Genomic DNA, 468,780 nt, shown 5'->3' on the forward strand with positions numbered 1-468,780 from the left:
TATCCAAAAATATAAAGTTATATAAAACTATAGAAAACTGCATAAAACTATATAAAACTATATGAAACTATATAAAACTATATAAAACTATATAAAAGTATGTAAAAGTATATAAAACTATATAAAACTATATAAAAATATCCAAAAATATAAAGCTATATAAAACTATATAAACATATCCAAAAATATAAAGCTATATAAAACTATATAAAACTATTTAAAACTATATAAAACTATATTAAACTGTATAAAATTATATAAAACTGATAAAACTATAAAAAACTATATAAAACTATATAAAACTATATAAGACTATATAAAACTAATAAAACTATATGAAACTATATAGAACTATATAAAACTATATAAAACTAATAAAACTATATGAGACTATATAGAACTATATAAAACTATATAAATCTATATAAAACTATATAAAACTATATAAAACTATATAAAACTATATAAAACTATATAAAACTATATAAAACTATATAAAACTATATTAATCTATATAAAACTATATAAAACTATATTAAACTGTATAAAATTATATAAAACTGATAAAACTATAAAAAACTATATAAAACTATATAAAACTATATAAAACTACATCAGACTATATAAAACTGTATAAAACTATATTAATCTATATAAAACTATATCAAACTACATAAAACTATATAAAACTATATAAAACTATATAAAACTATATTAAACTGTATAAAATTATATAAAACTGATAAAACTATAAAAAACTATATAAAACTATATAAAACTGTATAAGACTATATAAAACTAATAAAACTATATGAAACTATATAGAACTATATAAAACTATATAAAACTAATAAAACTATATGAAACTATATAGAACTATATAAAACTATATAAAACTATATGAACGTAATAAAACTGTATAAAACTATTTAAAACTATATAAAACTATGTAAAACTCATAATACTATATAAAACTATATATATCTATATAAAACTAATAAAACTATATGAAACTATATAGAACTATATAAAACTATAGAAAACTAATAAAACTATATAAAACTGTATAAAACTAGGTAAAACTATATAATACTATATAAAGCTAATAAAACTATATAGCATTATATAAATCTATATAAAACTATATAAAAATATATAAAACTATATAAAAATATATAAAACTATATAAAACTATATAAAACTATATAAAACTATATAAAACTATATAAAACTATATTAATCTATATAAAACTATATAGAACTATATAAAACTATATAAAACTAATAAAACTGTACAAATCTATATAATACTATATAAAACTAATATAACTATGTAAAACTATATTAAACTGTATAAAACTATATAAAAATATATAAAACTATATGAATCTATATAAACCTATATAAAACTGTATAAGACTATATAAAACTATATAAAACTATATAAAACTATATAAAACTATATAAAACTATATAAAACTATATAAAACTATATAAAACTATATAAAACTATATAAAACTATATAAAACTATATAAAACTATATTAATCTATATAAAACTATATAAAACTATATTAAACTGTATAAAATTATATAAAACTGATAAAACTATAAAAAACTATATAAAACTATATAAAACTATATAAAACTACATCAGACTATATAAAACTCTATAAAACTATATTAATCTATATAAAACTATATCAAACTACATAAAACTATATAAAACTATATAAAACTATATAAAACTATATTAAACTGTATAAAATTATATAAAACTGATAAAACTATAAAAAACTATATAAAACTATATAAAACTGTATAAGACTATATAAAACTAATAAAACTATATGAAACTATATAGAACTATATAAAACTATATAAAACTAATAAAACTATATGAAACCATATAGAACTATATAAAACTATATAAAACTATATGAACCTAATAAAACTGTATAAAACTATTTAAAACTATATAAAACTATGTAAAACTCATAATACTATATAAAACTATATATATCTATATAAAACTAATAAAACTATATGAAACTATATAGAACTATATAAAACTATAGAAAACTAATAAAACTATATAAAACTGTATAAAACTAGGTAAAACTATATAATACTATATAAAGCTAATAAAACTATATAGCATTACATAAATCTATATAAAACTATATAAAAATATATAAAACTATATAAAACTATATAAAACTATATAAAACTATATAAAACTATATAAAACTATATAAAACTATATTAATCTATATAAAAACTATATAGAACTATATAAAACTATATAAAACTAATAAAACTGTACAAATCTATATAATACTATATAAAACTAATATAACTATGTAAAACTATATTAAACTGTATAAAACTATATAAAAATATATAAAACTATATGAATCTATATAAACCTATATAAAACTGTATAAGACTATATAAAACTATATAAAACTATATAAAACTATATAAAACTATATAAAACTAGATAAAACTATATAAAACTATATTAATCTATATAAAACTATATAGAACTATATAAAACTATATAAAACTAATAAAACTGTACAAATCTATATAATACTATATAAAACTAATATAACTATGTAAAACTATATGAAACTATATAAAACTATATAAAACTGTATAAAACTACATAAACATATCCAAAAATATAAAGCTATATAAAACTATATAAAACTATATAAACATATCCAAAAATATAAAACTATCCAAAACTATATAAAATAAATAAAACTATATAACACTATATAACACTATATAAAACTATATAAAACTATATAAAACTATATAAATCTATATAAAACTATATAAAACGATATAAAACTATATAAAACTATATAAAAGTATATAAAAGTATATAGAACTATATAAAACTATATAAACATATCCAAAAATATAAAGCTATATAAAACTATATAAAACTACATAAAACTATATAAAACTATATAAAACTATATAAAACTATATAAAACTATATAAAACTATATAAAACTATATCAAACTATATAAAACTATTTAAAACTATATAAACCTATCTAAAACTATATAAAACTAAATATAACTATATAACAATATATAAAAGTTATATAAAACTATATAAAAGTATATAAAAGTATATAAAACTATATAAAACTATATAAAACTTTATAAAACTATATAAAACTATATTAAACTATATAAGACTATATAAAACTATATAAAACTATATAAAACTATATAAAACTGTACAAAACTGTACAAAACTATATAATACTATATAAAACTAATATAACTATATAAAACTATATGAATCTATAAACGTATATTAAACTGTATAAAACTAATAAAACTATATAAAACTATATAAAACTATATAAAACTATTAAAACAATATGAAACTATATAGAACTATACAAAACTATATAAAACAAATAAAACTATATAAAACTATATGAATCTATATAAAACTATATAAAACTATATAAAACTATATGAAACTATATAAAAATATATAAAACTATATGAATCTATATAAACCTATATAAAACTGTATAAGAGTATATAAAACTAATAAAAGTATATAAAACTATGTAAAACTATATAATACTATATAAAACTATATAAAATTATATAAATCTACATAAAACTGTATAAAACTATATAAAAGTATATATAACTACATAAAATTATATAAAACTATATAAAACTATATAAAACTAATAAAACTATATAAAACTATATAAAACTATATAAAACTATATAAAAATATATAAAACTATATGAATATATATAAACCTATATAAAACTGTATAAGAGTATATAAAACTGTATAAGAGTATATAAAACTAATAAAACTAATAATACTATATAAAACTATATTTAACTATATAAAACTAATAAAACTATATGAAACTATATAGAACTATATAAAACTATATAAAACTATATAAAACTATATAAAACTATATAAAACTATATAAAACTATATAAAAATATATAAAACTGTATAAAACTATATAAAACTATATATAACTATATAAAACTAAATAAACCTATATAAAACTATATGAATCTATATAAACCTATATAAAACTATATAAACTATATAAAACTATATAAAACTATATTAATCATATAAAACTATATAAAACTATATTAAACTGTATAAAATTATATAAAACTGATAAAACTATAAAAAACTATATAAAACTATATAAACTATATAAAACTACATCAGACTATATAAAACTATATAAAACTATATTAATCTATATAAAACTATATCAAACTACATAAAACTATATAAAACTATATAAAACTATATAAAACTATATTAAACTGTATAAAATTATATAAAACTGATAAAACTATAAAAAACTATATAAAACTATATAAAACTGTATAAGACTATATAAAACTAATAAAACTATATGAAACTATATAGAACTATATAAAACTATATAAAACTAATAAAACTATATGAAACTATATAGAACTATATAAAACTATATAAAACTATATGACCTAATAAAACTGTATAAAACTATTTAAAACTATATAAAACTATGTAAAACTCATAATACTATATAAAACTATATATATCTATATAAAACTAATAAAACTATATGAAACTATATAGAACTATATAAAACTATAGAAAACTAATAAAACTATATAAAACTGTATAAAACTAGGTAAAACTATATAATACTATATAAAGCTAATAAAACTATATAGCATTATATAAATCTATATAAAACTATATAAAAATATATAAAACTATATAAAACTATATAAAACTATATAAAACGATATAAAACTATATAAAACTATATAAAAGTATATAAAAGTATATAGAACTATATAAAACTATATAAACATATCCAAAAATATAAAGCTATATAAAAACTATATAAAACTACATAAAACTATATAAAACTATATAAAACTATATAAAACTATATAAAACTATATAAAACTATATAAACTATATCAAACTATATAAAACTATTTAAAACTATATAAAACTATATAAACTAATAAAACTGTACAAATCTATATAATACGATATAAAACTAATATAACTATGTAAAACTATATGAAACTATATAAAACTATATAAAACTGTATAAAACTACATAAACATATCCAAAAATATAAAGCTATATAAAACTATATAAAACTATATAAACATATCCAAAAATATAAAACTATCCAAAACTATATAAAAATAAATAAAACTATATAACACTATATAACACTATATAAAACTATATAAAACTATATAAAACTATATAAATCTATATAAAACTATATAAAACTATATAAAACTATATAAAACTATATAAAACTATATAAAAGTATATAAAAGTATATAGAACTATATAAAAACTATATAAACATATCCAAAAATATAAAGCTATATAAAACTATATAAAACTACATAAAACTATATAAAACTATATAAAACTATATAAAACTATATAAAAGTATATAAAACTTTATAAAACTATATAAAACTATATAAAACTATATAAAACTATATAAAACAAACATAAAACTATATGAAACTATATAAAACTATATAAAACTATATAAAACTAATAATACTGTATAAAACTATATAATACTATATAAAACTATATAAAACTATATAAAACTGATAAAACTATATAATACTATATACACCTATATAAAACTATACGAATCAATATAAACCTATATAAAACTGTATAAAACTATTTAAAACTATATAAAACTAATAAAACTATATAAAACTATATAAAACTATATAAAACTATATAAAACTATATAAAACTACATAAAACTATATAAAAACTATAAAAAACTAAATAAAACTACATAAAACTATATAAAACTATGCAAAACTGTATAAAAATATATAAAAGTATATGAATCTATATAAAACTATATAAAACTGTACAAAACTATATAATACTATATAAAACTATATAAAACTAAAAAAATATATGAATCTATATAAAAGTATATAAAACTAAAAAAACTATATGAATCTATATAAAACTATATAAAACTAAAAAAACTATATGAATCTATATAAAACTATATAAAACTAAAAAAACTATATGAATCTATATAAAACTATATAAAACTGTACAAAACTGTACACATCTATATAATAATATATAAAACTAATATAAGTATGTAAAACTATATGAAACTATATAAAACTATATAAAACTGTATAAAACTGCATCAAACTATATAAAACTATATACAACTATATAAAACTATATAAACCTAATAAAACTGTATAAAACTATTTAAAACTATATAAAACTATATAAAACTAATAAAACTATATAAAACTATATAAAACTATATAAAACTATATAAAAGTACATCAGACTATATAAAACTATATATAAACTGTACAAATCTATATAATAATATATAAAACTAATATAACTATGTAAAACTATATGAAACTATATAAAACTATATAAAACTGTATAAAACTGCATAAAACAATATAAAACTATATAAAACTATATAAAACTATATAAAACTATATAAAACTATATAAAACTGATAACACTATATAAAACTATATAAAACTATACAAAACTATATAAAACTAATAAGAGTATATGAAACTATATAGAACTACATAAAAACTATATAAAACTATATAAAAACTATATAAAACTATATAAAACTGTACAAAACTTTACAAAACTATATAATACTATATAAAACTTATATAACTATATAAAACTATATGAATCTATATTAACCTATATTATACTGTATATAACTATATAAAACTATATAAAAACTATATAAAACTATATAATACTGTATAAACCTATATAAAACTATATGAATCTATATAAACGTATATAAAACTGTATAAAACTATATAAAACTAATAAGACTATATAAAACTGTATAAAACTATATAAAACTATTAAAACTATATGAAACAATATAGAACTATATAAAACTATATAAATCAAAATAAAACTATATAAAACTATATGAATCTATATAAAACTATTAAAACTATATAAAACTATATAAAACTATATAAAACTTTATAAACTATATAAAACTATATAAAACTATATGAATCTATATAAAACTATATAAAACTATATAAAACTATATAAAACTGTATAAAACTATATAAAATTACATAAAACTATATAAAACTACGTAAAACTATATAAAAATATGTAGAACTATATAAAACTATATAAAACTATATAAAACTATATAAAACTATATGAAACTATATAAAACTATATAAAATTATATAGAACTAATAAAACTGTATAAAACTATGTAATACTATATAAAACTATATGAAACTATATGAAACTAATAAAGCTAATAAAAACAATATAGTATTGTATGAAACTATATAAAACTACATGCAGCTATATAAAAACTAATTAAACTATATAAAACTATATAATACTATATAAAACTACATAAAACTATAAAAAACTATATAAAACTATATAAAACTATATAAAAGTATATAAAACTATATAAAACTATAAAAAACTAATAAAACTATATAAAACTATATAAAACTATATAAAACTATATAAAACTATATAAAACTATATAAAACTAAATAAAACTACATAAAACTACATAAAACTATGTAAAACGATTTGAAACTATATAAAAATTTATAAAACTAATAATACTATATGAATCTATATAAAACTATATAAAACTGTATAAAACTATATAAAACTAATAAAACTATATAAAACTATATAAAACTATATAAAACTATATAAAACTACATAAAACTATACATACCTAATAATACTATATAAAACTACATAAAACTATAAAAAACTATATAAAACTACATAAAACGATATAAAACTATATAAAACTATATAAAACTATATAAAACTATATAAAACTATATAAAACTACATAAAACAATATAAAACTATATAAAACTATATAAAACTACATAAAACAATATAAAACTATATAAAACTATACAAAACTATATAAAACTATATAAAACTATATAAAACTATATAAAACTATATAAAACTATATAAAACTATATAAAACTATATAATACTATATTAAACTATAAAAAACTATATAAAACTATATAAAACTATATAAAACTATATAAAACTATATAAAACTATATGACACTATATAAAACTATATAAAACTATATAAAACTATATAAAACTATATAAAACAACATAAAACAATATAAAACTATATAAAACTATATAAAACTATATAAATCTATACAAAACTATATAAAACTATACAAAACTATACAAAACTATACAAAACTATTCAAAACTGTGTAAAACTGTATAAAACTATATAAAACTATATGAAACTATATAAAACTATATAAAACTATATAAAACTATATAAAACTATATAATACTATATAAAACTATAAAAAACTATATAAAACTATATAAAACTATATAAAACTATATAAAACTATATAAAACTATATGAAACTATATAAAACTATATAAAACTATATAAAACTATATAAAACTATATAAATCCATACAAAACTATATAAAACTATACAAAACTATACAAAACTATGCAAAACTGTGTAAAACTGTATAAAACTATATAAAACTATATGAAACTATATAAACTATATAAAAGTATATAAAACTATATGAAACTATATAAAACTATATAAAACTATATAAAACTATATAAAACTATATAAAACTATATAAAACTATATAAACTATATAAAACTATATAAAACTATACAAAACTATATAAAACTATATAAAACTATATAAAACTGTACAAAACTATATGCAACTATATAAAACTATATAAAACTATATAACACTATATAAAACTATATAAAACTATATAAAACTATATAAAACGATATAATACTGTATAAAACTATATAAAACTATATAAAACTATATAAAACTATATAAAACTACATAAAGAAATATGAAACTATATAAAACTATATAAAACTATATAAAACTATATAAAACTATATAAATCTATACAAAACTATATAAAACTATACAAAACTATACAAAACTATACAAAACTTTCAAAATTGTGTAAAACTGTATAAAACTATATAAAACTATATGAAACTATATAAAACTATATAAAACTATATAAAACTACATAAAACAATATAAAACTATATAAAACTATATAAAACTTTTATAAAACTATATAAAACTATACAAAACTATATAAACTATATAAAAATGTATAAAACTATACAAAAATATATAAAACTATATAAAACTATATAACACTATATAGAAATATATAAAACTATATAAAACTGTATACCACAATATAAAAGTTTATAAAACTATATGCAACTATATAAAACTATATAAAACTATATAAAACTATATAAAACTATATAAAATTATATAACACTATATAAAACTATATAAAACTATATAAAACTATATAAAACTATATAAAACTATATAAAACTACATAAAGAAATATGAAACTATATAAAACTATATAAAACTATATAACATTATATAAAACTATATAAAACTATATAACACTATATAAACCTATATAAAACAATATAAAACTATATACATCTTTACAAAACTATATAAAACTATATAAAATTATATAAAACTACATAAAACAATATAAAACTATATATAAAACTATATAAAACTATATAAAACTATATAAAACTACATAAAACAATATAAAACTATATAAAACTATATAAAACTACATAAAACAATATAAAACTATATAAAACTATACAAAACTATATAAAACTATATAAAACTATATAAAACTATATAAAACTATATAAAACTAATAAAAACTATATAATACTATATTAAACTATAAAAAACTATATAAAACTATATAAAACTATATAAAACTATATAAAACTATATAAAACTATATGACACTATATAAAACTATATAAAACTATATAAAACTATATAAAACTATATAAAACAACATAAAACAATATAAAACTATATAAAACTATATAAAAGTATATAACACTATATAAAACTATATAAAACTATATAAAACTATATAACACTATATAAATCTATATAAAACGATATAAAACTATATAAATCTATACAAAACTATATAAAACTATATAAAACTATATAAAACTACATCAAACAATATAAAACTATATAAAACTATATAAAACTATATAAAACTATATAAAACTATATGAAACTATATAAAACTATATAAACTATATAAATCTATACAAAACTATATAAAACTATACAAAACTATACAAAACTATACAAAACTATTCAAAACTGTGTAAAACTGTATAAAACTATATAAAACTATATGAAACTATATAAAACTATATAAAACTATATAAAACTATATAAAACTATATAAAACTATATAACACTATATAAAACTATATAAAACTATTTACCACAATATAAAAGTATATAACATTATATAAAACTATATAAAACTATATAAAACTACATAAAACAATATAAAACTATATAAAACTATATAAAACTACATAAAACAATATAAAACTATATAAAACTATACAAAACTATATAAAACTATATAAAACTATATAAAACTATATAAAACTATATAAAACTATATAAACTATATAATACTATATTAACTATAAAAAACTATATAAAACTATATAAAACTATATAAAACTATATAAAACTATATAAAACTATATGACACTATATAAAACTATATAAAACTATATAAAACTATATAAAACTATATAAAACAACATAAAACAATATAAAACTATATAAAACTATATAAAAGTATATAACACTATATTAAAACTATATAAAACTATTTACCACAATATAAAAGTATATAACATTATATAAAACTATATAAAACTATATAAAACTATATAACACTATATAAACCTATATAAAACAATATAAAACTATATACATCTTTACAAAACTATATAAAACTATATAAAATTATATAAAACTACATAAAACAATATAAAACTATATAAAACTATATAAAACTATATAAAACTATATAAAACTACATAAAGGAATATAAAACTATATAAAACTATATAAAACTATATAACACTATATAAAACTATATAAAACTATTTACCACAATATAAAAGTATATAACATTATATAAAACTATATAGAACTATATAAAACTATATAACACTATATAAACCTATATAAAACAATATAAAACTATATACATCTTTACAAAACTATATAAAACTATATAAAATTATATAAAACTACATAAAACAATATAAAACTATATAAAACTATATAAAACTATATAAAACTATATAAAACTACATAAAACAATATAAAACTATATAAAACTATATAAAACTACATAAAACAATATAAAACTATATAAAACTATACAAAACTATATAAAACTATATAAAACTATATAAAACTATATAAGACTATATAAACTATATAAAACTATATAATACTATATTAAACTATAAAAAACTATATAAAACTATATAAAACTATAAAAACTATATAAAACTATATAAAACTATATGACACTATATAAAACTATATAAAACTATATAAAACTATATAAAACTATATAAAACAACATAAAACAATATAAAACTATATAAAACTATATAAAAGTATATAACACTATATAAAACTATATAAAACTATATAAAACTATATAACACTATATAAAACTATATAAAACGATATAAAACTATATAAATCTATACAAAACTATATAAAACTATATAAAACTATATAAAACTACATCAAACAATATAAAACTATATAAAACTATATAAAACTATATAAAACTATATAAAACTATATGAAACTATATAAAACTATATAAAACTATATAAATCTATACAAAACTATATAAAACTATACAAAACTATACAAAACTATACAAAACTATTCAAAACTGTGTAAAACTGTATAAAACTATATAAAACTATATGAAACTATATAAAACTATATAAAACTATATAAAACTATATAAAACTATATAATACTATATAAAACTATAAAAAACTATATAAAACTATATAAAACTATATAAAACTATATAAAACTATATAAAACTATATGAAACTATATAAAACTATATAAAACTATATAAAACTATATAAAACTATATAAATCCATACAAAACTATATAAAACTATACAAAACTATACAAACTATGCAAAACTGTGTAAAACTGTATAAAACTATATAAAACTATATGAAACTATATAAAACTATACAAAACTATATAAAACTATATAAACTACATAAAACAATATAAAACTATATAAAACTATATAAATCTATACAAAACTATATAAAACTACATAAAACAATATAAAACTATATAAAACTATATAAAACTACATAAAACAATATAAAACTATATAAAACTATATAAAACTATATGACACTATATAAAACTATATAAAACTATATAAAACTATATAAAACTATATAAAACAACATAAAACAATATAAACTATATATACCTATATAAAAGTATATAACATTATATAAAACAGTATAAAACTATACAAAACTATATAAAACTATATAAAACTATATAAATATGTACAAAACAATATAATACTATATAAAACTATAAAAAACTATATAAAACTATAAAAAACTATATAAAACTATATGAAACTGTGTGAAAATATATAAAACTATATAGAGCTGTATAAAACTGTATAAAACTACATAAAACAATATAAAACTATATAAAACTATATAAAATTATATAAAACTATATAAAACTATATAAAACTATATAAAACTATATAAAACTATATAAAACTATATAAAACTATATAAAACAATATAAAACTATATAAAACTATATAAATCTATACAAAACTATATAAAACTATATAAAACTATATGAAAATATATAAAACTATATAGAGCTGTATAAAACTGTATAAAACTACATAAAACAGTATAAAACTACATAAAACAATATAAAACTATATAAAACTATATAAAACTATATAAAACTATATAAAACTATATAAAACTACATAAAACAATATAAAACTATATAAACTATATAAAACTATATAAAACTATATAAAACTATACAAAACTATATAAAACTATATAAAACTGTATAAAACTATACAAAAATATATAAAACTATATAAAACTATATAACACTATATAGAAGTATATAAAACTATATAAAACTGTATACCACAATATAAAAGTTTATAAAACTATATGCAACTATATAAAACTATATAAAACTATATAAAACTATATAAAACTATATAAAATTATATAACACTATATAAAACTATATAAAACTATATAAAACTATATAAAACTATACAAAACTATATAAAACTATATAAAACTATATAAAACTGTACAAAACTATATGCAACTATATAAAACTATATAAAACTATATAACACTATATAAAACTATATAAAACTATATAAAACTATATAAAACTATATAATACTGTATAAAAACTATATAAAACTATATAAAACTATATAAAACTATATAAAAACTACATAAAGAAATATGAAACTATATAAAACTATATAAAACTATATAAAACTATATAAAACTATATAAATCTATACAAAACTATATAAACTATACTAACAAAACTATACAAAACTATACAAAACTTTTCAAAATTGTGTAAAACTGTATAAAACTATATAAAACTATATGAAACTATATAAAACTATATAAAACTATATAAAACTATATAAAACTACATAAAACAATATAAAACTATATAAAACTATATAAAACTATATAAAACTATATAAAACTATACAAAACTATATAAAACTATATAAAACTGTATAAAACTATACAAAAATATATAAAACTATATAAAACTATATAACACTATATAGAAGTATATAAAACTATATAAAACTGTATACCACAATATAAAAGTTTATAAAACTATATGCAACTATATAAAAACTATATAAAACTATATAAAACTATATAAAACTATATAAAATTATATAACACTATATAAAACTATATAAAACTATATAAAACTATATAAAACTATACAAAACTATATAAAACTATATAAAACTATATAAAACTGTACAAAACTATATGCAACTATATAAAACTATATAAAACTATATAACACTATATAAAACTATATAAAACTATATAAAACTATATAAAACTATATAATACTGTATAAAACTATATAAAACTATATAAAACTATATAAAACTATATAAAACTACATAAAGAAATATGAAACTATATAAAACTATATAAAACTATATAAAACTATATAAAACTATATAAATCTATACAAAACTATATAAAACTATACAAAACTATACAAAACTATACAAAACTTTTCAAAATTGTGTAAAACTGTATAAAACTATATAAAACTATATGAAACTATATAAAACTATATAAAACTATATAAAACTACATAAAACAATATAAAACTATATAAAACTATATAAAACTATATAAAACTATATAAAACTATACAAAACTATATAAAACTATATAAAACTGTATAAAACTATACAAAAATATATAAAACTATATAAAAACTATATAACACTATATAGAAGTATATAAAACTATATAAAACTGTATACCACAATATAAAACTGTATAAAACTATATAACACTATATAAAACTATATAAAACTATATAAAACTATATAAATATGTACAAAACAATATAATACTATATAAAACTATAAAAAACTATATAAAACTATATAAAACTATATGAAAATATATAAAACTATATAGAGCTGTATAAAACTGTATAAAACTACATCAAACAATATAAAACTATATAAAACTATATAAAACTATATAAAACTATATAAAACTATATAAAACTATATAAAACTATATAAAACTATATAAAACTATATAAAACTATATAAAACTATACAAAACTATACAAAACTATATGAAACTATATAAGACTATATAATACTATATAATACTATATATAACTATAAAAAACTATATAATACTATATGAAACTATGTGAAAATATATGAAACTATATAGAGCTGTATAAAACTGTATAAAACTACATAAAACAATATAAAACTATATAAAACTATATAAAACTATATAAAACTATATAAAACTTTATAAAACTATATGAAAATATATAAAACTATATAGAGCTGTATAAAACTGTATAAAACTACATAAAACAGTATAAAACTACATAAAACAATATAAAACTATATAAAACTATATAAAACTATATAAAACTATATAAAACTACATAAAACAATATAAAACTATATAAAACTATATAAAACTATATAAAACTATATAATACTATACAAAACTATATAAAACTATATAAAAATATATCAAACTATACAAAAATATATCAAACTATATAAAACTATATAACACTATATAGAAGTATATAAAACTATATAAAACTGTATACCACAATATAAAAGTATATAAACTATAAGCAAATATATAAAACTATATAAAACTATATAACACTATATAAAACTATATAAAGCTATATAAAACTATACATAAACTATGTAAAACTATATAAAACTATATAAAACTATATAAAACTATATAAAACTATATAATACTATATTAACCTATAAAAAACTATATAAAACTATATAAAACTATATAAAACTATATAAAACTATATAAAACTATATGACACTATATAAAACTATATAAAACTATATAAAACTATATAAAACTATATAAAACTATATGACACTATATAAAACTATATAAAACTATATAAAACTATATAAAACTATATAAAACAACATAAAAGAATATAAAACTATATAAAACTATATAAAAGTATATAACATTATATAAAACTATATAAAACTATATAAAACTATATAAAAACTATATAAAACTATATAAAACTATATAATACTATATAAAACTATAAAAAAACTATATAAAACTATATAAAACTATATAAAACTGTATAAAACTATATGAAACTATGTAAAGCTATATAAAACTATATAAATCTACACAAAACTATACAAAACTATACAAAACTATACAAAACTATACAAAACTTTTCAAAATTGTGTAAAACTGTATAAAACTATATAAAACTATATGAAACTATATAAAACTATATAAAACTATATAAAACTACATAAAACAATATAAAACTATATAAAACTATATAAAACTATATAAAACTATATAAAACTATACAAAACTATATAAAACTATATAAAACTGTATAAAACTATACAAAAATATATAAAACTATATAAAACTATATAACACTATATAGAAGTATATAAAACTATATAAAACTGTATACCACAATATAAAACTGTATAAACTAGATAACACTATATAAAACTATATAAAACTATATAAAACTATATAAATATGTACAAAACAATATAATACTATATAAAACTATAAAAAACTATATAAAACTATATAAAACTATATGAAAATATATAAAACTATATAGAGCTGTATAAAACTGTATAAAACTACATCAAACAATATAAAACTATATAAAACTATATAAAACTATATAAAACTATATAAACTATATAAAACTATATAAAAACTATATAAAACTATATAAAACTATAACAAAACTATACAAAACTATATGAAACTATATAAGACTATATAATACTATATAATACTATATATAACTATAAAAACTATATAATACTATATGAAACTATGTGAAAATATATGAAACTATATAGAGCTGTATAAAACTGTATAAAACTACATAAAACAATATAAAACTATATAAAACTATATAAAACTATATAAAACTATATAAAACTATATAAAACTATATAAAACTTTATAAAACTATATGAAAATATATAAAACTATATAGAGCTGTATAAAACTGTATAAAACTACATAAAACAGTATAAAACTACATAAAACAATATAAAACTATATAAAACTATATAAAACTATATAAAACTATATAAAACTACATAAAACAATATAAAACTATATAAAACTATATAAAACTATATAAAACTATATAATACTATACAAACCTATATAAAACTATATAAAAATATATCAAACTATACAAAAATATATCAAACTATATAAAACTATATAACACTATATAGAAGTATATAAAACTATATAAAACTGTATACCAATATAAAAGTATATAAAACTATAAGCAAATATATAAAACTATATAAAACTATATAACACTATATAAAACTATATAAAGCTATATAAAACTATACAAAACTATATAAAACTATATAAAACTATATAAAACTATATAAAACTATATAAAACTATATAATACTATATTAAACTATAAAAAACTATATAAAACTATATAAAACTATATAAAACTATATAAAACTATATAAAACTATATGACACTATATAAAACTATATAAAACTATATAAAACTATATAAAACTATATAAAACTATATGACACTATATAAAACTATATAAAACTATATAAAACTATATAAAACTATATAAAACAACATAAAAGAATATAAAACTATATAAAACTATATAAAAGTATATAACATTATATAAAACTATATAAAACTATATAGAACTATATAAAACTATATAAAACTATATAAAACTATATAATACTATATAAAACTATAAAAAACTATATAAAACTATATAAAACTATATAAAACTGTATAAAACTATATGAAACTATGTAAAGCTATATAAAACTATATAAATCTATGTAAAACTATATGAAACTATATAAAACTATATGAAACCATATAAATCTGTATAAAACTATACGAAACTGTACAAAACTAAATAAAATTTAAATAAACTATATAAAACTGTATAAAACTATATAAAGCTATATAAAACTATATAAAACTATATAAAACTATACGAAACTATATAAAAGTATATAAAACTATATAAAACTATATAAAACTATATAAAACTATATTAAACTATACAAAACTATATAAATCTATATAAAAATATATCAAACTATACAAAAATATATAAAACTATATAAAACTATATAACACTATATAAAACTATATAAAACTATATACCACAATATAAAAGTATATAACACTATATAAAACTATATAAAACTATATAAAACTATATAAAACTATATAAAACTATATAACACTATATAAAACTATATAAAACGATATAAAACTATATAAATCTATACAAAACTATATAAAACTATATAAAACTATATAAAACTATATAATACTATATTAAACTATAAAAAACTATATAAAACTATATAAAACTATATAAAACTATATAAAACTATATAAAACTATATGACACTATATAAAACTATATAAAACTATATAAAACTATATAAAACAACATAAAACAATATAAAACTATGTACAACTATATAAAAGTATATAACATTATATAAAACTGTATAAAACTATATAAAACTATATAAAACTATATAAAACTATATAAAACTATATAAAACTATATAAAACTATATAAAACTATATAAAACTATATAAAACTATATGAAACTATATAAAACTATATAAAACTATATAAAACTATATAAATCTATACAAAACTATATAAAACTATACAAAACTATACAAAACTATGCAAAACTGTGTAAAACTGTATAATACTATATAAAACTATATGAAACTATATAAAACTATACAAAACTATATAAAACTATATAAAACTACATAAAACAATATAAAACTATATAAAACTATATAAAACTATATAAAACTATATAAAACTACATAAAACAATATAAAACTATATAAAACTATATAAAACTATATAAAACTATATAAAACTATATAACATTATATAAAATTGTATAAAACTATACCAAACTATATAAAACTATATAAAACTATATAAAACTATATAAAACTATATAATACTATATAAAACTATAAAAAACTATATAAAACTATATAAAACTATATAAAACTATATAAAACTATATAAAACTATATGAAACTATATAAAACTATATAAAACTATATAAAACTATATAAAACTATATAAATCTATACAAAACTATATAAAACTATACAAAACTATACAAAACTATGCAAAACTGTGTAAAACTGTATAAAACTACATAAAACTATATGAAACTATATAAAACTATACAAAACTATATAAAACTATATAAAACTATATGAAACTATATAAAACTATACAAAACTATATAAAACTATATAAAACTACATAAAAAAATATAAAACTATATAAAACTATATAAACCTATATAAAACTATATAAAACTACATAAAACTATATGACACTATATAAAACTATATAAAACTATATAAAACTATATAAAACTATATAAACCTATATAAAACTATATAAAACTACATAAAACAATATAAAACTATATAAAACTATATAAAACTACATAAAACAATATAAAACTATATAAAACTATATAAAACTATATAAAACTATACAAAACTATATAAAACTATATAAAACTATATAAAACTATATAAAACTATATAGAGCTGTATAAAACTGTATAAAACTATATAAAGCTATAGAAAACTATATAAAACTATATAAAACTACATAAAACTATATAAAACAACATAAAACAATATAAAACTATATAACATTATATAAAACTGTATAAAACTATACAAAACTATATAAAACTATATAAAACTATATAAAACTATATAAAACTATATAATACTATATAAAACTATAAAAAACTATAAAAAACTATATAAAAGTATATAAAACTATATAAAACTATATAAAACTATATAAAACTATATAAAACTATATGAAACTATATAAAACTATATAAAACTGTATGAAACTATATAAAACTATATAAAACTATATAAAACTATAAAAAACTATATAAAACTATATAAAACTATATAAAACAATATGACACTATATAAAACTATATAAAACTATATAAAACTATATAAAACTATATAACATTATATAAAACTGTATAAAACTATACAAAACTATATAAAACTATATAAAACTACATAAAACAATATAAAACTATATAAAACTATATAAAACTATATAAAACTATATAAAACTACATAAAACTACATAAAACAATATAAAATTATATAAAACTATATAAAACTACATAAAACAATATAAAACTATATAAAACTATACAAAACTATATAAAACTATATAAAACTATATAAAACTATATAAAACTATATAAAACTATATAAAACTATATAATACTATATAAAACTATAAAAAACTATATAAAACTATATAAAACTATATAAAACTATATAAAACTATATAAAACTATATAAAACTATATGAAACTATATAAAACTATATAGAGCTCTATAAAACTGTATAAAACAATATAAAGCTATAGAAAACTATATAAAACTATATAAAACTACATAAAACAGTATAAAACTATATAAAACTATATAAAACTATATAACATTATATAAAACTATATAAAACTATATAAAACTATATAAAACTATATAGAACTATATAAAAGTATATAAAACTTTATAAAACTATATAAAACTATATAAAACTATATAAAACTATATAAAACAATATAAAACTATATGAAACTATATAAAACTATACAAAACTATATAAAACTATATAAAACTAATAATACTGTATAAAACTATATAATACTATATAAAACTATATAAAACTATATAAAACTGATAAAACTATATAATACTATATACACCTATATAAAACTATACGAATCAATATAAACCTATATAAAACCGTATAAAACTATTTAAAACTATATAAAACTAATAAAACTATACAAAACTATATAAAACTATATAAAACTATATAAAACTATATAAAACTACATAAAACTATATAAACCTAATAAAACTATATAAAACTATATTAATCTATATAAAACTATATAAAACTACATAAAACTATATAAAACTATATAAAACTATATAAAACTATGTAAAACTACATAAAACTATATAAAACTATATAAAACTATATAAAACTATATAAAACTATATAAAACTATATAAAACTATATAAAACTATTTAAAACTATATAAAACTATATAAAACTATATAAAACTATATAAAACTATATAAAACTGTATAAAACTATATGAAACTATGTAAAGCTATATAAAACTATATAAATCTACACAAAACTATACAAAACTATACAAAACTATACAAAACTATACAAAACTTTTCAAAATTGTGTAAAACTGTATAAAACTATATAAAACTATATGAAACTATATAAAACTATATAAAACTATATAAAACTACATAAAACAATATAAAACTATATAAAACTATATAAAACTATATAAAACTATATAAAACTATACAAAACTATATAAAACTATATAAAACTGTATAAAACTATACAAAAATATATAAAACTATATAAAACTATATAACACTATATAGAAGTATATAAAACTATATAAAACTGTATACCACAATATAAAACTGTATAAAACTATATAACACTATATAAAACTATATAAAACTATATAAAACTATATAAATATGTACAAAACAATATAATACTATATAAAACTATAAAAAACTATATAAAACTATATAAAACTATATGAAAATATATAAAACTATATAGAGCTGTATAAAACTGTATAAAACTACATCAAACAATATAAAACTATATAAAACTATATAAAACTATATAAAACTATATAAAACTATATAAAACTATATAAAACTATATAAAACTATATAAAACTATACAAAACTATACAAAACTATATGAAACTATATAAGACTATATAATACTATATAATACTATATATAACTATAAAAAACTATATAATACTATATGAAACTATGTGAAAATATATGAAACTATATAGAGCTGTATAAAACTGTATAAAACTACATAAAACAATATAAAACTATATAAAACTATATAAAACTATATAAAACTATATAAAACTATATAAAACTATATAAAACTTTATAAAACTATATGAAAATATATAAAACTATATAGAGCTGTATAAAACTGTATAAAACTACATAAAACAGTATAAAACTACATAAAACAATATAAAACTATATAAAACTATATAAAACTATATAAAACTATATAAAACTACATAAAACAATATAAAACTATATAAAACTATATAAAACTATATAAAACTATATAATACTATACAAACCTATATAAAACTATATAAAAATATATCAAACTATACAAAAATATATCAAACTATATAAAACTATATAACACTATATAGAAGTATATAAAACTATATAAAACTATATAAAACTATATAATACTATATAAAACTATAAAAAACTATATAAAACTATATAAAACTATATAAAACTGTATAAAACTATATGAAACTATGTAAAGCTATATAAAACTATATAAATCTATGTAAAACTATATGAAACTATATAAAACTATATGAAACCATATAAATCTGTATAAAACTATACGAAACTGTACAAAACTAAATAAAATTTAAATAAACTATATAAAACTGTATAAAACTATATAAAGCTATATAAAACTATATAAAACTATATAAAACTATACGAAACTATATAAAAGTATATAAAACTATATAAAACTATATAAAACTATATAAAACTATATTAAACTATACAAAACTATATAAATCTATATAAAAATATATCAAACTATACAAAAATATATAAAACTATATAAAACTATATAACACTATATAAAACTATATAAAACTATATACCACAATATAAAAGTATATAACACTATATAAAACTATATAAAACTATATAAAACTATATAAAACTATATAAAACTATATAACACTATATAAAACTATATAAAACGATATAAAACTATATAAATCTATACAAAACTATATAAAACTATATAAAACTATATAAAACTACATCAAACAATATAAAACTATATAAAACTATATAAAACTATATAAAACTATATAAAACTATATAAAACTATATAAAACTATATAAAACTATATAAAACTATATAATACTATATTAAACTATAAAAAACTATATAAAACTATATAAAACTATATAAAACTATATAAAACTATATAAAACTATATGACACTATATAAAACTATATAAAACTATATAAAACTATATAAAACAACATAAAACAATATAAAACTATGTACAACTATATAAAAGTATATAACATTATATAAAACTGTATAAAACTATATAAAACTATATAAAACTATATAAAACTATATAAAACTATATAAAACTATATAAAACTATATAAAACTATATAAAACTATATAAAACTATATGAAACTATATAAAACTATATAAAACTATATAAAACTATATAAATCTATACAAAACTATATAAAACTATACAAAACTATACAAAACTATGCAAAACTGTGTAAAACTGTATAATACTATATAAAACTATATGAAACTATATAAAACTATACAAAACTATATAAAACTATATAAAACTACATAAAACAATATAAAACTATATAAAACTATATAAAACTATATAAAACTATATAAAACTACATAAAACAATATAAAACTATATAAAACTATATAAAACTATATAAAACTATATAAAACTATATAACATTATATAAAATTGTATAAAACTATACCAAACTATATAAAACTATATAAAACTATATAAAACTATATAAAACTATATAATACTATATAAAACTATAAAAAACTATATAAAACTATATAAAACTATATAAAACTATATAAAACTATATAAAACTATATGAAACCATATAAAACTATATAAAACTATATAAAACTATATAAAACTATATAAATCTATACAAAACTATATAAAACTATACAAAACTATACAAAACTATGCAAAACTGTGTAAAACTGTATAAAACTACATAAAACTATATGAAACTATATAAAACTATACAAAACTATATAAAACTATATAAAACTATATGAAACTATATAAAACTATACAAAACTATATAAAACTATATAAAACTACATAAAAAAATATAAAACTATATAAAACTATATAAACCTATATAAAACTATATAAAACTACATAAAACTATATGACACTATATAAAACTATATAAAACTATATAAAACTATATAAAACTATATAAACCTATATAAAACTATATAAAACTACATAAAACAATATAAAACTATATAAAACTATATAAAACTACATAAAACAATATAAAACTATATAAAACTATATAAAACTATATAAAACTATACAAAACTATATAAAACTATATAAAACTATATAAAACTATATAAAACTATATAGAGCTGTATAAAACTGTATAAAACTATATAAAGCTATAGAAAACTATATAAAACTATATAAAACTACATAAAACTATATAAAACAACATAAAACAATATAAAACTATATAACATTATATAAAACTGTATAAAACTATACAAAACTATATAAAACTATATAAAACTATATAAAACTATATAAAACTATATAATACTATATAAAACTATAAAAAACTATAAAAAACTATATAAAAGTATATAAAACTATATAAAACTATATAAAACTATATAAAACTATATAAAACTATATGAAACTATATAAAACTATATAAAACTGTATGAAACTATATAAAACTATATAAAACTATATAAAACTATAAAAAACTATATAAAACTATATAAAACTATATAAAACTATATAAAACTATATAAAACAATATGACACTATATAAAACTATATAAAACTATATAAAACTATATAAAACTATATAAAACTATATAAAACTAATAAAACTATATAAAACTATATAAAACTATATAAAACTATATGACACTATATAAAACTATATAAAACTATATAAAACTATATAAAACAACATAAAACAATATAAAACTATGTACAACTATATAAAAGTATATAACATTATATAAAACTGTATAAAACTATATAAAACTATATAAAACTATATAAAACTATATAAAACTATATAAAACTATATAAAACTATATAAAACTATATAAAACTATATAAAACTATATGAAACTATATAAAACTATATAAAACTATATAAAACTATATAAATCTATACAAAACTATATAAAACTATACAAAACTATACAAAACTATGCAAAACTGTGTAAAACTGTATAATACTATATAAAACTATATGAAACTATATAAAACTATACAAAACTATATAAAACTATATAAAACTACATAAAACAATATAAAACTATATAAAACTATATAAAACTATATAAAACTATATAAAACTACATAAAACAATATAAAACTATATAAAACTATATAAAACTATATAAAACTATATAAAACTATATAACATTATATAAAATTGTATAAAACTATACCAAACTATATAAAACTATATAAAACTATATAAAACTATATAAAACTATATAATACTATATAAAACTATAAAAAACTATATAAAACTATATAAAACTATATAAAACTATATAAAACTATATAAAACTATATGAAACCATATAAAACTATATAAAACTATATAAAACTATATAAAACTATATAAATCTATACAAAACTATATAAAACTATACAAAACTATACAAAACTATGCAAAACTGTGTAAAACTGTATAAAACTACATAAAACTATATGAAACTATATAAAACTATACAAAACTATATAAAACTATATAAAACTATATGAAACTATATAAAACTATACAAAACTATATAAAACTATATAAAACTACATAAAAAAATATAAAACTATATAAAACTATATAAACCTATATAAAACTATATAAAACTACATAAAACTATATGACACTATATAAAACTATATAAAACTATATAAAACTATATAAAACTATATAAACCTATATAAAACTATATAAAACTACATAAAACAATATAAAACTATATAAAACTATATAAAACTACATAAAACAATATAAAACTATATAAAACTATATAAAACTATATAAAACTATACAAAACTATATAAAACTATATAAAACTATATAAAACTATATAAAACTATATAGAGCTGTATAAAACTGTATAAAACTATATAAAGCTATAGAAAACTATATAAAACTATATAAAACTACATAAAACTATATAAAACAACATAAAACAATATAAAACTATATAACATTATATAAAACTGTATAAAACTATACAAAACTATATAAAACTATATAAAACTATATAAAACTATATAAAACTATATAATACTATATAAAACTATAAAAAACTATAAAAAACTATATAAAAGTATATAAAACTATATAAAACTATATAAAACTATATAAAACTATATAAAACTATATGAAACTATATAAAACTATATAAAACTGTATGAAACTATATAAAACTATATAAAACTATATAAAACTATAAAAAACTATATAAAACTATATAAAACTATATAAAACTATATAAAACTATATAAAACAATATGACACTATATAAAACTATATAAAACTATATAAAACTATATAAAACTATATAACATTATATAAAACTGTATAAAACTATACAAAACTATATAAAACTATATAAAACTACATAAAACAATATAAAACTATATAAAACTATATAAAACTATATAAAACTATATAAAACTACATAAAACTACATAAAACAATATAAAATTATATAAAACTATATAAAACTACATAAAACAATATAAAACTATATAAAACTATACAAAACTATATAAAACTATATAAAACTATATAAAACTATATAAAACTATATAAAACTATATAAAACTATATAATACTATATAAAACTATAAAAAACTATATAAAACTATATAAAACTATATAAAACTATATAAAACTATATAAAACTATATAAAACTATATGAAACTATATAAAACTATATAGAGCTCTATAAAACTGTATAAAACAATATAAAGCTATAGAAAACTATATAAAACTATATAAAACTACATAAAACAGTATAAAACTATATAAAACTATATAAAACTATATAACATTATATAAAACTATATAAAACTATATAAAACTATATAAAACTATATAGAACTATATAAAAGTATATAAAACTTTATAAAACTATATAAAACTATATAAAACTATATAAAACTATATAAAACAATATAAAACTATATGAAACTATATAAAACTATACAAAACTATATAAAACTATATAAAACTAATAATACTGTATAAAACTATATAATACTATATAAAACTATATAAAACTATATAAAACTGATAAAACTATATAATACTATATACACCTATATAAAACTATACGAATCAATATAAACCTATATAAAACCGTATAAAACTATTTAAAACTATATAAAACTAATAAAACTATACAAAACTATATAAAACTATATAAAACTATATAAAACTATATAAAACTACATAAAACTATATAAACCTAATAAAACTATATAAAACTATATTAATCTATATAAAACTATATAAAACTACATAAAACTATATAAAACTATATAAAACTATATAAAACTATGTAAAACTACATAAAACTATATAAAACTATATAAAACTATATAAAACTATATAAAACTATATAAAACTATATAAAACTATTTAAAACTATATAAAACTATATAAAACTATATAAAACTATATAAAACTATATAAAACTATATAAAACTATATAAAACTATATAAAACTATTTAAATCTATATAAAACAATATAAAACTATTTAAAACTATATAAAACTATATAAAACTATATAAAACAATATAATACTATATAAAACTATATTAAACTGTATTAAATTATATAAAACTGATAAAACTGTAAGAAACTATATAAAACTATATAAAACTATATAAAACTACATAAAACTATATAAACCTAATAAAACTATATAAAACTATATTAATTTATATAAAACTATATAAAACTATATAAAACTATATAAAACTATATAAAACTATATAAAACTACATAAAACTATATAAAACTATATAAAACTATATAAAAAAAAAAACTATATGAATCTATATAAAACTATATAAAACTGTATAAAACTATATAAAACTAATAAAACTGTATAAAACTACATAAACTTATCCAAAAATATAAAGTTATATAAAACTATAGAAAACTGCATAAAACTATATAAAACTATATGAAACTATATAAAACTATATAAAACTATATAAAAGTATGTAAAAGTATATAAAACTATATAAAACTATATAAAAATATCCAAAAATATAAAGCTATATAAAACTATATAAACATATCCAAAAATATAAAGCTATATAAAACTATATAAAACTATTTAAAACTATATAAAACTATATTAAACTGTATAAAATTATATAAAACTGATAAAACTATAAAAAACTATATAAAACTATATAAAACTATATAAGACTATATAAAACTAATAAAACTATATGAAACTATATAGAACTATATAAAACTATATAAAACTAATAAAACTATATGAGACTATATAGAACTATATAAAACTATATAAATCTATATAAAACTATATAAAACTATATAAAACTATATAAAACTATATAAAACTATATAAAACTATATAAAACTATATAAAACTATATTAATCTATATAAAACTATATAAAACTATATTAAACTGTATAAAATTATATAAAACTGATAAAACTATAAAAAACTATATAAAACTATATAAAACTATATAAAACTACATCAGACTATATAAAACTGTATAAAACTATATTAATCTATATAAAACTATATCAAACTACATAAAACTATATAAAACTATATAAAACTATATAAAACTATATTAAACTGTATAAAATTATATAAAACTGATAAAACTATAAAAAACTATATAAAACTATATAAAACTGTATAAGACTATATAAAACTAATAAAACTATATGAAACTATATAGAACTATATAAAACTATATAAAACTAATAAAACTATATGAAACTATATAGAACTATATAAAACTATATAAAACTATATGAACGTAATAAAACTGTATAAAACTATTTAAAACTATATAAAACTATGTAAAACTCATAATACTATATAAAACTATATATATCTATATAAAACTAATAAAACTATATGAAACTATATAGAACTATATAAAACTATAGAAAACTAATAAAACTATATAAAACTGTATAAAACTAGGTAAAACTATATAATACTATATAAAGCTAATAAAACTATATAGCATTATATAAATCTATATAAAACTATATAAAAATATATAAAACTATATAAAAATATATAAAACTATATAAAACTATATAAAACTATATAAAACTATATAAAACTATATAAAACTATATTAATCTATATAAAACTATATAGAACTATATAAAACTATATAAAACTAATAAAACTGTACAAATCTATATAATACTATATAAAACTAATATAACTATGTAAAACTATATTAAACTGTATAAAACTATATAAAAATATATAAAACTATATGAATCTATATAAACCTATATAAAACTGTATAAGACTATATAAAACTATATAAAACTATATAAAACTATATAAAACTATATAAAACTATATAAAACTATATAAAACTATATAAAACTATATAAAACTATATAAAACTATATAAAACTATATAAAACTATATTAATCTATATAAAACTATATAAAACTATATTAAACTGTATAAAATTATATAAAACTGATAAAACTATAAAAAACTATATAAAACTATATAAAACTATATAAAACTACATCAGACTATATAAAACTCTATAAAACTATATTAATCTATATAAAACTATATCAAACTACATAAAACTATATAAAACTATATAAAACTATATAAAACTATATTAAACTGTATAAAATTATATAAAACTGATAAAACTATAAAAAACTATATAAAACTATATAAAACTGTATAAGACTATATAAAACTAATAAAACTATATGAAACTATATAGAACTATATAAAACTATATAAAACTAATAAAACTATATGAAACCATATAGAACTATATAAAACTATATAAAACTATATGAACCTAATAAAACTGTATAAAACTATTTAAAACTATATAAAACTATGTAAAACTCATAATACTATATAAAACTATATATATCTATATAAAACTAATAAAACTATATGAAACTATATAGAACTATATAAAACTATAGAAAACTAATAAAACTATATAAAACTGTATAAAACTAGGTAAAACTATATAATACTATATAAAGCTAATAAAACTATATAGCATTACATAAATCTATATAAAACTATATAAAAATATATAAAACTATATAAAACTATATAAAACTATATAAAACTATATAAAACTATATAAAACTATATAAAACTATATTAATCTATATAAAACTATATAGAACTATATAAAACTATATAAAACTAATAAAACTGTACAAATCTATATAATACTATATAAAACTAATATAACTATGTAAAACTATATTAAACTGTATAAAACTATATAAAAATATATAAAACTATATGAATCTATATAAACCTATATAAAACTGTATAAGACTATATAAAACTATATAAAACTATATAAAACTATATAAAACTATATAAAACTATATAAAACTATATAAAACTATATAAAACTATATTAATCTATATAAAACTATATAGAACTATATAAAACTATATAAAACTAATAAAACTGTACAAATCTATATAATACTATATAAAACTAATATAACTATGTAAAACTATATGAAACTATATAAAACTATATAAAACTGTATAAAACTACATAAACATATCCAAAAATATAAAGCTATATAAAACTATATAAAACTATATAAACATATCCAAAAATATAAAACTATCCAAAACTATATAAAAATAAATAAAACTATATAACACTATATAACACTATATAAAACTATATAAAACTATATAAAACTATATAAATCTATATAAAACTATATAAAACGATATAAAACTATATAAAACTATATAAAAGTATATAAAAGTATATAGAACTATATAAAACTATATAAACATATCCAAAAATATAAAGCTATATAAAACTATATAAAACTACATAAAACTATATAAAACTATATAAAACTATATAAAACTATATAAAACTATATAAAACTATATAAAACTATATCAAACTATATAAAACTATTTAAAACTATATAAACCTATCTAAAACTATATAAAACTAAATATAACTATATAACAATATATAAAAGTATATAAAACTATATAAAAGTATATAAAAGTATATAAAACTATATAAAACTATATAAAACTTTATAAAACTATATAAAACTATATTAAACTATATAAGACTATATAAAACTATATAAAACTATATAAAACTATATAAAACTGTACAAAACTGTACAAAACTATATAATACTATATAAAACTAATATAACTATATAAAACTATATGAATCTATATAAACGTATATTAAACTGTATAAAACTAATAAAACTATATAAAACTATATAAAACTATATAAAACTATTAAAACAATATGAAACTATATAGAACTATACAAAACTATATAAAACAAATAAAACTATATAAAACTATATGAATCTATATAAAACTATATAAAACTATATAAAACTATATGAAACTATATAAAAATATATAAAACTATATGAATCTATATAAACCTATATAAAACTGTATAAGAGTATATAAAACTAATAAAAGTATATAAAACTATGTAAAACTATATAATACTATATAAAACTATATAAAATTATATAAATCTACATAAAACTGTATAAAACTATATAAAAGTATATATAACTACATAAAATTATATAAAACTATATAAAACTATATAAAACTAATAAAACTATATAAAACTATATAAAACTATATAAAACTATATAAAAATATATAAAACTATATGAATATATATAAACCTATATAAAACTGTATAAGAGTATATAAAACTGTATAAGAGTATATAAAACTAATAAAACTAATAATACTATATAAAACTATATTTAACTATATAAAACTAATAAAACTATATGAAACTATATAGAACTATATAAAACTATATAAAACTATATAAAACTATATAAAACTATATAAAACTATATAAAACTATATAAAAATATATAAAACTGTATAAAACTATATAAAACTATATATAACTATATAAAACTAAATAAACCTATATAAAACTATATGAATCTATATAAACCTATATAAAACTATATAAAACTATATAAAACTATATAAAACTATATTAATCTATATAAAACTATATAAAACTATATTAAACTGTATAAAATTATATAAAACTGATAAAACTATAAAAAACTATATAAAACTATATAAAACTATATAAAACTACATCAGACTATATAAAACTATATAAAACTATATTAATCTATATAAAACTATATCAAACTACATAAAACTATATAAAACTATATAAAACTATATAAAACTATATTAAACTGTATAAAATTATATAAAACTGATAAAACTATAAAAAACTATATAAAACTATATAAAACTGTATAAGACTATATAAAACTAATAAAACTATATGAAACTATATAGAACTATATAAAACTATATAAAACTAATAAAACTATATGAAACTATATAGAACTATATAAAACTATATAAAACTATATGAACCTAATAAAACTGTATAAAACTATTTAAAACTATATAAAACTATGTAAAACTCATAATACTATATAAAACTATATATATCTATATAAAACTAATAAAACTATATGAAACTATATAGAACTATATAAAACTATAGAAAACTAATAAAACTATATAAAACTGTATAAAACTAGGTAAAACTATATAATACTATATAAAGCTAATAAAACTATATAGCATTATATAAATCTATATAAAACTATATAAAAATATATAAAACTATATAAAACTATATAAAACTATATAAAACTATATAAAACTATATAAAACTATATTAATCTATATAAAACTATATAGAACTATATAAAACTATATAAAACTAATAAAACTGTACAAATCTATATAATACTATATAAAACTAATATAACTATGTAAAACTATATTAAACTGTATAAAACTATATAAAAATATATAAAACTATATGAATCTATATAAACCTATATAAAACTGTATAAGACTATATAAAACTATATAAAACTATATAAAACTATATAAAACTATATAAAACTATATAAAACTATATAAAACTATATAAAACTATATAAAACTATATAAAACTATATAAAACTATATAAAACTATATTAATCTATATAAAACTATATAAAACTATATTAAACTGTATAAAATTATATAAAACTGATAAAACTATAAAAAACTATATAAAACTATATAAAACTATATAAAACTACATCAGACTATATAAAACTCTATAAAACTATATTAATCTATATAAAACTATATCAAACTACATAAAACTATATAAAACTATATAAAACTATATAAAACTATATTAAACTGTATAAAATTATATAAAACTGATAAAACTATAAAAAACTATATAAAACTATATAAAACTGTATAAGACTATATAAAACTAATAAAACTATATGAAACTATATAGAACTATATAAAACTATATAAAACTAATAAAACTATATGAAACCATATAGAACTATATAAAACTATATAAAACTATATGAACCTAATAAAACTGTATAAAACTATTTAAAACTATATAAAACTATGTAAAACTCATAATACTATATAAAACTATATATATCTATATAAAACTAATAAAACTATATGAAACTATATAGAACTATATAAAACTATAGAAAACTAATAAAACTATATAAAACTGTATAAAACTAGGTAAAACTATATAATACTATATAAAGCTAATAAAACTATATAGCATTATATAAATCTATATAAAACTATATAAAAATATATAAAACTATATAAAACTATATAAAACTATATAAAACTATATAAAACTATATAAAACTATATTAATCTATATAAAACTATATAGAACTATATAAAACTATATAAAACTAATAAAACTGTACAAATCTATATAATACTATATAAAACTAATATAACTATGTAAAACTATATTAAACTGTATAAAACTATATAAAAATATATAAAACTATATGAATCTATATAAACCTATATAAAACTGTATAAGACTATATAAAACTATATAAAACTATATAAAACTATATAAAACTATATAAAACTATATAAAACTATATAAAACTATATAAAACTATATAAAACTATATAAAACTATATAAAACTATATAAAACTATATTAATCTATATAAAACTATATAAAACTATATTAAACTGTATAAAATTATATAAAACTGATAAAACTATAAAAAACTATATAAAACTATATAAAACTATATAAAACTACATCAGACTATATAAAACTCTATAAAACTATATTAATCTATATAAAACTATATCAAACTACATAAAACTATATAAAACTATATAAAACTATATAAAACTATATTAAACTGTATAAAATTATATAAAACTGATAAAACTATAAAAAACTATATAAAACTATATAAAACTGTATAAGACTATATAAAACTAATAAAACTATATGAAACTATATAGAACTATATAAAACTATATAAAACTAATAAAACTATATGAAACCATATAGAACTATATAAAACTATATAAAACTATATGAACCTAATAAAACTGTATAAAACTATTTAAAACTATATAAAACTATGTAAAACTCATAATACTATATAAAACTATATATATCTATATAAAACTAATAAAACTATATGAAACTATATAGAACTATATAAAACTATAGAAAACTAATAAAACTATATAAAACTGTATAAAACTAGGTAAAACTATATAATACTATATAAAGCTAATAAAACTATATAGCATTATATAAATCTATATAAAACTATATAAAAATATATGAAACTATATAAAACTATATAAAACTATATAAAACTATATAAAACTATATAAAACTATATTAATCTATATAAAACTATATAGAACTATATAAAACTATATAAAACTAATAAAACTGTACAAATCTATATAATACTATATAAAACTAATATAACTATGTAAAACTATATTAAACTGTATAAAACTATATAAAAATATATAAAACTATATGAATCTATATAAACCTATATAAAACTGTATAAGACTATATAAAACTATATAAAACTATATAAAACTATATAAAACTATATAAAACTATATAAAACTATATAAAACTATATAAAACTATATTAATCTATATAAAACTATATAGAACTATATAAAACTATATAAAACTAATAAAACTGTACAAATCTATATAATACTATATAAAACTAATATAACTATGTAAAACTATATGAAACTATATAAAACTATATAAAACTGTATAAAACTACATATACATATCCAAAAATATAAAGCTATATAAAACTATATAAAACTATATAAACATATCCAAAAATATAAAACTATCCAAAACTATATAAAAATAAATAAAACTATATAACACTATATAACACTATATAAAACTATATAAAACTATATAAAACTATATAAATCTATATAAAACTATATAAAACGATATAAAACTATATAAAACTATATAAAAGTATATAAAAGTATATAGAACTATATAAAACTATATAAACATATCCAAAAATATAAAGCTATATAAAACTATATAAAACTACATAAAACTATATAAAACTATATAAAACTATATAAAACTATATAAAACTATATAAAACTATATAAAACTATATCAAACTATATAAAACTATTTAAAACTATATAAACCTATCTAAAACTATATAAAACTAAATATAACTATATAACAATATATAAAAGTATATAAAACTATATAAAAGTATATAAAAGTATATAAAACTATATAAAACTATATAAAACTTTATAAAACTATATAAAACTATATTAAACTATATAAGACTATATAAAACTATATAAAACTATATAAAACTATATAAAACTGTACAAAACTGTACAAAACTATATAATACTATATAAAACTAATATAACTATATAAAACTATATGAATCTATATAAACGTATATTAAACTGTATAAAACTAATAAAACTATATAAAACTATATAAAACTATATAAAACTATTAAAACTATATGAAACTATATAGAACTATACAAAACTATATAAAACAAATAAAACTATATAAAACTATATGAATCTATATAAAACTATATAAAACTATATAAAACTATATAAAACTATATAAAAATATATAAAACTATATGAATCTATATAAACCTATATAAAACTGTATAAGAGTATATAAAACTAATAAAAGTATATAAAACTATGTAAAACTATATAATACTATATAAAACTATATAAAATTATATAAATCTACATAAAACTGTATAAAACTATATAAAAGTATATATAACTACATAAAATTATATAAAACTATATAAAACTATATAAAACTAATAAAACTATATAAAACTATATAAAACTATATAAAACTATATAAAAATATATAAAACTATATGAATATATATAAACCTATATAAAACTGTATAAGAGTATATAAAACTAATAAAACTATATAAAACTGTATAAAACTAATAATACTATATAAAACTATATTTAACTATATAAAACTAATAAAACTATATGAAACTATATAGAACTATATAAAACTATATGAATCTATATAAACCTATATAAAACTGTATAAAACTATATAAAACTATATTAATCTATATAAAACTATATAAAACTACATAAAACTATATAAAACTATATAAAACTATATAAAAAAAAAACTATATGAATCTATATAAAACTATATAAAACTGTACAAAACTGTACAGATCTATATAATACTATATAAAACTAATTTAACTATGTAAAACTATATGAAACTATATAAAACTATATAAAACTGTATAAAACTGCATAAAACAATATACAACTATATAAAACTATATAAAACTATGTAAACCTAATAAAACTATATATAACTATATAAAACTATATAAAACAAATAAAACTATATCAAAACAAATAGAACTGTATAAAACTATATGAATCTATATATAACTATATAAAACTAATAAAATTATATAAAACCATATTAATCTATATAAAACTATCAAACTACATAAAACAATATAAAACTATATAAAATTATATAAAACTATATTAATCTATATAAAACTATATCAAACTACATAAAACTATATAAAACTATATAAAACTATATTAAACTGTATAAAATTATATAAAACTGATAAAACTATAAAAAACTATATAAAACTATATAAAACAATATAAGACTATATAAAACTAATAAAACTATATGAAACTATATAGAACTATATAAAACTATATAAAACTAATAAAACTATATGAAACTATATAAAACTATATAAAACTGTATAAAACTACATAAAACTGTATAAAACTATATAATACTATATAAAACTATATGAAACTATATAAAACTATATAAAACTGTATAAAACTGCCTAAAACAATATACAACTATATAAAACTATATAAAACTATGTAAACCTAATAAAACTATATATAACTATATAAAACTATATAAAACAAATAAAACTATATCAAAACAAATAGAACTGTATAAAACTATATGAATCTATATATAACTATATAAAACTAATAAAATTATATAAAACCATATTAATCTATATATAACTATCAAACTACATAAAACTATATAAAACTAATAAAACTATATTAAACTATATAAAACTATATAAAACTATATAAAACTATATAAAACTGATAAAACTATATAAAACTATATAAAACTATACAAAACTATATAAAACTAATAAGAGTATATGAAACTATATAGAACTACATAAAACTATATAAAACCATATAAAACTATATAAAACTATATAAAACAGTACAAAACTGAACAAAATTATATAACACTATATTAATCTATATAAAACTGTATCACACTACATAAAACTATATAAAACTATATAAAACTATATAAAACTGTATAAAACTAATAAAACTGTGTAAAACTATGTTATACTATATAAAACTATATAAAACTATATAATACTATATAAAACTGTATAAAAAAAAAACTATATGAATCTATATAAAACTATATAAAACTGTACAAAACTGTACAAATCTATATAATAATATATAAAACTAATATAACTATGTAAAACTATATGAAACTATATAAAACTATATAAAACTGTATAAAACTGCATAAAACAATATAAAACTATATAAAACTATATAAAACTATATAAAACTATATAAAACTATATAAAAATATATAAAACTATATGAATCTATATAAACCTATATAAAACTGTATAAGAGTATATAAAACTAATAAAACTATATAAAACTATATAAAACTATATAAATCTACATAAAACTGTATAAAACTATATAAAACTATATAAAACTATATAAAACTATATTAAACTCTATAAAACTATACAAAACTAACAAAACTATATAAAACTACATAAAACTATATAAAACTATATAAAACTATATTAAACTCTATAAAACCATACAAAACTAATAAAACTATACAAAACTATATAAAACTATATAAAACTATATAAAACTATATAAAACTTTATAAAACTATATAAAACTATATAAAACTATATAAAACAATATAAAACTATATAAAACCATATAAAACTAAAAAAACTATATGAATCCTTATAAAACTATATAAAATTAGAAAAACTATATGAATCCATATAATACTATATAAAGCTATATAAATCTACATAAAACTGTATAAAACTATATAATACTATATAAAACTATATGAAACTGTATAAAACTATATAAAAATATATAAAACTATATCAATCTAAATAAACCTATATAAAACTGTATAAGACTATATAAAACTATATAAAACTATATAAAACTATATAAAACTATATAAAACTATATAAAACTATATAAAACTATATTAATCTATATAAAACTATATCAAACTACATAAAAGTATATAAAACTATATAAAACTATATTAAACTATATTAAACTGTATAAAATTATATAAAACTGATAAAACTATAAAAAACTATATAAGACTATATAAAACTATATAAAAGTACATCAGACTATATAAAACTATATAAAACTATATTAACCTATATAAAACTATATCAAACTACATAAAACTATATAAAACTATATAAAACTATATAAGACTATATAAAACTAATAAAACTATATGAAACTATATAGAACTATATAAAACTATATAATACTATATAAAACTATATAAAAAAAAAACCATATGAACCTATATAAAACTATATAAAACTATATCGAAACTATATGAATCTATATAAAACTACATAAAACTATATAAAACCTTATGAAAATATATAAAACTATATGAAACTATATAAAACTATATAAAACTCTGTAGAACTATATAAAAACATGTAAAACTATATAAAACTACGTAAAACTATATAGAACTGCATGCAACTTATAAAACTATATAGAACAATGTAAAACTATATAAAACTGTATAAAACTATGCAAAATTATATAAAACTATATAAACCTATAAAATTCTATTAAAACAATATAAAACTATATAAAACTGTATAAAACTGCATAAAACTATATAAAACTATATGAAATTATATAAAACTATATGAACCTAATAAAACTGTATAAAACTATTTAAAACTATATAAAACTATGTAAAACTCATAATACTATATAAAACTATATATATCTATATAAAACTAATAAAACTATATGAAACTATATAGAACTATATAAAACTATAGAAAACTAATAAAACTATATAAAACTGTATAAAACTAGGTAAAACTATATAATACTATATAAAGCTAATAAAACTATATAGCATTATATAACACTATATAAAACTATATAAAAATATATAAAACTATATAAAACTATATAAAACTATATAAAACTATATAAAACTATACAAAACTATATTAATCTATATAAAACTATATAGAACTATATAAAACTATATAAAACTAATAAAACTGTACAAATCTATATAATACGATATAAAACTAATATAACTATGTAAAACTATATGAAACTATATAAAACTATATAAAACTGTATAAAACTACATAAACATATCCAAAAATATAAAGCTATATAAAACTATATAAAACTATATAAACATATCCAAAAATATAAAACTATCCAAAACTATATAAAAATAAATAAAACTATATAACACTATATAACACTATATAAAACTATATAAAACTATATAAAACTATATAAATCTATATAAAACTATATAAAACTATATAAAACTATATAAAACTATATAAAACTATATAAAAGTATATAAAAGTATATAGAACTATATAAAACTATATAAACATATCCAAAAATATAAAGCTATATAAAACTATATAAAACTACATAAAACTATATAAAACTATATAAAACTATATAAAACTATATAAAACTATATAAAAATGTATAAAACTATATGAATCTATATAAACCTATATAAAACTGTATAAGAGTATATAAAACTAATAAAACTATATAAAACTATATAAAACTATATAAAACTATATAAATCTACATAAAACTGTATAAAACTATATAATACTATATAAAACTATATGAAACTGTATAAAACTATATAAAAATATATAAAACTATATGAATCTATATAAACCTATATAAAACTGTATAAGACTATATAAAACTATATAAAACTATATAAAACTATATAAAACTATATAAAACTATAGGAAACCATATAAAACTATATAAAACTATATAAAAGAATTGAAAACCATGCAAAACTACATAAAACTATATAAAACTATATAAAACTATATAAAACTGTATAAAACTATATAAAACTATATAAAACTATATAAAACTATATAAACCTAATAAAACTATATAAAACTTTTAAAACTGTATAAAACTTATAAAACTATATCGAAACTATATATAGAGCTATATAAAACTATATAAAACTATATAAAACTAATAAAACTGTGTAAAACTATATAATACTATATAAAACAATATAAAAAAAAAACTATATGAATCTATATAAAACTATATAAAACTGCACAAAACTGTACAAATCTATATAATACTATATAAAACTAATATAACTATGTAAAACTATGTAAAACTATATAAAACTGTATAAAACTATATATAACTATATAAAACTAATAGAACTATATCAAAACTATATAGAACTATATAAAACTAAACAAAACCAATAAAACTGTATAATACTATATGAATCTATATAAAACTATATAAAACTATATAAAACAAATAAAACTATATAAAACTATATGAATCTATATAAAACTGTATAAAACTATATGAATCTATATAAAACTATATATAACTATATAAAACTATATAAACCTATATAGAACTATATAAAACTATATAAAACTATATAAAACTATATAAAACTATATAAAACTATATAAACCTAATATAACTGTATAAAACTATTTAAAACTATATAAAACTAATAATACTATATAAAACTATATATAACTATATAAAACTAATAAAACTATATGAAACTATATAGAACTATATAAAACTAGAGAAAACTAATAAAACTATATAAAACTGTATAAAACTATATAAAATTACATAAAACTATATAAAACTACGTAAAACTATATAAAAATATGTAGAACTATATAAAACTATATAAAACTATATAAAACTATATAAAACTATATGAAACTATATAAAACTATATAAAATTATATAGAACTAATAAAACTGTATAAAACTATGTAATACTATATAAAACTATATGAAACTATATGAAACTAATAAAGCTAATAAAACAATATAGTATTGTATGAAACTATATAAAACTACATGCAGCTATATAAAACTAATTAAACTATATAAAACTATATAATACTATATAAAACTACATAAAACTATAAAAAACTATATAAAACTATATAAAACTATATAAAAGTATATAAAACTATATAAAACTATAAAAAACTAATAAAACTATATAAAACTATATAAAACTATATAAAACTATATAAAACTATATAAAACTATATAAAACTAAATAAAACTACATAAAACTACATAAAACTATGTAAAACGATTTGAAACTATATAAAAATTTATAAAACTAATAATACTATATGAATCTATATAAAACTATATAAAACTGTATAAAACTATATAAAACTAATAAAACTATATAAAACTATATAAAACTATATAAAACTATATAAAACTACATAAAACTATACATACCTAATAAAACTATATAAAACTATATAAAACTATATAAAACTATATAAAACTAAATAAAACTACATAAAACTATATAAAACTATGTAAAGCTGTATAAAATTATACAAAACTAATGAAACTATATAAAACTATATAAAACTATATTAATCTATATAAAGCTATATAAAACTATATAAAGCAAATAAAACTATATAAAACTATATGCATCTATATAAAACCATATAGAACTGTTTAAAGCTATATAAAACGATATATAACTAAATGAAACTATATAAAACTGTATGAAACTATATATAACAATATAAAACAAATAGAACTATATAGAAATATATATAAGTATGCGAGATAATATAAAACTATATAAAACTATATAAAACTTTGGAAAACTATATAAAACTTTATGAAACTATCTAAAACTACATAAAACTATATAAAACTATAGAAAACTAAGGAAAACTATATAAAACTACATAAAACTTTATAAAGCTACATAAAACCAAAAGAACTATATAAAACTAATCAAAAGAAAATAAAGCTATATAAAACAATATAAATGTATATAAAACTATATAGAACCATACAAAATTAATTACAACCATTAATAAAATAAAATTATGTAAAGCTATTTAAAAACAATAATACTATGTAAAACTATTTAAAAACAATAATACTATGTAAAACTATATAAAACTATATAAAACTATAAAAAACTAAAAAAACTATATAATAATGTATACTACTATATAAAACTATATAAAATAATATAAAACCATATAAAACTATATAAAACTATATAAAACCATATAAAACTGTATAAAACTATATAAAACGATATATAACTAAATGAAACTATATAAAACAGTATGAAACTATATATAACAATATAAAACAAATAGAACTATATAGAAATATATATAAGTATGCGAGACAATATAAAACCATATAAAAGTATATAAAACTATATAAAACTATATAAACCTGTATAAAACTATATGGAACTGTATAAAACTATAAAAACTACATAAAACTATATACAACTATATAAAACTATATAAAACTATATAAAACTATATAAAACTATATAAAACTATATAAAACTAAGGAAAACTATATAAAACTACATAAAACTTTATAAAGCTACATAAAACCAAAAGAACTATATAGAACTAATCAAAAGAAAATAAAACTATATAAAACAATATAAATGTATATAAAACTATATAGAACTATACAAAATTAATTACTACCATTAATAAAATAAAATTATGTAAAACTATTTAAAAACAATAATACTATGTAAAACTATTTAAAAACAATAATACTATGTAAAACTATAGAAAACTATATAAAAGTTTATAAAACTATGTAAAACTGTATAAAACTACGAATAACTATATAAAATTATATAAAACTAATAAAACTACATAAAACTATATAAAACTATACAAAAATATTTATTACTATGTTAAACTATATAGAACTGTATAATGCAATATAAGAAGGTGTAAGACTATATGGAACCAGCTAGGGCGATAACTCAAAGCGCATTGTCTGCAGGAGGCCCTGGCGCATAAATGTTTGCATCTGCAACGATCTGGGATCACGAGGGACCGTGAAAATCGATGATTCACAGATCCGGACACCCATGGTTATGGTAAAATACAGTCTATACCCGGCGATATCTCGGCAACTATTAGAGCTACTGCGGTAAATCAAAGCGTATTGTATGCAGGAGGCGCTGTTGCATAACACTGTGGAACAAATTTTGACCTATGTTGGTTTTTGCAATAGCCGCTATGTAGTTCTTATAGAGTTCCTTACCCTAAATACGAATCCGCAAACCAAATTGCTGGGTCAGGTCCAGTTTTCGAAAAAGCTAGGTTTTTATAAAAACGGTCGTATTTTTCAGAAAACCAAGTGTTACGTGAAAACTAAAAACGATAGGGAGTTAAAATCTGTCGGAGAAAATACAGGAGACTCACCCGAGAATGTAGCTATAAAAATTTTGAATTTTCCTTATCATTAAATGTTTGTAAATGATGATCAAAGTGTAAAAAAAGGTAGATGCGAGTACTTTCTATATACTTCTGTTACATTTCTACAAAAAGCGGGTTGGCTAGCACGAATTTGCTATGCGCCATTGGATTCTGCACACATTTCTGAAGAGAACCCCCCCCCCCCCTGCAGGAAGTGTGAGAACGGTTTTTCTTTGGGACAGGTTAAGAAAATGTCCGTGAAGAGCGCGTGCACGGAAGTTTGTCGCCACACGGCCATCGCTCGCAGGCCACAGCTATTAAAGGCCGTGACTACGCGCTGTATAGACCTGGGCCCCGGTCACTTCTTATATGTATATATAATGTTTAATTGTTTTATAAATTTTCATCATAGTTGTGAGAAAGGGTCCAGGTCTATACAGCGCGTAGTCACGGCCCTGCATAGCTGTGGCCGGCGAGCGATGGGCGTATGGCGCGAAAGTTCCGTTCGCGGACATTTTCTTACCCTGTCCCAAAGAAAAACCGATGTCACGCTTCTCATGGGGGGGGGGGGGGTGTTCCTCTTCAGAAATGTCTGCAGAATCCAATGGTGCACAGCAAATTCGTGCTGGTCAACCGACTGTTCGTAGAAATGTAACAGAAGTGCATACAAAGTACGCGCATCTACCCGTTTTTAAACTTTGATCGCCGTTTACAAACATTTAATGATAAACAAAATTCAAAGTTTTTATAGCTACGTGATCAGACAAGTCTCCTTTATCTTTGCGACAAAGTTTAACTGCCTACCGGTTTTAGTTTTCACGTAACACTTGGTTCTCTGAAAAATTCGACCGTTTTTACAAAATCCCAGTTTTTTCGATAACTGAACCTGACCCAGTAATTTGGTTTTCGGATTCGTATTTAGGGTAAGGAACTCTATAAGAATTACATAGTGGCTATTGCAAAAACTAACATAGGTCAAAATTTGTTCCACAGTGTAAATGTGTGCAGCTGCAATAAGCTCGGAACACTAGGGGCCGAGAAAATCGAACATACACTGATCCGGACATCCGGGGTTAAGGAAAAATCCAGTATATACCCGACGATATCTCGGGAACTATTAGATCTAGGGCGATACACCTTGCAGACAATGCGCCTTGATGTATCGCCCTAGCCCTCATAGTTCCCGAGATATCACCGGATATAGACTGGATTTTTCGCTGACCCAAGGTATGCGGACCGGTAAATCATAGCTTTTCTCGGCCCCTAGTGGTCCGGGGACTTTTCAGCTGTTCATATTTATGTGCCTGGGCCTTTTGCGCACAATGCGCTTCGATTTATCGCCCTAGGTACAATAATTTCCGAGATACCACCGGATATAGAGTGGATTATTCCTTAACCCTGGGTGTCCGGGCCTGTAGATCTTCGATTTTCTCGGCCCCTAGTGACATGGGCACGTTGCAGCTGCAGGTATTTATTCGCCAGGGCCACCTGCAGACCATGCCCAGGCTCGTTCCAGCGGCACTCATTTATGCGCCAGGTACTCCTGCTGGACAATGCGCTTTGATTTATCACCCTAGCTCTAATGATTCCCGAGATTTGACCGGATATAGACTAGACTTTTCTCTGACCTATGGTGTCCGGACCCGTGAATCTTCGATTATCTCGCCCCTAGTGCTCCGCATTCGTTGCAGCTGCATACATCTATTCGTCAGGGCCTACTGCAGACAGTGCGTTTTGAGTTATCGCCCTAGCTCTAATAGTACCCGAGATATCGCCGAATATAGACTGTATTTATCTCGGACCCTGGGTGTCCGGACATGTGATTCATAAACTATCTCGGCCCCTAGTGCTGCAGCGGTGTTGCAGCAGCCGACATTTATGCGCCAGGACCTCATGTAGACAATGCGCTATGAGCTACCGCCCTAGCCGGTTTTATATAGTATTTCACTTTTTTATATAGACTTGTATAGTTTTATATAGTTTTATATAGTTTTTATATAGTTTGATATTTTTTTTTTTAACGTGGAGGAAATCTGCAAGCAGGGACCCCCGACCGCCCGGGGGAGCGGCCGGAGGTACTGTGGGACTTTTACCCACTAAAACCTCCACATCAACCTTCCTCGGGCCAGGAGGGGAAGCCACGGGAACTCTCGCAGGAAACAATCGCGACTCCCCCAGGCCCGGCCGGGCAGTTGCGATAACCTTAGGCCAGCACCGTCCCGGAGGGGGGTCTAGGCCACCCTCCTAAGTCCATATCACGCCCCGCACTGCAGCCGTCACGACGGCCGAATGACAGGACCCAGGGCCGCCGCCCCGAGTCCGCAGCCGTCCGGGGGAGACCACTCTGTCTCTCCCCCAACCCTGGAGCGGATTTGAAATCCTCTCCTGACGGGCGGCGGGACGGGCCACAGTTCCCTGTCCACTTACGCCGCCGCCCGCCTCCGTCAGGAAGTGGGGCTCGGGGGCGCTCTCCCACGGCCTCTCGGCCGCCGGCACCCCCGAAATGACCGAGCAGGATCGTGTCTCTCTCGATCCCGCTCGGCGGCCGCCTTCGCAAAAGGAGGCCACAGCATCCCAGGACCTCTTGCTTGCCAGCATAGCCCCTACTACCGCTGGCAGCGAGAGGTCACCCCCAATGACGTCCGTTAGGACTCGGTGCAGCGCTGAAAAGGCGGGGCACGCCTCCAGTGTGTGCTGCGCCGAGTCCTCCTCCTCGCCGCAATGGTGGCAAGCCGCCGTCCAGGTGTGGCAGAAGAGCCCGGACGACGCGTTTGTACGCATGGAGAGAAAACTCTCCACGCCATCTTCTGTGAACGCATCGCCAGGCCTGGAGTTCGGACGCTTCGACCGTCTCGGGCTCTGGCGGGACCCCTCGAACCCTGCCAACGGTGCGCGACCTATGATAAACATAGGCGCGCACCGCGGCCTGTATCTCAGAGGGTATCCCCCCCGCCAGAGTCAGCGCAGCCAGCGTGAACGTGGTGTGGTACTCCCTAATGGCCCTAACGTCCTCATCCCTGTAGCGGCCCAGATGGGAGATCCATATAGGGCCATCGACCGCACCACGCCCATATAAAGGCGGCGCAACCCTGTCTCCGGGTCCCCCGAGATTCGGTAGGAGATGGCCCAAAGAGGCAGCCGTCCGCTCCACTCGGGGGACCAGACGGTCAAGGTGCTTCTCGAAACTCCAGTGGCTGTCGAGGTGTATCCTCAGATATTTCATACTGGGGCCCACCTCGACGCAGGCTCCACCTGCTCGGATCCACGACCTTGTGAGAAGTCTTGACCGAGGCCGCCCGTTGAGACAGACGGCTTCGGTCTTGCAAGGGTCTATCCTCAGACCCAGGTCACGGAACCGCGCGACGACGGCTGCCACCGCGATTTCCGCTCGGCGGATGGTCCTCCCAAGCCACTTCCCGACGGTCACCACCAAAGTGTCATCTGCGTAATACACCAAGGTGGCGCCGTCGGGAAGCAAGGCCCGCAGTACCCTGTTATACCACAGGAGCGGTCCTAGGACCGACCCCTGCGGGACCCCATAGTCCATCTCTCTCCGCATCAACCGGTACCGGCCTTGATACCCAATCCCCCTGTCCTGCAAGTGGGACCCGATCAACGCCCTCAGATAGGTAGGCACTTGTATTTCACAACTTGTATTTCACAACGTGCATCCCTAATGTCGGTCCAGAGCAGGGTGTTGAAGGCGTTGACTGTATCCAAAGATATAGCCAAGCACATCCCGCCCCGTCTGACGGCCTCCTCCGAGAGGGCCCTCACTCGATCCACCGCTCTTATAGTGGATTGACCCTCTCGGAAATCATACTGGCAGTCCGCCAGATCGGGTCCGTACCGGGACAGGTGCCGGAGGAGGCGAGCCAGGTACCATTCTATAGCCAGGTATCCCCACCCACTCTCTATGAGAGTATAGGACGGGAACCCTGGCTTCCCGCACCAGTATGTGGCGACGGAGCCAACCAGGTCCCTGACCCAGTTCGGGTGTACAGGGACTCTGAACGGCTCCGCCACCACCGCCAGCCCAGCTCCCCGCGCGGCCAGGGTCTGCATCAGGATGTCCTGCGCCCTGGCGGAGTGGTTCAGATTCGCCTGAATAATTGGGCCCTCGGGCCCCATTATTTAGCAGAGCTCATCTCGATCTCCGGGCCCGAGGGCCTGGCTGGCGCCGCTGATGCGGGCTCTTTCATCTCCGCCGCGGAGGGTTCTTTAGCACCCCACGCTATCTTCGGGGCTGGGGCCGTCGTCTTTTCTCCAGCCCTACTAGCCCTCCGCTTTTGTCCCACTCCCTTTCTGCCATCCTTGGAGACGTTGGAAGTGGAGCAGGTCCGGCTGCCGAGGCGATGTGCCGCGGGTCTCACTGTGTCCGAGCATACCAGACATTTCAGGGAAGACCCGCAAGCACTAGCCTGTGATTGCTCGAGCGAAACCTCCATGGAGGTTTGAGCTGGCCTCTCCGTCTCCGTCACTTCCTCAGGAGGAGGAGGATGCGCCAAAGGGCCCCGGCTTCCCTCCACCTTCTGACGGAGGGTGGCAACCACCCTCCTGAGATCGGCCAGCTCCCCTCGGAGGAGATTATTCTCCTTCTCCAGTTTCCCAGCCGAGGTTGAGGAGGAACGCGCCGCCAGCTCCTCTATGGCCGTCCTTGTGTTGAGGGCAGCGATCCTCAATGCCCGGACCAGATTGGCCTTCAGGCCTTTTGAGACGCTCGCCACCCTCTCCACTTCCGCCTGGTACTTCAAGACGGAGGCGACAACGTCGGCCGTCGGCCTCTTCCTGTACTCCCTTGCCAGATCCGCCTCATCGGGTGCTGGCGTTCAAAATTGATTTCACCTCCAACACCTCCTCCTCAGACCTACAGGCCTCCACAAACTGTAGCTTGGCCGCGGCCAAACCGATGTAGTCGCCCCTTCCACGCTCCGGTCGACTGCGTCGAAATCGAAGATAAGGTGGAGCTATCAGACGTAGCCCCGTCATCCTCCTCGACGATTCAGCCGGAAGCGGAGGTATGCCACTTGCCGCTCCGGGTGAGCCGGATTACCTCCGCTGATCCGGCTCGCCCCCTCCCGCCAGCACTGGTCGAATGCAGGGAATCGTCCCGGCTGGATCTGGATCCAGATCTCGATCTGAAATCTTCCGGCCTGCTAAGGACGACGCTGAGTAAACCAGCATAACCTTCCACCACCTCGTTACCCCCCTATCCCATTGTTATTGGTTAAAGGTATCCATAGGAATCCCACGAGCGTGGTCGGAAAAGAGGTCACTCCGGACAGAGCCGCCATACCCGGAGAAGGCTTATACACCCAAGGGATCGCCAGGTACCCTGGGGTTGGCGCTAGCGACTGATGCATCCATCAGCCATGCCTGGGGCTTACTCCAGGCACGCCCTCCTCATCGCGTTCCACAGCTTGGGGCTACGGATTTTTTATAGAGGTTGTTCTTCTCGCAGGCCAGCCGCTTAAGGCAAGCCTCCCGGCCGACTGCCGCGCGTACCAATGGCGTGGATGGCTGTTACAACATCCACCACCGGTGGGTCGTTGCAACGACAGCCGGTTACGGTATAAGATGCTCGGGCACTCCAGGCGCGCAACCCCGTACCAGACCGCCACGCGGCCCGGCCCCTGGAGGAGACGAAGCCCGCCGACTTTGTCAAAATTCCCCACCCAGTCCAACGCTGAGGCGTCGTCTGGTTTAAGGGAACATTAGCGCCACCGTGGTTTTTGACCCGACACGGGGGTTTGTCAAAAAGGCATGGGGACTTCAATGACCTGCCCCGCAATCGGGAAAACGTACGTCCAATCTCGTGCTCTCCATATGGTTTTACACTGTTTTATATATATTTATGCCGTTTTATGTGGTTTTATATGGTTTTATATGGTTTTATATAGTTTTACTTAGCTTTATATTGCTTTATAGTTTTATATAGTTTTATATAGTTTTATATACGAGACCTAGGGCAATAATTCAAAGCACATTGTACGGAACAGGTCCTGGCGCGTAAATATGTACAGCTGCAACGAGCCCGGACCACGAGGAGCCGAGAAAATTGGAGATTCACTGGTCCGGTCACTCTGGGTCAGGCAAACCTACTACTGGGGCGGCGGCGATAATTCATAATTACACGTCTAGTGTAAATATTTAATGAATGATCCTCAATAAGTTGACAATTTTACTATATATGAGGACGTGAACCTCCTATTTTATTTTAATCTAATAAAATGTTCAATTCCACATCTACAAATTAATCTATAGTATACCACTGCTAAACCTTGTAGGAGTAAGAAGAAGCTTTGATTCGTTTGTTATTAAATATTTTGACGCGAGCCGTGAACCGACAAAAAAGGATGAATTCTATGACAGGCAATTGAGCTCAATTTGAAAGACCGCTGTGACACATTATCGAGCAAATCCGCGAGTCCGAGGTCTATTTAGAAAAGTACCGCATTCGTATCACTGAAAGACCACAAAAGTAATTTCTAATTTATATTCCGAACAATATTCTTATTAGACATGCAAAGAGGTTGCATATGTATATAGTAGGAGGAAAAAATATTCATACATTACAGATTGCTAATCTCAAATGTTAACATTGATACTAGTTTAACGTTACACAATGTCCTAGTAAGATACTTTGATATCCAATCAAAGAAGCAGCGGCATATAAATGTTTTCTTGCGTTAGTATAAGCATGAGTATCATGAGTATCAAGAACGGTTTATTAACTTCTTTCGTCCACTTCTTTCTTACATCCTCATTTAGAAAACAAGAACGGGTTAAAATAAGCACGGTAAAATCAACGAACGTAAAAGTAAGTGATTGGAAACTCACACCCAGGAGGCAATCCCTTTTTGACGGTAATTTTGTAGGGCTGATAGATAGCGCCTGGATCTACTTTCCTGTACATACGTCTATCCATCGCCATAGTTTTTCTGTTTGTTTTGATTTTTCAAAACTACGAATCCACTGCGCGATGCACGAATATATTACTATGCAGCAGTTTTACCGCGGCAATGTTTCTCTTTGTAGTCTATCACAAGCAACTCAGCTGTATAGACGATCAATAGGTGGCGGGGATGCACACACCAAATAGCCACTTGTTGAGAGCAGTTTGCGAATTTTACACATTACGAGCACGCGAGTGCTTTAATTCCTCGTATACCGATCTCCAACAAATTATTCTAAGAACCATTGTATCCACTGATTGATAACTTTTTGCCTAGAAGTCTCTGTGGCGGCCGAAAAGCTGCCTTACGCCACTGGATTTCCTCGCTATTCTTTTCCCGTTAACGCTGTCCTTCCGCGCGAGTCTGTTTCGTGTCATCGCACATTTGGCGACCAGACCCGCGCGGGCCCTCGAATTTTCCGAAGGTTTCCCAGGCCTCGCACGGAACTGCCCAGTTCGAGGGGCAGGCCCTTGCAGGTCTGGAAACTTTCACCGTTCTTACGACACTCTTGTTTACTTGTCCGTTCACCATCACCCTTCTTCTTCTTCTCTGTCTTTTGGATCTTTTCTCTCTTCCTCGTTTTTCTTCTCTGTCTTTTGAATCGTTTCTCTCTTTCTCGTTTTTCTCCTACTCTCCTATCTTTCTGTCCTTCTTTAGAGGAATATATATTTTCCGGGGAGAGTTTAGGGGCTCTCACTTTTTCTTCACCCGCGTTCGACGTCACCAGGAACCTCCGCGACACCGACCTCTGGCAAACTGTGTTGAGGGCCGTACTTCACCAATCGTCTTCGGTTTAACTTCTCCGAACCCTCCACATCTCTTTTGCCACGTCCCAATAAAGAAAATTGTATTTTACCTATGAAAGAGTACTTAAGGTCCGCAGTTTAAACGAACAGGGTTAATTTTTTCCTACACAGTCACTACCCCATCCCTTGACACTAGAATTACCAAGCAATCATAATACCTGATCGATACTTATAGAAATTGCACGAGCGTGGTTTTCAAGATTTCTCACGACTTGTACTGTGATGAAATTGGAAATTAGTTTGTTCCGAATAGTTTACTAATTCTAACGTTAACATACAACGAAACGATGAACGTGTGTACTATCAACTGTCCCGTGATGAACCGTGCTTGACCAAGGAAAAACGAGAAGTTCAAACGTGCAAGTATATTTCAGGCGCTCGCCCGCAATCGCACGCCGCCGAACCTTTCCCCGCAACGCCAAAAGCACGAGGGACAACGCTGCTGTAAATACACTAAAAATACATGGAGTCGTTGGCACATGACAACTCAGAAAACACTACTTCGCGATATTACATGGATTCTGAAGGCAGCCCTTCCGATTCAGGCTCTCATCTTCATGATAATCCTTAATCGTTTATCCGAGGAAGATAATACTTAACGTCATTCATACTTAACGATACATTCAACAGCTTTTCATTTTTCTATTCATTTATCTGAGTATTCTTTAATTACAGTGTATCGAAGTACTTGATTGCACTTGCATCAGTCAAGTAACATTTTATTCTCTATCATTTTTGTTTGTTTTTCGTTGTATTTATACCAACATCGAGGTTCGAAAAGTTATTTAATTAAGAAGGTACAGTGCCTTTTCAGCTTTTTTAATACCTCCGAATGACGTTAATTATATAATTAAAGGGTATTTAAATTAAACTTAAATTTTATGAAATATACAAATATATCTAATATGAATTCACTTCACTGAATTTATAGTTTTTCGACAAGTAACTAGTTTTACATGTGCGAAAGGATAACAGAACTTTAAAGAAATTCTCAATAACATGTTTATTTATATTTCATGTTATGTAGGATTCCGATGTTTGGTGAATATTTTTATTCGAACTAAACTTAGTACACGAAATCTTACAAGAGGCACTTAAGAATTATAATTTCTAGAGCTAGCGATTCTTCTTTTCTTTTCTATCGGTCAGCTTTTTGCTCGTCTCTGCCCTGGACAGTTTTGTATGCCCTTTTAAAGGCTCGGAAGTCTGACTTTGAAAGTAGTGGGGATGAGGATAAGGACCAGTAGGAATTTTGGATATTGCTAAGGTTCGGAGGGACAAGCGTATGATTCAGGATCGGTGAGTAAGGAAGTCAAGGGTCGTATGAGTAATTATATACAGAAGAATGAACGGTTAGGAAGGAAATCGAAAGTTAGCTTATCTTATTTACTAGCCTATGACGGTATCCAACACCTCCCTCCTTAAGATTGGAGCCTAGTCGACAATTAATCTTATATATAGGTAAACTATTCTATTATACAAAATTTTAAATTCCTAAACTCTACTAAAATATTCTTAAATACTACTATTATCCAATTTTCTAAATGTATTACAGAATCCTTAAATTATTATTAGACAATCAGTTTGCGGATATTTATTATAATGGGGTTGTACTTTTACGCACTCTTGATCTTGTCATATATCTAACGGGTTGCGGTGATTCTTCATCTTCAGTGACTGTTGGTGGAGTTTCTGCTGATGGTTGGTATCTCGAACCGATATTATAAGTTGCAGTTTCTCTTGGTGTTACTGATGAGTCAAAGTTGCAATTGACGAAATTTTTGATAATGGGCGGTAAGGTCTGTCCCGTAGTCGGATGCGTAGTGGAACAGCATAATCGTCGAATCCAGTAGAGACATCGAGAGCAGTTCTTGAGGATTATGAATATTAGGATTACACCAATTACTCCAAGAGCAATGGTGTACCATTTGGCATATGTCACGACAAAAGGTTGATTCATTTGTTTCGTAATGATGTCTTCGAATTCATTGAGTTTTTTGTTGGCGTATTTTAGATCAGAAAGATCCATGTTGGCCAGATGAATAGTCCTTAATTCCTGGGATTTTATTTTTTCTAGGTGTGGGTCATTTAGAATATTGATGTTTGGAACATAATAAGTGATGTTCTTGTTGGTCTTGTAATTTGTTTCAAGGGCGAAAAGATTCGTGTAACCCTTGCAGTTATTTTGTAGACGAATAATTCCGGTCTTCTCTAGTATGACGTCTTCCATATGATTTTCATTGCAGATCACCGTTAATGTTGTTGGGTTTTGTAGAACGTAAATCCATTCGTTGTTAGAGATGTATTTCCAGGTTTCGATTGTTGCTTTTACGGTCTTGGTTTCACAATCGTCTGGTATTTCCTTAATATGTGGAGGCAACATGTTGACTTCGCAGATTGGTTGAGTCGTCACTTGCGAAGTGTGGAGATCGTGGCAGATGTATAATTGATCTAAATACTCGATGCAGTCAGACAATTCCTTAAGGAAGGTAACTTGTGTTTTGGACTGTGATAAAAGGATATAGTTGTTTTGAGGGATGATGTAGGAATAGAAAGACGAATGGTTATGTTGAATTGGGAGTGGAATGAGTTCGTAAACGTCAAAAACCATTTTCTTAACTAAAGGAATGTTAAGAGCAAAAATAATTATATCTTTAGACGTGATCATTTGAAGTTGAATCAATTTATAAAGTGGTCGAATATTTTCTGGTTCTGGTTTCATGATTAAATTTAATTCACCTTTGTATCCTTTTAATTCTTCAAGTAAAATTTCGGGAGTTATAATCAATGGAGATATGATGTTATGTTCAGCCAAGTTTATTGCTTCAATATATTGATTATATTCGCGAGTAATACGACTTGTAAGAGCAAGGAGCGAGGTGATTTGTTGAGTAATCGTAGTTTCCATAGATAATCGCGTTATGTATGAGTTTGTTTGAATTGTGAATTCGTCTACCCTTTTTACATTTTCATTCATAGCTGCTTCTTGGTTTTTTAAAGAAGAAATAGAATTATTAAAGTTTTTGATCGTACTAGCTATCACTTGCACCTGCGACTTGAGGAGTGTGATCATTAGCGTCAGGTACGCCGAAGATCCATTTAAGTGCGTATGAAACACCGTTTATGAGTCCTCGCCGTTTCCTGATAGAAGATTGTTGACTTAATTGTTGCAGAATATTACGTTTTCTGTCTATTTCATCTAATTCATTTTCGATCAACTTAAGAGTTCGCTCACAGTGATAACTGATGTGATTATTTGGAGAAGGGTCTTTAACGGTTACTGTGCAAATGCCTTGCGTTTTTATAAGATATTCATGTAGTATACCATTAGCATCGTTCAGATAAGTGATATTGATGTGAGTTAATAGTGTCAATTTAGAGTTCATAATTTGGGCAATACCTTTTTTATTATAAAATATTCCACTTACATTCGTAAGTGGTCGGTTATGGTAATACTGACTCATTGTCGGGAGGGGTAATAGGAGGAGGAATGGAATCATCAGATTCATCTGGAAAGAACAAATTAAGGAGATTAGTATGATATTTCTTTTTCTTTTTGCCGATTTGGAGTTCCACTGTATTATTTGGAAAAACTTGGATGATTCGATAAGGTCCACTAGCTTTTTGACAAAGTTTCTTTGATAGTCCTACTTTTATTTGCATATTTTTAATTTTTACAAGATCATTTACTTTAAATTCTACAGGTTTAGAGTTACGATAGTAGTATTTTTTACTTGCTTTCTTTGACTCAATGATATTTTCGCGAGCGTGTTTAAACCCTGTATTTAATTTATATTGAAGAGATCGAATATAATCATCATAAGTATAGTGAAATTCGGGATCTCGTGTGATCGATGAAGGTAAATAAGCCTTTCTACCGTAGAGTATTTCATATGGTGAAAATTTGGTGGATTTGTGAATCGAAGTATTGTAACTAAACATTGCGAATGGTACAAATTCGTCCCAATTTTGTTGTTTACTATTAACGTAATGTGTAAGATAATCTTTGAGGGTCAAATGAAATCTTTCGAGAGCACCATTAGTTTGCGGATGATAGGGAGTACTAGACAGGTGTTTCGTTTGGAATAATTTGTTATATTCTTTGATTAAATTGGACATGAAGTCAGAACCTTGGTCAGATAAAAGTTTTTGAGGAATTCTAAAATTAAGGAATATTGGTAACAAAGACTCTGCTACAGTTTTAGCTTCGTGGTCTGGTACAGGAAATGCAAATGAAAATTTGGACAAATCGTCCTGCGCGGTGATGATAAAACGGTTCCCTTTTTCCGTCAGTGGAAGGGGACCTACCACGTCAATAGCAAGCCTTTCGAAGGGAGTCTCAGAAGTTGTTGTGATTTCCATCGGTTGTTTGGTTGGTTTGAAGTTTGTTTTATTTAATTGACACGAACGGCATTTCTTTATGTAGCTTCTAATATCTTGCTTCATTGCAGACCAATAGAAACGTTCCTTTACTTTAGAGTATGTTTTGTTGAAGCCAAAATGTCCTGCTAATTTGCTATCATGACATTCTTTTAGTATAGAATTTATTTCATCTTGGTTTTTTGGGACTAGTTTTGCGGTGTTAAGAATTTTTATTTTACTACAAGGAAAAATAAAAGTTATCATTTCGTTTAACATATGAGGCTTGATGCTATTTCCTTTTTCTGGAGGGATGAGAACGAATGATTTTTCTCCAATTAAATCTCTTAGTGTTGTTAAGCATTCAAAAATGTTTTTATATTCGATTCTATCATGATGGAAGCTTTTGGTGTATAGAATATACAAGGTTTGTTTTTCCTTTTTTAATTCGTTTAAACCATTTATACTTGGTTTTAATTCATCGATATTAAAGTTTGATTGAACGTAATCGGAATAAAGGTTACTTTCATCTAAGTCTTCAGACCAGAACATTACGATTGGATCGCTAATTGTATGTAGGGGCGTATTTTCTTGTTGAAATTCAAATATTTCTTGGTTAGTGTAATGGAATTTAACAAAATTTTGGTATGTTTTCTTTGGTTTAGAAATTACATTAACAGCTATTTCTTCGGTTTTTTCTGGGAGGAGACGTGACAAAACATCCGCGTTAGAATTCACTCTACCTGGTTTATATTTGATTGTATATTCATACTCATTTAAACGCAGTCGCCATCTAACGAGTCTAGAAGATGGATTTTTACAATTCATTAACCATTGGAGAGGTCTGTGGTCAGTGTATATTATGAAGTTTTGTCCGTATAGGTATGGTCGAAAATGATCGATGGTATCAACAATAGCAAGTAATTCCTTCTCGGTGGTAGAATAGTTTTGTTCGGCGTTGTTTAGCGTTCTCGAATAATATGCTATCGGTAAATCCTTTCCGTCTGTAATTTGCGATAATATACCACCGATTCCTACATTTGAAGCGTCACAAGTAATTATAAAAGGTTGAGAGAAATTAGGATACTGTAACAGTGGTTCTTGTATTAAGGCAGATTTAAGTTCTTGAAACGCATTTTCTTGTAATTCAGTCCAATTAAAATGAGTATCTTTTTTCAATAAAATTGTTAAAGGTTTAGCGATGGTTGAAAAATTGGGGATGAATTTACGGTAGTAACCTGTCATTCCCAAGAATATCTTTATACCTTTCTGATTTTGAGGACGTGGAAGTCTTTGGATTGATTGAATTTTAGATGGATTTGGTTTAACTCCTTCGTTTGAGATTACATGTCCTAAATATTGGCATGATTTTTGCATAAATTCACATTTATCAGGTTGAAGTTTCAAAGAATTTTCGCGTAGTCTTAAAAACACATTAGTCAATTTTCTATTATGGTCTTCTATATCTGATCCGTATATAACAAGGTCGTCAAGATAAACAAAGCATTGCTTGTTAGTTAATCCTGTCAAAACTACGTTCATCATTCTTTGGAAACACGCTGGACCATTTTTCAAACCAAATGGCATACGAGTAAATTCGTAATGCCCATCTGGCGTGGAGAAGGCTGTTTTAGGCGAATCTTCAGTATTCATAGGGATCTGATGAAACCCGTTTGCAAGATCTAATGTTGTAAAATAATGGGCGTGCCCTAATTGATCCAAAATGTCTTCAACGTTTGGCAGTGGATATGCATCACCAATAGTTTTGTCGTTTAATTTGCGATAGTCTATGACTATTCTCCATTTCTTTATTCCTGAAGCATCAGGTTTTTTGGGGACTACCCATAGTGGGCTAGACCATGGGCTAGTAGATGGTTTTATAATTCCTTGTGCTAACATTTTTTCTATTTGTTTCGAAACTTCATTTTTGTGGATTTCAGGATAGCGATATGATTTTACATGAATAGGTATGTTATCATGAGTAGGGATTCTATGTGTCATAGCAGTAGTTGTAGTTAAGGTATCATTAGGGAGAAAAAATATATCTTCAAATTCCTCACATAATTTTTGGACTGATACTTTTTCTTCTTCATTAAGGTGATTGAGACGAAGATTTTCATTTAGTAATTCGATGCGATTTGATTTATTATTTATGCTTTCCTCAAGTACTTTGAAAATTTGGACCTTTTGGGGTAAAGGTTCGATCATAATAGAAGGTTTAGGGAAGGATAGTTTTTCCACTGATCTATTCACGATTGTAATAAGAGCTTCATTGCCAGTCGTAACCTTGACTGTGGCATTCAGAATTAATAACGTTCTTTCTTTATCTAAAGTTGTAGCTTGAATGACTCCTTCTTTAAGATTACAAGGATTATGTATTTTAATTTTCGCAACCATTTCTGATCTTGATCCAATAGTAATGAATTCTTCCGATTTTTGAGCCGTATTAAAGTTCAAAGGAATAGAAAATGGAATGCAATCGATATTGATACAATTATTTTTATAAGATATCTCGGCATTTTTATTATTGAAAAAATCATTGCCTAATAAACCATCAAAGGGTATATTTGATTCATTGCTGTCATCAATTAATTGGAGATCAACTAAAAATTTGTTTCGATAAATTTCTAGCTCTAGTTGAATTTCACCAGAGGTTTGAATAGGTGCATTTTTCTTTATGCCCGTTAAAATTATAGTTTTGTCATTGATAATTCGATAATCACTGAGACTTTCCTTTTTTATCAAGGAGATGGAGGCTCCGGTGTCTATGAGAAATTTAAGAACCTTATCAGGAGAGTTTGCAGAATAACACTCGACTAATATATATGTCAAATCGTTATTACTGAAGTTGATATGTGCAAAATTGGAATTCGAGAATTCTCTTATGACGGACTGTTCTGTTCTTTTTACATCGTGTTGCGGTACAGAATGTAATGTAGAAAATTTCGAAGTTTGTCTGTGTAAATTTTGAATTGCGACATTGGCTTCAGACGTGTTAGGAGAATCAATATTAACATTGGGCGTTTGTGTTTCTATTTCATGAAAATTAATTGGTCGCCGGATGTGAAAATTGGAATTAGTTTGATCATTTCTATTTCTTTTAACGTTCGACAGGAATCTTTTAACGCATTCTTCAATCGAATGACCTGATTTTTTACAATAGTTGCACAAAATAGGCTGTCTGTTAAATTGTCTATCGGATGAGGGTGAGTTAGAATTGCGATTTTGTTCTGGACGCCTAGCGTGTGTATTTGAATTTGATGAGTACGAGGTTCTGGAATTGGATTGTCCTTGAGAAAAATGAATTGATCTAGAATAATTTATAGGTCTAGGATTATTAAAGCGATAGGTATTATTTGAGTAATTTTGTGGATTTTCATATCGTATTCTTAGGGCCTTTTCTTCAGCAGTTGCGGCAGTAAAAGCATGATTAATAGTTTTAAATTCTCTATAACGAAGCATTTGAGATATTTGTGGATGAGTGTGATAGATAAAACGATTTAATGTCATGTCAGCTATCATTGCAACGCGTCCCGCAAGTGTATTTTCTTCTAATTCAGATGCATGAATTACCGCTAATATTCTGGACGACAAATCTTCTAATCTTTGGAAAAATTGAGAGACATTCTCGGTTTTGCCCTGCCTCATTGAATTAAGGTCCTCGAGGAGCTGATCAAGTGATTTTTTATCTTGGTAGAGACTTAATAATAATTCTGAAATTTCTTCCCACGTTGTTAAATTACAATGTATATCGATTTGTTCCCCGGCTTTTCCCGTAATTTTACTTTTTACGTATAACAGTAAGAGAGGTTTTTGTGATTCATGAGCATTTTCAAAGACTGCATCTACTTGCTTGATAAAGCTTCGAATTTTAAATCGATCACCATCAAATGAATCAGGAATTAATTTGGTAAGAAATTCAAGACTGGCACGAAGTGCGTCTACGATTTGATTTCGGGCCATGATTAGGATAGAGAGAAATAATAATGGAAAGAAAGAATCGTCAAAACTAGCGAGTATCTAGAGAACTATATTACTCACGGCGGTACGAAATTCTTTTGCAATCGGTGCTGCAGTTGCTAATTGCAGTTTATGTTCTCCCAGGTTGCAGTGCCTTTCCGTATCGTTTGTCGTGGTTCTTCGTGCCTTTTTCTCCGTTGTCCAGTTTTGCAAAACTGCCACTTAGGTTCCAGGAGTGAATTTGCTAGTTTCACCTTTTATTCGCTGGTAATTAAAGTGCTGGACATCCCATCCTCGTCGCCAAAATTTATGTAGGATTCCGATGTTTGGTGAATATTTTTATTCGAACTAAACTTAGTACACGAAATCTTACAAGAGGCACTTAAGAATTATAATTTCTAGAGCTAGCGATTCTTCTTTTCTTTTCTATCGGTCAGCTTTTTGCTCGTCTCTGCCCTGGACAGTTTTGTATGCCCTTTTAAAGGCTCGGAAGTCTGACTTTGAAAGTAGTGGGGATGAGAATAAGGACCAGTAGGAATTTTGGATATTGCTTAAGGAAGTCAAGGATCGTATGAGTAATTATATACAGAAGAATGAACGGTTAGGAAGGAAATCGAAAGTTAGCTTATCTTATTTACTAGCCTATGACGGTATCCAACAGTTATTGTAACCTGATGTAAACTAAGTACCCTATGTACGAGAACGGAATAACTGAGAAACAAGAGAGACGGATGAGGATGCAACAATGATAAAATGGAGATGATTTCTTTAGGTTTTTATAATATTTTAACAGTGTATTTGAATTTTGTAACGGGATATAACACTGATTAATTTAACAAATAAAACACAGACGAACAAGATTACGAATTTATGATTAAAGGTTATAGAATATATTTACATTCTTAAATGGAAACTTAATAATGCTATGTAATTTCCTGGATGTAATTGTAAATATCATGCTATAAGGAAGCAAACATCTGTCAAATAATTTATCAATGTTCTACATAAAAAATTTTCAAGTTAAAACAGACAGAATAAAAGACAAAGGCTCGCTTTTTTTACTTTTTATGAACAATTTTATGGGAATAAGCATTAAAATAACATTTATACGAAACACTGTTAAAAGAAAAAAAATTATATAAATATATATTTACGTACATATGTAACGACACTCTGACAGTCTAAGATTCAAATTTGAGGTTAACTTAATATTAATACGTTCAATTTTAATATTATTCACCTAAATCATCCATACTTAATATACGTTGATTTTCTGTACACGAATTCACAAATTATATTCAAATTTTGATAATTTCGATGATTTATTGAGAAAAAATGCGTAAAAACTGAATTCTCAACCAACTCGTCAAAGTTTGGCAAACCAAACATCAGGTATGGAGAACCCGGTCCTTAATACACAATTCCCATTTATCTTGTCTACCCTTTAGAGAAAATAGTAACTTGGGATTTAATCTTGACATCCCCCTTCTCTTTCATTATATGTATTCACAACAATAGTAGAAACATATAAATAATACTTTATTTATGGTATCAGTTGAAATATACAATGATAAAATTAGATTACATCAGGAATCACAAATTTTAACGAATTTAAATTATTTTACCAAGACGAAAAATCATTAAATGAATTTGTCACAAGCTTCTTCTTCTTTGTCACAGATTCAATATTAAACTCTGTCTTTTCCATTCTATAAATAAAATAAAATAGTTAATAATGTCCTAGCATGTTGCAAACCTACATAAGTAGGTACACATTTAACTCTATATGTATTTTAATATTACTTTTCTTCATCTTTATCCATCTTGATGTACTTTCCTACACCCGACCGGTATATTTTCAACTCATTTTTTTCCTTTTTATTGAAAGATTTATTTTTTGCTGCTTCTTGAGCTAACCGCACTGCTTCAGCCGCACGTTCAGCGATCAACTGTTCATCTGCTTCTTGAAAAGGATCAACAAAAACTTGAGCCTTCTGAATAACTATATCCTCTATTGGTCTATCTTTGTTATCAACTTCTACTTTTTCAATAGCATTTAAGGTTTCCAGTCCACCCACTATTTTGCCAAACACAGTATGTTTTCGATCTAAATGTCTACATGATCGAAAAGTGATGAAACTGTAATTAAAATAAACGTAATTAAAAAGAATATTTATAAATATATAGAAATACATTATAGAATTTATACAATTGAGATCCATTTGTGTTGGGACCAGAATTTGCCATTGATAAAATTCCTCTTCCTTGATGAATCAAGTTTGGTTTAAATTCGTCTTCAAACTTTTTGCCCCAAATAGATGTTCCCCCATTACCAGTATTTGTAGGATCACCACTTTGTATCTAAATTTTATAATAATTTCTTTATTCTTCGCAATATCTATGTAACAAAATAATAAATTTACCATAAAATTTCGTATAGATCTATGAAATTTTGTTCCATCATAGTAACCATTCTGGCAATGTTTTATGAAGTTTTCACAAGTTTTTGGAACAAGATCACAATGAAGTTCCAAATTCAAAGCACCAAAATTTGTAAGTAGCCTCACATACCCTGAAAAAAATTACTACCCAGTTCAACAAGAACCACAGAAGAAATATTATATTCTTACCTTTCTTTTTAATCCTTTCATATCGTACTAAATCTTCTGCAATAATTGCTGCTTGATGTGCTGTTTCTGTTGGCATTACTGTTGATGTAAAACCAGCAGCAACAGCTCCAGTAGAGTAATGTGCCTATAAGTAAATATAATTATGTCTTTGCACATGATTAAACTTTACATTGAATAACATTAATATACAAACAGCATTAAATTTATCTGCTTTTGGTTTTGAAATTTTTAGTTTGGTTTCTGTTTGTTTGTAATCTCTGTCCAACTCAGCCAATATTTCCTTAGTTTCCATGGATACAGTCTTCAATTTTGCATTCGGATTATTTCGTTCCTTAGCAGTTTCTAAAAACTTATCATTAATTTTTCCATGTACAAATAAACATTTTCAAAAACATAAGATGTAAAACATTACCTTCATCTTCCATTTTTATATTATTTTTAATATGATGAAAAGTTGATAAATTAAATTTTGTTGCATCAGTTGGATCTTGAATTGTGATGATATCCTTTCTTACAAAAGGTTCATCACTTATTAAATCTCTCCAATTACGCGTTTTTATATTTAATTGTTCCACTGCCTAAAAAATATTAACAATGAATTAAGTACTTAAAAACAAATTTTATGTTAATACAAACCTCATATGAAAACACATTCCCCGTTGTTTTAATAGCAACAATATGAGAATGTTTAGTAAATAATTTGAAAAGAACTGGACAATGATATTGTCCTTCTGCATTTTTACAAAAGTTTAACTTTATTAAGGTCTTTGGATCTAAAGGTTTTCCTGTGACAGGATTATGTTTGAATCTTTTTATATATTCCAGTATTGCTTCTAATTCAAAGACATTCCCTTGAGAATCACAGTAAGGATGTTGAAAAGGTTGTAAGGATAAACAGCAATGATCATATGGTAAACGACGAAATGTTGTATCTTCACTTTCTTCAGATGTTCCTGCTTTTTTTCCACCATATAATGTGGACCATTCTGTATATGTTAAATACCTACAAGAATCAAAAAGATATGTTGATAATATAATATAAAAAAAGACAAAACATTTTTGATAGTTCACTATGAAATTTGTTCACATCTTACATTTTATCCTTTTGATGTTGACGTTTACCCATTTTGACTCTTTTATGTAATACTGCTTATTAATTTCTTTTGAATAAAATAATCACAGACACGAGAATCACGATTCGGATTTCAACGCTTTACTGATTATTGTACAGTGTGCACTGTACACAAAGGTAAACTCTTATTATCTTGCAATATTGTTGTTGCGTTGCGCCGTTCGCGGTTAGGGAAAATTTAGGGAAATTTACGTGGGTAAGGTGCCCGTGGAGTACTAAGGTACTCTGCTTGTGGCGCGTGAAATAAACCTTATACTTTTGGTTGTGGAAATTTTGACTTCTGTTTTATTTCTGAGTTTATAAGTAATTAAACATTCGAGGTTTGAAATCGTTCTGATTTTTGCGTTGTAAATCTCGTTCGTTGTCGGTTCGCATTCCCTCTTCCTTGGTCCTGTTTTCTCCTTCCGAGTCTCCTTGGCCCAATAGCAGAGGAAATCTGATTAATGCGCGAACGATTCCATGCGCACATGCTGAGAGAAACGCGGAACCCAGAAAAACACACAATGTTCTCGTAAAAGCGAATGCGTCGACAGATAACAATGTATCAAATTCGCCGAAGTGAGAACCGAATGTAACACGTGTCAACCTTTTGAAAAGAATTTATGGCCCCTTACAATGTATCGAATTTGCCGAAGTGAGAACCAAAGATGATTCTAGCTGAAAATAATAATTCTCTGGTTTCCAATTTCCTCTCAGCTCGGCCGTCAGCATTGAGTGTTTTACGATAATATATGTGTTTATAATGTTCTCGCTAAACCGTTCGTATTTCCCTCTCAATTTATGAGCTTCGACCACGAAACGCAGCTGTAACTATCTTCGCCCAGCGCTACCGTCGTACCGTGCCTATTCAATTCACGCAATAGCGTTACACTGTAAAAATCTAGGGTAATTATTATTTTCAATGATTAGCAGTGCAAAGAAACTAGATTTATTTTTCAATGTCGCCAACGTGAAGCAATGAAATGTACTATATTGTTTAATACGTAAACAAAAAGAGAAATTATTTTATAAAAGCTTACAAAAATGTCTAAAGTAATGAGAAAGGGATAAATGGCAAAGAAAGTATTGGCGAAAGTAAATCATTCTTCAAAATTGCGAGTGATTATTCCTGCAGGAATGGCATCCGCCAAACCACTTCTTGGATCACAACTTGGACAGGTTAAAAAAACCTTTATTTTTAAATAAAATGATATAAACTTCATGTGTCAAGAAATTTAATTTCTTGTATAATTAATAAATTAATATTTTCATTTACAGAGAAATATAAATATAGTAAACTTTTGTAAAGAGTTTAACCAAAGGACAGAAAACATTAAGCATATATATAATCATATAAAATATTCAATGGTATCAATTTGTTGGTGGGAACAAGGAACTGATCCATCCTTAGCATTAATGACTTTACAACAAATTTGTCAAATGCTTGTTGGTATAGTACGTACTTGTGGTATTGAAATTGTACATTCAATAGATTCTGTAGAACATGCAGAATTTATGAAACAACAACAAGAAGAATCTGAATTATTTAAAACAATTAAATTACTTAGGACAACAGCTTAATATATTAAACTAATAAAAATCTATTAAATCTCGGATTTGTGCGCTGGTGCATTATCGCGCAATTGGAACCAAGTCTGTTGCTTTTGGTATTGAAACCGAACTCAACGAATCCTGTTCCATGAGCGATTTAGAACATCGGCATAATATTCTGCATTTGCTGTTTATCCTTCAGGTATAAATCCCTTGTGGATAATTCCTTGCGAATTGAAGAAAACGATGAGCAATGTCTTGATGCGGCTCTTCTGAATGCGCACTTTATAACCATCTAAAAATGTTGGCACGATCTATGCAATCACTACCGTACACGCCTTTCATCATTTCGTACATTTTGCTTGCTGTTTTGCATAACTTAAAGCGAAAATTAATGTTTGCCCTCTGCTGCATACATGTAGTTTTTTCAACGTGCGCTACGAAGCATTGTCAAATGTAACCTCAATAACAAATGAAGTAGAGGTGCTAGCAAATTGAAGTTGTACGTGGACTTTGTTGACATGTCAAACTTCACAATGCATTTATTCATTACGAGATGGTGTTACAGAAAAAAAATTTAAAGGCTCTGTCGCACCAGGGTCTGGACAGATTGTGTAAAACTATATAAAACTATATAAAACTATATAAAACTATATAAAACTATATAAAACTATATAAAACTATGTAAAGCTATTAAAACTATTAAAACTATATAAACAGGTGTAATATTATATAAAACTATAAAAAACTATGTAAAACTATACAAAACTGGATAAAACTGGATAAAAATATGTAAAACTATATAAAACTATAAAATTGTATAAAACTATATGAAACTATACAAAACTATAAGGACTACGGGCGAATGAAAATGCGGCGTGAATAAAGGCATGGGAACGTTGAACTCGCATATAACTGAACGCAAAACGACAGAGAACAGAAATACATCTTGTGAAATTGCGCAGGTCTCCGTTACGGTTCTTATCGAGTATTCGTAACACGTTTTAGTTCGGTTGCACCCGACGGACTTCCTATTACGGCTGATTCTTCGTATTGCGCGTCAGATCGTTCAGAAATTTTGGACCGAGCTTCATCGCTATTCTGAGAAACGGAGAAGTGTCAAATTGAAACGGCAGTTTTGTTCACCGGCAATAATGAAACATTCCTATAAAAATTAACGATTGAGAGATCCTTGATTGATCTTTTAACCCCTTGACTTGCAATATCGTGTCAGACTCGCGACGAAAATTTTAAACTGAATTTGAGAAACCCAAGTATTATTTATTTTTTTAAAATATAAATTAAGTATTACTTTTCTATTATCAATCGTTAACTTTTGCAGTAAACGTAGACATAGAATAAATATCCAAAGTTTTTCTTTTCCTAATAAATTACACTGTGGAACAAATTTTAACCTATTTTGCTTTTTACAATAACCACTAGGTGATCCTTATAGAGTTCCTTACGCTAAATACAAATCCGAAAACCAAATTGCTGGGTCACGTCCAGTTTTCGAAAAAACAGGTTTTTTGTAAAAATGGTCGAATATTTCAGAGAATCAAGTGTTACGTGAAAAATAAACACGATAGGCAGTTAAAATTTGTCGTAGAAAATAGAGGAGACTTGTTCGAATATGTAGCTATAAAAATTTTGAATTTTGCTTATCATTAAATGTTTGTAAACGATGATCAAATTTTAAAAAGGGGTAGATGCGCGTACTTTGTATGCACTTCTGTTACATTTCTACGAAAAGTGGGTTGGCTAGTACGAATTTGCTGTGCACCGTTGGATTCTACAGACATTTCTGAAGAGGAACCCCCCCGCGGGAAGTGTGAGAACGGTTTTTCTTTCGGACAGGTCAAGAAAATGCCGTGAAGAGCGCGTGCACGCAACTTTGGCGCCACACAGTCATCGCTCACCGGCCACAGCTATGCAGGGCCGTGACCACGCGCTGTATAGACCTGGACCCCGGTCACTTCTTATATGTATATATAATGTTTAATTGTTTTATAAATTTTCATAATAGTTATGAGAAAGTTTTTCACGATCGTTCTGTTTTAAATAATTTGATGTTTAATATAATAATTTAATATAATATAATATAAAGGAAAAACATCATTGTAATCGGTTTTTTACATGGTACATCTAATGATATTCTGAATTCAAATAGAGTATTAAATTTGACGTAAAAAACTATTACACAAAATAGGATCTACAATGGATGTTTGCTGAAGTATTTTTAAGTTAACACTAAAACTACTGAGTATACCCGAATATTCATTACAGTTTCAGTAAACTTAATTCATTTTCAAAAACATTTCAGATATCTATTACCTCCAAGATATTAGTAATCGAAAGATAATACAATTTATACCGGCAATCTTGACTGATTCGATAGTTTTAGTGTTAATCATCGTAATAATATTACTCGTATATGTGTATTCACATATTAAACAGCGAATTATTTAAAACGGAACGATCGTGAAAAAATTTCTCATAACTATTATGAAAATTTATAAAACAATCACACATTATGTATACATATAAGAAGTGAGCGGGGTCACGCGCATCTACCCTTTTTTAAACATTGATCATCGTTTACAAACATTTAATGATACGCAAAATTCAAAATTTTTATAGCTACATATTCGAACAAGTCTCCTCTATTTTCTACGACAAATTTTAACTGCCTGTCATGTTTAGTTTTCACGTAACACTTGATTCTCTGAAATATTCGACTGTTTTTACAGAAACCCTGTTTTTTCGAAAACTGGACGTGACCCAGCAATTTGGTTTTCGGATTCGTATTTAGGGTAAGGAATTCTATAAAAATCATCTAGTGGTTATTGTAAAAAGCAAAATAGGTTAAAATTTATTCCACAGTGTTATTAACGATAAAATAGTTGTATCGATTATAGTTCAGAAATAAATCATAGGACAAGGGGTTAATGATGGTAACAATTATAATCGTGGACCAACGAGTCCTTTTGTAAAATGAGATATAATAATTTTCTGAGACGGCGATATAAAAGAAGATTGTATAAAAGGTTCCGTTAAAAATAACCGTTAAAAATAGTCTTCCAAGTATCCATAATCATTGTTACCATTTTTAACCCTTTGCACTCGGAAGTTCTTCACTAGAAATACTTGAACATTTTCTAATGAGATAAAGATGTTTTGTGAAATTAACTCGACGAGAAATCACATACATCGAGAAACAAAGTTATTTTATATAAATATTTCTCAAATTGATACATTATACAAAGTATAATATTAAATATCAAACTTTATAGTTTTATATAGAGTGCAAAGGGTTAATAAATAATTTATTTCGGTTGAGAGGAAAAATACTCTACCAAGAATACAATAGCTCGATTAGATAACTTGATAAAAGATCCAAGATAACGACATTTATGCTCGAAGAGATCGAATGATTCATTTCTAGCCAATACTCACGGTATGAGAGACAATCGTCGTTGACTCGACCGACGGCAACGACCTTTACCATCGGGTGAATACCCAGATCTGCACCTCTTTCGCATCAGTTTAGCCGAGTTTCCTTGGGAAGATAGTTCCGAGTGTTGCCCTCCACTGTTGTAGTATGGAAGCATGTTCCTAGTTTTCACGTTCTCGCTGATATTGTCGCCTGTTTTCTCCGTTGTCGACTCGTTAGACTTTTCACTGCCCATTGCTGACGTACTTTCAGTGGAGTTCAAAACCGGAGATACACTGGACAAGGATGACGTAGAATTCTGATCAGAATCGGCCAATTCCACAGTGTCAGGCTCGACTGTGGTGTCCGAAGACGGTGAACTTGTCTCCGAAGCCGGCGTAGGTTTGACCGGTACTTCACTGGGTTTTACCGTGAAATCGGGGTAATCATAAAAGTAGTCGTAGTCCTGTAATTCATTGACAAAATGATTACTAGTATTATATACGTACAAACATTCGAATATAAACATAGAAACTATGAAAGAGAAAATCAATGAAACTAAGAAAAATCTTCTATCTTCGAGAACTAACGGGATCGTTTATCGGACATCAACAGTTCAGAAGAATCTACATAAAACTACCACACCCACCATATTCTCCAGATCTGGTACTTTTAGATTACTTGTTCCAATCTCTACAAAATTGTTTAAACGACGCAAAACCTTAACTTCAAATGAGGACATAAAAAATAACTTGGATCAGTTTTACGCCAGCAAAGATCAGAAGTTTCATGAGCGTGAAATCATGCTGCCAGAAAGATGGCAAAAGGTATTAAACCAGAATGGAGAATATATAATTCAATGAAATATGTATACACTATAAGAAAATCGCGTTTCATGTTCAAAAGAAACGAAATTACTTTCCGAACAATCGATATTACGACCCATCGTTCCTGCCCTCCCCTTAACGGCAGCGACCCGAACGACACGGTCACTCGCGTGGTCTCGAGCAAGAAGAGAAAAGGGAATGCCAACGAATAGATTTCGTTATCGCGTTATCAGTTGTTATCGGAACGCTCCCCGGTCACGAGGTGCGTCGACGATGGGCAGTAATTACCGTGTAATCGTCAAGCAACTCCTTATCCAGCAGTGCAAGGACATGCACGTCTTTCAGGTGGACCTGGACGTTCAGATCGCCGGTCTGACGTTGATCGTAGGTCGCCGGCGCAGTGAGGCCAGCCGAGGTGTGATAAATCAGCACGAGAAAGCCATAAAGCGGTAGCATGATGACAGTCCGAACTCCTTCCTTGGAAAAATGTTTGAGGATTGTCGACAGGACACAGACTGACCGGCTAAGAGGTGGCGCGCCAACGATGATCTTCCTTGATATAGTGGTCAGTACGCCGGGAAACCGGTATTCTTTGTCGTTGAACGGTCATGAGAGCCTCAAGCTCGCGGCTGCCCGGACATTGGCCCCTTCGATATACATGAACGCGTGTACGCGTTCCGTAATGTTAACCGGTTCTGATTTCAATGGTGGAACTCCCGACCCTGACACGAGGATAATTCGGATGAACCCCGATAGATAAAGAATAAATTGTTCGACACCATTATCCTTGGTCTAACAGTATACGGAGAAGAATTAGGCGTGATTTCGTGAAGATGTAATTTTTATTTAACCCTTACGCGAATAACCGTATATCCATTTACAACTTGCGTTTAACCCTTTGCGAAAGAATGTCGGCGTTTTGCTGAGATCAGACTTCCATGTTTGGAATACCAAGTTGCGAACGAATGATTTAACACGTTGGATCCTATGGGAGTCACCGGTGACAACCAAATCGAATAACTATAATTTATTTGATTATAGGATGATTATTTGGAAACTTTTCTGTATTAGTAGTGATACTACTTAATGTAGTGATACTCAACAAGATAAACTTGCAATAATAATAACGCATTTCAATTATATAATTTGATATTAGATTATTTATTTTGTATATTTTTCTCAGCGAAATCGCGTGGCACTTGGTGTGATAAGTATTCGAACAACAAGAAATCAGTTTCCTTATTCTCTATTTAATTTAACAGAATCTGCAAAAGGTTTTGTATAGTTTCAACAATCTTCGAAAGATACAAAGCCTTCAACATATGAAGCTAAATTATATATCAATTGCTTAATTAAAAAGAAAACTACGTGCTGGTCTCTTGCTGTTCGACTAATTAGATCATTTCTCCACAACTTGGTTTTCCAAATTTGAATATTTCATCTCACCGAAATGCCGACATCCGTCCGCCAAAGGTTAAAAATGTTTTATACTACCGTAAAATAATCGTCGAACTACTTTGGATCGTTATTCTCTGAAGAATTTTACATCGATCTATATATAAATTTCAGAATGGATCAATCCTAAGAATCCGTGAAAAGTATTAATTGCTCATATTAGGTTTAAAAATTTAGGATCCCCTAAAATGTAGGTGTGTACTTTAACACTATTTCTACCGAAGGTGTGGAAGGACACCTTTTGAAATCTTAACTTAAAATTATTTCCTCAGTCTAATCAGTTTTCCTCAATTGAATTTTGGACATTTCCTATAGTCAATTTTATAATCGTTATTGGAAAAGTCGAAAAGACAATCCAGAATATACGACTAATCTTGGAAAATGATTTTAGGTTAAAATTTCAAAAGGTGGCTTTCGAGACCCTTTCGGTAGAAATACATAGTGTTAACACGTTGACTGCCACGGTGGTCACCGGTGACCGGCGCTTCCAAATTGCTTAAAAACAATTACAATAAGAAAATTGATATTGAATCAAAGTATTTAGTAACACGAGAAGCTAGATAGTAGTGTAATATGAATACTGTAATACCAAAACATTATTGATTATATTTAATATTTAATACTATTAATACAGTTATTATACTTAATACTATTTTCTTCTAAATATTATATTTAATAATATTTTATTAAATATTAATTATATTTAACACTATTTTCCTCTGTTATAAAGGAATAAATCTTACTGTAACGAAACGCTCGAAATTCTCATGGCAGTCAACGCGTTTATGTCACTAATGACATTAACCGTTCATAGCATACTGTATATGGAGCTACAAATATAACTGATATGAGTAAAGTGCCAAAAGGATTGCTATATATATTTTAGATTGATATTATTGACTGCTCAACTATTCCAATCTCCTCCTCTCCTGTCTCTTCTTAGACTCTCTGTCGTGGCATTATATTCATTATTTCATCATCAATTTGACAATTCAAATTATATATTTCAGTAACAAGGTACAAATATTTTTTTCAGTTTCGAATATACGTGTTACAAAATGATTTTATTTGTAGGATTTTTTCATATCACACTTTGATCCAAGATTTTTCAAAGAATTTTAACTTTAAGTAATGTGAAAAATCAAAAGGAAAATAAAGCAAATCTTTTCCGCCAAAAGGGTACACGCAGATAAATACGTCGTTCATTGGAGAAAGTCATGGAAAATCAAGATCGCGGTGAACGTGTTGAAGAGTGAAAATCACGGGAGTAACAACTAAACAGTTGTAATAGTAATGATGTGCAAAAACGAAATGCGCCGTGAAGATTTCTTCGAGATCGCCGTTACGAAACCGCTTAGAATAATTATGTTTGACCAGGACTGTTATGCTTTCCACGAACCATTGACATATCTATGATTTCAGCAAATAGAAATGATCGATTACGCAAATATGGTGTCTGAAATGTTTTGACGGAAGATTTTTTCTTCTGTGTTCTATCTTTCGAGAGGGGAAAAAAAAGAAAGAGGAACATCATTTGCGGAAGCGGCTGTATCCAACTATCGATGTAACGAATCCCCAAACAGAGCGACGATGACATTAACGATGGCTCGGTGAAATGTCATGTGCCGTGTATGCGCGCGACTAAGGAAGTTTACTGTGTCGTTTTCCTAATTCAGTGCTCGGTACTGTAGCCGAAACGTATCCGACGCATAATTTTCGTCCGTCGCAGAAAAGGTTTCGCGTTATTGCCTTTGAAATATCACCTCCAAGTACGATTGTTGCATCGCGTCGCTTATCATGTTTCCTTCTGGCGTAAACAATGTTTCCATTTTTTAAGAAGTCTGGTAAATATCTAATTCGCTTAGCCTTAATTCATTGTTATTTAACGTGAACGAAATTTCGTTTTGGTTGTGTCGGACCTAACCTGTATACGAAAATATTTATTTCTCTATTCTATCGGAAGTTCTGGACTTGGATTCTTTTTTCAAAATATTGAAATCATTAAATGGAAGGAAGATTTTTTAATGTTTCTGTACTCCGCTGATTTCTATCGCGGGATTAGTCTCATAGAATAGTTGTTTATTTCAGGGCAGAAAGATAGGCCCAGATCTTTGCAAACTTCTCCAACTAAACCAACAAGTTCTGGGAACTTATTTGGAGATGTATTTAACGGAGATTCATCTGTTCAAACACCAACAGGTGTATTGTGCAGCCTTGAGGAGGAAGAGGAAGACGAAATGTTCAATGGAGAAACAAGAGACATGTCATCCTTTAGCTCCCAACTTTCAAAGACGCTTCCACAAATCCTTGCGGACAAAGGTGCTCTTGGTTACTTCATTCAATTTATGGAGACAAAAAACTGTATAGAGCTTATTAAATTTTGGCTGGAAGTGGAATGCTTATGCAGTTCGTTTAATATATTAGAAACTCAGAAGAAAAATGTTCAACCATCGAATTGTACAGAGAATGCTAATAGACTATCTAATTCAATGGATAACAATAAGAATTTTCATTGTCAAGTGGCACAGAATAATGATAATGAAACCGATGATACATTGTTCAATGAATATGTAAATAATAATGGTAGGAAATCAAATTGTAACAACATGCCAAAGATTAGTCAAAATATAAACAGAAGTGGACAATCAAAACATAATTGCAAGAGACGTGACATGACAAGGCAAGATGCGTTAAGAATTTATAAGAAGTATATTGTTAAAGATACTCTGGGCATAAATCAAATTCCTGAAGATATTAAGACGGAGATGGAGAAAGCTCTGACTTGTGAAAATATTGAGTCTATGTTGTGGTGCCTATCAGCTGTTCAAGACATTGTATACAATATATTAGAAAATGAGTGAGTATAGAGTTAGAAGTGTATAAAAATTTTTGCTGAACGATCACGTAATTCAAATTTAAATATTCTCTCTTTCAGGCACATTAATGACTTTTTGAGAAGTGAATTTAACTGCAAACATCAGATTGATGTTCTTACAAGTGGCAACGTACAATTAACAGATATATTGTACAATGAAACTGCATTCTTTTATTTTATGGAGGTAGAGTTTCTATTGCACATTTCTTTATATTTTGTACTTTCATAATGGATCGAAATATATTTCAGTTCATGGAACTCGAAAATAAACGCGAGTTATTAGACTTTTGGATGTCTGCTATCAATTACAAACAAAACTTGTTGGAAAAAAAGGATGCAGCGAATCCTGAGGAAGCCCAAACTGATGCACTGATCATTTATGACAAGTATTTTAGTCTCCAAGCGACGATGTCGCTTGGTTTCAGTGATATAATTCGCTTTCAAGTAGAGCAAAATATTTGTCATGAAGATGGGGAGGGACCACGACCAGACTGTTTTGATAAGCCTTGTAAAATTGTATATAATCTTTTAAATAAGGTACAAGTAAATCCTGATATTACTCAAAACATTACAGTTCTTTTCTGATTGATATTAAAGACTAATAAAACACTGATAAAGCTTTAACAACTCAACATTGAGATAACATTGTACTTTTTCCAGCATTATCTACCTACCTTCTTATCATCGCAGCTATATTACAAATACTTGTCAGAGTTGATCAATACTATACAGAGTAGTTCATGCTCGAGTTTACACCCTAGAATAAAAAGAGCAGGTTTGCATGCCTTTACTATACAGTTTACTTATTTTTATTACATATAAAATGATGTAACATAATTATTTCTGATAATTTTAGGTTCAGATTGTAGTAGCGAAGTGAGTTCCATTAGTATTAATATGCAAGGTTCCCTGCAGGCAGGGAATGAAGGAAGATCGGGTAACAACAAAAAAAACATCAGCAGTGGTATGAACATCGACACTAGACAACTTTATGATCCTGATTCCTTATGGAAACGTAATAAATATAGGTAATTGGGATATTAAAATCTTTTTTAATGAACATTTTAATTGATATCTTATTCAACTTATAGTTTAAGCGTCGGTTATATCGATGCCTTAGGAAGGTTTATAACTGAAATAGAACCAGATCCTCAAAGAAAATGTGGTAAGTGGTTTTTGGAAATCATGTTGACAATTTAAGTCGAATGGAAATAGTAGTAATAGACGAAATAATTTTAGAATCACGATTAACACGTGCTGTGAAAAGGCTTGTAAATATGGAGCAAGACAAGGTGAGCTTCATAACACATTTATTCTATCGATCAAAAGTTTGAGATTATTTATAGCATTCAAATGTTTCTATATACAGATGTATACATAAACTACAATATATATTCAGAAATATAAGTTTCCTTTGCATGAAGTAGTCCCAAGCTTTTAAGCGATAATACATCTACAACATAAGTTCGAATCTTTTCTGAAGATTAAATAATTACTAATTAAAGTAATAATTTTAATAAAGAACCTATTTTGCAGAAGTACCATTAAATGCATGATTTAATTGAACGTTTTGAATACTTGCTTTGAAACTATAACGAATGAATATAATTAGGCTAAAGAAGAATTAGCATGGAAGATCGCCGAGATGATCGTTCGTGAAATAACATCATTGACCCTAGGAGCATCGAATTTTTCATCCTGATGGCAGACACTGCATTGGACATCGATTTCTTTCTTTGTATGATATACTTCACCCTTTAAATTCTTGAAGGTAAATACCTTGTTTAATATAATTTCTTAATTGCATATACTTTGCTAAAGTGCCAAATCGAACGAGATAAATAATATTTTATTACATTTAAGAAGAAAATTTAGGGAACATAATTACGTTCATGTTTGTCAATTTTCGCAATTTTTTATTGCCACTATATTTTGCGTATATTATATGGCGCAAACGATCCGTGCATTTAAAGTAGAATCTATTGTAAAATTATAATTATGATTAACATAGAATTAATAAGTAAAAAATATTGATTTTTTGCACTTAAAAAATTAATCCTTTGTTGCAAGATCATTGTGATATCGTTATCGGATCTTTTACACTCCTGCATAATAAATTATCAAATTTATCATCCTATTTTCCTTTTTAAACAAGTAAACTAGTTTATGAACTTGCTAATAGTAGTAAAAGAATGTTTAGTATTACTCTTGACATGCTCTTGAATTTATGAAAAATGTAGTGACGATTTGTAAAAACGAGGACGATAATTTTATACATATTTTTTACTTTCATGAGATTACTAAAATATCCATTTTTCTTGTAAGATATGCGCTGTTTTTTTGAATGATATTAAGATTATAGTAAGGTGGACAAAGCATGATGCTTTGTATTTAATCATTGTGCTAATTTTTTAAACAGTTGACTGCCAAGTATTGTTACAGTTTATTGAGTTCTATGCATATAGTGTTTTTCATTAAAATAAAAGAAAGACTAAGAATATGTGAATGACAAAATTTAGGATATATCGCTAAGAGATGTGATTGGAATGTAGTGTATATATGGTTGAAAATGTTATGAACAAAGTAGACTTTGGGTTATAAATGGAACAATTTAATTTATAATGGAACAGATTTCATAAATTATCAGTAACTGTAAGCCACAAATTTAAGCCCTCTATGTTCTGTATTGCAGTAGTAAAAAAGAATGATTACATTTTACTAACAAATGATTTGACCTTGAAAGTAAATTCTTCCAGGTAACCCTTATGTTAGACATCAACTTGGCAGTATTTACCCTAATTTACTGTATGTAGAGTATGTAAGCGATGTAAAAAGAAGCGTGAACATTCATTTCGTTATTATACAGTCACAGAATCTTTATATATTATTAGTCTTATAAAGTTAGTACTAATAGATCAAATAACTTAGCTTTACTCAAAGATTATTTTATTAAAATTCAATCTATTTTTAACACTGATATTAGAAGAAGAAAAAAAGTGGATGATAACATTTTAGAATAACGATTTAGATTTAAATGTGTAAGATATGAGACATAGTCCAAGATTAATGTTAAATTATTGGTCAATAATCTCCAATGGTGCACATTTTTTCTTTCGCGAAAACAAGCGAACGATAAAAGTATTGGGTTGAATTATAAATAATTTTTGTTTTTCTTTTTTTAGTTTATTCTAATCTAATACTCGCGATATAATGAATATTTATGTATTTTTATAATTATTTGAGAAATTTTCTTTGTATCTGTCAGAAGTTATTTATAACTCAGTTCAATAGTTTGATCTTCGTTATTTTCATTTAGCAGGTCTGCACAGTAATTGATTCATTTGTACAGATTAAAACCTTTTCTACACTGTGTATTTCTTTGTTACGCTTCGTATTCAGAATTAAATCATCGTCGTATTTACATAGAATTTTTGGTGCTAACACAGAAGAGATCACTGCTCGAAAAATTAGTTGACATTATTTGTAAAAACAAGATGTGTGATGTCGTGGGTAATGTGAAAATCTACGAACACTTGTTACTAGTAATGTACATAAAAACTTTTTTTATTAAAGTCAGAGATCTTGTACGAATAAAAGTCTGTTAATTAAAAAAAGAAAAAAACAAACAACAAAAAAAAACAAGAGAACAGATCGAGATATGTGTTTCAAGATTCTACATGCACTATTTTCTGAGATACACATATTTTTTAGAGGTGCTCCTTATTAACCATAACAAAGTGACTGTCGTAACGATAAATTTTTAAATTGTGATGTCCGTTATATTTATATATTATATATATTCATGCAAATCTGAGTGCTTCAAGTTGAATAGTTTGTAATTTATAAACAGCCTAAGAAACACTAGATGTACAAAACAAAAGAAAGCTAAATTGATTAAACAATAGTATTGTATATACTTGTTCTCCTTACATGTGTAGAAAATAAAGCCTCTTGTATATATAACAAGTAACAAATCTGCTTATCAAAGAAAAGTACTTTACATTACAAAAAAAAATATTTTTTCCAGTAAAGCTTTATATTGTACAATAATTCCTGAAGGAATCTATTCAGAGAATACTTTTCTGGGAAACTATTAATACTCCTTATGTTTATAAAATTACTTTTTAAAAAATTCATTGTGTTACACATACAATTCCTATATTTACAAATTTTCTATCCAGGTTATGCCACTATGTTTTATTAGTAAAAATAAGAAAATAGCGTTTCATATATTAATATCTTATTAATAAATATTCAGAAATATCAATAACCTTGATCTTAACATGATACAGGAGAAGAATAACTGGGCAATGATAATTTTATATGTGTGAATTAGTTTCATGTCGACGTTGATACATGTAACATTTGTTGTGTTTGAATTATTATTGATTCCTTATTTCAGTATTGTTTTCTTGTTTCTACTAATACAACATTTTGGCAAATCTTCATCAGAAAATCTCAAAATATTTTGTATATTTAGCGTTATCCTTGTCAAATTTCTTTATATTGCAAGATGACGATTGAGCATATTACAAACATATAACTCCGTTTAAAAATAATATATAAGGCACTCCGTAAATTCAATTTATCACAGTTTTCAAAACGAAGAAGAACCGTTTATGCTCGTGTGAGGAGGGCATCCGAATTTTGGATCCAGTAATGGTGAAGATTCAGTTAATCGTACACCAGTGTCTGTTTTTGTTATCTGACTTATATTAAAGCTGCCTAACTTTTGGCAGCATTCTAACCGAAACTTTTCTCTTTTGCCCCATCGCTTATATACGAGTGCGTTGAAAAACGCTTGTAAAGGATTTGTAACAGCCTGTAAATTAAAAGTTTCTTAATTAAATTTAAATATTAATACTGTAAGATATACATACCATTATATACCACAGAGTTATAATGGTTTTAATTGGCAATTGGAACCATAAAGTCCATAATAAGATACCATTGATCAAATTTGGCAACCAGCACACATAATATACTACATTAGTCAACGCAAACTTAAGCCTTATTGTTTGCACCAATTTTCTTTCCCTGCCTGTTATTTGAGCCAGACTGCAAGTAACTGCAGTTTGGAGATCTCGCGTCGACGCAAAATATAGTACAGGATTAACAATCATAACTACCGCTAATAATACATAGGTAGCGCAATAATTTGGTAATATACGTAGTATGGCAGTGGATAAAGAGGTCAGATTGTGGCAGCTAAAAAAATATATTAAAATTTATTATGTGGAAAAAGCATTGTAATATTTTTAATTGAACAGGTGGACTAACTTTGCATCTGGTATATATAAAATTGCCAAACCAAATGTTGTAAGAATTGCTGGACATATCCACGCAAATGCATGGTAACATGTTGGATGTCCGGATCTATCGCCAAGCAATAACTTCATATCTATGGCATAGCATAATGTCCAGATCCATGTTGCCATATAAAAATATTGTGTCCAAGCCTATAAATGCAATATAATAAATATAATGTAAAGATTAATTATAATAGGAAAGAAATTAATCTCTTAATAATAATGACCGATGAAAGTGCACAGAAAACGACACTGGAAGTATCATCCTCCATTGGCATTATAGATTTGAAGTTCATCCAAAGTGCTGATCTTATGAATACACCTAAAAAGAAATACAATCAATTTTATGATTTGGTAATTATTATTTATGAGTAATACATGAAACTGATTCTTCAAATATTGTAATGAATATTATTATTTTAATAACATTGAACTTCTCTTTTAAATTTATTTATTATGGTATAAGTATATGATTACAAGACGGAGATTATTATTACAAGAAGTAATGGGGACATACCTAACGAAGCTAAAAGGTCAGCAATCGCAAGCCATATAATAATCTCTCGTCCTCTGGAGGAAGAGAAATTTTGCCATCGGTGAGGCAGATTAGATTCTTCTTTTGGTATTATCTAGGACAGAACTGTCTTAGCCTATTGAAGGAAGAAAAGAACACTTTTTTCTTACCTGATATACTGCACCCAGGATTCCTACCATGGATGAGAGCATGCATACAGTATTGTATATATCCGTGTTGAATTCTTGCATAACTACAATAGCCATATCTGTTCTATTTGAGTGATGACAGCAGAACGTTTGTATTGTTGGATCAGCCATATTATGTTTAATTTTGATTTCTTGAACATTGATTCAAGGGATGATAAGAAAAAAAACTATCGGTGATAAGATAATTTAATACTTAATTCGTAGACTGTTTAATGTCGTAGGTTTAGGGCATGTAAATCGGAGACACGAATTCACCATCGACGGAATTGCATCTTTCTACGATTCTTGCAACATATTAATAAGGTCCCATTCATTTTTATCTCAAAGCGAAGCCGTATGCGGCTTCCGGCGCATCCGTCTTGACGCCATACCTAATTTTTCACTCTTTAATCTGTTTTCTTGTACTTATCTTTCATTGGTAATATAAACTTCTTACAACTGATTATCCAACTTTGAAGCTACTAATCAATTCATATTGAATACTTGCCCGTAGATGGCGCCACTAGTTACTGTGTCTGTCCTTTTTGCACATATATACACCTGTCCATATCTTACTCATTACGAGGTAGGGAAAACACTCGATTTTGCCTTATACCTCACTATCGCATTTACGGCTGCTTTCCCATACACATAATGCTGCTCCTTGCTATCTGCAACCGGTGTCACACAGATGTAAGTTCGCTCTTATTATTATGACAAAAATTTTAATTATATCAGAGTGTGTAAATAGTAGTTTCAACATTTATTATGACAAACATGTTATAAATTTGTATATATTACAAAAGATTAAAAATTGATTATGTTTTCAAATAACTCGTAACGAGTTATTAATTGACTAATTCTGGAGGTTTATTTTGTAATAGAAAGATAAATATGCAAAATCATGGTAGAGAAAAAGAAAAAACTAAGAAAGAAATCTTTTAATGGAAATATGAAATGTACACGTAATATTTACATTGTCGTGTACTATTTTATGATGAAACTTATCTTTTCATTAATTATAAAGCCAGTTACGATTTCAAAGCATAATTTAATGTACATACTAAATTGTCACTGAAAATGTATTTATATATTTATTATGACTTCGATGAACAGTTAATGCTTATATACATATATATCATATAGTCGTATACTATTCTTCTACTTCCCCTTTATTCAATTTATTTTTTAGAATATCTAGGTATCTTGGAGCTCTTGCTTCTGGGTATTTTTCGAAAAGGAAACTACGCAGTTCACCATATTCAGCTCTTAATCTAAGTCTCACGTCGTCTTGACCTCGTTGTCGTTCCGCCTTACGTAAATGACGTACGTAATTGGGATGATTTGAAAAAGGTGATGGGCGAGGTTTCTTCCTTAAAACTATCTTTCCATTCATTACGTATTGTTTGAAATCTATAATTTCGTTTTTTGTGAGCTCTGATTTCGTTCTTGGTTTTTCTGGTGAAGCAAGTATTTTAGGGTAATAACCATTCTCTCTTCTTAATTCAACTAAATGCAATCGTTTTTCGTCTGCCATTCGTTGGTACGGTTTCTAAACATATAATCATTTTTTAGACATTATCTTATTAATTAATAGTGGCAACAATATGGAATTACCTCTATAAATCCATACCTGTTTTAACAAACCTACGAGGAAAGCCTTTATTATATGTTGAGGATTTGTGCATCCCTCAACTTTAGCATACATATCCTTTATACCCAATGCTTCGCAAATTACTCTAATAATACGGTGAGATATAATTCCAGAGCCCTGAGGCATCTGTCTAACAAATATTTTTGTTCTCCCAAACTGTGTAAAAAAATCATTAAGCACTGAAACAAAGCAATAATTTAAATTTTACCTACTTTGTAACTAATAAGAATTAAAATAAAATATTATTTACCTGTATGATCATTATATCTTTGAAAATACATTAATTTTTGTGCAGCTCTGTTTTTAGCTCTTATAACGCACGGTTTAAAATTTTTTCCCTTTACTGTTGCAAATCCAATGAGTCCATTTCTATTTCCAGTCAAGACTGTAACTGTATGCTTCTTTACACGGCCAAAATTATTGGTCATAATGTTTACAACTTTAAATCTTAATATCCAACTTTCGAAGCCTTCGAAACTTTCTATAATAATAAAAGTACAATAGCATCAACACATTTTTAATTATTATAATTTATAAAAAAATGCAGTATTAATAAATGTTATTATTAACCATCATCAACAGGGTCTGGAGGTCCAATCTTTCTGCCTGCTAGGCTTGCACTAGTCCAACCTCGTTCTAATATAGATACTTTTCTATATCTTTTACTAGTAACTTTACTGTGTGGTGCAGAGGATTTAATTTCTAGGCTATCAAGAATTGGGTGTTTTTCTTGTACATTCAATTTATTGCCAGTTAGAAGCGCACTATTTAACCCAGGAAAAACCATTCCAACCTTTCCTATACCAACTTTTTGTCCTTTATTCAGGTCTTTCATTTGGGGTATACCTTTTGCTCTACCTCGCCTTCTTCCAGCATTACTAACACTAGTAACTGATTTCCATAATGCTGCGGCTGGTCCTAATTTAAAGAAAAATGATTAAATCAACAAAAATTAATCCTCGTTAGATTCATAATTTTAAAATTGAAACGAGCATACATACTTTTGTTAAAGAAATTGGTGGTGTTTCTGGTATTTTGCATTACTGGAATACTTGATTTTAATAGACCATGAGGAGACACTGAAAATAATTTCACACTCGGATAAAATACATAAACAGTAACGGTTAAGTATTGATACAATTTTAAGGTTATGCAAATGAAACATATAGTAATCAAATTAATTTGTATAAGTATAATTGTTTCGTCGTACCATTGTAGTTAGCGTAGCATGTTTTTGTACAATTTGTGATTATTCCACAAATACGAATTAAATGACTTGTCATTTTAACGAAATATAAATGTTTGTCAATGAAGTTTATATCACGCACATTCGATGACGTAACTATACAAACATATATTTAAAACGCGTTGAAAGTGCATGAAATAATTCTAAAAGTGACTTGAAAATTTAGGTTAGTTAAGAATTATCTTTTAGGGTGTCTTAGGAAATATACACAATTTATATTTAAAATCATGTATTAATAACTTTAAAGCGTTAATATATATACTATATGATATAAATTCATAAAATACTTCTATGTAGTTTCGCGCGGTGGGAGCACGGAGAGTGAACGGTCTCCCCTTGCTTCCCAATTAAATAACGTCTTTGCCGGTTCCAGATAGAAAGAGGCAAACTATATATTACCACATTTACTATTTAGTCAACTTCGATCATTTTGCTCGATGTAGTTTTCCTATTCACCATTTTCTAGGCGTAGAGGACAGAGCAAAACCTTTGATTTTTTAAACAGTCGGTAATTCAGAACATATGACATCAAGTCCCATAAGCTTGCAATATCTATCCTTATACCTCGTCTGTGCTTGTGTGTTATCAGTAGCAGTATACTGAATCAACTTGACTTGCTTATCAATAGGCGGTGTTCCAAAATTGAGAAAATATCAAAAATTGAGAAATAGTTAACTTACATTAAATCACTTTTTAAATGAGTAAATACAAGGTGAAGGTATGATCGTTTTCTTTAATGTAATTTGTGAAATCATGTTTTCGATTTATCGTATAAATGTGTTATATAGTTGAATCAAATTTTTAAATCTTAATTTTACATTTTGCATGTGATATGTGACGTAATTGTTCGAAAAGGAATAGTAACATATATTTCTATACACCATAAATCACTCGAACTCTTTACGCGTTTAACAGGTGGTTAATAATTCTCTTCGATTTGGAATATTTATTTATTCGTATAAGTTTATGGAGTTGCTGTTTATAGATTGGAATAATTGGCGGTTCTGGATTGGATGATCCCCAAAATCAAATCCTTAATTGCCGAACAGTGATTACTCGAGAAGATGCCAAAAATGATTTTGGATTGCCTTCTAGCGATCTTTATCAGGGAAATATTAACGGTGTTGACGTTGTGTTATTATCAAGGTAATATTCTTCTTGCAAAAAGTAATGAAATATATTCTAAAGCATCACTGACACAATTGATATTTTTGATATTATCATTTTTTATTTAAAAGTTATTTTTATGAAAATATTTGAATTTCTTTCTATAATAATAATGATGATGATGATGATGATGATGATGACGACGATGATGATGATCATAATAATAATAATAATAATAATAACATACAATGATTATAATAGACATGGACCAGGTCATAAAATAAGTCCCACTGCAGTAAATTACCGTGCAAATATTGAAGCTTTACGATTAGCTGGATGTACTCACATACTTGCATCTGCAGCATGTGGTTCTTTACAAGAGTGTATACATAAAGGGCAGTTAGTTGTGCCAGACAGTTTTATAGATAGAACAATAAAGAGACATGTAACTCTTTATGATGGCACCTCATCTAAGTATGCAGGTGATTTGTGTTTTCTAAATGTATATTTTCATTTATAAGTTACACATTAACAGAAGTTGTACAATGCTTAATTACAGGTGTATGCCATATGCCAATGGAGCCAGCCTTTAGTTCAGAAATGTCGAAAATATTATTTGAAGCTGGTAAAGAACTAGAATACGATATTAGAAATGGAGGAACAGTAGCAGTTATAGAAGGACCACGTTTCTCCTCAAAAGCTGAAAGTAATGCTCTGCGTCTCTGGGGTGGAGACTTAGTTGGTATGACTACATGTCCAGAGGTAGGTTTTCAAACGGCATAAACTTAGTATTTAAAATAAATTTAACAGAAATAAGTATAAATAACTTTGTTTACTAGACTCTTGTAACAACATGATTTATTACGTGACACAGTATATATTATTTAAAACAATCATTAACTTAGGTATACCTAGCTAAAGAAGCAGGACTTTTATATGCAATTATTGCAATGGCAACAGATTATGATTGTTGGAAAAGTTGTGAAGAAACTGTTCACGCAGCTGATGTAGTAACATTGTTTAAACAAAATGTCAATAAAGTAACAAATCTGCTTGTAAGAGCAATTAAAATTATTGGAGAAAAGAATTGGGATAAAGAAATTGATGATTTACAGGTAAGATTTATCTGATACTGAAACAGTGTTGAGATACACAATTATATTGAATTGTATTTATTCTTTCAGGAACTATGTAGAAGTAGTAATGTTTCTACTTAATTCTTTTTTTCTAATACTGTCTATAACAATTGTCCACAACTTACGGTTTTGATTAAAAATTATAACTGACAAATTGAATTTTTATACTTTTAAATTAAAGGTTTTGGGAATTATATATATTATTGCATTCAATAAATAAAATAGTGACAATGAAACTTTGCTTTATTATTTAATATCATTTATTTATACAATTAATAAAAGCAAGTTGGTATATAGCTGTCTTTTGAAGCACCGATTGTAGCTAATTAGTAAAAGGAGAATTCTAAATAGAGGAAATAATTTTTCATAAATGGCTGTTATAGTAATAATAATTTATCCTACCTGGAACCCATTCTACTTTTAAAACGTATGTACAGATAAAACCTGGAAGTGTTAATGTAAACAATACACTTCAATACATGTTCATTAATTAAGGTATCATTTCAAGAGAAACAAAGACAAATAATACTTAAAGTAATATTGCATAATATACTTTCTATACACAAAGCATTTACAATACAACTTGCTCAATTATCCAATATTTAATGAAGTAATTTCACGTTGTCTCACTTCGTTTTTGTGCTGCCTTCAACTAATATTTAATATTTCAATTTGGTTTGTTATAATTATGTTTATACAACATTAAATCATTATTTTTTGGATAAATATTTGGTCTACTCCTGGAAGTGAACCGATAACAATTACAGTTACATGAAAATCAAAATAATGAACTTTTAAACACGCAAATCATATTTCACACAATTAAAAAGGTATATTTTGTACACACCTGTAGTTAAGTACCTGGAGTTATAGAAGTATGTTATGTAAATGAAAAGAAAATATTTAAAATATAGAAGAATGCTCATCTTTGATAATTAATAAACCTTATTGTCGACCATGTTTACATCGATGTTATAATACACATAGGGAAAGTAGTTATTTTGGCCAAAACCTAATCCAGCTATTTCCATGCTCTGTTTGAACATATCAATAAAAAAGATATTAATTAGTTTAAAACGTGTTTATACTGAAACGGAACTGTATGTATAATAATGTCGTAGTGCAACATACATCTTGATTTGCTTGTGTAGCAGCAGACGCTGTAGCGGAGAAATCCAGATGAGCATAATGTTGATTAAGAATTTCGCGTAATCGCCTTGCACATCTTCTGTGTGGATGCAACAGGATTGCTTGGAAATTCACAGGTAACCCGTACCTGTTATATTATTATTGTATTCAATATGCATTTAATTGAAAATGAATATTATCAGGTATTAAACGGAACATTACCTCAGAACAGATTCTACAAATACACGCAATGCTTTGACATGTATCCACGCACAATAACATTCGCTAAAATTGACTTTTAGCCAACGCACAAGGGGACCAAATTGTTTCTTTTTATCAGTTACCAGTTTTGTAATTTCATTTTTCCCTATAATACACTTTGATTAATTTTAAGATAACGATATCTTATGTAAAATTTTCTATTACAAAATACAGAAGTATAAAGAAGTATCTAAATTACATTATCTAATTAAGAAAATAAGTATTTGTATGAAAATACCTGCAGCTAATTCTTCTTCATTATAGGTAAAATCTCGAACAATGAATTTTTTCTCACGTGCATGCAACTTAAATTCTTCAATAACTTTCTTGAATAGGGTGATAGTGAATAAACCATATTCGCTATCCTCAGTAATAAGTTGTGTACTACGTGGAACTATCATAGCTGTTAATTTTTCATACCCATTGTACCAATCATGAAAACTTGCTCTAAAATATAAATGTAATGCATATATAAAACGATATAAGTAAATGTTAACAGTCCATAGATATATATTGTACGAAATGTAAGTGGATATACCTTGGCACAATTACAAGTAACGTAGTTAGATATTCACTATCCAAGATGAAATGTTCCTTTTTAACTAAATCAGCCAAATTCCTTGTCAATAAACTTCCTCTGTACAATAGTAATTATAAAGTAAAATTAAAAGCAATAATATGATAACTTAAAGTAACAACAAAATTAGTTAACAATAATATAACATTGAATTTTTTCAATAAATATACACTTACGTTTGTTTCTTTTCAAGATTTTGTAAACTTCCTTTTAAATTATTATATGTTGTAGATTTCGTTTTGAGATCTGCATCAATCTGACCCACTTGTTTACTGATAATATCAGCGATATTCCTCAGCGATTGTTTAATAGGATATTTTGCCATGTCCCACTGGAATCGAGTTATATATGACGGTAGATCACCTAGTAAATTTAAAATGTTAGAGTAATTGTCCCGTGGAGCAACATTATTCATTTTCTATAAAATATTCAAACAGAGCTTGCAAAATTTCGAACGCATGGAATCGTAAGTAACATGCAATGTTTAAATCACATGTAATACTAAGTGCTTAAATTGTGCTCTTAAATGCAGTATTGAATATATTATTAATGATTCGAAGAAATTTAGAAGCTGAAAATGACAAAGCTCTGTTGAATTGTAAAATATGTTGTACAAATGCATTTACAAACAATTTTTACAATAATGAGCTTAACTTACTTTTTTTTATTAAAATATAATTTATATTTATTAAAATACATTTCAATTTTTATGCTAGCCAATTGATTTTAATTTAAAAATGTATCAATTGCAAGTTTACAATTCATTTACATGCACATGTACAATATATTTGAGCATATGAATATGTAGTCTAATTAAACTAATCTTAATTGGATTAAAATTAAAACAATTCTCAGATTGATTTTGTGATAAGGAGAGTATTTGATAACAGTGAGATAACAGAGAAAGACTGTTTCTACTAAACTTATTTCTCTTGATTCTAGTACGCTCCTTACTAATTATTAGCATTACAAAAAGAAGCGAGACATTAAAAAAATATAGCATGCAAACAGTGTATAGAAGCATTTTATGTTGTCAATGCATTGTTTTTTTATTATGAGAATCATTTCATATAAATAAGCCTGTCTGCTTAATGGATAACATTCTTTTGTAAAAATGTCTTTGAATCTAACTCCTTTAACTCATCTATATAATATATATCTATATATATATATATATATATATATATATATATATATATATAAGTGTGTGTGTATATATATATATAGAAAAAGATTACTCGTAAATAACGTTTGAATGAATTAATTATCAGTAATGTTCTAGCTAATTTCTTGAAATATAGTATTAACTATTATTACAAAAGAATTATTATTAATTTGAAAAATTAGTATTTTCCAAAATAAATTAAATTTCATTCAAACAAAATTTATGATAACTCTGTAACCATTACAGTATAAACTTTGAAATACTAAAATAATGAATTCTTCATAAAGCTGTTGATTTATAGCTCTGTATGAATAACCACCCACGCTCTCACACACTTTCACATGCACGTATACGCATGTACATTTGATTCATTAAAATTATGAATGTAAATGAATACCATAGAATATAATGACGATAGATACTGTGTAATATGAATATTCAGTTTATTTTAAAAAATTATTTTTATCTTGTATGTATTAGTGACTTAAATGATACATTGTAACACGAGCAATTATAACATAAACATAGAGTATGCAGCTAAGCCAAAATATCTAAGCATTTCATGCCAACTGTTTATGAAGTACTTTATTAAAGTTGATCGGTAGGATGTATTCTGTGAAATAGGTAACTTGTAGTGTTGAAGGGTATTGAGCACCATACTGTCTGCAAAATCTATATCTGATCATGCGAAATAGTATTTTTATAAGTCCATGTACCGATCGATAAGTGTTTGAAAATTTCATTTTGTTAATTGTGTCTCATCTGTAAACTGTACTAGCGTCCATAATACATATGTTGTACATGTATTATAGTTTGTGCAGTATTGTCCTTCTATGAAAAATTATAAAATGTTATGGTTAAAAAGCAATTTGAAAGCTAGGTATGGGAAAAATGCTAAAAAATATACTGAAACGAAATAAAATTAAGAAACATAATGTTGCTATTTTGAAATCTTACAATTGTTCTTAAACCATTCCGCGGATAATATTTTGTACATAGAACGAATGTAAATTTATATCCAAATACGTATATTGTTCAAATTCTATACTTCAATTTTATTAATACTTTATTGAAATCACAGAGATAAATGAAAATAATATCGAAATAATTATATTTTAGGAACATAATATGTTGAAATATATTAATTGTTTTAAAAATTTGGTCAATAATCTCTAATAGATTCAAAATTTGTTTAAACATGTATCTTTTGAAAATCATATGTTAAAAGAACTATATAAACAGGAAAATCAAAGCGGAGTATGGTATAAGAAAATATAAAGAAATTATAAAGAAAAGCTTTTAAAAAGTAAAAAGAGGGGATTGAAAATTATTATGGTAATACGCTATGTGTTCATTCATTCGTCCACAGCATCTGGAACAATTGATTGAACAATATCCAAAAGTTTTAATTGAATGTGATCCCTTTATCATCGTCACAAGTGAACTTTAAGAAAACTAAAATTCAAAGAATTCCTTAATGTAATTTGTAGAGAACTTGTGAAACATTTATTCACAATGAGGACGCAGGAGTAAAAAGAACTAGCTAAGAACTTAAAACATACTAGAGCATTTCCCGAAAAACCAAATTTTCAGAATGTACGCACATTTGCTGCAATTAAAATGTGCTAGAAAGACGGGCAGCTGTCTTTGTTATCTTCCAATATTTTAATTCCTGCGTGCACAAGAAATTAAATGTTGCTGTAACATCATCGAGGAAATTATTGCGATACAACGTAAAAATATTTGATGTACTAGGGTACTTTATCTTTAATCGCAAGCTCAATAAACCAAGCCAAGTATCTTTTCTTTTGGTACTGTTTCACTTTGTGTACGCTGTAAGCATTGGAGAGAGATTGTCATGACTTTTGTAAAGTGTTCTCTTTTCTTTTCAATACATCATGAAAAAATATATATATATCTATATATCTATACATAGATATAGATATACATAAAGTATTTACAGATATATAAGATGTATACTTAGTCACTGATACAAAACAAGTTGTGTCTTTCAAACACTGCAAATTTAATCACAAAAGAGTGTGAAGAAGTTACTTACAGTGACGAAATGAAAAATAATATGTATAATAAGCAATGCTTTCTTATTTGACATAGCACATTAACATTGAAAGAAGACCTCAAATAATCTATTACATCAGAGGCAAGATTTGGCAGAAAATATTTCAGCGTTACAAACATTGCGTATGTAGTGCAGCTGTGCAAAATTGACACTGAAGGAAATGCGCACTAGGATCATAAAGATACTGTCATTAATACGATAACCGAATAGAATTGAATCACAAGTGATATGAGTTTGGAATCATATATTCTTTTTTCCTTTTCCTTGTTTTTTTCCCTAAGCAAAAAAGCTGCATGCGAAGATCCATTATTTTAGAAACTCAAATACCATGAAATGACAACCTCTCTCTCTTTCTTTCTCTCCTATATCTACCTCCAAAGGAGATAAGACAAGACAAGAATCGGTCGCTAAACGGGCGAGTCACGAGGTGCACAGGAGAAATGGGTAAGAACAAGTCTCGCAGCTATGTTCGGGGAAAAAGGTTCGACGGGTTGACCTGGCGGTGGTAGGACGGGTACCTGGATTGGGCAAACTGCCGCTATGGTCTTGGTCTTGGTCTTGGTCGCTGTTTTGGTCCGCATCGTCTTCGTCGTCGTCATAGCCGAGTGATTTGCGATTAGAGGTACATCGATCTGCTTTCTCAGTAGTCCGATGACGCGTCGTCGACTTCCATCTGGTCTCTCCTTCACTGCTACAGTTTGATGAAAGGGAGAGACTTGGACTTGTTGGGGTAGGACTAGGGATTGGTGTGGAAGAGGTTGAAGCGGCGCACCAATGCGCATGATAGCATGAATATACTGATAAAGGATCGTTCGATGGTCGGACATCACAGTTGCCTTGGGGACTGTGTGACGATGATTTCTTGTCGAAATCGGAAGGATGATTATGATGTTTATGACTATGATGATGCTCATGATGGTGATGACGCTGGTGATGATGCTGACCTAAACAGGCGGCTGGTTCTGGTTCGCATTTCTCCAATTCCTTCCACTGCTTATGGTGCTCCTTTGAAGTCTTGTGTGATGGGGTGACGGGGGTGTTTGGCGGGGTGTCCGGACCCCCTTCGGGGCTCGAGCTCTCCCCATCCATTGACGTTTGACCTATCCATTACAGCCCAGTCCCAATCTCCGCGCGACTTTTCTTACGTCTCGTTCAACTATTATTGCGTCCTACGCAAATGCCTAACGACAATGCTGTCGAAACTCAATCAAACTAACTCAAAGAAAAAGAAAAAGAAAAGAGAACATGGAGTATTTAGCGTATAAAAACGTCTACACCCTAACAAAGATTCGTTAATGCAGTGCGATAATTCGAAATTTGTTATACTCTCAGTGGAAATGATTCTTGTAATCCAACTCTAACGTTGCCGCCGATATTATTTCTAGAACTGTTTTCATTGTAGATAAGAAGTATATCAAAGTATTGGATCCTTTGTAGAAGACGATTAAGTTATACTTGAATGATTATAATAGTGAACATTATATATCTTATGAACTTGTTATTAAAGTATCCAGCTATAGTATTAATATTTGTACTGTGATATAAATTTTTCGTTAAATACTCCGATATAGCTAAAGCAAAAAGAAAATAAAACAGAATATCAGGAAAATAATATTAAAAAAATATAGAATTAAAAGGAACAGGAAGAAACTGAAAACTGTACGAGCAAATGATATGCAGAAATTGAAACTTAAATTGCAAATGATCGATAATGCCAAAAGGGAAAATAGTACATAATCAAACTAAACAGAAAAGAAAAGAATCCTTGTAACGGCTAATTGGAGCTTGGTGACCACAGTAACCCAAGCAACTCCTTGCGTCCTTTGTAAATTTCTGATATGACAAGTGTGGTCTGTACCTTCAGATTTCCATGTATAAGACTACTGAAATTTTTCTTCTATCTTAGCACGCAATACTGCATGTTTGTGTTTAAAACTTTTTTTGTAGCATTATACAATATCTTTGATGGTGCACATGTATGAGCATTTGTTAATAAAATAATAAGTAAGGTAGGGAAACAGGGTTAATGTGGTCCAAATTAAACAAAGCAAGCCAAGCAACACCACAAATATGAAAAATTATTCATAGTAAGTAATAAATGATATGACTTCTAAACCAATTAGAATAATAAGCATTCTACAGATATATAAATCATATGGCAGAATATGATGTGTACCATCATTTTATTGAATTTTCAAGTTTCCAATGTCTAAGCTACAAAAAAAAAAATTACTATATGAATTATTATAATCAAAATATTTACTGCAACTTATTTCTGTTTAAAATAATTAACAAGTGAATATTCTAATGCAACAAATTGTAAGTTTATAAAACTTATAAATTTTGTTACACCTTGAGTACATGTAATGACAGAAGAGGTTGAATTCAATTATTTCTAATGCTACATTCTATGTGCAAGTTGTCTCTTGTTTATAAAATTATGGTGCACATCATATTTATGAACGTTAGTTACTATGTGCTATAGCCACAAGTATTTTGCCTGTATATTATCCTTGGTCAAAAGATAAACAAAATACATCTGTTTAGACATTCTTGTAAAAAAAAAACAATGCTATTTCTATGTTATATTCAACATACACAGACAAAATTTTGTTTACATCTAACTGATCTATTAATGTAGGGTATTCAGGAGAATAAGGATCAAAGACTCTAAAATTGTGCTATTGTTATTTTCAATGAATAAATGAAAAATCTTAATAAATCAATTGATACATGTTTAAAAGATCATCATTAAAGAAAAAATTTTAAACAGTGTGTATGTTTTGTGTTGTGTATAGTATTCATTGATGTCTGCCAACCGATATTATGTTTCGTTATAACATCATACACAAAAAATCGATCGATACCTGTCTGCAAGGGTCCAAAAAAGTGATTCCTTTATTGATTAATTTATGAAATTTATATTTAGTACTTGCATTCAATAAAATATAATATATTTAATAAAAAAGATACAAAATAGTTTTGGACCCCTGAATATTTAAAAAATCTATCCTCTTTTACCAGAGAACAGATGTAAATATAAATTAAAGAGCAAATTCTAAAGTTACAAGCGCAACATTGTTGTACTCACTATTATTGGCCATTAGATTCTCTCGGAGTTTATATCTTTCACCTTCCAAGACCTCTCCCAAATATGTTGCAACTTTGCGGGTTACTTGTTCAACGTAGATATCAAGTTTCCCCAGATCATCAGACAAACCCACCAATTGATCCAACGTTCCAACTTTCAAATTTGGGATATGGAATTTATAGTTAATCGATAAAGAGTGTTGTTTGGATGTCAAATTGTTTAAAGTTTCCCATGTCTCGTGACATGTTTTGTCTCCCGGTGCGGATATCAACCAATATTCTGTCATTTTGAGGTAAATATCCTACAATTTCTGCAATAGAAGATTTTATAAAATAAAATACATTTCCCATCACAAATTATAATACATCAAATCTTTACCAATCAATTTCATAATTGTCTACATTTTCAATAACCATCTCCTTATACTATTATATTTGTTGCAACTTCAACAACTATTAACTAGTTGTTCTTATACAAAGGTATTGACAATTTATCCTCTACAGTACTAACTACAGTAAAACTTTACATATTCGCTTTAATTAAAATTGTCTATTACCATTACAAAGTGTCTTAAGCCGGCTGATAATAATTTTTAAGAGAAAAATTATCTCAGAATAATTCAAATTGAAGTTTTATCGACAACCACCTGTTTCATCCTTTCGATCCATGTTCGTCTATCGGTTTGACGTACAAACGTATGATCTGAGGCGCATTGTTCATTGAACCATTAGACGAACGTGTATAATGTATAGGATAGCATAAAATTCAGGTCCGAATGATTGCTCGAAAGCCTCTTAACTTGTAAAATGTTAAATAAAAGAAGGGGGTGTGGCACAGTGTGTTTCTTCGACAATGATATTATGTAATTAGGCGCGCTTTCCACGTGACATATAGTTAGTGCAAGAATGGCGCGCTGAGCTTGTATAGTGATCAATATAGGAAAGTGACAAGTGTACCACGAAATTGCATACGGAAACGGATGCCCTTGAATTGTCGTTGGCCATACCAGAACATTGCTACGATATCAGGCTTATTATCGAAACGATTTAATGGCGTCCGTTAATAAACTGCTGGTAAAATCAATAGCATGGCCCTCCTCCTTTGAAATGCGTCACACATTCGCCTCCGAATTAAAAGGAAGCTTGGGTGTCACGCGTCGCGTTAAATGTCGATGAAATAATATATGTCCGAAAAGTTTGACAGAAACTTTTTGACACCTTCTGATGGCAAGACACGAATCAATGGTTCTTTATCGTTTGATAAAAAAAAAAGAGAAAATTTCGCCTTAAACATCGATTCGTCTATTATAGAGAAACGAGCGGTTTTCACTCACCAGATATCCCGTATTGCACCTGTACTCGGAGAAGACAGCAGATGCTTGAATTTCTCAAGAAATTCAAAACATTCGCTGTTCCAAATCACTCTTCGTCGAAACCATCAGAAACCATTGTGACCTCACGTGATGACAATTGTGTGCTGCTGCCTTACGACCCGCCCGGCAACTAAAACAAACTGAAACGGAGCATCATCAGCTGACTTGTGATCTGCTACAACGATCGTGTATTGTTACCACTACACTCGATACTTTCGTATTCAGCTTCCGATCAAATGTTAAATTAGATTTTCGTTTATTCGTTGCTTGTTTCGTTTGGATCTATAAAAATTAATGGTAAATCACGGCGTATACGTTTTTCTTAAGTATTCAGTATGAATTATGTTTATTATGGAAATAATTTAATTACGAGAGAGAAGTTGGTAATACTGATTTTCATTTCCTTGGACTGACTCGATACTATTAAATACTATACAAGGGTTCTCAATCCTTTTTTATCGGCATTCCAAAATTGGATTTATTTTACATGAATATAGAATAATCCGTGGATTAATATGAAAAAACTGACGGAATAATTATAATTGGTTAATGTTGTGATATGTAATAATAAGAGTATCGTTTTTTCTTGAAGAAAGCGATTTATGGCGTTTGAACAAATATATTACTTGTTAGAGGTCACTAATGACCAGGTTGAGAACGCCTGTTACAATCCATAATAGTGTTTGACGTAGATTTTGTTAGACTCTGATACGTTTCAATTGTTGATTTTACTTATCGTTCGTTATGGGTTGTGATGGTGGAACTATTCCTCGTAGAAATGAGTTGGTCAGAGTTAAAAAGAAACCAGAACAGGTAACTTTTATGTTTTGTGCTGTGTACGAAGTATAAATTTTTACATTGTATGTAAAATCTTTTGTGAGCATTGTATAAATTTTCATCGTATTTAAGAATTTTGTATATTGTTGGAATTACAATTTTATAATATATTTTGCAACACATTTATTTATTGATTACTTTTAGAAAGATAAAGAGGCAGAATTGGCATTTAAATGGAGACATTGTACAATAAAACAATTGCCTTTGCAACCACCAGTGGTTGGATGTGCTTTAGGTCGTTTGTATAGCAAGGAATCTGTTTTGGAAGGTCTCCTTGATAGAAGCATACTACCAGAATCAACACAGCATATTAAAACCTTAAAGGATGTGAAAAATTTGAATTTAACTGCGAATTCAGCATTTGAAGCTAATAAAGCTGAAAAAGGAGATTGTTATACAGATGGAGGCAAAAGCCCATACATTTGTCCAGTTATTGGATTAGAAATGAATGGAAAATATAAATTTTGCTTTCTATGGTCTTGTGGTTGTGTGATGAGCGAACGCGCACTTAAAGTAATCAAGAGCAATGTAAGTAATAACGTTAAAAGTATTAAAATGATTATGAATTATAGATAAATTATTTGTATGGTAAAATGGTTGTAATGTTTTTGTTCTTCAGATATGTCACCAATGTCAGCAACCATACAATGAGACAGATATTGTTATTATAAATGCGGAAGGAGATGACCTTAAAAAAATGGAGGAAAATATGACAAATAGGAAGGCTGTTCAAAAGAAATCAAAAAAACACAAATGTGAAAGTATTGAAACTGAAGTTGCAAAGCAAGATGAAGCACCAAAGAAGAAAATTAAGAAAGAAGATAAAGTTGGTAGCATTAAAATCAATAGTAATAGAAGCGAAGCAGAAGACCCAGCATATAAAAAAGTTAAAGACAATTATAGTGTCGCTAAGGATCCCAAAGCATCAGAAGTTTTTAAAAGTATTTTCACCAGTCATAAGTCTGCAGCAGAACAAGATAGGGCTCATTGGGTTACATACAATCCATTCTATAATTAAAGTATTAATTTCAATGTAAAAATCTTGAGATATGTACAATATAGCTGAACACACAAATAACATTATATACAGATAAAATTAAAATATATTACAGAAAGTGAAATGTTTCTACATGGCTAAATAAATAGTTTTATATGTAAAAGGAATGGTCTTATTATTTCTATTATTTTTTCAACTATTCTTATTATCTATCTTATCAAATATTAACTAAAAATGAATAACTGTATTATTACACATATGTTTGATAAAACATATTAATCGTATATCACAAGTTAATAAACACTGGAAGATGAACTTATATTACAATTTTTATGTATATGCTTGTTTGGTACGAGCAAGTATGTATTTCATAAATTTAACGATTAAAATACTCACTGAAATATACATATAAACATATAAAATACTATTAATGCTAATTCCAAAACTAATTCTTATAATTTATTGGAAGTATAAACTTATATTTATTTTATTTCAGTAATGTAGTTTTTATATATTCATTTACGGTGAATTTATATTTCGGCTTACTTTATTGAAGCGATTAAACAAAGAACTAATATAGCATTATAGGGATTTGTCATTATTGTACATGTATGTCGAACGGAAATACTAACATGTCCAGAATGAATTAGTAACATAAAATTTATCAAAATAAGTTATATAATTTGTTAATTTACGTTGAGTACTGTATGTTTAAAGGCACGTAACATAGTTTATTTTCTAAGCGTTTACCACAGATAATCGAACATTATCTTGCACCGGTTGAGGATTTCTCAAATACAAAATCACATTTGAGGCACTCTGCGCACAGAAATTGTTTGAATAACTCTGCGTAATCTACCGACTGCTCGTTTTCTTCGAGAATGCCTTTTTGATATTAAGCAATTCCATTGGTTTAATAAATACAGAGCAATACTTCCTACGATAATTATACCTGCCATGTAACTCCACTTACTTGTAAATAATTCACTATTATTTTCGTCACTTTGTTCTAATTCATCAATAATATTATTCCGTTCTGCATGGTGCAGTGTAGGAATGTTTGCACCGACTCGCCGTCTGAGCCATAAGGGACTTGTATCTTGTAACACTGGATTTACCGCGACTATCGTATTTCCTACAGACAGCAACTTCTGAGGCTTATAAAGATTTCTGAAATAAAATGAAACTTCTTGTACATGCGATCATTAATACAGCAATTGAATACAAATTTCACAAATTATATAACTACTTACATAGAAACAGACTCGTTTAATGGTTTTGGAATAGCAAGTGTAATGGTAGGGCAAGACGGAAGTGGTCGAATGTGACCAGTGTTAGTACTCTCAGGTAACAACACTTTACTATGACGTCTTAAATGACTTCCTTCCATACGCTGTGGCAGTTCATTGTTGTCTAAAGTCGTAGGTTTTTCCAAGATTCGTGCTTTGGTCTGACTTTCATCAGTGAAAACCGTAGCAACGTGACCCGTCGTTGTATACTCCAATATAGCGTCAAGCATCCAAAAACAAGCTAAAAGAGCGCGATGTTAATAAATTAAATACATTCATGAAGTTAATGATCATTTTTAAATCATACGTTTTTGTAAGTGGCTGTCATCGATACAGTTCGAGTCTCCATACACTACTATTCTTCCTGGTACTATCTGATCTTTTATATTAGTTCTATCTACATTTTCTTCATCCCCCACTAAATTCTTATCATTATCATTATATACTTTTTGAAGATCCTTATAACCACTTGTTTGGAAAAGTCCGAGAATTGGCATGGACATCGTAAATCTTGATTCTGATTCTATTAAAAGTTCTTGCCCTTGATCGTGCAGTTCTACATAAATAATGATTCCACCTTTTGGAAATCTAAACGGATTAAATAGGAATATATGAGTCTCACATAACAATCGTTTAACTGTTCTTTATGAGTAATTGTATCTTTAGTAACACCATACCGTGTGATTGTAGTACCAGATGCAAATGTTACAGGAGAATGTTGACCGAGAGTAAAGTGGCCATTACGTACTTGGTCTCCAAACGCTATGCCCCAATTAGGGTATAGTAAATCATTTAAAGCTGGTATATTTGCACCTCCTGTGTCTGGTATCCACCATTGTCGAGTATTTTCATCATAAAACTTTACTTTCCTCATAACGGTGACATTATACCAATCTGCGAAGACAATTACAGAAAGACCTTCTTCTTCTACATCCCTTTTTAATTTAGAGACCTGAAAGATGTGTATCATTGTTCATTAACGTAATGAAATACTATATAATAAACATTACTATACATGTTATACAATGCGAATACCTCTTCAGGGAAGAATTCTTCTTCCGTGTCCACGATGAGCAAAGTACCATAGTTTCTAGCATTAAAACAGGTGAACGGTGCACCAAGTACTTCTAAATAATAACCAGCGTTTCGTAGATGTTGATACATATCTTTAAAGTTAGTATGGATGTGGTCACCATTCCAATCTAGGGGATCATTCTTCGCGCGTAAGTCATCTCGCGGAAAATATCCGGGAGGATAACGTAAATTATGGTACTGATCCCATAAAATACGTTTACTAGTATATAAATATTATTTTGTTAATTCCGTTGAATATACATTTATATATCTTGTAACAATATCATGAAATTTTATATACTTACTGTCGAGGGGGTGTAGGAATAACTTTTGCTTTCAAGGGTAATTCTATTCTAGATTGTCTTGGTATTTCCTCTCCATCACTCGGTGGTGATTCAATTGTAACCGATATATGACCTGTATACACAATTAAATATTTTAAAAAATTGTTTTCTTTTCTTTAGTAAAAAAAAGGCAAGTAATTAAAATATTTTTAACCTTGAGCAATGCCTTGCCAATCGCGAGCAGAAGGTGGTACTGTTATTGCGACCGCTAACCAACCTGACCATGGCCAAAGAAGATCGCTATAAGTTACTGATACGTCGATTCGTTCTCCATTTCCATTACCATTGTATGGATGCCATACAAGATCTGCTACGTGACCAGATACTCCCAAGCCGTTTATTATAGTTATATTTACAATTGTAGGCATTCCAGTGTGATATACAGCTTGCGTACAATACGGCCACATATACTGACACTCGGTCAAATCTATATAACTAATGACATACTATATATTATTTTCTGGTATAATGGGTATCACAATATAATATAAAAGATGAATTACCTTGGACTTAGAGTAGCAACCGGTGTATAGGAACGGAGAAAATGAAATGCTCGTAACAGATCCAACTTACCCGCCCCTTGTTCAAACATTCCTACTCCAGGCAATCGACGCGCCGACCCAAGCAATGCTTGCTTCATGCTTGCAGGAGTAACCTTTTAAAACATAGATAAAAACATAGGTAAATGAATTAAATTTTCTATTAAAAATACGATTCTGAAATAATCGATATTTAGAAAAGTGTATTTAATATATAATTACCCTTTGTTTAATAGTTTGAGATCCATCTGTTTGGACAAATCCACTAGCTAGCAATGCAACAGCTCCTGCTACAACAGGACTGGCAACTGAAGTTCCAGATAATGTTCTGCAACCTGTTTGTAACGCAGATCCTCGTACTCCTGATCCATATGTAACTAAATCAGGTTTCACTCTTCCGTACCCAGATGGTAATTCCCATGTTGTCATTCCTCTTGATGAAAATCTTGCTATTTGATCTTCCCAATTGATTCCACCTACTCCGATGACATCCATTTGATCCGCAGGATTATTCAATGTTCTACATTGAATAAGAGTCAAATCATTTTAAAAGTATAATTTTGTAATAAAAAAAAATTAAACTTTATACTTACCCATATAAAGGTCCGTCATTACCAATAGCAGATACCATAATTACACCATTTGCCGTCAGTTCCCATACTTTATCAACAAATGGATGATCCATAAAATCTGGTCCTCCAATGCTCAGATTTAATACTGTGACTTTTGTAAGAATAGCATAATTGAATGCATCCAGGAACCATGAAGTATATGATACCTATAGATAGCAGGCATACTCTTAAATGTTAATGTTCAGGGAAATGCAAATATAAAAAGATAATAATAAGGATACCTGAGTGTTGGTAAAAACACGAAAAATATGAAGTTCTGCATCTGGTGCAAATCCAAGGCAATCCATGCAAGAAGATGCAATAACTCCAGCTACAAATGTTCCATGACCCAAACCATCTTCTAATGTCTTTTCATTAGTCCAGTTAGAACGTTCTTTAATCTTTTTAAAATGTGGATGACTAACTGCTAGTCCCGTATCAAATATTGCTACCTAATAAATATGATATATACAACAACCAGTCCTTGATTTCATTTTGACAAGAATCTTAAACTGTATTGTTCACCTTAACACCATTTCCAGTAACTCCCATTCCCCACAAAGCATCAGCTTGAAGTATGCTTGTAATCTGCCTTGGAATAGCTCTTAATAATCTACGTGATGTGTGACGATTGCTCGATTGCCAAAATTGGTTGTTCTAAAAGCCATATTAATTAACATATTTTCAAACAGATATACTCGTATGGAACAATATATAAGTAACTTGGAATTTTATATCTCACATAATTGTTGATTTTCCTTTTAAAGTTTTTATATTCTGGGAAATCAGCATCTTCTGATGCATTGACAAATTTTAAGCTTCTCTGAACAAGTCTCTGTGGAGTTACCCTTCTAATAAGAGGATGTTCAGTTAAAGCATCAAGGCCATTGTATTTATCTGTTTCTTCCAAAAGTACAACATCAAAATCACTAGGGAAATTACTGGCCAAATTATCACGAAATAAAATTTTCCACTTATAAATTCCGGATGAATTTAATGCGGCTCTTATATAATTTTCACGTGAATGTGGTTTATAATATCCCTTAAATGCAACAATATATTCATTCTTAACAATACTGCTCGCAAAATGAACTTTTACTTGTTCTGGATCATTGCCATGGCACGATAATTTGCTGACATTAGGTATTTCAGGACTGATAGAATTGTTATATTTATCTAAACAATTTACTTGATTGTGTAATATTTTAGTTCCAATACCAAGTAACAATAAAAGGATATATAGCCAGCATGTATGTGGCTTCATACTATTAATGTCAGCTGAAAAATATATATTAACGTTAACTCTAATTGTAATATATGACTATTAGTAAATAAGAAATAAGATTATCAAAACACCATTCAATTATATCTACATCTTTATAATACTTCTTTTTTATTGATTTTCATAATGACTAGTAGTTAATTCGAATTATATAAACATAATTGTCTATGCAGTTTTGTATGACTTACATGCAGTGGAAAGGCATAATTTATTAAACAGTATTATTCATTATCATGTTTCTTCCTAATATTTTAGTGAAACAAAGAGAAGTTTCATATCCTTTTGTTTAGTTAACTTTTATGAAAACTATAAACGATTCAGAGACGTTTCTTTTTTATTGTCAAAATTTTGTTTTTGATGTCATAACCTCAACGTTCTCAAAATAAAGTTTTGCTTCGATTGAAAAATTGGGTTGTTCCAAATATGCATTTTTTCCCAATATTTTCATCACATTCCTCACTTCTCTGCAGTGTAATGAATATACTTTATTGCGAATAAATTATGCTTGTGAACGACGAAAAAACAAATCATAATGCACTGCTTTATCACACTGTTTACAGAACTTCACATTGCCCAGTAGTGATGTTTAGTATCAGAAGCTTAAATGTTTGTATTATCTATTGACTGATATCAACAATTACGACAAATCAATTGTGTTTTATGTGTTATAAAGATTTATTGTACAAAAAAGTAGTTGTTTATGTGAAGATATATTGTGTAAATTCTTCGGGTGCAACTTATCAAGGTAAGCAATTTACGCAATAGTTTAACCTCTAATATAAATCCCCTTTTAATAAATATATATTTCATACGTGCATACAACTTAAAATTGATGAGTTTTCAGCGAAAATCAACTAAGTTTTCCATGATTTAAAATATATAATTGTAATATTATTTGTGTACGTCATGCTGTCAAATGTGTAATTCACATGACAGCTGATTATGAAATGTATATAATAATTATATGACTGTTTACATAGAATTTTTTGATACTGTGTTCTTTTCTTAAACAATTTTTATAAAAAAAATTATTTTTACGTTTATATTTTGCATTACTATTTTGCATTTGGTTTTTAATATATTATAGTGTTTTGTCTATATATCTTATAGTATTGTGAGCTATAAGCGTGTAATTCCATAATGGAATCTAATATTGATATGGATGAAGAAACTGAAATTGAAATTAATTTATCATCGCTGAGTCACAAAGATAATGCAACGGTCAATGAAGAAAATACAATAGCATCGGTAATCATAGAAGAACTGGATGAAAATGCTCTTAGTAATATGAATGTAGATATGACAGAGTTTGTTGAAGCTAAAGCTTTGGAGATTCAAGATATAACACAAGACATAATATCAGATACATATATCGAGCAAAATAATGCTGTTATGGATATTACAACAGATACAGAAGATCAAGATATTTTAATGACAGTAGATGAAGAAGATCAATTGACAAAGCAGTTTTTAAATGGAGAACTAACATTTTCTGAATATTCATCAAGAATGGATCAAGATATAGATTTAGAAACTGTAGAAGCTGACCTTTCTAGGTAGTACTCCAATAATTATGTTTATCTTTTTATATAAAGTATGTAGTAATTAATTGTCCTATGAATAGAAATGAAAATGAAACTGACGACATAGGAACAAATAAAATTATTCATCGAAGAGGACCAAGAGGACGTTATAAAAAGAAAAAAAGGACACTTCCCCCAGCTTTACAAGGTCTTATGGGTGAGGCAAATTTAAGATTTGCTAGAGGGGAAACAGAATTAGCTGCTCAAATATGTATGGAAATAATTAGGCAAGTGTTTAATACAAAATGAAAACTATCTGTTACTATATGATTATACCATGGAACAAGATAAATATTTGACTTTTCTTCAGGCAAGTGCCAAGTGCTCCAGAACCATTTCAAACATTGGCAATGATATATGAAACAGATCAACCAGAAAAGTCATTACAATTTGCCTTAATAGCAGCACATCTTAGTCCAAGAGATTCTGATCAATGGGTGAGATTAGCGAACATGTCAGTAGAAAGTGGAGACATTAAACAAGCAATAACATGTTATAATAAAGCAATTCAAGCAAGTCCAAAAGACATAAGTTTATACGAGTCCAGAGCAGAACTTTTCGAAAGGTATGGTGATAGAAAAGCTTATCTAAAAGGATATTCAAGATTAGTTCATCAGTTGGAGCCTGAAGATGGAGAAAATGTAATTAAGTATGCAAAAATGTTAGCCAAACGTTTTATGGAAGAAAATAACAATGAACAAGCATTAGAAGCTATGGAAAATATTTTTTCTAAATGTCCTAAGTTTATTACTTTAGAAGAAGTCAATATAATGACTGAAATACTAATAGCACTGAAAAAGTTTAAAAGGTGTCTAAACATTTTAACTACGTATACAACTATTTGGGTAAAATATAAAAACGTTAGTGATCAGAATTCTGCTACAGTAATTAAAAAATCTGTAAATGAAAAGAAAGATGAATCAGAAGATCAAATAATAGGCGAAATAGAATCTTGCGGAATGCCGAATGATGTTGCTGTAGATCTGAAAGCAAAGTTTCTTGTAACGCTTATTGAATTAGATCAAATACAATTAGCAGAAAAGCTTCTACTTAAATTCTATTTACAGGAAAACCCAGAAATTTCTGGAGACCTTTTCCTAGATATAGCAGAAACTTTAATGGGAAAAAGAGAATTCGAACGTGCTTTACTATTATTAGACCCATTAGTAAATAGTAGTAATTACAGTTTAGCTGCTGTTTGGTTACGACACGCAGAGTGCTGGGTTGGTTGTAAAGATTTAAAGAAAGCAATAGAATCATACGAGGTTGTAACAAAATTATCATCTCAACATTTAGGTGCAAGAATAGCATTAGCTAAACTGTACCAATTAAAAGGTCAATATAATAAAGCAATAGATATTCTTAATCAGGATCCTGAATCTGATACTTTAGATCCTCAAGTAGTTTACAGAAGAACGTTACTTCTTTGTAAGGTAAAGAGATACAATGAATTTTTTCAGTCTGGTATGCTACTTTTTTCTAGACATTGTGTCCATATAAGGAACAAAGTTGAGTTAAGTGCTATAACAAGACCTTATGGAGTACAGCGCCGTATAGATTCATTGAAACTTCATCGGTTATCGCGTGGAGAAAAATTTGAAGAGGAAAACGCCCCCATATTTCTCAGTTCTACAGAATTAAGTGAAAAAAGTGAATTCTTTTTGCTTTTGCAAATGTGCAAAATGGCTTGTAAATTAAAAAGATATGGTTTACTACAAAGGATTTGTTTGAGTGCTTTAACATCAAAAAAATTTGAAAAGAGGAATGCACATGTTATGTTTTTATGCTCTCTGGCCTGCATTTATAACAATGATTCTTATCATGGATATAATATTGTGCGACACTTACTACGGATTTGCCAAACTCCAAACTCTTGGAATTTATTAAATATCATTGTTCAGAAAGCACAAGATTCTAGACATAATAGATTTATAATGCGATTACTTGGAAGGGAAGATGTATTTTCTTATGTACACGTAATGCACGCAAATAATTGTCTCGTTTCAGCAACATATAAATACGCTCTTAATGATTACATTTCACTTTTTAAAGTAGCGCCTAGTGCGTTATTAGCATTACTTATTGGTATAACTTTATTTCAAATGGCATGCCAGAAATCATCTGCCAAAAAAAATCAACTTGTAATTCAAGGTAAGTATATTTCACGATAATTAAATCATTTAATATTATTATTTACTACACATATTTATGAAGACTTATATTGTATATTACAAATACTTTCTACATTACTTTATTTTAGGCATCGCTTTCCTAAAAAAATATTGTCAGTTGCGGGGTGAGGATGGTAGACAGGAAACGTATTACAACATGGGTCGTGCTTTTCATCAAATTGGTTTATTACCAGCAGCTGTACATTTTTATAAATTGGTGCTTAATGAGTACCCTGGAGATTTAGTTAAGAAAAACTCACATATTCTAGACTTAAATCAAGAAGCAGCCTTTAATCTACATCTGATTTACTTACAGTCAGAAAATTATTTATTAGCTAGAATGTATCTTGAAAATTACATTACAATTTAGTTTATTGTAATTGTTGTACGCCATTGTTTTTATATACATTTATATTATTATACAGTTTAGGTATATTGTAAAAATAAATTATAAAATTAATTATAAGATGGATTGTAATATTGTAAATAAATGTGCTAATACTTTTGTATAAAATTAAATATTTGGTCACGTTCCACTTGACTCCTACATTCTAAATTTATTTTACTTGGATAAGGTGGATATATTTAGTTTAATCAATTATTATTTTTTTTCCAGCTCAACAAATGTAATGAATACGACACTGGCAGAGAAAATTAAATTTAAAGAATTGTGCAATATATTGGAAGAAGTTTCCAAAGCACATACTACTAAAAAAGCTGAGATTTTAGAGAGGTTCATGCAGCGATGTCGTTTTATTAGCCAAGAATTGAAAATACAGTGTCCTGATGCGGTATAATTATGCACCTTATAATTAGATTTTATGAATAATAAATAATTGTTACTTATAGTCTTTTTTTAATTTTAGGACATCTCAATTTTCCCCCTATTAAGATTAATTTTACCTGATCTGGAACGAGAACGTGGGCCTAACAAATTAAAAGAGAAATCTCTTGCCGATCTTTACATTCGTGTATTTTGCTTGGGTAAAGGCCAAGAGGCAATTAAACTTATGCAATATAAGTAAGATTATTACTTCCTCTATTCTTCTTTTTAATGTTGTAAAGTAAAATTATTAGACAAACAAAACTATTTTAGAGTCCCAAGGATAGAAAAGAACCCGGGTCGTGATTTCGCAGAGAAAGCGAGCTGGATTCTGCGAAACCATTTGCGACGTGAAGCCTCAGGCATCACCATAAAGGAAATTAATTTATTTCTCGATGATATATCATCGAGAACTGAAAATAATCAACGAAAGGATGAAACATTTAAAATTTTATTAGGGAAAATAGATGCGTTAGAGTTTAAATGGATCACACGAATAATTCTTAAAGATTTAAAATGTGGTGTTAGAACAAAGAGGATACTGCAAGGTTCATTTTCTTATATTATAATTTATTTTTTGTACTGGTTTTATTGATATCTTCCCTGTTTTAGTTATTCATCCAGATGCAAATTCTTTATTTGATGTGTCATCAGATTTACGTCAAGTCTGTGATACATTATACCATCCTCATACAGGATATCATCCTCAATTGAGGCATCATCATGATATCAAAGTATTTTCTCATTTTAAACCTATGCTTCTGGAGAAATGTAAAATTGAGGATATTAAGAAACTTTTTGTCAGTGGTGAAAAGTATTTTGTGCAATGTAAATATGATGGTGAACGATCTCAAATGCATATGAAAAATGGCAGGTATAAATATTTCACGAGACAAGGATACGACATTACAAATAATCCTGGTTATGGTGAAAACAGTTCTTCAGGTATAGCTAAAAGATATTCAAAGTCTGCTGCAATTTATGTTTCTGGCAAGTTCTATTACTTTAGGTTTTATGAGCAGTGTATTTAGTCGACTTTTAAATCCATTATGTACATCAATAATCCTGGATGGTGAATTAATGGGTTGGCATAAAGAGAAGAAATTGATGGGTTCGAAAGGAATGAATTTTGACGTTAAAAAATTATCAAATAACAGTCATCATCAGCCATGTTTTATTGCATTTGATATCATTATGTACAATGATACTTTGGTTGTCAATGAACCATATGTAAAACGGCTGAAAATTTTAAAAGATGCAATTAAAGAAGAAGTGGGTTCTTTAATGTTATGTGAAATTAATGAAGTTTCTACAAGGTATGATTAAAACACAAAAGTCTTTTTTCTCAAATTACAATTTATGCACATAATTTAATTATTCTGTGAAAAGTGAAGATGTATGCCGATTGTTCAATACAAGTATGGAAAATAAAGAAGAAGGATTAGTCGTAAAAAAATGTGACAATAAATATAAACCAAATGTACGAGATGGTAGTGGTTGCTATAAAATAAAAGCAGAGGTAGTACTTTCTCTATAGGTATATGTATCCATTATCGTTGTTTCTTTATTTATACAATATAATATTGCAGTATTCGGATGGCCTGGTTAACGATGTAGACTTGATTATTCTTGGTGGATATTATGGAGAAGGAAAATTTATGAATTTAATAAAAAGTTTTCTGGTGGGAGTGGTTTCCCCACCAAATATACCAGGAGAAAATCCAACAAAATTTTTATCTGTTGTATCTGTAAGCAATGGTTTTTCCATGGAAACATTAAAGGATCTTTGGAAAAAATTTGAAAAAAAATGGAAAAAAAAATGTCCTGGGAATGTAATTCCACCCAGAGTAAGTTTATTTGGTAAAAATATTTTTAAATATAATTTTTAAAATATGTTTACTTAATATAAATACATATATGCCAACTGGTGACGATTTGTTCCTACTCTCTGTTATATGTGTACACGTGTACTTATATATATGAATCTGTGTGATTCATTGCTTCCAGATCTCACAATTTAATAATAATAGATATGTTTAAGTATGATACTTTTATTTTAATGTTTTTTTAGCGTGAACCACCAGATTTGTGGATTTGCCCTGAAGATTCAATAATTATTACAGTAAGGGCAACAGAGCTGACACGAAGTAATAATTATCAAACAGGATACAGTTTGAGGTTTCCTAAAGTCATAAAGATTAGATATGACAAACCATGGTATAGTACTTGCACAACTACAGAATTGTTATCCTTCGTTAAAGTATGTGCATTTTAATCAATGTTTCTCCAATTTCACAATACATTTGTACATATAGTGTATTTTATGTCTACTTAGGATTCCCGACCAATTCACAAGCTGACAAAGCGGAATGTAGACCATGATGATATAGAAGAAGTTCCCGAAGTAAAAATGCACAGACCAGCAAAACCACGTTTTCCAGTACTTGATAATAAGCCATCAAGACTTAATATTTATGAAAATCACCCAGTTTATTTAACACGACTTCTTGATGGTAGAAAGATCTGTGTGATAAATGGCGACAACGAATTGCCTAAAGAACACATTGAAAAAGTTCTTATGCAACACCGAGCGACACTTGTCAAAAACCCATTAAATGATAATTACTGTATTATCGTTGGTAACGTTAAAACGGTAAGAATGTTAATTTTTATTTTTCTTTTTCTTTGATAAAATTGTTACGTTAAGTTAATAAATTAAGAAATTGAGAACTTCAGGCACGGGCACAGAGCATTATACAAAGAGAAGAATATGATGTGGTAACATTAGAATGGTTCAAGCGTGTTGTCAAAGAAGAGAATTGGTCTTCGTTAGAAGATTTTTTTCCCTGGGAGATAATAAGTTGCCGTGAATCGACGAAATGTCGGCTGGCATGTTATTATGACGACTATTATGATAATTATTTTGCGGATGCAACCGAAGAAAGTTTGATACGTTCATTAGAAAAAGCGGGCGAAGAGGTATCATTTTACCTATTTAATTCTACAATATGAAGTATAAAATTGACAATAATAATATTAATATGTATAAATACCACTTTTTCAGGCAAAGACTATTGAACTCAGTCTTGGAGAAATGAAGAAGTTAGATCGCAAGTTATTCGACCACGGAATTTCACCTTATTCCATATTTAGAGAAATAGCGGGATACTTTGATAATCCATCAGATACATCCAAATATGCATTTCGTTTCATGGCAGGAATTGTTAAAGAAATCATCGACGATTCTGTGACACACGTATTCACCGACGGAAACTCTCTCAGTTCCGAATTAAAAAATTCAATGGACAATAAGTTACAGAGGCTTCCAACAATTGTCAAAAGTGAGTGGATTAGAGCATGTTTCATCCAAAACGAACTCATTCCAGTGAATGAATATCTGATCGAATAAAATATTAATATAAACTGGATGTTACATATGTCCTTAAGATGTAATATACGTGGGTACTGTTATATCATCCATTTTAAGTTAATGAATTTATTTGTAAAATAAATTTTGTAGAATCACTTTTCCTGTATATCAAATAATGTAAAATGGAAAATATAGTTTTGAAATCGTTTGCAAAGAGTGTTGTAGTGTTACGTTAAGTCTATTTGTAACATGGTCTCCGAAAATATATAGATTCATTTTGGCTGATATTTTCGTTAAGTGCTAAGAAACTGGGTACTACGCGGAGTGACAGTCGGACAGTTCGCTCATTTAACATCCCGTTTCAAAATATTTCTTCTCGGTTGAAGTCGACACCCTTACTAGTCTCGTTTTATTTCATCGGAATGCGTGCAAAATATGAGGCGAGAGGGACGCAGCTGCGACGTTTCCTTTACAAAGCCTGCCATTCAGAGAGATTCTCGAGCAGATTAAGATGAGAAGACAGAGGAAAAAGAAGATTTTGCTGTCGTGTAAACACCGACGCACCGTTCAACGTTTTTACCGTTACACGATTTTTCTATATAAACCAAGACCTAACGAACAAACTCGGAGTTACTTTTTACAACGATATATAACTTTCTTCGCCTATAAATTGCAATTTATTTACTAACTACTTTGACCATGAGATTAGATCACGGAAAATTAATTCCTAAGTTCTTTGTTTCAATACATTAATAAAAAGAGTCTTGTACAAAATTTCTACAGTTGATCTGCTACTTTCTAAATAAAATCAATTATCATAATATTGTCAAATGTATTGTTAATATTGTAACAGATTCAGTAAAAACAAATACGCATTACAATGTTAATGAGGTATATAGTTATCAAACAGGGTACACGTCCTATTAACCGAAACTGTTACCAGAACACAGGTACACGGCTAATCGAAAACAGAAAATCGCTTTTTCGTCGAGCAAATTGTAGCTGAAATTTTCATTGAAGATGTATACCGTGGCAACGCGTGATGTATGCATAGTGTTAACCATCGCGGATATCTCGTTAGCGTAAAGGAAGGTTTCGTCTACCGACTTGGAATATAATATATGAATATGACTGACGTCCGTGTCCGCTGAAGATTCTACTTATAGACTCTTCACCTACGGACACGACGCGTATTAATCGAGTTTCAGATTTTCCAACGCGCGTCCAACGGGACGCGTCACTCCTGCACGTCCAATTTATTCACGGCGTTTCACTGCTAACTCAGTACCTGCCAATTACGTCCACTCGTTACTGTTGTCCCTTGCGTTGCCATCGTTAAATTCACAATTAAACCGTCTTTGCTTCAATTCTATCTTTCCTAATGTCCGCGTATAACATTTCGATTACATTAGATCCTTATTAAGCAAGATCTAAATGGTCCTTAAACCATACCGTAGCAAATTCGTTTCTTCTATTCGAGCTTTTGAGAATTTTAAAGCAGATTTAGAACAAATTAGTTTCTATCTCGCCGAATTTTATCTTTCACCAGTTTTACCTTCACCTACTGTTTATCTTCTACAATAAAAAAGTCAAAGCAAGAATCGAGGAATGTCGAAGATATCCGTGAAGTCGTTTACGAGGATTCGTTTAGTCGAATTCGTAGTCCTACTCTCCGTTTTATCCTAAAGCGAACCACTCGCATAGAATCGCAGTAATTGGATCATACGATCTCTATCTCCGCGTCACCGACGAAGCTATTCGTTTTCTTCCTTCGATTAGATGGTCACTAATAAGCGCGCTCGAAGCCGCCCCACGTTATGTGACGTTCGTCCGCGTATGTCGTTCTGTTCTTCCCCCGTTCGTAGAGTCTCGGTAGCACCCTGTATGATCTATTTCTTAGTTCTCTGATGCTATTCGTCTCTTCTCTGAACATCCTATTACTATTTCTGAATAAGGCACGGGTGTTCCGATCGATGTTGCCTCCGTTGAAATCATAGCCTCGTCTAAAACTTAACGGGGACACCAAAGAAGTCGATGAAGTCGACGACGAGCTTGTCCGTCTTCGAGTTTTCCTTCTCCGCTTGTGACTGTTCGTGCAAGAAGAGGATGAGACCGATTCCCGTTTATGACAAACAGAGTGCTCGAACAATACCGTACAAGACGGACACCTTTTCCACGAGGGCAGACTCGATGGAGAAGAATGGTTGCAATTGTGTCGATTATTCGCTGTTGATTTGTAAGGACACCGGAAATCTACTTGACTATGATCAGAGCTCTCGATAAATTCCGAGGAAGTCGAGGAAGAATTCTCCACAGATTCCTCGAACTTTCGATCCTCCAGAGCCCTTGATCTTACAAATTTATCTCTGACTATGTTAGCGGACGGCTTCTTCTTATCCTGCAGAAGTGACGTCTCACATCTTATAAAATGCTTTTCATCAACTGCGGTGAGTTTCTGATTGAACATGGAATCGACAATCTTTTTCAACTTTGCGTTGTCACATAGAAAATTGCTCTTTTGCGGTTGCGAACTTTCATGGGGGATTTGACATTGTTGCTGCGGGGTTCCGTGGTTGAACTTCATTGAAGATTCTCTTTTAGAATTGCTCCACAGCGAACGACTGCGTCTTCTAGGAAGAAATTTCGAGATTAATGTACTATCTTCGAAAGTGAAGTATTTGTATTAATGCTATTAACTGACTTTGAGTCACAAGGACAATTTCTGGAGAGGCAATCGGATTGCTTTTTTTGGTTTATCGGAGCCGCAGGTTGTTTCATCGTGAATTGTTTTAAGCTGTATTTATCCTTTTCTTCTTCTGGAATGTTTTCAGTGTTAGATTCTTGTAATGACTTAATGTTAGTCGATTTGAGGTTCAATTTTGACTCGGCGCTTTTGCTAAATTTTAAGCGGTTCTTCGAAGACTTCTTTGAAATTTTAGGAGCACGTTTCCTTCTCAATTCCAGATACAGAATCGAATCCATGCAGGTATCTGTTATAATTGTTTCGGTGAAACTAGTTTCGCTTTGCGATTCTTTCCTGCTTGTCTTTGTAGAGTAATTGTATTTGTTTGAGTCGACGTTTTCAACCAATTCCTCGTTAGATACAGTTGGTTCGGATTTCGTGTTGTCTTCAAAAATGTTGTTCTTCATTTGTAAGTTTGAAATTTCACCGGTACAGACTTGCTCTGTCTCATTATCAGAATATTTCTGTTCCTTACAGGAAGCTTCAATATCTTTGGAAGACATCTCAGTCACATTGGCATTGACAAAATCGTACGAGCAATCGATTGACGTGTTCTGTTTTTTATCTGCTTCGTCTGTACATGATTTTGAAGCCACGTCATCCGTACATTTGGCGGTTTCTTGCAGAATATCTGTTTCCGTTTCAACGGATCTAACATTTTTACTTAATCTATTACAGTGACAACCATTTTGAATATTGTCTTTATGCGAGTCTCTGATTTTTGTATCTTCAATCTCCACATTTGTAACGTCTGTATGACATTTCGCTTTGTCAATATTATTTGCACGATTCTGCATTTCGTCGTTTTCATTCCCAATGCAAAATTTCCAGAAGTTATTCACATTATCCTGGGAAACACGCGTGCGGACAAAAGAATACTTCTTTCTTCTCTTCAGCAGCTTCTTGGCGCAAACGATCCCACTACAATGGCGGAAAAGACAACGTTGGCATAATCGCTTTCTTCTTATGTTAGTCATCGATTCTGTAAACTGATTTAATGTCAATTTTAGAATTACCTTCGACACATTGGTAACTGTGCAACAACTAAAAATGTACACCATTTCTTAACACGTTGAATGCCATAGGGGGTCACCGGTGACCCCCGCCCAAATTCAGTGACTGCAATTTCCTCAATTAAACGATGATTATTTGAAAACATTCTTATATTGTAATTAATACTACCTAATGTGGTGGCATGCAGCAAAACAAACCTGCGATAATAACAACGCAATTCAATTAAATAATTCAATATCGTATTTCTTTCATTTCGTATATTCTGCACCTTAAAATTATGCGGCATTCAACGTGTTAATTACGCGATAATATAGTTTATATGGTAAATATATTATAAAATAATTACGAACATTTGGAACACAGTATAGATCCTTGACTTTCGTATAATTGTATACTGATTTCGCGAAGAAATGATGGATTAATTACTAATACATCTAACGTTAGAGTACAGCTAGATTTTAGGTGGAATTAATTAAAACATACCTTGCTCTTTCGATTAAGCAGCGTTATATGACACGCACGATTTACGTTCGATATATCTGCAATCAAAGCAACCGTAGCGTGATCGATACGTGGCATAATTAACGCGATCCACGACGATAAGACTTACAGCAATTCGCTGGAGAAGTTGAAATTACCATTGTCATTGTTAAGAGGACCTTTCCCTAGCGCAGGTGCATTCTCCGAGATCGCTGGGTCGTTCTCGCGAAACCATTCCTTGATCCCAGCGTACCCTGAAAACCATCAACAATCAGTTATTAGGTGACAAGTATATTTGAACATTTACCGAAAACCTAATAACAGGCTTTTCAATAACTGTACCACATCAAAAATAAGTTTCACCATTTTCTTGTACATAATAATTTTAAGAAAAATCAAGGATAAGTAAATAATTGCCGGTAAATGAAGCGTTAATGAACTAATGCTAAAAACTAAATAAATCCTCTTTGAACATTAGACTTACATGTCCGTAGGTTTCTTGCAGCCACAAGTATAAACCTTGGCCTCCCTTCTGCGAGAAAACAATCAAACTTTCTAATTAATTTGCTCCTATTAACATCGAGCAACGTATGATTGCTTACCCTGCCTCACATTCGCATCTGCCTGGTCGCCTAAGATGCGGGGATTAGTACTGAGTATTAGAACTTTCGATTACGCTATGCGCATTATTTTGTTGGTCATACGATGCGCGACACTCTACAGGATTAGGTCGGAACGTTACAATTCAAATAAACGTCTAACACTAAAACCATCGAGCAACCGAATTGCCCTTTCCTAATTTCTTTATAGAAACGCTGAAAATGCATATACTGAGATTCCGACTGATTTGTAATTCCGTTCACGTATTACGATAACGATTTCTCCAATAATTCCTCAGAGAATAATTTGTTATTTCAATATTTAAGGGGACAGAAATCAGGAATCGATTATTTTGATCCGTCTGGCAGTTCTAGTGTTAATACGTTGAATGCCGCATGATTTCATACAGAAAAATGCCAAAATCGAGAAAATATAATATTAAATCTAATTGAATTGCATTGTTATTATTGCATGTTCATCTAGCTAAATGTCACCGCATTGGGAAGCATTATTTATAATATATAAATCTTTTCAAATAATCATAGTTTAACCGAGTAAACTATAGTAATCCGATTCGGTTGGGGGTTACCGGTCATACAACGTGTTAAAGGAATGAATGATAAAGATTTCAGTAAAAAAGGAGACGGAAATAAACGAATCCTCGGAGAAATCTCGCACGTATGACCGACGTGACTCACTTCTCCCCTCTGGAACGAATGAAGTCCCTCATTCTCGCTCTGCACAGGCAACTGTACTCTCTGCAACGCATTGAACGTTCATCTGAAATTCTCCCGCTTGTTTCGATCCCATTAAAATTATAAACAAAAACTCACTCCTCCTTCAAGAACACCATGTAGAAAAATAGCATGCCCGTGAAACCCGTGAAGAACTTCCCCAAGTACCATACGAAATTGCTTGTGCAGTGAGGCATCGCAAAGCGTTCGAATACTGGGGTTGGTCACCAGCTTAGCAGCGACATGTAAAACATAAAAACAAATATTAACTCCTTGCCCTACGATTTATTTCTCAACTATGATCAATACGACTACTTTGTTATTAATAATTTATTGAGAAACGGAAACAAATTCTAGATATACTTTATGTCCATGTCTCCCTAAAGTATAATAACTGATAACAGAAGAATAATATTTAATTTCAATTCAAAAGAATCAAGTAATATTTATATTTATTAAAAAATCTTTACCACGAGTCTGACACGTTATTATAAAACAAGGGGTTAACTTTTTCGATATACTGGTGACTATAGACGCTTGACGCCTTGTTTTAACTATTATATATCATTGTATTATATTTTATAATTATATGTAACACAACTAGAATAATTAACACTAGAATTATCGAACATTCGATAGATTGATATGTGATCGATTCGATATGATTAATATGTGATCCATATAAAAAAGTACCAATAGATTATTTCTAGTTTCATCTGAAATTCATTATAGTATTAAAGTGAAATTATTTATTTTCAAGATCGTTTCGAATATTCAATGCTTTTAAGGTGTCAATAATTGCGAAATAAGGAAACTGAAACCAGTCGTTTTAACCCATGTAGTAGTTCTAGTGTTAATAAATCGCAATACGCCACTTAAATTAACACGTTGACTGCCACGGTGGTCTCCGGTGAGCTTCGAAATAACTTGAAAACAATTATAATTCATAAGACAACTGACGTCGACTGAAAATATTCGATGACATAAACAATTAGATAATATTGTAACGTAAGAATTGTGGTAGCAATTAGTAACGTTCGTAAAGTCTGTTCGGTCGCGGTACAACTAGTGGGGACGTTGGGACTGTCCCGTGTGATAGCACATTCAATATGAAGAACAGTTAATAAGAAGAAATATAAAGTTACCATGAAACATTTGGAATTCGACTAAACGTCAGGTACGATCGAGTCGAACCGTGATGTTTATACCTCGTACGAACGAAGACAGTCGTGAACGAAGGATACTTCTCGCGTCCTCTTCCCCGTAGCGTTGAAAGATTGCATCACACACCGCGATAACTCGTGGAAATTGCTCCCTGAAATTCTGCCGGGGTCAGTCCTCGATGCTCCCGGTGCTCCCAATCGCGATGCCTTTCCTCCGTTTGATTTATCGTTTGAATCTCGTGTTATATAACATTTTTGCAACATCGAAGGTGACGTTCCTTCGATCCTCTTCGCTGGCTCGCATTTGCAGATGACGGGCGCGCGAACAACCCGATCACCGACGCGGCTTCCCGGGGCTGTCGAGACACGGATTTATTAATTCTCGTATGCTGTTGCGGTCCTGGCGACGCGAACGGTTTTTCGGCCGCGAACAAATGCAAAGTGCCGAACGATTTGCAAATGTCAGCGGCTGTCGGTCCGCCTACTGCGCGCCGGCCTGCTTCTGTTACCCGATCTCGGCTCGCTTCAGAAGAAAACCGCTCGCGCTTCGGGATCACGTTGCGCCCGTTAACAAACATTCGTTTATAGAACGGGCGCTATCCGTCAAGAACATTAAATTGTACATACAATTGACAAATGTTGGGCTACTTGCGAAAGTGGCACGGCGGCGAACGGGAACGCGCGCTAAGAAAATATGGCAACACACCACGAAACGGAAGAAACCGAGTTTCCATTGGGTTCGTGTAAATGGCACGAGTCGTTTTGGATGATTTAACAATTTTTGCGGGAACATCGTTGGACACGTTCACGCCGAGTCTTGCCATTTTAGCTTTCTCGCTGTTGGCGGTGATTATAGTCACCCGACGCCTGGCACTACTTGATTTGTACATTACATATTATTGTATTATATGTTATGATTATACGTATTGCAGCTAGTATAAGGAATTAATAAATTACAATACGCCACTGGTTATTAACACTAGAATTACCAAGCACTTAAACTGACTTTTCCAAATTTCTTTGTAAAACTTATAACTGTGTATTTATTAAGATTTCAATTGGTTTATATTTCAGTGTAGGTATTACTAAATCAGCTTCTTTAACCATTTTTCAGAGAAGCATCTGTACCTTCTCAGTAATTGTATAAAAAGAAATCAAGAATAGTTCATTCTGACCCATCTGGTAGTTCTAGTGTTAAAGTTACGCTCGTAAACAAGTGTCTCTCCACGTTGGGAGTGCACCATACTCTGATAGCACATTCGCGAGTAAGACTATCGTAGTGAAAGGGTTAATTGCCAGACGAACGCTCGCGCTTGATCTTTTGATTCTTACATGTAATCGTGTCTTATTATGAAGAATAATCGTTAACACCTGAGGAAGAACGTTTGATCCTTAAATGAGAATGCGGTAATCTGCGTTAACTGGAACCTTTCTTTTTAGCAATGATAAAGAATATGTTAAACTATATGCATTGTGATCTGCTAGGTCGAAAGTCGTCGCGACTACCGTTATTAATAATCGGCCAGTCATTTTTCTGGTAAAAGCTGGAGAGACCGGCCAATTTTAGCCACGGATATTCATCCGAGGTGCAACATCGGCCTGGTCACGCATCCTCAGCGAGTCTCGCAGCTGCCAGAAAGGCAGAAAGATGTTGAATGACCTGTCAACATATTTGCCGTAGTGACAACACCCTCGAGCGAAGCTGTCCCGAACGATGGGAGAAGGGGGAGGAAACGTCTACAATGACACCCCTTCGTTCCGCACTCATTAGGGCAAATTCCTCGGTGCGTTTCACGCGTGCCTACCAGCCGAATGTAAATTTAAACTTCCCCGATCGTTCTTTCTTTCGTCGCACACCGGAAAAAATCGTCGTCTGCCAGTTAACGTTTCCCGTGGAAAGAACGGAACATCCGATCGCGACCGTTAACGATGTTTCCATAAATCAACCGTGTTAACGCCATAATTAAGCCTGTTGGAGCCGGAACTAATTAACACCGTCGGTGGATGTTAAGTATCATGCTAAGTAGATTTTTAACTGGAAGAATAATACAATTGCCTATTCTCTCTGCTTTTCATTTCATTCCTCAACTATGTTGTCCATGGAGTTTTTTATGATCTTTGATATCGACTGACAAAACTGATGAGAAGGTATATTGGAATTAACACGTTGACTGCCACGAAGAACTCCAGCATCACTTATTTTTTCGTAGCACAATTAAACAGGAAAAATCAGTATTTGCATCGTAATTCTTATGTGACAGTATTACCTAGTTATTTACACTTTTGAACATTTACATTCGACGTTTGTTATCTTATAAATTAGAATTGTTTTCATTTCATTTAGAAGATTCCGGTCATCGATGACCACCGTGGCAGTCAACGTGTTAAGCTACATTGTTACCTTGTTGGAATGAATTCACCGTTATTTCTGTACGATATCTACTCAATGAAAATTCAAGATCCAAGTATTTGAGGATCGAGATCGGTGCCTGAACCCGTTCAACTAAAAATACAGTATATTATAGAAGTATCGATGCGCAATGCAATCTCTACACCCTTTCCCATTCTATTGCGTACTGCAAAAATAGAAGACAGAGTTTCGTTGGACTAACAACGGTACACACCGCCAGCTGCGGCCACATGGCATTCTTTCTGTGATCTTGCTCTAAGAGCTCGTTAATACGATCCGCTCGGATGTTGCCAACGCACAGTTAATATTAGTTTCGAGTATGTTTTCTTAACGTATGAGTGTTCTTTCAGAAGACCGGCTCTTAAGTGCCGCGGCCCGCCGTGCGTTATGTCCCACCCTTGTTTTGCCTGAAAATCTATATACTCGGAGCGGAAGCGTCCGGTTTATATTACTCTTTCACGGAACCGTCGAAGAAGATCTACCTTGGACCACCATCGTTATTTATTCACCGAGAACTCTGTTCGTCTCAAAGGTTTCAGCGTCGCGGCGAGTCGCACGGATCCTCTATCGAAGATTACAAATGGCCGCGAATGTTATAGCGGTTCCTCGATCCTCGAGAATTAATCAGATCAACGCAAAGAAACAACTAAAATTCTTCTACACGTGTACAATGATGAACAGTACAACGATTATAGAAATACAATAGCGTTGTAATTTCTGGTCTTAAAAATTCCTCGAACATAACAAGATCATTTTAACCGACGAATCAATGAATTCCGCATGGTCTCGCTGGCGCAAGTGCTTCGGTTTACCGTGAAGCATGAAGCACGATAAATCTCGTCCCCTTTCACGTCGAAACGACTACCAGCGCGTCGGATCCGCCTGCGGAAGATCGATACGTTTCCGTCACGGGGGCCGGTAATCAAAGAAATCGCTCGCTTAACGAAGATCTTCACCTTTTTTCACGAGGATGATACAACGCTATGAAAACAAGAAGATCAAGAGAGCTCTGGTTCTTCTCGATTGGCTTTCAGTCCACGAGGGTGGCGGCGTTTCTTCGGGTACGGAGCCAATCCCGGGCTGTTTCTTCTCTAAAAATACACTTTGAATCGGTAGGAGGAGATGAGGATGACACCTCCTTCACGCCAGGAAAAAGATTCCTCTAAGTATATAACTCATTCGACAGTGCACTCGCTGCAGCGGCCGCTTCGACGTGCGGAAAGCTGAACAGCAATTTCGGAGAGTGTTATCTTTGGCGAACCAGTAGGACTTACGTGCAGTATTCTACGCGTTGGTTTCACTGCGTATCTTCTTCAGAGAGATTTACAATTATCTACGCGTGGAATCAATGTTTCAACGGTGAAGTGACCAGTCAGTGCAAAGATGGAATACAGCACTATATTCTTTGTTACGTCAACTCCGATGAGTTTAACGAATTGAAGCAGCACCATTGACAACGGACGGACTACTCTAGGAGAATTGTAAAATTCAGGACGCCCGTAGTTCGTTGATAATTAACAAACAGTTCAAAGGATAATATTGCTCGAGGAATACTATAAGATGAAGACGGAGAACGGCGGTTCCGGTCAAATGAACTCCAATATGGAACAACGTCTAAGGAGTCCAAAGTGTGCTAGATGTCGAAACCACGGCGTGATTTCCGGTCTGAAAGGCCACAAACGGTCGTGCGCGTGGAAGGATTGCCGTTGCCCCTGTTGTTTGCTCGTGGTGGAAAGACAACGCGTGATGGCAGCGCAGGTCGCGCTGAGAAGACAACAGCAGGCCCAAGGGAATTATTTTGGTGAAAACGTCCCGGCGATGTGTCACACGCCCCTAGATGCTTCCGCTTCACCGTATCTATTGAAAACCGAGCAGAATCCTGTTTGCCGCAGAACAAAGAACTTTCAGCGTCATCATTTGCATTTCACGCAGACCAGCATTAGCGTGACACAAGGATTTTACGGATTAAAGGCGATTCACGGTTTACCTACGGCATGTTAGTATTCGTTTAAATTGTAAACAATAGAGAAGCTGATTGAAGATGTTCCGTTAGCAACCTTATACCTTTCATTATTCAGTTTCACCTTGAATTCAATTGAAGTTAACTACGCGTTGACCAGTAATCCCTTTGTTCTAATTTCTATCCTTTGTATTAATAAGGGACAGAATGTAAAGCACTCTTTTATACAAATTTATAGAAATTTATACAAATTTGCAGTCCAGAACGAATGGAAATGCTGAAAGATTGAAAAATATAATTTATACGGACGTTTAATAGTACTGTACTATTTTTGTGAAGTAGGAATAATTTATTATTTCAGTTACCGCAGACACGCCTTTGTTGAATGGTTTGTCCCATGATCAGCAGAACTCTGAAGCACCTAAGAAATTAAAATCTGTTCCAACCACATATTCTGCGATTCCGTGGTTCGAAAATGTTTCAGAGCCGCGGAAGATTAAGAAGAATTTTAATAACTTCACTTCCGCCGTCACGGATCTCAGCGATATCTCTACGGCCACCGCTGAATCTTGCCTGGAGAAGAAATCAACAATTTCGTTTAGCGTAGAATCTATCATCGGAACAAAGTGATATGAAACGACTGATTTATTTTTAGCTGAAGATCGCACGTCATTATTGTAAATAGAACTCACCTTTCTGATTTATCTAAGCTTAATTACTTATATAGAATAAACCAAAGCATGAACAATTTTTTAAGAGTTGTCTTTTTAAGTCTGCAGTGCTTCTATTATTGCATATCACGTTTAAGTTAGACAATTGCTAATGCATTACATATATTTAAAATACATTATTGTACATTAACATCGCGATAAACTTATTTACTGCATAATTGTGTAATATTGTATAAAAACTGAAGCATTATACGTTATTGTTATCGTTGAAAAATCTTTAAACGCATTAAACATATTTAAATAACAAATATACAGATACAACATACCCTGTAGTCAGTGTAAAAATAAACTAAATAAATGTGAACACATATTAAGGACTGTGTGTTATTACGTTATATATTTACACTACTTTAACCGAGAAAATGAAGTCTAACGGAGCATCATTTGTCACTTTCAAGTGTTTCGCTACAACGTTTCATGTACGCGTCCATTTCGGAAAAATCGTATAAAGTAGTGTGAATTATATCGCACAAAATACTTGGCCATTTATTTTCAAGTAACTGTAACTTCTGTATTGCATCTACAGTGAGATTAATTAAACTTAACAGATGCAATTTCCCTCTATGTCTCCAAATAAGATCTTCCTGAAATCAAAACAATGGATTCTTTGAGAAAACAATGTGAAAATTAGGTTTCCTGTTAACTTATTATAGAAAATTATATTGCTTTTCAGTACCTGTGTTACGCTTCCTTTTTTCCATTGTAACGCCTCTTTGGCGACAACGCTTCTAAGAGCTGGATCACTGTTGAGTAAAAATTGTTTGGCAGTAATTTGTTCTCCGTTTTGTCTTTGCACTTTCTCTAAACGAAGTCTCTGTAATAAAGGTTGCAATAGTGATTCTGGCAGTGAACGCATCACGATATCAACAAGACCAGCATATTCCTTATTTGCTAACTCAATTTCCTCATTTGTAATCTAAATGTAACATTTAAAAAAACTAGTAAATATTTTTAATAAATACTCTTCTACTTCATCTCTCATGAAGTAAAGAAATATTTACTTCTTTTCCATTAATAACTTTGAGTCCCCAATGTGCTAAACGAAATATAGCATACATTTTCCAGTCCTTTGATATAATTGGATTCCCGATTTCTATATGAATGCTTGTTAATCCCTGTACTTCAGCTAAAGCATTGAGTTGTCCAAGGTAACTGATGTTAGTTTCTTTAAACATAAAGTGTTCTATGTTTGGAAATCTATTTTTTACTTTACACAAAACTTTGGCCACATCATTGAACTGTACATAATTGAATTTAACTACATTAACATCTTGAGCTTTTGAACAATCCCATGGCTTGTCAATAAAACGTAATGCACCTTGACCATAAACATTTAAGCATCTGCCAACAATTTCTATTAAATAATCTCCTCCTATGAAATATTGATAAAATCTATTAATGGAATTATAATTAGTAATATATTGCTAAATATATACCTTGTTCTCTTTCTTTTGGTGGATTTTGCAACGGTGGCGGACTCGATGGTGTTAAAGCTCTATATTTAGCTCTAGCTGTTGCTGCTCTATTACTTTTGTAAGTTACTATTTTCTTTACCTGAGCACTCTTTATTCTTATCTTATCTTTTTCTGAATTTTTACACTTCAATAATATATTCTTAGCAGCAGATGATGTACTGGAATCACTCAGTACTGACTTACAACTATCTATGCTATTGGTTTTGGAACTTAATGAAAAATAGCCAGAGGAACCAACGCTTGATTTGGATTGACCATCATTTGTACCATGCTGATCATGAAGTTTTATATTTTGAGATAATTGTGTCAAATCTTCATCATTTAATACTTGGGTATCATTGATGGCAGTTGATGTAGTTGAAGAAATATTTATAGGATTAAATACTTTCTCAGTATTAAATTTACTAACATCTCGGGGAGAAATGTAATTGCTAGAATTTAAAAGATGAGATTTCAGGCAACTCTTTAAGTTTTCATGGCTCTCTAAACTTTCTGAGTCACTGTTTGACTCGCTTTCAGCATTAATCATAGTCTTTGGTTTTGTTGAGCTCTTACTATTTTTATCGGTTTTTTCATCAAATTTATTGTTAATTAAATTATCTACAATAGAACCTAAAATAGGAGGTAATTTAAATTCTAATGGATATGTTTTAGTTGTATCCTTTAGTCTAAATAAATTATCACTAGAGTTACTTCTTTTTCTAATATTTATTTTTGTAGCTTCTATATTTTCATTTATTGAAGTCAAACTTCCAAAGCCTTTTGACTTTGTTTTCTCTAGATTCTTAGGTTTTAATGTATTAAACTTATTTGATTTCTGAACTTGTACCAAACCAATATTATTGTTTCGAATATTGTTTCCATTATTATCTGTAGAGGATTTAGAATGACATCTGAGAAGTTCCCAATTTATTTTAGCATTTGATATAATCTCTTCTCTGCGAACATTCATACAGACTTGTGCACTGAGATTTAAAAAAGTAGAACTACTTTGTTCTTTAGTTGTTCTCCAGGCCATGGCAACTCTTCGAATTTGTTCGGTAACTGGCATAGTAGATAAGAATTGTAAATTTGATAAATATGACACAAGGAAAGAAATATAGTCTCCATTCAAAGTCACAGGGTTGCCATCTATTGTTATTTCTCTAAGTTGTAATGCCTTTGCTAGACATCCCATGTCCTCAATTCTAAAACAATATCGAATAAACAAAAAGTACTATATAATAGTTCCTTTAGATTACCCATGTAAGCACATGAATACTTACTTCTGAATATTATTATTACTTAAATATAACTTTTGTAATTGTGGTGTTTCACCAAAACCTAATAATCTCTTGATTTTGTTACGTCTGAGATTTAACTCTTTAAGTGATGTTAAACCTTGAAAATCATGGTAACCTATCGCTTTAATATTATTTCCAGCTAAGTTAAGTACTTTTAAGGATGCAAGATTTTCCAAGTCCGATACTTGTAGTATTTGATTTCCATGAAGGTCCAAAACTTCTAATTTAGAAAGCTGTTTTAAACCCTCAATTCTTTTTATCCTATTCTTTCCAATTAATAACACTCTTAGATTTTCTAACATGTCAAAATTACAAATTTTTTCAATTTGATTATCATATAAATCAAGAAATACTAATTTTATTAAGTGAGAAAAATTGCAGTTCTCAATCTTTGTAAGTAGATTATGCTGGAGAGACAATAAACGTAAACGTGGTTCTGCAACTATATTTGGAAATGTAGTAAGACCTCTTCTATCAAGGCATATCCTATCAGGACTTCTTTCTTTCTCTGCAACTGTTCTTGTTGCAACCATAGTCTTTCCTTCGCTTGTCCATTGCAGTGCGACTGTATTAGAACCTTCAACTTTAGCATTCTCTGTATTAAATGGAGAATCTGCTAGACTGCATATAAGATTTATAAAAGGGTTGTGTGATTTAGTAATTATACAATGTATTAATTTGCATATTTTACTTGTACCTAAATGAATTATAATACCGTTTAGATAGTTTTGGTGGAATAGGTGCTCCAGGTAAGATTGGTAAAGCAGGTGCTATAGTCAAGAATTGATTACCTTCTTGAACATTTGCCTTACAAGTAGATTCTGTTGATATACTTTTTATGCCTTTTATATCAAAGGCTACCGTTTTTATCTATAATACTCAACAGTACGTTCAGTTCAATGAATACCGAGTACGGGTTTGTATATTTTATAAAAATAGTTGAACTTACCCGCGTAGTTTTATCGTTGCTTATTGGCATTACATAACCGAAACATAAAAATATGATTAATATATTAGGCCACAAATTCCTAAATCTAATTTTAATCACTTAAATAATGCTGATACATTGTGGATCTTAAATTTTTGGTTAAACTTCGATTAATAAAGTTTAATATGGAACGTACTTTATTGTTTGTCACTGCGCATTTGCAGCTACGCCGTTGTCAACGTTTAAATCTACCGCGTTGAATGGGACGTTACATCACAGACTATGTTCTGTATTTGTGACAACAAATTCGTATATGAAAAGTAATTGTCATAATTAAGTGATACAATAACTAATATTATTTTGTGTTAAGAACACATATTTAATATTCTATAAAAATAGTACACATCTGTATTATATATAAAACATTTATGAGTTAAAAGTTATTTATTCCAGAACAATGTCTTTTCTTTCGACTTTGCGATTATTACAAATCAGAGAACGCTTTATAACTCCTGTACATTATGCGATACAAGTAAAACATTATGCAGGTAAAATATTTTTCATCAAATTATTTTGTTTCCACCAAATAGTATATTTCATTTTATCTACACAAAGGTTATGTTACACACTACTAAAAAGTAAAAATTACGACTATTAGATATTAACAAATATTTTACAAGGAAACGAATATCTAATGCAAAATGTTCTTATTTACTAGTTGTTGCACCCAAAAAACAAAAAAAGATGGTAAAAATTGAAAAGGTTGAACTACCGGTTGAAAAGGATGTTAATAAATTATTGACCTACGTATGTGGAACAAACATTTACAAGGAAGGAGAAGATGTAACACTGAAGCCTGATTCTGAATATCCTGATTGGTTATGGGAAATTAGAACTGAACCATACGAACTCTCAGAGTTGGATCCGAATACGAAAGTATATTGGAGATATGTGAGAAGAGCAGCTCTAAGAAGAAAGAATAGATACGCAGAGTACTATGGACTACATTAAATTTTAATTAGATATATTAAAAAGTTATAAACATATTGATTTTAGATTACACATATGTAGATACGTAATATTATATTTAACTATGGCCAATCTATTGATAAGGATATATTTTGTATATTCTGTATTTTAATTAATAATATATCTATAATGTTGCTCTTCTTTAACCAATGTTAATGTATTTTACTTATACTATTCAGGAATCATTTATTACCACACTTTATTATTTCCAATACACTTACCATAATTAATCTTCTTTTCCAATGAAAAGTAAGGAATGAAACATCTGTTTAGTATGTCAATATTGTATCAAATGATTCAATTATGATTGTTCAATGACACGAGACATAAAAAGGAAAAGGTCGCGAAAAACGTGGGATCTGTTTACAAAAAGTAACATTTGTTGCAAAGATAATTCGTAATTCGTTTATCAATTGTTATGTCTAATTCACAATTGCAATCAGAATAATCGCAACGATTCTGGAAACGATGTCAGACTTTTAATTATTCGTTAAGCGTTGTTTCTGCGTTGATTTCGTTACCTTCCTGCAATCAATGTCAGTTGGTTGTTATCAATGATGTGGTTACTTTGTCATGGGAAATTTCAATTTTGGGTGAAATGACGACGAATGCGGTCGTGTATCATCCGCTTTCATTATCTGTTCGTGCTGATAAAAGGGTTTGCGATAAATCGATATATTTTAGAGGTAAAATATAAAGAGTCGCCCAAGAGGATCGTGGTGCAGTACATCCGAGAAACTCTTTAACGAGGACGCATCGTTCGTGATTTCCTGTAAGTATAATACTTTCACGCTTTAATCTTTCCCTTCGCTCGCACCGGAGGAAACACTATGAAATGCACCTGTAACGATACAAAAATTTGAAGACTTATGGCGAAAAGTAAACGACACCGGTGCTATTCGTTAATTTCCATTGCGTGCATAATAAGATTCACGATTCTTGGGGAGGTCATTATTTCACCTTGATTCGTACGTCAAACGAATAAACGACGCCGGTCGATCTCTATCTTCATTACTGGGAACTTAATCGTTTACCGTGTAAGAGAAGCAATCCCCTATAATCTCTTCTTTTTTTCTTAGTAATCAAACAGCGGTTTATCGACCAGGTTGATTCAGCTATGTTAGACGAGGTGTGCGGTAATATTCGTAATGTTTCCACATGAGCACAAGTGTCATGGGCACTCGGTGTGTGTCTAAATAGTATCACTGATAAAATTCTTTCATTATCCGTTAAACATGATAACGGATTAATTTTCAACACACCTACAATTTTCGTGTCAATATAAGGGAGGCCGAATAATTTTCATCGTATTAGAATTACAACACGCGACGAGCATCGAAGTTGAGCAATCAAGGTGATAGTGTATTACTTTCAATCAAGAATCTTCAATCACTTTTTTTTTGGACACATCTCGACCTGTAACCGCGCTCATTTTCTTTCTCGATTGAAGTTCAAGTGTAAGACTAAGGTACAGTCATCTAAGTCACTTGATTTAATAATCCGCGTAGAAAATCGTATCAATTAAGATCCCATTGCCCCTATTGTATATTATAATACCGTCGATAGATAAGGCATTGAAAAATGTTAAATCCTTCGATTCCAGATGTTCAAGGTAGCGTTCTTGGTCGCTTGCATGGCGCTGGCCGCCACTAGTGTCCAAGCTGACAGTAAGTATTAGATCCTTATTATAACGATAATCCTAAGAAGAGCATTACGATCGCGTAATCTTATAATCGATGCTATCTACGCTCGGTCTTGATAACCATTGTTCCATTTGAAAAGAATCCGTACCGCGTGTCGCAGAATACTAACACTAGACCTTCGTTTTCTAGAGAAGATCGTCTGCTACTTCGGTAGCTGGGCGGTTTACCGGCCAGGCAATGGAAAGGTCGACGTCAACGACATCGATCCCCGCCTCTGCACGCACATGATTTACAGTTTCATTGGCATTAATACGGATGGCAGCATCAGGATAATAGATCCATGGGCCGATCTGTCAGACGGCGGTGGCAAGAACGGTTTCGGCAAGTTCGTCAGCCTCAGCAAGCAGAGCTCGAATACCAAAGCGATGGTCGCGATCGGAGGATGGAACGAAGGATCCAGCAAATTCTCCCAGGTGGTCGGCAACCCTGGCACGCGGTTTCGGTTCGTCCAGAACGCGGTGAATTTCTTGAGACAGTACAATTTCAATGGTCTGGACATCGACTGGGAGTACCCTAATCAGCGTGGCGGTCAGCCGGCCGATCGCCAGAACTTCGTGGCTCTGCTGAGGGAGCTTAAAGAGGCTTTCAGCAAATACGGTTATATTCTCAGCGTCGCTGTAGGCGCCACCGAGAAATCCGCTTCACTGTCTTATATCATTAACCAGGTGGTGAGCAACGTTGACTTCGTAAATCTGATGACGTACGACATGAACGGCGCGTGGAACAATTTCGCTGGATTTAACGCACCCTTGTACGCTTCGAGCCGCGAGCAAGGGGAGCAGGCTAAACTGAATGTGGTGAGTGGACGCGTTTCTTTAACCGTTAGAAAGACTTTTAATATTAATTATAAAACATGTTATTGATATTTCATTAGAAAATGAGGAATATATGAAACGTTTAGAGAGGCATTTAGTAGTAAATAGTGCACCCCTAATTTGCACTTGATATTATTGACATTTAATATAATGAGTCCTTTCTTCTTTAATTCTTTCTTTATACTCGTAGAATATATATCAAGTTCAATGTCTGTAGCTATCCCCCAGTTTATAAAAAACATACAAACATTTTAAAACAAAGGCTAAACATTTTCTGGAGCAACACTCCTACTAATTTCAGCTATGTGCCACCACTGATAACATCGCCATCCGAAGGTTAACCCCTTGGCGCACTATCTACTTCCGTTACTAAGCTCGTGTAATATTTTACTATCGACAATTTGGAAGAAATGCAACAAAATGTTCCATTCTACTTCAAGTGGAAATTTCATTTGAAGATGATACATTGATTATAGCAAAATAGTTGTTTGCTTCGATCCGTGGGTAATGAACAAACATTGACTGTCGTTAAATTAGTCTAGAAACCTTCATCACGAGTCCCACTCGTCATTGTATGGCAAAGGTTAAAACGAGTATTCTTGTGGTAAATCCCGACGCTGAACGTTCGTTTATAATTCCAGGACTCTTCCGTCCGCTATTGGCTTTCGCATGGTGCTCCAGCCGATAAGCTGATCCTTGGTATTCCTTCCTACGGGAGGGCCTTCACTCTGGCAAATCCCAATAACAACGACGTTGGCGCACCGACTACTGGTCCCGCAGCAGCTGGACCTTATACCGGAGAAGCGGGCATGCTCGGTTACAACGAGATCTGCGAGTATCTACGTCAAGGAGGCTGGAACGTTCGCAGGGAATCACAGCAACACGTGCCATACGCTGTTAAAGGCAACCAGTGGATTGGATACGATGATGTTCAGTAAGTGATAGTTTCTTTAGTAACAATGGAAAAGATGGAAACGGAAAATGAGAATACAGAAGATGAGTAAGAACAAATATAAATCTCTGTGGATGAGATGCAAACAATTGCAGTCTCGACTTTTCTGAATCGCTTTTGGCACACAAGTACCATACGGATCTCCATTTTAGCGGTTCAAAAGTTGCGAATATTATATTCAAGGTGTTACGACAATTATTTGCATGCTGATCTATTACGTTCAATTTCCAGATCTGTCCGCGAGAAATGTGAGTATGCCAACCGGATGGGTCTCGGAGGTGGCATGATGTGGAGCGTCGAAACAGACGATTTCCGTGGTACCTGCGGACAGAAATACCCTCTTCTGAACGTCATGAACAGCGTTTTGAGAGGCGGTGCACCAGCTCCTGGCCCAAACCCGCCACCGTCATGGAAACCAACCACACCCCCATCTGCACCACCAACAAGACCAACCCCACCGTCGACATCCATTTGTAATAAGGAAGGATACGTCCGAGATCCACAAGATTGCTCCACTTTTTACTATTGTCAAAATGTAAATGGGCAATACACAAAGTACACATACCACTGTCCGGCTGGTCTCGCCTTCGACCCCAAAATAAACGGCTGCAATTACAGAGAAAATGTCGCAGGCTGTTAAGATATGCACATACGTATCATGTAATTTGAACAATATCTTAATAAAAATATGATTATTGTATAAATTTTCAAGCTGTTTTATCATTACCAGATTTTAATCTTTAAGTTATTTCTTTGGAAACTCTGTTTCTATTAAATTAAGGTCGATTCTAAAGAGAAAGGGAATTTTTTATATTAGTTAGAGCGCAGGTATAATTAGTTAAAACGAGCCTAGACTTGCGTTTCACAGTATATTTCATTTTTAAGTATTCTGCAGACATTATTAGTATTGTAGGGATTGTTTTACTGTACATCGGTTAAGATAATGATAACCCCTTGTGTTTCCGATATAGGTGATTTTTATTTTTAAAAAATATGATAGAAATATGATTCTCTGGTTTCAATTCGCGGACTCTATAACTCTATTCTACTCGCTATTCTCTCTCTCTAAACTTGCTACCCCTCCCTCTCTCTCTCTCTCTCTCTCTCTCTCTCTCTAAATTTGTTAACTCTCTTTATAAACACACTAACTCCCTCTCTAAACTCTCTATGCACACACATACACAGAGAAACACGGATTCATACCCATACGGACTTCGCGGCTGTCGCACTTTGTCATAATTTGGGCTATTATCTCCTCCTCGGATCAGTCACCCGCCGGTTGTTTACTTATTGATCATTTTTTTCGCTCGTTTTAGGTCGCTCGCCTATCGTTTGTTGCTTCTTCGGTCATTGCCCTATTACTAAAAACCTAGAGCCCTATTTTTTTTACGCGGGCAAATGACCGCGGCAGCCTTCGCACGGTTCGTCACTCCTGATCTTATAGTTTCCATGATACGAAAAACGCTTGTCCCACGATATTCACGTCATTTGTTCATTATACTGTTACAAGAAAATAAATATTATGCTTATTGCGTCTTGCGTGCTGATTTTTTAATAGGACCTTCATACATCAGTCCAGCTCCGCTTTTACGTGTTAGGAACTTACCATGTTTAGAGAAGGTTTCAAAGGAAATTTTTAAATCGTACAATATCTTGTGCAAATATTATTAGAAGACTATTAAATCTACTGCTCACATTAGTATAAGTCAGCTGTTTCGACAGGTGTACTTTCGAACATTGTAAAAATACGTGTACGGGAAGGGGCGTGAAACATATATTAGCGTACATATTATGTAATCGTTTTAATAGAGCATTTGATTGTTTGAGTAAAACGAAATATAAGATCGTTTAATCGAATGAATAACAAATCGCTGTTGGGAAAGGGACAATATAACTTAATACTTTCTTACGAATGCTTTGTCTATGAAATTAGGACGCGTGACACTTTAGAGAATAGCAATAACCTGATTATTAATCAGCTAGGTATATATAATTTTTAATACACATACTGGCACCCCGCGGTTGTTCTGAAAAACAAAGTTTCACATCTGTTTAGTTAGGTAATTCTATTTGCTCAAAATAGCATCGCGATAAGAACGGCTTTAGTAACACTAATTTTATTTACTGTGCTGATACATTTAAATGGGGAAGAAACTACCTAATGTAGAATATAAATACGAGCAATTTAGTAAAAAGTTTCAGTGTCGTTTAACAGTTGATGCATTGTACGTCTTGATAAAATTCTTAATACTGAACAGTTCTTTTGCTTTCTAAACCTTTTTAAATTTTCATGCGCCCACATTAAAATTCCTTTTGCCACATTTTTCATAGAAATCTTCAATTTTTCCGCACTTAATAACTGCACTTATAGCGTCTATAAATTTTAGTAATAAGAAAGAAAAATGATATTCTTACAGATGCATACGAAGATAGTTGTTCTTGCCCTCTTCTTGGCTATCGCCACTTCGGCATACGCGCAGAGTAAGTATGCCAAGTTCATCAAGCCCAACAAATGCATCTAGAAAATTAACGACGAAGAATTTAACACAATACTTACACCGTTCATTATATTCGTAAAACAGTTTGAATAATTCAGAAAACGGTACAATACAATAAAAATTCAACACACTCGAATCCCTTTTTACCATTCGTGTACCATTCATTCCAGAGAAAATCGTCTGTTACTATGAGAGCTGGGCAAAGTACAATGATGGTACAGACAAATATCCAATCACCTCCATCCCAGCGCATCACTGCACGCACGTGATCTACGCGTTCATCGGCATCAACGAAGACGGTAGCATTAAGCTGCTCGACGACGAGTCTGATTTTAAGATTTTCAGCCAGCATGTGAAGGGTCGCGGCTCTAAGGCGATGGTCTCTGTCGGCGGTGCGTCCGAGAAATCAAGGAAGTTCTCCGACATGGTTGCAACCAGAGAGGTGCGCGAGACGTTCGTGAGACATGCAGTCGAGTTCCTGCAGAGGCACAACCTCGACGGGCTAGATGTTGATTGGGAGTACCCTAACCAACTGGGCGGTAACCCGGCCGACAAGGAGAACTTCGTTCGCTTGCTGAAAGAGCTAAAAGACGCGTTCTCGAGTCATGGATATCTCCTGAGCGCCGCCGTTGGCGCCGAGGAAGACTCTGCCTCCAGGTCTTATCTGATCCCAAAGATCTCGAAGTTGTTAGACTTCATCAACGTCATGACCTACGACTTCAACGGTTACGAGAACGGTCACACCGGTATGAACTCTCCCTTATACGCGTCCGTTAGGGACTCGAAGGATAGTTACACCCGACAACTCAACATTGTACGTATGAACCACCTTTTTTTAGTATAGAAGCTGATCTCAGTTTGAGAACGAGCTTGTCTCTTATAAAGGAACGATATTGTCTTGAAAATTCACTTTGCGGTCGTTAGGACCAATTCTTTATCGATTTCGTTGTAGCTGTATATTGAGAATTTTCGGTAATTTAATTGTTATTTTGGAAGAACGTGAAGATTCAAATGAATTTTGCTGAAGATACTTCTGTCCGTTTCAGAGAGCTAGTGTCCAATACTGGCTTGACCAAGGCGCTCCAGCTGAGAAGATTATCGTTGGTGTGCCATTCTACGGAATAACGTTTACTTTAAGAAATAACAACGAACATGGTGCTCATGCTCCTACCACTGGACCTGGAATAGATAGCGGCAACATCGGTTACAATGATCTGTGCGTACGTTTGAAGGAAGGTGGATGGACCATTGTCTGGACTAACAAGCAACGTGTACCGTACGCGTATAAGGGTAACCAATGGGTCAGCTACGATAATCCCCGGTACGTGTTCATATCTAATATTGAAATTTTGAACTTTTATTTGTATAGTTAATAGAATATATGAAAAAAATATATGTACAATACAATATATAAAAAACGATTACATGTAATATATATGTATTGGATTCAGAGAAATATAATTATTGATATTTAAATGTTCATATTGGAAATCTTTTACTTTTGTTTATAGGTCTATCAGAGAAAAGGCTGAATTCGTCAAATCCCACGGACTCGGTGGTGTGATGATTTGGAGCATCGATACCGACGACTTCCAAGGTAGATGCGGCCGAAAGAATCCACTTTTCCATGCCATCAATGAAATTTTGAGTAATTGTAAGCACTAAAAAACATTACGTCGAATGTGAAGTTAAATTGAGTTGAAACTTAGTGGCAGAATATGGCTAATAATTTCTGTTTGCAGAAATCGAATTGGACCACCTGGATGGATCGATGGTGACGTTCCTGCGTGATGTAATCAAACACAGATGGCTACAATTCTAATTTATTTACAACTGCTCTCCATTAACTATATTTGTGTTGTCCTGTTAATTTACTTCGTACACCAAAAAAGTGAATAAATGAATATACATGTGTATAAAACATATTTTTTTCTTTTGTGAAGTCCCACTTATTTAATCGGAGATATTAAAATAATATATATTAATTACTAAGTTATAAAGTTTGGAATGTAAATCAATTGAAATTCGTGGTTAATTTCCATACAATTAATATTGCGGTATATCTATATAATTTAATAGCATTATTAACGTAATAATATTGAATAAGAATATGCTAAAAAATAATATATATATAGCATAATATTTTCAAGGAGTCTAAGTACCGCATGAGAATTAGAAATTGCAAGGTTTAGAGTTCATTAATTTCAACCTTGCTAAAGGCAACCGTTCGTACATTACTGTGTAACGTCACTCTTCACGTGTTGATATATTATCTGTTATGTAAATATACAAGGAGTTCGGTTACACATTACGATGTTATATTTTTAGGTAGCAATTACATAGTAAAATGAAATGAAAATCAAAACTGTCGAAATTACAAGTTATTAACCCTTTTCACTCGAAAGGTTTTTACTAGAAATATTAAATATTTTCAGATGAGATACAGACGATGTTCTTTAAAACTACTTAATGAGAAAACATATATAAATTAAGAAGAAAAGTCACTTTATTTCAACATTCCATATATTGATGCATAATATAAAGCTTAATATTATATATAAAACTTTATAATTTTGCAAATCAAATCAAGTAGTAACTGAGAATCATCTCTTGAGTGCAAAGGATTAAGAATGAAATGTTTCAATCCTTATATCAAGTTATTTGAATATCTTGTAGCCCGAGTCACATTGTTATCTTTTTTGTTATAATATTATTCTAATATTCATATCATTTGTACATTGTATGACTATCATAAGGAATGTAAACACTACATAAAAATTATAAATTAGTGTCAAAATAACTTCTTCTTTTACTTGTAAAAATTGTACTAATAAGAATTTTTACAGTTATAATCAACCAAATGAAAATAGATTAATAATTTTTATTAATAAGTATTTAAAATCATTCTATACAAAGTTTTAGTTTGTACAAATATATCTACTGGTATTCTAATCTCTTTATTATATTGTACATTTTACGAATTCATATTTTCCGCCATTAGGCGGAAGTCGTTCGGGATCTACTAATGATTCTCGTAGTACTACTGCGAAAACATCGCGCCGCCTTCGTTCCGCTTCCTTTTCACGACGTGCTTTCCAAAATGCAGAAGGTGAGTTTTTCATGCAGCGACTCAATTGCATGACTCTTATTTTGCAAAAGAATTATATTAATAGAGAATAATAAACGACCGCTCGTGTTGCAGAAACAAAAGGAACCGATCCAGTCCGTGCAAGTCTTCGGACGCAAAGTGAGTGTAACTGCCAAGTAATAAGTAGGGTTATGTTTGCGCGTGTTTCTATTTAATCGGACACATTTGTATTTACAGAAAAGCGCAACTGCGGTTGCATATTGTAAACGAGGACGTGGGAACCTCCGCGTAAATGGACGTCCTTTGGAATTAGTCGAGCCGCGCGTTCTTCAGTATAAATTACAGGAACCCATTTTACTGCTTGGCAAAGTGAGTAGTGCTTTATAATGTGCTTATCCCTGTCAAGCTCGAAGCCACTTACTATTTTGTTTTTCAATTACATACGAATAATCCTTAATTTTTTTAACATTGATCCATGATGTTACTTTATTCCGAATATGATTGTTCCTGAATAAACAAAAGATTACTGAGAATTTGTATTATACGTTTCTATGTATAAAATATTTTTAGACAAAACTGTAGTTATCGAGACACTTTTTTTCGTATAGGAAAAATTTGCTGGAGTTGATATCAGGGTCAGAGTAAATGGCGGTGGACATGTTGCACAAATCTATGCTATCCGTCAAGCTATTTCCAAAGCTTTGGTTGCATATTACCAAAAGTGTAAGTATAGCCGAATAATTTCTAATAAATATGTTAGAATAATGCTAATAGTATTAACAATAATGTAAGTGTATTTAACAACTTATTATTTGGTTTTAGATGTTGATGAAGCTAGTAAAAAGGAAGTAAAAGATATTCTTATTCAGTATGACCGTACCCTCTTGGTAGCTGATCCAAGGCGATGCGAACCGAAGAAGTTTGGTGGTCCAGGTGCGAGAGCACGGTACCAGAAATCTTACCGTTAATTTCTGTACATTTCACACTACACTTTATTCATATTATTGAATAAAAAATTTGAAAACCGATTTTTAAAGCAATTTCTCTCAACTAAACTCCATATTGTTTTAATTTAATTTTATTGATTAAAGGATATTAACTGAATCTATTTCCTCTATCAATACATATAAAAAAACAATTGTATTTAAGTACTTTATGCTACGTTTCTTGTATATAATTAGTAGTAGTCAAAAGGTTTTATGCTGATATGTCACAATTGTTGAATGCAGATTTAAGTCCAATTAAAAAATTCAATGTTCATTTGAATATAACAATTAGTAATTACGAATTATATCTATAAAGAATACTTCAATGGATACTTGAATCTTACACAGTACACCTTTGGTTAGTATTTTATAATTAATTAAATGTTTAAATTGATTTTAAAGCGTGCACTTAATATACATTACACGTTATATTAAGGTCGTTCACCGACTATGCACAGCCTACAGGTACATACATATTTTAAGTTTGTAGATAATCTAAACTAGTTTCATTCAGTTTATGCTAGATGGCGTATCTACCCCAATCCATTTATTTGTCGGTAATACATGTTTACTAGTTTGAAATTTTCGGTACGGATGGCGCCACTAACTTAAAGTTCAAGGTGTAAAAATAATTCTTGCCAACATTTGCACTGCAAGTAAGAAGCGAAACGGCAAGATTCATCTACCTGTGCATAGAAATTCTTAACTTCATTGAAATCTCGTGTACATTTATGTATATATATATATATATATATATACGAGTAGAAACTGCATTGACTGTAAATGACATTATTGGAATGACATCTTTAAAAATTATTACTTTCGCTTCGTCGATTTCGCGGAGTCCAAATTACCGTTACATGGAATCGTAATCATGGAAAAAGGCTAGACGACACGATGAACCGAATAAAATGCAAACTGCGGTTGAAACAAATACAACGTCTGTCCTTAAAGCAGTTGAGTACATACTGGAATAAAACCAGGTTTCATATTAGGATTTCATATAGAATTTGGGACCGTGTTTCAATCCTGACCTAAATCCTCTAATATCAAAAAATTCAGCCGTCACAATCGAGATGCTCATTCTTCCCACGAAGTTCCATCGAGATCGCCGAGCAACCAATGTCTGATACAATACAAAAATTCCGTTTACCGTGTTCCTCACAAAAAACAATCGTGCCGCGCGCGATGTCCCAATGTCCCCACCCGCGCCCAAACTAGGGAGATCATGGTCACCGGCGTCACCGTTGCGTCGCGGGAGGAACGCGAGATCGGCGATCGGGAGGTCGACGTTGACGTGTTGCGATCTAAGATGGGGGTCTGGCAGAGGTGGTCGGGTAGTAGGTGGTGGCAGACGTGGGTGACTGCAGCGGGTCGGCAGGGCGCGTGTGTCAACGCGGAGGAAAGGCATGAACGTCGGTATACGCGAGACTCTTGCGGTCCGAAAGAGACGGGGTTACGAGCGGGCTTGGTGGGAGAATTCCACGGAGTGGAGAGAGAACGGTGGGTTGAACCAGGTACAGTGGCCATGAGACGCGCGGTCGGATTTCCCTCTTCGACGCAGGATAGGCGGACGCAGCCAATCGGGTACGAGTGCTCCGCCAACGACGTCGTGGCTCCGACCGAGAGGCGCCACCGATGGACCAGGGAGCTGGCGCTCCAAGCAGCGAATAAGCGCGCAGCCAGTCTGGTATTGGCTGGCTTCGTCCAATGGCAGATTGTTATGGGTAGACGGTGCCTGAGCGGAGGGGGTTGTGGCGCGTAGCCCCGCGAGCCCCCTCTAAGCTAGGCGTTCTCTCACACGCAAAAGGGGACATCTCATCACGACTCTTGGTAGCAGGCACTTCTCCGTAGTGGGCACTCCACTCATCGTGTCGTCGTACGGGTTCTCCGCGAGAGGCTGTGGGGCCCAAGCCCGAGCGAGCGAGCGCGAGCGACCGCTGGTCGAGTGGGTCTAAGCGGCCGTGAGGACCTCTCCAAGAGTACCCGACAGTCCTCCTTCTCTCTCCATTCATTCAGCCATCCATCCATCCATCCATCCATCTATCCATCCAGCCAACCGACCGACCGACCGACCAAACATCTATCCATCCATCCATCCATCTATCCAGCCAGCGCGGAGAGAGCGCAGCCAGAGAGGCCAGCCAGCCGAGCCAACCATCCATAGACACTCTCTTCTCTCCCACGGAGAGAGAAGTGTATCCTCGACGAAGGTGGAGGCGAACCCAGTGTAGTAGAGTGGTACATCTACCATCGTCTCTCTATCGGCAGAGTCCAAGGACTCGAAGACCCCCGCGGGTGATTCCAGTCGGCCGCCGGCCGGCTCTGGCCGGCCACTATCCTCGACCCACGTGTGTGCCAACTGCTACTATCGGTGTTCGGTTGTGTACGCGGTGTTCATTTGCTCTGTTACCGTCGTCATCGTCATCGTCGTCGTCACCGCCGCCGCCGTGGTCGCCGCCGCCGCCGCCGCCGCCGCCGCCGCCGCCGCCGCCGTCGTCGTCGTCGTCGTCGTCGTCGTCGTCGTCGTCGTCGTCGTCGTCGTCGTCGTCGTCGTCGTCGTCGTCGTCGTCGTCATCGTGGTCGTCGTTGTTGTCGACGTTGACGCAGGTGTCGTACCGGTGTGTCTCGGGCTGTGTTGCCGTGTCCTCGGTATCAACCGTTCGCGAGGAGAAGTGGCAGCAGAGTACCACCGCGTCGCCGAGTGTCCCGGATCGACGGTAAGCTCTTGTCCGTGCGGCGTCCATCTTTGTGTGTTGTCTCTACTCGGTGTCGGTGTCGGTGTCGTTGTTGTTGTCGGTACTTCCGTCCTCTGTCCTCCGGTCCGCCTCTTCACCGTGCCGGTTGTTGTCCTTGACCGTGGATCACAGCTACCCAGTGGATTTCAGTGTCGAGGTTGTCATCGCGAGGCCGAGTCGCGTTACCGTGTTTTTTCGTTCGCCAGCCGACCGACCGACCGACCGACCCGGTGCCCTGGCCCGGTGGTGACCGTCAAGCGAAAGAGACATGCGGCGGGTCGCACGGTGTCGTCGCTGGACGCGTCCAGCTGCAGCAACAACAACAACAGTCGTGCCTTTGGGCGCCGCGACGACGGACGCGTTTCGCGTGTTGATCTGTCGCGCAGCCTGTTGATCGTAAACCGCGGCCGGTTCCATACGTTTCACCGATCGATTCACTAGACTATACTTGGTTGGTGTACACCCGACCGATAAGGGATACTGTGCGGAGTTACTCGTAGAATTGATTCGAGCAGTGCCCGGCCCATATGAATGTAAACGAGCGTGATCGTGCATGAGACGACGACGATCATCATCCTTCGGCACCGGTGCACCGGTATCCAACCACCGGCTGCTACCCGCGCGCCGCGATGCCATAGATGAATCGTGAGGACGGTTCAACGACAGACTGTTCCCGTACCAAGGTGCAACCATTAAATCGTTCGAGCTAGGCGCCGGGGCAAGGAGCGGTATAGACGAGCTGCTCGTCGAGCTCTCCGAGGCAACGTCCGGCGGTGGTCCCCCCGGTTGTCCATCCGTGGTGGCAGGCCCATCATGTCGTTATCTCGCGGTTAGCGCCGGCCTCAGGATTCCGCGAAGCGCTAGCTTCAAATATTTCGACGGCGCTGGCCTCGCCGAGATGAGCGGTGGCAGCGGCGGCGGTGGCGGGAACAACGCCGGAAATCAGGGGAACGGAAATGCTACCGGTTACCATCAGCATCAACAGCAACAGCAACAGCAACAGCAACAGCAACAGCAACAACAACAACAACAACAGCAACAACAACAGCAACAACAGACACAGCTGGAGCAGGCTAGCTTGCTGCCAGATTTGAATGGGATTGACCTGGCGATGAGCTTGTCGCCTAAACAGCACTCGTCCCACGTACAAGCGGCCGGCGGCGCTCACACGACACCGTTCAGTGTCACCGACATCCTGTCCCCGATCGACGAGTCGTACCGGAAGCTGGAGCTGGCGATCGGCGTCGGCGTGGTTACGCATCCTCAAGTCTCACCTTACGGGAACGCGTGCGGCGGTCGGGTGGGTGGCAACACCGGTAGCTCGAGCGCGAGCAGCGGCAGTCCGCCGCTCCACGGAGGATCGACGCCCGGCGGCGGCACACCCGGACCGGTTTCCGGTGCGAACGACGCCGCCGCTGGAGGCAGCAGCGCCGCCGGCGCCGGCATGACCGCCATGGGCAATCCTTACGCCACCATGCAACTCACCTCGCAGTACCAGTACTGCGCGGCGGAATTGTCGCCGTATCACCACGCGGGACCCGCGGTCGCCGGCGGAGCGACCGCGACCGACCCCATGCGGTCCCATCACCCGTGGTACGCGCCGGCACCGCCGGCCACCAACGACCCACGGTTCGCCAGTGAGTATTGTGACATTCTTTGTTCCTATGGATTTCGTGCACTGATGCGAGCTCCGGGCTGATTAGAGCCGGATTCCATGTTCTTCGAAGATTCCGAAGGTATTTTTAGTGTTGCGGGTAAAGCGGGTGAAGCGGAGACGGGCGAGAGCTTCTGGCTGTCTCTGAAAAATATTTATCTGGTTAGCTCTTGGAGGACAGGGTTGCTTATAGGTGTTGTGGGGTGCAGAAGAAATATGTTTGCCATCGTTTGCCTGCGTATGTACGTGTTGGAGAAGTTACCTATAAAACGAAAATAAGGATGGAGAAACTGAATCTCTGCAGGCTAGGGAAATCTCTCTAGTTCATCTGCGGAGGACTGAATTTAGTTATCAGACAGTGAACTTTCTTGAGATTCTTATCTCAATGCACTGACATATTTATGAAATCCTGCGTCTCACTTCACAGCGGTTTATGGTTGAAGATGGAGTATGTGTCAAGATTGATCCGTTTTCATCGGTAGGACAACTTGTTCAGATCCGACGGTTTACGGTACTCCCCTAGAAGTAGTGGAATCCAAGGTCCACTTTATTGACGTATAGTTTCCTTATACAGTGGATGAAAAAATGAATAAAAGATCTGATTTTCGAAGAATGATTCTCCTCCACGTAGCGTGTAGTGTACGCTAAATGAAAATTGTAGAATAAAATAACTCGTGATATTAAAAGAATGTTACTCGGTTCGCAGTTCAATTTAGAAAGTGAATTTTAATTGTTCTTTTTGATGACTGATTTCTTAGTTTACCACGTAAGTGTTTCGAACCATTCAGAGTAAGAGACAGGCCTGTTTAAACGCGCGTCGAGGGAAAGTAACGCGACGACATGCCGAAGCAAACATGTCTCCTCGATAGATCATCCCCTTCGTCTTCGGCGGAGCACGTCTGTCACCCTTTTATCCGTCTCCCGTTGTCAAAGTCGCGGAATAGTCGTCGCTTAGGTCCATTTAGGTATCGATGAAGTGACGGAGTCGTGTTTCAAAGTCCACGACAGCCTGTTCTTTCGTGTCAGTGGTGCGCGACCCGAACTCGTGAATTGTTCCGTCGCCACATGGAAATGTGTTTCTATATTCTTCTACCCTTACATAAACATTCGAAATTACAAGTTTGATAATCTATTCGTGATCAGTTTTGTTCTGAGATTTTTTAATCTATAGATTCTAAACATATTTTGTATATTCCTTGGAACAATCTGATATTTCACTGACTTCATTTCAACAATCTTCGATCGCAAACATCGACAGATACAGAAAGTTCAATTCAACATTCATCAATTCTCAGGCTTCCCATTCGATAATAAATTACTCCAATCCCCAATTTTAGTTACTGACATATTAACCCTTAGTTCTCCTGATCGTAAAACAAAATACACTCCAAAAAGTTTACTTCAAGCCCCTTTCAACCCTCAACTGTTCTAATTATCAAATTAAACTAAAAAATGTGTGGTTTCACTAAAGCATTCACTAAAACCGTACTCCGAAACCAATCGATTTCTAAGTCCTCTCGAGAGGTCACGTAGAAATCTCCATAGATCGGATGTTTACTAAAAACTCCATTTAATATTCCCTCTTCCCAAGCCTCTTCTCCTCACAACGAATTTATTCCACTTCCCGACTCCAATAAAAAACGGGAGAAATAAAAATAAAACCGAAAATTCCCGATTCAACGTTCCTTTTTTCGATGATCGAAAGAAAGATCTGTCGTTCGCATAATTCGCGAATCGAAAGAACCGTCGAGGCGTACACGGCTACAGAGGATCCTGGCTGCCGAAAAACGATTGTTGGCCAACCGAGCCCTCGTCCTTGGGACTTGTGTCAACACCGTGCACGGTACTGTACGTATGTTTCCTTGGATTTTCTGTCGGCCGCACGCGCCACTCCGGTCACCGTCGAAGAGAGGAGACGTATCGATCCCCCGGACCGGCTGAGCTCAGGAGATGCGTGGCTACCGGACACTGCCGGAGATTTTAGTTAAACAAATAAGCCCGAAACCCTCCCCGTCGCTGGCAGCTTAACTTGGACCGTATTCAACCGTCGTTACCTTCACCGAAATTCAATTTTCATGGGGTGTCGCGGATCCGGGGGCAGAATCTTTTTCGATGAGAATTCGAACTCGCTCGTCGATATCTTTCTTTACAGTTCGAACAAAGACGGAACGGAACAGAAAAAGATCGTTCGTCGTTCCGCGAAATGGACAGAAGATAAAATAAAATGTAAATAGATTAGTTAAAATAAAGTATGAGCAAGCTAAAATGTAAACAGTATGTTGTTTTGAGAAATGGATGTAATATGAAGTGAAAGTACAGATCGTGTATCATAAAGTAGACAGAAGGCGAAAAACATACAAAATACAAGTAGTCTTTAAAATATATAGAGACCTGACGTTTGGAAAGATAGATGATAGGTGATAGTAGAAAAGAATCGCTTATCGTTTCAGAAGATGGATGTAGGGTAGTAAACGAAGATAGAAGAGGTCGTTTATCGTTTCGAAAAATAGACGGAAGACGAACGGGACGATGCAGTTCGCCTATCACTCGCGATACCGTGTAATTATCCGGTTGTCGAGGATTGGACGATCGTTCCTTCAACGCCGGTGGCCAGGTAGACGTCTTTTACGAATGTCAATTTCGTTAATGAGAGGCTCGTCCTCGTGTCCGCAGAAGTTACGTGGAAGTACCGGACCCGTCAGTCTTCTCGCCAACCCCCATTGTCCTGGGACCAGGTCCATGGATGGGAGGATCGAAACCTTTGGCTGAGGATAGATTTCATTGATGAGAGGACATGGTGGTTCGTGGATTTTAGTTCTCGTCATCCGATATGGTGCGTTGATTGAGATATTTGTTGGCAAGCAATTCCGAGACTGCTATCTTTCATGATAGTTGGAAAGTGTTGATTTGATAGGATAATGATACTCTTGGAATTTGAAGCATCGAATGGTCTCTTAATCTTCTGCTATCTTCTGAGATGAAAATTCTAAAGAATGGTGAATATTTGTTTTCATTTCTTGATCATATATTCAATTAGATCTACTACAGCCGTAAACACTGGTAGCAAAGAGGTATTGCTAGCCAATAGTTATTGTCCTGAAACTATTTAAAAACTTTGACTCGTCTCGAATCTACAAGCTTTCATTAGCAAACGGCTGATGATAGTTTGACTGTTCAGAATTTGATCTATCCGAGATCTGCAAATAGTTTTAGCAAAGAGCTACCGCTCGACTGTCCTAGATTTATTTAGACATCTTTCATCCACTTCAGAGCTGCGAACATTTTTTGCGGAGAGCTGCTGTTGCTCAACACTGTCCTAGAATTGTTTGAACACTTTGATCTACTTCAAAGCTACGAGAATTGTCAAATACCACGGAGTCATGCGTATGCTAAACAAACATCTAACAGGAATTTTAATACCTAAAATAGGAGAGTTATTATCTTGCAATTGTTGAAACCTACTTCGATTTACTCGAAACCTGTGGATATTCTTAGCAAAGATCTGCCGCTATACCAAGAATCATTGTCTTGAAATTATTGGAGCATCACCATTTACCTTAGACTTAGATTCTCAGCAAAGAATATCACATTCCACACTATCAAATTTTTCTATAGGCACTCTAAGGGACCAGTTACAGAGATTTCGATTGACTTGTGATTTAGTTTACATATTGGTAAACAAATTTCTTTAGTAATTTCTTAATCATGAAATACTTCAGTAGTTGTAAACGAAAAATTCAGAAATGGACCAATGCGGACCACTTGGTAGTTCCACTGTTAACAAACTCTCAAAGAAGCATCTGTGCTTCAGTAATCGTAAAAACGTACTACAAGAACTGGCCATGACAGTCATCTTGCGGTTACAATAACTTACAATAAATCAATTCAAGCGAATAAGGTTCTCCATTCCTCTTTCTCATTGTACACCATCAAAGATGCATTATTTTGAGTATCTACCTACTAAAACATTCTAAAAAAAACTAATTTATTATTCTCAACTAAAACCAATACGAAGAAATTAGGGATTGGCCATTTCGGCTCAGTTGGTGGTTCCAGTGTTAAAAACCCTTTTCTTCGAGTGCCTTATGGGTGGTCCCTGCCACCGAAACGTTCCACAGGATTCTTATCAATTTCTCGAGGAACGACCCGTAAACAAATTCTGTTTGCTCCCGAGTGGTGTCTCGAGTGGTGGTGTCCTCCTCGACGGGGCCCGCGGGCCGCGCCGCGCCGCGTTCTCACCGACGTCGTAATAACAATTCGAGACATCATCGTTGGACCTCCCGTGCTCTGGATGACACGGCAGGTTTCTCGCGAGGCTAAATCGCTCCTTTTGTCCGGGTCCGTCGGCGTCCGTTCTTGACAGCCCTTCGCCAACTGACAAGGAATGGACCGATGCCGGTGTCTGGGGTTTCAGTAGCTCGAATCCGGAGGCCCTCTTCCCGCTTTCCTCGCGCTGATGTTGCCACCTCGCCTGCCTGCACGATCGCCATTCCGCTTTTCTAGGTTCTCGTCATCCTTCCTTTCTCTCTTCCTCTTTTTTTTCTGTCCGCGCAACCAGAGAATCCTCTGGATTTCTTCGCGACTGGGTTCGTTGAATCTGTTTCACTATTAACCCTTCGCACTCGAAAGTTTATCGCCGGAAATAGTCTACACCGTCTAGTGAGATATAGACGACGACGCCATTTTTGTTTGCAGTTGGCTCTTGTTTATATAGTTTAGTACCTTGTGTATGTTTTCACGGTTTTGAATTTTGTGTTGAAAATGATTTATATCCTGCATTACGTTATGTATGATTGAGAATTTTTGGGAATCTGTGTAACCTTTATATTTATGTTTCCTAAGCGTATCGTAATGAAGACAAATACGCATTGCTATGGGAAATGACATTTGATACGAATTGCACAAATGGCACGATTTTAATAAGTCGAGTTAAGTAATGATCATCTCTTGCCTTCCATTTAGCGTTATCAGCCGGTTATCGTTATCAAAACTCGCGTGTCCCGAAATGATCATAGTAAGCAGATTCCTCTGTAACAGTAAATCCAGGATAGTCTGACCACCATAGGAAATTGGGTGCCGTTAACATTGTTAAATAAATAGAACCACAAGAAGACTCTGCAATCCAATTCATCTACAAAAAATGAATCAATCTATTATAAATCTCGCGCCGACAATCCTTGCAAAACTGTAACCGAGTCATAAGGTCAATTTTAACAAGTTTCCGGAAATGTGGTCAAGCTACCCCGGACTTACCCTATATTCGTGAAAAGAAAGAATGATACAGAGGGGGAGAGAGAGAGAGAGAGAGAGAGAGAGAGAGGGAGAGAGAGAGAGAGAGAGAGAGAGAGAGAGAGAGAAAGAAAGTACTAATTCTTCGGATCTGTCAAATATGTTTTGCAGTCTCGCGGCTAATGAGCGCCGCGGGAGCGGGCGCCGGGACCAACATGGCCGGCTGTTCGGTGGGCCAGTCAATGGGCGACGTAACGAAATCGTCGGGCATGGGAATGGGCGTCGGCGTCGGCGTCGGTGTCGGCATGGGCGTCGGCGCGATGCAATTCCCCCACCTTCCCCAGAGGCGAAAGCGACGCGTTCTGTTCAGCCAGCAGCAGGTTCACGAGCTCGAGAGGCGGTTCAAGCAGCAGAAATACCTGAGCGCGCCTGAACGCGAACACCTAGCCTCCCTGATAAACCTCACGCCCACTCAGGTACGTTTTTCTTCGAAACGGAATAAGAAAATGCGTCGCGCAGATTCGTTTTCTAGAGAAAATCTAATCATCGATTTGCGTGCATTTGTTATAGGGTAACTCCGGGTGAGATGGCCTGATTTCAGTTAGATTGTCTAATATCTAGGTTTTCGATTGTTTGTAGTGGTATATTGTATTTTGCGCAGAGCAAAAATATATATTAATGATATTTATAATGTGATAGTAGTTTTACAGAATGTAGACCATCTCCCGCTGACTTACTCTATGCGATTAAAGCATCTATTGCAAAATCTAAATGGGTCTAAACTATGCACTGACATATACTGGGTCCTTAGGTGATGAAGTTAAAGGACTAAGTGTTCATGAAGGTGAAATGAGACTTGTAGAGATGGGACCGAAAATTGTTATTTGTATACAAGTTACTTAAATCACAATATATGATCTGAAATGAGTGCGCAGGTAATAGGTTTACTAGTTCGAACAGTTCTAGTAAGTTACCTACAGGTTTTAAATCCAGGGTTCACATCTGAGCACTGATATCAGAGACTTCTAATTTCCACCCTACGATTCAGTAAGGAATTAGTTTTTGCGATCTCTAACTGCCACTAATTTCCACTTAAAGCAGCGAAGATCACGTCGAATCACATTCAATAATTACTAGTAGCAAATGTTAACCGAATGAAAGTTGCATTTCAATCGTTGGCCTTAATGCGCAATTAAGTTACATTTTACCAAGCACCGAAGCTATTGAAAGAATCGAGAAAAGATTCTCGTATGATCCGACTCGTTTTACAATTCTTCGTTTAATATTTCCAACGATGAAAGATCGAGTGAGGGGGTAGCTAATTACAAGGTAGCAGCCGGGTAATCCCCGTCGATCTCTGATCGTCCCGATCGGCCGTGGACCGTTCCAGCTACGAAGGAAGAACACCGGTGTGCTCGAGATACGGTAGACACTAACACAGTCAAGCAACCGAGTAACGTGCGATCGCGCGCGCGCTCGTACACGGGCCGTGCATGACGAGGATTAATTGCTGAGAGGAGATTAATTGCAGGGAGCAGGTGGTGGGTGAACGCGTGGGTGTATCTACGTCTCTCGGCCAATCGGATCGATCGACCTCAGGGGCGTTGGTTCCCTCGGAGAGTTGTTAGCCGGCGATGCCGACGCGTCCCACCTTTTCGATTATCGCTAGAAATTTGAAATCCCGGGACGCCAACCTTCCTCGATCGGCAAAGTCGAGAAGATAATTATTTGTCCCTCTATTCCGATTATATTGAGCTTGTACCGCGCGGATCAGTAGACTGCCAAAAAGATTAATTCTAACGAAAAGTGGGAAAACTTGAGGAAAGAGTAAACGTGGAAAGCAAAAATTATGGGAACAATTATTCCCTCTTCTATGCTAGTTACATTGAGCTTGTATCGCGAAAAACAATAAGCGTTCAATGGCCAAAGCGATTAATTCTATAGAAAAGCAAAAGAAAATCTGATGAAATGATAGACGGAAAGTTACAATATTTCGGCTGAAAGTTGAAAATATTCAAAAGTTGGAGTTAGAAGGTTTTATTTCGATTTGTGAACAATTCGAATAATACTTTGAAAATTCTCGTTGGTTCGCATTCAAGCTGTGCACTTAAAAAATTGAATTCCCGACAAATTTTGTTGGATATACGAGAGGCAAGAAGTGTAAGATCAATCGAGCCACGAGAAATCTTGACTGCTCAGTTTCCATTTCATTAAGGGAACTGTTTGTAAACGGTTATATAATCGGAATTTTGATGAACGCTATCCAGTGTTCCTGTCCCATACTCGATACGCGCGTTTCGATGGGAGAGTGCGCGTCTAAGTGTGATCATAGGCAATTTTTGGCAGCCACGCAATCCGACACGTCCTCGAAACAGCCTAGTGCCGAAAGTGTTAAGTAAATCGTGGACTACGATGTCCGTTGCGTTAGCAATAGCCCTCGAGAGAGGCTGTGTTTGCTCGAGACACGATAGACGGAATTCGACCAGGTAGACGTGCACGTCGAATCGTCGTCCCGAGCGACACGCAAATATTGTCTCAACCACCCGAAATTCTTCTGCCTTCCCCGATCGACGGCGATCGAGCGATCTGGCTATATTTAGTGGCGGCAAATTGGCTTAGCGCGCGCTGCTCGATTTTTTCATCATTATCTTTCCTATTTCTCGGTTTTGTTTCACGTTAATTGTAGAACAAAACAATCACGTTATCGGCGGATGCAAAGTTCGAATGTTCGAACCGCGTCCCGATGTTATGTATGTTATTTTTATTAGCATGTCGTATCATCCTTTCCGAAAATAGATGTTTCACGATTGTTACTGTTACTTTCAGTACAAACGATTTTTGTTGGCGTTTATCTCGATTATTCGAGGAACGATTTATTCGTTAAAGATAAGTGCTAAATTGCATAAAATGCATACAATACATAAAAATGTATAAAATATTTAAAGTGTAGTGCCGTTTATAGTTTTCATTAAGAAAAATTTTCCTCTGTTTTATCATATTCTTAAAAATTTGAATTTACCCAAGGATCCCCCGTTTGGTTATTGCTGTTTGTAACATTAACTTTCCATTATTTTCGTTATTCCTTGAAGTATAATAGCTGAATCGGAACCTGAGATTTGTTTAGCGATCTTCTTAGTCGATAATTCTATTTTTCATCTGTGAGAGAACGATAAGCGGCCATTTAAAACGGTCCGACCAGAATCAGATTTTAACGAGCAATCTTCATTGGGCAGACAGGTCTGTCGGCTGGGCTCTGGTGCAGTCTGGCAACAATAAATAATTGTTGCGCGGCTCATTGGTCGCATCCTGGTCGCTCCGTCCCCTCGTTCAGTCTGCCGTCCCGTCTGCAACGCGTCTCTCCGCTTAATCCGCTGGTCCGCTCGCAATATGCGTGGCTCGCGAATAACGCGTGCGGATTCGAATTCTCCGTTGTTAGGGACGTGATCGCGACGAACAAGACCACTCTTCACCTTGTTACACGTATTCTCATTCCCTCAGATATTTTATTGCTGTTTCCTCTTTTCGATTATCGTTATTATTAACCATTAACAATTCGTGGTTAACAACAATCATTGTTACTATATATGTATAACTGTATCAGGTTGTAATGATTGTTATTATGTGTGGGCCACAAGAAAAATTTTTCGCTATTTTATGCAATAGATAGGTAAAAATATGAAGTTTACAACTCGTAATAAAAAAATTCATCTCTAGCTTTCTGTTCTCGTTAGAAACAAATGAAACATGATCTTTTTCTCACTATTCGAAAGTTATTTTATGCATTACTTTCGTATTAAATCAACAATCACCTAGATTCCTTTCGCAAAAATATGATCGGTAGCTAAAGTGTTGATACGATCAGTGTTAAGACACCAATAATTACGAAACAAGCAAACTGAGAAACGCTATTTCGACGGGTCCACTAGTTCCAGTATTAACTGGTTAAGAACTCAGAAATAGAAGTTAGACCGCTATCATTCCTAACTCCTATTTCCACTTAGCCTACACACCGTACAATAGTCGTACTCGCAGCTTGGTCGGTTGGAGAAGCGGAAGGAGTCGCGCGCGCGCTCCCCAAACCGGAAGTCGTCGCTACCCCGTCGTCTCGGGGGCGTCGGAGCCGTGCGCGGAAGTTCGCAAAGAGGTCTGATTGCAATCAGCCGCGCGGATTTTAGCCGCGGCGCTCGCCGGCCCATCTCCCTCCCCTCGGAGGGGCACACATAAGTTTCGATAACGAGTTTCGGGCTCGATGGCACTCAGGAGCCGTGAATGCCGGCCACGAAGGCCGGGGCCAACCGCTGGAAGAAGCGAGACGCGGAAAAGAGAGGAGGTTTCGGGGGCGAGAAACGCTGCCAGAGGGAAACGGGGGGCAATGGAACACATACAGAATAACGTGGCTGCATGTATGTACGTGTATAAGCAGCGACGTGTGCGACCGCGGACTCTTCAACTTCTGGGGACAAATAGAGACCAAACGAGCTACCAGGCGAGCAGACAGGCACGATACGCACGCGTGTTTGTGTCTCTCCGCGTGTCTGTGCCAGTAGCTTCGTGCTCGCGAGCACACAGCCACCCCGCGGTACCATCCACTTACGGCCACTCGAAGTCTATGTACGAAGTCGTGCGCGCCTCTCTAGCTGGCCCCGCAAACGGGGAGACTAACGAATCATTATGCGAGCACCCCGGAGATATCGTGGATCTTAGCTGCCCCGGAAAACGATATTCTCTTTGCGACTGCATACCTGCGCGCGGAATGCGTTTCATGGGTCTTTCTGGAAAGCAGGAGTAGGTTATGTGCCTTTGGGGATGTTTGCTAATTAGTGTGATGTTGCTCGGTTTTGATGGTTGGAAGATTGTACTTTGTGATTGGTGGGCCTGGAATTTTGATTGTTGGAGATTGTATTCTGTGATAGGTGATTTCTGATGTAGGATTGTTGGGAGATTATATTCAATGACTTGTGATGTGGAATTGTTTGGAGGCTGTATTCTATGATTGGTGATTTTTAATATTTGAGAAATATCAACGTACTTACTAAGAAGTTCGATCGCTAAATTTTCGTTTGTCACAAGTTACTGACACGTTGACTGTCACGGTGGTCACCGATACCGGTGCTTTCAAATTACTCGAAAACAATTATAATTTGTAAGATAACTATCATCGAATAAAAATGTTGAACAGCGTACATACCTAGATAGTAGTGTAACATGAGAATTATGGTATTAAATAATTGATAATTCCTCCGTTTCATTTTTGCCATAAAAGAATAAGTAACACACGGAACCCTAAAGTTTTTCCTGGCAGTGAACGAAAACTCGGTGATCGAATTAGAGGGAATTTTGAAACTCTCCTTGTCTCTCAAAAACGCCCATATCCCGCGGGTTAACGGATACTCAACTAATAATCGGCTCGAGTTCAATAACAAAATGGTGGCTGGAGATGCTCGTCGTCCCCGCCGCTTCCTCTTAAATTCACCTCAAGAATTCTGTTTCCATTCTATTTCCTGGAATCGTCCGTTTTCCTCGCTCGCGATGTTGCTCATCCCGCGAGCAGGAAAATGGCCGCTGCTCGAACCTCTATCTTCCTCCATCCCTCAGTTAATTGATACACGCGAATCGATCAGCCGACGTCTCGAGGAAGGCCGGATATCGCGATCGTCCGCGGATTTCCGCGGAACGGAACGAATCGGATGGGATACCGATCGAGGGAGAACAGTCTCCATTAAACGGGATGGGGGAGGGGGGGGGGGAGGTAAAAGAAGGGTTTTTCGATCGCGGGAAAAGGCTGTTGCGGGCTTGACGGTTCTCGAGGGAAATTCTTCGATGGGTGGAGGGTGGTGACGGGGCTATGGGATGGATCGAGAATCGATACCGAATTAACGAGTTGGACGACGCAACGACAGTCAGTGGAAGAGAGAAGATACACCGATCGGCGCTCTCCAAGACACTCGAGCCTGGAGTTCGACGCGAGCGCACTTTGGAGGGCTTGTAAAGGATCGAGAGAGACTCCCTCCCGCCGAGAAAAAGGAAGGAAAATGGAGGGTGAGACGGAGACAGGAGGGGAGGGGGGACTGGAAGAAAAAAGAATCTCCCGTCTATCGTTTCGGCCGATCGGAATGAGGCAAAGTGGCCGCGTCATATCGACCGTTTCCGGGTGAGCGTCACGCAAAATCGACCCCGTTTCTGGTAACGAGACCTCTCCAGGCGGCGACGGCGGCGTCGAGCACCGATTTCTTTCTGGCTCGATGATGGATGACGCCATCATCCCCTCTCGCTGAAGCTACGATGAAAACATCGCGGCTACGCGGCCGATTTTACTGATTTTACTGATTCTACTCGGCGCGGCGACTGCCTGGGATTCATCGTGATGTAATACTAGCCCGATCCTGGTTTTTCCATCGCTTGATGGAAACCACGCGGCGGACGCGAGTGGTTCGAGAATCTCAATTACTCTGACGGTCGTTTAGAGGATTCAGACATTCGGGGAGATTCTTCGTACATCGCTGTTGATTCGGATGCTCTAGTTGTCGCGGTGCACTGGGTCGTTCGGTGACACTTATGATTTGATTACGGCGCTCGGTCCATCCGCCATTTTGGAGTTTTCTTCGCGAGAGATGTTTCGTTGGTGGTGTTTGTTGAATATTGAAATTACTTGATGGGTTTGTAGACACTTGTGATAATAACTATTTTACTCTAATTGTATAGTCTTATTCAGTTGTATTTTTACTTTTCGCGTTGTTAATGTTACACATTTCATTACCTTCCTATAATAACCTAAATATTATTCATACAATAATTTTCCAATAACAATGGGCCTTGTACAAATTTTTACTTACAAACACTGAAAGTCTATTATCCCTGGGACTGTTACTGATTTGGTAGGAAATTTCTATTCTTTTTATTTATTTTCACGCGAAAAATCAGCTCTACTTCGGTTTATAATATATCGTTCGTGCAACTCATAGAGAATGTTTCTGTCGAAGTTTAAGATCGATCCACTTTCAACGATGAATAGTAAATGCACAAACAAGCGCGCCAATCGACTTCCGTATCGACGAGAAACAATTTACACAAGGACAAGATAAAATCCCTTAAACGCGGTGGCGTTCCGCAAACAGTATTAAAGGCTCCTCTACCGCTCCCGACGAGCAAATTTGTAGCGAGCTTCGCTCGATGCCCGGGTCTCCACCCCTTTGAGCGTGCATATTGAACCACCTAATATTACTCTGACAGCGGCGTTGGTGGTGGTGGTCTAAGGGCCGAACGTAGAATGTTTGTGCAGGCTACTCGAAGATAAACGCATCGCCCGGCCAGTCGACCGGCTGGTATCGTGTAACGCAAAGAGCAAAGTTTGCAAAGAAGACTTCCCGGAAATATCTTGTTTTTTTTTCACCGGTGTTCGATTGTCGACGGTGCTGGGTGACGCGGAGGTCACTGGTGACCAGCGTCCGCGATACCATATAATTGCACAGAGTTTCTTAAGACGAATCCAGTAACTTTTTTAACCCTTTGCACTCCGAACCATTCTGGACGTTGGCTACCAGCTACTCAGCGCGCCTTTGCGGCAGAAACGTGCATTTACGGACCCGCATATTATTTAGTGTAGTTTTGGAACCAAGTAATGTATTATAATGATATTGGACTTATATGAATTGGTTGACATCTAGGAATGTATATTTGCAAAAAAATCAATATTTTATTTTTTATAATTGTGTACAGTGTAATAAACCGTTCTTCCGTATCACTTTCATCGCTATCGCTATCTTTGAAAATCTTTCCCTCCAGTTTTAAATTTCTTTATTTATATTTATAAATATAAATATTCTACAAACTCTCCTTATCGCTCTTTTCAATTGGCGCCGAGAAGTGCTCGGACCGTCGTGAACACGCTTCTCACGTTCTCTTCTGACACAAAACCTGCTGACATTTTTTTTATATATCTCAGTAATTTTACTATATTTTGATTTGATTTCTTGTGTCATTTCAAGAGAAAACTTCAGGGAAACATGCATGTCTCAAAAAGTTGCGCTGAAATAACTTAATTCCCCGTAATCACTAATAAACTTTAATGTCCCCTGAGAGGGGACATCCGAATGGTATGCTAGAATTACGATGTCCCCTGAGAGGGGACAGCGGAGTGCAAAGGGTTAATATTTCTTAAGCTTTTGTCTTACAAGGAGGAAAAGAATTTTTTTATAGGAAAATACTAGAATAAAACTAAATCAATGTATAATATTCAATAAAAAATTATTAAATTTTATCAAAGTTTCACCGAAGAAAGATGTTGTTATGAAAAATAATGTTGAATAGCAACGAGCCAGAAAAAAGGGTTAAAAATATTGAAAGTACTTGACTGGAAGCGATGTTCATTATTCTATTGATCGAGGACTCTGATTCGAGAATCGTTTCAAGAAATCTCTGTGCGGCGAAGGTGGTTTCCGCGGGGGAAGATTCCAAGGGGAGGGACATTTAACGCGAGGGCGAGGGTGAAAAGAAAGAAGGGGAAGTCGGAAGGAAACAGCGTGGAGTTAAAAACCCGCGTCCCGAGGTTCGGATGCGGGGGATGATCCCAATAATGGGTTTGCGTACCACCGGATCCACCCTCTCCGACCTCACACCGCGATGGAGCGGCAGAGGGCTGCTGAAAGGTGCCAGCGCAGGTCAATCCCGTGCAAATATGCATCCGTGGATCCCAAAGAACGCGATCAGACTCGATATGCTAAGAATCTTTGGACTTGTAACGCGATCTGGACGCTTAACTCATTGATCGACCCTTTTAAGGGCAGATGAAAGATGAAGTTGTGCTTTAACCCCTTAGGTTGCATGAATCTTATTTAGTTCGATTATACTACGGATCTTGAATAATTTTTTTAAAGATATTTGAGAATCAGAGACATTTTAATTATAGGATACATGATATGATTATGATATTATGAATAATTACAGTGTTGATTTAGATATAACAAATCGTAGGCTTTAGGAGAGTCTAAAATTTAGTGATAGTTGAATTTATAAAATAATCTTACAATTGAACAAATTAATATACTTCGATACCTTCTTTTATCGGTTCAATATGCATTTATCTATCACAGATATGACTTTGAAGGGGTTGAAAGATTACAATACGCGTATAACTGCGATCTTTGAACAGATAACACGATCCGTTCACCTGTTTCCACGTTTATGCTCTCTTGAAAAGGATCGCTACGCGAGAAATAAAAAGATAATCGCCAATCCTCGAAGAAAACACATCTGAGAAGTAAAAGAAGAATAATAGTCGCGCGATCCACGATAACCAGAGGACAGCATCGATTCAACGGCCCGTAACGATCGTAATCAGCCCTTCAGAAGGAAATGGAACGCGTAGATCCGTGTTTTACGCGAGCCACGATTAAATCACCGTCTGCATCCATAATTAATGATTCGCGCGGGGCGGAGGGGGCGGACGGGGACAGACGAATTAAACGAGCCATTCGAAGCTCGAAATCGATCGCAACAATTTAATCGACGAGAGAGACCGTCTCGCGGTAAATTATGCTCGGCGAATTACAACGCGTTCAAAGCTCGTTAAAAAGCTGGGAAAGGCCGGAGAGACTCGCGGCGTGCGCGACAGAGAAAGAGAGGGGTAATTAGAAGGAAGAGAGAGACAGGATCAGTATGACGGCGGGAAAAAGGAAGCAAAATAAAAACCGAGAGAAAGATAGAGAGAGAGAAAAAAAACATGGAAAATATATCAAGGGGAATTTAGAGACGGGTAGGAACGGGTGGGACCGGGGCTAGAGGGGTTGAGGCCGGGGTGGGAGACATTAATTAAAATGGAAACGCGGCGGACGGGCCTGATCAAAAGTTAAATAATTAATAGTAAAAAGCTCGCAAGGTTCAGGCGAGATCGCGATTAATGAAAAATCACCGAATTGCGGCGACTCCCCGCGGCGTCGGAGCGCGGGAAGAAACAACACGCCGCGCGGGTTGTTTCGGCATTGTTTTTCCGCTGGAACGATAACGATTCGTTCGCTCGAGCCATCTGGATCGTTGCTCGACATCCTTTCGATTCGATTTTCGAGCTCGTTGAACGTTCCGAGGTATTTTTATTTCGTGATTTATTTCTTACTTCGCTTCGTAAAGTTGGAACTGAATTTCGATGCGTTAATGTTGAAACGATGTGACAACTTTGACGAACTTCACGTCTCGTAGATCATATCAAGCTAATAATAGTTAGTTCATCAATCACCTCTGACTACAAATTTAAATTGACATCAGTGTTCTATACATTAATAACTTGTTCGCGGTAGAAAGTATAATTCAAAGTGTTGATCGCGAAATTAAGTCGCGAGATACCTCGTCTAATCTAAATTAAATCTATTTCCAACGTATATATACCGAAAGGAAATAAAAACGAGATGAACGTAAAAATTTAAAAAATCTCGTGATCTGTAGATGGACTGTCCGCGGTGGTTCCCGATGATTGGAGCTTCTAAATTGCTCGAAAACAATTATAATTCCTAAAAATCCAACGTCAAAGAAAATGTTCAAAAGCGTAAATAGCTTAGATCACAATGTAACCTAAGAACTATGGTACCAAATAATTCATAATCGTTCCTTCTTATCTTTGTCACAGAAGAATTAGAGATACAAAAAACATTAAAGTTTTTCGTGGTAGTCAACGTGTTAACCACATTCGACGAGGAACCGACGAAACCAGCTGATATCGTTTTTATTTGGGAAAGTTTTACGCTTTTCCACGCGAAGCGTTCCGCGTTGCCCTCCAGTGTCTCCCCGTGGCTCGTTGTCTCTCACCTCGACGCATCCCCCCACCACCGTCGGACCAGTGGTCCCTTCGGCACGGGACACACAGATGCGTCCCTCCATTTTGCGCTCGCATTGTTACTCCGAGTGCAGTCTCTCCCCATTGTTACAATGGCCGGCCACTCCTGGCATTGTTGCCGGTATTGTTATTATTATCGCTACTGTTACCGGTTGCGGCCGACCGGCGAATGGAGAAGAGGAGAGAGAGCCAGCTGCTCCGTCGAGTGCCGCATTAGAGGCAAATTACACTCCCTCTCTGGCCCGCCTCCTCTCCATCTCCCTCCCTCTCTCTCTCTCTCTCTCTCTCTCTCTCGATCTGGATATCTCGCTCACCCTGGATGTATCACCCTTTTTCCACGGTCTCAAAATTTCGAATGGTCGATCGGTGTATCGAGATTCGATGAGGATCGCGCCATCGAACCACCCCTTTCGGGTTGGTCGTAGGGATATCATTGTTCGACCTTTTTCCCATTGTGGAGTGGCCCGTACATTATGAAGTATGAGATATTCTATGCATGTAAATGTACTGTAATTAAATCACTGACAAAGGAACAAACGCGAAATTTAGTTAGATATTCAATAGAAATTATGTTAGTATTATAAATCAGTAATTAGAAAAACAAATTAACTCGTGTTTTCGAGAAGTTCATCGTGCGATAAATGTAAATTCGAATCTAGCGACTGTTAGTTGTCAAAAAATATCTAAAGTAGAATATATCTTAAGTATCGCTAGTTTTCTTTGTTTATGTGTATCTATCGAAACAAAATTACACGTCTGAAAATATCGGTTATGCAGGCGACAGAATCATACGAACGATACCACTAACATGAACTGACGTTTCTCGGGAACAACGACTCATTATTTACTCGTGGGGGAGCTTTTTGTGTATCAACCCGATGCACTGAACGAATTGCAATGAGATGACCAAGTTTCCCTCGGTTGGATCGAGGATCATCGGGGTACGTCGCGAAAGTCGCGGCGCGAAATTCCTCGGGTGTCGAAATGCGTGCGGTTAATTGGACGTCGTGGAACGCGTGCGCGTATCTCTCGAGTGCACTCACCGGCTCCCTCGCATAATAACGCACGCATGAATATGTCGACGGCTTTTGCGGTCGCCACCGCACCGCACCGCGCGCGCACACGGCAGTGTGTGGCCCACGTAATTGCGTTCCTCTTCTGTTTCCTCAGCTACGGGCAGCCGTCCGGCCACCGTCTCTACAGGTCATCGCAAAAACCGTTGGTTTCCTGCCTCTCCCTAGCGTTTCAAATCCTTTTCACTTCTTAACGTTTGTTTCCTGATCAAGCTATTCGATTGAAAACGCAATGAACTTCACGAAAGGAAAGGTATTTAAATTTGATAAAATTGTACAGGATTTGGATTCTTGTTCGTGGTTTGAACCGTGAAATGAATCTTTGAGAAAAACTGAAAAGAAAAACTAAAATTTACATGGAATGCTCAGTTTTTGAAAGAATTGAATTTTAAAACTAGCCGAATGTAGCTATGAACAGAATGTAAACAATATTCGTATATTTGAGGATCAGTAGATCAAGGAAAAAATTGAAGATATTTTATACTCCAAATCAAAAAGATATTTAAAATCTCCCTCGAAAACATTGACCTACGAATCTACGATGAAATATTGAATTATTTCATTTTGGAGCCAAAAGTGTTAATCTACTCTCCCATATAACGATTCTTATTTTTTGAGAATTAATCGTCGAAGATCGTGCGGCCCTCCCTGGATTAATGAATGGAAAGAAAAAAAAAAGAGAAACGATACAGGAGCACGGAGCACGCGGGTAGGCCGGCCGCGTTTTTCATTATGTTTGCGTCAATTATCACGACTCGAAGAGGCAGGTTACGAGTGTATTGTAAATACACTCGAACGGTGGCTGCCGCGTAATACGCCGCCCAATTTCTTTTTATGCTTCGCCCTGTAGAACCGAAGGCGGAGGCGTTCTTTGTGATCCCCGGTGGTGCACTTTCGGGGTGGGAGAGGAACGGGTCCCGTGAGCGAGGGTGCATACATTTCAACCGCAAACATTCCCAGGTCCCCTTCCCTCTATTGGATCATCCAGCGACGTGAAACGACGGAAAAATTAGAGGAGACGTAAAGTGCGATCAACGGGCCGTCGAGGGTGGCCGAGAGCTAGCCAGACAATACACTGTTCAAAAGTGTGACGCGAGACGAGAGAAAGATCCCGATCGAATGGAGGCTGCGATCATGAAACTTCTACCAAAGGAAGATCGTATTTTTCTCCGTCTGTAATGTTCAGAGTTTGACACGTGGTTTGTTATTTAGTAAAATGTTTGCGACAATTGAAGATACTTAACTTATAAGGGAAGTTATCGAACCTGGGAATTCAAACGTTATGAAACTTCGTGTGTAGGTAGAGTAACTCAAGCTCAGTACATTGCAATTTTTCTCGTGCTGAATTTCACGATTCGATTATCTAGGGAAGGGTAAGAAATAGCGGGAAGAAGTTTAAACAGCAAATACATTGTTCTTTCACGTCTATAAAATTGCGAAATGAAATGTTTCAAAAAGGGTTGGTGGTGGTTGAAAAATTTGAACTTTGTGAATAATTTTATCTTGCAGTTTTATAAACGCGGAAGAACAATGTACGTTTCGTTGGAACTTCTTTTCAAGTAGTGAAATTATCATCGTAATTATCATGGTTTTGTACTTTCTAGAGTTAAAGACAGCTACAGAAGATATTAAGAAGTGTGAATTATTAGGTTATGTTGACAGTTGTAACAGAGAAAGATGAAGGATGGAAGAATTGAAAGAATCCAGGATCTATTGAGGATTTGGGAAGTTGAATAATCATTCGATTGTTGGCAGAAAGAATCGCGAGGAGGCGTGAATCGCGGCGAAAGGGATTACATTTGCGAGGCGCAGATGTTTCGGTCGTAAAGTGCAGGGTTCCGAGCCTCTTCCGCGTACACCGGGATCAAGGCAACGTCAAATTATGATTAGGGCTGTTAATTGTCCCATGTTGACCCTCCTGAGTGGTGGCCCGTGGGCAAACACGATTCCCGCCTCCCTTTTGTTGTTTTAACTCAATACCATCGGGCTGGGGATGACTTACCGATTACCAGTCGGGACTGTCTGGAAACCCGGCGGATCCCGGGGCAAATAGAAATGACTTTCCAGTTTCACCCTAACGAGCTCGGCGAACCGATTCGTGCCTCATTTATAAAGACGTCCTCCCACCCGCCGCTCGGCGAGCAATTACACGGGGTCTAGTTTCCACGATCCTTCGATTTCCAATTCACGATTTTGTTCTATCATTATCGTCTATCCTCACGCGTTCATGGCACCTGTAATTTCGGAAAATCCAAACGAATCTTCTCATGTCAATGAACCTTTTCATAATGTTTCTATAAGCTTATTTATATATATTTCTATAAACTCATTATGAAACTTCTTCTTAACACAATATAATCATTGAAAAACCTCTTAAAAGGCTTTCGCTAGATAAAGTGTTAAAAAGTCTTCACATACAAAGGCGTAACACTAGATTTACAAACATCTACCGCGCCATTTACTCTATTACACTGAGAAAACGTAGCGTTCATTATTCAAATGTTGAAAATCACGTTCAAAAATAGGCAATTAGGATACACAACTATTAGTATAAGTCCATCAATCAAAAACTGTAAACACAATAGTTTCGTTTAACTGCAATATCTCAACAACTTAATTTACTTGCTATATAACTTGTGTACTAGCTTGGTGTACAGAGCTAACACTAGTTAATTAGTTAACTAGTCCTCAGCGGTCAACGTGTTAATCATTATATGATATCACATTTATATCCAAAATTATGCATTCGATCGCAATGTAGCCCGATAAGATCCCAAAGCCGGCCCTGTGGGCGTTTTCGGAGCGAATCGAGTGGCAATTCCCGTCGATTACACGCGTCTTTCTTTCGAGGGGCGGGTGTAGAGGCTCGATAGGTGGGCCGGAGGCAGCGCGCGGTTTCCGGCGGATAATCCTACGGGAAGTTGGTGTCGGATGAAATTGCCCAAGGAATCAAGCGTAGAACAGTCGCTGGCGCTCGGTGGCGGCGCGCCGGTGACGGTGGTGGTTTCACGTCAACCCCTCGAGGCTCACGGGGCCCCCGCGTAACGACGTTAACGTTAACTTGATCAATCGCCTACTCTAACCACCGCCTACCGGATGTACGAACCTCGGGCCTCTGTCGAACATAAGCCGAACAGGTACTCGATGCTACTACCCGATGTCCCGTGTCCGCTTTGATGGACCGACCCTCCACGGATTTATCGTTATTCGATACACTAATCAACATTGTCCTCGTGACGCGACGCGTGGAGCCATCACGGGGTTCGATAGATAACATGCGTGTATTACAAGTGAGAACGAGGAGATTCCTTGTGAACAAGAAAAAAATGTATGGAACTGTGGGAATAGATGTATTAACACTAGAACCACCGAACAGTCAAACTGATTTTTTGAAATTTTTCTATGGAAACACCAACAGTGCTACTATTGAGATTTCTATTGATTTATAATTCAGTTTGCCTAATGCTGAATCAATTTCTGTAGTAATTTTTCAGAGAATTATCTGTTATGTTTTTAATAACGATTAAAGAAGCAATCAGGAATGGGTCACTTTGACCTCTGCTAGTTCGAGTGTTTATGGACGAGTGTGCAATGGGTGAACGTACTGTGCGTGTATTTTGAATAGACGTTCAAGATAAACGCATAGGAATCATAAGAAATTTTATAGAGCAAATTCATTTTCTATAATATTGGTTTTTTATGTAATATTATTTTTGATAGGTAGGATAGACAAAAAAAGGAAATGTTGAATATCAATTCCTTAGAATTCAGAATATGTATGATCGAGTGCGATGACGAGGCCCATACGATCGAATTAGAAGATACGAGCGTTAAATGCGAATCGTTGACAGAAATAATCAGATTAAAAGTTCACGGTCCTAACCCGACGAACAGACAAGTGGTAGCCCTTTAGAATTCATCGATACGCCCAATGGAGAACGAATTTTCGTCGATGTTATCGCACCCCCAATAACCCTAGACACTTAACCCCTTCAAGAACGATCTTCTTCGAAATCGGCAGGGATGATTTTATGTTCTTCTTATTCGTATTTCAGTCAAATCAAATACAGTCAACATTGAATACGGTAAACTAGAAATTAAATAACTGACAACTGGACAAAATAAAAATTACGAATAATATGAGAGAATATTTCAATCGAGAGAAATATATTATTTCTGTATGAAACTAAGCTAAACGCCTAATTAAAATTAAATATAGATACGTGTTACCCGCGCCTTCGAGAACAGGTTGATCGGAAAAGCTCACCGATTAGCTGCCGAAGGAAGAGGGAAGAGTCTCGAAAGGCCGGTATGTTTATTTGCAAGGAAAATGGTAATCCGGGAGTCAATATTGCCGTGAAAATGGGCCTTAAATGGGCCGTGGAAGCTTGTTTCCGGCAATTAGCCCGTGTCGACAGGTCCTCCGAGGTTTCCTACGGAAGAAACGCGCGTGCACGAACAACGGGCGCACCGGGGGCGTTTCATTTACCTGGCTTAACCGCGTGTTAATCGGAAGTTAAAGCGAACCGCCCCGTTTCGCCCCGGTGTCGAGCAAACTCGAACTTGGACCCCTGCCGCGGGCCCCGTCGCTTTTCCGCATCATTCGTTCGTGACCGTGGAAGGTAAACAGGGCCCATCAGGGTACCTGAACCTTCCCAGTTCGAAAGATGCTCGAAGGGAGGAGCGCAAAGACCTTTGCTTCGATTCAGTTTACTAGATAGATAATGCTCGAGTTGTTCGCAGATCGGATTGATCAACTTGAAAACTAAAATTTGATCAACACTTAACACGTTGACTGCCACGAGAATTTAGAGCGTTTCGTAGAACATTACTTATCGTATCATAAACGCAAATGGTATTAAGATTAATTAAATGATTTAGTATCATAGCTCTTAAGTTGCACTATTATTTAGCTATCCATGTAATTAAATATTTCGACACATCAGTTTTCTGCTTGTAATTGCTTTAAATCATTTGAACGCTCAGGTCATAAAATGTGAGGTTTTGACACATTTGCTCTAGTTTGAGATATTAGATTGAAAGTCCTATCAACGTTTTCTCTGCAATTAGCCAATGTTCTGTTGTTTTATGGGTGAATTGAGGATTAGTAGAAGACTATCGGATGTTAAGGGTTAAATTACATGCACGTAAAGAATTATTCAAGCGTCTTGACACTGAAATTTGGAAATATTCAAACAGTGAATGAATAATTTATGAAAAATTATTCAAAAATTTAGCACTGAAATTTGGGGAGATTCAAAAGGAGTAGTCAACTTGTCCTGTGAATAACTTACTCATTTATCCAAAGATTGAGAAAAAGCCATCAGTTCCTTTTTTTATACTTATTTTCATGCGTGGACTCGATACCTAAGGTACGGACATGCGTTTAAGAATCACCATGTACATATATATCCCTATCTTGTTCAACTTTCTCTGTTTACACACCGCGTTGTTGCGGGAGCGACGGACGAGCAGAGTGACGGACAGACCGGGCCGGCCCGTTCTCTTGAAATAACAATTCCCTCCGACGATTCATCCCGGCTCCATCGAGTGCGCTGTTCCATCGCTCCCCAGTGATCCCGATGATTCAGGTATCGACGGAGAATCGTCTTTGTTCAGTGGAGACGGAAAGGCTCGCGGGAGTTGCTCGCAATATCGTTGCTCGCAACGAGATTCCTTTCGAATGGAGCAAGGGACATCGAATATTCGGTTATTTTGCATCTCGAATTTTGTTTTTTATCTTGTTAAAATTGTAATTTATATAAAAAGGAATTTTACGTAACAGTTCCTCGGTTTTTTTTGTGTAAAATGTAGCATTTTAAACTGGTACCAACTATGTATCCGCTAACTACTCCAAAACTAGGACGTATTCCTAATTTCGAATTTTCATCTTAAATAGTCCGACTTTATTAACCAAAACTCGGATCAAAAGTATCAAACCTTCTACGTGAAAATAGTCTCAACGTTCGATTTTATTCTAACAGCCACCTATTACATTATTCTTTGCCACAGTTGTAATACTATAATATAATCACATTGTCAAAGGCTCTCAAGCGAATCAGACAAAACGCAACATTAAACTACAGTTAAAGTTACAGATCACTGATGCAAATTCGCGAACGGAGAATCAAAAACACTTCGCACCGCGGAGCTCAACCACTTGAACTGAAATGACGAGTCTCACTCGCAGACGCTCTCAGTGCGAAATTGGATTTCGCCAATTATTTCCTAAATACGCTGGATCATAACCAAAATAATTTGCTTATCTTCGCAAATAAATTCAATTGAAGCTTGCAATACTTCAATTTTCTTTAACACTAAACGCACCGGCACTTTATAACATATGTCTACCGTAACCAATGAAATAACTGGTTGTGAAATAAAGGTAAATAAGATCTACGATTATTTTTCCTCAGTGGAAACATAAACGAATACAGAAATTGAAAACCCGATTAATCGGACAATATAAAAATTGATGTAAGATTAATGATTAAAAGAAAATGCAAAATTTTCATCAAACTTTAATACCGGTCAATTGACCATTCGCGATACGTTTAGTGTTAAAATAGTCGTGACCACGGGGTAGCGACAAAATTAAACAACATAAGCAGGAACGTTCAATTAACACGTTGATAGACATGACAGTCACCGATGACCTACACTCGACCGAATTGCTGGAAAATAATTATAATACAATTAATAATTTCCCCTATTTACCTTTGCTATGAAAGAATTAGTGTTACGTAAAACGCGCAAAACTTCCGCGGCGCTTAACGTGTTAAAAAGAAATCGTCAGGCGATCCGAAATATCAGATCGTAGATCGACACCTCGCCGGTTCAGGAGGTCCCGGTGTCGAAGACGAGAAACGAAACGAGTGACACGCGGAAAGCGGAGAAGAACGCGCGGCGGAGCCGAGCGCGCAGCCTGTTTGTAGACCTCTCGAAATCGCCGCACGCCCGAAACTCCGCCGGCTTCGACGAGTGGATTATCGGTGGAAAAGGAATTAACGAACGGGAGCGGCGAGAGAGTACTTCCCTCGTCTAGTGGCTCTTCGTGGCTTTTAGATAAGGTCTCTCAGCCCTACGCATCGGCCGCCGGCGCAGCCGCAGCCACCGCCGGCGCACAAAACACACGCGGAAGGCGCGCGCGCGAAGGGACTCCTCGATTCAAAGCGTTTCTTTTCTTCTCCTCTCCTCCCCCTGCCGCCCGTTTTTTCCTTTCGTTCTCCTTTATCGGCACCCCCGGCCCGGTGGTTACAACGCGAACGATCCGTCTTCCGGGGTCGTTGTTGATTCGCACCCACGCGCGTCGATTCCGTGAACCCCGGGAAATCCCTGAGCAGGAATCGTCCGACGAGACGTTCAGTCAAGTATTCACGAGCCGGTGTCGATGTTTATGCGAATCCCGTGTTTCGATCAAATGGCACGGAGGAATATGATCATCTAAGGCATTATGCAACTGATTGAATAATTGATTAAATAGAATGATGTTTTAGTAATACGAAGAATTACATAAGCAATGGTTAGCATTGGGTATACTTAATGACATAATTTTTTTTATCGTCTAACGAATACTCTGTCCTAGAATCTTCATTTAAGACTAGATTTATAGGTACTTATTGTACAGTTAATTGTATTGTTTCTAGGAGAATTGATGTTCCCTCGTTTAGGTGTTGGAAATTAGGAATTCAACACTAAGACTACTGAGGTCTTAAATCGATTTTACAAAATTGCTTTATAGAAACTAGAATCGTTGTTAAGACTTCAATTGATTTGTATTTTAGTCCGGGTATTACTAAATCAGCTTCTTTAATAGTTTCTCAGACAATCATCTGTACCTGCTTAGTCACTATAAAGGAAGAAGTCGAGAATGGGTTTTGACCAGTCTGGTACTTCTAACGTTAGCAACAGACAGGACGTAAAGTTTCACAAAATAATGTTTGTAAAATCCAATACACGTGAAATTAGCGCATTCCGTAAACCTGGTGTTGAAATCGCCTTATAAGTTAAGGGTAGATGTCGCCTCGTTAAAGAAGGGCAAGAAAGAAACAGGAAAAAGGAGATCGAGAGCGATTCCGCGGTAGGACAAAGAGTGAAATTAGAGGGATGCGTGAAATGGGGTACGAGATAAGCTCGATTTTTATCGCGAGGAATCAAAAGCACGCGGCCTGACCTGTATGTTGCCCGCTTGTAACCTCCTGCTCGAGTGGTCCGTAACCCGGCGCAGCACCGGTCCCCCTTGCATCCCTTAAAACCGTGGCCTCCATTGTCGGGGAGAGCTGCGCGGCGGCCGAGAATGCAACGAAAGCACTTTAAGGGGCCCCCGTGCAGCGGACCGTGCCTCAAGTGGCCGCCACCGTCTGTCTAATTTTTCGAATATTAGCGGGATGATCGGCCACCCTCAAAAAATTTCTTTTCACCCTTCGCACCCGCCGACCGAATGCCAATCGCCTCCTCCTTTCCTCGTTCCAACCGCGAAAGAATCTTCTGGCACATCTTTTTTAACCGTCTTCCGGTTCCTTTGGGAACCGTGAGGATTGAGGACTTCCTGTGTTATTGTTCTCTCACAGAACAGTTCTCTTTGTTTTTGTCATTTGAAATGAAGCTTGAAATAATCTTGACGTGTTTAGTTAGCAGTTGATTCTAGAGTCAGTTAATTGTAGAGTTTCTTTAATCTTGAGAGTTGTAAGGAAATTATCGGCAGATTAAAGAAAGAAGTTTTGACACCGAAAGCATTCTTGATATACTTTCAAAGATGTTCCAATTTTCACACGAAGTTCTTGCTTTCTTGTTTCTATTTCAGCAGTTTTTTTAGCAATACACAATACATATTACTTGAAAGGCTTTTCTTTCAATCGTTCAAAGATTCAATACGTTGCCAACTGAAATTGATAAAATAAGTGGAACGTGGTTGCTAAATCGCCCAAGGTTGGAGGGTTAAAGAAGACAGACGCCGTTCGAATCGAAAGAACTTTGTTTCTCTGTTGGCAAGTGTTATTAGCTACTCGAAACGGTGACGCTGGCAAACGCAGAAGATAACCCGACTGGCAAGCTTGCGTTATGCGCTAAATCGGACAGAACCGTGTGCCTATTGTCTTCCGCGGCGGGCGACAATGCGCCGCGATCAGGATTCGCGCCCCCGTGAACACCGTATTACGCACAATGCGGATTATGACGCGCTCCTGTCATAAGCAGATGACGATCTCTCGATCCCGTGCTTACGGACGGCTTCCCTAATCGCGTTCAATTGCCGTAAAAGCGGTCCCGAGCGTCGCTTTTCCTACCGACCTCCCCAGAGCCGCCGCGATTTCCTTTTTGCCACCCTGTAGAAAGGGGACCCGACCGTTTACCGATCGAACTTTTGAGTTTTGTAAAGATTCAATACAAAACGAAGCTTCATCAAACTGAAATCAGCGGTAAAATTACAAATTACAATAAAATGACCTACTTTCAACCACTTTTTTAACAAATTGTTATAGTTTCATTGCAGGCTGGCCTATTTTATTTTAAAATTATTCATTTATTTATTTAAAAATGATCTTATCATCCAACTATCGTTACCAAAGATTTTTAAAAAGAATTCTTTTCAATCCATCAATCTTCAAAGAAACAATATTACAACACAATTTAATCTAAATAAAAAATCGGTGAATTTTAACCTAGGATTCGATATAGGTTCTTATCTGAATGTTAAATAAGATTAGAGGATCATTTTCATCTTTAATCGATACAATTCGAGTCATGTTTCTCCGGCGATCTATTAATTCTAAAAAGCGCGTTCCGCCATCGCTTAACGTAGAATTCATCTACGATTTAGCTGGCGGGTCCTTTGAACAGAAGACATTAAGAATAATGATTACAACGCGGCTCCTTTTTAACAACAAAAGCGCTGGTTAACTTCTCCCGTTACAAAGCGGTGAATATAATATTTCTAGATTACAAAAAGCGTTCGCGGTGCTGCACCTTCAGCGGGCAGGTCTCTTTGTGACCCATTCTTCAGCGCGTGACGTTTATTCTCGCGAAGTAACGCTGCAAAAGTGTTACACACTCGCGGGTTTTTCTTCAACGATCTTGGGTCTCCTTTGCTTACACTCAGATCCCCGAGGATTTCTTCTCAAGAACCCACTCGGTCCGCCGGCGCAAACGTTTGTCGCTTGTTCTTGGGAATATTTGACGTTTTTCTTGACAAAATTAATCAAATACACCGCCAATCGGGAATTCAAGAAATACCGTTTGAAACGGTTTCCCAGCCTTTAGTTACCTTCCGCGCGAAGGAATTTTCGCGCTGTCACCCGAGAAGAATTACACCGCACTTTTTTTTCTACCAACGAAAAAGAGGAAAGCTAAGTGCTCTTCCTTTTATTGCTTTATTCCCGCGACAGGGTAATCTCGTTACTTCAAGAAACGTTAAGTATCAAGATCATGGATTACTGAACTGAAATTAGACGAAAAGGAATTGATACTCGTTTCATAATTCTTCAGTTATTTGATTAGTATTTCGACGTTTGATTCAAAAGGAGACTTCCAATTAGAAAGATCACCACGAAAATTGTTTTCAAAATTGCGAACTAGATTCTATTCGAGCAATCGCGTTAGGATCCAATAAAAATACGAAGCGCGAGCGAAGAATCAACAGGGTGGCACCGGGGAAAAAATCGCTTCGACCCAAGCGAGAGAGGGAAAAAAAAAGGAAAAATCGACCTACCGGCGTCCGAGCGGAACTGAGCGAGGCGTTAAATCCCTCTCGAAGAAATAACAGACTTATAATAACTGTGGATTATGGATTTAGGGGCCCCGTTGGATAGTTCCAGGTTGCTCGAAACGTATACACGCGACAAAAGGCTTGCGCTCTCGCCCCTCTTGGAAAAATATTTGAGTTCCTACCTGACAAGAGTTCGCGCGCACGAAAACGCCGGGGAGCGGGAGCGGGAGAGAGAGAGAGAGAGAGAGAGAGAGAGAGAGAGAGAGAGAGAGAGAGAGAGAGAGAGAGAGAGAGAGAGAGAGAGAGAGAGAGAGAGAGAGAGAGAGAGAGAGAGAGAGAGAGAGAGAGAGAGAGAGAGAGAGAGAGAGAGAGAGAGAGAGAGAGAGAGAGAGAGAGAGAAAGAGAGAGAGAGAGAGAGAGAGAGAAGAGAAATTCGATTGGACGACCCCGCGCAGCGTTCAATCTGAACGGCCGGTGAAATTTCACTGGGTCGAAAATCCCGCTAAAATTTCGATCGATGGAATTCCATTTATTGTTTAAACAATTGCTCGTCACTCTCGCCCGCGGGAAAGCGAGGATTGGATAACTGGATCACCGATGTTAACGAGCGTTTTAGCATTCCGATTTGCGCGATTGCTGAATTAAACGGATGTTTCGTGTCGCAGGTTTCGTTGATAAGTTCGAATTATAAATAAATAAAATTGTTCGACGAAAACATCGGAAAGCTATTAGAACAGTAAAAAGTAATAATAGAAAAGAGAAATGATAAGATTTTAGTATAGAGAAACATGAACGACATGTTGACTGTCATGAAAAGCAGCAGAGTTTCGTGTATCACTGACTTGTCTCGTGCAAACATAAAGAGAGACAATTCTTACGTTATAATATGATCTAGTTATCTACGCTACATTTTTATTCGATACTGATTATTTTATAAGTTACAATCGTTACCTTGTAATTTGAAACCTCCGGTCATCGATGACCACAGTGACAGTCAACGAGTTAATGAGCGAAAATAGAAAGATCGTTTAAGTTTCGACGCGAAAGATCGTGGTAAAAATATGAAAATTAAATACTTCGTCTAATTAAACCTAGAGAAATTTGTAATTGAATCGTTGAATCTCTAAGCAGAGTGTGTTTTGATTGCAGGTGAAGATATGGTTTCAAAATCACCGATACAAGTGCAAGAGGCAGGCGAAGGAGAAGGCAATGGCGGAACAGAACGCTCAGAATCAGGTAACTATCAAGAACAAACGGAAAATCGAGTAGAAAACGAGTAAAAAAAAGGAAAACAAAAAAAGACGATCAACGATATTCGGTAACAACGCGAACGGCACGAGAAGTTTCAATTAAATTCTTCTGTCGTTCATCCCCCGATCTTCTTCTCTCTTTCTCTCTTTCACGATAATATACGCGAGCCCGATAGATCGGATTTTTCCGGGGGATTTCGAAAAGGCACGAGACACGCACGACAAAATATCGAGCGTTTCGAAATGAAATGCTTTTAAATGAAAAATGTTCCGAGGCTCGTGATAGGGGATGGCGCGAGGGGGATGAACGGATGCACGCGCGCGCGCGCGGGCGCACGGATCGTTGCATCCACATCGTATTTCGTTTCGAGTGGGCCACTCAACCGGCTCGAAGCGATTCTGCATTCATTTCGTTATTCCATCCAAAATTTTTCCGGTGATAACGGTGCATGGACAACTGGTCTCTGCGCCCGCGTTAAACACGTAATTACCTGACGAGCTGCTTCTGTATCGCTTCCTATTTTCTCTTCTTCTTATTTTTCTCCTGTGCATTTTGTTATTTCATCTTGCCCTTTCCTCCTGTTCCTTGTATCCATGGAATTTTGTTTGAGTTTCGTCAACATTTAACGTCTTCAACGCTCGAGTGTTTGCCGCGCGAGAATCTCGAATATTCTTCATTTCCTTTTTGAATGTTTCTCTTTCATCTTCTGGAAGAGTTCCTCGTTAAATCAGAGACGAGGATATCACAGAAAAGTGTCCACAAAAACCGGGATACCGATAAATAGCGGATAGCAAGACGTTGTGCGGGCTGATAACGTTTTAACCTTTTGCTCTCCAGAGGCGCCTCTCGGTCGCCAATTGATTCGACACAGCAGAATTGTAAACTTTGATACTAAATATTCAACTTCCTATAATGCATTAATATGTGAAATACTGAAATGCAATAGTTTTCTTCCTGAATCTACGTGCGGTTTCTCGTCAAGTTAGTTTCAGAAAACGTCGTCTGTGTCTCGATAGGAACTGTTGAGTATTTTCAGTGAAACACTTCTGAAGTGCAAAGGGTTAAACGTGAAATTGAGTTTCTAGAATACCGTAGGACTATCGTGGAAATATCAGCAATCACTATTGAAATTATTTTATTCTATTTGACAGACAAACTTCGCTTGATATTAACGTTCCAAGAAGAATATTCCAATGCTTAGAAACGTGACATACATAGTAATTTGAAATGTCGTGTTATACTCGCCGCGAAAATCGGAATTCTTCCAGACAATCGGACCGTGTCTTTCACGAGATCCATCGGTGCGATGTGACGTCTTTAACAAATCCGAAGGAACCCCGAGACACAATGAAGAGAGGGTCTTCGAGACCGCGTGTCCGCTTCGATATCTCGCGGAAGCCGGCCATTAAATTTTAATATCAGACTTAACACGCTTCCATGGTGTACGATTGAATGTCTGATTAAAGAGTCACGAGTGAATTTTAACCGATGGTTCGTTGAAAAGGAATAAAGAGAAAGGAAAAATCGAGTCAAGTTTCACTTTGCAGAGTTCCCCCGATGGAAGTCCGGAACGCCGTCCCCCCACCCGTCCTTTCTCCTCTTTTCTTCCTTTCTCCTCTCGCGTTTCATCGATTCTAATAATGACACGCCAGATTCCCCGTAGCAGATATCGTAATTGCAAGTTCGAAACGTGCCCTGTCTCGATCTCGTCGCCACGCACTGGCGAATACGAATCGCTCATCCAGCCTCCAGCCGGCGCGGCCTCTCTTCCCTCTCCTTCTGGAAGAATAACATTCAAAAGAGACGTCAGAGGACCGACGATCGTCCCGATACACGCCGATTCTCTCCCCAAGCCCTCTCTTTTCTCTCTCTCTGAATAATATTACGGAACGCGGCAACAGTATGCGGGATCACGGACGTCTCTCGGCATGCATTAGCGGCAAATCGCTCGATTCGCGTCTGCCGCTACGGAAATCCCACTATGCTTCTGGCGGATCGCTGTTTCCATCTCTGCTAGTAGGTAAATTTGGAATTTAACGCTGGAACTAGCGAGTATTTGGGTATTAAAACTATCTGAAGGATATTGGGAATAACTTGGAGCATTGAAGTAAAAGTACAATTGTATTTTAATGCTGTAACTATCGTATAGTTAACATTAGAACTACCTGAAGTGTGTTAAAAGTAACTTGGAGTGTTAATGTAATACTAACATTGATCTTCAAAGTTGGAACTATTGAATAATTAACATTAGAAATACCCGAAGTGTATTAAAATTAACTTGGAATATTAGAAAACTGAAGAATTACAGCCCATCTAGTACATTTAAAGTAACCAGAGCATTTGAAATAATTTTTCAGTAACTCGTTAGAGAAATTGTAAGCATAGATACACTCTTCAATTTCTGCACATGATAGGATCGAAGACAATGTCGAATATGGATTCTGTTATCAAAAACGCCGATTATAGATTTTATCTAAAGCGATTCGCGGATAGATAAATGAATTTATCGACAATAAACGAAGCGTTCAATGAAAGAATCATTCTCATATCAATATCTGTCGACTATTTGCTCGGACGTCGGTTCCTCGCGGCAGAAACGATCGTTGGTCCGTCGCGTCGGTACACGATGCTTCTCGGAAATGTTTTTTCGAAATCCGGCCACTTCGTTATCGCTTTTCTCCCAGTGATCTTCCACGCGTTCTCTCTTTCTCCTCCCGTGTGTACATTTTTCGCTTGTCTCTCGCTTCCTCTTTCTACATTTTCCTCCGGTTGGCAATATTTTTTCGCGAAAAACACGAGCGACACTCGACTAGGATCCCGTCGCATTTTCCGATGCATAAGCGGATCCTCCTTCCCCTCGGGGGAGCGCGTTTTTCCGCGCGTGCCATCGAAATTCGATGAAAACGCCCGGCGCGCGCGTTTTTCACGGTTTTTCCCTGGCGAAGCCGGTTTCGCGGCTCGCTGATCCAAGTCATTCGCCGTCTTTCTCTGTTTTTCGAACGCTGGAACGATTTTCAATTCGCCGACGCATTAGACCTCATGACAAATTCCTTTCTCCCGCTGTTTTCCATCGACGCAAACAATTTGAAAGGAGACCCAGGGTGAATTATTTAACAGAGACCTTGGACGAAATTCTATGCGGAGAAGTGATAGATTAATTTTGGAAATTAGTCGATAAAGTGGAAGAAATGTTCATCGATGAAATCTAATATAAAGAAGAATAAGAAAGTGACCTTAACTCACAATTTTTAACAATCAGTTTGGCTATAGCAAAATTTATGCAGTATGAAATTAATAAATATCAACCTACGAATACAAATTAACAGTGTATTCCATAGCCTTAATAATCTTATTAAAACGAATATATTTTGTAACTTCGAAGTTACAATGACGTTGAACGTTTACGCCGTATAAAAGTTTAAGCTGATTAATTACTTAATCTCGTTCACCGTTTTGCGGCAGAAAATTGAATACGTTAATTTATCCCAGCATATTGACGTGTGACTTCAAAGTGACACAGGCCTATAGAGGGTTAACAAGAAAATCGTTATCAATGCATTCATCAATGAAGCTAAAAAGAGAATAACGAAACTGCGCTGAGAGTAAACAAAAATCGCTCCAATTTTAATTGCAAGTTCATCATACGTGAATGGCTCGAACGATACACTGTCCTTCCCCATGTCGGAGGAGTAGCTCTCGCAGGATCGCGATCGATCATCTCGGGGAATCTCGTCCCGCATTGTCGACGGAGGCAAGAGCGGCGTGGCGGCGGCTCGTAAACACCCATAGAACATTAATGGTGCTGAAAGTTATCCGGTGGCCCGATCTGTAAACCGTCCTCGCCCCTCGATTCGTCCACGCCAGGACGAGCAGCCGCCCCATAATTTACTCGTTAGTTTTTCGTGGCCCCTGCTGGACTCCTATTCAACCTCTCTCTCTTCCCTCTCTTTCTCTCGCTCCCTGTCCCCGTCTCTCTGCCTATTCTTCCTTCGTCTCCCTTCTCTGTCTTCCTTTAGAAACGAGATCACTGTCCTCCTTCCTCCCACGGTCTCGATTTCAATTCCGTGGCTTGTTTACCGTTCCTCCCCGTGGCAGGACTACCACTACCCAGTCCCCATTATCTCGATCCGGCTCGCCGATACGTGTAATTCGCGTGGCTCGCGTGCACGCACCGCAACAGAGGAATCGAGCGATCGCGGGCGTGGCAGGATCTTCTTTCTCTCTTCCTTTCGCAGAACGTCGCAGGATACAATGGTACAATGTGACAGGTCCTTCGGAACGGGAGCCACGCGGTAAATTCGGGATTCCGTACGGTTTTTATTGTCGACGTAAACTGAATCGCTTGTTAGGGTCTTCACGAGGAAGCTTGTTGGGTGTCGTGAACGCAGAAATTGGATGTAGTTTTGAATGGAAAATTGAGAAGAGACGTTTTTAGGATTGCAGTATCGCCTTAAAAGTGCAGTATCATCTTGGGAAATTAGGATATCATGTTAGGACCTACAGTGTTATTTCGAGAGCAGTGACGCCTTGAGAATTATAGTTGTTATCTTGGGAACTATGGGACTGTATTGGGTACTACAGTATCCCCTTAGAAACTATAGCACTGTTTTGAGAATTAGAGCACCACCTTAGAGACTATGGCATAGTCCTGAGAATTACCTTACCACCTATGAAACTATAGTAGTATCGTCTTACTAAGTCAAGAGTATTATAGTACTTATCCTCTAAAGTGCTACATATCACCTAGAGAACTATATCATAACCCAAAGAACTACATCTACTTCAAAACCATATTGAGCAACCAAAAAATAGTAGTCCGCTCACTTCAGCAACCACATTTCCCAACCACCCCAAAACGCGATAACCGCAGCCACAGCCAAATTTCTCCCGCCATTCCTCCGGCCGCCTTTAACAGTTTAGCGGTAATTAATCGTCCGCCGAGCGCGAAATCCCGAACGACCGAGCGACGGCGCAGCCGACCGCGTCGTCGACGTCGGCGACGGGTTCGCAGCCGGAGTTCCGATTTTTTTTCTCCCTTCTTTCCCTCTTTCCCCCGTTCTTTCGTTTTATTCCATTTCCTCCCCTCGCGGCGGTAAAAAATTTCAAGTGGTGGCGCGAGCGAGCGGGCGAGCGAGCGAACGCGGGAAAAGGACGGAGACGGAAGGAGGCTGGTAGGGTGAACTGGCGAGAAGGAGACACGGTGAGAGCAAGAGAGAGAGAGGGAGAGAGAAAGGGAGAGAGAGAGAGAGAGAGAGAGAGAGAGAGAGAGAGAGAGAGATGAGGCAGAAGGAGGGCGGTATCCTGCAGGGGAGCGCGGAAACGGGTGCTCTCGAGGACCGGTCGCCATCTTGCCGTGGGTACAGTCAGGCACAACACCTGGACGGGAATCCGGGTTACCGATACTCGTATTGATATCGATTAACCCGTCCCCCTCCACATCCCTCTCGAGAAGTTAGACGTCGATCCTTCGAATAAAACCACCCCCATGCCACCCTCTGGCCGCCAGCTTTTCAGAGGCTTCGTGACCGCGACATTGTCTTTCGCCAGTGCGAATCGGCCCGTGCGCGTCCAACCCGTGGCCACCATCTTGGAAGTTCAAGAGGCCTCGAAAAGTGTCGCGCGCGCGGCAGCGATACGGCAGACAAGCGACTTTGGGTTTACCACTGTGCGGTGTATTTCGCTTGTCCCTCCCCAACAAAAGAATTCCAAAGTTGATCGTTATGCGGCGTCCAACCCTTACGTTTATTTTTTTAATCGAAGACCGTTGAATGTTGGTCGTTCTTGGAATTTTCGTTACGACGTTAATCACCACCGTTGTCACCGATGACTGGAGTGTCCGAATTATTTGGAAATAATTACGAGGAGAATACTCATGTTGAATTGAAACGTTTTGTAACATGAGCAACTGAGTAATAGTATAACATAAGAATTATGATACCATTAATAACTAATTCTAATAGTATTTACCTTTGTTATGATGCGATAAGTAATGTTATACGAAACGCTGTAAATTCCAGTGGCGGTGAACGTGGTAATAGGAAGTTCGTGGATGCGACTCACGATGTCAGTCAAATCGAAATACGTATTCAGAAATCCGTCGTGACTGAACGACCAACCACGAAATTATATTTCAGTGCGCTATGCTAAGAGATTCTAAAGTATCTACATATTAACCTAATAATCGAGATGATCATTTTCTTCGTCTAACTTTTCTCCATTCTCGCTCGTTTCGTCAAGGAAAGCTTCGAATTTAATAATTAGTACACAGAAATTGTTACTTCATGTTCCTACAATAATATTTCGAATGCACAGACAAACCGAGTATTCCACGGTTGAATTCTAAAACCACCCCCGGTTTCTTTCGCTTCTCAAAAATATGATTCTCGTCGACTCTGCGAGCCAAGGACGAAAATATCATGCGTCGCGGAGGGAGCGGCCGAGGTTCGGGCACAAAAGTCACCGGGGATTACTCGATTGGCGCGGCGGCGAATAATTATACCGACCCGCATTACCCGAGGCAAAAGAACGTTCGGGAGACGGGTTCAAGTGGCAGACAGCTTTCGTCGGCGAATTTCTTCCGATCCACTATTCGAGGCCGGTGTGCCGCGCATTTAATTCCTTTAATATATCGCGCGGGCTCGCTCGCGAAAAATAAATTGTACTTGAGGCTTGCTCGCTCGCTCGCTCGCGGATCGGATATATCTAAATGCCGGGCGACGGGTTTCCGCGCAGTTGCATCGTCTCCCGCGGAAAAAAAAGAAGGAAAAAAGAAGGGAAGAAAGAGAAAAAAAAACACTCGTCGCCGGTGCAAGCCGGCCCGAGATTGATGTAATTAACTAAAAAGCTGGCCTTCCGGCTGCAGCCACGACCGTCGCCGCGGCCCACGGCCCCCGGGCGACGTCTCGTTTTCTTTGCGGAGTGCCTCGGGGGCCGAACAAAGACCGAGCGGGAGAGAGGAGATATTTAAAAGATTTCTGCCGGGACCTCTCGTTTCCGCGACGAATGGAATTCAATGGGCTACGGTAAACGAGGAAGTGGGTTTTTTTCAATCTAATAACCGATGTTTTCACCGCCGAGTGTAATTACATTAGGTGGCCCCCGCGAGCTTTATCTTTTCCCCCTTTCTTTCCCTCTGTCTTTCTTCCCGGCTTTCGATAATCGGCGAACGACTCGCGCGAGTCCTAAGGAAAGCAAATCGGACCGCTGATCGTCGCCGCTGTCCGATCTGTTTTTGTAGACTTCTTCCTTTAGAGTGATATCTAAGATTTGGAATTAAGATTATGGACAGAGAGCGAGATTCAAAGGTTTGCTGTAAAGTGTCTTCCATTCGTAATGCCATCTTAGAATTTTCATAAGATATGACTTTTTCTTTTAACGATTCCAGCTGTCATTCAAAATTTTTTAAAATATTTTCATCACATTATTTTCTTATTTCCTCCATTTCCTAATTATTTAAAGCGCTAAGCGCAACCAGAAATGTGCATGATTCGTTACCGGAAAGAGCTTGAAGTTTTGAACCGGTTGAACCCGGGTGCGGATCGTTTACCCGAATTTTCCCAAAACGGGTTCCAGCGTTTTCGAGGAAGAGAAAAACGATTGGAACCGGGGAAGAAAGGAGCGAGAAAAAAAAAGAACTTCGATCGGGGCCGAGTCCTCGACCCAAAAGCCCGGCCGTCCGTCTATTCAACAATGTTCTCTTCCAAGGAAAAATATGGCGGCATAATGAGCCCCGACCGAGGGGGAAAAAGCGACGGGGCTAACGTGTTTCCCGAGAATCCAATCACGGGCAGGCATTGAGCCTCATTACGCGTCGGTGGTCGGCCCGCTCATAAACACGTACTACTCCGTTCCTGAGCACGGCCATTTTCGCCGGAAATCGCTTAACGCGCGGCTCTGAAGTGGCTAAAGTGGCGTGACGCGTGACGCGCGCGCCGACCGTCATGCGTTTAGCGTAATCGTCACTTTGTCAGCGTGAAGTGCACGGCATGCCCTGCACTTATGTTCGCTGCCGCAGCACCGCCCCTGCTTGTCGACTTTTTCGTCCACCGGTCGCGAAAACCGGAGACATGCTTCTTCGAGGAACCAGGAAAGAATCGCGACCGATTCGAGACGAGAGTCGAGATAAAGGATAAATAGCGGATAACGGTATAGCAATGGCGAAGAGTAAGGTTGCAGAGTGGCTTAATTTCAGCAAGCTACTCTTTGCAGCATTACTTATCCTTGATAATAGTTAACACTAGAACTACGGAGCAGTGAATGTGATTTTTTGAAATATTTCTAGAGGAATTGTAAGACTGTAACTATTCAGATTTCGATTGACTCATGATTCAGTTTACGTGTTACTAAATCAATTTGTCTAGTAACGTCTCAGAGAAGCATCTCTCATTTGTTTAATAATTGGAAAAATGAAATTCAGGAATGGATCAATTTATACTTGGTAGTTCTAACGTTAAGAGCAATAGGTTATAGATGCTGGATAAAGTACATTCGGTCCGAAGTATCAACATCTTGCAATCCACTTGCCAACATCTCACTCTTGTCTTGTATCTGATTCTACTTCACATAGACTGCATCCTGCAATTTTCTTCACCCTAGACTCATTTAATCTACGTCAATTATTCTTGATCGTTTCTTGTCTTCAATATAATCTTCAAGATCTGAAGATTCCTTCTTGGTCCGACATATTGCCTACTAATATACTTCTCTTCCATCTGATTCTCCTTTTAGCAACCTGAATCTACTGTCTCCTAAACCTCCCTTATATCCTACATACTCTACCGATCAATACCACGACACACTCTTCACCATCTGCCTTTCTAACATTGCTCCTGTACTTCGCGAGTCTTCCTTGCTGTCAACCTTACTTCCCAGCTCCGTCTTTATCATTACAATTCGATATTCTATATTCTTCCTCTCTCGCCAATCCCTCTTCATCGCATCCTCCATCTTCCCAGCTCTAACTTCATTATTCCCAACGTCTCGTTCATGCCCCGAAGCACGCATGAACCAGCCGTTCCTCTTCATCGTCGCGGAGTCTTCCTCTTTTCTCGTCCATCCCACGCTCGATGACCGACGCGTCGTGGAATTAGAAAGTCGGAGCGATCGCGTAGCGGCACCGAGGCGTTATTCCCAAGCGCGATTATATTATTAAAGCCGTCGCTGCCGCGGAGATCGAAGAGGAATGTCGTGTACCGAATGTTGATACAGCTGAGTGGTCGTCCCGGCAGGTACTCGGCCGGCTCGCCTCGGCTTCTGTTTGGCATGCCGTGGGGTCCCGGCTCGCCTCGTACCGAATCTCTCGGCAAGGAAAACGAGACTCGCGAGCCGGGAACGAGGAGGGTGGACGCGGCGCGGCTCGATGTTGACGCGGCCGACAGAGCACCGGAACCCGGTCCACGGTAGCCGGCACTGTTTATTCGTAATGAGAGACTCCGACGGGCACGGAGAACGTAGAGACGAGGGGGGGACCGAGTCGGAGACAACCGTACGCTCGATCACGAGGTATCGCGCGGGTTAAGTACCTGTGCCCATCACCGTGCCCGCGTGTTTGCTCGGAACACAGAAGCCTCCTCCCCCGATGAAACCGTCCCCCCCGCGTCCCACGTCTTCGCTGACCGGTTTCACCGCGGCGCAACGCGTGCACATACGGAGGACACGATGTCGTTTGCATATGGCTGGACAGGACTGGCCCGGGAATCTTGCGGGTCAACGCTACGGTGGTTTCGCTGGGTGACGCTGAGAGCGTTTCACGGGGATGGTTTTTGAGACCGGTGTATTCCTTCTTGTACTCACCCTTCGCAGTGGAAAGTTTTTAGTATTCTACATTCCCTGGTGAGACGTAGACGACATTCTTCGAGAGACTTTATGGTTCTGCTGTATCGAGTCGTCGCTTCTCCGGTGTAGAAGGATAATCATCGATCAATTTAGAATATTTGGACCGAGCTTCCAATTACATTGTTTAGAGTTTAGAATTCTCGTGTAGTGTGTATAGGTGTGTTAAGAGACAAATTTGTTGATTTATTCTCAGTGACATTCTGAGAACCTTAATATTATCATCATAATTTCAATGAACGACTCAATATTTTGTTTCACAGTGTACCCAAGTGGTCGGTACCAAAAGCTACCCCCAAAATCACAAAGATTAATCCTCGAATCGATTCTTTTGTTTCAGAGTGCGAGTTCGCCGAGACGGGTGGCGGTCCCGGTGCTGGTGAAGGACGGCAAGCCTTGCGGCAGCGGCGGCGGCGGCGGCAACGAGGGCAGCCGCGGCGGGCCCAGCGCGGCCCTGGCCAGCCCGGCCCCGCACCTGACGGCCGCCTCGAGCCCGCACGGTTCCCATCACGCGGCCTCCTCGGTCTCGCATCACTCGGTGGTAGGCGTGAGCCACGTGATGTCCTCTAGCCAGAGCCTGCAGCATTGCTCGTACACGAGGACCGGTGCACAGCAGAGCATGCAGCAGCAACAGCAGCCGCAATGCGGAGGGTACCTGCCGTTCCAGAGTCGGGCTTGGTAGTACATGCCATCCGCGGCGGTGGCGAACCCATCGGCCGCAGGTCCAGCTGCCTGGTACCCGATCGAGGACAGCCCGTAGAGACGGCGCGCGCGCCTGTCCCCGTGTGATGTCAATTTCCACGGAACCAACCGACCGTCGGGTTCGCGGGTGCAGCGGGCGGCAGCTATGTTCCCCGCGAGGACACCTCTAGGACGACTTTCTTCAGAAGACACGTTCGGCGAATATTTCTCAGACGGAGTGTTGGAATTGTAGTTACCAGGGGCATCAGGGCAGGGACATCTTTGGACAAAGGCGCAGTGTCCTGCGTCAAACAGACTGTCGATCAAGTGACGATTTTCAGGGACTATGTGGGACGCGACGACCACGGGACGGTTAACCAGTGAAGCGTTCGAGCCTTCTGCTGCTTCATATTCTCCTCAAATAAACGTGATTTCCCAGTCGCTAGCGATGCCTTCGGGTGGTTTGAACACGGAAGGAGAAGCAGAGGTGGTTCTCGAGTGCCGCGGAAGTGTCCGGAACATTGGGACGTTGAACGACGATGGTACCGAAGTACTTATACACATCGTTCCCGTTTGGTCGGTCCTGGAGGATGGAAACGATACAAGTTCCCCTACACCCAGGGACTTTTTGGGTTCGGGGAACGTGACGAACTTCGCGTGGGTAATGTTCGAGGCTGTTCGAAGATGTTTGGATCACGAGCTCGCGATCAACGCGCGATTCGTTCTCGTCGCGGTCGCCAGGCAGGAGCTCGTGCCGGCTTCTGATTCGTCCTGGCGCCGATCGATCGCGTGTACCTCGAACAAGGAGTCCGCGTGGGAGACACCTTCAACTGCTGGACCGTTGTCTGTTCGCCGTCGTCCGCCGGCGAACGAAAGGAAGACTGGAGATCGTGAACGAAGCGATCGGGAACCTTGATTCGAGTGACCTCGGGAGGATCAGAGAAATATGTAATTATCGAAGTTAGAAGATGGTTCTTGGAAAAATGATTGATCGACTTTATTTATTCTTGTTGTATGATTTTAGATGAACGGATGATTCTTTTAACTATTGCACCGTTGGTGTTCGGTAGCTTCAGCGAAGATAGAAACGGAACGTGAGATTTTTGCTTACGAATATTCAATCTTTAGAGTCGGTGAATCGTGTTTTCCTTTTCCCTTAGAAAATCTGAATCACTCTCTTGTTAAGGAGAAATCGTGATTTAAAGGGGTTAATCTCTGAAAAATCAAATTCTTTTATAATAATTTTCATCGAAGTCACGTGAACGTCTTGCGACGTTTCACAGGTAAAATTTTGGAGCAAAAAGCGGGACGCGGCGAATTAGGGTCTCCGATCGTTCGAGGACAACGCGGAGCGTGAAAATGAGGGTCGCGGACTGTTTCACGAACAATCCTGTCCGGGACCACTCGAAACGTGCGCCGATTCCAATTGCGAGAAACCGTACACCGGCGTTTGATCGCCGTCATCGGAGACGAGCGAGCCGCGACAGTGTTGCGCAGTGCCGCGTTCCATGCAGGCTTGGTCGCTACACAGTGAAAAGGAGTCGGGTTTCGCGTGAACGAGCGGCCGCGAACTCGTTGGAGGCTTACTTTGCCCGATCCGGGCGGGAAATAAACGGACAATTCATTTAAAAAGTCCTGAGCTCGATTCTCTCTCGAGGATTCTTTCTTTTGAGAAAAGATTTATTAATTAATTGGTTTCCTAGGAAATTTTAAAATGAAACAGGAGGATATTAAAATTAATGTGTAATTTGCGTAATACATCTGATAGGAGTTTAAGAGATAATAAGGAACAAACGTGACATTAACAATAGGCATTGATTTTAGAAATATCTGATGCACCCAAGAAACACACGAAAAGTAATCAGAATAGTTTTGTTTTATTATTTCATTAAAATCTGATTACGTAGAAGTCTTCTTCCGAAACGGCGACGTCTAGATGCAGATCATTTAATAAATGTTATTTTTTTCATTCTCGTCATCTATATATGAATTTCTTGGGTTTCCTAGTTCTTCTAAGAAAATTGAGACACTCTTAAGCCAGCCTCCAACTTGTTACCGGCATCGGCCACCGAGACTCAAAGGGAAGATATTCAATTTGTGGAAACGGCGAAGTGCGGCGTCGGCCATTTTGAATGCATACCCATTATAGATTATACGAATTCGAAGAAGAATTCTCCTCGCGTTTGATACCTGATAGACCGCAATATTTTGTAAGATCAACGGGAAACGATCGAAAACAGTTGTTACCGAGAGGATTCGGTGATTGTTCAGATGCATGAGAATCGGAGGAACAAACAGTCCACGTTACGCTATTTAGCAAATTACACATAACCATAATCTATCGACGAGTCGATAGACACCGAACAGTTCCGAGAGTAGACGCGAGATATTCGATCTAATCAATTTCTTAAATATTCAGCGAGGCGAATGTTCATATCGGATCCGGTTCTCGGCCGACGATAGCGATGAACGTCCAGGTTTCCTTATTGCGCGACAGGCCAGACGGCGCATTAATTATTCCGTTGCATAAATCGATATAGGCAGCCAGTGTCTACGTTACTCTTCGAGTCTACTTCTCCGATTCTTCATGCACATCGGCAATTGACTGAAAACCTTGTCGAAAACCCACGGAAAATGTTCTCAACGATCACGCAGCCTATAATGTTCATTTTCTACGATACTGGAAATATCTATTGCTATCCCTTCAATTTACTTAGCGACTCATTTATCATGCAGGTTATTCAATCAAGTTGTACAAATTATCTGTTTCAACTGTCCCCCCAACTTGTTAATTTAATACCAAATCAGATACACGGGAAACGTAAATTTAAGGACATAAATTAAGTCGAACATTAGTTTCCTCAAACGATCTTGCACCTGGGAACATTCAAATTCGAGGGAAGCAATAAATATTTCCAATGTCACACACCAAAACTTATTTCACCGAGACACAACGATCTCCGCAAGAGATCCAACGCATCATTACGTTCGATCCATTTCACCACGAGCCGAAACACGTGGCGAAATCTTCGGCAACGTTAAGCAAAACTGCCACGATTATCGGCAACCTAGGTTCAACCCTTCCGCTGCGCAACTGGGCTCGACTTGAACTCGTAATCCGTTGGAATACGTTCACTAACTCGAGCCCCGTATGTTTTATCCCTCCGAAACCCCACATCTTCCTCCGAGAATGCACTAGAAAAATAATTCGAGCAGCATAAGGGTTGAGCAGAAATTCCAACGACAAGAGAGCGAAACACGACCAAAAACCCGCGACCAATTTCAATACTCGAGGCTCCACGGGGAGAGGGGACGTGCCAAAAAAAGAAAGAAGAATCCGCGAGGAACAACGGAGCCGAACCAGATTCTATCTGGGCCACGGGATCCGCGTTCGAAAGGAGAAAGAGAAAAGGGAAAGAAACGAATCGTCGAATCAGCCGTCGACGGGAGGGAGAGAGGCAACACAGCGACGAGCCGGCGGGAGTTGTGTTCCATCCCCTCCGGCGCGCAATTCTCGGTTGGAGAACGGGAAAGGGGAGTATAGCGAGGCGGTCGACGACGACGACGACGGCGACGCGGTGCAAAAAACCTGCGGAGGGCCAAGGGGGTGGCTCGCGAGGAGGAACAGTCGAAACAGATTAATCGGGCGTCGGAACTGGCTCGTTCCATAGAATCCTCTCGCGGAAATCGTGTCGCGGGCGCGCGTTTCAAGCTGTCGCCGCGACACGCGTGTGTACATAGCACTGAGGGGTTGAGGGCGCGGTGGTGAGCGCGGCTGGTGTACATATCGCGGACGTTTCGCTCGAAATTGTGACGCGCGCGAGAGAACGGAATCGATCCTCTTCTCTCTTCTTCTCTGCCCCCCGACTCCACGGAACGGGGCTGTGCACGGCGGGGCCGAGGTAGTGGCAGGGGTGGAGGGCTCGGTCGGAGAACCGAGGGAAAAAGGCTCGCGTATCTCCCTGGCGCGGCGATAACGAGGTCACAGCCGTGAATCCCGATGGTGTAAATAAGAATAATGTGTACACGGCGGTCTTTAGACGTTTCAAGCCCGAACAGGGAAATAAGGGGTTGCTCGACGCGGGAAAGGGGACGGGGCGAGCGAGCGAGCGCGCGCAAGTCAGGATAAAGACGGACGAACGAAAGAAACGCGCTGTTCAAAGAGGATCCTCTTCTTTCCTCGCTCGCGATGCCTGCCACCCGCCGGAGCAACCGGGTGTTCCCGTTCTACTGTAAACGATTTAGCGAAGAGGAACGAAACTCGAGCATTATCGACATTAATGTAACGCATCTGATTACACGTACGAGCACACGTAACACGCGCCCGTGCGCGCGCCAGCGTACAGATACACATTACACGATATACACACGACAGACACAGGTTTACACGATATACGAGCGTCAAGGTATAATTGATTGACGAATAGCGAGTAGCGTGTGACGGTGAAGAAATTTAGAGATTATTACAAAGTTTTGTAAATAACGACAGAGATATTAATAAAACGATACTTATTCGAAGGAGTCGATGTTGATGGTTTTATTTTCGTCCGATTCTTTCGTGTTGCTTTCGAACCTTTGTCCTTGTCCTTAAAGGTGTTCCTTCAACCTTTGTTCGTAGATGGTTACTACCATTGAAATAAAGATAATATCGAATACTTAGATTTGAAGATTCCAATTATAGTTAGAAAAATTACAAAAGACAACCTATCGAAACCTAAATTTTGCACTCGTGATTCTGTTATCTCAAGATCTCTCTAGTTGATCTGCATGCTGAAAAATCTCCAAAAGGATCACATTTGACCGTATCATTCGCCAAAAGAAAGATCGCGGAGCCCAACAGTAGAAAGGTTGGACATCGACCAGACGAGTTCCGAATTCACTGTCCCCGAGTCCACTCATCGTTCACAATCGAAAATAGGATACACCTTTCCGAAGAGGTTAAGAATGTTTCATTACATCTCCGACTGCCGGGTTTTTCATGCGTGACGAACGATCCTCCGCGGAGCACCATGGAAACACCCTCGCGCTCTGATCTGCGCCGCGTGTTCCTGGCCCTGTAACGTCCTAACCCCCTTAGCTGCACCTACGATTATTAAGGTAAGCCGATCTCCTCGATAGGTGAAGGTTAATGCCGCTCCAGCGCGCAGGTAAAGGACGAAGCCACCAGCCAGTGACTCGGCCTGTTTATTGGATATTTGCGGAGGGTCCGGAGCCCTGGGACTTAAACCCCCTCCTGCCCTCGTCGAAGGGGAGGTCAGGATTCCAACGATTTATCAAGAGCAGCGTGACTAATTGCTCCTGGAAGCGGGCGCAGGTACGACCGGCACGAGTCACGGGGAAAGATCGCAATTCGAGTCGAGGATCATCGGCAACGGAAAATCGCGTTGCAGACTTCCGCGCGGAAACGAGATTAATTAAATAGAGACGAAGTTGTGCCTTTTCGCTTGGCGATCCTCTTGGGGTCTCTTGCTCCAGCCGTTGGGAAATTTGTTGTGCTCCGCTACTGAAACTCGTCTAAAATCTAGTGAATCTAATTTCACATATAGACTCTTCCAAATTCTCATTCTCTTGAACTTAAATACAACTTTGTAGATCGTTCTGGACGATTTGCTTTGGACCTAGGTCCTTCTGGATTCTACTTATCTTCGAATATAGGTTCCTCCGGGTCATCGTTTTGAACTTGACTTGTTTCAATCCCTCTACGTTTATAATTAAGAGCCTTTCCTTTCCAATATCTCTCAATTCTTTTTTCAATTCCCTGAACGATCCTCTAAGTCAACGAAAGACTGCGATCACCTACAATCCTCCGAGTTTAAAATCCGTGGATGTAAGTCGAGTGCAGGTAAAAGTCGAGAAAGGAAAAATACTCGCACGAGTTTCATGCTGGTCTACGTTGGCGCGTGTCGAGCGGCCGCACTCGCGAGCGCAACCGTCTGTCCGCTAGTGTGTGCGTACGTCGCATGACATACGAGATGTCCTGACGGTGACAGGCCTCCGCTTCTGGTGGTCACTCTTATACACTGGTATCCCATATAGCACCCCACACACCCTTCTCTTTCTCTCGGCTCGCCCGCCATTATCATATTTATTAACTGCCGCTCGACGCTTATATCTACACCTATTCGCTGCCATTCCTATATAATATAATCTGTGCCAGTGACAGCAGCACGTGGCACCGTAGCTACCCGCTCCACCCCGTTCACCCTCGCTGGCTCGACGATACTCTCTCTTTCTCTTTACTTCCCGCCCGCCGCCCTTCCTGTCTACCGCCACCCTTCACACCCTTATTACATGGACAGAGGATTTGTTGCTGCCGTTTGATACGATTACTGGAACCGTCGCCGGTTTCCATGACGATTCCCAATTCGCATTGTCCACGGAATTTTACCTCTTTTCTTTGATCTCTCTCTCTCTCTCTCTCTCTCTCTCTCTCTCTGTCTGTCTCTCTCTCTCTCTCTCTCTCTCTCTCTCTCTCTCTCTCTCTCTCTCTCTCTCTCTCTCTCTCTCTCTCTCTCTCTCTCTCTCTCTCTCTCTCTCTCTCTCTCTCTCTCTCTCTCTCTCTCTCTCTCTCTCTCTCTCTCTCTCTCTCTCTCTCTCTCTTGTTGCAATAAATTGGTACCCCGTTTTCTTATTTCTCTTTATTTCATCATAAGTCTTCAGTAGGTAACTCGAAACCCAATTTACCCTTCTTATTTATTTTATAAGAGTGTACTTTGCTCTATTGTTCTTGCCGTCTGAAAGCAACCTTTAGCTTCAGTCCCGCTGTTCGCGAGCACGGTCAACGTGTTTACATGTCGCGTACAATTCTTCTTTTGTCGCAACGAGGACGACAGCGATGAAACGAATATTAACCCTCGGTACTTCTAAGCCCAGCTGTGCTACACAGGCACTTGGGTTATCGATGCAGAAGCTTAATTGCATAGGGCGCAAAAAAGTCCAGTTTCATGAACCTTACATTTCCTTGGTCGTTTTGAGAATTCATTGACGGTTTCAAGTTATAGTTATAAGCAAGACAGGGTGGTGATCAGTTTATAACACCTGAAACTTCCGCATCGGTTCCAAGCGTGTTTCGTTTTCTCTCACGCGAACCTCTCTCCCCGGCGGAATGGCACGCGCAGGCCCGCCACACGGCGATGCCTCCGGTCGATTGTAAATTCATGAAGGAAAAGGAAGGCGAAACGCCCCACTGCCAGGACCCCGTTCATGAATATACCGGAGCCGGCTGGAAAACATGGGGCTGTTTCGATCTAAGACGCGAGAACGCGGCGCGAGGGTGTCGTCGTCCTTGGTCGCGGGATGCTAATGTCGTCTTCCTGCGGTCTTCCCTTGGAAGCTGCCCTGGGATTCAAATGCATTGCAAAGGGTTGTCGGGGGAGTGTACCTGGCATTCGTCATTCATGACCCTGGAGCCTCAATCAACCCCTCCCGTCTGCTTACAAGCAGATGCATAAAGCGATACATGTGATTGTCTCCGGGAATGAAGGGAATGTGCGGCGACCAGAAGGAAAGAGCAACCATAGATGAAGACCATTTTGGTACAACCGGACTGATCGGTGAATCCTGTGTTACAAGTTCATCATTAGTCCAATCGTCCAGAACCTGAACCTCTGAACAATTTCCAGGCACTTGAAGAATTTTCGGTACCATTAACGAGATATCTAGACTGAAATATATCGGTCAAACGTGCGGAAACGATCGCGCGTTATTCCTGTAACGGTCATACAGCGAGTTTCGCCCAGGACTCGGGCGAGAACTTTTTCCGTGGTACACGTTCAATTCGCATCGACAATTGCCGGTAGCCTCCCCGTCCCCGCCGCCCATCCCCACGCCCACACGACGCGTTATTGAATTGGAAATTTCCGGGGCCGGGGACAAAGAGTCGATTTCATTTGAAATCATGCCGCGAGTCTCATAGACCTCCATTCAGATGGGTAGGGAAATGCAGATTGCCGGGCGACACAAAGCATTCCAGCCGGGATAACCGAACTGGATAACGGGTCCAGATATTGCTACTTGACTCCCTCGCCTTGCAGGTAATTGCTGCGCCAGGCCGGGGATGCCTTTGCCATTCATACCGTGACGGAATTCGCGATATTCGCTCGCACGCCATACGTAAGATACTCGTGCGCAGCTGTCTCGCGTCGAAACCGCTCTGTTCTGTCGATGCATTATCGAATTCCGATTAGAGGTTAAACGAGCTACGGACAGATCTCGATCGATCCATAGTGCACGGATTATCGTGACCATATTGCCCCCGAATTAACATTATAACCAAATCATCTACAGTTTCTTTCTACTTCTCCGTTACGATAGTGTTCGATCGTCCGGGTGATTATTTTGCACTGAATCATACGGCGACCTTTCTCTCGCTGGACCTTAAGATCTCCCATTCCCGGCAATCATCAGATTTCCGTATTTAATTGCCAACGAAAACCATGCAAATCGGAAGCAGCCAGATTCCACCTTGAAAAGCACACGTTTGGTTAAAATAAAGGAAACGAGTATACGTCACTTACAGTATTCCTAGGACAGATATCACTGGAGAATCTCGCTGATTGACCAACGTCACCGATTCGCTTCCCCACAGAAATAAGATTCAGAGGCTTGGACCGCGAGGCACTGGTTCAATGTCGCCGCATAAGAAATCGTTCAGTGGCCGTGATCGGCCGAAGAAAACCCAGACAGCAAAATCCTGCCATCTGCGAGCGGTGTCCGAGCTCGCGACGTCACGCCGCGACGCACACACGTCGCAACAGTCGCGTGTACGCGCAGCCGGCGACATGTGTGTGAGTTCCCGTGCGGGAGCGAAAATCGCTGGCTCGGCGGGGTAGGAGAAAGGCACGCCTCCAGCGATCCTACCGCGCGCCGACCACGCCCACAAGCCCGCCCATTCCGTCAGTTCGTTGCGTGGGCGAGTCTGACCTCCAGAAATAAATCGCTCGAAGACGATGGAAAATGCTTCCACGCGGCGGCACCTACTGACCGAGACTTTCTTTTTCGCGCTCCCCGCCCGTTCCCCTTTCGAATAATCCGTCCTCCGAGGCAAGTTTCGAGCGAAAATCGGTCGTCGTTCCGATTCGCTCGTTACCCGCCGGTTAATAATGCTACTTATCAACGATGGACGTGCTCGTGCACCGTTCACTGACGGATTTCTATGGGATTGATTGGAAAGCGGAGGAAGATTCATCGAACACGCTTTAATCGTCCGGGAGCATTTAGAAGCGAGAGACTCATGTATATTCCCAATCATTCTCTACGAATCGACGTGATTTCATAGTCCACACTGACGTGGAATTTCAAGTCCAATTATTTTCGACTCGTGACATTATCCGGCCCACTTGGGGCTAAGAGATTTTTACACTCCAATTCGTGCATTCTCACGCTTGATATCGAACTGCGTCTTTGCATTGCAGTTGGTATTAATTCCGCGCTTAAAGGGATAAAATTAATTAGGAGGCGAGTATTTAATTTCGCTTAGCGGGGCGACTCGCGCCTCCCCCGGGGTCGCTGATTGGGCGATTCTTTGCCCCGCTCGTTTCCCGCGCGACCATGTTCGCCGTTACCTATAGTCGTCGAGGCCCGATTGACGAAATCCGCGCGGCCGAATCCCGGAGAGTTAACACGTTTAACAGCATGGGGGTCACCGCTGACCCCCAACTAAAGCGAATTACTATGATTCATTCAATTAAACAGTGACTATTTGAAAACTTTTCTATATTATTAATAATATTAGTGCAGCGACATTCAGCAACGTAAACGTGCAATAACAATAACAGGATTCAATTCAATAATTCAATATTATACTTTTTTACAATTTGGCGTATGTTGCCCGGTGAAATCACCGGTGACTCCCAACCAAATCGAATTGCCATAATCCACTCCGTTAAACGATGATCATTTAAAAACTGTTCCATATTAGAAATAATGGAACCTAAGGCGATGAGGTTTACCAAAAATAATCGTGCAACAATAATACTGCAATTCTATCAGATACTTTGATATTATATTTTTTCCTACTCGTGTATGCTCCGTAAAATCATTCAACGTTCAACGAGTTAACCCGCGGGGCAAGCCGAGGGCCGTTATTAATTCCCTTCGCAGGGAACAACGGCTCGACGGCGCGTATGGGCCGCGGCGGACATACTTAACCGACGCCCGAAAAACAGTTGCTGCGACGGCCGCGCACAAAAGCTTAACGCGGCGCGCACGTAACGAGCACTTAAGCACTCGACGACACAACGGTCGAACACGAAAAATGTCATAAGATGGTTGGCCATTGTGCCGGGAGAAAAAAAGGAGTAGGCGAGGGGAGGGGCGGGTACTTGTAGATCCGTTGGCGCGTACACGATGGTATATTGTTTATCGAGCAGAAGGTAGACACGCACGGGGTGCACGCGGAGCGAAGCTTTTGTAAAGCACGATGGCCGCGCGAGCAAGCGAGCGAGCGAGCGAGCGAGCCAACCAGCCAACCAGCCAGCCAGCGTTTACACGGCGCACGGATGCTGCCTATAAGAACGCAATATGCCAGCCGGAGTCTCGATTCGATGAACTCTCGAGAGGTTACGTTCGGTGCTGCAACGAAGGAAAATCGCGAGATCGAAGGTTCCCACACACGGCGAGGCCACCAGGGGCGACTCATGCGGCCGGTTCTCGCGGCGACGTTGTTGCGGGGCCCCTGGGACACCAGGGTGACGAGTGCATGCCACCGGTGGCAAATGCCGCGCTGGCATTCCTGGTGATCCTTTTCTCTTTTTTCTTTCATCTCTTTCCCTCTACTGTTCTTTCGAAGCGAATGAGCATCGTTATTTCCGCGAGACCGGACAACCGAAGTCAAGGAGTCGACGTGTGCGCGGACGGGGGGTCCCCGATTCGCATGGGGGGCCAACCACGGGATCCTTGGCGAAGCTCAGACGATGCTCTAGTCGGTAACCGGCCGCGAGACATTATCGACGGGCGGGTGCCCCGCGCGGGAAACCTCGCGGGGGGCCGCATCTCGTCACCTTACTCCCTTTTGCTACCCGATTGCTCACTCACCTACTCGAATCCATGGATCTTTCGACTCGATCTGGTTTCTTAACCGTCGAACCTTGATCCGATGGGAGTACGCGACGGGCACTGTGACATTTATGTAGAATTTTTCCATAGGGGGTACGCACCGGTGATCGGAACACTTTTCTATCTCCAATTACCTACGCGACCGCCACTGACAATGGAGGCACTTTGCGTAGTATTGCAATGGTCATTGGTTCTCAGCATTCGGCTGGGTACGGAACGAAGAGAATTTTCACTGAAAGAATAGATACGATTTTCTGTTGTGAAGAACGCTGTTGTATGAACACAATTTTTGTAACTGTTTCTTAACACGTTCGCTACCAGTATCATATTTGTGACGACCGCAATCCTATAGTTTCTACAAGAAAATGAAATTAATCTTATAGATATAGCTAGTTAAAATTAAGCTACAAAATTACATTTAGGGATTCAATGACTCGTTTTAGCTTCGTCTGTTTCAATAGTTTAGATTTATTGATTTGAATAAAATATTCGAATTGAAAGGATCACTAAAACAAACGCTGGTAGCGAACGTGTTAATTGGTTATTATAAAACTGAAATCTAATTAGAGAAATAATGCGTAATGAAAAATAGCTGGCAAATAGGGCACGAAGTCCCATGAAATGTCGAGTGGCAACTAACCTATATTTTCGCTATGGTCGGAACACAGCTCCCCGGCAACTTATTGAGTCGTGACTTATCAACGGTAACAATGTTCCATCGTGAAAGTCCGCCGCTTTTGAGTCAGCCATTCGGCGGACCGACACGTCTGCCTCGTCAAAGATCACGGTCAAATTAAGCCCCCGTTTCCCTCGTCCATCCCTCTTCCTTCGTGCTTCGTCAAAGCAACGACGCCAGCGTCTTTATTGACGCGCACCGAGTAAAATTACGATCTCGTTTAGACACGAAAGACGTACGCGGCGACGGCGGCGGCGGCGGCGACGATGCAGGGCTGAAAGCGCACGCCGAGGGATCCGGGCATCGAGGGAGGGTAGCGATCGAGCACTTGAGCACGAGCTCGGAAGAAATGCGGGGAGAACAATAGTTAGAGGTAACCAGGAGCCGGTGCTGCGTCATCCCGGTGTCTGAGCCCGTCTCCACCGACGCGGTAACGAGGTGCATGTCAACCGAGGAGAGCTCACCTTCCCGCGACCCGCCACCGAAACCGACCACCCACCAATCCGAGGATGCCACGATATCGCGTTACGTCGCCGGGACTCCTATCCGTCGATCGTTCTCCTCCCAGATAATCTACAACACCGTTGCTTCTCGTTAATTGGCGATAAATATCGTGCCAGCAATTGAACACGCTCGGCGATCGCTACAGACTACCGCCACTTCCGCCGCGCTCTCATTGTTTCCGGGAGATTGGTAAAGTATACAGTTTCCGTGGATAGTCAGAGATGGCACTTTAACTAAAACCGCGTGACGTTATCGATCGGTTAAAAATTAGACGATGAAATGGCGGGAACTTCCTTAACCTACATATCAATGATCGAGATTCGTGATAAAGTTGAAGATCGAACTTTTAACCCTTTGCACTCGGGAACTTTGCAGTGGAAACATTCGACACTTTTCAATCAGATAGACGACACTATTTGAAATGAACTAGTGAGAAAATATGCGTAAATTAATACTTTGAGTGCCATGGGGTCACCGGCGATCCCCAACTAAATCGAATTACCATAATTCACTCAATGAAACGATGATTATTTGAAAACATTTCTATGTTATAAAAATAATGCTACCTAATACGGTGATATTCAGCTAGAAGAACGTGTAGTAATCATAATGCAATTCAATCAAACGAATTAGTATTATATTTTATCCATTGTATGTATTTTGCTCGATGAAATCGTGCGGCATTTGTGTTAAGAAACAAAGCTATTTTATAAAAATATTTCACATATTGATGCATTATACAAATCTTACTATTATATACGACACTTTGTAATTTTGTTATATCAAATCAAACGGTTACTGACCGTCATCTCTCGAGTACAAAGGGTTAACACTTTCGTGTACGATTCGCCTGAAGATTTCTACGTACATTTCTAATCTATGAAGTTAATTATTAGTTTCTCCAAAGTAAAAGTCATCGGTAAAGATTCAGGGAACAATTACCATAGCTAACGATACCAGGAAATTGTATTTATCCCGAGATGACGATTTTATTAGTAAAATTAGCAATACTTAATGAGAATGCACGAGAGGCACGTCCTGTTATTTTCTCCAGGCCAGGTATGCGTATCATCAGCGGAGCTGAAGGGAGCCATCCAATTAAGGGACACCCCGTGCACGACGAACTCGAGGATTCTTGGTCGAGCGACTTCCGTTCCGAAAATTCGTCGGCAGCTGCTTGATCTTTCCGCGTGGTTTCGCGCCGTACGAGCGACGGTAGACACTCGGCCAATGCGTACTTATCAAACGCAGGCAGCACAACCTCGAAATGAGGAAAGAGATGCGAGAGAGACGGAGACGAGGAGAGGTAAAACGCGGGAAACGAAGCGAGAAACGAGAACGGGAAAGAGAGAGAGAGAGAGAGAGAGAGAGAGTCGCGTACACTTGGCTACTTGGCATTTACATCCGCCATCCATTTTGCACGCCGGTACTTCAGTCCCTATTCTTTACCTTTAGGTGCCTGCACCCATGTACGGATACTCGCACGCGCGCTCGCTCGCGCCACTATCACAAGACTCCACACGAGAAACCGGTACAACTCCACATTTATGTGTATATATATATATGTACGTGTATATGTATGCATGTACATCTTAACACGAAGTTGCCGCATTTTTACGTGACAGAGCAATGCGTAGCTTCTGTGCCATGAGCGAGCGAATGCGTGAAAGAAGAGGCGAGTTGAAAGAAAACGAGGGAAGAAAAGAGAGAAGACGAAGAGAAGAAGACGAGAAGGAGAATCGCGGTGGAGAGCGGGGAAGACGGAGACGGGGAGACGAACGAAAGGGAGAAGAGGGAACTCGGATGTGCCGCGGAGCGGAGTCGTGTGAGGTGAGGGCGCACCTGGACCTTCATCTCCATGGGCGTACAAGGGCTCTCACTGCCTTCCACTCCACGATTCAACCACCCAACGGACTGCCTCCAGTTACCGTGCACCAAAGTTTCTTCTTTCTCTGTTTTCGGCCCTGTCCCTCTCTACCTCCCGTCGTTACCAGCGTCGTCTCTCTTTTTTCTTTGTCTTTTTTCTCTCCTCTTTTTTTTTTCTCGCTGCAGCCGCGCGCGTAGATCGCATGGAGTGCGTGCGTACGTGCTTGCGTGCGCGCCATTGGACCGTCTATGGACGCCGACGCCAGCACGTTTTACATCGGCTGAGAGCTTGTAAAATAAAAAAAAAAAAAGATATGGGAGAAACAAAAATACAAGGGAAAACAATGAAAAAATGCCTCGTTGTTCAGGCGTCACGCCGAAAACAACAGGGGAAAAAACCGACGGATCGAAACCCCGGGCGGATTTTTTTCTGTGTCACTGTTTTCGAGCATCCTTGATCCGAATTCGGAGATTACAGTGGACGGTCCGGAGCGACGGTCGAGCTGTTACAGAACGTTGAAACCTATTACCGGGCTGAACGCAAATACAGAACCGTTCCCGTGCTGAATGAAAATATCGACGATTTTTCGGCGGGTTGAATTTTACATTAATCTGTATGTAACTTACACCGAGTGCTCGTCGAGGTTCCATGTTTATCACCGAGCGCGATGTGTCCGGTAGCTGTGAACTTCCGTTTTCACTCTACATGACGATTTTAAACGTTTAACCGCTCGTAAAGCTGAGATGTAAGAGAAATCGTTAAACAAAGGTATAGACCAACAAATTTTGGACCAACAAATTGATTGAATTGATATTCACACCTTTTCTTATACCACCGAGTCCAGTTCCTGAGAAGTTCAAATCCAGGTCTGTATGCATACATGTATGAATTAACCTTTAGACTCACTTGAAGAAATTTCATTTCGGCTGGAAAAACGATTGTTATTTACCGAATACAAAGTGAAAACATCATCAGGGCTCTGATTGGATACTATAAGACAAGTTAACACGTTTAAGATGGAGCATCATTTGCTTTGCTTTGCTAAAACAATTTTTCTTTTTTCACAGTGCTTTAATGAAATTTACTGCAAAAGATGTAAAGGAATTTTCTAATACCATGTGATTTATAAAATATCGTTCTTGAAGTATGGTATTGTTGGTTCCTAAGGACCGACGTTGCGCTCAACGTGTTAATTGAATGCGTTCTCTCTTTCGTTGCGCAAAGTTTGAAAAAACAGCGGATCGTAGGTGTCTGGACCTGGAATCGAGTCTGCAGTAGGAAATGGTCGAAGGGGGAGGGAGCGCGTACCCGTATGGAAACCGGAGTGAACGCATTACACGCAAGCGACGACTCGTACTCGATGAAGATGTAAGGGCCGCATTGTGTCCTGCACCGTCGAAAGAACTCGAGGTCCAAAGGGAGCGAGAGAGCGAGACAGAGGGTGGGAAGGAGAAAGTATATACACACACAGATCGCCGTGTACATAGAACGGGAGCCGCAACTACCGTCGCTGGGGTAGATCTCGCCGCGGATAGTGCTTTATTTCATCAAAGGGACAACAAGGAAGCCGAGATAACGCCGCATGCTTCACAGAAAGGAGCACTTCGGCCTGGAGGAGTATGCGCGGCACGAACGCACGCACGCATGTACGCATATACCGTGCTTGATGATCCATAATCGTGTGCAGACGCAATAACCGTGCTCGAGAATGCACGCGAGTTCCTCAAAGAGTGGCTCGCCGGAAAAGAGCGTTGACGACTTCTTTGTAGCGCAAGGAAATCAGAGGACTCCAAGCGTTCCAAGTTTATACGGTGTTTTAAAGATGGCTTGAAGCGTTTCTTTGAGACTTGGTTTTCGGACTGAAAGGGATTTGGTCGGACAATAGTAATGGGCAAACGACTCCAAAATGTATTTTCATGACTAGACGGTGATTTTTAGAGATTTTTATTAGGCGACTCGCTAGCATGGCATAATTGAATTTTAAACGTTACATCCTTGACTACCGACTTCTATTTCTATAAATCTTAGATAAAAGTTAAAATTTGCATGATTCGTACAGAAATTTGAATTCATATAATTCAACACGCTAACTGCCACAATAATCGCTGCAATGAAGAGCAACTGATATCTAAGATGACCGATGTAGAATAAGAATGTTCAATAGTATAAGTAACTAGATAGTCTCAGAATTGTATACTAAATAATTAATAATTCCCTTTATGTATCATTGTTAGAAAGTAATAAGTGATATATGAACATAGGATTCTCACAGTAGCCACGCGTTAAAAAGAATCGACTAATCTGTGATTCATAAAAAAAGAAGAAGAAAAAATTCAATGAATTTAAATTCATTGGACCGTCACAGTAACGCACATCGGTTCTTATAAGAGCGTTAACAAAGTAGACGGTGTCGGCGAAGGGGCAAAGGGAGCAGCAGGAGCGGAAGGGTTGTTTACACTTACCCATGCGGGCTATCGGAAGTATCGGCTTGGATCGGTGAACGGGAAGACCGGACAATTCGATGCGGGCAATGCGAATTAAATGGGCCGCGTGGAACACGATGCGCGCCGATAAGCCACGTACAACATTTCCCTCGCTAGATTCTTCTTTCAAAAAAAATTCAAGTTTACTTCCTACGCAATTCGAACAGTCCCAAACTCCTTCTTTAGTTTGGATTGTAATACACGCGTGTATATATTTATACGATGCGCGCATGTATGAATAGTTTATAATTATTTTAAGAGGGCCACTACAGAGTTCGCTCGGCCAAAGGAAACCAGCGTCTCCCAGCGAACGGTTTTATAACGTAGGATCCAGATTTCAGGGTGACGATAGAGAGCCGAGGAGAGAAAGAGAGAGAAAGAGAGAACGAGGGGCAGAACAAGAGCGCTGCTCGCTATTGTTTTCTCGAGTGGTACTCGCTGGTTCAATGCTCGCCCGCTCTGGTAGACCGGTACCAGATGTACCCGACCGCCTGGTTTCAAACCGTGATACCGCGCCACGCCATTCGCGGCGATTACGCTTTCCAATTTCCCAAAATGTTCGTATTGTTCGCGATCGGAACAAAAGCGTGTTTCCAGTCGAAAAACTGAACTGCCCGGCTTCGTCTTGCCCAATCGCGAGACTTTCCCGAAGGATTTCCATTTCCGTTCCTGGATATTTGTCAATGATAATCTATAGAATTGTATATTATTTAGATTACGGAATTATAATTAGTTGAATTATTTGCAATGTTAAAATTGTTAATGGACAGGCTGTCTGTTAGTCGTCGATCCGTGCGCCGTGTTTGATGGGTGATTGAACCGATCGAGCGTAGAACCAATTCAATTATATTTGTCTCAAGTGCATACAATACAAAAATGGCCACGCGTGCCACGTGTGTCACTCGCAGGAATATAATCGTTACGGTATCCTGCGGTCAACCGTGCACCGACTATACTGTAAAAACATATAATTCGCACGACCGCGGCGTGATCGCGATCTCGAGTAAAACGTTGATCGCCGCGTTTCGCTAGTCGCAAAAATACTAATTCCTTGTTATGGAAGGAACGCGACGCTTCCGCGGGCCGCGGTCGTGCTTATTCGCGCCAATGATCATAGAGATATATTTCTTTCAACGGAACGGAAAATTACATGATTCTCGCGCGGAATGAGAAAATTCCCGCTATAGAAACGAACGTTACACGATGCTTGCACGACGCTAATAATCCGCGAGAAAGAGAGAAACGTCTCTCGCGTGGTCGAATGAAATTCGGAATTGATTGAGGAAAAGTGTCGTTCGCTGTCGGCAAAGAAAAACGAAATATCCACACGCGCGGGATAACGAAGACCGCGTTGATCACGATTTTAAAATCACCCGAAGAGACTGCCACCGTCTCCCGAGCACTGACTTCCTAGTAAACCGGAGCGAGATCGTCGGAATCCTCTCGGTCTGAGCCGCGTCAGGTACTCCGATTTACACGGTGCCTCCTACGAGGGACGATTACAACGCCTATCATCCATGATTAACGCCCGTGATTCAATCGAAAGGGAATATTATGCATTTCTCGTGGCTCCGAACAATCCTCGCTCCAGTTACCGGCTTTGAATTGTTAAAATTACACCCGTCTTTGACAGGTACGCTCTATTATTTCGCTGAACGGATTAGCCGATCTCCGAGAATCGGCTGCGCCGTTTGTCACGCTGTGCGTCCATTCGCGCGTCTTTTTTTTTATTCAAATTTTTCGCTAAGTTTTGAACTAGTATTTCAATAGTTGAGTCAGACAGTTTCGCTCGAAAACATCGTCCTCGCCGAATTTGCAGCCGATAATGAGTTGAAGAATGAATTCGGGAACGTATTGCACACGAATGTTTGGATTGCCTAAGTTCCTTAGGCAAAATGGCGGGTACGGTCATTTGTTGTTCGTAGCGAGACAATCTTATCCTGGTCCTAAGGTTAGGTTTTTTTTGTGATGATATTAATTCTGTTTCCCCGTGAAAATTGTCGATTCGGCGGATCGAGACTCTTGCCGATTGGAAGGACTTTGTCCTAGCGTTTACCGTCTCCAACCCCCTCCTCTGTTGCTGTTTCCGCTATTGTTGCCTTGATAATTGGACGAATAGTCCTGAAACAACCAGAAAACATCGGCAATGTTAATAGGAGATCTAATCCAGCGAATCTAGAAAATTGTCTTCAGAACTGTTTGAGTCTGTTCGCGAAGAACGAAAAACGAAAAATGTCGATTATTTTGAAGTTTCTAGGAGTACTTTAAGTTTCATTAATTAGCTAGTTTAACAATGCAAAGATGAACAGCTATGATTACGTTATTCACGATAAACAGCTACATTCCTTCGTCGGATCAACTAAAGATTTTCATGTTCCGTAAGGCAATGGTTTGAAATTCCTCTCATCGAAGGACAATCGACAAATAATTCGAATTTGCTATCTATCCTCTGGTTTCGGCGTCGAGTGTTCAAACGGCGTTCATTTGGCTAGCAAACGGGGACGATTCTCTGATTGCTACCATTGAACGCGAAGTATGAGAATCTTACCCGTTGCTGATGGTAGCTATTGTACTGCGAACCCTGGTAATTGTTTCGTCCGTACGGCTGAGTGCTGTAGTTATTCCATTGCTGGTATTCTTGATGCTGGTAACGCTGGTAGTTATGAGGCACCATGGAACCGGAGTTCCATGGCCTCGCGGACGGGGTGGCCTGCTGGTTTGATCTGGAACTCTCGTATCCCCTTGAGTCCCCTTGGTAGTATCCCCTCTGGTAGCCTGGAAAAGTCAGACGAACGATTCGTTCGTGTTAACACCTGCCATACGTATTACTAGAAATAAAGAGAGATCGTGACTACAGACGTCGAATTAAAGACAACAACGTTCAGCGTAATCAATCGACATACAAGACAAAAATTGTACATAAGCATGAATGTGTATTAGTTATATACGATTATGGTACGGTACATAATTTTCAATTATATTTTAAATTATAAAGTGGTATAATTTAAAATATAATATGCAATGATCCTGTCGTCTCCTTTCTATTAAAAACAAAGCTTCGTAAGTTTTCGATTGACGGAAAGATAAGATCCCATTATCAACCCTATGCACTCGAAAAGTTTTTCACTGGGAATATCCAAACTTTTCCTATGAAATATGGACGACATTCTTTGAATTTAACTAATGAGAAAACACAGGTAAACTAAGGAACCAAGCTGTCTTATTTCAATATTTCACGTACCGATGCATCGTACAAAGCTTAATAATCTACGTAAGACCTTTTAACTTTGTTATATCGAATCAAGTGGTGAATGAGAGTCACCTCTCGAGTGCAAGGGGTTAACAGCTCGAATAGACGAAAGATAAAGTGAAAACCAACATCAAATTCTAAATTTTCAAACGCTAAACAAAAAAGTTCTAACAGAAAGTTCTGAAACCTTCTATTCTTCAAACGCTGAAACATTCTCTCGATCCATTTCTGATTCCTCTCCGACAACCGTGCATGTATTTCCATAAATCCCCTCCAACCCTTCCAACCCCGAACCTGTCGAGCTCTCGAAACGGTTTAACGAAAATCAAACGAAGTCGTTCCACGGAATCACCGCTCGACAGGCCGAAGGACAGACAAAGACGCACTGCAATCCACGGTAGGACAGGAGGAAGACGTGATCGTAGGTGAATGGGCGGGAGCGTGGCGGCGCGTGTGCCCCCGTGCGCGCCCTCGAATAATATGTAAACGCGCGTGCGGCTCGGACGGAAGAACCGAGTGTTTGCCGGGAATCGCGAGACGTCATAATGGAGAGGAGGCCTCGATGCTAATAACGGATATTCGAAAGGCCGCGTGCGGCAATCACGCGCGAGAAACACAACAAAGCGAGAGGGAACGACGAATTAGGGGATGAAACGGAAGAAGAGGCAAGAAGTCGTTACGAACCCAATGGATCCCGCACGCCCACGCAAATACAACACGGGAATAGGCACGCGGGAGAGACGAGAGAAAAATTGAAGTCGGGTGGAGATGTAATGACGACGCTGACAAAAGAACAAAACTGGTTACGCCGAGGGGGCCGCCCCCCTGCCACCGTCTCGCGGGTCTGCAAGTCGCGCGCTCCTCTTTCACTACCGTTGAATATTTATAACTCGCGTTTCGAATCGCGCGGGATCATGCTTTTCACCCGGTGACACGCGAGGGGGTTGAATTTAGGAGCGAAAGGGGGTGGCAAACAGGCGAAGCATCGTGAACCGGAGGAACCCGCGTTGTTTGATGTGTCCTCGTTGGAGTGGAAATCAATCTTAATTGAATCGATCATAAGCTAACCGAGGAGGAACAGAGGAGCTGCCAGCGCGAGCTTCTTCGGATACGCGGTTCGCGGAAATCGTAACGAACCCTCGGATCTCGTATTCATGTATTCCGCGCGCGAGGCCTCTTCCGTTCCCTGTTCGTGCGTTCATCTTGCGAAGAGACCATCGATCCACTTCGGGGGATGAAAATCGTTCGAGACTGCGAATGTGTCTTACGCAGCTTCTTCGGGGCTAGTTTGACACGGGAATTACCGTATCACTGAAACTGATTTTAGCTTTCTGACTTGGCAATATCTTGAAAGTATCTATGAACCCTTTGCACTCGGGAGGTGACTGATATTTAATATTATACTACGTATAATGCATCAATTTGAGAAATATCGAAATAAAGTATTATAGCTTTGTTCCTCGATGTACATGCGATTTCTCTTCGAGTTAATTACACAAAATATCGTCTTTATCGCCTCATCAAAAGGTCAAATATTTCTAGTGAAAAACTGCCGAGTGCGAAGGGTTAAATATATGAAATGACTTAGGGAATGAATAGGTTTAGTTGAATACTATAACGGATATCTGAAAAAACTGCTTAATCGTTTGTTATGATATGTGTGGTAGTTCTTTGTTAAGGATATATGAGTGTCAATTGAAGTGGCGGTACTGAGATACGAATATCTTTTCGGCGTTGAATATTTCCATGCTGCCGCGTGAGCGTAAAGAAATTTAGCAGATTTTGTTTTGTTTCCAAAATTGGAGGAAGACTCTTTTACGAGAAATAACACTTCATCAGCTAAAAAGCTACTGAAAGGCTTAAATATACAAATATTATATAAGTTTCGAGGCTCTATTTATTTTGTGACTACTCGCTGCGCCATTTTATCAGTTACCGCTCTCCGTTCGCCTAATCCGGCGAATAAACTGTGCCGCTTCGCGATTTTCCATGGAAACGCGTGTCCCGTACTAGTTTGCACAGTCAGACGACTGAATTTTCTTTGAATATTCTAATGAAGAGATCCTACAGTTGTAGCACGTATCACGATACACGAAAGAGAGAAAGTGTTCTTTCTCAAACAGCAGACCTCTAGAATCGTGACGCGTATATAATCTTTCTTTCAATTCTACATTTAAAATTTTACTGTAGAAACTTGATGCACAATCTACATACATTATAACTATATTGTTAAAACATCGTCAATTATAAGTACCAAACTCCACAACCTTCAGATTAAACCTTGACTATTCGCTCAAATTATAATTTTACACCGCTTCCAGCAAACCCATTTTAAATCAATATTCCACACCCTATATTCCCCAAAATTGAATATCAAACACCAAACTTTTTAATTTTGCCATACCGAAAGCTACCAGGAGTCTCTCCTCAAGCACGAAGGATTAATTCCGAAGTATTTAATTGTGCACCCCTCAAAGAAGAATTCGTCTGAATCTCCTGATTCAAGGAACGATCGTTGAAGGGGTTCGAGGGACAGCATCCCCAAGATCCCCGGAACTCGGCAGTCGAGCGAGTAGAGAGACTATCAGTGACGCATGATAATCGTATAGTTCGGCTCAATCGAGCTCGTAATGGGAGGCGGCAAACACCGTCAATATTATCGAGGGTCGGAGGGGTGGGTCCCGTTGGACTGCGCTCTAACCAGCTATAAAGTCCTGCCGTGTCTGTCCGTGTCGTTGTGCAGTGGCGGCCGCTCCGTCCCGCTCTTCTGCGGCAACAATAACATCCCCCGTGGATTCCCAACCCCGGCACGGCTCCAAAAAGGGGGCGCCCCCACGGTAATCCTCACCCTCGCCGAAAAAAGGGCCCGCTAAGAGAGAGAGGGGGCGGACGGGCGGGTTTTAACAGTTTACACGTCGGATCATCTCTCGTTATTGTTGCATTTATGATAATAGCCGGCCGACCGGCACGCACCCCCGGCTGACCGCTTCAACCCCATCGCTGCGCGAGGGGTCGTGGATCGTTGCGCGCGATCAAGTATTTAATTAGACGGCCCCGCCTAATAACTAACGCCGCGATATTTCGATACCTGGTGTCGGGATGTAAGGTGTTATTGAATACTCGCGACAAATATGTTTACAAGTTATTTATTTATGTAGACGAGTGTTCGGAGGCAGAACGGGTAATCTGCTTCCTCGCGCCTTTCCGCTTTATTTATTTGCGTCTTCAGAAAGGCGTTACCCCTTGGAAACTTCGAGGGTGGAGCTAATTCCCTTCTCCAACGTCGCCTCGATTTTTGGCAGGGGAAAAATTGTGGATTTCTAATTCGGAATCTTTTTCCCGAGCCACGCTGACCGTGCGGCCGAAGAAGCCTTAACGGGACATGCCTGGCAGCGTTTATGGTAGGGTAGCCTATTCAGCTACGCACGTATAAAAAGTGTAAAATATTTTCGCCAACTTACAGACTTTAGAGTAGGCTTAATTGCCTATACCTAAACATCTGTAAGTGGTCAATGCTATTTCCTACCAACGCTGCGAGCCACGTACCGCTACACCTGGATTTTGCAGGTTTGATAGGTTCCAGGTTAGATTTGGAAAGGTTCCAAAAAATGTTTAAAACTGTTATACAGGGTGTTATGTTTAACGAGACGCATAGAGCGTACAACATCGGTACAAGAAACTTCGGAAACTGTTTGTTTTCATAGTGATATCGAGGTTACTTTGGGTTTTATAAATAGGAACACATAGTTTTTGTTTACCATATCATAGAGGACATGGAAATGAATGCAAAGTATAGTAAAGGATATTTTTACTAACGTATTACTTGATTTACAGTAATGGAAATGTGAAATATTTAGCTTTTCGTTGCATTTGACTTGAAGAGATTCCGACTGAAATAGTTGTGCACAATCGAAACAAACTAACAACTGATCTACATCGGTTCTACATTTCGATTCTGCATTTCCTTCAGAAATTAAAAAAATGCTTCTTCGAGAAACTGTAAAATAAATTCGCATATCTGCACTGGTGCACCAATAAGGGGTGCTTGAAATTTCAACAAACACATAGCTCTCATAAGAAACGATAAAGAAGTCACGGTATTAAATCATGTTAACCGAACGGTTTCCAAAGAGATACCAAAACACGGCGGTATGAAGAATCTTCATCAAAACCGGGAAGCTGGGGAATTATCGGCAATTGAGTTCTCGAGGCTTGCTGGAGCTGGACTTCTGTCGAGTGGTCCGCGAAAAATCTTCGGACCCTCGAAGACGGTCGAAAAAAAAAGAGGACTACAACGCGGAGGGAAAAATGGGGCCGGCCATTGGTGTGAGGCGTCGAGGGGGTGAGAGGAGGCCGACGGGGGACGGGAAAGTGTAATTTCAGTTTGAAACAGGAACGGGAGAGGCCGACCCACATCGAGGCTTCGAGTGTTTGTATTGCTGACGCGGCGATCCAATCCAATCCAATACCCGTGGCGAATAGGCAACACACAGCTCATATACTACCTACATATGAACGAATCTCTTTCTCTCTCTTTCTTTCGCCCCGTTATCCCGCCGCCGCTTTCCCTTCGCCTTTTTCCAATACAATTTCGCGGGTTCGCGTCGGGCCGCTGGCTGCAGACGGAGCTTTCATTTTGTAATTAATTGTCCGCCATTTTAACATCGGGCAAATCATTTTTTTCTTTCGAGCCGGCGGCGAGTTTCCAATTAAACCCGTTTCCCCCGCGGTTGTTATCGAACCGCGCTCCCACGGCGGAAAATTCCGGTCTTAACAGTTTCGCGACGGGTATCGCGCGTTAACGCGGTTCTTTTTTTTTCTCCACCTTGTTTTCTCTTTTTTCACTTTTTCGTTGAAAGTCACGAGTGCAGCGCGTGATCGCTAGACCGCGAATCTTCGTCTCGAGTTCCGCCGGTGACTAATTGACGACAACGGGAATTAGAAGGGTTATCGTGTGAATAAATGGTCTTTTTTCTTGTTGGGAGTATTTTTAGTGGGAACGTATCGTTGTCTGCGTTCAGCTTTGTTGAAGTATTATATATGTTACATTAGTTCGAGAAATATATAAATAACCGTATCATACATCGTCTAGATGAATTTTAACTTTGCAGATCCGAACTGTTAATATATATCGATACAACTATTATATCCTTAATAGTTTATTAGGAAAAGAAATATTGATGTTTATTCTTTGTTTACATTTTCCCTAAAGGTTAACAATTGACAATTGAAAAGTAATATTTAATTAATATTTAAAAAGATATGAATAACGCGGAGATTTGACAAATTCAATTTAAAAGTTTCGTCACGACACAATATTGTAGGCTAAGTTAAACTCGCAAATACCAGAGAAGAAGTAAACTACACAGCGGTCTATCGTAATTAAAATAAATAAGTTACTCGGTAATTAAATTCCAAATCCGACAGTTCGATACCGTCAATACGTCGACGTTCAGTTCTGAAAGGGTTAATTGCTGCCACGACCCAAGGAAAATACTCCGAAGCTTCGTTAAGGCGTGTTTTCGAGTTCGAGGGATCGGCGTTTCTCGAGGAATAAAAACTTCTCCCCCGCCGCTCTCGGAAAGGCCGGGGAAAGAGACTTTCCCGGCGGTCGAGCGGCGGCGCACGAAAATCGAAACCCTTTGGCTCCGCTTTTCCTCGAGAAGCGAGACCAACCGACTAACTCGAATGAAAAGGCACCCGGTGCTGGTAAGAGACACTTCGTGCACGCTCCTGCTGCCATGTATCCGACCACGAAAAAAGGAAGCCGAAAGAGAAAGAGAGGGGGAGAGGGGGAGAACGCTTATTTAGCTTTCCTTTTACTTACACGCGCTGTACAATGTTTACCTACACCCACCTAAGCATGTAAGATTGGAGGGACCGCTCGAGAGGAATAATGTTTGCGCAAGAGGAACGGATAGGCGATTTCGATATTTAAAATGAGACACGACGGGGAAGGGATGTATCAAGGTTGACGCGAGTCCTCGACTTTCAAATGCGCGTGACGTCAACGGAATCTCTTCGGTTAAACAAAACGGGATTTTTGCGTTCGCGCGTTGAACTTGCACGCATCCGCGTTTCCACGTGTCAACTCTTAGACGATGCCTGATTCCAAGTTCCTCGCGGTTCTTCCAAACTCTTCTTCCTTTGTTATAAATATTACAAATAACCGATAATTACAATTCTTAAATGTTCCACAGCTAGTTCCAACTCTAGAAAATATGAAAATACTCGTCTTGTTCAGAAGTTCTTCCAAAAATTCACTCGAGAAGTGTCCACAAAAAGATTCCATTACACATCGTTCGGTAATTCCAGTGTGTTTCCAGAAGTCTAGTGAACTAGATTGAACATAAGAATCCGTTCTCCGAAAGGAGGATCGCAAGACGGGAACAGCAACTATGACGAATCCTAACAACGTTCGCCGCGGGCGAGCGTTATCGATATCCCAGGCGCGGCGCGAAAGACATCAGAGGAGTCGGAAAGCGGCGAAAAGGGGTTGTTCCGGCCAAAAATGTGGCGCAAGTACCTGACGAAAAGAACAATGAGTGTGCGTTCCCCATCGAGGAGGAGGAGGAGGAGGCTGCTTGCCTGCCCGCCGCAGCCCGTACAAGATGGCGCCAGTAAGCCGGAGTACCACTCGGGCGATTTCCGGTGGCTTTGTTCCGCGCGCCACTCGTGCACTCGGGGGTGTATTCGATGAAACTCGAGGCTTAAAGGCGCGTTTTTCAGCCGCCGCGGGTGGTAGAGGCCTCCTGCTCGCTCGCCCACCTTCCTGCCCGCCTGCCTTGCTCGCTTGCTCGCTCGCTCGCTTGCCTGCGCGAGCGCGAGCGCGAGATATAAAGAGGTTTTTCTTCTATGAAGCCAGTTAGCCAACGAACCGGTAATTCCTCCTCCACGAGCTCCCCGCCCCTTCAACGCGGCGCAGAGCTTTTTCGCGCTCTTCGGCTTCCGTCTTCTTCTTCTTCTTCTTCTTCTTCTTCTTCTTCTTCTTCTTCTTCTTCTTCTTCATCTTCATCTTCTTCTTCATCGTCTTCGTCGTTCTCTTTCTCCGACCCTTTCTTCCGCTGTTTTTCGCCAACCACCGAGCATTCATTCTCGCCTTTGCGCGGAGAAGAAGAAACGAGCCGGGCGCAGCTCAAGATTTTCAACCCCTTCTTCTAGGTCCCCGTTTCTGTCCCTCTCCCTCCCTGTCTGTCTTTCACTTTCTTTTTCTGTTTTTCCCCTTTTTCTCGGCGTTCTCGTGTTCCTCTTTTTAGTCGCCGGTAATGGAGGCCCTCGAAGCCGGCCCTTCTAGCGCCTCGACGAGCCAGCCGACGAAACGAAACGGAACGGAACGAAACGAAACGAAACGAAACGAAACGAAACGAAACGAAACGAAACGAGAGACGAGACACGTTTACCTCCGGCGACTTTTACTTTCTTCCTCCCTCTAGACCGCCGCGCTCTGTTTCCCGGCCCCCCGTTCTCCGACCCCTGATTCGCTCGAGAGGAAAATGCAGGCTCGCCGACGCGGTGCGCGAGGCCAGGCCGCAGCCGAGTAAATTTTTATTTCGAGCAATGGTTTAAGGTCGTTCCGTATTATCCGATCGAGCGCGGAACGGTTGCGCGGTTTTTCGAAGAAGAATATTCAGCGTTTACGTTCGGTCGATGCGCGAATTGTAACGTGTCATCGTTTTGTATCTAATGGAGGATGTAATTTGGTTTATATTTCCATACGACTGGGATGTCACGGGAATAGAGTTACTGTAAAACAGGACATGATGGTGAAATGATGGTACATGATCAACTATCATTAACCACTAGAGGTGCATCATCTAATAAACAGCGGTTACTTAACTCCTTGCCTTATGATTTCTTTCATAACTGCACTCGATAGAGCTATTTTATTGCTTCCGATTCACTAGAAGAAGGAAAGCAATTCATGCTCATTCTATGTCTGTCCTATAATAGAACGATAATATTTCATTTGAATTCAAAGGGATTCGGTGACATTATTATTTGTTAAATTCTATTTGAAATCTTCGTCAGGGGTCTCACTCGATTTTGTAGAGCAAGGCGTTCATTCTACAATAATCAGATGACAAAAGATCTGCAATTACAATAGCATAACACTAAACCACACATAACAGAACCAAGAAGATCGAACCATAGTCTCCTCGAAACTTTCAGCCCGAGATTTCGTTATTCCAAGTGTAGCGTTCAAACCTAACTCCATCGAAACGTATCGGATATTTTCACGGTGTCGGTCGCGAATTAATTTCCAGCTATTTCAAGCCAGACTCGTTCGAATAGCGCATCTGACCGGTTCGAAAGGACTCGACTCGGCGAATTAAACAGGCGTCGCCGGGCGACGAGAGGCGCGTTCTCATCGCGATATAAAGATCGACCATTCACGGCAGAATCGTTCATGCCCGGCTGTCAATTTTATTCGCGCACGATTTATTTAACAAAATTCTCGCCCGAAATATCATGCGCGGCCAAAATTTTATTCGAGCGACGTGCGGCTGCCCCTTAACATGAAACTTTTCATCCCCTTTGCCCTGCGACCTCTGCCACGCCGATAATTTATTTTAGAAAATCAACGGCCGTTCCGTCGTCCGTCGAAATGCGTGACGATAACGCATGTGCGTCGACCGGCCCACCGATCATTAACGAATTTCGGTTATCTCGCGAATGCGCAGTTATTATTGTAGTATCTGTCGGTATTTTCGTGGATGTAGCCTATGCAACGGGTTAGACGGGCGTTGTCGAATTTTCCGTGTAAAAGGAAATTATAGGAGGAATCGTTTATTAAATTCTTCATGGCAGGAAGGATAGCATTACCATATAAAATTGCTGTAAATTTTGCTGACCTCTGTAGAACAGGTTTTTCATGAGAGTTCATAATGTTTCTGTAGAGATTTACGAGGAATTAATTTGCGACGGTGCGAATTAGAGAGGAACATATTTAAAATATAGGAATAACTAATATTAGTTCGGTGGTCATCGATAGTGTCTCAACGTTAAAAAATTGAATGCCCCTTTTCATTATCCCTGCAACTGTGAGTACATCTTAAAAAATCCTATCCCCTAAACATAACAATACCAATCCAAATCGATGAACAGAATACTAGTTTTCTTTAGATAACAATTCAATCTATAGATTCTTCATACTCGAAGCCTAAACTCGACCAGAATTTAAAAATCGGTTATCAGCGTTATCCGTCTTCCCGTTAATCGCCACGGAGTTCGACGCATCAATCGCCGGCCACCAGTGGTCAACGCTCATCCAGCCACAACGAATCTAAACCATAAACACATGATCTCCGAAAATCGCCGAGGAGTGCTGCGCGCGATCGATCGACTCGAATTAACGATCGCCGTCGAAGTATAAAAATAAAATATCGGCAGGTCGCGCTCGCGAGCAGCTCTCCCGTTTCTCTCTGGTTCTCCGGCTGGTGTTTCCGAGGTTCGAGGGGTGGGACGGGGTGTCTAGCGGCAGGAGAGGTTGGTTAGGTGTACGCGCGGCAAGCTGGGACAGAGAAAGGAAGAGAGAAGCAGAGAGAAAGAGAGAGAGAAGGAGAGCTAGAAGAAAGAAAGAATGAGAAGGAGAAATAGAAAGTAAGAGAGAGGAGGAGAGAAGGAAAGAGAAAAAGTGAAACAGAGAAAGAAAAGGAGAAAGATAGAGAAGAGAGAAGGAGAGAGCGGTCGCCGCTGGAACCAGGGGGTTGACGAGGCTCGAAGGGGCAGAGAAGAGAGAGAGGCGGGTCGCAGGAATCGGAGAAGGAAAGGGGGATGACGCAGGGAGGAAGGATAGAGAAGGAAGGAGAAGCACTTGACCCTGCCTGGCTGGTTGCCGCACAGAGTCCGATGCTGTGCCAGCAAACCCCACCGTGCAACGTGCGTTAATAAACGCACACGGGGGTGTGTTGGTGGAGTTGTCCGTGTGCCCTCCTCCTCTTCCTCCTCCTCCTCCTCCTCCTCCTCCTCCTCTTTCTCCGCGCAAGCTCACCCTTTCTCCTTTCACCCCCGCTCCGTGATACGCTGTACCACCCTCGCCGGTCCTGTTCCCTCTCTCTTACTCTCGTGCCGCGGGCGTCGCACGCCCACCCGGAATCCATCCTCTCCGCGGAAGCGCGCGTGCGCCCGGGACAGCGACAAAACGGGGTGAAAATGTGTGGCGCCACGCGGAGAACACACTGTCAGATATATATTATATACGTGTTGTGCTGTATATGGAGAGAGAAAGGCAGAGAGACGAAGGAAGAAGGAAAGAGAGAGAGAAAGGCACAACAGTGACGCGCGTTGAAACGCGAGGGGTATATACAGAGGGGGTGAGTCAGGTCGCGCGGCCGAGCAACGTGTTGACTCTCGCGATCGTGCAGCTCCTAATTTATTTACAATTTCGCGAAGGGGAGCCGGATTGATTCGAGCCTTACCGACCGCCCCTGCCCTAACGCAACCCCTCGCGGAGCCCCCGGGATCCAATACCGGGCCCGCAGTAGCCCACGCCACGCTGTAATTCGCTAGGCGTTTAATTGCGCCCCCCTACCCGCCACGCGAGGCTAGACGACGCTGTTCGATGGTAATTAAGGAAACCGTTCGTTCCGTTACGGACGATCGTCTTTGCGAACGGGGTGAGTCGGATCGCGGTGTTGGATCCTGGTCGGAGTGTTCTGCGTTGATTCGGACCTGTCACTTGGGTGTCTTTGATATTCGATCGGATATTTAATTGATTAGGGTTGGAATCTGATGGTATGGATCTGTGCTTTGTTCAGTCGAAATGGGAGATTGTTCATTCGTGACAGTCAAGTTTCATTCTTAATGGTGGTCGCTTTTTACTCGTGAGATAAGCGGGATGCTCGTGATGCACAGCCTTTGGATTGTTAATCCGTTGTACTTGAGAGGAGAACCTAGCACTACTTGATTCGATATAGAAAGTCTTATACAAGGTGTCATGTAACTGGTGGTACAATCGGTTAGAGGTTGATCCTAGGTCGAAAAATGAAAAATATAGAATAAAAGTTTTTCATTTGAGACTTCGATCGTTCTTATTATCTTTACCTTATTTTAGATGAATTATGTAACGCGAGCATAATATAAAAGAAAGTGCTTACTATTAAGGAACTTTATTAAATTAAAAATTGTTGAAAATGATGTCCATGATTTCTCTATCTTTCAACTATCCCGAAGATAATGCAATGTTCGGCATGCACTGCAGCGAATCGAAAAAATTATGTTTCCCTAACGAACGAAAGCAACAGAAAGTACCAGTTCGCGACGGGATAGAGCGCCATAAGACGTCCGCGAAGAGAAAACGCAAACGCGGAAAGGGGGTGAATATGTATATATATATACACGTGAGACTGGGCTTAATTCGAAACGGCTGAGCAAGCGAGCGAGCGGACGAGTCACCGGAGCGCGGAGAGCAAGCTATGCAGAAATCCGCGCCGTTTTTCTTCTCTTTTCCGGCAGCCTCGGAGAACGTTTCACCCCTCCGCGCGCCCGTCGCTTCGGTTTAGCGAATTTCCGCCGATATTCCGTCTCCGTCTCCACGCGAGCGGGCCAGACAGCGAAAATATTGACTCTGTCAGCGGTGGACGCGCGGCAGCGGCGAAGTCCCAGCCAGCCAGTCAGCCAGTCAGCCGGCGATGCCGGCACAAATTAGGGGCGGATGTCGTATTGTTTCGGAACAATGTCAGAGGGATTAGCCAGTCCGCAAACAAGGCTCGAAAACGACGAGCTTCGGCCGCCCCCCTCGCGATTGAGACCGGGTACACGATTTATCCAAGAGAAATCATGGGTGTAATGAAAAGGACCTTCGCGGGATCGAACCAGTCCGCTCTCCTCTTTCCACTTCTCCGCCCTTGCGCCCTCCGTTCTCCGCGTTCTTCCTCGACGCGGGAGGGACGCGATCATCGGGGCGATCCCATCGTTATCGGCGATGAATAATTAATGGCCGTTAATGAATTAAAGATCGGCGGACGTTAAAGAAAGCCTCGAGAACGACCGGGCCACCCTCTCCCCCAGCTCGTTAAACATCGGCAAAGCGTCTTCGCCTGCATCCGAGACGTGCTATCGATTCCGACCGAGCACCGTGCATCATTTGCTGACCGAATATCGCGTCGCGGATATTATTATACCTCGGAAGATGAGCGGCGGTTGGCAAGTCGCGTTGGTTCTCGGCGAGATCTCTGTGAGCAAGGTTCAGGCGGATTTAGGAGTTGAATCGAAGTCCTGAGTAAGCGGAATGGTGAACCACAAGAATCTTGGATGATTCGCGGGATTTAGATTTAGATTTAGAGAGACTTTAACTACTTGGTGAAAGAGGATGATTAACGCAGATAATAAAGATAGAGGAGAGCTAGGAAAGTTTGGAAAGAAGTAAAATGTGGGAGGAGACTGGAGAAAGGTGCAATAGTATAGCCTAAAGAAGAGACAATAACATGAGTCTGATTACACAAAAGAAGAGCAGAATAAAGGAGTAAAAGGAGTTGAAAGAGAAAGGAAAAGAGAATCAACGAGTACATATTACAATAACTTGAATCACTGAAAGCAACTGAAATTAAGGAAACTCTTCGTGAAACAACTACCATTTCAAGGCTGTCAAAGTACAAACTTAATCTAATCTACCTTTCATCTGCTTTTCCTCTATCTTCCATCCCAAATTCTCGCACCATCTTTCAAATCTCCCACCAAAAAAAAACCTCAAACCAGGAAAGAGCTGCTAACGTCTACCATGTGTTAATACAGATCCTATATCCAGACGATCCGGTTAACAAAGAATATCCAAGAAGAGATAAAGCGCGGGCTTCCAAATCGCCAACGGTGGTCCTCTTGGAGCAAAGGCGTCAGATAAGGCACCATCGTTGATTGGATCACCGCGAGAAATCGATATCACCGCCTGCTATCCTCCATCGTCGCTCACCCCCTTTTCCTTCCTTCTTCGTTCTAGCCACCCCCCGTCCCTCTCCCTCCGTCGTTCTTCGAGGGTTACGCGCCAACTCCCTCCTCCTTGCCACCGTTCCTCCTCCCGGCGGCGGCCGCCGCCGTGGCTGCCTCCAATTTCCCCGTGACGGGCTCCTGGAGGATTCTCGAGTGCCCTCTCATCACCCTCTGGGCCATCCAACCGAGCTCTGTCCGGCAGTCTCCATGCCAACACCCGCTCGATAAATTTATTGGTCGCCTCTGACACGAGTGCTTCTGCATATTCCTTTCTTACTCCGTTTCTCCCTTTATCTCTGTCTTTCTTCCGCTTCCGTCTCCTTCCCTCTTCCCGCGTACCACCGAGCCCGCACTCATCGGACGTTCCCGGACCGTGTCCCCCTTGCTCCCCGATGATCGTTTCTTCGGTCGTGTTTTTTCGATGACACCTGGACAGTGGGCCAGGAATTTTCTTCCTTTCCTCTGTGGCACTTCGCTGTTCTGAGTGGACACTGGTTCTGAGAGAATTTGAAGACCGGAAGTTTGATGTGTCTAGAGATCGTTGAAGTTCGGCTTTAAATGTATTGAACGTTGTTCTCAAGGGATTTCGGAATGTGTTGAGATCGATGAATCCTTGATCGTTGAGGTACGTTCCGGAGTTAGGAGAGATCGCGAGGAACATTATCATGAATTGTTTTACAAGTAACAGTTAGATTATTCGCTAGCGATACAATGTTTGCCTCCGAGTTACACGGAACAAGAGATGAAGGGTTGATTTTGTGAAGATTCTAGCTATACTTCGAATGCTACAAACTGATTTCATTTTCCACCTATCGCGTCCGTTTCTCGAAACCGTCCCGCAGCTCGCGCGACGGAGGAAGTCGCAGTCAGTCGACTAAGGATTTAAACCAGCACAAGAAGAAGGAGTGGCCCCGAAGAATACGAGAGGAAACAAGACGGGGGTGGACGAGGAAACCAAGGGACGAGCCGCGTCGAGATGAAAGGTAACGAGGCGAACGAGTGTTCGAATCGCACTCGTCGGAACTTACGTCGGTTCAACTGGTTCCACGGTTGATTCGACGGAGCGAGAGGGGTGAGAAAAAAAGACAGAAACGGAGGAGACGGGGAGGGGCAGGAGGAGAGGGCACGTGGGGCAGAAGAGCGAAAGAGTAGTGCGCTCGGCGTTGTAGGACTCTCCGCGGTGGAGAGCCTCTCCCTCTCTCTCTTCTTTCTCTCTCTCGTTCGCTTAAAGCCCTATCCACTACTCATTTATCAAATAAATCAACACAGCTACTTGTGCACCTGTGAAGAGATTCAGCCCGCGGTCGGCCCGTGCCGTCCAAAAGCCCGTGGTAATCCGTAAATCGATTTCTCGAGTGTGGAGTCAAGATTGACGCCGGGACGCTGGAACCGGAGGGACGCCCAAAAAAGAGAGGAACGTAGAGCCGCGAAAATAGTTGAGACACCGAAAGTGAAACGTCCTTTAACGGGGTTCAGTTTCAAGGCTTGCGCTGCTAGAGGGATATGCTTTGTACCTATTATATATCTACTTTTGTTTCTGTTAATCACTTGTTTAATTATTATTAATTATTACTTACTAATCACTTGTACTTACTGGTTACTATAATAATTATTGAAGAAATTAATGGTACCTTTTAGTATGCTCTTCAGTTATAGATCTTGTCTCAGAATAATTTGAATACTGCGATTTCTGAATGAGTATATGCGTTCTGTTTCATAGAGGAGTTGAGCGCCAAATTGCTCGTAAATTTTTTGAGGGGATTGAAGTGAAAATTTTTGAATTTTTCGTTTTGTCTTGAGAATTGCGGAATAAGGGAGATTGTAGTATATGATGTAGTTAATCGTTACGCAAAGAACGGATGAAGCGATTAACGGGGCTAACAAGAGAGTCGGAAGGGATGTAGAAATATGAAAATCTAATAGGGAGGCAACTGCGGATGCCTCTCTTAGGATTCAAGGGGTTGAAAATCAAAAACATGATAATTGATACACCCTTTGCGGAGAAAGTCCTTCGGATCGTGAAATAAATATTCAAAGCGTCTGATTGAAGAATTATTGCATCGTTCGAGTGCACTCACCCCTTAAAGAACTCGACTGTCCATTACCGTCCAATGTATTTCGAATACTCGTTTTCCCATAAATGCTTTCCCAATAATTACAACATATTCTGTTCCGTTTAAAACTCCAAATATTAACACGTCACAAAATTACGATAAATTCTTTCGCAAGAATCTGAGCACACCATATTTCATCATGTACTCTATACATTATTGAATCCCATATATTATACATTCCAATATTAAAAATTACAATGAACTCTTTGTAAAAAAGTTTCAAGTGTACCGCGTACGCCCCATTTAAATACACTATGAACCACTTGACTTACAATAACGTGTCACACTTGTGAAGATTTTAAACAGGATTTAACAAGTTTAAACATTACTCAGTTCTTTCGAAGTCAAATTAAATATTATTCTTCTGTTATCAATTATTATGCTTTAAACCAAACGTAGACATAGAATACGCCTAGAATTTTTCTTCTTCTTAACAAATTGGTAATAACAAAGTAACTGTATGAATCACAGTTAAGAAATACGACACAGTGCAAGCTTTCTTAACAAAAAAAGAACACGGAGCAGAGAATAATCACTCCGTTCCTTAATACTAAGACCACCGAGCAGTTAAACTGACTTTTTGAAATTCCTCTATAGAAACTCTAAGAGTGCATCTATTCAGACTTTAATTCATTTAACACTATTTCTACCAAAAGTGTTAGAAGACACTTCTTGAAATTTTTACTTACAATTATTTTCCATGTTTAGTCGTATATTCTGAATCGACTTTTCTACTTTTCTAATAACGATTATTCAATTAAGTATAGGGAATGTCCAAAATTCCATTGAGGAAAATTGATTAGACTGAGAAAATAATTTTCTGCAAAATTCAGTTTGCGTATTGCTACATCGATTTCTCTAATAACTTCTCAGAGAAACATCTGTTATCTTTTTAATAAATGCAAAAAGAAGAAACCCGGAATAGGCCGTCTTGAGCCGTCCGGTAGTTTCAGTGTTAAAAAGGGAAGGAATTAACTATACAGTCATAGTTGAAAGCGAGAGTATCCGCAAATTAATTCAAGTAAATTCGACGACTGTTTACAGCGCCGAGCCGCGGTTCGCAAATCGTCCGCGGATCGGTCGCGGAGGAGGGAAATTGGGGAAAGACGACGGAAGAAAGGGATTAAGAGGTCGGCCGTTGAGGGATCCCGCGTGACGGGGCCGGGGAAAGAGAGAGAGAGGGTATAATCAAAGAGCTTCGAAAAATCAGGATGCACTTAGAAGCACGTACTCGGCCTATAGAGAGGCATTCAGTTATACCGGTGAGTTTGGAGTCAAAGCAAGGACCCTTGCCTCAGCCGGCGCATTACCTTCGGTGCTCGCGTCGTCGACGTCGACGTCGACGTCTATGCCCGCCGCGTTTACATCCCACGCGATCTTTTCTCCCCTCTTCCGGAAAGCTCGCGCCGCCTGTATATTTACGATCGACGGTTAACAGACGTAGATCGTTGTTGGGAAATCATATTTCAACTCGAAAATATTCATCGAGTACGCGCGGATGTTTATCATTTCGAGGCGAATTCCATTCGAGCCCCCAACGCTTCGACTGCATAAAGATTAAATACATAAAGCGTTCGATAATGAAGCGAATAGCTTCAACTATCAGCTCGATTAAATATTATTGGGTTCGAATGTAGTAGTGGATCCGATTGCACATTATCTTTCATAATCGTCGATTGTTACTAATCTGCAATTCAAACTGTGAAGATACAGCCGGCAATTAACGATTAACTAGTAATTCACAATCGAATCAAAAGTTGCGTTTCAATAATCTATTGTAACGTGTAATCAGTATACTGCAGATGATTATACAAGCTCAAATCTTTAAAATCGAGAAATCAAAAGTAGAATTACAATAGGAAAATGATTTTCCATAAACACTATAAACAACGCTTAAAATATTTTACATAGTTCCTGTCACAAAGATCCAGTCTAATAATTGTACTACATACCGCCCAATCTATTCTTACCCAACCCTAGGTGCGAACTGTCCATACAGTACACGATCCTCGCGACGGAAGAAGGCTGATCGTGGTGAGAGGGGGATGAAGGGAGCATTTCGTAAGCGAGGACAGGCAAGACAGAGACAAGAAGAGAGAACGTGGATCGCGAAAAGCGAGAGAAGAGCGGTAGAAAGGTGGCTACTCGGCTTTGTAACGGAGTTAAGAAGACGAAGAGGGGGGCCTAACGGGGGCCAGGGAGTCAGCGGATCGCGCATAACCGCGGAAATTCCGTCTGCGGACGCGAAGGAGTGGGAACAAAGCGAGAAAATGGTGCGCGGGAGGAGGAGAAGGTTGGTCGAGAGCGACGACACGCGAATCGCTAGGAAAAAGGAGGAGAGGAAGCTGGAGAAAAGAGTACGGGGCCAGAAAGAAGAGGAAGAGGAAGAGGATGGTCCTTGTGCGCCCGAGGACCCCAGGATACCCGGCAAGGAGTATCCTAGAACTGTCGAGGATCCTTCACTCCCATCGTCTTCCTCGTACCCCTATCTACAGCCTTCTCTATCATCCTCTGTCATCCTTTCTCTCCCACCTTCTTCGTTGTATCTCCTCTTTCGGCAGTCTCTCCTCTTTCCTCCTCGTAAATATGCCCACCCCCGCGTACACCGCGCGCCCCTTCATCCCAGCAAGCCTTCTTCTTCTTCTTCGCCGCGTGTCCCATCAGGATCTACCTCTCGCAAAGGGAACCGTCGTTCTCTTCTTCAAATGCTACACCGAGAGGGATGATGATACACCGTCGTCGTCGTCGTCGTCGTCGTCGTCGTCGTCGTCGTCCCTGCTAACCCCTGTTTTTTGCATCCCCTGTTTTTCCTCTTTCTTCATGTTACCTTTCTCTATCCCTCTGACGTTCGATGTCTTTTTCTCCTCTGTGGATGAACCTTCCTTTTTTCCTGGGTGTCCTTTTCTTTTCTGTCTTTCCCGTTCCTGGTCTCCGTTGCTCTCCCTCTTCCCGTCTCGGCTGAGGCTGTTTCCATCGCTGTGCTCGTTCCCGCCTACCCCCGAGAGCTCCACTCTGTCGCGTTCTGTGTGCCGCGGGACTTTCGTGCGGATTGCGAAATCAAGGGCTCTTCGAGGGCTCTGGAGTAGATGGACAGAGAAAGAAACGGAGCGAAGAGAGCGAGAAGGGCACGGCTCTACAACCGCGAGAATCTGCCTGCGACGACCCTAGCGATTCCTGGATTTGTGGATCTCTGACGCTTTCTTCGAGTAACTTCGATGCATCGAGCTGGGGATCGTTTTCTATTTATAGTAGATCTGCTTTCTTAGATATTTAAATGGAAGGCATTGAAACAATCGGTACATGAATGTATAAAAAGAATCTTGTAACGTTTAACCCTAGATCACTCTCGATGAAACAGCTATGTCATGTATTTTCCTGCTAAACTGATGTGATCAGGACATCATATCAATGAAAAAATAACTTTGTAACAGGAGTCGCACAAGAATATTCCGAGAAATACTTTTATCGCAAATATACAGCACCTACGACTGAATATCACAGAAAAATATCGCGTAATAGCGAGAATTTCGCATGAAAACGGATGACCGAGGGAAGAAGACAAACCCCGAAATTCGTTTCGACCACCCAAGAAAAGATCTCCTCGGTGTACCTCGGATCCCTGACGATCCAGGAAATGGATTCTAATCGAGCAAACAGGATTGGGCACGAACGATATCCAAATTTCCGGCTTGACCGCGAAATTCGAGCCAGGAGGGGCAGGACGAGTGGGCATTCCGCAGGAGTGAAGAGGATTCCGCCACGAGTCGGACTTCTCGTTGCCGGCCGTACTGGTCGCGGCCGAGTCCTCGAGACCAGTGAAATCGGATCCGGTGGAGTGCCGGTGGAAGATGTCGGTCAACAAGTCGTCACGGCCGAAAACGGGATCGTTTGGAGCGCGAGCCGTGGAACGGGCCCGAAACCCGATACGGTTCCGCGGGAATCGGAACGCGCCACGGATACCCGGGGGCCACTTAACCGCGGCAGACGTTTCGCACTTCCGATCGGGAATGAAAAGGATGAGGGGACACGCGCACTTGACCCACGACAAGTTTCGTTTCTTCTTCCGTCCTCTCGCCTCGCTGACCCCAACACGGACATCGAAGCAGCCGGTGGCGGGTACAGATTTTTGTCGAGAGATTTTGCAATTCTTTGAACTTTCTTTCGATCGATTTCACTGCGCTTGGGAGAAGCAGATATATGAAGTTTGCTTGATAATTAACTCTTGTGTTGTCTGTTGGTATAGCGATTATAGTATTCATTATAATATTACTTCACTTAATATCAGATTACATTATTTTGTTTCAAAAATTTATGAGCATTACCACGTTGCGCCAGTGGTCACCGATGACCAGAAAATTATTTGGAAACAATTACAAGAAGGAAACTGATGTATCAGAATATTTAGTTACGTGGGTACGTAACTAATGGTATAACTTAAGAGCTATGATACCGAATTGCTAATTCATTATACCATTTGAGTTTGTTATGAAACGAAAGGTAATGTTATATGAAAGATTCTTGTCGGTCAACGTGTTGATCTCAAGAGAGGTTTACCGTTTAAAAAATCTAAAATTATCATCGTCCTCGTCGAAATAAATCGCGAACGTATTACCCAACTTTCGTGTTCCGCAACTCCAATCATCCCTTAAAAGAGATCCATCTCGAAAATTCCACTAGAACCAATCGCTAACCCCGCCGTCAGGTAAACATTTCAGGGAAATCGCATCTCCAACGGAAAAGAAACCCAGTAAAACGGAATATTAGAAGCTGGCGAAGATCGTGGACCACCGAAAAAGAGTTCGCCCCGATCGCGGCCACTCGAGGAAGCCGCGGGACGCCAAAAATCAAAAGCTAAAGAAGAAGGAGAGGGAGAGGAGAAAAAAAGAATCAGACCAGGCGCCTGCTAAAATCCGATTCGACGGATGATCCTCGCCGGCCATTATGGGAGGGCACAATGGAGGAGAGATCGGCCAGAGAGGGTGGATGAACGAAGAGAACTCACCCCGCGGAAACATTCGCCCCCGAGGCCGCGCGCGGCGGCAATGAGCCGTGAAACCGCACCCTCTTCTCCTCTTTTCTTCGCGTTTTCCCCGTTTTTTGGTTAACGGACGTCGTACGGTGGTTTCCACGTGTTACGAGTGCGGAGCGGGTTCGCGGGTCAGTCGAGCGCGAAAAAATTCGTGCCAGGCCTGTAAGGACGAAAAAGAAGGGAAAAAACGGCCGCGTACACGTTCACGTGTATACAGAGAAGCCGGGGGAGAGGGAGTGAGCGAGAAAACGTAAGAGAAAACGAAAACAGAGCGGAAACTCGGGGTAAAAGCGAGGAGCTTGCTGTGCAGCGGGGAACGAGATCGGCGAACGAGAGGGTCGGAAACATTTTTATTCTCTAAGAATTTTTCGGAGACCGCGAAATTCACGTCTGGGAACAATCGGTTAATCGCGTGACCCAGAAAATGTGTAAATTACGAGCGAGAAAAGAGGGAAAAGGAAGAAAAACGCGCGCGCTCGCTCGCGCGGATCGGCGAATGATAAATAGAGATAATGGACGGCTCGAAAGCGGAACATTCGCGGGCTTGAGGATCTAGGCGACTGATAAACGGATCGGAGAAGGTTTTTCCGCGGCTCGAAAATGGAAGCCGTTTAGGCGGACAGAAAAGTTCCGTGGAAATATGTGACTGCGCCCGGGAGGAACGAGCAACGAGGCGACCCGAGTTTCGAGCACCCTTCCCGCTTTTTAAATGTCTTCCTCTTTCGGAGAATATTCACAACGCGGCTTTGCTACGCCGCCGTGTCCTAGGATGTTTCTTTAGTACGTCGCGTATCGAATGAAACGGGAAACGGTTTGCGCGATTCGCGGGCCACGGTTCCGAGGTCTGAGCGGAACGGAGGGTGCTTCAAAGTTTCGAGCGCGAATACGAGTTCAAGCCTGGATTCGATACACTCGAACCGGCGCGCGTTGTTCGGCTTAATTTCACCCGGGAAGATGCGTGCTTTCGTTTTGCCCGGTTTCGAGAGTTTCTTAAACGATTCTGTTCTTCGAGCGTTCCTATTTCCTTTGAGTTATTATCGGTTGATTCACTGCACTTAAGGGTGCTTTTTAACCAGTTAGCTGTTAACCTCTTTGAAAAGTGTGTACTTTATTCTGACATGTGTACGTGTTTATATCTGCGAATAATTTTTTCAAAACTTTTCATTCCAGTAACCTATAAAATTGGTCGTTTTGAAAATGAATATTCAACGCAAAACCTTGCCATTTCATCATGACGAGTATATTAGTCGGAAACAAGGAATTGGTTAAATAAGACGATTTTGTATTCGCTGCGAAATTACTGTTACCCTGGATACTAAGAACTTTCTAATTATCCGTGACTTAATACTTTTCAGCTTTCCCAATATGCTTACAATTTCATTACTTGGTTCAACGTCTACGATTCCTTCAAGGGTGACTCTTCTTAGCAATAAACAGCAACAATCACAACTTCCGTTTAACTGTTCTTCGCGCAATTGAAACGAACAACGGAACAGTAAATGCAAAACGAGGAACACGCCTAATCCTCGAGAGGTTAACTCGCAGAGAATTAATCTACTAGTTCTCAAAACAATTTGACGCCTCGCTCGCCGAAAAAAAAACGAACTTCACCACTTTTGTCCCGAAAGAAGCAAACGGACTCTTGAGCTTTTACATAGTCGAAGCTATTAACACCGCGAGAAAAGAAGCCTGGCAGGAGAAACTAAAGGGCGACAATCGCGAGGGAACTTAGGCCAGCGGCGGACCGTGCTGTTCCACTCGAAACCTCGAGGACATCGCGAGGCGATCGGATCATTTCGAAGCGGTGGCGCGCATGGTGACAGAATTTAGCCGCGTCTTCTCTCCTACGACCGCCATTATTCGGTCCCCCGGTTCACGGGGGCTAAATCTGGTTGGTTAATGTGACGGGGCTGAAGGAAACTCTCTTTCTCTCGTCACGGCGCGGCCGTGGGATTCTATCGGTGGTGCCCTCCGCGCTCCTTTTCTCCTTTCTTCGCTTTCGTTCCAATTAACCTTGAACCGGCGAGAGAAGCGAGCTCGCCGCAGGATGCGAGGCAGACCCGCGAAGCATAAAGGAGGCAGTCGAATGAGATTAATTCAGAAACGACGACGAGGCCCCCTCCTCCTTCTCTCTCTCTCTCTCTCTCTCTCTCTCTCTCTCTCTCTCTCTCTCTCTCTCTCTCTCTCTCTCTCTCTCTCTCTCTCTCTCTCTCTCTCTCTCTCTCTCTCTCTCTCTCTCTCTTTGGGATGTTCGTAAATAGGATAAACCGTGTGACAGTTGGGAAAATAAAGTACTTGAATGTTGAGAATAAAAGATGGAGAAGAATGTTTGGAACCTCGTTAGGGATAAAAATAAACGAAAAATAGTAAACTGGTAATGGTAACTAGTGAATTAGTAGACTAGTAGATGAGTAAACTGGTAGACTGATAAATTAGTAAATTACTAAACTAATAATCTAGTAATTAGTAGACTATTAACTAGTGAACTAGTAAGCTAGTAATTAAGCAACTAATCCAAATTTACTAGTCCCTCAAACGCGAACTCTCAAACTTTCCGCCCTCTAATTTCAGAAATAAATACCCGTAATGAAACATAACAATCACTCTACTTTTTGTACGCACCGCTACAGATTTTTCCTGTACGCGATGGTCGATCATTGAGCGTGACAGTGAACAGATGGAAGAAAACACGAAAACTGAATGACGAGAAGCTTCCGAGGAAAACGCGCGGAAAATTGCTGTCTACGCTTCGGAATACACATCGGGAGGACAAGGGGAAGAAAATTAGAGGCCGGCGCACAGGTGTATCGATACGCCCGACGAGAAAGAAAGCGGGATACTTGTGTCGGAGGGTCGGCCGTGGCTAGGATATGCGCACCATTTACTTTTATGCGGCGTTTAGGTGAAAGGGCCGCGGGGGTACGGCCAGTATTCAGGTGAGAGACCCCTGCAGAAAGCGAAATTTCGTTTGTAGGCGGTCCCCTGCTCGAATTGCGACCGATACGGTCCTTTTTAGTCTTCTTTGGCTAGCTCAGTGAAGACGTAATCGGAACAGACACGGTCCTCGACTCCTCGGCTAGCCCGGAAGTCATTGGGATCGAGTAACAAGAGTTTAAGATGCGACCTTAGAAGTCTAAAGGAAAACACTCGCATCTTTCTCATCTATGTAGAATCTATAGAGAGCAAAAATTTTTGTAAGAAACGTAGAACGTCGTCTCAGCTGCATACTCACATCTTCCTTCGCAACTTAAAATTACAAAATCATAATCTTTTTGGCTAAATAGTAGAAAATTCTAGCAACTTGGTCTACTGATCAGATACTAGTAGAGAAGATCACATATCCGTCAATCGCGAGAACTTCCTATGAATATAACACTCGGATCGTAAAAAGAAATGTAAAGTATTGATACTACATTTTAAAAAACTATTCGTTCCAAATAATGAAAATATATCAAAATCGATCTAAGTTTCCATTAAAAACTTACTTCGAGTTTCACCCCACGAAAAGAAGAAAGGGGATAAAAGGCCCGGCCACGAAAGTGTTAACAGCGTTCCTCGAGTAGTATCAGAGGCCACCTAGCCAGACATCAAGACTCCAATTAAAAAGGAGGGGGCGCGCGGGTGGTTCTGATGGGCCGATAATATCGATCCCCGGCGGTGAAGGGTCGAGAGGGTTGGTTTGGCTTTAAGTAAAAGTCCAAACGAACGAGCGTTTGGCTCCCTTCGAGTCCACGGTGGCCCGAGGGCAGGAGAGGGCTTTCTATTAGCCACTAGAAATCGCGCGAACCCTTCGCCGGGGACAAATCGGAACGGCACCGGCGCGGCTGCCCGCTTCTAATGGAGTTTCACGCTCACGAGCCGGGGGCCGATATGGTTCCCTCGCGAGCTGGTCAACCGAGGAATTGATAATCAAAGCAGCACCGTAATCCCTCGAGCAGCTACCTAGCCGCGACACCATCGGCGGGCAATATTGTTACGACTAGCTGTGAATGGTCCTGACATTGTTTATTATTTATTATTTGGTTTATTGTAATTATTCAGACTAAATAACCTTAGATTAAGTAACTAGATGAGCTTAAATAAGAATGAAAAAGGCAATAAATAGGCGTTGAAATAAGTTACAGGAATATCATTCCGAGTAGTGTTACTTCAGTCTCTGTTGCCAACCGTAAAATTACGAAGTATGAAACTGCAAGAAATTAGTCACAACGTTACCTTCTTTACGAAATGAAGCGTTCGGGGAAAGGTCAAGGAAGATTAACAATGAATTCCCCTAAGTTATTGAAAAGATCTTAACCCTTTGTACTCTAGAGTTGTTCATTAGAAATATTCAGTATTTTCTGGTGAGATATAAACGATTGTTTAAAAGCAATGAGCAAACGTACATAAATTATTAACCATCGATTCTACGATACACCTATGCTCTAACAACGATCTCCGTCCCTCTCATCCTTCATTCAGTGACGAGAATTACCCCGAAAAGCATCCCGCCGTAGCCTGGTGCTCGCAGGCGGGCACTCCTCGGGGAACTCTCGTTCGCCAGAAGAGGATTCCTCCTCATTGCTAATATTTTCTTTTTCCCATTCCGTACGAGCGGGAGGAGAGTCGCGCAAAGGCCACCCCTTCACCTCTCACTCTCTCTCTCTCCCTCTCTTTCTCTCTCTCTCGCTCTCTATCTGTTTTCCGAACGAAGCGAGCGAAAGACAGAGAAACGGAGACGGAAGAAAAGGGGTGTAGACACGAGAGACGCAGCACGTTGACGAAAAAAACAGAAAAAAGAGAGAGACGAGGAAAGAAAAATTCGTATATCTTTGACGTAGCCGAAGAAGAGTCGTCGTACGTGTCCTTAAGCGACTGCCAGGCTTCCACGCTAATGAGGCGCGGCGTAATTAGTGAGACTGTCTACCCGGCTGGACCCTTCAACCAGGAGGGCGGATCCCTCTCGACGTCGAGTCGCCCTCTCACCCTCGCCACTCCACGCATCCTCAACCCGTTTCACGATTTCTTACCGGCGCGCCGTGCGGAGAAGGAGCCGTGGCTGCGCCTCGCTGACACCTTGGCGAATTCACGACTTTCAGCGGGGTCGACCAAGAGAGTGAGAGTGAGAGTGAGAGTGAGAGTGAGAGTGAGAGTGAGAGTGAGAGAGGGAGAGGGAGAGGGAGAGGGAGAGAGGGAGAGAGAGAGAGAGAGAGAGAGAGAGAGAGAGAGAGAGAGAGAGAGAGAGAGAGAGAGAGAAAGACGGAAAAAATACCGCGATTAAATCTAGCACCACGCGAAAGAACCTTAATTCCCTTTCTTTCTCTTCGGCTTCTGATTCTACATATTTTATTTTCTCTTCTTTTTTTGGCGCTTGCTTGGAGCCCTCCGCGAGAAAGACACTTTCATCGAGTCATGCTGATGAAATTTTCACGGTTTCTTAGCTTCGCCGCCCTTCAGACCGCGCGTTGATTGTTGAATGTTATCTTGAAAAAGAGATTTCGTGTGTAGAGTGTCTTTGGAGAGATTCTTCTTCGACGGCACTGTAGGGGAAAGAGTGTTCTAATGTTAAGGGTTATTGTACAGTATTTTCATCGATGTAACTGCTTCTTAAAAGGATTAGTCTTCTGTTCTTTAAATGAATGATTGATGCTGGATTTCGGGTGATGTGTAATCCTGAAGCATTCGCGAATGGACAGAATTCGAAATTAGTTGAACGATAGGGGTCGTTTCGATCCTACGATCGAAGGACGAGAAAGATCTCGTGTTTTCTTCTGATTCGAATAAATAAGGAACTAAATAAAAGTGAAAAGTAAAGATCAAAATGAAGGTACAGAATAGTCCAAAGTGGTTGTGTCGATGAAAGAACTAAATCGAATGAAGAATAAAATTTCGATATAAAGACACAAACTGTTTGGAACTGATCGTAATAAGGGCACGATCTAAACCCAAAAATTTGTACACAGCTAGAATGCCCTGATCCCTAATTCGATTTGACAAATAATAAAACGCTGATAGATTAAGGGGTCAATCGAGCCAGGAGGAAGGGAGAGGGAGGCACCATCCGAGCAGAACCCGATATGCCCTACGGGCACGTTAAATGGGCTCCGAGCGGCGCGTACAGAGAGCGATCCGGTGTAGGTTGCCGGTTGCGGTTTCATGAAGGGGTGGGTTTCCGAAGGCGGGAAGGCCGATTTAGAGCACAATGCGGCTCAATGCCGAGGAAATTAGCCACGGCGCTGTCGGTGACGCCCGTCAGCCCCACACCATGGAAAACAGACCGTATCTAGCCATGGGAGGCTTTATCGTTTCGATTCGACCGCTAGCCGGCCCGTGTCCCCGTCAAATCAACCCCGAAACGTCGCCTGTTGTACTCGCGAAATCGAAAACGAAAATGCAAGACGTAATCCGTCGACCTCGAGCAGATCCCAATTTTCTTCGTTTGTCGATGATTCCCTGACAACTATTGACACTGTTCATATTTATCCAAGTATTACCGTTGGAACGATTGGAAACGAAAGTACTTTAATGCGAAACTTCAGGGGAGATAGCCATATCTTCACCGAAACGCATTTAAATGAAAAAGGGAGGAAAAGTTAGAACAGATTCGATTTCTATATAAACTTCAATCACATTCTTACGAAATAATCGACAAGAATTAAAACTACAAATAAAAAATATCAATTGTTCTTGCAATTCTATCAACTGTTTATGTGAGACTGCAAGAATTGCACTAAGTAAACCTTAAAGTATTTTAACTCCTTCCGACTTGATTTTCCTACAAAACTATATTCGTAAATCTAACAGTAATGGACCGCCAATCAGTGCACCATAACGACATTATTTCGAATGAAATAGTGGTAGATACTATGTTTTTGATAGAAATAGGCTCAAAGTAAAGTTGTATATGTGGTTGCCTGACATAGTTCCAATATTTTGCCAGATATTGAAGCAGTAGAACAGTGTGTACATTATAATGCGCGCCAGATCTTAAGGGGTTAAATCGTTATTATATTCTAGGTCATCGACGAGCGAGTAGTTCTACGGAAACGCCGATCCGAAAAACGGTCTCCCCCTCAACCCCTGAACGGGGGAAAAGAGCGCACGAAACGTGTCCGTTGAAAGCCCGCCGGGATCCGCCGTTGGAAATTACCTCTCGTCCCCCATCTCGGCATCCATCGTCACCGAGGTGTGCGCCTATTTACGCGGGGGTACTCTATACCCTCCCCCCTTTTCCTTCTTTAATTCCCCCCTTCTCACCCCGGCGTCCGTTTCCTTTTTCTTTTCTCCGCGGCCGTCCCACGCCGCCGCGGGAAATGCCAGCCGCTTTCACGAGATATTACCTGTAATGTCCGCAGCGCATCCATTACGGGTCATTATCCATCCATTAGTCGTTTTCCACGGGTCCGTGGACGCCTCGAAAGGAGGACGCTTACACGGTCTGGCACCGCGATGCGGGCGCGCGAAGACACCCTTTTTTTTCATCCACCTTCTCGCCGAGAGATGGGAACTTGGGGAACCTTCTACCATCCGACTACCACTTGATGGCTAGCAAGACGAGAGGCTTAGAAGAGTTTTGTTACGCCGTTTGTTTAAGTTTTATTGATTTTATTTTATTATTTGTTTTCGTTTTATTCGTATCGAGAGTGAAATGAGAACAGGGGAAAAGTGATCGTTTACTACATTCCTTTTGGCGTACATGTCCTGAGCAACAAAGAGTAAGTACTCACAACAGTTTTTTCCTATCTGTTTTCAGTTCTGATTGGTTATATGTAATCGTACTGATGAATAAGAGATTCTTATCGAAAACGAAATGAGAAAAGATGAAAACTGATCGATTAGCATTCCTTAGTCTAGCCATCAAGTAATAGTCAGACAATAGGTACTGGCAACGGAAGAAAGATTCATAAAAGTATTAAAGGTACTAAACACAAGCCTCATTAGATGTTCCTATTATTCACTGTCATACGAATTCGAGATATTTGAGTAGCAACAAAACTGCTGTTATGTATACTGTAATCATGACATTACGAATGATCATAATAAAAATTAATAAAACGTGTAACTATCGGAATAATTGAATGTCAAGCTAAACTCGACACACAAGCGTAGAGTGTTTCATTCTACTAAAGTCTACTACTGATAATCGGCGATCGACGATTCTACGAAAACCGTCCACGAGATCCGCGCACAAAGATCGCGAGTAATTACGCCCGCGAACAGGCAGGACACGTGTGTGTTTTTCCATGGAAAAACCTTCGATCCCGAAAACGAGCCGGTAACAAAGCCATCGCGGGGCAGGAGGGGAAAGACAGAGGAACGGACAGAGGATTCTCTTCTTTAAATGCTCGTTCACCCTCGCCTATTCATACCGCGTGTATGTCTACCTGCGATACACAGCCTCTGCTACCACCCTCTCCCCCTTCGCCGTTAATCTATAGGATCCATTCATCTTCGAGAGCGTAGGTGAGCCTGTCCTCGCGATCTCTTCAGGCACTCTCGATGGCCCACGGCGGATTCCTTTTCGTCCTGAAACTTCAAAGCGTCCACCAAACGGCCCCGGGGGTGAAAAAACTATTTTATTATCGCGACCCGCTTCTTCCTACCACTGGATCGTCTCTAGGATCCTTCACGGTCTCCTTGAAATCCTCTCTGGCGCGCGGTCACCTCGTTCACGAGGAATTCGTGCAGGATTCCCGCGAATGCGAGAGCGATTCCTTGCTTTGGAGAAATGAGAGATTCGAAATCGTCGCAATGCATTCCACGTATGCACGTAGCTTTACGGTTTAAGAATCTCGAAAGAATGATAGAAAGTTTCTTGTAGACGAATTCGGTCTTTACACTGAGCTTCAGCTAACTCCGAAGCTATACGCTTCTCTTTGTAGTTCAATTCTCTAAAAATACGCAGAACCGCTGCTAACGGGAAGTAGTCTACGAAAGTTCAGGCTTGTTTGCTTGACAATACGGAAACTTGGATTTTCGAACGGTTATAACAGTGGACCGATAGAAAATCTGTTCCAAATCTTTAGTGAAGATACATTGTTTGATACTTGGTTAGGAACACTGGTGTTTCGTGGACAAGGAGAAAGAAAATGCATTATAAACGGTTGAACGCATGAAGCTTTTGGGCCCGAAAGAAACGAGAATTCTCGCGTGGCTTTGATTCGCGACACCCGTGGGGGACAGAGTCTAGCCGGTTGTAGGAGATCTCGGTATCAACAGCACGGTAGCCGGGTTAGGTAGCGATTCGAGCAGCCTTCGTTCGTCTTGCGCCCGGTTTCTGCGCGATTCGAGCCTTCGTCGGCGTTGCTGCCGGTGCACGAGTGTTTGCAGTCCACTTGAAACCAGTCCCGAACGAGCTCGCGAGCACGAGGAAGAGGGAGACCCATCCCAGGAACAGAGACGGCCGGACAAAGCCGTGGATAGACGGACGGAGAGACATCGGCTGAGGCGGGAGGCCAGGAACGAAGCTTAATTTGTCTAACGAGGGGCCTCTGCACCTGTCATCTGGACGAAGATATGGACGGACGTAGGCTAAACCCTTTCTCTCTCTATCTATCTATATCTTTATCTCTCTCCTCTTTGGCCAGTCCTCCTGCTCCACCTCCTCCTCCTCAATTCAGCCCCCTTTGGCCCGAGGAACGTTTGCTTGCTTACTCTATGGCCGACAGGCCAGCTTTCCTCTACAACGTGTGTTTGACCCGTTCCCGAGGGATCCCCTCGACGAGGATCCCCATCCAATAGCAATCTTGGGATAGGTCCGGTTAGGCCCGAATATCGTTAATACACTCGTTTTTTCATTTTTTCTCTAACTGAAAGCCGATGGACCAAGATAAAGGAGCACCGAAGCTAGCTTCTTAATACAACCCCTGTTATACCAAGGTAAATATGAAAAATAATTTTGAACCTTGAACTATATTTCGAGAACCAAATATTCTTGAGAACTACCTTCTACAAAAGTTCCACCGGAAACAGCGAATACCCCGAGTACGTCAACTCCACTTAACACCTAACTGCTTACGTTCTCGATGAACCCAGACTCAGATTCAAGGAACATCGAATCCGTTCGATGATCGGTCTCTAAAGTATCCACCGAATAAAGTCTCGGCCAACGATAAAATCTAACGGAAGACCGCTGCCATAGAGATTAGAGTCGTCGGCCGCGATTCCTCCGTCGCTAGCCACGCTGTCCACGCGTGTGCTTGGCGTTTACGCCCCTCGGTAAATCAATCACACAGCAGGGTCCGCGCGGACGCTCCGTTTTTATGAGTGCAACGGGTCCGTCGGGCTTCTTGGCACGGGTCACGCCTCTAGCGTGGCCAGAGGTAGTTACAGTGTCAGGTCCGTCCAAGCCCGTAACTCATCCAAAGCAGGCCCCCTCTCGCCCTCTTTCGAAGAACGGCGACCGGCTCCGTTCGTGCTCCTCGCGGAACGAGACGCATCCCCGTGCACGGTCGTCGGCCCGCGTCGACGCGCCGCGGGAAAAACAACGGGGGCGACACACGACGCACGGTTGTAACGAGAATCGGCCGGCGCACAAAGGCGATAGAGCAGCGGCGCCGCACGCCTTTGTGATTCGAGCCCAGACACGCCGGAGGATCGCGCAGGGGTGAGACAGCAAGCCAGCCCGGCAGACAGACAGACAGACGGACGATACGTGAAAGGGCCGGGAGGTGGAACATCCGCTAATTGGATAATTACGGAGTGCGCCGCGTTTGTTTTATAATTGGGCGAAGGCCGCGGAACCGTTCCTAGCCTCGACGTGCCAAACAACGAAACGGCCGGAGTCACGCTCTACGTGACGAACTACCCTCGCAGCTAATCCGAGGACCGGAACCCCTCGGCTCTGCCAACTACCACCCTCCCGAACCCCTGTGCCAACCCCAATACCCGTTCCCCGACACGTCGCGGAGGTTCGTGGCCTCCCGTCACCGCCTCTGCCCCCCCCCCCCCCCGCGCGACCCTTTCCATCTTTCGCTTCAGTCGGACGGACAATGGTGGACCCGCGTACAAACGGAATCAATTTCTTTCGTACTAGAGAAAGTGTCGGTCGGGGGAGTTTATGTCAGTTCTGATTCCCACTGCAAGGAATTACGAAAATAATAGTTGTTTCACTGAGGATATTATAAAATTTGTTGCGACGGATTTGAAGTAATTTGTGACTCGGTAGAATCGGAGAGGCAGGGGTCGAAGACTTACGGGACAGATATCGTTGGATGGTAGCTGGATGTAATGAGAAGGACCGTATGTGTTGAACGTAATGGTTTTAACTCCTTGCCATACCATTTAACCGGGCAAAATCTGGGCCATAATTATGGTGACCGATATCTCACTCGTATTGTCACCTCGAGTCAGACTCGTGATATTTATGTTTGGTCCAAAATTTTTATTACAAGTCAAACTCGTTATAGTACGGCAAGGGGTTAAGGAAACGATACTTTAGTCCCGAAATTCTGTTCGTTGACGTGATGTAATAAATCTTTTTTTTGGGTATCATACTGTTCGATATAACTTTGCGATATTCTTAATTCAATATTTCACCTCTGTTAAACAACTTTCTTTTCAACATGTGTCACCTATAATCTTTCCTATGTTTATGCCTCGAGGACATTTACGTACGAAAAGGGGATGAGAAAGATGTAAGAATGGGTTGTAACGCGTGGAATCGATGAACTGGAGGGCTCTTCTAAGGCGCCTTCGGCTGATCGACGAACGAAATGCAAAACAAACACGCAAACGACGGAGTGGGTCGGTCGCGCGACTTCCACTAGGGTGGGAAAAACAAAGAACATCCCCTACGTGATTTTTCTTTTTGCGCCACTGGTAATACCGAAGAGTCGCGTGCGCTCTAATTTGACTCCCGTAAACCATGATATTGTTTGGAAGATCGAGGGTTCCAACACGAATTAAGAATAGGAATTTCTTTCCCTTTGAATCCAAGCTCCACCCCCTTTTCGTTTCCATATATTTTCAACAATAATCGTACATCTTCCTTGGATTTTCAAGAACGATCATGCAATAATTTAAACCAGTAAGCATGCATGGAATTACTCACCATGAGTAGATTCCGGATACAGACCTTGTGATGCTGACACAGCACTGAACGGGGGTGGCACTCTATTATGGTTTGTATAATGTCTACAAGCAAACAGATTTAGTAAATATTAATAAAAGCATATAAAGGAAGATGCGTAGATGTTTCAGTAGCGCAACTAAAAGAGTTAAAACAGCTTACCCAAGCATCCTGCGTCCTGCGTCGGTCAAGGATGCAACTTGGGTAGAAGGAGTGAAACCAATTTGTGGTTTCCAAGCATTGTCACTGTTACGGTTCATTTGTTCGAAGTCTTGTGGTTTTAAGACTCGCGGTGGGTCTCTGGCACCCTTCAATTTCTTCGCAGGGTAAATGAAATTCTGGCTGTATTTTGGATCTCTAAATCGAACACTGCAATATAAATAAAAAAATGTATACAATATAAAACAAGTCATATTGCAAGTACAGAGCTAAAGTAAAGATGTCTCCATACGTACCAATAAACTTTATTATTTCTGACTGGAAGTCCATTTATAGGAGAGGGTAAGGTGGCGCCATCTCCGACACAATCATCTGCTAGTAACACCGTACCACGCATTCCATCGATGCATATAGAAGTTTCAACATCAAATCCAACTTTATTCGTATATAATCCTTTAATAAAATTGTAACCACTGTTGCCTAGTCCAACGTAGAGACGGTCGTCGCCTCTAATGTTTCGTTTCTCTGAGAAACAATAATGATGAACAATTACACTTAAGCTGATGGCAACATGCATTCAAAAAATTCATGAAATTAACGTCATACTTTCTGCTTCTGTCAGGCATTCGTAATATGGTTCCAAAGCCTTGAATAATCTTTTTTCATCCACAAATGGCAGCAAAGCCACTCCCTGCCAAGCAAACTTTTTCCCATTCAAATCTATCTTAAAATCTTCTGGATAGAAATCTATTATCGTTGATTTCTGTAAATAATTAGATTAAAATTAACCAAATACAAACGATATATGTATACTTCCTTTGTAACATAACATTTTTTTAAACTTACTGGATCACTCATTAACTTAGCCCATGGAATAGGAACGTGTTTACTACTGGCTGCTGGAAATACTCCCATTAGCTGTTCCAATGGACGGAACTGCGACATTAATAATAAAAAAAATTAATCGTTTATTTCTCTGTGTACTAAACACAAAGACACGGTTTTATCTCAGCCTACCGGTATAGTTCCTTTCTCAAATTCGGTCGACAAGCCGCCAATATTAATGAAATCACTAGCGAATGGAGCATAATGATAAGGAAAGTACCATTTCCAAGACGCGCAACCTTGATAATAATACCGTAGAACCCAACACAAACCTCGCACGTATTGCAAGGCTACATTGTTTCTGTGTAAAAAATACAGAAGATATTATTATAATTTAACAATTACAATGCATTTGAGTTTAGTTACCTAAATTGCAAATTATCGGGAGCGACATCAAATTTTGATTCGTAATAGCGATCTTTAAAGCCATCTTCCCACAATCTCACTTCATCGTGCGCTTGGTCATCGTCTGAATCTTCAATATCTTCGGCTCTACGTTTGCGCTCTGTGTTTGATGTATTCTATTCAATGCGTAAGTATTGAGCAAAAGTAATGTAAAAGTAATTATTAATGAAAATTTAGATAGATTGTTATACCTCTGGACGTATCATGCTTTCTAGAGCTTCATTAGCATTTCCCCTAGCCTCACTAGAACTACTGTAGTTTCTACTTTGAATACGCATCTGATAAGCTTCATAACGAGCATTTTCCACTGGTTTAACTCGTTCACCCAACGGCTGTTATGAAACACAACATTGAAAATGATTATTACTATTGCAAAAAATAATAAAACATTAACACCAATAATTTTTAATAGTAAACAATACCATAGGAGCAAACTGTCCAGTAGGAATCCACTTCGGCTTGAAATTACTGATTGCTTGCATTCTAGCCTTTTTATCTTTCTCACGTTGCTTAAACGCTAATTCGTTTTGTTGTCTCTTCTTGAAAATTTCGTCTTCAACATCCCCGAGGTCGGACATTATCATTTGAACTCTGTCTAAATTTACGTCTCCACTATCTGTTAAAAATCCCTGTAATAAAAAATTACCACTGTCAATAGTGTCATTATTTAATAAATATTGTTCTTTAACGACATCATTGTGCCAGACAAGTAATACGCACTCCTGTTTTATATACTGTTTTTTTATATAAGTTAACGAGTCTATCGATTGCCCCCTCTCTAATTTCCAATGATGGGAGATGAGGTAGAAAATCATTTCCTACGAAAAAACACATGAACACCCAATCATCGATAGCTCGTTCGAAATCGTACTTAAATGGTAGATTAGGCATTTGCAACTCTCTCTCTAAGTATTCCCTGAGTACATTTAATCGCACAAATATGTACTGGCATTCGGATCCGAAAGCATTCTCTTCTTCTTTCTGATTTAGCTCAGAACCCGTACATTCTTTCATTTCGTGGCCCAACTGACCGCATATGTCGCATGGTCTTGGTTTATTTGGTTTGAATTCTTCACGAATAATTGTGAAATTCGGTTCATGTGTAGCAAGTCCCAACATAATTAAATCAGCATCTGCTCCGCACAGAACGTGTTGCGTGTTGGGATCATGATCAGGTTGTGCTGTTATATAGAAATGTTTAATACGTGTACAAAAACATATACAAAAAAAATGTTTAATAATGATATACAGAATTAGTTATTTATTTACCTCTTTGTTTACGTATAAAATCCATTATCTTGTGTTCTCCTTCACCCGGTACATTTGCATCACTCAAAATTACTTTTATATTCCTCCAACCGGGGTCATTGTTTAAACGTTCGTGTATGTAATAATGTAAACATTTTGATAACCTTGCCATAAAAGGTGTGCCCTGTAATTGATTCAATAATTGAAGATGCTGTCCCTTTTCAATATTATAATATAAAATAAACTTATGCTACAAACCGGTGTAATACAATTACTATCAAAATGATCTTCTTTTGGCTTTTCTGGCGGTAATGATGCACCCTTCAATGCTAGTTCAGAACGTATTCTTTTAATTTCATTAATTTTTTCAGTTGTCTCTTTTGATGCTCTGAATCTTCTTGATCTTTGTTGATTCATTTTGGCTCTAGGTGCCTATAAATAACAATCGTGTTATCAATATACAATTACTCATTTTTATCCCAGATGAAAAGAATACATACAACTCCATCAATGGCCATATAAAGTAACTTCCTAGGTCTCACTATGCGAAACAGGCGATCAATACATTCAAAGATAGCTTCCATCATTTCATCTTCATCTTTTGGTGCTGGTCTGCAATGACACAAATCATTATATAAAATGTTTTTAAATAGTTCACAACTTCAGATTGCTAATTAATTTGATAAATACTTACTTATCCTCTGGATGTGTACAAGGATGTATAATACCATTCATATCAAGATATAAATTGTCAAATTCCACTCCATTTGGATTTGGATCCTGTGAGTTCACAGGTACTCGTACGCCATTGGTAATTATAGACTATGAAAACAAGCATATTGTATTTGAAAAATTAGACATTTGATTGTGTTAGAATACATTTATTTTCAAGTGTAATACTGAATTATCTAATAATAATTCTTTATGTAATTGTCACATTTTTATCACGATACACTAGTATAAATTCAACTGTCATCAAACATGTTCAAATTAATAAAATACTTCACAAATATATCAAATTATTACATGATACAGGTAAAAATCATATAATACTGGCAAGAAATATAAACTTTGTCTGTTCAACTAGTATCTGTTGCAAAATAAATGAATTATTCATCGTCCAAACAAACAATCTAACCTACCTTCTGTTCGATGCATTCGACGATAACGGAAGGGTACTTTCTACTTAACCACCGAAAAAATGCTGGAACACCCATCTCTCACTCTTTACCGTCCTCTTTCTCTGCAGTTTTTTAGGTATTTCTTTTAATCGGTTCACAAAATGTTTATTTGTAAATTAAGCAATTACGAACTATTTTCACCGTTTACTCATATTTAATTTACAACATGTACTTAGATACAAACTCTGACTGGAATACCAAACTCGCTGTACAGTACTGCCACCTTCAGTTTTTACGTATCAACACATTAATACTTCAAATTTTTAAATAAAAAAACGATATAAATTATAATAATATGAAATAAATGCCTGAATAATATTTCTAATGAATTTTACAATAATATACTCTGCCTTAATACCTATGAAAGCAATGTTATCTATAATAACAGAATAAAAATATTTGTTACATACTTTATGAAATACTCCCTCTATTAATTTGCCGGTCTCTACGTGCAGAAAGCGAACGTGTATTATAACGTACCCATAATTAGTGATAAATTGACACGGTATGCTACTTTTGAAAGGATTAATTACTTATTTTATTTATTACTTAGAAGAAACAGAGTTATGTCTACATAAGTATACTGACAATTTTCGGAAAGTAAAAGGGAGTTAACTAAATTCAAGTGGGAGGAGCACAACTCGTTTTCATAATTAATAAATAGTTGTACAAAAATTCCTTCAATCATGAACTTAATACTAATAGTTTATTCTACAAGAAATAATTATTTATACTATGATATGTTTCAAAAATGGAAAATTGCGTTCTGTTTCAGTAAGCTGCATAATAAAATAGTTCCAAAATGCAACAGAAAAATATTGTGCATGGTCCAGCTGATTCTCTTCCTCAATTCAAAAATTTATCTATAGGACAATTACTTTTAAATCAGTTAAACATTCATAGATCTTGGGTAGCACAGGTAAACAATTGAAATATTTTCTTTATTGATTATATGTATAAAATACATTTGTTATTATCGAACAATAATAATTTTTTTAGATAAATGCTTACACAGGAAAAGAACAAACATTTAAAGATATTTTGGATGACAGTAGAAAACTAGCAATTGCTCTCGATAAGCAAGGATTAAAAAAAGATGATCGTATTGCTATATGCAGCGAAAACAATACAGAATTTTGTATACCAATGTGTGCTGCATTTTATTTAGGTGTTACTGTTTGTCCATTGAATCCACTCTATTCGGAAAGAGAATTGAAATATGCATTAAACATTACGAAACCAAAGTACATTTTTATATCAGACATTGCAATGATTAATATGCTCAAAGTTCATCCTCAGTTATATTGGTTGCCAAAGTTAATAATGTTAACAGAATCAAAAAATAATACAATTCCCAACATAAAGAATTTAACATTAGACATAATTATTGATAATAATTTCCACGCTTGTCCTATTGATGATGATCATGTAACGGTGATTCCCTACTCTAGTGGTACAACAGGATTGCCAAAGGGAGTGATGTTAACAAACAAAAACTTATTAGCTGTAATAAGAACTTTTGTAGTTTTAACACCTGAAATATTAAATACTAATGTAACAACATTAGCTTTACTACCATTTTTTCATGCATACTCTCTCTCTGTACTTCTTGTAAGACTTACATTTGGGAATAAGAGTGTCATTTTACCACGTTTTGAAGAAAATATGTTTCTACGAACCATAGAAAAATATAGAATTGAATATATAACTCTTGTACCACCTCTTATGGTATTTCTGGCAAAACATCCTATCGTGGATAAATATGATTTATCCAGTGTTAAGGATATTTGGTAACTCTCTACCTATGTTTCAATAAATTCTATCATTAAATTTCAATGATTAATAACTACTTTTGTTTGATAAGGTGTGGTGCAGCACATTTGTCAGAAAATATCACAAAAGTAGTTGCCAAAAGATTAAATATAAAAAATATAAAACAAGGCTTTGGGTTAACAGAAACCACTCTGGCTGTACTTATATCACCAAATAACAGTACGAAATATGGAAGTGTAGGGACACTGGTCCCAGGAATTTCAGGTAATTAAACCAAAATCCTGTTTTCATAATATATTCTTAATAACATTTTCCTTTTCTTTTCTTTTCTTTTCTATTTAGCAAAGGTAATACCAATAAACGGGGATGAATCAAATGAATCCCTAGGACCAAATAAGATTGGAGAATTATGTTTCAAAGGAGACTTGATAATGAAAGGATACTACAATAATGAGAAAGCTACAACAGCCACTATTGATAAAGATGGCTGGTTACATTCAGGAGATATAGGGTATTATGATGAACAGTATTATTTTTATGTAATAGATCGTTTAAAAGAACTTATTAAGTACAAAGGATTTCAAGTTCCACCAGCTGAACTGGAAGCATTGCTATTAACATATCATGGAGTTAAAGATGCAGCGGTTATTGGTATACCGCATGAAGAAGCAGGTGAATTACCTGCTGCTTTCATTGTTAAACAAGATGGATTTAATATAACAGCAGAAGACATTATTAAATTTGTAAATGGTGGGTATTGAACATCAGAGAAATTGATATTTATTCTTTATTCTTTACCAACGAAAACTGTTACAGAACGTGTATCAAGTCACAAACGACTTCGAGGTGGTGTCAAATTCGTGGACAGTATTCCCAAAACTGCATCAGGGAAAATACTGCATCGAGTTTTGCGCGATACGTTCAAATCAAAATTGTAGAGTTCTGATACTAAGAAGAAACATTATAAGTTTTAACTCTACAATTGTTTTATTTTTATATTTATTTGAAACCATTAACCAACACTATTTAATTTTTTTTAATAATACAGACCTTCAAATGCCTTAAAATGTAATACCAAAAGTTTCTTACTCTATTCCTATATTTAAAGTACTTTGTATTGCATACAAATGCATAAATGTACAGACTAAATTTTTTACACAGGGAAACAGATAATATGCGTTATTGTTTCAATTTTTGTTTTACTTCGTCTGGTATTTGATTTAAATACCACTGATGCGTTTCACCAGGAGCAGTAGCTAATATACCCCTTGCATTTGGAAATGATGTTGTTGCATTATATGAATAAAATTCTCCATAAAAGTCAGTTAGAGTACCACCAACAGCACAAAGAACAGCCTCAGGTGCACAAGTATCCCACCTTTTGCAGCCTTTACTAGCAAATACATAAGCATGAGCTTTTCCTTCCAACAAAAGTATTACCTAAAACCAAATACATTAAACTAACCACTCAGATAAATTTCAAGCCATTAATTGTGTATTATACCTTATATCCTGCGCCACCAACACGTAACACTTCATCGGGACATAAAGCATTTATAGCTGCTTGAACGTTACTATCTGAATGTGAACTAAAAGAGTATGTAATATTTGTTGTTACTAATTACAAACAATTGTAACTTTTATAATTCTATAACCAAAGCTTACCGCGTAGTAGTAATTATTCTTTTTCCATCTGGGACTGCAATTGGTAAGAATCCCCCAAAACCTACACCATTAATACCCCAAATTGTTCGCCCCAATACATCACTATTAGTACTTTTATAATATGGTTGATGTATTACACCTCCAATTGCTCTTTCTCCGATTGCTACTCCTATTAAAACTGTAACATGTTCTACAAGTCCTTGTGTATATTCAGATGTTCCTGAAATATAATTTTCTACTAATATATATGATACATAAAAAATGTATATATTTTATTCATATTAATCAAAACGCATGTATACCATCCAATGGATCTACCCAAACACATATATCTTTAGGATCAACATTTTCCAGGTGTGCTGGTAATTTTAATTGTAATACTTCTTGCTCTGCCTCTGTCACAATCCAATCAGATGGGACATCATAATTTGTTGATTCTTCTTCACCAATAATAGTAATGTTTGGAAATTGAAAACTTAATGAAGCAATAATACACCTTTGAGCACAACGGTCAGCTTCAGTTTGTAAATCATTCTTGCCCTTTTCTATTATATTTAAACCTCCATGACTCATAACGTCTCTTATAATTTTACCTGCTCTCACAGTAGCACATATAGAGGATGCCACTATGCGTGACACTAAGGAAGCTGTCTGAGCCATATCTCAAATTTTCTTGTGAATAGTAATAGATATTAACTCTATATTCTTGAGATTAGAGGAACTGTGTCTTTTATGAACAACACTTTCAATATGTTGGGCATACAATCATTCTGCTTCAAACTAGGAAAACATTGTAATAAAAAGAATTACTTTTCTCAAGGCTACATTGAGTAATACAAAGAAAAAGGTTACAGAATTTTGCAATAGACTTTCACAAAATTTTATTTAGTATCTCAATTATTCATTGTTATAAGAAATAAAAATCTTAAACTTTGATCACAAATATTATAAGTAATTTTAATTGATACAAAAACTGTTAGAAAGAATAATTTAAATGTCGTTTAAATTTCGTTTTCGTTCTTGGTTGCATACACAGCTATTTAAAAAAATATAAAATTCATACCTTTAATAATTGTATACGTAAAAGATTGCTAGATAAACCTCCGATCGATACATGTTTTTACATTTTTTTGGTTTCATATGAAACCATTAAAAATTTACAGTTAAATAATTTTTTAAAACGTATTTTTGTGACAGTAAAATACTATTGTTATGAAATGGCATTAACACATTTCCTTAATGTACATAATTATTCATAAAAATAGAATTTTGTTGTCAGATACTAGAAAATGACGTAAGAAAAACATAGAAGAGAAGATACTTACAAAGTACTAATGCTATCTTAATCAACATATCAAAATGTAATGTTATAATATTTTTGTTATAATAAAGTTCAATATATCTACATAATCCGTACAATGTACAAAACACTTTTACGTATAAGGAAATTTTAAAAAAATACAGAATCTATGTTTTGTATATTTGTTATGTATCGCAATATTTTTTATCACAGCTGGTACAATTTTGCGTACAAGATGCTGATAATACGCAGCCGTAACTAAATTATAAAAATGAAAACTTAATAACAATTCTTAAGTAATACCGTGAAATATAAAATATTTATTAAAAATAAATCAACTCCGGAATGTTAAATTATTTTCAAAACATGTTCAATAACCTAACCGTAAATTAACTTTTCAATATGTAAATTCTATATTTCTGACAAAAACAAACGATAAGTAAGAAAGAATTAGTATGATGCGGCAAAAGTTGTTATTATCAACATATAATTTCAAATTGTTATTTCAAAAATCTTGTAATAGTAACACTGATCATTTAATAAAGAAATCTGCTTTAGAAATAAGTTCAATACGATTACTATATTGTGTTCAAACAAAGCTACTTTCTGACAAAAATTTTATTCTGGACTACGTAAGAAATATTAATTTAGAACATGAACAAAATATTCCATCACAATATTTACTTTGTAATACAAGTGTGTGTGATTTATACCTCATAAATAAAACAGTAGCTAAACAATTTGTTTCGCTAATTCAAGACGACCTGTTAAAAAATGCATCGCATGTAATGGAAGTGAATTCAGGTTTAGGTTTCATAACAGAAACATTGCTTGATATTGGTGTTCCATTTATACACATGTATGAAAAGGATATGATATTTTTTAAATCATTAAAAAAGTTGTGTACTAAATTTCCTGAAAAAGTAAGTTTAACAAAAGCTGATCTTTTCAATTTATCAAAATTAATGTATACAGAGCACAATAATGCTCATGCATATGATTTATTAAAATTTGTACAACAAAAACAATGGAATGAAGAAAGTTGTATGCAAATAATTGGTACATTAAACAGATCAATGTTTCTGAGACATTTAATATTAAGTGCAGTCTTTAGAACATGTTTTATGATGTATGGACGATCAACATTTTACCTTGCCATACCACCATCGATATGGAATGTTAGTATAAGAGTATTTTTAATATTCTGTCAAAAATATATTATTTTATTCATATTGTTTACTTTTTAGAAATTTACAACAACTAATAATGCACTGGGTTATACCCAGATTATGTTTGAAACAATATTTGATTACCATGTTCTTGGAGAATTAGATAGAAAAGCATTTATACCATGGAACAAATATATTAGGAAACAAGTACAAATGAAAACTTCAACATTATATAAAGGGAAAGAGAAACATGTTAAAAATTTATCTATTCTTTATGTTGTCAAAATTGAACCAAAACGTGAAATACCTGTAATCTGTTTTGGTAAAGAAGATTTAATATATTTTTGGTATTTTATTCGACATTATTTTTACAAACCATCAGTGCGAGTGATACCTTCATTAGAGTAAGTAATTATATTACTACAATGCTATAGAAAGTAATATCCACACTATATAGCAATATGAAAGAAACACTATTAAAAATACAATTTATTGATATTTTCAGAAAATTGGTACCAGGTTGTGGTATACGATTGATAGAGAAGGATTTGAACGTGTTCACTCAGTTCAAGGATTTGAGTATTAAGGAAGTACACAATCTCTTTTTACAATTTCGAACCTGGCCAGAATTTGAAGGAAGCATTTTTACATTGAATGCAGCTGATGTTAAAAAATCATACATTAATTATGTACAGGCAGAACCAGAGGATCATGATGTTCACAACAACAGTGAATGGAGAGAACCTGAGAGTGAAACATACGAATTATGAATTATGTTTTATTCATAATATATCAGTCATGTTTGTAGTTATTGTAAACAAAATAAAAAATTCTAATTATATAGTAAAATTGATTGAAGTATAATATAAATGTTATGAAGAATATTTCACATTTTTTACTTATGTTACATATATTTCCTACATTTATCATACATTTATATTTATATATAGCAATAAATATAACAGTAGTGGGAGAAAATTACAGTTCACTACATATACTTGGTAGTGATTGGTTAGTGATTCTAATAGTCTTATTTTAATCAACTGTAGTTGACCTTGAAATCTCAGGATAAGGAAAGGTCACTTAAGGAAATAAGCATTAAATATTTTTAATAAATAGTGATAGTAGATGATTTAAATCAGTAGTCATTTATATTAAAACTTGAATAACCTACTTTGAACAAAAACGAATATCTGTGGTAATTTCTTATTTTAAGAGTTGATTATTTGCTATACATATACAATGAAGTGGATAGTGTTTTGTGTTACACTGATAATATGGAATTGTATGATGTTATGTCAAGATATTATATTTCCAAATGAAGAGGAAATACCTCCCATTAGTAACAAAGGACCAGTAATTATATTTAAATAATAATCTATATTACATTACATAATAATAAAATGTACTCAATAGGTGTACTTCTTTAGATAACAGAACGTGTTCCAATAGTTGCACCAGGACAGTGTCCTGAAAATATGTTGCTTTATCCTGGATATGGAAACAGAAGTACATGGATATGTGACTGTAAACCTAGATTTTTATATTTCCCTCTAAACAACAGTTGCCATGAAGCTTATAGACAAGGGCCTTGTCCACCACAGAATTATGTAGTGTTGTTTAAAAACGAGAGTGTGCCCAAATGTGTGGAAAATCCATGCATTGAAGACGGTTTGGTAAAGTACAATAATGTATGTTATCCTCTCAGAGCTATAGGAGGTCCATGTGGTTCTGATGTATTGAGTGTAAATGAAACTACTTTTGAGCTGGAATGTGAACCAGCAAATATTGTACCTTTTATAATAATTGATGCACCTAAGAGGCAATGTCCTACAGGGACTCGTAGGAACAGTCTTGGAATATGCAGAGATGTTATTTAAAGCGTTATTTACAGTTTCAGATTTTTTAATACAATAAACTTCTACATGTGTTTAGTTTACTCGCATATTATGAGAATATATTACATACATATTTACAAAATATATTTAAGTAATATTGCTCCTAACACAATATTCATACAGTTTATATACATTCATTAATACATACATATTTATAAAATGTATAATATCAGCTTCCTCTATTAAAGGTTATTAAACTAATTGCAATACTTAAACAATGTTATATATTTTCCCTACTCTTACAGCCTGTATATACAAATAATGAAGATTTTAATACAATAAAAATACTTTACATGTAACGGTCATTTTTTTACCTTAAAATGAAGAACGTTTGTTAAGATATTGAATGTAACGTTCTAAGAGTATACATTAATGCTAATTACAAAGCATGTAAATAGCAATTTTATCCAGTCTTGATATGTATGAAGCTTAAAAACTAAGCAACAACTCATTCTTTTAACAAAAAGTAATTCATTTTAATATATTATTTCTCATTTTAAAAAACTTACATTTAAGTTTTAAACTGTTCCATTCTTTCTCATAGGAAGCCATTTTCATTTAGAATGTATCAAATCATTTATATCAATTAAAAATTGTGCGTCAGCAAAATTAATTCCACAACGTACAAAGACTTTTAAAAGCAAGTTTCAATGAAATCAGAGTATTGGAATTTCTATACTTTTTATAACTCAAATACTTTATAATACCTTTATATTTTTAGTTGACTTCTTGGATCTCGTTACTTCTGGCAGCTTCTATCAATCTTTGTCTTTCTCTGTACATGGAAACTTTCATATTTTCCAGCTGATGATACCGTAACAATTTTAAGACTGCAAAAACTGACAGACCAACCCAAATGGACAAACTGGTCCAAGTTCCAAATTGAGCAGCACCTAATTCTATATGAAAACCAGATGTGTCTATTCCATCAGCTTTATCAATGTCATTTCCAGCTGCCAATTCACACGATGGAAATCTTTTTGTCATATTTTGACACCAAGTCATAAATCCAAGTGTAACAATAATTGCAGCAATTAAAGTAATCGTTGTAAGAAATATTGAACTAACAACATCTATGAATGCAGACAGAAAGGAGCTGTCTTCACCACGATACATCAACACGGATAATCTATAGATTTGTATAGCAGATGTAATGAACAACATTAAACCTACAAATATTGTATAATGACAATACGCATGTGAAGCCCAATTTACAACAAACTGTCCATCTGATTCTTGCCATGTTCCAGTTGAAAATAGTAGGCAATGCCCGCTGTAATAAAGTTACAATAACAATGTATCTTATATAAATTACCGTTATTAATTATTTTATTTAATGCTGTAGATACCTAAATTCATCCTGATGCAAACTCATAGGTATGATAATACAAAGTGACAGTATAAAAGCTACAATATATCCGGATATTTGGCTGAGAAGCAAAATATTGGTTAGAGCCATTTTGTCAGGTACTACAGAAAATTTTTCTTCGGAAACACGTTTGCACAAATAAAAATTTGTGTCTTAACAAACTTTTAGCGAATTATTGAATAATTTTTATAATCATTCACTCGGATCCAACGCATTGGAATTTATTAGTAAATGCGTAAGAAGAAACTGCCGTGAATGGTGGCGCGGCAGTCTGGTAAACCTTACAAAGAACTTCTATTTATCTTTTAAATAAATTTTCTTAATTATTAAACATCAAATATAATTACGTAAAAATAGTTTTACCAAATCTTGTAACAAATAGTAAAATAAATATATGGATAATAGATATACAGAAGACGTAAAAATCGATTATTGTAACAAAATATTTTTTTGCAATTTTCGGAGCAAATTGGTTTGCTCGCACTTAAAAAAAAATTATGATGCAAAGAATACAGTTCGTCGTATTGCATACGCACTTATCTTTTTATACAAAAATGAAATATATTTAAATAGGAAAGATATGTAATGTTTCGGTAAATGATGCAAATCATTTACGATTCTTTCTTTAATCAACTTGCATGTATATAGAACAAATATTACGAGTATGTAAATGCAATAACGAAACAGTATAAGTTTCTTTCAAAATTACAATAAAAATAATAACCAATGATAAGAGATACAGTCTGTATGAATTCGATTCATATGAGCTATGTTTCTGCGCTGTTTTGCGGAACACAGAAACAAAATGAATAATTCCTGTTGATGAATGGGAAAAAATAGATTCATAAGTGAACGTAACATAATTGCAGCATCATGCGCGATAGAAATGGTGAACATTATCGCATTAAGACTCTCGAAAGTCAGCTGATTTCAGTCAACGAGTGTTTCGTTTCACAGTGTTGTCTCTGATAGTCAAACCCGACTGTATCCGCGTGTGGACATGTGTGTGTGAATGTTTGTAGTGCATCCGAGGGAAAACATTACGCAGCTAGAACCCCCGTTACATCCGAATCGTCGTATTATGTTAAGGATCATTGTACTAAGTTGGACACGTGCTAGGATGATGGAATTCACACGGATAAATTGTTTTTCATGCACCGTGCCCGAATAACAGGCCTAACATAAAACGCATGACGGGAGACAGACCTTCGAAAATCCCGTCTTTCTTAGATTCAGACTGTCAAACACGAGGATAAAATGTCTTGGTTGGGATCTTTCCCCTGGTCACAGGGGATCAAAAAACGAGCCTGCAGATATCTCCTACAACGATATCTTGGTCAATTTCTGGAGGAAAAATTGACATTGGATCAACTCACTGTAGATCTTTATAATGGAACTGGTCGTGTAACCAATGTCAGCCTTGATGTACAGGTACTGTCATTTTCTTTGTTTCACTCTTCTTTGTTAGCGCATATTTGATAATGATAAAGATAAAGGAATAATAGGTGCAATTTATGTGTTTCATTCAATGCACATTACAATAATTCTTCCTTATTTAATATAATCTTTTGAGAGAGAGAAGTTTTTTATTTAGTTTTGTTTTTAATAGGCACTCAATGAAATGGGAGAACAACAAAATCTTCCCTTGGAATTCGTTGACGGTTTTATAGCAGAGATGTCCATGAGCGTACCTTGGTCGGCTTTGTTGAGTGAGGCCACGTATGTGGAAGTGACCAGTCTTAGATTAACTGTTCAACCTAGGCAAAGAACAGAAAGTGGAACATCAATGTTTGAGTCTATGTGGAGTTCCATGACATCCAGTATGCAACTTGCACAAGAATGCTTGCAAGAAGATGCCAGTAATGTTGGAAGTTGTCAGCCATTGGAAGGAGTAGAACTGTTTGCCCAAACTATAGATTCAAGTATGAATTTGGTATACAGTACTTAGAGTTTAATAATGAATGTATCGCATTACAAAAGATTACATTTGTTTCAGTACTATGTCGGGTAAAAGTGAGATTTATAGATACCATAATACGTTTGGAGCATGTGCCATTAGATTCTTCCACAGGAGTTGCAATAGAAATGTGTATAAAAAATCTAGGATATTCAGATGAAGCAGGCTTGGACCCAAGTAGCACTTCATTGGATCCTAGCCAATCAACAAAGAGTTATATTGTGTCAGCATTCACTACAAAACGATTTTGTCTTGAGGGTGTCACTTTTTACACAGATGAATTTCCATCTCGTGCAAGAACTTTTTCTAGAAGTTTAATAACAACGAGTAGAGGTTCGACGCCAGATTCAAAAGTAATATTTCTTATGAGAATTAATCAAAAATTGAGTAGAATTAAAAATTCAGAGAAAAATTTTGTGGAACATTTTTGCTACAGAATTCAGATGGTCAATTTTCTTCAGCACAAATATCTCCTGTTCAAAACAACCAAACTCCTCCAGAAGGGAACATTCTCAATAATTTAAGTGGATCGAATCCTATAATGTTCGCTAAATTGGCAGGCAGACAAGAAATAAGATTGAAGTTGAAACAAGGAGAAGGTGTTTCAGGTCCAAAGGTAAAGATTGAATGATTGAAATCGAACAATGAACATTTTATATGTTATTACTAGATTGTAATCCATGCGACACAAAGTAAAGGAGAACTGATTACTTTAGGTAGAATTAGAAGTAACTCTGGGATCTTTTACTTCATTTCTAAGTCCTCGGCAGATGCATGTTTTACTGGAACTAGGACACGGACTTGCGTCTCCAGACTTGGAAGACATTAGTAATGTTGCACCAAGAACATGTACTGAAAAACCTATGGCTGGTAGCGATTTTAACCGCGTGGAACGAGAACTTATTCATCAAATACATCCAACCCAAGGATTGCGTACTATGGTATTAATATAGAATACACATTACAAATATACAAGAAATATACCATAAATATGAAATTATAGGATCTGAGGCATACGCAGGGATGGTCTACAGCATCTTTAGATGAGTCAGACAATGAAGATGAGTTTCTACCAATGCGATTACCAGGATCTTCATCTATGAGTGATTCTATCACAAGCAATAATATTAACATGGATGGAAGTATATCCACTAGTAGTATTAGCTTAAAAAGTTCCGCTACAAATTTGTCAAAGCAACGTAAACACAGACATAGTATGGACAATGGTCCTTCTGCAGAGACGTCTCACTTTCACGTGAGAATATCTTCCATAGCTGTAATTCTATTGCACGAAGATATATTGACGACATGTGTAGATGGTGGTGGTCTAACATGTTCTAGTATACAACAAATGAAAAATTCCGCGGATGAATTTTTTAAGCAACTGGGATTGTTTGCAGTTGGTGGATATGGAAATAAAGATTTTGATAAAGCATCTAAATTACTCCTAGACGCTTGTCATTTGAGTCATATTAGGTGTGCACAAATAATAAACATGTAAACATTAAACTGGTGGAAAATGTTAATCAATTATTTCGGATTTATTACAGATTACTTGCTGCACCTTTAGTAATGGAAGGAAGGGAAAAAACTACTACATTGTCTTCTGTAATATCAGGAACGTTGACCTTAGCCAGTTTAGAAATTGTTGAATGTTTAATTGATTCAAACAATTCTAATGTAAATGGAACACCTCCAACAGAATATGTAGAATTACTTGCTTTTGTAAAAGAGAACTCAACAAACCACGGTTTTACTACTAAAACAGATTTTAAAATGAAATTTAAATACGTGGAAGATACTCACAGTACTAGACACGCTCAGTTAATGAAGTACGCACATCCTTGTACAGAAATTGAGTAAGTTGAGTAAGTTCTAATCTATATTGAAAAATAAATTTCAATAACTTCTATTAAACTTTTATTATTTGTTCAGCATTGAATTGGAGCCTTGTAAAAGCGAAGTGGATATAACTATTGTAGATAGGATATGTGCTTTACTTAATCCACAACCTATATGTGTTTGTAATCCTGTATCTAAAAACAAGAATATTGTAAGTTTTGCCACATTATTACGTAATGTTTCCTCCCGGTATAATTTAAACTATTATCTTATTATATATCTTCCAGAATCAACAAACTTTGTTTTACCAAGCTGTGGAAAGTCCAGCATTGTCAGACTTTGCAGCTGCTATAAATGTATCTTCGTCGCAATGTACAATAAAACTAAGGTAACATGCAAGTAAAAAACTAAAGACGTACGTGAAACATCACACATTTAAATGGTCAATAATTTAAAAATAGGTTTCCAATACCAGATTTAAGACCACTGCACGACATGAATCGAGCACCGTGGTGGAAAAGATCAGTAAGAACAGATTACATGATTTTGAAACTGACAGATGCACAAATACATTCTACCATGAAGACTCATCCTCACTCTGTAACAAAACACGAGATTCAGGTTCGAAAGATGCTGCTTTCGTACGTAGAAACAGATGTGGATAAGGCGATAAGCATAGGAAAAGTTACAACCGATGAAAAGAACAACGCATCTTGTCAGCAAGTCAATGAAGGCTTCGGCTGGGCTAGAGTGGTTATCACAATTTATCCACAGCGTTTGAGTGGCCAATTGGAGGATAGTTCTGACGGTGAGTCGGATTCAAGCTTGGACGAAACTTTAGGAAACGCGCCTAAGCATCAACCGTCACCGTTTAGCTCCAAACGCGTTATCCACGAATCTGATACACCCCACTCTAGCTCTAGACCTCATGGGCCGATTGATAGAGACGATTTAGAACAGAGGTCCGTCCAACAAAATATTTTAATGTTCATTTAAAGATAATATAAACTATATATCGTGTATCAAAATAATTTAATTTTATTCTTAATAGGGAGGGGGAAGAACTCATTATACCAGGCAGTCGAGAAGAAATGCTAGAGTTTATGGATGAAGGCATTCGTGGTTCTAGGATTCAATTGGAAATCAATTTTCCATGTGTATCTATCCAGATACCGTCTAAACATCTTTACGAGTTGTTGTTTAATAGGTTCAACACTGATCTCTTTCTATGGGAGCCATCAGCGCCAAGACCAAAGTACAGTACACACATGGAGAGCCACATTGGCCTTGATTTGGCGTCTACCTTGTTGCAAGAATCTTTCTATCCCAGGTAGCAGGCTGTAACAGATATAACATAGTTGTTTCACAATGCCATTAAAATGAGTTCATACATTTTAGATTCAGCACTTGCAAAAGCGGTATCCAATATGATTCCGACTCGGAATCAGATGAGAATGGCATATTTCATTCAACGGCGGATAAAAGTTACAGACAACACCAAAATAAGGTGTCAAGAAATGGTCAGAGCAAACTAGCATTAATTTTGAATATAGATCAAGGCCTCCTCTGCATGTTCACACCTGTTCGTGATTCGATGTACAATGTTATACCCGGACAACAAGGAGAACTGATTATAAGAGTGGAAGATGCAACGATATTTTCAGTGCCCACCTATAAAGCGAATTCGAATTTAGGTTACGTGTGTGCCATGATAAAAGAGATCTCCTTGGATCATTACGGATTAATGACCACTCCTTCGCGACCACCTCCACTGAGACCTATTAATAGCGTTACCCCGAAACATTGTCAAAAGGCTATATATAAAAGTGAGCCAGATGCAAACGTAATGGGAACAAGCAACAACGATAAAGATATGGTGATGCTTGCTATTCGAATACAAACTGCTCATCAGACTCACCGTATAAAGGTTTGTTTCACAAATGCAGCAGTCAACCATGATTAATTAAGTTTGTTGTATTATACAGCTTTCGTAACAGACTTTCAGAGTAGCAGTAGGTATATCGAATGCCACTCTTAGGCACAGAATGTGCACCACCGGTACCTCATGGTTCACACAGCTGACAGATTGCTTGGACGTAGCTGATCATCCAGTCGCTGGATATTCTCCTCCGGGGATATTGACTGAACTTCATTTACATCTGTGGAATTGTGCAGTTGACTATAGGTCTTTACTCTGATAAATCCAAAGGTTATTCGTGTACAGATGATCAGACGTTTCTCTGATTTTAGGCCGCTGTATCTGCCACTCAGATCAATGGTAACTCTGGGAAGTTTCAGCGTGTCTAGTAACATAGCTGCTCAGACAAACACCTCAACGTTACGTTTCATAGCAGAAGATATCGCGTTGTTCGTTTCCAATAAGTTGGGAAAATCTATTAACTTAAAAAGAGATTATGTGTGCGTGGTGGACGTAGGTTTGTTCGAACTCTCGTTGAGATTGAACGATAAGATGTGCGGTGGAGCACCCAGAGTGGATCTGAGAGCTAGCAACAACGTTCTTCATATACGAACGTGTTCAGATTCTGGTCGTGCTCTTATCCAATTGTTGACATACTTTGCCAGTGACGGGGACCTGGCGCCAAATACAGAGAGCATGGAAAGTACCACAGTACCGAGCTCTGGAGATGAGGAAAGTCTTCTTGGAGATGAAAGTATCAATACGTTGAGCAAAAGCCAAGAGGAGCGTGTAAATAGTCTAATGGAGGAAGCAATGAAGGAGGCTGTGACAGGTAAATTGAAATCCATGCATCGAAATTATAACATAAAAGGTTAAACTAAGTGTTTACGGATAATCATAATTGTTGTTGTCCAGAAACAGATGAAAACGAGGATGAGAAAACACTGATGACCGAAAATCGGGTGGAGGTGTTCTTCTTCCCCGACGAACCCCACCCACCTGCGCGAACAGTACCTGAATTATGCAAAAGCCCCGAGCAATGTGCCAAGCCGGAGTGCAATATAGAGGCGGATGACTCTAACGAAGATTTTTGTATATTAGGAGAAGAGGCTGGTACGGGGATTATGCCTAGACACGGAGTGCCAGAAGTCCGTTGGCTGTGCCAAGAGTCTTTAAGGATAATAGATAACCATTTCGCGATTCCTCTTGGTAAAACGGATTTGCTCAGAGCGCCTAGACACTTCCCTGTTCCCATCTTGAGATACACTCTTTGCGAAATGACACTAATTTGGCATATGTACGGAGGAAGAGATTTCGATGCAGCACCACCGATAAAAAAACAAGTTATTATTAACGATAATGTAGCTCGCCCTAATTCAAACCTAACCCCAGAACGGTACGTATAATAATTGTGCAACTTGAAAAACAGAGTATACATGATACTATTCTGACCGTGTGCGTAGATCTTCATGGTGTGACGGTGTGGCGTTCAATAAATCGAATCCTAACGAAGTGCATTTTGGAAGCGTGCCAAATTCACCACGGAAGAAGGTTAAAGAACCGACAGAATGGCAAGCATTGGGTGGGCCAGGTCGCCGTCACGATATTCTAATGGAACTTCAGTTGAACAAAGTTCGGTTTCAACATGAGGTTTATCCAGATAACACTATAGAAGCAGCGAGGCAAATATTGCTAATAAGCGAGATAGAGATTAGAGACAGGCTAGGGTCTTCGCATATCAACAAATTTCTGTATCAATACTGTAGCGAAGCGAAACCGAAACAATCGCACGCAAATATGTTTGCTATGAAGGCGGTCCACGTCAGGCCGGACCCAAAATTAAGTGCTCAAGAATGTTGCTTAAAACTTAGCCTACTGCCGTTGCGTCTAAATATAGACCAAGACAGCCTATTGTTCTTGATAGAGTTTTTCAACGAATTAGGTGACGGTACGAAGCAAACTACCGAGAATTCTAATACACCTAATAATCCTCAATCTTCCCCGGTTTCTAAGCAAGGGACACCGACGCATCATCTACCGGTTATGAGTGTGAACGATACTGCGCCTAATGCTCCGTCACCAACGAATTCCCTGGAGAACGATACTATAGATCCGAATTTATTAATACTCTTGGAAGACGAGCTAATGATTAAAGAATGCAAAACGAAAGCGAAAGCAACGCAAGATGTTCACGACGACTGTCAACCGATTTATTTTAGGTAAGGACGATAGAAATGGCACGTAGGATAAGATAAGATAGTAAGAGTCATCTTATCGTACGAAGAATATCAATGAATAGATTAAGATGTACTTCTTTCTTTTTACTTTGTTTGCACCAGGAGTGTGATATTTTCCCCCGAAGTCCTTGTTAGATTAGATTATCATGGAAAACGAGTAGATCTCACCCATGGACCATTAGCGGGCCTTCTGATGGGGTTGGCACAGCTGAATTGTTCTGAATTAAGACTGAAAAGATTGACGCATCGACATGGACTTCTTGGGTTCAATAAGCTCATCACGTTTTTACTCTCCGAGTGGTTGCAGGATATTAAAAAAAATCAGCTCCCGAGCTTGCTTGGCGGTATAGGTCCTATACACTCGTTGGTACAATTATGTGAGCATAAGTATATTAGCTTAGTTGTTATACTATATTTAGTGCGCGTATTATAAGCGAATATTTGAATTTCACGTTTGCCCTTCGATTATTAATAGTTCAAGGGATACGAGATCTGTTTTGGTTACCTATTGAACAGTACCAGAAAGATGGCAGGATCATCAGGGGCCTTCAACGAGGTGCGAACAGCTTTACAACGTCTACGGCAATGGCAACGTTAGAGTTAACTTCTAGACTGATACACGCTATACAAAGCACTGCTGAAACTGCTTATGACATGGTCAGTCCTGGTCCCAGTGTTAGGCATAAACCTAGAGGACAAAAGGGACGCCGGAAAAGATACAGTCAGCCATTGGACATACGAGAAGGAATGGCGAACGCTTATTTACTAGTGAAAGAGGTGAATCATTTAATACTCGGGGAGCCGTTACATTTAACTATTTGTACACTGACAAGTGCACCTACAAGTTTTTCTAGAAATGACATACTGATATTATCTAAATTGTCTACTTTGTTATTCAAAAATAATTCAAAGTATTATTTTGTGATAACTTTCGTTAATCACTGTAAGTGCTACAATTTAAAAGTGTACATTTGAAAACAACCATTAACGGCTGTTCGCGTAACTGTTTTATCAAAAGTTATATACATCTTGATAGGTTGTATAATCTACATAAAACTGTTATAGTCGCCTAATGTCAGAAGTATTCATTTCAGGGCTTGGGTGAAACTGCAAATCAGTTGGTTCGTGTAGCTAGCGAGGAACACGAACAAAAGGGAGTATCTGGTGCAGTTGGTGGTGTTTTACGGCAAATACCGCCCACGGTCGTGAAACCAATTATTTTGGCCACTGAAGCTACTAGTAACGTTTTAGGCGGTATGCAGTCACAGTTAGTACCCGATGCAAGACGCGAAGCGGCTCAGAAATGGCGGCAAGATTCGAACGAAGTGAATTGATATTGCTCTGTCGGTAACGGGGCATGTTGCTTCTCGATACGACCTCTCTGTAATATATGGAATCCATGACGCGAAATCACAAGGGAACGCGAGTGAATCTTCGAAACAAGAAACATACAATACGAGAAAGTCAATTTTCAGACAAGATGAAACGCGAACGTAACGAACCTTAGACCTAAATGCATAAATTTTGTTCAAAGCCTTTGTAAGATTATGCAAACAAGCGCTGCAACGTATTCGTGTAACTATGTTTCAGTTCCGTTGTTTTTTCTTTTTGTTACATATAATATGTATATATATATATATATATATAATATATATATATATATATATATATATATACTCACACACACGATATATATACGATTTGTTATATTTATAGTTTACGAATAAAAATATATACTATCGTGAAACATTATTCTCGCAGCTTGTATGTATTTTTGTTCCGACGATGCGTATGTTTTATACCAGTGGTATGTATCTGAAGATTTTTATTAATAAAATTGTAACGCTTATTATAATGTGCTTTCTTTTGTAAAATGAAAAAAAATGTTGCATCGGTCACTTGGCGAACGTCGAGTAATCGCAGAAACATTTTCAATTGAATGCAGAAACATATCTTTAGTTGTTAACTAATGCAATGTCTACAACTCGCATTTACGTCGAAAAGTGTCGCAACTGTAAATCCTAAATAGCATGCGCCATCTTAAATCGCCAAGTGAAGCTACAGGAAACACCTGATAGTGTTTTATCCACCGTTTCGTCGGGCAGCATCATTAAAATAGTATACACTATTTCTCAACCGGCATTGAGTTGTTATAAAATATTTGTAAAAATAACGGATCTGAAAGTCACAACCGATACAAGATCGTATCCGAAAGTTGCCCTCGGAGTACAATGAACTGAAAACTCGTAAAACACTGTCGACTTATTTGTCCGTTTCGTGGTGCCACCTAGCAAGTGTTCTGGATACTGAGTCGCTTTATCGAATTGCTATGGCAACAAACAATCATTTATCGAAGCACTTCGATTTAAATTCTTCGTATACCCTCGCGTAAACTTCGACAATTAACTGAACCGAACAAAGTTGTTTTCGAAAATCGGTAGTTTTCTCTCACCCGTTCAGAATTACTTCATGACTCATTACGTTAAACATGTCGAACAACGGTGACGGTGAATTCGAAAGTTACGATAGCCGAACAACCCTAACTGAGGTGGACGTCGAAGAAGCGTTAAGCAAATCGTTGAAAAATATGGACAGTTTCACCGGGATTACCAGCGAGCTTATAAAAGAAGCGCAACAAGAACTCGGCGTGATAAAACTATGCTGGCCGAAACATGACTTAAGAGAAGACGTTTCCCTAAGGACACTTCCGAACAGTTATTGTACCGTCAGCGGCAAGGAAAAGGTGCTCACGTGGTACGCCGAAAACTTTCGACGACAATTTCACATGAAATATCCGGATCGAAAGCCGCTTCTGCTTGTGTGCGAGAACGAGTGTGGCGTGCAGGTAAGTTGAACGCAAACTACCGTTGAACAACCAACGAATCCGCGCGGAAGTTCACCCGTAAACGGTCCGTTCCCTACATATTCCGTTTGCCCGCGATATTATCGATGATCGAATCGTTGCATGCACAGATGGAGTTACGTAATTAAATGGAAAACAAGATGTGGATGGTGGTGATGTATGAAAATGTCAGTTCAGTTTAAATAATACTTTTTATTTATTTCTGCGTTTCCTTCAAATTAAACTTTTAAATATTAAATTAGAGATATTAATCGAAAGACTCGGACAGTAGTTCGATTCATCGTTTCTTTTGCGTTCTACCTAGATTCACTAATCAACTTTACAGAGTCGCATTTTTCATTATTTCTTTCATTTAATATTTAACTTAAGACCCCGTTCTCGCGAAGTCGAATGGTTCTCGCTTCCTAAAGAAACGCATAGAGATTTTCGATTTTCTTAACAATCACGAACAGTTAAGTTCGAATCAGTTGCCACCAGATTTTTCCTCGCGCGCTGGTATCGCGCGAAGTACGTCACCTTTCTTCCAACGATTATTTTTTTTTTCTTAAATAGTTCATGATGGCGAACAAAAGTAACGCGGGAGAAACTGGTTCGCGCGTTTCTCGAACACGTTAGTAAAGTGTTTCACAACGGTTCAAGTGGCTCTCTCGGATTTTTGTACGTGACATTGGATATATATCCGTATTTACACACTTTTTCTGCACATTTTATAACACGAGTTTCCGCGTTTGTCCTTTCTGTCTAATACCGAAGGCGGGCAAAGGTAACCTTTACACAAACCAAACAACGGTCACTGAAATTCCTAATCAACTTGCAAAGAAACGATACGATTCACAATTCCATCCGTAATTCGATACCTCAAGCTTTTTTCTCTTCGTACGGTGCATTACTCGCGAAGATAACCACACTTCCATTTCTCGTTACGCCTCTGACTCTTGATTGTTCGTGTCGGTAAAAAGGATAAGTGTCAAGAAATATGCGAATACGTTCGTGTTTTATTATTTTTTCCTCGGTGTATTCTCTCGATAAATATCTTCTCGACTCATTGTACAAAGGCATATCATTCGTCTCTCATATAAAAATTAAAACGTGTTATAAATAAAATGATATCGATATTTATCGTTTAAAATTTTTCTGAGTCGTTTCTTTCGTTAAAGGTATGCGTGCACGTGTACATGTGTATGCGCGTATGTGTGTACTCTCACTCTCTCATTCTTTCTCTTTCTTTCTTTCTTTCTTTCTCTCTCTCTCTCTCTCTCTCTCTCTCTCTCTCTCTCTCTCTCTCTCTCTCTCTCTCTCTCTCTCTCTCTCTCTCTCTCTCTCTCATTTTAAAAGGTAACGAGGAATGTCGTCTTGCGAATAGATTCTAAGTTCTCTCTGTTGTCGTTCGTCGCCCTTTCTCTTCCCGTATTAATTCACAACTAACGGAAATATAACTTGCGTAATAGGAATCTTTCTAATACACTCGAATCGTTCTCCTCTACGATCTAAATAATAAAAATAAACTTCGCTATACATTTATTCGTACATGCTTCAAACATTCTACAATACATGGTATGCACTTCGCGTGCAAGTGCACGGTCACAGTCTTATTTACACGCGCTGTCAAACACTCGACAGCACTTTCTTCACTTTGGTTTTCTGTTGTGTATGCCGCGTGTATGTGGATGAGTAGTATGTGTCTGTATCTCTCTCTCCTTCTCTCTATGTGTGAATACGCGAGTGTGCCCTATCTGTGTCACTGTGTGTTCATTCATATAAATACGCTTTGCTACCGTTAAGATTAGGTGGTCTCCCTTTCAGAGTACAATTCGAATACGGTAGGAACGACGAGAGACACGTGAACCATTCTTTACACGCGGTCCAACGGTTTAAATATTTTATACGTATACATATACATACATACTTACATATACATAGAGACATGTACAACTACTACGAACAAAACGACGAAAAGGAAAACCGAAAACGAACAAAAATATCGGTAAATGCTTCGACGAGGTTCAAGGATCGATACGATCGACCGACAGTACCGTTCGCGCGTCGCGATGCTCGAACAATAAACTGATCCGTTTCGCAACGAAATACGGAACGTAAATACGAAGGAAAATAAATATGCGACGTAAGGGACGTTGTTACTCTTCACGGGATCAATCTTACGATAGTAAAGCATCGTGTTCAGACAGAACGAAAAAAAAAGAACGAATGTGAAAATGAGTCGCGAGATAAGAGACGATCTCTGTGTTATGTATGTATGTATGTATGTATGTATATGCGTGTGTGTGTGTGTAGGTGTGTTCATGTAAGTTTCTTTACAATCCCTAATAATCACTTTTGTGTGTGTGTGTGCATATGCGTGTACGTGTGTGCAGAAATTCGTGTCTACGACTATCAGACGAAGTACGCTGCCGTATCCGGAACTGTACACGTGGCAGGGGTGCGGAAAATTCGTCAGCGACTATATCGAGTACGTGCCGCTGGACAAGCCACTCAGTATGGTGAGTAGTCACGAACATGTTACTCGTTGAAACATTTTATTTCTTCGTAAAGCTAAGCGACGAAGGTCCTTAAATATTTATATAATATGTATAAATATAAACATATATACATATTATATATATATATTTATTTATATATGTATATATATATACACACACACACACACATATATATATATATATATACATATACATATATACACATACATAGTTTCTCATCGATATAACAAACATCGCGGTTTTATCGTTTCATCGGATTTTCTTTTGTTGTGTTCTTCTTTTTGGACCATTTAGTTTCGCGTGAGTCGCGTGTACATACATGCATATATATACACACACGTTCGACGCACACATAACCTTAATTTTTATTTACCGTAAGTAAATAACTCGCTAACAGAACACGAGAGGTAGAACTGTTTGGGAAAAGCGCAGTCCAGAATGAACATCGTCAAGCCATTCCTTCTTTTCATTAAATATATTTCTTTTACACATATATATATATGATATATGTTCGCGCGAATAATTAAACCTTGATCTATGCGTAACTAATAATCGAAAATAAAACGAGAAAAAGAAAATAGATGATGTTATCCCGTCCCCCCTTCTACTTTCCGACCGTGGATAATGTAGATATTTTTCGCGGAGTCTCGATTTCAACGTTATTCTTGCCGCGCGTCGATCTTTATACGACGTTCAAACGTTGTATTATATGTATTATATGTGCATACTCGTGTTTGTGTGTGTGTGTGTGTGTGTGTGTACAGTCTTCGAGACGAACGTTACCTAAAAAGAGAAAAAAGCCAGTTTCCATCGGTCGGACGCGATCCGCCGTGTCTCTGGATCTTCGCGAGGACACAATTTTCTCCCGCGCAACCTTACCGCTAACGAATGATAGAGTGATCAATAATTAATTTCGATCGATCATTAATTAATTACAGCTCCTACGGACACCTTAACTCCTTAATTCGTAATTACAACAGTCCATTCACGAATTTGGTATATCCTCTTATGTACAAATTTATCGATTAAGCAAAAAAAAAAAAAGAAAGATCATCGGTTACTGACCCCTCCTCTTCAAGTTTTCTCTCTGTTTAGTTCATTCGATCAACTTTCTCAGGATAACTCGTTCGAACGAAACACCGAGTACCGGGCAAGGGTAAAAATCGAAGCACAAGAAAACGAATGAAAACGGTTATCTTTCGAATCGTTAAAACTTAAGAGAGACAGGGGCTGGTTAGGTCATGAAACGATCGTTTATACATTCGTATTCTAGGTATCTCACTCTCCCTCTCTCACGCTCACTCTCCAGCACATGCATATAAATCGAAGAAGCACAAAGTGTGCGAGGTTTAGAACTAAAAAACGAGAAGAAAAACGGAGAGACAAACAAGGAAAAAAGTATCGTTCCGATGAATGAACGTTCAAGAAAAACAGGAGATCGTGACTGCATGTCGCGTTAGTACGAGAAGACGAGCCTCTGATTTACTGCCCACTGTTCTTTTCTTTCCCTTTCATACACACCCAATTACACACGCGCGCGCGCGCGCGTACACACACACACACACACACACACACACACAGAGAAACAATACGCACTCTACCTATCTCGTTTATGATCCCGCAGAGTCCTCGGCGCTCGCGTTCACGCGTGTCCGCGGCGCCCTAAAACCGCGCACACTCTTTTCCTTTAAAGATATATATTTAGCATCACAGGAGCTTCTGTCTCTATTTATCGCCTACTTTCTGCTCTGTTTCGAGCTGGACGACGACTTCTTCCTACACGCCTTCAGATTGTCCAATAGGTATTTGAACTGTATTATCTGGAGCCGCGTGACTGCCGGCTCGGAACATTTGTCCAACCACTTGAAGAACTTCTCGCCATGCTCGATCGCCTCCTCGGTGGTGCACGTCATCTCGCCAGCCGTCTCGATCTCGTCCTCGTCCGGTACCACCATGTCCATGTTCAAGCTCCGCTTCACGTTCTCGTTGTTGTTGTTGTTGCAGAGAACGTTGTCGAGCATCGCCCTCGCCTTGCTCGGCGACTTCTTGGCGACCGGGCTGGGCGCTAGCTGGGTCGGTGTCGACGTTATCAGCGGGAAGCTGCACTGTTTGTACCATTGCCAGAACCACGAGCCGTCCTGCTGATTGATGCTCGGATTGAAACTGGCCGACTGCTGCCCGAGCAGCTGTTGCTGCTGCGTCAGCCAGAGCCACAGCGCCTCGTCCACCTTTTTGTTGTTCCCGCTCACGTTCCCGTCCTTCTTCGGCTTCCCTGAGGACCGTTGCATGCCGGTGTTCTCGTTGGTCTTCCGCGGCGAGGCCGGGATCGGTGTCGACGGCGCTTCCGCCGCTTGCGGCAGGCTCTTTCTGGTGCACGACTTTGCTACCACCGAGTCCATTTGAGCCGGAGCGATTGCTGAGATGCTATGCCTCTTTCCGCTGCCGCCGTTCAGGGTATTCGTCGGATTCCCCAGACAGCTGACGTTACCAGTACTGCTCTTCGTGTACTGCAGCCCGTTCTCCACTAGTCCGACCGCGCTGCTGTGCGACAACGCTGGCGACATGCTCAACAGATTCTTGGCTAGGGTACCGGTAGCGCCGGACAGAAGGCCCAACTGCTGCAACAGCAGCGAACTGTTTTCGGGTCTCATGCCCGCCATGCTGGTCATCAGTCCCACGTAATCGATTTTCGGCTGTTTGCCATCGGATTTCACATCCGCGTCGCTACACACGTCCCCGACGAACGAGGTGCCCGCGCTGGTCACCACCGACGTTTGCTGGTCCAGCTTCGACTTCTTCGCGCAAGGACCCTCGTCCTCGCTGGATAAATTCGCCGATCCCACCAGATTCCCGGCTCCCGTCACGTTGGCACCGGAAGAGGAAGCGGGCGAATGCGCCTCGCTGTCCGGCGTCGACGAGTTCCTCGCCATCCCCCGTATCTTGTGTTCGGATTTGCACCAGCCGCGTAACGTCGACTCCGGGACTCCGATGTCCCTTGCCACCGATGCCTTGCTCTCACCCTCGTGCACCCTCTGTATAGCGTCCATCTTCTCCGACGCGGATAGCGCCCTTAAAGGCCGCTTGCCGGGTCGTGCCGATTCGCCCCTCATTCCGGCGAGGCGACTGTCCTTCACACCCTCCCGCAGACGATCCTCGTACGTGTCCTCCGTGGCGATCACGTCGTCGACCACCACCGCAGCCGCTGCCGCCGCCGCTGCTGCAGCCGCAGCAGCCGCTTTCGGATCTATTTTGGTTAGTTTGCGGTCCCTGGCCCGCGACTTGTCGCGACCGTCCAACAACCGATCAGGGTCGTCGACGTACACGTCCAGATTCGTCGTTCTTAGATCCAGGTTGAACGGTTTTCTGTCCTCGCTTCCTCGTGTATACGATCCTCGCCCCCTCGCGGTTTCCGTCGTTTCCACCGAGCTTCTTCGCCGTACTACCGTTCCTCTTCTTCGTTGACGCGAGAACGGTGACACGCCAACATGCACGCCGCTCGTTCGGTTGCCAAGCCTCTCGATCCGTTCGCGGTTCAGCCAGCCGTACGTCGCCGAGTCCTCGAACGGTCTGTTCGGTGACGCGCGCGAGATGGCGATCGATCGACGTTCACGTTCCAGATCGCGCCATCCGACTATATCGGGGGCCTGCGTGCGGACACGCGAGGAATTCCAATTGCTCCTCCGCGATCGAAAGGACGAGAGCCGCGCGACCGTCGCGTCTCGAAGGGGACGTTACGGAGGGAGGGCTGGGTCGCAGCACGCACCCGCCACTCTCTGGTGTTCGCCGTCAAAAAGAAAACTGTGCCGATCGACGTCCGATTCTTCTCCTCTTCTCTCCTTCTTGTTCGGCGAATCGACCAGTGTCCGGTTCCGTTGAATCGCTCGGTAAAGAAGCTGCGTCTGTTTCCCAATTAGGCTCGTCGACGGTGGCCGCGAACACACATCTATATATATACGTATATATACATGTATGCGCGCACACACACACACACACACACACACACTAGAAACACAAGCGTCGATACGTCAGGCGACCACACAACAGACGATGTACCGCGACGAGTGCTGGCCAACTGGACAACGATCACACCGAACGTAATTGGCGACCGGCTGAGAAAGAATGAAAAAGAAAACGCCACTGATCGTGCCACCAGGTACGCGGAGAGGTAGATCCGTACGCCGTACCGTTGCCACGGCGTGTGGCGGCGATTCGTATCTCGCGCAGTAGTAAATAATACCGTGTGTAAACGTGGTTACGCCGGTCGGGGGAGGTCCTCACTCCGTGGAATAGCACATGCGCTCACAGAGAGTAATAAAGAACTTTTTTATGAATGAAACAACTCGGTCGGGCGGTTCCCCTCCTCTTCTGCCGCCCACCCCCCTCTCTTCACCTATACGCTCCCTCTTTCTCTCTCTCGATCTCTATCCGTCTCTCTCCCACCGTCTGTCTGTCTGCCACAGTTTTGCCACTCTGGCGCACTACGCCTCTCGTTGTACTCTTCTCTCCGTCTGTACACGTCTTCCTGCCGTCTCGCTCCTGTTCACCAGTTACGTAGAACGCGCGTCGTCCTCCTCGATGGTTAGCGCGAGTAAAACGGGGCACGTTGCTTCGTTGCTCCGTTGCTCTTGGTCCGCAGGCACATCAGCCAATCCGCAGTCCGCGCGGGAAACGATATTATTGCCGTGCCACGAGGAATACCCGTCCGTCCATCCGTACGTCTCTCGAGACCTTCCGGGGGGGGCCGGGGTACAGAGAGATAGCGATCGCGCGGAACAAAGACGACGATAGAGGCGCGCATACACACACACACACGGAGCCACACGCGCGTTACGTTACGCGTTTGTATATCGTACAACACAACGGATGACAACACACGGAGGGGTCGCAACCGGCTTCAAATCGGCTCCCGACGTCGCGTTATTCGTCTCGTTCCCGCTTCAACAACGTCCCGCGTATCGCGACAACCGTCGTTACTCTTCCTCTTGTCCGCGATGCTCGCCAGTGAAACGGAGAGCAGAGTCCTGTACGAACGATCAAGCAGCGTGGTCGTGGGATCGTCGCCTTGGTCGCCGATCTTCTATCCGCATGAACCGTGCCAGTGTAGCAGTCGTACCCGGTGTGTCTCGCCGCTGCTGCTGCTGCTGGTCCTCTCTCGATGTTTAAAACCAGCGAATTGGAGTCCGTTGCCAGAACAACGAAGAAACGAATGGGGAAAAAAAGCACGACGCACGCACGCACACGGTCCGCGTCTCCGTCGCTCCGTCTCCTTCTTTCTTTCTCTGTCGACGAGCACACGCTCTCGGGCTCGACGAAAGGACGGCCGTCAAGGACAAACGCGACGAGCAGCCGCGCACACCGATTCCCGGGAAACGACGTCCAACCACGAATTTCTCGAATCTCTTCTGTCTTCGTTCTTCCTATTATTCGCGTTCTCGCCTCTGTCTCTCTCTCCGTCTCTCTTGCTCGCTCCGGTTCTTCCTCCTCGATGATCAAAGCGGACGAACACCGCCGCCGGTCTTCTCTCCCTCGGGTGATATACACACCACCAGCGACCGCCACCACCACCGACCACCGATCTATCTATCTATCTATCTATCTATCTATCTATCTATCTCTCTTCGAATCCCTCGGTCGCTCTCGCGCTCACCGTGTATCGGGTTCACGTGGGAAAAGGTTTCAGCGGATCGTCACGGCCCCGTGTCACCGTGGGGAACCAATGATCATCGATCGCGGTCGGTTCGCGAACCGCACAACGATATCACACTTATTAAACAGCTCCCCGTCACTTTTTCCTTCACACACCGCGTAACGCGCTTCGTCTTCGGCTTCCTTGCCCGATGACCGACCACCGGCGCGTGAACTCGTAACGTCTACGCGTGCGTTCATGCGACAACTTCCGATAAAGGCTTGAAACTCGCGTTCCAGTTGTAACTGAATTCGATCGGACAATATTCTTCTATATACACAGGGTATATCGCGTACGCGTATCGGCGATCAATCGCGCGGTTCAGCGGTACAACAGCAAGACACGTATTCAGGGTGTACGTTCGTTCGAGCGAAATCCCCGTGGCGACACCGGCGATCCTCACCTGACGGTGGATCGACCTCGACTGAACCGCCGGTGTGTGCGTCCGCCGCGTTTACTGGTTTCGGGGGCGCGCGTCGTTGTCGCCTCGCGTCGCGTCGCGTCGAGTCGCGTCGCCGCCGTCCCTCTCGCGCGCTAGCCGCCGCCGCTCTTCCCTTCTCGACCGTCGAACCTGATCGGCGATCACCGTCGTCGATCCGCCCGGTTCTACGCCTCGCAGCTAACTGTTCCGTTGTGTGGTGGTGCGCACACACGACGGTGTGTTCAACACGGCGGGGCGCGCCAACTACCAACGCACGATACTCTCGCGACGAATCGCGACGCTCAACTGCGGCGGTGGTCGCCGCCGGCTTTCCGCGGACTTGCGACGCCGTTTCCTCTTTCTCCCTCCTACGGTCGCTCTCCTTCTCCCTCTGCCCTTCTCTCTCTTCCCGGACGGTTCGCTCGCGGTCTCGCTCTCTCGCGCCGTTTCGCCCCTCCGTCGTTGTGGCACCCCGCGCTCCTCTCCACCCGGACTTCCCCTCGCCGTGCAGCGGCACCGCGCCATTCGTCCCTCCCCCCGTGTTCCCTCGCTGCCTGCTCAGCCCTCCGACCGCCCTCCTGTCCTCCCCCCGTCGTGCACTCCTAGCCTGATCCTCCGCCGCAGCTCAGCTTGCGCCTCGCCATGCCATGCCATGCCATGCCATGCCATGCCTTGGCTCGGCTTTGGCTTGCCATGCTTTGCCATGCCGCGCACCGTGCCGAAGCAGAGCCACGCCGCGCGCGTCTTGCTTTCGCCTCGTCCCCCGCGGCACCCCGGCCCCTCGACCATGCCGCTGCGTCGTCGTCTCTTCTACGCTACCTATCCGCGTCCCTCCCTGACCCAACATCCCCCGGACCCTTCGCGTTCCTCGTGCTCGGTCCCGCGGGTTCCCTGTTTCGTTCTCTCCTCTGCTCTCCTTCTTCCGTCGTTCCTGCCGTCCCTCGGTCTCTTCCTTCGTGCGCTGGCGAACCCGGCGTCACTACGTTCTTCGTTTCTTTACCCCTCTGCGCGGCCCTTATCCGCTAAAATCTCTCTTCAATCCGCGACCCTTTTCTCTCTCGCCCGACCGTCCTCGTTCGAGTCCTCGTTCGCGTCGACGGCAGCGACGGCGACGCCGAGATCCTCCTACTCGTCGCTAGACGATGACGTTGACGTCGCCCGCCGCACGTTACCCGTCTTCCTTCTTCGCGGCGACATCCAACCCCGACAACGAGATCCTTCCCAGTTCGCACAATGGGAGCTGGATTGTTGCTAGAGTGTTTGGATGGGCTAGCCAATCAGCTGTTCGGCTGTGTTCGTAGACGTTGCTTTGAGTTATCGTATGAATAACAGCGAAATTCGCCGTCCCTGTATATTTATATCCTATGAAGATTGAATTGTTGCTATCGATCAGCTGATCACCTGCAACCGTGCGTATGGAAAGTTCAGAAGGTCGGACTTTTCTGTTTACGTTACGGTTTCAATGAATCTGAAATGTTTCTTATTCCAACCTTCTATAATGGAACATAAATATTTGTGATTGTCGCTGATGTTGACCTGTATCGTACTACAGTCAGCGAATACATTACAACACCAGAGGATTATTGAAATCTCCCTGCTTGCACGGTAACTTCCACCAACCTGCTATTCAAACTTCTCCGGCCTTTCGCAATGAAACTTGAATAGTCGTAATCACTGTTAACGAGTTAACCGACACTATTCGATCGATTGAAAGAATCGGAAGTACACCTAAAGGGTTGAAACTATCTACTATTACAATTTCAGTGAAAATCGCGATCCATGATTCGCACCTCGATTTCTTAGCCAACCGTTTTCTTTAGTCCCGAACGATCATCCTAGCCACGTGTCACCGAATTGCGACAGACGTACACGCCCGCCGGTATCGGGACTCCTCCGCGCATAATATTCCCGGCCCGTAATACCCACGACTCGGCGCCGGGTTCTTCCTCACCGAAAACTTTCCGGGCCTCGGTTCGACGGTTTCTTTGTCCCCCTCCTGGCCGCGGGTTCCGAGAGACGCCTCGTGTCCGAGTTTCCGGTCCGCGACCGTGACGACGTGGAGAGCGACGGCCGATGATAGCGGTGAACAGGGTGGGGGGGGGGAGTGAGTGCGTGAGGGGGGGCAGGAAACGGTCTAAAAGAGAAAAGAAAGAGACGAGGAAAGAGGAAGAAAGAAAGACAGAGCGAGAGACGGGGGTGGAGGGAGAGATGGAGAGAGAGAAAGAGAGAGAGAGAGAGAGAGAGAGAGAGAGAGAGAGAGAGAGAGAGAGCGAGAGAGAGAGAGTGAGAGAGAGGGAGTCGGTCGTCGAAATTTACGAGCGACGCGATTTTTTCGCGCGTACCGACCGCTCGTTTAATTTCCCCGCGATTCCGGGATCTCTCTCCGGGGCTCGCCGTTTTTCCAACCTCTGCTATGTTCCTCTCTCTCTCTCTCTCTCTCTCCTCTCCTCTAAAATATAGAGGAGCCGTGCACAGCGGGTGGATGGATGGGGGTGGACCAAGCGGGTGGAACCGAGAAAGACAGCGGGAAAGAAAGAGAGACGGTGAGAGGACGAGTAGGGACGACGGCGAACCCGTGGCAAAACCCTTAAATCCGACCCTCCTACCCCCGGCAGCGTCGCGGAGCTCGCCACGGCCCCAAGGGGGAGAGCCGGATTTATGAGCGCGGCCTAAAATCCGTACGCGAACGCCGCCTCCGCCGCCGCCGCCGCCGCTGCCGTTGCCGTTGCTGCCGCGGTACGAAGTTGCGGGGTAAGGAACGCCGCGGTAATTCGCGGATAAATTTACCAGGCCGCTGGGCGGCGGCGGCGGCGGCAACGGCAACGGCAACGACGGCACCGGCGACCGAGCGTATTTACCGTCATAAATACACGCGGACACCGCCGCGACCTGCACCTATAACCGTCGATTTCTTTTTCGCGTTCGAGCAGGCCAGCGAGCGAGCGAGCGAGACAACAAGCGAACGAACGAGTCTCGCCCTACCCTGGCCCGATAATTATCGCTCGTTCGGTTGGTTGCTCGCGGCTCGGTCTCGCGCGAGCGCCAGCCTTTGGCCTTCTCCGAGTCCCACTTTACCGGGAACGACGACGACAACGATGACGACGACCACGACGGCGACGACGACACCGAGGAACGATGCCGGAGAAGTATCGCGGGACGAGGAGTTTCGTGCTACAACGGGAACGACCACGAGCACGACGTTATATTACCTGAGCACGGCCCACGAGACGCGAACGAATGCCACGAATGCTACGGATTTTTCAGTCGTTCCAGAAATAATCGTGCCCCGAAATATCGGGCTCTCCCGGTTTGTAACCGAACGTTAAAGGGGAACGAGCGAGCAAGCGCGTGAGCGTGCGAGCGGCACGGGAAAAAGCCGTTCGCGAAGTTTTATGTAACGCAGAGGACACGATGGACGCGTACCTAGTATGTACACGCCGCGCGTCCCGTCGAATCGATTCGCGTCGCGCGGCTCGGGGTTTCCGGTGATCGATCCGCGGCATCGATGTCGGGATTCGGAGAAAGGGAACCTATCGTCGTTGCGACTTTTCGTTGTTGTTGCCGTTATGTGGACGAATTAGTCATTCGTTTATCGAGAAGATTAACTACGGAACAAACGGAGAGTAGAAAGTATTCGACGAAAGTAGATACGCGAAGAAAGCCAATCGGTCGTTTCGCCGTTAAAATTTCGAAAGGCGGTCACTTTGATCTACAGTTCTACGCGCGTATCTCCGCGATCGTTCGGCAATGATCACTTTTATCTCGTGCGCGGCACGCATTATGTTCGCGGCGCATTATAACCGGGGGAATCCGTGTTGTTTATCGGTGAATCGGTACCGCGCGGCCCGATAAACGCGCGGGGCCGCGCGGGGGCGGACGGCCGTTAGTCGTCGCTCGGCGTTATCGAAGGGGGAAAGACGTTACGAAAATATTTCGAACGCGCAGGAGATCGAGAAGATAGCGGGGCGGAGGCGAGCGGCGGACGTCACCGGATACACCTTATCGATCTCGATATCGGTGCGGCTGCTGCCGTTGCCGTTGCCGTTGCCGTTGCCGTTGCTGCTGCCTCTCCGTCGCCTCTGCTGCCGCCGCTGCTGTTCGAGACGCGGTCGGACGTACGGCGGCCGATTAACGAACGGAGAGTCGCGCAAAGGGGAAAGGACGAAGGCGTGAAAGAGAAAGGAGAGACGGAGAGAGAGACCGAGGGGGGCAAGGGACGGCGGGATGGATGGTCGCTCGGGAGGAAGAAGGATGGAGTGGGTGATAGGGGGCCGGCGGGACGGGGGGGAGGCAAAATCGATCGACACGTCCTCCGGTACGCGCGGCGTGGCGCACTTTGCGCGGCGCGCACCGACAAGACCGAAGCCAGACCGTGTGCTCCTTCGCCACTCGAGCCGGTAACCCGTACAATTAATTTTCACCTGCTTCCCTCGCGGCGCAACTCGGCTCAGCCTTTCGCAGAAGGATGTGCGCGACCGAGCGAGCGCGACCCGCGAGCCACCGACGAAGACGGAGCGCGGACACACGCGCGACCGGAGCATCATGGATGTGGGCATGGCTGCGTGCGTCCGTGCGTCCGTGCGTGCGGGCGCGGGGCTACGTGACGCTCGCCGTCTCGGACTTAACGGTCGCCATCGTTCCGCGAAAAAGACACGCGTGTACCGGATGAGACCGGAGAAAACGGCTTGAACTAATTTCGCGACCGGAATCGACCGCCGCTCGCTGTGCCGCTTCGATCGATACCCCGATCGACCGTTTTCTTGTCTCGGTGTAGCGAGCTGACTAAAGTCGTTTCGGAATCTGGATATGAATTTCGCTTTTCCGTTTGTCGAGCTTGTATCGCTGCTTTGATCTACGACGAGGTTTTGAATGATAGGAACAGTTGAGATTAATGATTTAAGTATCTTGTCCGGAAATCTATTGGACATTAAAAGAGTTCGAGAACGAAACTATCGTTCCATGTAAAATGAATCTGTGTGCCATACGCGAATGTAATTTGGAGGGTGATCTTCACATTCTTAGTATCATCCCGTCAAACCTTATTCTCTGCGATCTTACAGACACAGTGTCATGTCTGGGAACATTTAAGCATCTCCCGAAGAGCCTGGCCGCGATGTAAACGCGGAAACTTGGCGAATTCGCAGGCCGCTTGCCGTTCAACGTTATGGAAAATCGATCGCCGTTGATTTCGATTCCGCGGCGCGATAATGGAGATGTAAAGGGCGCGTAAACTCGCGCGCGATTCCATCCGCGGCCGAGAATGGAGCAATAAATAGACTGGCCAGACGCTGGGAATATTAGCTGGGTCATTAATTGTAACGTCGGCGAGGATTAAGCCCCGTAATTGTCGGACAGTTCGACGAAACAGGGGGAGCGGAGGGTCGGTGAGCCTTTCAGGAACGGTCTTGTTTACCGGGCGGAATGGAATGACGAGTACCGTTCGCCGCAGTCTTAGCCCGCAGTTTTTCGAGGAAACGGCCGCGGGATTAGCTGGCCTTGGCCAGAGGAGAGGGGGATCGGCTATCGGTTTATCCGAGCACGGATTACCCAGCCCACCCTGTACCTTATTATCGAGCGCCGGGTTTTACGACGCTCCTTTCTGTCCCCTGGGCTAGGCTAAGTCACGTTAAAAGTAGTGCTGTCCCGTCGTTAAGCGTTCGGGAACCCCGGAAACACTTCTCAAATTTTCCACGGTTGTAAAATTCGTATACCTTACTCTCCTCTCACCGCTAATCCCGCCGAATCCCTTAAACCGGAGGCTGATTCCGATCCTAGCCATAAAAATTCACGGGGAAACGTTCTCGCGATTCTTCACTCGGGACCGTGAATCACTTTCCCGAGATTATAGTGTTGTCTCTTGACGGAATTTTCCGTTCGTCCCTCCGATGTGTACAAATACCTATTCCGGGAGACTAACGAGAACCTTTCTGTCTTGTTCCGGAAATGATTATTGCTTAACGATCGGTGGAATGAACTTGGCGGAATTTTGCGGTTCCACGAACCCTCACATTTTCGAGATCTACAATGTATAACTCGATGTATTATTTTTTCTCTTGAATCGCTTGTCATACAATATCGCGTCAGACTCGTGGTGAAGATCTCGAACTGAAACTAACGAAAATAATTGAATCTCAATTTTTTTAGTTGAAATTAAATATTGTATTTCAATTGTTACACTTCCAAGTAAACGTAGACATAGATGAATGTAAGATTTTCCTATGTATCTACTAAGTGATTAATTTCAGAGTAATTATTGCGGGCGCAGTAGTGAAATAAATCGTAGGTTAAGGGGTTAAGCTTCTGCTACGGATGATAACAAAATAACCGGTTCGACTTTCGCTACGAGTAACACTAACAGTTCCTCGATTAAAACCAACATCTCTGCTCTGTCTCCATTATCAACAAGACAAAGCATTAAAAATAGTTCTAATTCTAATTTTACGGAGTTGGAAAACTATAAATTGATCGAATTCGCAACGGTCAAACACTAATTTTTCGCAAAGCGATCTCCGAGGACCCAAATCCGCTGAACTGCGGCGTGAAATCGTTTCACCAGATCGTGTAGATGTAGCGATTTCGAGCCGTCGTTGTAATTAGTTAAATGGGATCAGCTGTACTATATCAAAGGTGGTTGTAACTGGAAGGGGTGAGGGGATGGCTGCGTTACTTGTTAACGGACCGGGAGCAGCGGCAGGGTTTACGCGCGTCCTCCGAAGCCCGTGGAAGTTGGCGCCAACTTCGCAATCGTCCCCCCGGTGCGAAACGTTCAACGATCCTGTCCGGACTCATTTGCGAGCGGCGAAACGGGGGCGGCGGCCGGGCGAACACGCCGCCTCCCAACCCGGTTTATTTACGACGTACGACGCGTTTCACGGATTTTGTGTCGCGGGTGGACTTTTCGAACGACAACGGGCCGATTCTACCGGCGACGCCGAGGCAGCATCGCAACCGCCCCCTCCTGCGAAAGGAGAAATTCTAACAAGTTCGATCCACGTAATTTCATTTCTGTCTGGAAATTTCAATTCGAAGCAAGTAAAAGCGAAGAATTTGGATGCGCGAAGAATAAAAATGAAAAGTTTCAATTTCTGAATATCCCCCGAGGCAAATATGATTTGACACATTGAGAATTCCGATTTATAAGAAGTTAAATGGGATATTTCCATTTTCGTTCATAAGGAAGTTAAACCCATTGCTGTCTTATGCTAAGCTAAACTGGTAGTAGGCAAATTTTTGCTACAATTGTTCGTAATATCATAATTACATCATATATAAATAGAATTCCATCTTCTCTAGCGTTGTCAAATAAACGATTAAAATGCTATATTAAGCTACGCTTGGATGAAGGAACTTCAACGCCAATTCCAATGCGAAAACCCAAAATATTTTTGGCGAGGATTAACACGCTAAGCGTCATGAAAATCTTAAGGGTTTTTCCGTAGAGCTTTTTTTTGTAGCAAAGAAAAGCAGGAACAATTATTAATTATTTGGCGTTACAATGTCTGCATTGCACTATTATCAACTTAGTTACGTTATTAAACATTTTCATTTTACATCGGTTATCTTGTATGTTACGCTTGTTTTCTAGTCATTCAGAAGCGTCAGTCATCAGTGACTGATATGGCGCCTAACGTCTTAATGATTGTATACCGTGTTCGACCGACATCAGAATTTCAATTTCCTTTGGTTAATTTTTTCGATTGAACTCGTTAAAGAGTATTTCCCATGCAACGTGATCTGAATATGTACCTGATGGTCCGATCAATAAACGTAGAAACGGTCCTCGTAATCGTTGGAATAAATTTGTTTGGTGATACGGTTAGGCGGCGTGATGGATCCGCCGGTTAAGAGGGTGAAAGACACCGACTGAAAAGCTAATAGGGCGTGTAATGGCGAGAACGAGAGAAAGAGAGAGTGGTGACGGGCAGGGGTGTGGGAGGCAGGGGGCGGGGGATGAGTTGAGTGCGGTGTTCCAATGGTGTACGATTACGCGGACGTTTTATAGCGTTTTGCGCTCGGCCCGGGTCCGGCTACAATTAATAATTCCGTAGAGCCCTTAAATCATTCGCCTCCGAGCACGATTCGTCCTTCTTTGTTTCGCTTTTACGATCGTAGAACAGTCGACAGAGTCCAATGGTACGCGCGTTGCCCGACGAAAGTACCGGATTAACTTGTCCGTTCGAACGAGAAACGCTGGCTGGCCCGCCGCCGGCGTGGCGACGCAACGAATGAAAGGCGTTTTTGACCTGGGCCAAGCCGGGCATAGAAGAAATTACAATGCGCCGTCCGGCAGAACCGAGTGCAGGGCTACCTTGCGCGGTAGTCACAGGTGTCCCCGGTCCTATTGTCGTAATCAGCGGTTCGTGCGACGAATGGAAATGAGGCGGCGTTATAACAACAGCGTCGAGAGGAAGAGGTACTCTCTCTCTGATCCCCGGCGAGCAAATAGGGTCGAAGGTTCGCGGTGCAGGCCCACGCTGCTTGCCGTATTCGATTATCCTCCCGGGCCCTCGCACGAACCTTTGCCCGTCATTGTTCAACCCTGCCAAATTCTTCGAGCGTTTGATACCTTCGATGCGTCGACCGATGAATTGCTCAACGTTTTGTACAATGAAAGTCTTCTCGATGAAACGGAAAGTTAATGTTTGAATTTCCTCTTAGGGTGTAGATTATTGCTCGTAGATTCTTAATGAAATGTGGGTTACGATATGTCATCGAGGTAACTGGTTTTCAAATTGATTGGTGACATTGTTTGATTTAGTCTATGGGATTCGAGGCAGTTTCTACTGCGCGAGTAATTTCTGAGGATTCGAATCGCGCACCCCTTATACTATTCAAGGAATTGCCAACAGGTTGCCGCGTCGGTTTTACACGGGTGACAGAGTTTTTAAATCTGTGTGTGGAATTACGAAATTAATTCGTATGGTAATGTATTCAGAAACTATTTTTAGAATCTACGAGATGGGAGAAGGATACATCGAGATCTTTCGATAGCGCGTGCCATTGTATCTTCAATTTCGATAAATTTATCGTTAACTTAGTTCTAGCCTGTTATCTCGTTTATCCTTTACTTCGTCGAGCAGCATCGCTCGATCGATGTTTCATCAGATTCCTATATCAAAATCTTTAAAATTATAACTCGATGTCGCTGGAAACAATCCTGTTACTCACAAATTATCTTTTAACAATATCATCGCAATACTTTTCATTCAACGATCTACACGTCCTTCGGTTCGAACGGCCAATTCCAAATTCTCGAGCACCGTTGCACAGCGGCAAGGTTCGATCACCCGGACAGGGGTTAACGAACAGAAACTCCATCGAATCGTGAAGCGATCGCGCCGATCGCGAACGGGATCAATTTCTGCGAACCCCTTTGCCGTAGGGGGAGACGGCGTTCCCCGCGGTCGGCTTCCGGTGGACAACAGAACAGAGGAGAAACCTAGGCGTGACTCATCCGAGCGTGACGCGGGTCGAAACCACCGTTCGACCGTTGGAAAATCGGTGGAAGAGGTCGCGGGGCGTAGCGGCGAGAGAACGCGGGGACCCCCAGCTTTGACGAAGACGAATGCGCCTCGTGTCTCGGCCAGTCGCGCGGCCAGACGCGTAGCACGAGCGTAATGGAACGAAGGAAGGGAACCAGGGAGAAAGGCTGAGAGGAGCAAAAAAAGCGAAAGGGAAGAGGGATAGCGAGAGAAGAGAGAAAGGAGGGGACGCGCAGAGCGAAGTTCATTCATAAAAAAGAAAATTATTACGGCCGCGAGAAGCAACTCGGCTCCCGCAAAGTGAATAATGTGCCGCGTTCTCCCTCCCCGGCGCGACGCGGCACGGTACGCAGCCGGCGACTTCTGAACGACGATTATCCGTCCCACCGCTCGACCGACCGACCGACCCGCCTGTCCCCCGCGCACAGTCGCCGACCATCTCCTTATCGTTGACGTTGCAACCGTAAAAGATCCGCCGTGATAAACTTCCACCCTCCCACGCGGTCAAGGGTCATCTTTCGGCCGCAGCGAAGGAGAAACAGGAATCGTACGGAAGGAAAGTTTGAGCCGGGGGAAAGTCGAGCCGAGTTCTTAACTCGCTCGTTTAATACGATCCCAGAGAAAGAGAGAGGGAAAGGTTTGATTGAGTGGAAGGGAAGGAAGGGGAGGATAAAAGGGAGGAAGAGGAGGGAAGGTTATTGCGGGGTCGCGTGGGCGGAAGTTTCGAAAGAGTGTCGATATATCGACGGCCTTGCTCGCGTTCACCCTCCGTGTATCGGTGGATGGAGCGAGCAAGGGGCGCGGGGAGAGCGGCGCGCGGACCGTCAGAGCGCATGTACAGGCCAATGGTAGAGAGAACTACCTAACAGTTCCCGACCCGTTGACCCCTAAAGTTTGCCGAGCGAGAATTCGCATTCCGTGAATGGGGCAATTCATAAATGTATCTCTCCTCGATGTCTCTCTTTCGTGCCGCCGTTTCTCTCGCACCAGAAACCGTACAGCGCTCGCGCCGCCGCCCGCCCGCCCGATCCTCCCCGACTTTCCCCACGTGGATGTTCGTTCCTGTTGTCACGAGTTTCCATTTACGGTTTTGCCCGGTTAAACGCGCCGGCGAAGGGTGCCGCAGGTTCACGAATCGGATGCTCGCGCGCGGGAACTGTTTCAAACTCGCCAGATCGCGCGTTTCGCGGAAAATCGTTGGGAAGATCGCTGCAGTTTGGAGAGAACGAGTGGTCGTTCAACCCCTTCCGCTAGTTCGAAAAGTCTCACTCGTGATCGTAATTTCAGAGCGATCGCGAGTGTCACGAGTGAGACTCGAGGTCACACTTTTAGGACAGGTGTAAATGAGATATCGGCCGTTAAAATTGTGGACCGGATTTTGTTTGCTTAAACGTCAGTGCGAGGGGTTGAGTGCGTGTTTGCAGTGGAGCTATTGTAGAAGCTAAGAGAGCTATGCGTTGATTAGGGATACGATAATATAATTTTCCGTTAGCAATGGAGCGACTGATGCTGAAGTTGAGGAAGAATTAATATCTACAACGCGAGATACATAAAAAAAGTACGCCGTAAATGTCCTGCGTTGTATTGCAATTACTAGTTGTACGCGTTGCTTTAAGGTAAACACTTCCATTATAAAACGAAAGCCTGCATTTCTGCTCTTCGCTGTCGTCGTTGCTTTTACTATCGCAGTACCGCTGCAAGCGTACCCTAATTTTCCGAGTTAAAAGAGGTTGTTCCCGAGTTCCGTTTACATCAGTCCGCTGCGGTATGGTGCAAGCGTCAAGGTTTCCTCGATTTTTCGCGCGACGACGCGCCTCCGGCTAGCCGGCGCTCTCGTCCTCTCGCCGTGGAAATCGTATTAATTACGAGTCCAGGGGTTCGGAGCGTTTTAATTGCGACCGGATTCCTCGAATCGGACGGGAAAGTAATCCCGCTGCGTCTTCCGTCTGATCCCCACCCTTCCCGGCAGCTTCCACCCTTCGGCCGCCACCCTTGTATCGCTGGGCCGCATACTTCCGCGAACTTTGTTCGCTGTTCTTGAAAACTTTGAATCGGTTTCGCGGCGCGCGCCGAGGCAACTCTAGCCCCAGCCAACGGGAAGATACATCGCTGCTGCCCTATTGCGGAGGGTCGCCGCACAGGAAAGGGCGAGTTTGCGCGCGGAATTAGCGGCCGCCGCGTTTCCGACGTTTGCGAGCCACGTTTTCGCCCTTTCGGAGCTCCGGCCGACGTATACCTGGGATTTCTTCCCTTTAGAAGCTGGACCCAGGCGACCGACGCGGTCCCTCAACTCCTTTGTCTCCGTGAAACGCGAGCCTTCGAAATTTCCGTTCGAAACGGAAAATCGATAGTTCGGAGAGAGAGAGAGAGAGAGAGAGAGAGAGAGAGAGAGAGAGAGAGAGAGAGAGAGAGAGAGAGAGAGAGAGAGAGAGAGACCGCGTGCTGGGAGGGGGGGAAAGAGAAAGCCACCCTTCTGGCGAACGCCTACGCGGCTATTGCCGCGTGCACTCCACCAGCGCGCGTATCTTTGCGATCTCACACCTACCTGGACACCCACGTAATCGCCAGCGAAGTGGAAATCCTGGTAGCGGCTGCCTCGAGGACACCCGCTGGAGAAGAAAGACGCCGCGCGGAGGAAAGGGGTGGCCGGGCGAATCAACGAACCGACGAGCGGGCGAACGAACGAACGAACGAACGATCGGGAAGCCTAAGAGGGAGAAACGAGCGGAGAAAAGACGAGGAGGAAGAAAAAGGCCGGACAGGGAAACGCGAAGATAGCTACCGGCGGCGGTGTTTCAACCCTGTATCGGCGCAAAAGAGGTGGAACACCGGCGTGGAGGTTAGACGAGGGTGAATCGAGACGGCAAAGACAAAGAAGCCGCGAAGGTGGAAGTGGGATAGTGGAACTGGGAGCGGTAGGAAGAGATATTAGAACGGACACAGGCGAGCGGGTAAGAGCCAAAGGTGCGGAGCAAGGTGGAGAGTGTGTAAGGACGACGAGGATGAGGACGATGAACGGTGAGGTAGGGGGCCAACGGGGAGGGTCTCCGTGGAAATTTACCGGAGCGCGAGTTACGGGAACTTGGCCGTAGCCGCCGCTGCTCGAAGCTACGAGGCGCGGTGTACGGGTATAGCAGCATCGCGTCTGGTTCGCTCGCTCGCTCGCTCGCTGGCTCGTTCGCCCCCCGGTATATATACACCGCGGCTTTCGCATCCGCGGCTAAGAGCAAAGGGGCGCCAAGGGTTCGGGTCCGTCGCCGGATGGCGGAGGTATCCTGGGGCAAGAGGGATGAGGCGCGACCGTGCAAGCGAGACCTCGCTAACACTGCTCGACCACGCTGGAGAAAGACGGAACATCAAGACCGCGGTTCGAACGAGATGCGACTGACAGAGACCCCGATACAACGAACCCGTGGCGCCGGCGGAGGGCGGAAGGGAAACGGCGGGTGGTGTGCGGTCGGTGGCAAGGGGCGAGAGAGCCGGATCGAATGAGAGAGAAGGACAGAGTGAAAGCCGCGCAGCGCGGTGTACGCGAGGGTCGCTCGAGGGATCGTGGCGAGAGAAGCTCAGCGGGCGAGGAAGAGGAGGAGCGTGGTAGTAGCGAAAGCGAGAAGGGAGTAGCGTGTACGAGGGTTCGCGGGTAGCGGCAGTTGCAGCGCGACGGGCGAAGAGGGGGCGCGAGTAGCGCGGCGACGGGTCGCGGGGAACGCGGCGAAGTAGGTCGGTCTCGCTCTCTCCCCCGTTTCGCCGTGCGATCGCCCCGTCTCCCTTTCCCGGTTCCCCGCTTTCTCTCGCACTCCGCTGTGTGTTCCGCGGTAAACGGCCAGGCCTGGTCGACGGACCCTCGCATGGCCTGCAGCTGTCTCCTAAACCCCTCTCCCCCATTCCTCTATCTCGCCATCCCTGTGCCGGTTCGTTCGTTCGTTGGTTCGTTCGTTCGGCTCGCTCGCTAGCACCGGCTCGAAGAGCGTGGTCCGCTTCTGCCGTGCCGCAGCGCAGCATGGCTCGGCATCGGGTTCGGATGTGTCCTCTCTCGCTCTTTCTCTCTTCTTGGACCGCTACCGATATTCTCCCTTCTCGCGTCCGCTCACCCTTCGCTGTTTCCCGTCATCCCTTCGCCGGGTTCCCATCGCGTTCTCCTTTCTCTCTCCGGAGAAAGGAGAGAGCCAGCATGCCGCGCGACCCGCAGAGAGAGACCACGTGCGTTGGGTACTGAGCGGGCTGAGAAGGAGAGGACACGAATCGCGTAAAGCGACGTGTTCGGGAAGGGCGAGAACCGCGACTCAAACGCGACGCGACTACTTTGGTCCTAGGAACGCCGAATAGGGCGAACGTGCCTAGTCAAGCGGACCAGCGGAAACCGAGCTAGCTGACCATCGGGGGGTAGCGAGCGTGTGTTCGTGCGTGTGTTGGAGAGAAAGGGGGATAGGGAATCTACCCTGGCCCGGTGTAAATACATAGCTGCACGACACGCCACGCCACGGCCGAACGACCGCGGGCTTCGGACGACCCCGAGGAGTTAACTCGCGCGATGGAGGAACCGGGATACCTACCTGCCTATCTACCTAGCTGTGCCGCTTAACCACCTACCTAGCGTCTATCTATCCATCCATCTATTTGTCCCTGTTGGAGCGACGAGGAGGAACGCGCAGCGACCGATCGCCGAGCACACCGGACCCGTTCGTTCGACCGGCCGACCCTTCGTCTCGATCGACCGTGTCCGGAACCGAGCGTGTCCGCGCCGTAGCCAGGCCCCAGCGTCCGTTTTGTTCTTGGACCGTGGCGGCTGCGGCGAGCGCGCGGCTTGCCGGAGGGTGAGAAGAGAAGACGATCCTCCTGGGCTGACGGCCAGGTGCACGGCGCGGGGCGCGCGGCGGCGACCGGCGAGAAGGGAGGAGAAAAACGGGCCGCGTGAAAAGGATCGCGACCCGTTCACGATCCCAGCCCGCAGGCCTTCCTTCCTTCCTATGCATCCATCCGGCCGAGGTAGATCGATAAAAGACGGGCAAAGGGGAGGAGAAGGGGGAGAGCGTGAGAGAGAAAGAGGAGGGGTTTGACCGGTAATTCTTCGCGGGGCGACGACGGGGACCGGCAGAGCGAAGCGAACCGTGACCGCGCCGATAGGGTGGAAACTTGTAAAAATATAATAAATCGCGGTTCAAGACCGACCGCGCGACCTTACTCCTCTACCCTTTTACCTGCCGCGCGCGCGGCTGTGTCCTCGCGATAGGGGCGAGGGCCCGTCGAAGCTGGGGCGGAGGGTGAACGGAGGAAAGAACGAAGAACTGGACGGACCGTGGGGATCACCGTGGGGGTTCGCGAACGGGTGTGGGAATAATTGCGAACGCCCGGGGTGAGGGACGGGGCGTTCTCCGATAAGGGGCGACTGCCGGCGAACGGCGGGGGTGAATTCTGGGGGAGATCCAGGCTGTAACGAGTAAGGGTCCGTTGACCGAGCCGGAGTTACGGGGGAGCCGAGAAATCGAAAGAAATACGGGAAGGACGCAGGGTAGAACCGTGAGAGGAAATGGGAAACTCGCCGGTGGAGGGTGGGCTCGGGGTTGGCGGACGGATTCGGCGTGTAGCCGGGCGAAAATCGCAAGACCCACGGACATTCCGGGCGATACACGACTTTCGGACTTGTTCTATCTCGCCGAGGTGGTCGGATAGGTTTCTCCGATGCGAGGTGGAGGAATCGATTTCTGTTCGGCCGTCGAACGGACCCGTGGCGTGATACGCGGCTGCAATTTACGCGCCGCCATCGAGCACACGTACCGCGGAGTATCGCCGCGCCGAAACGATAGCGACCGATGGAGATTGGGTTGGAACGCGCTGGAAGGTCCGCGATTTTCTTCCTTTCTGCGGTTTAATGGATCTCAGATGGATCTTAGCAGAAGGATCGTCAACGGAACGCGACATGTTAATACGATTAACATGAGACGTAAGTTGAAAGATCGGGGATGGCGTGGAGACGCTTCCGATTTCCCGAAATTTTCGTTATCAACTTTAATCTTTATTCCATCGCCATTCCACAGAGAACCCGGCGCTCTACTAAATTCAATAACACGTTCGCAGTTCGTTGCGCCGATCCGCCTTACGATCCTGAGAACTCGACGCACGGGGATCACCGCGGAAAATTCGGTATCAAGAAAACAATCACGAGGAAATCCCAGGCGCGAACTCCAACGCGTTTTATTCCCGTCGAGCGTGGTAATTAGGTTCGTCGCGATCGGCATTATGTAATCCTCCGCTTCGGAATTTCCGGGAAACAGTGTCGATCTGCCGGAGCGGCGAGTAACGATAATTGGCGAACGATTACCGACGAGAGATGCGCTCGAGCGGAGGGGCATACCTTGAACACGGCGGCGGTCCTTTCTAGAGATCCCTGCCCGTTAACCCTCCGCGCGGCACCTCCGCCGTTATCATAAATCCCTTTACGGATGCTTGGAGCGTGGCTCGGTGTGTACAGTCGTATATCAGAAAGCCGGGAGTTATAGAAGTGGGTCGTCGATCCTATCTTTCTCTGGTCTGGGGGGTGGGCGGACGGGTGGGGTAGGGTGCGACGACGACGCGGCGTTTGCAACAAGTGCGAGACGATGGCTACATTGAGATTCAGTCTGCTCGGGCTCGATTCCATTCATCGTCGAAACACAGTTTCCCCCGGGTAGCAGATGCTTTAACGATCGGCACTCAGCCGAAAACACAAATTATCGAGTTAACTCCGTGCTCGCTAAATAGACCGATGCTATCTCGGGGAACTATCGCCCGAGAGTAATTTTAATTAGATCGCGGGCGGGCGGCGTCGGGAGCGGCGTCGGCAGCGTTCGGCGGACGGTAACGAGCATCGCCGTGTGCATTTCGCTTTTATTATTCCCCCTCCGCCCGCTACGGTTTCGCTCCACCCCTACCGCTCCATTTAAACCGGACTCTCTCGTGGCCGTTTTTATGACGAACCGCTGCGAACGATTCCACCACCGTGTTTTCATCGTCTCTTTTCTCTTTCTCAGGCTCGTTCGTGTGCCCGGAGTCGGTCGACCGCTGCTCCGTCTTTCTCTTCTTCGTCCCTGTCTCGCGCTATCTCCCTTTCTCCGTGCGCGTACACGGACGAGTCTGTGCGGATCGTACCCCCTGTATGTATCTCCGTGTGCGCGCACGTGTGTACGTGTATATTATATACACACGTATACAATCAGTAAACGCAACAAGTTTCCTTTTTATACGGTGACCTACAGGTTATTCAAAAGGAAGCTTAAAGCAGAGAACGGTATTATTATCGTGGTAGGTCACGAGGGAAACTTATCGGACTTCTCCGCGCAAAAATCGTTCCACCCTCCCACCACCACCACCTCTCGCTCCCCTCCCACTCCGTCGCCCCCGTCGAGCTCCATTCTACTCGTCCGACCCGCCGCCCGTTCTCCGGCGTTCCATGATTTCTCTCTTTCTTCCGACGATTGCGTTTAAAGTTACCGTTTCAAGGGCCCCGTTTTTACTTTCACCGCGGCAAACAGAGACAGGAATTCTCCTCGTCCCGCCGCCCGCCGGTTCGTTCAACTTTTCAACCCCTCGCGAACTTGCGCCGCCGACTCGCTCACGACGAATCATTCTTGTTCCGATTATCTTTGATATTCGGAGATCGATGCCGGTGAAAATATTTCGGACAACGTGCCGCGCGTTAAATGGCTGCCTTGTTAATCTCTTGATCGGAGGATGATTTACCTTTTTTTAATTAATTCAATTTTTTCTTAGAAACATTCTTCATTCTCGGATGAAATATCGATGTGAATTTGTTCGAGTAACTTAAAGAGGGATTCTTGGTAAATTAGAGTATAGAACTATTTTACGCGAATGTTTCGCCCGTTAATGTGCTGTACGCGACTTACCGGTGAACATCGAATTTTCGATTTTTGTGAATATCGAACTGTAAGACTAAGTGGCGGCTGAGGATTGTCAAGTGTAAAAAACTAATCAGTGAAAAATTGAAAAATGTGTTTATTCTATATATAGGTTATGTCCATTATAAGCACCACAATAGTGCAAACGATTTATTGCACAATAAATTGTTAAAATTCCATTATTTCCATATGATGGAGTTTTATGTCTCACGCGACTAAAAGGTTAATCGAAAATCTCGTCTGTCAGGAGCGAATCAGAATCTTCATCCTCCTCCCACTGGAACGTGTAACTTTTAACTCTGTCGCAAAACCACCCTCGACGTTTCCAACGAATTATTTTCATTCGATAATCCCTAATATTCTCCGATCGATACCGACGAAAATATCCTCCGAGGAGCCAGGGACGAGCCTCGAGCGAATCGCGAGATGTACCGGGTGTACGCGATAGTTCAGTCAACCCTTTAACTATTTTTCCGCGATCTTTACATACTAAAACATCAACAATTTCTCCGTAACGAACCTTCAAATCAATTTACAGTATACATTAAATTAACCTTACTAAAATTTGATTTATATGAAATATAATATTGCTCAACGAAGATTCACAGAACCTCCGATACTCTAGCCGAGGGTTAATCGAAAATCCTTCCTCAGACCCGCGATCCCGAATCTTCCCGAGTTGCTCGTCCCCAGAAATTAAAGCTGTTCCACGGATGGCTCGTTCTGGTGCTCGTCGAAGTCCTTCCCTCAGCCGTTCCCGTGTTCCGACCCCCTTCGACTCCCTCAGGAGCCTTCGGGAAGCTGCGTGTCGCAGCGGGAGCAGGAATTCGCGTCACGTAGCCATGGCCTCCCCCGCTCTAGCCAGATAGAAACGGTCGATTTTTTGCCTGCGTCTTTGTGAAAGGGAGGCGACGACCGTACCGAGGGTAGCAATTAAAACGGTCGACCGGAGGCTGCGACGTGAAATCTCGGTGCCCTCCGGTCGGTCCGTCGCGCCGTTTAAAAGCTTGACAAATCGATGGGACGACGAGACGGCCGACAAGAAAGCTGGCCAGCGAGCACGGCCGCGCGGATCTTTGTTATGTACCTGCGCGTTTCACCACCTGAGGCTTCGCTTCGTCCAAAGGAAAAAGGGAACGGAAGGGACCGGCTCCGAGGGATCGTTCGCCGCGGCGAACAATAAACTTGCGACGCGCGGCCACGGCCGCGTCGCGTCCGGGAAATGTTCGCAGCGGAGGCAAAGGTCTTCTCGTTTCCGAGATTCTTTGGAATTCTGATAGAATTAGGATCGTCATGCACTGCCGATTGGGCAGCTGACGTTCGGTGGTCTACAAAGATGATTCAATAGAACGCGATACACGAATTGTGATAGCAGTCCTGTAATAAGGTGTCTATAAAATGTAACATGATAGGCTTGGTTCGATCCCGTGTAATGAATGTTTCCGTAACACTGATCGACTCAGTCGAGGGCACTCTTGCTGCTTGATTTCGATACAACGAATTAACTCATCGGTAAATTGATCATAGCGATAAATTCAGCGAGTTGAATCGAATGCAACCGTTCGTGTAGTAGGCAAGTTTCTGGCAGACCGAACGCGTAAAGAGGAAGTGAGTTTCTGGCAGGTTGGAGTTTGGTCGTCAATTTTTGGTCGGTCATATTTTGCTCACCTACTGATTAGTCGACAGTACGTAGAGCCTTTTAACACATTCGTGTTCAGAGTTTTTTTTAAAGACGAACGCCAAGAGTCGATACTCGAAGTCATTTTCACCATTGGTAATTAGTTTTTGTGATTCCTATGATCTTAATTGCAAAGGTAACTACCCTTTTCGGGGTTGTAGTTTGTGACCAATACCAGTTTGAATTTCCACTATTTCACTATTTCACTACTAAAATAAACTATTTTTCACTACTATTTGATAGTAGAAATTCATGATTATTATAAACGCGATGTGTGATTGGTCAGTTCGGTCAGCTGATCCAGTATACATCTGGTAATTCGTCTCGGACAGATTAAAGGAAAGGACTTTCCATAATTCGACTGGCCGGGATACCGTGCCTTCAACGCGGAAAAATCGTTTGGCTCCGCCGCATAAGGGAAAATGGTGTACAAAGAGGGTGAGACAGGGAGAGGGAGACAGAGAGAAGCACTCGCTCTCGTACCTGTGTTATCTGTCCACAGTGAAACCAAGTAGAACAAATCGAATCCCGGCAGCATCCGCATTCGCCGGTGCTGCCTGTTGCTCTTATTAGATCGTTATTACATCATGGCGAAACAGAGTTATCCGACGCACGGATTATTCGGCATTGTTCCGGGACTCTGTGTACCGGGTGGCCGCGTTCGTTTTAGCGCAACCCTGTGCTGTTCCGCAAGGCTTGTTTTTCGTTCAAAACATTGGATTCGGGACCGTGTTCGAGGATTAATCCTTTGGGAACGACGTTGATACCAAGCACTGACTCTGCAACAATTTTCAGTACCCCCATTCTCATTTTAATAATTCAATATTAATTTTCTCCTACTTAGGATAAGAATTAAAATAAAGAACATAGAAAAATCCAAATTATTAACTACTTATATAATAAATTACGGTAACATTTATCATGGAGAACGGAAAATTTAAAGAACAATTGAAGGAATTCAGGAATTGAGTGTCACACGGGAAGCAAACTGATATAATAAAAATATCGATCAATCGATGCATATTTATTACCTAAATCAACGAGAACAGTATTTACACGTATTAACAAGTAATTATCCTCGTAACAATAGAGCTTCAGTATAGTTTCTGCGGTATCACCGTGTATATTTTAAGTACTCCCGGTCGACCCGATGCTGCCAGTTCGTTTCGGATCACGCTGCCAGAAACATAAATCCTTATATCGCGGCCGAGCGGTCCGCCATCGTCGATCGGCCGGCTGTGCATCGCGCGTGCACTCAATTAGCCGGTCGTTTCAAAATGGCGGCCATCCCTTGTCCGTCACGTCGGATCAGGTGTTCTCGCTTCCGTTTCCCGGATCCGGTCCCGGCGTGTGTGCGGGCACGCTCGTTTCGCGAGCTACGTAGCCACCGATCGCGGAAAACGCTCGAGCGAACCCGACCAATACTGGAAACATTGAACACAGAGGAAACACGAGCCGTCGAAATATAAGAAGTACAAAATGGAAACACACCGACGCGAAAGTACTTCCGCCGACTCCATTCCTCGTCACTCTCGATTTCTAGATCACGCGCACCCCTTTTTCATTTCTCCCTTACCCCCGTTCACGCCCTCGAAAAGTCGCTCCATTATTCATTACTTTTTTCGCTGGAGGCGCTAATTCGCAGCAATCCTGCGAATCGTATGCCACGCAGAAGCGTATCGGGTTCGACGAGACCGTTATCGGCGGGCTGCAAACATTTTCGCTGTCGATTATCGTGAAAGTGAGGTAACAGAATTTTATTTGAGGGGTTAATCAGTTGGTGCGAACAAGTCTGCCGCGTTCGTTAGCAGTCTGTTTTAACTCGATAGGTTGTAATGAAATGTATTTATGAGATCTAGATTGAAATGTTTATTCATTGAATATGATTCGATATTATTCAATAAAGGAACTATACACGGAAAAACTAAACTCTTTCTAATCTGATTGTTCGAAATTCTCGTAATCGGTAAGCAAGCTTTCCTGTTTTCAAGAATCGTTTAATGCAAAATCCAACAAGACATTGCATTCGCCAATTCCACACAGAAATGAAGTAACCACTGATCATATTCAACTTATACAAGTTTCCCAGCGCTTCGCACGTCATCAACCGCGTAAACGAAGATCCACACTGCAGCCATCGATCCTGTAAAAACCCAGTCTAATCACCCAAAACTTCCCCGCGAGCAATCGACCCGTGAATTTTCCCTCCGCCGCGTCCCACCCCAATCCGAAATCACCCGGGGGTCGGACGGCGTTCCACGAATTTTCGCGACAAGCGAACGAGCGAGCACGCGCGGTGGGCATCGTCAGCCGTGAAATTATTCGGGCTGGCCGCGTATATACCCGAATCAGCCGTCGTTTTCGCAGGTTATTTAATTTACGAGCTCGCCGCCGCGTCCCTTCCGTCGAACCATTCGCGGCCTCCAGGAAATCCGGCCTCGTAAGTTGGTTTCGGGGCTGCTGGGGTGGCATCGAAGAAGAGGAAGAAGACGAAGGAAAAGAAGAACGGGAAGAAGATAAAGAACAAGCAGATAACGAAGATGAAGAAGAAGAAGAAGATAAAGAGCAAGCAGATAACGAAGATGAAGAAGAGGGAAGATCCGACGAAGTGGAAGGAAGACAGGGGAACAGGGTGGCGGAGGATGCCGAAGGGGGCAAGAGGAGGAAAGGGCACGACAACGCGGTGGCTTCTGTACCTGAGGGCGATTCGCGCTGGTATATGGCGGTTATATATCTTCGGCGGGCCACGTCGTGGAAGCACACCGACCGTTTCTAGGTAGTCAGGATCGGCCTTGCTCCTTCCCACCCGCTCCTGCCCTCGCGCTCGCCCTTCGCCCGCTCCGGTCTCGTCCATCCGTCCCTTCCTTCTTTCTGCCTTCCTCTCCCCCGGTCCCCCCGGCTTCGGCATTCCCTTCCTTCTCCCGTGGGTCCGTCGCTCGTTCCTTTTTCCTCGGTGGCTCTCTCGCCTCGGCTATCGCCTTCGCCGTTTCTCCATTCCTATCTCCCTCATCCCCCTCGGACGCGGGCATACCCTGTGTCCTCCTCCTCCTCCTCGCCCCGTCCCGCTCCCGTTGTTCCACCGTCGCTCCCCCGCGGTGTTCCCGTCTCGGTCGCTCCCGGTCCCGAGCGAACCGCGCGCGCCGCGCCGCGCCGCGCCGCGCTCCGCCTTCTTCCTCTCTTTCCACCGCGAGTCGTTGGGTTAATCTGCGAGACAGCTGTGCCGGGGATACACCCTCGCCTAGGTCTCTCCTTTATTGCCGCGTCTTCTCTTCTTTTTTACGTCATTATTAAAGGCACGCCCCAACGAGGACGCTTCGGGCCGAGGCTCTCTTTCCTTATCTCTCTCTCTCTTCCTCTCGCTCTCACCTCTTCTCTTCGGTTAGCTGCTCGCCGCGGAGACGCGATGGTCTTCGCTTTCTCTCCCTCTACGTCTTTCTCGTTTACTTCGCTAAAGGGCCGACGACGGGGATGCCCAGCCGAGGAAGGGGGCGGAGGGAGGTCGACCGAGGGCGGATAGAGGCGACCGCGCCGTACTATGTCGGCCCCCGCTCTCTTATTCTAAATTATCCGGATACCTGCGCCGAGGAAATGACGGTACGTGTTATCGGCGCGCGTCCTCCTGCAGAGACCGGCATTGTGTCCATGTACGTGCCGCGTCCTCTTCCCTTTCGCCCGCTTCCTCGCTCCTCTTCTTCCCTCCACCTTCCTCTCACCCTCACTCTGTCTCTCTTTTCCTCTCCCTCTCTCTCTGTTCCTCTTTGTTCCCGGTTAATCTGTCCCTCTCCCGCCCCCGGGTTTCGTGTACCTGGCCGGAGGTCCGCGTCCTGAAAACTCGCGGGACCATCGATCGCCGATACCCAGCGAGGCATTCCTCGCGAACGTTCCACGGATCCCCTCGACGAGGATTCTCCTCGCTAATTAGGGAAATCGATAATCGACGATCGACCGTCCAACCCCCTTGGCCGCTTCCCCCTCTTGTCCTGTTCGCGAGAAGGAAACGGCTGGGAACGAGCGAGGTTCGGGGAACAGGGTCGCTTAGCCGACCGGCCGTGTTCCGCGCTGAAATTCCTTCCACGGCCAACCCTCGACCCTAATATCCGACTTTCTAAATCATAGGGTCGGCACCGACGCGGCTCCAGTACCTTCGGCCGCTCGCCCGGTTTAACGGTGAAACCGATTAACCCCTTCCGACTCGCGTCTTTCCTTTGCTGACCGCTAACTCCCACCCCTCCGCTTGCGTTCCCGGTTTATAGGTCTGTGTCCGTTTGTCCCATTGCGATACCTGGACGTTTCTGAAATGCTCTGGCTTTGAGAGGCTACCAAAATCTCTGGGTTTATGATGTCTTCCGATGTCGACTGGGATGAAAAGTATGTTTGCTTTCGATTGGATTTGAAATTAGGTGGAGGAATACCACGAAAGTGCGAGGAAACTACCGGCTGATAGGTGTTTGGAACAACTGGTAAACTGGAAACCTTCAAACTTTATTCGCGCTTCTACGATTAGTCGTAACACGAATCTCGTCCATCCCCTAAAGGTATTTTCTCCCCTTTCCATCAACCTTCTTCCGGTAACCTCCATATCGGTAAACCAGTGCCTGAGTCGAGCAAAGATGGTCCATTTTATTGGAAAGAATTATCAACATTCATAATGAGATAGACTTTGATGCCTGATTGGGGAGATGAATGCACATCGATGATTTATAATAAACGAATCATTTGATAAGCCCACAAAATATATTTAACAAAACGAGATTACACATTATACGATCGACCATGCGATTACCCGACTACAAAAAGGAACGCGTACATAATAACTGAATAACGAAACAAACAACGCGGGAGCGAACGCGTCTCAGATGATATTCCTTTGTCCATCGCGTGCACATTGCCGCGGTTCATATGAACGTCTCAACAGTTTATTATGGCCACGTGATATTTTTGTAAGAGGAGTTTTCTAGAAGAACTGTTTTACTTCAACAAACATTATAGATATCATCGATACCCAAGAAACAAAAATATGTTCCTGGAAATAAGTACATATACGAAGAACTATTAAACAGATCTCTCTAAATCAGACCATCTAACCCGAAACGACCCTATTCACCAACTCCAGCAATATCCAACGATTCCGCGAAAATCCCAATCAAAGCTCAGCCCAAATCAACCGACAAACTTCACGCGTGCACAAATTTCCGACCAAGTCTATTCATCGTCAAAAATACTCCCACTGGGGAAAAGCCAGTTCCCTCGTCCATTCGCTCCGATCGCGAACCCGTCCAGCGTTCCCTTCGCGTCGTCCGTCGGGCGTGAATTAAATATTTCCCGTAACCGAACCGAAGCGAACCGAACCGAAGGGAACGGTAAAGGGAACGAGCGAGCGAGTCCGGGGTCTCTCGCGGGCGACCCGGGGCCGGGAATAAACGTCTGAGGCACGGTTTTAGCCCCGCGGCGACGAACGGGGGGACGACGAGCGCGGCGGTGATCCTCGTGGGGCTTACTCGTGTGTGTTTCCATGCGCGCGCTGTGTGTCTGTCGTGTGTGCGCGTTCCAGCGAAACCGGGGGTTCGGCCGCGCCAACGCTGCCGGTCGAAAATCCAAGTACCGGCGGCGCCATTTCCGTGAACGAGCCCGTAATAATCGCCGCGAGATCGCTCGTGCAAACAGAGTTAGAGCGAGAGAAAGAGTGAGAGTAGGTCTGCGCGACCGGTTGGCGGGGGTTGACCGGGCGCTTTCCAGCGAGGGACGCGCGGGGGTAGCCTTCAGCCGGTCGGCGCATATCCGTTAGCCTTTCCGCGTATATGCGAGTCCGTACCCTCGAGAAACGGCTGGCTGGTTGGCTGGCTCGGCACGGCTTTCGGCGAGGGTCGCGGCAGAGGAAAGCTGTGCCGTTGTCGAGGGGATCTGCGGGGCGAAACGAACAGAGAGGGATGATCGGTCTCCATCTTTATTGCTCCCTATACCTGTCCATCCAGCCCATCTCTGTCTCTCCTCCGTCCACGTCACAGTCTTTCCGCGGCAGTGTCGCTTCCATCGGTTTTCCCGTTACTTCGACCCAAAGTCGTAGCTAACTTATCTGCGCTTAAAGCCGCCCCTTTCGTCCGTCCCTTCGGGGCCACCCGCTGCGAGCACGAAAATGACGTCGCCGCGTCGCGACGGGATCATCGACGGACCACGGGTGACCCGCGTCCCACGCAGTCCCCCTTTGCCCCGCAGCCCTTACCCTCCGATTCCCGGAAAACTCGGGGACTCGCTGTTACCGCCAACCGGTCGACCCAGCGCGGATACGGCCACAGGAACAGTTGGCGAGCCTGTCATTTCTTCGGGGTGCCTTTCGGAGGGCGGCCGCCGCGGACTTCGAAGATCCGATCGATAACGAGATTAGAAACGGTGGTCCGTTTTCCAGAGACCCCGACAGTTCCTAAAGCTTGGTGTTTGGCATTTCAATTACTTTTGGATCGGTTTTGAGCGTGGGAGACTGGACTTTCGGTTTGCGAGATTTCAACTTTTGTTGTCAGGTGTAAGATCCGGGAAAATTAATCCCTTGTTCTACGATTTTTTTCTCAACTGTGATCGATTTAACTGCATTGTTATTAATAATTTATTGAAAGTAAGGAAATTCTGGGCATTCTATATGTCAATGTTTGCTCTAAAGTATATTTATTGATAACAGAGGAATAATAGTTTGAATTTAAACAAATTGAATAATATTCATGTTTCTTAAATTCTATCTGAAATCCTGAATTAAAAACCACGAGTCCGACACGTATTATCAGGCAATAGGTTAAACAGTCTATGTTACTGGCATTTCAAATGTAATAGATTCCATTAAATCCAAGTGATCGCGGTGAATCGTAATTAATAATTAGTAATAATTGGCGGAAAGGAACCAGAAGAAAAGAAAGCAGCAATGACGAATCCAATGATCGAACGCTAAAATGAAACCGCATCTAAGTCTGATAAACTTTCTCACTCGATTTATTCTCATGTTCAATAACAATTCGGTCTACAAACACGATACATTAACTTTTACCGCTCCAAAATTCCTCGAAGAAACCTAACCAGCAGCCTCGCTAAAAGGAGAGTCGGCGCGATTGTATGTTGTTCCCGCGTAGAATCCGCGTTGTTAATACGTGGCGCGCGTACATCATCGCGGAAACTAATCGGCACGATTATCCGCGGCGCGTCGGCACAGTATGCGCGGCATGCGTTCCCCGGCTGAATGAAGCTATAAAATCCGCCAGTCGCGGCGCGCAGTACAAATGGCCGGCCGCGACGCGGCGGTGGATGAAGCGGCGAGTACGTTCGCGCCCGTGGAAGATCAGAATTTCTGATATAATTGGTCGGAGCGCATAATGCGCCTTAACACTTGGCGATTCAGCTTAATCCAGCCGGTCGCTGGTGCAGTGTCGGTCGGTCGGTTGGTTGGTCGGCTGTCCGGCACGGTTCACGTTCGCTTTAATAAATGGCATTCGTCGACGGTATAATGGTAACGGTCACGGTGTGTAATCGCCGCGATTTTCTCGTCTGTGGTCCCGAGCGACGGTTATCCCGTGCACGGTGCAAGGGCGGAAGGCGTACAGGCAGCGGAGTAGCAGGCGGTAAGAGGGAGGCGGGCGCGAAAGAGGGCGGCGGAGGGTGGAGGGGAGAGGAGAGAACGTCGCGGTAACGGAATTGAATTAAAAGTTACCGGCGCGCTCCGGCACCCGTTTCCCTCCACGGTTGTAACGGCTTAACAGTACGTTGCGAGGCAATGATGCGTACCAAACTAAGAGATTACCTACACCGCGGGCTTGTTCGAAAATTCGCAAGCGATTATTAGATCCCGCCTCCTAATTGGAGATGCCGGGGAGCCGCCGACGATTTCCAGTATCGAATCCGTGTATCGCGAACGTTCGGTCGTACCTACGCGTTCTGGATATCTGGGAACAACGCGCGATTCGCCGGGGAAAATTCAACCCCCACGTACGCGATTTTAGTTGACAACCGTAGTAGCGATTGGATTTATCGCGTCGAGGTGTGAATTTTATTTTACGAGTTTTTTGTTGAAGGTATTACGCGGTGGTGGTAATTGAGAGTATGTTCATCGTTATTATGAAACGATTGTATTTAGATGTTGGATGATTCGAGGTCTTCGGTGTTCGTATATTGGAGAGTAACGCGAGGTTGAACTTGATGGTTGAAGTATCGATCGAAACTTTTTCGAAATTGTGTGTTTCAGGATAATTAGATTTCTCTTTGAGTATTTGATTATCTAAAATTCCCCGAGATTACATTTATCCGCTTCGAAATCGTTCCTGGCTGTAATGAACATCACGTTGATCGACGCGTTGATATCGGGCAGCGGATTTTAATTTCGGAGCCGCGTTCGCATTGAACCTCTAGAAATGGCATATCGCGGCTTCCCCGGGATAAATTTAAATGTTTCGAGATTAAGAATTTAAGCACAAAGACGAATATTCGCGATTGGTATGTTCGGGGTACTCCGAAAATATCAAGTAAGATAAAATAACAAATCGGAATAACAATTATGGGGCGAATATATTTTCCGTGGGACCATGTTAAATACAACATTCTTGACGAATAAACTCACATTTTATCCAACATGTATCGAATCTCATTACATTATCTCAATTCAACTGAAAAAAATGTAAAACACGATAACACGATTGACCCCTTATCGCATGATTTTCTTCGCAACTGTGCCAATTTTACTTTACGATTAATAATTTAGGTGCACGTTTATTGTGAAATTCAACTTTGAGAATAAGAAAATAATCTCTCGTTTCAACCGATATGCAATAAACATCATTGATTTCTGTCGAATGAAAGTAGAAATCTTCACCACGAGCAACACTGGTTAATAATGGGACCAGGTTGAGTTGTCGAATTGAAACAAAATTTCCCTCGCGGACGAATAACCCTAAACGGAGGATCTCCATAAATATCTACAGTGTTAATAACTTAACGCGTTGTATACCGATTATCACGAGACTCGGTAACGCACGGGACTGAACAGGCGTGACACGGCCCCGTGACCAAGGATTAAATCGTCTTTCCTCGTTCCCGGGGCTTCGAATGTGCTCGCCGCAATCGTCTCGTTCCTTTTGTCGCTGCCAATGAGTCGGCGCTTTACGACTCAACCGAATGGATTTTACAGCCGTAATACTGTCGGCAGGTGAGAGGTAGCTCGCGTGCGTGCGCGCGCGAGCGACCAGGCGAACGCTCACGCTCGCGGATACCAAAGGCGAGGGGACTCCACCACTCGTTACAGATCCGATCTTTTGCACCGCGATCCTTTGTCGCTGATGGAAAATAGAATTCTCTTAACCAGAAGTTCTCAAAGTACTTCTTGTACAAGTTAGAACTTAGTTAAGTTCTCCCGGATAATCATTCTCAACGCAGTCGCGTAAAATGCCTTCGAGAATAGCCTCGATAGTGTTGCCCATAACACTGGAACTACGGAACGCGTGAATTGACGCAATTACAGGAAAAGGCACACAAATTGTCTGCCTTCAAACCTCCAATCTTCAAGATTTACACGAACGAACGTCAATTTTCCCGGCAACAATAAAACGAACTGAACAATAAGTGCCCATAAACCTAATGTCAAATAAATGCGTACCTTTAACTGTTTCAAGAAGATCAATGGGATTAGGATACGAGTCCCTCGATCATTAATTCAGTTTGAATCAAGCCTTTTATTGCCTCGTGCTTAACAACTATTAATTTTCTAACGATAAACATTCTCGAACGCTCAACTTATGGCGGCTCGCTGTCGAAATTACCGTCATTTCAAATAGTTAGCTCCCAAGGAAACGTTTTGGAAATTGCGATTCTCAAGGTTTATGAAAGGAGAGGTGTAGAAGTGATATTGATGATGAACGAAACAGCTAGACGAAGAAGAAAGACGATGACCCGCGGATTTTTCGACTCGGGGGTAGGAAAAACGCGGCGAGTTTCGCGGGAGTTGAGTCCGAGCGGCTGTTATAAATCTGGAGCGTTGCCGGATGAAATTTCTCACCATATGGCGCATGGGCAAGGCCGCCATCTTCCCCGGAACTCACCCTGCGGTCGCAGCGCGCGGGTCTTTCCTCTCCTCCTCGGTCCTTTTTCTGTTCGGCGGCGTGTCGGCGAGCGCGAGTTCCCGGGGCCCCCGTAAGTCGGCCGAGATTACGGGCTCGCTTTTAAGGCCGCCTGCTGCGAATCCGAAAGAGGCCAACGCGATGAGCGGCGCGGCCGCGCCTCGAGATAAACGCGGAGAAACCGTCCCGGACGGATGCCAGCGGGATTTATCGTTCGGCAAAAAAATGAGAATGCGAGAGAGGCTGCCAATCACACGGCGCAGGTTTATTCGCAGCCCCCTTAAAACCGATCGGGGGGCCGGTCGTTATTATCCCTGGCTCCTGTCCCCCGGGAAGAAAAAGGAACCCGATCGTTGACCGGCCTGGAGCGCAGCGCACCCGCGAGATCCGCGATTCCTCCCGGTCCCCGCTAATTGCACCCCTTATTATCCCTCCAGTCCTCGAATAATATCCGTTCGGAGGGAGCCGGTCCCGACTGACCGTCGGGATAACCGGACTATCTTATTCTCCTCTTTCTTCTCTTTCATTTCTTCCTTTCTTCTTCTGTTCTTCATTTTTTTCTCCTCCTTTTCTTTGTAGAAATTAACCGAACGCATTACGAGACGCTTTCTGGGGTCAGCTTCAAAGGAACCACCGCCGCGCAAGGTATTTCTCTCCGTTGTTTCGCGGAAAGGAGATTCGGATCATTTGTAAGTGAAATTCATCGTTTCTGTATCAATATTGTATCGAGGATATTTGAATGTGTTTCTAATCGGAAGAAACTTCGATCGAAATTGTACTATTCCGCTCTATCGATGGGTCCGTGTTCGATTTCAGTTTCATTGAAATTTATCGAATTTTTCGAATACGTGATACCTGTCTCTCGTCTAATGCCTCTGCTGGAGTCCAACGGCGACAGGAAAAATAGGAAAGAGTAAAAGAGTAGAGGATAAAGGCGGCTAATAACGACGAGCCCCGGCGAGTCGATGCGCGCGGCGTTCACGCGGGAAATTTGAGCGGTCTTCCGTCTGGCCGCACGAGTTCGTCGTTACGGGGAGGCATATGGGGAACCAAAGGAGGCGGCTCTCGGGATGCGTGCACGCATGTGCGCGCCGTTACGTAGGTGCAACACGCGTGCAACTCGCACGCCGCGTTGTATGGGTGAGAGAGAGCCGGTGTACGTGTTCCGCGACGAGGAACTTTATACCAGGTGCCCTCCATGCGCCGCTATAAATTATCGGGTTACCCGTTACGCGCGCGCCTGTATCGAGAAAAACCTGTCGGGCGTTATCTTAAAAGTGGATTTTTATATGCTTTTCGTATCTGGCAAGCGCGGACGGCACGGAGAGGAGCGGGGAGACGTCTCGCCACGATAGCCAAGGGAACTTTCTTCGGGCTCGATCGAGCGTCCTACCGAAACGGTCGCCGTTCCTTTCTTCTTTCTCTTTCTCTTTTCGCATTATATCGTCTCCACCCAGAGCGTCGCGATCCTCCGCGAATTTTCGGCCGACCCTATCGTTACGTTTTTCTAAGTTTCGAGTATCTGTACCACGGATAGACGATTTCATATACGACTATCCTTTACGTTTTTTTCCGGTAAGCTTATGTTGAATTTACTTTAACATCGCTTTATACTTTAGTTTACTGGGAATGTAGGAATTTCGTTAGAATATTTCTAACGGAAAAGTTTCGTGCACAAAGGATTAGAATTTCTCCACCCTCGCGAGGAAATAAACGATCGTTTCGTGGAAGAAGCTTAGGACTCGCTGTAATCATTTTTAAAGACTTTAGACAAACACTTGTCTTACTACCTGCTTTCCGTTCTTACACTTCGATTTTCCAATCTCGACTAGATTCCCATTCCCTACGATGTGGATTTCGAAGCGGATTTCATTCGCGATACAAGCGAGGTGAGCAGTGGCATTCGTTCGGGGACTTTGCACAGGTGACGGCCAGCAATAATTATCCCCGATTAGGCCGTCTTTCGTCTGGCAGCTGATGGGAGCAGAACTGTTTGCTTTGTATTTAGGCCGTGGAGGACGGGCCGCGTTCCAGCGAGGGCTTCCGGTTGCGCCGGAAGTGCGGGTCCTCTCGACGCAGGCATTCGTTCGCCTGGCCGCCGCTTAAAGATTTCCTGTCGGAGCGCTCGGGTGTCGCAGTGTTCACTCCTCCCGAGAAATATTCATTGTTTTCGTCGAGTTTTCGCGCGCATTACCCCACCGGGACACGTTCCACTTTCCCTTCTTTCACTTGTCCTTCTTTCGAGGATCTTCGAGTACCGGTGAATTAACCCCTGTCGGTGGCCGGGTCCTCTCGAACCCGGGTTGTTGAATACTTTAGTACTTAATCTCTTAGCTTCGCGTACCTAAATTAATCCTTATGTTATCAATTAAAATGTTTACGATCATTCGAGCTTTAGTATCACTATATTGTTGCAGAAACTTTTGATTTCGAATGCATCAATTGTTTAGTACGTGTGATTGTAAATACGTCTAGAAGCAATGATACGCGTAAGAATTTGAATAGCCCTAGTTGCCTATAATGTCCTTGAAAGTGTCTGCTCCTCGAGGAGATTTCAGAAAATTGAAGGACTGTTTGTTCGTGCCAAAATCAAAATGCATATATAGTAAATTTTAATACTTCCTTACTTTTCAAAAAACATATCTGAAGAAGTACTCGAAAATATCAAAAGGCACGTGTCGAATGAGTCATTGGATTCGTTCCCACTCGAAGGCCTCGAATTATCGAAGCGTCCGGGAATGAAGACTTTTCGAGGATTCGTCGAAGATTTCTTTCATGCCTTCTGCATAGCAATTTACAGTCGAAATAAATCATCGTTACTGAACAGTCGTTTTTGCCGTGTTAAAGGATAATGGGGAATCAGGCAGTCGGTAAATATTTCTTACTGCACGCGTAAACGAGAATTTAATCCGGATACACCTGCCACTACTCCAAACGGATGGGACATGGCGTAATGTTATTTCCACATTTCTCTCCCTTTATTCGCATCGCAGCTACAAACAATTTCATCGATATCTTACATTTACACTCCGAATGGAAAAACAACTTTCAGCAATTAACCAGAAGTATACAGGTTCTATCCATCACAGCTCCATGCATCTTCTAACATGTTAACATTTCCAATTCCATTTCTCAATCCGCTCTCGATGAAATATTCTTCAATTGTTCATAACACACGTGTTCATACGACAATTTCCGGTTCGATTTCGCTCTATCTTTCGCAGCAGCATCCCTTAAAGCAACAGATCGCAAACAAGTAACCCACAAACGAAAGGGTTGAAGCCCAGCGCGCGGTTACAGCAGCAACATGTTCTTCCGCTGCTTCTTTAATAGTTCCCGTATTACATTTAACCGTATCAACCAACACCAAATCAACATCCCAAGCAAGACCAATCAGACCCACATTCCTTAGCGACCATTAAGCGCTCTTCCCACGTAACGAGCGATCCCATAAGAAAGAAGCTGCAAAGCCGAAATTCATAGAAGCCGAACAAACGAATTGACGGGAGGAAGCCGCGGATAGCGTTAACGGAGGGTACGGCGCGTGCACGCGCTCTATCATCTCGCAATCAGTCATACAAGCTGCCGGCCGGCAGGCCGAGCGCGGCGTGCATGCCCGGACCGTAATTTAGCATCGACAAACGACTCCGGCCGGGCTGTGCGGGACTCCGTGCTCCGGCCGGCTCCGCGCCGCTCGAATTCCGTCGTTTATAAGCGGCGTAGCGGGCGAGCGCGCGATATCTCGTCGATATCTTCGTGGACAAGGAAACACATCGCGAGCGCGCTGGTCTCGCTGCTGGTCGTCTCTAGAAAGAAACGGGCGGCGAGGGATCGACGGAGAGGGAGCCGAAGAGGAAGCGAGATGGAACGGGAGGAAGAGGGACGGAGTGAGCCGCTCTTTGTTCGTGAAGGGAACGGGCTCCGAGCGGCGTTCCTAATTGACGGCTCTCGCGATTTTTACCTCGCTCACCGTCCAGGCCAGAAGCTCGCAGCCTCTCCGGCCTCTTTTTCTCGATATCTTTTTCTCTCCGCTATATCACCGTCCCTCTCTCGCTCCCTTTTTCTCTCTTTTTCTCTCTCGTTCCCTCTCTGTCCCACCGCCGGTTCTCATCCCGCCCTCCGTCTCTCTTTCTCCCGAGCCGCGCGAGCCTGTCCCGCTCGCGTCTATCTCGTTCCGTCGCCCCGTTGGCGAAGAGATCTCTCGAAGGCCGCGCGAGGCGCATGCAAAAGAGAGGAAAAAAAAATAACGTGGGCCACGAGGGAAAGGGGGGCGGGGCGGGGAGGAGGAGGAGAACCGCGACGGGGGACGGGAAACCGCGGGGAGGGCCGCGAGACGCCCAAAGCCGCATTAACGCCGCGCCGCGCTTCGATCCGCTCGGCCCGCGATCAGAATCGCGGTCAGAACAACGCTGCATTTTTCTGAGGAGCCGCTCGATAACCGAATATTACGGGCTGCCTCTTTCTTTCGCCGTCGCTCGCTCGACTACTTCATAATGGGACTGGCGGATGGTTTGATCCTAGAGAGATTGGACGGTGTTGATGTTTTTTTTTTAAGGGAAACATCGATCTATTTTATGTCGATGGATTATTAACGGATATTCGTGATGTACTTTGTTCTATTGTTCCTGGGAAACTACAATTATATGCAGACGCATAATTCTGTTAATCTGCGAGGATTGTTGGTAAATATTGTTTATAAAATTCAATCTCGGTTGAATCGGTGGATTTCGTGATTCTAGGATTGTATGATAGGGGTTAATCAAGATATTATAGATTTCGCAGCAAATCATTGGAAAACCGTAAGTTGTAAGTCGCGTTTAGAACTTTGTGCAAATATGAACTCTAAGTTTACTATGCGACATCTCTTCGTGTAATCGTTACTTTTGGTCAGTATCTTTTCGTATCGTCTCGCGCTTTTACCTCCCCTTTTTATACACAACTTTCGGAACAGCGGGAAATTTTGAACTGAATTTTCGGCTCTATTATCTGGAGCGGTAATGTATCTTAGAATTTAGGGTATTTTCGAATGTTAAATTCCATTCCATTTAATATGTATAGTAGTTTTAGATTAAGTTTCATTCTTCTACCTCCGTTGTGCTAATTACGCATTTTGATGAACGTCTTTAAATTTGAAATCGATATTGCATCGAACACTACACAACTTTGTATAGTAACGTTCCTGCAAGATTTATATATCATATCTTTATAAGATACCACGGAATAATTAAAATCTACATATTGATTATAGTGCAGTGAACGCGTTAATGTTCAGCCTTACTTCGAACGATGCTTTTGTTTTAATTTTTTCCGTTACGGTAGGCCAGGTATATTCTCCCCGGGAAAATTTCAGTTCCTTTCTCCAACAAAGGACCGCCTTCGGAAACTATCCGACACTGGTCGCGCAACCTTTACGCTGGGAGATTCCCACTTCCTTCCCGCATGACGCACCGGCATCGCTATCCCCGGGGGCAATTAGTCGACGCGGACAAAACACTTTTTCTCCTCGAATAATTTCGAATATTTCGTGAGGAAGGAGCGCGAGAAAGAAAGAGAGAAAGATCCTTTCCTCCATCTCCCTTGTTCCCCTGGATTATTAATTCATCCTTGATCGGAGCAACCTGTATACCTACTCTTAATTAATTCCTTTCGGATCGGCGAGCGCTGGATGCCGGGTGCGGCGCGATCTTGTTCGATTCGACGTCGAAAAGGGGTTACATTAAAATCGACACGGGTTTTACCGTAATTGTTTCGACCAGCAAAAATTCATCGACAACGGTATTATAACATTCTTCAACTCTAACTGCAATGCACATAGCTGCTGACTGACCGCACATGCGAACATAAGCATGCAAGTATTCCGATGTGTGACTGTTTTAGCATCGATAAGGTAAACCAAAGATTAATAGAAAATTCCTACTTGTCTTTCACCAGTTGCTTTACATTTCCAAACCTCTCGCTAAGGCAAATAACTGAAACCGCGTTCTAGTGGCTAATTTTTAGGGGTGTCCTATATATACACAGCGATAAAAATAATCCACGTAAATTTGAAATCGACCTACATCGATCGAGATCAGTTAAAAATGGTTGCTCGTCGGAACAGCATCATCGAAGTGATGCCAGTGATTTCGATGTAACCTATCGAGAAGACCTTTTCAGAAGAGGCCGAGGTCCGCGAGGAAAAAAAAGAAAGGTCCGTCGGACGTCCAATCTCGCGCTTTTGCAACGAGGAACGGTTTTCCGTGTGGCTCGGCCAAGCTTCACCTCTGCCCTTTCGAGGATCCACCGTGGAAGCCGCCAGTGACGACGGCGAATGTGGTCACACGTCGCGGCGTTTCTCCGCCGCGTCTCTCTATCTCTCCTCTTGGCTCCCCACACCCCTCAGTCACCAACTCTGTCCGCCTCCCTGTGCGCTCGAATCGTCTGTCCTCCTCGCGCGTACGCTCCACCCTATCCGCGGCAGTCGCGATGCGTCTCTCTCCCGCTCTCGCCCAATCTCCTCGCGCCGTCCTCGTCACGCCCCCGTCTTCCGTCCCACTCACGCTCACCGTGCCACTATTTATGTAAGTAGCGTCGCGCGTGGACGTTTACGCGAGCCGGTGTGCGCGCGCGTTCGTGTGCGCGCGGTGCGCGACACTTCTCACATAAATAGCGGCCGCGGCATACACGGGGTGTCCCTTTACGAACCAGGCCTGTATCCTTCGCAGAGCTTCCCGTTTCTTATTTTCGAACGCGCGGCTCGGATTTCTTTTTAGGGGCGCGGGACAGCATGCCGCGGGTCTCGTTGCAGGCGATGAAATTTGTCTATTCTCGGAAAATATTCTCACTGTGTCCAGGCTCAATGGAACACTTTCGAACCAATTGATTTATTACATTATCATTCCTGTAAGTAATAATAGATCAGACAATTTTCCGGCGACCCGTAGATGATGCACACCCGGTACATGAATATTCATGGAAGACCGCGTGGGAAGCCGGTAGATGATTCACAAGCGATCCGACCCTGCGGAAGGTGTCGGCCAGATGGTAATTAAGAGTGATCGGCAACAGATGAATAAACAAAGAGACAGACCAAAGGCGCTGATTCGTTTCGCGAGCTTCGGGGTTGAACAAAGGAGCTAGGGCTAACGTATACCTCCACTACTTCGGGACTGTTAACCTTACAAAACACTCTCCACGACAAAATGAAAAAAAAACAAACTATTACAATATCCATAGAAAACTCGAAACTTCAAACTAACTACAAAGTAACTCATGTCTTCTACAAAAAATAAACCCCTTCAATTTCAAGAAACCCCTATCGAAAATTCAATAACCAATTATCAGTCTCATCTATCTAAACCGAAATGAAACAGAACCCTGCGAAAAAGTAACTTCAAAAGGACGCATCCTGTAGAAAAAATCTCAAGTTCCACGCGCGTTGTCGACGGCTAGGATGGGCCACCGTGTATAGCCGCGGACACGTGGTACGGCTCGGCTCGGCGCAGGCCGCCGCCGGGAACCTCCTCGGGCCTGGTGTTCTCCTGGTAGCGCGGCCGTCGTCGCCGCAGACTCGCCGGACGGACGGACGATAATCGAGTCAACGGCGAAGGTTTTCGGAAGGGAAAGCGTTTTCGAGAGACCCCGGACCAGTCCACTCGGCCTCCGTGTATTCACTGTCTGATTTAGTTTCGCCCGTATGTACTTTGCGCTACCAGAAAGCGGGCGGAGGGGTCGGGGGGGGGGGGCGAGAACGCGCGCGCTCGTTCTGTTCGTTCGTTCGTTGGTTCGTTCGGTTTATGCGCCGCCGACCAGGCTATTCCATTACGTACCGGAGAAAGAGTTTATGAATGAAGAGGATGCGAAAGTTAGTTTCCGGGAGCCGACCCCTTCGCTCCTGCCCCGGCCCCCCCCTCACGGCCGCTCCGTCTGTTGCCCGACGTGTACCGATTCCCCTCTTTCCCCTGCCGCCGCCGCACGGCCGGCACACAACGCTCGCGCAATAATCGTAGAATGGATCACCGCGGTGCGCTTTGTTGCGTAAAAAGCCGCTTGAACAGCCGTGCCGCGCGCATATATGAATATCAGGCTCCAGCGAGCGCGAGGAGGTTATCATCGTTCTCGTCTTAATGCCTGGAAATTAGGCTCCGCGGCGTTTCTCTTTCGCGGACTGATTTTTCGCGGGTTACATTTGGTTGTGTTTATGACTGGTGAGGTTCGTCAACGATGATTGATCGGGGGGTTGAAAATTGAGCATTTTGGAATCGCTTCATTTGGATCAATTTTAATGCTTGTGTGACGCTTTAGGTTCCGCGTTTGTGGATTAGGTGATTGGTTACATGGAAACGTGAGCAATTTTAAGTAGCCATTATCCTTAATTAATTTGTAGATTTTGATAGTGTCCGACGTGTTTCTCCATTGAGTATCAAATGATCGTTACGATGAACCAGTTTACAGAACGTCGAATGCGAACAGGTGGAAGATATATTCATATTCAACCATTTTAAACAAGATTGAAATTCACCGAATACACTAAAGTATTTCCTATATATATATATATATATATATATATATATATATATATATATATATATATATATATATATATCGGCATATTGGGACCCATTTACCTCTGGGCAATTAATACAAACGATTCCGGGAAACAATCAATACTCCAAACGGCCTGTTCGAAGGCCACCAGATTATCACAGGATATCCGACAGGCGTTAAAGCGATTCTTAATTACAAATTAGAAATCAACGACGCTCGTCTTAATCGGTGCACGATCTCGGCCAAACAGAAACAAACAACCGAACGGGAGAATGGCAAAAGGAAGAAAGGGAAGAGGAGAAAGGGGTAAAAGAACTCGAGAAAGCTCGGAACGGGAAGCGATCACGATTAATCGGATATCTCGGGAGCGGCTCGATTTCGGCGCGGAGTAAACGGTGAAGAAAGAGAGAGAGAGAGAGAGAGAGAGAGAGAGAGAGAGAGAGAGAGAGAGAGAGAGAGAGAGAGCGAGAGAGAGAGGGAGGGAGAGAGAGAGGGAGAGAGAGAGAGAGAGAGAGAGAGAGAGAGAGAGAGAGAGAGAGAGAGAGAGAGAGAGAGAGAGAGAGAGAGAGAGAGAGAGAGAGAGAGAGAGAGAGGGGGGGGGGGGCCGGTCTGTACTGCGAGCGATCGGGTTTTTACCCGTGTAACACGGTCGCCGGTGCGGGCCCGGGGCACGAGAGAGCAGGTGGTTCGCGGGCACGAGTTATTGCGGCAACCGATACCGAGAGCTTCCTCGAAGGAATTAGGTAGGACAATGGCTCGATTAAATTTCGTAAGAGGCCGGCCACGGGTGTCTTCCGCTCGGTTGTGTCGCGTGGAAAGGTTCCTCGCCTCCTCCCCACCTCACTATTCCCCGTGCACCGTCGCCCCGAACCGACGTTGAAACTCGTTCCAGCCGGGTGGAGGATCTTCATAAGCCTCCGAACTTTCGAGTTCCTCCTTCCGTCCGATCGTTATTCGTTTAATCTCGGCCCCGGACCGATAGCCTTGCCGGCGAACCACTCGACTTCTCCTCTTCCCTTATTTTCATCCGCTCTCGCGGGACGACCCGGTGTCCCGACCCCTTCTCGACGTCCGTGGAATATTAATAAATTAAACAGGAACTCGAACGTCTTTCTAGGTGACGAACGATCGGAGGAGAAACAAATAATTAAAGTTACGTCTGAGCTAGAGGTGGTCTTCTCGAGGAAGAACAGCGGAAAGTTGGGATTGGGGGTTGGAAATTGAAGAATCCTTTCTTCTAGATTCGGTTGCATTTATCGTGCCGCAAATGCCGATACGCAGTCGTGGCTCGTTCGACGTAGACATGATTAAGGGAAATGCCATTGGTTGAGTGAAAGGAATGAAAGCGGATGTGATATTTAGCTGATAAATCTCATGGAATATATGGTATTCAGAACTAGACTTGTTATCATGAATGATATGTATGCTGTTGGACGATCGATGGGCTAAGTACATTCGCGCGATCGTAGCATCATACATAAATGCAGATGGCAGGAGCTTAAGCATGAAAAATCAAAATTCTCTTCTAGAAAATACCAGCTGAAATGAATCTCGAATTTCCGTAATCCTCCGTCCAGTAGCTGCCTGTGTACGTAATTCTTACAGCTGTATAATAAAACCAACCGAGCTAAAAAACAATCGAATTACAATCATCCAATTTGCCGCTCGACCAGTCACACCTCAAAATAAACAACAAAAGAAATCAATTTCTACATAACTCCGACCCCGAAGGTTAGCATCTTAAAAGTACGAATTACCAGCGAGCCTACAAATTGCCTAGCTCCGACGATCACGAAAACTATCGACCGCCTAAAGCTCGTTTGGAACGCGGCAACAGTAACGTTGGGCCAAAGGGACCGTGTCGAAATCAGGGGTATGGTGTGGTCGTGTTTTTCCTCGCGATACCGGACGAGCAGTCGGCTGGCTTCAGGCTGGGTAGCTACGGGCGTGCGAGCGAGCTAGCGAGCGGAGCCGCTCAATTTCCGTGCAGGCTGTATCGGCATCGATCAACATCTTTCACGGCGGGACGCGCGGATCCTCTGTTTTCATTTATCCATCGGGGGTGACTTGTGTTTTCGTGAAAATTCTCCGGGGGTTTTCCCCATCGATTTTCGTCGAGGGTCCGCAACCGTGTCGGCGAGCAGCGGCGCAGCTACCTGCGAGACCTCGGAGGAAATTGGAGGGCGGCGAGAGAGCGACGAATTAAAATGGAGGAGCAACGAACCGAACCAACCCGATTCCCGGCAAACCTCGCAGCCTCTCTCCCTCCCTCTCCCTCTTCTACTTGCTCGTTCTCTCTCCCTTTCGGGATTCCTCCCTGTCCCTTCACCCTCGTTTGCCGTTCTCTCCCTCCGAAACCCACACAATTCCCGCGGAACCTTTTTCCACGCGACCGTAAGACGATCCTTGCCCGCCAGATGGTCGCGAGCCGAACACGCTCGGCCCGAAACGGAACGCCGCGCCGAACAAAGGAACCACCCATACACGAGAGAACGCCGAGACTTCCTCTCTCTCCCTGTAATTCCCCGCGAAACTTCCAACGAACGCCGGTTCTTTACGCGTTCCAGCTAACTGGGGGTAGCTTCCACCCTTTCGGCGACAGTCGCGGAAGGAGACTCGTCGTTTATAACTTCGCTCGGTGTTCCGGTACGTTGGTCTTGATTTAATTGATTAGTTAATCATTGTCGCTCTTCGACTCTTTGTTTTCTGAATTTCGTTCGTGTCGTTGTTATATACAGATTCTTCGAGAGTGCGATTCGTGAGCACTGTTTCCCCATAGAAGGGTTTAACCCCTTAAGCATCAAATTTTCTCGGTACGCTTCTTCTCGTGCTCCAAATCAAGTATTATTCTAGTTACCGTTTGCAATGAAGATGAAATTGGTGCTATTCGATTTCTAACAATAGGAGTTTTTCGTTTATATCGAAAAACCAAACCGCAGTCCCGAATTTAATGAAATTAATAAGGTTCACGGGATTAATCCGAGCACCGAGCGTCTCGAAAAACAACGAATAACGCGAGAGTCCGCGGAATTGCGTGAAAACTTTCGATCGCGACGAAAAAGGTAGTCGCACAGGTCGGAGGGGAAAGGGGGCCGGTGTTCCGTCCGGTGGCGAACACAATCGAGTCGGCCATTGTCGCGGTGGAGACGAAGCGCGAAAGAAAGCCGGTTTACTCCGCGGGGCCCACGGGCGAAACATCTGTTACCCGCGCGAGCGCGCTCATTGTCCCGGTTCGCGTTCGCCGCGGCTCGCGGTGCCGCATTCCTCCGCCTCTCCCGTCGTCGGCGTTCGATCCGCGGCCGTTATCTAACCCATTTTTTCCTTTTCCCTCGCGAATCGAGGCGAAACCCACGTGATCCGCGAGTACCTGCTCGAAGGAATTAAACAACGCGGTGTAGTTCGATTGTAAATCTACTCAAAATCCGAAATGAATAGAGCAATCGATTCTTATGTGAATTTCGTTGACCTACATCGGTATCTGAAAACGTGTATCATCATGAAGACCTTAGGGTCTATGGATTTTCAAGGTTCTAAGGATCTCGGACGTCGTCTAATCACGTTTAAAACGAGTCGCGTGTTCTAAGGTTTAATTAGTCTATAAGAAATATAACGAATTAGTCTATACAACTACGGTTATTCCAGCTCGACATTCTAGGGACACAGATTATATCCAAAAACTTAGAGTTCGCGCATCGCCAAACTTTGACCTCGAAACCCGGCATCGCCGCAACGAAGCCGCGCGTTTTAAACTCGGACTACGATTCAACCGGACGCACCCCGAAACAAATGAATCATCGAATTTCCCCGCGACTTCTAAACCAACGAAACAAGTTAGGACACCTATCTCTCGAAGCTTCCAGCAATCTCGGAAACCATCGACCGATCACGCTCCAGCCGCGGCGCGCGTTTTAAATGTCACTCCCCGAATAGCGCACGCAATCGGCGCGCTCTACGCGCCTAGCTCCCTCCTATCGATTATAGATAATCGACCGGTCCCTCCGCCAATCTCCGTTTCGTCGCTCGAGGGGGTTAGAACCCGTCGGCGATGGTTACCGCGACGGGGGAAAGGAACCGAGACGCCGACCGAAAGCGGGACGGGGATCGCGGGGCGGATGACGGGTCGGCGCGGTGCAGGGGGACACGAGGGGGAGACGAGCGTCGAACACGCCGGAGGAACCCGGGACAGACGGAGGGAAGAAGAAGAAGAGGACGCTGGCCGGGCTGCGGGATGGAGGGGAGGAAGCGACCGGAGAGAGATCGAGGGATCCGGCGATAGAGCGAGAGAGACGGGGATGGATTCTTTGGGTCCAGAGGGGTTGGGTCGGGGACAGACGGGGGATATATACCCACGGAACCAGGGCGCACGGCAGGGAGAGCGGGGCTAGAGGAGGAGGGCGATAGCTGAAAACGCGCGGCGTGAGTCGCGAGAACTCGAGGAGGGACTTAACGAACGAGCGGACCGAGAACCCGACCTCGGAGTCGGGAGTTAACGCTCGAGGGGTCGTTAATTTTCCGATCGTGCCCTTCCCGTCAGAGGCTGCAGCCTCTCACGAACACGCCGGGGAGGAGAGCCGGATAAAGTGGGAGCAAGCGAGATGGAGGTTATGTATACATATCCGCGTACATACGCGTTTTCCGTGTAACGTATATAGGTGGCACGTTCGTGTAATATGTACTACACGATACATATGTACCTATGCACCTATGTGCACATAGACACGTGTATATACGTAGCCGCGGAGATGGCCAGAAGGCATGCGCGCTGGAAACGGCGCGGCCACACGCCGCCGTCCCCCAGGTAACGCCGAAAGGACGCACGAAGAATTCGCGTGGTCACGATTAGGAATGTAAAGGTCACTCCGTAGAAAAAGAATTCGAGGCTGGCCCGGTTGGTCGGTCGGCTGGTCGGCGCGTTGGCAGGGGGCAGGCGGGGGGAATTATGCGGACCGGCGACTCGCGTCCGACGCCGTTAGACGCCGCTATCTCGCGCGAACGCCGATTTCCTGCGGGAACCACCGTCCGCCGTACCCTGGATGTGTCCTTGTGTCCTCGTGTCCTCGCCGCTTTCGATGCTTCTCTTTGTTCCTTTTCGTTTGTAGCGAATTCCGCGCGGGATTCCCTATTCCCGCCGCTTATTAGAATCCCGGATCAGCCGCGGGCGTCGTTTCGCCGTTCGATCGACGGAATCGTATTTTAATGTCGCGTCTTCGGTGTGACGCAACGCTTTTTTCGGTCTTTTTCCTGCTTCTTTTTACATGCTCGTCGGGTTCCCGCGGATCGTGCATCGATTGATCGAACCCTTGTTTCGTGATACCCTGTCCGTCTATCGAGGGACAACTTCGATTGAATAATGCAAGTCGAATAACACCGTTCGGTTTGCGTCTATTGAAAGGGAATTCATTGTATTCCGGCTTATTAGAATCATAGTTTCCCGACAGAATTTAATTAGTCGCGGAACAGGCGTTTATGTTTAGCAGCCTGTATATTCTGTCGAACACTCTGTTGGTTATCGATGATGATGTTATCCGATTAAAGTTGTTGGTTAGATGGAACTCATATTTTATGCTTGAGAAGAGAATTATGACCACGTCTGGCAAGGGGTTAAACTTGTCCTTCTATTTTTCTCGTTTTACTCGCCGAGGATTTCGGCGATAGGGGATTACGCGCCGAATGATCCTGGAGGTGCCGCGCGCGCGGTTACCTTGAGCATCATTTCGGAGAGGGGGCAGATGGATGGGTTTGCGCGACGCTTAGAGATGCTCCCCACTCTTATTATTTTTGTTTGCCCGAATCACCCTTGGGTGGCTGTGCTCACTTGGCCAAGCACACCCGGCGGACGGACAAGGGACCGGCCCTTCGATCGCCGATGCCGGATTAACTTGGTCACATAGTTGCTCCATTAGGCTGATCGTTCGTTTGTCTTTCGGTCTCTGTAATATAAACCCGATCACGGTCATTTCGTGATCACGACGGATCTCGCAGTGGTTCTCGTAACTATAAACTTTACGATCGATCATTTTCTTGTTGTTGTCACTGAGCTATGAACTTCACTGGGAAATTTGCATTTTCTATGTAAGTTTGATGTAATCCTCAGTTTTTCTCTACATTTGAGGTATCATTTAATGAGTAGAAGTGCATTGGCCAGTTACAATATTTTTGCACTATTGTCGAGTTCAAAAGCACCTCTAACAGAGTGAGAGGGGAAATATATATGTTGGAAAAAGTGAAACGCTGAGAAAATGAAAACGCGATTAAGTTAAATTCGATGAGAAATCGTCAGTCTTTGAATCGAAAGGAGTGCTAATAAAATTAACCTTTATCCGTGAAGAATTTAAGTCTTGTTCGTTTTTGAAAATATTTTATAATTTATAAATGCATACGATGTCATATTTACATTATTAATTATAATCCTGACGTGTATCGTGTCCAATGTGTACCGCAGTATACGAATACACGTTCGCAAGGAAGTCCCATTTAAAAAGCATCAGTCTTCGAACTTTCTTAAGAGTTCCTCAGATTATTCGATCAACGCTGCACGTAATTCCGCAACGTAACGATCGTTCGTTAAAACCGTTCGATAAGGCCCAAGCAAGAAGCAGTGACGAGTTTCCGACCTGCCTCAAAAACGAGACAAATTTCAATAAAATCGACAATTGAATCGGTGAAATGAATTGCTGGTTGCCTGAGGCGAAATGCCGTCTGCATTGCGCCGTATACTTCGGATAGTCCTCCGGAGTGTCCGCATTCTTCGAGCTGCTTCCATGGACGAATACGCAACGGTTTTCTCTCCTACACCGGTCAAGTGACCGTCCGAACGAAGACAAAGGAAAAAACTAAAGGCTAAGAAACCTTTTTCCCCAATCTAACTAATTATTAGATAGAAATCTGATAATTACCAGAAATCAAGGCTAAAAACGCATCCATCCACCATCGAGATCTGCGATTGACTCGTTTGATCACTAAGATAAAATTTAAATGGTACATTTTCATCAAACCCGAGAATTAATTTTCCTGATGATGCGTCGAACAAATTGAATTTCGTTAAGAAAGTTGTGTTTACGACACAACGTTCTCGTTTTCAGTTAGCTCGATAGAATTACTCCGATGTTGCGAGATTCCCAATACATCCAGTTCGGTAGTGAACGCGTCAAGCCATTTAACGAGGGCCGACGAATCTCGCGCGTCGTTCGGTTTTCACCCTTAAGTGTCACATCGTTCCGTCCTTTAATTGGCTCGAGATTCCTCCACTTTGTTGCGTAATAATATCTGCATTAATGCGAGGACTCGTTGTGTCGACGTCGATCGCGACGAAACGTCGACTATTATTAATTTTATACGCGGCTAGTTGCGCCTGCGGGAGCGTTTATGCCCGGTGAATCCGCTAGTTAGAGGGTTAACGAGGCGAACGCGGCTGCATAAAATCTCGCGTTATTTATTACTGGCTCGGATGAGAATAAAATCCGGCCGGTTCTCCTCCCACCGTCACTTTTTATTTCGATTATTGATAATTAAGTAACTATTTCTATCGGGCATCGACGGCATGCGATAGCAGAAGGCTCTCGCGCAGCTTTATCGAGAGAGTCCGTGCTCGCGCGAGTTTCCATTTAAAGAGCGTATAATTAAAGAGGCATGTGGCGTCGCTGCTTAGAGCGAATTATCAAAACGGCCCGAGCTGGGAGAGGCTCACAGCGTGGCAAACTAATGGCTCGCGCGGCGCTCGGTGCGTTAAAAAGAGACTCAGGGAATTTTAATTAACATAAAGATACGCTGTCCGCCTGTAACGGTTTCGAGAACCGGACCCCGATCCAAACAAACGATTTCCAACCCTCGCGCCGAACGATAAGAAGAACCACAGCAAAAAAGAGGAAGGCACTATTTGATTTTTTTATTCAAACTATAAGAAGCTACGATCATTTATTCTAATAGCACTGGGTTCGTTCAGATTTTAGATTTCAGATTTGAAATTTACATTTCATGGATAATTCTTGATCGAACAGTGCATTAGAGACTCGTGCTTGCGTCACACGCTGTGTACTAATTTACAATTCAATCGTTTTTACGATGTCGCGTTAAACTTCGATTCATTCCAGCCGTAACATACAAATTTTACAGACATAAATTTCAAATATAAACGATCCAGTCGCCCCAACTAGGCTCATCGTCTCCGACATCGATTCTCCGAGAACCCATCCCGCGCACTCTCTTCACGCTGCTCCGTCGGGACCACTAGCGGTCCCACGATCGCTCGCGACGCCTAGAGCCGCCGCGTCGCGTCGTCGTGATTACAATTCCACGGATCGTCGCTCGGCGGAGAACGGTACACGCGGCGTCCCCGGTACAACGCGTATTACATAATTCAAAACTTCTAAAATTAGGCGGCGCGCGTCGCGACGCGCCGCGAGCGCGCGCTGTCGACGGCGAAAAAACAGCGCCGGAGGATCCGCCGCGCTAGAGAGTCTGCCCCGGTTAAATATAACGTCCCTGGAGCGCGCGGAGAACACGACAGGTAGTTGCGTCGGGGTTGGAGGAGGGTGCAGGCGGAGGAAAACCGTGGAGGGGAGGAGGAGAGGGTGGCGGCCTTATGCAACGCGTATCCGCGTACTCGCGCGAGGCGAAAAGGAGTATAACGACACCCAGCCGCGGAGATCAAGGCAGAGAGAGAGAGAGAGAGAGAGAGAGAGAGAGAGAGAGAGAGAGAGAGAGCGAGTGAGCGGGCAGTGGAGAAACGAATAAAGAGAACATAGGACAAGCGGGGTCGCCTACTCCGTCTCTGCCTTCAGCCGCTAGCCGATTACGTAACGCCGCGTCGAGTGTCCTTCTCGATTTATATCGGGGTTCGTCCTTCTTCCCTCGCGAACGATCGTTACCGTCACCGCGTTCCTTGCTACAGACTTGTGTTTGATAATTGATTACGTTGGAGGATTTTAGAGGATGTGGTAGCTGGTGGAATTAACTGTTGCTTTGGATATCGAGACAGTTGGACTGTGTGTTTTTCGCGATTTATATTAATCGTTACTGACATTTTCTTGCGTTTGCCAATGAGAGATTTGTGATTATATTATAGTACTTAATATGCGAGTGTATCGTATCGGTTGCGGTTGAAAATGTCGTGAGACCTAGGGACTAAGGGTTGTTCTCTGCATTGGGTATTGAGTCAGGGTGTTTACCCTTGACAAATGCCGAATATTTGTTATGGCAATGTCATGATTCGTGATAATTAAATATTAGTTATACTGGGGATCATCCAAAACTAACATAACTAGAGAATTACCTCGACTAATAAAACACTGGGAAAAACTCAACTCTAGCAATCCGATTTCAGTGCCACCTTGTCGATGACCGTATCCCGATATCACGGGAACGTTTAACATCCACCGTGATTCCTCCGAACGATCAGTGTTCGGAACAAGGTGGCTCCAGCCGATTCGCAGCTCCGTAGGAGATTAGACGTGGGAGGACGCCGCGATTCCGAGACAAATCCTCTCATCTCCGCGATATTAAAAGACGAGCCGTTTGGAAGCTTCGAAGGGGTGAAGGGGAACGGTCGAAGTAGGAAGCAGGGCGAGAGGCGGGTCGGCGAGGGAAGAAGAATTTTTTCTTTTTTCCTTCGTCTTTGCGATTACGCTTCCGGGAGAGCCAGTGTTCATCGACCTTAAAGCGGGCAACCCCCGCCGGACGGAGGATTTCCAGCGTCTGAAAGGGAAGCGCGCGCCGGGCGGAAATACGGTCTCCAGGCGGGCGCGGGAGGGCACGTCTTCCTCCTCGTCTCCGCCGCCATCGTCGTCGTCGTCGTCGAAGGGAAGAAATTCGCGCCGAAACGAGAGCCCGGCAGCAGGTGCGGCCGTTAAGTCGACGACGAAGGGAACACAGTGTCGGTGGAAGAAGCGCGCGCGGACCGTCCGATGTTTCTTGGAAGGATCCAAACGGAGCGAGATGGAAAGCCGGAGGAAGAAAGAAAGAAGAAAACGAAGAGGGGAAGATAGACGAGCGAACAGAACGAAAAGAGACAGGGATAGAGAAGCAAGGACGAACAGGGAGGCTGAAGGAAGTCTGGTCCAGAGAGTGGACGGTCTAATACGGGCGCATCGCGGGCCTGGCTCCCTTCCGTCGGACCAGCTGGACCGGCGGAGTCGCCGTTAATTATTCGAGATTATAGGGAAACCGTTCGAAGAAGAGGGCTCGGAAAAAGTTGCTCTCGGGACGACGGTGTGGGCCGGCGACCCGCGGTGCAGCTTATCCCTCTCGCGGCGGCGAGACGTCGATGGCGGCAACGTTGGCCAGCCACCGACAAACAACCGCTTCCACACGGCTCGCGACTATGCGGGCACGGATCGATCGAGGGCCCAGTCCCTTCTCGCGCGAACACTACGGCCGAGAGGAGAGGCGACCGCCTTTAAATTTCACGCGAGAGAAACGCGCAACCCCGTACCCGGTCTCCACCGGGGCCACGTTCCTTCCGGCGGGGTTCTCTGCCCGGATCCCGGCGCTATTCGTCACCGAGACATTTTTGCCCCGAACGGAACCCTGAATTGGAGGAATCGCGGCTCGGGAGTATTCGAGCCTGTGAAATATTCAGCGGAGAGCCTCCGAGTTGGATGGAGTTTAAGGGCTGATGAGAATCTCGGCTGAAATCTTTGGGGACGGTTAACCCCTTGGCGGCCAATCCGGAATGAGGATTGTACTGTAGCGAATCGGGTTATACCTTGTAACGTTCTTTTTTTGTCTTTTAGTTGAAGATATAAGTGAAATGAACCCTTTGCGGACGAACGTGGATATTTTGACGGGATCAAACTTTCATGTTTGTAGTACCAAGTTGCGAACAAATGATTTAACTGGCCCAACAGCGAGAAAGTAATATGTAGTTTTCTGATTCTTTATTATTTAAGCATTTATTATCTAATTTGGCAGAATCTGCAGAAGGTTTTGTATACTTTGCGGAATCTTCGTCCGTAAAGGGTTAACGACTTTGGATGGAAAAGTTGTCCAAGTTCATGAAGATACAGATTCATTAAGACTTTTGAATAGATGATTTTGAAGGACAAATGGAAATTGATACTCACGACATATGGAAGGGTGTGTAGAAGATACCGAGGTCGATGTCAAGGGGTTAAGAATCCAGAAACTACCCTCTTTGCTGCGTTATTCGTAATTATCGTTGGCACGCGGTCTCTCGCGCTTCGATAAATCGGATACCGAGTCGCAGATGGTGTCCGTTGTCCGCACCGTTAATCCCCCTGCGGAGACGGGAGTCGAATCGCAGTCGGAACCCCCTCTCGAGGGTTAACCAGTTTCGCAGCGACGCGGATAAGTATTTCCACCGTAGTCGCGTCAGCTTTTCGTTCTCGGTTCTGAAGATACTTCCGCACCACTACAGTTATTGAACAATGGAATTAGAATGTTCAACCCCTAAAACCTACCCTTGACTTTTATTACCAGAATTATGGGGTAAGTGATCGGTGGTCTATATTTAAATTTCCTGAAAAAATTCCTAAAGATTAATTTAGTAAATTATATACCTATATGAGTTTTACCCAACATTTATCGAAATCTTCGCAACGTTTCAAAATCTCCTATCATCTCGCGAAAGTCCTCTGAAACTAACACGCGAATTCTCTCGCACCAATGTTACGTAAAAACTCTCCATACAGATAATTACATTACGCGAACGAATCGCAAGAATGAACAGTCAAGAGCCAACAATAACAAAAGAAAAACGAAAACGGAACACGAGAGACCATCCTCGCGAGATCGCCTCGCAGCGCAAGGGGTTGATCGCCGGAGAGCAGCTTGCTGGCGTTTCAATTTCTCCGCGCTTGTCTCCGAACTCCCCGAGCCAATATATTCATAAAGCACATTTTATAGGTCGATCCAGTGTTTCGGGGTTGGGTCGACGGGACGCGGAGAAGAGGAAGCTGCGGAGTGGGTAGCGAGGGGTTGAATTCTGGCAGGCCGCGCGAACTTCGATCCCTGTCGCCGGTTCTCGCCGGTTCTTCCGGCGTCCGGTCGCTCTCTCGCGCGCCTGCGCACGCCAATTACGCTCGACGGATGAGGGTTTCCTGGCGCGTCGTCGAGTTAATTAATTCGCATCGTCGGTGCGGTTTTTATTCCTGGGACGATAAGCGATATAGGCGGAGCGCGCGAGCGCGAGCGCATTGGTTGTACGCGAGGGCACGTAGCAGGCTAGATTAATTGGAATTCCAGAACGGTCCGAGAGGCGGCGTCGGGAGAGAGAGAGAGAGAGTGGCAACGAGAGAGAGAGTGGCAACGAGAGAGAGAGAGAGAGAGAGAGAGAGAGAGAGAGAGAGAGAGAGAGAGAGAGAGAGAGAGAGAGAGAGAGAGAGAGAGAGAGAGAGAGAGAGAGAGAGAGAGAGAGAGAGAGAGAGAGAGAGAGAGAGAGAGAGAGAGAGAGAGAGAGAGAGGGGGGGGGGGTACGTTCGCGGAAAGGTGATGATCGAGTCGTGGCGGCGTCCGCTCGGTTTCAAAACCGCGATCGGTCGCCGCGCGCGGGCCAGGCAAGGTCGTTGTTTACCGGGCGCGTGTGCGGCCCGCTTTCCGGCCGCGTGAATACCCGACGAATCGAGCCGCGTGGCGACCGAGAAGCCTGAAGCTTTCATAAACGCCGTCGAACAGAAACGGAACGCGATCGACGGAGATAGAAAGCGATATAAATTGTCGCGCAGAGAGAGAGAAGGAAGGTTGATGAGCGCGCATGTGTGTGGACGAGAGAGGAGGGCAGAAGGAGAGAGGTAGACCGCAGCCCCGTTCTCTCTCCTCCGTCGAAGGGCGCCAAATTTTATTGGCCCGCGGCTATTGTCGCGTCACGAATTCATTATTCCGGCTCCCGGTTCTTTTGCTCCTTTAATTAACCGGCGAACTCGAGAGCGGCGGCCGCCGCCGCGGAATATCGAGGCACGAACGCGCCCGGTTTCGCAATGGTCTTCGTGCGAGCTGCCCATCGGTCGAAGAAAAGCGCGCGGCCGCGACTTGCTGCTGCCGCTGCTACTGTTGCGGCCGGCGGCGACGTTGTCGTTCCAGTTTCACCGGGGCGAGAGGACGCGGCTTCGAAAACGAGTCCCCTTTCCCATCGATTTCGACGCGGAAGCGGAAGAGACGCTTCACTTACATACACGCGGCTCCACGAGAGAGATCGCGTTCCTCGAAGAGGCACCGACACCGCGGGCCCCGTTCCTTTTTCATGACTCGCTCGCCCGGGCCAGTTTGCTCGGGCTGTCCGTAAGGGGGGCGAGAGGAATGCGGGCGATCGCGTTCCGTGACGGGTCGATAAGCGAAATCGGCGGCGCGTAGGTCGACGGAGCTTAATTTAACCTTTGAAGAACCGACGCGTCGGTGCTGCTTTCGAGACGCTCCGTGAGTTTTCGAGTTTCGCGTGTTAACCGTTAACCCCGTGCGCTCAGGAAGTTTATAGCGAGGAGGATATAGCAAAATTGTAATGTCTTTATATTGTACTAAGCTTCGCGTCTTGCGCTCGATGTACGAAATATTGAAATAATAGCTTCGTTTCTGGGTTTCAATGTTTCTAGTGAACATTTTCGAGTGCGATGGGATAAAAAAATGTATCAGTAGTTTGGTTTCGGAGCTTGGATGATTCTCTAAAAGTTAGCTGAGCGGAATTTTTACGTTAAGTCTTTCGTATGCGAGGTGATTATGTTGGAGTACGAGTAGAACGGATTGTTTAACAGATTGGCAGTAGGAATCTTGATACTTCTATGCATTAGTAGCCTTCGATTCTCGTAGTTATCGAACTTTTCATAAGTGACTTCTCGGATTCGGAAAGGAGGACCCTTATATCTTGATCGCTTCATTCGAACGTCCTCCGAAACGATGCACGAGAGGACAGTGCGTATTCGATTGAAGCAGCTCACAGAATGCGGATAGGTGAGACAGATGAGAGAAAGGAACAGTCGGAAACCTGTCTTTTACTCAGGCTTTATCGGACGCTTCTAACGAGTGATTGTTATGTCAGAGAATTACATCGAAGAGCTGCATCTTCCGATGGATCATGGTTTATGACGTTAGCAGGGAAGTCTTGTCTGGTTCTACTCGACCTTCTGCCTACAGCGTCTCCACGTACACGGAAGACACGAATTAACGCTTCACACCTCAAAGTTTTTCACTACAAATATTCAACGTTTTCCTATAAGACATAGACGACATTCCTTGAAACTAACTGAAGAGAAAACAAACATGAATGCAGATACGAAGCTATACTGCCTTCACCAATACAGCCCACTATTAGATCCAAAACAAGAGACTACCATCTAATGCGTTCTCCTTCTTAACTCTTCTTTTATTTTTCGTTATCATCAACCACCAAAACATAACGAGCGCACGCATTGCCAAAAGAATAACATCTCATCTCCGAACCAATCTCTAAATCAGTCCTTCCTCGGGTCGTTCCCAACCATTTGTCGTCGTGTTTCCAAAGAAAGTGGGATACCCAGGTACCCGTGTCCCGTGACGCTTCGATAAGCAAGCGTAAATAACTCTCTCGCAAAAATTGATCCCGAAGTAATTAAGGCGGGCTACCCGGCGAGGTGCGTTGGGAGGAAGCGGGAACCAGGGTAGAGGACAGGTATAAAAGTGCCGCGAACGGGAGACGGGACCCGGCCTCGTACGCGATTCCACGGTCTCGACCGTTTAATGCCGTCTCGCGGGGAGAGGGAGGCAGAGAGGATGCAAGCGAGCGAGCGAAACGGAGCGTAGAGGAGAGAGAAAGAGAAGCAACGAACGGGGCACACAGGGAACACCTAGCCGCCGTTCGAAGCACGTCGAGCGAGCCGCGGGAGGAGGAGGGACAGGAAACGGGGTAGGAAACGCCAGGGGGGCACGCGGGGCAGGGAGTTTGAATGCGCGCGCCAACAGTTTTTCGGCGGAACGGAAATCCTTTGAAAATCTTTTGCGCGGAGAATGCGCTCGCGAGAGCGTCCGGTCGCGGGGACGCGAAAGGGACCGCACACGCTGCTGCGGCTTCGGGTGTAGGTGTGCGCGCGCGCGAGCGAGCCCGAGCGTGAGCGCGGTTGAGAGCAAATTAAAGCGGACCGGCCAGCGGAAAAATCCACGAAGGCCGTTTAATCGAATCGCATATACCGCGGCGGCCGCGCTAACAGGAAGAAGAAAGCTCGCCGCGCAGATAAACTCGGCGAGCTCCGTCGTCGTCGTCGTTGCGTATCTGCAATTCCTGGCCATCGTCTCTGCGACGACGGTCCGTTCTTCGTCCGTCCGGCGACAACGTGCACGCGTCGAGACAATTCCCTCCCTCCCGCCGGTCCTCTCCTCTTTTTCTTCGTTCAGCCGATAACCGGGGCGTCGACGAGCAGCGAGGCGCGACGTGGAGAGGCCCGACGAGTCGCGGTCGCGCGAGGAGCGAGCCGAGAGGCGCGAGGAATGTATCTAGATAAAAGGCAAGCGCGAGTTTATCTCTGCGGGCGCCGCCGCACGTTTAACGCTCGCACAACCCCGCCTGTGTGTATGGGTCCGGCGGCGCTGCGCTTGTAGAGGAAGCCCGCGTGCGCGCGAGCACCCGCGACGAGGCAGCCGGAGCGTGCACGCGATACGAGCGTACACAAAGGGGACAGCTGGGACGCGTAGCACCGTGGAGAAGAAAGAGGAAACGTCGACGGCTGTGGTGAAGGAGGAGAAGGATGAAGAGGAGAAAGAGAGGGCGGAGGAGGAAGGGAAAGAGTAAAAGAAGGGTAGAGAGCGCATCGTCGTCTGCCGTGAGTCCCGTTACGCGGGACGTGGTCTCGTTCCCTCTTTCTCTCTCGCCCTGTCGCCCGATCCGTCCGCCTCCCTCCCGCCCTTGCGCGCGGCACAATGGACCGAACGAGCCGGCTCCGAAGGCTTCTTAATTTTCTCCTTGGTGAGCCCGGTCCGCGCCGAGCCGCGCCGCGCCGCGTCGCGTCGCGAGACGAGCGAGCCGACCGAAGCGGCTGTCGGGCGGGCCGGGGGGGGGATGCGGCGAGGGGCCGAACAAACGGGAAGAGAGAAAACGGTCGAGAGCGCGAGCCCGCGGCCGCGTGAGTGGGACAGGAGAGAGGAGGAACGGGATCGACGTAGACGGAGCGGCGAATGAAAGGGAACGGGCGGGAGTGAGAACGAGGGAGTTGGGGCCGGTGGATAGAGCGAGAGACGATGACGCCTCTGTCGTCCCGGTCGGCGACGGGCATCGAGGCGGGCTTTAATTAGCACGGGATTTCGGCGAACGAACGGACGTACGGACGGACGGACGAACGAACGGACGGATGGACGGTCGAACGGACGTGCGGACCGTCGTACGGGAGGACGGGAGGGCGGATGGACGGAGAGAGCCAGAGAGTTCTGGTCGTGGACGAGCGAGCCCGAGGTTTTCCGTGGGTTATAACGCGGCGCGGCCGCCGCGGACGGACGGAGACGGGACGAGAAAAAGTGACCGCGTGGGACGCAGAGGGAAGAGGATCGTCGGCGGGCAGGGCGAGGGGGGCGAGGGAGAACAACCGTGTCGGGACAGGGACAGAGAGAGAAAAAGCGCGGGCATAGAGCGAGATGAAGCGGGTTAGGGTAGGAGGGAGTCAGGGCACCGTGAAGAGCCGTGAGTCGCCGCCGCGTGTCCCGATGAGACGAGGGCAACGCGAACAGAGACGAACAGAGCGAGGAACCGGCAGAGCGAGCGAGACGGAGCAAGAAAAAAAACGGGGAGATAGAACGGCCGAGGGCAAGAGGGAGAGAGGGAGGCGGTTAGAGAGAGCCGCGAGGGAAGGTGCGACTGCGAGAGGGTGCGAGAGAGACGGCGACGAAAAAAAAGAGGGTAGAAGTGAAAAAAGAGCCGAGAGGAAGCCAGAGGGAGAACGAGGAACGATCATCGGGTGAGACAAAGGGTGCGAGCGAGACCGTGGATGGTTGACGGCCGACGAGCGGTCGAGGGGTGTGGAAGGCGGGGGGCCAGAAGGGCGAAAACGAAGGGTGTGGGAGAGCCAGAGGTGGCTGTCGGATAGCAGGGTGAGTGTAGGTGGGTGTGCGGGGGTGAGGGTTGGTCGAGAGTCGGGCGTGAGCGATGAGGGGGCGGCGGAACAGCGGCGCTCGAGGGCGAGCGAAGGGCGGCGCGGCTGTGAGTTGGGTCGCGAAGGGACGCGCGCGCGGCCGGCTAAATAACGGCTTGCCCTATCCTCCTTCCTCCACCCACCCCCGGGGGTTCCCTCGCCGCGCCTCACCGCCCACCCTCGGCCACCCTCGTCTTCGACCTCACCCCGACCACCCTTCCGCCTTCGCCGCGCCGCACGGTGTGCCGAATGGCTGTTCTAGGTGGACAAAATCGTCAAAATTAATTTTTGAATCAACAAAAACTAAGTCCTACATTGTTCGCTGTAATAACCAAATATTAATATTCCTACGCGTTAACCCGTTGTCCTGCAATACCGTGACGGCCTCGCGAGGTGAATTTCAAACCGTATTCGACGAATCAAACTTTTACCTACTTGTTTTCGATATACATTAAATAGTAGTAATAACACCAAAGTGGTCTGGAATTTTAACTTTTCGAACGGTATAATTATTCTTTCTCGTAACATGATGCTACGAATAAAAGTTGAACAGTGATAGGTTTGCGGATCGTGCCCGGTCCAACAATGGTACCTCTGATTTAACAAATTTGTTACTGCTCGACTACAGTGCGACGTTGCCCCGTCTTGTCGAATGATCATATTTAATCGTATCGCATAAGGAACATTGTTCAAGAATTCCGACAATACGTTGCGCAACAAATGTAAATATGCTTCTGACGTTACACTATCAGGAAAGAAACAAAGTCCTATAATTTGGTCTCTTATTATGCCAGCCTAAATGTTCGTACTCCACCTCACTTGAAAATTACTTTGCAAAATAGTCGTTGGAAGGTTGTTCTATCTTGACTAATGAGATGGTGTTATTCTTGAAACATAATCTCGATTTGCAAGTTCTTGTGATTTACAAATGTATTAAGGGTGCAATTTATTCTCATACAGTATGCCACTAATAGTACTACTCGTGCTAGGGTCGCTCGTTATATCTTTCAGAATACCTCTTTTGATACCCGTATTAATTTGATGATTGCGAGCTCCGTATCGACGAAAAGATTTAAAAGAACAGTGTTCCACCGCAGTTCTTTCCGCTCTCTGAGTAACTCTCCTATCGGGATGTCCGCGGTCTGGATATCGGTGTTTGTAATACTTAGTTGCGGCTGATGTATTACCACCAGATGCACCTAACACAGGAATCATATCTGTATACTCCCGATTACTGTACGTAGTCATATCCATAGTTTCACAGAAACTAAGAAAATAGAAAAAATGTAACGGAAAAAATAACATCGACGGTGTTTACCAATATGACAGTGGTTTTCAATTGTAACGACAATCTACAGTGATACCCGTCGAGTTGAGACTTGGTCGAGAGTACGTGTATCGAGTAGATCTTGAAAGTCGATTTTTTCGAAAACGAAGTCTCCAATGAAAAACTTTTATTCCATATCTTCGACTTATTTTTTGACATAGAATTACCTATCCGGTTGTACCAGTTATAAGACACCCTGTATACGGTTACCACTAAACAGTGCAATGTATTACTCCATTTTTTTAACAGAATTATCAACATTCTTTTCATTCTAAATATCTTTAATAAAATCATAAACTGGGATACGAAATTTGTATTCTATTTCAAAAACTAGAACCCGATGGAAACGTATTACCGAGGAGAAATAATTTTGTTCACCTAGAACGGCCATCCGGCAAACTGCGCGCCGCTTCGCCAACCCCCTTTAGCGGACTTCCCTCGATCTACGCTCTACCTAGCGCCTCGGTGATGAGGGGTTCGCCGAGGATGCCGGGGGGTGGTGCGGAGGTGGTCGATGGTGACGGCGGGTCCGTACGTCGAGAGGGATGGGCGGCAAGGAGGGGGAGCGGGTAACGCGTCTCGCGCGGCGCGTTTTCGGGCTTACGACGCGTTACGTCTACGTTCCATGGCTAGAAGGCAGCGCAGAGAGGCGGAGGGAGGGGCCGCGGTTCGATCCCGCGATCTCCGTCTCGCTCCGCCCTTCGCACTGCCTACGTGTCCCTTCGTTTCGACCAAAGGATCTATCCTACGAGCACGTGTGCAGGTGTGCCCGTACACGCGACGTGGCCGCCCTACACACGAACGCGAGCGTGTCCTGTTCCACTAAGCTCGCCCGCGAACGTTTCCACTCCGCTCTATCGTCGCCCGTTACCCCCCGTCCTTCCTCGTCGCCCGGCGACAGCCTGCCTCGTTCGCCGCGTCGGTTATTAAACGAGAAAACGAGACCGCGGTTACGAGAGGAGAGACCTTCGTAGCTGGCGAAGCGCGATGCGTCGCGACGCCTCGCTCGCGGAGTCCTCCGCTCGCGGATTCCCTGGCACGGTTCGATATACCAGAGGTTATTTAGACCCGACGCCGCGCCGCTGCGAACACGGCCGACCGCTCCGCGAGCTAAGGTCGTGGCCGAGAGATCTCGCGAGCCATCGCGTGATCTCATCGCCCGGTTCTTTCTTCGTTTTCCTCTTTTTCCCCCCTTTATTTTTTCCACTTTGCCGCGCGCCTCTCGCGAATCTTCGCCCCGAGCCCGCCGAAACCTCACGAACAAGCCGGTCCGGTTTCTATGCGAGACGGGTCTGGTCGCCGGTAATCGAGAACGCGGACGCGAACCGGCGGTTATCACGCTGCGACGATAACGCCGAACCATCGTATCTCGAGATTGCCGGGCCACGTTCATGCGTCGCGGTCCCGCGGTATCGCGCGCTGATATTCCTCTCGCGGAATCGGCGGCTGGTATTTCCCCGCGCAAAACGCCGCGTACCACCGTTGGAACACGGGAAAAATCGACGTGGAGAGGGGAATGACGACACTATGGGAACGGGAGCGGGGCGAGGGACAGGGGGAGGACAGACCGCGGCCGCAGCCGCGCGCCTAGAGAGGCGCGAGGAGACTATAAATACAACGTTACGCTGTCCGGCGTCGGTTTATCTGCGTCAACAAGCGCCTAACGCCACCCGTGTTTTCAGGCTTACGTGCACGATATACGCGTTTATACGTGGGCGCGCATTTCCCGTCCCTCTTATCCCTCGGTATCGCGGCCGCCTAAGTCCCTTCCTTCCCGTTGCCCGTCCCCCACTGCCCCGCGGTCATTCTCTCCACCCCGCTCGCTGCCCCACGCCCTCCACCGTTGCTCGCGGTACGCGTCCACCAACTCGCGGAGCCGAACGACTCGTCGTTAAAGCGGAACACAGTGGTTACCCGACCGAACGGCTGTCGGAAATTCCTCGTCCGACCCTTCTTTCTCTCTGTTTCTTAACGTCCCGTCTCTTTTTCCTTTTCCGTTCGAACGAAATTCACCGGGCCCAAACTTTCTCCGTCCGCGCGCGCGCGCGAGCGAGCGAGCGAACGGACGAACGAGATTCTCCGGCGGCAGAAGCGCCTGTAGCTGCGGTGACCTTGCGAGACCTTCCGGCTGGTTCCTCGCGCGCCTGGTTCCACGACGCGTAGCGGTTGACATTGGAATCGTGGCGGGAAACGTTTCGATATATAATACACGTCGGCACGTGGGGAACCGTGGCGGGAGCGAGAGGGAAAGAGAGCGCGAGAGGAAACTTGTATATTCCTCTCTATGTGTGCACATCTCTGTGCACGGTGTGTATACAATGAGACACCGCCAGTAGAAATGCCAGTATAACAAACGAGACTGCTCCCCCCTGGTCGGAGAGCGTGCTTCAGTTTGTACATTCGTGTATGTCTTCCACTGGGCCGACTCACATTCTCTCTCTCTCTCTCTCTCTCTCTCTCTCTTTCCCACCCTCTTCATATCTCTTTCCTACCATATCGTCTCCCTCTCTTTTCCTCGTTACTCGTTTCCCACTCTTTCTCTTTCGCTCGTTTCCACCTTCACCTACGCGGTCCCATCCGTACACGTTGCACACGTGTGCAGACGTATCCCTCTTCTCCCTCTCCGTCTCGCCCTCTTTCGCTTTCTCTTTCCGTGTATGAGTATATCTATATCTATAGGTGCATATAGAGACAAGTATATACACATAACTAGGTATAACTCGGTCTCGAGTTCTCTTTGGTGTTTCTGTTTTACCTACCGCCGACTCGTAAACGCAGTTTAAGCGACTTCCAGCCGGCAGTCAGCGCCGCTCTCACATTACGGAAGCGAAGTTTTCAAGTTCCGCGACACTGACCCAGTTTATTCTCTTTCCCCTCCTCCCTCGCGCGCGCTCCCGCGCGCACGCTCTCGCGCGTTCGCGCTCGCTAGCGTACTCCCCCCGGTTGCCCGCCTTCTTCCTCTTTCTCTCTCGCTCTTTCTTCTCTTTCACCGACTCTCTCCCTCCTAATACTTCCAGTCCGACGGTAGTTACAGTTTCCTCCTACCCGCAGGTAGTAGGTACGCGTCTGAATGCACGGGGGCTTCCTCCATCCCCGTCGGAACGCTCTCGCTCTCGTCTCGCAGCGAGCCCGCGGGTTTTGCGCGCGGCGATCGATCGATTGGCGCGTCGCACGCGTTCGATTACAGCCGTTCGATCTTTAGGCCGGTCGGAACCGCATTTTCGGGAAAAATTCGATCGGTGACCGCGCCGACCCTTTTGTAATGCTGAATGAGTCAGCTTTACTTTTTTCCTTCCCTTTTTTCGAGTTTTCCGATCGCGGCGGCTTGTGAATCGGCCGGTGAGAATCGCGACAACGGAAGCTTGGAGACTCGGAATTGGGATAAGGTATTACTCTATTTTGGGCTGGCGTCTTTTCTTTTTTGGAATTCGACTTTTCATTGAAAGCAGAGTTTCATCGTTGATCCAGTTTTTAATATCTTGTTCGCCTCGTTTAATGGGGAAAATATTTTTGAACGTTGGAAACTATATTCTCGATTTAGTTGATATTTCGATTCGATTAAGATTTTCGTGTTTTGTAAACTTTTCGTATTTGGGTTCACAGATTTTGAATTATCGAGAAAGCATTTTCGTTTAGCCGTCGAGAAGCTTTCGTGAACTTTAATGAGGGACTATATTCACAGACACTGCCTTTTGTTTCCCATTTCTACGGTAGACGAAAGGCAGCCGGCATACCGGTCTGCGGACCGTCTGCGAACAGTCTAGGCAACTTCGCGGACAATCCGTGGACATTCACAGGCCTTGTACGCGACCACGTGTATGCGGACAATATCCGTAAGCGTGTCTAAGGCTTCAGGGCTAAGTTTATCTTCTCCCCGACGCAATACGAGAATCTACTATGCGTACCGTTTAGTTGTTCGTTCCGGCGACACGGTGACGCGGTTGAAATTCAAAATATCCTTCCCGCTTTTTATTCGAACTTTACGTTGGCGTAGGTCAATCCGCTACGATAATGCGACGATTTAATCGTTTCTATTCTGCAGAACCTGATATTATCTTTAACAATATAATAACCCCTTGCATTCGGTGCGTATTTCGCTAGAAATATTCAACATTTCCTAACTAGATAAAGACAATGTTTTCAAATGAACTGAAATCACAAGTAAATTGAGAAACAAAGCTTTTTTATCCCAATATTTCACATACCGATGCATTGTACATAGTTCAATATTGAATATCAAACTTTATACCTTTACTGCATCAAATCAAGGTGACTGATTCACCTCTCGAAGTCACCTCGCAAAGGGTTAGTAAGTTATAGTAAAAATTATTAGTACATATCGTAGTGAAAATAATGATAAAGTTACTGTGATCGTAGTAGAAATAATTGAAATAAATGAATATCAGAACAAAATCGGACGTTGAGAGTCCGCTTCGACGTAGAGTTCGCGAAGGGGTTAACGAAGTTGTTCGATCCCCGAGTTTCGGCGGTAAAAGTGTTCCGCGGTCTCACGGAACGTGTAATTGGTGGCGCAGACCTTCTTCTTCGACAGCATAACGCTCGCCGGCTCTCCCCGGCTGCGTGCCATTCAACGGGAACACGGACGCGGGTAATGTTACGGTTAAGGATAAACGTAATTTACGTAATTGCGTCGTTTACTCGCGGCTGAATACGCTTCATAAAGAAGCGTGTAACGTTTCGCCGCGCACGAGAGCCTATTCAACAACAAGGATTTAATTTGTAGCTCGACGGTTCTGTTCGTCCCAATACGGTAGCACCTCGATAGTTGTACTGGTATGGGGCCAATGAATACTTTTGCCACGATTCTAAAATGATTAAACCGTACTGCTCTTCAATTTGTTTACTTACAAAGCGAGTATCTCCGTTTCGCGGCTGCACCAAAGACGTACCACGGTCCGTTTGGGCCCTGGGCCCATTTCCGTATTCGGGGCAATTCCTCTTTTACTCGCTCCGAAATACCAGGAAACCCAACGATGTTCTCCTAAATTCGATCAATTACTAAATTACCGAATTCCATACATTCGCGTTAAATATAAATATTTAAAAGATAACCAAACATTAACTTCGATAATATCTAACATATTTTACCCCGTTCAAAATCCCTTCAAATTTTCCACCTTTCCATCTGTTTTGAACTATTCGTATTTCCGATATCTCGATAATTCTATCATACAAGATACCTACGTTTTCCAAAATTCCCCGCATAAAAATATCTTCGTTCCCAAATAATTGCCTGCAACTTGAATTTTCTGGGGCCCCGAAATCAGCAGGCTCTAGACCCAGTTGCCGTCTGTGGCTAACGGACCACACGTCCCTGGCTGACGGAATGCAACGACCGGCGGTGCTCGCCGGCAATTACCGAGGTTCCACCGTGCCGCGGTCTCTCAGCCTCTCCGCCGAACCGGCCAAAAAGAACGTTTCCCGTTCGCGGCGCGTGTTGGGTGTCGCGGGATCTCCTCTCTCTCCCTCCCGCCGTTTTCAGAATACGCCGGCCTCGTTTCCGAAAACGCGTACCTCCTCGCGCTCGTATAACCGCGCACACATTCTCGCACCGATACGCACACATAGGCGAACGGAGTGTAAGAGACGAGGCCGCGTACCGTCGACGCGGGATCCCGCGCCGCTCCGAGCCGCGGCGAGTCGTGTCGGGTCGTTTCCAGCCGATCGCAACGAAAGCCATAAAAGCCGTTGCCAAATCGTCGTCGCTCGCTCGACCGTCCGTTCCGTTCCGTCCCCCCCGCCTCCACCGGTGGCCCGCTCTCGACGTCCCTCCCCCGTCGATCCGTTGGTCCGCGTCCCCCGGTTCGTCGTCTCGTCACGTTCTCGCCTCGCTTCGTCTTTTTCTCGCCGCGTTTTCCTTCTAGTTCTGGCTCTCTCGCTCGACGAGCTCGCGGCGCGCGGATCCACCGTCTCTCTTTCTCTGCCGTATCCCTTTCTCTCTGTCGCTCCGCTGCTCGTCGAGCCCGGTGACCGTTCGTCTCCCTCGTCTCCGTCGCTCCCGTTCCCTTCATTGTCCGCGCCTATATCCCCTTCGGCACGTCTCACCTTTTTCGATCGTCGTCGGAACGCGAGGGGCCTCGGCTCCGCGATTGGAAAGCGCCGCCCCACCCTATTCTAACCTTCCTCCTCCCTCTCTATTCGACCACGCCGCGGTCTCGCTCGCTCCCGCGAACATCCGACCTCCCTCCGTCTCGCTCCCGAGCTTTTTCTCTCGCTCCGTTTAACTCGATTCCTCTCGTTCACCGTCTCCGTTCTCGGACACGCGGCTCTCGAGAGCCGCGGCGCGGCGTGGCGTTTCGCTCGACGCTCTCGTCTCTTTTGTTTTTTTTCTTTCCTTTTACCCTTCTTTCCGCCGACGTCTCGCTCGCTCGGCCGCTCGCTCGCGTCCATACGTACCCCGCGGCGAGACGATTCGATACCGCCGCGGAGCGTCGTCGCCCGCCGCCGCCGCCGCCGACGACCGACCGGTCGACCGACCGACCGACCGACCGACCAAACGACCGATCGACCGACCGTCGACGAAACCGGCACCGGCTGCGCGACGGTGGCCGGCTGGTCGCGGAGCGATGGAAAAAAAAGGCGGGGAGAAAAAAAAATCCGCCGCTCTCGTCGAGAACCGAGGTCTCGGGAGAGTAACAGGCCCCCGTGAGACGGTCGGCCGTAGGAATAAGCGTAAAAGAGGGGGACCGAAGGGGGACACGAAAGGGAGCGAGAGGGAACCGGCGCGGCGCGGCCGAGCCAGCGGCATGACGGAGGGTGGAGTGGGGGGAGGAGGTGGCGGTGGTGGCGGCGGCGCTGGGCGGGCGGAGCAGGCGGGAGGAGGGAGGACCGTCGGTGCACGCGGCTCGGCGGCACGAAGAGGCGACTGGCACATGTACGCGCGGGTAGAGCCGTGGGTAGGGCCCTGCCAACTCGACCGACAGACCAGCCAGCCGGCCAACCAACCCAGCCATCAGCCATCCTGTCATAGACAGGATGTGAGGGTCCGCGAGTCCGCCGGGGCCGAGTCGCGACGCGACGCGTCGCATCGCGTCGCGTACGCTAACTCCACGCGGTCTTCTTCCTCGTTCGCGATCGCGGCCTCTACTGTACGCGACGCCTGCTTGCGCATGCAAACGTGTAATACGTAATGCTGCCTTCTTGATTCTTCGTTGTCCTTTATTTCTCTCGGTCTGTACTTTCCGTTGCTCGTTATCGCAGTGGAACGGCGATGCTTCCTCTTCTTGAGAATGACGCGGTTGGGAGTACAGGGCTACGTCAAATAATTTGGGAAAAAGAATTTCGCGTTTGTTCCTCGGGCTACCTTACGCGACTACATAAATTGCTGGTTGTTTAGATTCAGTAGACGGTCGTTAAATGAAATTTGGAAACAGGAAGCTAAACGTAGCGACACTCGATTCTTCGTTCTAATTCTGCAACACCTGATCGTTAGATTGTAGGAAACCCGTAACGACTTCCCAGCAAATGCGTAACAATCAGTACCCACAGAAATCACAGAATAGGAGGTTAATTCCCGTGCACAATCTGGAAGCATACTCCGCCGCGGCTCCGCAAGGGTTAACAGAGAAGCTTAGCGTGTACTTAATAGCGTCGCGCGAGCCTGATCACCGTCTTCCCGTCAAAATAATCATGGATTTACCGGGTGCACGCCGGCGAGCGCTAATTTCCACATGTCGAACGGTCACGTACCTAGTAATCGATCCCGTAAAAACTGGTTTAAATCGAATTCATCGTACTCGTCCGGGGCCGGTGAGTACGTCGTCGTTATGCTCGACCGCTCGTTCGTCTTTTTCTCTTTTACTCTTCATCCTTTCCTCCTCCTTGACTCCCTCCATTCCTCTCCCCTCTCTCTCTCTCTCTCTTTCTCTGTCTTCTCCTGTGTTTTTCTTCCACCATCCCATCGCCGTTACGTTTTTTCCGTCGGCGCGTATGCAGAAGCACGCGTGCAAGATGCACGCAAGTGGCGCAAGCATCGGGAGAGACACACGCTCGGGGGAATTTAAAACGGTGAAGGGTGCAGAGGAGCGTGGCGGGAAGGGTGGGGGTAAAGGGGCCGGTTCGCGAGCGAGATCCCGCGGGCCCGTCCGCACCGCTCTCGGTAGCTGAAACCGCCGCGTACGCGCGCGCATCCCCGGTGCCGTGGAAAGATATTCGGAGCCGACGCGAACAGCGGACCCGGTGTCCGGTTTCGCTGGGAAAACCGTCGATACCGGAGATATCGATGCGACCCGCTCCTTTCCTGCATTCTTACCGGTTCCCGGGTACTCGACAGCGCTTGGTGACGAACCGGTGCGCTGTAATTTTTCACAGGCGAATCCGAAGGTGTTCAGCTCTTTGAGGTTCCTTATATCATCATTTTGTCGACGTCACGCTTTTATACCTGAAATTTGAAGTCGCGCATGACTGAATTATTCGACGGACAGATCGGTATAATATTTATAGGTGCGACGTGTGACTTGGGTTACCGAAGATTCTAAATATTGTAAGAAATCTTGAAAAGCTGCCCTTTCCTTCGTTTCAACCCTCGACCCCTTTCAACCCTCGTCGTGATCGCTGTGGGTCAGAGATCGCATTGAACGAAGGAGCAACACCGCAACGGGTTAATTAAGTAAAGAACTACTTTCAGCTCGGAACGCCGTCTACCGCGCGTGAAATCTCGATGCAGAAGTGAATCCGTTGTCTTCTACTCGTGTTTCTACCCTAAAACAAGCAAGAGGAACATCCTCCTTAACCAAGTTTCACGGGATCAAATAAACGCGCGCACCTCTGTCGCCGACGAAATTCCAAGCGAACCGTATCTCGTATCGAGTCGCCCCGTGATATCAAGTCGGCCTCGCGGTGAAGACCTCAAACTAAATTTAAAAACGCTAACGAGGTCGATGAGAGAGCGAAAGAACGCGGCGTGAACCCGCTACGAAATCTTCGACACCTATATCATTACCCCAGAAACATGAATCAACGTCTGCGAGACAATGCTACGTCAACTTCAGCACCCTGCTCGATGAAATAATGAACCTCCGCGTGAAGGGGGTGGGATCGAAAACAACCCCTCGAACCAGCGGCTCGAGTTCGTCCAACAAAACGCGTTGCCGGTGATCCAGCCGCAGATTGAACGGCACGGCACGGCACGGGTCCAAAAGGGAACGGGATCGCGCGGTCCGGCCGAGCCCAAGCGGACCGAGAATACCCGAAACGGTGCCTAAACGCGTGTGTCGCGTCGTCGCGGAACGCGATTCCGATGCTGGCGCTCGATACGCTTCTACGCGTCTAAACGGCGTCCAATTATATCCGCGTATCTCTCTTTCGAGCGCGCGGCACCGTACCGATCCGCTACCCCACCCCCTTCCGCCGCCCCCCGACTCGCTCGGCAGAGCTCTCGCATTTGCTCGCTCGCCTTGTCGCTCGCTCGCTTCTGCCATCAATAACCGCATGCGGCTAATAAGGATGTCCATCGTCTGGCGATCGCGGAACGCGGGTACCGCACCGATGCATAGGTACCGAGGCGCATAGCTACCGAGTTCCGAGCATAGCACGGAAACGCTCGCGCCCCGGCCTGTGCGGTGCCGTTTCGCAGCTATACGGTTCACGACGGGAGACAGAGAGCGAGAGAGAGACGGATAAAAAGAGAGTGACACGGTGTGCGAGAGAGAGAGGATGCGGGAGAGAGTGCGCCGGGTATATACCGAGGGGATAGAGGGTGGAGAGGAAAGGTAGGGTCGACGGGCACCCGGACCGTGGTGCTCGTAAATTCTCGAAAGGAACGGTCCGTAGCAGCGGCTCTCTGTTACCTTACCGCTCTTCCCGCGGTAATATTACTCGGCTTATATTGCCAAGGCTCGCTCGTGGGAAAAGGAGGGATACGGGAGCGGGAGGAAGACAGAGAGAAGGACCGGTGTATACGTAAGCAGGGCGCATCCGTGGCTCGCCGCGGCTGGCTGCCTGGCTGGCTGGCTGGCTGGCTGGCTGGCTCGCTCGCTCGTTCGTTCGCTCGCTCGCTCGCTCGTTCTGCCGTTGGCTCGGGTTCGCGTGTACGTGCGAGGAGAAGCGAACCCCGAGGGATCGGCATGGTCCAGGTACATGTGCACACCTATACGTGTGTATATATAGATGTACGTGTATATGTTTGACTTTTGTGTGCATGTGTATATATGTGATATATTTATATATAGGTATGTGTGTGTATATATAGAAGATTTTTGTAATTCGCACCGTTGATACGTTGGATGAGGAAAAATGGAAAGTTGATGTCCGTTGTGGCTTCGGAGATGACGGGTTATTGGAAGTTGTAGTAGGTATTTAGGAGTGGTGGTTAACGCGTTCACTGTCACGGTCACCGATGACTGGCCTCCCTGAATCGTTTGAATTAAACATTGCACTGTGCAAGATGATTTTTTATTTAATGGCGTTAGCAGTAGTTTCATGTGATTATTGGCAACTATCGCAACTGTTATACAGACTTTTTAGTTAAACGCGATCGGCTTGGAAGTCCTATAAGCTTTTCCATTCTGTTTTCATTGAGGTTGTGTGCAATGAACCCATTGAAAGATGATTGATACCGAATACAAATGTTTAAACAGCATGAATAACTACACAACAGTGTAATCTAAGACTTGCTGTGCCAAATAATTACTAGTTCGCTCTATTTATCTGCACCACGAAAAAATCAGCCATACGCAAAACGCTGACGATCTCGTGGTAGTACGTGTTACCCGCAAGTGTGTGCACACGTACATACACACATACACCATCACACCTATATATATATATATATATATATATATATATACATGCATACATAACATATATGTATCAACGTAAACAAACATACGTACATACACACATACATAACATATACACCACATATACACGCAAACGTAAGTGTACAAGGGGCACAAGTTAACCGTACCCAACGCACACACGAAACCGACTCCCCGAAGAAACGGTACGCGAATCGCGTACGCGCGCGAGGTTCGGCTCCTCCCGAAGCGGCGGCCACGCCGATAACCAATACCACGAAAGCGTCGCGGCGACGTTGCCGTCGCGGTTCGCGTCTGTGTCGGGCCCTTGCGACCGCGATCGTGTTCACGCACATGCACACGCACGCACGCGTACACGTACGCGGCCGCCGTGTATCCCCCTTTGTGCGAACCTCTCGGGTTCGCGCACGCATACCGCACGTCACGCGGAGAGTGAACCGAAGGGAAGAAAAAAAAAAGAAGGACGTGGTGTGAGGGTTAGAGGGAAGCGGATGGTCAGGGGCCGGAGGGGGGACGGAGGAAAAAGGGGGACGAGGGACACTATCGACGACGACGACGCCCCGCGCGATCTCCCGGTCCTTGGTACGACGGAGAGAAACGGAGAGGACAGGAGAGCGAAGCAGCTGGCGAGGCGCGCACTGCGTGCGACACTTCCACCTCTCGTGCTCGCTCCTCGCGGGACCCGCATGCCACGCCGATCGACGACGATCGTGCGGCCCGAGGGGCCCGTAAATACCCACACTATCTAGCTACAGCGCGCGCGCACGACACTACCTCCTGCCGCATGCTGCTGCTCCTGCTCGCTGCTAAGCGTGTCTAGTAGTAGTAGGAGAGCAGTAGTGGTAGTGGTAGCAACACTACTGTTGCGCCGCTCAACGTGTAGAAGCTAAGGTTTCGATGTGACGTTATGCGCCATTCATTTGGCAAAGGGATCAAGTTCACGAAACAAAGGTTGCGGTACAGATTAAAGTATTATTACCAATTAAACATTGTGACGTTCAGATTGGACGTAGATAAAGAAAGTAGTTAGCTTCAGCCTATGGATGCCTCATATCTACCATTTGCTAAAGTGATTAACCCCGAGAATGGGTGCTGGGAAAATTGGATATAATCGTATATGCAAACGAATGAAGCGTTTAACCTATGGAATTGGAAAATGTTCGGAGAGTGGAATCAGTCACTTTCAACCGTGAACGTCTCATATCAGTTTCTAATGTGACTGATTACAAAATGAAAGCTGGAACAATTTGATTAAATTCTACGCTTAATCATTTAATTGTTTCGATGTCTACTAAAATCTGTAAGCATCCGAGAAATGGAGTTAGCCGCTTTGACCTACGAACAACTGGCACACACTATACGCGAGGCGGAGAACCGCGGGCACAAAGCCCGTCGTTTACGCGCCGCGGCCACGCTCTTTTCCTTCGCCTCGCTCCGGATATGTCGCGGAGTGGCGCGAAGCGGAGCGGCGCAGACGGCTCGCCCATCCCGAACGACGCGACACCGTGGCTGCTTCGCGCTTTTGCTCGCTTTTGCTCGCTCGCTCGCTCGTTCGTTCGTTCGCTCGCTATCGCGGCCGCGGGACGGGAATCCAACGTTCCCCGAACCTCGACTGCGGAGCCCGGTCTGACCGGATACACTCGGTTCTCTCTCCGCGCCGCCGATTTCTTTGTTACATTCCGACGTTTTGCTATCGTCGCGCGACCGACTTCGATAAGATTTTCCGTCTTATCGGCCGGTCCGGCCCGACTTTGACGCTCGCGGCCCAAATGCTCGCGATCGGAGTCACCGCTTTCGACACCGGGTTTCGATTGAAACGTTCGAGTCAGCGTTTTTCCTTTTTTTCCCTATTTCTCGCGGATATCGACGTCGGTGGTGGTATTCTGCGTTTGGTGTATTATCGTTTCGAGGATGAAAATATGGGGTGATGATTGATGGGGTAAAAATGTTGAGTTGAGAATTTGTATCGCTTTTATTTTCTATTATTGGCGATGTTTTAAATGAGTTTTTCTGTTTAGACATTTTTGTTCTTTAATTAAGATAAATTACGGGACTCTTTCTTTTATCGTGTCATTAGTATCTACTTGTAGTTATTGCTGGAATAGTTATAAACAGTTGCACTCCAATTAAATAACATTTACCCTTTTCATTGCGATTTACGTTTGCCACTATTAATAGTACCGCAGTGGAAATGACATCATATTTTTGTTATCGAATCGTTATATCACACTGGACAGACACTTGGCCACTAGTAGTTCTAGTGTTAAAGTTATGATTTGCATAAAGGGTTTCGTATTGTCGATAAATCTGACGAGGATTTACGGAACAATACATAAAACGTTTCTCAGTTACGAAATCAACGCTGGAAGAACTGCATTCTCATTCGATCCGCGTCGTTACTCCGAGTGCTCGACGAAGAATAGGGTGAAGAGGAGACGAAAAGATCGACAGGGTAGTTAACCCTCTGCTACAATCGTGACTGTAGATTAATTTCAGGGTAACTTTTTTAAAAAAGAAAGCAGGTTGTAATATCAATTGGAAACTTTTGAATTGCTCTACATCGATCACCGTAGCTCCTTCGATTCGAACAACAGAATTCAATGGGATGTACTCCCGGTAGTCTCGTGCTGGCCATCGTTTCCAATGAAAGCGAATTTCCGCGGTATCGCAACTTTCGCAGCTTATCTCGCCACGATAGGACGATTCATACGAAAAGCAGTTGCAGGATATTCCAGGGAACAGTTAGCACTGTTCAGTTCTGCGACCGTTTCTCTAAGATTCAACCCTTCACGTCTTCAACGTACCTTAAAGTACCATTTCCTTTAAAATATCGATTTGGACTAAATTCAGATACTCCAACTGCCCTTAATAGTCTAATTCGACATGTTATTTTCGTCTATTCATACTAAGAACGTTTCACTCAATTACTTCATAATGTTCCACTCGGAATGTAAGAGCCCAGCTAGGCCCAATTCAGACCCAATAATCAAAGAAACAAAAATGATCGATTTCAAGATCAACAACAACAATTTAAACGTCGACAATCATCCTACCAACTGTGTTCGCCGAAATCATACTACTTACTCGATGAGTCACAAAATTAAGACCAACAACCAACGAATATAAATACACGACATCCAACCTCCATCGTCACGTTTTAATCATTTCCTACTCAAATATCTTATCTATAACAACCAAATCGGAGATCTTATCCGACCTCTGGATAACCCGACCAGGCCCGACTCAGGCCCAATACTCGACGAACGAAAAAAAACGAGTCACGGGATTGCTGATCGAGGGTCTCCGGCACAGGATGTATCGACGCGCCAACACAACGAACAGCCGCCGCGGACGTCGCGCGGCGTCACGCCGACAAACGTGCGTCGGCCGCGTGTGCGTGGTGCCCGGTCCGCTCGCACGCTCTCACACGCATTTACACGCGCCACGCCAGGGACACACACGGCCCCGGCTGGGTATAACCGTCATCGCGGTAACCGGCGCGCACGCAGTGACTAAGCGGTGCAAAAAATCCGCGTATTACGGGCCCAGAGCAGGGGATTCGCGATCGTTTAGGGGAGGTACGGGACGGGGAGGGGCAGGTGGAGGTTGGGGTGTTCGCACGCGCACGGGGAAAACGTATTTGTCGATAATCCCGGTTGGCTCGCTCCCCTTTCCCGATTGTTCCTTTCGGGTTTTCCGTTTTTCAGATGTTTTCGGTTCTCGAGAAATCGACGGAACTATTATTGTTATTAACCCTTTGCGCTCGAGAGGTGAGTCACCACTAGATTCGATATAGCAAAACTATCGTCTTACGTACAACCTTATCTTCTGTATAATGCGTTGATACGTAAAATGTTGAAACAAAATAGCTTCATTTCTTAATTTATATACGTTTTCTCATTACTCGTTTATATCTTACTGAAAAATGTTGCTTACTTCTAGGAAAGAACTCTCGAGTGCAAAGGGTTAAGAGAATTGAGATCACCTTTGCTCCGGGCCGGAGTCATTTGGAATTTCTCAACGCAAACTGTAAAATCGTTGTCGTCAAGTATATCGTAACGTTTGTATCTTGTAATCAATAACGGAAATGATAATGTATATCTATGAACTTTCCATTTTATGGGGATATTATTTACTTATTTATTTACGTGGCAGGATAAAAACCGGGTTTCTGTTTCAGTTCTATTTAAGTAATCCATTGATGAGGCATCGAGACTGACGATTAAAGTGCGATCGCGAGCGCACTTCCTGCGGCCGTTAATTAGGATTCACCGCGATCGCGTCGATTTTAATTGTACATTAGAAACGATTAACGACTGTAAAAAATAGTTTGTAATTAGATCAACTATTATGTTTTAATCGTCATCATTATCGAATCGCCTCGGGCGATTCGTTCGTCGTGAGGGTGATTAACCCCTTGCCACTTGCGATTTCCTTCGCAACAGCGCCGGACGGAATTATTTGATCGTTAATAATTTATCGAGAGAGAAAGGGATCCCGCTTTCGTCGTGAGTCGTGCGTTTACCGCGAAGATTGCGCAATAAGTCGTAGTTAGCCGTTTTCGGTTACGAATATTCAATAAAGCTCGCAGTAAACTTACCCCCATAACGAATGCGTAATACTCCCGTCCGCTGGAAAATAATTAAAATAATTCCGCTAATGACCAAAGCAATTTCAGCGAGCCCGATGAAAAAAAGAACGGGGAATCGTAAAACAAAGGATCAATTAAACTAATTAAACGGCATTAAACTTTATTAATACATTCTCGAATACATTTTACAATATATAACACATAACTGCAACAATACAAGAATTCCATAAAACTTCTATTACCGTTAACCATCGATTCACAACACTTTCTACTCGAATCAATTCACGATTCCTTATCAAATTAGCATATCGTCATCGTGCTTTCACCAATGTCACTGTAATTACTTAACCCATTTTACACCACGCTATTTCAAAACACAGATTCCAGGAGCCAACATTTTTCAGTTAACATTGAAAATTTCCAAAAAATATTTCCCCTTTGAAAGCACATTTCGAAGTCTCCGCTCAAAACGGATCATATATCCATATACCGATCCTTTTGTTTAACTACTGCATTACAAACCTCGCGCACGATTCATCTCAAACAGGTCGATCATATATATACATATATTCTTCTGTATCCAAAGCACCCTTACCCATGTCATAAACAAAATCAAACAAACAAATGAAATTAAATCCACCAAAAATCCACTGTTACACCCATCGACCGAAAAATCCGTTCCGCAGCGCGCGGAACGCGTCAAGTCCCCCCCCCCCCCCCCCCCCCCCCCATCCCAGTTATCAAGCGTATTTCGCAGCCGGTGGAGTGGGACCGTGGAATTTCAGACTCGGTTGGGTCACCCGTTCCGCGAAAGTACCGGCCGTCGAGATCGTTTTCTCCCGCGGGTCCGTCGATTTCGCGACGTTTCGCAACGATCTCGGACGCCGCCGTTCCTAAATGTCAGAGCTTCGCGCTCGTACGTTTGCTCGCTCGCCTGACGGTTTTACGTTGGTCTGGAGAGAAACGGCGACGTCGTCGTCGGCGACAGCGATGGCGGCGGCGCGACACACGCGGGGGCCCGTATAGATTCGCGTGGAAGAATTTCGCTCGCCGGAGAAGCCGGTGTCGGTCAGCGACTGCGCGCGACTGTGTGCGTACGTGGCCGCTATTAATCTCGCGCGGCGATACGTCATCCCGAAGCACCGCCTAACCGACTCTTATCGAATTCGAGCCACCCAGTCCTCATTATACATTCGGAGAGATCGGCGGGACGCATCGGTGTACAGGAGGCGTCGCCGCGGCCGATGATAAATAGGGACGCAACCGGCGGACCTCTTTTCTTTTTTCCTTCCTGCCCCTTCTTTTTTCATTCTTTTGCCCGGCTGGAAAACGAATTCCGGGAAACGAGAGCGTTTAATCCTTGATTTCTCGGGATTCCCTTCGCTACCGCTGCTGCGGATGATTTCTCTTTGTCGAGGATTCACCGATGTGGAGCTCTGGTTGATTTTGATTTGGGTAACGATGATCTGGTAATTGGGAGCGGTTGACGCGTGAATTAGGGTGTTGTTTTAGGATTGAAGGTGGTTCACGTTTCAGCCGATTAATATTAATTGTTTTAGACTACATTAATAACAACTTACAATGATGGAAGGTGAACTTTACGTGAATGATTGTTGTTTCCTATGGTATAGAGTTTCACGCGATTATCCTTGATATCCACGTCGCAACTCACCGTCAACGAAAGGAACGGAACTCCGATGATTCATTTCTCCGCGAAAAAACCACTGTTCGAGCCCATCGGCCAGTTCCCTCGTTATAAACAACGCCTAGAATAAGGAGAAAATCAAAAACAATTAAAAACCCCGCAAATTCCTGTTCGAAAAGCTCTCCGTCGAAAAAGAGCTCGACGAAATCGAAGAACAAAGAGGAGGAACGGAAAGGAAAAAAAGAATGGGAACCCAGTCGAGCGAGGAACCTCGACGAACCAGGACGTCGGATCCGCCGCATTAATCCGCAGGTCCGCGCGGCGCAAGCCGTGTGGAGCGGCGGGCCGCGCGCAATTAGCCGCATCTGCGACGTCTCCGGTCGCGCGAACGAAAAACTAGTTCGCCGTGGGGATCGATGCGCGGCCGCGACTATCGATTCACCGGGGGCCATCTCTTGACGTTTGGCCCGCGCGCTCGGCGGGGCGTTAAGCCGCGTCCCCACGAACCGTCGCGGCGTCCGCAGAGCAGTAAAACATCGGTTCGGTCGATCCGTCCGAAAAATACGGCTCGCGAGAGCTTCTTTTCGAACACGGCGTGGTCCGAGACACCGCGTCCTCTTTCTCCTTCGTCAGCCCTCTTTCTCCCTCTCCTGGGTATCTTTCAGCGAAACCCACCTACCGTTGGGACCCACTGCGGCTGCTGTTGCCGTTGCCGCTGTAGCTGCCGCTGCACGTTGCGCGGCGAGAAGAAGGTAGACAAAGAGAAGACGAGCGGGGACAACAAGGAGACCAGCCGGAGAACGCGCTAGCGGCGGGCGAGCGAGCGAGCGAGCGAGCGAGACGAACACCATCCTCTTTAGAAGACCCTTAACCCTGCGGGTGACGGTCGAACGGTCGGTCGGTCGGTCGGTCGGTTGGTCGGACGGATCGTCAGACAAAAGAGATCGGGGCCGGGAGCCTGGCCGATGGAACGGTACGAGGAACAACGCGCGGGGTGGGGACAGTGAGACGGGCAGGAACGAGGGGTTTGATGGAGGGCGAGCGGGGGGGCAGGGCAAGAGGATAACAGCGGCGCGCGAGACGCGAAACGAGGGGACCGTCGGTGGCGAGCGAGCGAGCGAACGGGCGGGCCGGCGAACACGGCGAGGGGTTGGGGGGAGACAGAGGCCTGGCAGCAGGAAGCTCGCGATGCGTGACTCACCGAACCGACCGAATGGTATAGAACCCGCGGGTTCGCGTTCTCGCGCGCCTCTTCTCTCTCTGTTCGTCCCTCGTTGTCTCTTTCTTTCTTTGCCCCTCGGTCCTGCCCCGTCCCTCGACCAGCCCCCTCGTACACGATTCCGCTTCGTCGCTCTAACCGGGTTCTAGCTCGCGCCGTCTCCCTTTTCCTCGCTGATTTCGTTCGCGTTCACGTGTTCTCGCGGCGCCGCACCGTGCCGCGCCGCGTTCGCTCTTCCCTCGTTTGGCCCCGACTCATCCTACCGATTTCCCCCTTCGTTTGCCACCCCGCCCCCCGCCACACCCGGCCTGCACGCCCGCCGATCGTCCTGGCCGCGCGCGTTCGCTGGCTGCCACTTCGGGGGAGAAGAAGCCCCCTCGACACGCTCTTTCTCTCTTTCTGCGTGCGGCGTTTGTTCCCCTTTTCTCCGTGCGACTACACTCTCTCTCTCTCACTCTCACTCTCTCTTTCTCGCTCTCTCTCTCTCTCTCTCTCTCTCTCTCTCCCTCTCTCTCTCTCTCTCTCTCTCTCTCGCTGTCTCTTGGTCTCTCTCCGCGGGTTGTTCGGTTCGGTTCGGACGAGAGAGCACCGGGGGCTCCTCGCTTGGTTCCTGCCCTAGCCCCTATGGTAGCCGCGCTTCGCTCGCTCGGTCGCTCGAATCGCGCGGAGCCTTTGTCCTCTTGCCATCGCTTCGCGTTATTTCACACTCTCTCGAGCGCCGTACACTTTTACGAGGGGACCTGTGCATGTGTGCGCTCTTGCACGGTTTCTCTCTCTTTTTCTCTCTTGCTCTGTGTGTCCTCTCGCTACCTTGCCTAAGCACGTCGCTCTGCACGACGTCGACGTCGGATCGCGACGCGCCGCGTCGCGTCGATCCGTGTCAGCCGGCTTCCACTCCGCGTGAGAAACAGAGACGCCGCGCGGCCGCATGTGTTTGTCGGTGCAGCGGTCGTTCGTCCGTCGGTGTGCACGAGCAGCAGGGACACTTGCGCACGTGTGCGAACGTACGACATGCACGGGTACGTAGATCATAGGTGCAGCATCGGGGCAAGCTCTTACAGCCGGACACCGCGTTTCCCGAACTGTAGCCTGCGCACCCGGTCGCCGGGGGTGGAAATACGACGAGTAATTAGAATGGCGGGTCTTAATATTTGTCGAGGTGGCGGAACGCTCAAGAATGCAAGTTTCATTAGACATTATGAATCACCGATTATATAACGCTAAGAAGAATTATTGCGATTAGTATCGGAGATTAGAGTTATTGTTTCATCAACCATCCATTTTGATCTTCACAATCAATCTCAAACGCGCTCGAACCAAATTAATTTCTACTGTACAACCACCCAATACCCTAGTACGGCCCTCGCGAACATCCCGAGCTGCCGCACGGGAGACTCGCAGCGACCCGCCTCCGCGGTCGTCTCGGTACCCATCGAATTAGCGAGTCGCGCTGCGAAGGAGGCTACCGTAGAGACCGTGGCTCGTTACGCGTCCGACCGAATTGCGAGCACCAGCTATATCGTAGTAGGTCCGGCCGCCATCTCTACGGGTGCATATATACCGAGTATGGCGTGGTGCGCGGCTGGGCAGTCAGGCAGGCAGGCAGGCAGGCAGGCAGGCAGGCAGGCAGGCAGGCAGGCAGGCAGGCAGGCAGGCAGGCAGGCCGGCAGGCAGGCAGGCAGGCAAGCAAGGCAGGCTGGCAGGCGATGGGCCAGGAATGGGTTCGAGGTTAATGCGCTCCCGCCGGGTCTAATGACCAAGGACCGACTTTAGGGTGGGCCGGCCCACCCGATGCCTCCGCTGAATTTGCGGCGGAACCACTCTCACCCTCTCTCTTCTACTCTCCTCACCGTCGCGCTCTCTCTTACTCTCTCTGTCTCTTTCTCTCTCTCTGTTTGCCCTGCTTCCTCTCGTCCCTTTACGTAATTGCTAATTAGTAATTGGTGGCCGGCCATGCCGCGTACATCCATGAAATTTTTAGCACGCGAGCCGATATCCTCGCCCGCCGCGCTACGATCATCTCTTCCGTTGGATAGCTCAGTCTCCAGGGATAAGTTGTTCTTAAGCCCCGGGACTACGTTATCTGGCCAGAGCCCCAGCGATATCGATAAATATTGTCTTTCGCTCTTGGCGAGTGGAATTTCTCGGATCCGGTGCGGACTTATTGAGCCACCTTGGCCGGAAATGTGGATGGTGGTTGGCGGGGCAGCGCGGAACGCCGCGTTTAACGTTTGTTTGGACGGTGTCGGGTTGTTTGTAATGTTCAGGACGTCTCGGTGGGCGGTATTTGCGGTGCACAGGTTGCAGTTTGCGTCCTGTTTTACGGAGAATTGAGCAGGTTTCGTTTGTTTTGATAATCTCGCGGCGGCCGCGGGAAATTTGTATTCTTTCCGCGAGGAAATTCGGAGATAAAAGTTGATGATCGCGGCTTAGAGTTTCAGTTCATGGGGGAGTTTATTTGAGGACTTGGTAACGGTAAATACGAGCCATTGTTTCGTGGCGGGGGAGATATAATTTCTGACAGCCATTAAGCTGTCGGATTATATGGGTCAGAATCTAGGAGTGAGTAGAACGGGAATGTAGGAAGCAATCGTGTCCTGAGAATAGAAAATATTTGTGTCCGACAATTTTTCGGTATAGATCTGCTGTAGAATATTGAAAATTATTGAACAGCGGATCTACTGAAGAAGTCTCGCCGATAATGGCTGTAATTTACATAGCAACAGTTCAACCACAGTCAGCTGAGCGATGCGGCGAAACTGTTTCGCGAATACTTGCCAACGGAATTTAAGCGTGTTAGTCCGGCTAAGCGTAGATTCGATGAGGAGCTTGTGAATCAATTAGGATCCAGAAGATCAGACGCGTGTACAGGAAAAGGATTCGATTGAGTATTCAAATACAGGTTTTGGTCTCATTGTCAAGTAAAACGACTGTGCCAAGAAAAACAGTTAATATTCGATGTATCCGTTTCACGCATTGACCCACGTCACTATTCAATATTTCGCGATTGAAACGGAGTAGTCCATTTAATTAATAATTAATATCGATTAACGATTACTTTCATATCAAACTCAATTACCCTTACTAATAACAAACCAGAAACAGCAATAATCTTTTTCCATTACACATATGATCATTCAAACAACTAATGGAAGAACAAACATTCACAGATCACATACAACAACAATCACATCGAAATCTCCGTTTCATTCATCAAATTTGCATTCACCGAATCGCTCTTTCTTTACCTACCAATTCTTGCCACAATTCTAACCGCGAAAGCTCGCAGTAACGCCCAAGTAAATTCGACTACCAAAGTCAGCCATAGAAAGGGTCACCGGAGAGAGTCGATATCTCGATGTTCCCGCGATCCGTGATCGAGGCGGCGAACGACGAAAAGAAAAAGAAGCAGCACTCGTTAGGATTCCCGTCGATGAAAATTGGCCGTAACAGGCTTTATTAGAGGCCGACAAATAGATCCCAGTCTCAACGTATTAATTGACATTAATTGGGACCGGGGGACATTAATAGCGCGCAGTTATCTTTATCCGCGCGTTTCCGTCGCGGCGTCACGAGCCACCTTCCACCGCCAGAGACATAGATAGATAGTCGCCGAGAGAGCGAACGGGACACGGCACGGACGGACGGACGGACGGACGTACGTACGTACGTACGTACGTACGTACTGTACGTAACGGACAAAGATAGATAGGGGCATGGACGGTCAGAAAGAAAGGGAAAGAACGCTTATACCGCGATTCCCTAGATTTCCCCGACTCGCAATCGTTCGATCATCCTATATTCCAACGTTCTCCTTTCCTCCGCTGGCATCGAGAAGATTTCCGCCGTGCGACCACGGAAAAAGAGCATATAAACTCCACCTTAGCGCGCGAGCACGCGAAAGCGTTAAGCAGCTTAGGCGCCAAGTAACCAAACAAGCGCGCGGCTAATTCCGTACCTCGGTACATTAACATAAAGCATTAATCGGCGAATTGAGGCCCTCGTGTCGTCGTTACCTCGTGGTCGTTACAATCCGAGTTTCTCTGTGTTTGTAGAAGCGTAATGTGTTGTACGGTAGGTCCTCGTTCGTTACACGTGACTGAGGTTACGTGAAAATTGATTGTTCCGATATACTATTTTCCTTTTCCGATTTATCGGTTCTGGGCTACGATTATTCGATCTTTACCAGAGGTTGTCGACTTATATTGAACGCAACAAACGCTTATCGGATTCTATGAAATCCTCTGGAACCCATTACAATTACAATGTGTACAAACTTGGAGTATTACACGACTCCCGTTTGCTAAATATTCTCATTGAACATCAATCTTCTTATATCACAATTATCTCCAACCGATTTGGAAGCTCCGATAATGAATGATCACCGCGACAAACGCAACGATTACAATTGGCTCGAAATCCGCCGGTATTCGTTGGCTTAGGATTAACCGCGGCGATCGCGCGCGCGCGAGCACGTTGCAGACAATGCGTGGCTCGCGAATAAATTTACGGCGCCGCGAGCGACGAAGAGAAATAGAAACGGTGATATGACTGACGAGGAAGGGGAGAGAAAGATAGAGAGAGAGAGAGGCGAGGCGAGGCGACGTGACGCGTGGCAAGCCGCAGCGCGAGAGGCCTCGAAATGGTGCGAGAAACTCGCGTCCTTTCTTGTATAAGGACAGGTAAGGCAGAGAGAGGCCAGCGTGACGCGATCTTTCGCGCCTTACGAAACCACGCCGCGGCCGATCGGTTTGCGCGGCGTTACACTCGTGACGTAATTGGCCGCGGTTACGTTTCCACCGGCGTACATATATCGCGCGGCCCTCTTCTGGATCGCCGTATCACCGCCGGAAGTCGGGACGCGCGGCGAACGGATCGTCGCGCCACACCGCACACCGCGCCGCGTCGGCGTCGTTTCTTCTAGGCGCGGCGCGTTTCTGTGCCGCGATCTCGGTACCAGGGCCAAGCACCCCGCTTCCTTGGCACCCGAACACCGCTCGACCGCCGCTTTTAGGATCGAATTCTGCCCGCTTCTGCACCGCGCGCTGCTACACACGGTGTCCTAGTAATTAGCTGATTGAAACTGCGACGATTCTTTTTTGGGGAGTTGCGATTGGAAACGGTCAGATAAGGGATTCTTAGGGATCTTCGAGCGGAAAGTTATGTAGGTTTGTCTTTAGAAGAGGATAGAAGGAGCTTCGGAAGATCTTGAAATCGTTCATTCGTGTAATATGTATAGATCGATTAGTGAGTACGTGGTATAGTTAATAGTAGGTGTGTATGGAATTTGTAAACGGAAATATGTATGCTTTTTGAAGTTTGTGCGCATAGAAGGTTCTAGTAGTGGATGAAAATGGTGGTTTTAGTGTGTTTCATTTAGTATTGTAGGATTTTCAGTGTGAGTACTGTGTAGGAAAGGTGTAATAAGCAATACTCTCCGGGTTTTAATACACTTTTAATACTTCTTGACTCTTTCAACGCTTGTTTCAGACTGCCCTTCCTCGTTGCCTTCACGCATCTTATTTCATTCCCTATTATTCTATCTTTCTCATGCACTCACCCTCTCACTCACAGAGTCTTTAACATTCAATCCCAAAACACTCTTCATTCGTACCTCGATCTGTTAAGCTCTGTCACTCGGTCCTAAACATTCTTCTCAGTCACCTGATCCCCATCGCTCGGTCATAAACACTTTTCATTTGGACCTTAGTCTCTCGCATACCCTACGGTATTTTTTTATTTTCGTTTTTAGCTAATTTAGGTGTTCGGTTGAGACTGTTGGAAGGTGCGCGTTGTTATCGCGGTATGATGTCTTCTTCCGAAAATGGAACATTGAGGTTAAGATTTATTTGATCAACGTAGAAATTGCATTCTGTTTGGGACTCCTTTAAAAGCTATAAACGCATACAGATCAGCGTTTATGACTAACAGGAATCGCAATTAATAAGAAGATAAAATAAAACACATGTTCGTTCTGTTTAAGGAATGCGCAATTAAAGAGACAAGGCGTATCTTTTTATAGGAAATTATTGAAACGTTCCGGGAGGAAAGGCGGCGTTTAACGTGTTAAATTAATTAATCAATTAACCGGCAGATTTTACGATCACAAACTCCATTCAATAAAACCAACAATTGTTGATCGAATAAACGAGAAATCGAAGACGTGGCTTGAATTGCGCAATCGGAGGCTAAAGATGCGTTAACTCGTGTTCCGTCGGTTAACAAATTAACTGTCTGCAACTTCGGTTCGACGACCTTGTCGCCTACCGCAGAAAAATCAAAAATTAACAAAACGAATCCATTCTATTCGAAGTGCTCTAGATTTTCAATTCGAAACTTCGCGGTCCGGCATCAATTATAACTTACACATTCCGAGAATATCTAATTAATATCAATCAACCGCTTCACGGTTTCATTATCAAAATTCTCCATATTCTCATATTCTGCCGATGTAATAATTAATCTGTAATTAATATAAATTATTAATAAACGAGCAATAAAATTAGGGCGCTTGAACGAAGAGAAAGCCATGGGGGTGGTTCTTCCGATCGGTCCGGTATCAAAGTAGAACTGCCTCGTTGCGGTCCGGACGTTCGACCCGCACACGGTCCACCACGAAATTCGGAGCCAAGGAAAAAGCAGTTCGAGGCCTTTTAGATACGATCATGAAATTATAATGACCCGGTAGATTCGGATAACCGGCAGGATTTCCAAGGTCTGTCGTGCGAAATACTACGCCGCCCGAGAGGGTCGCCGACCGCGCCGAAAATCCGTCGTGCCTCGTGACACGCGTACTCAGGTGAGGATATTTCGCGAGCGGAACGCGCCACGGGGAAAGGCTCGCTCGAAATCACGAGTTTCGCTGATTCGATCGGCGACGGTTCGCCAAAGACAGCCTTGACCGACAACGGCGGACCGTTCAGCGACAATAACGTGGACCGACGTACACGTGCTCCGAATATCCCGTATCCATCTCCTTAATCGATGAATGTATGTAAAGAATATGATGGAAAAGTGAGGGAATGATTTTCTTTAGAAATCATTGTTTCTTGTATTATTATTCCTATTAGTAATGTCTCTACTATTATCTTTTCTATTATTATTTCGATTATTAATGTCTTTATTATTATCTTTTCCATTATTATTTCTATTATTAATCTCTCTACTATTACCTTTTCTATTATTATCATTTACTTTTTTTACTCACTATTTCTTTCTCATTGGATCACATAAATCTGTGTACAATGGCGCAAAAGAATGTGAAAGAGTGGTTTTCTTTAAAAAAAGGAAACAGTTCTTTCGTTTAATTTCTTTAATTCGATTGGGCAAATTTGCAGGAAAATAGATTGATAAAGCATCGTTGGTTCTTAAATAAACTGTTAGCAATAACTCTCTTCGGCGGCCACGCATTTAATTCAACGTAAACCTCAGGACTCAATGTAACGTAAATCTTACAATTTGCCACTGGCTTTTCGCGTGGTCGTTCACCGAGTAATTAAAACATATTTACCGAAAGGCGCATTGAATCCATCATTTAAACTGTGTAATATTTCACGCAGCCAGACGTTAACAGAATTTGACGGTTCCGGAATTTTAAATATTCATTCAACATTTTCGACGTTAATCTGTATACCCCCAGCAAATCCATTTGTTTCATCCCCTTAAAGTACAAGCTACCTCTCGATCAAACTAATAGCAGTTCGTTCGCGACTTCACAACGGCGAGAACGAGATTCTGTATTCACGGTAACGCTAAATTTACAGTAAACGTTAAGCGTTCACGAACGGAATACGTTTCCCTTCGATTGACGTGAACCGAGTAATATTCGTGTTTACCGGGTCCAATGTAAAATTCTTTGCCACGAGACTCGACGTCGACAGTGAACGTGCTAATTAACGTTACGAGGGCGCACAATTACATAAATTTTAATCCCTCGGAAACCGTAATTGATTTCCAGGAATCCTATTAACCTATTCAATATCGGGTCCAACTATAAGAAAAACCATTTAGTTTTTGGTGTGATCGTATTTTCAAATACAGAGAAGTTCTGATTTATTATTATAGAAAGACAAATAAAGTCAATCAGTTAAAATTACTAGGAGACTCATGGAGTACATACAAAGTCAGGTAATTCGTCAAAACTACCGAACACTCAAATTTTGACTTTCCGAAATTGTTCTATAGAAACTCCGTCAGTATTATTGTAATTTTTATTGATTTACAATTCAGTCTGCCTATCGCTAAATCAATTTCTGCAGTCATTTCTCCGAGAATTATCTGTTACCTTTAATAATTGTATAAAAAGAAGGAATCGGGAATGGGTCATTTTGACCTCTCAGATAGTTCTAGTGTTAAAAGTTACACAGAAAATTTCTTCGCGGAGAAGTAAATTGCAAAGAAGGGGTTAACGGCGTGACGAAACGTCCGCGGAAATTGCTGTTCGTCGATGCAATCGTTAACGGGCGAGATCGAAACGCGCGAGCATCGTATAAATGTAACATCGTAGGGGAAGCGGCAGGATTTTACGCGGAATATTAAAGCGGCCCTCGAAACACTGGGCGGAAGCGCCACCATAAATCCGTCCTGTAATATCTTCAACACCACCCCTGCACCCCCAACCCCGCACCGCCGGCCGGGTGCAACGATAAATTCGCACTTGTTGCGTTTTCCAAAGAAACGGAAACGCACTGGCCCATGGTTTAACATGGATCTTCCATTATTGACGATTCCGTAATTTTTATTCTTGCGGGAGGGATGGAAATGGAATCGCGGGAACGGGAGAAAGAGACAGAGACTTATCTATTCGCGGATCGCGTGACTTTTAATTTATTAATTTAAAATAATGGGCTACTTAAACCTTGGGTTTTTAACAAAAATGGGCCTTTAACCTGATGACGCGTTCGCAGAAATGGATTTAAGAATGCCTTATCGCTGATAATCTGCTGCAAACATAAAAATCTGGGTTCACCGTAAGTTTACGTGCACTCTAAATATGACTATTCATTGATGCTAGGAAAGTAATATTCTATTCTAACAAAACTGGATATACCAGCATTTGTTAACATATGTACAATAGTTTGTTAGGAATCTGATAAGGCATCAAACTAGAGATCGACACGTTGACCACTATGGTCACCGATGAATGCTTCCAAATTACTCGGAAACGATTACGATACAATTGACGTCGAATGAAACCGTTTAATAAGACATAACTAAGACCACAGTGCAACATGAGGACTGTGATTAAGTAATTAACATTTGTCTCTCGCAGCATTCACTTTCGCCGACACAATAACTGACAAAGTGTTCAATACTCTCACACCAATGAACATCTACCTGACGAAGTCTTTGAAATCTTCGATCGATGTTGCCAAAGAAATCCCATAGCAAGGGGTTAAATCATCCCCTTCAGCTCGCCGAGACGTGCCCTAACACATTCATTTCAATTACCATACCATTATCATCTGTACCTTACCAAAGGCATTCTCTACAAACAAAACCCCGAAAGCATCGAACAAAAACACGCGGCCCGCGAGTGACGTCCCGGTCCGCCGATATTCGTCGACGGACCCGTCACGCGCGGCTCCTAGCCGAGGGAACGACGACGGTTCGGAAGTGGCAATCGTATTAATCCGATTCGTCCCCGTTGCGCTATCACGCCAAAATTGCGAGCGTCGCCCGGACGAAGATAAAAGATGTCCAATCACGAACACTTGCGACGTCGGTCGTTCGGTCGGTTGGTCGGTCGGTCGGTCGGTCGGTCGGTCGGTCGGTCGAACTGACGGACGAACGGACGGACGGACGGACGGAGGGACGGACGGACGGACGGGTTTCGCCCTTCGACGCGCGTGACGTCAGACCGGCGCAGTCGCCGACCGTGATTCGTCACGGTCTAGTTTCCCACCTCGCCGCGCTATATGCGAGAGGCTACACGCCACCCGGGTCGTCCGTCCGTCGATCCGTCGATCCGACGGACGGCGGTGTCTGTCCGCTCGGATTGCTCGCCGGTCCGTGTCGCTCTCGCCGTGCTAAGGCTGTGTGCACACGAGCGACGCGACGACGCTGCTGCGGTGACGCTGTGAGATCTTGGAGGAATAGAAAATAATTAAGACTACTGATACATTCTCACGATGCTTCCGATGTTATTCCCTGGTTAACTCTTTGTGAGAGGCGACTCCCAGTCGTATGCTTTGATACAGGAAAATTATAAACTTTGGTGTTTATCATTAACCTTTGTACACTGTATCAATGAAATATCGAAAGAAAATAGCTTTGCTTCTTAATTTGTGTGTGATTTCTTGATAAATTCATTTTAAAGAATCTTGTCTATATTTAATTAGAAGGTATAGAACATTTAAAGTGAAGAACTTTCGAGTGCGAAGGGTTAACAGTTCGACTGCCACGGTGGTTACCGATGACCGGAGCATCCAAGTTAATTGAGAACAATTGCAATAAGAAAATTCATGCCGAATTAAAATTTTAGTAACATAAGTAGGTGATAATGTAATATGAGTACTGTGATACAAATGATTAAGAATTATTTCTACCATTTTGCCTTTATTTTAAAAGAATAAGTATTACTATACAAAATGCTCGAAATCGTTAACACGTTGACTACCATGAGAATTTACAGTGTTTAGTGTCATTTTTTATCATACCAAACGCAAATGGTAGAATTAATTAGCAATGATTTGGTCAGCTCTTGAGTGACGCTATTATTTAGCTACTTGCGTAACTAAATATTCCGCACAGTTTTCTTCTTGTAATTGTGTTCAAATTATTTACACGCTCCGGCCACCGGTGACCACCGTAATCGACGTGTTAACATCCACTGTGACGAGAATTTGTAGCCTTTTGTATAACACCAATTAGGCAAAACGCACGCGAGTGATTTGCAGGAAAACGTAGCAGCCACAGTCGTTTTACTTCAGAAGAATAGATACGCAAAGATCTTTTATCCTTTTTAACCCTTTGCATTCAGAAGTTTCTCACTAGTAATATTTAACATTTTTTGACGAGGCAAAGACGATATTCCTTGAAACTAACTCAAAAGAAAATCACTCGTACAGTAAGGAACAAAACGATTTTATTCCAATATTGACGTATCAAGACATTATACAAAGTTCAACATAAAATATCATTCTATAGTTTCACCGCGTCAAATTGAATGGCGATTGAGACTCGCCTTCCGAGTGCAAAGGGTTAAGATCGTCTTGAAGGTTTCTTATCTTTCATTTTGCGAGACAGATGGACTCAGTTTCCTCGTTACTCTAAACCAATCGCAGCTGCTACATTTTCCCGGAAACAGCTCGTGTGAATTTCGCCTAACTTCTCGTCTCGCTGGCCCGCCTCGCTACGATCGGCGTCGTTCTTTCCCGCTGCACGCGCCTTTCGTCGAGTTTTGGCGCGCGCGGATGCAGGCGAGGCGCGGCGCGCTAGCAACGACGACGACGACGACAACGACGACGACGGGCAGACGGACGGACGGATGGAGAGAATGCCTTTCTCCTTTCGGCTCCGCTCACGAAGCTCGTTCAATCGAGACGCGTCCTGATTAACGAAATTAAACCTAACAGACCGGACTGGATATTCGAGCGGAATCGAAGATGAGTCTCCGGCCCCCGGTGAATCCGATCGTGTGCATCGGACACGAGCTAGGGATCGTGTATACTCGCGCGCGCACACGATTCCCGGATACGTGTTTTTCTATCCTTTTCCACCGATGTCCCTCCTTTTTTTCCCCTTGCCGCGGAGCTTCTCCTTTTACCGCTGGTTTTCTTTCTTCGTGCCGGCGTTCACCGTCGAGATTCATTTCCTTGCACCAGAGACACCGAGATCGTTAATTTGATAGCAGTTATCGCCGCGAGCGTTAGACTCGCCGACTACGCATCTTTGCTGAGTATTTTTTTCCCTTTTACCGTAGTTGTTTTCTTCTGGTTTGGTTTGCTTTGTATGATGGTTCCTTTGATGAGTCTATTTGGACCGTTTGGATGTTCTATTTTTAGGTTCCCTGAGGTTTTTAGGGATGGTTGTACGATCACAATATGGATGCTTTAAGAGTAGTGTTCCTTTGTTTTTGGTAATTTTCGTTTATGGCTCGGTGGATCGATTTGATGTTTCGAAGTTCGATGAAGTGTTGTTTCACGCGACTTCTTGTGACAGGTTCTCCGAATTTCTTGAGTGTTTGGTGTTATATTTTGGAATCGCCAACGTTGTTTCTGATAATTTATTAGAACAGAATATAGAAAATTCTGTATTCGTCGTAATACCACGTTTTGTCTGATGTTTCGAGATTGATAACAGTGACATTTGATTTGAAATCCAGAGAGAAAAGTAATCTTTGTGTTAGTGGAATTCTGTTTAAAGCGTGTGAGGGGTTAATCAAAATTGTCGTCGAAGAAATGCATATACAACATTGACTTTTACGACAGAGAATCAAAAGGGGAGGTACATAGATCGTTCGAGGATTACGAAAGTGTTAAACGCCAGTTTATAATCGCTTCGGCTCAATTTCAATCGGCACGTTTATCCGCATAATCCAATTACAACAATTATTTGCTGCGCCCGGTCACGCGCCACAACCAACCGGGAAACGATCCACTACAAAAACAATACTCGCATACCCCACGGACCCTCGACCGATAAGTGCCATTGCGCGGAACAATCGCTGCGCGAAAGGTTAAAAGCGGGGAGCAAAGATAACAGTCACCCCAAAAAAATCACCGAAACCATTTAAATTCGGTACGCCAACCAAAAAATCTGACAACAGACCACGTTTCAAATCTCAGAATCAAATTAACACGTTGCTACATTGTTCTCTTCAGGAAAACTAACTTCACTATCAAAAATTGGCAAGAAATGCGAAGAAACCTTTCATTTATCGTAAGTACACATTAATCCCTTACACTCGAAGATTTCATTACATATAAAATATCTCCTCAAAGGTGACAGTAGAGTCGAAATTACCTTCGAAGCTGAAACATTGAAAACACCAAAATAGCCCTTGCTTTCGATCCACGCGCGAGGAAGATCGATTTTTCTTAAATTAATCGGCGAACCTTCACCGCGAGTCTCACTCGTCATTGCGGGGCAACCCACTCCGGACTTTCGTCAGTAACCCGCGTCAAATACTAAAATTACCCAACGTTTTCCCATCATAACGAGGGGTCGGTGATAAAATTAGCTTAAAAAGGCACACGCGAGCGCGGAGGAAAACGCGAAGCAGAATAACGACAACAACAATGGGACGAAGAAGAAAAACGAAAGGAAGCCAAGAGCCAATCCCTCATCGAAGAACAAAGAATCTCCGTCGAGTGACCACCGTAAGCCTCGGTTTCTGAAATTCGTGAGACTCGCCCGATCCTCTCGCTCGTGCGTCCCCGGTGGGCGTTCACGTCCAGAGAGCGTAGAAAGGAAGCGAGCAAGCGAGCGGGCGAGCGAGCGAGCGGTTCGAGGACGGGCATCTCATCGCGGCCGAAGAAATTTTAATTCGAGCGACCGTGCTCGATAACGCGTATCGAAACTCCTCGTCTCGCGTCGAGTCTTTCGAACGATCCACAGCCGGCGTCCACCACCCCTCTCGTCCTCCAGCCGATCCAACCGTCTCTCTCGTTCCTCCGGCTGATCGTTAGCGTTCTCTCTTCCCCCCGTTCCCGCGGCGTCGCACCGCTCCTCTCCACTCCTCTCCGGGCCGCGTCGATCCCGGCCTTCGTCCCCCTCGCTCGACGTCCTCTTTCCATCGGCAGTTTTTATCGGGCAACGAAGGCACGGTGCTCGCCTCCATTATACCCACATCCATTCTACCGTGGCCCCGCTGGAAAAATCCGGCATCGAGCCTCGTCGACGGACGGAACCGTGGCCCTGTCCCCCCTCGTTCCCGCACGCCGTTCACCCTCGCGCGCGCGGCACACAGGCCGTGGCATCCCCTAACTCGTCCCTGTACCGCGGGGACCTCTTTCCCCGCCACTCTCCGTTCATCCCCCTCGCCCGGCGGTCTCTGTCCTCCTCGTTCCACCTTGATCCATCGGCTCCTTCCTCCGTCTTTTTCTTCCACCGCGCGGCTCTCGACCTTTTTCGAACCCTTTCACCCCGGCCAGCGTCCTCTCGGACGCCGCGGCGCGTCCTGCGCCGCTCGAGTGTCTTCCTCTGGTTCTCTCCGGCTTCCTTCTCTCCTCTCGTTCTCGATTTTCACTCTCCGCGGGTCCGAAGGAACGGAAGCCACGACTCTCGCCCTGCGAGGAACCGCTGGAAACCAGCGAGAGAGGCAGAAGGGGTGGATCGCGGGGGAAATGGGATTTATTGCGGCAGCGGGTACCTCCGAGAGGACCGCTGGTTCCTCGTTTCTTCTTTTTTTTCTCTGCTCGTTCTCCGTGCCTCTTTTCCCTTTTTTCGTTTCTTGCCTCCTCGGCTGCCTTTTCTTTTTCCCTCGGAGCGCGCGAGCAAAATACCGGCCCTCCGGTTTTTCCAGTGGGACGCGGCCGGGTCGAGTGGAAGCGAGAGGTCTGCGGGTCTGCTTGCTCGCTCTTCTCGCGGGAGAACGATATCGGGACTGTCCTCTAGCCGCGGCCAACGTGCAACGCCTGTAATCGATATACCTCTGTTTCCTCGGATCTGCAGGTACCCCTGGGGCTTTACGCCGAGCTTTTCAGAGTTTTCGAGTACCGCGGGAAGGACTGCCGCGGAGGTCAGTTGTGAACGCTGAGCAAGATTGTACTATATTAATAGTTCAGTGTTGAGGGGATTTTTATTATTTTGATTCTAGTGGACATTTGTTTAACTGTCGTTTGCTTAGTTTCGAAGTGTGTTGTAATTATTTATCTTACGGTTTGGAGTACTTGGAAATATCTTATTTGTGAAGATCCATGGCTATGAGGTATGGGCTGCTTGATACGTATAACGTTAGAACTACTGAGCGAATCTTTCCCATTCCTCATATAGAAATTTCCATGGAAAAATGGAGCACATTTATAGTTCCCCATATTTCAATTTAGATTCTTGTCAATCAAGATGTCTAATAATTTCTCGTAAGATATGTGTATTCCTTACATAACTCTAGAAGAAGAAACTAAAGATGCTTGAATTTCGATTCATCGGAGTTAGCTGGAGAGTTGAGGCTCACGATTAAACTGCAACTTTCCGATTTTAATCCCTAATAACTAGTCCGAAGGAGATTCCCTTAATAGTTCGATCCCTCCAGAGAAGTAAGGATTAACTGTTGAAAAGGAAGTCTCCACCAACAACTGCCGAATTCAGAAAAACCGAGCTACAGCGATTCTTCTGAATCATAATCGTCCGACGACGTCTACCCGAATTCGATTTCCTCACGGGAAAGTTTCTCGTCCCTCATTCTTTCTCGCTCTTCCTCTGTCTCCTCGTCTCGCCGACGTTACCTCTACCTACCCCGTCACCGTTTTTCCAGTTGGTCTTTTTTTCGGCTCCGGCCGCGGACACAGATAAGAGGAGGACCGGTTTGGTCGTTACTTAAATTTCCAGACGGAATTCATTCGCTACCCATCTCTCGGCGATCGGAAGCGTATTTAGGAATCCGTTGGATGTCACGCGGCACCGAGCGATAAACTTGTTTCGCCGAGCATCTCGCATTAGGTAATACATAACTGGAATGGCGCGAGCGAGCAAGAGAGAGCAACGCAGGAAGACGCAGAGAGAAGGAGTTGTAGATCGAGTTAAAGCCAGAGTGAGAAGAAGATGCAGCAGAAGAAGAAGAAGAAGAAGAAGAAGAAGAAGAAGAAGAAGAAGAAGAAGAAGAAGAAGTAGAAGAAGAAGAAGAAGAAGAGGGATTTTAACCTGTGACGCGGGGATCGAGAGAGGGAGGGAGGTGGAGGAGGAGGTGGAGGAGGAGGAGGAGGAGGAGGAGGAGGAGGAGGAGGAGGACGACGACGAAGCGGGCCGATACATAAGCAGGTACGGCCCGGCTCGGCCCGGCTCGGCCCGTTCATTGTCCCGGTCAGGTAATGGTGCTTCTTCGCGCATTCAACGTACTCGTAACGAGATAAACAATGCCCTCCTCAAAATCTGTTACAGCTGTTCTCAGCTGTACAAGTCGATTAACCCTTTACATGCTAAGGGTGACCATAGCCGGCTCGACACGTGTTGATCGCTCGTTGTATAGCGATCCTGGCTGCGACTGAAATTCTTCGTACGCGGGACTGTGTATCAGAAACCACACCAGTTTTCATTTCCAATTTGGAATAATGAATTCTTCTTTTTACCGTGGTTTCTTAAATGGAAGAGATAGTTTCGGAGGGAGAAATGAATGTTGCATGAGAACAATTTTACGGGAATAGCGGAACATAAGTGGCTAAAATGAATTAAGTAATAGTTTGAATTTTTCTGTTTTTATGAATTTGATTACTTTTGTAGGATATTTGTTTAGTGTACTACGCAATGTTAAGCACGAACTGAAAGGAAAGTTGATAACGAGTCGAGATGTCAAATGCGAGGTTTTACTATTTTACGATTTTACAATTTCATAATTTTAAAATTTCATAATTTTACAATTTCATAATTTTATAATTTTATAATTTTACCATTTTACCATTTTACCATTTTACCATTTTACCATTTTACCATTTTACCATTTTACCATTTTACCATTTTACCATTTTACCATTTTACCATTTTACCATTTTACCATTTTACCATTTTACCATTTTACCATTTTACCATTTTACCATTTTACCATTTTACCATTTTACCATTTTACCATTTTACCATTTTACCATTTTACCATTTTACCATTTTACCATTTTACCATTTTATAATTTTACTATTCTTCAATTTCACAATTTCCTTATGCTTTTAAAAATATCCACGATAACGCATGAACGTGACCAACTCGAAAGTGAGCGATCAAACGCGATGCGGAGAAAAACCGGAACGCGATCAGGTCGAAAACGAACCCCGAAGAATGCAGCGCGGCCGAAGACGATCCTGATAACGCGTAACGCACACGACTGAACCCAGCAGCCGCAGCTGACCCAAATGATTTCCCCGTCTATATTGTGCCCGCCGCCGCTCCGCGTTGTTAACCCATTTACGCCCGAGGACTCGGGGAAATTTCGACCAGGCCGCTCGCTCGGAAACCCATCGATATTCAAGGTTCTCGATCGAACGACGGCGCGCTACTCCTTTTTTTCTGCTTTTTTTCGGAACTGGTATAACCGTTGCGAGACCGCTTCTTTTTTTGTCCCCCCCCCCCCCCCCCCGCCCACTTCTTTTTTTCTTTTTCGGGGAACAGTTTCAGAATTTTTGTTATTAGTTCTGGCGGGACTGAGACACGTACTCGCTGACTTCTTCCCTTTTCTCTTTTTCCCGGGAAATTCGATAAGCGACGGGAATCGATCTTCACGGAACCGGATATCCATCGGTTGAAAATTCCGTGAAAAAGGATTTTCGGTTTAGCTTAAAAAGGCGTTTTATTTCGGCAAAAAGGAGAACGATTCGATTTTTTGAATTGAAAGTATCACGTCCCGGTGTAGGTCGATTTCGTGTTTGTTGGTTTTGTAATTCCTTTATCGTCGTCGTACAGCTTCATCAATTAAAACGTTAAGTGCTATGCCAAGCACTGATGACCGACACTTCTGAATTGCTTGAAAACAATTATAACATGGAGAATGACTGATGTTCAATAAAAATGTTCGATAATGTAAGTTGATGATAGTGTAATGCAAGGATACTGGTGACAAATAATTAATAATTGTTCCCAATTAGCTTTGCTGAGAACAAGCGTTACGTAAAACGCGCAAGATTTTCGTGGCACCCAACGTGTTAAGAGAGAGATTTTTGTCGAAAGTTTTTCGACGCGTTGAAACTGTAGCGAAGCAGTTTTCGGACGATAAGAGCGAGAGTAGAATTATAGGTAACTTCGTGACACTTTATACACCGTTCGCAGGATCTTCCGTTTGTATTTTTATTCCTCGAAGTTTCGAAATATTTCGACATTGAACTTCTGAAAATGTTGCTATAAGTTTCATTTCAGTTTCTTATGGTTTTCATTTATTTTTCACGTTTGGATGGGGTCAGATTCCGGAGAAAGTTCCCGCGGCAAGGTAGCGGAAACGAATTTTCGAACGTTTAATTATTCACAACGATCACGTAAATTTTATAACCCACGTTTTCTAATAACGTGTGATTTTATTAATGACAAAACTCCCGATATTTAATGACGGAGTAGATTCTAATGCTTACGGTTTATAATGGTATATAATTAGGTACGCAGACTACCGTTTAATCGAGTGGGCTGCCGAAATAAATGATTTCTGCTGAATAATCTGCTGGAAGTTGCCGGCAAAAAACAATAATGAGCGCCGGAGTCGGTCGGCAGCCGCGCGCACGTTTCTATTATGTTTCCGTCGCTTCCACGTGTTAGTTCTTGACCTCGGTTAAAGTGAAGTTTTGTGTACCATTCATGAACGGGTGTGCCACGTGCGCCATTTTGCGCTTCCCGGGAACCGAAGTAGTTGTACGTTGAATCGTGGATGGGGAAGACGCGAAATGGGGACTGTTTTGTCCTGTCAATTGTGAATTGCACGTGGAACGGTTCGAGCACTCGAAAGTAATACTATTTGTCGCCGAAGGACAACGTTTCGATATACGACCTTCGGAGTTGTAACTTTTTCTCGTTGCTCAGTTTCAAATTCCTTCATCGCTCGGCCAAAAATATTTCTCAGTCTCCAATTTATTCATTTCCGCAACATAGGAACCAATAAAATTCACAGTGTATATTTCTAGGAAGTAAATATTTCGCTCGAAGTCGCCTGCTTAAGAGAATTACACGAATATTCCAAATATCTCTCACCTTATCCCAAGTTAATAATTTATTAATACCCAAAGAATCATAATACCAAGTCTCAATTCATCTATGATTCTCTTAACGTCAGTTCGTAATAAATGTCATCAACGAATCATTACCATAAAAAAATAATGCATCTGTACCTGCACAGAAGAAAAACCTTTCTGAGTGCGAAGAGTTAATACTACCCTTTCCCTTTCTTGTTTTTTAATTAATTACATGCAATTTCTCCAAGTCTACGACTGAATACCACAAAGGACTGCTATTCAAACGCGTGACAATATAAGGAATACATGTTAGGATTGTGTTGTCAACACTTAGCTACTGTTTTCGAATGAATTGCATTTCTCTAAAGGAACTGAAGCTTCCGAAGCTCTACAAGCATTCTCCCGAAGAACCAGAAAACCGACGTAGTCCTGCATTACAAAACATCGAGGAACAACTTGGTCAATCCCGAATCTATCTGTTATTCCTAAAATAAATGCCGAAAACCGGTGGAAAATCGCGATTGTCGTAGACGCGATCAAGAATAGAAACTCGGAGCCGGCCGATCGCGAGTCGTCGGACCGCGGCGTCTAATTTTCTCTCCTCCTCGTTCGCGACCCGCGGGCGGCACACCGGGGCGGAGGGAATCGGGGAGGAGCCATCGTCCGCGTCCGACAGAATTTTTGTCGCTCCGATATATACCTCCGGTCGGCGAGGAGTGGCGCGGGGGCGGGCGGCGGGCGGGTTTCCGTGGTATTTAGGTTGTTCCGCTTTTCGCTTGTCGACCGTGGAGCGCGCTCCGGCTATTATCCGGGATAGCAGCCACGGAATCGATCGATCGATTCCTTGGTGTTCGTCCGTGGGTCCGAGAGACTTCCCACGAGAGAGCGAGGCGCGCTCGCGCGACAGAGAGAAAGGGAGGCGAGCCAGATACGCGGAGCGAGGGAGAAAGAGCTGGCCGGCTAAAGCGAGCGAGCCGACAGAGAAAGGGAGAGGCAGAGCGTGAAAGAGGAGGATAGGGAAAGAGAGAGAGAGAGAGAGAGAGAGAGAGAGAGAGAGGAACGTGCACAGAGGGAGGTAGAAGGAGAGGGACAGACGGGGAACGAGAGGGATAGATGGAAAGGCACCCTAACGCGCCAATATATCCCCTTGAAATTATTTCGTAATGGCCGAGGTATTAAAAGAACGGGCTCGCAGCTCTCGCGCTCCAACGTTTAATTACCATCCGTGAACCCATGGGAAAATTATCGGGGGCTAATGACGGAAAATCCGTTCGCGTAATTTCCCCCCCGTTACGTGTTCGGTGGGAGTGGTTGTTGGGAGGGAGGAAACAAATAAAAGCGACGTGGAAGAGCGGTAAGCCAGATAGGGGCGAGGGAAGAAGAAGAAGAAGATGAAGAAGAAGAAGAAGAGGAAGGAGAGGACGAGGACGAAGGGGAGAGATACGAGGCGAAAAAGTAAAACGCGCGAGCGCGACGTTCTCGCGAGGCGTAATGTAATCGGCTCACGGAGATAGAATTAGCATCGCGAACAAGGCGGCGATTAAGGGGAACACGGAGGGGTCGCGTCGCGTCTCGTCTCGTCTCGTCTCGTCTCGTCTCGTCTCGTCTCGTCTCGCCTCGCGTCTCCTCGCGTCTCGCGGCGGATACGAGTTGAGAACACGCGCATGACAATGGTGTAGCGCTAGCCAAGATACCGGCCTTCGCGAAACGATCAATTGGTTTCGCCTCTCTCGCTCGACGGAGAAAATAGTACGTACTCGGAGGCAGCGATCGCAATGCGAGCTGCGAATAAGGTGGAATCATCGAATCCGACTGGGTTGTTGGTTGCGAGATACTATTCCAATGTCTCGGGTTGTTGACGTTGTTGTATCTGAACTGGGATCTTCATAGAAATTTAAACTTCTAGGAATGTCATGAACTGAAATGATTTCCCTAACGAATGTTGTAAAAATCGCGTACATTCTGTGCAATTCTGCAGTTTCGAAAGTCCTGTAAATGTATAGAAATCCGTGTAGTTGTATCTGTTTTTGGATCAGAGTTAGGTACTTGGACGCTGCAAATGATGTTTCTGTGATAAACAGGGAAGTAATAAGGTAATCGGTTGACCTTCTGTATTCGAAGATTTCCTTCTTTCCTATTGACAGCAGCGCGAAGCGATTTCAATATAAAGAACATTCACATATAAACGATTGATAGGCGTGTAAAAAGAGAAATCGACAAAACTGTACACTTTCTAATGACACATTGTAATGACTCCGTTCCGGAAGGCCAGCGTGTAGAGGGTTAAACTATTTCTTCGTCGCATTGTGTACTTGCAATTCATTGAATTGGAGTCACTTTGGAACCTATAGTATATCACTTTAGAAACCTCAGTATCGTTTTAAGAACAGCAGTCGGAAGCTGCAATACAAAATTGAAATCACTCGCTGCAGCAACCAGTACGTCTCCACCGAAAGTGGCTCTACACAAAAATGCTAACAACTGCCTTCGACTACCTTCAACCTCAACTACCTCGCGAAATATCTAAGCAGCCAAGTACCCCAATACCCACGTACCCCTAAAAGTCAGTACTAGCAACAACCAGCCATAGAACTCGTCAATCGCAAGAGACAGGAACAGAAAAAGCGAGAGGCTAGAAGCGCGGGGGACAGTCGCTCTAGCGCCGCGATATATCCGCTCGATTTACTTTCCCGGCTCCCTTCTGTCTTCCTGTCCCTTCCCTTACCCTCTTCCTCGTCCGCACAAAAAGCCACCGGGCGACGGGGGCCGAAGAGAGCGCGAGAACGGGCGAGCGACAGAGAAAGAGGGGGACAAAGACAGAAAAAAAGACTCGTTCGTCCGTGCAAGCCGCGCGAATATGCACCGCGAGCGCAATTATACGACGAACACAGCCGTGAACCGCAGGTAGTTGGCGAACGCGAGCCGCGGGAAGGAACAGCACGGCCGGCGTGCGAGCAAGCGAGCGAGGAGCAACGAAAGAAGAAAAAAATACGTAGCGAACGTTCGCCTCCTTGCCATTTTATTGTTCTCCCCTTTCTTCCCTTTCTTCAAAGCGCGACGCGCTCCTCCGGCCGCCTCCTTCGCCCCGCCGAGCGTTGATTTCGACGTTCGTAACCGGGGCGACGCCGATGCCGGCGACCCGTATTACCTCGCGCGGCGTTCGCTTTCCTCCGTCTTTTTTTCTCCCTTCGTCCCGGCTCTCGCCGGTTCCATCTCTCTTTCTCGGCTGTTCGCTCTTTACCCTCTTCCTTTTTCCTGTCCCTCCGCCTCTCCACCAGGGAGGGAGTCCCGGTTTCGAAGACTGACGCGTGGAATTATTTAAAGATCGACGCGGGGACGCGCCGCGCGCGTACCGGGTGTCACCGTCGTCGACGGGTTTCCCTGTGGCCAACGGAAATTTGCGGGCCAGAGCTACGAGCTGCGCCTCTGCTCACGTGTCCTGCTCGGGGAATCGGTTCAAGGAGTGTGTAGCATGACAATTAGCGACAGCTTTTGTAATTGGAATGGAGCCGTTAAGACGAGTTTCATTGTATCTGAGTGTCTAAGATTGAGATCGGTGGATATGTTTTGAGTCACAGGTCAATCGAACTAACGGAACGATCGTCCTACTCAGAACAGTGATGGGCAGCTACTGTCCGAAGTTCAAGCTACTGTAACAAGTGTAATTTACGGCTATTGCATTACTTATAACTTTAATTTACACTCGATAAACCAATTGCTCTATAATTCCTTCCAGGAATCGATACGACCGTTCCACCCTTAATAACTGAAGAAACAGGAAGGATTTCCTGTTGCGTCCACGTTTGCTTAAAATTAACAATTGACAACAGAAACGTTTAATTCTGAGTAAGTCGAGGGAATATATAGCGATACACGTGTCCGATAATTTCGACTTGAAATTTTTATCGCCAACCGGACGCGATATTATAAGACTAGAGGTTAAAGGTACTAGCTTTAGCGTAGAATCAACACGGAAACTGAACAATCCAAGAGGGTGGACAGGGAGTGAGGCGGGGGGAAAGTGAAAGGGACGGAAGGAGAAGGACACCGGGGTGTCCTCTCCGCGAGAACCCGTCGCGCCGACGACATTCTTTCCCTTATAAACCATTTACGGGGGACGGACGGCGAGGCGACGGCCGCCACGTAATTACGTAACCGAACGCACCCCAAGACGCGCCGCCGGTAAATTACACGGGGATACGGCGCGCGGCGCTGCTCGGCGCTGCGCGGCGCGGCGGAAAAAGCGGGAAAGAAAGCCGAAGGGAAAGGACACGCGTCGCTGACCCAACCCCCCGTCAGCCGACCGACCGACCGACCCGAACCCCTCTCGCTCGTCCACCCCCTGCCCGCACGCCGTTGTTCCGACGAGTTTTCCCTCCTCGTCGTGCGCGTACGCCGGCCTTCGCTCGCGAAATTTGTCCGTTTGCAGCGCGAGTGAATTTAGGGGTGGCGCGCGGCCGACTAATAACAAAGGGGCTGCTGCCGCTGCCGCGCTGCACGGAAGAGAGGAGAATGGGGAGCGAAGCAGCGCGCTGCGCCGCGCGGACGCGGCGGCCGCCTCTCGCGTGTATCCTTTCTTCCCTTTTCTCTCGCGGCTCTGTTCTATTATTTCTGATTTTCGAATAGGCGATGCTGCGAATTGATGGAGGGATTTTTTAAATTCTTGGGTGTGTTTAGTTTGATGATGGTTTGAAAGTGGAACGAATGTGGAGGTGAAAGAAAGGTGGTTTGCGAGTTTTCGACGATTTGATCTGGAATCTGTTGAGAGTATGCAAACGGAAGTACTTGTTTCGTGGATGTGGAGGGGTGTAATTGCTGTTTTGAGAGATTAGTGATAAGGGGTTAAAAGGAGTGTCTAGGAAGTATCGTTTCGTGGCGTGTTTCGGTGAGACTGGTTTTGACATATTCGACAGTGGTGAATGTTTGTGTGTGTATGGAGGGAGCAAGTTGTGGTGAATGTTTCGTTTGACCTTCCCCTTATATGTTTATCGTTTTCCGATGTTTGCGCGAGCACTGCGACTCTGTTTATCGCCGAGTAATCGTACCGATTAATCCCTCGCCTCGTGATTTCATTGTCGAATGGACGGTTAATCTGTTCGCCGGGCAGGGGAGCCGACGTGTCAGTTATATTCGCATCCCGTGAGAATTTTACACTTCCCCGTTTATGTATCTATCTCTATTTGTCCCTCTCTGTATAACTCGTATGCGAGGGTTCCCAAATCACATTATGTCTGTATTTAATGATAAAGACCCGCAAATACATTCTCACATAATCAAATCACGAGGCAAAAGCGAGAAGGGCATTGTCCAAGAAGCCCTCTATCGACGATCGCAGAAAGTATCATTTCCTCACGTTCATCCGGCAGCTTCCTCCAGAAAGAACGAAGGAAAGAAATAACTTTTCAAACTAATTAAAAGCTACAGTTCGATGATAGCTTGATACCTAGCAGAAGCATAGAGTCAATTGTCTTTTGCGACTATCTTCTCCACAATCAGATCAGTTGATCATATCAACGAGTAGCGGTGATCAAAAGCATTAGACGTTCGCAAACAGAATCAACAGAAAATTGGTAGGGAAAATACGAAAACTCCCCAATGAGACCCGCATTTCTCCGCCTAGCCGTCAAGCGATCTCCCAGCATAGACTTAGAAAACCAGGGGCAAGAGGGACGGAAGGCTAGAGAACACAGGCGAGAAAAGGCGAGGAACAGAGAGAAAGAGAGAGAGAGAAAGGTGGACGAGGGAAGGCGGTGACCCGCGGTGCCTGTCTGCCGCGCTGGCCGCGTTTCAGAGCTCTCCCGTAGCGCGCGACGTTCTACCCTCACCCCACGCCCCTCTTCCTGACCCCTTCTCCGTGTTCGTAAACCGCGCGTGTGTCGCGTAGGGTGGCGGATGGAAACGGTGTCCGTGGGTCGTGAGTCCGTTTAACGCGAACACATCGAACGGTTCCATACACACACATACACACATGCGCGCCACGCTCCATACATATGTATACCCGCGAATCCCCACAGAGCATACGTTGCTCCGCGAGAGACCGATCACCGACGGTTCGGGTCGGTTCGGCGCGGCGCGTTTCGAACGCGGCCGAGCGCGGGAGAGCGCCGCGCGGCGGTGGTCGGCGACGAGGGGTGGCGCGCGGCGGCGCGACTCTCCCAGCGTCGACGTTGATCGCGGACGAGGCGACGGTGGCGGCGGCGGCGGGTCGAAGGACGCGGGGAGAGGCGCGGGTTTAGGAACGCTAGAGGAATGGCGAGCGACCAGTGGGTGGACGGGGGGGTGCCAGCGGGAACGACGAGCGGCACAGAGAGGTTGCTGGCGCGAGGGAGAGACCCAGCGGCACGGTGAAGCAGGGTGGCGACGGTGCCGGCGGAGGACGACGAGGGGGACGAGGAGGAGGAGGAAGAGGTGGAGGAGGAGGAAGAGGAGGCGGAGGCGGCAGTGGCCGATGAGGAGGTGTAGAGGAGAGTACGAGGAAGGCGTGGACAGAGAGAGAGAGAGAGAGAGAGACGGTCTACGTTGACTACCGCGAGGGGGTGAGCGAGAGCCGCACACCAGCGGCCGACTGCGGGCTCTGCGAGTAGAGAGCAAGCGACGAGGCGCGGCGGCACGGCACGGCACGGCACAGCGCGGCGCTGCCACGGGCGCAGAGGGAAACGTCGGGTGGCGGCAGTGGCGGGGAGAGAGGAGACACAGTGGGCCGTGGGGGCGGAAGGGGGATGAAGGACGGAGGGAGGACGGAGGTAATTTGAGCGTCACACGCCGAGCGAGCGGCAACGAACGAACGCCAGGCAACGTCTATGTGCTACATAAAGAGGGTCCCCCTATCCTCCCCCTTATGTATCCAACCCATCGCGAACCTACGATGCGACGCGACCCATGTACAACGCGTCCCAAAAGTCCCGTGTTGCCTGCCTGCCTGCCTGCCTGCCTGCCTGCCTGCCTGCCTGCCTGTTCGCTCGCCTGCCCGTTCGCCTGCCTGCCTGCATGCCTGCCTGTCTGCCTGACTGGCTCTCTTCGGCCTGGTGTAGCCTGGGCTGGCTACCCCGCTTCGTAACCGTGTCCCAGAGAGAACCGCGGGTTCTCTCTCTCTGCGGGGATATATAGCGTATATGAGAGACCACGGGCGCGCTGGGCAAGCACTAGCTGGGAAATGGCTTTAACCCGGGTTATCGAGGGACGACCGAACGACAGGGCTAGGGGGGAGGATGGGAAGGAAGGAAGCTACGGGGGACCAACGAACGAATATATGAACCTAGATTGTATGTGTGCGTAGCTGTGCGTTTGCGTGTGTATGGGAATGTGTGTGCATGTGTGTATATAGATGTACGTACGTATATGTGTATCCGTGTAGGCAGGTACACGTATGACTTTGTTTGTATGAAATATACCTGAGTAAATATGAGAACGTACAACTGTTTGTATACAGATACGCGCACATGTGTTCATGAATGTGTATCTGTGTAGGTATATGTTGCTGTGTTTGTATGTACCTTCGTATGTATTCATGCAGGTATCTATACGCATATGTTCTACGAATTCAGAAACGCAAGCAAAATATGCATGCCTCTATGTAGGTATGCACGTACGGGGTGTACATCAGGTCCGCAACGAAATTTTTCAGCTGGCAAATATTGCACGTTATCAGAACGCGCTCGTACGATCGTGCCTGGGTGTGGTTTTTGGCGGCAAAGCTTCGCCCTCGCGAGAAACGCGCGGAACGGAAGGTTGGTACCGTGGCCCGACGCGGCGAAGCGACGGATTCGTACGCCGCGCGCCTCCGCTACTGTATTTTGGATGAGTACCGGCGTGCGCGGACATGCGTCCCGCTTGTTTTCCACTCGTTATCCCGTTCCGCCCGACGCCCGCCCTCGTTTTCCCTACGATCGTGCCGGGACGCTGGTTTCGGGTACGTTTCAGTTGTTGCCCGATACGCCACTCGTTAATATTAACCTGTTAACCCGGCTGATTTTCCCGTGCCGCTGGATATGCCCATTCTCGAGACGATTCCACGTGAATAATAACGATTCGACGCGATTCGCGCCGCGACGAACGATCGTCGCGTCGGAAATCGTTCTGTATTACACTTCTGAATTATCGATGTTCCCCGTACTCGCGATGCGTGAGGAATGATTTTGGTGAAAACAGCTTATTTCAAATTTCATCTGAACATCGTTCGAATATTTTGCAGTTCCCACTTTTCCTCCACTCCTCTGTCAAACGACTCAATTAGAAAGCGACTCTTTCGTTCGCTATCAGCGCTTATTTCGGTGACGGTCCCCTCAATTATGACATTTTCTTCAATCCAATAAATCTTCTAAACAAAATATTAGAAAACTAAAACTGAAATGAGTCATTGAGTTCCTAAATGTAATATAGTTTATAATTTCTAATAACAATATCAATAGGATTACTTTCATTTTTATTACCTAAAATATAGGATTATGACCATCACAAATTGTGACGCTGATATCAATTGGAATCGATGTAGTACTTATAACACGGTAAATCACTGAGTTTCATCGTACTTCGCAAATGATCAAACTAATCGAATAGAAAGATTCGTATCGATTAAAGTGATAGATTCTCTTAGAACTATTTCCCTCAATCAATCCGATCCACGCGCCGATCATCGTCTTTCCCGCAACCCTTGCACTCGAAAGATTTTCCCTAGCAACATTAAACATTATCCGATGAGATACAAACGACATTCTTCGAAATCTCGTCGAAAACGTATTCCAACGTTGCGTTCGCGTAGGCGCGACTGCTCGGCGCGTCTTCCAGTTTCCGTTAAGGGTAGTTACCCCTTTCGATGACTCGGGGACACGGGGCGAACCCGACAGCGAGGCGGATGAGGGAGGCAGGGGCGAGCAGCGAAGGTAACAGGGACGATCGATCCGTCTTATCGGCGAAGATGGTCACGGGAGCTGCCTACGAAACCCTCGGGTTGGTCCGACGAAGACATCGCTGTTCCCGACCCCATCGGGGGCTTGATGGAACGCCGTGACGCCGCCGGAGGGTGTAACGGGGGCGACCGGTCGGTCGTCCGCGCGCGCGGCGGTTCACGCGCTCGTTAGAAACTCCGCCGGCCCGTACCCGGCAACCGAAACTTCCAGTTTTCCATCCAGGGTTGCCGGTGTGTTGGGCAGGGAGAAAAAAAGGGAGAGGGATATATAAAAACCGTATCAGGTGTTTCCCCGCGAAACGTTTAAACTTTTTAATGCTCTTCCGATGCGGTGACTCCGGCCGCTGAAACGTGATTTACGATCAAAGTTGCAGAACGATAATTTGTTTACCGAGCAAACTCGCGCGGAAGGGTTCCCCTTTTTTACTCGCCCTCTGTCTCTCTCGTCCAGGCTTGCTCCTCTTTCCATCCCCTCCCGCCGGAGGGATGTTCGACGTGGTCCCGCGTGCCTTAATTGCCACGGCTCGCACCTGTTATTGTTAGAAAACTCATGGCCGGGGATCGTTCCCGGGCACGCGCGCGCGCTGCCCGCTCGCGTCACGCGATTATTTATCGGAAACTGGTGTTGATCTATCAATTAGCTTGCCTGTGTATTGTTATTATAATTAAAGCGTTTTCGTCGAGCGACCCGTCGGCCGCGCGTGTTAATAAGATCGTGTAAGCACGCGGCGTGTTGAAAGTCGATACGGGAAGGTAGTGTTGTCGAAACCGAGGTGGAATATTTTTTAGAGCTCTTTTTTGGAAGATCAATTAATCTATGAAAATTTCAAACTGAACGATAGGAATATGCGCGTACTCGACTTCTTTCGATAACCAAAACCAAGCATCATCGATACTTCAAAGTAGAGAAAACATAGACGTACAACGATTGCGGAGTTCTTTATTCCTCCACTGAATGAATCATGACAGAACGACCACTTCTGTGACCGCTAACAAAATCATAAAGCAGAAGTTCAAATAAAAAGGAGAAAATCTAAATGAATTCGTTTAACTGGAACATTCAATCGCTGTGTTCTCCATATTCCCGGTCCAAATAAATACGCGAAATCCTCGGAAGCGCAGCGACGGTTCCGGATCGAAATCAACGTCCCTGGATCCCGGATAATCAATCCCCGCCCGAAAAAAGCTTTCCGCGCGCTCGCGCGCTCCCGCTATAAGTCCGAGTCTTAAAATGGAGTCGGGCGGCGATTGATCGGAAACGAATCAGTGGGGGCTTCGGGTCGTGCCGACCATTTTCCCCGAGCATTCGGACGAAATTGCCGGTCGTGGGATCGGCGGATTCCCTGATTCGGCGGTCACGGCGGTGCGGAGGGTGGCGCCGGAGCGAAGGAAGCGAGGAACCGAAGGAAACGGAGGAGGGAAGGAAAAAACGCCGCGTTTCCCGAATCTACGATGAACGATCGTCGAAGCGAATACGTATATTCGATAATGATTTCGAACCCTGTGACAAAGAATATATAGTAATTACACGAGCGCTTCTCAAATCAAACTGATAATTCCACTTTTCGAACGAATCAAATTCAAATACCGAAATGTTTGAACTTCTTCCATTGCTTTCATAAAATGAATTGCTTTGCCACGAAAACGATGCACCTGGAGAACTACTAGAAACAATACACTACAACGTTAAAATTGTAAATACTACAATACCAAATGTACCTATACTACCTACCACTACACGATTAACACTACCAAGCACTTAAACTGACTTTTGCAAAGTTCTGTATAAAACTGTAAATAATTCTCTATTTATTCAGATTTCAATTATATTGCAGTGTAGGTATCACTAAATCAGCTTCTGTAATGATTTTTCAGAAAAGCATTTGTACCTTTCCAGTAATTATAAAAGAAGAAATCAAGATTGAGTCATTCTGACCCATCTGCTAGTTCTAGTATTAAATGAAGAGATACAAAAATCCGTTTCACATACACATGATCGCCATTTCACGCGCAGCCTCGGAACCCACAACAAGAAGCATCGCGTTCCAAGAACGAAAGGAACAAAAATAAAAACAATCATCCAAGAGACATGGATAAAAGAAGGAAAATGTCGAACGAGCGAAATAAACGAAAGTCGTCTTGGTTATCGGTTGCCCCGTCGAAAATCCGAGGGATCGGTCGGACGGCGATCATAATGGGCGCGGGAGCGATGATAATGGGCGCGCGCAGCCACCGTCTTTCGAAAGTTCGTATCGGCGGGCTGCGCGGCGATGTTGCTCCCGCCGTGTTCGCGTGTACACATCGAGTGTCGGTATTGGGGCGGAACGAGTAGGGTGTAACACGGTCTCCGTCGTCTGTGTGTACGCGTGTTGCTCCGTGTTTGTGTACCGGAGAGCCGCCGACACCGGGGTAGCGCAGAAAGAGAGAGGCAGTGATAGAGAAAGAGAGAGAGAAAGAGAGAGAAGGAGAGAGTTTGCGATGCGACGTGACGATATACACCGCGTTCCGAAAGGCTTTCCGCCATATCCGAAGATAGGGTAGGTAGCGGCTCTGCGGGCTACGCGATAAAAAATCGGCGGCGTTCGACGGGGGACGACGAGCATTAACGAAATTGTTGCGGCGCGTTCATCCCTCCGCTCGACCCCCGACCCGCCGCCCGCCACCCGCCGCCTCGCCCACGGTCTTTCTCCGGGTTTCCACCCTCCCCCGTGGCAGCCGCGTATGTGGCATTCCTGAAGTCCCGGCGCCCGCGATATCGCCGTGGGGGTTGATGAAATTGGTACGTTGATTAAATTGTTGCTTCGAGCCGTCCGCCGAGGAAAACCGGGGCCGACGCGCGGGCGTCCGCGAAAAACCGGAATATTCGGACCCGGTCTGGGCTGTTTCGTCTTGGGGGTTGAAGACGCGTAATCTCGTGGAGCCTGGATGGTATGAGGTTCGGGGGATCGAGACTGGCTAATTAGTTGAGGGGATGCACGGGGACTTGGTGATTCTGATGTTTCCCTTTGCTTCTGTGTTTTTTTGATTTTTTGATAGTTCTTGTAGAGAGAAGCAGGTGGTAGGGGTTTTGAAGAGACTGGGCAATTGTTTGGAGAATATTTCGTTATAGACGAGAGGAGATTTTTTTTTTGTAGTCTGTAGTAGTGGTACTTTGGTTTTACGTTTTCCTTTTGGTTCTTTCTGTTGGCGTGGAGATTTTGAAGTGACGGATAAACTGGTTGTATTTGTTATCGCGATTAGTTGATCGCCACGGACACTTCGTTTTGTGGAATAATATTCGGTGGAGAAAACCGCAAACAAAATATCAGATTTTCCCGGAAACAGGATCCGGACCGTATGAATATCGGCCAATAGCGTCAAAATTCGATAAAACGAATCGACGGAAAGGGAATGAAAAAACGCCGCGGAAAACAACTGCTAACGGAGCCGAACCGAGCGTTTAATACCGGCGCGACGTTCGCAAACAACGTTTCCGTGTGTCGGTGGTAACAATGCCCGGAACACGCCTCGCCTCGTGGCCGCTGGAACACCCGGTACATACATCGATACAACTCCATTCATATGAAACCCGACTTTCCGTTCAAATGACCAGAGTTCACGTTCGGATAAGTGGTTTCGATTACGTTATAGCGACTACAAGTTTTATGACTTTGGAAACGACTTGCGAGAACAGTAAAACCTGCTGAATGAATGTATTCATTCAAATAAAAGGATAACGAAGCTAAACGCATCTCGTCATTTGCAATATAATATACAAATTATTTGTATCAATCATTGTTCATTCATATAATCGAAAGGATTCACCACAAGCTCAAACAATAAAAGCTCATCTACAATCGAAAAGTTCTTCCAAAGAACACTATAAGTACCATAACTAAAAAATTGTGTTTCATTCCATCTTACACAGTTTAATTACAACTTTCCTTTTACAAGTAGTCATCAAACAACAGTCATCCGAAAGCCGACATAATAATGAACAATAAAATACAATCAACATTAAGTAATTTCCTGCAGAAAAAGGTTAATGTCACCATTTACGAGCATTTCCACAGATACTCTTCACTTCAATTAACCCCTTGCCTTATAATAACGTGTCAGACTCGTAAAGATTTGAGACAGAATTTAACTCCTTGCATTCGGAAGCTTTTCACTAGAAACATTCGACCCTTTCCGATGATATACACGACACGATTTGAAACGGACTAATGAGAAAACATACGTAAATTAAGAAACAGAGTTATTTTATATAAATATTTCACACACCGCTGCATTATACAAAACTGAATATTATATATAACACTTTGTGATTTTGTCGTATCAAATAAAATAGTGACTAAGAGTCAGCTTTCGAGTGCAAAGGGTTAATAATTATAAAATCTACTCAATTCTTTTTACGTCAAATAAAACATTATTCGCCTGTTATCAATTATTCGACTGTAGATCAAACGTGAAAATAGAATACACTCAGAATTTGTCTCTTTTCAATAAATTATTAGTGACAAAGTAGTCGCATCGATCACGGTTGGGAAATAAATCACATGGCAACAGGCGAAATAGACTTCCATCGTGCTGGTCGCCGCGCGAAACGATTCTTTATTTGTAAACACGATGTCTGGTTGGATTGTAACAAGCAGCGCGTGTCTGGGTCGGTTGTTGCTCGCCGCTCTCGTCGCCTGGAGGGTCTAGATCATCGCAGGAATAAAAGGATGCGTGCGTGAATGGGCGGGGTGGGACGAGAACGGCGTGGAGAGGTGGGGAGGGAAGGGAGATATCTCGTGATCCCGTGCTTGCGCGTATACACCGGTGCTTTCCGAGTCATAATAGATTAAAGTGGATGCTCGACGTGTATGGCAGCTCCCGGGGAGAGAGAGAGCTTTGAACCGCACGGCAGTCGGAATGCCGGCGTGGCGCGGCGGTCTGCGGGCACGCGGAAAAATTGGGTCATCCGGCTGGTGTGCCGAGTTGTTCTCGGCGAGACTGGGTCAGAGGCTCGCGAAACTTTGCCCGCCCCGTGATTTCGGGCGTGCTACAACCCCCACCGCCCCCGCGCAGTTCACCATCGATCACTTTCTTCGCGATGTTTTTCCTCGTACTCGAGAAACTTCACGGTTGCCGTGTTCCTGTGATTTAGATTTCGAATAGAACGCGTTGATCATCGATTTTATTCGTCCTTTGCGTTACATTGCCAAGACGAACGGTGTATTTGCCCGAACTAACGAAATTCGGGCTGGTTTTTTAACCCTTTGAGTGCTGTGGACGCATATATGCGTCTGGCGAAAGTCATCGCTGCAGACTATAGGCGTATATGTGCGTTCTTCGATCGTTTCAATCTCACACATGCCGTGGTGATAATTATAAGTATATGATATTAATATGCGTGTTTCTTGGCATTATTCAACTTAGTGAAACCGAAGAATTACAATTTAATTGTATAAATTAATACAAACTATCGATCTTCAGATCGGTAAAAGAATATTCCGTTTACACGGAACGTTTCGGCTGGAACTGTTCAGCATTCAAAGGTTTAAGGGTGACTAGACGACGTTAGATTCGCAAGCTTTCATTCAATAGTTGGACTAATAAATAATACAGTATCGTTTCTACGTTCGTTCAGAGGTGCAAGACGCGACAATTCTCGCGACGAAAAATGTGGCCGGCTTGGATATGTTAACACGTAAAAATCGATAGGCCAATGAAATGGTCGCTTTTCGATGATTGGTTCGTCGGTGATTCCTGGTTTGAATATCGATTGTTTATCACATTTTATTGTAATATGAGAGACCTTATATGAATTCGTTGGGAAGATGAGATGTACAATTCCAATTGTGTTTTCGATTCATTTTGTATTGAGATACGTTTGACACTAGAACTACCAGAGAAGACAAGATGAGCCATTTTTGATTGCTTTTTTAATGATTATTAGAAACATAACAGATAATTCTCTGAGAAATTACTACAGAAATTGATTCAGCAATAGAAATCTCAACAGTAGCACTGTCGGAATTTTTGAAAAATGTCAAAAGGTCAATTTGACTGTTCGGTAGTTTTAGTGTTAAAACGCAACGGAGGTACTCGTATTTTCAAGTCTACCGGGTTAACGTTAACAGAGGGGATAGAAGTGGAAAGAATTCAGTTAGGCTATCATTTCAGTTCTTGAATATCGTGTTTAGATTAAGATTCGCAAGAAACATTGGTTTTTGTATTTTATATCGACTAACGCAACTTTCAATGTTTCCGTCGCTCAATATTAAAGGAATAATCGATTCTTCGATTTCACACGTTCCTTTGAAATCTATGTTAACTAGGCGCAATACCTTTTCTATTACATATCCGATTGAACCGAAAAAGCACACCGACAATACACGAATCTTACTCACACCATTTTCAAATGAAGAAGGAACATGTTTTTATTATCTCGTTAGTGTTAAGTCACTAATCCACATTTCGCCTTCGTTAAAGCTAAGAATGAAATTTCTTGACGACTGCGGTCCGGAAAGAAATCTCAAATGAAGGGGTTAATTGTCTGTCCAACAGGCAAAGACGTGAAAGAGAGTAGAAAACTTAACAAGCGAAATGTCTTTCCTTCCGCTCGCAAGCAGCGGAGAGTCCGAGGACCGTTCTTTTTTTGTGGGAACTCCATCGCCGAATCGTCGCTCCAAAGTTCTCCAACGCGTCCCTGAAAAAGCCTGTACAACGAGATCTTTATTAAAGTCCGCGGCGGCCGCTAAAGGGGATGGGAGACTCGAACTTTTCTCCGGGCGGGCGGCCCGCCGGCTCCGGCAATTCTATGATCGCGTTTATATCACTTTCCTCTGTGCTCCTTCAACAAGTAGAACTCTGAGAAGAAGTTAAGTTACGGTTTAGTGGCCCCGGGATTCCGAAACGAGCACGCTCCTCGATTCCCGAGGAGAGACGGTAACAAGTCTTCTCGCGTTTACGTTGAAAATGGGAAAGATCAAACAACCGTTGGATTCTGCGGAACGGATCACGGCCGTTTCGACCCTTTAATCCTTTCGGTGCTAAACACTTTATTAGTTGCCGTGTACCTTGCCACGCAGAAATGTTGAGCAATCTCGTTCGTCTCGTTAGATTTTGTTTAACGCGTTCACTGCCACGAAAACCTGCAGGGTTTCGTGTATCGCTTAGTCTTCTCTAGCAAAGATAAAGAACAGCAGTTACGTATTAGTTTTTAATATCTGACAAATTAACACGTTGACTGCCACGGTGGTCACCGATGACCGGGGCTTCCAAATTACTTGAAAACAATTATAATTTGTCAGACAACTGACGTCGGATGACAATGTTCAATAGCGTACGTAAATAATAATAATAATGTAACCTAATGATCGCAATGCCAAAAAAGAAGCGATCGTTCCTTTCTATCTTTGCTACAAAAGAAAAAACGATACATAAGACTCTGAAGTTTTTCGTGGCGGTCAACGTGTTAACATTGTTTTCAAGTGATTCCGATGGTCATCGGTGACCACCGTGGCAGTCAACAGATTAAGATTGCTGTAAATACAATAGCTTTCACTCTGTGAAATATTGATAATTCGTTGGAAACTTGGAGACGGCATTCTTCAGCAGAAACTGTATCGATGTTTCCGGATACTGATAGTAGTACACATGTGTTTATTGCATAGAACAGGTTCTGTTAACAAGATGGACGAGCCTAATGAATTATTCTGCAGAATTCAAGTCGTTGTCGAACGATACTGCAACTTGGTTTCGCAATCCATATAGTTGAACGTGCGTTAATTACGGCTAACAGATTCTCACTCTGTAAGCGTTGCATGATCGTGATTCAAGTTGAAAGGTCGAAAAATCGCTTGTCTTTTTAGTCTGCAATTTACCTGGATGTAATCGGCCGACTCGTAAAGGGAAAAACTTAAAAACGGACTACAGATAAATTTTAGCTGCGCCTTCGATCCCGCGAAATTTACGATAAATCACGTTCCCAGGCGTCGCGGCCACGGTTATTAGTTGCGTTAACGAGAACCCCAGTGGAATGGTCAAATTATCGGTTTGTAACCGTGTATCTCGTTACAGGCTGGAATATAATATATAATATAATAGGCGGTTGACGGTCGCGACCGTGGCGTTACGAGTGTTGCCGTTTTCGTTCAGCTCGTCGTCATCGGTTTCCTCCGCTCTCTGTTCGTCCTCCCGGAGCGGAATCACTCTGTTAGGTATATCGAAGATGGATAAAGGGATTGGAATATATGGCTTGCTTATAAGTGTTAATTATATCGAGATCGTAAGGCTTCGAATATGGTTAAGACGACGATGGCAGGGAGAAACTTATGAAGTTAACTAAGCAACTTACATGTGTAGATCTATACATGCATATACAGGGAGCAAGAACCGTTACTTGACAAATCACCTAGGTTTAAAATGGTTTCCACCTTTTTATCCTTCATCGAATCGCTATGCGCAAACTTCTTGCATTGGTATTTGAATTACCGACTAAACCAGCATATCGAAGGTCCTAAGCTACACACGCGGAATTTAATTGTGAAACATGCTTCTATATAGTGGATACTAGAGCCACTAGCACAGTACATCTTCCTGCAAAAATTGTCAAAAGAAAATTTCCCTTGGGAAAATACATTTTCCAATTCGGATTCCCAACGTGTCTGAAACTGTATAGAGATATGTAGTAAAAATAATAACTAAATAATATCGTATAACACTTCACTCTGTTTATTGTATTATCTTTTTACCGAAACTCACGAATTATCTTATTATGACTTAAATCTAATTCTTCGGTGAACTCGATCCGACATTTTCGAGTTCTCGCGCAGCTCTACTTCACGCTCGGCGTCGGGAGATCGTTTTCCCGGTTTCGCCCGGGTGTTCTCCGCTTAATTCTACAATAATGGGAACAAGGCACGGGATCCGAGGAAAGTGGCGGCTCTCTTGCTCGCGCGCGCAGTTACCCAGGAAGGGGTGGGGGAGGGGCCGCGTAAGCGGGCCGCCCGTTTATTCAAAGAGGATCAATCGTCCGGATGATCCGGCGTTCGTGGAAACTTCCGGCGAAGTTGCCGCGGATACGGCGAGCGAGCGGAGCGCCGGCGGAGGCTCATGAATGAACGAGCACGCGGCAAGTTTCGCACGGCGTCCTTTCCTACGAAACAGCCGTGTATCGGGGATCCGTTTCTTAGGCGCGACGACGACGACGACGTCGGAACGGCCCTCCGCGCGCGGCTCTGAAACTTTCAAGGGCCGAAATCGACGTTGCCGGGACGTCGGCGCGGCGAAACTGGAACACGGAAATATTTCGCTTCAGGATTTCTTGGTGTGTTTGTTAACAGTAGAACAACCAAGCAATGGAATCGACATTTCCAAATTTGTCTATAGGAACTCTAAGAATACGGCTACTAAGATTTCAATTGACTTTCAATTTCTTTAGTAGTTCCGCAAAGAAGTATGTATGATCCTTTTAACCCTAATTGTACCACGTGTTTTTATAACGAATTATACCACGATGCGACTCTCGGTTACTTATGAGAATAAAAGGAATGATTCAAATGTTATTGTTTTTGTTTGTTTATAGGGCCAACATTTTAAAAGCCCAGAAAAACTTTTGGAGGTGCTCTATAAAGTAATGAAAAAGTTTAAGTAAAAAGTTCAAATGTGACTCAAAGTCACATCGTGGTCCGATTAGGGTTAATAATTGGGAAAGAGGAACGTAGGTACAAGTCAGTTTGACCTATTTGTTAGTTCTAGTGTTAATGTGATGTAATTAGATGATAGTAACGGTAGTAATAATATTGTATAGTAATAACCCTTTGCGCTCGAGAGCTGACTCTCGGTCACCACTAGATTTGATATAGGAAATTATAGTCTTGTAACACTATACTTCGTACAATGCATTGATACGCGAAATATTGAAATAAAATGGCTATGCTTCTTAATTTACGTGCGTTCGTTAGTGTCGAGGAACGTCGTTTACACCTCATTGAGAAATACTGCACATTTCGTGGTAGTGGTAATATTATATAATAACAGTACTGATAATGCAATGTAATCTAATAGAGTATTTAACGTAATATAATATTACTATATAGCTATTATTATATTATTAACCTCATTATTAATCTCTCGACTTAGAACTTTGTCCAATGCCAAGGAAGAAAGTAAATTAGATTACACCGTTTAATATTTAGAATATAATAAAACTTAGCGACAACAATTAAAAATTGAGAAGTCGCTTTACCAGAATATCTGCTTAATCACAAGGAAAATGATTAACGTCCCAAAGGAACCGTGGAAATTAATGAAGTCCGGTGGGTTACGTGGGAAAGATCGAAGTACGCAGTAAGTAGAAACGGTCGGCAATGGACAGACGCATTAACTCTAAAACTTCGCGAAGTTCCACTTAGAATTCCGCCGGTCGTATACAATTTCCTCGATCCCACGGTTGAATATTCAATGATCTTCTGCAATCTCCGTCGTCGCTCAACTTATATTTAATAATTTTTCAGGTAAGCGTTTAGAAGCTGAGAATTACCGTTTCGGCGTTAATAATTTCTTCGTCACCGGGCGCGCATTACGACGCGCACCGCTCCGCTGAAAACGATTCGAGGCCGGAATTCGCGTTCAGCCAGGTAACCAGCCGCTGGCAAAAAGTCAATTAATCATATTCCCGCGTCAACGGTTTCGGTGTCGGCGCGATAAACCCGCGCGGGCGTTCATACGAGCGAGCTTATGGCCGTGGGTGGTTCGCAAATGACGTTGATCACAGCGTCGAGAGGGTTAAAGGGGTCGGACGAGTTATCTCGTCACCCTTAAACTCCGACGTAACCGATGCCATCGAATCGACCGTGTGTTTATGCGCACCATACAGGCGAGAACATTCGAATGGGCGTGAAAGAGAGGATCGGAGATGCTTGAACAGGGTTGGAACTTCATTTACGTGTGTACCGTGCATAGTTACTGGAACGTGTATGTTCCTTTCTTCGTTTAATCAATGCACAGAGTGTCTCAAAAGTACTAGGTAGACGCATTAGTGCATGCTGACAGAGTGGAAAAGTATTTGGAACTGTTTTACTAAAATTCGATTGATTCACGGTGTTAGTTGATACGTGACATACAGCGTGGTACAGATAGTAGTATTCACCTTGCATTTGTATATGTAGAATCGAAAGTTGCGATCAAAGAATTTCAATATGAAAAAGATCGAAGATCATTAACGCAGTTTCCTTATTTCTCATTATTCGAGATGTCTATATCTAATTTACCTTTGCTATGCAAGCAATTTTTCAAGCTTCCAGCAACTTCACCCTCGAAAGTTCGCCGAAACCCGTTCCAATTAATCAAGTTCCCACGGATACCTCAGACATCACCACATTCGCTCCCAATCCTTCATCGTCCTCTGCCAAGCCCTAAAATCCTCGCAAGTCCGAATACTTGAAACCTCCGAAAAGCCAGGACAACCGATTAACCGAAAACCCGTCTACTTCGACGTCGTCGCAGCTATCCGCGCCGAATCGTTGCCAAAGAGAATCCCCCTCCTTCCTCCGGCGAAAAACGAAAAATTCGGTAACCCGAGAAGACTGAGGACGCGGTGGGCGAGGGTTGGGGGCGAGGGTGGAACGTTTCCCGGTGTGAATATCAGGCCAGAGGAAATTTCTTCGCAGAATCCCGTAGGTTGTCCCCGCGACGCGGCGCGGTGCGGCGCGGTCTCCAGGATGAAGGCAAAGAGAAGAGAGGACCCGAGAGCGCGAGCCGGGTGTCGTCCTCATCCTCGTCGTCGTCGTCGTCGTCGACGTAGCAAGGACGAATCACGATCGTCGGTATTCGTGGCGCGGCACACAAAGAGGATAGAAGGTTGATGGAAAGGTCGCGGGCGAGGCGGAGTGAAACGAGGGATCGTGGATGAAGGCGAAAGACGAGGGGCCACGAGGAGAGGAGGAGGAGGGCGACGTGGAAGAAGAGGAAGCGGACGAGCGAGGAGGATGAGGCGGAGCAGGGGGGCAGAGAGGTGGCCGAGGCGGAGGGTCGCGCGATTAATTCGCAGAACGACGAAGGATATTCCCGCGGCTGGCCCCATATAAGCCCTCCCTGTCTCTCCCCTTGGATTCTCCTCGGAGCCCCGGCAGCTCTCCGTCCCTGTCTCGCTGCTTCTATCTCGGTTCCCCCGCGTCTCGCTTAGCCTAGCTAGCTAGCTAGCTAGCTAGCTAGCTCGCTCGTTCGCTCGCTCGCTCCGCTAGCTCGCTCCGCCGTGTCCGCGGCATTAGGCGTCGATCTACCGAGATACGGAGATCGAGGCGGCGGTGCGCCTCTGGCCTCGTCGATGCCAGGCACGTCTGCCTTTTGGGGCGCTCCTCTTATATACACGTGTATATATACGCGCGCACGTAGGTGGCTGTGTGTCCATGTACATAGATCCAACGCCACGTACATGCCGACCGGTACATATGTACCGCGGGGATCTGGCCATCGGGGAGGAGCGACGGAGACCGAGCGAGGCTACATACTTCCAGGTCCTCGCGCGCAACCCCTCGCGCGTTCGCGTGTTCCCGTGCTGTGGCTTCTCTCTCTCTCCCTCCTGCTCTATTTCTGTCTCCATCCCCCTTCGTGCTTCTATCCTCGTCTTCGTCCGTTCGTTTCCCTCCGCGCGTGGAGGCGCGACACACGGCGAGCTGGCTCCGTACCCTATCTACAGGCCGTTGAAAAAATGATTCGCGAGCCACCGGCCGGATAGCCGACGTTACAGCTGAATAATGCAGCCGCGGGTGCGCCGCCACGTCGCGCGGAAACATCCCGCCGCGCCGACTGCCCGCCCACCCGCAACCCCACGGCAACAACACGGTTTTATAACGGTAACCGCGATTCTCGGACTCCCGCTGACGCGGCTGCCGATGCTTCCAGATAAGGGTGGGTTTGTTTGGGGATGGTTTTAGTTCTTGCCGGCTGGCTGTGCGGGTAATTGTTGATTGAATCGCTGATGCGTGGGGTGCTTTTGACCCCTTGACACGTTGACCGGTGAAGTGCCGGGAGTTGAATTTTCTGGGGTGCGGGGGGGGGGGGGATTGTGTGTTTTCAAATGAAGAGCGAGAAGCTGAGGGTTTTCATTGTGATTGATAAATGAGTGGAGGTCCGGCAGTCGACGGGAATGTTTAGTTTTAGATCTGCGCGAAAACTGTCGCATGTGTTCTATTGATGTTAAAGTGTTGAGAATTCTGTACTTTAAAGGAGATAAGAGATCGCCGTTTATCGGTTGGGAATATATTTATTGAAGGTTCCGTGATTATTTAAATTTGAAGCTTTTTCGGTGGTTTCATTTGGTTCTGGATTATGCCTAATACATGTATACTTCGTAGAATTAAGGTTTCCAGATTGCAAGATTAGGGTTCTTTTAGAAAAATCGCCCAACGTTCCGCTGGATACCGGTGCCCTGATGAAGTCAGCTGCAATGCCAGCGAAACACTGGGATAATTGTTCCGAAAGGACACAGCTCGCGCCCCGAAAGCCTCGACAATGAGAACTGAATAATGCCAAGCCGTGAAAGCCTCAAATCCTCCATATATAAATCATTTGTTCCGCGAGTGGCGTATACATATTCACAGGCATCTGTACGTATGTACATCGCCAATGACGTCTACCCTGACCTTTTAATAATGAAAAAGTAACTACCGTAAGAGCATTGTTTTCAATTAATCCTATCGTGAATTACAGTCTGCTCTGGGGAAAAACCCTTGAGATTCATCTAGAATTTTACCATCGACGTGAATCCGCAAAATGCTTTAGCTTCTCAGTAACAAAAATACGACGAAGATAATATTCTCGTAAATAATTGTGTCATCGATTATATTCACCTTTCGAAAAAGTAGACTCTCTAGCAATGAATATCTCCCATCACAAGTTCGCTCGAACTAAGCGGTACTAACCCCGTTTCAATCTCTCTTTCCCATTTCTTCAAGTTCAACGCTCCCTTCATAAACATTAGTCTATCACGAAGCTATTCTCTACAACAATCACCAATCTTTGTACAATACATCAATATCTCAGAAAACGTAGAATGTGGCTAATACAAAACTTTCCAGTGCAAAAAGTTAACCCACCTCATCCGTCAGCCATCTTCTCCCTTCAGACCACCCTTTACACCGGAAGTTGACCCAAATTCAACTCCCTTTCCCTTGAAGGACTTCGTGAGTGCCCTAAACCAGAAGAACAGTCCGGCGTCCAAGCAAATTCTTCAGCGTTCTCTCCCAGCAATAAGTGTCACCTCCTCCGATGCGCGCACATAGATCGCGCGGATCGGTCGCGTTGCACGCGGGATCGTCGGTGTGTCCCCCAATACCAACCTCCGCACACGGACATCCACCCCAGGACACACACGGAATCCCTCGTGTCGCGATTCTGCATACACCCATGCACGCACACAGGTGCGCAGCCTTCGTCTATGTGTCGCGGGTCGTATGTAGGTGCACGTTGCGCGGCCGAGCAATCGTGCCGTCCGTCGCGGCGGCTCCGCTCCGCTGCGATCCGCTCGACGCGGTATGTTATGTAGGGAAGGTAGAGGAGGAGGCAGGCGGACGAAGAGGACGAAGAGGAGGATAAAGAGAGACAGAGAGAGTGTGAGCGAGGGGGGAGAGAGAGAGGAGAGCGCAGAGATGTAGGTGTGCGCGGCGTGGCGTTCGTCGGTGGCGTCCGCTATGTATTATATATACGCGGGCGGAACACAGGACGGTCGTTCGGTCGGTCGGTCGGTCGGCTGCCGGTTCCGTCGTTGTACATAAGCGCGTCGGCCCCTGGTGTAACCAGGGGTGTAGGATCGCGAGCTCTCTCGCCGCTCTCCACGGGTAGCTTGGTACACGTATACGTTGCTCCTCGTCTATCGGGCTGACCCGGCGATCGCGCCGTCCCATTTTCGGTCGGTCGGTCGGTCGGTCGGCCGGTCGGTCGTCGGTCGCCGTCGCCGTCGGTTCTCTACCATTCGGCTCTCCCTCTCGCGTGTTGGTGCGAGGCACGCTACGGCTTCCGCGAACCCCGGGGTCACTTATGTATATAGCGGAGAGAGCCAGCCAGCCGACTACTACTCTGCTCTCCGACTCCGACGGCCCAGCGGATGGCGGCAGCGGCAGCGGCGGCGGCGGCGGCGGCGGCGGCGGCGTTCGCCTCGCGAGCGTTCGCCTGCAGACCAGATCCATAGTTAATTACCGGCCTAATCTCTATTCGCGATTGCCCGAAACCGCTCGTAAATCCCTATCGGTGTGTGCGTGAGCGCGAAGCGCCACCGTTGCGACTCCCCTCTCTAGCTACAGCTCTAGCTCCCTCTCGGTCGCTCCTGCTCACCCCATCCCCCTTCGCCTATCGTCTCCCACCTGCCGCCCAACCCTTTGTCCGCGCGATTCCCTCCCTTCTCTCTCGATCTCTCTCTGACTCCGTCGATCCCTTCGGCTTCTACCGCTCGCTCGTACCACCTCCCGGGATGTGTCTCTTGTCCTTTGTTCGGTGGTTCCGTATGGTGTTCTAATTGGCGGGAAGCGTGGAGACGGAAAGACGGGATTGGGATTCTTCATGGACGCTGGGGCTGTCGAGTAATGAGTTGTTCTGGGGCTTGATGAGTTTTGCTGGGTTTTGCAGATGAATTTTGGGGTTCGTGTTCCTTGGGTTTCTGCTTGGAATTTCGATACTGTTCGATTGGTCGGATGATCGAGGAGGATTGAAGTTTTGCGAATACGTGTGCTGTTGTATAGATAAGTGACAGGCATACGATCTGATTGTGATGTTTCTTATGGTTTTAAGTGTACGTTCCGAATGTTATGGGAAAAGGAATCGTACACTGGGGTTAACACCGTTACGGATTTTAGGGGTCTAGAAACGACGCGATGAAGTAGATAAATTCCTATCAATAAAGGGAGGATGACGTACTTCATCGTGCTCCATTTAAGCTCGATTTTCCTTGCCCGAATCTACATGGGTCCTAAAATCAATCCTCCGGACGAAGAGGACTAATTTATGACACCCCCGACATCCGACCCTTTCTCCATCGCACAGTGACGAAAGCCGAGCGTCTTCGAGTTCAGCGAGACTCTTCGCACTTTTGTATACGCAACACCGCTTGGGCGAGGGATATTGAGTTGCTAAAGGCCGCAGTTCTAAAAGAAGAGACTAACGCCGAAATCGAGACAAATCGAATGCTTTTAGAACCACTGTCCCGCGCGACATGTTTCCAAAATCGCGATGATATGGCGAGGGAATGAATGCACGGGAGAAAATCAGTGGGACACATACAAGAAAGTTTTTCCGTGGGAAACTTCGTTTCCAAGATAATTGACCTCGAAAGTTAGCACGCGATAGGTGTGTATTTACGAGTAGAGTTCAATGCTAGTCACGTACGACGAATCTTCAAACGCGATTATCTCGGAAATGAAACGTCATACGAGCAAATTTCATTCTACACTTTCGCTATTCATTTTTTTCCGTCTAGAACCATATCCTTTTTGCATCATTTTCATGGCGAAACGACTTGATATTCGATCGTTTCGAGGCTATGAACGCGAAAGATACAACGAGAATTCTATGCAAAGGGCAGAATGAAAATCATGAATTCTCAAACCTGATCTGCGAAACATTCTCGAACAATACTTCAATAAAAACACCTTGAAAGCGAAATTGCCAAAAAATAATTCTGAGGTTATGATCATACAGGAATAGTAAAAGGAATATCCAATAATCTATAGAATAATCTATTGAATACACGTATAAAACGTTGAAATAATGAAACAAAAATGTCTCCTCGTACGATGAATAATCTCTCCCGAACGGATAGAAAAATGGAACGAAATGAAACGAAATACAGTGATGTTGTATGAAAAAATATAATTAGAGCACTGTTCTAAAAATAGAACGCCCCGAGCCTTCGCGAGTCCCCCGTCCGAAAATCGAATTACCAACCATCGCGTCCCCCATGCACAATCTCCCGTTCTCTCCCACGATCGTCCCCTTACCCGTGTTCGCTGCGCTCCGCGACACGCGTGAAGATAGCGCGTCGCGATGCATCTGGGTTTGGTCAGTCCAACGTGTGCTGCGTCGCTCCCTGTACGACACAGGGAACGCGTTATGCTGCATTTCCACCAAATTCACGAATCCTGATTCACCCATCACTGCGACAAAATAAAACTCCAATCACATAATGCACGAAAACGGAGTAGATTATTATAATAAGTGATCTAACTGCTACTTCCGAGTTCTCTGGAGAAAAACGCCTCGCGACATACTCAAATATTAATCAACTACTGTACCGTTATTAATAACATCAGCTATCATCGAATATTAATATTTTCACTTGTAACATTAGTATTTAATCAATCCAAGAACATTCCATAAAACCTTTCTCTCTTCGAGAAACTGTTACGCCACTAATTCAATTGTATTAATCACATTAATTACCGTTCATTATCAACATTCGTAATTCCCTACTATCCAATCACTCTGAGAACATTCCGCATTCTCCATTTCCTCCCGAAAGCTGAAAAACAAGTAGTACTATCCTGACCCACTAAATTCTACGGCGCGACGTTCAGCACGGTTCACACCGAGCCAATATGAAGACGCGAAAAATCAGCTGTAAACGAGCACTCGCTTGGTGTAAACGCGGAATTATTAGATACAGACGGACGCGCGGAAAGCGGAAACCCGTCAGCCAGAGCGAGAGAGACGGGTACAAAGGGACAGGGCGACGCGAGGACAGAGAGAAAGGACACGGGGACAGCGGAAGAAGAGACGGGAACGGACGAGCGTGCGGAACGTCGGCGCGGGGCGAACGTGTGCCGCGCCGCAGGATCGATCCCCACGATCGATCGCGGCCGATGTGTACCGTTAAGAGGGAATCGGCGAGATCGGCGTGTTCCGGGCTCGACCCGCCGCTTCCGGTCACGAGGAGAGAACCACGGTCGAGGAAGCGGCGGCGCTCTCCGTCTCTGTCCATCCCCCTTTCCGTTCGGTTCCCCTCTCTCGCTCCGCTTGGTCCGCCAACCGGGAGAGAGTCCTCGTTTCGTGCCGCGCGGCGATCTTTGTCCGCGCGGCTGGACTCGAACGGGAAACGAAGCACTGCCGCGGCCCCCCGCGGGGGTTGGCGGAGCCAAACCGCGAGGGAGAGACGGTCCCGCGGCGGCGGCATTCCTTCCGCACGTCCCCTACCCCTGCGCCGGCCGGAAACCTGCGGTATCCTGGGCTAGAATTCGTTTCTTTTCGTTTCTTTATGTTTTTCGTTGGTCCTTTTGTTATTCTTTATCCTCGGCCTCTCTTTCTTCTTGCCTTCTCCCTTATTCGAGCGCTAGGTTTTTTTAGTTTCCCGAGCCGACCGTGGATCGAGGCGATCGCGCGCTATCTCGCGCCGATTACGACCAGTCGTTCGTTCCGGCGAGATGCTTCTCGCGAACCTCTCCCCGCACACGTACACGGGAATTGATACGAACACAGGGAACGGTTGAGGAGAGAGAGAGAGAGAGAGAGAGAGAGAGAGAGAGAGAGAGAGAGAGAGAGAAAGAGGGAGAGAGAGACACAGAGAGAGCAGGAGATCGCGAATCCGCCGGATGCGAAGCCGCGCCGCGCGCCTGTCCCCGTTCGATCGATTATCGAGGCTCCCCGTTCTTTTCCTCGTGGCTTTCAGACCAGTCGCAGGAAAGGAACCAGTCCCCGCGAACGTGACGCTCTTCCTGCCCTCCTCTGTCTCCCTCTTTCTCTCTGTCTTCGCGTTGCCCTCTTTATTTCGATCTCCGTCTCGCTCACTGCGGATCGTTTCTCTTCTGCTTGTTCGCTCTTCTCCGTTCTACGGTCTCCGCACGGCCGCCGGGGCTGTATCAGGTTCTCTTTATCGGCAGTTCGGACCGGGTACGTTTCCGTGCTCGCTAAAACGAGGAAGTTCGCTACGGGGAACTGGAGATCGGTCTAATATCCCCGGGAACCCTCGCTCGGTCGAACGCTCGCTCGCAACCTGTGCCCCGCGCACGAGAGGGTGGATGTTCTTCGGCCCGTTGCCGCGGAGGAAGCTATCGCGAAGTTCGCTGGCGGCTCGTGGATACACCGATGCACGCGCTCGCTATCGTGGCTTTTGAAATCGGAGTTGGCGAACGTAATTTGATTAGGTATCGGGATTGATGATTGGAAGGCGATTTTTCATTTGTTTCGCGAGTTGCTCGCTGCGGTTATTGATCGGACGCGATCGAATCAATTTCAAGTAGATCGGTCTCGGTTAGAGGATTAGTTGTTATCCATTAATAACGACCGGTGATTGCAATAAGTAATTTGAAATCGAATAGACTATGAATCTATTCGCTTCTCTCATGGATAATTATTTGTAATTACTATTGGCGATTATTGATGAATAATCATGTTCGTTGTCCCCTTTGAAATCTTCGGCAGGAACAGACTCTCCGCGAGTGACTAAAAATTATTTTGCAACAGTCACTCCTCTTTATCAATTCCTTCGCCAGGGAAACGTTCTGCGAAATATTCCGCACGAATCTCCTACGGAGGAAGCTAAAAATCACGATCTACCGAGTTATCACGGGCCGCGTGTTCTGCCATCGAAATCGCCGGGATATTACGGTCGCGAACTTTCGTCGGATCGTTTTCCAACGATTCCGGGACGAGAGGAGGCAACGAAGCCGGGCCCGTGGAGCGTGCACGCTCGTTAAACAACCGCGTCTTTAATTAAAAAGGTGGCGGTTCGTCGGGATTCCGTCACGCGAACGGCAATCGATCTTTTCGCGATCGATTGGTAAGGGGCGGCGCAGGGGGAACGCGGGAGAGATTGCCGGAGCGATGGCGGAGGACGAGAGGACGGGCCGGAGGGAGGAGAGGGTTCTCGGCTAGGGCCGGCGGGCAGCCACATTGGTCGCAAGACCGGCCGTGGAATCGATCCTTTGCTGACCCTTCCCGAAACAGGGTCACGCGAGGGATATTTCGAAATCGAGGCGCTGCCAGGAAGCATCTCAATTCCGTGAAGCCCTCTCCGCCCTCGAATTTTCCCGAGCCACCGAAGCCCTCGATAGCGTCGCGACCCGGCTCCAATTGTCGCGGAGGAACTGCGGGGAAAGGGTTCTCGGGTTCGTTCCACCGAAGACCGATAGCCTAACCCGCTCGCTGCTGCTGCCGCCACCGCCCGTCCATCGAAATCCTTTAACGATGGCATCTCTTTTTCCGATCCGGCTTCGACGAAGTACTCGCGAGTCCACCGATTCCGTGCGGGAATATCGAACTGTTTCATAGAATGTTACTCTTGACTCGGGGAGAATTTTATTGAAGAATCGAATTGACGATCGATGTCTTGATCGGTGGATACGGAAGCTGAAGGTTGGACAAATAGGCATGATAGGTTCCATCGATGGGGTTTAGCAAGAATGGCGCACGCAGTTTAGGGGTAATGAAGTCATTTGTTTTTCATTGTGTGTTATAGTAGGTACTATTGTTTTTATCGTTAGTAGTAGGTACTATTGTCTTTATCGTCAATAGCAGGTACTATTGATACTTCCACTAACAGTGTTGATACAAGTGCTGTTACTAGATACTAGATACAACTACCATTTCTCTTTCCTACTCGATACTAGATACGACTGCTATTTACATTCTTATCGGCAATCAAACGCTATTCTCATTACTGGTACGTAGAAAATATTGCAATTACTACCATCGTTACCACCTCTAGCATCGCTACGCGAACTTCAGCCGTAGCCTCTCGATTATCCAAGGATCGTTCCCACGAAAACGCGTCATCCGCGCCGTGGCAAAAGTAAATCCGGGGTCCTCGCAACGGCGGACGATATCGCGAAAAAAAAGCGGACTCTTTGTGGCTGCGGACGATCGCGGGCGAGACGGAGAACGGTTATCCTCTCTACTCGGCGGGCTCGCGTACACGAGCCGACCGACGAGACGAAGAAGTTAATGGCGGCGCGGCGCGGCGCGGCGCGGCGCGGCTTCGCGAACCGTGGCTCGCGCTTCCCTTCTCCCCGTCGCGTCTCCTCTCACGGTATCTTCATCCTGGATCGTCAGCGGCGCGGAGAGAGCACCGTGAGAGAGGGACAGCGAAAAAATGAGCGAGAGAGAGGGAGCGAGAGAGGGACACGAGAGAAAAGAAGTCGGCCACACCTCGGACGCAAAGACCGAACGCTATGACGATCGCCGCGGCAAAAAATCTCCGGTGGACGACGGTTAGCGACCGTCGTCGTTCCCTTTTCGCGATCGTTCCCCGTTCCTTCGACTGTCTTTTCGAGAATACATCAAGAACGATTTCCCGTCAGCTGACCGACGGTTTCGTTAGCGATTACTGCTCGGATACCGATCAAGGTGGATGTCGTTTTTCAAGGTCACGGTGTCACGGGTCGTTCAACTTGCTGGACATCCACGCTGCCATGTCGCGTTACCGGGGACAGATATGTCGAATGAGACGACGTGACCTTGAAGCATTCGGAATGCCCTTGGGAGTACTTTCTTCTTTTTTAGAAGTTTCGATTCTGGAAAGTGTTTTCGGTTTCTCGGTTTTATGGAATTAAACGAATTAATTTGGTAATGAGTATTCTAAGATACAAACCAATCGAGGTTTCGATACACTTTTAGAATTTCTATGAGAAACTATAAATCAGTCGATTTGAAGGTTCGATAAGCTATCCAAGAAGCGATTCAGAGTATTCAGAAAGACTTATTGATAAGGTTGAAACTACCAGTTTCCAAATTACCCTCCCTCTATATTTTCAATTCCTCTAGCCTAGATCTAAGTATAAAACTTCCTAGAATACTTTTATTATAGTCGCCGATCCCTGACGAGCGAGCAGACGCGCCGTTAGGCCCGGTTCTAATCGGCGACCGCGAGAACGCGCGCGTAACTAATTCCGGCGGTACGAGCCGGCTGCGGAACGCAGTCGCCGGAGCCTAATGAAGTGTACACACGATGGAAGAAACACGGACGCAATGTATAATCGGGCGTAATGACCGGCGCGGATGATTTCGGTGAAAGTGCAGCCGGGGTCCGTTCCCCGTGGCTCCCGGCTGCCCGCCGTGCCGTGTACCGTTCGCCGGGAACCGCCTCGGTTCCGCGCGACGGGCGCGATCGGCGCGGAATCGGCTACGCCCCGAGGCAACGGTAACGAGGGTCTCCTCGGAGAAAGTACTTAACCGCCGCGCAGAAAATTGTCCAGCGGCATTGTTCGCCGCGATCCGAGCCGCCGGCAACAGGAAGTGAAAGAAACGGGAGCGTTCGTAAAACGGAACGGATCGAGACGCACCTGTGAGACCGTCCGGCAGGTGTTCACCGCGATTGATATCGCGGAGTCGATCGGAGGAAGGGATACGGTAAGGTCTCGATGGGCCCGATTCATCGGGATCGGTGATAAGATTCGGGGACAGTCGTTTTTTGGGATCAGAGTGAGGCTTCTTCGGAATTTAATATACTATGAATCAGTTTTCAAAATCATTTTGAAGATTGTATGTGTATGGAAGAGTCTAACGATTTATTGTATCATGACAGAATCTTTAATAAGTTTCTAACACCAGCGATTATCTCGAAGACACGAAGTCCTAAAGTCTTCAGACTCAAAGACCTTAGTAGCCAAGTTCCAAAGACTCTAAAACACTAAATATCTCGAGGTCCCGAAAACTCCAGCATCCAAAACTTCCAAAAGCCTGAAACTCCCGAAAGCCTAAACAACAACGACAACTCCTCGATCACACTAACAACGAAACTATACGCGGTTCATCTCGACAAGACCGGCAGCCTAACGTCGCGGATTACCAGGGAACCCGTGGGACGAATCGAGGCTCGCAACCGAGGCTGCGCGGTTTCGAAACGAGTGTCGAAGGTTCGGGCTCGCGCCTCGTTCGTATTTCTGGTGGGCGCGGTGTTGGGCGGTGGTTCGAAATCGGCGTGGAAACTGGGCAACTGGACAATGACGTATGCCGGTAACTGCCGGCTACTGGTTTATTAGGCATGACCCTACCGCAGCACGATCGTGTCTTATACGCGTCCGCTGGTAATGGCCGCCGCCTCTGACGCCGCCAGGCCTGTTGGCGCTCGTACACGCGTTTCACCGCGGACAAAATGTCGACGGGGATTGCCGAATCGATCGTCCGTCCGGTGACGCCTGCCGGCCGCGAGGATCCGCGCTGGAACGAGGCCCGTCGATTATCTTGAGCGGCGCCCGTGCACCGCCGCCGCCGCCGCCGCCGCCGCGCCAGCCGATCGTGAGAATCGGCCGAACGCTGGATACAACGGGCTTGGGGAGCCCCGGTGTGAGAACGGCGATCGATGCCCGAGCGGAGCGACACGAAAGGACCGTGGGCATCGAATACCGAACCAAATGAATTATTCGTTTCGTTAATTCGGGCGGGCTCGCGGGCGAACGCGTGCCCACCGATGACCGGCGTTTTTGGTTCTTTTGTTTTTCACTTTATTAACAGTAAAACTACCGAACGGGTCAAAATAACGCATTCCTGATGTTTTCTTTTTGCAATTATTCAAAAGATAATAGATGCTGTTTCTCTGAGAAATTATTGAAGATATCGATTCGGTGACGTACAAACTGAATTCTAAATTAATTAAAATATCGAGATGCACTCTTGGAGTTTCTGTAGAGGCATTTCAAAAAGTCAGTTTAACTGCTCGGTAGTTTTAGTGTTAACACTACATAGGCTTAGAAAATGCGCCAGTGTTAAGTATAATTGAATTTTACGAAGATTATTTGGTAAATGTTTACGCAGATTTTCATGTATGCGGTCATGCTATTATGCAGCTTAATCGACTATTTTTGAAGCTTTACATTGAAGTTTTAAATCGGTGTCAAGTTCTAGTAACTGTAGAATAAATCGTGCATTAAGTGTTCGTGTAGCTGGTGTTCACAATGTTGAATGTAAATTGTTCTTTGGTGTTTTGAGGTTCGTTGCAGTTAACGGGGTGTATCGTGTGAAACGATTATCTTGTATTTGGTAATGATGGAGAGCAATGAGAGAAATGTCTCTTGAGTTTGAATGTGTTTGAAAAACAGATGGAATTTAAAGGGAATACTTCTTTGAAGTTTATTACGTTAAAAAAAAGTTTAAAAAAAACTTTTTCTATTTTTCTATATAATATACCATATAGAATTAAAAGGAATTTGGAGAAAAGTTAAAGAATAAGTTGGCGTTTTCCGTTGAACAGATTTTATAAACGAATTTTCGGAAATGATATTGTCGGTTCAATATTTAGAATGATACTAAACCATTTTGATTAAGTCATATAGAAGCTCGACATCAATGGACGATAACACGTTTGACAACTCCGTCGAGTTATTTCCAACGGGACCGTATTAATATACGAACACATTGACGTCGCAAAAATAAGATGACACGCCGGTCCACGAATATTTTTATTCCTACAACTAAAACGCAAAGCGAGCGCATTTTACGAGGTTATTGTACCGGCAGAGAATATTTGTATAAGCAACACGTGAACCCCGCGAAATGGCAGGGAAGTAAAAATTTGGATATTACAGTTACATTATTGAAAAACATCGCACAGCGTTATCCATACAATGTTATTTAATCAAACATCGGCAGCCGTTGAAATAACAATCAAAATGGAAGATCCTCCGACAAAGTTTTCGTTCCGAATCATAAATTAAAATCGTCACTCGTGTATTTTCTCGTTACACGATAACAAGGAGAAAGGTACAGTAACAATTATACACAATAGTATCTACCTACTTTATATTAATATAAAATATTTCTATATCAACCCTTTACAAAGCAGTTCTCCGGACACAGAGATAAAAATTAAAATTTCGACAATTTCCGACGCTTGCTTCGCAAGTACAAAATATAACTGCATAAACTGCATTTTCACTTCACTTTCTCTATTCTGATTCCATTTTCTCAATTATCTTCCTAAAAATCGAGATTCTCATACAGACCGACATTCTAATAATCACCGATAACCTATACAGTATTAATAAACACAGTCCAATACACGCAACAACTGCAAAGCTCGCGCCACAGCGAACACCAACCCAGGGGATAAAATTATTCTCACGATCGTGTTGGTCGCGAAAAAGTAAACGCCGCGGCGGAGGGGATGCTGGCGGGGTATAGGGGGATGGCGAACGCTAATCAACGAAATCGATGTCGGTCTCTTCGACGGTCGGGGTGGATCGATACGAGCCGCGTGGTGCGGCGACGGTTTCGCCGGTGGCCGGTTTGTTTTACAGCTCGTCCCAATTCCTCGAGGAATTCGGGACCAGCCGCAAGTTCAAGAACTCGATTCCCGGGCAGCAGTTACGCCTCTCGGAACTCGGCGCCGACTGCGAAACTCCAATTGAATCTGCAACCTTTCGATAAGTTTGACCTCACCAGTGGCCGCACGCGGCTCGCATCGTGTCGCGACGCGATCCGTTTTTACGCCGGCCAGAGACGACGCAATTTTACAGCCCGTGAACACCGGGGAAACGTTCTCTATGGGTCAACGGAACCTGTTCCGCGGTTATCGTCGAACGAGCCTCACGCTCGCCCGCGCCTTTCTTTTCGCTCGCGATAGCTTGGGCCATCGGTGAGAGGCAGGATCGATTGGAAATCTTATGGGACTTGTCTCACGCTCTGAGGTCCCGATCGTGTAAAAAAAGGAGACGTTCTGATACGAAGCCTACGATTTTAACGTGACACACCGCGGTGACCACCAACCAAATCGAATCACTGTAATTCACTCAATTAAACGATGATTATTTGGAAACGTTTCTATATTATAAGTCATACCACCTAATGCAGTGGCATTCGATAGGATAAATGTGCAATAACAATAACGTGATTCAATTCGATAATTCAATATTACGTCTTTCCCCATTTCATGTATTTCGCTCCGTGAAATCGTGCGGCAGTCAACGTGTTAACCGTTTGAGTGCCAAGCAGCGCGATCGTGCTTCTCTATTACACTAAAAACGCCACTCGATCGGTTCGTAGAATCAAATTAACTTTATTTGTATGTCTTCCTTTTAATTATCTATTTTTGTTATTACCTGTTTAGAAATGGAATATGAAACTGTAGCGCTATTTACAATCCTTTCATGGAAAACTAGAAAAGCGGCATTCAGTTTCTGAACTGAAACGAAACCGCGATCGCGCCGGTCGGCACTTTTCGATCAGGTTTCTGCGAAGACCCCTGAAACCGGTTAATTGAAATCGAGCTTCTAGTTTCGATTATCAATTAAATCGTCCGCCGTTATCTAATTCCAATTTTTAAGTTCTAATTCCATCTCCCACGATCGGCGAAGACAAAAATTCTTCATCAAGGTTCTGCCGTAAGAAGCATCGAAAAATTCAGTGACTCTCGACGGTAGAACGCGACAGCTAATCGAAACCCGAGGGAAATAGACTACTGTAATTTCTAGGACAAAATGCTCGCAAGGCGATTTGATTGCCGCACAGTTTCAGCGGCGCTCCAAAGAAACGAAGAGAACCGACGCGCGGAAAAAGGAACGCGCGGACGAACGTTCGAGGAAATAAACGAACGGGCTGCGCGTTAATCCTTTCAGTGGAACGCAGCAGGCGCGGCGAAGGGGGAGGGTCGTCGTCTTCGGCGGGTCGCCGGAAAAGTAAAGTAACGCTCGGCTTAATAACGCGGGTACAACCGTGGGCGACGGTAAAATCGGTGGAAAGGCGGTTATCGGCATCGCGCGAGAAACGGGGGTGCCCCGTAGCCTGCTTTGCATAGGTATGTCGCCGCGCGGCGCGGCTGGGATTCGTAAGGCGCATAAATTTTCGCGCGCCCGCGATCCCACGATTCACGGCCGCCGCGGATGGGAATTTTCATTAAGGCCGTTTCCATTCGGCAGTCGCCGCCGCTGACTGCGCGACCGATTACGCGGAGCGTAAGAGATACTCCCAGCGATTGGCGAGATTGCTGGCTGAGTCACTTTATATCGAGTTTTCGTCGCGTTCGTCGTACCGGAGTCAGGGACGATACGTAGATCGAATTTGTGAAGATAAAATACTGGAAGGACAGAATGTTCACTGAGTAGCAATTTAACAGATTTATTAAATTCGATTTGATGGGCATTGGACCTTAGGAGAACCGTTCGAAGTCTGTATTGAGTTCGACTGGTTCTCTGTTTTGGGAAATGTAATTTCCGATCAACACTTGTTTCCCTAGGAGTGAAGTGGAACAAGTTGCATAATATTCCACGTAACCTTCCCCGGTGTCTTCTATCTATGAGAACCTCTGTATAGTAATCTACCATACGAAAATTCTATCGTCAGTATCATAAAGTTCGAATATTCCCAAGTATCAAGCGATATTCAGCGATTCAATATGAACCGAGTAACAACCTCGCATTCGATAACACGTCGAACGCCTCGCGATTCCATGGACCAAAGAAACACCGAAAGAAAAGGACATAATGTTAAATCGTTCGATTGAATTGCATTATTCTTGTCACACGTTCATCTAGCTGAATGTCACCTCAGGTAGCATTATTTACAATATACAAACGTTATCAACTAACCATCGTCCAATTGAGTGGACTAAAGTAATTAAATTTGGCTCACCGACATGGAGTTTAACATATTAACACTAGAACTAGCAGATAGGTCAAAGTGATTGCTCATTCCTAAATTCTTTCACAATTATTGAAAAAGCAATGGACCCTTCTCTAAGAAATTTCGAAGGAAATTGTTCTTGCAATAAACTAAGTTTCGATGGAAGTCTCGATAGATGCACTCTTCGGGTTTCTATAGAACAATTCTGATTGCTCGGTAGTTCTAGTGTTAAATTCGAAAAGAACATGAAAAACCGTGCCGTTTTGTTCCGATAATTCTAGATCTCCCAAGAGAACCAAAACTAAAATAGAACCGTGGAAAGGTGGTGTAATCCGGACGAAAACTGCGCAGAATCTGTATTCCGGATGATTTCGATCGGATCGGTCACGGTGCCTCGAGTCCGAAGGTTGGCCCGTCTCTCTTAGGGCCTCCCGCGCGAAAGAAGCCAAGGGCAGCGAGCGACCGAAACGCGCGTCGGATTTTGAAGCTGGCTCGAAGTCGAGATTCGTTCCGCGGCACGTGTTTCGCAAGAGGTTCCCGCGCCTCGTGGAATTTCTCGTCGGCCAACCGCGGACCGGTGCTCTCTCGTGACGTGGTTGCGAAACAGGAAGCTTGAATTTCGATAATCTCCTCCGCTCTCGCGAGCTCGCCCTCCCTGGCCGACTTTTTCTCTTCTTTTTTCTTCGTGACCGTTTCGTAGTCGCAGCCGTTCGTTTTCTTCCTTTTTCCCCGCTCGCCTCCTCCTCTCGGCTCACCTCTCCTCACGCTTTTTTTTCCTCTCTATCTCTTCCTCTCTTCGGCTCGCCTTCGATCGCCTCTCGGGTTCGGTGAAAATGGATCTCGCGTCGCGTCGCGTCGCGTCGCGACCGAACGGGTCCCTTTCACCTCGCGGAATTCGGGTTCTGATCGTCGAACCCGGACCGCCTCGATTTTTCGAGACGCTTCCTCTTTTAACCTGTCCGCCGTGCTCGGAGAGGGACACGGTTTTAGCTCGGCGATCTAGCGTCTCTTACGTAGGTGCCTTTTATATTCGCTCCTCCGTAGATTCTTGGTGTTATTTTTATTGCTATCGGTGTTATTACTATTACTGTTATTATTATCGCTATTGCCATTGTTGCAGTTATTTACTGATCAAACGGAAACGTTTCTTTGGAAAATAGGTAGTACCATTAGGTTGGTTAAAATGTTTCATTTTAACTTTTCGAGTAAGTTCAAATACATTCTGCCGAATGAAACTTCGATAAACGTGAATTGGTTCGATTTAACATTTATCTGTAATATTCGAGGTGACAATTATCAAAAGCAAAAGCAATGGTACCTTCCAACTGATCTGTTACTAGATAACCAACTCCTTCCATCACAGTCTTCTCAAAGCTGAAGGAAGCAATAATCTAATATGATGTAACAAGGTTTCTTCTTGATTTTATATGAACCCTCCCCTCCTCGCTTCTCGGCCGATTCCGGTTTCCGTGAATGAACGTCCGCACAAAAGAGATCGACGCGTGGAATTCGATGTTAACGCGTTGAACGGGTTAAAGCTATAAAACAGGCATGATCCGGGACTTTATATCCGACGTACAATTACACGGGCATAAAACGACGCCTATTCGCGACCACGGCCAATCGGACGTGAAACGGACGCGCGGCCGGGGGATTGTTCTTTCGCGGGCACGGGATCGAAGAATGGCTCTCGAGCCCAGGGCCCGCGACGTTCGTGTCACTCGCTTCATTTACATAACAGCCGTAACGTGCACTCGAATCCGCTCGGCCTTGCACGACCCGCTCGCCCGTTCATTATGGAGAGATCATTCCTCTGTGCACACACGCGGCGACGGCTATTTAAATCAGTTAGATGTTGTATTCCCGCTAATCGTCGGATTCGTCCGGCACCGTGTCCCCGCGCTGGGTATACGCTGCTTACTAATGGCACCGAGCGTTCCGCGGAAACAATGGACGGGTCTTTTCTTATTGATGTCTTAATGCTTGCACTACTGGTATTGTTTACACGTTTCTGTAATTGAGTACCGGTCGAAGTATATATTACAGGTTTCTGACATTACGATCAAGATAACAATAGTAAAATTCGGTTTACTCAACGAGAATTTCGGATGACACACTTTTACGATAATGGAGTATCGAATAACTTACAAATATTGATCTTTATCGCGCTATTGTCAAATTCATCCTGAATATTGTTCGAAACCTTCGAAATCCGTAATTGACTGTAGTTATTAAACATTTGTAGATGTTCTATGTTTCTGGAGAACACTACTATGTATAAAATATCAGCCTTCTGAAGGTTGTAGAAGAAAACGGTGCTCAAGTCTAATGACCTTTATTCTTTACAATAACGTTACACTATTCCCGACGCAAAGATCAAAACCAAAAACAGAATTATACCGCTGCCTATCTCTGTCAAATAGACGTTGACTATCGATCCCATCCAGATCGTCACTGCAAAAGAAAAAATACATCGCCAACAAGGCCGTCTGCGCATTCCCAAATTCAAATTACGTCGGATTCATCTTCTCAGCGTTTAATCCCGAAATCCCAGGAAAACCGTAGCGCCGTTTTAGAACGAAGGAGAAGCCATCTTCGCCATGGCGTCCGCCGCGCGCGCCGATTCCGCGGCGCGGTTCGATCGTGAAAGCTCGATGGCCTGGCGATCGGGTCGCGACGGCCGCTGCCGCCGCGGAATTAGAGTACACTTCACGTTCGCGGTACGAGCGGAATCGATGTTTCTCACGTGGCCCGTCTCGGCGGCCTCGAAACGGTCTCTGGAAACGGTTGAATTCCGCATCGGGCGGACGCGAGTCGTCGCGTCGCGCCGCGCCGCGCCGTTGCCCGTTCAGGATCCCGCGAACCCGCGCCACTTTCCAGCAATTATCGAAGCAACGGAGCCTCTCTCGGCGGCAGATCCCACACCGGCTTCAATTTGTAGGCTGGCATTAATTCAATTGCCCCGGCGACAGTTACCAAGGTGGTATACGTGTGGGCGTTTTATCGCCTCGACGGTTATACGCGTCCGACGTTCTCTCTCTTTCGCTCTTCATCTGCCTCTATCTCTCTTCTATCTCTTCTCTCTCTCTCTTTCTCTCTCTCTCTCTTTCTCTCTTTATCTCTTTATCTTCTCTCTCTTCATCTATCTTGGCTCCCTTTTTTACTCTCTAGCTTTTCTCTCTCCTCGTCTATCACTACCTCTGTTCCATCGTTTCGTTGTGCCTCTTTCACTGTAAACTTGCTCACTCTCTCACACTTTATCTATGTTGGCCTCTGTTTTACTCTCTTTACTTTCTCTCTCTTCATTTATGTCTATCTCTCTTTTATCTGTTCTCTCTCTCTCTCTCTCTCTCTCTCTCTCTCTCTCGTTCTAGTCTCTTTCTCCTCACCCTCTGTCACTCCGTCCATCTCTCTTGTTCCCTCGGTCCCTCCGCGTCCCGCTGTCCCTCTTTCTTCGCCCGCCGCCGACACGATAGTCGTTCCGCGTTCCAAAGCCGCGAGGTGCTCTCCTCGGCCACGGTGATTCAACGGAAAGCGAAAAATCTCTCCCGTCGGCCGGATCCGCTTCCCGATCCGTGGACCCGCGCCGGGAATAATTAAATCTGTGCGCGATCCGGGCCGACCGGAAACGACATAACGCGACACGGCGATACGATAGTTTTGAGGTGGGCCGGTTTTGATCCAGGCATTGCGGAACCTTTGTCGTTGTTATGAATAATGAGAGTAACGCGAGACGAATAGAAATAGAGAGACACGAGTAGAATTGTGGATTTCTAGGGGATTTGGGAATTTTATGACATTCTTTAGTTGCGATAGTTCTCGGGATGCACAGAAATTGCTGTTTGATGTCGACTTTAATCGTACCGTGGCAATTGTGGAATAAACAGTTCGATTCGGTTGATTGGTAACTGTTTGTGTGTTTTACGATATTGTTGATATTGAAAATAAATCGATGTAGGCTTCCACTGATTTCATATAGGAACGAACGGTTATTCGAGATAGGAAAGAAACTTTTAGGAAAATTTGAGAACACTATTTCCTTGGTATTAGTAATTAGCAATTTCTTACCTAAAACATTTAAAATGACTTTAAAATGAGATTTTATCAAAATCTGATATTGTAAAGTGACGCAAACATTTTTATTTCATGGAATATGTACATTATTAATTTAAGGAATTGGTAAGAAATAATCAATTAGATTTAAACGACTTATAAAAGTCCTATGTCGTGGAATGGAGTTTACAGTGCGATCATTGCGTTAAGACAGATATATCTTACTATAACTGCGAACAGTTACTATCAAGATCGCAAAATTCCGCCTGAAATAATCGGCGGACGCTCGATTCACATAAATGTCCACGGTTCAGCTATTACACACCACTCGGTTGACGCGTCTGACCATTAGTTACCGTTTCTACTTGCAGTTAATATTAATGATTCGGCGATCCTATCGTCTGTCCATTGTCTGCTATTATTGTCAATCTCCAAACAGTTTGTATTGAAATCCCGCGGCCACACGCGCTCACGCTCCGCAGCCGTCATCGTCGGCAAACATCCATGCAAATAAAAATAACCGTAAAACCAACAAATGAAAAAACGATATCTTTCTACACAGTGTTTCAGCTGTTATATCAAACTAAAATTCCAGGCACGCGTATCCGGCGATATTCTCCAAAAAACACATAAAATTGTGCATCGGCTGTGATAAAACAGAAATCTGAGCGAAGCTTTAAGACATTTCCCGCGATGAAAATTTTAAACTAAATTCGACGAACTTAAATGTTATTCACTTATCCCGAATACGAATTGAACATTCCTTTTCCATCATCAATCGTTAACCCTTAGAGCAAACATGCACAAAATCAGTATCAAATACTATTCCTTTTCTAATGAATTATTACCAACAATGTAGTTTCATCGAGCACAGCTATAAAAAAAATAGAACAATGGGTTGATAGGTTAAACGGCGACTTGCTGTTACATACCAGAAAAAGTTCGGTTGTCTTGGTAGCAATGACTTCTCGTCCGATTTCAATATTTCACTAGTTCAATGAATAAAACTGGCATTAGCAGCAAGTGATGCTTTCTCCGTTGCTACCAAATCGAATAAAACTACGGAACGTTCTTTTTGTATTAATTTTGATTGAAAAACCTGCACGAACTTGTTCCGATACTTAACGTATCCCAGTTCGTCGCGGTCATTGTTGTTCGAATTTCAGCGAGCGCTCCCCGTCAGCCGAAATTTTTCCCCGTTTAATATCGTGGTCGCGGAGATTAATTTTTCGGGCCGCGTAAGAAATGGCCGGGAAGCATGTGCGGCTAACGCGGTGGAGGTGTTAACGAGCAGCTGTAAATTAGGGAGCGGGGAAAAACAGGGATTTCTGGAACTGCGGGCCTCGGGTGGTTCCCACACGAGCCGCGGTGCCGTATCCGAAATTGGAACGGCTTATCCCGCGAATCGAACGAGATTTCGTCGCGTCGAAATAGAATGTTTGCTTCGCGGGGACGAGAAGCGAGAGAGAAAGAGAGGAAGAAGAAGAGAAGGAGAGAGAGAGAGAGAGAGAGAGAAACCGGCTGGCAACGGGTTCGGGTATCCGCGACGTGACTTCCGACGCGTCATGATCCACGGGCAAAAAGAAACGAGGAAAAACTTCTGGCCGCGATGACGCGTTCTGGCGCGACGGAATCCTTCGGCCCAGTAAACTAGAAATACACTTAAATATCATTCTGGCTTCGAAATTACAAACACCCCTCTCCTTGTTCTATGAAAGAGTAGACGGCTATTTTTCTTGCTGTCGGGTCGGACTCTTCAATGAAGTAATTTCTCAAATTGCTGCGAAATAATTGGACAAGTGGATGTTAACGGAAAATCGATTGAAACGTAGCGCGTAGCTTTGAATTTTTGAAATTGGCTGTTGAATTTTGGAAAGTCTGTATCCTCGTTTAGGCAAATTTCGTCGACACTAATTCTTTTGACAGCTTAAATGGCGATTATGCTTAGGACCATTCGAATTCTTCAGTTTCTCTAAACATGTCTCCAATCGTTTCCGGGACTTTGTGATCTTCCAATTGAATCTAATGTAACCAACTGGAACTTGAACTGGACGGTGTTCAGAGATTAAACCAAATCTCAAATTTCTTGTTAATGTAGATCAAGTGATCATCCTGCAAAGATTAGAAGTTATCTGTAGTCAACTGCATGTTCATTACGACGAAGTATCCGAGAAGAAGACGGGTTAGCGATCGCTGACTGCAAGAATGATAAAGGAATTGGCGCGGAATTCGATCGAGCCGCGCGCGTTCGTTTTTCGTGCATGCGCCCGCGCGCGGTGTGAAACGAGATCGGTGCCGAGCGTGTCCGTGAGCATGTGTCCGTCGTCTCCGCTGACAAATTGCATGGGATCGGGCCCCGTCGCGCTGGACAACCGCTTGCTCGCTCCCTCTCCTTCCCGCCCAGTTCTTCGCTATTGGCCAGAAGAGTCCCGACGAGCGCTGCGATAACTCGATGATGGGTAAATGCCGGTCGCGGCTGAACGAGGTCGATACAGACACATTAGACGCATATCGCGACGCCGGAGCCGGATAAAAAGCCGGCGGTCCGCGGGATTTCCACGCCTCGCCGCGAAACCCGACGCACGCAACCGGCGATAATCTAATCGCGCGGACGTTTACTCGCGCGACCGAGCTGGGAGCGTCGCGGAGGAATCGCGTCGAGAACCGCCCGGAACGAAAAAATTTGAAGAGTGGGTTTAAAAAAGAGAATACTCGCTGCGCATATACAGCTTTCCAATCGGTAATCGAACCGATCTTCCTCCATTTTCATCTTTTGGAGAAACTATAAGTGCCCATCGCTCCGTTATATTTTAATCCGACTATTGCCAACTTGATTATTCTGAAAGTAGAAAACTGGAAGAAAGAATTGACACGTTAAGCGCCATGTTAGTCACTGACGACTGGCACCTTTGAGTTACTTGAAAACAATCGTAACATGCGAGGTGACCGATGTCGAATGAAGATATTTAATAACGTAATGAAGTTGATAATAGTGCACTGCAAGGATTGCAACAAATAATAAATAATCATCCCTAGTTTTCTTTGCTATAAAAGAATAACTACGAAATGACGGCCAAGATTTTCGTGACGCTTAACGTACAGGATCTATATTATTATTTAATATTCCATGCATAGAATCACCATTCCTCCGAAGTTTCGAATAAGAAATTATTACAGGCAATTCCTACACGATTATAGACGCTCCGGCGGCCGCCATTTTATCGACCACCGCCGCCATTTTCGTAGGTTACCGAAACTGAAGCGGGATCTCGCGGGATATGGCGGTAATTTCAAATTCCCCGGTCGTGGACGGCGTCCCGACCGGAAACCGGTCTAACGAATCGTTGCCCCGAATTCGTTTCCCGGAAAACGGTAACGATACGGGTCGAATGTCTCCGGCAGAGGGGGAAGCGGGTGGCCCGGGTATCTTTAGAATGGACCCGCTGACCAATTCCAGGACACGCGGCGGTCGGAAAGTCTCTATCGCGGGAAGCGAGCATCTAGGCGACATCAAAGAGATCCCGGGGCCCGCGTATTTGCTTAGAAGCCGAGAGGATAACAGGGAAACGTTGCCGGGCTCTGCTATCGATGTTTGTTAAACTTCAAAGCTGCCACCGGCTGACGTCATCGTTCGGATTGTGTCGTAGGGACAAAGTAAAGGACCACTCCGGGAAAATGTGACGCGGCGCCGCGCGCCGATTGTAAACCGTTTCTGTAGTTACCGATCGGGATACTTAGCGGATTCGGGCGGACAGGGAACACCGTTCATGCCAGCGTCACCGCTGGGAGATGTTCTGCAACGTCTGTCCAGCAGCAAACCTCGCTGCGAGTTTGTCTTTTGCGCTGCGAATTCGTCTGATCGCGTCCCTCGATCGTTCGCCAAGCAGATTTCCCGAGAAATCTTGTTATTCTTTTCATACAGAATTGGAATAAGGAAAATTAGGCGACTGACCGCCTTCTTTCGCGACGTTACTTTTTCGATCTGAGAGATTACTTTTGTAGTGATTGAGAAGTAAGGAGATTGAAAGGGTAACTGTTACGGGAAGTCTTGAATTCTCTCACGTTTCGTTTTGTAAAATAAATTACTCCGGTATGAATATTAAAAATATCTTGAGAAGGGATCAAACTGAAACGCATGAGATTAACTCTCACGACTGAAATAGAGGAATGCCAAATTTCCTGTATAAAATTCACTGGAAAAATCAGCTGAAAACACTTCGCAGTCTCCAAGAAGAAAGTAACAGCAAGGCATCGAAAGCTCCTCTCGCGGCAGTTATCCGTGATCGGCTAAGGTCCACCGCGCAAACAGCAAGAAATGCTGAATTCGGTGCACAGAATTCGATTCGAGAATTGGAATGTCCCGTGGAAAAACATATTCGAGGAGAACTCTCCGCGAGAGCGATGGGAGAAAGGGAAAGCGAAACGCCGAAAGTTTCTCGAGTGTCACAGCAATTATCCGTAGTTAACCGTCTCCCTCTCCTGCGCACCCCTAACTCGGATTCAGTGTGCGAAGAACAAGAAGCGGCGGCAGCAAGCATTGAAAGGGAAAAACAAACGAACGGGCGGGAGAACGTGGCGCCAAAGAACCGGGCGGGGGAGAGAGAGGGTGGAAACAGGAACAGCAGGAAGAAGGAACGAAGGAGAGTAGGGGAAGGAAGAAAAAGTAATAAACCGTGAGTCGATAAAGAGAATCGAGCGATAGGGATCTGTCGAGTGGCCGGGACGGGCCCGGTAAACGCGCAACAGTGGAATCGTGTATTAAATGCCGGCAAAAAGAGGCGAACGACAAGGGAAATATATCTTGCCGGCCTGTCAGGATACATTTGTCACGTTTGTCCGCTATTTTATCCCATTATTGCGCTCCCTCCGCCGGGCTCCCTCCCGCGCGCGCACCGAGGAAAGATTTAAAGGTAAACACTCGGAAAGTTTCGCTCTCTCATAATTCCGGGGTTTCACAGTGCGCGCCGAGCAAGGGAAGGGAATGGAATGGGAGAAACGTAAAGGGGTGAGATTTGTTTCACGCGTTCGCTCGACGTCGTCACAGATATACAGAGTGTCCCGGAAATTATGGTTTGTATTTTCGACGAGTCACCGGACTTGCGTGATTTATGAAATTTCTTGATGGGAAATTTTAAGCGAGCAACTTTAACACGTTGTATACCGTGGGGGTTACTGGTGACCAACCAGATCGAATTACTATCGTTCACTCAATTAAACGATGATTACTTGAAAATTAATAGAAGTTTCTATATTATAAATAATGCTATCTAATGCAATGGCATCCAAGCAGATGAACGTGCGATAATAATAATGCAATTCAATCAAACGATTTAATATTACAGGATTTTGGATTTTATGGTCACTCGCAAAACAGAAAATCCCTGTCGCAATGAATACCGGAAATTTCGAAACTTCGGAGTATTTTCGGTTGCACTTAAAATTGGATTTTTGATATAGTTACTCTTTGTTTTCTGAATAACTAATTTCTACGGGAGTTCTATACACCTCTTGGTTAAAGGTACAAATAGACAAACTTTCGCATTTAATCGTCCAAAAAGCAGAACACTTCAGAACAGTTCTTTCCTTTAGTTGTATTAGCAAGACGCCATATGCCCGTATATGACATTAATTCAAACCACCAGAATATATTTTCATTTTATCACGAAGAATACAACGTTAAACTTGCCGCAATAATTTCCACGGATTACGAAGTCTTCTAATATTTCGTTGGAAATTGGATCGATGAACGAAAGAGAAAGGAAAGGAGAAGATATATACACTGTGTAGGGATCGGCGGTCACGTGGACCGAGGCTGGCGCGGAATATTACGACTCTGTGACGTCTGTTAGGACAGTTCCGCTTTAAAAAGAATACTTTAAAAGCCGGAGGGTTTATAACGGGCCGTGGGTATATAGCGCGGGGCGTATAGTATAGGGAAGGAAGAACTACATATAGAGGTGTAACGAGCAGAACTCAACTCACGAACTCACTCCCAGTTTTTAGTGGCAACTTGTTGCTCTATGCCCATTCATACGGCTCTAACTCCCATTACGTCACGTCACATCAACTTATAATAATGGTAATAGCGGGACCCGTCTGCGAAACCCGAATTCGAAACACGATTATTCCTGTCCACGGTTCCGGCTAAATGTTTTCCCCCGACAGACAAATTAACCGGCGTGCTTTTTCCTCCTCCTCCCCCTCGCCGCACAATTCCCCGCGCAGAAACGGTTTTCCCTCTTTCCAACGCTGCGGTCGCGCTCATGGGAATTTCAAAATGGTGCGCTTTTATTTCCTGCTCTCTTGTTTTTCTTTTTTCTTTTCCTTTTACGGTCCTTTTTCTTTCCGGTTAATTTCTCGACAATTATCAACGACCTTAATATATTATTAAACAGATCTTTACCTCTTGTTCCTTTAACGACGTTTCGCTGTTTGTCTTTTTTATTTATAGAAGACTGCAGAAGGTTGCTTTTATGAACATCGGTTTCAACCTTTCTCCGTTTTTCGAGATTTGGTTTTTCCCTGAAGGAGAGGGTTTGAAGAATTATTGGACAATTTGTTATCGAAATCGTGTGTTTTTCTTTCGTATTTAATGGAAGATGCATTTCGAAATGTCGTCTTCGTAGAATTGCAATTCGTAGGGATCCAATTATGCTATTTATACGTGTGGCTTACGGAACGTTACATTTTTCATCAATTTCTTTGCAGCGGAACCCGACGCCGTCCCGCAATCGTTCTCCCTCGACTTCACACTCGACGTGGCGCGCATCCATGAATATGGGCGGCTGTCCGCGGTTTCCAGCGACCATGACTGCCGTATATTAAAAGAAGGCGCAGCATTTATACCGTGCGAACCGTGGACGCGTTCCGCGTTCTCGACTCGTGCCTCTCTCGGGCCTTTACTTCTCTTGAACGAGACTTTCGACGAAACCCTCATACACCATCGAAATCTTGATCCCAATCTATTTCCTTAATGAAACGTTACGAAAATACCACTGATCGAAATATACTAACGTAGACATTTTAACCCATCGCACTCGATATTCATTATTTTCCGATAAAATATCAATGATACTTTTTACAGATGACATAAAGAAATACCTTGCATAAATTAAGTGACAAAACTATTTTATTTCGATGTTCCATGTGTTGAAACACTATATAAAATTTAATATTGAATCTGAAATTTTATCATTTCGTTGGGTCGAATCCAGTGGCGACTGAAAGGCGCCTTTCGAGTGCAAAGGGTTAAAAGCTAGAATGAGTATTCAAGTGGGGATACAATTTAAGCCCCCATAATCAGAACTTACCTTCGCCTTAACATCTTATAATAAAAACATATTTCAAAAACACTTAGAGGAACAAAAATACTCTTTAACACGTTCGCTACCAGCGTTCATTTCGGTGAGGATTTCAATTGTAATATTTTCTTCAATCCAATAAATCTAAACAAAATATCGGAGAAATGAAACTGGAACAATTTATTGAGTTTCTAAATATAATGCCGTAGCTTACAACTTGAAATAACAATACCTATAACATCAATTTCATTTGCTTCATGTAAAATATAAGATTGCTGTGACAAATATGTGATGCCGGTAGCAAACGTATTAACACTAGAACTACCGATCACTTAAACTGACTTTTACAAATTTCTTTATAAAAGCCATCAGCGTGCGTTTATCGAGATTTCATTTGAGTTGCATTTCAGTTTTACTATTACTCAATTAGTGCCGTTAATAATTTTTCGTACAAGTATCTGTACCTTTTCAGTAACTGTAAAAGAGAAAATCAGAAATAAGTGATTCTGACCCATCTGGTAGTTCTAGTGTTAAAACGACGGTGAAAATTCTTCCGTGTAAATCCCGCGAGTCAACTATACTCGAATCTCGACTATGCCATAGTCACATGAACAAAAGTTCAAAATGTGGATCCATTCTAACGCGATCCTTCGTTTGAAACCGTGATACGTCGAGCATCCTACGAGACGTCGATTCTTCTGGAATCCTGAATCATTTTCGAATAACCGGACGTCGATGATGCGCGCGAAGTGGGGATTCAGCGTAATGCCTCGGAGGGAAGAGCCTCGGAAGACGGCCGCGGTCAAACGAGAAACGGTCGCCGCGCGGTCGTATCGTGCGTTTAAACGGGGCCGGTCGCCCGGCGGTAAACGCCGCGGTTTAATTTGAATAATAAGCACGGATACGTTAACGACCCCATCGGTCAGGTTCACGGGAGAGACTTTACGACGCGTAACTCTCCTCGCGGGCCGACGTGTCCGTGCACCGTCGCGCCGGTTTTCTCGCGCTTTTCGTCGTTCCGCGCGCGGCCGTCTAATTCCGCGGACTGTAAACGCGTATCGCTGCGCGCGCGCGCCCCGCCCCCTTTGACTTTTACGACGCGAAAATCCCATTCCCGTCGTCTCGGTGCCGTACCGAAAAAGCCGACCGCGATCGGCTGCGGAAAATGGAAATTCCAGCGGTGGCGACAACGCGTTTATGTTGGCTGGCTAACAAGGAACGTCGACCGGGCTCCTCGGCGGAAATATTCGACGCGAACTTCTCGTTTTTGGGGCTGAAGCCACCCTTAAGGCTTGACGCACACCATCGGTCCGCTCGAAATTCTGTCCCTGTCTTTCGCCTCTGACGAGCGGATAGAACGGGATGGAAAGGAAATCTGATCAAGGTTCATAATGGCAGTGTGTTAGAAACTGAAGAGTATTTGATCGAACTGATTAGAGATTTATTGTAGGATTTATTGTACTGTTTCTGGATATATAGTGTTCGTTCGTAATAGATCTTGGAAGGGTTTTAACACTAGAACTACCGGATGGATCGAAATGACTCATTCATGATTTCTTCTGTTCTTGTTATTGAAAAGGACGCTTTTCTGAGAAATTACTAGAAAAATTGATTTAGTAATACAGAAACTACAAATCAATTGAAGTCATAATAGTTGTACCATTTAGTCTTTACAGAGAAATTTCAATAAGTTTGAACTGCTTGGTAGTTCTAACGTTCCTCGAATTTACATCAATCGAAACATTCAAAATCGACGTGAGGTTTTGTTGAATAATTTTGATAACAATCACTAGCCATCGGATAGACGGGCTTGAAGAATTTAGTATTAAGAGTTTTACTTATCGATCGTAGTTTAATTATAGAGCGGTTCGCGGATATTTATCGCTGGCACGATAAACTCGCGGATCGAGCACTACCCCGAAATCCAAGTAATCCAAAAAGAAACGACGTCGGCGAATCCGGGCTCGAGACCGCCGTTTAATTTCGGGCGTTCTCCATCGTCGCGGAATCACGTCCACTCTTTATGCAGCTTTTGTTAACTGGGGACCAAGCGGGAGGCGATGGCGGCGGAGGGGCGGGCGGGGCGGCGGCCAAATGACTTCCGTAATGCGGCCTTTTACACGCAGCCGCGTATGTTAAGCGGCGCATTAAACTTTTACGATACTCCGAACGTACGAACCGGCCGAAATCATTATTATACCGCACGGCTTTCATACTTAAATTCACCGGCCCGCTCACGGACGCTCCCGTCCGCGCGGTTTTTCCGGCCCACCTCGAGTCTACCGGCTCGGTGTTAAGGTGCTGTCACATCAATGTGCAAATTGCCGACAATATGATAGATCATACGTTTATTCTAATGCAATTGGATCCTGTGAAACTCTGAAACGGTAAAGAAAGGAAATTTGAAATTTAGAAGAACTCACAAAATCATTCTTTTCCGATTGAACTGGCAGAAACGGTGGTCTTTAGGAGTTATCGCTCGAAATGAATGGGTTTTATCCTTGGTACTATGAAGACAAGGACTTACAAAATACACTGTAGTTTTGACATTAGAATTACTGAATAGTCACATTGACCTCTTGAAATTTTTCTGTGGAAACTCCGACAGTGGTACTATTGGAATTTGTATTGATTTACAGTTCGCGTATTACTAAATCAATTTCTACAGTAATTTCTGAGGGAATTGTCTGTTAGCTTCTTAATAATTGTAAAAAGAAAAAATCAGGAATAGGTCATTTTGATCTATCTGCTAGTTCTAGTGTTGAGAAACTGTTGGAAAGGTTCCATTTCATTTCTCGTACCAGTTGATAAATAAAATAAGTGTCCTTCAAACCCTAAATCAATCCAACCCCGAATCCGAACAAAAACAATGCTCCGCGAGGAATCATCCATCATGAAACGCAATTCGAGCGTCGAAAAACAGTGGAAAGTGATCTTACTTGTGTGACAGCCCCTTAACCCTTGTTTTTCATCTTCCAACGCTACGTGACCTTTCCCCGGGGGTTGTCCTCCCCGTTTTTTCCTTGAGCCGTGGCCGTTCGCTCGGCCGTCTTCCGTTCTCCTCCGATCCGCCGCCATCTTGGAAACGAAAATACCTCGCGGGCGGCCGCGGACGCATCCCCTCGTCCTCGGATTCCTCAGTATTCGGCAACCGGAGACGGAAAACCTCCCCCTCCGACCTCGATCGACGTGCACGGTGATTTTCGGATTACTTAGGGTTATTACTTGCGGTTATTGTCGCGGCCCGTCCTTTTTCTGTGGCATTTACGAGACGCGACCCTTTCCGCCACAGAAAATCGGCAGCCACGAATAAGGCAAGCCGATCACCGTCTCGTTCGTTGAAAGCAGCCGAAGCATCGCGGCACACGAAATGGATTGATTTTGACCGGTCCAAAGCTGGAGGAAAGGTTAACCTAGCCTGGTAGCGAACCTTTGCCGTCGTGGCAACGACTCTGCGGGCTGCCGGCAGGTTTGAAGTTCGAGCAGCAGGTAGAGACCTTTGTAACGGTTCGCGGAAACGTTCAGGGACGATTTCGCGGTCTCGTCAATTCACCCCCCGACCTGTCCTGGTAAGAAACGTTGAGAGCGTGAAAAGGCTCAATTTGTTCCTGAAGACCTTGAGCAAGGATTTTATATGCCGGTGTTGTTATTATTTTTGACGCGAGTCTATTATGTTTTTGGCATTAAAGTAAAATGACTGTATTTTCGTCGTAAAGCATGCGTCTAAGAGAGCTAAAGAGGAGGTTATAATTATCACTGTGTATTTTTGGGAAATTTTGTGTGCTGTTTGGGATGGGATTAAAATGATTATTAATGTTTTATAAAATAATTGTGATTCTGTAGATTATTCTATACGATTGATAGATTAAAATTAAATGTATACGTATGTGACGACATGTTTGAACAGGTTAACAATCGAAACAAACTTCTCGGATAAAAAATTCATCCCGAGCGTGTACGTACGCGACAGACCTTGAACAAGGAAGTGTTTTCTCTTTGGATTCCCTAGCTCCGCCCCTCGGCCATTCTGAAGAATACTTTTTATAGCGGATGATCTTCTCTTTATTCGTTATTTTTCCTTTATTTTTTGCATCCTGGACGCCGCTCGATCGAACAAGGGCTTATCGTTGCAACACAGTTCACTTATCTTGGCGAGTGACTCGGTCTCGGGGCACTTTTCCCTCGTCTGGGACGGAAACTTAACAAAGCAGTGTTTTATTCAGCGTCATAGCCTGTTCAACCTGTCCACCCGCTGATTTCCCCGCCGCGAACGTCCATATAATTTGAATTGGCGATGAATAAACGTGATTTGACGCGAGTCACACCGCAACAACCAAGGATACAATTTCATTTGCGCTAATACAATTGTAACTTGTAACGTTGAGAAACATTCTAATGGAACTGGATTAAAGAATCTCATGTAACAATTAAACACACGAAAATTTCCTTTATTAACAGACTATTATTATCACGTGAATCTTTCGTTATCAACGAATTAATTCTTATTATAATTCGTACTATAAAATTATTCTACTTCGCTATAATATCCTTTAACTTCATCATCGAAGACTAGTATGCAAAAACCGAGTACACGAGATAACATATCCGAATCATCTAAACCACCGTTAATCACCCATCTAAACGTGCCTAAGTTATTTCACCAGACAACCCACCATTCAAAAATGAATTCCAATTCCCAATGGAAAAACGTTCAAACTTCCAACTGTCTTCAATATCTAATATTCCCACGACTCACTCTTCAACGCATACCAATATCTTACACCTCCGTCAGACGTAATAACGTAAAATCGATCACTTTTTTTCCGGAAAACCAGCCGCCGTGTCTTCCGGCTAAGAAAATTTCATGTGGGATTGGCCGGGAGTCTCGGCCCGGTAATTCTTTCCGAGGAAAATAACAGAAGGAGCGTGTTTCCGCGTGAATTTCGGTTAAGCCTGGCCCTCGGAAGGCCCGCGGCTGCCTCGAAAACCCCTAAGGACGGGCGAATCTACGCCCCCACATTTTCTGGCTTCCTTCCTCGCCCTCGTCCCGCCGCGGCCACCACTACCACCGACGCCGCTGCCGCCGCCGCTGCCGCCGCCGCCGCGCCATCGCCATCGCCAACCCCCCTCGCCGGATTCTCTCCCCCGTTGTTTCTGCCCGGTCGTTCCCCAGCGAGAGAGCCGCGGAGAGAGAGGAGAGGAGGCTCTCTCCTTCCGAGAATCGGTCGCGCGTTTTTCGCTCGCCCACGGCGCTGCGGATAAACGGGCCGGCGAGGGAACAATTAAACGCGATGGAAATTATACCGGGTGGCCGATTCGCGAGCGACTCTCCGCTGTCGACAGAGACGACGCGAAAATGGGAATATATCGTTGACATCGTTATCATTACCGACGCGTAGATCGTTTTAAACGATAATTGAACGCGAGCGTCGACGGAGTGTGATTTTGTAGAATTTTTTGTTGGGAGAGATCGTTTGGATATTTAGGATTGTATTTTCGAATGATGGAGGCTTTAGTCGAGTTTCTTTTTGGGAAATGTTTCATATGTTTTATCTTTTGAAACGATGGAATGAGATAGTCGCAGGGTTCCCCCTTGAGCTTGTGGAGACTAGTTTCTTTCGTTCGAATTTTCGTAGGTTATAAATGTTGGAAATTTTGTATTTCTGTAGAGAAAGGTTCAGGAGGTTCGAGAAGGAATAGACGTCGATAGTATCGTCACAAGAGCATTCGCCTTAAACCTTTTCAAAGCTCTAAAGACGATATCTACGTGCAGGAGAATTCATTCAAACATAAATGTCTCTAAACTACCGACGCTTCTGCATAAATGCATCCGTACAATCGTTAAAATTCGAAGATTCATCGAAAAATTCTTCGAAACATTCACGGAAAGCAACTTTTCGGGATTCCCTGACGTATTCCGAGTGTGACCTTGGAACGCCCTTGACGCCCACACCGCAAGAACCGCGTGGGAACGAAATTTCCCGGTGATGTCGGGGCATCGTGTGCAATCGGGGAGATACGGTGGCCACCGGATACCCGGTGATTCCCGAAACGCCGTGGATTCCACGGATTGCTCGCGGGCCGAAAACAGGACACCCAGTACACGGTATAGCGGATCGATTCCCCCTCACCTTTCATCAATAGCTCCGGTGCTCGCGGCGTTAGGAGAGGCTACGTTCCACGGGGAAAAACTCTGGGCCGAAAAGCAGGCCGCGTCGCGCCCGCCGCCGCTGCCGCCGCCGCGTTTCTCCTCCATTGCTGGTTAGCTCGTGCTCCTCGTAACGATGAGACCGCGGGCAACCTGGTTCGTGACCGCGTTTTAACGTTTCATCATACATCCGCAGACGTAAGACGGATTTGAACGTCGGAATTAACGGATTTTCGAAACGGCCGGGATCGAAGCTTAAAATTCGGAACAGCGACATTGAATGTTACATTTGGAAGAAAAATATTCCTTAACACGTTGACTACCACAAGAATTTTGATCGTTTCGTCATGGTAATCCTTCTTCCTTTGTAGTAAACGCAAATGGTATTAGAAATAATTAGTAGTGATTTGGTATTACAGTATTCATATTACGCTATTATCTACCAGGTTATGTTACTAAAGATTTTGATTTGATATCAATTTTCTTGCTGTAATTGTTTTCAAGCAATCTCGAAGCTCCAGTCATCAGTGACCACCGTTGCAGTCTACGTGTTAAAGAACGTCTGTTCTTTTTAATAATAGAAGCGGCAGCTATAGAGTCTCACAAATTTGAACTATATCGTCGTCTAATCATCCATGTACTCAAGAATGTCCACGTTGAAAGTTACCACGCGTCCAAGGATAATAACAATTCTTCTATCATACACACCATGCGTTATAGTACAAATCTTAACTCCGAAATCCCCTCGATTTCAAAATGTCCAAAATACAATCGTTGCAACGTTTCCATGCCACAAGCCCCGTCTTACCTAACAACCCCCTTTCCCCCTGGTTCCGGCCAGATTCACTCGGATCACCGATTCATCGTCATTTCTTCCTTCTGTTCCGTTCCCCGATCCGCTCGCAGTATCCGCTCTCGCGTGTGTATCACGTAGTCGGTTTCGCCCGCGAACGAAAGCCAAGAAAAGAGAGGGAGATAGAGAAATCGAGAGAGACAGGCGAAAAGCCGGCCACGAAGCACCGTTTCTCGGAGGCCCTGAAATTCGGTTCCCATTGTTTCGCGGGCCAGCCGCGGCGGCTGGGGAGAGGGAACGGTGAGAATGAGAGAGAGGGAGAGGGACAGTGAAGGGGTAGGGGGAACGTTCATTGATTTTCGCCGGCGAAGCGTGATGGACGCGCGGCGTTTATTGTAATCGTCGAACGAACGGACCCCGGTTGTGCGCGTTTCCTCGCCCCGTTCCATCCAAGGAATTCCTCGCGCCGAGCCGCCATCGCCACCGCCGCCGCTGCCGCCACCGCCGCCGCCGCCGCCATCGCCGCCCCGAAATTCGATTTTCGTCCGAGCCCCGAAGTCCACCGAGGCCAGCGCCGCTGCCGCCGACGCCGACGCCGCTTCTGGTCACGAAACCTTCATTATCCGCGAGCCCGTATCGTACCTAATCATTTGCTATCGCTGCGGGGGGATATTTCCCAACTCCGCCCCCTCCTTTCCGAATCTAATCGGTTCCAGCCGCCCCTCCGCGACCCTAGCGCGCCCGCGATCCCCTCCTATCGCGCGACGCCAACGCGCTCGATGTTTTCGTTAATCCTTCGTGGAGGAATAATTGCCGGACCGACGCGGCCGAAGCCGATCCTGGGGATCCCACGCCGCCGGAAACCGAAGACCGGATCGATGAGCAGGCCGACGATGTCGTTTCGCGCGGAGACAACCAGAGGAATCAGCTGCGCAGCTCAGCGCTTTCGGAACGGACACCGTCGCGGGATAGGGGAATCGAGGTTTATCGTTCAACTGTGCAGCCGCGTCGACGTTTATGCCACTCGTCGACGGATCTTAGACGCGCCGTTGAAAAATCCTGGGTTCGACGGTCGCGTTCGAGTTCCGTTGCTGCATTGCGTGCAACGAGGGTTTCGAATTTATTGAAATTTGTCGGTAAGAACGTAGATTTGGGTATTGCTCGGCCATCTATTAGGATGTTGATTGATTGTGCTTCAAATAAACGTATCTTGAAGGCTTCCACCGTTGAAAGCGAAAAGTCCGGAAGTAGCACGAGGATGTTTGAATTCGAAACGAGTCGTGTAACTTTACAACAGATTTCAACACCGAATGCATATAGCGCCGAGCTACTTGATTCCCGCTGCACTCGATACAATCAATCTTAGGAGGTTTACTCCTGCCGTCTTGGTAAAAAGAGGTTAGAGACTCGAAACGGGGGACGCTTATCACGCGGACGTCGCGTTTTTCAAGCGGGATCGGCAAGCGCGAAGAGGGGAATGCGGGAAAAAGTAAAAGGAGCGGAAAAAGTGGTCGGATATAGGGAACGTCCGACTAATGCGACGAATGAATCGGGCTGAATCGATGCGCTGGCCGTCGAGTCGCCTTTGGACGCGGCACGGCGCGGAGACGACTGGATACGCGAGAAAGTTGTACCTCGACGGCTTGCGGGTCTACGTGACGGGCCTCGACGTTGCGGCCGCAGCGTTCTTTCCTCGCCGCAAGAGAAAAAAACAGCCCGCGATCTTGGGACACAATGGACCGTTCACAGATGAACGATTACGGCCGCTCTTGGATCGTTTAGCCGCGGCGACCTTTCCTAGTTTCTCGGGGCCTCGATCGGCTCGATCGTTCAGCCAACCGCGGATCATTGTCGCTGGCCCGATGAAAGGAAGCGTACCGAGGCTAGGAAACTTGCAAACGCGCCCGGAGATACCGATGCGCCGCGATAATTCTGTGCGTTGACCCTCAGACAACGGACTTCTAGACCCATTTCGACTTCTCGCAGCGGTTCTCAACTCGTCCGCGCAACACAAAATTCGGCTTCGATTCAAACACCGTTCTTCGAAGGTATTTACTGGAATACAGTTTCAGGGACTACAGATATGTAAAATCAGGCGGAATAGTTTCCCTTAAAAAGGAGAACAATTCTGCGAACGAAGTCCACGTAGCAACCATTGCCCGCGGCGAAAATGGCGACGTCTAGGTTCCCGAAAACTATTTATGTATAAGTGTTTACCGGCTGGTTTACGAGAACCCGTATCGAACGGTGGATCGAACGCGTTCCACGGAATCGACCGTTCGAACGTTTCCACGGGGGGAGGGTAGCCGTTCACCAGGATCTCCTAAATCCACAGTTGATTACGGGGACAGCGAGGGGTTGGCCGCGCACAATCACGTTTGACGCGGACGATTCCGCGTGGCGGAGCAATTTACGCGACCGGTTCCCGATGGTCCGAGCGGAGACTCGTTTCCGTTTTCGAAAAATCCCCGGCTCCCGGCGTTTCCCTCCCCCTCGTTCGGTATCTAGCAACCGGCTGACTAGCTAGCCAGCTAGTAGCTAGGCAGCGTAAAGCGCCGGGCGCACGGCGGTCGTTCCCGCTCGGCAGCGTTAAAAACCGGCGCTTTATGGAGCCCGCGCTGGGTAAAGGCCCCGAGAATCCGGCGCTTTCCTCTGTCCGTTCCGCTCCTACCTCCGCCTTCGCCAGTCTCTTTGGCCGTCGTTCGCGCTCCGGAGCTAAAAGGTTTGAGAAATCGTTCGCACGCTTTTCGGCCGCCCCCTCCCGCGCATCGGATAAAGGAAAGACTCTGGCCGAGTTGAACGAGAAATCACGTCGCCCCGGGCGTTTCCCTGGAATCGCAATTCCCGAATGTCTATCCCGTCGTCCTTCTCCTCCCTTCCGCCCCCACAGACGCCGCTCCTGGTTCGACTCCGACTCCTCGGGCTCTTCGCCGTGCTCCTCCTCTTCCCTTCGTCTGTTGACGCCGCGCGCGGTCGTCCGGTAAAATTCGAAAATAAAAAAATCTCATCTCGTCCCCCCGTATTTGATGAGAATCACGTCGTTTTCACCGGGACTTTATTTTAATTCCGTGCGGATCCTCGCTGCCTGTTTCCACCGACCCCCGTCCCAACGCCAGCCGCCGCTCGGGCCTCTTCCGTAGGAGGACCGCTCCTCCTGAACCCTGCGTCCATAAATATTCGTCTATGAGAGGAGAGCTCGCGCACAGGTTGCCGACGCCCCAACATCGACGCCGACGCCGCTCCGCTTCTTCTTCTTTTCCGAGTACCTTTTTCAGCGAGTCGGTTTTTATTGAGGGCCCCCGGTGATTTATCCTGGTAACTTTATTGGTTCTTTTCGCTGTGGCGCTGGCTCGCCTGACCTTCGGCAAATTCGGAGCACGACGCTGGAGAGGGAGGCCGGCGAAGAACGGGATTCGCGGATCCGTTCACTGAGGATAGACGGATAAACTCGTTCGTCGTTCGTTTGTGTCTTGAAAAAATGATCCTTTGGTGTTCTCTCCGTCGGAGATCGTTTTAATTAATTGTATAGAGCCCGTATTGGACGATTTATGTGTTTTCAATTTCTTTTGCAAAGGTATGTATAATGTCGGGTAGTACTATTTCAATCAGTGATTCTGAAAATATTACGTATCCTTGCGACATTCGTTTTTCGACGGTATGTCAGTGCTACGATCTCCTACATCTACCATGAATCAATGTTTATAGCTCTATTGAACGTTGCATTCGCTACGTTAAAAGAAACGTTTGGTAACCTAGATCCACAATCATCGATGATCCTGTTAATTTGATATCAAATTTCAGCAGCTTATGTTATCAGAAACCGAGCTGTTATTTACGCGAGCGCTGATAGAGAGATTCCGCCGAGATGAGAGAACGATACCAGGAATCCCGTCAAAACTCGGTCGATCGTAATACCGACGGCAACGATATTAATACGTCAGAGGTTCCCCATCAGCAGGAGCGAGCGGCGGTAACACGTAACAATAGCCGGAGCTGAGTCATGCTTTTGCATCGCCACGCTGTGTGTCTCCGGACCGTTCCGTTCCTCCGTTGGTGCCACCGGTCTCTTTGTCTTCGCGCTTCACACTTTTTAACCGAGTCCCCGGCGCGACGTAACACCCGGGCCATGTCGTTAATTGATCAATTAACCACACCGTTCGCGGGCAGAGCGTCGCGCACTCATTCGGCGCATCGAAAGATAAATCCGTCGTCGATCGAACGACAGCTTCGCCGCCGGAAGTGCAAAGGGTCGACGTTATTAGCGGACTTTTGGCTTTTCATTGAAAATGTCAGTGATGCTTGCAACGGTCGATGCTGCCCACGTGTCACTTCGATAATTAGTATCCGGTCCTCATTTGGATTTGCAAGTATTAAACCATACATGACGCAGAGTGTTTCGAATTCGATGGATTCAGGGGAAACGATACTGTCGATTGAAATTAAATGTAATTCCTCAGTCTTGTTTTAAGTCAATTTCCTCGGGTTTTAAGGATCTCGTTAATTATTGGCCTTCCGGAGGGTCGAGTGTTTAAACGAATAACCGCAAAGCTTCTTATATTTTCAATTGCAATGCTCGATTGCTCGTTCGGTCGATTAATAGCTTCGATCTCACGCGACACGCTGCTCGATGGTTCTTCAAACTTTTCTTCGAAGTTTGCATTCCGCTATCAGTCGCGGGCTGTCGGCGAAGCGCCCTTGTGCGTGTGCAGGTTCCATTCGTCAAAAGCGTTGAACACCGAAAGGTTTAATAAGCAGACGTTGATCGACGAGCGAGCACTGTATTTGCTGCTAAGAGTGTACATTTATTCGGTACACCGAAAGGTATCATCATCAATTAAATGATAGCTCGGCGACCGGAAGGGGAAAGGGCCATTTTAGCGAGGCGTGCCTCGAACCGCGAGCCCCAGTGAAGCCAAATGGAACAGCGTCGTTCGTGAACTCGTCCTTACTTTCTCGCCCACAAATATACTCTACTCGTGACATATAAACGGACTCGACATTGGATCTCATTAATTAATTCAAATTCAAGAACACGGTTCATTTTCTCCATGTAAACGGGAAGCTTTCGAAAGAAATTGAATGACAATAACCTTACTTCTATAATCAAGCATAAACGACATTGTTGTTCACCAGACTCGAAGCCAATTTCATTATCATTATATCATTATCATTATAATTAACATAATCAAAGCGTTAAAACATCAAATTCCCGGATTCCCCGTGCCATAATACAAACGAAACCCGACAAAAAGAAAAACTGCGAAAACAAGCGGGAAACATTAGGCGAAGCGGGGACCGCGTCGACTTATAGGTTAAGAACAAACCCCCACTACCGACTGCAACACCATTGAATCAGAAATATTTACGAGTCCTCGGGGTTCAGGGACCCCTGAACGCGAAACGATTCTGTGTTGATTGCGAGTCGGGTGTTTCTCATTCCGATCGCCGCAACTGTTTTCTCGGCCATCGGTCCGTTAGCGGAGGCGCGGGATTTCGCGGCCGCGGAGGGGAAAGGTGGGCGGGGATTCCCCAGGAATGCTCGTTCCACGGTTTAAATCGCAGGGAAATGGTGATCGGGGTCGCGGAAAGAGTCGCTTCGGCCCTGGGCATCATCCTCCCGAAACGGCGGCAGACTCGTTTGCCGTTCGCCGCTGCCGCGTGCACAGCCAGGAAATTCTTTCGACATTGCCGTGAGGCCGCGACGAGCTAGCCGCCGCCGTCGTCGTCACCGTCGTCGCCGTCGACTTGCTGCTAGCTGCTGCATTGCGGCAACTCGAAACACACCGTTTTCGAAATCGGCTGCGGACCGGCACCGACACGACTGGCGATCACATAGAAAACGGACGGCTCCTTTGTGTCCTCCTTCCCTTCCGCTTTTCGCTGCGTTAGATTCTTGTTTGCGCCGTGCCGTTTAATCCGCTGCATTCGACGTTTCTTATTAGAAATGCTTAACATTCTCCGATGAGAGGTAGACGACGTTTTTTGACACTGTTGAGGAAACACACTTGAATCGAGAAACAAAGGTTTTTTCTTTCATTACTTTGTGCATTGCAGAAGACCAATTTTTCGCTAGAAATATTTTAACATTTTCTGATGTGATATAGACGATATTTTGTGAAACTAACTCGACGAGAAATCACATACATTGAGGAATAAAGTTATTTTATATACATATTTCTCAAATTGATGCATTGTACGGAGTATAATATTAAACATCAAATTTTATAGTTTTACTGTATGAAATCAAGTGGTGAGTGAGAGTTACCTCTCGAGTGCAAAGGGTTAATACGTTCGCTACCGACTCTTTTCAGCGAGATTCGCAATAGTTTGTTTCAGACATTTGTTTGGATTTAATTGAATATTCTAGCTGAGAAGATCGTCTCCGAAGTAAATGGTAATAGCAGACCTGTTAAATGATAGGAAAGAAGGAAACCAACATATCAATCTCTCGCTATTTGAATAATTAAATTATTAATTTGCAGCTTTCGATTTTAAATGCCCGAAGTCGCCGTTACGGCGCCATTCGACCGCAAAGGGTTAATCCTTCCGGCGGCGTTTACGAATAAACAAGCAGGAACGAAAGTAACGATGAGTCCCCCGCCCGGCGCGCTCCGCTCGAGATAACTCCCCGTTCACCGGCGAACTCATAAAAATTCCATGAAATTTAAAAGCCATTTGTTTTTTTAGGGGACGTACCGGTAGAACCGGAACTTACAAGCTACTCGCCGCGATAGTTGGGATTTTTAACGCCTTGGACACGGTATTGTAGGGTTGACACAGTTTTCGGGCGAACGTTGAAAATTGAATGTTTACGAGGGTGAAGCGAGTTTGGTCGGGAGAGTCAAGGACAATGGGAGAATCTACCGCGATCAATTTTGGAGTACGAGTTCCCTCTTCATTTATTGAAGTACTTCGACTTCGCGGGATTTCTCTGCGCGCCGGTTGATTGCGATTAATGCGTTGATCTTGAAACTTAAATCTTGCAATCAATAACTGAATTGACTCGTCGGATCTTCCTATAGAAATTAACTTCGGATCATACTTAACTTCTTGCACTTGGAGGTTTCCTTAGATCTCTCACCAACTCAAACATATTTATTTATAGAATAGCTGGTAAACATTTTGCTTCAAATAAAATAGTAAACAGTTGGAAACGGCTATTCTGTTTAAATGGTACTTGAAATAAAATTCTAATTTATCATTCATTACAATAAACTAAATTATTTATCTAGTTTCGTTGGATTAAAGGCATTTGTTATTATGTCTACGAACAAGCATCGCATTTATCAAACGAATAAAATATTAAATTAACGCGTTTGAAAGGAGGTTTGTCATTTTAAAACGTACTACTGCTAGAAAGTATTAGTTGGAGGACACTAGTGAATAAATGGGTGGAAAACAAAGGGTTAGAAGAAAGTATTGGACTTTCCGGGGATAACGAAAATTTGGCTGAAGGTTAGGGCTCCCAAAAATGGATGTACATCCCTGTGCACGAGGATCGCGCGAAATGGGTCCCCGCGAGGCGTAACGTAGAACGTTTTCAGGGCCTCGGGCAGGGCAGATAGGAGGTAGTTAGCAGAGGCAGGCTCGTAAGATTTCGGTGTGGTGGTACGTGTACCTCATCCTGTCCACCCTACCGGCTTTAAGGTGGATCCACACCGGGGCGCCATGACAGCCGCGATAAATTTCCGCGAATACTCAGCGTTTCCAATGAAATTCGGTACAGCACACGCGCTTCCTCCCTCGTAAAATGCAATGTGCAGCTTTTATCCATTATTGTAAAAAGTATATCGTTCGAGAAAGTGTCTCAGTTATAAAATAATCAACCAACGACGATAACAATGAAACATCGTGGATCTATAATAATTAATCGTAAGCGAATGTTTGATAATATAAAGAGTGAAATCCATAACTACTCGGACTTGTAATTAAACCATTTTCCAGTGAAAATCATGCTTTAAGATCCACATACTGTGACACAAAACAGAACGAAGTACTACAATTTCCTATTGAAAATACAAAATTCATCGGAAACATTTATACCACTCACACAAAATTCGACAGTACCCCGAATTTCCACGAGACACCGATAGATCGATCGCTAAAATCAATTCCAATAACTCCCATAAAAAATCATTCGACCATCACAGTCAGCACCGGCTAAACAAACCCCGGACACAAGCCTGCCAGTGAAAGTGACCGATCCGACACACGATCTCGCGGCATTTCGTCTAGACCACAAAATAATTATAATTCAGTTTCTATTTTAAGGCGGCGCGAGTCCCCGGACGCCGATGCCAGTTTCTCCGGATCGGGCGAACGATCACGGCCGTCGAATATTTATCGACGGAACGACGGTGGGCGGCAGCGGGACGATGAGGTGGGGCGGAGGGTGGGCAGGGGGGGGGGGTGGCGGCGATGGCAGAGTCGAGCATAATTTCCGGCATGCAAACTCGGGAAATCCCAGGGAGCCGGGTGTAGCAGGCGCGCGCGATGTGAGTGCCCCTTAAGGACACGGTCGCCCACCCGCGCACAAACACAGGGAACCGGTGGCCGCTATATACGCGGGGCTCGCGTTGCACATACTTGTGTTCGCCTCTCTCGGTCCACCCCCTCGCCCTCTCGCCACCGCCGCCCCCTGCCGGCCCCGCTTCTTCGAACCCCTCCCGCCGACCGCCGGCAAGTACCGGCGATCGCTCTCTCCATCTCTCTCTCTCTCTCCCTCTCTCCGTCTATCTATCTCTTCCCTCCGGCCTCTCTCTCGAACGAGTACACCGTCGCTCGGTTGGCACCTCTCCTCTATCCGTCTCACTCCGCCACGGGCGGTTCTCCCTTTCTCGGCCGCGCGGGTATATCCGTCTCCGTCGGTGCCGCGCGGCGGTGGTTCGTTTCGGACCTGAAGACCGAAGGCAGATCGATCGGACGATTTTCCTCGGGGTTTTCCTCGACGCCGGCGACGGCGGCAACGACGACGACGACGACGACGACCACCCCGCGACGAGTCGAGAAATTGCTCTCAGGCTCCCGATTCCGAGCGGGGAAAAAAAAATTCAGGTCGATCGAACGCACTCTCGCGAGAGGGATGCGAGGCCGGGGGGTGGAGCCGCCGCCGCCGACGACGACGACGACGACGGTATTGCCGGCGAGAAAGAGCCCGAGTAATTGTCGGAGTGAACGGCGGTGGGGGGCGGGGGAAAAAGGTGTCCCCAAACGAAGCGCGGACATTGCGGCTCTTCTGTGACGGATTTACGTCGGGAACGAACGAACGGGGTCACAGGCTGAGGGGAAGCAGGAGGCAGCCCGCGAATCGTTGGCCGAGAAAGAAAGGTGCGCGTTAAACGCGGATTATGGCAACCTTGAAAGAGTTCGCCGGAGTTTTCCTGAAGTTTCCAGGTGGAAATGATCCTCTCCTTCGGATGATCGCTTCAATTTTTCTCGTCGCCGGGCGGGATCGTTTTATACAGTTGCTCGGCGGAGTATCAATCTTGTCGGTTTACGTACCATACGAATCTGACGGGGACTTCCGTTTGACGCGAGAGCGCTTCATTGAATTTCTGCGTGACTTGAAAACCGTCGTTTTGAAGTTTGACCCTTTGAGGACTTGAAGTGCTCTTGATTGTCCGCTTTGGAAGTTGCGTGGAGGGTGTATAATTCGGTTGGGGTGTAACGTGGAAGTTTAATAATCTGTTTGAAAACATTGGGACCGAACGAAGTTGTATATGATACGATTGTACTACAAATCATTTGAATAGGAAGCGATAAAACGCGTAGGTATGGGGATAAAATTAAATCTACCTCGACTTAGGGTGGTAAAGAATCAATGCTAGTCCCCAGTGAGAGGAAAAAAAAACGAATTAACTATTCAAACCTGCGTCGCTAATCCGACACCTATGGATTTCCTTTTCCAAACCGAACTTAGCAAATCGTCTCTAATAAACCATTACAAACCTAATTATTCAACGAACTTTTCAACATCCGTGATCGAAAAAGAACCCAAAAATTCCAATTACGGAACAAAATCAAACGCGAACTTCGATCATCGCAGGATTGAAAACGAAAGAAATTTCGTTCTGAAATGTTCGATCGCGGTGAATCGCGTGCTCAAAAATATTATCGAATCCGGGGGGAAAACTGCGGCGGCGGGTCGAACGTATCGTAGCCGGCTGTCGCGATCACGCGGGTAAGATTCGTCTCATAAATAATTCCCGGCGATCGTCGCGATAAATCAATGTCCGCGGTTTATTTTCCGCGAGAGGTATTTAGAAATTTACGACGAAGCCGCTCCTCTCGGCGCGAGCGCACGCGCGTCCGTTCGCTCGCTCGGCATTGTCGTCCGAGAGAAAATTACAAGGCGGAAGGAGAGAACGCAGGGGGGTCGGCCGAGCGAAAATTGCACCACGCTCGAACAAGTCCGTATGGTTTTTCGTTTGTGCCTCTGCCGCCGTGTGTCGTCCGGTCCGGTCCGGTCCGGTTCGGTTCGTTCCATTCCGTTCCTTGTTACCCGCGGATAAACGCAATCGACGCCGGCACGGGAAAAGAAAGTGTATTGGAGGACAAGAAATGGAGAACCAGGCGAGTACAGAAAGGTAAGAAGAGAGATGCAGAGGACTCGCGTCTTCGTACGGCCCTGCTTTTCGACAAACTCGGCAGGCACTGTCGGCGACCGATAATTCAAGCCGCCGCGAACTCGACTGTGTCTGTTCGCGACGCGACGCAAAGTTGGCGGGACGACGGTGAACAGGGATTGCCCGGTTATCCGGGTAACTACGACGGAAAAAAGCATTATTCCGCAAGGAGAACGATCCGCGGACGTGAGATCCGACACGTGCAGCTTTATCCCGCCTCTTCCGCCCGACCGATCCTTTCGACCGATCGCCGGACGTACGACGTGATTTTCACATAATCGTGGATCTAGTGAACGTTCATCAACACGTTGAATAGTATGGGGGTCACTGGTGACCCAACCAAATCGAATTACTCTAATTCACTCAATTAAACGATGATTGAAAACATTTCTGTATTATAAATAATACTACCTAATGTAGTAACATTCAGCTAGACCAACGTGCAATGATAGTAATGCAATTCAATCAAATGATTTGATATTATATTTTTTTCATTTTGTATATTTTGCTTTATGAAATCGTGCGGCGTTCAACGTGTTAACGCGTTAACCCGTGGTTGCCGATCACTCTGAATTGCTTGAAAACAATTGTAACAGGTGAGAATCGCTGGACGGGTCAAAGTGATCTATTTCCGATTTCTTTTTCGATGATTATTGAAAAGATAAGAGACATTGGTTAGCAGTACGCGAGTTGCATTGTAAATCAATTGTAGCCTCGATAGATGCGCTCTTAGCGTTTCTATAGGAAAACTTAAGAAGGCCAATTTGGAGGCATTTACATTGAAACGGCGTGTAGCGCTACGTTTAATAATTGTAATTAGTACAATGCATAATATTTCGATTTACAACGCGAAGATAACGATAATTCGTCTACAGGTTCGGCTACTTTCAGTAGCTCCATAAACGCGCCGAAGAAGGATACTTTATCGGCGATCTAATCGACACACAGCTCTCTCGGCTACTATCGGAACGCCGCTGTAAAGGTTGCCTAAGTACCCAGATAATAACACAAGAATCGTGATACCGAATGATTAATAATCGTTTCTGTTTATCTTTACCACGGAGGAATCAGTTTTATACGAGACGTTCAAGGTTCCCGTAGCAGCGATCGCGTTAAAAGCTTCCGGTGAACGCGTTAAGGCGCACTTTCAAACAACGACGGTTCCGTCGATTCGAATTAATGACGTTAGTGGGAATATCATTGAAGCGCACGGCCAGATTAATTCGAAGGGAGTTAAGATGTCAGGCCGGAGATAAGCGAAACGATAATAATCGGCGATTTTACGGGCCGGTCACGTCCAACCGATTTATCGATTCGGTCTATGGATCGAGCGAGCGGCCGTCGGTTCCCCGACCAGTCTCCGTTAAATTACGTGTCGTGGGAACCGAATGGAAAGAAGGAATAAAAGAAACGCAGATAGCGAGCCCGGTAAAACAAAAGCCGTCGACGAAGAATAATCGCGTCGCGTATCTAGGGAGCCGTTATTTACAGACGGCCGGCGATAAGTAATTGCGAATGCGCCAAAAGTGATCGACCGTCGGTCGAGTGTCCGTTTTAAATCGAACGCACGCCGCGACCCACGTTCCTCCCGATTGTTCGTCCGACTCGGCCCGAGATACGTTAACCGCCCGACATAACATCGACGACTTTTTCATGCTATTTAACGACGCGAACGTGTAACACCGCCGGATCGGAGGTATGCAATCGAACGAGAAGAAGGATTTTATTTCCGATTTCACACCTTCGCACCCGATACAGTAACATCTCAATTAACGTTCAAGATATCCTTCCAGAAGACGATGTTAAACAGAGATACTTGGAATTAGGTCATGTTCCATGGCACACAGGAAACGAGTAACTGGGGATAAAGTAGTTTTACCTGAATGTCAAGTTCCTTTTGAATGAAATCATTACTCGGTTTCGAAAACCGCAGTATATCGAATTACCGTTGATACTACGATCACCGAACAATGAAACTGACATTTTTAAACATTTTTTCTATGTATAGATTCACTCTAAGAGACACGCAAATCGATAATAAGAACAAAGTTTCATTTGAAACTCGAAACGACGAAAGAATACTTTTCTCTGATCTATAGAGAAAAAGAGAGCCATAGAGACCATTAGATTTACTCTAAACCATACAACTCGATGACAAAGAAAAGTTCTCTTTGAACTTGAAAGGAATGAAACGGCGTACACATTTGTCAAACTGCATTCGAAATCAGCGCCACGAGTCTGCCGCGATATTACGAGGCAAGGGGTTAACCCCGGCACGATGACAAATACCGTGGAGTAATTATCGCGCGCACGTCCCGGTCGCATCCTGGAGTTTAACGACTCCGGCCCGCTCGGTTTTCTTCTTTTACGCGTTCCCGGTGCGTATACACGTAACGAGCTGCGATACGCCATGCCGAGGAAAAGGCAAAAGGGAGCCGTGCCCGACCGGAGTCGCCGGCATATCTCTCTCGAGTTTCGCGAAAGTTCCGCCGCAGAGACGCTTAACGAGAACATAACCTTGTTACGCGATTGGATCGACGTTCGCCGCAACACGACGATACGATAATCTTGTCCCGTTATTGCGTAATTGCATTAACGCTTTTACGCGCATTGAATTTCGTGCGCGCACGTGTGCGTGGCCCAATACCACGTCGCCGGCGCAGCGCAGCGCGGCGCGGCCGAATCACGGAAATATCGACAATCCTCTCCCGATCGATTCGTGATGGGAATAGCGCCGCGTCTACTATTATACACGATCCACGGAAGATTCATCTATTTCACCAGTCACAGGAATTAAAAAAAATCTTCTGATTTTCTTCTCATTAACACGTTGACTGCCACGGTGGTCACCGGTGACCGGAGCTTTCGAATTGCTTGAAAACAATTAGAAAATGGATATTCAATCAAAGGATTTAGTAACACAAGAAGCTAGATAACAGTGTGATATGAGTACTGTAATACCAAAACAACAATTATTTCAAACACTATAAGCCTTTATTGTAAAAGAATAAATCGTATTATAAACAAAGCGCTCGACATTCCGATTTTCCGATTAACACGTTGACCGGTAGTCACCGATGACTGGAGATCTTGAACAGCTTGAACACGATTAATACAAATGAACAATGTGTTCAACAATCTCAATGATTGTGTCGAAACGAATATAGATTGCAAGAAATTCCAATGAATGTTCCTCGTCTGATCGTATAAAAGTTAATTAATTACTTCGTTTCATTCGGCACTTTCCTATGCGAAATGAAATAAATCAACCAGATGCCAATACATTGGATTTCAATGTCAAAGCCTATAAAGGGTTAATTAAATCGTATAACCCGTTCCTGGTGAGCGCTAACTCTACCAAGTTCCCGGAACGCGATAAAAAATGTCCACTCCCCTTTAACGTCGGTGTAACGTCGTAGTGTCCGAGCGCGCTTGGCAAACTGTAACGAACAATCGTGTAAACGAAGCGTCCGTCGTTCCCGTCGCTAAATCCCCCGTGTTCCCGCACCACGATGTCTCGTTATCTGTTCCCGGGTCCTTCTCACGCACTTTTATCTACAACCTCCACCTCCGGTCTCCGTCCATCCCCGTTTCCCTCTGCCCCGTTCGCAATCTAACTGCGATAATTTGTTTTGCTCCGGCGTCGCTGGAAAAATCGCGCGGACCCGGGATACGGCAGGACAATACGGTTCGGAAAGCACTTTATCATGCAATTACACCTATCCGCCGGAAGATCAACGAGTCGAGTTGCCGGCCCGGGTCCGCGCGCCGACACCAGATAAAGCCTATCGGGCACATAATAATAAAGTAATTAATCCTCGTCCGTTTCTCTGTGCGCACGTTGATCGATCTACAATGATAATAGGGAAAACTGTTGATGCGCGGACGGCTGATAATTAAATCCGACCGTGAATGCGGCAGGAACGCGCGGCTCGCGTCTCAGCTGATTTTGATCGATTTCCAGGAGAATTTTATGTGCGCCCAGCATCGGGGCTACTTGAACGGAGTTATGAAACGCCGGTCGATATAATAGAAACTAAGAGCGACTGGAGTCTTTCGAGTCTGCGGAGGGAAGCGGAGAACCGATGCTGTGAACTTTGCGCGACATTGATAGACGAAATTTTGCTTCCGGAAGAAATTGTGGATCATGGTTGACGATAAGGAAATATCAATATTAATAGAGTAACGACAGTGATTGCAGTAATTTAATAGTAATGACTTTATTGTCTATAACTAGGCTGTAAAACAAAATAAATAACAATAATAGCAGTAATTTAATAGCAATAGTTTGATTTTCTATAACTAGGTTACAATAGAACGAAATTAAAGGTGTCAAGATACAGCGTTGCTGTATAACTACCGAAGAGGAAGCAAATTTACTTCGGTTTCGTTGGTCGTTTTTAATTTTATATTTAATAAAGCAACCTCGAGGGAAGGCCACAGAGAATAAAAAAGGAACCATCGCGCGCGTGCTCTAATACCGTTAGGTGACTCGCAGAATCGGCCGGTAACGTTATTTTCGGGAAAAGTGAAATTTTGTTGATGGATCGGTGAAACGGGAGGTCGCGGACCGGCGAAACCATCGGTTCTCGGGAGACGACGCGTATCGGAAGCTAAAATTGACGGCATAAAGTTCCCGTTTACTGGCGCTGTCCGTGCGGAGAGCGCACGAGGGAAGCGCGAGAGGGAAAAGGGGGAGAGAAAGGGAGAGGCGACCGATCGCGTACCCGTAGAGGGCGGCACGGTGTGACGTCACGCCGCTACGACTACGCATTTAACGAGGAGCCGGTGACGTTACTCTCATAAACCTCGGGGCTCGCCCTGCCAGCCGCCCACTAGGATTTCTGAACTCCTTTCGAAGTCTTTAATCCGTTCCGCGAACCGAGCCACTGACGGTAAAAAGTTTCATCGATTCCCGCGCTCCCGGATTTATTCGACTCGCACAGTCGGCGTTTCAACTCTTCCGAGACAACGGATCTAATATGGCGACAAGCTGAAATTTAACATTTTAGGAGGTCGCATCGAAGTTGAAAACTTAAAGTCTTATTCCTCGAAGAAATGCTTCTTAGATATATATTCTGCGAAATATCTTCTCCTTGGTATAATCGAGTATAATAAATGTTCATGTCTTCGTGTTAGGAATATTCATTATCTACTAATCAGCTTGTTATCAGGTTGTTCCTTACGTTGAAGCTTCAACCAAATTGGAACTACAAACGAGAAATGTTTGAAATCTGTTCGGCACCAATAAAATAGCTTTGTTAATCCCACCTGTGACGCGTTTAGAGCGAACGACTAGCGCGCAGCCGTTCGCCACGCGAAAGGCTAGGTCTGGTTCCGCTTTTATTCGCGACGGGACTTATTTTGAGGCGTGTAACGGGGAATTACCGGAGTCATCCGACCGGTAATCCTTTCGGGGAACTTCGTCTATCCGTCGGTTGCGATTTCGCGCGGAATTCTTCATCGAGCTGGTCGGCCCGTATCGCCGCGACGCAAACATTCGGATTGTTTTCCCGGCGTCGGCGCTGATATATATAATACACGGGGATCGTTTTCGACGAGCGAGCATTCCTTACCAACGTCTTCGGGAGTTAGTCACCTCGAGCACCCTTAATTCGATTACCCGTCGATCCTGCGAGCACTCGGTGCCCCGGTCGGTCGTCTTCGTCGCTTCCTCCGCCTCCTCCGGCGTCCTCCAACCCCTTCATCCCCCCTCCCGTAATTGGCTTTCTATGCGGCAAATCGAACGGGCGTCATCAGTTTCACGTAAGTGCACCGAAGGAGGCGTTCGCTGCCGCTGATTTCACAATAAACCTCTTTGTTTCGGCCGACTGTGTACAGTGGTCAGTAATGATTATCACAAACGCGGATGGGGCGGCTGCGTCGTGGCGCGTTACCCCGATGGAGTTCGCACGAGAACCGCTCCCCGTCGTTTAATGGGATCCGGCCAAGTTGCCGGAACTTTGAACGACGGGCGACTGCTAAGCGAACACGATTCCCCGAAACTTGCTCCAGCGAAAAGTCCGGTAATTGTTCGAGGTACACATCCCGAAAATATGGCGAACAATTTCGATCCGTGGATTTCGACGCGATCATTCCCGTTTCCGTTTCTCCGAATCGATCGCGGATGGCTCTCGCCGCGAAACTGCTATTATCGATTCAGAGACGACCGAAAAACCGTCCGAACCCTGTTTCAAACGTTCCCCAAAGGACTCTAACATCCGTCTGCCACACGAGGAGCGGAGCTGGCGCACAGGCGCGGCGAACACGCGAAAATCTTTGAACCTGCCCGAGGGTATCCGATAACTCGACGTGCCCGCGGTTAAAACTCCACCGATCAAAGGTGCAGGTGTAACCCCGCGTATCAAGCGGTCGTAATTGCGCTTCCGCGCGAGCTCGGCGTTCCCTGTCCCGACCGAGCAGCCAAGTAAATTGTAACATCGCCGGGGCAAATAACGACAGTTAACGATGATGGAGGACCGCGAACAGTCCGCTGGCTGGACTCTATCCGCCGGCCAGCGGAGCTCTTCGAGGACCTTCGGAGAAGTTGATCCTTTTTCGTTGGCGAGCCCCGACAAAGAAACGCGTTCCTAGCCCCGCTCCCATCGCCCCTTCCCCGTTAGCCACGGTTCCCGCTCGGACCTCGCCGCGCTCGGCGAACCCATCGCATCGCGTGCATCGTCGCCATCATCTTCGACGTATACATAATTTCGCTCGGTCGCTCCCTAATCGACCCCTGTCGTGGTCTCTCTTCCCCTCGGAGGTTCGTTTCCCTTGGTCGTCGCCGTCGTCCCCTGTGTTCTCCTCGTATCAGGTGCGTCACGAAGCTCTCCCAGTGCCCGGAGGCATCGATTTCGTCGTCCACGTTGCAACCTGGCCACCTCGGCACGTCGCGGTCCGCGCGTCCCTCGTCCTCCCCCCGCAACCACCGCCGCCACCGTCATCTACTGCCACGTACAGCGGAGCCCCGATACTTGCGGGACTCTTCGGCTAGGTCCGACGAACACGTACGCGATCGCTTACCGGTGGACGGAGACAGGAAAGTGGAAGTTTGATCCTGGAACCTTAAGAAGAAAGTTTTAAGATGGCCAGTAATCCTGTCATTATATAAATCTCGAATTTCACGGTAAGATGGAAGTATTTCGTCGCCGACTGCGGACTGTCAGTGATTTTCGAACCAGTCCACAGACTGACCCGACGGATGGTTGGTTCCACGTTGGTCGGACGATTCGCGGAATAAGACCGCGCGGTCCTAACGCTGTTTGCACCTAGAGAACCCTACGATACGACGTAGGGTCGAGGTAAAGGAAGGTCGAGAAAAACGAGGGGAGGAGTGGGTTGCCGGCGATGGTTCGTTGGGATGGTGGACGAAGGATGGACCGAGGGAGCGAGGCAGCGGGGGGCGTCGGAGGAGGGGAGGGTTCTGGGAAGGTGGCAGCAGAGGGTGTAGAATGGGTCGTCGGCAGAGGGTGTAGGAGGGTGGTGGTCGTGAAGGGTGGCCGTAGGGTGGCGGACAGAGGGTGGAGAGCGAGAAGCGAACAGGAGACTGTACGAGAGGAAGAGAGACAGAGTGAGAGAGGAAGGGAGACGGTGAAGGAGGGTGAAACGAGGGGGACGCCTAGCTGGAAACGCGTTGGTTCGCCGGCACACTAAGTATAGGCGTCCTCGCGACGCCGGCCGTCAATATACCACCCCTAACTAACCCCCCGGGGGGTCCGTGGGTGTACTGGCTGGCAGAAGCGAGACCGAGGGACGAAAGTACGGGACGCGCGCGGAGCGTTGGCGCGAGAGACGGTTAGCGAGAAAGAAGGTGGGACGAGGAGCCAGATAGCCGGACGGATATGGAAGGAACGGAGACGGTGAAAACACGGGGAGGGTGGGTTGCTTCTGCACGAGGGATCGTCGCCGTCGCCGTTCCCGATGCCGTCGTCGTACCGCCGTACCGTCGTCGTCGTCGTCGTACCGTCGTAGCGTCGTAGCGTCGTAGCGTCGTCGTCGTCGTCGTCGTCGTCGTACCGTCGACGTCGTCGTCGTTCTCCTCGTCGACGTCCACGGTCGTTGTGTGTGCGCGCGAGGGTAGGTGGGCACCATCCAACCATCCTATCCCATCCTATCCTCCTGGCGCTATCCTATCCTGGCGTAGCTTAGTTTAGCTTAGGGCCCTGCCACCCGGGAGGCTGCCGGTGGCGGTGGGAAAGAGGAAGTCGGTTACGGGCGAAGTCCAACAGGGGTGCGACGAGGAGAGACTTATACACGGTAACCACGGTTAGAGGAAGAGAATGCCGGTGGTGAACGAAGACAGACCGGGTTGAGACCGAGCGAACCGGCCGAAGAGAGAGAGGAGGGATCGGGAGGAATAGCGAGAGAACGAAGATAGTGGCGGGTATAGGGTTGGTGGTAGGACATTGCGGATATATTCGCCTCTATCCAGCAGACCGGCCTCCTCCGCGCACCACCGACCGACGGCGTAGCAGCATCCTCTCCGGCGTTTCTCTCTCCTGACCATCCTGCGACGTAATCAGCGAGAGAACCACCGCGCCGCCACCCACTCCCCTCAGCCACCCATCTACCCTTCGCCAAGCCACCCACCATCGACCCCTTTCTGCTCCACCTCCTCCTCGTTCCTCCTCATCCTCTTGCTCTTCCTCCTCATCCCACCTTCGTCTCGCGTCTCACCGCGACCACCCACCCACGATCCCCTCGTCCTCCTCTTCCTCTCCCAACATCACCACCACCACTAGCAACGTCGCCGCCGCCGCCGCCGCCACCGCCACCCCATCGGCCTCCCGTTCCCGCTCCGCCCGTTTCGCCGCCACCCCTCGGCATCCCTTACCGGGCTGCCGTGGCATGCATCTATCCGGACGTCTATCTACCTATCTATCTCGATGCACTGGGTGTCCGCCCGAAAACCGGCATCCATTTCTCTCCTCGCGCGAATCCGGCCGTCCAACCCTCACTGACGATCCTCGACCGTCACCCCACCCCACCGGACCCGCGATGCGATCGTTCCCGTGCTAGATCCTTAATGGCGATCGCGGTTCCAGATAACCCCGGTAATTCCCGGACGAAACGCCACGGATTATAATATCGTGGTATTTCGGGGGGAAAAATCTACCGGACCGAGGTCCTCGGCAGCTGGTCCGCGTTCCGGATAATTAGACGCTCCCATTCCGATTCACGGATGCCCGTGATCGGGGACTCGAAATTTGCGAGCGGCGATGCTTGACAATCTTGAAATGATTTAGAAATTATGCTGCTTAGAGTCGATGGAAAGTGGAATTCGTCGAGAGAAATAAACGAAAATTATTGGAGTTGTCGGAGAAAAATGTTTATAGCGTTAAACGCTTGAAACGTAACGATGAGTTAGTGTTTGTTTGGTTTCGGGTGTGTTCTGCGAGGAATTAGCTTTCCGTTGAAGTAGAGAATGTAAACGATGTTCAGTTTAGTTATTTGGAAATAGTACCGTCGACTGAAAGTAAGCGTGCAAGTTGCTTTATGTGCCGATCTACGTGTGTATGCATGTACGAGTATGTGTATATAGGTAGCTGCAACGGGCATCGTTCGTCATCGAGTGAATCGCGCGTTCCTCTCTCGCGTTTCTCTCTTTGTCCGTGCCGTTTGAATACATTCTTTTCACTTTCGTCGAGAGGATAGCGTTGATTTCATTCACAAGTATTCACGGTGCTTCATAAGGTCCGACCTGACGATCCTTAACGGTCCTCCACCTTATTTAACGTCAGCCTCTCTCGGAAGTGCTTAAAGTTCCTTTTAACGGGGAAACTTGCTCCGTAAACGAACCGAGCGGGAACCAAAGTAACCGTTCTTCGGATTAGAGAAAGAATCTGGTATAAACGGGTGACGGTGAAGGGGATTATCGAAACAATAACACTTGTACGCGCCATCTACTTATCCTTTTACGATTCAATTACTAATTTCGTAACCCCCACCGTGCCCGACTTATAGCTCGCTAACTGGACTGAAAAATGACGGCGCGCGACAAAATTATGGAAGCAATCTCGCTATTACGCAAATCTTCTTCACCGACAGAATTCGAAGGGCATTTTTCACTGGTTTACGCAACGTCGCGATCTTACTTTAATCATTTAAACTTCACAATTTTGTAAATTACAATTAATTTGCTCTTTTTCTTCATGTTCCATTCCCTCGTTGTTCAATTTGGATATTCACTTTACTTAACCCTTTGCGGACGAATGTCGACATTTTGACGAGATCAGATGTTCATATTTGCAACACTAAGTCGCAAACAAATGATTTGATTACTCGAACAGCAAGAGATCAGTACGTAGTTTCCCTTTTTCAATTATCTAAGAAATCGATATATAACTTACCTTTATCTCTGGAAGGTTTTGTACATTTCAAAGAATCTTCGTCTGCAAAGGATTAAAGAATACAAAGGTTAATCACATACGATCATCGATCAGGTACCGCATTAAAAAGCGCGCGATCACATTTCACGTTTAACACTAGAACTACCACGCATTTAATGCGACAATATGTAATCTCTTTAAAAATTGTAACAATACATTATTCTCGGTTTCTGCAGACATTCATCACAGTATTCAATTCAAACTATTCACTTTCAAAATCAGTTCGAGCATTCAATGCTTCGAAGATATCAATAATCGCGAAACGAGAAACCCAAAACTGCTTCTGATTAGTACGGTAGTAAAAACGATGAAACCGAACCCACGGGATTAGCCTAAACAATGAATATGCGGAGAAATGCGAAGAAATAAAAAGGTAAACAAAAACATCCGTTCCCTGTCGAACACTGTTATTAATTAGTCGAGGCACTCCGAACAATCGTCCCTCGAACAGAGCAGTTGCATAATTCGCGTATATCACGTGGACGAATAATTGCGGTGACACAGAGGTTCAAGTTTTTTCCATGGCCGGCGCTGGAATCGCGGCCAATTACGAAGGTGAGCGAGGACGAATGACCGTGCGGGAATACGGTGCGGTGTACACGTGTATCTGTTATTGCGATATGGATGTTAATAGGTTAGGGGGTTTCTCCGGAGAATGTGGGGTGAATCACGATTTCGATAAGGGTTTATATTCCTCCCGCTCTTTCTCTCTCTCTCTCTCTCTCTCTCTTTCTCTCTCTCTCTCTCTTTCCCGCTCTCTCTCTCTCTCTCTCTCTCTCTCTCTCTTGTCCATTCTTGCCTACCTCCTCTCGCCATCTTCGCTCTTCCTCTTTCTCCTGTCCGCCATATATTCTATCGTTATTCTCTGTCTCTCGGCGTGTCTCCCTCCCTCCTCCTTCAGCCAACGTCGTCCCTCTCGACGCCTCTTCCCTTTCTCTTTCCGTCGTTTCTCTCCCTCTTCTTCCAGCGGACCGCTCATTGAAAACCGGCTCTAGGGCTTCGAACGTGCCGGGTTTGCACGTATACGGGTGCACACCCGCGTGTTTGTACACTCGCCGGCGCGAGAGAGACACGCGTGTCCGCTCGCGTATATATACGTATGTACTTACTTTATAGCGGCGACGTCGGAAACACGTGTCCGGCTCGTTAGAGCACGCCGAGCACCGGCCGTTTTCGTTCGCGGGACTCTCTGTCACCGGCATATTTGTAACGGCCGTCGATGAGGGGCCCGCCGCGGTGGCTCGCTCCGGCGGGATTCGGCACACCGATTCCTCCGATGTATTATGCTGTTGAGTCCGTAAGATTCGTCTGCTTTCAATCTTTTAACGTGATTAACAGTCAACCGGCGAATCCGAAATCGGGTATGCCTTTAACTCTTTGAACTCGATAGTTTTCCACTTGAAATGTTCAATACTTTCTACTTAAATGTAGACGAGATTCATTCAAATGAATTTATCAAGAAATCACATGTAAATTAGGGGACAAAGCTGTTTCCGTTCAATATTTCACGTATTGATGCTGTATACAAAGATTAATGGCAAATACCAAAGTTTGTAATATAAGTTTTTCGCTTGAAATATTCAATACTTTCTCGTTACATGTAGACAAGATTCAGTAAAATAAATTTATCAAGAGATCACACGTAAATTAGGGAACAAAGCTATTTCCTTTCAATATTTCACGTATTAATGCAGTATACAAAGGTTAATGATAAATACCAATTTTTCTGTATCAAATCATCTAGCGACTAGGAGTAGCCTCTCGAGTGCAAAGGGTTAAATTACTGTTACTACGGGATCGAAGGAAATTTTCATGCCCGCATTTTAGTATGTATTGGGCACTGCTAGATCCTAGAAGCTTGCAACAACTGACCGAAGAAGTTTCAATTGAACTTCTCCGTTTGTGAGACAGCGTTCAGACTCGTGAACGTTTTTACGTAACGAGAGGTTCGACCCGAGGGTTACGGTATCTTATGCTACGAAATCTCTCGAGAACGCCTCGCGACCATCGTTACGAGAGTTGACGATCTCTCGCGATATGTAACGCTGATTAATCGAACGTAACTGGATTTATAGCGTGGTATAGTTATCGTTTCAATACGGAAATAAATAGAAATTCTCAAACGTATCGCCGAATTTGGTTTCGTTACGCAATTACGGTGACCGCGAGTAGGCCGATAATACGGTTTTAACCCTTTGAACTCAGAAGTTTTTCACTGGAAGTATTTAATATTGTTCGACGAGATATAGACGACATCGTTTGAAACTAATTTAACGATAATTCACAGATAAATAAAGCGACCAAGCTATGTTATTTAAATATTTCCTATAGTAATACAAAGTTTAATTTAAAATACTAAATATACAGTTTCATGGTTTGCAATCGGGTTCACGCGAAAGTCACACAGCAGGAAAAACGAAATGAATCGTGAGCTGGGTAATTCATCGACCACCTTGATCGCGTAACGGAAAAAAGGACGCGACTCTTATGGGATGACCTAATAGAAAAGATGAGCGAGCGAGCGAGCAAGAGAACGAGCGCGAGCGCGCGCGCACGCGGTGATTCTATTTAATCGCGAACGCAGACGGCTTCGCTCCAATTCGGCTTGGTTATGTATAGACCAGCGATTACGTAATCCGCGATATTCGCGGTTCGCGAGAATTATAACACGGTGAAGTGAAGCTTACGAGAATGATAATTCGGCGGAGTGTAATCCGCGAACGCGACAGAATTCGAACGTATTTTCGGCGGATGGACGGTCCGTCGAGCGTTTCCGAAATCTCAACCGGTTACTGTGACGCGCCGCGGCGTTCGTTTAGCGTTTGCCGCCGCGTGAAACTGGTTTCTAGTAGTTTCACGATGATAATTGTCCCGGGATCTCCAGTGTTTTTCATCTAGCATCTCGGATTCCCTGAAATCGGGTGACGTAAGCTACGATCACGCCATGACCTAAAACAGTTTCCCTTTCTTTCCTACGATCGGGACGCTTCGGTTGCTAACTTTTCGTATAATTGTAAATGTAAATATGTTTGAAACGAATGTAGTACCGTTTATTTGTATCATTGACGTAAACAGAGTGTTGAAAACGAAATGAGATCGAGTTAATAGAAAATAAAAGAGAAGAAGAAGTAGTTAAAGGGTTCAGATAAATATCAATTAGTTATCTCATTCCCTCCGGTTAACAGGTTGAAGCCGATGCGGTTCGATTTGGAGCCAACAAACAATCGACGGATAAAAGGCACACGATTTCATTCAGGGAACCCGGATCGTTGTTACTGAAATTCTGTTGATCCTTCGCGTTAATCACGACTATTTACGTAACCAGCTGTTCCGAATACTTTCCACTCGTGGAAGACCGAGGGAGCAAGTTCGTAACTTCGTCGGAGCCACTGAACGGATTATACCGTTGATTGTGTAGAACGAAGAGTAGAAGTACCCGACGTGAGCCCAGTTTTAAACTTCATAGAAACACGCCGTCTATTCGCCGCCAAACCCTCGGACGAAACTTCGAGGGGGGAATACGCGAATCTTCGAACTCTGTTGCGAAAGTAAATCGGCATAACCGCTCAACAAGTTAGTCGCGCATTAATCGTATCATTTCCCCTTGTAAGCGAACAATAATAGACCGCGATGCAATAATACTTGCACAATTAACCGCGACGTTAAACAGCCGTAAAATGAGAACAATATTCACGAAATCCAAAGGGACAGAAATTTAAATCCTGCTACGAATACTCGTGGTCGAGTATCGATCACATTTACCACATTGACCCTTAATAGGAATCCCATAACACGGAAGTAATAATATCGAAATTTCTGATTCAGTGTACCTATACAACAAGGGTGTTGAGACAAATTCTTAATGAATAATAAATTATTTAATAACAAGTCTGATAAGTTTGATTGAAAATTTGATACTTAAATAGTTCGAGTTGTTGCTTGCCGTAACTTTACTCCTGGGATCGGTAACAATCAATGTGACGCGACAACTTGCTCATTTACAATTCTAAGTTTCCTTCTTGAAAACATTGATGGATAAACCCTAATTATCACAACATACATCTGACATTCTTTTTCGCGGCAAATATTCTCGCGTGGCGTGCAACCAATGCTCTGCATCGCGGTAATCGCAGACGTGACGATGAAAGTTCCACGTGCGGCAGGATACTCACCTTTGATTCCGATCTTGTGAAAAATCGCAGCATTCTGAGTTTGGAATTCGTAACTTTCTGAACACCGCGTACGCGATAGCGAGCACCGCGGCTTGTTCGGTACCTCGGCGCACGGTTCGCAGGGCATGTAAACCGCGTAGATGTAAACCGGAGCGCGCGAGTGTTGGTCTAGGGCGTCCTCCGCTTCCTCGCGTGGAGGGACGCACATAGCCGATGGTACATCTAGCCAAGGTATACAGGGTGATCCATGTAACACGTTCGGTCTTGATTACCTAATGTCGAGCACGCCAATTTTTATTTCTTCTGCCGGATAATTGTTCGCTTAACAAAATTTAACCGAATTTTCTCCCTTTGTGCTTTTATTCTTCTCATTAGCCATTATTTCTATCCTAAATACCTTCAAGAAAGTTATAATATCATATAGACATATATGCAGTATAATTACTCTTTTATACGGCTTTCGAATGAAAATCATGATTTCAAAGTACCTTCGCAATATGAAGACTGAAAACCGTGTACACCACTCGTACACCATTACCAATGACGAACAGCTATATTAACCGTGACAAAAAATATTTGTTATTACTGCATAATCAACAAACCAATGATGTAACAAGTTGCAATATTTGATAAAGAAAACTACTATGTTCCCGTATTAGGGTTTTTCGTTGTCTATGGCATAAGTGCTGTCCCCGTAGCGGGGCCTTTCGACCGTTAAGGGTTGAAAAAGCAAAAAGTTCCGTTTACCGTGCAACTGTCAGTAGATAATGTTAGGCTCGAAGTTTTGGTTCCTTCGACAACAGAAATGAAGCGTAGGAAGTTCGTTTCAGGCGTGAGCTGAGGCTGGATATCGCAGTTGTGCTCGAAACGTGACGAGTTTGAATACCCGCGGAAAAAGTAGGTGTTTAATGCGTGTCGGACCACGAAAATGATCAGGGATGGGTAAGCGATGTGGTTCAGCCTGTAGAAAGCAGCAGCAGGGGCTAGGTACTATCTAGTATCTAGTAATACCGGGTACTAGGTAGGTACGCGCCGCGGACGCCAAATAGTGGTTCGCATATTCAGAGAGATAGCGACGTCGCTCGGTGCGATCGCCCCTGATTTAGGCCTCGTTCCCTATCCCCGTCTCGCTCGCTCCCTTTCTGTTCACCGTTTGCCTCTCGCTCCGGCTCTCTCTCTGTCTCTCTTTCTCCGCGTCCCTCCACCTTTCCTTCGCCCTCGGTCGTTCCATCTCCCAACGCGCGCCAACACGCTCAAGATCTCCGTTGTATGTTCGTCGGTGTTCCCCGGGTGCGCGCGTGTGTATAAGGGCACACATAGCACTCTGGTCGCGTCCACGGATAACGTCCTCGATACGGCGGCCAGCAGCGGCGAGCACGACGTCGGGGCGTCCCGAAAAGCGCTATCTCGCGGCTCCCCGCTCGAAGCCCGACCAATCAGCGCTTCGATCCGCGCTTTCGACCGTCGCGCTTTGATCATGTACCCCGCGGACCGATACCCACGAGCATCATCTCGGCGTAAATCACGTCCGCTCCGTCCACTTCCGTGGACGTAGATCGGCCCAGGCCGGGCGAGCCTGGCTGGCGGAATTATCGGGCGCTTCTGTACCCGACGAAATTAAAAGATTTCTGGTCCTTTCGAAATTGTCGTGATCTCGTATCCGACTATTTCACTGATCGTAGGTGGACTAGTTTCTCATTGTTCGCTGCTGGTCGATAAAAATGGGAAAAGTAACATATTAATTCATTCGACTGAATTGCATTATTATTGCACGTTAATCTAGCTGAATGTCACCCTATTAGAGAGTATTATGTGTAATATAGAAATGTTTTCAAATAATCATCTTTTAGTTGAGTCTACTATAATAATTCGATTTCGTTGGGGATCACCGATGACCCCCATTGCATTCAACGTGTTAAAAATTCAGAATCGCTTGTATTCTCTGGTCGCTCGATATATTCGAATTATCAGACTTGTTCGGAAGGGAAGCTTCGTGATCATGAATTAACACGATCTATTTGGTAGTAACGAATTTTGATTTTCTTGTATTGTGGTAAAATTAAAGATACTTTATTATTAATGAGATTACTTAATTATTAATATCCTCTGGAAAGAGTAATTACTTTAACCCTTTATAGGCGAACGTCATTTCTACGAGATGAAAGTCGCAAACAAATGATTTGATTACTCGAACAGCAAGAGATCAGCACGTACTTTCCCTTAATTTATCTTTATCTCTGGAAGGTTTTGTACATTTCAAAGAATCTTCGTCCGCGGAGGGTTAATAAGGAAACTTGTTATGGTTATAAATTGAATAAAGAAACGCACAGACGTAGATATTAGGTGTTATCGCATACGATAAGTACGTAAGATTTTATTCGCGTCACTGTTAAAATTCACACGCGAAAATATTTCTCCGTGTCCCATTAAGCAGAAATGCTTTTTGAATAATAACGGTGAAACCTCATCGGCGATCGTTTCAGCTAGCAGCATAACGGACTGAGACCGCGAAATATGGCTGTATCACAGTAAACACGCTTTCCACGATCGAACTATTGGTCGCTGATAATATCTGGGAAAGGTCGCGCGAACCTTGAAACTATCCCCAACACTTTCGATATTTCGCAAACGTTAACCAAAAATTTCGCGGACGATTAAGAACCGTTATAATTGTACCATATGACGCGCTGATAAAGACGTCAGGACCCGACGTCGTACCATCTGCTTTAAAGGGCTCCGTGGCACGGGAAAGTCTTCGAATCTTTTCACCGGCGAATCAATTTCGCCCTCGAGAAAGTAAGTTATACCAGGAATTTATAGAGCACATACGATCCCGTCGCTCGTAAAACTGTAAACGGGTTCCGCAGTAATTACCCGATTCGTTTACATCGGAAGCGGACCTTATGAACTCTGTTACACATATCACGAGGAAAGGGGTTATAAACCGTTCATTCCAATCGGTCGACCAGCGAAAGAAAATCGTTAACGTTTACGTCGGTGGGCAGGCTGTGTTCGGTGGGTTCGCCGCGCGAGCACGTTCCGCTCAAAAAACATCTGCGTCCTGGTCACGCGACGGATACAAAATCTTCGACGGACCGGCCGGTTATTAGAACGGCGATTCACCGAAAAGTTCGCGGTCTCTGTTAATTTCACAGTGCAGCGGCACCGGTAAATCCTATATAGGGGGATGTATTTATAGCGGTGGCGGGTGTCGTATATCTCGCGATATTCACGCCGCAGAGAGAGACGACGGGTTCCGTCGAGGCTGTAAATTATCGCGCGCGCGGAACATGTAAGTTGATGGTTGAGAAACACTGAGCGCAGCTGCCGCGCGGCGCGGCGCGGCGCGGCACGGCGGCGGTATCTCCGCGTTGTCTGCTACCTCACACCCTCGTCTTGCGTCCCACGTGGGTGCCGGCCGAAGGGGTCGCGCGGAACGAGGGTGACGAGGAACGGGAGGCGGGCGGGTGGGCAACGCCAATGGGCGAGGAAACGGGACCGAGGGCGATGGAAGGCGGCGGGGAGAGGCGGGAGGGAGGGGGATGGTCGGAGGATAGGGTGAGGTTAGGCTAGGTGGACAGAGGGGGCGGAAGTGGGTGAAGGGGTCGAGGGATAGCCACCACCACCCACTGACCATCTCTGCCCTACCCTGGCCCAGGCTTACGCGTTCTCGCAAAAAAGACTGCCCCCTCCCCTGCTCCAAGACACGAAAGGACGAAGGCGCCCCTCGGACGATTTTCGGAGTACCTTCAGGACCTTAGAAATTGATCGGAAACAGACGAATGTTCGGAAACCTTGAAATCGTACTCCGTTCGGAAGAAAGAACCGGGAGAAATGTGTTTTCGGGAGGATATGACAATTGACCCTTTTCACGGATTTAATATCGTGTATGCGTATCACTGTGTTCCAGTGATCTCCTTTCCTTTTGTTCGACTACTGCATCTTTCTCTTTCTATACACCGTTCAGTGATTCCCGCGGCACGGTGCAGTAAATTCTACGCGTAGATCATAATACAGTGACGTAGGTCAGGGACCGAGAATACGCACGAGCTGCCACGTGCTTGCCGGCGTGTTTCAATGTGTACACTTCTCGTATGGACGATTAGTAACTATGTGTGCGATGTATTTACTCTTTGGTATTGTTATTATTATTACTTCTGCGTTTTCATGTGAAACTAACGGTAACTGGTGATCTCCTTTCAACGTGACAACACTTGGTAGAGCAGAGTGCACGAGTACCGGTCGAAGCAAATGTCGGTGTTGTGTTAAGTGCTCCGTTTTATCGACTGTCGATATTTCGTGGTTTATATCAATTTATAATAATTTTGATTTCTTTTGTGTTTACAGCCAAGAAAGCTACGTTCTCCAACTTGGCTGCAGAAATTCCAGAAAGGTAATTGTTTCGAGTGCGCAACATTTCTAACTAGTTTGCTACTGGGCCAAGGATACAACGCGTTCGTGGTAAGCGGCTACGCAACGAAGGAGCAAACCACGTGCGATTTGACGCGAACAGTGTGCCCCTATGTACGGCAACCCGAACCACAACCATGTCACTTGGCAATAGAGAATGAAATTTCAAAATATAAACTTCAGCCACCTCCGGAATATAAAAGTGAATTTTTAGCAGAGTTGGAAAGAGAAGAAGAAACAAGATTGCAAGAGAAACTAAAACGACAAGAGGAAGAGCAACGAAGATTAATTCAGGTAATTGGAATTCCGATTTCGCTGATAACGTTCCATTCTGTTGCGATGATTGTCTCAGAATTGTTTTGTGTTTTAGGAATTAGAACAGCCTCCACCGGATAAATATTTTGGGTACAGAATACATGCGTGGGTTGCCATTTTACCAGAATTAGGGGGGCTGAGGGACCACGAGTTTTCCGGGCCACTTTTCATCGAACCGTCTACCGGTGAATCTTATAGTCCAACGTATGATAATACAGATGGACTGTACCTAGGCGTTGAGAGTATATGGAACGATCAAAACTATTGGGTGAACGTACAACCGTTTTCGGAGACATGCTCAAAGATAATATGGGACTTGACAAAACTAGAATTATGGGAACACTTACTCCCCGGAGAACCATGGATAATGCGAGGAATAGGAGAAGCGATCGATGAAGATTCTGCTATATTACAGGAGAAACATTTAGATATGCCGATCTCGTACGTGCAGGAAATACAAATCAGCGACGAAGGTTTGAACTTTCTGTATAAAATATATGAAAATTCTTAAGTGTGTCAGTAAATATACTGACGCACATTTCATTGAAATGTTTCAGAGTTTGAAAGGCGATATCCGAATGGAATGAAAACGATATTTTATAAAAAAACAAAAGTTGAACTTTACATGCAATATTTGCAATCAGACGGTTTGATAAAGAGGATTTCTAAGTACGATGATTATGCTTACCTAAACCTCAAAGAAGTTCAAGAAATTTACGTGAATAGATCTGACAATCTTGTAGAATGTAGAAAGGATTTGACCAACAAGTCTGTGATTGATTTTTATGAAAAGGGCCGCCCAGATCAATGCAAGGGTATAATTTGAAATTTTTAGGGACATATGCGATTTGCGATTTTCTTAATCGACTCATGATAAAAATTACAGAACATCGATATTTCTTTGATGGTCCCAATACAGTAGACGCAGAACGTATTTTGGAATTTTATCACGTCGCACGTTTTGATGGACTCTCGAGATTGGAAATGCATCCAACTTATTTAAAACAATACTTTATCGAACGAGACGATTTTCTATATTATAGGTAGGTGGTAAAATGTTTTGTATACCACTTCAGTGGTAAAGAAGTTAATGTTTTTATTGGTTGGGAACAGGTACGTGGAGTTTTCACACGAGAATATTCCTTTATCCGAGGACATCCATTACCGGCAGATATCGGTACAGTAGAATTTATTACTTTGTAAAGCCGGGATTTTTATAGCGCGTAATTCAAATTACAGAAAATAGTAGAAGAATTTAACAGAAACGAAGCGATCAAGGCCAGTAAGAATATAGCAATTCGTGAGTTTGTTATCGATGAAAGTGAAATACGACTGACGTACCATTATGAAACTGGACAATACAGCAGAGCAACTAGAACGTACATAAAACCTCCACTTGCGGAAAGGGGAGACAGATTAATATTGAAACCTACCATGACACAAGGATATAATGTTAGCTCTTTGGCAACTTTGTTAATAACAATTTTAATCAAAAACACATTATATCTATTGATTCTTACAGCCTTTGAATGAACCTGACAAAGCTTTTGAATTATTTTGTGAACTAGACGCACAACTTATGGAGGAGGATCAATCTATAACTTCTGTCAGAAGTGCTGAAGTTGAAGTGTCCAACTTTTTGAATACCAGAAATGATGAATATTTATCACCGAAGTTATTAGTATCTATATTCAATAAAATCCGAGACGAGGAATCTATGGTCGAGATTATGGTACTGAAACGATGATAGCCAAATTACTTTGTTTATCAATTTCATTATTTAAAATTTCTGATTGTTGAACACAGCGTGACTGGTCTCGCGTTCAAAGTGAAAAATCCATGATGGATGTCGTTGATTATATGAGACCGTATTTGGCACGTTTGGGAAATCCAGAGGAATTACCTGTACAACAGGCATACTTACTACGAATCCAATGTCTTAACGATTATAAACAAGTACTCGTGAATAGAGCAAATAAAATCTTACGTAAATTCGACGAATGTTCACGAAAGTTGACGGGCCTGCAGGAAAAATTATTATTCCAGGTGAAACATGTTTCTTTTCTGTGAAATGATTTATGTAAACAAACGTTTCATAAAAACTCTTTGTACAGGGCAAAGAATTAACCCGTGAAGAAGAAGAAGAAATATTAGAAGAAATGAACAAAGTCAATTTTGACATGATAACTTTAGAAACCCAATTGAACCGTCACAGAGATTTAGTTCCACAGAAGTACAAAATGTTGGTGGACCACTTAGAACAGAGTTCGCACCTCGCAGTACTTCGGAGCACATTTTCTATTGTATGAGTTAAAAAACAACTCAAGTCTCAATAGAAACAAGATCATTCATTGAAAAGACCAAGAACCCATTTGTCCAATACAACGACCTGAAATACATATTTTGAAGAAAAAATATACGGAGTTGTTAGAAAAAAGTAATCTTCTACATCAATACCTTCGTCATCGAAGGTGGCTAATGTAAATTTGCTAAGTTTGTTCGTGAAGCTGCCCGTATTCGAACCTATTGAATGATCCGTTAAACGTTCAACATTTGCAACATCACCATTAGCCCCATGGCGGCGATATTCTTCAGCGAATCCAGAGATTAATGTATCCATCATTATTGCCTGAAGATAATTAGACATTTCAATACTTTTCTACACAGAACCAACAATTTAGTAGAATCGGGTCGTACTTGTCTCGAGAATACTTGTAGAATTTTATAAACGCGTGCTCCGTTCTCACGCACGGGAAATTGGAGAAATAAACAAGGCAGGCAATCCAAATTACTTTCATCAGAAGGTTTAGCCATCTCCCAACTGAGTTCTGAGTACTTCAGACCCAATAATAAACTCTGTATAGAAATTAATATTAAATTTGTGTATACTCAACAATTATACATTATGTGAATTAAGTTTCCTTACACATTGCATGTCATCCACAATGTACACTCCAGATGAATTGATAGCTATAAGAACTTGCATATCGCGATTCGTGATCCATGATGCTAAACCTCTTACAGGACGCTCAATCTGTCCTTGAAAAAATGCTGCACCATAGCACGGTAAACTCCAACAGAATTCCAAATACTTTCTAATAAGTTTTCTCGGATTCGCGTTAGTCCCTGTGTGATTAGGTATTCGCTTATACTGTTCAAGAAGTCGTGCCTCCGGTGCTCCTTTCCCTCCCACCAATCCTAATCCAAGACCTAATCCTAACAGTAAACTAGGAGATGTGTAATGATGTGGTAAGAATCTACCACGATGTCTTCTGAAAAATGCTAAAGTATGACTTTGTGGATTGTAAGGGCCTAGCTCAATACGAGCTTGTAGTGCACCCAAACTGGCATATCGAGCTTGTCCTTCGCATGGATATCTTCCTAGAATTGTTTTAGTATTCATTATTTGTATATATCATAATTGACCCTTGAAATTTTCCATTATCAAATATCTTATACATTGATTGAGACCATCATATAGTTTTTTTTACCTTGCAGTACATTATTTCTAGCTTCTGCATACAACAACTCTAACACTTTAGCTTCTTTTATTTGTTCTTCATCTACTCTAGAAAGGAACACATTCCTTCGAAGAAAGAGTAAAGGTTCCTCATCACACTCTTCATTTTGAGAACTATACTTTCTTACTAAACGATTCCATTTTGCAGCTAATTCTATGGGCTTGTGATTTGGACGTAATTGAACTTCTAAGCTGGAGGAACAGAGCCACAAGGCAAACACTGTTTGACCAGTAAGCAACGAAGCTCTTGTTAATCCTAATTCTCCTTCAGATTGTATTAATGCCAGAATTTGTTGTGCAGTAAAATTTTGTTCAATGTCCATTGTTAAGAATACTCCAGTCATTAAATATACAGCTATTCGAACAGTAGGTCTACTAACGTTCAAATATTGTGGCTGATTTGTCATCATTGCTAAACAAATCAATGTTATTTGTATTAAATTTTTTTTTATATTATTCTAGTACTATTACTTACAAGTTGATGTATGCCCATCAGCTTTGTAATCATTTTGATAACGACGAATCGGCTGTCCTCTTCGAACAGTGCAATCGTCTTGTGCTTCCATATTTTTTCAATTTCTATCTGACTGAGTGTAATTTATTTGACATTGTACTTTACCTACAAATTATCATTCAAATTTATGAAAATATATCTTATTACATTCGAAATGTTCTTTCTTATTAGTAAATATTTGCACTGAGTTTACTGTCATATTTAACACTGTAACATTAGGCAATGTATGATATTTTACATAGTACTACAATTATGATTTATACTGAAAAAAGCTAATTTTGTGTATGTAAAACAAATAGAATTTCCCTGTATTGTAAAATTTGTGTTTAATATTTGCAAGGTACTAAATCAAAACACTGCTCTGCTGCCATCTAAACTGAAAGACCAGTTATTGATTATTTTAATTCACTAGCATGGGGGTTTTTTCATCAATGAATTGTAATTATTATTAAGAACAATTTCTCGTAGTATATATTACATCCACTCTAATACAATAACAAATACTGTAATAAATGTTTTTATTAGCTCCATCATCTGTTAAATACAAGTAATATAATATAATTATTGTAATACAAGGTACAAAGTAATTTTATATTTTTTCTGTTTAGATTCATCCTTCTATTTCTGTTAATTTGTTATTCTTTACAAAATCAATAACATTTATGTTTATTTTTACATTTAACATAGTGCTTTTGAAAATTAAAAATGTGCCCATACATATACTTAGTTACATCCTTTAAGAGTGATATACTCTTCTGAGAGTAATTTCACCCTTAAATGCACATTTTGTAATCAAAGAAATGTATAAAAGCAAAATACAATGAAAGTGAAGTGCGAAAAATTGTTTTTCGCATAAAGTCTTAATCAAAACCATCATTAGTTCTACAGTTTATATTAAGTCCGCTACATTCATAGGCATTTCGTCAATTTGTGTGGAGTAATATTGTTCAATATCTCGCAGAATCCTGATGTCGTCAGTTTTGACAAAATTAATGGAGACACCTTTTCTGCCGAAACGACCCGATCGACCTATTCTATGAATGTACAACTCACGATTGTTGGGTAAATCATAATTGATTACAAGAGATACTTGTTGTACATCTATTCCTCTTGCCCAAACGTCTGTTGTAATTAATACACGACTGAAACAAAGAAAAATACCATAAATACAAGTATTATTTAAAATACTATTTTAGGTACATTAGGAATATTACCTCTGACCAGATCTGAATTCTTTCATAATGTTGTCTCTTTCTTTCTGAGGCATATCACCATGCATAGAACAAACTGTGAAATTCGCCTCCCTCATTTTCTCTGTTAACCAATCTACTTTACGTTTAGTGTTACAGAAAATGACTGCTTGTGTTATTGTCAATGTGTCATACAAATCACACAATGTATCAAATTTCCATTCTTCTCTTTCTACAGCAACAAAGAACTGCTTTATCCCTTCTAATGTCAATTCATCACTGCAGAGAATCATGACTTAGTGAAAGTGAAACAATGATACTGGGTTGATCTAACGAGCTATAACTTACCGTTTGACCAAGATCCGAACAGGGTCTGTCATAAATTTACTTGTCATTTCAAGAATTTCGTGTGGCAATGTGGCAGACACTAATACTACTTGAGTTGCAGGTGGCAAATATCTATATACATCATAAATCTGTTCTTTGAAGCCTTTGTTTAACATTTCATCCGATTCATCAAGAACCAACATTTTTATTGCCCTAGTCCTGAGGACTCGTCTTTTTATCATATCTAAAAATATCATAAAATAAAATATACATTGATTTCACATTTGAATGTTAGCTTTATTAACTGTGTAGCATATTCACCAAATACTCTCCCAGGTGTTCCAGATACTACATGTTGCCCGTAATCTAACTTCCTGATATCCTCTCCTAGGTTAGTGCCTCCAATACAGGCATGACATTGAACATTCATAAAATCTCCCAATGCCAGAATAACTTTTTGTATTTGTGTTGCCAATTCTCTTGTGGGGGATAAAACTAATACTTGTGTTTCTCTGACTTGTGTATCCAAAGATTGTAGTATAGCAATTGAGAATGTCGCTGTTTTTCCTGTACCAGATTGAGCTTGTGCGATCACATCTCGTCCTTTCATAATGGGTTTGATAGATCGCTGTTGAATAGCTGACGGTTTTTCAAAACCTGCAATCGAAGCATGATTTCTGGTATAATTAGAACTAATAACATTAGCGAAATAAGATTGACTGTAGATCGAAAGTAGGCGAATAGGTTATGTTTACATTCTAAGAAAAGTACAAAATTAATATATTACCGTAAGCGTAGATTCCTCGCAATAACTCATCTCTAAGCCCCATATTATCGAACGTGGGGATAACTTCCACATCTTCACTGGTTTCGAACTCAACATTTGATAAATCTTCTGTTTGTGCGACGCGACGTGACTTTATTTCCGCCATTTTTGCCAATAACTTGAAGAACGGTGAACATAAACGATTTTAATACTTCAATCAGGCTAGAAAACTTTGTACAGAAGCTACATGCAATTGGTCTGGTTAAATTATTATAGTTATTCTGTAGATTTATTAAATGTAATGTCATGGATTAATTCCTTCTCATTCGACATTACATGTTAAGAAGTATTAAAATATAATTCAAATTGTTTTCTTATATAAAGGTAGATAAAATTTTATCGTATTGTGATGTAGGCTTTAGCTTTTTAGTTGAATAAGGTCTATTCACAGTTCACAGTGATACTAGAGGTTCTTTTATAACCGTAAGCAATTCGATTTAAAGTTAACTGTTAAATAACACTGTTTTTAATATTACAAGAAATATATTGACACAATTATCGTTACGAATAAGGCATGTGTTCGCAAATTTAAGGAAGTACTATTACGAAAGAATATTTCGTTTAAGACAGGTTATGCATTAATTTGTTTGGAACCACAGTGAGAAACATAGAGGACGAAATGGATATTAATGTAAAATTAGATGAACCTTTGACAAGCAACGCCTGTGTAAAACTCGTAATTGAACTTTTGAAGTATATTTTATATCAAAAGCAGCAAATACCGTTTGCATATGAATCGTTAACTCAACTGCAAATGAATATGAAATCAACAGATAGGAATTTAATTTCCATAAAGAAATTACTGCAATCTTTAAAAAACACATCAGAACAATTGAGTTCACAATTTCATCTCACCAACTGCAAAGTCAAAGAAATCGCTATACTCATTGGTGCTACTATAATATCACCAAAATTACATATTAAATTGGAATTACCGTCAGATATTCTCAATAGTCAAGAACATTATGAATGTAAACACGCATCTAGGAAACCTTTGTTAAACCTCATGAGGTCAGTAAACAGTGACATTTATTATTAAACTTATTTGGTCATTTATAATATTATATTAAAATATTACAAAATAATATTTTTAGGTCTATGTCAGAATGTTCTGAATTTCAAGACGCAATAAGTTCACCATTAACTCTTACAAACACTTTTGTATTATTAGAAAAAAGTGATAGTAATTTAATATCTGAATTTTTTCTACCTAAGCCATACTATATACCACCAATAAAGAATTCAAAGTGTTTTATAATTAAATTACAACATAGTAACCAAATAAAAATGGATTGTAACTGCATTGATTTAGTGAAAATTTATAACGAATTATCTGAATCTGACAGTAAGAAAACTGAGGACATTAATTTCTTGAAAAATTCAAATGAAAATATTACAAATGTTCCTTTTCAATGGTATCAATCCAGAGAAGTAATTAAGGGATTTAAATTTATAAGATGACCATAAGATTGCCATAGGAAATTAAAGTTATAGCATAGCTTTTATTAATACAAAATTTATGGAACAATTGAAAAAAATATTATTGATAAAACATTTTGTACTAGATAATTATGTTATAAAATTTATCAATCAAGATATTATAGAAGTATATTAATAGTTATAATAATTGCATAGATCATGCTTTTTAAACATTTTTTCTGACTAATATTAATGACATAAAGTATTTTGTTTTTTACACTGAAAATATCATGATTATAATTAAAACTTATACATACCTCAGAAACAATTTTGTTAAATATATGAAATATATATAAAAGTTATTTTACTTCATATAAGAATAAACAAAATAAGTAACTGTAATGAGGTATTGAATTAATAGATAATACAAATATATATAACTGTAATTATATGAATTTATAATATGTTTTTTTTATATTTGTACCTTTGAGTTGAATTTATAAACTCTATATTTTTATACATTTTTATACATTTTTACATATACACATAAACATAAAGTGTTCATATAGAAGTATATATGAAGTTTAAATAAATAATTTCCAACATATCTATAACTATTCCATTTTCTCTTTGTCTATTTTATTATTTCTTTCCTGGAGATTTTCATTCCTGTTAGTATTATTTGATACAAAATCATTTGAAACATCATAAATCCTAATCTTTAGTATTCTAAAATCATTAATCAGGATTATCCTAAAGACTAATATCAACAATCCTGCTAACCAACTCCACATCTGTATATATGAAAGAACCTTAAAAGCATTTAATGTATATGTTAATATTTGATTACATTTTAATACTAAGCTGTTGTATTGTTTATAAAATATAACCTGTAGCCAAAGGAAAGTTTTACAGACATCAATTTCATAGGTGTTATATTGTTGCAAATATACTTGTACAATTTCACATTCACTACAAATATAATTTTATTAGATTAAAAATACATAAAAAATAAAATAATTTATATATCATACCTTGTAAGTTGTGGTACTTTATAAGTATTGCTTATTTCAGTATAAACATTTTTTAAGTTCTGACTAAATATAAAGTATCCTTTTCCCAGATTAATGGTAGTGTATATTGTTATTATTACAAATATTAGATTAAAAACTGTTGCTGGAAATACAGTTCTCCATGGAGCCTCAAATCTATACAATATAATATCTATACTATAATATAATTAACAATTAATTAATAAGTACTTACATGCCTATATCATGTCCACCTTTACCACATATTAAAAACATAATGGACCATATAATTCCAAATATACAGGACAAAAAACATGATATGAAATATAGTTTACATTTATATTTATAGTCATAATTAGTAACAATGTAGTTCCACCAATCTGCATCAATTGTATTCCAGCTGATTTTGTCAATTGTGTCATCAAATTTTGATTCTATATTTAGCATGGAAAGAGAATTCGCCCAAAGTGGACAATTACCGTTGAAGGCGTCTTGCTTAAAAATTTTTAATATAAAATTAAACTTATATCGAAAACATGAGAAGAAAAGAAGCAAGATTAATTTGGCACCCATATCATGTAAAATAAAATGCTGCAAATGTATCCAGTAACCGCGTTTACGACATAAAAAAGCGCCGGTATAAATTTCCATAACCAGGAAATTTCGGTTGCATCACGCTCGATAAATTCCTGATATTCCTCTAACAATTCCATCGATGGTAAGTAAGTAAGTAAGAATTAAACAAACGTTAACGAAAATTAACGAATATTTTACGTAAACATTACATCGGGAATCTGAAACGTTACGCGCCAAACTTCATTCGTGCGAAAAGGCACGATCCCTATTGGTTCATTGAAAGTGAGCAAAATACAAACAGCAACGAGACCAACAAATTTCAAACATATTAGATTGCTCATATTCATTATTAAAAAGTATTGCAATAAAACACGTTCATATTGGCATTTAGCATGGGTATATACGTTACCGTTCCAATCCATTCGAAGTGAATCGATCAAGACACCTAAATGATTGATAAAAAATTATCAGAACGAGTTCGTATTTTCTGAAGTTAACTATATAACGCGTTCGACGTAACTCCGTGCTCTGTAGGAAGTATTGCAGACTGATCGTGGGAGTTGGACCAAGAAACGGAGGAACGCGCGGACTGCGAACCGCCACAGTGTTGTCGACGAGAAGGATACACGAAGGCGAGAAATTCTTGTTTTTTTTTTTCACGTCCGAACATCGAAAATCACGAGGAAAACGATGGTGGATGCACGTTCTGAAGGGTCGTCGAACGAATAAGCTCGATTGCCGTGGACACGTAAACCATTTGTGGGTGAAGTGAAACACATGTGTCGGCCGAGCCGTGTTTTCCACTACAGAGCGACCGTCCCGTGTTTGGTCCGTGAATATCTCGCGTTTAGAAAGCGAAGTCGCGGGCCAGTTGTGATAATTCGTGGAAAATATAACGCGTTCGGTTTCGAAGATACCTATTAACGCAATGAGCGGCTTCTTCGAGATGGAATAGAACTCGTTGCAGAAGGCGGCAGTGCGTGGGTGGGTGGGTGTCTAGCGACTGCCACTCATGTATATCAAATTCCTTTTGGAATTTCAAGCAAAATGTGGCTGTCAAGCCAATGATAGTGCTCTTTCTGATTAAATGATCACCTGTGTGATCCATGCACATTAATCGGCATATTATCCAGATAGTTCTATTTGGGTTTAGAAGGAAATATTAGTTAAATTTCAGAGCAACGCTGTTGTCCACTGTCAATTTTTGCTAATGTCAGTCTGACAGTTTTGGAACGAACAAGACCAATATGATTGTATTCCTGGCCTGTTATCAACTCTATTGAGTTTGAAAGAAACTTATATGTTTGGCCAATTTTGACATTATTGTCAAACAATTTCCTTCTGTATCAACCAACTTGTTGCTTGGTTGTGTTATATATTTTTGGTTCTACCAAGTTCTTTTGTAAGACATGCTTTTCTTAAAATATGAAACAGAGGTACTTTAGCAAGCTTGTCTATTGTCGTTCACAGATGTAAGAGAAGGGCCTCCTTAAGGTCTTGCCTCTTTTTTTTAATTGACATTGAGAGGCTGAAGTATGAAAGGTCAAGCGGAGAAAAATGGATATCGGTAAAGTATCAGCATGCGCGAGAAGTCAGCAGAATGTCATGCTCACGCAGGTCACGTGAGGGGCACAACAGAAATGTGCTCACGTGATCCTTCTGCATTGCACTCAACCCTTACCAAGGCAAATGGTAAAAACTCAAGCCCTCAGCCAACTCATCACTCAGAAACACGAATTGATAACAGTTTACTTCCAACTCCTGGTGGACGGTTAAAATTCTTTAAAGATGGAAAATTTATTTTGGAGTTATCTCATCGTAGAGACGGGGAAAGAACCACGTGGTTTCCAGTTCCAAAAAAAACATTTTGGCCACCAGCTAGCACAACTCCAAATAGGCAGGAAAGTTCCACTTCTCTTAGTGGTAAGTAAAAGAATTAGCATTGTAAGTGCACATTTAAGTTCTTAACACTACGATTATACTTGTAGTCTCTGATGATAATTCGTCGGTTCAGTCAAGTCCTTGGCAAAGAGATCACTGCTGGAAGCAAGCAAACCCAAGACGTAGGATATCTACGGAGTTTAATTTTTATTATTATAGAAATCCAAGAAACCGTCTGTGTGCACATCCTCGCTTAATAGCAAGAAAGCGTAGACGTCCGTTAGATCCTACTTCTCACCTACTTGTTCCAGAATCAGTAACAAATTATATTAAGCTAACACGAAAGGCGAATGGTACACCAACTGGAAAAGTTTTAAATATAATCATCGACAAATTAGCGCGCCTTCTAGATCCTAATGTCGTTTCACCTCGCAAACGCATTCTGCGCGAATTGGAAAGAGTATCGTTAGAAGACCAAGCGTCTAAAAGACGCGCGACACCACAGCCTGTTTGTACAACGAGTGCTCCAACACCATCACCCAAACAACTATCATCGTACAGCATAACAAGTATCTTGGGAGAAGATAAGCCGAGTCATGAGCAAGGCTTTCTAAGGAATTTGTTGAAGCCAGATGATAGACAAACTGTGAAATACTCATCAGGTAACTCGTACCCCAGGGTACGGGTGGACCCCTACATTGGTACCACAAATACACCTCTTCAGCACCCACTGTATGGTGTGCCAATGTTACCTCCTGGACCATATAGAGCACCCTTATGGATGCATTATCCATCGCCCGTCCATTATCCACCTACTATGCCATTGTATGCACCACCACCACCTCATCCCCCATCTCCTCCAGTTCATCATTACAAAGACTACAGGGAACAAACTCTTACACCTCCTTCAGGTACACGTTTAAAAATATTTTTATGCAATGTCACTTTAGATTAGAAATTATACTAATCACTTATTATTATGGTTTATTCTTAGATATGCCTCTAAATCTGTCGAAGCATGCGGGTTGAATCTCAGGATCCTAAAAGTTGGTGCCTTATGAATGGACAAAACTGCGTAAACACTGCCCGTGCAACGACAATGCGATATATTAGTATTTTTTTATCCATAAACAATAGTATCGTAGTAAGTAGAAACATGCAACCAGAGGGACAAAGTCTGGGTGCTATACTTGTACATAGAAATGCATAAACCGTCAGAGTTGGCATAGGTATTTTATATTAATATTAAATTAAATCATGAGTAGTATTATGCAATTTTAATTGTAATTTAAACTATGTATGTATTACATAATTGAAAGTATGTACGTATAATCCTTTACAATTGATGTGCTCACTATTTTTTTTTCTGTTCAGTTTCAGAAAATTAAAAATGTTAATTATTTAAATAGAGGCGTGAATGTGTTCACCGTGAAATTTGTTTTATATTTCAAATTATTTTTACTACTCATGATTCGAACACCGTGATGAAAGGAAAAGAGCATGTTCTCATCTTATCTTGTTATTCTTATTAATGTTACTGTCATTATTATCATTAATAAATGATACGACTATCCATTTTAAAAGATTCATAAGAAAGACATAGAATTATGTACAGAACAGATTATTACCTATATTTAGTATAAATAATTATTCCTATGAATAGAAATATGATAATAAATTTAGGTTAATAGCATCCACAACAGTATACATTTATTTATATAATATTAATGAACAAAATTGCTTGGTAAAGACCGTGGGGTGTGCCTTAAATGATTACCTAAATTACAAGAATGCTAAATTATAAACATTGTCACGGACATGTATTATTATTATTACTACTATTACTACTATTACTATGTACATATGAATATAACTTTGCGTTACGTATTTGCATCAAATCGACATATTCGTCACTATTTATTATTAGTCAGGCGCATTACCAAACGTTTTACGCGAAAGGCAAACTCTCACACAGGCTCTACAAACTAGTGAGTAATTTCAACTATTCATTTACATACACTTCTTTTTTTATTAATTGAAACTGATGAAATATGTGACTGCGTGTAAGCAATTGTATAGAAAGACTAATTTCGTAAATATATAAATATTTCATATACTATACAACAGTTTTTCATTTATCATCTCTCATTACGAACACTATACAAAATTCTCGTAAGTAAATCTATATTTATTTATCGAGCCGATAAATCTCTCCCAGTTTTGCAAACCGCGACCTCCAACATACGCGTTCCAAGGAAAAAAGAATGATGACAACGATATCATATTTTTTTTTTAGCGAAACGGGTACTGCGCGCTCTGTGAAAATCTAAGGAATTCGAATTTCGCGGTCTGGTTCGCGAGTGCGCCGAAAAATTGGCACTCTATCGTCCAGTTTATCCCCACTCTCCGGTAGGGTAACGCAGACGCTGTGAAGACCGCGCAATCGTCGAGTCTTGGTAGTATCCGACCAGTGGCCTTGTTTTGTGGTATTCGTTGACCGGGTTGTATCGTCGGGATCGCGCGTTTTCCGTCTAAAATTCGTGAAAGCAGGCTTCCGTGCACGGCCAAACCGAAGGAGAAGACTCGCAGGGGTTCGTGTATCGTATGTCTCGGTGGAGTTTCGAATGCACGCGGGTTCGGAGGAAAGCGAGTGAACCGAGCTCCGGTAGAGGGGAGCTGGCAGTCTGTCCTGGTCGTATATGTAGCCCGCTCGGCGAAAATGAAAATGGCGGTGTTCCCGTATGAACGGAGCAACGGCCACTGACGATGTTCGTCACGGTAACGGACACGTGAGTCGTATCGAGTGCGGGCTATTCGCGCGTCTTTGAGTGTGCTATTCACGAAGATCGTCGAGTGTTCGGATTCTAGGCGGGAACCGGTCGGTGCGGGCGCGATATAGGGATAGCCGGACCACGATCGTATTATTTTTTTTCCGTTTTGAGTCGATCAGAGGGACAAACAAACACGATGGAGTGACACCGCGAAGTGTTGACTCCCCGTGGACAAGTGGGAAGTGTCGGCTGATAGAATTCGCGTGATTGGAGGACGATAAGCCTTCATGCCGATGCCGGCCGAATACCACGAGAACCACGGTAACCACGAGAACGCTAATTTCGCTCTCGGGGCCACACAGGACGCCAGCAACATGACGGCCAACATGTACCGGGTGGGAGGTAAAAAGTGACCGCACACACATTCCGCCGGCTGATGGCCACGCGTCCAGCATCGAACGTAGCCTTTAATTAACCCGAGAAATTAATGTTTGCGAATGGTGATCCGCGGCGATATGGCGTCCCCTGTATCTACATTTTACCCGCGCTCGCTCGGCCCCTCGACACTTTCCTCTCTTCATCTGGATCTCTCCCGTCTCTTCCTCCCCCTGCACGCTCTCTTTCTCTCTTTTCTGGCGTCCTATACATACGTCTGCTTTCCTTCTGCCCCCCCCCCCTCGCTACCTCCCCCCTCCCACCTCCCTTTCTCACTCATTCGCTCGCCCTTCGTCCAGGTCATGCTAATTTCTTGCACGATGAATCTCGATGATTAAAATTCGATATTCGGACAGTCGGCTACATTTTCGTTTCCGAAACCATGGTCATACCACCGTTTCTTCGATGGGTATCTTCGGTAATTTTATGCACCCGCCAAATGGTCCAGAGATCCCTTAAATTCGCGTAGAACGATATTTCTGTTTCCCCGATGTTATCGAGACACAACGAAGCGAACATCTATACCCGTACGGCATTTCATGTACGCTCACACTCTTGAAAGAATTCACAATTATATGGGCATTCTATTATTTGGACTTTTATTTGTAATGAACCTCTATTTTCATTTTATGGAAAGCTGTGGAAAGCTTTTTGGGACCGGTGTGTAAAACTTTTTCCCGATATTGCCGTTCTCGTGTCACGCGTATATTTTTTTTGTTTTTTTTTCTCGAAGCGATGACGATATTTTGTGTTTATATATTTTGAGAGACAGATAAATAAATGAAATGCGGACAGGGATATTATTGAAATGCTATTTCAAAGGAGCTGAACTTATAGTAATTAATGTCTCCAGATTGAAAGTATTTTGTTGAATACATACATGTATAATGTATTGGTATTGTATACTTATGTTATCTGTGCAATATACTTCAAGAAGTTCATATGTTAGCTTTTATAGGTTCATTAAATATATTCTTGACTTTTTATTTATAGACTACGTATATTTTGAAACATCTTCCACATCTCCCTACCAAATAAGAAGGATAGAAGAATTAAATAAGGTAAGACAGTAATCTCCATTTTTGGGAACTGTTGCAATTTGAATTCTTATTGATTTTTATTTGTCAGTGTGTGCTGGATCACATTTTATACATTTTTATATGATCTGTATAGAGTTTGAATAATTATCAGATACATGTAGTTTTAGATATTATTCTCATACATGTTTAATTCCTTCTTTTAGACCGCAAGTGGAAATGTTGAAGCAAAAGTAATGTGCTTCTTCAGGCGGAGGGATTTACCTTCTACTTTAATAATGCTTGCTGATAAACATCAATGTAAGTAAAATCTACCATGTTCTGTAAAAAAAATTTCCATTTTCTTTATAATATTACAATTCCAGTTGTCAGAGGTACATTGGCATTGTTCATTTCAATAACCAACAAAAACTTAATAAGATTTCTTTAACTTTTTAATTGAATGGCATCACTTAGTTCACTTAAATCAGGAAAATATTTGAAAAAAATGCGTTAACTATTTTCAATTATGTTCACACAGTTGTATAGTAACATTCATACAATGAACATAATAATTGTGGATTTTTATGCATTTATAATATACATACATATTATGCAGTCAAAATGTATAATAATGTTAAAAAAAAAAGGTTTTGTGTTATTTGAAACTTAATAGTATCTTTCATGGCTTAAATGAATTTCTGATTGATCTTGATTTCTGTGGAATAATTTATAAAAATTTATAAATCGTATAAACATCCACAGTATAATAATGAAAGTACGAGAGCAATATAATTTATGTTGCTTCACGCTGTCCTACGGATCGATAGTCATCCCCGAATGAAGAAAATTGAAACAGTTCTCTCGCGCGCGCCATATAAGATCATTTCAATGGTTCGCGGTTGAATTTCTTACTAACCTGACACGATAATAGTCTATTCGAATGTTGTGAACACTCGATGCAGTTGACTATAAAAAAAATGTTTAGACAAATATTGTAAAAAAAAAAAATGCTGCGTCTGCCATACACGCGACCCTTACTGTTTACAAACCATGTTGCGACAATTTCGGCGTGCTATTCTTCTACATAGTCAAACAGAAACGGTTGGACTAGATTTTTCCGTTTAAAATCGCTAGAATTTAATGTTCTCTTGAAAATAAACAACGTTCCGGTTAACCCTGGAAAGATGAAATCTCGAGCTTAAAAAATGTTTGCGCACGTATGATCATCTGTTCAAATGTTTCTTTCGAAAAATATTTTTACTAAACTGTAAAACGCTTCTTCAGAACTAATCTCAAAGGAACAACATAAAAATAACTTTGCTTTTTTTAATATTCTAGATGAAAGAAGCAACGATTTTCTAACATTTTGTAACCAGTGGATTCGAGGAATCTTCAACCCCCCTCCGTTAATCTCTCCAGGGTTAACGCTTTTTTTATCCGCAACGTTATTACGTTACTATGATTTCCAAGTAGAAGTTCAAAGACCTTAGCGCGCCAGGATAACTCCTGTTCACGTGAAAGGCGACACACTTGAATATGTTCTATCATACAGAGAAAAATAACGCGTCTCCGAGAGAAAAAAGTTTGCTCGGTATTTTACCTATCTCAATATATGTACATGTGTATATACCGTACATGTACATATGTATGTATACACGTATGTATCTGTCTCTCTCTCTCTCTCTCTCTCTCCTCTCTCTTTTTTTCTCTCTTTGAACCTTTCTCGATTTTTCCTTTGCAGTGGCAAAGATAATGAGACGCGGGGATTTGGGGGGTGGGAATGTATAATAAGTAAAGTTGGGGGGTGGCAAGAGGGGTGGAATGGGGGTTGTATCGATCTGCCGGGGGTGGGTTGGGGAATGGTGTGCACCCGCTAGCCCACCACCGCCCCCTCTTTCTACCTCTCTCACCAGAGTCCCCCTATACCACCCCACCTCTTGCCTCCCCCAACCCCCCAACCTCCCGGCCACCCTGAACTAAATGAATGACTGACGCAGGGATTGGTTGGGTATGTGTTACGTGTACTCGGGACACACACAGAGGCTCGTAAGAACACCGATAGAGGGAACGTACACGATAACCAAGCACACGTACACGCAGAGAGCAGCACGCGCGAATAACGGGCTGAGAGAAAACAGGAACGCACACACGGACACGGGCGCTCGCGTGTGTGCCTGGGCGAAAATGGTGTGGGCCCCACTAGCCATCTTCGTTTTAAGCATTTACTCTGTCTCTCCCGCTTCTCTTTCCCTCCCTCTTCTTCTTTTCTACCTTATGTATATATATGTGTATATTATATATATGTGTGTGTGTGAGTGGGATACTGCAGGTGTGCACGTGTATGTGTATGTAACGCGAATGTACACTCTCCCGTTCTATTTCTCTCTTTCTCTTTACATCTGTCCCTTTCCACCTCTTTGCCCCCCTGATCCCCCTTTCTCTCACTGGTTCTATGTCCGTCCGCCGGTATTTGCTTCGAATCGGGCTTTCCCCTTCCCTCCGTCGGTTCTGTGCCTTGCTCTCTTCTGTGCCTCGAATTTCACAAAAATATATATGTATATATATATATATATATATATTATATATAAATAAATAAATATATATATATATTTTATATATATCACAATATATACATATATACACATATATGTATGTGTGTATATATTATATATATATTTATATATAAATACACATGTTCACGAACCTTTGTCTTGCCGAGAGTCGATATTTTCATGCATGGAACGTAGTATGAAAAGGTTACGGCAAGGACGCGTTCCCCGGGGATCGGGTGCTTCCAGAGGGGGTCCCCCTTTTACCCCGTTTTTTTGGTGACGAGAATCCATAGTCCAGAATTATGTTTCATTCATTTCCAAGAATTTCTGGATATCGATTGAGATTCGTTGGGGTCCAATTTCACATCTTCTCTAATTCAAATCCTAGTAGAATCATTGTTTAATTATTCGATAGATTTCTTAGGGTTTTTGTTTCCTAGAGTTTGGAAGCAACTGTTATGGCGGGAATCATGAACGAACACTTCGGTGTGGTGGAATTATGGAGAACCCCCGAATACGATCTTTCTACAACACGATTTTGCTTTTACACTGTTAGAGAATTGAGAAAACTTATAGTGTAACACTATATTTTTCAATGATATATAAAATTTAGGAGGAAATTGTGCAAGTTCAATAAATTTGTTTGAAATAGTATATAGATGAAAGGAATAGATTTCTTAAGAAAATCACGATATAGAAATGAAGATGCTATAGAAGGAAAAATATGTGATTAAGAAATTTTGTAATATATTAAACAGTCTTGTTTAATGTTAATGAAAAAGATATAATATAGATATTTCTTACAGATTATTATAATTACTTTCATATCAAATAATAGCTATACTTCAAAGTAGGGTTGTTTTCTGAGACTTAACCCTGCTTTTTTGTACTAGATCTTCGTTTTGTATAATGTGAATTCACTTAACACTTTAGTTTTTAAAAATATTATATTTTATGGTGATTGTTAGTATAATAAAGTATTACTATTTATCAAATACTCATCATATAATATACATGTGCAGTGTATTGAAGCAATTATTACAATTTTTTAATTCATATATATGTAATGTGTTACTTACTACACACTTTAGTCATACTGAGAGAATGCAGTTGTAAATAGAAACGCGATTGGAATTGGTTGACAGAATCAAAATTATTTTTTCTATAACATAGTTATTAATCAGTTATATGTTATCATGTGACAAGAAATTTCAATTAATAAAGCCATTGAATAATGGATCTATAATATGTTATGAATTCTTTTCCATTAGAAGGTATAAGAGCATGTATTAAAATTGTATTAAAAACAAAAAAGGAAAGTAGTGAGAAATAGTAGAGTGGGTTCTATGATACAAATTGCAGTGGCAAGTGCGGAGCAGCAGAGGTCAGAATCCCCTGCAAACACGCAGAGTCAGAAACTCGAGAATCCAGATACTACTAAGGAAATGACTAATAAAGATGGGATTGGGCCCAAAGTGATGAACAAAGGGGGCGGGAAGGGGGGCTGGCTGAAAGCCCCACTATCAGAGGCCCAAGAGCCTCATGGTGAGTGAGCAGTCGATTAAAAGGTACTTCTTACAGATGAATCTTGGTAACATATATACCATTTTTTTAAATCCATAATAAATGAATTTAAAAGATGCAACAAATATAGGGTTTGTGACACGAGGAAATGGTAGATTGATTTTTCTGAAACTTTTATATATTATTCATTGTGTTATATGTTATTATATAGTAAGCACTGTGTAAGTGTCTTCAAACCCAAGTTACTTATGTGTCATAAAAATTATTGTACAGGGATTCATCAGTAAGTAACCCATAATGCGTACCTTTTGATTGTCTCATTAGTCTCATGTAGAAGCCAGTGATGATTTAAGGCTAATGATCTGGCGGCGGGATTTATAAACTTCTTTGTAATCTTGGTGAACGCCGTTAATTTGGGTTGTATTCACTGTAAGGCCAAAGAGACAATAAAGTAGGTTTATCCAAGAACTCTTCTAAGAAGTTATGTAGAAGAGTGCTTCAACAGTTTCCGAAAAGTTGTGAAACTTTATGAACCTATACATTATATGACAATACATCATCATGAACATATTCATTTTTTATCCTATCAATTCTACTACCTGTTTGTATCTATTTTTCTCTTAGAAGGTCATAATGTTGATCTATTCGTATTCAGTTTCCAATACCTAAAATTAACCTTCACAATCATCCACTCATTAAAAAAAAAATCCCGCCGCATTAAATGATAATTCTTTAGTAATCTGAGGCTTCTTCAAACAATTTACATTTATTCAAGAGTTAATTTTGTTTTTATTATGATAGGTAATCTATCATTTAAGATTGCTTTTATTTCTTTTTTTGTTGCCCGCTCTTGCTGATATTTTTAGTTAAGTGTTGTAAGTTTTCATTGATTCTGCCACATTCCTGCGTTTCATTTACATTTAATTTGTCTGTGTTCAAACAAGGAAGAAGATAAAGAATGGAGAGTCCAAAACTGCATGAATAAATTTAACAGCCTTTAGGAAGAATTTCTGTACTAAAAGAAGATATTTCCACGTCACTGTTTTATTAATATAAGCAACTTATGCTGAAGTATCTGATAAAACTCGCAAATGTTGTGTTTAAATATAAAGCAATAAATTTATTAAAACATTTCGAGTATTCTGTGTTTTTAGTATTTTTTTTATTTTCTTTATTCTTATGTGAGATATTTTTCAGTTAAGCTTTGTCTACTATTAATCTTAATATTCTATAGATGAAGTACATTCTAATTGAAAGTATTTATACACAGGGACTGAAGACAATGTAGTAGGTGCTGGAGGTGTTACAGAATTAAGTTCTAAACAACGTCATCAAATGAAGCACAGAGAATTATTTCTATCGCGACAGGTAGAAACAATGCCTGCGACGCATATAAGGGGCAAATGCTGTGTAACATTGTTAAATGAAACAGAATCTTTACTGAGCTATCTAAATAAAGAAGATTCTTTCTTCTATTGTTTAGTATTTGATCCTGCTCAACGTACTTTACTTGCTGACAAAGGTATTAAAGTACATAAGTGATGTTTGAACATTACAATTATTGTTTACTTCATACACTTTGTTTTCAACTTACATTAATGTAATTTTGCAGGCGAAATTAGAGTAGGCAGCAAATATCAAGCTGATGGTATAGCTCCAGCTCCACTTACTCCCGCTGAAAGAGAATCAGATCCTCGTAGGTTGCAGGATTTAGAGACTTTGGTTTGGACTCCGCGACATTCGCTAACAGATCGACAAATCGATCAATTCCTTGTTGTCAGTAGATCAGTAGGCACATTCGCAAGAGCATTAGACTGTTCATCTTCAGTTAAACAACCCTCTTTACATATGTCTGCAGCAGCTGCATCGAGAGATATTACTCTTGTAAATATCATTATATCACAATACGTTATTGCACTGTTAATGAGTTTCAACATATCGAGTTAATCATTTTCTTTTACATTTTGTAGTTCCACGCAATGGATACTTTGCATCGGCATAATTATGATGTCGCAAAAGCAATGTCATCTTTAGTGCCTAGTACTGGTCCAGTATTATGCAGAGATGAAATGGAAGAATGGAGTGCATCTGAAGCTAATCTTTTTGAGGAGGCTCTTGATAAATATGGCAAAGATTTCGCTGATATTCGTCAAGATTTTGTAAGTATGCGCTATAAGATAACTATCAATAAAATTTTAATTTTAGATCGGTTTTTTTGCAATAAATATGTTAATATTTCAGTTGCCGTGGAAAACTTTAAAGAACGTTATCGAATACTATTACATGTGGAAAACAACTGATAGATATGTACAACAAAAGAGGGTAAAGGCTGTAGAAGCTGAAAGTAAACTAAAACAGGTTTACATACCAAATTATAATAAGACAGCTCCACCTACAACTGCACCTTCCGCGGCAACAATTGTACCTCTCGGCAACAATAATAGCAACAGTAACGGAAAACCAACCAGTGTTCTCAATGGCAATAGCAATGGTAGTATGGCGACTGATAATTCTGGTATACTGATGGTCGGGGTTGGCGGAAAACCATGCGAAAGTTGTCAAGTTATGCAGAGTCCACAGTGGTACGCTTGGGGTCCATCGCATATGCAATGCCGTCTTTGTCAATCATGTTGGACGTACTGGAAGAAATACGGTGGCCTCAAGGTAGGTTTATACGTAAGTGACTATTCAATAAAATATTTTTATTTCTGTTTGTAGATAGTATATTTCATCATTATATGTGTAGGTTCCATCACGTATCGATGATGTTGACTTAGAAAGAAAAAGAGGCGGCGCAGGCTCAGATGAAGAAAGTAAAGGAATTGGTGGTGCTCATAGACCTCATCGATGTAGCATTCCTTCTTGCGGGAAAGAATTTAAGCTCAAGGCGCATCTGAGTCGCCATTATGCAAGTGCTCATGGTGTTGATTTACGTGGAAGCGGAGCAAGTGGAGGAGGTAGTGGTGGATCCCCCAGGCCTGTTATGAAAACTCGTTCTGCATTTTATTTACGTACTTCAGCATTAGCGCGTGCTGCGCGAAGACTATGTGCAGCGCAATTACGCACACGTCACGCGGCACGAGCACCCCATCAACCTGTAAATGCAGCGCCATTGCGACACCTTTGCGCTTCACCTCAGTTGACGTCAAAAAGTCCTGCAGAGTTACGTATTTTAGCACGAGCTGTACGACCTCGACCTCGTCCTCGCGTCACAGACATAGCAACGCGTTTAGGTGATCACCCTGCTCCTCGACAACCTGGGGACTGGGATTGGTTAGCCCTTACGGCACCAGCACAACGAAAACAACCTGATCGAGTTTCTTTTCCCAGACCGCCAAAGGCACCAGGTATATAATAATATAGATAAACAGTACTTCAGAGAAAAACAAGAATAAAATTCTATTTAAAAATTTCATGTTTACTGACTCTTCACGACGGTATCATTATAGATGGAAGTCTGTTATATGAAAGAGTACCAAATAAGTCTGAAGTGGATAGGCTTCCAGTGACTCCGCCTCAACCACAACCCAGTATGCAGACGCAACAAACAATCATGAAACGCACAAGACCTCCATTTGACGAAATCAACGGATCTGATGGTAAGTTTCAGTATCATGTATCTATTGTACTCGTTACAGTTCCAAGTCCTAGTACTGAATGTGGTCTCTGTTTACTGGCTTCTACTCTGACATGGATTGGGATGAAGGTAAAATAATTCAATGCCTAAGAGTCTATGTATACAACCAAACGAATCATCGAACTTGCTAAGTTGTACAATTTATCATTATATCCGAAAGAAATATGGAACATTGGTTTCATAGTTTCACGTTCTTGTAATAGTAATCGGGTCCTTTATTAAACTTCGTACAAGCATTTCTTTATGTTTGATAGGTATTGCCCTAAGTGCAGGGCTCCCTGGTGGACCACCTGCAAAAAGGGCTCATCATTCTCAACAGTTACATCCCAAACATACTTTGGAACACACCGCACCTCCTGTTCTTCCATTAGTACCGCCACTCAATGGAAGAGCCGCTCATCCACATACTTTGCCTCACGGTCCACCCTTGTCTAGAAGTAATGCGCGTAAACAAGTGATTTCATGGATGGACGCACCTGACGACGTTTACTTCCGCGCTTCAGATCAGACCAAGTTGGTATTTCTTTAATTTTTTCTCATTTTTTGGACATCGTATCTTACGAACTGGCGTTTTAATAATGTTCACTATGAATTTGTAGAAGACTTAGAAGATCCCTTTCATCCGTGGAACTTCGAAGAGCAGCGCGCAAACCTTGGCGTAGATTACCAGCTCCATTACATCCTCCTCATCCGCAGAGAGCAGTGCGCGGCGATGACATGGTTGTCATTTTGGACTGAATCAATAATACAATCAGTTATACAAACTGATCAGACTGTTGGTCGGTTTGTTATGGGGGAATCATGCTGTTATCGTAATTTTAATGCCAGAGTGACTATTGTGAAGATATCTCAACTTTATGTAATTGTCATTGGCAGCTCTGACGTTGAGCAAGGACTAATCGCTGTTTGGAATGTTTTAAAATAATTCTTAAGACAGCAAATCGCCGAAACTGAAGGCCTCGCTTGACTGAATTTGCATGTTGCACTGACATCGCTGAAAATATCTTCACGCGTAATGAACGACAAAACGTTTGCTCTGGAAACGAACATTCATCGAATCTTTATGAAAGAAAAAAAATTGAAAATAAGGAATCAAGTCATTCACCGTGAAACATGATTTTCTATTCGTATTAATTAATTATTGTTGTTATTAATAATAATTATTAATAATTGAATGTACATATACATACATCATACCACACATTCATACATGCATAGCCAGGTAACACACACACACAACACACACAAGTGTCCAACAAGTGCTGGATACGAGTTCTTGATAAATTGGCTCATACCACGCGCATCAGCTCACGAAGAATGTTACGGCCGTGCGCGTAACAGATGAATGCGAGAAAGAAAGCGTGCGAGAGAAAGAGAGATCGAATGATATGTGTGTGAGGGAGAGTGAGAGAGGAAGGGAGAGAGAGAAAGAATGGTTCTGAATGTGCGGAAGAAAGAAAGAATGCTCATTGTGAATATTTTTATTAAATTTTCAAGTTTGATGACTTCCGTCGCAACAATTAATAAATAAACATAAGCATAAGTGGAAGAATATACTAGTCCTTTTTCCACTCGGTCCGTTTTCTGTTCACAATTCATTACGTATGAAAAATATATTATAAAAATTGTTATCAAAGTTTACCCTTCGAAGGGAATTAAGTGATATCCTTCTCTTAAATATGAAGTATTTCACCTTTTTATTAAAAGTAATATACGTTCTATATTTTTGAACATTTAAAGACTGAATAAACGGTATTCTGTAAGTGGACATGGGTACGCCTAAAAATGTGATGTCTTGTTTTACAGTAAGTAAGACTAGTTGCAGTCATTTCATTGCTTTCCTGTCTAGTGTCAGTACAAAGTAATTACACGATCAGGAAGTATACGTAATGTTTTCAAATATCATAATATAATTTCTTTTTTCAACACAAATACAGTAAGGCTGAGCTATTATCCGAGTTTACTTTATTTTATCTTGTGCTTAGAAACAAACATACATTATTTTCAAATGTGCATATTGTGCGTGTTGTTTCTATCATATGAACTACTCCTAGTTGAAATGAAGTATATGTAGGTACAAAGTATTGTTTTTCCACGAAGAAGCATAAATTTGCGAATTATCGGTAATGTCAACAACCTATACCAAAATAATACGCGTTCTTGATTTTCTAAAGCCTAGACAAAAATTCCCATCGAACATGACGCTGGTGCAATAAAATATTTTTGAAGTACTGATAATTCAAAATTCTGGGAAAGAAACCTGTACCCAAGACGCCTGTATTATCCTCAATCTGTAATTTATGCTAGTAGCTTGACTATTTTGTCGTAGATGGAGTCAGGAGTCTTTTTAAACAATTTATTATTACAAATTATTTCAATATGAAATATAAAAATAAGCGATTAGTAATGTATAATACCAATTCAGAAACACTCGGTAATTAACCCAGCATATTCGAGAAAAGGTACATAATCTCAAATTGGAATTTTTTCTTATTTAGATGTATGTACCCTATGTAAGTACACTAGTAATCAGGGTATGTATGTTATTCACCACTGATTCTCATTGGATAAGAACAAGAGAGAGCTGTTATTTCAACTGATGACTCTCGGAGTGGCACAGACAATTATTTTAACCGTCGGTGTATTGTTTTCGTATGTGTCTGCTTAACCATGCATAGCTTGAAATTTATGCAGATTTCTCGGAGATTGCGCAACATTTTGAAATCCTTAATATTACGTAACGCGTTATATGCCAATATATGCGTCATAATGTCGGTACTTATTGCTATACATGTATCACGGTATAGAACCTCTCAAGCTGCGTAAAAAGAT

General features: G+C 41.0%; 35 protein-coding genes and 1 long non-coding RNA gene across 75 annotated transcripts; 19 read left to right on the forward strand and 17 right to left on the reverse strand.

The window, feature by feature from the left end:
* Positions 1–46,972: 46,972 nt before the first annotated feature.
* On the reverse strand, positions 46,973–47,893 carry LOC143174804 (uncharacterized). Its single transcript, XM_076370010.1, has one exon. The coding sequence runs from the start codon at positions 47,891–47,893 to the stop codon at positions 46,973–46,975; it is 921 nt and encodes a 306-aa protein (XP_076226125.1).
* A 14,055-nt stretch (positions 47,894–61,948) lies between these two features.
* Positions 61,949–64,573, reverse strand: LOC116434273 (RING-type E3 ubiquitin-protein ligase PPIL2-like). The gene is made up of 9 exons (XM_076369841.1): positions 64,152–64,573; positions 63,694–64,060; positions 63,470–63,635; positions 63,251–63,399; positions 63,058–63,181; positions 62,851–62,999; positions 62,637–62,788; positions 62,231–62,566; positions 61,949–62,136 (listed from the first exon to the last, which is right to left on the reverse strand). Exons 1-9 carry the CDS (start codon positions 64,181–64,183, stop codon positions 62,049–62,051), a joined length of 1,563 nt encoding a protein of 520 aa, XP_076225956.1. The 5' UTR covers positions 64,184–64,573; the 3' UTR covers positions 61,949–62,048.
* Positions 64,574–65,113: 540 nt separating this feature from the next.
* LOC116431710 (large ribosomal subunit protein uL11m-like) lies at positions 65,114–65,891 on the forward strand. The gene is made up of 2 exons (XM_031987517.2): positions 65,114–65,347; positions 65,447–65,891. The coding sequence occupies exons 1-2, from the start codon at positions 65,240–65,242 to the stop codon at positions 65,747–65,749; spliced, it is 411 nt and encodes a 136-aa protein (XP_031843377.1). The 5' UTR covers positions 65,114–65,239; the 3' UTR covers positions 65,750–65,891.
* Positions 65,892–66,679: 788 nt separating this feature from the next.
* LOC116431709 (uncharacterized) lies at positions 66,680–70,541 on the reverse strand. Its single transcript, XM_031987516.2, has 3 exons — positions 70,268–70,541; positions 69,176–69,618; positions 66,680–66,820 (listed from the first exon to the last, which is right to left on the reverse strand). Exons 1-3 carry the CDS (start codon positions 70,433–70,435, stop codon positions 66,754–66,756), a joined length of 678 nt encoding a protein of 225 aa, XP_031843376.1. The 5' UTR covers positions 70,436–70,541; the 3' UTR covers positions 66,680–66,753.
* pkaap (A-kinase anchoring protein pkaap) lies at positions 70,408–79,726 on the forward strand. Of its 5 annotated transcripts, XR_004235989.2 has the most exons (11): positions 72,313–72,451; positions 72,509–73,278; positions 73,523–74,291; positions 74,370–74,493; positions 74,559–74,846; positions 74,970–75,084; positions 75,166–75,337; positions 75,401–75,474; positions 75,549–75,601; positions 75,922–76,080; positions 79,580–79,726. XR_004235989.2 is itself a non-coding variant. In XM_031987498.2 (10 exons), the coding sequence occupies exons 2-10, from the start codon at positions 73,254–73,256 to the stop codon at positions 76,009–76,011; spliced, it is 1,599 nt and encodes a 532-aa protein (XP_031843358.1). In that variant the 5' UTR covers positions 72,299–72,451; positions 72,509–73,253; the 3' UTR covers positions 76,012–77,905. The 5 variants fall into 5 exon arrangements, 4 of the variants coding, with proteins under 4 accessions (XP_031843359.1, XP_031843358.1, XP_031843357.1 ...); XM_031987498.2 differs by lacking the exon at positions 79,580–79,726 and having other exon boundaries at positions 72,299–72,451; positions 73,634–74,291; positions 75,922–77,905; XM_031987497.2 differs by lacking the exon at positions 79,580–79,726 and having other exon boundaries at positions 72,311–72,451; positions 75,846–75,995.
* Positions 78,364–80,452, reverse strand: LOC116431705 (G-protein coupled receptor 143). The gene is made up of 6 exons (XM_031987508.2): positions 80,303–80,452; positions 80,136–80,247; positions 79,846–79,940; positions 79,590–79,768; positions 79,190–79,517; positions 78,364–79,131 (listed from the first exon to the last, which is right to left on the reverse strand). The coding sequence occupies exons 1-6, from the start codon at positions 80,450–80,452 to the stop codon at positions 78,907–78,909; spliced, it is 1,089 nt and encodes a 362-aa protein (XP_031843368.1). The 3' UTR covers positions 78,364–78,906.
* Positions 80,443–83,764, reverse strand: mRpS5 (mitochondrial ribosomal protein S5). 2 transcript variants are annotated; one of them, XM_031987501.2, is made up of 6 exons: positions 83,620–83,764; positions 82,976–83,053; positions 82,545–82,892; positions 82,225–82,455; positions 81,954–82,153; positions 80,443–81,872 (listed from the first exon to the last, which is right to left on the reverse strand). In XM_031987501.2, exons 2-6 carry the CDS (start codon positions 83,013–83,015, stop codon positions 81,474–81,476), a joined length of 1,218 nt encoding a protein of 405 aa, XP_031843361.1. In that variant the 5' UTR covers positions 83,016–83,053; positions 83,620–83,764; the 3' UTR covers positions 80,443–81,473. The 2 variants fall into 2 exon arrangements, with proteins under 2 accessions (XP_031843361.1, XP_031843360.1); XM_031987500.2 differs by lacking the exon at positions 83,620–83,764 and adding an exon at positions 83,185–83,330.
* On the forward strand, positions 80,888–85,699 carry LOC116431706 (S-methyl-5'-thioadenosine phosphorylase). 3 transcript variants are annotated; one of them, XM_031987511.2, is made up of 7 exons: positions 83,238–83,386; positions 83,810–83,938; positions 84,206–84,366; positions 84,589–84,809; positions 84,887–85,089; positions 85,233–85,442; positions 85,512–85,699. In XM_031987511.2, the coding sequence occupies exons 2-7, from the start codon at positions 83,918–83,920 to the stop codon at positions 85,542–85,544; spliced, it is 849 nt and encodes a 282-aa protein (XP_031843371.1). In that variant the 5' UTR covers positions 83,238–83,386; positions 83,810–83,917; the 3' UTR covers positions 85,545–85,699. The 3 variants fall into 3 exon arrangements, with proteins under 3 accessions (XP_031843369.1, XP_031843371.1, XP_031843372.1); XM_031987512.2 differs by lacking the exon at positions 83,238–83,386 and adding an exon at positions 83,574–83,724; XM_031987509.2 differs by lacking the exons at positions 83,238–83,386; positions 83,810–83,938 and adding an exon at positions 80,888–81,013.
* On the reverse strand, positions 85,689–95,250 carry Vha44 (V-type proton ATPase subunit Vha44). Of its 4 annotated transcripts, XM_031987507.2 has the most exons (10): positions 95,099–95,250; positions 93,766–94,075; positions 91,193–91,774; positions 87,606–87,792; positions 87,391–87,489; positions 87,091–87,299; positions 86,814–86,958; positions 86,595–86,739; positions 86,311–86,497; positions 85,689–86,203 (listed from the first exon to the last, which is right to left on the reverse strand). In XM_031987507.2, the coding sequence occupies exons 2-9, from the start codon at positions 94,049–94,051 to the stop codon at positions 86,399–86,401; spliced, it is 1,752 nt and encodes a 583-aa protein (XP_031843367.1). In that variant the 5' UTR covers positions 94,052–94,075; positions 95,099–95,250; the 3' UTR covers positions 85,689–86,203; positions 86,311–86,398. The 4 variants fall into 4 exon arrangements, with proteins under 4 accessions (XP_031843367.1, XP_031843362.1, XP_031843365.1 ...); XM_031987502.2 differs by lacking the exon at positions 91,193–91,774; XM_031987505.2 differs by lacking the exons at positions 91,193–91,774; positions 95,099–95,250 and adding an exon at positions 94,412–94,606.
* Positions 95,251–95,452: 202 nt separating this feature from the next.
* LOC116431707 (replication termination factor 2) lies at positions 95,453–96,992 on the forward strand. Its single transcript, XM_031987513.2, has 3 exons — positions 95,453–95,950; positions 96,119–96,502; positions 96,594–96,992. Exons 1-3 carry the CDS (start codon positions 95,882–95,884, stop codon positions 96,990–96,992), a joined length of 852 nt encoding a protein of 283 aa, XP_031843373.1. The 5' UTR covers positions 95,453–95,881.
* On the reverse strand, positions 96,333–103,020 carry S1P (membrane-bound transcription factor site-1 protease). 2 transcript variants are annotated; one of them, XM_076370011.1, is made up of 14 exons: positions 102,931–103,020; positions 101,571–102,106; positions 101,354–101,485; positions 101,071–101,280; positions 100,811–100,995; positions 100,440–100,737; positions 100,182–100,333; positions 99,833–100,113; positions 99,640–99,751; positions 99,296–99,554; positions 98,938–99,212; positions 98,568–98,848; positions 98,225–98,501; positions 96,333–98,141 (listed from the first exon to the last, which is right to left on the reverse strand). In XM_076370011.1, exons 2-14 carry the CDS (start codon positions 102,090–102,092, stop codon positions 97,775–97,777), a joined length of 3,351 nt encoding a protein of 1,116 aa, XP_076226126.1. In that variant the 5' UTR covers positions 102,093–102,106; positions 102,931–103,020; the 3' UTR covers positions 96,333–97,774. The 2 variants fall into 2 exon arrangements, with proteins under 2 accessions (XP_076226126.1, XP_031843340.1); XM_031987480.2 differs by lacking the exon at positions 102,931–103,020 and adding an exon at positions 102,299–102,445.
* LOC116431699 (general transcription factor 3C polypeptide 3) lies at positions 102,705–110,265 on the forward strand. Of its 2 annotated transcripts, XM_031987484.2 has the most exons (12): positions 102,706–102,855; positions 106,481–106,655; positions 106,731–106,885; positions 106,961–107,235; positions 107,300–107,632; positions 107,697–108,003; positions 108,077–108,206; positions 108,277–108,534; positions 108,759–108,947; positions 109,023–109,340; positions 109,424–109,666; positions 109,752–110,265. In XM_031987484.2, exons 2-12 carry the CDS (start codon positions 106,494–106,496, stop codon positions 110,094–110,096), a joined length of 2,715 nt encoding a protein of 904 aa, XP_031843344.1. In that variant the 5' UTR covers positions 102,706–102,855; positions 106,481–106,493; the 3' UTR covers positions 110,097–110,265. The 2 variants fall into 2 exon arrangements, with proteins under 2 accessions (XP_076226128.1, XP_031843344.1); XM_076370013.1 differs by lacking the exons at positions 106,481–106,655; positions 106,731–106,885; positions 106,961–107,235; ... (6 more) ...; positions 109,424–109,666; positions 109,752–110,265 and adding exons at positions 103,221–103,666; positions 103,735–103,920; positions 104,004–105,844; positions 105,954–106,383 and having other exon boundaries at positions 102,705–102,855.
* Positions 110,266–110,361: 96 nt separating this feature from the next.
* LOC116431701 (uncharacterized) lies at positions 110,362–115,825 on the reverse strand. Its single transcript, XM_031987494.2, has 7 exons — positions 115,728–115,825; positions 115,593–115,652; positions 114,779–114,897; positions 114,453–114,548; positions 114,298–114,353; positions 112,759–113,789; positions 110,362–112,687 (listed from the first exon to the last, which is right to left on the reverse strand). The coding sequence occupies exons 1-7, from the start codon at positions 115,823–115,825 to the stop codon at positions 111,844–111,846; spliced, it is 2,304 nt and encodes a 767-aa protein (XP_031843354.2). The 3' UTR covers positions 110,362–111,843.
* A 4,936-nt stretch (positions 115,826–120,761) lies between these two features.
* Positions 120,762–121,791, forward strand: LOC116431708 (uncharacterized). Its single transcript, XM_031987514.2, has 2 exons — positions 120,762–121,197; positions 121,523–121,791. The coding sequence occupies exons 1-2, from the start codon at positions 120,762–120,764 to the stop codon at positions 121,789–121,791; spliced, it is 705 nt and encodes a 234-aa protein (XP_031843374.1).
* A 480-nt stretch (positions 121,792–122,271) lies between these two features.
* Positions 122,272–125,749, reverse strand: LOC116431698 (uncharacterized). 4 transcript variants are annotated; one of them, XM_031987482.2, is made up of 7 exons: positions 125,600–125,749; positions 125,366–125,520; positions 124,633–125,271; positions 123,329–124,554; positions 122,894–123,264; positions 122,569–122,808; positions 122,272–122,476 (listed from the first exon to the last, which is right to left on the reverse strand). In XM_031987482.2, the coding sequence occupies exons 1-7, from the start codon at positions 125,627–125,629 to the stop codon at positions 122,273–122,275; spliced, it is 2,865 nt and encodes a 954-aa protein (XP_031843342.1). In that variant the 5' UTR covers positions 125,630–125,749; the 3' UTR covers position 122,272. The 4 variants fall into 4 exon arrangements, with proteins under 4 accessions (XP_031843342.1, XP_076226127.1, XP_031843341.1 ...); XM_076370012.1 differs by having other exon boundaries at positions 122,894–123,057; positions 125,348–125,520; XM_031987481.2 differs by having other exon boundaries at positions 125,348–125,520.
* Positions 125,750–125,975: 226 nt separating this feature from the next.
* On the forward strand, positions 125,976–126,753 carry mRpL54 (mitochondrial ribosomal protein L54). Its single transcript, XM_031987518.2, has 2 exons — positions 125,976–126,126; positions 126,297–126,753. Exons 1-2 carry the CDS (start codon positions 126,036–126,038, stop codon positions 126,587–126,589), a joined length of 384 nt encoding a protein of 127 aa, XP_031843378.1. The 5' UTR covers positions 125,976–126,035; the 3' UTR covers positions 126,590–126,753.
* On the reverse strand, positions 126,428–128,444 carry LOC143174806 (uncharacterized). The gene is made up of 2 exons (XR_012999172.1): positions 127,568–128,444; positions 126,428–127,448 (listed from the first exon to the last, which is right to left on the reverse strand). It is a non-coding gene; the product is annotated as an uncharacterized LOC143174806 (long non-coding RNA).
* Positions 127,106–130,749, forward strand: LOC143174805 (chitinase-3-like protein 1). Of its 3 annotated transcripts, none has more exons than XM_076370015.1 (5): positions 127,106–127,379; positions 128,211–128,274; positions 128,440–129,107; positions 129,767–130,059; positions 130,309–130,748. In XM_076370015.1, exons 2-5 carry the CDS (start codon positions 128,211–128,213, stop codon positions 130,715–130,717), a joined length of 1,434 nt encoding a protein of 477 aa, XP_076226130.1. In that variant the 5' UTR covers positions 127,106–127,379; the 3' UTR covers positions 130,718–130,748. The 3 variants fall into 3 exon arrangements, with proteins under 3 accessions (XP_076226130.1, XP_076226131.1, XP_076226132.1); XM_076370016.1 differs by lacking the exon at positions 127,106–127,379 and adding an exon at positions 127,679–128,075 and having other exon boundaries at positions 130,309–130,749; XM_076370017.1 differs by lacking the exon at positions 127,106–127,379 and adding an exon at positions 127,679–127,961 and having other exon boundaries at positions 130,309–130,749.
* A 1,507-nt stretch (positions 130,750–132,256) lies between these two features.
* On the forward strand, positions 132,257–134,496 carry LOC116431685 (endochitinase-like). Its single transcript, XM_076369892.1, has 6 exons — positions 132,257–132,302; positions 132,495–132,558; positions 132,746–133,389; positions 133,622–133,896; positions 134,087–134,229; positions 134,318–134,496. Coding segments are annotated over exons 2-6 (1,128 nt in total). The 5' UTR covers positions 132,257–132,302; the 3' UTR covers positions 134,320–134,496.
* Positions 134,497–135,578: 1,082 nt separating this feature from the next.
* On the forward strand, positions 135,579–136,691 carry RpS16 (ribosomal protein S16). Its single transcript, XM_031987464.1, has 5 exons — positions 135,579–135,684; positions 135,778–135,822; positions 135,901–136,032; positions 136,272–136,386; positions 136,486–136,691. Exons 1-5 carry the CDS (start codon positions 135,601–135,603, stop codon positions 136,629–136,631), a joined length of 522 nt encoding a protein of 173 aa, XP_031843324.1. The 5' UTR covers positions 135,579–135,600; the 3' UTR covers positions 136,632–136,691.
* Positions 136,692–137,927: 1,236 nt separating this feature from the next.
* Positions 137,928–185,156, forward strand: LOC116431686 (homeobox protein Nkx-2.4). 2 transcript variants are annotated; one of them, XR_004235988.2, is made up of 5 exons: positions 137,928–141,024; positions 146,442–146,746; positions 170,017–170,103; positions 180,290–181,578; positions 181,655–185,156. XR_004235988.2 is itself a non-coding variant. In XM_031987468.2 (4 exons), the coding sequence occupies exons 1-4, from the start codon at positions 140,286–140,288 to the stop codon at positions 180,629–180,631; spliced, it is 1,473 nt and encodes a 490-aa protein (XP_031843328.1). In that variant the 5' UTR covers positions 137,928–140,285; the 3' UTR covers positions 180,632–185,156. The 2 variants fall into 2 exon arrangements, 1 of the variants encoding a protein (XP_031843328.1); XM_031987468.2 differs by having other exon boundaries at positions 180,290–185,156.
* A 12,889-nt stretch (positions 185,157–198,045) lies between these two features.
* Rat1 (5'-3' exoribonuclease 2 Rat1) lies at positions 198,046–236,662 on the reverse strand. Of its 2 annotated transcripts, none has more exons than XM_031987472.2 (17): positions 236,421–236,662; positions 235,973–236,100; positions 235,779–235,890; positions 235,537–235,710; positions 235,300–235,462; positions 234,751–235,211; positions 234,453–234,659; positions 234,222–234,362; positions 233,992–234,146; positions 233,758–233,926; positions 233,587–233,676; positions 233,347–233,503; positions 233,037–233,265; positions 232,744–232,950; positions 232,588–232,646; positions 199,764–199,990; positions 198,046–199,336 (listed from the first exon to the last, which is right to left on the reverse strand). In XM_031987472.2, exons 1-17 carry the CDS (start codon positions 236,493–236,495, stop codon positions 199,268–199,270), a joined length of 2,823 nt encoding a protein of 940 aa, XP_031843332.1. In that variant the 5' UTR covers positions 236,496–236,662; the 3' UTR covers positions 198,046–199,267. The 2 variants fall into 2 exon arrangements, with proteins under 2 accessions (XP_031843332.1, XP_031843331.1); XM_031987471.2 differs by having other exon boundaries at positions 232,564–232,646.
* Positions 236,663–236,876: 214 nt separating this feature from the next.
* On the forward strand, positions 236,877–239,214 carry LOC116431690 (luciferin 4-monooxygenase). The gene is made up of 6 exons (XM_031987473.1): positions 236,877–236,964; positions 237,235–237,378; positions 237,459–238,249; positions 238,324–238,496; positions 238,575–238,982; positions 239,049–239,214. The coding sequence occupies exons 2-6, from the start codon at positions 237,262–237,264 to the stop codon at positions 239,168–239,170; spliced, it is 1,611 nt and encodes a 536-aa protein (XP_031843333.1). The 5' UTR covers positions 236,877–236,964; positions 237,235–237,261; the 3' UTR covers positions 239,171–239,214.
* Positions 239,215–239,366: 152 nt separating this feature from the next.
* Positions 239,367–241,467, reverse strand: LOC116431694 (3'(2'),5'-bisphosphate nucleotidase 1). The gene is made up of 5 exons (XM_031987476.2): positions 241,223–241,467; positions 240,200–240,677; positions 239,898–240,117; positions 239,737–239,821; positions 239,367–239,672 (listed from the first exon to the last, which is right to left on the reverse strand). Exons 2-5 carry the CDS (start codon positions 240,555–240,557, stop codon positions 239,412–239,414), a joined length of 924 nt encoding a protein of 307 aa, XP_031843336.1. The 5' UTR covers positions 240,558–240,677; positions 241,223–241,467; the 3' UTR covers positions 239,367–239,411.
* A 159-nt stretch (positions 241,468–241,626) lies between these two features.
* Positions 241,627–243,215, forward strand: mtTFB2 (mitochondrial transcription factor B2). The gene is made up of 3 exons (XM_031987474.2): positions 241,627–242,375; positions 242,445–242,770; positions 242,872–243,215. Exons 1-3 carry the CDS (start codon positions 241,653–241,655, stop codon positions 243,134–243,136), a joined length of 1,314 nt encoding a protein of 437 aa, XP_031843334.1. The 5' UTR covers positions 241,627–241,652; the 3' UTR covers positions 243,137–243,215.
* A 356-nt stretch (positions 243,216–243,571) lies between these two features.
* LOC116431696 (uncharacterized) lies at positions 243,572–244,246 on the forward strand. The gene is made up of 2 exons (XM_031987479.2): positions 243,572–243,722; positions 243,797–244,246. The coding sequence occupies exons 1-2, from the start codon at positions 243,609–243,611 to the stop codon at positions 244,244–244,246; spliced, it is 564 nt and encodes a 187-aa protein (XP_031843339.1). The 5' UTR covers positions 243,572–243,608.
* A 113-nt stretch (positions 244,247–244,359) lies between these two features.
* LOC116431695 (transmembrane protein 179) lies at positions 244,360–245,917 on the reverse strand. The gene is made up of 2 exons (XM_031987477.2): positions 245,614–245,917; positions 244,360–245,537 (listed from the first exon to the last, which is right to left on the reverse strand). Exons 1-2 carry the CDS (start codon positions 245,721–245,723, stop codon positions 244,982–244,984), a joined length of 666 nt encoding a protein of 221 aa, XP_031843337.1. The 5' UTR covers positions 245,724–245,917; the 3' UTR covers positions 244,360–244,981.
* Positions 245,918–246,049: 132 nt separating this feature from the next.
* Positions 246,050–255,436, forward strand: Atg2 (Autophagy-related 2). Its single transcript, XM_031987470.2, has 19 exons — positions 246,050–247,064; positions 247,243–247,555; positions 247,630–247,943; positions 248,027–248,206; positions 248,307–248,531; positions 248,594–249,066; positions 249,141–249,449; positions 249,526–249,643; positions 249,720–249,820; positions 249,894–250,394; positions 250,484–250,762; positions 250,831–251,359; positions 251,430–251,617; positions 251,683–252,182; positions 252,266–252,746; positions 252,814–253,569; positions 253,690–253,964; positions 254,063–254,364; positions 254,682–255,436. The coding sequence occupies exons 1-19, from the start codon at positions 246,891–246,893 to the stop codon at positions 254,919–254,921; spliced, it is 6,258 nt and encodes a 2,085-aa protein (XP_031843330.1). The 5' UTR covers positions 246,050–246,890; the 3' UTR covers positions 254,922–255,436.
* A 441-nt stretch (positions 255,437–255,877) lies between these two features.
* Positions 255,878–445,035, forward strand: LOC116426626 (dynein regulatory complex subunit 7). Of its 2 annotated transcripts, none has more exons than XM_076370272.1 (11): positions 255,878–256,432; positions 258,823–258,948; positions 442,349–442,705; positions 442,782–443,199; positions 443,284–443,541; positions 443,613–443,769; positions 443,840–443,903; positions 443,966–444,178; positions 444,249–444,458; positions 444,533–444,772; positions 444,841–445,035. In XM_076370272.1, exons 1-11 carry the CDS (start codon positions 256,076–256,078, stop codon positions 445,033–445,035), a joined length of 2,595 nt encoding a protein of 864 aa, XP_076226387.1. In that variant the 5' UTR covers positions 255,878–256,075. The 2 variants fall into 2 exon arrangements, with proteins under 2 accessions (XP_076226387.1, XP_076226388.1); XM_076370273.1 differs by lacking the exon at positions 255,878–256,432 and adding an exon at positions 256,459–256,617.
* On the reverse strand, positions 257,442–265,350 carry dan (protein distal antenna). The gene has a single exon (XM_076370274.1). It carries the CDS (start codon positions 262,056–262,058, stop codon positions 260,685–260,687), a length of 1,374 nt encoding a protein of 457 aa, XP_076226389.1. The 5' UTR covers positions 262,059–265,350; the 3' UTR covers positions 257,442–260,684.
* On the reverse strand, positions 444,969–447,161 carry Bili (FERM domain-containing protein 8 Bili). The gene is made up of 6 exons (XM_031975478.2): positions 446,722–447,161; positions 446,218–446,658; positions 445,653–446,107; positions 445,424–445,582; positions 445,184–445,355; positions 444,969–445,115 (listed from the first exon to the last, which is right to left on the reverse strand). The coding sequence occupies exons 1-6, from the start codon at positions 446,810–446,812 to the stop codon at positions 445,075–445,077; spliced, it is 1,359 nt and encodes a 452-aa protein (XP_031831338.1). The 5' UTR covers positions 446,813–447,161; the 3' UTR covers positions 444,969–445,074.
* Positions 447,162–447,261: 100 nt separating this feature from the next.
* Positions 447,262–449,243, reverse strand: LOC116426461 (eukaryotic initiation factor 4A-III). The gene is made up of 5 exons (XM_031975442.2): positions 449,065–449,243; positions 448,599–448,934; positions 448,299–448,521; positions 447,975–448,229; positions 447,262–447,902 (listed from the first exon to the last, which is right to left on the reverse strand). Exons 1-5 carry the CDS (start codon positions 449,207–449,209, stop codon positions 447,650–447,652), a joined length of 1,212 nt encoding a protein of 403 aa, XP_031831302.1. The 5' UTR covers positions 449,210–449,243; the 3' UTR covers positions 447,262–447,649.
* A 111-nt stretch (positions 449,244–449,354) lies between these two features.
* Positions 449,355–451,077, forward strand: LOC116426462 (MAD2L1-binding protein). The gene is made up of 2 exons (XM_031975443.2): positions 449,355–450,114; positions 450,198–451,077. Exons 1-2 carry the CDS (start codon positions 449,723–449,725, stop codon positions 450,562–450,564), a joined length of 759 nt encoding a protein of 252 aa, XP_031831303.1. The 5' UTR covers positions 449,355–449,722; the 3' UTR covers positions 450,565–451,077.
* On the reverse strand, positions 450,925–452,649 carry LOC116426709 (uncharacterized). Of its 8 annotated transcripts, none has more exons than XM_076370278.1 (4): positions 452,539–452,649; positions 451,789–452,044; positions 451,557–451,730; positions 450,925–451,494 (listed from the first exon to the last, which is right to left on the reverse strand). In XM_076370278.1, exons 1-4 carry the CDS (start codon positions 452,549–452,551, stop codon positions 451,137–451,139), a joined length of 801 nt encoding a protein of 266 aa, XP_076226393.1. In that variant the 5' UTR covers positions 452,552–452,649; the 3' UTR covers positions 450,925–451,136. The 8 variants fall into 8 exon arrangements, with proteins under 8 accessions (XP_076226393.1, XP_076226394.1, XP_031831884.1 ...); XM_076370279.1 differs by having other exon boundaries at positions 451,789–451,807; positions 452,539–452,613; XM_031976024.2 differs by lacking the exon at positions 452,539–452,649 and having other exon boundaries at positions 451,789–451,807; positions 451,889–452,275.
* Positions 452,650–453,093: 444 nt separating this feature from the next.
* On the forward strand, positions 453,094–455,152 carry H (transcriptional corepressor hairless). The gene is made up of 3 exons (XM_031976018.2): positions 453,094–454,052; positions 454,118–454,921; positions 455,005–455,152. Exons 1-3 carry the CDS (start codon positions 453,710–453,712, stop codon positions 455,037–455,039), a joined length of 1,182 nt encoding a protein of 393 aa, XP_031831878.1. The 5' UTR covers positions 453,094–453,709; the 3' UTR covers positions 455,040–455,152.
* A 796-nt stretch (positions 455,153–455,948) lies between these two features.
* On the forward strand, positions 455,949–468,186 carry MTA1-like (metastasis associated 1-like). 13 transcript variants are annotated; one of them, XM_076370268.1, is made up of 13 exons: positions 455,949–455,998; positions 458,210–458,277; positions 458,460–458,553; positions 462,150–462,332; positions 463,582–463,833; positions 463,924–464,195; positions 464,282–464,470; positions 464,553–464,987; positions 465,058–465,658; positions 465,761–465,908; positions 465,986–466,017; positions 466,203–466,461; positions 466,548–468,186. In XM_076370268.1, the coding sequence occupies exons 3-13, from the start codon at positions 458,490–458,492 to the stop codon at positions 466,684–466,686; spliced, it is 2,574 nt and encodes an 857-aa protein (XP_076226383.1). In that variant the 5' UTR covers positions 455,949–455,998; positions 458,210–458,277; positions 458,460–458,489; the 3' UTR covers positions 466,687–468,186. The 13 variants fall into 13 exon arrangements, with proteins under 13 accessions (XP_076226383.1, XP_076226375.1, XP_076226377.1 ...); XM_076370260.1 differs by lacking the exon at positions 455,949–455,998 and adding an exon at positions 456,425–457,183; XM_076370262.1 differs by lacking the exon at positions 455,949–455,998 and adding an exon at positions 456,426–457,183 and having other exon boundaries at positions 464,553–464,975.
* Positions 468,187–468,780: the final 594 nt, after the last annotated feature.

This window comes from Nomia melanderi, chromosome 8 (assembly GCF_051020985.1).
Source record: "Nomia melanderi isolate GNS246 chromosome 8, iyNomMela1, whole genome shotgun sequence".
Classification (NCBI taxonomy): Eukaryota; Metazoa; Arthropoda; class Insecta; order Hymenoptera; family Halictidae; genus Nomia; species Nomia melanderi.

Bases quoted from the DNA above. Each gene is read 5' to 3' on its own strand.
- LOC143174804 (XM_076370010.1), bottom strand. From the start codon at position 47,893: ATGGACTATGGGGTCCCGCAGGGGTCGGTCCTAGGACCGCTCCTGTGG.
- LOC116434273 (XM_076369841.1), bottom strand. From the start codon at position 64,183: ATGGGTAAACGTCAACATCAAAAGGATAAAAT. The intron at 63,400-63,469 runs GTAATGTTTTAC...ATAAGTTTTTAG, and splicing joins TATAAAAATGGAAGATGAAG to AAACTGCTAAGGAACGAAAT. The intron at 63,182-63,250 runs GTTTGTATATTA...ATTTACTTATAG, and splicing joins AAGCAGATAAATTTAATGCT to GCACATTACTCTACTGGAGC.
- LOC116431710 (XM_031987517.2), top strand. From the start codon at position 65,240: ATGGCAAAGAAAGTATTGGCGAAAGTAAATCATTCTTCAAAATTGCGA. The intron at 65,348-65,446 runs GTTAAAAAAACC...TTTCATTTACAG, and splicing joins TTGGATCACAACTTGGACAG to AGAAATATAAATATAGTAAA.
- LOC116431709 (XM_031987516.2), bottom strand. From the start codon at position 70,435: ATGCTACCGCTTTATGGCTTTCTCGTGCTGATTTATCACACCTCGGCT. The intron at 69,619-70,267 runs GTAATTACTGCC...AATGAATTACAG, and splicing joins AGTTGCTTGACGATTACACG to GACTACGACTACTTTTATGA. The intron at 66,821-69,175 runs GTGAGTATTGGC...TCCGTTTCTCAG, and splicing joins CGACGATTGTCTCTCATACC to AATAGCGATGAAGCTCGGTC.
- pkaap (XM_031987495.2), top strand. From the start codon at position 73,254: ATGTTTCCATTTTTTAAGAAGTCTG. The intron at 74,292-74,369 runs GTGAGTATAGAG...TCTCTCTTTCAG, and splicing joins TACAATATATTAGAAAATGA to GCACATTAATGACTTTTTGA. The intron at 75,602-75,921 runs GTGAGCTTCATA...GAATATAATTAG, and splicing joins TAAATATGGAGCAAGACAAG to GCTAAAGAAGAATTAGCATG.
- LOC116431705 (XM_031987508.2), bottom strand. From the start codon at position 80,452: ATGGCTGATCCAACAATACAAACGTTCTGCTGTCATCACTCAAATAGA. The intron at 79,518-79,589 runs GTTAGTCCACCT...ATATTTTTTTAG, and splicing joins TTATATATACCAGATGCAAA to CTGCCACAATCTGACCTCTT. The intron at 79,132-79,189 runs GTATGTATATCT...TTTAATTTACAG, and splicing joins TAACTCTGTGGTATATAATG to GCTGTTACAAATCCTTTACA.
- LOC116431706 (XM_031987509.2), top strand. From the start codon at position 80,975: ATGCTGCTCCTTGCTATCTGCAACCGGTGTCACACAGAT. The intron at 81,014-84,205 runs GTAAGTTCGCTC...TGCTGTTTATAG, and splicing joins GCAACCGGTGTCACACAGAT to ATTGGAATAATTGGCGGTTC. The intron at 85,443-85,511 runs GTAAGATTTATC...TTATTCTTTCAG, and splicing joins AAGAAATTGATGATTTACAG to GAACTATGTAGAAGTAGTAA.
- mRpS5 (XM_031987500.2), bottom strand. From the start codon at position 83,257: ATGACAAGTCATTTAATTCGTATTTGTGGAATAATCACAAATTGTACA. The intron at 83,054-83,184 runs GTACGACGAAAC...AATTATTTTCAG, and splicing joins ATGCTACGCTAACTACAATG to TGTCTCCTCATGGTCTATTA. The intron at 82,456-82,544 runs GTTAATAATAAC...TTATTATTATAG, and splicing joins TCCAGACCCTGTTGATGATG to AAAGTTTCGAAGGCTTCGAA.
- Vha44 (XM_031987507.2), bottom strand. From the start codon at position 94,051: ATGACAGAATATTGGTTGATATCCGCACCGGGAGACAAAACATGTCAC. The intron at 91,775-93,765 runs GTGAGTACAACA...TGTAATGGATAG, and splicing joins GAATCTAATGGCCAATAATA to GTCAAACGTCAATGGATGGG. The intron at 86,498-86,594 runs GTATGTTGCACT...ATGTTCAAACAG, and splicing joins CTACACAAGCAAATCAAGAT to AGCATGGAAATAGCTGGATT.
- LOC116431707 (XM_031987513.2), top strand. From the start codon at position 95,882: ATGGGTTGTGATGGTGGAACTATTCCTCGTAGAAATGAGTTGGTCAGA. The intron at 95,951-96,118 runs GTAACTTTTATG...GATTACTTTTAG, and splicing joins TTAAAAAGAAACCAGAACAG to AAAGATAAAGAGGCAGAATT. The intron at 96,503-96,593 runs GTAAGTAATAAC...TTTGTTCTTCAG, and splicing joins TTAAAGTAATCAAGAGCAAT to ATATGTCACCAATGTCAGCA.
- S1P (XM_076370011.1), bottom strand. From the start codon at position 102,092: ATGAAGCCACATACATGCTGGCTATATATCCTTTTATTGTTACTTGGT. The intron at 100,334-100,439 runs GTAATTATATAT...ATGTTTTAAAAG, and splicing joins CTCAAACTATTAAACAAAGG to GTTACTCCTGCAAGCATGAA. The intron at 98,502-98,567 runs GTATGATTTAAA...GCGCTCTTTTAG, and splicing joins TGACAGCCACTTACAAAAAC to CTTGTTTTTGGATGCTTGAC.
- LOC116431699 (XM_076370013.1), top strand. From the start codon at position 103,251: ATGGAATCTAATATTGATATGGATGAAGAAACTGAAATTGAAATTAAT. The intron at 103,667-103,734 runs GTAGTACTCCAA...TCCTATGAATAG, and splicing joins GTAGAAGCTGACCTTTCTAG to AAATGAAAATGAAACTGACG. The intron at 103,921-104,003 runs GCAAGTGTTTAA...ACTTTTCTTCAG, and splicing joins ATATGTATGGAAATAATTAG to GCAAGTGCCAAGTGCTCCAG.
- LOC116431701 (XM_031987494.2), bottom strand. From the start codon at position 115,825: ATGCCTCACTGCACAAGCAATTTCGTATGGTACTTGGGGAAGTTCTTC. The intron at 114,898-115,592 runs GTGAGTCACGTC...AATGTGAGGCAG, and splicing joins ATTCGTTCCAGAGGGGAGAA to GGTAAGCAATCATACGTTGC. The intron at 114,549-114,778 runs GTAAGTCTAATG...GATGGTTTTCAG, and splicing joins TGCAAGAAACCTACGGACAT to GGTACGCTGGGATCAAGGAA.
- LOC116431708 (XM_031987514.2), top strand. From the start codon at position 120,762: ATGAAGACGGAGAACGGCGGTTCCGGTCAAATGAACTCCAATATGGAA. The intron at 121,198-121,522 runs GTTAGTATTCGT...TTATTATTTCAG, and splicing joins TCACGGTTTACCTACGGCAT to TTACCGCAGACACGCCTTTG.
- LOC116431698 (XM_031987481.2), bottom strand. From the start codon at position 125,629: ATGCCAATAAGCAACGATAAAACTACGCGG. The intron at 125,521-125,599 runs GTAAGTTCAACT...TGAGTATTATAG, and splicing joins GCAACGATAAAACTACGCGG to ATAAAAACGGTAGCCTTTGA. The intron at 122,477-122,568 runs GTACTGAAAAGC...TTTTGATTTCAG, and splicing joins AAAAAGGAAGCGTAACACAG to GAAGATCTTATTTGGAGACA.
- mRpL54 (XM_031987518.2), top strand. From the start codon at position 126,036: ATGTCTTTTCTTTCGACTTTGCGATTATTACAAATCAGAGAACGCTTT. The intron at 126,127-126,296 runs GTAAAATATTTT...CTTATTTACTAG, and splicing joins ACAAGTAAAACATTATGCAG to TTGTTGCACCCAAAAAACAA.
- LOC143174805 (XM_076370015.1), top strand. From the start codon at position 128,211: ATGTTCAAGGTAGCGTTCTTGGTCGCTTGCATGGCGCTGGCCGCCACT. The intron at 128,275-128,439 runs GTAAGTATTAGA...TTCGTTTTCTAG, and splicing joins CACTAGTGTCCAAGCTGACA to AGAAGATCGTCTGCTACTTC. The intron at 129,108-129,766 runs GTGAGTGGACGC...TTATAATTCCAG, and splicing joins AGCAGGCTAAACTGAATGTG to GACTCTTCCGTCCGCTATTG.
- LOC116431685 (XM_076369892.1), top strand. From the start codon at position 132,495: ATGCATACGAAGATAGTTGTTCTTGCCCTCTTCTTGGCTATCGCCACT. The intron at 132,559-132,745 runs GTAAGTATGCCA...CATTCATTCCAG, and splicing joins CACTTCGGCATACGCGCAGA to AGAAAATCGTCTGTTACTAT. The intron at 133,897-134,086 runs GTACGTGTTCAT...TTTTGTTTATAG, and splicing joins GTCAGCTACGATAATCCCCG to GTCTATCAGAGAAAAGGCTG.
- RpS16 (XM_031987464.1), top strand. From the start codon at position 135,601: ATGATTCTCGTAGTACTACTGCGAAAACATCGCGCCGCCTTCGTTCCG. The intron at 135,685-135,777 runs GTGAGTTTTTCA...CTCGTGTTGCAG, and splicing joins TGCTTTCCAAAATGCAGAAG to AAACAAAAGGAACCGATCCA. The intron at 136,033-136,271 runs GTGAGTAGTGCT...TTTTTCGTATAG, and splicing joins CCATTTTACTGCTTGGCAAA to GAAAAATTTGCTGGAGTTGA.
- LOC116431686 (XM_031987468.2), top strand. From the start codon at position 140,286: ATGAGCGGTGGCAGCGGCGGCGGTGGCGGGAACAACGCCGGAAATCAG. The intron at 141,025-146,441 runs GTGAGTATTGTG...TATGTTTTGCAG, and splicing joins CAACGACCCACGGTTCGCCA to TCTCGCGGCTAATGAGCGCC. The intron at 146,747-170,016 runs GTACGTTTTTCT...TTTTGATTGCAG, and splicing joins TAAACCTCACGCCCACTCAG to GTGAAGATATGGTTTCAAAA.
- Rat1 (XM_031987471.2), bottom strand. From the start codon at position 236,495: ATGGGTGTTCCAGCATTTTTTCGGTGGTTAAGTAGAAAGTACCCTTCC. The intron at 236,101-236,420 runs GTAGGTTAGATT...TTGTTTTCATAG, and splicing joins TCGAATGCATCGAACAGAAG to TCTATAATTACCAATGGCGT. The intron at 199,991-232,563 runs GTGAGTAATTCC...TGACTTTTCCAG, and splicing joins GTATCCGGAATCTACTCATG to GCTACCAGAGGGGATACTAC.
- LOC116431690 (XM_031987473.1), top strand. From the start codon at position 237,262: ATGCAACAGAAAAATATTGTGCATGGTCCAGCTGATTCTCTTCCTCAA. The intron at 238,497-238,574 runs GTAATTAAACCA...TTTTCTATTTAG, and splicing joins ACTGGTCCCAGGAATTTCAG to CAAAGGTAATACCAATAAAC. The intron at 238,983-239,048 runs GTGGGTATTGAA...AAACTGTTACAG, and splicing joins CATTATTAAATTTGTAAATG to AACGTGTATCAAGTCACAAA.
- LOC116431694 (XM_031987476.2), bottom strand. From the start codon at position 240,557: ATGGCTCAGACAGCTTCCTTAGTGTCACGCATAGTGGCATCCTCTATA. The intron at 240,118-240,199 runs GTATACATGCGT...ATTATATTTCAG, and splicing joins TTGGGTAGATCCATTGGATG to GAACATCTGAATATACACAA. The intron at 239,822-239,897 runs GTAAGCTTTGGT...ATACTCTTTTAG, and splicing joins AGAATAATTACTACTACGCG to TTCACATTCAGATAGTAACG.
- mtTFB2 (XM_031987474.2), top strand. From the start codon at position 241,653: ATGATGCGGCAAAAGTTGTTATTATCAACATATAATTTCAAATTGTTA. The intron at 242,376-242,444 runs GTTAGTATAAGA...TTTACTTTTTAG, and splicing joins TACCACCATCGATATGGAAT to AAATTTACAACAACTAATAA. The intron at 242,771-242,871 runs GTAAGTAATTAT...TGATATTTTCAG, and splicing joins CGAGTGATACCTTCATTAGA to AAAATTGGTACCAGGTTGTG.
- LOC116431696 (XM_031987479.2), top strand. From the start codon at position 243,609: ATGAAGTGGATAGTGTTTTGTGTTACACTGATAATATGGAATTGTATG. The intron at 243,723-243,796 runs GTAATTATATTT...GTACTTCTTTAG, and splicing joins CCATTAGTAACAAAGGACCA to ATAACAGAACGTGTTCCAAT.
- LOC116431695 (XM_031987477.2), bottom strand. From the start codon at position 245,723: ATGGCTCTAACCAATATTTTGCTTCTCAGCCAAATATCCGGATATATT. The intron at 245,538-245,613 runs GTATCTACAGCA...ACTTTATTACAG, and splicing joins TTGCATCAGGATGAATTTAG to CGGGCATTGCCTACTATTTT.
- Atg2 (XM_031987470.2), top strand. From the start codon at position 246,891: ATGTCTTGGTTGGGATCTTTCCCCTGGTCACAGGGGATCAAAAAACGA. The intron at 250,763-250,830 runs GTAGCAGGCTGT...CATACATTTTAG, and splicing joins CAAGAATCTTTCTATCCCAG to ATTCAGCACTTGCAAAAGCG. The intron at 253,965-254,062 runs GTGAGCATAAGT...GATTATTAATAG, and splicing joins ACACTCGTTGGTACAATTAT to TTCAAGGGATACGAGATCTG.
- LOC116426626 (XM_076370272.1), top strand. From the start codon at position 256,076: ATGTCGAACAACGGTGACGGTGAATTCGAAAGTTACGATAGCCGAACA. The intron at 443,542-443,612 runs GTATAATTTGAA...TAAAAATTACAG, and splicing joins CCGCCCAGATCAATGCAAGG to AACATCGATATTTCTTTGAT. The intron at 444,773-444,840 runs GTGAAACATGTT...CTCTTTGTACAG, and splicing joins AGGAAAAATTATTATTCCAG to GGCAAAGAATTAACCCGTGA.
- dan (XM_076370274.1), bottom strand. From the start codon at position 262,058: ATGAGGGGCGAATCGGCACGACCCGGCAAGCGGCCTTTAAGGGCGCTA.
- Bili (XM_031975478.2), bottom strand. From the start codon at position 446,812: ATGGAAGCACAAGACGATTGCACTGTTCGAAGAGGACAGCCGATTCGT. The intron at 445,356-445,423 runs GTACGACCCGAT...AATTATCTTCAG, and splicing joins TACAAGTATTCTCGAGACAA to GCAATAATGATGGATACATT. The intron at 445,116-445,183 runs GTATTGATGTAG...TATGTATTTCAG, and splicing joins AGCCACCTTCGATGACGAAG to GTCGTTGTATTGGACAAATG.
- LOC116426461 (XM_031975442.2), bottom strand. From the start codon at position 449,209: ATGGCGGAAATAAAGTCACGTCGCGTCGCACAAACAGAAGATTTATCA. The intron at 448,230-448,298 runs GTAAGTTATAGC...GATTCTCTGCAG, and splicing joins GTTCGGATCTTGGTCAAACG to TGATGAATTGACATTAGAAG. The intron at 447,903-447,974 runs GTAATATTCCTA...TCTTTGTTTCAG, and splicing joins GAATTCAGATCTGGTCAGAG to TCGTGTATTAATTACAACAG.
- LOC116426462 (XM_031975443.2), top strand. From the start codon at position 449,723: ATGGATATTAATGTAAAATTAGATGAACCTTTGACAAGCAACGCCTGT. The intron at 450,115-450,197 runs GTCAGTAAACAG...TAATATTTTTAG, and splicing joins CCTTTGTTAAACCTCATGAG to GTCTATGTCAGAATGTTCTG.
- LOC116426709 (XM_031976019.2), bottom strand. From the start codon at position 452,204: ATGGAAATTTATACCGGCGCTTTTTTATGTCGTAAACGCGGTTACTGG. The intron at 451,731-451,788 runs GTAAGTACTTAT...TATATTGTATAG, and splicing joins GGTGGACATGATATAGGCAT to ATTTGAGGCTCCATGGAGAA. The intron at 451,495-451,556 runs GTATGATATATA...TTATATTTGTAG, and splicing joins AAAGTACCACAACTTACAAG to TGAATGTGAAATTGTACAAG.
- H (XM_031976018.2), top strand. From the start codon at position 453,710: ATGCGCGAGAAGTCAGCAGAATGTCATGCTCACGCAGGTCACGTGAGG. The intron at 454,053-454,117 runs GTAAGTAAAAGA...TTATACTTGTAG, and splicing joins AAGTTCCACTTCTCTTAGTG to TCTCTGATGATAATTCGTCG. The intron at 454,922-455,004 runs GTACACGTTTAA...GTTTATTCTTAG, and splicing joins AACTCTTACACCTCCTTCAG to ATATGCCTCTAAATCTGTCG.
- MTA1-like (XM_076370259.1), top strand. From the start codon at position 457,756: ATGTACGCTCACACTCTTGAAAGAATTCACAATTATATGGGCATTCTA. The intron at 457,877-458,209 runs GTGTGTAAAACT...TTTTATTTATAG, and splicing joins TGGAAAGCTTTTTGGGACCG to ACTACGTATATTTTGAAACA. The intron at 458,554-462,149 runs GTAAGTAAAATC...TACAAATTGCAG, and splicing joins GCTTGCTGATAAACATCAAT to TGGCAAGTGCGGAGCAGCAG.